General features: G+C 42.5%; 15 protein-coding genes and 1 pseudogene across 31 annotated transcripts; 7 read left to right on the forward strand and 9 right to left on the reverse strand.

Moving 5' to 3' along the window:
• Positions 1 to 1388: 1388 nt before the first annotated feature.
• On the forward strand, positions 1389 to 41854 carry LOC139473718 (thymidine phosphorylase-like). 2 transcript variants are annotated; one of them, XM_071256437.1, is made up of 9 exons: positions 1389 to 1541; positions 18172 to 18349; positions 26102 to 26304; positions 28204 to 28432; positions 28876 to 28994; positions 34163 to 34325; positions 34973 to 35200; positions 36074 to 36214; positions 37112 to 41854. In XM_071256437.1, exons 2-9 carry the CDS (start codon positions 18235 to 18237, stop codon positions 37246 to 37248), a joined length of 1335 nt encoding a protein of 444 aa, XP_071112538.1. In that variant the 5' UTR covers positions 1389 to 1541; positions 18172 to 18234; the 3' UTR covers positions 37249 to 41854. The 2 variants fall into 2 exon arrangements, with proteins under 2 accessions (XP_071112538.1, XP_071112539.1); XM_071256438.1 differs by lacking the exon at positions 1389 to 1541 and having other exon boundaries at positions 18019 to 18349.
• A 2073-nt stretch (positions 41855 to 43927) lies between these two features.
• LOC139474205 (adenosine 5'-monophosphoramidase HINT1-like) lies at positions 43928 to 52624 on the reverse strand. Of its 7 annotated transcripts, none has more exons than XM_071257109.1 (6): positions 52578 to 52624; positions 50864 to 50966; positions 49341 to 49481; positions 48164 to 48268; positions 47232 to 47304; positions 43928 to 45880 (listed from the first exon to the last, which is right to left on the reverse strand). In XM_071257109.1, the coding sequence occupies exons 2-6, from the start codon at positions 50948 to 50950 to the stop codon at positions 45789 to 45791; spliced, it is 498 nt and encodes a 165-aa protein (XP_071113210.1). In that variant the 5' UTR covers positions 50951 to 50966; positions 52578 to 52624; the 3' UTR covers positions 43928 to 45788. The 7 variants fall into 7 exon arrangements, with proteins under 7 accessions (XP_071113210.1, XP_071113211.1, XP_071113214.1 ...); XM_071257110.1 differs by having other exon boundaries at positions 52544 to 52606; XM_071257113.1 differs by having other exon boundaries at positions 52521 to 52590.
• A 5263-nt stretch (positions 52625 to 57887) lies between these two features.
• On the forward strand, positions 57888 to 97932 carry LOC139476004 (DENN domain-containing protein 5B-like). Of its 7 annotated transcripts, none has more exons than XM_071259227.1 (24): positions 57888 to 58082; positions 70850 to 70959; positions 72184 to 72721; positions 73427 to 73552; positions 74185 to 74369; positions 75558 to 76347; positions 76879 to 77029; positions 77483 to 77573; positions 78987 to 79022; positions 81318 to 81443; positions 82440 to 82592; positions 82955 to 83051; positions 83802 to 83888; positions 89244 to 89373; positions 89541 to 89669; positions 90711 to 90832; positions 91682 to 91827; positions 92017 to 92135; positions 92303 to 92400; positions 92540 to 92608; positions 92855 to 92937; positions 93949 to 94075; positions 94618 to 94792; positions 95609 to 97932. In XM_071259227.1, exons 1-24 carry the CDS (start codon positions 57989 to 57991, stop codon positions 95790 to 95792), a joined length of 3966 nt encoding a protein of 1321 aa, XP_071115328.1. In that variant the 5' UTR covers positions 57888 to 57988; the 3' UTR covers positions 95793 to 97932. The 7 variants fall into 7 exon arrangements, with proteins under 7 accessions (XP_071115328.1, XP_071115333.1, XP_071115330.1 ...); XM_071259232.1 differs by lacking the exon at positions 83802 to 83888 and adding an exon at positions 88282 to 88317; XM_071259229.1 differs by having other exon boundaries at positions 81330 to 81443.
• A 7533-nt stretch (positions 97933 to 105465) lies between these two features.
• Positions 105466 to 295071, reverse strand: LOC139474085 (uncharacterized). Its single transcript, XM_071256950.1, has 57 exons — positions 294990 to 295071; positions 291115 to 291254; positions 263547 to 264049; positions 262165 to 262240; positions 261293 to 261456; positions 259204 to 259335; positions 258942 to 258990; positions 255122 to 255346; positions 253768 to 253910; positions 251620 to 251837; positions 250314 to 251224; positions 249354 to 249539; positions 248365 to 248604; positions 247565 to 247807; positions 243612 to 243770; positions 241792 to 241999; positions 240107 to 240216; positions 238615 to 238780; positions 235459 to 237273; positions 234640 to 234734; positions 232533 to 232625; positions 230848 to 230927; positions 226546 to 226639; positions 225842 to 226089; positions 224160 to 224253; positions 222526 to 222699; positions 220481 to 220666; positions 218628 to 218804; positions 216514 to 216693; positions 214457 to 214537; positions 213781 to 213953; positions 212243 to 212428; positions 211558 to 211737; positions 210454 to 210630; positions 209209 to 209476; positions 206678 to 207957; positions 205447 to 205617; positions 203828 to 204001; positions 128548 to 128718; positions 127939 to 128032; positions 125922 to 126004; positions 123701 to 123862; positions 122783 to 122876; positions 122312 to 122485; positions 121795 to 121877; positions 120170 to 120278; positions 119195 to 119277; positions 117642 to 117744; positions 116578 to 116813; positions 115794 to 115947; positions 115081 to 115201; positions 114241 to 114355; positions 112671 to 112772; positions 110356 to 110520; positions 107802 to 107912; positions 106941 to 107121; positions 105466 to 106224 (listed from the first exon to the last, which is right to left on the reverse strand). The coding sequence occupies exons 2-57, from the start codon at positions 291215 to 291217 to the stop codon at positions 105995 to 105997; spliced, it is 12333 nt and encodes a 4110-aa protein (XP_071113051.1). The 5' UTR covers positions 291218 to 291254; positions 294990 to 295071; the 3' UTR covers positions 105466 to 105994.
• A 3662-nt stretch (positions 295072 to 298733) lies between these two features.
• LOC139475297 (uncharacterized) lies at positions 298734 to 301516 on the reverse strand. Its single transcript, XM_071258527.1, has 3 exons — positions 301001 to 301516; positions 299622 to 300735; positions 298734 to 299110 (listed from the first exon to the last, which is right to left on the reverse strand). The coding sequence occupies exons 1-3, from the start codon at positions 301514 to 301516 to the stop codon at positions 298734 to 298736; spliced, it is 2007 nt and encodes a 668-aa protein (XP_071114628.1).
• Positions 301517 to 308086: 6570 nt separating this feature from the next.
• On the forward strand, positions 308087 to 326024 carry LOC139474882 (tumor susceptibility gene 101 protein-like). The gene is made up of 11 exons (XM_071258072.1): positions 308087 to 308419; positions 311269 to 311353; positions 311935 to 312000; positions 313167 to 313330; positions 314737 to 314905; positions 315561 to 315857; positions 317238 to 317365; positions 318574 to 318666; positions 319654 to 319787; positions 322128 to 322230; positions 324221 to 326024. Exons 1-11 carry the CDS (start codon positions 308375 to 308377, stop codon positions 324308 to 324310), a joined length of 1374 nt encoding a protein of 457 aa, XP_071114173.1. The 5' UTR covers positions 308087 to 308374; the 3' UTR covers positions 324311 to 326024.
• Positions 326025 to 326083: 59 nt separating this feature from the next.
• Positions 326084 to 337605, reverse strand: LOC139475298 (zinc finger protein 853-like). The gene is made up of 2 exons (XM_071258528.1): positions 337467 to 337605; positions 326084 to 326679 (listed from the first exon to the last, which is right to left on the reverse strand). Exons 1-2 carry the CDS (start codon positions 337603 to 337605, stop codon positions 326084 to 326086), a joined length of 735 nt encoding a protein of 244 aa, XP_071114629.1.
• A 1894-nt stretch (positions 337606 to 339499) lies between these two features.
• LOC139473960 (uncharacterized) lies at positions 339500 to 355810 on the forward strand. The gene is made up of 9 exons (XM_071256812.1): positions 339500 to 339659; positions 341414 to 341536; positions 342418 to 344143; positions 345225 to 345363; positions 345900 to 346802; positions 347942 to 348082; positions 348689 to 348760; positions 350343 to 350416; positions 355651 to 355810. Exons 1-9 carry the CDS (start codon positions 339640 to 339642, stop codon positions 355753 to 355755), a joined length of 3303 nt encoding a protein of 1100 aa, XP_071112913.1. The 5' UTR covers positions 339500 to 339639; the 3' UTR covers positions 355756 to 355810.
• A 2597-nt stretch (positions 355811 to 358407) lies between these two features.
• On the reverse strand, positions 358408 to 407409 carry LOC139473932 (centrosomal protein of 162 kDa-like). Its single transcript, XM_071256750.1, has 32 exons — positions 407117 to 407409; positions 405582 to 405711; positions 403703 to 403848; positions 400091 to 400157; positions 398068 to 398110; positions 397093 to 397145; positions 396271 to 396356; positions 394249 to 394419; positions 392780 to 392816; positions 392066 to 392209; positions 390654 to 390836; positions 389484 to 389633; positions 388490 to 388587; positions 388317 to 388349; positions 384616 to 384682; positions 383823 to 383987; positions 383201 to 383328; positions 381934 to 382057; positions 381067 to 381179; positions 379334 to 379587; positions 378538 to 378688; positions 377778 to 377927; positions 374384 to 374545; positions 373792 to 373875; positions 373357 to 373584; positions 372609 to 372828; positions 371858 to 372004; positions 371028 to 371200; positions 370773 to 370880; positions 363338 to 363454; positions 360519 to 360668; positions 358408 to 360083 (listed from the first exon to the last, which is right to left on the reverse strand). The coding sequence occupies exons 1-32, from the start codon at positions 407174 to 407176 to the stop codon at positions 359811 to 359813; spliced, it is 4215 nt and encodes a 1404-aa protein (XP_071112851.1). The 5' UTR covers positions 407177 to 407409; the 3' UTR covers positions 358408 to 359810.
• Positions 407410 to 411037: 3628 nt separating this feature from the next.
• Positions 411038 to 416014, forward strand: LOC139475299 (NXPE family member 3-like; annotated as a pseudogene).
• Positions 416015 to 424168: 8154 nt separating this feature from the next.
• On the forward strand, positions 424169 to 445163 carry LOC139475300 (ciliary microtubule associated protein 1A-like). The gene is made up of 4 exons (XM_071258529.1): positions 424169 to 424199; positions 442194 to 442301; positions 443962 to 444069; positions 444682 to 445163. Exons 1-4 carry the CDS (start codon positions 424169 to 424171, stop codon positions 445161 to 445163), a joined length of 729 nt encoding a protein of 242 aa, XP_071114630.1.
• Positions 445164 to 448921: 3758 nt separating this feature from the next.
• On the reverse strand, positions 448922 to 461362 carry LOC139475012 (uncharacterized). Of its 2 annotated transcripts, none has more exons than XM_071258223.1 (8): positions 461069 to 461362; positions 458372 to 458430; positions 455329 to 455469; positions 454713 to 454889; positions 454178 to 454246; positions 453044 to 453342; positions 452458 to 452565; positions 448922 to 450764 (listed from the first exon to the last, which is right to left on the reverse strand). In XM_071258223.1, exons 2-8 carry the CDS (start codon positions 458415 to 458417, stop codon positions 450258 to 450260), a joined length of 1347 nt encoding a protein of 448 aa, XP_071114324.1. In that variant the 5' UTR covers positions 458418 to 458430; positions 461069 to 461362; the 3' UTR covers positions 448922 to 450257. The 2 variants fall into 2 exon arrangements, with proteins under 2 accessions (XP_071114324.1, XP_071114322.1); XM_071258221.1 differs by having other exon boundaries at positions 460891 to 461362.
• Positions 461363 to 463773: 2411 nt separating this feature from the next.
• On the reverse strand, positions 463774 to 472382 carry LOC139473873 (uncharacterized). Its single transcript, XM_071256657.1, has 3 exons — positions 471340 to 472382; positions 466403 to 466796; positions 463774 to 463863 (listed from the first exon to the last, which is right to left on the reverse strand). The coding sequence occupies exons 1-3, from the start codon at positions 472380 to 472382 to the stop codon at positions 463774 to 463776; spliced, it is 1527 nt and encodes a 508-aa protein (XP_071112758.1).
• An 11164-nt stretch (positions 472383 to 483546) lies between these two features.
• On the forward strand, positions 483547 to 493592 carry LOC139473703 (uncharacterized). The gene is made up of 4 exons (XM_071256419.1): positions 483547 to 484229; positions 485017 to 485034; positions 491631 to 491849; positions 493043 to 493592. Exons 1-4 carry the CDS (start codon positions 483547 to 483549, stop codon positions 493590 to 493592), a joined length of 1470 nt encoding a protein of 489 aa, XP_071112520.1.
• Positions 493593 to 494585: 993 nt separating this feature from the next.
• LOC139473751 (carnitine O-palmitoyltransferase 1, liver isoform-like) lies at positions 494586 to 530899 on the reverse strand. 3 transcript variants are annotated; one of them, XM_071256486.1, is made up of 21 exons: positions 530784 to 530899; positions 514137 to 514308; positions 513109 to 513245; positions 510792 to 510966; positions 510004 to 510105; positions 509335 to 509550; positions 508914 to 509021; positions 507687 to 507771; positions 507326 to 507440; positions 506563 to 506719; positions 506188 to 506235; positions 505581 to 505688; positions 505315 to 505340; positions 501737 to 501799; positions 500384 to 500468; positions 498815 to 498979; positions 497733 to 497867; positions 497458 to 497646; positions 497245 to 497322; positions 496938 to 497030; positions 494586 to 496239 (listed from the first exon to the last, which is right to left on the reverse strand). In XM_071256486.1, the coding sequence occupies exons 2-21, from the start codon at positions 514275 to 514277 to the stop codon at positions 496165 to 496167; spliced, it is 2301 nt and encodes a 766-aa protein (XP_071112587.1). In that variant the 5' UTR covers positions 514278 to 514308; positions 530784 to 530899; the 3' UTR covers positions 494586 to 496164. The 3 variants fall into 3 exon arrangements, with proteins under 3 accessions (XP_071112587.1, XP_071112585.1, XP_071112586.1); XM_071256484.1 differs by lacking the exon at positions 501737 to 501799 and adding an exon at positions 502337 to 502402; XM_071256485.1 differs by lacking the exons at positions 501737 to 501799; positions 530784 to 530899 and adding exons at positions 502337 to 502402; positions 521471 to 521575.
• Positions 530900 to 540131: 9232 nt separating this feature from the next.
• LOC139473837 (dnaJ homolog subfamily C member 8-like) lies at positions 540132 to 557419 on the reverse strand. Its single transcript, XM_071256603.1, has 9 exons — positions 557262 to 557419; positions 555284 to 555385; positions 553534 to 553590; positions 549764 to 549830; positions 545505 to 545599; positions 543627 to 543698; positions 542947 to 543038; positions 542386 to 542461; positions 540132 to 541087 (listed from the first exon to the last, which is right to left on the reverse strand). Exons 1-9 carry the CDS (start codon positions 557370 to 557372, stop codon positions 540980 to 540982), a joined length of 780 nt encoding a protein of 259 aa, XP_071112704.1. The 5' UTR covers positions 557373 to 557419; the 3' UTR covers positions 540132 to 540979.
• Positions 557420 to 569716: the final 12297 nt, after the last annotated feature.

Raw genomic sequence — 569716 nt, forward strand, 5'->3', positions numbered from 1 at the left:
TATTTCGACATTCATGATTATTTTCCCCTTCTATGTCTAACAGCATCTTTTCAAAATGCCAGATGCATATACCGTTTATATTTCCGTGCAGTAGCGTAGCGTACTTCTAGCTTAGTCACAAACCGGTTCCTAGAAGTAACACACCTGTTTCAAGCAAGATTTATTCTATACGTAGGTCGGTTATTCCATATTTTCCGCCGACAGTCCACCGTTCAAAGGTTATATGAGCAGCTTTACCTTCCGTGTGCGCTTACAGAATAGGCTATAACAACGCATTGCATATTTAGGTTTTATCCTCATTAAGTAAGTATTTGAATATATTGTAAAGAGTCCCGTCCCTCATATAGTTGCAACACAGCCTATACCACAATTTCATTACCGTAGTCATTTAAATACTGTTATAGTCATCCTTTATACTTCATAACAACGTACATACAAACGCGCATCGTTTAAGTATACAATTACCATATTCATTCCATTAGCTGTTATCGTCTAGCTCCGTAAATGCGCGTAGTCAAAAGCAACACAGCCGCCGTGATTCATTACCGTAGTCATCAAAGTAATCACTACTAAAACTAATAATTACACTAACTAAAACCGAGCTATATCTTCTACCGCGTACATTCGTATCTTTATTTGGATCAAGTATTTACTTTCAGTATTTGCCGAAATAATTATGTTGTGATAATTATTACTGAAACTACAAATATTAATGTTTACCGTCTTTTCATAAGTAGATGTCATGTTCCTCATCTAAGCAGTTTGCGCAGTCTACCGTACATGCCCTATTGAAATGTTACGACTATTCAATTTAGCTGTTAAGAAATGTTATTTGGCATTACCGTTATTATTCTAGTAAATACGGCATCTGTTGTATAATGTTACCGTACATACTCCAATATTAAATACATTGCCTTTATTATTATGCCTTTATTAGATGGACACTGTGTTAGCATATTATTATCATTATTATCATTGTACGTCACTATTATATATAAATTGATGTAACTTGAATGATATGAGACACTTGCTTGAATAAACCCTAAAGACCTCACAGCTCTCTTCTTTCTTGTTTCAAGGCTAGCTCCCAATAGATAAGTCCCCAAAACCGAGGCCTTATTTCTAAAGGCCGAGATCGCGAGAACGCGAGAATATCCCTTACAGTATTTCATAGTATCTAGGTCAAGTTTTCAGCACGCGGCATGCAGCTCCAAATGCACCCATGTTATATATCACGAAGTCTGGTGCATGGTCAAATCAGGCCCGGAGACTGCATCGCCTCGCTGACAGTGTAGCCCATATCGTGAATACAACCCAATTCTAATATAATGTCATCATAACCCACCCAACACCTCGTGAGGTTTCTATTTCCCTCTTTGCTTGTGGAGAGTGTCTGGGTGGTCGAGCTGCTGAACGCCTCTCTGTGTCGTTGTCTATGTTCTGACAGGAAATATCCTTGGAACCCTGGACAAGGTCTGAGCCGTAAGGGACGGAGACAAAATTGAGAAAGTTGGGAACTTCTGCCGTCGAAGTTTACTAAGGTGACATTTTGACTTGTTAATGTGGCTAACGTGGTGTCTTCTTCCAGTTACATATCGGTGTCAATAACTGAATGTTATAAGGTCAAGCAAAACAAACATAAATGAGAGCATATGTGATTGACTTCTGATTTGGTCAGGGATCGTGTGTGGTGGGTCATCACTATCATTTTAATAACATTATATATTGATAAGTAATACTATGGCTTGTTGGGTGACGTGTATTTCACTGATAACAGGGCAACTATAGAGGAAGAGGCGTTGCTGCTTAGTCTAACATAACTGCATTGAATTCAATCCCAAATCTTTATCAAAATAATGATTTTCTCAATTTCCCTGCCAAGGGCAATCCAAGATAAATCCCCGTATAATTATAATAATACTGACATGGCTTTACAAAATTATCTATGGTCGAACACAACAAATCTCTTGTCAAGACAGAGGGCACGGGTGGCCCAGTCGTCTAAGGCGCCGCGATTCGCTGTGCAGAGTTGCGTCCCTTGGGCACGCTAGAAACCTTTGATTGTGGGTTCGATCCCGGTTCGCCCCAATTATGTTTCTAGGTTTGTCAGCACCATACCCGTCCTCGTGGGTTTCACCGAAGTGGTAAACGTCTGAGACCTGCATCACTCCGGGCTTTCCTCCCACATTAAGCAGACGCGTAGCGATATAACTGGAATACTGTTGAAAGCGGAATTAAACCCAACTCACTCACTCTAGTAAAGACAAACATTCAGTCGGTGGATGCATATATATAATGTCACATAAAAAAACAATATGGCATATTGCTGTTGTCACAGAAAAAACCATCTACATTCGGTCATTTATGTATTGTCAAATAAAACCATCCAGGCATATTGATATTGTCAAATAAAACCATACAGGCACATTGTTATTGTCACATTATACAAGCCTGGCAAATTGCTTTTGTCATATTAAACCATCCAGGCATATTGCTATTTACACATTAAACCATCCAGGCATATTGTTATTGTTACAGTATACAATCATGGCACATTCTTATTGGCATATTAAACCATCCAGGCATATTGATATTGTCGCATCAAACCATCCAGTCATAAATATACTGTCACATTAAACCATCCAGGTATATATATACTGTCACATTAAACCATCCTGGTATATATGTACTGTCACATTAAACCATTCAGGGATGTATTTACTGTCACATTAAACCATCCAGGCATATATGTACTGTCACGTTAAACTATCCAGGCATAAATGTACTGTCACATTAAACCATCCAGGCATATATGTACTGTCACGTTAAACTATCCAGGCATAAATGTACTGTCACATTAAACCATCCAGGCATATATGTACTGTCACGTTAAACCATCCAGGCATATATGTACTGTCACGTTAAACCATCCAGGCATATATGTACTGTCACATTAAACCATCCAGGCATATATGTACTGTCACGTTAAACCATCCAGGCATATATGTACTGTCACGTTAAACCACCCAGGCATATATGTACTGTCACGTTAAACCATCCAGGCATATATGTACTGTCACATTAAACCATCCAGGCATATATGTACCGACACATTAAACCATCCAGGCATATATGTACTGTCACGTTAAACCACCCAGGCATATATGTACTGTCACTTTAAACCATCCGGGCATATATGTACTGTCACGACATAGAATTAAATCTATCATGGACCGCTGATTACTAAACCCAGTGGCTCCCCATTGCAAAAGGAGTGCATTCAAACTGATCAGTCAATTTGTTTGAAACCTTTTAATCGTGTGATTGTCACATAATACAAGTTTAGCGATCAACCAGCAGATCAACTATATACTGTACGACGGCTGTGAAGTGTTACAAGTGTCAAGTGCACATGACACAGTAATCAGGTGCAATGCCTCAATATAGAAACTTGTCGCCTGCAGGATAACACACACACACTTCCTCTCGCTGTTGACCTAGATTACACCGCATAACTCCGAATTTGCTGCGCGGTGCATGTAGGAATATGCTAACTGCAGTGATCTTTAATCCCATGTGTGGGTTGGTTGGTTGGTTTGTTGTTTAACGCCGCACTCAGTAATATTCCAGTTATATGACGGCGGTCTGTAAATAATCGAGTCTGGACCAGACAATCCAGTGAGTAATATGTGTACACAACCAAATGCAAATAATAAGAAGCAGATAACATTCACCTCGCTGTTGACCTAGATTACACCGCATAAATCTGAAGTTGCTGCGCGGTGCATGTAGGAATATGCTAACTGCAGTGGTCTTTAATCCCATATGTGTACACAACCATATGCAAACAAGAAGCAGATAACATTCACCTCGCTGTTGACCTAGATTACACCGCATAAATCTGAAGTTGCTGCGCGGTACATGTAGGAATATGCTAACCGCAGTGGTCTTTAATCCCATATGTGTACACAACCATATGCAAATAAGAAGTAGATAACATTCACCTCGCTGTTGACCTAGATTACACCGCATAAATCTGAAGTTGCTGCGCGGTACATGTAGGAATATGCTAACTGCAGTGGTCTTTAATCCCATATGTGTACACAACCATATGCAAACAAGAAGCAGATAACATTCACCTCGCTGTTGACCTAGATTACACCGCATAAATCTGAAGTTGCTGCGCGGTACATGTAGGAATATGCTAACTGCAGTGGTCTTTAATCCCATATGTGTACACAACCATATGCAAATAAGAAGCAGATAACATTCACAGTCGCGCCTTAACTTGCTTCCACTCCTGTGTATAAGCTATAATAGTGTCTATCTTGTTTGATTGGTTCTGATTAAATCAAAATAAGTTCAAGTATTAAGTCATGAGACATTTAAACCTGAACTTTGCGCTTCCTCTGGTAATTAGTGTCCGACTATGCTATTATTAGACTTTAGTGTGATCCTTGGTCTGATCACAACTATGTTAATGTTTCCGACCACAGGATGTCACAACGGAAAGCAGACGCGCCTTGATCTCAATCTTTATACAAGTACTCAATGGCGACAGTGAGTGAGTTGGGTTTAACGCCGTTTTTAATAGTATTACAGTTATATCACGGCTTGTCAGCTTAATGTGGGAGGAAAGCCAGAGGTGATGCAGGCCTAGACGTTTAACACTTCGGTGAGACCCACGAGCACGGGTATGGTGCTGACAAACCTAGAAACATAATTGGGGCGAACCGGGATTTGAACCCACAATCATAGATAACTGGCGTGCCCAAGGGACGCAACTCTGCACAGCGAATCGCGGCGCCTTAGATGACTGGGCCACCCGTGCCCCCAATGGCAACAGGCATATTTTACATAGAACAGAGTTTTTCCATACATTTACCTGTTATTTGCATATTTCTTTCTTCTTTTGTATAATTAACTTTACTCTACTATTGAACAGATATTTGACTAATTAAAGTAATGCTCAGATATATACACTAACGGGCAAAAACACTTTACCAAACATTAAACTATTTGTCGTAATTAAAATCAAAATGTTGTTAAAACATTGCTGTAAATTAATCACCTAAAGCATCGCCTGTGTTTCTGACATCCCCAGTTCTAGTCAAGGGATCTCGTGTAAAATGACTTTAAATAAGCGTGAGAGTTTGATGCACCTGAAACACAATGTGTAGTTGTCAACTGTGGCACCTGAACCAGCGTAAAAACACAACGACCACGCCAGGGCTATTGACAGAAGAGGGAAAGGGCAATTGAAAGAAGAAGGAAAGGGCAATTGAAAGAAGATGGAAAGGGCAATTGAAAGAAGATGGAAAGGGCAATTGAAAGAAGAGGGAAAGGGCAAGTGAAAGAAGATGGAAAGGGCAATTGAAAGAAGATGGAAAGGACAATTGAAAGAAGAGGGAAAGGACAATTGAAAGAAGAGGGAAAGGGCAATTGAAAGAAGAGGGAAAGGGCAATTGAAAGAAGATGGAAAGGGCAATTGAAAGAAGATGGAAAGGGCAATTGAAAGAAGAGGGAAAGGGCGATAGGCAGATGCTGATGGGAGGTACACGTTACCACGTGTCAAGATTGGTCAGTTATCGGCATTACGATCAGTGGGTTGATTACATGTTCCAGGCACACTGACTATACACAGTTGACAGTGTGGTAAACCATTCCGCCAACTAATCCGGTATCTAACGCACAACAGACAAACGGTCAATGATTTCAGCAGCTTTGTTGTTGTTGCATTAAGTGTTTAACAGGTCGCCTTTTGCCAAAGCAATTTCGGCTGACCTGTCCCTCTTTGGGACTCCTGTATGTGAGTAGGGTACACATATCTATTGTGAGTTTGGTATTCACAGAATTTCTGTTTTTGTATTGATATGATTTCTATTTTCGTATATTGATATAATTTCATTTTTATCTTTGGCTGCTCTGTTTATATACGTTCGAGTAGCTGTCCATCTCTCAAAAATAGAGTTAGTTTGGCCTTCGCTATTGCATCTCTTGGCTTTAGGAGATCTATGACAAAGGGCGGATCTAACTGCAATTCTTGTTTAACCGAGTCCGGGCTGGGGCTTGGTCTTGACATTCCAGTAACAAGAGTGAGCAATGGATTCAGCCCAACTGCAAGATGAACAAAACTTGTCATTGTTCTTTGTGTGACCGAGTCTGAGGCGTGAGATGGCAATTTCAACTTTCCGTTCATTTGAGTGTGAGTTTGGCTTTTGTTGGATCTTGGGTTGAATTTTGTATAGCCATCTGCCGATCTAACTTGCGTCCCACAGGTCTTGCCATCTTTCTGCTATAGAGGCTTTGATTTTGATTTTTATCTCTAGTTTACTAAAGGGAATAGGCTGTATCTCCGCTTCGTCTAGAGCTATTGTGTCTGTTTTTCATTTCTATGAATATCTATGTGAGAGGAGTTCCAACACAGCTCCACCTGTTGCCCTTGGTCCGATAGTTTTGTATATTCGTACAGAATATTATTGACTGTGTTTTGGCTAGAGTTTGAGTTTCTGCTGCTGATGCCTTGAAGTGCACCTAGCGAGTCTAATAGGACGACTGCCTTTGCTTCCGGAAGTTCCGGTATGAGTTTGAGTGCATGATGAATTGCCTCCAGGCGAACCGAATGTGCATGGGGTTTGGAGCTGTGGATATGGATCCCGTAACCAGCACTGTTGTTGATAGGATTCTTGGATCCATCAGTGTATATATGGGCCCAGCTGTCCAAAGTAGTTTGAATTTTAGTGATAGCTACTGATCGTGGTAGGGTTGGATTTTCCTTTTTAGTGACTTCTGATGTTAAAGCTGTATCTACTTTGGGAGTTTTTAAAGTCCAGGGAGGGTGTAACCCTTTGTAGTGACTTTCTGGAGGCTGAATGTCATCACAATTGTGACTTCGGATGAGTTCTTGTACTAGTATCCCAGATGGCTTTAGAGAGGGATTTTTTCCGAGCTAGGGCTTAATCTCGAGTGTTTTTGTCTTGACATATCTTTTTAACCAAAGGGTTTGATGTTCGTCCCCAGAACGATATTATAGCCTGCTCTCTTCTTAGTTTCGACTTGTAGTGCTTCTAGTGAAGTGCCTGTGGCCAGCATTAGGGCTTGGTATTGTATTCCGTCGAGGCGGCTCAAGACAGTATTTGATGCTAAGTGAAAGATATCACAACATTTGCCATGTTCCCTTCTGCTCCATTTTGTGCTAGTTTTGTGAGGAGTCTGACATGCCAAATCATGTTGAAGACTTTGCTGAAGTCCAGAAATACTGCGGCTACGTATTGTCTGTTTAATTGAGCTTTTTTCAATTTCATTTTCCAGTCTTAGATGATAATCTAAATATGAGTGTCCCCTCCTGAAGCCGCTTTGGTCAGGTTTGATGTGGTTGTTAGTTTAAGGTGATGCATGAGCCTTTTCGTAAACATGGCTTCCATGGCTTTGCACATGTTTGAGGTGAGTAAGATCGGTCGATAAGTATTTGGTAGGGCTTTGTCTTTACCTTGCTTTAGAAGCAGGATAACTGAAGCATGTTTCCATGCTTTTGGGATTCTCCTTTGGACCATATCGTGCTATACAACTCAGTGAGTAAGCTTTTGGTTTGATCAGGTAGGTTTTTCAATATCTCGTAGCTGGTTGTGTCAAAACCAGGTGCTGTGCCTTTTCTATGTTGTATCGCATCGTCAAACTCTTTCACAGTAAATGGGATATTGTATACCAGATGATTGCTTTGCGGCTGTTTTGATATTTAATTCCAGTTTGAATTCTTTGCTTCAATGTTTGTTGCTGCTGGGTTTCAGCAGCTTCAGTAAGTACTCTTTATACGCTGGTACTGCAAACTGTTATCAAGAGCGTGGCAGAGACTGTGAGTGGGGCTATGGGCTGTTTCAGGCTTGCCATAGTGTGACTAGATCTCACCCCAGTGTGCTTGCCTTCTGAGCGATGAGTCGACTGTTAGTTGTTGGCTGTTGGCTCGTGTGGCTGTTGCTGTTCCTATGTTTCTTCTGGAATGCTCTGTCGGTTTGGTCCTCTTCTGTGCCCCTCCCTGCCTCTGTCGACTTCACTGACGGTGCTGTTTATATAGGGGTTTCTTTGCTAATTAGCTGCGACCCTGCTCCAGCAGGTTCTCAAGCAGTTGGTGACAACAAGCGTCCAGCTAAATCACCCGGCATTACTGCCAGTCGATAAATGGGCCATTAGTGATACTCAAGTTCTCAGAGCGTCACAACAAGCATCCAGTTAAATCAACCGGCATTACTGCCAGTCGCCAAATAGAACATAAGGGACCCACAAATCATTAGGGTGTCAAAACACAAGATCGCATGGAGGGTGTCTCCTTTCCTATTACCATGGGTCAGTAACTGATGATCACAATAAGCCCACCTGCCTACACAGCGTCTGGCCACACTGGATAGTGTTACATATCTAAGTCGTCATACACGCGAGGAACAAATACGTCACAGTATCGAAAAAGAGAATAGTTGCACTTTGGGTGACGAAATACCTATCTATCACTACATACCAGCCCACCAATTACAGCACCAGAAGTAAAACCCTGACGACTCGGCCACAGACACCCTCTGACACAGCAACGGAATTGGGCGACAACGATAGTAACTTAGAGGGGACTAACACTAACAACAATCCTCCAGTTGCAATCAACAGGGTCCCACCTCATCCACAGGCTCCACATGTGTTATATGTGGGAAGCTTTGTACCTAAACTTACTGGCACAGGCAATGGCTAAAGAAGATTGTCTGTGACAGCACCAGTCACTGACAGACGCTAACTACATGAACCTTTTGTCCCTACATTCAGAAGGCCCTGTCGCTACCTCCTTTGGACTCCATCCGAACCACAACAATCCCAGCACAGTTGGAAGTCCTCTTCACACAGAGGTTTGCTGATATATCATTACTGATAGCTTTCCTGTCCGACCACGAGGATTGCAATGCATCCAGTTCTTCCTTAATTGATCGCATTAAGGTGAAGACAGCTGGCATCCGGGTAAGCCTTCAAACCTAACCCTTGATCTCAGCAAAGCCATACTGAATAATGCTCAGGATTCTCTATTTTCTAGACTTCTTAAAGGAAACAGGAATGGAACACACATTGGCTGCTGATACGACTGACCTTGGTATTTCTAACCTATATTCACATAGAATAGACACAGTGACTGTCTGCTCATCAAACGGATTGACAGACCAAGGAACTACTTGACGTTGGGTTCATAGAACCCTCCATGGCAAAACCCTTTTAACTTAGTAAGAAGAAATCAAGTGAGTTCCGTTTTGCCATAGATTACAGATCTGTGAATAATAATACTCTTCAGCGCACGCACACACACACACCATGGTGATTCATGGAAGCATGCTCATGATATGGTCGGGATTTACAATCGATTCTGCTTTGGGCAGAGTTTTCTTATGAAAATGGAAGGGGTTTGTCGCTTTTATTAATATCGTAAAGAAGTTCTTGTCAAATCCGAATAGATACATTATTCCAAATAAAGTCTTCTTGTCTTGACCTGAAGCTTCTCTTGCTGTATAGGTCATTGAGCTGATAATTGAAATGAATGGGTATTGTATAAATATGTCCGAAGTTCCACCTTTAAAGAACATTTTTTGGCTAGTTTATTGAACACGATGAGTTCCCATTAGTCACAATAACATTCTAGTATATCAATTTTGTTTTGCAAATAACCAACTATGCTTCAAAACATTATACTTTCATCTGCAGATAGAAGAAGGAAAATACATACAACATCTGAATGTAGTTGAATACGGTTGGCACCAATATTATGAATCTCTAATGATAATAAAAACAATATAATAATAAAGGACTCAATATGCATCCTTGTCGCACACCAAATTTCCATTCATACGTTACACCCTTGTCTCTCACACACGTTTTCTTATATACTATACATTAATTTCAACGTGAATTAAACAGCCTCCATAATTTACATCAATATACCGAATCAAACCCTTTAGAAAAGTCAACAAATAGCGCATAAGGTTTTCCACGTGTCTTGCTGATGTAGGGCTGCATTGTAGATTGTCGTACACAATTATTATCTACTGTTGAATAGCCTACACTAAAACTACCTTGATATTCAGATATTTTATTCGTAGCATGGACCGAAAATACAAATATCTTGTTAATATCAAAAGTAAATATTTTATTGAAGATTCATAACAGAGTTATCAATCTGTAATTATTGACATCATTGGAAACACCGATATTATGAAGCGTAACTAAAATCCCTGTGAAATTGTGCTTGTGAAACCATTATTTGTAATAATCGTCCGATGCTGTTGCTGTTTGCAAAGAAACTAATGAAATACACAAAAACTGTCAGCAATATTACAAATACTTTCAAAATAATTTGTACAAATTTTCTCACAGCCCAGAAGGTCTTTGACTGATATTAGTTTATAAAGACACTGCCTAGTAAGTCGTATACAAGAAAAGTAGTACAGTAAAGTTATTTCAAAACCAACTGACTACATTTCATCTATTAATTATAGACCCATCAAGGGTGGGTGCAGACAGACAGGTTATAGACAGCTCTTTCATTGTGGTGTAAGCTTTTCATGAATAAATACACTTTCGGATTGTGGGCTCACTAAGAAGTCAGCGTGACATTAGCTGCATGTTTTGTAATGGTAATTACGTGTTGTTGATATGCATGTCAAACAAGCTATCCACTTGGTGTCTAAACATCACGCAACTCTCTGAGATTTTAAAGGTGAGTCGTAACGGATTGCCTTGTTACACAGACGTGGTCGTAGGTGGGGCTAGGCGGTGGGGCTAGGCGGTGGGGCTAGGGGGTGGGGCTAGGGGGTGGGGCTAGGGGGGTGTGGCTAGGGGGAGTGGGGATACACGTGATCGGGCAATATGAAACACAGGCAGTCAGGCAACGCAGTGTCCTGCCAAATTTTCCTAGATTCCTGGATATGTTTGATACCCTGGAATCCCCACGGAGCGATAGTGCTGAATACACTGGTACAAACGAGGTTGTTAACATGTAACTAGGTTGGGCAATACAAACATACACTGGAAACACTGATTCGGGACATAGTTTTGTTTATGTAAAGTTTGGGCATGGCAGGCATTCCCTGCAGCCATTACGCCCTTTGAACAACACACGTGTTCGGGTTAAGCGGAAGCGTTACCACTGTAAATTGGGTTTCAAACGATTATGGATTGTCGTGTACACAGCATAGTGTACATGTAAATATACACAGTATAGGGTGCACGTAAAGATAGACAGTATATAGGCCAGGAGAAATAGAGTTTGACCCTAAACAAATTGCCACAGAAATAAATCAAGCTGTTTTGTACTCAGTCAACATCAGTGAACACTATACTATACTATACTATACTAGTCTTGAATGCACTGAGGGGAAACATTTTAATTCGACTCTAATTAAATAATTAATATTTTGAAAAATATGAATTTTTTTTTTGAAATGTGACATATCATTTTAAAGCTTTTGACAAAACAGTATACTTTATTACTTAAGTAAATTCATAAAATTAATTGATTCTTAATTATTTAACTTTTTCATTGATTTTGATTAATTGGTATAATTACAAGAGAAATGTACCGAGAACATGTTTGTAACTACTCTCTGGAAAGCTCATATCAGTCACTCTGTAGTGATATACACATAACATAATGAGGGGCGGTCGGGTAGCCTAAGGGTTAAAGCGTTCGCTTGTCACGCCGAAGACCCGGGTTCGATTCCCGACATGGGTACCATGTGTGAAGCCCATTTCTGGTGTCCCCCGCCGTGATATTGCTGGAATATTGCTAAAAGCGGCGTAAAACCATACTCACTCACTCACTCACTATTACATAAAGAGCATGCCTTTTACAATATTTAAGAGACAAGAAACTCACCTAAGTATTTCCAGATGTAATTGGTTGGATTAAATAATTGCAAATCTGCCATTGTTGTGCATGTCTTATAATTTCTCTCGCCATCCTTGTTTACCTGTGAAAACCAGACCATATGTGCAAATTACCTCAAGCACTACATACACTATTAAAGGTTCATTCCACTGTTCAGTGAGATACTTGATTGTGTCTGAAAATTCACAATGAATAATTCGCAATTGTTACAATGGTACTGTAACACGATTCACTGAAGCCACCCACCAACTTGATCATGCACTTTTGAACCAATGAGCAGATGTTTAAATCTTCACCAGCTGCACTTATATTGGCACAGCTGACACCCATACACTCGCCACATGCAGTAGAACAATCAAGGCCATGCCTCCTACAAGAATATTTCATGGACATAACACTCAGTTTTACAGTTACATCTGATCACTTTGAGGATTGACTGTGGAGCCGCTGGCATATCTGTCTGGATAGGTATTAACTTGCCTTGGCAGATTTTCCAACCCCACTCTGCAGGGTGTATATTAGTCTGTCTTACAGACCCTGATACAAATATATCAAATACAGCCCATGCAAGTCTATAATGTTTGGCAAGTCTAGATCACTGCAGTATCAGGAATGAAGAGAGTCACTGGGCTCCTTTTACTATATTTTTATTAAGATAACTGAACAACTGTTTTTTTCTGTACGCTATGTTCATTTCAGAGACTAGATGTTAGTCTAGTTGTATATCACCTGATCTGTCTGCCCAGTCAGAATCTGGTAGAACACTCTGTAGCTGTGAAAGCGAGCAGCATTTTGTGTTTGACTGGGGCTTGACACACGAAAAGCTGATTGACACCTTTCCGCAAAATTTCCTGTACCTGAGTTGGTCTCGTGTCACGCCAGGTTTTCCTCCACATAGGCACACTAGGACTGCTTATCCTGCCTTGGCAACATCGTCATGTGAAGACTCGGGATTAAGAAATATCATTGCCTGAGAACAAAAACGTGAACACTTACTGATGTTCTTTAAAGCAAGTCCCTTGTCCAGTCCATACAGCCTCGATGTTGTGTCACATCCAAGTATAGCATGAACAAAGAGTATACTCTCACACATCCAGGGGCCAAGGATAGCTTTTGTTCTCTTGATATCCCCAATCCTCTGTTGCTTCTGCTTCCCTTGTTTCACTTCTGACTTGAAGAAAAGCTCTGACTCTGTATCAGCGTGATAGCAAAGAAGAACTAGGAGGTCTGTGTCATCACTGATGAGAACTGTTGGTCCCTGTTTCGCTTCTTCTATAGGTTTCTGTACAATAAGAAGATCCGCATCAGACCCAGCATGGTGAGTTGTGCATCCATTTGCTGTCTACTATTGTCTCATAGCGCAGAATTCCAAGACTGTAGATGCTGATATATAGTGAAGAAGTTTAAGCCGCCCAAGCTGCAACAGATCCTCAGCTTTCACATTTGTCTTCATGACATGGATGCTTGTCTTCGTTCCTGGGCCTCGTTCCTCAAAGCGATCTTAGCGCTACAATGATCTTAAGCCTATGTTAAAGTATGGGACTTACGATCAAATTAGCGCTAAAATTGCCTTGAGGAACGGGGCCCTGGTGTAACTGTCGCAGTCATGCCCACACGGTGCAATGTGTTTGATCCATCAAGAGTTCAGGTCCACATTGTCTGCAACATACTCAATGATGTTTCCAAAGCTTCCTAGACCTATTTCCGGGATGTCAGTTCCCTTGATGATAGCAGCACTTCTCTCAAAACCTTTCACTTCATTATAGGAACTGCAGAAGCCATGAGGTATCCACAAGCAATCTGGAAGCAAACTGATGGTGCATTTGCACGGCAAGTCCTATCTGAAGTGGAGCTGTGAGAAATCGTGGCCTGCATTATTGATTGCGCTAGAACAGCTATCTTGATATCAACATGTTTTCTCGGAATCAGTTCTGTCAGGAAACAATGTAACACCTCCAAGGACGCTTCTAAGGATGCCATTTCATCACATGAAGGATACCTCTCATTGTTGACCTCCACTGACTTAATGTCCTGCTTTATAAGCTTGGCTGCTGTTTGGACAATCTGCAGTTTTTCTTTCTCAATGTCTTTCTTTTTTGGGTTGCTGATAGAAGTCATGAAGAATGGACGAGGCCGTACTTGTAAATGTAACAACATTATGTTTTCCAATGATATCAGTTATGATGATTCTGTCTCCAAAATGTTCATGCAAACGCTTCTTCACATAGGGATGGCTGTATGCTTCAACATCTGTTTCCTTTAAGTCAGTAACAGAAATCTGTTCATCATCATTTTCCTCAAGGAAGTGTGCTACAGATTCAAAAGCTGCTGTCCTTTCAAAATCTTCTGGTCGTCTCTGTTTAGACTTCTTGGGAGGGTCTTCAGTTTTGTCAAATTGAGTCAGTGCAGGTAAAGATACACAGTATAGAGCGCAGGTAAAAATACACAGTATAGATTTTCAGGTTTAGGATACACAGCATAGAGTGCAGGTAAAGATACACAGTATAGAGTGCAGATAAAGATACACAGTATAGAGTGAAGGAAGGATACACAGTAAAGAGTGCAGGTAAAGATACACAGTATAGAGTGAAGGTAAATATACACAGTACAGAGTGCAGGTAAAGATACACAGTAAAGAGTGCAGGTAAAGATACACAGTATAGAGTGAAGGAAGGATACACAGTATAGAGTGCAGGTAAAGATACACAGTATAGAGTGCAGGTAAAGATACACAGTATAGATTTTGAGGTTTAAAATACACAGAATAGAGTGCGGGTAAAGATACACAGTATAGATTTTGAGGTTTAAAATACACAGAATAGAGTGCAGATAAAGATACACAGCATAGAGTGCAGGTAAAGATACACAGTATAGAGTGAAGGTAAAGATACACAGTATAGAGTGCACGTTAAGATACAGAGTATAGAGTGCAGGTAAAGATCCACGGCATAGAGAGCAGGTAGAGATACACAGTATAGAGTGCAGGTAAAGATACACTGTATAGATTTTCAGGTTTAGGATACACAGTATAGAGTGCAGGTAAAGATACACAGTATAGATTTTCAGGTTTAGGATACACAGTATAGAGTGCAGGTAAAGATACACAGTATAGAGTGCAGGAAAAGATACACAGTATAGAGTGCAGGTAAAGATACACAGTATAGAGTGCAGGTAAAGATACACAGTATAGAGTGCAGGAAAAGATACACAGTATAGAGTGCAGGAAAAGATACACAGTATAGAGTGCAGGTACAGATACACAGTATAGAGTGCAGGTAAAGATACACAGTATAGAGTGCAGGTAAAGATACACAGTATAGAGTGAAGGAAGACTACACAGTATAGAGTGCAGGTAAAGATACACAGTATAGAGTGCAGGTAAAGATACACAGTATAGAGTGAAGGAAGGATACACAGTATAGAGCGCAGGTAAAGATACACAGTATAGAGTGCAGGTAAAGATACACAGTATAGAGTGCAGGTAAAGATACACAGTATAGAGTGCAGGTAAAGATACACAGTATAGAGTGCAGGTAAAGATAAACAGTATAGAGTGAAGGAAGAATACACAGTATAGAGTGAAGGAAGAATACACAGTATAGAGTGCAGGTAAAGATACACAGTATAGAGTGCAGGTAAAGATACACAGCATAAAGTGCGGGTAAAGATACACAGTATAGAGTGAAGGAAAAGATAAACAGTATAGAGTGCAGGTAAAGATAAACAGTATAGAGTGAAGGAAGAATACACAGTATAGAGTGAAGGAAGAATACACAGTATAGAGTGCAGGTAAAGATACACAGCATAGAGTGCAGGAAAAGATACACAGTATAGAATGCAGGTAAAGATACACAGTATAGAGTGAAGGAAGAATACACAGTATAGAGTGCAGATAAAGATACACAGTTTAGAGTGCAGGTACAGATACACAGTATAGAGTGCAGGAAAAGATACACAGTATAGAGTGCAGGAAAAGATACACAGTATAGAGTGCAGGAAAAGATACACAGTATAGAGTGCAGGGAAAGCTTTACAGTATAGAAAGCAGGTACAGATACACAGTATAGAGTGCAGGGAAAGCTTTACAGTATAGAAGGCACGGAAAGCTACACTGGTTAGTTGAATATCTTCTCCGTACGCATGCGTTCCCAAATCTGGTTTGGCTTTGTTTCAGGACATACTCTAGTTACCCCCCTCCTCTCCCGCCCCCCATTTCCCCCGTTCTATATTGAAGTGCTTAAAATAGCACCAATGTAGGCCGATGCTGCCTGGTACCGTGAAACTGGAGACTTAGCCAGTCGTGCAATAATAGCAAAGATTCCCTGTACACAATATGTAGACTGGTATTCCATCTTGAATACGATACATCGATGCACTTATGACACACTCAAGTAATATATAACACGCATTTTTTGGATTTCCCTATATATCTGTGAAACATCCATTAAGTAGCTTTTTGTCAGTTTCAGCAGAGACCACATAATAGATCTATTATATGGTCTCTGGTTTCAGCAGACGATGGTTATAAATGTGGATATTTGTTTTGTTTTTGAACAACCACAGCGTCACGTGGTACCGTCTATCCCATAATTCAGGGCGAATTGACTTTCATCAAACGGTACATGATAAAATAAACGAAGAATTGTTCGTTAAATGCTCGTATTGCATTGCATATTGATATAATAGTCAGTGAGTGAGTGAGTTTGGTTTAACACCGCTTTTAACATTATTCGTGTCAGCTTAATGTTGGAGGAAAGCCAAAAGTTATGCAGGTCTCAGACGTTTACCACATCAGTGAAACCCACGAGCACGAGTATGGTGCTGACAAACCTAGAAACATAATTGGGGCGAATCGCGATTCGGACCCATAATCATAGGTTCCTGGCGTCGTAATAATAATAATAATAAAACTAATAATGATGATAATGATGATGATGATCATTATTATTTTTATTATTATTATTATAAAAATCTGGAGTTCAGAGCTGAACGCTCGCAACAAAGTCAAAGCCACAAATACTTATGCTGTGTCCGTCCTTTCGTATTCTTTTGGTGTTGTTGATCGGACGAAACAAGAAATTCAGGGTATTGACACCCTCACACGCAGAATCATGTCAGACAATAGATCCCACCACACTTGCTCTTCCCTCAATCGCTTATATTTTCCAGTCATTGTGGGAGGGCGTGGTTTGATTAACGTTGGGGCTCTTCATGATAGAATTGTTTTGTACACTTTTGCACAGATTTATTTGTCTGATGATCCTCTTGTGAAGCATATCAAGACTCATGATGAAAACAAGGCATTCCACAGATTTCTAAAACGAGCCAAGGATGTGGGACATAATCTCAATGTCGCTGTTGATTTTGTTGATGGTTCTGTACAGCTGGACGGTACAGAAATGAGTGTCAACCAATGATTGTCGTCTGGGCTGAAAAGTGAAACAGAAGGCTTTATGTTTGCTGCTCAGGACCAGTCACTTCCCACTCGATACCATCAATGTGTGATTTTGCATCAAAATGTAAATATGAAATGTAGATTATGTAATGAATTTAATGAGACTGTCCAACACATCGTCAGTGGATGCCCAGCTTTGACACAAACACAGAATCTTAAACGACATCATGGTGTAGCTCGATCATGTTATTATCGTCTTCGACATGCTTGTGGTTTTGACACAGAGGTCCACCCAGGGAACGACCAAGAATATGTAGAGGGCGTCATGGAAAATGATAAATACAAAATTCTTTGGAATAGGCCCATTTACAACCTCAGACTTATCCAGGCCAACAAACCTGATCTTGTCCTTTTTGATAAATCCAATGAAATCATTTATATCACTGAAATTTCTGTCCCCTTTGACCCTTATGTTGTGTGCAGTTTGATATCTAAATTGAAATTAATAAGATAAAGTATGTTTTACGAGTAAGTTAGCAAGCACTTACAGTCAACCAATGACCGTTTGCCAGGCTGTACAACAGTGTAACAAAGTACTAAATGTACCGAATAGTCCTTTAACAACCTCTCCAAGGCTAGACGTGTGTTTGTTATCGGTCCACAAAGAAGTCAATATTTTGCGTGGAAGAACTCGGTTATCACACATGTGGGCAGAACGCGGTGCTCGCTGTCGTGTCCAACACTCTCTTTCACACAACAAACAGTCCACAGCGCCGTCAGCCGGCCGACACAGTCTACTCGCAAACAACGAGTTGTAAAATTTGAATTTGCAACATAATACCATTGTCTTATTTCTCTTCGTTAACAGTGCAGTGGGCCGTGTCAGTTGTTGAAAACTTCATAACGTCTTGATATACACCTACGGAGAAGGATGTCATTCCCCAGCCTCATCACCAAGAAGAGGAATAAGGAGGAACTGACTAGGGAAGACATCGAAGCCTTCGTCAACGGCATCGCTGACCAAAGCGTGCAGGACTCCCAGATCGGTAGGTAGGGGCTTTAGGGAGATTGTACGTTTTGGCGGAGGCGGCTGCACAGCCATTGTTACATTCATGCAATACTTGTGTACATAGAGTGCATGTGGGTTTCGGGCATGTTAGTTATAAGGTTTGATCAAACATCCACGTGTATGTTGTGTCATTCATACCAGGTACTATTATTGGCCATATATTGGCCATATTGGCCATATTGGCCATATATATATTGCATACTGTGGTACTGCTGTAGATGGTTGTATATTCAGTTATGCAATATATGCCTTGACATATACATATATATCTGGTACTGCTGTAGATGGTTGTGTTTTCAATTATGCAATATGTGCCTTGACATATATATCAGGTACTGCTGTAGTTGGTCATATATTCAGTTATGCAATATGTGCCTTGACATATATATCAGGTACTGCTGTAGTTGGTCATATATTCAGTTATGCAATATCTGCCTTGACATATAAGGTACTGCTGTAGTTGGTCATATATTCAGTTATGCAATATGTGCCTTGACATATATATCAGGTACTGCTGTAGTTGGTCATATATTCAGTTATGCAATATGTGCCTTGACATATATATCAGGTACTGCTGTAGTTGGTCATATATTCAGTTATGCAATATGTGTCTTGACATATAAGGTACTGCTGTAGTTGGTCATATATTCAGTTATGCAATATGTGCTTGATATACAAGGTACTGCTGTAGATGGTTGTATATTCAGTTATGCAATACATGCAATGACAAACATTAATTTGTGCTGTCAATAATTATAGATATACAGAGGCTAACCAAGTCCTTTAATGACATACAACGTCTGATTTACTGAGAGTATGAATACCTATTTTAGAGAATCAATCATTAAAGAATTCACCTATCCATTTTCACGAACAGACAAATAAACTGTAAAAGAAAGGATACACCTATGTTTGATGGTGGCTAAAAATTAAAAAAAACAAGAAATGGTTATTCGTCATTAACGTCTTTAATACGAGTATCACATCACATGCAGCCTGTCAATGCCTATCTCACAACAGGTGACGTGCATATGACGTTCCTCAAGGAACAAGGGGGTCGCAATTTCACAGTACACGTTAATGTTTTCTTTTACCCCGTAGTTTACCGCACACATCTAGTTAGATCTAGCTCTATTTGACTGGGGGCACGGGTGGCCCAGTCGTCTAAGGCGCCGCGATTCGCTGTGCAGAGTTGCGTCCCTTGGGCACACCAGAAACCTATGATTGTGGGTTCGAATCCCGGTTCGCCCCAATTATGTTTCTAGGTTTGTCAGCACCATACCAGTGCTCGTGGGTTTCACCGAAGTGGTAAACGTCTAAAAACCTGCATCACTTCAGGCTTTCCTCCCACATTAAGCTGACACGCCGTGATATGACTGGAATACTGTTAAAAGCGGCGTTAAGCCAAACTCACTCACTCACTCTATTTGACTGAGTTTTGGATAGAAAGTAGTGACAATTCATTAACGTATTTCCCTGGTCCATCACGTATCCATCCCGTATCTACCCGTATCTACCCGTATTTGTATCTTCTATCGTTTGTGCATTGCATGCGTTTCGTGTGTCCATTAAATAAACATGGCGTTGGTCTCGGTAGCAGGTCCCAGGTGCATATGAAACACCAACATTTTTCACAAACCGTTTTGGCACCTGGAAATATAATCTCGAAGGAAACACACCGTATCACGAGTAAGGATTAAAAATATGGATGAGCAACTTCTTTATCACATTACGGTACGACGTTTCATTCTAATTGTATTAAAGAAGTTGGTCATCTGTATATCTTATCCTTACAAAGAACTCCAACTGTCAAATGCTTCTCAATGACACGTATACATTTCTCATCGCTTTTTTCAATTTACCTCTACTTCATCAACGGTTAATTATCAGCGAGGAGCCTTCTTGTAAGGATATGTGTCTGAAGTGTTATTGCAATGGCTCTCAGTGGAATACCACTTCACCTTCTAGTCAAGCAGAGGTTCTTATGATATCATAATAACAAAATATTGTATATATTTCAAAATGATCTTTTCAACAACGACTTTTAATTTTCCAGCCGATATATGAAATGACAAGGCCACGAAATCATTTTACTATGAATGTGTGAGAGAGTAAGATATCGGTTTGATTTGATGAAATAATCGTCATGTGAAGTATAACTATAATTTCCTCTTAATATTACAAGCCAAACTATGTCCAGGTCGTTAAATTGTTTGAACATCCATCTGCAACAATCGTCACACAACTGGCGACAACTGAGCCAGTGTTTTGTCATCTGCTTCATGACGATATAATACGGTCACCTAAAGTCACACAAGGTCACACGGGGAAATTAACCTATATCTACACACATGTGTTAACAAAAGGAATAGATTTCAGTTGGTAACGGTCAATATTACACAGACACAAGATCGGAATCTTTAACGCATGTCTTACTTCGCAGAACAAGAGGGATATATATGAGTTGTTAATTGTTGATAATACTGATATCAACTGATTAATGTCTATTGTATAACCCTATATATATTAGGCGTAATCCTGTTTAAACAACACTCCTTTGCAACCCCCTACATATGTGCTATGTTAAATAAGGTCACACGCCAGCCGGTATTGACCAGATGGCCGACATCACAAACAATGTTCCCAGTAGCAGGAAATCTATTAGTAATAAATATACACACCTGGGCCCACTTGCACAAAGCGATCTTAACGCTAAGACTATCGTAAGCCTATAAAGTATGGGATCATCTAAGGGCTAAGATTGCTTTGTGCAAGTGGGCCCTGGAGAATAGTAAAGCACGGCTTTCTCTATATGTCCAAGTAAAATAATCATTTTGTAAAAGAAATCCTATCCTGTTTGCAAGTATCGTCCTCCCTGGTAATAGTGATGACTTTCGTCGAGCGGAAAATATGGCATTATAAACAGTGTGACATTATAACCAGGAAGTGAAACTTTATCTTTAATACTGACATGATATGTGGAAGATTAACTAAGAACAAAACCACATCCATTCAACCCAATCTATTTATTTAAACAGGACTTCATCAAATACTTTACCAACCGCGCGCGCGCGTGTGTGTGCGTGCGTGCGTGCGTGCGTGCGTGCGTGCGTGCGTGCGTGCGTGCGTGCGTGCGTGCGTGCGTGTGCAATGTTTGTTGCCATGTGCCCCTATGGTATTAGGGCAATGTATGTTGGCAAATAAAAAACGTCAATGGCTGGGAGGAATCAGTCTCGATTATTTGCCGAAAGAGATTATATTGGGCGTAAAAGGCAAAATGGTGAAAATCATATTACACCCTATTTGCCGTATGTTACTGATTTGTTTGTGTCCAGACATATGATCCTCTGGTACACCTATCTTCTCCCTGTTTGCTTGGCTGTGCGTACAATATGTAGATTGTCATACCGGTACACTGTCTATGTCGCTCGGTTATTCCGCCTATCGGGGGCACGGGTGGCCCAGTCGTCTAAGGCGCCGCGATTCGCTGTGCAGAGTTGCTTCCCTTGGGCACGCCAGAAACCTATGATTGTGGGTTCGAATCCCGGTTCACCCCGATTATGTTTCTAGGTTTGTCAGCACCATACCCGTGCTCGTGGGTTTCACCGAAGTGGTAAACGTCGGAGACCTGCATCACTTCAGGCTTTCCTCCCACATTAAGCCGACACGCCGTGATATAACTGGAATATTGTTGAAAGCGGCGTTAAACCCAACTCACTCGCTCACTATTCCGCCTATCGTCATTTGAATTACATACAAATGGAGCGGCCATAAAATTTCCGAGTCCCGTGATGGGATTCGAACCACGGACCTTCTGATCCGAATTCGGACGCCTTGTCCACGTGACCAAAGAGGTTAACCCCGTCAGCAATCTGACAAGGTAAGGATGTCATCTTTGGGATGACTCCATGCCCTGCTACAATTAGGTTGGCGAATACCAGACATCGCGCGCCGGCAGCCAGTTCTCGGAAAGCGTTTTGTCCCGGTTTGATATCTGCTTCTCAGAAAACATTTTCCAAATAAGGAAATGTCATGACGAAATAACATAGTTATTACATCACATGATTCAATCGCCCTGGTTCCCTATTATTATGTTCAGTTCAAGGTTATTTGCATCGGAAAACATTTTCCAAATAAGGAAATGTCATGACGAAATTACATAGTTATTACATCACATGATTCAATCGCCCTGGTTCCCTACTATTATATTCAGTCCCAGGTTATTTGCACTGAAAATGATCGGTCTGTGTCCCATGGACACTTGTTGGTACGAGGGTTGATTGATAAGTTCTGAGCTTCAACATAGAAGGATTAACGTAATTTTAACTTTTTTGTTGTGGCGATTACAGGAGGTCATACAGGTATGAGAACACAGAACCTTGCCATGGATACATTCCACACGTGGAGCTCTGAACACCTTCAACAGAGCCTTTTCATGGCTACATTCCACACGTGGAGCTCTGAAGTCCTTCAACAGAGCCTTGTCATGGCTACATTCCACACGTGGAGCTCTGAAGTCCTTCAACAGAGCCTTTTCATGGCTACATTCCACACATGGAGCTCTGAACACCTTCAACAGAGCCTTGTCATGGCTACATTCCACAAGTGCAGCTCTGAACTCCTTCAACAGAGCCTTGTCATGGCTACATTCCACAAGAGCAGCTCTGAACTCCTTCAACAGAGCCTTGTGATAGCTACATTTCACACGTGGAGCTCTGAACTCCTTCAACAGAGCCTTGTCATGGCTACATTCCACAAGTGTAGCTCTGAACGCCTTCAACAGAGCCTTATCATGGCTACATTTCACACGTGGAGCTCTGAACTCCTTCAACAGAGCCTTGTCATAGCTACATTCCACAAGTACAGCTCTGAACTCCTTCAACAGAGCCTTGTCATAGCTACATTTCACACGTGGAGCTCTGAACTCCTTCAACAGAGCCTTGTCATATCTACATTCCACTAGTGGAGCTCTGAACTCCTTCAACAGAGCCTTGTCATGGCTACATTCCACACATGAGGCTCTGAACTCCTTCAACAGAGTCTTGTCATGGCTACATTCCACACGTGGAGCTCTGAACTCCTTCAACAGAGCCTTGTCATGGCTACATTCCACACATGAGGCTCTGAACTCCTTCAACAGAGCCTTGTCATGGCTACATTCCACACATGAGGCTCTGAACTCCTTCAACAGAGCCTTGCCATGGCTACATTCCACAAGTGTAGCTCTGAACGCCTTCAACAGAGCCTTATCATGGCTACATTTCACACGTGGAGCTCTGAACTCCTTCAACGGAGCCTTGTCATGGCTACATTCCACAAGTACAGCTCTGAACGCCTTCAACAGAGCCTTGTCATGGCTACATTCCACACATGAGGATCTGAACTCCTTCAACAGAGCCTTGTCATAGCTACATTTCACACGTGGAGCTCTGAACTCCTTCAACAGAGCCTTGTCATGGCTACATTTCACAAGTGGAGCTCTGAACTCCTTCAACAGAGCCTTGTCATGGCTACATTCCACACATGAGGCTCTGAACTCCTTCAACAGAGTCTTGTCATGGCTACATTCCACACGTGGAGCTCTGAACTCCTTCAACAGAGCCTTGTCATGGCTACATTCCACACATGAGGCTCTGAACGCCTTCAACAGAGTCTTGTCATGGCTACATTCCACACGTGGAGCTCTGAACTCCTTCAACAGAGCCTTGTCATGGCTACATTCCACACATGAGGCTCTGAACTCCTTCAACAGAGCCTTGTCATGGCTACATTCCACACATGAGGCTCTGAACTCCTTCAACAGAGCCTTGTCATAGCTACATTCCACTAGTGGAGCTCTGAACTCCTTCAACAGAGCCTTGTCATAGCTACATTCCACAAGAGCAGCTCTGAACTCCTTCAACAGAGCCTTGTGATAGCTACATTTCACACGTGGATCTCTGAACTCCTTCAACAGAGCCTTGTCATGGCTACATTTCACAAGTGGAGCTCTGAACTCCTTCAACAGAGCCTTGTCATGGCTACATTCCACACATGAGGCTCTGAACTCCTTCAACAGAGTCTTGTCATGGCTACATTCCACACGTGGAGCTCTGAACTCCTTCAACAGAGCCTTGTCATAGCTACATTCCACACATGAGGCTCTGAACTCCTTCAACAGAGTCTTGTCATGGCTACATTCCACACGTGGAGCTCTGAACTCCTTCAACAGAGCCTTGTCATGGCTACATTCCATACATGAGGCTCTGAACTCCTTCAACAGAGCCTTGTCATGGCTACATTCCACACATGAGGCTCTGAACTCCTTCAACAGAGCCTTGTCATGGCTACATTCCACTAGTGGAGCTCTGAACTCCTTCAACAGAGCCTTGTCATAGCTACATTCCACTAGTGGAGCTCTGAACTCCTTCAACAGAGCCTTGTCATAGCTACATTCCACAAGAGCAGCTCTGAACTCCTTCAACAGAGCCTTGTGATAGCTACATTTCACACGTGGATCTCTGAACACCTTCAACAGAGCCTTGTCATGGCTACATTCCACAAGTGGAGCTCTGAACTCCTTCAACAGAGCGTGAGAGTGTATCAATTTGGAATGGGAATAAGAGGGCAAATATATATTTTTTAATGTCTTTAGACCAAGTCTTCCTGTTTGAATCCCTATCAATCAACCCCCGTGGTAAATGCAATCACAGAGATTAGAAGTTCACACTTAGATTTGGCGTCTGTAAAACAATCTTGCGTTTGAAATCCTCACAATCCAGTCCAGTGGATATTTAGAAGCAGAGAACAATATTGATGTTGTCTGTCCAGTGTGAATTATATCAGGTGTGCACATTTCCTCAAACCAGATTGTCATTTTAAGTTTTAATTCCTCTATGAAATACATGGTACTGGTTAGGAAGACTTGTTGTCAGTTTGGCACGTATGTTCAAGGACTATCCGATGTTTAAGAATGTCATCAATTAATTAACACATACATTATTTATGTTAATCTGCTTTACCTCTCCAGTGGAAATAGAAACATTTACGCCATAGCAACACAACTTCTCATGACACTTAAAGGACAGAATATGAAATGTCTTTTCACTTACACACACAGCATTACAATTGTCTCCGGTAATTAGTCATAATCGTTTATAGAAAAAAATGTCTGTTTTGTTTATCACGTAGGAAAATACCATTAGTGAGTTATCAGAACATCCAGTTCAACATCGGGTTTTTTCCCCACCGAATCATTCAGTCAAGATTGTTGTAATTATTTCGAGTAGATGTCAGATATACACATACATGTATATTGGTGTATATGATGGTGCCAGACAGAGCAATAACAAGCACCATCTTAAGTGTCTTTTGGCATGACGCGGCCGGGAATCGAACCCCGAACCTTCCGCTCTCCTTGCGGACGCTCTACCACTGAATAACGAATGCGGTCTGTGTCAAAGGACATGGTCAGTAACCGCCAGATTCAAACGTTTGTTCCCCGAGAACGGGAAGTGCAAGTTAGTCATGAAACAGGAAGACATGACATTTGTGGAACCCGGATGAGCGAGTCTGCCCGTTTTATGTTTCATTCCTTCCCGACCTCTGCTTCGAAGGGTGATTTGGTGGATGAATATTCATGATCTTCGCTAAAGAGTCTGGGTAGTTGTTAATAGATAGTATTATATGTTTTCAGGCGTCTTACTGAGCTACTTTACAGGAACCTTGTTAATGGTATTCTATGTTACAGGTGCCATGCTTATGGCCATGTATTTAAACGATCTGACCATGAGGGAGACGACAGACCTGACCCGCGCCATGATGAACTCGGGGGAGACGTTGAGTTGGCCTGAGGAATGGAGGGGTCAGCTGGTGGACAAACACAGCACCGGGGGAGTCGGGGACAAAGTCAGCCTAATCCTCGCCCCGGCACTGGCAGCCTGTGGGTTGAAGGTAAGAGCACTGGTCCGTCTGTTTCATGCTGTCAAGCTCGAGTCCATACATTCAAAGACATGCTTTCAGTTGAATAAAACTTGAAGTTGGAGAGGTAAGACGTCCTGCTTAGCAAAATGCAAGGTTTTAATGACGAAGAAACTACCCCTACTATAAAGAAATCGAACAAGCAGCGTATAGCCCCTGCCTGAACAGACTTATATTCTCTTCTTGAACAACCGTATAGCCCCTGCTTGAACAACCGTATAGCCCCTGCTTGAACAACCGTATAGCCCTTGCTTGAACAACCGTATAGCCCCTGCTTGAACAACCGTATAGCCCTTGCTTGAACAACCGTATAGCCCCTGCCTGAACAACCGTATAGCCCTTGCTTGAACATTCCGTATAGCCCTTGCTTGAACATTCCGTATAGCCCTTGCTTGAACAACCGTGTAGCCCTTGCTTGAACAACCGTGTAGCCCTTGCTTGAACATACCGTATAGCCCCTGCTTGAACATTCCGTATAGCCCTTGCTTGAACATTCTGTATAGCCCTTGCTTGAACATACCGTATAGCCCTTGCTTGGACATCTCGTATAGCCCCTGCTTGAACATACCGTATAGCCCCTGCTTGAACATTCCGTATAGCCCTTGCTTGGACATCTCGTATAGCCCCTGCTTGAACATACCATATAGCCCCTGTCTGAACATACTGTATAGCCTCTGCTTGAACATACCGTATAGCCTCTGCCTGAACATACCGTAAATTTTCTGCTTGAGCATACCATATAGCACTTGCTTGGACATACCGTATAGCCCCTGCTTTAACATACCGTATAGCCCTTGCTTGGACATACCGTATAACCCCTGCTTGAACATTCTGTAAGGCCCCTGCTTGAACATTCTGTATAGCCCCTACTTGACCATACCGTATAGCCCCAACTTAAACACACCGTATAGCCCCTACTTGACCATACCGTATAACCCCTGCTTGAACATACCGTATAGCCCCTGCTTGAACATACCGTATAACCCCTACTTGAACATACCGTATAGCCCCTGCTTGAACATTCTGTATAGCCCCTGCTTGAACATACCGTATAGCCCTTGCTTGAACATTCCGTATAGCCCTTGCTTGAACATTCCGTATAGCCCTTGCTTGAACATTCCGTATGGCCCCTGCTTGAACATTCCGTATAGCCCTTGCTTGAACATTCCGTATAGCCCTTGCTTGAACATTCCGTATAGCCCTTGCTTGAACATTCCGTATAGCCCCTGCTTGAACATTCCGTATAGCCCCTGCTTGAACATTCCGTATAGCCCCTGCTTGAACATTCCGTATAGCCCCTGCTTGAACATTCCGTATAGCCCTTGCCTGAACATACCGTAAATTCTCTGCTTGAGCATACCATATAGCACTTGCTTGGACATACCGTATAGCCCCTGCTTTAACATACCGTATAGCCCTGCTTGGACATACCGTATAACCCCTGCTTGAACATTCTGTAAGGCCCCTGCTTGAACATTCTGTATAGCCCCTACTTGACCATACCGTATAGCCCCAACTTGAACACACCGTATAACCCCTACTTGAACATACCGTATAACCCCTGCTTGAACATACCGTATAACCCCTGCTTGAACATACCGTATAGTCCCTGCTTGAACATTCTGTATAGCCCCTACTTGACCATACCGTATAGCCCCAACTTGAACACACCGTATAGCCCCTACTTGAACATACCGTATAACCCCTGCTTGAACATACGGTATAGCCCCTACTTGAACATTCTGTATAGCCTCTACTTGAACATACCATATAGCCTCTGCTTGAGAACATATCTTAAAGCCTTGAAAACGATTTCTCGCATTTACAGCAAATCCATGACTCCATCACTGAAGTACATTCCTGTGTTTCTAGGTACCCATGATCTCCGGGCGGGGTCTGGAGCACACAGGAGGGACGCTGGACAAACTGGAATCTATCCCAGGATTCCAAGTCTCTGTGACGACAGAGAGGATGCTGGATATCATCAAGACTGCAGGCTGTTGCATTGTGGGGCAGACGCAAAACCTGTGCCCTGCTGACAGAAAGATGTACGCAATACGTGACGTCACAGGCACTGTCGACAATCTTGGGCTTATAACAGGTGCTTCACGCTGGTGATACGTCATATCTAAGTCATATATGACAGTGATATAATTTTGAAATACTTTTTAACTAAGAGTAACTAAAAACCTAAAAGCAATAAATCCCTTTCCATGAACATGAGAAATTTCGGCTTAAAGCATTGATTTTAACTAAACTGCCGGGCCAAAGAATATATACGCTCGAAAATTGGATTTGACCAAAAAAATACAGACGTTATGAAAACGTTATACGGCTGAATACAATCGCAGAAACATTGAACATCAGGTTCAAAACACAACTATGATACCCTTTTCAAATATACTTCTCCATCAAAGAACCTTTTCTTGTTTGTTTCATTTTTAGCCACCATCAAACATGGGTTTATACTTTCTTTAGCCGGGCAGTTTATATCAAAAGTAGCGTTTTAAGCCAAGCTCCCCTAATCATTCACTGTTGATACAGGGTCGATCATCTCCAAAAAGGCTGCAGAGAAGATAGATGCTTTAGTGCTGGACGTTAAGTTTGGCATCGGGGCTTTTCTCAAAGACATTGACACGGCACGGAAGCTGGCAGAGATGATGGTAGGACTTAATGGAAAGGGTTTCTTTCAAAGGCATTTTTACCACTGCAACAACATCTCGATATTTACAATACTATTAGGTTACAATTGCATTATACGTACAACTATTGCAGCAATAATAATGATGATGATGATGATGATGATGATGATGATGGGAGAGGGCCCTGAGCTGATGATGAGCCTAACCAGCCTGACTGTGCCAGGATCACCAAAATAAGGAAAATAATAGATCCCACCACCCTTGCTCTTCCCTCAATCGTTTATATTTACCAATTATGATGGGAGGGCGTGGTTGATTAATGTGGAGGCTCTTCATGACAAAATTGTTTTGTGCGCTTTTGCACACATATATTTGTCTGATGATCCCCTTGGGAAGCATATCAAGACTCATGGTGACAACAAGGTATTCCACAGTTTTCTAAAACGAGCCAAGGATGTGAGACATAACCTCAATGTCGGTGTTGATTATGTTGATGGTTCTGTACTGCTGGACGGTACAGAAATGAGTGTCAACCAAGCAAAGTGCCATATCAAGTCGGCCCAGACTCAGTTTTTCAAGGAGAGACTATCTGAACGAGCACTGCATCGAGTTTATGTGTAGTGTGTTGAGAAAATCAGCAACCCTGCCGAGTCCTTCGTTTGGATGAAGTCGTGTGGCCTGAAAAGGGAAACAGAACGTTTTCTGTTTCCTGCTGAGGACCAGTCACAATGATGTGTGATTTTGCAGCAAAATGTAAAAATTTAAAACTGTAATACTGTTTTTCATTAGATTTGAACAGTTTATTTTGTTTTATGAAATTATTTTCCTTGTCCCACTTTAATTTCTTTCTGTTCAAACCTTTATCTTTGCCTACAGAGAATCAAGAATTTGATTATTAATTTTCCCTTCGTGTATTTATTTTCCATTTTTTTCCGAATTATTTTTTGGCGTTTTGACATTGATTGCCCTGAGGAACGTAATTTTAAGCAAAGTTCTATTCAGGACATGTCTTTCCTTGTTTCATTTAGTTTTATGTGGAGACAGTTTTCAGTTTGGGTGATTTTCCTTATCACCTTTTTGTAGTTCATTGTCTTTTGAAACTGTATTTTTCATAATCAGGTATGATTTACCATTGATTTGAGGTCGGTTGTCACTATCTACTTTGCGTGACTACCGTGGAGGGGCCCTATTAGAAGCAACATATCATTTTAGTTCATAATATTTTAACCGTTTACTGGAAAGCGTAACTTAATAACCTTTATTTGGATTGACCTATTATAATAAAATAGTTATTTATGAAATGCTCAGGTCATGATTTATAATCTCGTAAAAGAATATTTTCAATATGTTCGTCGCCAAATTTTGGTTGGTAAGAGCAAAGGTCATATTTTCTATCAACTTTATTCACTGAGATTAAAAGAGTTGTTAAACTTTTCAAATTAAGGTTGATTTTGACACAAATTATGATTTTCTAGGTTCATCTAAATTTTATGTCATTTGAAACTCCTATAAACTGGTTGGTTGACATTGTGTGCATGATAAACCATTACGAGTAAACAAAAGTTGGTGTTTTGTATTTAGATCAACAAAATATTATAAAATTTGGGCATTGATTCCGTTCATAAATAACAGCTCGAAGTTTGATAAAAAAAAATATCAAATATACCAAATCTTAGAAACAGTAGAACCATAAAGGATCACTTTAAAAACATTATTTCTAAAGATGTTGAGCAAAAGGCAGAAAAGACTTTAGCTAATGCAACTGCTATTATCGTTATATTATGTTTCATATTTTAAACCTATCATCTATAGAATGTACAAATCTTAAATTGTTACACTGTTAAGGGACATTTTGACTTTATCGGACAGTTTTGACACGATCAACAATTTAGATGATAACCGGTTGGGAAACAGTTGTCAGTACGAGATATGTGTTGATAAGTGTAACAATTGTTTATACTTGTGTTTAAAGTTATTGACTTAAACTTTCCAGTAAACGGTTAAAATATTACCTGAACTAAAATGACATGTTGCACCTTAAAAGGTGTCCAGCATTGTTGTCACGGGAGGTAGATATTGGAGCATGGTGGTAGTTTATAGTGTTAGCGAATAGTAGGACTTGTTACTGTTGGATGGCAAATCTGGATAATGTTGGCAAATTGTAGGACTTAATAGTGCCTGGGGTGATAGTTCTCTGTAGTATTAGCGAATGGTAGGACTTGATCGTGTTAGCGAATGGTAGGACTTGATAGTGTTGGCAGATGGTAGGACTTGATAGTGTTGGCAGATGGTAAGACTTGATAGTGTTGGCAGATGGTAGGACTTGATAGTGTTGGCAGATGGTAAGACTTGATAGTGTTGGCAGATGGTAAGACTTGATCGTGTTAGCGAATGGTGGAAATTGATAGTGTTAGCGAAAAGAAGAACTTAGTCGTGTTAGATGCTGGTAGAACATGATAATGTTTGACTTGGTAGTGTTGGCAGATGGCAGGACTTGATATTGTTGGCAGATGGCAGGACTTGAAAGTGTTGTCAGATGGTAGGACTGGATAGTGTTGGAATATGGCAGGACTTGATAGTGTTGTCAGATGGTAGGACTGGATAGTGTTGGCATATGGCAGGACTGGATAGTGTTGTCAGATGGTAGGACTGGATAGTGTTGGCATAAGGCAGAACTTGATAGTGTTAGCAAATGGTAGGACTTGATCTTGTTGGCAGATGGTAAGACTTGATAGTGTTAGCAAATGGTAGGACTTGATAGTGTTGGCAGATGATAGGACTTGATATTGTTGGCAGATGGTAGGACTTGATAGTGTTGGCAGATGGTAGGACTTGATAGTGTTAGCAGATGGTAGGACTTGATCGTGTTAGCGAATGGTGGAAATTGATAGTGTTAGCGAAAAGAAGAACTTAGTCGTGTTAGATACTTGTAGAACATGATAATGTTTGACTTGATATTGTTGGCAGATGGCAGGACTTGATAGTGTTGGCAGATGGCAGGACTTGGTAGTGTTGGCAGATAGCAGGACTTGATAGTGTTGGCAGATGTGAAGACTTGATAGTGTTGGCAGATGGTAGGACTTGATAGTGTTGGCAGATGACAGGACTTGGTAGTATTGGCAGATGGCAGGACTTGATGGTGTTGGCAGATGGTAGGACTGGATAGTGTTGGCAGATGGTAGGACTTGATAGTGTTGTCGGATGGCAGGACTTGTTGTGTTGGCAGATGGCAGGACTTGATGGTGTTGGCAGATGGTAGGACTGGATAGTGTTGGTAGATGTCAGGACTTGATAGTGTTGTCAGATGGTAGGACTGGATAGTGTTGGCAGATGGTAGGACTGGATAGTGTTGGCAGATGGCAGGACTTAATAGTGTTGGCAGATGATAGGACAGGATAGTGTCTGATACAGAGATCTTAGCGACACGACGATCGTTAATCTAGTGAAAGTGTGGAATTATTGGAGGTCGAGGCAATGACCTTGTAAGGCAGCGGGTCATGACTGACGGTTTGGTGGGAGTAAATACGACGTGCTGTGTGGCAGTGGGTCACTGCGTTCGTGCGCAGATACCAGCAGGTCAAACAACGCTTGGGCAGATTTTCAGGACCGTATTCCGCACACATTAGATATCAGACGTTTGCAGCATGTGCAAACATACACTATCTTGATAAGCTCATCAGACTATAGCTTACGAGATAGTTTCGTGACTATGCACCGCTCGTAAACGCTATCGCTTGGAATGAGGTTTATATAATAATAGGTTATGAGAGATATGGATGACCTTGAAGGAGAACACTGAGATAACACTCCTGTGACAGGAGTTTGACCTGACATGTTCTACCGTACTCTCTGGCTTGGACGTTTCATATCTACCTATATCTATCTATCCTTCCAACGAGCAGAGGGTCACGGGTGGCCCAGTCGTCTTAGGCGCCGCGATTCGCTTTGCAGAGTTGCGCCCCTTGGGCACGCCAGAAACCTATGATTGTGGGTTCGAATCCCGGTTCGCCTCGATTATGTTTCTAGCTTTGTCAGCACCATACTCGTGCTCGTGGGTTTCACCGAAGTGGTTAACGTCTGAGACCTGCATCACTTCGGGCTTTCGCCGTGATATAACTGGAATAATGTTAAAAGCGGCGTTAAACCCAATTCACTCACTCCAAGGGGGCACGGGTGGCCCAGTCGTCTAAGGCGCCGCGATTCGCTGTGCAGAGTGATATAACTGGAATACCGTTAAAAGTGGCGTCAAACCCATCAACTCACTCACTCACTCCAACGAGCAGTTGTACTTGTATCATTACTGATACACTTGGTGTTTAGCCAAAACGTACTTCTATAGATACGAAGGTACGATGATTTTGACACATGACTGGTGGTACCAGTAGGGCTGGAGACATCACAGATAGGCTGGCGGACGATTGGTCGAACAATCGATGCTTCGGAATTGGTCATTGACAATACATTGATCACAGGTTAAATATGAATATTGGTAACATCGATGCAACGTTGTGCTTTATATGCTATCGACACTCCAATGTCTTTGTTAAAAATGTTACTTACCTTTCTATTCAATTAAAATTCAAAGACCCACACGCCAACGCACCCCCCCCCCCACCCCCCCCCCCCCCCCCCACACACACACCCCACCTATCCCATCCCATCCCATCCCACCCCACCCCACCCCACCCCACCCCACCCCACCCCACCCCACCCCACCCCACCCCACCCCACCCCATATACAAAATCCATACCCTTGAGAACATTGAGGTTCAACGGTAGATTGACATAAACATTCGCTCAGGCGTGTCAGAAACCTTTGATCGTGGGTTCGAATCACGGTACGCCTTGATTATGTCCCCAGGTCCAGTACCATACACTTGCTCGTTGGTTTCACCAAAGTGGTAAACGTCACTTCGGGCTTTCCTCCCACATCAAGCTTACACGTTGTGATATAACTGGAATACTGTTAGAAAGGGCGTTCCCTGAAACTCACTAACTCATATCCGATATGTATATAAGTTCAGCTGTGAATCTTTCAAAATTAGTTCAATACATTTCATACAAAATGTCATCTGAAGTAAAAAAGGGTGTGTGTGGCTACCCCCTTATACACCCCCCCCCCCCCCCCCCCAACCCCCCCCCCCCCCCCCCCTGTGGATAATACTAATGCTGGTTTTGTGTGTTTGTAGGTTAGGGCCGCCAATGGTCTCGGAATAAAGACGGTGTCACTTCTCACAACTATGAACTCGCCACTTGGCAAAATGGTTGGCAACGCGTTAGAGGTGGCCGAATCGATCTGGACACTCCAAGGCAACGGCCCCGATGATCTCGTCGATCTGGTCACAGCGTTAGGTAGATATATCACGAGCGCTCTTTACGAGATTCCTTCAAAATATCTCAGTTCTATTTAAAGTTTGCTTACGCATCACGTTTGTATAAACAATAGCCTCTAAAGGTGACCTCTAACACTCTAGGGACCAGGAAGGGGTACGTGACCCCAGGCGACCTGCAAATGCTCAGTCATTTTATAAGTTCAATTCATTGAAATGTAACATTTTTTTAAAGATTACATGGTAAATATTGGAACGACAGTTCTGCCACATGTTTTATCTGTATTGATACTTTTTGGTTATTTTAAAATACAGTAGAGGCAAAGGTTTTGGTTTGAGTTCGAAAAATGTGTGGGTCTATTTTTTACTAGAAGTATTTGCGTCTGATTAGATGTATCTTTGTGTTTTGGGGGCGAAACATCATCTTTTTGTTGTTCAAAGCAATCTTTGGTTTACAATCCATAAATGTTCATTATAAATATGTGAAATCTTCTTACCGTAATAAGACAAAAGAAAATTAGCACATCCTCACTCAAGTGTCAATTCAAAAATAAAGGTGAGCTTCCGTATATCTGGTAATCAAGTTTTAATAAGTCAATGTCCACACCCTTCATCACCTACTGACTCACTTGACAGTTCATTTACATTGTAACAATTTATTTCTGGCAGGCGGAGAATTGTTAAGAGTTGCAGGCAAAGCGACCTCTTCAGAGGAAGGTCGCCGTAGAATCATGAACACGCTCACTGACGGCTCGGCTTTGGCGAAGTTCTGCGCTATGGTGAAAGCTCAAGGAGTGGAAGCCGCCACGGCAGACGCTCTGTGCAAGCGCGGTGCCGATGTCTTCAGTATTCTGCCGAAGGCTCCTGCCACCGTGGACCTCCTCTCTCCAAAAACAGGTACAGTTCTGGTGTCTTTTACGTGGGTTAGTCGTCATGGAAACCTGTGGGTGATAGTGTGAGCACCGATAAAGAAAAACTGCGATTAAAAGTCGGACAAGATATAGATCTAGAGAAAGAAGTTCTCCATAAACCGCGTATTAATACAGTGAACCGTCCATCTTTCAGATTGTGCCAAATAATTTGCAGCATGGGTTGTCTTCAAGAACGCTTATATATTAGGAAACCTCTAAATCTATTGGGAACGTTAGTCAATAATTTATCGATCAAGCAGACAGTGCCCCGATGTATTGGGCTTAAACGTTGTTCTTGCTAGGAGATCTCATTTGCATATTTAGCGGATCGTGATTGGTTTATCGGACAATACTGGTCCTTATATGATACAATCTAGGTACAGCGAAGCTTTGTTGTGGACTAACGATAATAACACAACATGACACCGAAGTAATGTTTATATTAATGGTGAGGAAATGATTGGTGTTGGTAGTGATAGTGGTGATTCGGATGCTGCTGATGTAAAGTCTTATGATGATAACGTTGAGGATGTCAATGAAGCTAACCATGATGATGATGCTGATGTAAAGTCTCTTGATGAGGACGATGATGGTGATAATTTAGCTGACGATGATGATAATAATGATGTTGATGATATCATGGTAATGTAAAGGTTGATGATGACGACGATGACGATGACGATGCTGCTGCTGCTGTTGTTGCTGCTGATGATAATGGTGATGTAAAGGTTTAAGATGATGACGTGATTATAATGAAAGCTGCTGCTGCTGATAATGATAATATTAAAGGTTTATGATGATGACGACTACGATGATTATTATGGTTATGATAACGTGAAGTTTTGCTGTTTTCCCACAGGATATGTGACCGGTATTGACGCTATGGCTTGTGCAGTTGTGGCACAAAAACTTGGAGCGGGAAGATCCAGGGCTGGGGAAGCCATTGACTATACCGTGGGACTTGAGTTCATTGTGAAGGTTGGAGACAAGGTGGAAAAAGGTGCGTTTGTATATTGTTGACAGGGAACCCTTTCTCTGGGGCCAGAGTTGCTTGTCGTGGTGGGCATAATCCCGAGCCAAGAGAGTTAACTGACTTTAAAAGTCCAGTTGCCACCCTTGTCGGACTAGGCTGGTATTGTGACTGGACTTACGAGTATATATCATAGTCCAATCAAAATCGCGCAACGAAATCGAAATCCGGTTCGTAAACTGTCGTGCGGAGTTCGGTCGATTGCAGGATTTGCAAAGAATGTGCACCGTCAACTCGTTGTCAACAGATATTTTGCAAATCTTTTCATGTTTTTTTATCAATGTCCTGACGTGATTTGATGCACTTCGTGGTGCAAGACCCGTTTTATCACAATATAGATATTGATTACCGATCAGATCGTCTTGCCTGCGCGCTGCCATTTTGTTGAAACAAATGCAAGTGAATCGAGAGGCTGAATCTGATTGGTCCTTAGGAGAGGCTTAGAAGGGACATAACTCGTAATAGCCACTGGTGGCGCTACGATCGAGCCCAGTTATTCCAGCCTAGTTCGGCAAGAGTGGAAACTGGACTTTTAAAGTCAGTTAACTCCCCTGCCCCGGGAAAATGTGACGTTACTTGTGACGATCCCGTGTAGAATAGGTCTTCATCAACCATACTTGCCTTAAAAGGCGACTATGCTTATCGTACGGGGCGACTAATGGGACGGGTGGTCAGGCTCGCTGACTTGGTTGATGCATGTCATCGTATCCCAATTGCGTGGATCGATGCTCATGATATAAATCACTGGATTGTCTGGTCCAGATTATTTACAAACCACCGTCATATAGCTGGAATATTGCTGAGTATGGCGTTAACCAATAAACAAATAAACAAACAAACTAAAATTGTTGATCTTCTTTTCTACAGGCAAGCCGTGGGTCAAGGTCCATATAAAGAATGACATTCCTGATAACCTCAGAGCCCAGCTGGAACAAGCCCTGGTTATCGGTAGTGAAGCTCCTGCTTCTGGCTCAAGCCGTGTCCAAGAAGTCGTTTCCGGTTGATACTGCTGCCGCCGTCATACATGTTCAGGGCCACACAACAGGCCATGTCTTCAATGTATACCGCCTAGTCATGCATATTTACTGGTCTGCTTTAACAAACGAATCTGTCTCTTTGTTAGAGAATGTATAGCATATGACTAGTTTAGTTGATAGTTTATATGCCTTGTCAACAAGTCTTCCATAGGACAACAGTATTACATATATCGTAGTATATATTTTAACACTTGCAAAGCTAGGATTCTTTGTGGGTGGGTCGTAACTTGTTTCAACTGAAACCAGAGATTTTGTGTCAGTTTATGGCCATCTGGTATCACATGACACCCCAGAGTGATGACGTTACAAACATCACTTGTTTCACGCTGTTTCATACTGGGTTTCACAATCCACTAGATTGAATAAGCTTATTTTTTCTAAATGATAGTTCATCTCTTCATCCTTTATATGTGACTTGTCTCAGGAGCAAACGCATCCATGCCGTCGTAGGCCCCGTTGCACAAAGCGATTTCAGATGTAAGACATAACTTCCATATATTACCATAGCGCTAATGTCGCTTTGTGGAACGGGTCCTTGGTTTTATACAACGAGTATTTCTGTTTTGTTTAACCAATCCGGTGATTGGTGTATGCACTCTTTATATATACCTGTATATAAATGTGCGTCTGTCTACCTGTCTACCGTCCATTTCTCTACCGCCCCAGTTGCCTATTTGTCGTCTAATGTAAACCCTCTGTATCCCCGTCTCTCCGTCTGTCGGGCGAGGTGTACACAATATTTACCCAGTTGCTCAAAGGATCGACGTCCCATCCAGAACAAGTTAGCATCCATATATATGATGGTGTTAAAATAACGTTTTTCACAAGCGATATAATACATAAACCGGTTAACTGTAAAATACTATTTCCCTTAGTTATATTGTACTTAAAGGTTATTTTACACTGTTTTGAAAGTTATATATATACCTGTTATTGATTCAAATGTATTTTAAACCGGTTATCTTCAACTGTACAATATTGTTTTACTTGGTGGTATCGTATTATGGAGTTATTGTACATTGTTGTTAAATTTTTAAGGTATAGAAAATTAGAAATATAGCTGTTGTTGACTTAAATCTAGTCTAAACCAGTTATCTTCGTCAACTGCACAATACTGTTTTACTTGGTTGTATTGTATTTATGAGTTATTTTACACTGTTGTTAATTTTTTAAGGTATAGAAAATTAGAAATATAGCTGTTATTGACTTAAATCTATTCTAAAGCGGTTATCTTCGTCAACTGTACAATACAGACATGCATGTACTGTTTTTTGTTTATTGTTTGATGTCAGATTTCTTATAACCATTGATTACAGTTATTTCCAACTATTTCTATAGTTAGTATAGTTAGATTCGCATCAAATAACAATGTATTATATATTAATCAGAGGATGCTGTAAACCTGATATCCGTGTTACATAGGTCCGACTGTGATGTCTGATCCCTGTATCTGACGGTCCTTGTACTTGCAGACATCTGGTTGTTGTGGGTAACCGCAGATCATTCTCCTACTTTACCACACTGCCATGTGACTAGAGGATAGCTCTTGTTTATACTTGGGTACAACTTGTCGGGTGCCCGTGTTACATAGGTCCGACTCTGATGTCTGATCCCTGTATCTGACGGTCCTTGTACTTGCAGACATCTGGTTGTTGTGGGTAACCGCAGATCATTCTCCTACTTTACCACACTGCCATGTGACTAGAGGATAGCTCTTGTTTATACTTGGGTACAACTTGTTGGGTGCCCGTGTTAGTTTGGTTGGTTTGTACTGGTCATTAATGTTACGAGTGGGGATCGTATCTGCGCGTCATTCAGTAAAGTCATTATTTGGGACAGATGGTCTCTACATACGTTTTCAGCGAGTATCTGCTGTTTTGCATGTGTTTATATAAATACACTGACAGATGACAACGACACAATATAGATGTTTCACAATCATCGGGAACATGACACTATGCACAAACTTTATACATGTATTTGTTTATCAATATGCATTATAGTTCTGTGCTAATTGGTATATATGACGGTTAGGGGTTTTAAACTGATATATGGCAGTAGTGTCCGTTACTGTATTACCTCTCATCAGTTAATGGTTATGGAAATGCTTGTACGATGCGACTAAGGGGATCGGATGGTCTGGCTCGCCGGCTTGGTTGATACATGTCATCGTATCAGAAATACGTAGATCGATGCTAGTGATATCTGTCACTGGATTGTCTGGTCCAGATTAAATTATTTACAGACCGCCGCCATAAAGATGAAATAGTGCTGAGTGCAACGTTAACCAACAAACAAACATGTTTATTGTCAGATGTCCTCGGTGTCGCTGCTTGTCATGGATGTGACGTGGAACTGATAATTAACAATAAACGGATGATGGTAGTCTGTCTTACAGACCCTGATACAAATATATATCAAATACAGCCCATGCAAGTCTATAATATTTGGCAAGTCTAGATCACTGCAGACCCTGATACAAATATATATCAAATACAGCCCATGCAAGTCTATAATATTTGGCAAGTCTAGATCACTGCAGTATCTGAAAATGAAGAGAGTCACTGGGCTCCTTTTTATTATATTTTTATTAAGATAACTGAACAACTGTTTTTATGTACGATATGTTCATTTCAGAGACTAGATTTTAGTCTAGGATGATGGGGTCGGCATCTTCCAGAAGAAAGAGAAACTGTGCTTTTACAGTCAGTTAACTCCCTTCCGTTAAGATGGCATTCGGCAAAAGGGAAGCAAAGGCTAAGTGACGAAGTTTTCAGGGATATTTTCATAAGGCTATTATTTCACAATATAACAAATGGCGTTGCAGTGTATACTTGTGTATCGAGTACCTGTTCTCTCTAGGCAGCATCGCTAAATCAATCCCAGTCGATACAGCCATTATTGATCACACCGGCTGCTCCAATACATCTCAGTAAATGCTCCTCTGTTGCCATCTCATCTACATACCATTACCCAACAGCTTTAAAACCATGGCTCCTTTGTCTCGATCGTGCATTAATTAACTGAATTAATTAGTTAAACACCACTTGGTAATGACGGAACTTCTTTTTCCCTTTAATTTACCTTGATGATTGACCAATGTCACGAAAACCCATTCGTCACCACTCGCATGTTTCCGTAACCTACATCGGCTTTGGGACGAGTTGGTCACGAATGACGAAACCGTGTCTCGAGCGGGATTCGGACCAGCGATGTATGTACCGAAAACTACCGAAAGCTACCGAAAGTCTTCTACCAGGGCCACAAGGAAGGACTCATGTGGTTTAGACAATGTCATATTTACTAACGTCAACACTAATAGATAATCCGTTTGTGAACGGGTATACTGTAAACTACGTTTATAACGAACACGCTTATAACGAACTGACGGATATAGCGAACTTACTTTTTTGTCCCGACTAATTGCTGTAGTTATGTTATATATATGCTTATAACGAACTACGTTTATAACGAACTAAAATTAGTGGTCCCTTTGAGTTCGTTATATCCGTAGTTTACTGTATTTGTGAGTAGTTCAGTATCCGATTGACCAACACCTTGTTTTAAAGGTTACACATCTAGTCGCATCACCTTCATTGATGACAAAAGTAGAACTGTTTTATGTAACTTTGCCTGCTAAGTTGAAACAATCTGCCTGTAACACCAAAACAGATTGATTTAGCATATAGGAAAGACAATTATGCCGCACCCTGCCAAAAGCTTGTGCGTTGTCTAAGAAGGCAGTGAAAACAAAGAGGTGAGTATTCACATAGTGTTGTTTACTTTCTAATAGAGTGTACAAAGACATTATGGCTCCGTGTTCCTTTCTGAATTCAAACTGAAGCTGATCTGGGACAACAGATTTGTTTTTACTGATCCATTTAGTTCTTCTATAAAATAAATGTTTTTCAAACAATTTAGAAATTTAGGGTTATTCCTCTATAGTTACGTGGATCAGATTTTGACGTTTAGCCTTTATAAATAGATATCACCATGCCTAGTTTATGGTTATATGGTATGCTATTCTCTAATTCTGTACGTGATTTGGTGGCTTTTCGTTAAAATCGCCCTTTCTTCATCAAGGGTATGATTGCTCATAATAGGCATATCAACATAGCGAAGTCATAATGAGTGCAAGCTTGTCCATGTACACTTTTTTATACTTTCAATGAGACGTTTTAGTAGAGATGCTGGTACCGACGCGTCGCATTTAAACGACAAAAGAACAGAAGTTAAGCATAGTTCTTGAATATGATTATAATAGCGTTCTTCAAAAAATCTTGTTTTAAGCATCTTAGTGCAAGGTTCTTTGAATGTTGGCCATAGTTAAAAATAGGTTACAACACTCAGGTTCCATGTTCAATCGTTCAAATGGTCACTGAAACCTGACCATTGCAACGATTCGACATCTGATCCTCGTGTTCCGAGCCTTGGGGCTCAACTGACCATTTCAGCGATCGATTAAACCTCGGAGCCTCGTTCTCTAACCTATACGATGTCTGAATATCGGTCATGTGTTCTGTTTGTTCCAAATGCCTGCATTCCATACAAAATAAACACTTTTTTCTCTTTATCCTGAGTTCACTTGTCAGTGTGTTACACCGGGGTATCCACGGTTAGCAATATCACAGGATACCGTTGTCGCAGAATGAGTGAGTGATTGGGTGAGCTGGGTTTGACGCAGCTTTGAACAGTATTTCAGTTATATCATGGCGTGCCATCTTGTTTGTTTGTTGTTTACGCCGCACTCAGCAATATTCCAGCTATATGACGGCGGTCTGTAAATAATGGAGTCTGGACCAGACAATCCAGTGATTGACATCATGAGTATCGACATGCATCAACCAAGTCAGCGCACCAGACCACCCGATCCTGTTAGTCGCCTCTTACGACAAGCATAGTCGCCTTTTACGGCAAGTATGGGTTGCTGAAGACCTATTCTACCCCGGATCTTCACGGGTCGAGTCAGCTTGATGTGGGAAGAGGTAAGATGAAATGGGGTTTAACGTCGCGTCCAAGATTATTGCACTTATATAGCGACGTGCATGCACGTGTGTGTGAGTGTGTGTGGCTGCTTGTACTAGTCCGGACTGATGCCGATGTATAGTGCTAGCTCACTGAGATACCATGCCACAGTTTAACATGAATACCCCACTCAGACACAGTATACTGACTCCGAGCCGACTAGTCCTTGTTTTAGCCCCTTAATGCCGAGCGCCAGACAGGGTAACAACAAGTACCACCTTTTAACGTCTTTTGGTATGACGCGGTTGGGGATCGAGCCCCGGACCTTCCGCTCTCCGGGCGGACGCTCTACCATTAGACCACGGAGGCGGTCTGATGTGGGAGGATAGCCCGAAGTGATGCAGGTCTCAGGCAGGGTAAGAATGTAGCGCTTTGAGCACGCTTTGGGGCATGGATTTGGCCGGTACGTGTCGACTCTCATCTCGGTAACCATGGCGATGTTAATGTAGATATTCGTACAGGGACCTTTTGTCGGCTTAGCGACGGCACGAACTGCTGGGCTATGGCTTGTTAGTAGCTTCAGGTCTGGCTTAAGTGGCTTATAACTCCCGTCACGGCGTGTCTGCCTTGCCATAACTTGTCGTGAATAGTCATGACATGTCTAGCTTAACGTTGCTTTTAACTGCCCGTCAGGGCGTGTCTGCCTTTTCGTAATGTGTCATGCTTTGTCATGACATGTCTGGCTTAACGTTGCTTATAACTGCCCGTCAGGGCGCGTCTGCCTTTTCGTATCGTGTCATGAATTGTCATGACATGTCTGGATTAACGTGGCTTTTAACTGCCCGTCACGGCGTGTCTGCTTTCGTAACTTGCCGTGCCGTGCCTTGTCATGCCTTGTGGTGGATTGATGTGGTTTGTCATATATATCACGGCTTGTTCCCTTCCCAGACCTGTTCACTCGAAGCGTAAGTGACACGTTGCTTCTTTTGGTTCTCTCAGAGATAATATTTAGAAACTTCCGAAACAGAAAGAAATAAAAGAAATAAAAGATCGATAAAACACATCTCTTTAATGGTAATGTACACGTTAACACAAACTTGTCCGGACAACAATTTACTGATGTCAAATATTAATGTCAGAAAAATACTTTGACATCTCTTCAATGATCATATTCTTATCCCACGATAACCTTACAATAGGTACAGTGTTGATAGCCTTGCAGTAAAGCGCCTGCTGGCTGGACCTGCCGAAGAGTGGGCTTCACATGGCTTTGAACAGTATTTTAGTTATAGCATGGCATGTCAGCTTAATGAAGGACAAAAGCCTGAAATGGCGTTTATCACTTTTGGGAAGTGAGTGAGTTGCATTTTACGCCGCTTTTAGTAATATTACAGCACTATCACGGCGGGGAACAACTGAAATGGGCTTCAAACATTGTACCCAGGGGAATCGAACCCAGGTCTTCGGCGTGACGAGCAAACGCTTTAACCAATAGGCTAACCCACTGTCCTTCCTTTTGGGAAGCTCTTGGTCACTGGGGGCGGTCAGGTAGCCTAGTGGTTAAAGCGTTCGCTCGTCACGCCGAAGACCCGGGTTCGATTCCCGACATGGGTACAATGTGTGAAGCCCATTTCAGTTGTCCCCCGCCGTGATAGTGCTGGAATATTGCTAAAAGCGGCGTAAAACTGTACTCACTCACTCACTCACTTGGTCACTGGTGGGCAAGCAGTGCGTGCGCTGTCAGAGACAAATAACAGTTATATTCTAGATATGGGAATGTTTCATCACCAGGCATCGTGCCAGCCATGTACATCATAATTACTTGAGTCGTGCCAATGTCAGCTAGGTCGCCAGTTCACCTGTTAAAAAAATCCTTAAACTTATCAATATACATGGATATTTTTGTTTCGCAAACTCATAACATTGTTCTCACAAAACAACTATTACAAAGTATCAGAATTTCATGAAATTGATATAAAACACAACTATCATCAATAATCAATCGTTCACGAAATATATCGGACTGCATAACTCTTCTAAATAACTTGTAAAATGTAAACAAATAAGGAAACATCAAAAACGCAATTTCAAGTTTACGTATCCTTATACTGGTTCGTTAAATCCCCATGCACCTCACAGTAACAGTCTTAATGCACACAGATTATTACGGAGACAATGCTTGAGTCTATGTTTTCAGATACATTACTACAAACAATTGCTTATTTTGTAATGCTTCACAGTACGTATCAAGGAAAGAAAATAGAAAAATGGCTGAATCCCTACCAGGTATTTGTACTTCTCAGTCACCCATAGATTAGATGTCCCTTGGGCACGCCAGAAACCTATGATTGTGGGTTCGAATCCCGGTTCTCCCTGATTATGTTTCTAGGTTTGTCAGCACCATACCCGTGCTCGTGGGTTTCACCAAGTGGTAAACGTCTGAGACCTGCATCACTTTTGGCTTTCCTCCAACATGAAGCTGACACCGTGATTTAACTGGAATACTGTTAAAAGCAGCATTAAACCCGACTCACTCTCTCACTCATAGATCAGATACTCAAGTGAGCGACACAAGTGACTACCTGTAGTCCCACCCTGTACAGGGAGTTTTTTAGAAACAACCCTTCCAAGACACACAAACTGTACATCAGACACATTATGAAGGGTTATTTTCTGTGTATAAAGGGTTAATTTTCTGTACAAATGCCATTCTTACATCACTTGGAGGATATATGGGATATACAGTTATTACAATCACAGAGACATGCTGCCACTAGTGTAGCCCACTTCAGCCACAAGCATACACCCTCCGATTACACAGCTACACATTTATATGAAGCCACAAAACTTCAAACACTGCATGCACCATGATCAACCTTGTTTGGAGCTTTGGAATCCAGGGAACTTCAGCCACTGCTCAATACACATGAAACTATTCAAAACTATATCAGCAGGGTCTGATAAATAAAGGCACATATAGTAAGGTCACTTTTTTCAAGTCTCTTGATTTACATGTCTTGTTTAAAAAACAAACATGAACAAAAAACATAAAACTTTTATGTGATCTCACACAAAATTGTTGGTGTGTGAAATAAAAGAAGGGAAAAGTGTATCAGGGAAAATAAAAGGGTTTCTTCTGCTGTATTTATATATTTTGAAATGTTTTCTTCATAACTGATATTATGTAACAGAATCAAAATAGCTTTCTTAACTTTAATTTAATTTCCCTTTTATGAATTTTTTGGCCAGCGGATCCTTAAGCAATTGCTTGTAAAGTGTCCTTGGGTCGTCATTGCTGACAGTGATGCCAACTGGTTTTTGGAGATTTTAGGAGTGCTTCAAATCTGAGATTGGTTCCATCGGAAATATTCGTTAAATCCCTAAGCACCCCAAAGCAACATTATAGTGCACAAAGATTATGAGGGGTACAATCGACAATTAAATGGGAATATATTTATTAGATTCTTCTGTTTGTGTTGAGCCTGAAATAAAAAAAATCTTTTTGACCAACCCCACCCCAATATCCTATCTGACACCGTCCTCTACCCCGGCGGCCATGACATCTGTCGTCCCCCAATGATGTGAATGTGAAGATGATAGACGGACTGAGCTCCATGCTTGCCATTGTTGATCACTGCAACATAACACTGAAACTTATAACCAATTCATAGCAATATGACATTGTAATACAAAATACAGCAGCATGTATCGTCACGAAGACATCCAAATGGACTCCAGTAACACCTGCTCTGATGTCGCTTCACTGGTTACCATTCAAAGCCAGAATTGAATTCAAAATTCTAACCCTGGCCTACAAATGCTACATGGAAACAGCCCCATTATATCTCACCGAACTACTGCCTAAATACAAGCCTTCAAGATCTCTCCGTTCTCAAAATAACCACCTGTTACAAGTCCCGGAAACCCATCTCAAAACCTTTGGTCAAAGATCTTTCCAGTTTTGCGCTTCCTCGCTATGGAACAAACTACCATCTGATCTTAAGCTGTCGCCATCGCTTTCATCCTTCAAGGCTCATCTGAAAACATACTTTTTCACACAACACTATCACCTCTACTCCCCTTTCATTAGCATTACTTGCTAAAACTATGTAGCGCCATGAGCATTAACTTGGAGAATGGAATCTGGCGCAGTATAAATGGACTTATTATTATTATTATTATTAATATACTGCTCCACATTTGCGAGGGATACATCGCTATGTCATACTTTTCCATAACCAGAGGACAGTAGCTGGTGTACTTGAATTCTGTGCTTACTGTTATTAACTTTACATGAAGCTGAACATGCATGGCTATATGGGATACTAGTTGTATGACAACATCTCCAAGCAACCAATCACACACACTCAGATCCCCCGCTCAGAAAATCCCTGTCAATGGTTGAGCAGTATCAGAAATTATTACCTATGAGGGCAAACATATCGGGGTTCATAAAAATCATATGTGATCTAGGGTCATGTCACGTCATGAGACTACAGTGTATTGTTTCCGTCATCCAAATGGCATTGTTGACGTCATTCGAATCTTATTGTGACGTGAGGTCAGAATGACGTCACACTAGAAACGACGTCATAGCTGAAGATTGTTGACGTCATTCAACAAAGTGTGGTTCCACTGCTGTTGCAACATGCTGTCCTTATAGGTAAACACTACAATTTGTTTCTGTATGTAGACATCTTCGGTAAAATATAGAACACTATTTTCATGTTCATGTCATACTATGTTTACGATTGTTTGTTTGTTGTTTAACGCCGCACTCAGCAATATGGTTGTTTACGACACTCGTGCCAAAATATCGGAATTTAGACACTCCTGTCGTAAACATAGTATGACATATGATATCATGTAAACACTCATATAATATCCTCTAAGTTCTGACAGGATCATAGGAGTCATCATGACTGTCTTGTGGAGACATGTGTTGCTATGACAACAGTACTGTATCAGCTAGCTGTACAACTCACCCAGTCTGTAGCCTTCATCGAGCTTCTGTTTCTTTGCTACTTTCTTAGCCACAACCATCAGATGGCCCAACAGCTGAAAAGGGGAAGTAACTCTGGCATCACGTATCCTGTCTGTTATATCACTCCACTGTTTATCTACCTACATGTTACATGAACACCACTGGACTAGTGATATGCTACTTTCTTAGCCACAATCATCAGATGGCCCAACAGCTGAAAAGGGGAAGTAACTCTGGCATCACCTATCCTGTCTGTTATATCACTCCACTGTTTATCTACCTACATGATACATGGGCATCACTGGACAAGTGATATGCTACTTCACTGTAAGACTTGTTATTAGAAGAAATAGAGAAACTCATCCAAGTGTCTTTTGATATCAAATATATCAACACGAGTTGATAAAAGTGGAAAAATTCCCAGGCTTGCCGAGGATTTTTGCCACTTTTATCAACGAGTCTTGATATATTTGATATCAAAAGACACGAGGGTGAGATTTATTTATCATCCAACATCATTCTTTCAACTTTTTCAATTTGTAGACAGTAATTAGCAGTGACTTCAGTGTAAAAACTACTGCAAACAGCTTCAGTAGCAGAGCCATTAGTGATGTCATTTGATTGTGACGTCATGGTAACCCTAATGCGACGTCAAATTTTAACTCACTCACTCACTCCTGATTACCACAGGTGCACGAAATGTGAGTGAGTGAGTATGGTTTTACGCCACTTTTAGCAATATTCCAGCAATATCACAGCTGGGGACACCAGAAATGAGCTTCACACATTGTACCCGATACGGGAATCGTACCCGGGTCTTCGGCGTGACGAGCGAAGGCTTTAACCACTAGGCTACCCAACCGCCCCTGCACGAAAAATGTGATGATACACATAATATATGAATGATAAATAACGACCTCTGTCTGATATTACCTTCTCATCCTCGTCAACTGCCTCACTCAGCATGGTTATAGGTTTCCGGGGAATCACCAGGAAATGGACAGGAGCTTGTGGGTTGACATCAGCAAACGCCATACACTGAGACAATAGAGGGAGAGAGAGAGTATAGTCATCTTCCCGAGGCAAGGGCGTTAACTGACTACAAAAGTCCAGACGCATAGACCCGTTCGTCCAACCCAAATGAGACTCCATAATTCCAGCCGAGTTCGGCAAGGGTGGAAACTGGTCTTTATAGTCAGTTAAGTCTCCTCCCTCGAAAAATGCTCATTCAAAAACAAAGAAGACAAAACTCAGGACCAAGGAACCCAATCAGTGTCCATATTGAAGTCTTGTCAACCAGGCCACTTGGAACATTGAGTGAGAGTGAGAATGGTTTTACGCCGCTTTTAGCAATATTCCAGCAATATCACGGCGGGGGACACCAGAAATGGGCTTCACACATTGTACCCATGTCGGGAATCGGACCCGGCTCTTTGACGTGACGAGTGAACACTTTAACCACTAGGCTACCTGACCGCCCCTTGGAACATTGAGTTACAAACATAATGAAGCAAATGAAGTACTGATAGAAAAGTAACAAATGTTATATTTGGGATACTTTACTCAGAAAGTGTTATCCCAAACATAACATTTGTTACATTTGACCACTTTCTAAATGGCATTGTGTGTTCATAGCTTTCGGCTATGGGAGCCATGCAAATTCAAACTTGTCAGAGGGGTGCACAAAGTATGTGATCTAGACTACCAGTTGTCAGACTTTCATTTTTGTGGAAGCCTCCGTGGCTGAGCGGGTTTAATTGCTGACTTTGTGTGCTGGCAATTAGGTGCCTTACTCTATCAGTGTGGGATCGAATCCAGACAGGACACAACCCAAAAAAGTAACATTTGTTACATTTGACCACTTTCTACATGGCATTGTGCGTTCATATCGATAGACATAGAGAATCTCACCCAAGTGTCTTTTGATTTTAAATATATCAACACAAGTTGATAAAAGTAGAAAAACTCCGAGGCTTGCCGATCTCGATCTCACCCTAGCGATATCTTCTGTGGGAGCAGTTTGGGATGATAAATATCGTATTGAGACTCTAGTATCAAGATATGTACTGATACATGAGGCAGCCGTACTGTGACACCCTGGTCAACATACCTGGTCATCTTCATACAATATGTTGGCCGGTATAGTCTTGTCCAGGATCTTGGAGAAGATGGTTGGCTGTCCGGTATACTTGGCCGCAGCCTGAGCCTTGCTCACCTCATCACTGCCGCAGTCCGTGGAGAGCGTGATGCTCTGGCAAGGAAATCACCACAGTATACTCTAGGGCTGGGACGAGTCCAAATTGACTACCCAGGTACCCACCTCCCTATTATCCGACCCTACCCGGGTACCCACTGTAGGTCTCAGGAGATGTCTCAAAATGTCCAATTGGGAACATTTTTAGCACAGCCCTGGCAAAACATATTCAGATGCATGTATTAAACAATCTGGTCATTCATACACTGAAGTTGAAATAAGTTATATCTTTATTCAACCATATGAAAAGTCAGAAGGAATGGAAGCACAGTCAGAAAGAAATGCGAACATTATTGACTTGTAGTGTTACCATAGAGTTCTAGAAATTTTTGTCATTTAACAATATATCACGTGACTCACCACTGGTCCGGGTAGTCCTGTGGGTACCCGGGTCCTACTCAGTACCCACCCGACCCGGGTACCAGAGTTACCCGTCCCAGCCCTAGTATACTCATCTCCACAGGAAGAGCTACACTTAATGCTTACAAAAGGACTTGGATGAATGTGAGTCAGCTAAATCATATATAAATCACCGACACAGTATGCCAAAAACAGCCAACAGTGGTGTTAGGATTCTTCAAGCAGGTAAACCAGTGGGTGATAGCGTGAGCATCGAAATCATCAGGGTTTCAGATCAATATATTTTCATTGACTGACTGTCAAAATGTTTAAATTTATCTTTAATTGTTTTAGATAAAACAATGTTCTATCAAAAATTGATATATCATGAAAATGTCCTAATACATTTGTCGCCAGAAAAATCAGTCCTGATTGATATGATGACACATTTAGGAAGATGGTCATCACTGAATACCCTACGACACACAGCCATTGTGGCCACTTAATCCCCATTTAACTCCCCTTTACGCAGCCATGTCATCATATATTGCAACGTTCATTTATAATTGTCACTACTGTATCGATATAAATTTATGAATATTGATTCTAAATCAATAATTCACTGCCACAGAAAAGTTTTACATTTAAGACTACCACGGTATAGATATAATAATAAGAAGGCTAACATTATTTGTAAAAATTAACTGATCAGCCCAGTTCATTATTAGCCTTTGTTGATTAATTGCATGTCTAGACAGAATTCTTACATTTATACACATACAGAATAACTAATTTTGTTATTAATCTATATATCATGGTACGTTTGAATCGATAGATCGATACTAACCTTTCCAATTAATGACAACCCTAATTTTATGACAGGACTGTTTGCACAGATTCCCCATAGAGGGACACTTCTTGGTCAGTTAGAAAAGTATGTGATGAATTACAAGAATGTTCCAATGCTGTATCATTAAATAATCATTAATGTCAGTTTAATATCAGTTGGCTGGCTGTGGATGGCTTTAATTAACACCTACCTGGGTCTGTGGAGTTATCCGTGAGATGAGGTTTGCTGCGGTCAAATAGCGGAGGGGATTCAGCTGCTGGGCATAGTGACGTAGCATCGTGGGCAGGTAACTCCTGTAGCAAGAAACTGACTTTAGTACATGTGAGTTACAATTAACACCAACATCTGTCCGTTGTGTAACTATTGATCAACACATCCGTACAGTGGAAACTCATTGATGACATCTCTTATTGACCAGTAACCATGGTAAAAAAATTTAAAAAAGTAACAAAATGACAAAGTTGATTTTAAGAAATGCCTATCAAACAATTCAACCGTAACAAAATATCCAACAAATGATATTCCACACATATAGCTATACAGTACACTGTAAGCAGGGTATATTGTTGTCTAGTGTTAATTTTTATCCAAAATGCACCTTGTTTGTGACAGTATAGTCATGTTTTATAGCATTCTAATCAGAGCTATGTTGTTTAAGTCCCTCTGACTCTCCTAGAAATCAGCAAAATCTAGGAAATGGACATGCTAGGCTCTCCCTTCATCGTAAATAATGCAAGAAAATCTGCAGTGTCTTTGGGTATGGGTCCTCATCACACCATCACAATACTCCTGCTAAATTGGTAAGTTGAAATGTCCCCAGCTGTGAAGCTAAAGTCCTCATAACATGAGATCAGACAGTCTCTGACAAGGAAACATGTTGGATTTGTCATTAGCGCTGGCAAATAAACAACATTGATATAACAAACATAGAATAAAACAGGAGCATAACATGTTAAACACTAACATTAAAATTTATTAAAATAATTGAATTTTAATCAAAATAATTTTAATTAAAATTAAATCAAAATAACTTCATTGAAATTTAATTAAACTAAATGAAATTTAATTAAACTAAATGAAATTTAATTTTAAAACATTTTCAGAAAGGTTATTTTTGGACACTTTGAACACAAGTGTAAACTTGTACAAAACTTCTCTGAAAAGATCATGTAACAGGCAATGAAGAGGTTAATAAGACATGTTCGCAGATATGAAGCCTCACTTTTTTAATATACACAACCTAGTGGTAGGTCCTACGCTGTGACACTAGCAATGTGCGATTGTGTGAAGTCTTTATAGCCAGACGTGATGTCTGCTTCCCTCCATGACAGAGCAGTTAATCCTGTCAAATCACCAATTAGCATGGCAATGATTACATGAATCATGTTTCGATTCATTAACAAAGTATGAAAACATGATCAAATTAGAAAAAACATCACGTTTCTCTTGCCACTGTCATGATTCGTTATTCAAGGAAACATGAAAAACGTATTACAAAAACAGCTGATTCCATCAGTGATTGCATGAATCAGTTAGATCTATATTGTAACGCCAGTTTAGGAGTGTTTAGGTGTCACATCCTGTCATGTCAAACAAGTGAATACGTGTCAAAAGAAACGTACTTACGTAGCATAACGTTGTTAACATACCAACTATTAAATACAAACGAGTCATTTTCGGCTGTCAGTTTGTGTATGTTGTTAAAGACATTTTATTAGCGGTACGTTTCAGTAGTGTTATGGCTGGAGTTGTCTACCTTTAGGGACGGGGTTGACACGCTTATTATTTCTTATTTCAAAACAGCAGATGCATATGAGCGGAGAAGGTATTCATGCATAAAGATTAACTTAGGTCAATGGGATGTCCTCACGTTGTCACTCATACTAGATCATTAAACTGCATACCTCACACCAAAACACTATCCTACTCGAGCTTCTTGCCGGAAGATGGCGCTGCCATATAATAATACTATTGTCTGGACGTCATATAAAAAGTCCTGGGACAGCTATGTGATCTGGTGGCATTTCGAATCTTCCGGCAAAGATGGGTTGTTTTTTTCATATGAGACAAGCCACCAATTGCATAAGGTGACATTCGTGTTCAGTTTTAACTATTCTATTTTGTCAAATAAAAAACCCTAAAAATTTGTACATAATTTAGGGATTGCTCAATTATTATGGGGGTGGGGGAGGTGTCATGGAAAAAAATGTTACTCAAAGGCGGGTGTGGGGCGGCAAAATATGATACAGTTCCAATGCCCATCTCACCGCCATCCCCCACCCCACCCCCATCCCCACGACCCCAATCTCCTTTCCGCTGTAATAAATGACCAGACCATAATTAAATTGTGCCAATTTGTGTCTTTAGTGTAAAAGTGTTGCATGTAACACAATATAACTCTCTCTTTTTTTCAAGGCACTTTTTTGTGTTTTTACCGTGGTCGTGTCTTTTCACCAGACGAACAGATAATATATTCCATAGCTCTGTTTACTCTTATTATTTCAGTATACAAGTTGAAGGCTACACAGGCAAAATAAATTTTTATCCCATAAACATTAACATAGAATAAAACAGTTTTCCGGCTAAGTCGCGAGTTTGCCTGCTTAACACCGGAGACAGTAGACAGGATCAGGACAAGGGGGTCAGATGCTGGAGCTAGCCACATGATTCATCGTCCGTAGCTTACTGTTGTTTGTTGTCTATCGCCGCACGAAGCTCGACCAGACAATCCAGTGATTGATATCATGAGCATCGATTCATGCACTTGGGATAACATGACATGCATCAACCAAGTAAGCGAACCTGACGACCCGATCCCCCTGTGTGTTTGTGTGGTGAACGTATACAGAAAACTGTGCTGTGTGGTTGTTCACGATATACAGTGTACAGAAATAAAACAAAGTGACACAAATATCGATATGAGTGTGAGTGAGATGGGTTTAACGCCGCTTTTAACATTATTCCGGTTATATCGCGGCGTGTCAGCTTAATGTGGGAGGAAATCCCGAAGTGATGCAGGTCTCAGACGTTTACCACTTCGGTAAAACCCACGAGCACGGGTATGGTGCTGACAAACCTAGAAACATACTCGGGGCGAACCGGGATTCGAACCCACAATCATAGGTTTCTGGCGTGCCCAGGGGACGCAACTCTGCACAGCGAATCGCGGCGCCACAGACGACTGGGCCCCCCGTGCCCCCCAATATCGATATGAATACGCAGATCTAAAGGCGGGCTCAGGGGAGCCGCGCATCCCCACCCACTCCCTTTTTGAAGCACATAAATCATGTTGACGTATAAAAAAAAATATGATTGAATCATTTGGTGCTACGTTTTCAACAAATATAACAATTAACTGGCTCATTTTGGCTTTCAAACGCAACTTGTTTACAATTTATTTATTTGCATTCATATAGCATTGTTTTTATTTTAGGTGCAACCCCTTTCTAAACAGATGTATCCGCGATTAAGAAGTGACTACTTACAAATCCGCTAGTCTAGGGGTCAGTGGGAATATGGAAGGACAACTTGTTTTATCCTAAATCACCTTATCGTATGGTCTCTGTCTAAATTTAGTGGGTGTCTAGTTATATATGTCACATTTACCATTACTCCGAAATGAGACCTGGCCGCCCAGTGAGTGTATTGTCAACAATATGACAGCTCGTGTATTTCATTTCAGCTCGTATGGTCGAATCTGGAACGGTCAAACCATTGGTGGATAGCATGAACAACAGTTCTCGTCAGTGGGGTACGATGTTATACTAAATCAGCAAGGTTCCAGCTCGGCCTGGTTCCCTGGGTATGCTGCGCTGGCGCTACACTGAGCACTGAGCCAGCGCAGCTTACCCAGGGAACCAGGCTTGGTCCAGCTGTGTGGGTATTTGTCTAGCTGTGATCCATTGTGGCCACCCGATCCTCATTAACACCGCCGTCCATGTTTTACACAATTAAAACATAATACAGACACACCTTTACATCTGTCTGTCTATTTGTTTACACAAGACACGCACCTATCTGTGTGATAGTAGCATCAGGTCGTGATCCGAAGGTCGTAGTGTCACGCTTCACTCTCATAGAAATCACGCTTTTGAGAAAATAAGAATTACTTGCCGATAAGCCAGTGCGTGTCACCTCTATCCATTGTACTGCCACCAAGCAGATGTTTTAATATATATAGATGTGCGTCTGTGTGTGAGTAGGGGTTATACGTGTTTGCGTTGATATTGGCACATGTGTAAACGTGCTTCTTTTTAAAAGCAGCACGTACGGAGAGAATAAATGACGCAATGAGGACGTCGCCTGTAACAACAGACAATCCGTCATCAAGACCACCATGTCCTATAATGGAGATGTTAATGTTTGACGCCGCACTCAGCAATATTCAAGCTATATGATGGCGGTCTGTAAATAATCGATTCTGTCGTCTCTAACGACAAGCATAGTCGCCCCTAACGACAAGCATAGTCACATCTAACGACAAGCAAAGTCACTTCTAACGACAAGCATAGTATCCTCTAACGACAAGCATAGTCACCTCTAACGACGAGCATGGTCACCTCTAACAACAAGCATAGTCGCCTCTAACGACAAGCATGGTTACCTCTAACGACAAGCATAGTCTCCTCTAATGACAAGCATAGTCACCTCTAATGACAAGCATAGTCAGCTCAAACGACAAGCATAGTCATCTCAAACGACAAGCATAGCCGCCTCTATCTACAAGCATATTCACCTCAAACGACAAGCATAGTCGCCTCTATCGACAAGCATAATCACCTCTGTGGTTTTTTGTACCAATCCGTACTAATACAGTTTAACATGAATACCCCAGACACTCAGACATAGTATACTGACTCCGAGCCGACCAGTCCTTGTTTCAGCGCCTAAAAGCCGAGCGCCAAGCAGGGTAACAAAAAGTACCATTGTTTAACGTCTTTTGGTATGACGCGGCCGGGGATCGAACCCCCGACCTTTCGCTCTCCGGGCAGACGCTAGACCACTAGACCACGAAGGCGGCCGACGTCAGTGAGACATTTTATATTATACATGACAACGAAAATAATTATATTTTGGCCATTAGAACATCCGCCTCATGCATTCCCTGAACGTAATAAATGCTATATCCTTGTGTAAAGTTTTATATACATAGTGCATATCGTAAACAGTGTCTACTATTTTCTAACCGTTGAAAGGCATCTGTGTATTACAACACGCAAAATAAATATAAATCATGGCGCGATATGCTAGGAGCATCACCACGTGTTAACTATATAGCCTATAGTGTTAAGATATGACGAGAGGTAACACACACTTCTGTACAAGATTATGCGACTTGTCAGGAAATCGTGAACACAGGCATGTGATCAAGAAAAATACTGTCAGAGTATATGAACATATACCGGTCTCTCAGTATTCCTATAATATCTGTGTGTGGCGTACGTAAGTCTCGAGATGCACTGAGTAGTCACTCGTAACCTACGTTCACTATCTAACATCCCTACAGCTACATGAAAAACAGCAACAATGGCACACTAATCATCCTCACCACGACGACAACTACAACATGACCGAGGAGCCAGGCCAACCCCAACATAACCATCGGCTACACGGAGGACAGTATCTGTGGCAGTAACAACATTATCACCGGCTGTGTGTGCAACGTAACCGTCGACACAGACTCACCTGGCTCTGGCGTCGTTCGCTCAAAACTGACTCACGGTCGCATGGTGCAGATGTTATAACTGACATCTGGGCGGGACGGGATTTTTTTTAGACAAGCCTTGAAATGACATAGGTCATGGTCTTTACAGTGCGACTTGATACGAGAGAGAGAGAGAGAGAGAGAGAGAGAGAGAGAGAGAGAGAGAGAGAGAGAGAGAGAGAGAGAGAGAGAGAGAGAGAGATGGGGAGAGAGGGAGAGAGAGAGAAAAAGGGAAAGAGAGAGAGCGGAGAGAGAGAAAGGGAGGGAGAGAGAGAAAGGGAGGAGAGAGAGAGAGAGAGAGAGAGAGAGAGAGAGAGAGAGAGAGAGAGAGAGAGAGAGAGAGAGAGAGGTGTCCTACATAGTTGCATTTTAATGGTGTTATATCATCAGGGATATATTATTCTTTTATACACTCCCTGGCCTGGTTATATGAACTTAAGATCAGCTGAACACGTCCCTTTTCTTTAGTAGATGGACATTTAAATGAACGACATCCCATTTTATGGTCAGTCAACCTGAGTAGTGTTATGACTATATCCACTAGAGCTGGGACGAGACCAAATTTACTACCCGGGTACCCACCCCCATATTATCCGACCCTACCCGGGTACCCACTGTAGGTCTCAAGAGATGCAAAATGTCCGATTGGGATTTTTTTTAACCACAGCACTTGCAAAACGTATTTAGATACATGTATTAAACGATCTGGATATGCATACACTGAAGTTGACTTAAGTTATATCTTTACTCAACCATATGAAAAGTCAGAAGGAATGGGTGCATAGTTAGAATGAAATGGGAAACATTAATGACTTGTTGTGTAACCGTAGAGTTCTTGATAATTTTTGTCATAAACTATATAACCCATGACTATCCACGGGGCCGGGTAGTCCTGTGGGTACCCGGGTCCTACTCAGTACGCACCCGACCCGGGTACCCGTGTTACACGTCCCAGACCTAATATACACACTTCTTTAAATTAGATCATAATTTCACACGTGGTGTTAATTACGATGTCTAGACAGGAAATGGACACACTTCAAATGCAACTGGCACACGTTGTTTCAATTGTTTATAAACACTTTTATTGCGTACTCCAAGCTCACTGGTGTTGTATTCTGTAGGAGTAGTAATATTTATCCAGAGTATATTGTTAGTTAAAACCTTCATTGAGTGCATCTGAATTATAATGCGATTACGATTTAACCTTTTTGTTTGTCCGCCGACATGTTAATTTGAATAAGTTTGATTATTGTCTTTAGATACAAAACAAAACATTCATACATATTTTATACATGAAGAAAACGATAAGTTGTTAACCAAAGGAATTAACTTTCCCCTGTTGTACATTTTTCACTTGTGTGCATGCGCAGAATTGTTATTCTTCCTGTCTAAACCAAACAAGCGCCCCAATGCGCTGTCCAACAGAGAACTGGCGACCCCGTTGAGATGTTGTAGAGGAAATAGTATGCACAAGCGCCATCTGGCGTCTGCAAAGATTCATGATAAATGACATGAGTAATGAGATGGCGTCGATATGTTGACGATGATGTACACTTTTGTATTTTAAAACACTATTCGATCATGGAATATACAAGATAACAAGTGAAGATGTCGTCTCAACCTCCACCCTGCAGGTTTTCGGACTATTTCGTCATCTGTGGCCTCGATGTTTCCTCCGGACTAGAGCCTGATCGACTGTCAGGTGCGTTGTCCAGTGTTTTGTTTACGCCTGATCGGGAACTAAAATGTCATATGGCCATACTTTGTGGATCAGACGATATTTCCTTATTTACTGATGCTGTTGTGAATTGATTCACCAGTAACTAAAAACAAGAACACTTCAGCTCCATATTACGATCGATTGCATTGTTATTATTTAAGTTGGTCTTTGTTTATCTATCAAGCTAACGATTGACAGCTGTGGTATGACCATGTAATTTGTCAGCTGATTCAACTCTGATCTTAGTTTTTGAATTTGTTTATAGTATTTAAATCTTTGAATGCCTATAATATTACACGATCCCGGCCAACCGAAACTATTTAGAAACAAAGTTTTTTTGTTCTAGTTTTGAAACACTAAAAGAGCATGGGTCCCAGGCTGTTTGAAATGATAATGCAACTTTTATTTTGATTGACCCATATTCAGAATTTTATTGATCCATGTCTTTTGTTTGTTTGTTTTATCATTTATATATGATTATTTGTATCATTCAAAATGTGCATCAGGTATAACAACTCTCCCAATGCACAGAGGCTAGTGAAACATATGCATGAGTATCAGATGACAGGTGCAGGTTATGTTAGTCAAATGGGATAGATCACAGGCCCATGTAACTATATAATAATAAACAAATTCGCTAAAAACTCGTAGATGAGGCCGAGGCCTTTGGCTTTGTCTTCGAGTCTGTTTGTTATTATTATTAGTTACATGGTCCTGTGGATAGATATATATGTAAGGAGATTGTGGGCTTGTTTGATTTCTGCTTCAATTTCAAAACAACAAATTGTTGATATTTGAATCTACCCCATATCTATAAGCAAAGATGTGAAAAATGTGAATTAAAGCATTTGCAATACATTTGTTATTAATATATTAAATGTCTCTCTAGTCATGCTCATGATGCTAGTAATCATGGTAATATTACAAATTAATGTCAAAGTATTATCACGGTAACAGTATATTTAACTCACAATATGACTGTAATTGTACCATTCGTACACTTTGTCAAACTATGCTGTATGCACAAGCAATCATGGTGATATCCTTGAATCACTACACATGTTCACAACAGATAAAGTCCTAGTTTCAGCTTTTCAGGAAACAAATGGATTATTTATACAAGTCATGCGTTTTATGATCGTTATGTTTAATATAAAGTATGTCAAGTATGGTAATATGCAGATAAATCAATTTAACACGCTTAAGAGTTAGTGATTTAACTCTTTTGGAATTGCTTACAGACATATATACTATAGTTTGTTGAATCACTGCTTTTGTTATGCTGCATCATACATTGATAGGTTTATCTTGTCCAGAGAATGTGTTGTGAACTTGTGATAGATGTAAGCATTGTTTCAGGTTAACCTTGTTACATTGGAAAAAGGAGTGAGCCGAGTAAATGTATGCAGACTTGTATATCATGTGTATGTGATCAGTTCGTTTCCATACATATACATGATATACACATGCATTGTTCTCCATCGAACACACATATAAACATGGGCGGTTAAATTAGACAACACAGGTTGTTAATATATTACTGATAATTCATTATTATATCATGTACTTACAATCAATACCAATGGAAAAAAACTTGAGAACACTTGTCATGATGATACAAGTAGTAAAGCAATGCACTGAAAGTTTAGTGAATTGTTACTAGTGATAGACTAATATTTAACTTCTGGGTTAGAAATTATTGGGGTTTTGGTGTCCTTGCTTCTATAGTATTTTATCCAAGATCACTCTGAAATGTTTAACATTTAACACTAAAACTATGACAAGGGCCTCTCATCTTTCATGCTTGATATCTAACACTGCAGATTCTAAGAACTTATCCTGTCTATGTTTTTTGAATATTAGCAAAATAACTCTCTAACCAAAGTCATCTACGTTTATCATGTTTACACTGAAGAGAAAAAACATCAATTGAGGATGAATCAAACCATAGAGAATCTTTATGTAGGTCATGATATGCAGTGCACATTGTACATTCAAATGAATGATTTGATCACAACTGCTTGGCTCATATAACCATAACTATCCCCCAACTTGTCCATTTCATCCTTGAGATAGGGGCGGTTGGTTAGCCTAGTGGTTAAAGCGTTAGCTTGTCGCGTCGAAAAAGTGGGTTTGATTCACGACATGGGTAGCGTAAAACCATACTGACTCATTCACTCACTCATCCTAGAGATACACTTATCATGGTTTAAGTCTGTTTACTACTAAAAAAACAATTTAATATTGAATGATGCATGTAAGGTGATATGTTTTTAAACAACTTTGAATTTATCTTGTCTTGTATATTATGTATTTCATCAACCATGTGAAATATACTTGACTACTATCCAGATGTTAGTATCATAATAAGACTGTTTCCCTGTTGTCTTGTATATTATGTATTTCATCAACCATGTGAAATAAACTTGACTACTATCCAGATGTTAGTATCATAATAAGTCTATTTCCCTTCCCCTCAGAATCCTTTGTTGAGGATTGCCCTATGATGTCACCATGTTTGCAGAATTCAAAATGCTTTGTTCGGCTTTTGGATTTAATTCTACATCAGCAGTTGCTAATTCCCTAGAAACAAATTTGCTGTGATAATTTGTCCATACTGTGATCATGACAGGATTGTGAGGAATACAGAGGCAAGGGCTTCTGTGCTGCTGAGACTGGTTGGAGACATCTTTGTTTTCAACTTGAATGATGAGTCTGATGATAGCACGTGGCTCCATTGATCATGCTCATTATCATCCTGCTAAGTTGGGACACGTTCAGGACAAATGCATCTAGATGTATTACTGACAACTATTATGTTCATTAACTGTGACAGTTTGGTGTGATTTCACATGACGTACCTTGGTCAGTGTTTTCTCTGTTTTTACATGGATGAATGTGTTATTTTTTAGAAGGTTGATCACTAGCTATGTTAGGGATGATGGTCATAATAGATTGATTGTTTAGATATTTTAGTCATAAACTTGATAAATAAGTATTATCATCATGATCATGATTATATGACCATTTGTGTCATTCCATAGGAAATTTATATTTGTTTTTTAATGTGTGGTAAACATGGTAAACAGTCCAGAGTTTGGTATTTATTTGGCGGAATGTGTTGTTCATGTTACATGATGCAGGGTTTGAAACTAACATAATGAGCCTGTCAGTTGTTTGGACTGCCACTTTTACCATAAGGTAGGTGGCAATGCTGTGGCATATCATGTTTGTGGCCTATTGAAGATGAAAATGAATTCTAACTCTGTGTATCAGGTGAGGTGAAATGGGGGTCTAATGTTGCATCCAAGATTATTGAACTTATATAGTGGTGTGTGTGTGTGTGTGTGTGTGTGTGTCTGTGTGTGTGTGTGTGTCTGCTTGTTCTAGTCCGGACTGATACTGATTTATAGTGCTAGCACACTGAGATCAACAGTTTAACATGAAAACCCCACTCAGACACAGTATACTGACTCCGAGCCGACCAGTCCTTATTTTAGCCTCTTAATGCCGAGAACCAGACAGGGTAACAACAAGTACCATCTTTTATAATGTCTTTTGGTATGACACGAACAATCGAACCTCTGACCTTCCGCTGTACCACTAGACCACGGAGGCAGTCCCATGTATCAGGGGATAAGGATGTTGATAGTTCACTTAGGTGATACAGACAGCATGAAAATATTGATTGTCAATGTCAGTATTGTTGCTGAGTAAGTGTACGTGAATTCACAATTCATTTTGTGTCAGATGTTTTCACAGTTTTTGACATGTTTGAGGTCAAACTTTTGTGTTATGTGAGACACGTTAGATGCATGTTTTCCCACAAATTAGTGTCCAGCTAAAAGAAGCACTGTGGACGAAAAAAGCAATGATGAAGGATGTTATTGGTATTTCGGTTGTGCAAATCTCTATCTGTTGTGTTTATGTGTGTATATGTGTGATGCACTGTCAACATGTTTATCTTCTGTGTTGAGACAAGTGTTAAAATGCTTGGTGTTTGTCCTCTTCGCACCTGTTAACGCGTCCACAGACAGCTTAACGTGTTGTGCTAACATTGTCTTCATAGCTAATGACAAGAACACATATATCCCTGTGATGTCCAGGAGCCATTGTGCTGGTCAGACAACTGACCGGGATGTATTTCATGCTGCGCACGTAAGAAAGGATGGATAGTTCTTGGTTAGTTGTTTCCAGTGTGAAGGTCACATCATTTACAATATGTCCTGTGTCATCATAGAAAAGAAAAATCAACACTCAAAACAAAGTGAGTTATTATATATTGCAGTGATGTATGAGAACTTTGTTCTCAAGCATGGCCACGGAGTGTTCCATCAATTTACAATGGCCTTGTTGAATATATTCTTAGAGATAAGTCATCTAGGCCGGGATATGGTGTATGGATAGTCGGTTTGTTTAGTGTTCAGCTGTGTAATCTTATGTGTACAGAGACGGTGTTTGTGAGTGACCCTCAACATTCTCCATCTGTTGTTTGTTTTTACACAATGAGCAGATCAAGATTTATGATTGTACTTATACCATATATACTTAGATATATAGTCCATGTGTACGAGATATAGATCTACAGTACCACTACCAGTATACATGGTATAGACAGAGGGGCTTTGTGTTGATGTGTACACTCTTGGTCAGTTGCTGTGTTGGTCATATTCAAGTCTACAACATGTACAGTTTTCTATTATCATAAGAATATATTACTAGTGAGTGAGTTTGATTTTACGCCGCATTAAGCAATATTCCAGCAATATCATGGCTGGGGACACCAGAAATGGGCTTCACAAAATGCACCCAAGCGGGAATCAAACCCAGGTCTTTGGCGTGACAATCAAACGCTTGAACCAGGCTACCTGACCGCCCCTATTTCTACTAATGTTGGATTTATTTCATTTATCCCAGATCTTCAGATTGCCAAGGGTGTCCGGTCATTGTCTCACTGAAAAATACAAGTGACCAATTCTGAGCAATATGCATGATATGGTTCTCTGTCTCTATCCTTTTCACTGGTATTGGAAAACTTGACATATGAGCAAAAATAAGTATCGCATTAATCTGGAGTTCTGTTTTACAAAATGTACTTACAGATACAGGGTTATACCTGGTCACTAGTCCAAGACTGCTAGTGAAAACATGGAAGGACCCGTTATAAAACCACTTAGTCCGGATTGAGCTGTAGGCATGTTGCATTATGCTCATGGTGTCTATCCCTGCAAATATTGTGCTTGCTTCAGCATTCTCATGTGGTTGATCTACAGTGATATACTCTTCATTGTATGTTACACCTTGCAAGTTCAATTACACAAGATATTATCATTGATTATAATGATGATGATGATGATGATACTTGGAATGAGAAAAGTTAAGTATTTCCGTCAATGACTGCACTTATGAGAATCCTCTTTCTATTCAGCATGACAGCATTATAAAATCCACTATTTATATGATTATCAGGTAGGACTGGGCGGAACACACAGAAACACAGATAATGATTAGATGGCCAGGATATTAGGCTTAGTGCAGTCAGCATGGGGCTGGGTTCATATTTGATTACGATCAGGCGGTTAACCATGTTAACTGTCTTATCGTCATAATCATAGATAAAAAGAAGGAATCGTTACCATGGTTACCAACCATAGATGAAGATTTATTTCTCTTACCGTGCTTACTGCTGTGATTGTATTTCTGTTCATTTCAGTCAGCGAGGTAATGAGTGCCACTAAGTAGGAGGCTTGCCAAGTCTGTGGGCTTGTGTTCTGTACACATCTGTTTAGACTTGCACAAGTCTCTAAGGCAATAATTATTTTAATCAATATTATTCAGTTTCAATCATAATTTCAAGATTATATTAATAATAAGAATATGTTATCCCTATAACATGTATAAAAGACTGGCTGTATGTAGACTTGCCTATTTTAAAGATAAAATTACGATATATTCTTGGATTTTTTATTCAGTATATCCTTGGAGCAAGGCTAACATCTGTTGTACTTTAGAATAGATCACATCTATGATGTCTATTGGCAGTAGAGGCATGAGGGACGTTTACCATGTTTACCACATAATTACCACTCTATGCCAGTGCCGAGTCCAATATCTTATCAGATCATGGCATCAGCATGATCAGTTTTAGCTAATAAGGCCATGATGACCATGACAGCTAGGCTAATGCCATTCTCTGTCTCTGAATGCTTTGGTGTAAGGTATTTGTTTGTTTGTCGTTTAACTCTAAACTCAGCATGCTCAGCAATATTCCAGCTATATGACGGCGGTCTGTAAATAATCAAGTCTGGATCAGACAATCCAGTGATTGTTATCATGAGTATCGATCCATGCAATTGGGATACGATGACATGCGAGTCTGACCACCCGATCCTGTTAGGCGCCTCTTAAGACAAGCATAGTTGCCTTTTACGGCAAGCATGGGTTGCTGAAGACATTTTCTACCCCGGATCTTCACGGGTCTGGTGTATGGTATGTCAGTATTGAATAACATTGAGAGGAATAGACTTTAAATGTCAAATATGCCATGTATAATGAAAAAATGTTACATATATATTGTTACATACAATGGGGGAGATGGCAAAGTATGATACAGTGCCAGGGATAATTCTAGGGTGGGGCCTGGTGCTTTTAGTCCCTAAATTTAAAAAAAGGCCCACATTTTCAAACACTAAGAGTTATTTTAACATTGTGCTGTATGGGGCGTACCACCGGAATTTTTGAAATTTTCACGTAAAGGGCCCATGTAAAAACATTCTTTGAGTGAACCCTGCAGTGCTAAGACCAACCAATCCTCCCTCCGTCATAAAACATTACCACCATTTAGCTGTAATTCTCAACCTTGGAATCATCAGAAGTGAATTATGACTTGGTGCTGACAGGTGCTATTGACAATACTGTCGAGTGACAGCTAATATTCCTGACAGCTAATGTGAAAGACAATACAAACAGCCAGTCTGTACCAGACACAAGGATGGACTACATATGTACATGACTCTGTAGTTACCATGATCACAAGACATGCTGGAGGGGATCATGTGCTGATTCTTCCGTAGGAAAAGAATCCAATCTGAGCACTGATTCAAATCTAAATCATTAATGGTCTGGTAAATTGGGGATAAGTAATCATCAGGGGGCCGGTGTTAATTGGAAAGGGGAGCTTAGTGTTAATACAATGATCAAAGTAGATAAGCAGGCTGTTTGAAACTGTAAGCCATGATGATCTAATTGTGAGGAGAAACGCCAAGACAGCCAAGCATCTGTGAGGATGATTAACATGAAAAAGGAGTAAACATAGTGGAGCCTGCTGTTGCCTCTCAGCATGAGATAGACAGTTACTGTAGCTAGAGCAGTGTCTGTCAGTGGTTGCTGAGACACCCGTCGAGTCACTGGTTACTCCACACTAATAGTAGCATTACATGATTCTCTGTTTACAGAGCTCCAGCTGCGTACCTGCGTAAAATACACATCAGAAATGCAGAAATAGGCAGTAAAATAAAATCCATTAAAACGAACATTACAGATACCATGGATACGCTACAATAATAAAACTTGTGTGTATCATCAAAATATTGTGAAGTAACCCTGAGTATTCAATTAGCAAATCAGCAACTTATTTTGAAATTATAAACGGGCATTCCGTCACTCTTGCCAAACTCCATGATGTCAGTTACATCATGATCATTTGCCATCACACTTTCTTGTGGAAGTATCATGGTATTTTTGAGTCCTATAAAGCTCTCGAACCCACACGACACCAGTTTGCAGGGACTGGATGAATAGTGTTTTTAAATACTTAACTTAAATACCCACATGTGTAAAAACTAGTGGGTAACAGAAATTTGAATACCCAGATAGGATTACTGATACCCAATGATTTTAAAATGCATGGGTAAAATACCCATAACACCAAAAGCTTATCTGGAGCTCTGGTTTAGTTGTCCTTTTCTTGTCACTAGAGGTGAGATACGGAAGCAAACTACTTGTCAGTATTGATTATGAAACTGTATTTGTTTAGCTATATAATGTATGATATCCCTGGTAGATAAGAATAGGTTCCCAGTTTCCTACCTTGTTATAAGACTACATAGCATCCTATAGAATCGGGTGGTTGGACTCTGTGACTTGGTTGATTGAGTGTTGTCATGCCTCAACATTGTACATAACATCAATCATTGGTTTATGTGGTCTTTAATGATTATTTACAGGCTGCCTAGATGTGGATGGAATAATACTGACTGCTGCTTAATGCAACAAACAAACAAAGAGCGCATGAATTTAAGCCTGAAAGTAATGGATTCCTTGTCATAAAGCGGGTCATGCTTATGCTTGTTGTGTTTAAAGTAAACATCTAGGTCTCTAGATCATGTAGATAGTCTAGATTCAAATACTATAGCATGAAACGATAGTCAAGTATCCCCTTATTAATTTCTAACATGGACTTGAATAATATTGTTTGATATATTTAATCTTAATTGATGGTTTTAGAAGAATAAGCATTCATAAGTTCAACTTTCTAATGTCTAAGACCATGATTACTGTTGTAGAAAATCTCTGGGCTAGTCTTCATACTATGCTGTGTCATTGTGCCATTCACTATGTTCACAGTCTTAGTTTTCGGGAAGAGCATGTTCTTAATTTTATTATTTAATTTTCGAGAGGAGCATATTCATTAAGATTACTTTTGGACCTTGTCATGAATCAAAATCATGAACCTAGCACTATTTGCAGTGCTGTGCCCATATAAAAGGTAATTTAGTCATAATGTAAATTTGATGATTATGATCATGATGATGAGAAACAGAAGAAACATGTTTGAAAATAAAATAAGAGTCTATGCTCAGTGATGCAAAATCAGCTAGGGATGTAAAATCAATTCATTATTCAGAGAAGGCTGCTGAAAACTTTATCTGCAGATAGATTCAAGTCAAACATGAGACATGTCGCATGTGTATTTACAATCCCAAATGGAAACAAATATGTCATTGATGACACATCAGATTCTTGGAATGGGCCACATGTTTGCAGCCATGTCTACAATGAACACTGGAATCCATGTCCAAGTAGCTTGAAAAAGTGAGACATTTACTACAGAAAGCGAGTGATTGTCTGTCCTCCAGCTTGGTCCTTTGTCATGGTCATGTGACTTCCTACAGTGGCCCGACAGGACACCAGGCTTCCTGGGCTGTGATAACCCCACCACCTCTGGTGCCCTCACCCCCACCCCTGGTGCCCCCTGCCTCTCTCAGCTGCAACTCACAGCGTTATCTGCAGCCAGCAGGAAGGTGCCTGCTGTACTGTGATCAGTAGATATGGAGGAACATGGAATAGTTCCATGTTCAGGATGACATATGAGAAGTTTACTGACGCTAGCAGCTTTGTAATGCATATCACTATTACATTGACAAATTAGTGTTAAAAATTAACCTATTTTACACTATTCCGTAAAAATTATATCCTACAATTGTCCTACAGAGTTGCCATCTACATAAACATGTTAATGGTAGAACTCGTTTTGTTTGTTTGTTTGTTTAATGCCGCACTCAGCAATGTTCCAGCTATAAGACGGCAGTCTGTATATAATCGAGTCTGGACCAGACAATCCAGTGACTGACATCATGAGCATTGATCAATGCAATTTAGATACGATGACAGGCATCAACCAAGTCAGCGAGCCAGACAACCTGATCCTGTAAGTCACCTCTTAAAACAAGCATTGTCGCCTTTCATGCCAAGCATGGGTTGCTGAAGACCTATTCTACACAAGGAAATGTCTCTAGTCCTTCATGAATTTTACTACTCAATTTTATCTTCAAACCCTGCTAGTATGACTACATGATCATGAACCAGCAATTGACATTGACCTGAGCTACCCAAATTCCTGACTAGAATTCATTGATATTGGTAGAATTATTGCAATAAGATAAGTTGACTTGAGGCTGGAAATTAGCAATGATTGCATAACTTTTTCATGCCAAGGATATAAGGTGATAAATGTAGTCAATCCTTAGTAACTGTCTGACAGTAATAAACATGATATATGACAACTTGTTTATGATGGTAACTGTAAATGATTACTGTACAGACTTCATTAACATAGCAAGTTCATGGAGGGGTTAACATGGTTAACATGTGGTTAAGCACATTGCTGTATTAATCATGTTAATGAGAATTGTGCATGTTAAGTGAGTCAATAAACATGATAAAGTGTACTTGGATTCTGGAGTTACCATATTCACCATATTATCTGCCCTGGTGCATAAACAATATTGTTATCAATGGGTTAGACAGTATTTTCAACCGGTCAGATATGTGGCACCGATTGAAAATGTCAATATTATTGGTTACTTTTTATCATGTTTATATTAGATGGAAATTTATAAATGATATTCATGATATACTTGAAATATGCAGTGTTTCAGATTGGTCAAGTACAGTGACTGATCTGCTAATTGTCAAACAAAATTACCTAAAGATATTTTTTATGATTTTAGTGTAAAATGGTTAGAAGAATGTCTATCAGATTTGTAAAAATATTAAAATTGTCCTAAATCACTGTATCTGGCATTCCTGTCTTTGAAACAATGGCCGAGAAAAAGATTTTGCATACTGTCAAACATCAGCCTGATCAGGTGGTGGTATTTTGACACTTCCCACCAAACACTTTGCTTCCATCTCTTGTAGCTGGATGTGTAGGAGATAAGGCCTCATGTGTTACTATCAACAGTGTACATTCTAGTTAACGTCACACACATGCTGCACAAATAAAGTACACAGACAACTCCAGCTGACAGAGAGGAAGGGTACATGTGTGTATCATGTCAGTACATACATGGAACAGCTGTGTAAACATTCTGTACATGCTCTGTATACCTGGGCAGTCATACCGGAACCGTTAGTGGGCTACTATCATGTTCTGCTTAGCCAGGTAGAACACAACTAGTACAATATACACAGATGTTTTTGCATGAACATCATATAATATACAACAATGGTGAACAACAATGGTGAACAACAATAGACTTCACAGGGACCGAGCTTGTTCCTAGGAAGGCGAGGACAACTCTGTCATGTCTGTAGACATTTCTTCTGGACCATGTGGACTGATGTTTATACCATGTATTCTGACTAACGATTATACCGGGTATACCGTGGGTTTGAATAAGCTGACCAATCACCAGAGAGGCGAAGTGTGTGGACCAACCACATTAGGGATTAACATTAATTTGAATATTACTGTACTGCTGTATGCTCATCATTGTTGTATATATTTCTTAGCTAAATGAGGGGCGGTCGGGTAGCCTAGTGGTTAAAGCGTTTGCTTGTCACACCGCAGACCCGGTTCGATTCCCGACATGGGTACAATGTGTGAAGCCTATTTCTGTTGTCTCCCGCCATGATATTGCTGGAAAATTGCTAAAAGCGGTGTAAAACCACTCACTCATTCTGTTAGCTAAATGATGTTCATGTAAAAACAGCTGTGTAGGTTGTAATCGTGGTTTCTTGTTCTACCAGACTAAACAACCCCCTTCAGTCAGAACATGACTACTGTATACCGTCATATGAGAACTTAAAATGAACATACCATCAGGGTGGCTTTGCCCATTTGAATCCATAGTCATTCTTTTCCCATCCTGTCAAGGGTACTGATAGCATGGCACATGTCATAAGCAGTTAATGGTGCACTACAATATGCTGTTGTGTGCATATAGGCATGATCATGATGATAGGGCATGTAGGAGTACACGACAATTTGTGCAAAAGTGTGGGTTAGTATGTTGTCTGTCTTGCAGATTTTCCTCATGAGTTACCGTATTCGACCTAATAAGCGCCCAGGTCGAGATTTACTGATATATTGGCTAGTGAACAATCCCAGTTAACACCCCTTCCGACCCCTTTTCACATATAATACCCACTCGTGAGTTATAGGCACTCTTTATTATTGGCAATTAAATCCTGGCTAAATATATGTCGTACATGAACATTTCAGGCTATCAGCACAAACCACGAAATTTATCTTTCAACTTTATTTCATTCACCAAAATGATATTCTATAAGAGTCCCCTATTTCTAATTTTGAGAGCGCCCTGGGCGTTTATTACGTCGAATACGGTAATTGTCAACAAATTCTAAACAAATTTTGACAATTAGGTTACACTAATCAGTTCTCATTGTCATGATAATGAGAATGGAATAATTATAATTAATTATAGCTATAGTCTTCCTTGATAATCCTTATAGTGCTTATTGATCAACCATTGTCATCACTTTGTGGAAAATTTTAAGGATGGCCATCATAGATAAAAAAAACCTGACTGAAGCTAGGTCATTTGTCCCTCTTCATATTGTTCAGTGTACATACACCCAGTTCGTATCAACCATGGAAACAGCAGAGTAGTGTTCAGACAAGCAACAGTTGAGTTAATTATAATGATGGGGAACACACTGATACATCAAAATTAGAAATGCACAACCTTGAGCATGTTGATTATTCAGAGCATACATGAACATGACGAAAACAATGACGGTCTTGTTTATTGTTAACCGTAACAAGGCACGGTCTATCCCAAATGGATTTTTTTAAATGGTCGATGGGCCCAAACAGGAGATTTAGCTTCTTTAGTCAGAGCACTGCATGAGTTATAGAGAGGAACGAATGCTTAGCTCAATGTCTAATTATCATGATGATATATATTTTTATGATTTAGTGCAAATGGTATGTTCCTTTCCAGGAGATAACTTGCACTGTCCACCACTAGAACGTCCATACAAGTCCAAGGTCCTTGCTCACTACCCTGAAAACGTACAATGGAACCTGTTCGACAAAGATGCTGTTGGCATGGTAAGTGTTGCTCTCTGACCTAAAGGAGCCTCCTGAGGCCCATTCCACAGAGTGATCTTAGCTCTAAAGGGTCGTAACTTCCATAGTTTAACTATGTTAACATAGACGGATGACAATTATAACACTAAGATGACCTTGTGGAACAGGACCCAGGTGTTGTCTGTTTCAGGAGAGGTTGAGAGTAGTTGTGTTTGTGGTCCAAATTATGTGTACACATCAGAAGAAACTAGGGCTGGGACGAGTTCAAATTGACTACCCGGGTACCCACATCGCTATTATCCGACCCTACCCGGGTACCCGCTACAGGGCTCAAGAGTTTGGTACAAAATGTCCGATTGGAAATAGTTTGAGTGTAGCCCTGGTAAGATGTATTTAAATATATGTATAAAACAATCTGGTCATGCATATACTGAAGTTGACTGAAGTGTTATTTTTATTCAAACCTATAAAGGTCAGAAGCAGTGGTGCTTAGGCTGAAAGGAATGTGAACATTAGTGACTTGCAGTCTAACGATAGAGTTCTAGATATTTTTTTATGATTAAACAATATATCACGTAACTAACCAAGGGTCCGGTAGTCCTGTGGGTACCCGGGTCCTACTCAGTACCCACCCGACCCAAGTACCCAAGTTACTCGTCCCAGCCCTAGTAGAAACTGACAGTAGTCTGGTCCCCATCCAAGATGATTATTGTATCCATGCAACGGTAGGAATTATTAAAGGTTTTACCCTTGTAGATGTTATACAATCATCCCATAAGGACAAGATGGACTACTAAATAAATGACTTAATCTTTCTACCTATGCAAAGTTGTTGATTTTTGTGTTTTTTTGCAAAAATCTTGTTCCCATAGTGAATGTCAGTGTATTTATTTATACTGTATATTCTGATAACAACACTTATTATTGGTTGAGTGTAGATATCTTTTTTACCCAAGTGGAAAATCTATCTGTATGACTTTCTACGTACAATATAGGCATGATAGATGAACAGTGTTTTGAGAAAGGGGAGTTTATTGAGAATTCCTGAAGGGTGCGTGACAATGTTGTAAATAGTTCCTTTGAGGAAAAGACAGAGTGCTTAACCTTCCTGGATATGTGCAGAATACTTTCAGTTATTTTCCAAAAGAAACAAAAGCCTTATCTTACTTCTGAAAGCATGCAAACTTGATTTTGTGTATTTGAATATGTCTGGTAGGTGGACTTACTGTCTTCTCTTTCATTCAGCTCAGCCTGCCAAAAGGGTTGACGTTCCGTACTCAGAAGGATTCCCGCCACCCTCGCTTCCACACCTTCATCATCACACGGGAAGACGGGTCACGGACATTTGGGGCTACATATGTGTTCTACGAGGAGGTGGGGAACAAACAGATCTGTGCCGCCATGCAGACGTTACAGTCCATGTTCCAGGCCGAAACTGGCCCGAGTCAGCACCGCTCCTCCAACTACCCCCCTGTACCCCACGACAGCCCAGTCTTTATGAAGAAGATCATCCCAGCCAGCCGGGAGAAGGTGAAGACATTTGACATGAGTCGGGACAAACTGTATGTGACAAAGTGTATCTGCCTAGTGACACAGATGCCGTATGTTCGTGTGTGTAAGATGTACCTCAAGCAGCTACACGAGGCTGTGACCCGCCCGACCCAGCCGCCCCTGCCCCTGGAGTGTTACGTGTATAACATGCTGTACGACATCCCCCTTCCCCCACCGGGACGCTGCATGAAGCTGTTCGGTGTCTCCGGACCCATATTTTGTCAACGTCCAGGTGAGATCATACTGACACTTCATATGATTAGAGTTTGGGCCAAGAAATCTTTTACATGTAAAAAGTTTATACAAAAATAATGTTATCAGCCATAGAAACTAACAGTTTTAGCCCACTAGTCTTATAATGGTAACATATAGGAAAACCGTTAAGAAGGGCAAGTTTCTACTAGACCTTAGCATTTTGGCAAGGACTATAGGACTAGTGCCAATTTCTAACGCTGGTTATGATAATCAGAGGCAACTGTTCATCTTGTTTGACAAATCATCTTGAGAAACAGTTGACCATTGGTCAATTAACCATGCTTATGATCTGCCACAGCTCCTAGTTGTTGTCATTTTATCATCTAGAATAATCTGATAATATAACGTTGACAAATCTTGTACCAAACCTTTCTCTCATAAACCTTGTACGTATTGTCAAAACAAGATCAATCTCTAGAAATCTGGATGGATTAATTGATTTTGGGGACCTCTCTTTCAGGTAGACATCAATATTATTGATCAGTTCTCACCACCGCCAGTTTAGACATGTTAATGTGATGTTATCATGATTATGGAAGTATGATGATAAACATTACATGTTTCTCTGACATCACAATGTTCACCGAAGAAAAAGTTTGATATTTGAGCTTGATTATAATCAGTGATACTTGTATTTTGTACTAGGTGATGTTTAGATTATGTTGTCTGTGTGTCCTGCCAGGTCTGTCTGAGCTGCCCCTGTTTGACTACTCTCTGTGGAATCTGTTCCACAAGCTGGGGATGGAGAACGTTTTGCAGGTGTTCACCAGTATCCTGCTGGAACACCAAATCTTGCTGTACTCATCAGGTGAGTCTTAGCCATCCGTTACAGCAACCTAACCTGCCAACACTGGGAACATTCATCCCATCTCAGACTATTTGTCACCAGTATTTATGACTGTACCAGATATTCAACTTTGTCATGTTCCTAGATGACCCTACCCCTATCATTTCTCTGCTATTTTGTCATCATTAATTTCTTCTGATAGTGCCGAGATGTCTCACATTTTCCACTACACTCATTAGGAGAAAATGATGGAGAAAAAATCACTTTTCATGCTCATTAACCATGTTCACCATGTCAATTCAAAATCTTATAAATCAAATTCTAATTTAGATTGTTTGTTATGCTCTTTCACAGAGATGCATCCAACAAACAATAAAAAAGGCCATTATTGGCTGGAGGTGCCTTTATTGATTAAAGAAACTGAATTGTAACAATTGTTAGTCATTTAATCATTGCCCATGTATATTTATCGTTATCATGTGCCATTATATTAAATATGATTATCTGAAGATAAAGAATTTTAAACTGAAAATCCTTTTCAGAACAGTGGTAGAAATCAAATTATCTCAAGCAGAAGCAGCCTTGATTTTTGCTTCTGTAAATACCAAATCTGCAGAAGAAGACTTAAGCTTATTCCGTTACCTTTTCTCCAGATTACCACAAGTTGATGCTTGTTGCGGAGAGCATCAACGCTCTCATCTGCCCCTTCTCCTGGCAACATGTGTACGTTCCTATTCTCCCCGCATCCCTCCAGCACTTCCTGGACGCCCCTGTACCATTCATCATGGGCCTGCACCGAGGCCAGGAGGACCGCTCCGATCTCAAGCTGCCCAGTGAGGTGAGTCTACAGAGTCTGGTGCTGTTTTGAATTTGGGGGCACGGGTGGCCCAGTCGTCTAAAGCGCCGCGATTCGCTGTGCAGATTTGCGTCCCTTGGGGAAAAAAGCCAGAAACCTATGATTATGGGTTCGAATCCCCGTTCGCCCCGATTATGTCTCTAGGTTTGTCAGCACCATACCCGTGCTCGTGGGTTTCACTGAACTGGTAAACATTTAAGACCTGCATCACTTCGGGCTTTCCTCCCACATTAAGCTGACACGCCACGATATAACTGGAATACTGTTAAAAGCGGCGTTAAACCCAATTCACTCACTCACTCACTCACTGTTTTGAATTCATGTTCAGGTAATTAGTGAAATCACAGATAGACAGTTTGACTCTGTTTTTCATTAAGTATTCAGTATTTATTGTTTACAGAATCGTTTCATGTTACTTGATTTTTCTCATTTGAAGAATGTGACATGAGGTTCTGTTTCAAGATGTTGTGTATTTCATTTGAAAGTGACATCATGTATTTTGCCAGCTGTTTCAAATGAACTCCCAGGTATCAAATACTCAGTTACACCAACCAATTTTTGTGACTGTCTATGTTGATCATATGTGATTACCGTATACAACGTTATAATAACGCCCACGGCGACATTTGCTAAAATATTAGCTAGTAAAAAATCACAATTAGCACCTCTTCCGATTGATCAATGTACACAAGACTTATTTATTTGTGTATGGTATGCAGTCGTGTGTTATATGCACCCTTACTAATGGCAATTAAATTCAGGAAAAATAATTTCGTACATAAACATTTTAGGCTGTCAGCGTTAACCACAAAATTGATCTTTCAAGTCTGTTTTTTTCACCAAATTAATATTCTAATCAGAGCTCCCTATTTCTAATTTTGAGAGCACCTTGGGCACTTATTACGCCAAATACGGTATCTAAATTAGGCCGTTCAATTCATGAGATTAATGTTTCTATGAAAAATAATGGTTCTTGCCGATTGTGTAAGATATAACAGCATCAAGTCCCAGGGAACTGAACTCAAAAGCTTTCCTAGCCCTGGTAAAGATAAAATGTCCTTGTAATATTAATCAGTGGGAAATTTGTACAAGCCCTGATGGAATTTTAACTAGTCTTTCTAGCGGGCTAGTGTTCTGACCCTATGTTCAATGGCTGACGTTGTGTTTCAGGCCAACATGTGTTTTGTCGACATTGACCTCTGTGTGGTGGAGGTGGCTGAAGACCTGCCTGTGTTCCCCCATCGGACAGAGCTGATAGAGGAACTGACCCCAGTGATCCAGGAATACCAGGACAAACTGGGAAGGGAGACTACTACCACCAGCACCAAGAGCTACCCTGGCACCCCACGCAGAGACAACAACAAGGTCCTCTCCCAGACAGCAGAGTCAGGAACTGGGAGCTGGCCCAACTCACCCAAGAAGATGGAGATTCTACAGCAGAGTGAAGCATGGTTGAAGATTTCCGACCTGGCAAAGAAGACTGGAGTATGGGAGTCCATTGGGGATTTTGCTGAAGAGGGCAAGATGGCTACAAAGGAGAAAGCAAGGGAAGATCCTGATCCTAGTATAATGCCTACAAATGAGGTTGATGAACTAAAGTTCAACAACTGCATCAGGGAGATCTTCTGTAACAGATTTGTTCACATGTTCATGTCGTATGAGGCATTTGTGATCCAGCCATCACAGGACATGGACTCTTGGCTGAACAGCAGAGAAACCATGCACAACTTTGACAAGGCAGCCTTCCTCAGTGATCAGCCAGAAGCCCATCTCCCGTTCCTCTCTCCCTTCATAGAAACTCAGATGTTCACCACCTTCATTGACAACAAGATTGTGTCTCAGTGGGAGAGCTGTGATGCTTCTCTCACACTGTTTGATGACAGGATTAAGGCGCTGAGGGAGTCTGGGGTGGAGACGAGGACAGACTTCTACAGTGAATGTTCCACAGCTAAGGATACAGGTGAGGGCCAGGCTGTGTGTTCAGTCATCATACAGTGTTGGTGAATTGGGACAGGAACTGTTTGGGTTCTAAGGGACAGACCATTTTGTCTTTGGGGCCTTATATTTGTTTAAGATTATTTTTCAGTCGTGCTTTAAATACAAATTATTTTCCTCAATTTTCCACTCAGGAGGAACAGATTATATTTTTCCAAATAATACAATTTCATGTGTAGACATTCCCTGGACAGTTTAACTGAATGTGATAAAGTGGAATTCTCTTCCTCAAGTCATCATGTTCTTTGATAGGATTTTCTTTTTAAAATAATCCATTCCCATGAACAAAGACATTGATAAGTTGATGGGCAACATGTACATATAAGACTTGACTTTCCATATCATGTCAAGTGGAAATTGAACCCAGGTCGTACGTGACACAAAAGAATTATCGATATTCCATAAGTCTTTAAGAATGATGATTGGAATGATCTAGCTAATTCATGAGCTAGACTGTCCTTGTACACCCGCTAAATAACCATCTTTGATATTGCAGAGGCAAGCATTGAGAAGCGAGCTACGTACATTGATCATGTCGCATCAAAGCCTGCAATGCCATGTAGCCCGTTTGAACCCGTGAAGATCACCACTGGCTTCTTCCCTACACTCAACAAGGACATTCTCAACACAGAGCCGGTCAGCAATAAGTAAGCAGCTGTTTCACTCATGTCATTAAAGCAGTAAAGCTGTCAGGTGTGCACTGGGATCATATCGGGGATTTATCTAGACCGGCTCAGAAGCCCTTTATCTACACTAAATGATAAAAATTCCCAATTTGACTTTTACGTTTCCCAATTCCTCAGAATTTATGAAAATAAGAACATAAGAAAAAACAATTTTGAACAAAATTGGGCTTAGTTTGGAGTCCTAGATAAATATGCATTTGGTGGACACAGGTTCTCATCGACCTAGATTATAGTGGATTAGTCGATGTGGTAGTCATGTTATATAATTAGATACGAAATGTTATGTTATTGCTGTCTTGCCCGGGGGTTTACAATATGTTTCACTCCAGCTTTCTAAGCTTCAGTCGACATGGCTGATATACTGCCCAACATTCTCAAAGCAGCATAAGTCTAACTATTTACTTTCTGCTATAGATCCAAGGTGCGAGATAATGCCAAGTGGCGGAGGAAGGATCGGATTCTGCAACATGCAGAACACCTGCAACTCAATTCCGACCAGAGAGAGGTGAGAGGAGATGTCCCTCTTTAGTCTTCTTCAGAAGAGACTCTGATGTAGCATACTCAGGCTCTTTCATAGGATAGTTACGTTGAGCTCGATCAAAATGTGAATATGAACCATTGAAATGACTTGCTATTCTGTAAAAAAAATGTGTTAAATTTTATGAATATAGTTTTTTTGAGAATTTGTGAATTGTCTTGCGTGTGAGTCAAAAACAGTCAACCTTGGTTATGGTGAAGTCAGATCATGAGGATAGATCAAATTATTGTGGTCTATTTTCCAGTGGTGTTGAATGTGTTCTTACAATGTATAGTTTGGATATAGTGAACTAATTCTAAAGCTCATGTTGACATTGTTATACTCCAAGTTGACTGTTGTGGCTTGTATTTGCTGCAGGATATTGTGAGCATCTTGATGTGCATGCCGTGCTACCACTTGATTGCCCACCCAGTGGGATCTCACTCCAACATGCATGCTTAGACATGACAATGTAGAGGACATCAGTTATTCTAATGACGTCGTGTAGACAAACTAATGACAAACAGTAATATCAGATGTTATTTGACATGGAATTAAGAATGATTGATGTTCGTTACACCTGCAGATTTGCAATGTCTTAATTTTGTTTTTCTTTTTTTCTTTCCTCTAGAACGACCAAGTAATTAGTTGATGCCTTGTTTGTTGAGTTTCTTTTGTTCGATGTGTTTATGTTGTATTATATACATACATGAAGTTTGTAACATCTGAGTAGACTCAAGTTTGTCGAACTTATCCAGGATCTGTTAGTTGCTTTGGTGGGGAACATTTAGTGTCAATGTTTGGTTTGAGGAATAACTATCTTAAAACATTTGTATTTTGTGATTACATATAAAGTAACTTGTAAATCCATTATCAATTAACCAGTGTATTACATCTTCATTTTACTATGACAAATACTCTGGATCCATTTGGTACTATAGCTTTGATTCGGGAAGTGAGTTTTTTAAGTGTTGTGCCTTTTGAATCAGGGGTTAAAACAATCTATGGTAGCAGATGGGTCTAAGGGTTTTATTATGATATGATGGATGTGTATTACACTGGATAATCGAGAATGCTGATATCGTATATCCTCTATTAAACACCAGAACTCGAACAAACGCCAGGCCTTAAATATATGCCAGGTCTTGAATAAATGCCAGGTCTCGATTAAGCTGGGCTTTGATTTAACATTCTTTTCCACAAAATTCTCCCCATTCTTATCGTAGCCAGTAAACACTTGGGGTAAAGAGTATCCGACAGAAATATACACTCTGCGTTTAAATATCAAGGAAATATGGAAAATCACATGTTACAACCTTAAACTCAGATAGTACAAACTTGTGCTTGTAATAGCATCTTACATTTGACTGAAACTAGCAACTTTGACTTTTGTTTCTAAAGTTTGCCTTGGCTGAAAAACATGCCAAACAGTGGCTAGTGAGTACATCCAGGCTGTCTGTCTGTCCACTTGTCTGACTGTCTGTCTGTCTGTCTGTCTCTCTGTCCGTGTGGTCAGACAGTAGACTCGCTTCAGCTTATGCCAAGATAGTCATTTCATTCAGGGGACTGAAATTTGTAGAGCAAAAAACTATTGGACAACAGTTATACACCATGAGTGAATAAATATACAATTAAATTAATTAGTCAATAAAGTCAGTTTGGGGTAATCATAGTATGGTGTCAACACATCATTTTCAGAAACAATTTGGAAATATTTTCAATCCTCTCAGTGGAAAATGCATGAATTTTCAAAGTCCACAGTCTTGGTCAGGCTGTAAGATTGCTGGTGATTTATTGATGTCGAAGGGATTCTGTGTAAGGTGTAACTGGGTTCCCCTGAATGATATTGCTACAGATGACATATGCCAAGTTGCCACTTTGAGTGCACCTTTCTGTTCTGTCTCACCACTGACACTGCTAACAATACTAACTCACGTGTACATCTGTTCCAGTGCAGCAGAGTTAGGCTGTCTCACTAACTCACACATATACACAGCAGTGTAACCTTGAGTCTAGCTATCTGTCTACTGTTATAGGTTGTGTTTAACATGTTTAACAAATACTGGTCAGAGGTATGCCTGGCCCCAGCATGGCTTTGTGTGACTTGCTCATGCAAGCCTTAGATCATATGGTTCAAGAGACTATGAGAAGTTCATGTTATATCATTTATAATGAGTAAGTTATGGGATAGTTGTTGAGGTGACTGTATCTCACTGATCACAGGACAATAAAGAAAAAGAGGCTTTGATGAATAATTTTATAATTTCATTTAATTACTGCAATTTATTTGACTTTAGAAAATAAAAATTGGAAAATAAATCCCAATTTTGAAAAAAATATTTTTTTTCTCCCAATATGCCTGCGAAGGGCATTTTTGATAAAACCCTGGATAAATCCCAGTGTGTAACATGAGAGAGAAATCAAATGAGGTTGCTCCAAGTACAGCAGGAATATTGATGAGTGTGTAAACAACAAACAAAGAGGTTCCAAGGTGTAGTTGTGAGATTTATCAGATGTGATGTGTGACAGTGTGAGTTTTCAGATGCAGTTGTGGGTTAAGGTTCGGGTGTTAATTTTTGTGTTCATGAGATCAGATTGAGAAAGTTATCAAATAAGTTGTGAATGTTTTGCTGTCTTGCTAGATGGCATTGTAACAGTGAGCAGATGAGAAAGTTTTAGATTGTTGATTGTACCAGGGATCAATTATGGATCAAACATAGATTTAGTTTTGCGCTCTGTTTTCTCAGTAAAGTAGGGTGTGTGGTACCTCTCTTTTATCATTTGTTTGGTGACTGCTATCTCTCAATATTTCATCTCTTCACAAATAGCCATCCTACGTTTCTACTCTATCACCATCATATCTGTATAAACTCTGAGATAAGGGAGATAATCAACATGCCTTTTTGATGAAGGGAGATAATCAACATTTGTCTTGTATACAGACCACTAAATGGTGGCCCCAAGGCAACGATGGGTATAAAATGCCAATCTGTAGTTTTTGAGTGTATGGTGACAGCTACTTCTTCAGTCATTGTGTATACATTTAAACATGACATGGTGGAAGGTACTACATTCTGCAATATTAATGCTTCTAACCAACTAATTTCATATTGAGAGAGTGTTCTGTTTGATTCATTTTACAAAGTAGTTTAAGAGAATCATTTGATATGGAATCATAAAATCCAAGAGAGTCAATACTAATAGAACTATATTACCGGTACCAGTGTGAAAATAGTAATTTTTAATTTCATAGTCATCATGTTCCTACATCCTTTACTAGAACAGTTTTGATAATTATCATCTATCTCTACCAGCTTGAAACCTTTCTAGAGCAGTATCTGTCTCAGTTGCATTCACGCGTGCCTTTCTTCATCAATATCTGTCTAGTATCTTGAAGTATTAACTGATATATCTATGCCTGTTTTTCCTTGTTACATTCAAGTCATGATTTAGTTTGCACAATTTATGTCTATTCTTCTGTATTGGCAGATAACGTACTTCAGTTTTAACTTTCATTTCATCTCTCATTAAGTTGTTATTTTCTTCTTTTTTATCATTTCTTAATGACTCTTTTGATTTGTTTAAACTCTACATCTGAAACCACATGCTATTGTGTGTATAGAATAGATTCAAATAAGTTCAAATCATTGGTAGGTTAATAACTTGACACTTATGTGGTAATATGTGTGTGCCGTTATTGTCCCCCCTAACCATGAATTACCTCACATGTAGCGCTACATCCAGGAAGCTCGTCTGAAGGCTCTGCGTCAGCCCAAGCTGTCTGACATGTCGGCCCAGGGAATGGTGCAGACCAACTGGAAGTTCGTGGAGACGCTGCTCAAGGAATGTAAGACGAAGGTGAGACAATGGATACATCTGTCTGACACTGGTGGCTCCTGCCTACCTCATGCAGATCATTCACATGTTTTGTTGGAAAAATATGATTGGATTCTGATACCTAGGCTTCAAATACTGATGAATTTGTTTACAGTAAAACATGGATATAAAAAACGATATTCCCTCGGAAATGTCTTTGATAAAACAGGACACAATAATTGCAGTATTGACTTTTATGTTTTATGTTTAATGTTATTTTACAGACAAGATTAGGTCATTTAGAGGTAAGATTAACATAAAGGAAGTTTAATAAGATTGAATCATTACTGTTGATTGTGTTGATTTGCCTTTCATTGAGTATAGCCAATGTCAGTGACATTGATTGACACTGAGTGAGATTTCTTAGTTCGCTCTACACGTCACTAAGTAGTGGTATTTAGGGTTTTCGGTGATCAAATATCAGTTCTCTGTATACAATAATTCGCTGTAGATAGTTTGTTATATACGTACATTATATGTGATGATACATGGGAGATAAATCGGTAATTTTGTAACAGTTTCTTGTATATCCGTTGGTTCACTCAATCCATGTTCGTTATACCTGCGTTCTATTGTATTTTACTTTATTTAATTCAAGGTTTGTTTTTTGACAGTCCACTATAATCATTATCTTCCATGGTCAAATTTTATGTGAAGGCCAAGGAATTGTTTATGACTCAACACCAGACAACTGGGAAAATCAAGTTATCAGTTATCTGGTTATTGGAACTAACATTTTGTAAAACATCTTACCTTCCAGGATACATTTTGCAATCAATAAATCTTGTAAATTTCCAATCAGTATGCCCATCTATTATAGCTGTTACAGTAAATGTAGAGTTAAGTTATAACTTTCCTACTTTCCAAGAACTGATTATAAAAAAATGAAAATAAAGCAAGTAATCACAGCTCTCCTAGCATACTTTAGAATCATATTGATTGACTTGTCTGTACATCACTGTATCTCTGTATTGCCAGACAAAGAAGATGCTGGTTGAAAAGATGGGTCAGGAGGCAGTGGAGTTGGGGCATGGAGAGTTGAGCATCACAGGGGTGGAGGAGAACACTTTGATAGCCAGTCTGTGTGATCTCCTGGAGAGGATCTGGAGTCATGGTCTGCAGACAAAGAAGGTGAGTGACTTACTTCAATAATGTAAGCATCTGTATGAAGATCTGCTGTCTTCGTCTGTGAAGGCGAGTGATTTACTCCTATCATTTGAGAATGTTTGACACTCAGTCTGTATGATCTCCTTGGGAGGATGTGGAGAAATTGTCTGCAGACGAAGAAGGTGAGTGACTTAGTCACTTTGTATGATCTCGTAGAGAAGATCTGCTGTGTATTCGTCTGTGAAGGCGAGTGATTTACTCCTATCATTTGAGGATCTTTGACACCCAGTCTGTATGATCTCCTGGGATACTATAGTATCTTTGGTAGCCAGTCTGTGATTGACTTACACTGAGAGTTGAGCAAAATGAACTGTGTTGTGTTGCAGGGGAAATCTGCGCTGTGGTCCCACCTTCTGAGTTTCCAGGAGATTGAGGAGAGCAACGACACAAACCGAGCCATCGACCCCAAGCTATTGACACCAGGTCAGTACACACAATGTGCCCATAACCACAGAGGTTCAGGGACATTCTGCACTTTCACCTGTCACAAAACTGACTCAGACTCCCTACCTGGCCCAGCATTGCCACCATGTAGTACACAGGTAGTGCTGAAGGCCACATGCTTTGGGCATAAATACAAAAGTTTGTTGGAATGTTAAAACATGGTAGGTGCCAAAATATGCACAGATCAACACCTTGTTTGAGTACATCGAAGATTAGGTTGCAATCTAACTAAAACATATGGACAGTGGTCCTTTGAGAACTGATACATGGAAATCTTGCTAAGTGACTTAACTTGTGTCTGATATGCCAGTAACAGTATAGTGGACTTAATCATTGTGTCAGCATTTGCGTAATGTTGCAATATATACAATATCAGTGTAGTGGTCTTGGTAAATGCATTGAAGAAAATAGGCTTTCTGAATGAAATGGATGGTAATATTGTCCAGTTGCCTACAAGTCATATTGTGTATACACGGTATATACCTGAGGATAGTCAGTGTTTGTGAATGGTAAATAATTTAGTATTAGCAACCCTGTGATATAATGCCTGTTTATGCCATGTGTTATGACTTGTATCAGATGTTGCACCGGTTGCTCCATATCACCTGTGTATAATCTGTTGTGGTCAGTAAGTACTACTGTATATGAATCCTGATTGTCACAGTGACTTCTCAACTACAGATTGGCAACTCCTTGCTTAAACCTCACTAATATCTCTCTCCCAAAAAGGTCCCTTGAAAAGACATAGCCTGATAGACATTAGCTCTTTCTTGGATGGGTCCATCAAAATTTTGGGCCGGTCCATATCCTGGAGCAGTGAGTATCTACTGGTGTAATTACCCTCCACCCCTTGGCTAGTGCATGGGGTGACTCCTATATACCACTGCAGTGCAGCACTGTGGGCTGGACCACACACACACAGAGGGGTGGAGGCAGGGGCTAGGTTGGTAGCATGGACAGGTTTCTAAGAAAAGGCTGGTATGAATACTAAATATGGAAGATGCAAGTCTTCGGGATTTGGTTAAAGGTGCAATAACTAAACATCTCGGTACCACTTTCCAGTACTTTCTAATGTGCCTGTTGATCATCGATGCTATATGAGGCTGTATTTTCAGCTGTAGGATTCTCTATACCTGTCCTTCCATCCTGGCCCCTGTCTGTCTGTCTGTCTATGTCTGTGTGATGTTCCAGATATAACAGTCTTCTGAGTGCTGGTCAGTTTATTGGTCAGTCTTGTCCTTGCCTTCACTGTACTAACATCATTATGATTTCATCATCACCATCATGACTGTGACACGCAGAATAACTAGTGAACCAGTTGGGAATCCATTGTGGGTGGGAAGCATAAAGAAATGGTCCCCTTATGATCATATACCGTATTTGACATAATAAGCGCCCAGGGCTCTTAGGGGGCTCTTATTAGAAAATTATTTTGGTGAAAAAAACAGAGTTGAAAGATAAATTTCATGGTTTATGCTGACAGCCTGAAATGTTTATATACGACAGATATATTTTTCCTGAATTTAATTGCCCATAATTGAGGGTGCATATTACACACGAGTGCGTATCATACGCGAATAAATAGGTCTTGTGTACATTGATCAATTGGTAGGGGTGCTAATTGGGATTGTTCACTAGCCAATATATTAGCAAATATCGCCGTGGGCGCTTATTAGAGCGGGGCGCTTATTACGTCGAATACGGTAGTTTTCTCTACTGGGAGGATTGCAAACAGATATAGTGTAAGTTCAGTATAGTTAAACCATGGACACCAGGGTGGTACTAAGCAGTCTAAGTACCAAGCTAATCGTAACTCTCATAAGGCTGTTTTGTCACCTAGGTCAGTCAAAGCAGAGAAATATCTTATGTTGAATTGAGATATTGTCGTATTATTATCTTGACATTGCTCCAGATAATCTGTGTATCTGCATAAAAATATTCACACAAAAATCATCGTAACACTGTTAATTTCAAGTTGCTTGAGTACAGATATGTATGAATTTAAAAAGACACATTATTTAATAATAAACAACATGTAAACAACACTGTAATTACTTTTACTGCTTGTGCACATGCATTTCCTGAACTGAGAGAAGACAAGAGTCACATGTATGTATTCTAAATGACTGCTATGTCTCCATTATTGCAAAGGGGCACGGGTGGCCCAGTCGTCTAAGGCGCCCCGATTCTCTGTGCAGAGTTGCGTCCCTTGGGCATGCCAGAAACCTATGATTGAGGGTTCGAATCCCTGTTTGCCCCGATTATGTTTCTAGGTTTGTCAGCACCATACCCGTGCTCGTGGGTAAACGTCTGAGACCTGCATCACTTTGGGCTTTCCTCCCACATTAAGCTGACACGCTGTGATATAACAGGAATACTGTTAAAAGAGGCGTTAAACACAACTCACTCAGCCACGCACCATTATTGCAACTTACAGATGTATCACTGTTGTAAGCTTATGCAGCACGTAATGGCTGCCATTAACTGATGCAATGCAGAAGTCACCTGAAACAGTTACTATTTATGCAGAATTATTTTTAAAAACCTTTTCTCATTTGTTAAAAATACCCAATAGACTGGACTCCGAGGGGTTTAAAATAAATTGAATACTACAGGAAAATACAAGTACCCAATGATAATCATTACGTGGGAGTTAATTACATGTGACTCAAAAATTATCTGGAGCACTGTCAGGAGCTGAGTGTTTTGTGGATTGTATTAGGGATCTAAAATGGGAACATCTAATTTGGTGTAAATTGTTGAGGATTTAAAATAGACCACATCCCATGTTACATTCATCCTTAAATAGTTATTTGGTATATTAAGACCCATATCTCTCAGCAGATGAACTGTACGCAAAAGTAACACCTCTCCTTTCTCAATATATATACTGTACAAAAGAAAGTTAAGAATATTTTGGGGATGTGTTTTTGTCTTGAAGACTCAGCACACAATTTCATAAAAATATCCCCAACAATATTTGTGATCCCTTACTATTTTTTGTTCAGTATATATCTGTCTGCTGTTATGTATCCAGCATCAAGTGTTCCGTGATGTAGCTGACTCTAATCTATATCATTGTGTGTGTGTGCCTCATTCCGCCGGATCGGTGAGAAAGCTTGCTAGTCAGTATCTGTCATCTCTCCTGTACAGAAGTGTTTGAACTGTTCACCAGTTCCAGAAGGGTACATTGTCACCAGGATTTGAGTTTATGATTATTCAACTCTAGCTTAGTTCGGACAGTGTTATATCACTGAATAGTGTTTAAAGAAATAGTTGTAGAAAGAGTTCTAGGGCATCTCTAGATTTAGGGCTCACACTAGGCAGGCAGGCGGGGATAGTTTGTACTGTTAGTTTGATAATTCTTAGCCTGGAAGAGAATTGAAATTTTGATGATAGATACTAACTTTTATATGTATTCCATTACTAAGTTTGATGAACATTGTCTCTAAACATGTATGTCAGTTTGCCCTTAACAAAATGTTTGTTTTGTACAATAACACCCGTCTAACAAATAACATCTATGTCATTGACCACTGTCAGATGTATGTTGGAGGACAGATTTATCTGCGTGTGGAATAGTTTTGTGTATCAGCCCAAGGAACTATCAATATTCATCACTTTTTGACATGTTTGATAGGCATGTATAGGACCCCGAGTGCCCATTAGTGCCCTAGATATGAGATTCACCCTGATAATATTTCTAGGTATGTCAGCACCATACTCAAGCGTGTGGGTTTGACTGATGTAATCATTATGCCTACATCACTTCGGACTTTCCTCCCAAATCACACTGACACACTGTGGTATAACTGAAATACTGTTCAAAGCGGACCCCCTGCAAGGTCTAATGGTAGAACGTCCGCCCGGAGAGCGGAAGGTCCGGGGTTCAATCCCCAGCCGTGTCATACCAAAAGACATTAAAAGATGGTACTTGTTGTTACCCTATCTGGCGCTCGGCATTAAGGGGCTAAAACAAGGACTGGTTGGCTTGGAGTCAGTATACTGTGTCTGGGTGGGGTATTCATGTTAAACATTGGCATGGTATCTCAGTGTGCTAGCACTATAAATCTAGTACTAGTACAAGCAGCCACACAAACACACACACGTACATCTTGGATGCGACGTTAAACCACATTTCACCTCACCTGATCAAAGCGGCGTTGAACCCAACTCTCTCTCTCACTAATAGTTATGTGCAACTTCAGTGGATTATGACTTCTTACTGTGAGGTTACAGCTTCATCACTGTGGACTGTACAATCATGAAGTTACAGTCCATGGACATCCATACTCTGTGTATCAGACTTTGAGAGGAGTAATGATATGGTCATGAAGTCCCCTGTAACATGAATATCTAACAAGGTTGACAGTGATACTCTAATGATTTGGTGACAGCAGATAGGCATGGTTCCCCTCCACTAACATGACGCCCCTGGTGGAAGTGTGTAACATACCTGGCCTGTCTTACCAAGGTTGTCCTCCATGCTGGTGGAAGTCTGTGTCTGTGTGTCCCATGGAGTCTCAGGATTGTGCTCAACTCATGTCCAACATGCTGAAGCATGCTGTAACCTGTCTAATTGCTTTAATGTTATTTTATAAGATTATGATCATAGTTGATTTTTCATATTCACATTTTTCAGAAAATATATAATGAAATCCAAGTCTAAACTTTACAGCTGACAGGGTCATATAACACTCACTTAATCATTTATTGAGTAGTAGTCAGACCAACTGTAAGTTATGGCCCTAAGAGGTACAGTTGAAAGGGGTTAAACATCTGTTCATGTTGTTCGGTGCAATGATAAGACAGTTAACAGTTGTTGAACCAGATTACTGGATATGTAATATTTTGAAGGTGGGTATGTTCTTGTCAAATGGATGAAAGTTTTTGTATTCTGGCTAAGACTTTTAAGAAATCCCCAATTTCATTAAAAAGGAAATTATTTTGGATTGAACTTGTTGAATATAGTTGTAGAATGAATTTCCATGCATCTGGATGTGGTTGAATCGAGAGGGGCATATGCCCTGGTGACCTTGTAGGAAGGGTCAGTTTCTTGTTACCACCATTATAATACCTGACTACGGTACTGCTAACCAACCCCCTCCGTGCTGGCCAGGAGAGCCAGGATACAGGGTATTGTAGGGAGCTGGACATCCTGTGTTGACACTCTCATATGAATGATGGTTTGTTATTTCACGCTGCTCAGCCATCGCATGGTGCATTCTACAAAAGAGATATCAACGTAAGCCTGTGTGTGTTTGTCCATCACAGTGTAGCCTTCACCTACCACCAGCAGCAGTCTGTACAGATCTGCAGAGTCAGCTGTTCTGTTCCACTGTGACACCTTTAGCTAGCTAGCAACCATGGCCCTGTTCCACAAAGCGGTCTTAGGGCTAAACATATACTGGGCCAAAGTCTCAGGGTCTCGGTCCTCAAAGCAATATTTGCACTGTAACTTGTTTAATTAATGTGTGGGAGTTATAAACTAAGATTGCTTTGTGGAAAAGGGCCTAGGAGTGGTGGTCTCGACGCTAAGACCACTTTGTGGAACGAGACCCGTACCTGAGATGTATCACGTTTTACTGTGCCAGTCACAGTTTGTCGCAGCTTAGCCAAGTAGCTCAGATCACCTGATGTATTTAGTTCAACATTGACTTTAGTTCAGTTTGTTTGCATGTTGAGATTATTGCAGACAGCATTTGATGACAAACGCAAACCACCATTCTGTTAGCTTGTCACTCTAGACCTTGATTCATTGTTAGCTTCAGTTTGTTTTCTTCAGCATGATGTATGTCAGTCATGAATCGTGTATTTTGAAGACTCACCATCAGAAGCTGTTATTCCTAAGAGTGTATAGATCTTAATATCTTCACATGAAGCTGACATATTATTAGCAAATCTTTTAACAAAGTAATTAGCATATGACTGATCCAAAAAGATGACACATACAAGAAATTGTGACAACACTTTTTAAAAGTGAATATTACCATATGATGTAATTCAGTAAGTGGTTTGATATGAATAATGATAATCGATTTTTTTAACCAAAATTCAAATTTAGACTTTGTTTAAAGCATATGTGCTGACCGAATGTTGTGTGAACCTACAACACCCTACCCTGCACAACCCTCTAGTTGTACCCTTCCTAACATGACCCTGTGTCTGTAGACCTGTCCGCAATGGCCTTGGATGGAGAGAAGACACACCCTGTCAAGACACATCGACGTCGCAGCAGCCAGGGGAGGATTGAGCTGCCTGTCCTCCGACCTCTGGCCAAGTCACTGGCACATGATATGAGGTCAGTACAATACATATACCTAGGCCAGTGTGAAAGGTATGTATCTAGTCTTGTAAATGTCAGTTTGACAAGTAAACATGTCATGATAGTCTATGTATTTGTGTACCTGTCTCTACGATGGCCCAGTCAGTACATGTGAAGCTAAGTTTCTGGGTTGTGTGTGGCAGGAGAGTGCAGCAGATGACGGAGATCAAGACACACGTGGGATGTGCTCGAGCCTTTGTCAGACTTGCCCTAGAGAAGAAGATGTTGTCGACGCACCTCAAGGAGCTCCTGCAGGATACAGACCTACTGAGGTTGGTCAAACACTGATCTGATAGCTGCCATGGGGGTCCATGAGGTGTCCAAGTCGGGATAGGTTCCTGTAACTGTTCAAGTAAATCGAGACCCGTGAAGATTCCGGGGTAGAATAGGTCTCCATACTTGCTCTGAAAGCTGACTATGCTTGTCGTAAAAGGCGACTAACGGGATCGGGTGGTCAGGCTCGCTGACTTGGTTGATACATGTCATCGATCCCAATTGCGTGGATCGATGCTCATGATGTCAAACACTGGATTGTCTGGTCCAGACTCGATTATTTTACAGATTGCCGTCATATAGCTGGAATATTGCTGAGTGCGGCGTTGAACAACAAACAAAAAAAAATAAACCGAGATATTGTTCCAGTATTGTAAGACATTCTTCCGGTATGGAGACACATTGTACCAGTAGTGAGATACATTGTTCCATTAATATGAAACTGTTCCAGTATTGTGAGACAGTGCCAGTCTTGTGAAACTTTTCCAGTGTGGTAAAGCATTGTGCAGCTATTGAGAGACTTTGTTTGACATTGTGGCAGTGTTGTGAGTCATTATTTCAGTATTGTGAGACCATTTACCACTATTGTGAGACAGTGCCAGTATTATGGAACTATTCCAGCTTGGTAAAACATTGTACCAGTATTGTGAACTGGTACAGTATTGTGAGACATTGTGTCAGTGCTGTGAAACATTGTGTCAGTACTGAGAGATATTGTTCCAGTATTGTGAAACTGGTACAGTATTGTGATACATTGCGTCAGTGCTGTGAAACATTGTGTCAGTACTGTGAGATATTGTTCTAGTATTGTTATATATTGCTCCAGTGTTGTGAGATATTGTTCCAGTATTGTGAAACTGGTACAGTATTGTGAGACATTGTGTCAGAGCTGTGAAACATTGTGTCAGTACTGTGAGATATTGTTCAAGTATTGTTATATATTGCTCCAGTGTTATGAGATATTGTTCCAGTACTGTGAGATATTGCTCCAGGATTGTGAAATAGTGCTCTGATATTAAAACCCATTGTTTGTGTTACAGGAGCCTTTACAAGCGTTACGCCTTCCTGCGGTGTGAGGATGAGAGAGAGCAGTTCCTGTACCACCTCCTGTCTCTCAATGCTGTCGACTTCTTCTGCTTCACCAATACATTCTCACAGACAGGTCAGTAGACAGTTTGTGTTCTCAGAAATAGGTCCCCATGTTTGGTCAGAATAGGGGGCGGTTGGGTAGCCTAGTGGTTAAAGCGTGCGCTCGACATGCCAAAGACCTGGGTTCGATTCCTGACATGGGTACAATGTGTGAAGCCCATTTCTGGTTTCCCCCGCCGTGATATTGCTGGAATATTGCTAGAAGCGGCGTAAAACCATACTCTCTCACTCACTCATTGATCAGAATAGATCCCCAGTACTGTGTACTTGTTAGATCTGAGAATTTAAGAGCTGCCAATGACCTGAAGAAACAAGAACATGTGGAGAGTCTACTGTCATCTCTGCGATTATGTGAGAATGTGTCTACTAACCGGTTCATGGGAGCCTTGTGTGAATGGTGTCTTGATAGGTTCATAGTACAATTGTACAATACAGATCTTCACATTCTCACAGACAGTCAGTACGTTTAATCTCATTCTCAAATCAGATCCATTGACAGGGTTAGAAATTGGCACTAGTCCTTTCGTCCTTGCCAAACTGCCCAATAGTAAAGGTATCCTAAGGACTAGTAGAAATTAGCCATTTTTAAAGGTTTTGCTACATGTTATCATCATAAGGACTAGTGGACTAAAACTGTTAGTTTCTACCCCTGATATTTAATAACATTCTCACTGATATGTCAGTAGACACCGTCATTTGTAACAGACACACCAGTAGACACATCACTCATCTCAGCTTGCACGTCGCTATGTAAGTGCAATAATCTTGGATGCGACGTTAAACCCTATTTCACCTCACCTCATCTCAGATTGATCGTAGACAGGTGTAGGAGATGCCTGATGTATGATGATTTTCCTCCTAGTTGTGCCATACCGAGTCCTGATCTACCCCAGCACCAAGTTTGCATGTGGAACAACGAGTGCTGTACCCTGGATCAGCATCGCGGGGCAGCTCGGGGAGACTGGAGTCATGGACATACCGAAAGGATGTCTGGAGTTCTCAGTGGAAGTATGTGTCCCCCTTATGTCAGTTTTTGTGGAAGATATATGTTCTGTTTGTATCTTTGGTATCCAGTACCTTCGTATTTAAGTGTGACTGCTTTGTGTGATATTATATAAAAGCTGTGCAAACGGGATGAAATTATTGACGAGATCAGTTTAGATAACTGCAGTCTTCATGTCATTCCACCTGTTCCAGCACAAGAACCTGGGTGTTCTGACGACTCTACGTATTGGCCATGACAACAGTGGCATGACTCCACGCTGGTTGGTGGAGTACGTGCTTGTCAGGAATGAGATCTCAGGACACACTTACAGGTGGGTGGAAGACACTACACAGATATGATAATATGCATGAACTTTGAGCCAATACCTGGCTATATGCAGTACTTTTCTAACCCTTTTTCCGTAATATTAAAATTTATTCATTTTGCAGACTGCTATATATATCCTGCTAAATCTTACACCTGGATGTTGTGTTGCAGATTCCAGTGTGGGCGATGGCTGGGGAAAGGTGTGGATGACGGCAGCATAGAGCGCCTCCTGGTGGCAGAGCTTGTACATCAGACATCAGAGGTTGATGGTGAGCTCTAGATTCAGTGGCAGGATGGTCAGCTAGTGTATACAGTGGGATTAGTCATGAACGAGTGTATGATAGCATCTCTTGGCTTCTGTGGTTGTCTGTAGTGTGTTTTTGCATATTTCAACTATACCTGTTGCAGACACAGTGACGTGCTACACACCTCCACGGAACAGGTCACCCAGCTCTCCCAGGAAGAACTGTGATCAGGGTAGGTTTAGACTGAGTAAAGGACTTGCAAAAATATGATAACATGTTCAAATTAAGCATTGTTTAAATCGAACAGCAGTTATGCTTATTGTTTCGTAGTTTTCTAACGTAGAAACAAGAAATTAGTGAGGCTTGCCTAATCACTAACTGATACGATGATTGATTGAAAGTGTCCAGAGTTGATATATCCAATTAGTCATTTTCATTTACAATTTGATATCCCCTCTGTGCTTCCCCCTTGTCACAGGTCTGTCCATCCCGGAGCTGCAGGAGAATCTAGGGCATGCAGTCAACAACCTGGTCAAGTACTTCTACAAGCCAGAGAAGGAGGTCAGTGTACATGTCGGACTGGTACCTCGGTCCTTTTCTACTCTACTCTAGCTAACATTGCCTTTACTTTTGTCTCCTTTGGCAATACTGGGACAGAATAGATACTCCATGCTCCTTACATGTTTCAAGAGTTTGCTTGTGTGTTGTTTAATTCCAGTCTCGGCCAATAGTATAGCTATATGATGGTAGCCTGTAGATAATCAAATCTGATTGACATCACAAGCAACAATCTACCCCTGACCACCCAGTCAATCCAGTTGCCTCTTACAGCAAGCTTAGCTTGCCAGGGATCAATTCTAGCCCGGCACCCCCACAGTTACTTTCTGGGGATGGGTCGGTCATAGGGGTGTCATGATAAATCGAAATATCGATAATTGCTATTGGTATGCACTTTAAGTCAATAAATTGATTGTTAAATCAGTTTCCGATCAATAGTATCGATTTCAGTTAGGAATATCGATAGTTTCGATTGTATTTACCATATCAATGAAATACATGCAATGCTGTTCAAATTTGTTTTTTCTTTTGATCATGAGTGGTAGTAATTTACACATTTTTCTTGAATTATTAGGGTAAAGGAAAAACAAATCACTCATATCCCAAACTTTATTTTTATTTGTTGTTATGGTTATAACATTCAAAGGAAACTTCAGTTCCAAGGTTTAATTCAACTCTAAAATCCATCTAAAATGATACACTGAAAACTATCAATATTTATCGCAATAGTTGCTTGCAATATCAATAGTTATCACAATAGTTTCTTTCAATATCAATAGTTATTGCAATAGTGATTTCCAGACCAATAGTCACCCCTAGTGGATCATATACAGTTTAACAACCATTCAGTCACTTATCCTCTGTAATCTACTGCCTCCCTGTTCCACGTAGGAGACTTTGTACCTGTTATACTCTTTGTTCATGTACTTGACTGTCAAGGTTATAGGATTTACTGATGCCTTCCCACCATTATAGATTCTATTGACCCAATATTCAATGCATCATTGTTTACAGAGAGGCAACCTGACCTTCCTTCTGTGTGGAGACCGGGGCCTAGTCCAGTGCATGGAGCAGATTTTCCAGTGTGGCTTCCGCTCATCTAGATTGTTCCGTAACAAGATGTTTATATGGGATCTCTTTGGTAAGCTACTTGAGGTCTTATATCTGGTAACATGAACTGACTTATGTTTCCTCTTTGTACCTTTATACTAGCATAAGAAATTCCTTCCAAACAGGGGGGCACGGGTGGCCCAGTCGTCTAAGGCGCCGAGATTCACTGTGCAGAGTTGCGTCCCTTGAACACGCCAGAAACCTATGATTGTGGGTTCGAATCCCAGTTCGCCCCGATTATGTTTCTAGGTTTGTCAGCACCATACCCCTGCTCGTGGGTTTCACCGAAGTGGTAAACGTCTGAGACCTGCATCACTTCGGGCTTTCCTCCCACATTAAGCTGACACGCCGTGATATAACTGGAATACTGTTAAAAGCGGCGTTAACCCAACTCACTCACTCACTCCTTCCAAACAGGTCAGAGTAAATATATGGTTTGTTTGTCATGTTTATTGTAGACCTCAGCCATCATGGCTATACGAGCAAGTTGTAACAATCTTTGAGTTGTGAGTTATTGGATATGATGTCTACTAATGAGGATTTAGTTGACAATTGAAAGCCCTGTTCTTACAGAGAAGATAAAGGTACAGTTTGAGCATGCGCTGGCTGGTGGAGTACGCCGGCCGATAGCTGAGGTGGCAAAGGCAGGGTACTGGCTCTTCTGTAATCTTCTCAACAAGATCAATGCAGCCACCGAGACCATCGGCAAAGACGGGAAGTTCCAGATCTTCATCTGTGTGGGCATTAGGTATGGTTAAGTGAAGGATGGGACGGTTGATCTCATGTAGTCATAGTTAGAAGGTAGAATTTTATACCAACTTGAGTTCCTTTGGAACATGAGGTCAATTTATTTTTAGGTAAAGTTGAATCTGGGAAAACAATTCATAAAATATTGCATTTCTTTTTCTGCCCTGTGTGAGGGTACATAGCAGTAAGCAAACAGGAAGATGCTAATGTGGCTGTCTAATATAAATTGATTCCTCAGAACAGATCTTACAAGCATCTGTACATTTGAATTTTGACACATGCAAGAACTCCCAAGGACGACTTTGCAAGAAGGGCATTGCAATAGGGCTGGGAAGGGTAACTCGGGTACTCGGTTACTCGGGTCAGGTGGGTAACCACGGAACTACCCAGACCCATGGTTGGTCATGTCATATATTGTTTAATGACAAAAATGATCTTGAACTATATCGTTACAGCACATTTCACTAATGTTGGCATTTTATTCTGACTATGCACCCAGACGTTTATATGTTTGAATAAAGATAAAACTTCAGTCAACTTCAGTGTATGCATGACCGTTTTATACGTGTATCTACATACATTTCGTCCAGGGCTATTGTCAAACTATGCCCAATCGGACATTTTGCACCTATCTCTTGAGACCTACAGCGGGTTAGTTAACACTTTTAGACATGAATCTCTATCACAGAGCCCCCTGGTCCTCCGATATTTGTGTCATGAAAGCAAGCACTAAGATTGATTTTAATGATACTGCCAGTACAAAGATAGTGGCAATGATGTCCAATTATCCCTAACCTTGGTTGTGTATCTGTTGCAGAGATCACTGTCTTCACCGCTGGCTCCCTCTCATGGCTCAGACCAACATGGTAGCACAGATGTATGAGGAGAACTGCTTCATGCGTGACCCCAGTCTCATCAACTTCCTCGTCCACATCTTGGACACTCTCAGTGAGTTTCCCATTGTGTTGGAAGCCTCCTTACTGCGGGGACTGGACATCTGAAGAGGCTCCTTGTACCGTGTTGCCGTCACTACAGATGATGCAGACAAGCAGGGCCATGTTATCGGGAGTCTGTTGGTGTGGGCTGTGATATATCAATGTCTGTGAACATTTGTTGACGTTGACGTGATGATGTGAGAGATCATGAATGTGATTTGGAGTGACTGATGTTTTGACCCCGTGACTGTAATTCCTTGTGATGTCTCTTGATGAGTGTCAGGACTGTATAATCCAAAAGCACCTGATCTAGTCTTGTACCTGCCACACAGACATGTGTGTGCAAGGGGCTTCAAGCATCTACTCCAAGTCATCAATATTACTATGTTGTTTTTGTGCCAAAGAATAGCGATCTTCAATTTATTATTTATTTGTGACTTGTGCAATTTTAGAATTAGATCACCCTCCAAAGTACAAGGGTTGAGGTAGGAAAACAACATCCAAGAGATGTCACCAACTAGCATGAGGTCAGTCACTAGCAACAGTTCCTGGAGTAGGCTAGACTATCAAGACCCTGCCGGCTTCAGCATGAGGTCACTAGCAAAAGTTTCTGGAGAAGGATAGACTATCAAGACCCTGCCGGCTTCCGTATGATGAGATAGCAAGTATGATATTCTTACATGACATCACCAGTTTCATGAGCACAAGACATTGTCACCAACTTTGGAAAGAAAAGACAGCATGATGTCATGGTGGTGCATATGGTATGATATAGAGACTCAGATGGAAGGTCATGCTGTATATTTAACCTGGAGAGTTGACTTGAATGTTTTAAAGTCATTTATTGAGCTCATGTGAATAACAAACTGAGGTATATTGAAATTGAAAATGTTATTTATGATCTTGTGGTCAAGGGTTGTCTAAACGCTCAAGATTGAAATTTGCACATTAGAAATTAATCATATAAAATATTTATTTTCTGTAAATTTTACCCTGATTAGTGAAAGTTGATTTGGCTTAATTTCAAACAGATGAAGTGCCTTGATTGTTTGCTAATGGTTTGATGGTGGTTTGTTTTGTCATGTGAAGGTGACCTTACACTAGTGATAGCCATGCTAGCAGCAGGAGCACTGGGTGCCAGTGACTGTTGGTAACCATGGTCACTAGAACAGGACATCCACGTGTCTTGGGTCTTAACCTTGATCTCACTGATGCAGACATGTTTTATTCCACAAATCGTTGTTGATACATACCATGTGTATATGTTGTACAGATGAAAGTTTTAGAGAGAGCCATGTGATATGAGGTCAACACTTCTTATGTGTATACAATTTCTTAATATTGAAAGATTTTATTTGCTATATTGAATTGTTATGAAGGCAGACTCAATGAAAGTTAGCTGTCTTTTGTGTAAACTAGTAAGCTGTCCTAAACTCTTCCACATTCTGGTTACCCTTCCATCTAAAGTCCCTCCCCAGCCTGTAAAGATGCCCTGCCTCCTACACTCCCTGCGGCTCCCCACCCTGGGGACTACTGACCCTCCCCAATATGGGTAGATGTCCTTCCCACTACAACCCCTTTCCACCCTGGGTAGATTACCTTCCCTGGATATATGCCCCCACCCCCTACACTCCCTGCCCTCCCCACCCTCGGTAGATGTCCTTCCCACTACTGTCCCTCCCAACCCTGGGTATATGCCCTGCCACCTACACTCCCCACCCTAATAAGATGTCCTTCCCAATTCTGTCCCTATCCATCCCTGGGTAGATGTCCTCCCGAGTACACTCCCTGCCCATCCCGAGTAGATATCCTTCCCACTACTGTCCCTCCCCACCCTGGTTATATGTCCTTCCCACTACTGTCCCTCCCCACCTTGGTTATATGTCCTTCCCACTACTGTCCCTCCCCACCTTGGGTATATGCCCCGCCACCTACACTCCCCACCCTAATAAGATGTCCTTCCCAATTCTGACCCTACCCATCCCTCGGTAGATATCCTCCCGAGTACACTCCCTGCCCATCCCGGGTAGATATCCTTCCCACTACTGTCCCTCCCTACCATGGTTATATGTCCTTTCCACTACTGTCACTCCCCACCCTGGGTATATGCCCCGCCACCTACACTCCCTGACCCCCTAACCCCTCCCTAACCTGGTTAGATGTCCTTCCCACTTCTGTCCCTACCCATCCATAGGTAGATGTCCTTCCCACTTCTGTCCCTACCCATCCATAGGTAGATGTCCTTCCCACTTCTGTCCCTACCCATCCATAGGTAGATGTCCTTCCCACTACAACCCCTTCCCACCCTGTGTAGATGTCCTTCCCCTTACACTCCCTGGCTCCCCCACCTTGGGTAGATATCCTTCCAACTACTGCCTCTCCCCACCCTGGGTAGATGTCCTTCCCCCTACACTCCCTGGCTCCCCTACCCTGGGTAGATATCCTTCCAACTACTGCCTCTCCCCACCCTGGGTAGATGTCCTTCCCCCTACACTCCCTGGCTCCCCCACCCTGGGTAGATATCCTTCCAACTACTGCCTCTCCCAACCCTGGGTAGATGTCCTTCCCCCTACACTCCCTGGCTCCACCACCCTGGGTAGATATCCTTCCGACTACTGCCTTTCCCCACCCTGGGTAGATGTCCTTCCGACTTCTGCCTCTCCCCACCCTGGGTAGATGTCCTTCCGACTACTGCCTCTCCCCACCCTGGGTAGATGTCCTTCCCCCTACACTCCCTGGCTCCCCCACCCTGGGTAGATATCCTTTCGACTTCTGCCCTCCCACCCTCCCACCCTGGGTTGATAACAGTCAGTGTCCTCCCTTCCTGTACAAATCCTTGGTAGGTAATTTACTCCAACCTTGAGTGCACAATCCCATATTGACTATGTATCAAGTCCCCTCCCCCTCTCTCAAGACATTGTTAAATTTTGTTGACATTTGTTTGTGTATATTATACTATTAGTGCTGTGCAATCTTGTCACTACTTAAAATAGCTGTTTCTCCATCTTCCATGTGTCTTCAGAAACAACCTCGTTATGAAGTCATGGAGGTGAAACAATTATCACTATCAACAGTAGATGTAGATAATGTCTGTATTAGGGTCTGTGCTCTAGGGTTAATAGCCCGGGTTCTACCGGCACCAAGCTGCAGCTGTACCTTGATGTACAGTGCTAACTTTACCTAGCTGTATCTAGCTTTCTGCCATTTTGTTCCAGGCTTACCATACCCTGTATAGATCTGTGTCTCAATGTAACCAAGAGCCAGCTATCAGAAACATACAAGTAGTTTTCCTGAACACTACCAAACAGTGAACCAAACCTTACAAGTGTAGAGTTTCCCTATAGGCAGCGCTAGTATTATCAGAAACAAAGCTGAGACCTATTGGCTTAGTTCAGTAATCCTCAACAGACATATCAGTTATATCGGGGTAGTTGTATGGACGTTATTCCCTTAGCCTTACTAGCAACTTGTTCTCCTCTGTTGATCTGATTGTTGCAATGTTACCATGGTTACCGAGTATTGCCTGGTATCAATGAGATTACCAATGTTTGTGTTATGAAAATCAAACATGTAACTACACCATGACTTTGTTATACGTTTTCTACAGATTTGATTACATCTTTGATTAGTTTATGCATGTTTATATCAGCAGCTTTGTATGTAGCTGGATATATGTGAATCTGACATTAATGAACAGTAATATATCAGCCTAGTTTATGATGAAAATGTCGGGGATTCATGATAAAGATGTAGCAGAGTAGCCTAACTTTTGAAAAAGATATTGTGGATCATCCTAGTACATGATAAAGATGGTGCAGAGTAGCCTAACTCTTGATAAGGATATTGTGGATCATCCTAGTACATGATAAAGATGGTGCAGAGTAGCCTAACTCTTGATAAAGATATTGTGGATCATCCTAGTACATGATAAAGATGTTGCGGATTTGCTCATCACGGCTAATAAGTCTATGACTGCATTATTTCATCATGCCATTTCATCAGACCATATGCTAGTGTGATGATTTTGTTCAGGGTACCAGGTTTTCAGATTAGACAAAACATGGGCAGACACAGACTCGACTAAGTTCATGAAGCATGTCAGAGACAAAAATGGCAACCAGCACATATTAAGATTCCACACAAGCCCCGTCCAAAGAGGTATCTCAAACATTAAGTAATTCTACAGACATTCATTCATAAGTATAGGTTACTCACTGTATGGTTTTAGTTTATGCTAGCTGCAGTAACAATATCTCGGTGCTGCTCCGATAAACGATTTTGATGCTGACCTGTAGCATGGGCTGCTCCGAAAATGAATTTGATACTGGCCTGTAGTGTGGGCTGCTCTGATAAACGATTTTGATACTCGCCTGTAGCATGGGCTGCTTTGATAAAAGATTTTGATACTGACCTGTAGCGACACAGAGCGATAAGTCAAAATCTAAATCGTTAATAGGGAGCAGCAAAGAGATCTGGTTACCGCAGCTATGCATGATATTAATAGAGCGTTACTGTTGTTTTAGTTGGATGTTTTACCTCATGTTCTGCATCATGCTGCAATCGTCATGTCACTGTCTGCCAGCTGCACTTTTATTTATTTGTGAGCCGAGATGTTATGTGAGTTATCCCCCTTGTACATACCCCGCCCAAGTGCTGACAGTGTGTATACATACATCAGCTCACGTGACACTATTGCTTGTCTCAGCCCATGCATCCTTTTCTAGGTTCACATTGGTGAGAGCTCATTTCATTTGTGTTTCGATAATATCATTTGTGATGTCATTATTCCCTTGATTCTGTGTAAGTTGGTTGCCTGAATGTCACAGATGCAGCCCCTGTGATGTGTGACATGGAGGCTGTCAGCGGATGTTACTGTGCGATGTTGCAGCTCTCTCACATACATACAGGCTCATCACTGTGTGAGCTGACTGTATTATGTAGAGATGGTTGGAGCGTGAGTGTGCGAGATCGGGAGTGGGTGTGTGAGATGACAGTATTACAGTGATAGTGCTGTCACTACTTGTTGAATAAACAATGTTGACATGGTAAACCTGAAGCTTGTTGTTTGTTAGAGTGGAGAAGTAAATAACTGTCACCATTATCGCTTAAACAGTATGTCATGACCGCCATTCTTCACTTAAATATGATCTATATTTTCATCTACTGGCAGTGTTGTCATCCCCCTCTAATACATGGGAGGTGGATTAGGTTCTGGCTGTGCATCTGAGGAATTGTTTGTCCAGAAAGCGCGATGGATAAAAGAATGAAAGTGTGTATTACTATACAATATTTTCTTGAGTATAGTGCACACTTTTTTTCAAAAAAAACCCACAGCTGTGTAGAAGGCTTGTGCATTATACACACCATAGTGAGTTTTGATTGTTTTTTTCCCAAAAGCAAAGACATTACCGTGCGCACGTAATTCCAGAAATACCATGTCAATAAATCCGTACTGGAGTACGCAAATTAATCATGTAATTACACTGTCTGGTTATAAAGTGTTCATTGTATATCTGCACTTATGTTTGTAACTTATTTCATTAATTTTATTTAAGATACCTTTTGATATTGCTTTAATTAATTTCCACGAAATCGTGTGTTCCGATCACACAACTCGCCATTTATTACATCATTACGGGGGTACATTATTTAGGGATAAATATGGCGAGGGAGTTCAAGAACAAGCATCAAAAAATTATTTTTGACAGAGTTATAGCCCTTGTTTGATCTTTTGGACATGGTGCAAAGGATCCTCAATGGGGACAAGTTATTTTCTGAAACCTAATTTACAGAGTTCGGACATGGCACACTGTACCCCCAAATGGGAGACATTTTCTTGGAAACCATTGTAGAGATGAGGAGGACATTTTGTATACATCTTTACAAACATAATTGGGGGGAACCAGGATTCGAACCCATAATCATAGGTTTCTGGTGTGTCCAAGGGACATAACTCTGAGAATCGCAGCGCCTTAGACGACTGGGCCACCCGTGCCACCTACAAGATGGATGAATGTTTCAAAACAGCAACAGAAAGTAATGACACATGAAGTCAGGTGTTGTATAACTGTTTATATCACACAAAACAAACAAGTGAGCAGAAAATGAGCACAAACCAGGGGTTTCCATGACAATTGACACACTACTATGATACAGCATAAGCAATGATACAAGTTATGGTAGAAAAGTATAAAATGAGTATATAATGTATGGAGTATTGTCACCATGATATATATTGACCATATCACACATCAGTCTATCAGATCAGCACCAGAGCTGATTAGGAGACAGTTAAGTTGATGATTACTGTGCAGTATTCTGCACTCATAAACCTTTCTGTCTTAATCTTATCCCAAGTGCTATAGATCCAACTTTGAAGAGTAATATTCAAGTACAAGGGTCATGGTGGGCATTCTGTTTAGAGTTAAACTAAAACCAAAAATTACTATCATAAAATTTGTAAAACATTAAAATGAGGAAGTGAATTTATGGATGTCAACTTCTTTATTATGAGGAACACAATGTTTCGGAGTACATGCTTACTCCTTCATCAGGTGAAAAACTGTTGGCTTCCCTTGTTAGTTTCCACCCCTTATCTTATTATTTTGTTGTCCTTACCTGTACATATATATGCTCTCTGCCTCATGGCATTCATTCATCTGATGAAGAAGTAAGCATGTACTCCGAAACATTGTGTTCCTCATAATAAAGATGTTGACATCCATCAATTTTCTTCCTTATGTGTATCCCTTCGAAATGCCTTTCAAAGACTTGATATCAAGATGACTAAAATTTTTATCGTAAAAAATTAACGTAAAAAGTCCATAAAACTTGCTTAGCCTTAATTAACACATTACTGTTTATCATAATCATGCTAAAATTTTGTAAAAGAATAAAACTAGATCTAATGATGCAACAGGAATCGTCAGTGTTTGGTATTTGCAAAACGTGAATTACAGTAAGGAAATGAATGACAGACTGACAATTCGCATTCACATAGAGTAGATTTTTCATTTTAGACACTTTTCCAACTAAATATGATGCCGAAAACCGGTTCACAAAGTTCTTAGTGACTGAGCCGTAAATATAATGACTGCAGACTAAAGGCCCTATAAGTTACTGACTACCCATCAGGACCCTCAATAACATGCTATCAAACAGGATTAAACCTAAACGTTGTACAGATGACATCCTTTTGTGAAGCTTTCATGAAAGCCTTTCTTGTAATATTTAAGCCAGATCACTGATATTTCTTTTTCAAATTTTCTTTGCCAGCTTGCCAAGAGGCCAAAGTAAAAAAAAAATTTAAAAATATCGTGAGTGTATTTTCATACAAATACCTCTTCGATTCAAATGACTGTTTAAAAAGAGTTTGAAAAAAGCTTTTTTTAATCAAGCTAAATATTGAATCATTGTCATTTCTACTTGAGTGTTGAACTTTAAATTGTGGGCAGGCTTGTCCGTTAAACAAGAAAACAAGTTGGTCTGGTGTTAATAATCATCAGTGTTCAATATGTCAGTACAGACCAGAGGGTACACTCAACCGAGAACTACCAGCACAAACATTGCATGTGGCTGTGTGGAGAGATCCGGTGTTCAGTATGTCTGTACAGACTAGAGAGTACGCTCAACCGAGAGCTGGCACAAACATTGCATGTGGCTGTGTGGAGAGATCCGGTGTTCTGTATGTCTGTACAGACTAGAGAGTACGCTCAACCGAGAGCTGGCACAAACATTGCATGTGGCTGTGTGGAGAGATCCGGTGTTCAGTATGTCAGTACAGACTAGAGAGTACGCTCAACCGAGAGCTGGCACAAACATTGCATGTGGCTGTGTGGAGAGATCCGGTGTTCAGTATGTCTGAACAGACTAGAGAGTACGCTCAACCGAGAGCTGGCACAAACATTGCATGTGGCTGTGTGGAGAGAGCTGGTGTTCAGTATGTCTGTACAGACTAGAGAGTACGCTCAACCGAGAACTACCAGCACAAACATTGCATGTGGCTGTGTGGAGAGATCTGGTGTCATGTTGAAGACTTTGACCATACATTGGCAGGGGCAAGATAAGATATGCATTGTGTCAGGCCAGCAACAATGTATCTAACCACACGTTATCTCCAGACATACACTTGTGGACGGAACATGCGGTGAAGCTTTCATTGACCTGCTGCCTCAGTCAAGATGAACGTACAAGATGACAACATGTTTAATGCTCAATATAAGAGAGCAATGAAGAATGAAGTGTGATTTAATCCACGATAAAACATTGCTCTATCATGACGTCATTTTGGAAGATTCAAATTTTCACTCGCGAATTGATGACGTCATTTATTGGATGACGTTATTTTTGAGAGGGAAGTATCAATGACTTGTTTCCCACAGATGTAGCTGGGGTATGCAGATATATGCAGTGGCCGAACGATCACCAAAAGTGGGAAAGACGTAACAAATGGTTTTAGGAGAAAAGGAACAGATAAAGAATATGTGAGAATATGCAGGAAATACCAAACTTACCACCTGTTCATAAAACGGACTTGTCCGACATTGCCAAGGTCAGATTTTGTTCAGGGAGTCATCATTATTAACATAAAGGTAACTATTATTAAAGCTTGTACACTCGTGGTCGTCATTTATTGTAAATAAAACACTGTAGGGAGAATAGTGAACGATAAACAACTCCCACTCGTCGTTTACTTCTTAAATAAAAGGTGAATACTCAGCAATACATCAGCTATATAATGACCTCCCACATTCCAGCCTGCCACCCCAATGTAGAGGACTGCCCGATACGTGTTCTCTGCCCTGGGACTTCCTTTGTTATGGAGTGAGTGAGTGAGTATGGTTTTACATTGCTTTTAGCAATATTCCAGCAATATCGTGGTTGAGGAACAACAGAAATGGGCTTCACACTTTGTACACATGTTGCCAATCGAACCTGGATCTTCGGCTTGACGAAAGAACGCTCTAACCTATACGCTACGCGACTGCCCCGCCTACATATGTCCAATATGGCTAATGCCAGCAGATTTTGGTGTCTTGAAGCTTGTGAAAGTAAAATGACTTCATAATGAAGATTCCAATATTCATAAGATACATACAACAAACTGTAAATCGTATAAAAAGTCTAATAAATCCTAACAGATTATTAAAAGTTATAAAATACAATAAAATATCTGTTATAATATTTTCCTGGCAGTGATGGTGACTACTGTTGTCAAACCACAGGCAATCTCATTAAAATCAGATCTTAGTTCTCGTTATCGCTGAACAAAGATCTGAGGACATCCCATTACGGGTCACGTCAGAACGACCTTTCGCGAATTTTGACCGACCAATGAAATGACTGACAAGAAATCAACATTAGCCAATCAGAAGGCAGCTTTATCAAGCTTAACGACACTAGCTTCAAAATGGCGACTACGCTTCAAATCATATTTTGACATATTCTTGATTAAAAAAATTAAATCTGTTAAGAAGAACATTCTGGAATGGCTTATAGATGGCCTAGATTGTATGGATAGAATCATAAAACCCGTAACTGTCGTACGGAATAACCCGTGTTAAATATTTTGTGGGTGCATGATTAGAAAACACATTCCGACTGTCACTTTCATGATCTGGTAAGCGACGCTCTGATTGGTTGGATGAAAGGTCGTTCTGACATGACCCTTTATGGCATGTCCTCAGATATTTGTTTAGCGATAGCGAGAACTAAGATCTGATTTTAATGAGATTGAAACCACAGGTAAACTGGCTCTTTACCATCTATGTATTCTATGGCGCTGTAAGGCGGAAAACATCTGTACGCACACAACATGACACAGTGACTAACTAAACAAGACTTGTACATCATGGCATGTACGTTATTGCACAGCTCAAACATCAGTAGAGTATTGTCTCATTCTCGTGTGACAGCTAAAAAATGTTCACCGAGGATCTCATCAAGCTGAAGGCGGTGACACGGTGACCTTGTAGAGGTCACGGACACAGTGACCTTGATCCTTGATGTCACATGACTGTCCTTTTTCTGTCTTACTCTTTAGTGATGACATCTGTGAAGATATATTTTATTTTTAATCCCGTAGGATCCATTCCACAAAGTCATCTCAGCGCTGCCCAAACTTTATGTCTGAGTATGCAGGTTTATGGTCATCTGAGTGCTACGATTGTATACCGGTATTCATCAATGTCCTGTGTATCTTGATGTCATATATACTTTTCACTGAGGCTTCTTAGCTGAGAGTGTGTTTCCTTTGACATCTCGGCTCTCTAGGACAGCTCCTCCTCTGTGACCTTCTCCAGCTCGGGGCAGTTCTCGGGGGTGATGCAGCGACCGCCGTGCAGGACCTTGTTGGCCGGGCACTGGCAGCTGGCCACACACGGCTTGTAGCAGTTCTCCTCCAGGTTGCCGAGGGGTGTGTCTCGGTTCTCGCATGTCCGGGGGCACACTGGACCACAGTCATCAAACATCAGCCCAGAGTCAGGCGGGCATGTAAAGGCTGGAACATGACACACAGGGTAAGGGTGAGTGAGTGAGTGAGTGAGTATGGTTTAATTCTGCTTTCAGCAATATTCTGCCAATATCACGGGACCGCGGAAAATGGGCTTCACACATTGACAATGTTGTACGAATGTGGGAAATCAAACCCGTTTTTTTTGCGTGACGAGCGAACGCTTTCACCACTAGGCTACTTCACCGCCCCCCCTAAAGGTTAAGAAGTGAGTTTGGTTTTATACTGCTTTTAGCAATAATTGGCTATACCATAAATGGATTTCACATATTGTACCCATGGGTAGGAAAATGAAACCGGGTTTTTGATGTGATGTGATGTGATGTGATGTGATGTGATGTGATGTGATGTGATGTGATGTGATGTGATGTGATGTGATGTGATGTGATGTGATGTGATGTGATGTGATGTGATGTGATGTGATGTGATGTGATGTGATGTGATGTGATGTGAGTGAGTGACACCAGAAATGGGCTTCACACATTGTTCTCATGTCAGGAATCGAACCCGGGTCTTCAGCGAGACGAGCACTAGGCTAACTCACTACCCCAAAACACCAAAAAAGTAGATCAAACGAAGGAACTAGGAAACCTCAGTAAATGAGTGATGTAGAGATCATCTATTGCCATATCACATGTGTGTCAGATGGAGTAGTTGCGGAATGACTATTTCTGGTACAATGGCTGGCGTTCAAGATCACGTACCACACAGATTATTTGTTCTCCACTGAACTTTGACCTTGGCCTTCGCACATTCGTGTGCGTAGGATGCCAGGATGTCACAGAGACAGTTGGGGCTGTCGGCACATGCACACATGTCATACACACATGAAGAGAAGAATGACTCAGGGGAGACAACCTTGTGACATCGGGAGAATACCTTGCTCTGAAACACATTGAGAGAAAGGTTAGTAGGTCAAGGTCAGTCAGTGAAAATGGAGGAATGTCATTTATACATTGGGTGATCCATCAGCTGCTCAGTAACTGAGGCTGCCAACCCCTTTTTGGTTTTTGGGGTCTAGGGGTATTAAAGATACGTGGGACGCAAATAAAATCGATTCAACATTTAAAATTTTTTAAGGTGTATGTAAAAGTTTTCTGTATGAATATTTTATTTTTTCATATTTTTTTTTTCTGATATAACTTCAAATTGCAGTCTTTTCTCAATGTTTTTGAGATTTGTGGTAATTGGGATTCAGAGGTGGGCAATGAGAGTCAGAGTGGTGGTATGTATTAAGGGGAGGAGGGGGCTGGCACCCTCTATCCTATAAAGTCTGTAGAACGGTTTTAGCAAATACAATCCACTCAACATTAATTAATTCCAACATTGTTAGGGAAAAAGGTACAGATAAAGAAATTTGTGAGAATATGCGGGAAATACCAACCTAACCCACCCCTTTTGAAAATGGACTTGTCTGACATTGCCAAGGTTGAATTCTATTCAGGGAGTCATCATTATTAAAATTAACTATTTTTAAAGCTTGCACAATTTAACGACATCCTATAGAGGCTGTACATAATGTTGATATCTCATGTAAGAAATAAACTGAAAGTATGTCAACCTACCGTGATGATGGAACACTTGGTGGTGGCAATCTTCCTGATGCGGTACCCGGCGCCTGTACATGGATCTACATCATCAGCATCGGCACACTCCGCCCCCAGCTGCGTCTTGGCCTACAACAACATCATACCCGGCATATCAGTTCCTGGAATATCCCTAGCATGCTACACTTGTTTTACAGGGAGACCCTGTGGATTGGGTGGGCAGGTTCAGTGACTTGGTGGATTGAATGTCATCGTACTCGAATTGCCTTTGCTCCTGATACCAACCACTGTTTTGTCTGATCCTGAGATCCTGGTCAACAAGACTTAAATATTTCAAGCATGTTGTCCTATTCCTCGAATATTGTTGAGTGCAACATTAAGAAAGAAACAAATACAAGAAAATCTATGAAACCTGAATACAACACACACTGTTTTCTGTCTGAACACTGGATATTATTTGAGAATATTTTGTAATATCAATGGTAATGGAGAAACACATATTCTTAACACTGATGTACAGTCAGTGATTTACATAGATATAATTAAGTGTAGGACTCCGGTCTGGTGGGACTAATCTGTACACATGACAGCAATACCACTGCAATGCCATGTCTAAGATGACATTTACGTGTGATTATCAATACAAGTGTGACGTCATGTCTCAGATGACATTTTTGTGTGACATTAATACTCTGGTATTAGCAAAGCCTAAATGGGCCCCATCTTTAATTGGGCCTCAGCCAAAGACAATATAGGGGAGATAACTCTCACAAGCATGATGCTGAGAGCCCGCACATGGCAGCCACACTCTTGTGTACTACAATTAAACATTGTTAATGAACAAGGAAATCTTTGTCATGCCACCACAAATACCACTGTGATGTCATGTCTCAGGTGATCTGATCTGTACACATGACATCACCACTGCAACGCCATGTCTCAGATGACCTCCTTTACATGTGATGTCAACAAGTGATGTCAACAAGTGATGTCAACAAGTGATGTCAACAAGTGATGTCAACAAGGGAAGCCACCTGTTCATGATTCTGTTCATTATCTTTGCTCAAAGGCACTTGTTACAATCATATGGTCAGTCAATTTCTTTAAAATCAGATCTTTTACTCCGATACGATAACTTTCTGCATGAAGATCTGAGGAAGCCTGCATCAGGTGTCTTTCTAATCATCCAATCAGCACCTGATTCCAGATTCTCTTTACGAGTAGGCAAGGCATTCAATGGAACATATTGGATTTCTGTATGTCGAAAACAAATATCACTGATGACATCTACACCCAAGCTCCTTCCCAGTGAGTGACATGCGAGGTGTGGAAGCGGCTATTACCAGAATCTTGAAATTTGACCCTCTGACCCCAAATGTAGTAACGTTTATACTTTGTTTATGTCTTTGGGAATGCCACCATAGCAGTCTCATTAAAATCAGATCTTAGCTCTCTCTATCACTAAACAAAGATCTGAGGACATCCCAATACGGGTCATGTCAGAACGACCTTTCATCCAACCAATCAAAGCATCGCTTACCAGATCATGAAAGTGACAGTCGGAATGTGTTTTTTCATCATGCAACCTCGAAAACGTTAACACGGTGTATTCCGAACGTTAGTTCCGACCCGTACGACTGATTCCGCAAAATTATCGTCTATATCTCGCTTCCGAGGGATAAACATTTGAACGGAGGAGGCGTTGCACAGTACATTGGAAGTACTGTCATACAATCATAACCAAATATTAGACATTCAAGAATGTTCGTTTTTTTTAAGCGTAGTCTGAAATGGAAGTCGCCAGGTTGAAACGAGTGCCGTAAAGCTCGAGAAAGCTGCTTTCTTCCTGGCTGATGTTTGTCATGATCAGATTGGTTTGAGATTGCAGTCTACACCAATTACATGATTGTTGAAATGTAATAGAAATTCAAACTGACAATTGAAGAAAATAATTTAGCTGCAGTAAGAGTATTCAGTGTCACGGCAGTCATCGCTTGTTTGGAAACATAATGGTAAGTCGGTTGTGAGTTCAAATTAAAGTATGGTTGTCGCCACCTGTCACAGTGGGGAGCGTTGACTTGTGGCAAAAGGGAGTACGCTCAAGGTAATACTTTCATTTGTAATATTCAACATTTCAGATTAAGGTGAAGAAATGAAGATGAATCGTTTTAGAAAGCTGACATCTGATTGGCTCAAGAACTCTTGCATCCATCATATAGATTGGGCGGTCAAAGTCTGTTCAGAATTCACCCGATGCAACCTTCTATGGAGGTGTTCTAAGATCCTAATGCAGAGAGGTCATATTGAAAAAAAAAATTATCATAAGAAACTTGATGCTCAGTCTTATTCATATGGTTAGAAGAGTTATATAAAAAAACTACCTACTGAAGTCAGAATGTTTGTGGTCATTCAATAATAACATCTACTACATATAGAAAATGGCACAGATCTGACCACCCATTTCAAATCTGATTTCAATCTTACAAAGATGTTGAAATGTTATACAGTACAACCTATTGTAATACTGTGTTCAACAAACTACACTTTCACATCATACTGGAGCTCCTCTCACCTTCCAACTGTTGCCAAACACTGCTGGGGAGTTTGTGATTTGACCAAACTTGGTCCGCAGATCATCGTGGGGAAAGCCATTGAAGTTCCCACACAGTCCACACAGTTTTCTCTTGTAACCCCCGGTGATGCTCAGCTCGGCATAGCTGTCCCCATTCCACAGCAACTGTAGGAAATTTTGCATGGGTTTATAACAATATAAAATGTCAATGCCAGAGAATAACCAGTCTAGGTTATCTGCTGAAAAAGATTTCATTGTGTAAAAGGAGAAAGAGCAGTGAAAATTATATAAATGGAGCCCTGAAAAAAGTGATGACACCAGGTGTTCATTACATGAATGGATCACCAAACACCAGTGATGACACCAGGTGTTCATTACATGAACGGATCACCAAACACCAGTGATGGCACCAGGTGTTCATTACATGAATGGATCACGGATCACCAAACACCAGTGATGACACCAGGTGTTCATTACATGAATGGATCACCAAACATCAGTGATGACACAAGGTGTTCATTACATGAACGGATCACCAAACACCAGTGATGACACCAGGTATTCATTACATGAACAGATCACCAAACACCAGTGATGACACCAGGTGTTCATTACATGAACGGATCACCAAACACCAGTGATGACACCAGGTGTTCATTACATGAACGGATCACCACACACCAGTGATGACACCAGGTGTTCATTACATGAATGGATCACCAAACATCAGTGATGACACAAGGTGTTCATTACATGAACGGATCACCAAACACCAGTGATGACACCAGGTGTTCATTTCATGAACGGATCACCAAACACCAGTGATGACACCAGGTGTTCATTACATGAACGGATCACCAAACACCAGTGATGACACCAGGTGTTCATTACATGAATGGATCACGGATCACCAAACACCAGTGATGACACCAGGTGTTCATTACATGAATGGATCACCAAACACCAGTGATGACACAAGGTGTTCATTACATGAACGGATCACCAAACACCAGTGATGACACCAGGTGTTCATTACATGAATGGATCACGGATCACCAAACACCAGTGATGACACCAGGTGTTCATTACATGAATGGATCACGGATCACCAAACACCAGTGATGACACCAGGTGTTCATTACATAAATGGGTCACCAAACACCAGTGATGACACCAAGTGTTCTAAATATAACATTTACACTTCTGGTCAGAAAATATACAGGTAGAAGCTTCATAAAGAAAGATTGAAGGTTTGAAAAATAAAGTATAAAAATTTTCTTCAACCATAGTAATGACAATAAATATTTAATCTAAGGCTAAACATTGAAAGTTTGTTGTACACTGATTTTTTCAGTGAAAAATTCTGGTCAGTAGGAAAAGAAAAAAAGAAAGATATTTCAGATTATTTCCTGTTGTTAAAACAGTTATCTGAATTTGTAGTCCTGTAAGCAGTGTTAGTTGAACTTATCAAGTTCTTTAACTGATTGTCACCTAACTTGTGGAGCATGTTAGGTTTGCATTTGTTACAATGAAAAAAATAGTGCCTTTCAGATCTTATTCTTCACAACGTTTTATTGTTTTATGATTAAATCTAAAAAAGCCCAATCAGCACTTCACCACTGTGATGAAAGACTGTGAAGGTACATTGATAATAACATGAAACATGAATCTTTATCCGGAAATAAAGGATGGGTAACTTTTTACAGGGTGGCCCAGTGGTCTAACGTGCCACAATTCGCTGTGCAGAGTTGCGTCCCTGGGGCACGCCAGAATCCTATGATTGTGGGTTTGAATCCCGGTTCGCCCCGATTATGTTTCTAGGTTTGTCAGCCCCATACCCGTGCTCGTGGGTTTCACTGAAGTAGTAAACATCTGAGACCTGCATCACTTCAGGCTTTCCTCCCACATTAAGCTGACACGCCGTGATATAACTGGAATACTGTTAAAAGCGGAGTTAAACCCAACTCACTCACTCACTAGGGGTGTGTGGGTCAGAGGTTTTTGATGTGGCAATGTACTGAAAATAATGACCCTCCCCTAATAATTGTCATATTTTTGGATGACCCTCCCTATGTCCCAGCAGTTTATATTCTATAAAAAAATGTCTATAATTGTATATTATTTTATAACCCTACCCTGAGAGACTGTCATAATTTTGGTGACCCTTCACGATTCCCTCTGACCCATCCCCCCATAATAAATTATCAGTCCGTAAATGATTCCAGACAGACCAAGAGATGATCACAATTCCCTAGAAAATATGTAGAAAGACCTGTAGGAAGCAGTGTAAAACACACGACTCTAGTGCACCTCACCTTCAGTCCTATGTCCGTGTTGAGGAGGACGGTGCTGCCTGACATCTCGATGTGGACACGTGGCTCATACAGGAACGGCAACTTCACCACACGGCCGTTTACCTGACACAGAGATCAGATACACATCACAGGACTGTCAAACACCAATAGCTGTTGCTGGTGTCAGTGAGTCTCCACCAACTGTCCTCTTCTCAGAGGTGGGTTTAAATGGGGTTAACGTTGCGGTCAAGATTATTGTGTGTATATGTATGTGTATGTCTGTGTGTCTATGGGTGTGTGTCTGTTTTTCTATGCATGTGTGTCTGTTTTTCTATGTGTGTGTCTGTGTTTCTATGTGTGTGTGTCTGTGTTTCTATGTGTGTGTGTCTGTGTTTCAATGTGTGTGTGTCTGTGTTTCTATGCGTGTGTCTGTGTTTCTATGGTTGTGTGTCTGTGTTTCTAAGGTTGTGTGACTGTGTTTCTATGTGTGTGTGTCTGTGTTTTTATGTGTGTGTGACTGTGTTTCTCTCTGTGTGTGTCTGTGTTTCTGTGTGTGTGTGTCTGTGTTTCTATGTGTGTGTGTCTGTGTTTCTCTGTGTGTGTGTCTGTGTTTCTAAGTGTGTGTGTCTGTGTTTCTCTGTGTGTGTGTCTGTGTTTCTCTCTGTGTGTGTCTGTGTTTCTATGTGTGTGTGTCTGTGTTTCTATGTGTGTGTGTCTGTGTTTCTATGGTTGTGTGTCTGTGTTTCTATGGTTGTGTGTCTGTGTTTTTATGCGTGTATGTCTGTGTTTCTATGTGTGTGTGTCTGTGTCTCTATGTGTGTGTGTCTGTGTTTCTATGTGTGTGTGTCTGTGTTTCTATGGTTGTGTGTCTGTGTTTCTATGTTTGTGTGTCTGTGTTTCTCTCTGTGTGTGTCTGTGTTTTTATGTGTGTGTGTCTGTGTTTCTATGTGTGTGTGTCTGTGTTTCTATGTCTGTGTGCCTGTAGTTCTATGGTTGTGTGTCTGTGTTTCTATGTGTGTGTGTCTGTGTTTCTATGGTTGTGTGTCTGTGTTTTCTCTGTGTTTCTATGTGTGTGTGTCTGTGTTTCTATGTGTGTGTGTCTGTGTTTTCTCTGTGTGTGTCTGTGTTTCTTTGTGTGTGTGTCTGTGTTTCTATGTGTGTGTGTCTGTGTTTCTATGTGTGTGTGTCTGTGTTTCTATGTGTGTGTGTCTGTGTCTCTCTCTGTGTGTGTCTGTGTTTCTATGTGTGTGTGTCTGTGTTTCTATGTTTGTGTGTCTGTGTTTCTCTCTGTGTGTGTCTGTGTTTCTATGTGTGTGTGTCTGTGATATCCTGAGACTACCAAGTCAGTAAAGAGAGTAGAGGTTACATACTGATGAACCCCCAGCACTATGCGTACTCACCTCTGGACTCTCCCCAGGGAGTTGAGACAGAATTAAGGAACGTGTGGTTTGTTGGCTTTTGTGTTTATAGATCCTTTCAACACCAAGTCTTCATAACAGATGAATGAGATACTCTGATCTCTATAGATATACACATGTATCTTTATTAACATATATGTACATGTAATGGCTGACTGGCAAGAGTTATCTACCTTGACAACATGGTTCTGCAGCATCTCAATGACGATGTCACTCATGGTGATGGTGAAGTTCTGAGCCCAAGAAACTTCCCCAGGTGCATTCCGATCGTCATGTTGGACTTCCACTCTGTAACACAACAGCTGGTACAGTGATTCCGCTCACATTGTTCGACTTTAGATGCTTATCATATTGTCAGTTGGAAGGCAACCAGAAATAACATTGAGTAACTATGAAATGAAAACAGTGTGTAACTATGAAATGAAAACATTGTGTCACTATGAAATGAAAACTGTGTAACTATGAAATGAAAACATTGTGTCACTATGAAATGAAAACATTGTGTAACTATGAAATGAAAACATTGTGTCACTATAAAATGAAAACGTTGTGTCACTATGAAATGTAAATGGATGAAATAAACAAACGTTTAATTGGGAGGCTGTCATTTGGTCTGTAGTTAACACGCTCTGGTAATGTATATTAACATCTGTTTTGTGGCTTTTCAATAGTAATTATTTTAACATGTTATTACATTACTAATCTCATGTGATCCGTAAAGATCCAGGTTAGAATAATCTTCAGCAACCCATGCTTGCTGTAAAAGGCGACTATGGTTGTCGTAAGAGGCGACTAACGTCAGGTGGTCAGGTTTGGTGACTTGGTTAATGCATACCATCGTATCACAATTGTGTGGAAGCTCTTGATGTCAATCACTGGATTGTCTGATCCAGGCTTGATTACTTACAGACTGCTGTCATATAGATGGAATATTGCTGAGTGAGGGGTTAAACAACAAACAAACAAACAAACAAACAAACAAACAAACAAACAAACTAATCTCATGTACTCACGTAAAGTTGTTGTTCTCGCAGTCAGCAGCCATGATGTACCGACACATACCCTGGAAGTGGATGGTGGTGCCGTCGAAGCTGCGGTAGTGAGGGTCTCCGTACACGATGCAGGTCCCTGGCTCTGGAGGGGGAGGTACAAGTTACATACACACAGATGGAGAGTAATCCACACAAACTAAACCATGCTCATCCCATTTCACAGTATGTTTGATAATGCACTCTCCTTTGCTTTGAAGAAGCCAGGTTTGCAAGACATATATTTCTGGGCAATGTGACATTTCGGTCCAAGAGACAAGTACCGGTACCTTTATCAGAAAGTGACCTGATGCACTAGCATCTGTACTGAAAGAGTGGTTATTATGTGAGTATTGTTTAACGCCGCTTTTAGCAATATTCCAACAATATCACGGCGGGGGGCACCAGAAAAAGGCTTGACACATTGTACCCATGTCGGGAATCGAACCCGGGCCTTATTGTGATTAGCGAACTCTTTAACCACTAGGATACAACTTTGTCTTTGTAAACTCCTTTAGTGCTAGAAATAAACTGATTGAGTAGAGTGTATGCTCTATGATCCAATGAGAACTTAACGTACACCACATTAATGGCATATATAAATATATGTACTGTCATAATTTGATGATATATGTCATTTTGCCTCAAAAAGCAAATTGTTTGCTTCTATGAAAAGAAAGATGACAGCTTGAACTCACGTTTGAGACACACTGGGCAGCAGTTGCCAGGGGTAACAGTGGGCACTTCATCAGGAGTACAGTCAAGAGCAGGGCACCTCTTAATTGCACACTTCACTTTACCAGCGATACACTTGCACCGGGTACACTCATCTAGGGGCCACTCATCTCCTGGCTGAAGATATGATGTAACAAGATAGATAACTCTTGGTAACAAGACAGATAACTCTTGTTATCAAGACAGATAACTACTGGTAACAAGATAGATAACTCTTGATAACAAGACAGATAACTCTTGGTAACATGATGGATAACTCTTGGTAACAAGATAGATAACTCTTGATAACAAGATAGATAACTCTTAGTAACATGATGGATAACTCTTGGTAACAAGATAGATAACTCTTGGTAACAAGACAGATAACTCTTAGTAACATGATGGATAACTCTTGGTAACAAGATAGATAACTCTTGATAACAAGATAGATAACTCTTGGTAACAAGATAGATAACTCTTCATAACAAGATAGATAACTCTTGGTAACAAGATGGAAAACTCTGCATAACAAGATAGATAACTCTTTGTTAAAAGATATATTTATAACATTCCACAAGAGAAGAAGCTACTTGCAATAATTGTACAAAACTCTGAAGTAAAAATTTAGATTACTCTTGAGTGAGCATTGCTTAACACCACTATGATCACTATTACAGTTATGGCCCATCCCAGCACATCAGCATAGTAATGGAGGACTGCCCTAAGTGATGCAAGTCTGAGATGTTGCAGCTCTGTCTGGCCTTGTACCTGATAAATAGTGTCATAGTAGACACATGTAGCATCCTCCACGGGCTGGCACACCTCACAACAACCAGTAGAGTCAGGGACAAGTTGTTCCGCTGCCGTACACTGTAGTGGGGGACACTCCTGAAGGCTACACCTGACCTCTGACTTTTCACACCGACATGTGACGCACTGGTTGTCGGCCGCTGACCAGACGTCCCCCTCCTTGTAGTACTTCCCCTCCGTCTGGTCATAGCAAGCTGACAAGGAGAAATTATTGTCTCTTACATGCAATCTCATTCAAATCAGATACCGTCAGAATGTCCTTTCATCCGACCAATCAGAGCATCACCTACCAGATCAGGAAAGTCAGAATTTGTTTTCTAATCATGCAACCTCAGAAAGGTTTACATGGGGTATTCCAAACATTTACAGACTTTTTCTGTCAAAATCATTGTCTATTTCTTACTTTAATGGGATAAATATTTGAACAGAAGAGACTTTGCATAGTTCATGGGGAGTACTTCTACCGGAGATTCGAACATGTCCTCACAACTTGATGACATTTTAATCAGTTTTGGGAGAAAGTGTACAGACAATTGATGTGAGAATTGTGAGAATATCCTGAAAATACCTTTAACCCCCTGTTCATAATGGACTTGTCTGACATTGCCAAGGTCGGATTGTATTCAGGGAGTCATCATTAGTTAAATACGGGTAAACATTTTTAAAGCTTGTACATTTTAATAACATCCTTAAAGAGGCTGTACATAAAGTTGAAATCTCATGTAAGAAATAAACGACTTGTGGTCATGCACCCCTCATGGTTTTTTCTCCCCTAGTGTGTTATTGAACAATAAACAACTCCCACTAATCCTCTTTTTCTTGATTAATCAAGTTTGTTCATGTGCTTGTTTTGCAACATAGCGGTAGCTCTTAAAAAAATCGGAGTACAATGTCACAAAATCAACCAAGTCGCTGAGTCTGACCACCGATCCAGTAGGTAATCAGTTGTAATAAATAAAATCAGAAGATTTGATACATACAAGTGACAAGACTTAGAGATCGGAATAAGGCAAGCTACATACGTGGACACTTGGGGCAGCACTGTCCGCGTGTGAAGATCTGGACAGTCGGTGGGCAACTGAGGGGCTTGCACTGCTCCTTCATACACTCCCATTGGAAGTCCTCCTGTGTGATACACAGAGATATAGGTTAGTTCCCCCACAAAACACCATCAACAGAAGGATGTCCTCCTGTGTGATACACAGAGATATAGGTTAGTCCCCCACAAAACACCATCAACAGAAGGATGTCCTCCTGTGTGATACACAGAGAAATAGGTTAGTCCCCCACAAAACACCATCAACAGAAGGATGTCCTCCTGTGTGATACACAGAGATATAGGTTAGTCCCCCACAAAACACCATCAACAGAAGGATGTCCTCCTGTGTGATACACAGAGAAATAGGTTAGTCCCCCACAAAACACCATCAACAGAAGGAGGTCCTCCTGTGTGATACACAGAGAAATAGGTTAGTCCCCCACAAAACACCATCAACAGAAGGATGTCCTCCTGTGTGATACACAGAGATATAGGTAAGTTCCCCCACAAAACACCATCAACAGAAGGAGGTCCTCCTGTGTGATACACAGAGAAATAGGTTAGTTCCCCCACAAAACACCATCAACAGAAGGAGGTCCTCCTGTGTGATACACAGAGAAATAGGTTAGTTCCCCCACAAAACACCATCAACAGAAGGATGTCCTCCTGTGTGATACACAGAGATATAGGTTAGTCCCCCACAAAACACCATCAACAGAAGGAGGTCCTCCTGTGTGATACACAGAGATATAGGTTAGTTCCCCCACAAAACACCATCAACAGAAGGAGGTCCTCCTGTGTGATACACAGAGATATAGGTTAGTTCCCCCACAAAACACCATCAACAGAAGGAGGTCCTCCTGTGTGATACACAGAGATATAGGTTAGTTCCCCACAAAACACCATCAACAGAAGGAGGTCCTCCTGTATGATACGCAGAGATATAGGTTAGTTCCCCATAAAACACCATCAACAGAAGGAGGTCCTCCTGTGTGATACACAGAGATATAGGTTAGTTCCCCACAAAACACCATCAACAGAAGGAGGTCCTCCTGTGTCAGATACAGAGATACAGATTCAGTCCCCCACAAAACACCATCAACAGAAGGAAGTCCTCCTGTGTCGGATACAGAGATAATAATTCAGTCCGTCACAGAACACCATCAACAGAAGGAAGTCCTCCTGTGTCGGATACAGAGATAATAATTCAGTCCCTCACAGAACACCATTAACAGAAGGAAGTCCTCCTGTGTTGGATACAGAGATAATGATTCAGTCCCTCACAGAACACCATTAACAGAAGGAAGTCCTCCTGTGTAGGATACAGAGATAATGATTCAGTCCCTCACAGAACACTATTCAACAGAAGGAAGTCCTCCTGTGTCGGATACAGAGATAATGATTCAGTCCCTCACAGAACACCAATCATTACATGCATTAGTCTTACAAAACATTGTTGGGCATCATTCCACATATTTGCTGCTTGCGTTACAACCTGCAACATGTGATCTCTGTGTACAAATGGAAGCAACTCACCTTGCACTCGCAGTAGAAACAAGGCTCCTCCGGACGCGGGTGTGTACGCCGACCGATCTCAGTCCGGGTGCAGGTAGTTCCGACTGCAACACAACACAAGGTCACAACACTACTATAGTGTTTAAGCTGTGATATCACATACACATGCATTGAGTAATCATCTGCTCCAGCACGGATCTTCATAATATTGTTCATGATACCATTAAAATAATAACTGCCATCCCTTAACTGCCATCCCCAAACTACGATCCCCTAACTGCCATCCCCTAACTGCCATCCCCTAACTGCCATCCCTTAACTGCCATACCCTAACTGCCATCCCCTAACTGCCATCCCTTAACTGCCATACCCTAACTGCCATCCCCTAACTGCCAAACCCTAACTGCCATCCCCTAACTGCCATCCCCAAACTACGATCCCCTAACTGCCATCCCCTAACTGCCATCCCCTAACTGCCATACCCTAACTGCCATCCCCTAACTGCCATCCCTTAACTGCCATCCCCTAACTGCCATCCCCTAACTGCCATACCCTAACTGCCATCCCCTAACTGCCATCCCTTAACTGCCATTTCCTAACTGCCATCCCCTAACTGCCATCCCCTAACTGCCATACCCTAACTGCCATCCCCTAACTGCCATCCCCTAACTGCCATCCCCTAACTGCCATACCCTAACTGCCATCCCCTAACTGCCATCCCCTAACTGCCATACCCTAACTGCCATCCCCTAACTGCCATCCCCTAACTGCCATCCCCTAACTACCATCCCCTAACTGCCATCCCCTAACTGCCATCCCCTAACTGCCATTCCGTAACTGCCATCCAAGAACTACCATCCAAGAACTACCATCCAAAAACTACCATCCCCGTGCACAACTTTGACCTCCGGATTGTTTAAATACTGAGGGGATGAATTTGAAGAACTGTGTAATTAAAGGGCAAAGTATGCACATAGAAAAAGGGAGACAACTCACATCCAGCACAGGAAGGACAGCATTCTCCCGGAGCTGCAGCAATCAGCTGCTCAGGGGGACAGTTGGCCGTGCTGGGACAGGCCTCATGGACACACCGCAGGTGGCCGTCCTGGGGACATAAACATGGAGGGGGATGAACAAAGACACCATCACGGTGATCAACTAAGACATGGGGGACGGGGACAGTTGGCCGTGCTGGGACAGGCCTCATGGACACACCGCAGGTGGCCATCCTGGGGACAGAAACATGGAGGAGGATGAACACAGACACCATCACGGTGATCAACTAAGACATGGGGAGGGGACAGGGGGTAGCCTTGTGGTTAAAGCATTTGCTCATCACAAAGAAACCTGGGTTCGATTCCCCATATCGGTACAATGTGTGAACCCATTTCTGGTATCGCTGCCGTGATATTGCTGGAATACTAAACACTCACAAGACATTGGGGTGACACTGGTGGTTTCCACACAGAAGAATATCCTGTCTGAAACTTACCCAATACATGGATTTAATGATTTGGCTGTTTTTAATAATACTGGTATATTGCAACATATATGATTTTGGAATTAGGATATCGTCACAATGAGTGAGTATGGTTTTACAACGCATTTAGCAATATTCCAGCAATATCACGGCGGGGGACACCAGAAATGCGCTTCACACATTGTACCCATGTGGAGAATCAAACCCGGGCCTTTGGTGTGACTTAAAGCCCTGTAACACTATCAAAAACTTGGTCCAAGTTTTTTGGTCAAAGTTGGACTGTATACACTCATCAAAGTTTTTGACAGGCCGTCATGGTTTTGGTGGGAATTATCTTGCCGAGGTGGATCCTACTGAAGAAGAATATTTTTGTTGTTGTCATATGTATTTTGTGTATTGCCATGTTGAGAAGGCAGCGTCGGGGTAGGCAAAGGCACATTTGGTCCCAAGAATGGCTGCTTGTTGTTGAAACGAATCAATTAATTCTTCCGACATCTCGTCAGTCCAAAATAGTTGACTCATTTTGACTTGACTCTATGCACTTCCAGTTGAAAAGGGGTAAATGTTCCTTGCAGTCTGATTGGCTAAATAAAATCAACGTCATCAAACTTTGATCAAAGTTTGACGAGAAATAGGATCGGTTTCTATTCCATCAAAGTTCCGTCAAAAACCTTGTCAAAGTTTTAGACGGCATGTTTCACTCTCAAAAACTTGGTCAAAATGGACTTTGACCAAGTTTTTTATCAAACTTTTTGATAGTGTAACGGGGGCTTTAGCTGCACCACTGCCCCTCGTCACATTGAAGTATGACATCACAATTAATATGAGTGAGTGAGTTGGATTTAACGCCGCTTTTAACACTATTCCAATTACATCACGGCGTGTCAGCTTAATGTGGGAGGAAAGCCCGAAGTGATACAGGTCTCAGACATTTACCACTTCGGTGAAACCCACGTGCACGGGTATGGTGCTGACAAACCTAGAAACATAATCGGGGTGAACTGGGATTCGAACCCACAATCATAGGTTTCTGGAGTGCCCAAGGGACGCAATTCTGTACACCGAATTGCCGCGCCTTAGACAACTGGGCCACCCGTGCCCCTCACAATTAATATGAAATCACAGTGGGGGCACATCTCACCTCACAAGTACAGTAGTCACATGGGTCTCCGTTGGGAGTGAACACCTCCCCGTTCTTGTAGCGCCGGCCCTCAAAGTTACATGCTGAAACACACAGGCAGTAGCTGATGATGGAGAAAAGGGAATGGTTAATGGTAGATGTACATGGTAAATGTTGAATGTTTAACAGTGAATGATGAATGCTGAACAGGGAATGGTAAATGTTGAACAGTGCATGGAAAATGTTGAACTGTGAATGGTGAATGTTGAAATGTGAAAGGAGCATGTTAAATTGGAATGTTGAATGTTGAACAGTGCATGGACATTGTTGAACAGTGATTGTTGAATGTTGAACAGTGCATGGAAAATGTTGAACTCTGAATGGTGAATGTTGAAATGTGTAAGGAACATGTTAAAATGGAATGTTGAATGTTGAACAGTGGATAGGAATTGTTGAACAGTGAATGGTAAATGTTGAAATATGAATGCTAAATGTTAAGCAGTGAAAGTAGCATGCTGAGCAGTGAATCCTAACTCACTGGGACAGACGGGGCAACACTGGCCTGGGACCTGGACCGGCTCATCACACGGGACGTAGCAGTCCACCTCCATACAGGTCACCAGGCCCCCGCTGCACGTACACGAGATGCAGGGGTTCTCCGGCAGGATCCACATCGCACCAGTCTCATACTGGATGTCACGGAACTCACAACCTACGTGAGAGAAGATAGATTACAGATCACATTGCACAACACAGCATCAAAGATTTTTCTACCATAGCTACTCTCAGTGTGAGATATAATTGGAGGCTTGTAATACCATTACTGTGAGAGGCATGTTAATGAAGGCTACTTCCTTTAGGGGAAGACATCAAATAAGACTGCAGTACTAGTGAACAGAGAAAAGACGACAAGCCCTCAGTGCTGTCATCTGTAACAGTATTGTGACATGGCCGCCGACTGGGTACGACAGACAAGCCTTGATTGGACAGTTCAGCTGAGGGATCTTACCTTTACATTTCTCACAGCACTGGCCGGGCGGTGTCTCCTTCATGAGGCATGTCAGTGTGGGGCACTTCTCCTCTTCACACACCACATTCCCATCCTACACAACATAGGACATACATGCAGTACACCACATTACATTACATTACATTAGGTCTGAGTCTGATGCTACATTATGTCTGAGTCTGATGTTACATTAGGTCTGAGTCTGATCTTACATTAGGTCTGAGTCTGATGTTACATTAGGTCTGAGTCTGATGTTACATTAGGTTTAAGACTGATGTTACATTAGGTCTGAGTCTGATGTTACATTAGGTCTAAGATTGATGTTACATTGGGTCTAAGTCCAATCTTACATTATGTCTAAGACTGATCTTACATCGGGTCTTAGACTGATCTTACATTAGGTCTAAGACTGATCTTACAATAGGTCTAAGATTGATATTTCATTAGCTCTAAGACTCATCTTCCATTGATCTAAGACTGATCTTACATTAGCTCTAAGACTGATCTTACATTGGGTCTAAGCTGATCTTACATTAGGTCTAAGACTGATCTTACATTAGGTCTGAGACTGATCTTACATTAGGTCTAAGCTGATCTTACAATAGGTCTAAGACTGATGTTACATTAGGTCTAAGTCAGATCTTACATTAGGTCTAAGACTGATCTTACATTAAGTCTAAGACTGATCTTACAATAGGTCTAAGATTGACATTACATTAGGTCTAAGCTGATCTTACATTAGGTCTAAGACTGATCTTACATTAGGTCTAAGACTGATCTTCCACTGATCTAAGACTGATCTTACATTAGCTCTAAGACTGATTTTACATTGGGTCTAAGCTGATCTTACATTAGGTCTAAGACTGATCTTACATTGGGTCTAAGCCGATCTTACATTAGATCTAAGACTGATCTTACCCTACACGAGCACCTCTTGCAGGGGTCTGGCTGGAAGGACTGTCCATTCCTGTACAGCGTGTCCTCGAAGAAGCAGTCGGTACACAGAGGGCAGCACAGGTCTTGGCGGGGATGTGTACACTTGACGACACACTGCTCACGCTCACACTTGACCCGACCCATCTGAGGAGGACACAGTCATGTTGTTGTAATGTGTTGAATCACATGGGCATGCTGGCCAGACCTAATCTATGTAAATGCCTCTCACTAAAGAATTCAAGAATGTTATGTCCATTGTATTAAAACAATACAAAAAAGAAAAGAAGAGTTTGCCACTAACGTGGCTATATCCCCCGCCCCTGTTGCAGAATTTATGAAAAAATTGAATCTAAACAAACCCTAACCTTTTTTAACCGAGGTGGAACTTGTCATGGAAATTGTAAAAAAAAGAAGAGTTTGGAACCTAAGTCCATCTTGTTGCCATAGAAATGTAAAAAATAAAAATTTCTAAAATTTTGAAATAGCAAAAGGCACCAGTTCAGCATGTACTTGACAGACCTGCAAAGTTTCATGAAAAAATATTGAGTGGTTTCTGAGTTATGCTTCGGAAACGAAACCTGACGGAGTGAGTGAGTGAGGGAGCGAGGTTTTATGCCAATTTTAGCAATACTCCAGCAATGTCATTAAGGGTGTGATTTTCATGAATGGATCATACAAGTGAAGTACTCTCTCCTCACAATCCTTCATTAACGTATACTATCATAATCATTTGTGTAGATCAGATGTAGAAGACTTTGGTCAATCTGTTTCATGTACCCTTTTGTTATTACCATTCAAATCTGGTTTCCACAGATATCACTAGGATGAGATCAAGCTCATAGGAGATACTGCTTCATTGAATTGCATTACTCCGAAACTAAAGGGGGCACGGGTGGCCCAGTCGTCTTAGGCGCCGCGATTCGCTGTGTAGAGTTGCATCCCTTGGGCATGCCAGAAACCTATGACTGTGGGTTCGAATCCCAGTTCGCCCCGATTATGTTTCTAGGTTTGTCAGCACCATACCCATGCTCGTGGGTTTCACTCAAGTGGTAAACGTCTGAGACCTGCATCACTTTGGGCTTTCCTCCCACATTTCGCTGACACGCCGTGATGTAATTGGAATAGTGTTAAAAGCGGCGTTAGATCCAACACGCTCACTCACTGAAACTAAAATATGCAGGCGATTGTGCCATTGGGTACAATGACATCACAATCAAAAATGATATCACTACTCCCTCAGCCACTGAAGCTCAATACTTTTATTTTTTACACTCAAGACACTGGTTACAAAGGTTTACAGACTGAAAAAAATTGAAAGAATGGTTTTGGATTTTCAATAGAATCTCACCTTGTGTCTTTTGATTTCAAATATATGTTCACTTTTAAATAAAAATGTAAGGCATGAGTAGTATTTTTTATTAACTCTTGTTGACATACAGTAAAGTACGGTTATAACAAACTCAAAGGGACTACTAATCTAATTTGTTATAACCGTAGTTCGTTATATGCATATATACAGCATAACTACAGCAAATAGTCGGGACCAAAGAGTAAGTTTGTTATATCTGTCAGTTCGTTAGAAGCGTGTTCGTTATAACCGTAGTTTACTGTATTTGATATCAAAAGACACTCAGGTAAGATTATTTATTTAATCTGTGATCAAATAACAATGATCGCTCACTCTTTGTGACACAATAATCACCAATGAGAAGTGAGTTCTGAACAAGCTGAGTATATTACAACACATTATACAAGAGGCGGGGTATATGAAATTAACACAGTCATCTAATTAAGGCAAGAATAACAAGCGTTCCACACATCCTGTGTTGAAGGTCGTGTATTCAGGTCGTAAACATAATTTGTGCCTAGTGAGGCATAGCCACCATTCCCAGTCTGGATTGACCAATCTATAAATGACCAGCGAGCTGAGGCATAAGAAACTCCATAATTATAATGATTCAATTCAAACCTAAACCATAAATATATCAAAAATTATTTTTCAAAAATCCATTTTTTCGTAATATTATTTTTTTATACCCTTTTATTCTCATTCCCTTAAATTGCCAGAATCTTGAGAAGAAATATTAATTATTAATTATTCTAAACGTTATACATATGCAGAAAGAGATATTTCTTATACAGTTATTTATTTGTTTTATGAATCCTACTAAAGTGACACTTCACTGGCCATGGGATGACCTACCTTGCATGTGCAGGTCTGGCAGTTGTCTTCGGGATGCTGGAAGCGACTGTCATCCGGGTATGTCTGGCCCAGGAACTGGCACACTGCAGCGAGAGAGGGACAATGTTATATTCTCATCTGTGAGTGAGTGAGTTGGGTTTAACACTGCTTTTAACAGTATTCCAGTTATATCGTGGCGTGTCAGCTTAATGTGGGAGGAAAGCCCGAATTGATGCAGGTCTCAGACGTTTACCACTTCAGTGATACCCACAACCACGGGTATGGTGCTGACAAACCTAGAAACATAATCGGGGCGAATCGGGATTCGAACCCACAATCATAGGTTTCTGGCATGCCCAAGACAACTGGGCCACCCATGCCCCCTCTCATCTATGAACACAAAATGCCATTTAGAAAGTGGTCAAATGTAACAAATGTTATATTTGGGATAACACCTTCTTAGTAAAGTACAGATTCTAGTACTCTTTGGATTCAAACCCGCACTGCCAGAATGAGGCACGTAATTGCCATTTACTTGCATATACAAATCTAAATGACACAGAACGGAATGAGTGTGATTCATTTGATGGGCCAAATGTTTGTAAACAAAACAACAAAGGCCTTATATATGGAGTGAGTTAGTGAGGGAGTTGGGTTTAACGCCGCTTTTAACAATATTCCAGTTATATCGCGGCGTGTCAGCTTAATGTGGGAGGAAAGCCTGAAGTGATGCAGGTCTCAGACATTAACCACTTCGGTGAAACCACGGGCACTGGTATGGTGCTGACAAACCTAGAAACATAATCGGGGCAAACCGGGATTCGAACCCACAATCATAGGTTTCTGGGGTGCCCAAGGGATGCAACTCTGCACAGCGAATCGCGGCGCCTTAGACGGCTGGGCCACCCGTGTCCCCCCCCCCCACCCCCCCACCCCCCTTTATATATGGACTATTATTACCCATGCTTACAAGACTGATAGAAAATATACTAAACTCTGGATATGGAGTAGCGCTGAAGTCACTGACTCGTCTAGTTACTATCTGCATGTGAAAGTGTGTGTCAAATATCCAAGCTTATCTTATCACATGTCCTGACATGCTAACACCAAGGCACCATGCATGCATTGTTTGATTGGCAGTTTCAGAAGTTGGTAAGTAACAGTAAAGACAAGGTACTTTATGGATGACAACTTCTCTACTCTACCATGATGCAACATTTCGGTATAGATCCTGGAACTGTTGTCAACATTTTTTTGTCAATCATTTTAAGGGTTTGTAAGTCTGTACTGTGCTGTACTGTTTCATTCTTGCTTGGGGACTGTGGGGTAGTCTCGTGGTTAAAGCGTTCACTCGTCACGCCGAAGACCCATGTTCGATTCCCGACATTGGTACAATGTGTGAAGCCCATTTCTGGTGTCCCCCGCCGTGATGTTGCTGGAATATTGCTAAAAGCGGTGTAAAACCTTACTCACTCACTCACTTTTGCTTGACAACAGTATAAGCATCTATACCACAAGAGAACTACAGAATAAAGATGTTGTCATCCATAACATGTCTTGTTTTAACCATGTATACAGACTACCATCACACTGCAGGATGGAGGAATCATACACCGCCACCGCCACCAGTATTTTCATGACAGCTGTTGTATCAGCATGATACAGTATGTCATTATGAAGGAACAATGACCATGTATTCGAGTGTGTGAGTGTGGTTTTACACCGCTTTTAGCAATATTCCAGCAATATCACAGCGGGGGACACCAGAAATGGGCTTCACACATTGTACCCATGTTGAAATGGATCCAGGCCTTAGGGACACCATTTTGGCAAAACCCAGATACACAAGTATGGTGCCAAGGAACCTGACCATGGTCATCAAATTCTAAGAACATGGAGGGCACAATAATAAATTGTGTTGTCTTAGATGACTGGGCCACCTGTCATCCCCTTCAATACAGAAATGAGAAAAAAATTACAGTTTTTTTTATTGTTTTACACGAACCTCAGACTTTGGCATTTGAAGATGATGACGTACCTGGACATGACGGGCAGCACTCTGTGGGGAGCTGGACAGGCGTCATACAGCTGACTGCTGGGCACGTGATTGTCTGACAGATGATACTACCTCCCTGACAACACATAAACATTAACATATGATTGTCTGACGGATGATACTACCTCCCTGACAACACATTAACATTGACATATCATTGTCTGACAGATGATACTACCTCCCTGACAACACATAAACACTGACATATGATTGTCTGACAGATGATACTACCTCCCTGACAACACATTGACATATGATTGTCTGACAGATCATACTACCTCCCTGACAACACATTAACATTGACATTTCATTGTCTGACAGATCATACTACCTCCCTGACAACACATTTACATTGACATGTCATTGTCTGACAGATGATACTATCTCCTTGACAACACATAAACACTGACATATGATTGTCTGTCAGATCATACTACCTACGCACAAACAAATGATTGTCAGACTATGGATGTCTAAATGATTGAAAACAAAAACAGAAAAACCATGCTATTCCCCTGACAACAAGTAAATATATGACTTCTCATTAAGAACTCTCCTAAATGTCTATTACAGGGTTACACAGTTACTTACCATGCATGTACACTGCTGGCAGGGATCCACGTCAGACACGAAGGACGCCATGTCCTTGTGAATCACACCCTCGTACAGACAGTCCAGACATTCAGGGCAGCAGCCATTGTCTCGGGCAGGGTGGCTGCACTTAGACTGACACTCTTGACGGAAACACTGCACACTCCCACCCTGAAACATTACACATCAATGAATGGTCCCTTGTTCAATAAAGAAAGAGCAAACCAACTATGCTTACTTCACATAAAATACATAGATTATCAAACAAGCAAGAGTACCATACAGATTTTACAACTTGAGTGTTAGAATTCTTGTATTTCCTGATCGAGAGGGAGTTTCATAAAATCAGTACTACACACATGTGAGAGTAATATCAATATTACCATTATTTCTTAAACTTTGAGTTCCCGTTTAGCAAAATGCCCCGATCACGACCATCATCTTCGAAAACCACTTTTGTCAAATGACATCAACAATCTTCCACTATGACGTTGGTTCAAGTATGCGTCAATCCAACCGTATGTCACAATAAGATTCACATGACGTCACTGTACACTGGTGTGCATGAAGTGATATTTGCACTTGCATAAACAATTATTATGAACTCGGTTATTTCTAACCCTATGGGTAATAAAGACAATTATCACATGCATATTCCCACCAAATATTGCACCTTTAATGAATCATTATTTTAACCAAACCTTTAACAAAAGATTGATGTCAGGTAAACAATGGAGAGTGTGTAATTTCGGGAATATTTACAAGCCATATGGCAATACTTTTGCATCAGACAATTTGTTTTATGTTTGTTTATTGTTTAATGCTGCACTCAGCAATATTACAGCTATGTGACGACAGTCTGTAAATAATCAAGTTTGCACCAGACAATCCAGTGATTGACATAATGAACATCGACCCACGTAATTGGGATATGATGACTTGCATCAACCAAGTCAGCGAGCCTGACCACCAGATCCCTTTTATCACCACTTACGACAAGAATAGTTGCCTTTTACGGCAAGCATTGGTTGCTGAAGACCTATTCTACCCCAGGTCTTCACAGGTCAGTAATCCAGTGATACCACTGCTTGTCATCTTACTTTGTTAGAAAAGTCTGAAGTGAAGATGGCATAATAGAGTAATATGTCTGGCTTAATGAAGAATTTACTCTGATGTCCAAGTCTGGCAATTATCAATCTAGCTTACTGAAGGAGGAACACAAGGCCTATGCTAATTGCTGCTGTTATTACAGCTAATTACCCCAGCTCCTGTTGTACAGCCGCCCCTGGTTCGACATAGAACCAACTGTTGCCTGATACACGTGGACTGAGAGATCAACAGGAAGCAATAAACTCATCAATGACCATTTAGGGGTCTGATAATTAAAATAATTTCTCTGCCTGGCAATAGACGAGGCTGTTTTAGAGGAAGTGTTTGAGCCTTGTGTACCCAATATGAAATTCACAGGTTATCACAGGCGTAACATCAAGCTGTGATATCATATAACTTGTGTTTAACAATTCATGTTGTTAATTTATTTATGATATTTATCAAAGATGCTGCAGTAAACATGAGATCAATTGGGTAGTTAAACAATGAAAAATGAAATATTAGTATTTTTGTAAATTAGGACCAGTTTCCTCCGTTGCATTTAAATCTTTTCAAATGACAGAGGATGTAGTCATCGAGGGGCTACACATCATTTATACATGGTAAACTATATAGAAATTTAGTATGACTACATCCACACTATACCCTACTCACAAATTTCTTCTTTGAAATAAAATTCAAAATAAAAAAAAAAACTTGGTCAATATTGTAAAGAATTGTCAGGTAACTTTTCATGTAAATGAATGTCTATCAAGAAGCCTTTTGATATAAAATCATGTGTATTTTCAATCAATCACAGCAGAACACAATATATTAATTATTAAATTTGATTTTCTTGCCATTTAAAAAATGCGAGGCTGGATTAATTATCTAAGTTTATCATTTTTAAATAAAGATTTTAAGGCATCTGTGAACATTAATAACTGTTGACAGAAGTGAAGTCTGGCATGACTGTTTAAGTGGTTATGTTATCAAGTAGAGAGTGAGTGGGTATGGTTTAGACCATATTTAGCAATATTCCAGCAATATGATGATTGGGGCACCAGCAATGGGCTTCACACATTTTACCCAGGGGGATCAAGTAAAGAAAGATGCGGGATACACACAACATAATGTGATGCTGGCAGCTGAAGAACTAAAACTTCATTTATAACAGCCTTAATTATATATTTTCAACTTTTCAAAAATTAAGGACTGGTTCATCACCAAAAATAGAAATTTTGGCTTTCTGTGTCCCCTAAAAATTTTAGGATGTCTTTTAAATTCTAAGACAAAGCTTTGCTGGCATACATAATTTATATATGATAACCTATTTCTTCTATCTTTCTTTCTGTTTATACTATACTTGTTTTACTGATTGGGATAGATCATCACTACTGTCTTCTATCACAGTCAGGCTGATGTTCATATTTTTCAGTTAAGCACATTTATTGACAGACCCTGCAGGTGGGGACATACAAATACTATAGGAACCAGACTAACAGTTTACCAATCAATTGCATTTTCTTTTCTTTATGAAAATATTTGTTTTAACTATACCAGAGTTATATATATTTTTCATTTTATGTCATAACAGCTGCAAAAGTTGAAAATGAATCCCAGTCAAAAGATTATGGTTTATCTACTTTTTCTAAAACTGAAACTGAAACTGAAACTGAAACTGAAACTGAAACTGAAACTGAAACTGAAACTGAAACTGAAACTAAAATTAAGAAAGTAAATTAAAAAAAACATAGGAAGAAATGTTTGGTTAAGGTAAGCATCAAAGGAAGTCATTATCTAACACCAATTAGCAAATCTAGTTTATGACTTCGGGTATTCAGGTTTACAGGCAACTGTAAAACATGGCTAGTCAATAAAACATGGCTAGTGAATAAAAGTCCTGACACTATACGTCTCAGCTCCTGTATCAGGCCATGATAAGAAACTAGCAGACAGTGATGCGGACTGTGCTGTGCATATTGTCGTCACTGATACAAATCACGCTTCTGGAGGTAACGGTCTGGTGGCAGTACCACACCCGTAAATATATTCAACATCTGTCAGAAGAAAAGTTATCAAGCTATCATACCCAATATAAAAGAATCCTCCCCTACACTTGAGATGTGGTACCCACTGTCTGAAGACCAAGTCATGACCAGTATCGGTAAGTTGCGATCCTTGAAACGGCTGATTCGTAAAATAACATGAAATATATTTACCTCAACAGCTCTCAGGACAAAGTTGACACAATTTATGGATAACAACTTCTTTAATTACTGTAAAGGCGACGTTTCGGTACAGATCCTTATACCGTTGTCAAGCAAGGAGTTGTTGTCCATAAGTTGTGTCTACTTCTAAGTACTGCTTTTCAAACAATTAGTACTTAGGACAATAACATCTAGCTGCTTGTCAACCTGCATTTGACCAAATCCCATTTATCTGACAATCTCCTATCATTAACAGCTTAACATTACAGTTAAAACGTCTAACATGAAAAAAACATTTGTGTGCAATTCCCTAAATGTTCAAACTTCAAACACACAGTTATAGTATTTATTTTAAACAAAACATTACGAAAGGGTCTAGTAGTCTTCACCACAAAGAATTGTCGTACATACCTGGAAAGCCATCTAAACTTAACAAGGCACTGTGTGTATAATTACAGACTGAAGCTGACTGGCTGCTTACACCACAGCTACTGTACAAGCAGAATAGTAGGATTAACCAACTAGTTAAATAAACAACACAGACTAAACCCATCCCCCTGTAGAAGACCTATAGCCTATCATCACCCAAGCTAATCTGCTTGCTAAACCCATCCATCACTAAAATCACTGGCTTATGGGGATCTGTCTTCATCCCATCCAAGAAGTAAACAACATTTACAGTATCTTTTCTTTTGTAAATAAATATTTTATATTTCAATGACTGAATCAGCAGTCTGCATTGTCACTGTCCCCGTTCCTCTATCCCATGGTCAGGGCTTGTCTGACTTTCACATGCATGAGGCAGACATTTTATCACAATATGTCCAAACATTCAAATATACAATCTGAGAGAAAAAAACTTAAAAAACTGTAGATAGCAGAACCAGTAAGTTCTTCGTGCAAATGATGAATTTGATAACATTTTCATGATGATGAAATGAATCCCCAAAACATTTTTTGATAATTTGACGACTTATACACTTTTCTTAAAGATGTCAGGTTATGCTTTAGGTAAATGCCTTTAAAATAAAATAAAAATACAAAATAATGTAAAAAACAGCAGATGATTTATATTTAGGACAGGCTCATTTGTCAAAACTAGATGTTTTTGGACTTCAAAACATTCTTTATGTTCCAAGATTTCCATATCATACATACTATACATTGTTTACACATTAATTGTAAAATATAAATATATTCTATTTACTAATTATTTTCACGGATTTGTCATCGATGAATAAAATGAAAAATTTGTTTGGCAAGAGTTGAAAGTGAATTCCACAGTTACAAGACTATGTTGGTTTTTTTATTTTTCCTAAAATTGGAATTTAAACTAAAACCAACACTCAAATATTTTTTTTAAAAATGTGAGATGCTGATTCTACCAGGGAACAAATGGTGTAGAGAAGCACCATAGTAAGGCATTATCTAACATCAAGTAACCAATCTATTTTATGACCAGGGTATTCAGGCTCACAAACAACTGTGAAACATAGCTAGTCAATAAAAGTCCTTCATAAAGCCCTGACATTATACACCGTAGTTCCACTATCAGACCATCATAGGAAGCTAGCAGGACATGATGACTGTGCCACTGTATATTGGTGTTCCTGATGTCATTTAGTGGACCAGCTTCTGTCTCAGGTAATATATTTAACATAGAATCTGGCAGACACCACAGAGAAATATATTCAACATGTTAGAGAAGGTATCAAGTAAGATAATACCAAATATAAAGGTACATACTCTTACATTTGTGTTGTGGTAGTTACAGACAGATCAAGTCATGACCAATATCGGTAAGTTGCAGTTCTTAGAGAAGGTGATTCATTAAATAATATTTTATGAAACATATTGATCTTAAGAGCTCTTAGGACAGTAAAATCTACTTAACATTTTTGTGCAATTTCTTTAAGGTTCAAACACAAAGAAATCATATGGTATGTTTTTAAAAATAACTGTTGTAAATACCTAGAGACATTTCAGTTTTTTCTTTGCACAATGAAGCTTTTCAAGACACTGTGTGTATAATTACAGACTGAGGCTGACTGGCTGCTTACACCACAGCTACTGTACAAGCAGAATAGTAGGATTAACCAACTAGTTAAATAAACAACACAGACTAAACCCATCCCCCTGTAGAAGACCTATAGCCTATCATCACCCAAGCTAATCTGCTTGCTAAACCCGTCCATCACTACAATCACTGGCTTATGGGGATCTGTTTTCATCCCATCCAAGAAGTAAACAACATTAACAGTATCTTTTCTTTTGTAAATAAATATTTAATATTTCAATGACTGAATTAGCAGTCTGTGTTGTCATTGTCCCCGTTCCTTTACTGCATGGTTGGAGCTTGGCTGACTTTCACATATGCAGACAGTTTTCACAACATGTTCAGTGATTCAGAAAAACACTTTGTGAAAAAATTTACTTACAGAGTAAAAAATAACACAAAGAGCATGACTTTTGGTTAGAACCAGTGCACTTATTATGTAAAAAAGCAACCATTTTCAATCAGATTATACATAGAGAATAAATAAAAAATCAACAAATAGTTTACCCTGGTTGTAGGGGTTTTCCAATAATTAATCTTCGGTGTTAATTTCTACATGCAACATATCAATATTAATGTTGATCATTTAAAAAATACAATCACCATAAAAAAATTTAAGAAATTTAACCAACCAGACTTATAGTTTCTTCTTTTTTTTTTGTTATTGATTTCAACTACTTGCATTCTACATGTCGTGTGTAACACTTTTAATTTAAAAAAACTGGAAGAGAATAACCAATGTTGGTTATCTACCAAAACAGATTCAATTTGGTGTAAAGAGTAAAATAGTTGTGAAAGTTATAGAAATGGGTTCTTTATAACATATGCAAAATGTTAATTAAATATACATATATATTGTTTGAAGGATCCATTTACATTAAGAAAATTATATTTCTGAAATTAATGTTTCATCTGTTTTCCAAAGACATCAATAACCATTTTCAATCTGAATTCAACACTTGCTGTAGAACAAACACTGCAACAGTACTTGAGTACACAAACACCATTTTGCCACCTCCTCCAACAGACAAACAAGTCTTAATCTAAATTTTAAAATATTTCCCATTGTAGCTTAAACCAAAGTAACCCAGTGCCACCTAAACAGAGACCTGTTGTTTGGTAGTTGTCTGAAACAACAGCCCCTGCCCACAAGCCTGGAGATGAGCCAGTGTTGTCTGAGAATTGTACCACTCCCTGCCCACAAGCCTGGAGATGTGATTCTGTGAGCCTGCTCCCAGTGACAATACCTTCTTGGAGGACCCAGTTTACCCTGATTAATCCAGACAATACCTTGTAAGGGCAGGCCACATACACTAATTAGTCAAAACAATGGCCCAGCCACCCTGTTGAGGACATACTGTCAGCTCGTTAACAAGCTGGGGCAGCTTGCTCCTATGTGTACTGTGGTGTGCTGTCACAACACATTCTGCCCCTTACAAGGACCCTATTTGGCCCCTATTCTGCCCTAATCCACTGTCACAACTCCAGCACACTGAGCAATACCCATCAGGGCCCAGGTTGGGTGACAACTCAATGTCAGCCCCTGGGTATATAGGCTCTGGGAGTGGGTTGGCAACTCAGTTCACTCTCTGCCACCATCTGACAACAGTTCAGCCTACACTGGCACCAAGTCGTGTACAAGCTAACACAGAGCAACAGGAGCAAGCATGGAAGGTGGTGGGCACAGTTTAGAGAAATTTCAACTACCTCAGTAATTATGTAAGGTAGGGATTTTAATCAATATAATTTTTATGTGCATATCATGAAGCACTGCTAGTAAATTCAATATTGGAAGAGTAAGAAATTCAGAATTTTTGTCATTTTTGAATTTTTTTCAACATACTTCATAGTCATAGTTATCATCAAAGTCTATTCGAGTATTTGATAGTGCTTCTGAACTCGGTCTTGTTGTGCAATCTAACATTGCCACGTATCCGAGTATCTGATTGTGCTTGTGAATCATAACAACTAGCACTTCCAGATGCTGGGGTTCAAAGCAGTCCTTCACAACTGGCATCCAGTAGTTCTTATTCCAAGAAGCTCCATTTCTCACAAGTTCCAAATTTCTTTCCAGTCCTGGTATCGTCTTGTGCAACTACTAGCACTTTATGATGCTAGGATTTGAAGAGAAAGCACTTCTACAGCTGCTACTTGTAACACTATTCTTCTGTTCTCTCGTATCTTTCTTGTGATGACTAGTTCAATGTTATCACAGTTTGATACTGGGGTACTGGGGAGTACTTTTCTTCATCTGACTCTTGCTTACTTTGGATCCTGGTATCATCTAGTGCAAGTTGAAGACAACTACTAGCACTTTTTGATGCTAGGATTCTTGGTTAGCATTGCCCACATCCCTAGACCAAGCCTTACAGTCTACAAGCAACAGATCACAAGCAGATTTCTCTTCTCTGGTATCATTCCCGTGATGGCCATTGGCATGTGCTATCACAGTATGATACTGGGGTAAGGAAGTGTCCCTCTCGTCCACTCCTCCATCCTCACAATCTATCATTGCCACGTATCCGAGTATCTGATTGTGCTTGTGAATCATAACAACTAGCACTTCCAGATGCTGGGGTTCAAAGCAGTCCTTCACAACTGGCATCCAGTAGTTCTTATTCCAAGAAGCTCCATTCCAAATTTCTTTCCAGTCCTGGTATCGTCTTGTGCAAGTGTAGAAAGCCACTAGCACTTTATGATGCTAGGATTTGAAGAGAAAGCACTTCTACATTTCCTACATCTACTTGTAACACTATTCTTCTGTTCTCTCGTATCTTTCTTGTGATGACTAGTTCAATGTTATCACAGTTTGATACTGGGGTACTGGGGAGTACTTTTCTTCATCAGACTGTTGCTTACTTTGGATCCTGGTATCATCTAGTGCAAGTTGAAGACAACTACTAGCACTTTTTGATGCTAGGATTCTTGGTTAGCATTGCCCACATCCCTAGACCAAGCCTTACAGTCTACAAGCAACAGATCACAAGCAAATTTCTCTTCTCTGGTATCATTCCCGTGATGGCCATTGGCATGTGCTATCACAGTATGATACTGGGGTAAGGAAGTGTCCCTCTCGTCCACTCCTCCATCCTCACAATCTTACATTGCCACGTATCCGAGTATCTGATTGTGCTTGTGAATCATAACAACTAGCACTTCCAGATGCTGGGGTTCAAAGCAGTCCTTCACAACTGGCATTCAGTAGTTCTTATTCCAAGAAGCTCCATTTCTCACAAGTTCCAAATTTCTTTCCAGTCCTGGTATCGTCTTGTGCAAGTGTAGAAAGCCACTAGCACTTTATGATGCTAGGATTTGAAGAGAAAGCACTTCTACATTTCCTACAACAGCATCTACTTGTAACACTATTCTTCTGTTCTCTCGTATCTTTCTTGTGATGACTAGTTCAATGTTATCACAGTTTGATACTGGGGTACTGGGGAGTACTTTTCTTCATCTGACTCTTGCTTACTTTGGATCCTGGTATCATCTAGTGCAAGTTGAAGACAACTACTAGCACTTTTTGATGCTAGGATTCTTGGTTAGCATTGCCCACATCCCTAGACCAAGCCTTACAGTCTACAAGCAACAGATCACAAGCAAATTTCTCTTCTCTGGTATCATTCCCGTGATGGCCATTGGCAGGTGCTATCACAGTATGATACTGGGGTAAGGAAGTGTCCCTCTTGTCCACGCCTCCATCCTCACAATCTAACATTGCCACGTATCCGAGTATCTGATTGTGCTTGTGAATCATAACAACTAGCACTTCCAGATGCTGGGGTTTAAAGCAGTCCTTCACAACTGGCATCCAGTAGTTCTTATTCCAAGAAGCTCCATTTCTCACAAGTTCCAAATTTCTTTCCAGTCCTGGTATCGTCTTGTGCAAGTGTAGAAAGCCACTAGCACTTTATGATGCTAGGATTTGAAGAGAAAGCACTTCTACATTTCCTACAACAGCATCTACTTGTAACACTATTCTTCTGTTCTCTCGTATCTTTCTTGTGATGACTAGTTCAATGTTATCACAGTTTGATACTGGGGTACTGGGGAGTACTTTTTTCTTCATCTGACTCTTGCTTACTTTGGATCCTGGTATCATCTAGTGCAAGTTGAAGACAACTACTAGCACTTTTTGATGCTAGGATTCTTGGTTAGCATTGCCCACATCCCTAGACCAAGCCTTACAGTCTACAAGCAACAGATCACAAGCAAATTTCTCTTCTCTGGTATCATTCCCGTGATGGCCATTGGCATGTGCTATCACAGTATGATACTGGGGTAAGGAAGTGTCCCTCTCGTCCACTCCTCCATCCTCACAATCTTACATTGCCACGTATCCGAGTATCTGATTGTGCTTGTGAATCATAACAACTAGCACTTCCAGATGCTGGGGTTCAAAGCAGTCCTTCACAACTGGCATTCAGTAGTTCTTATTCCAAGAAGCTCCATTTCCAAATTTCTTTCCAGTCCTGGTATCGTCTTGTGCAAGTGTAGAAAGCCACTAGCACTTTATGATGCTAGGATTTGAAGAGAAAGCACTTCTACATTTCCTACAACAGCATCTACTTGTAACACTATTCTTCTGTTCTCTCGTATCTTTCTTGTGATGACTAGTTCAATGTTATCACAGTTTGATACTGGGGTACTGGGGAGTACTTTTCTTCATCTGACTCTTGCTTACTTTGGATCCTGGTATCATCTAGTGCAAGTTGAAGACAACTACTAGCACTTTTTGATGCTAGGATTCTTGGTTAGCATTGCCCACATCCCTAGACCAAGCCTTACAGTCTACAAGCAACAGACCACAAGCAAATTTCTCTTCTCTGGTATCATTCCCGTGATGGCCATTGGCATGTGCTATCACAGTATGATACTGGGGTAAGGAAGTGTCCCTCTCGTCCACTCCTCCATCCTCACAATCTAACATTGCCACGTATCCGAGTATCTGATTGTGCTTGTGAATCATAACAACTAGCACTTCCAGATGCTGGGGTTCAAAGCAGTCCTTCACAACTGGCATCCAGTAGTTCTTATTCCAAGAAGCTCCATTTCTCACAAGTTCCAAATTTCTTTCCAGTCCTGGTATCGTCTTGTGCAAGTGTAGAAAGCCACTAGCACTTTATGATGCTAGGATTTGAAGAGAAAGCACTTCTACATTTCCTACAACAGCATCTACTTGTAACACTATTCTTCTGTTCTCTCGTATCTTTCTTGTGATGACTAGTTCAATGTTATCACAGTTTGATACTGGGGTACTGGGGAGTACTTTTCTTCATCTGACTCTTGCCTACTTTGGATCCTGGTATCATCTAGTGCAAGTTGAAGACAACTACTAGCACTTTTTGATGCTAGGATTCTTGGTTAGCATTGCCCACATCCCTAGCCTTACAGTCTACAAGCAACAGATCACAAGCAAATTTCTCTTCTCTGGTATCATTCCCGTGATGGCCATTGGCATGTGCTATCACAGTATGATACTGGGGTAAGGAAGTGTCCCTCTCGTCCACTCCTCCATCCTCACAATCTTACATTGCCACGTATCCGAGTATCTGATTGTGCTTGTGAATCATAACAACTAGCACTTCCAGATGCTGGGGTTCAAAGCAGTCCTTCACAACTGGCATCCAGTAGTTCTTTTTCCAAGAAGCTCCATTTCTCACAAGTTCCAAATTTCTTTCCAGTCCTGGTATCGTCTTGTGCAAGTGTAGAAAGCCACTAGCACTTTATGATGCTAGGATTTGAAGAGAAAGCACTTCTACATTTCCTACAACAGCATCTACTTGTAACACTATTCTTCTGTTCTCTCGTATCTTTCTTGTGATGACTATTTCAATGTTATCACAGTTTGATACTGGGGTACTGGGGAGTACTTTTCTTCATCTGACTCTTGCTTACTTTGGATCCTGGTATCATCTAGTGCAAGTTGAAGACAACTACTAGCACTTTTTGATGCTAGGATTCTTGGTTAGCATTGCCCACATCCCTAGACTAAGCCTTACAGTCTACAAGCAACAGATCACAAGCAAATTTCTCTTCTCTGGTATCATTCCCGTGATGGCCATTGGCATGTGCTATCACAGTATGATACTGGGGTAAGGAAGTGTCCCTCTCGTCCACTCCTCCATCCTCACAATCTAACATTGCCACGTATCCGAGTATCTGATTGTGCTTGTGAATCATAACAACTAGCACTTCCAGATGCTGGGGTTCAAAGCAGTCCTTCACAACTGGCATCCAGTAGTTCTTTTTCCAAGAAGCTCCATTTCTCACAAGTTCCAAATTTCTTTCCAGTCCTGGTATCGTCTTGTGCAAGTGTAGAAAGCCACTAGCACTTTATGATGCTAGGATTTGAAGAGAAAGCACTTCTACATTTCCTACAACAGCATCTACTTGTAACACTATTCTTCTGTTCTCTCGTATCTTTCTTGTGATGACTAGTTCAATGTTATCACAGTTTGATACTGGGGTACTGGGGAGTACTTTTCTTCATCTGACTCTTGCTTACTTTGGATCCTGGTATCATCTAGTGCAAGTTGAAGACAACTACTAGCACTTTTTGATGCTAGGATTCTTGGTTAGCATTGCCCACATCCCTAGACCAAGCCTTACAGTCTACAAGCAACAGACCACAAGCAAATTTCTCTTCTCTGGTATCATTCCCGTGATGGCCATTGGCATGTGCTATCACAGTATGATACTGGGGTAAGGAAGTGTCCCTCTCGTCCACTCCTCCATCCTCACAATCTAACATTGCCACGTATCCGAGTATCTGATTGTGCTTGTGAATCATAACAACTAGCACTTCCAGATGCTGGGGTTCAAAGCAGTCCTTCACAACTGGCATCCAGTAGTTCTTATTCCAAGAAGCTCCATTTCTCACAAGTTCCAAATTTCTTTCCAGTCCTGGTATCGTCTTGTGCAAGTGTAGAAAGCCACTAGCACTTTATGATGCTAGGATTTGAAGAGAAAGCACTTCTACATTTCCTACAACAGCATCTACTTGTAACACTATTCTTCTGTTCTCTCGTATCTTTCTTGTGATGACTAGTTCAATGTTATCACAGTTTGATACTGGGGTACTGGGGAGTACTTTTCTTCATCTGACTCTTGCTTACTTTGGATCCTGGTATCATCTAGTGCAAGTTGAAGACAACTACTAGCACTTTTTGATGCTAGGATTCTTGGTTAGCATTGCCCACATCCCTAGCCTTACAGTCTACAAGCAACAGATCACAAGCAAATTTCTCTTCTCTGGTATCATTCCCGTGATGGCCATTGGCATGTGCTATCACAGTATGATACTGGGGTAAGGAAGTGTCCCTCTCGTCCACTCCTCCATCCTCACAATCTAACATTGCCACGTATCCGAGTATCTGATTGTGCTTGTGAATCATAACAACTAGCACTTCCAGATGCTGGGGTTCAAAGCAGTCCTTCACAACTGGCATCCAGTAGTTCTTATTCCAAGAAGCTCCATTTCTCACAAGTTCCAAATTTCTTTCCAGTCCTGGTATCGTCTTGTGCAAGTGTAGAAAGCCACTAGCACTTTATGATGCTAGGATTTGAAGAGAAAGCACTTCTACATTTCCTACAACAGCATCTACTTGTAACACTATTCTTCTGTTCTCTCGTATCTTTCTTGTGATGACTATTTCAATGTTATCACAGTTTGATACTGGGGTACTGGGGAGTACTTTTCTTCATCTGACTCTTGCTTACTTTGGATCCTGGTATCATCTAGTGCAAGTTGAAGACAACTACTAGCACTTTTTGATGCTAGGATTCTTGGTTAGCATTGCCCACATCCCTAGACTAAGCCTTACAGTCTACAAGCAACAGATCACAAGCAAATTTCTCTTCTCTGGTATCATTCCCGTGATGGCCATTGGCATGTGCTATCACAGTATGATACTGGGGTAAGGAAGTGTCCCTCTCGTCCACTCCTCCATCCTCACAATCTAACATTGCCATGTATCCGAGTATCTGATTGTGCTTGTGAATCATAACAACTAGCACTTCCAGATGCTGGGGTTCAAAGCAGTCCTTCACAACTGGCATCCAGTAGTTCTTTTTCCAAGAAGCTCCATTTCTCACAAGTTCCAAATTTCTTTCCAGTCCTGGTATCGTCTTGTGCAAGTGTAGAAAGCCACTAGCACTTTATGATGCTAGGATTTGAAGAGAAAGCACTTCTACATTTCCTACAACAGCATCTACTTGTAACACTATTCTTCTGTTCTCTCGTATCTTTCTTGTGATGACTAGTTCAATGTTATCACAGTTTGATACTGGGGTACTGGGGAGTACTTTTCTTCATCTGACTCTTGCTTACTTTAGATCCTGGTATCATCTAGTGCAAGTTGAAGACAACTACTAGCACTTTTTGATGCTAGGATTCTTGGTTAGCATTGCCCACATCCCTAGACCAAGCCTTACAGTCTACAAGCAAGAGATCACAAGCAAATTTCTCTTCTCTGGTATCATTCCCGTGATGGCCATTGGCATGTGCTATCACAGTATGATACTGGGGTAAGGAAGTGTCCCTCTCATCCACTCCTCCATCCTCACAATCTAACATTGCCACGTATCCGAGTATCTGATTGTGCTTGTGAATCATAACAACTAGCACTTCCAGATGCTGGGGTTCAAAGCAGTCCTTCACAACTGGCATCCAGTAGTTCTTATTCCAAGAAGCTCCATTTCTCACAAGTTCCAAATTTCTTTCCAGTCCTGGTATCGTCTTGTGCAAGTGTAGAAAGCCACTAGCACTTTATGATGCTAGGATTTGAAGAGAAAGCACTTCTACATTTCCTACAACAGCATCTACTTGTAACACTATTCTTCTGTTCTCTCGTATCTTTCTTGTGATGACTAGTTCAATGTTATCACAGTTTGATACTGGGGTACTGGGGAGTGCTTTTCTTCATCTGACTCTTGCTTACTTTGGATCCTGGTAATCTAGTGCAAGTTGAAGACAACTACTAGCACTTTTTGATACTAGGATTCTTGGTTAGCATTGCCCACATCCCTAGACCAAGCCTTACAGTCTACAAGCAACAGATCACAAGCACATTTCTCTTCTCTGGTATCATTCCCGTGATGGCCATTGGCATGTGCTATCACAGTATGATACTGGGGTAAGGAAGTGTCCCTCTCGTCCACTCCTCCATCCTCACAATCTAACATTGCCACGTATCCGAGTATCTGATTGTGCTTGTGAATCATAACAACTAGCACTTCCAGATGCTGGGGTTCAAAGCAGTCCTTCACAACTGGCATCCAGTAGTTCTTTTTCCAAGAAGCTCCATTTCTCACAAGTTCCAAATTTCTTTCCAAGTGCAAGTTGAAGACAACTACTAGCACTTTTTGATGCTAGGATTCTTGGTTAGCATTGCCCACATCCCTAGACCAAGCCTTACAGTCTACAAGCAACAGATCACAAGCAAATTTCTCTTCTCTGGTATCATTCCCGTGATGGCCATTGGCATGTGCTATCACAGTATGATACTGGGGTAAGGAAGTGTCCCTCTCATCCACTCCTCCATCCTCACAATCTTACATTGCCACGTATCCGAGTATCTGATTGTGCTTGTGAATCATAACAACTAGCACTTCCAGATGCTGGGGTTCAAAGCAGTCCTTCACAACTGGCATCCAGTAGTTCTTTTTCCAAGAAGCTCCATTTCTCACAAGTTCCAAATTTCTTTCCAGTCCTGGTATCGTCTTGTGCAAGTGTAGAAAGCCACTAGCACTTTATGATGCTAGGATTTGAAGAGAAAGCACTTCTACATTTCCTACAACAGCATCTACTTGTAACACTATTCTTGTGTTCTCTCGTATCTTTCATGTGATGACTAGTTCAATGTTATCACAGTTTGATACTGGGGTACTGGGGAGTACTTTTCTTCATCTGACTCTTGCTTACTTTGGATCCTGGTATCATCTAGTGCAAGTTGAAGACAACTACTAGCACTTTTTGATGCTAGGATTCTTGGTTAGCATTGCCCACATCCCTAGACTAAGCCTTACAGTCTACAAGCAACAGATCACAAGCAAATTTCTCTTCTCTGGTATCATTCCCGTGATGGCCATTGGCATGTGCTATCACAGTATGATACTGGGGTAAGGAAGTGTCCCTCTCGTCCACTCCTCCATCCTCACAATCTAACATTGCCACGTATCCGAGTATCTGATTGTGCTTGTGAATCATAACAACTAGCACTTCCAGATGCTGGGGTTCAAAGCAGTCCTTCACAACTGGCATCCAGTAGTTCTTATTCCAAGAAGCTCCATTTCTCACAAGTTCCAAATTTCTTTCCAGTCCTGGTATCGCTTGTGCAAGTGTAGAAAGCCACTAGCACTTTATGATGCTAGGATTTGAAGAGAAAGCACTTCTACATTTCCTACAACAGCATCTACTTGTAACACTATTCTTCTGTTCTCTCGTATCTTTCTTGTGATGACTAGTTCAATGTTATCACAGTTTGATACTGGGGTACTGGGGAGTACTTTTCTTCATCTGACTCTTGCTTACTTTGGATCCTGGTATCATCTAGTGCAAGTTGAAGACAACTACTAGCACTTTTTGATGCTAGGATTCTTGGTTAGCATTGCCCACATCCCTAGACTAAGCCTTACAGTCTACAAGCAACAGATCACAAGCAAATTTCTCTTCTCTGGTATCATTCCCGTGATGGCCATTGGCATGTGCTATCACAGTATGATACTGGGGTAAGGAAGTGTCCCTCTCATCCACTCCTCCATCCTCACAATCTTACATTGCCACGTATCCGAGTATCTGATTGTGCTTGTGAATCATAACAACTAGCACTTCCAGATGCTGGGGTTCAAAGCAGTCCTTCACAACTGGCATCCAGTAGTTCTTATTCCAAGAAGCTCCATTTCTCACAAGTTCCAAATTTCTTTCCAGTCCTGGTATCGTCTTGTGCAAGTGTAGAAAGCCACTAGCACTTTATGATGCTAGGATTTGAAGAGAAAGCACTTCTACATTTCCTACAACAGCATCTACTTGTAACACTATTCTTCTGTTCTCTCGTATCTTTCTTGTGATGACTAGTTCAATGTTATCACAGTTTGATACTGGGGTACTGGGGAGTACTTTTCTTCATCTGACTCTTGCTTACTTTGGATCCTGGTATCATCTTGTGCAAGTTGAAGACAACTACTAGCACTTTTTGATGCTAGGATTCTTGGTTAGCATTGCCCGCATCCCTAGACCAAGCCTTACAGTCTACAAGCAACAGATCACAAGCAAATTTCTCTTCTCTGGTATCATTCCCGTGATGGCCATTGGCATGTGCTATCACAGTATGATACTGGGGTAAGGAAGTGTCCCTCTCGTCCACTCCTCCATCCTCACAATCTAACATTGCCACGTATCCGAGTATCTGATTGTGCTTGTGAATCATAACAACTAGCACTTCCAGATGCTGGGGTTCAAAGCAGTCCTTCACAACTGGCATCCAGTAGTTCTTTTTCCAAGAAGCTCCATTTCTCACAAGTTCCAAATTTCTTTCCAGTCCTGGTATCGTCTTGTGCAAGTGTAGAAAGCCACTAGCACTTTATGATGCTAGGATTTGAAGAGAAAGCACTTCTACATTTCCTACAACAGCATCTACTTGTAACACTATTCTTGTGTTCTCTCGTATCTTTCATGTGATGACTAGTTCAATGTTATCACAGTTTGATACTGGGGTACTGGGGAGTACTTTTCTTCATCTGACTCTTGCTTACTTTGGATCCTGGTATCATCTAGTGCAAGTTGAAGATAACTACTAGCACTTTTTGATGCTAGGATTCTTGGTTAGCATTGCCCACATCCCTAGACTAAGCCTTACAGTCTACAAGCAACAGATCACAAGCAAATTTCTCTTCTCTGGTATCATTCCCGTGATGGCCATGGGCAGGTGCTATCACAGTATGATACTGGGGTAAGGAAGTGTCCCTCTCATCCACTCCTCCATCCTCACAATCTAACATTGCCACGTATCCGAGTATCTGATTGTGCTTGTGAATCATAACAACTAGCACTTCCAGATGCTGGGGTTCAAAGCAGTCCTTCACAACTGGCATCCAGTAGTTCTTATTCCAAGAAGCTCCATTTCTCACAAGTTCCAAATTTCTTTCCAGTCCTGGTATCGTCTTGTGCAAGTGTAGAAAGCCACTAGCACTTTATGATGCTAGGATTTGAAGAGAAAGCACTTCTATATTTCCTACAACAGCATCTACTTGTAACACTATTCTTGTGTTCTCTCGTATCTTTCATGTGATGACTAGTTCAATGTTATCACAGTTTGATACTGGGGTACTGGGGAGTACTTTTCTTCATCTGACTCTTGCTTACTTTGGATCCTGGTATCATCTAGTGCAAGTTGAAGACAACTACTAGCACTTTTTGATGCTAGGATTCTTGGTTAGCATTGCCCACATCCCTAGACTAAGCCTTACAGTCTACAAGCAACAGATCACAAGCAAATTTCTCTTCTCTGGTATCATTCCCGTGATGGCCATTGGCATGTGCTATCACAGTATGATACTGGGGTAAGGAAGTGTCCCTCTCGTCCACTCCTCCATCCTCACAATCTAACATTGCCACGTATCCGAGTATCTGATTGTGCTTGTGAATCATAACAACTAGCACTTCCAGATGCTGGGGTTCAAAGCAGTCCTTCACAACTGGCATCCAGTAGTTCTTTTTCCAAGAAGCTCCATTTCTCACAAGTTCCAAATTTCTTTCCAGTCCTGGTATCGTCTTGTGCAAGTGTAGAAAGCCACTAGCACTTTATGATGCTAGGATTTGAAGAGAAAGCACTTCTACATTTCCTACAACAGCATCTACTTGTAACACTATTCTTCTGTTCTCTCGTATCTTTCTTGTGATGACTAGTTCAATGTTATCACAGTTTGATACTGGGGTACTGGGGAGTACTTTTCTTCATCTGACTCTTGCTTACTTTGGATCCTGGTATCATCTAGTGCAAGTTGAAGACAACTACTAGCACTTTTTGATGCTAGGATTCTTGGTTGGCATTGCCCACATCCCTAGACCAAGCCTTACAGTCTACAAGCAACAGATCACAAGCAAATTTCTCTTCTCTGGTATCATTCCCGTGATGGCCATTGGCATGTGCTATCACAGTATGATACTGGGGTAAGGAAGTGTCCCTCTCGTCCACTCCTCCATCCTCACAATCTAACATTGCCACGTATCCGAGTATCTGATTGTGCTTGTGAATCATAACAACTAGCACTTCCAGATGCTGGGGTTCAAAGCAGTCCTTCACAACTGGCATCCAGTAGTTCTTTTTCCAAGAAGCTCCATTTCTCACAAGTTCCAAATTTCTTTCCAGTCCTGGTATCGTCTTGTGCAAGTGTAGAAAGCCACTAGCACTTTATGATGCTAGGATTTGAAGAGAAAGCACTTCTACATTTCCTACAACAGCATCTACTTGTAACACTATTCTTCTGTTCTCTCGTATCTTTCTTGTGATGACTAGTTCAATGTTATCACAGTTTGATACTGGGGTACTGGGGAGTACTTTTCTTCATCTGACTCTTGCTTACTTTGGATCCTGGTATCATCTAGTGCAAGTTGAAGATAACTACTAGCACTTTTTGATGCTAGGATTCTTGGTTAGCATTGCCCACATCCCTAGACTAAGCCTTACAGTCTACAAGCAACAGATCACAAGCAAATTTCTCTTCTCTGGTATCATTCCCGTGATGGCCATTGGCAGGTGCTATCACAGTATGATACTGGGGTAAGGAAGTGTCCCTCTCATCCACTTCTCCATCCTCACAATCTAACATTGCCACGTATCCAAGTATCTGATTGTGCTTGTGAATCATAACAACTAGCACTTCCAGATGCTGGGGTTCAAAGCAGTCCTTCACAACTGGCATCCAGTAGTTCTTTTTCCAAGAAGCTCCATTTCTCACAAGTTCCAAATTTCTTTCCAGTCCTGGTATCGTCTTGTGCAAGTGTAGAAAGCCACTAGCACTTTATGATGCTAGGATTTGAAGAGAAAGCACTTCTACATTTCCTACAACAGCATCTACTTGTAACACTATTCTTCTGTTCTCTCGTATCTTTCATGTGATGACTAGTTCAATGTTATCACAGTTTGATACTGGGGTACTGGGTAGTACTTTTCTTCATCTGACTCTTGCTTACTTTGGATCCTGGTATCATCTAGTGCAAGTTGAAGACAACTACTAGCACTTTTTGATGCTAGGATTCTTGGTTAGCATTGCCAACATCCATAGACTAAGCCTTACAGTCTACAAGCAACAGATCACAAGCAAATTTCTCTTCTCTGGTATCATTCCCGTGATGGCCATTGGCATGTACTATCACAGTATGATACTGGGGTAAGGAAGTGTCCCTCTCGTCCACTCCTCCATCCTCACAATCTAACATTGCCACGTATCCGAGTATCTGATTGTGCTTGTGAATCATAACAACTAGCACTTCCAGATGCTGGGGTTCAAAGCAGTCCTTCACAACTGGCATCCAGTAGTTCTTTTTCCAAGAAGCTCCATTTCTCACAAGTTCCAAATTTCTTTCCAGTCCTGGTATCGTCTTGTGCAAGTGTAGAAAGCCACTAGCACTTTATGATGCTAGGATTTGAAGAGAAAGCACTTCTACATTTCCTACAACAGCATCTACTTGTAACACTATTCTTCTGTTCTCTCGTATCTTTCTTGTGATGACTAGTTCAATGTTATCACAGTTTGATACTGGGGTACTGGGGAGTACTTTTCTTCATCTGACTCTTGCTTACTTTGGATCCTGGTATCATCTAGTGCAAGTTGAAGACAACTACTAGCACTTTTTGATGCTAGGATTCTTGGTTAGCATTGCCCACATCCCTAGACTAAGCCTTACAGTATACAAGCAACAGATCACAAGCACATTTCTCTTCTCTGGTATCATTCCCGTGATGGCCATTGGCATGTGCTATCACAGTATGATACTGGGGTAAGGAAGTGTCCCTCTCGTCCACTCCTCCATCCTCACAATCTTACATTGCCACGTATCCGAGTATCTGATTGTGCTTGTGAATCATAACAACTAGCACTTCCAGATGCTGGGGTTCAAAGCAGTCCTTCACAACTGGCATCCAGTAGTTCTTATTCCAAGAAGCTTCATTTCTCACAAGTTCCAAATTTCTTTCCAGTCCTGGTATCGTCTTGTGCAAGTGTAGAAAGCCACTAGCACTTTATGATGCTAGGATTTGAAGAGAAAGCACTTCTACATTTCCTACAACAGCATCTACTTGTAACACTATTCTTCTGTTCTCTCGTATCTTTCTTGTGATGACTAGTTCAATGTTATCACAGTTTGATACTGGGGTACTGGGGAGTACTTTTCTTCTGACTCTTGCTTACTTTGGATCCTGGTATCATCTAGTGCAAGTTGAAGACAACTACTAGCACTTTTTGATGCTAGGATTCTTGGTTAGCATTGCCCACATCCCTAGACCAAGCCTTACAGTCTACAAGCAACAGATCACAAGCACATTTCTCTTCTCTGGTATCATTCCCGTGATGGCCATTGGCATGTGCTATCACAGTATGATACTGGGGTAAGGAAGTGTCCCTCTCGTCCACTCCTCCATCCTCACAATCTTACATTGCCACGTATCCGAGTATCTGATTGTGCTTGTGAATCATAACAACTAGCAGTTCCAGATGCTGGGGTTCAAAGCAGTCCTTCACAACTGGCATCCAGTAGTTCTTATTCCAAGAAGCTCCATTTCTCACAAGTTCCAAATTTCTTTCCAGTCCTGGTATCGTCTTGTGCAAGTGTAGAAAGCCACTAGCACTTTATGATGCTAGGATTTGAAGAGAAAGCACTTCTACATTTCCTACAACAGCATCTACTTGTAACACTATTCTTCTGTTCTCTCGTATCTTTCTTGTGATGACTAGTTCAATGTTATCACAGTTTGATACTGGGGTACTGGGGAGTACTTTTCTTCATCTGACTCTTGCTTACTTTGGATCCTGGTATCATCTAGTGCAAGTTGAAGACTACTAGCACTTTTTGATGCTAGGATTCTTGGTTAGCATTGCCCACATCCCTAGACTAAGCCTTACAGTCTACAAGCAACAGATCACAAGCAAATTTCTCTTCTCTGGTATCATTCCCGTGATGGCCATTGGCATGTGCTATCACAGTATGATACTGGGGTAAGGAAGTGTCCCTCTCGTCCACTCCTCCATCCTCACAATCTAACATTGCCACGTATCCGAGTATCTGATTGTGCTTGTGAATCATAACAACTAGCACTTCCAGATGCTGGGGTTCAAAGCAGTCCTTCACAACTGGCATCCAGTAGTTCTTTTTCCAAGAAGCTCCATTTCTCACAAGTTCCAAATTTCTTTCCAGTCCTGGTATCGTCTTGTGCAAGTGTAGAAAGCCACTAGCACTTTATGATGCTAGGATTTGAAGAGAAAGCACTTCTACATTTCCTACAACAGCATCTACTTGTAACACTATTCTTCTGTTCTCTCGTATCTTTCTTGTGATGACTAGTTCAATGTTATCACAGTTTGATACTGGGGTACTGGGGAGTACTTTTCTTCATCTGACTCTTGCTTACTTTGGATCCTGGTATCATCTAGTGCAAGTTGAAGACAACTACTAGCACTTTTTGATGCTAGGATTCTTGGTTAGCATTGCCCACATCCCTAGACCAAGCCTTACAGTCTACAAGCAACAGATCACAAGCAAATTTCTCTTCTCTGGTATCATTCCCGTGATGGCCATTGGCATGTGCTATCACAGTATGATACTGGGGTAAGGAAGTGTCCCTCTCGTCCACTCCTCCATCCTCACAATCTAACATTGCCACGTATCCGAGTATCTGATTGTGCTTGTGAATCATAACAACTAGCACTTCCAGATGCTGGGGTTCAAAGCAGTCCTTCACAACTGGCATCCAGTAGTTCTTTTTCCAAGAAGCTCCATTTCTCACAAGTTCCAAATTTCTTTCCAGTCCTGGTATCGTCTTGTGCAAGTGTAGAAAGCCACTAGCACTTTATGATGCTAGGATTTGAAGAGAAAGCACTTCTACATTTCCTACAACAGCATCTACTTGTAACACTATTCTTCTGTTCTCTCGTATCTTTCTTGTGATGACTAGTTCAATGTTATCACAGTTTGATACTGGGGTACTGGGGAGTACTTTTCTTCATCTGACTCTTGCTTACTTTGGATCCTGGTATCATCTAGTGCAAGTTGAAGACAACTACTAGCACTTTTTGATGCTAGGATTCTTGGTTAGCATTGCCCACATCCCTAGACCAAGCCTTACAGTCTACAAGCAACAGATCACAAGCAAATTTCTCTTCTCTGGTATCATTCCCGTGATGGCCATTGGCATGTGCTATCACAGTATGATACTGGGGTAAGGAAGTGTCCCTCTCGTCCACTCCTCCATCCTCACAATCTAACATTGCCACGTATCCGAGTATCTGATTGTGCTTGTGAATCATAACAACTAGCACTTCCAGATGCTGGGGTTCAACGCAGTCCTTCACAACTGGCATCCAGTAGTTCTTTTTCCAAGAAGCTCCATTTCTCACAAGTTCCAAATTTCTTTCTAGTCCTGGTATCGTCTTGTGCAAGTGTAGAAAGCCACTAGCACTTTATGATGCTAGGATTTGAAGAGAAAGCACTTCTACATTTCCTACAACAGCATCTACTTGTAACACTATTCTTCTGTTCTCTCGTATCTTTCTTGTGATGACTAGTTCAATGTTATCACAGTTTGATACTGGGATACTGGGGAGTACTTTTCTTCATCTGACTCTTGCTTACTTTGGATCCTGGTATCATCTAGTGCAAGTTGAAGACAACTACTAGCACTTTTTGATGCTAGGATTCTTGGTTAGCATTGCCCACATCCCTAGACTAAGCCTTACAGTCTACAAGCAACAGATCACAAGCAAATTTCTCTTCTCTGGTATCATTCCCGTGATGGCCATTGGCATGTGCTATCACAGTATGATACTGGGGTAAGGAAGTGTCCCTCTCGTCCACTCCTCCATCCTCACAATCTAACATTGCCACGTATCCGAGTATCTGATTGTGCTTGTGAATCATAACAACTAGCACTTCCAGATGCTGGGGTTCAAAGCAGTCCTTCACAACTGGCATCCAGTAGTTCTTTTTCCAAGAAGCTCCATTTCTCACAAGTTCCAAATTTCTTTCCAGTCCTGGTATCGTCTTGTGCAAGTGTAGAAAGCCACTAGCACTTTATGATGCTAGGATTTGAAGAGAAAGCACTTCTACATTTCCTACAACAGCATCTACTTGTAACACTATTCTTCTGTTCTCTCGTATCTTTCTTGTGATGACTAGTTCAATGTTATCACAGTTTGATACTGGGGTACTGGGGAGTACTTTTCTTCATCTGACTCTTGCTTACTTTGGATCCTGGTATCATCTAGTGCAAGTTGAAGACAACTACTAGCACTTTTTGATGCTAGGATTCTTGGTTAGCATTGCCCACATCCCTAGACCAAGCCTTACAGTCTACAAGCAACAGATCACAAGCAAATTTCTCTTCTCTGGTATCATTCCCGTGATGGCCATTGGCATGTGCTATCACAGTATGATACTGGGGTAAGGAAGTGTCCCTCTCGTCCACTCCTCCATCCTCACAATCTTACATTGCCACGTATCCGAGTATCTGATTGTGCTTGTGAATCATAACAACTAGCACTTCCAGATGCTGGGGTTCAAAGCAGTCCTTCACAACTGGCATCCAGTAGTTCTTATTCCAAGAAGCTCCATTTCTCACAAGTTCCAAATTTCTTTCCAGTCCTGGTATCGTCTTGTGCAAGTGTAGAAAGCCACTAGCACTTTATGATGCTAGGATTTGAAGAGAAAGCACTTCTACATTTCCTACAACAGCATCTACTTGTAACACTATTCTTCTGTTCTCTCGTATCTTTCTTGTAATGACTAGTTCAATGTTATCACAGTTTGATACTGGGGTACTGGGGAGTACTTTTCTTCATCTGACTCTTGCTTACTTTGGATCCTGGTATCATCTAGTGCAAGTTGAAGACTACTAGCACTTTTTGATGCTAGGATTCTTGGTTAGCATTGCCCACATCCCTAGACTAAGCCTTACAGTCTACAAGCAACAGATCACAAGCAAATTTCTCTTCTCTGGTATCATTCCCGTGATGGCCATTGGCATGTGCTATCACAGTATGATACTGGGGTAAGGAAGTGTCCCTCTCGTCCACTCCTCCATCCTCACAATCTAACATTGCCACGTATCCGAGTATCTGATTGTGCTTGTGAATCATAACAACTAGCACTTCCAGATGCTGGGGTTCAAAGCAGTCCTTCACAACTGGCATCCAGTAGTTCTTATTCCAAGAAGCTCCATTTCTCACAAGTTCCAAATTTCTTTCCAGTCCTGGTATCGTCTTGTGCAAGTGTAGAAAGCCACTAGCACTTTATGATGCTAGGATTTGAAGAGAAAGCACTTCTACATTTCCTACAACAGCATCTACTTGTAACACTATTCTTCTGTTCTCTCGTATCTTTCTTGTGATGACTAGTTCAATGTTATCACAGTTTGATACTGGGGTACTGGGGAGTACTTTTCTTCATCTGACTCTTGCTTACTTTGGATCCTGGCATCATCTAGTGCAAGTTGAAGACAACTACTAGCACTTTTTGATGCTAGGATTCTTGGTTGGCATTGCCCACATCCCTAGACTAAGCCTTACAGTCTACAAGCAACAGATCACAAGCAAATTTCTCTTCTCTGGTATCATTCCCGTGATGGCCATTGGCATGTGCTATCACAGTATGATACTGGGGTAAGGAAGTGTCCCTCTCGTCCACTCCTCCATCCTCACAATCTAACATTGCCACGTATCCGAGTATCTGATTGTGCTTGTGAATCATAACAACTAGCACTTCCAGATGCTGGGGTTCAAAGCAGTCCTTCACAACTGGCATCCAGTAGTTCTTTTTCCAAGAAGCTCCATTTCTCACAAGTTCCAAATTTCTTTCTGGTCCTGGTATCGTCTTGTGCAAGTGTAGAAAGCCACTAGCACTTTATGATGCTAGGATTTGAAGAGAAAGCACTTCTACATTTCCTACAACAGCATCTACTTGTAACACTATTCTTCTGTTCTCTCGTATCTTTCTTGTGATGACTAGTTCAATGTTATCACAGTTTGATACTGGGGTACTGGGGAGTACTTTTCTTCATCTGACTCTTGCTTACTTTGGATCCTGGCATCATCTAGTGCAAGTTGAAGACAACTACTAGCACTTTTTGATGCTAGGATTCTTGGTTGGCATTGCCCACATCCCTAGACCAAGCCTTACAGTCTACAAGCAACAGATCACAAGCAAATTTCTCTTCTCTGGTATCATTCCCGTGATGGCCATTGGCATGTGCTATCACAGTATGATACTGGGGTAAGGAAGTGTCCCTCTCGTCCACTCCTCCATCCTCACAATCTTACATTGCCACGTATCCGAGTATCTGATTGTGCTTGTGAATCATAACAACTAGCACTTCCAGATGCTGGGGTTCAAAGCAGTCCTTCACAACTGGCATCCAGTGGTTCTTATTCCAAGAAGCTCCATTTCTCACAAGTTCCAAATTTCTTTCCAGTCCTGGTATCGTCTTGTGCAAGTGTAGAAAGCCACTAGCACTTTATGATGCTAGGATTTGAAGAGAAAGCACTTCTACATTTCCTACAACAGCATCTACTTGTAACACTATTCTTCTGTTCTCTCGTATCTTTCATGTGATGACTAGTTCAATGTTATCACAGTTTGATACTGGGGTACTGGGGAATACTTTTCTTCATCTGACTCTTGCTTACTTTGGATCCTGGTATCATCTTGTGCAAGTTGAAGACAACTACTAGCACTTTTTGATGCTAGGATTCTTGGTTAGCATTGCCCACATCCCTAGACTAAGCCTTACAGTCTACAAGCAACAGATCACAAGCAAATTTCTCTTCTCTGGTATCATTCCCGTGATGGCCATTGGCATGTGCTATCACAGTATGATACTGGGGTAAGGAAGTGTCCCTCTCGTCCACTCCTCCATCCTCACAATCTAACATTGCCACGTATCCGAGTATCTGATTGTGCTTGTGAATCATAACAACTAGCACTTCCAGATGCTGGGGTTCAAAGCAGTCCTTCACAACTGGCATCCAGTAGTTCTTTTTCCAAGAAGCTCCATTTCTCACAAGTTCCAAATTTCTTTCCGGTCCTGGTATCGTCTTGTGCAAGTGTAGAAAGCCACTAGCACTTTATGATGCTAGGATTTGAAGAGAAAGCACTTCTACATTTCCTACAACAGCATCTACTTGTAACACTATTCTTCTGTTCTCTCGTATCTTTCTTGTGATGACTAGTTCAATGTTATCACAGTTTGATACTGGGGTACTGGGGAGTACTTTTCTTCATCTGACTCTTGCTTACTTTGGATCCTGGCATCATCTAGTGCAAGTTGAAGACAACTACTAGCACTTTTTGATGCTAGGATTCTTGGTTGGCATTGCCCACATCCCTAGACTAAGCCTTACAGTCTACAAGCAACAGATCACAAGCAAATTTCTCTTCTCTGGTATCATTCCCGTGATGGCCATTGGCATGTGCTATCACAGTATGATACTGGGGTAAGGAAGTGTCCCTCTCGTCCACTCCTCCATCCTCACAATCTAACATTGCCACGTATCCGAGTATCTGATTGTGCTTGTGAATCATAACAACTAGCACTTCCAGATGCTGGGGTTCAAAGCAGTCCTTCACAACTGGCATCCAGTAGTTCTTTTTCCAAGAAGCTCCATTTCTCACAAGTTCCAAATTTCTTTCCAGTCCTGGTATCGTCTTGTGCAAGTGTAGAAAGCCACTAGCACTTTATGATGCTAGGATTTGAAGAGAAAGCACTTCTACATTTCCTACAACAGCATCTACTTGTAACACTATTCTTCTGTTCTCTCGTATCTTTCTTGTGATGACTAGTTCAATGTTATCACAGTTTGATACTGGGGTACTGGGGAGTACTTTTCTTCATCTGACTCTTGCTTACTTTGGATCCTGGCATCATCTAGTGCAAGTTGAAGACAACTACTAGCACTTTTTGATGCTAGGATTCTTGGTTGGCATTGCCCACATCCCTAGACCAAGCCTTACAGTATACAAGCAACAGATCACAAGCAAATTTCTCTTCTCTGGTATCATTCCCGTGATGGCCATTGGCAGGTGCTATCACAGTATGATACTGGGGTAAGGAAGTGTCCCTCTCGTCCACTCCTCCATCCTCACAATCTAACATTGCCACGTATCCGAGTATCTGATTGTGCTTGTGAATCATAACAACTAGCACTTCCAGATGCTGGGGTTCAAAGCAGTCCTTCACAACTGGCATCCAGTAGTTCATATTCCAAGAAGCTCCATTTCTCACAAGTTCCAAATTTCTTTCCAGTCCTGGTATCGTCTTGTGCAAGTGTAGAAAGCCACTAGCACTTTATGATGCTAGGATTTGAAGAGAAAGCACTTCTACATTTCCTACAACAGCATCTACTTGTAACACTATTCTTCTGTTCTCTCGTATCTTTCTTGTGATGACTAGTTCAATGTTATCACAGTTTGATACTGGGGTACTGGGGAGTACTTTTCTTCATCTGACTCTTGCTTACTTTGGATCCTGGCATCATCTAGTGCAAGTTGAAGACAACTACTAGCACTTTTTGATGCTAGGATTCTTGGTTGGCATTGCCCACATCCCTAGACTAAGCCTTACAGTCTACAAGCAACAGATCACAAGCAAATTTCTCTTCTCTGGTATCATTCCCGTGATGGCCATTGGCATGTGCTATCACAGTATGATACTGGGGTAAGGAAGTGTCCCTCTCGTCCACTCCTCCATCCTCACAATCTAACATTGCCACGTATCCGAGTATCTGATTGTGCTTGTGAATCATAACAACTAGCACTTCCAGATGCTGGGGTTCAAAGCAGTCCTTCACAACTGGCATCCAGTAGTTCTTTTTCCAAGAAGCTCCATTTCTCACAAGTTCCAAATTTCTTTCCAGTCCTGGTATCGTCTTGTGCAAGTGTAGAAAGCCACTAGCACTTTATGATGCTAGGATTTGAAGAGAAAGCACTTCTACATTTCCTACAACAGCATCTACTTGTAACACTATTCTTCTGTTCTCTCGTATCTTTCTTGTGATGACTAGTTCAATGTTATCACAGTTTGATACTGGGGTACTGGGGAGTACTTTTCTTCATCTGACTCTTGCTTACTTTGGATCCTGGCATCATCTAGTGCAAGTTGAAGACAACTACTAGCACTTTTTGATGCTAGGATTCTTGGTTGGCATTGCCCACATCCCTAGACCAAGCCTTACAGTATACAAGCAACAGATCACAAGCAAATTTCTCTTCTCTGGTATCATTCCCGTGATGGCCATTGGCAGGTGCTATCACAGTATGATACTGGGGTAAGGAAGTGTCCCTCTCGTCCACTCCTCCATCCTCACAATCTAACATTGCCACGTATCCGAGTATCTGATTGTGCTTGTGAATCATAACAACTAGCACTTCCAGATGCTGGGGTTCAAAGCAGTCCTTCACAACTGGCATCCAGTAGTTCATATTCCAAGAAGCTCCATTTCTCACAAGTTCCAAATTTCTTTCCAGTCCTGGTATCGTCTTGTGCAAGTGTAGAAAGCCACTAGCACTTTATGATGCTAGGATTTGAAGAGAAAGCACTTCTACATTTCCTACAACAGCATCTACTTGTAACACTATTCTTCTGTTCTCTCGTATCTTTCTTGTGATGACTAGTTCCATGTTATCACAGTTTGATACTGGGGTACTGGGGAGTACTTTTCTTCATCTGACTCTTGCTTACTTTGGATCCTGGTATCATCTAGTGCAAGTTGAAGACAACTACTAGCACTTTTTGATGCTAGGATTCTTGGTTAGCATTGCACACATCCCTAGACCAAGCCTTACAGTATACAAGCAACAGATCAAAAGCAGATTTCTCTTCTCTGGTATCATTCCCGTGATGGCCATTGGCATGTGCTATCACAGTATGATACTGGGGTAAGGAAGTGTCCCTCTCGTCCACTCCTCCATCCTCACAATCTAACATTGCCACGTATCCGAGTATCTGATTGTGCTTGTGAATCATAACAACTAGCACTTCCAGATGCTGGGGTTCAAAGCAGTCCTTCACAACTGGCATCCAGTAGTTCTTATTCCAAGAAGCTCCATTTCTCACAAGTTCCAAATTTCTTTCCAGTCCTGGTATCGTCTTGTGCAAGTGTAGAAAGCCACTAGCACTTTATGATGCTAGGATTTGAAGAGAAAGCACTTCTACATTTCCTACAACAGCATCTACTTGTAACACTATTCTTCTGTTCTCTCGTATCTTTCTTGTGATGACTAGTTCAATGTTATCACAGTTTGATACTGGGGTACTGGGGAGTACTTTTCTTCATCTGACTCTTGCTTACTTTGGATCCTGGTATCATCTAGTGCAAGTTGAAGACAACTACTAGCACTTTTTGATGCTAGGATTCTTGGTTAGCATCGCCCACATCCCTAGACCAAGCCTTACAGTATACAAGCAACAGATCACAAGCAGATTTCTCTTCTCTGGTATCATTCCCGTGATGGCCATTGGCATGTGCTATCACAGTATGATACTGGGGTAAGGAAGTGTCCCTCTCGTCCACTCCTCCATCCTCACAATCTAACATTGCCACGTATCCGAGTATCTGATTGTGCTTGTGAATCATAACAACTAGCACTTCCAGATGCTGGGGTTCAAAGCAGTCTTTCACAACTGGCATCCAGTAGTTCTTTTTCCAAGAAGCTCCATTTCTCACAAGTTCCAAATTTCTTTCCAGTCCTGGTATCGTCTTGTGCAAGTGTAGAAAGCCACTAGCACTTTATGATGCTAGGATTTGAAGAGAAAGCACTTCTACAATTCCTACAACAGCATCTACTTGTAACACTATTCTTCTGTTCTCTCGTATCTTTCTTGTGATGACTAGTTCAATGTTATCACAGTTTGATACTGGGGTACTGGGGAGTACTTTTCTTCATCTGACTCTTGCTTACTTTGGATCCTGGTATCATCTAGTGCAAGTTGAAGACAACTACTAGCACTTTTTGATGCTAGGATTCTTGGTCAGCATTGCCCACATCCCTAGACCAAGCCTTACAGTATACAAGCAACAGATCACAAGCAGATTTCTCTTCTCTGGTATCATTCCTGTGATGGCCATTGGCATGTGCTATCACAGTATGATACTGGGGTAAGGAAGTGTCTCTCTCGTCCACTCCTCCATCCTCACAATCTAACATTGCCACGTATCCGAGTATCTGATTGTGCTTGTGAATCATAACAACTAGCACTTCCAGATGCTGGGGTTCAAAGCAGTCCTTCACAACTGGCATCCAGTAGTTCTTATTCCAAGAAGCTCCATTTCTCACAAGTTCCAAATTTCTTTCCAGTCCTGGTATCGTCTTGTGCAAGTGTAGAAAGCCACTAGCACTTTATGATGCTAGGATTTGAAGAGAAAGCACTTCTACATTTCCTACAACAGCATCTACTTGTAACACTATCCTTCTGTTCTCTCGTATCTTTCTTGTGATGACTAGTTCAATGTTATCACAGTTTGATACTGGGGTACTGGGGAGTACTTTTCTTCATCTGACTCTTGCTTACTTTGGATCCTGGTATCATCTAGTGCAAGTTGAAGACAACTACTAGCACTTTTTGATGCTAGGATTCTTGGTTAGCATTGCCCACATCCCTAGACCAAGCCTTACAGTATACAAGCAACAGATCACAAGCAAATTTCTCTTCTCTGGTATCATTCCCGTGATGGCCATTGGCATGTGCTATCACAGTATGATACTGGGGTAAGGAAGTGTCCCTCTCGTCCACTCCTCCATCCTCACAATCTAACATTGCCACGTATCCGAGTATCTGATTGTGCTTGTGAATCATAACAACTAGCACTTCCAGATGCTGGGGTTCAAAGCAGTCTTTCACAACTGGCATCCAGTAGTTCTTATTCCAAGAAGCTCCATTTCTCACAAGTTCCAAATTTCTTTCCAGTCCTGGTATCGTCTTGTGCAAGTGTAGAAAGCCACTAGCACTTTATGATGCTAGGATTTGAAGAGAAAGCACTTCTACATTTCCTACAACAGCATCTACTTGTAACACTATTCCTCTGTTCTCTCGTATCTTTCTTGTGATGACTAGTTCAATGTTATCACAGTTTGATACTGGGGTACTGGGGAGTACTTTTCTTCATCTGACTCTTGCTTACTTTAGATCCTGGTATCATCTAGTGCAAGTTGAAGACAACTACTAGCACTTTTTGATGCTAGGATTCTTGGTTAGCATTGCCCACATCCCTAGACCAAGCCTTACAGTATACAAGCAACAGATCACAAGCAGATTTCTCTTCTCTGGTATCATTCCCGTGATGGCCATTGGCATGTGCTATCACAGTATGATACTGGGGTAAGGAAGTGTCCCTCTCGTCCACTCCTCCATCCTCACAATCTAACATTGCCACGTATCCGAGTATCTGATTGTGCTTGTGAATCATAACAACTAGCACTTCCAGATGCTGGGGTTCAAAGCAGTCCTTCACAACTGGCATCCAGTAGTTCTTATTCCAAGAAGCTCCATTTCTCACAAGTTCCAAATTTCTTTCCAGTCCTGGTATCGTCTTGTGCAAGTGTAGAAAGCCACTAGCACTTTATGATGCTAGGATTTGAAGAGAAAGCACTTCTACATTTCCTACAACAGCATCTACTTGTAACACTATTCTTCTGTTCTCTCGTATCTTTCTTGTGATGACTAGTTCAATGTTATCACAGTTTGATACTGGGGTACTGGGGAGTACTTTTCTTCATCTGACTCTTGCTTACTTTGGATCCCGGTATCATCTAGAGTAAGTTGAAGACAACTACTAGCACTTTTTGATGCTAGGATTCTTGGTTAGCATTGCCCACATCCCTAGACCAAGCCATACAGTATACAAGCAACAGATCACAAGCAAATTTCTCTTCTCTGGTATCATTCCCGTGATGGCCATTGGCATGTGCTATCACAGTATGATACTGGGGTAAGGAAGTGTCCCTCTCGTCCACTCCTCCATCCTCACAATCTAACATTGCCACGTATCCGAGTATCTGATTGTGCTTGTGAATCATAACAACTAGCACTTCCAGATGCTGGGGTTCAAAGCAGTCTTTCACAACTGGCATCCAGTAGTTCTTTTTCCAAGAAGCTCCATTTCTCACAAGTTCCAAATTTCTTTCCAGTCCTGGTATCGTCTTGTGCAAGTGTAGAAAGCCACTAGCACTTTATGATGCTAGGATTTGAAGAGAAAGCACTTCTACATTTCCTACAACAGCATCTACTTGTAACACTATTCTTCTGTTCTCTCGTATCTTTCTTGTGATGACTAGTTCAATGTTATCACAGTTTGATACTGGGGTACTGGGGAGTACTTTTCTTCATCTGACTCTTGCTTACTTTGGATCCTGGTATCATGTAGTGCAAGTTGAAGACAACTACTAGCACTTTTTGATGCTAGGATTCTTGTTTTAGCATTGCCCACATCCCTAGACCAAGCCTTACAGTCTACAAGCAACAGATCACAAGCAAATTTCTCTTCTCTGGTATCATTCCCGTGATGGCCATTGGCATGTGCTATCACAGTATGATACTGGGGTAAGGAAGTGTCCCTCTCGTCCACTCCTCCATCCTCACAATCTAACATTGCCACGTATCCGAGTATCTGATTGTGCTTGTGAATCATAACAACTAGCACTTCCAGATGCTGGGGTTCAAAGCAGTCTTTCACAACTGGCATCCAGTAGTTCTTTTTCCAAGAAGCTCCATTTCTCACAAGTTCCAAATTTCTTTCCAGTCCTGGTATCGTCTTGTGCAAGTGTAGAAAGCCACTAGCACTTTATGATGCTAGGATTTGAAGAGAAAGCACTTCTACATTTCCTACAACAGCATCTACTTGTAACACTATTCTTCTGTTCTCTCGTATCTTTCTTGTGATGACTAGTTCAATGTTATCACAGTTTGATACTGGGGTACTGGGGAGTACTTTTCTTCATCTGACTCTTGCTTACTTTGGATCCTGGTATCATGTAGTGCAAGTTGAAGACAACTACTAGCACTTTTTGATGCTAGGATTCTTGGTTAGCATTGCCCACATCCCTAGACCAAGCCTTACAGTCTACAAGCAACAGATCACAAGCAGATTTCTCTTCTCTGGTATCATTCCCGTGATGGCCATTGGCATGTGCTATCACAGTATGATACTGGGGTAAGGAAATGTCCCTCTCGTCCACTCCTCCATCCTCACAATCTAACATTGCCACGTATCCGAGTATCTGATTGTGCTTGTGAATCATAACAACTAGCACTTCCAGATGCTGGGGTTCAAAGCAGTCCTTCACAACTGGCATCCAGTAGTTCTTATTCCAAGAAGCTCCATTTCTCACAAGTTCCAAATTTCTTTCCAGTCCTGGTATCGTCTTGTGCAAGTGTAGAAAGCCACTAGCACTTTATGATGCTAGGATTTGAAGAGAAAGCACTTCTACATTTCCTACAACAGCATCTACTTGTAACACTATTCTTCTGTTCTCTCGTATCTTTCTTGTGATGACTAGTTCAATGTTATCACAGTTTGATACTGGGGTACTGGGGAGTACTTTTCTTCATCTGACTCTTGCTTACTTTGGATCCTGGTATCATCTAGTGCAAGTTGAAGACAACTACTAGCACTTTTTGATGCTAGGATTCTTGGTTAGCATTGCCCACATCCCTAGACCAAGCCTTACAGTATACAAGCAAAAGATCACAAGCAAATTTCTCTTCTCTGGTATCATTCCCGTGATGGCCATTGGCATGTGCTATCACAGTATGATACTGGGGTAAGGAAGTGTCCCTCTCGTCCACTCCTCCATCCTCACAATCTAACATTGCCACGTATCCGAGTATCTGATTGTGCTTGTGAATCATAACAACTAGCACTTCCAGATGCTGGGGTTCAAAGCAGTCCTTCACAACTGGCATCCAGTAGTTCTTATTCCAAGAAGCTCCATTTCTCACAAGTTCCAAATTTCTTTCCAGTCCTGGTATCGTCTTGTGCAAGTGTAGAAAGCCACTAGCACTTTATGATGCTAGGATTTGAAGAGAAAGCACTTCTACATTTCCTACAACAGCTTCTACTTGTAACACTATTCTTCTGTTCTCTCGTATCTTTCTTGTGATGACTAGTTCAATGTTATCACAGTTTGATACTGGGGTACTGGGGAATACTTTTCTTCATCTGACTCTTGCTTACTTTGGATCCTGGTATCATCTAGTGCAAGTTGAAGACAACTACTAGCACTTTTTGATGCTAGGATTCTTGGTTAGCATTGCCCACATCCCTAGACCAAGCCTTACAGTATACAAGCAACAGATCACAAGCAAATTTCTCTTCTCTGCTATCATTCCCGTGATGGCCATTGGCATGTGCTATCACAGTATGATACTGGGGTAAGGAAGTGTCCCTCTCGTCCACTCCTCCATCCTTACAATCTAACATTGCCACGTATCCGAGTATCTGATTGTGCTTGTGAATCATAACAACTAGCACTTCCAGATGCTGGGGTTCAAAGCAGTCCTTCACAACTGGCATCCAGTAGTTCTTATTCCAAGAAGCTCCATTTCTCACAAGTTCCAAATTTCTTTCCAGTCCTGGTATCGTCTTGTGCAAGTGTAGAAAGCCACTAGCACTTTATGATGCTAGGATTTGAAGAGAAAGCACTTCTACATTTCCTACAACAGCATCTACTTGTAACACTATTCTTCTGTTCTCTCGTATCTTTCTTGTGATGACTAGTTCAATGTTATCACAGTTTGATACTGGGGTACTGGGGAGTACTTTTCTTCATCTGACTCTTGCTTACTTTGGATCCTGGTATCATCTAGTGCAAGTTGAAGACAACTACTAGCACTTTTTGATGCTAGGATTCTTGGTTAGCATTGCCCACATCCCTAGACCAAGCCTTACAGTCTACAAGCAACAGATCACAAGCAAATTTCTCTTCTCTGGTATCATTCCCGTGATGGCCATTGGCATGTGCTATCACAGTATGATACTGGGGTAAGGAAATGTCCCTCTCGTCCACTCCTCCATCCTCACAATCTAACATTGCCACGTATCCGAGTATCTGATTGTGCTTGTGAATCATAACAACTAGCACTTCCAGATGCTGGGGTTCAAAGCAGTCTTTCACAACTGGCATCCAGTAGTTCTTTTTCCAAGAAACTCCATTTCTCACAAGTTCCAAATTTCTTTCCAGTCCTGGTATCGTCTTGTGCAAGTGTAGAAAGCCACTAGCACTTTATGATGCTAGGATTTGAAGAGAAAGCACTTCTACATTTCCTACAACAGCATCTACTTGTAACACTATTCTTCTGTTCTCTCGTATCTTTCTTGTGATGACTAGTTCAATGTTATCACAGTTTGATACTGGGGTACTGGGGAATACTTTTCTTCATCTGACTCTTGCTTACTTTGGATCCTGGTATCATCTAGTGCAAGTTGAAGACAACTACTAGCACTTTTTGATGCTAGGATTCTTGGTTAGCATTGCCCACATCCCTAGACCAAGCCTTACAGTATACAAGCAAAAGATCACAAGCAAATTTCTCTTCTCTGGTATCATTCCCATGATGGCCATTGGCATGTGCTATCACAGTATGATACTGGGGTAAGGAAGTGTCCCTCTCGTCCACTCCTCCATCCTCACAATCTAACATTGCCACGTATCCGAGTATCTGATTGTGCTTGTGAATCATAACAACTAGCACTTCCAGATGCTGGGGTTCAAAGCAGTCCTTCACAACTGGCATCCAGTAGTTCTTATTCCAAGAAGCTCCATTTCTCACAAGTTCCAAATTTCTTTCCAGTCCTGGTATCGTCTTGTGCAAGTGTAGAAAGCCACTAGCACTTTATGATGCTAGGATTTGAAGAGAAAGCACTTCTACATTTCCTACAACAGCTTCTACTTGTAACACTATTCTTCTGTTCTCTCGTATCTTTCTTGTGATGACTAGCTCAATGTTATCACAGTTTGATACTGGGGTACTGGGGAATACTTTTCTTCATCTGACTCTTGCTTACTTTGGATCCTGGTATCATGTAGTGCAAGTTGAAGACAACTACTAGCACTTTTTGATGCTAGGATTCTTGGTTAGCATTGCCCACATCCCTAGACCAAGCCTTACAGTATACAAGCAACAGATCACAAGCAAATTTCTCTTCTCTGCTATCATTCCCGTGATGGCCATTGGCATGTGCTATCACAGTATGATACTGGGGTAAGGAAGTGTCCCTCTCGTCCACTCCTCCATCCTCACAATCTAACATTGCCACGTATCCGAGTATCTGATTGTGCTTGTGAATCATAACAACTAGCACTTCCAGATGCTGGGGTTCAAAGCAGTCCTTCACAACTGGCATCCAGTAGTTCTTTTTCCAAGAAGCTCCATTTCTCACAAGTTCCAAATTTCTTTCCAGTCCTGGTATCGTCTTGTGCAAGTGTAGAAAGCCACTAGCACTTTATGATGCTAGGATTTGAAGAGAAAGCACTTCTACATTTCCTACAACAGCATCTACTTGTAACACTATTCTTCTGTTCTCTCGTATCTTTCTTGTGATGACTAGTTCAATGTTATCACAGTTTGATACTGGGGTACTGGGGATTACTTTTCTTCATCTGATTCTTGCTTACTTTGGATCCTGGTATCATCTAGTGCAAGTTGAAGACAACTACTAGCACTTTTTGATGCTAGGATTCTTGGTTAGCATTGCCCACATCCCTAGACCAAGCCTTACAGTATACAAGCAACAGATCACAAGCAAATTTCTCTTCTCTGGTATCATTCCCGTGATGGCCATTGGCATGTGCTATCACAGTATGATACTGGGGTAAGGAAGTGTCCCTCTCGTCCACTCCTCCATCCTCACAATCTAACATTGCCACGTATCCGAGTATCTGATTGTGCTTGTGAATCATAACAACTAGCACTTCCAGATGCTGGGGTTCAAAGCAGTCCTTCACAACTGGCATCCAGTAGTTCTTTTTCCAAGAAGCTCCATTTCTCACAAGTTCCAAATTTCTTTCCAGTCCTGGTATCGTCTTGTGCAAGTGTAGAAAGCCACTAGCACTTTATGATGCTAGGATTTGAAGAGAAAGCACTTCTACATTTCCTACAACAGCATCTACTTGTAACACTATTCTTCTGTTCTCTCGTATCTTTCTTGTGATGACTAGTTCAATGTTATCACAGTTTGATACTGGGGTACTGGGGAGTACTTTTCTTCATCTGACTCTTGCTTACTTTAGATCCTGGTATCATCTAGTGCAAGTTGAAGACAACTACTAGCACTTTTTGATGCTAGGATTCTTGGTTAGCATTGCCCACATCCCTAGACCAAGCCTTACAGTATACAAGCAACAGATCACAAGCAGATTTCTCTTCTCTGGTATCATTCCCGTGATGGCCATTGGCATGTGCTATCACAGTATGATACTGGGGTAAGGAAGTGTCCCTCTCGTCCACTCCTCCATCCTCACAATCTAACATTGCCACGTATCCGAGTATCTGATTGTGCTTGTGAATCATAACAACTAGCACTTCCAGATGCTGGGGTTCAAAGCAGTCCTTCACAACTGGCATCCAGTAGTTCTTATTCCAAGAAGCTCCATTTCTCACAAGTTCCAAATTTCTTTCCAGTCCTGGTATCGTCTTGTGCAAGTGTAGAAAGCCACTAGCACTTTATGATGCTAGGATTTGAAGAGAAAGCACTTCTACATTTCCTACAACAGCATCTACTTGTAACACTATTCTTCTGTTCTCTCGTATCTTTCTTGTGATGACTAGTTCAATGTTATCACAGTTTGATACTGGGGTACTGGGGAGTACTTTTCTTCATCTGACTCTTGCTTACTTTGGATCCTGGTATCATCTAGTGCAAGTTGAAGACAACTACTAGCACTTTTTGATGCTAGGATTCTTGGTTAGCATTGCCCACATCCCTAGACCAAGCCTTACAGTCTACAAGCAACAGATCACAAGCAAATTTCTCTTCTCTGGTATCATTCCCGTGATGGCCATTGGCATGTGCTATCACAGTATGATACTGGGGTAAGGAAGTGTCCCTCTCGTCCACTCCTCCATCCTCACAATCTAACATTGCCACGTATCCGAGTATCTGATTGTGCTTGTGAATCATAACAACTAGCACTTCCAGATGCTGGGGTTCAAAGCAGTCCTTCACAACTGGCATCCAGTAGTTCTTATTCCAAGAAGCTCCATTTCTCACAAGTTCCAAATTTCTTTCCAGTCCTGGTATCGTCTTGTGCAAGTGTAGAAAGCCACTAGCACTTTATGATGCTAGGATTTGAAGAGAAAGCACTTCTACATTTCCTACAACAGCATCTACTTGTAACACTATTCCTCTGTTCTCTCGTATCTTTCATGTGATGTCTAGTTCAATGTTATCACAGTTTGATACTGGGGTACTGGGGAGTACTTTTCTTCATCTGACTCTTGCTTACTTTGGATCCTGGTATCATCTAGTGCAAGTTGAAGACAACTACTAGCACTTTTTGATGCTAGGATTCTTGGTTAGCATTGCCCACATCCCTAGACCAAGCCTTACAGTATACAAGCAAAAGATCACAAGCAAATTTCTCTTCTCTGGTATCATTCCCGTGATTGCCATTGGCATGTGCTATCACAGTATGATACTGGGGTAAGGAAGTGTCCCTCTCGTCCACTCCTCCATCCTCACAATCTAACATTGCCACGTATCCGAGTATCTGATTGTGCTTGTGAATCATAACAACTAGCACTTCCAGATGCTGGGGTTCAAAGCAGTCCTTCACAACTGGCATCCAGTAGTTCTTATTCCAAGAAGCTCCATTTCTCACAAGTTCCAAATTTCTTTCCAGTCCTGGTATCGTCTTGTGCAAGTGTAGAAAGCCACTAGCACTTAATGATGCTAGGATTTGAAGAGAAAGCACTTCTACATTTCCTACAACAGCATCTACTTGTAACACTATTCTTCTGTTCTCTCGTATCTTTCTTGTGATGACTAGTTCAATGTTATCACAGTTTGATACTGGGGTACTGGGGAGTACTTTTCTTCATCTGACTCTTGCTTACTTTGGATCCTGGTATCATCTAGTGCAAGTTGAAGACAACTACTAGCACTTTTTGATGCTAGGATTCTTGGTTAGCATTGCCCACATCCCTAGACCAAGCCTTACAGTATACAAGCAAAAGATCACAAGCAAATTTCTCTTCTCTGGTATCATTCCCGTGATGGCCATTGGCATGTGCTATCACAGTATGATACTGGGGTAAGGAAGTGTCCCTCTCGTCCACTCCTCCATCCTCACAATCTAACATTGCCACGTATCCGAGTATCTGATTGTGCTTGTGAATCATAACAACTAGCACTTCCAGATGCTGGGGTTCAAAGCAGTCCTTCACAACTGGCATCCAGTAGTTCTTATTCCAAGAAGCTCCATTTCTCACAAGTTCCAAATTTCTTTCCAGTCCTGGTATCGTCTTGTGCAAGTGTAGAAAGCCACTAGCACTTTATGATGCTAGGATTTGAAGAGAAAGCACTTCTACATTTCCTACAACAGCATCTACTTGTAACACTATTCTTCTGTTCTCTCGTATCTTTCTTGTGATGACTAGTTCAATGTTATCACAGTTTGATACTGGGGTACTGGGGAGTACTTTTCTTCATCTGACTCTTGCTTACTTTGGATCCTGGTATCATCTAGTGCAAGTTGAAGACAACTACTAGCACTTTTTGATGTTAGGATTCTTGGTTAGCATTGCCCACATCCCTAGACCAAGCCTTACAGTCTACAAGCAACAGATCACAAGCAAATTTCTCTTCACTGGTATCATTCCCATGATGGCCATTGGCATGTGCTATCACAGTATGATACTGGGGTAAGGAAGTGTCCCTCTCGTCCACTCCTCCATCCTCACAATCTAACATTGCCACGTATCCGAGTATCTGATTGTGCTTGTGAATCATAACAACTAGCACTTCCAGATGCTTGGGTTCAAAGCAGTCCTTCACAACTGGCATCCAGTAGTTCTTATTCCAAGAAGCTCCATTTCTCACAAGTTCCAAATTTCTTTCCAGTCCTGGTATCGTCTTGTGCAAGTGTAGAAAGCCACTAGCACTTTATGATGCTAGGATTTGATGAGAAAGCACTTCTACATTTCCTACAACAGCATCTACTTGTAACACTATTCCTCTGTTCTCTCGTATCTTTCTTGTGATGTCTAGTTCAATGTTATCACAGTTTGATACTGGGGTACTGGGGATTACTTTTCTTCATCTGACTCTTGCTTACTTTGGATCCTGGTATCATCTAGTGCAAGTTGAAGACAACTACTAGCACTTTTTGATGCTAGGATTCTTGGTTAGCATTGCCCACATCCCTAGACCAAGCCTTACAGTATACAAGCAAAAGATCACAAGCAAATTTCTCTTCTCTGGTATCATTCCCGTGATGGCCATTGGCATGTGCTATCACAGTATGATACTGGGGTAAGGAAGTGTCCCTCTCGTCCACTCCTCCATCCTCACAATCTAACATTGCCACGTATCCGAGTATCTGATTGTGCTTGTGAATCATAACAACTAGCACTTCCAGATGCTGGGGTTCAAAGCAGTCCTTCACAACTGGCATCCAGTAGTTCTTATTCCAAGAAGCTCCATTTCTCACAAGTTCCAAATTTCTTTCCAGTCCTGGTATCGTCTTGTGCAAGTGTAGAAAGCCACTAGCACTTTATGATGCTAGGATTTGAAGAGAAAGCACTTCTACATTTCCTACAACAGCTTCTACTTGTAACACTATTCTTCTGTTCTCTCGTATCTTTCTTGTGATGACTAGTTCAATGTTATCACAGTTTGATACTGGGGTACTGGGGAATACTTTTCTTCATCTGACTCTTGCTTACTTTGGATCCTGGTATCATCTAGTGCAAGTTGAAGACAACTACTAGCACTTTTTGATGCTAGGATTCTTGGTTAGCATTGCCCACATCCCTAGACCAAGCCTTACAGTATACAAGCAACAGATCACAAGCAAATTTCTCTTCTCTGGTATCATTCCCGTGATGGCCATTGGCATGGGCTATCACAGTATGATACTGGGGTAAGGAAGTGTCCCTCTCGTCCACTCCTCCATCCTTACAATCTAACATTGCCACGTATCCGAGTATCTGATTGTGCTTGTGAATCATAACAACTAGCACTTCCAGATGCTGGGGTTCAAAGCAGTCCTTCACAACTGGCATCCAGTAGTTCTTTTTCCAAGAAGCTCCATTTCTCACAAGTTCCAAATTTCTTTCCAGTCCTGGTATCGTCTTGTGCAAGTGTAGAAAGCCACTAGCACTTTATGATGCTAGGATTTGAAGAGAAAGCACTTCTACATTTCCTACAACAGCATCTACTTGTAACACTATTCTTCTGTTCTCTCGTATCTTTCTTGTGATGACTAGTTCAATGTTATCACAGTTTGATACTGGGGTACTGGGGAGTACTTTTCTTCATCTGACTCTTGCTTACTTTAGATCCTGGTATCATCTAGTGCAAGTTGAAGACAACTACTAGCACTTTTTGATGCTAGGATTCTTGGTTAGCATTGCCCACATCCCTAGACCAAGCCTTACAGTATACAAGCAACAGATCACAAGCAGATTTCTCTTCTCTGGTATCATTCCCGTGATGGCCATTGGCATGTGCTATCACAGTATGATACTGGGGTAAGGAAGTGTCCCTCTCGTCCACTCCTCCATCCTCACAATCTAACATTGCCACGTATCCGAGTATCTGATTGTGCTTGTGAATCATAACAACTAGCACTTCCAGATGCTGGGGTTCAAAGCAGTCCTTCACAACTGGCATCCAGTAGTTCTTATTCCAAGAAGCTCCATTTCTCACAAGTTCCAAATTTCTTTCCAGTCCTGGTATCGTCTTGTGCAAGTGTAGAAAGCCACTAGCACTTTATGATGCTAGGATTTGAAGAGAAAGCACTTCTACATTTCCTACAACAGCATCTACTTGTAACACTATTCTTCTGTTCTCTCGTATCTTTCTTGTGATGACTAGTTCAATGTTATCACAGTTTGATACTGGGGTACTGGGGAGTACTTTTCTTCATCTGACTCTTGCTTACTTTGGATCCTGGTATCATCTAGTGCAAGTTGAAGACAACTACTAGCACTTTTTGATGCTAGGATTCTTGGTTAGCATTGCCCACATCCCTAGACCAAGCCTTACAGTCTACAAGCAACAGATCACAAGCAAATTTCTCTTCTCTGGTATCATTCCCATGATGGCCATTGGCATGTGCTATCACAGTATGATACTGGGGTAAGGAAGTGTCCCTCTCGTCCACTCCTCCATCCTCACAATCTAACATTGCCACGTATCCGAGTATCTGATTGTGCTTGTGAATCATAACAACTAGCACTTCCAGATGCTGGGGTTCAAAGCAGTCCTTCACAACTGGCATCCAGTAGTTCTTATTCCAAGAAGCTCCATTTCTCACAAGTTCCAAATTTCTTTCCAGTCCTGGTATCGTCTTGTGCAAGTGTAGAAAGCCACTAGCACTTTATGATGCTAGGATTTGAAGAGAAAGCACTTCTACATTTCCTACAACAGCATCTACTTGTAACACTATTCCTCTGTTCTCTCGTATCTTTCTTGTGATGTCTAGTTCAATGTTATCACAGTTTGATACTGGGGTACTGGGGAGTACTTTTCTTCATCTGACTCTTGCTTACTTTAGATCCTGGTATCATCTAGTGCAAGTTGAAGACAACTACTAGCACTTTTTGATGCTAGGATTCTTGGTTAGCATTGCCCACATCCCTAGACCAAGCCTTACAGTATACAAGCAAAAGATCACAAGCAAATTTCTCTTCTCTGGTATCATTCCCGTGATGGCCATTGGCATGTGCTATCACAGTATGATACTGGGGTAAGGAAGTGTCCCTCTCGTCCACTCCTCCATCCTCACAATCTAACATTGCCACGTATCCGAGTATCTGATTGTGCTTGTGAATCATAACAACTAGCACTTCCAGATGCTGGGGTTCAAAGCAGTCCTTCACAACTGGCATCCAGTAGTTCTTATTCCAAGAAGCTCCATTTCTCACAAGTTCCAAATTTCTTTCCAGTCCTGGTATCGTCTTGTGCAAGTGTAGAAAGCCACTAGCACTTTATGATGCTAGGATTTGAAGAGAAAGCACTTCTACATTTCCTACAACAGCATCTACTTGTAACACTATTCTTCTGTTCTCTCGTATCTTTCTTGTGATGACTAGTTCAATGTTATCACAGTTTGATACTGGGGTACTGGGGAGTACTTTTCTTCATCTGACTCTTGCTTACTTTGGATCCTGGTATCATCTAGTGCAAGTTGAAGACAACTACTAGCACTTTTTGATGCTAGGATTCTTGGTTAGCATTGCCCACATCCCTAGACCAAGCCTTACAGTCTACAAGCAACAGATCACAAGCAAATTTCTCTTCTCTGGTATCATTCCCATGATGGCCATTGGCATGTGCTATCACAGTATGATACTGGGGTAAGGAAGTGTCCCTCTCGTCCACTCCTCCATCCTCACAATCTAACATTGCCACGTATCCGAGTATCTGATTGTGCTTGTGAATCATAACAACTAGCACTTCCAGATGCTGGGGTTCAAAGCAGTCCTTCACAACTGGCATCCAGTAGTTCTTATTCCAAGAAGCTCCATTTCTCACAAGTTCCAAATTTCTTTCCAGTCCTGGTATCGTCTTGTGCAAGTGTAGAAAGCCACTAGCACTTTATGATGCTAGGATTTGAAGAGAAAGCACTTCTACATTTCCTACAACAGCATCTACTTGTAACACTATTCCTCTGTTCTCTCGTATCTTTCTTGTGATGTCTAGTTCAATGTTATCACAGTTTGATACTGGGGTACTGGGGATTACTTTTCTTCATCTGATTCTTGCTTACTTTGGATCTTGGTATCATCTAGTGCAAGTTGAAGACAACTACTAGCACTTTTTGATGCTAGGATTCTTGGTTAGCATTGCCCACATCCCTAGACCAAGCCTTACAGTATACAAGCAAAAGATCACAAGCAAATTTCTCTTCTCTGGTATCATTCCCGTGATGGCCATTGGCATGTGCTATCACAGTATGATACTGGGGTAAGGAAGTGTCCCTCTCGTCCACTCCTCCATCCTCACAATCTAACATTGCCACGTATCCGAGTATCTGATTGTGCTTGTGAATCATAACAACTAGCACTTCCAGATGCTGGGGTTCAAAGCAGTCCTTCACAACTGGCATCCAGTAGTTCTTATTCCAAGAAGCTCCATTTCTCACAAGTTCCAAATTTCTTTCCAGTCCTGGTATCGTCTTGTGCAAGTGTAGAAAGCCACTAGCACTTAATGATGCTAGGATTTGAAGAGAAAGCACTTCTACATTTCCTACAACAGCATCTACTTGTAACACTATTCTTCTGTTCTCTCGTATCTTTCTTGTGATGACTAGTTCAATGTTATCACAGTTTGATACTGGGGTACTGGGGAGTACTTTTCTTCATCTGACTCTTGCTTACTTTGGATCCTGGTATCATCTAGTGCAAGTTGAAGACAACTACTAGCACTTTTTGATGCTAGGATTCTTGGTTAGCATTGCCCACATCCCTAGACCAAGCCTTACAGTATACAAGCAAAAGATCACAAGCAAATTTCTCTTCTCTGGTATCATTCCCGTGATGGCCATTGGCATGTGCTATCACAGTATGATACTGGGGTAAGGAAGTGTCCCTCTCGTCCACTCCTCCATCCTCACAATCTAACATTGCCACGTATCCGAGTATCTGATTGTGCTTGTGAATCATAACAACTAGCACTTCCAGATGCTGGGGTTCAAAGCAGTCCTTCACAACTGGCATCCAGTAGTTCTTATTCCAAGAAGCTCCATTTCTCACAAGTTCCAAATTTCTTTCCAGTCCTGGTATCGTCTTGTGCAAGTGTAGAAAGCCACTAGCACTTTATGATGCTAGGATTTGAAGAGAAAGCACTTCTACATTTCCTACAACAGCATCTACTTGTAACACTATTCTTCTGTTCTCTCGTATCTTTCTTGTGATGACTAGTTCAATGTTATCACAGTTTGATACTGGGGTACTGGGGAGTACTTTTCTTCATCTGACTCTTGCTTACTTTGGATCCTGGTATCATCTAGTGCAAGTTGAAGACAACTACTAGCACTTTTTGATGCTAGGATTCTTGGTTAGCATTGCCCACATCCCTAGACCAAGCCTTACAGTCTACAAGCAACAGATCACAAGCAAATTTCTCTTCTCTGGTATCATTCCCGTGATGGCCATTGGCATGTGCTATCACAGTATGATACTGGGGTAAGGAAGTGTCCCTCTCGTCCACTCCTCCATCCTCACAATCTAACATTGCCACGTATCCGAGTATCTGATTGTGCTTGTGAATCATAACAACTAGCACTTCCAGATGCTTGGGTTCAAAGCAGTCCTTCACAACTGGCATCCAGTAGTTCTTATTCCAAGAAGCTCCATTTCTCACAAGTTCCAAATTTCTTTCCAGTCCTGGTATCGTCTTGTGCAAGTGTAGAAAGCCACTAGCACTTTATGATGCTAGGATTTGATGAGAAAGCACTTCTACATTTCCTACAACAGCATCTACTTGTAACACTATTCCTCTGTTCTCTCGTATCTTTCTTGTGATGTCTAGTTCAATGTTATCACAGTTTGATACTGGGGTACTGGGGATTACTTTTCTTCATCTGATTCTTGCTTACTTTGGATCCTGGTATCATCTAGTGCAAGTTGAAGACAACTACTAGCACTTTTTGATGCTAGGATTCTTGGTTAGCATTGCCCACATCCCTAGACCAAGCCTTACAGTATACAAGCAAAAGATCACAAGCAAATTTCTCTTCTCTGGTATCATTCCCGTGATGGCCATTGGCATGTGCTATCACAGTATGATACTGGGGTAAGGAAGTGTCCCTCTCGTCCACTCCTCCATCCTCACAATCTAACATTGCCACGTATCCGAGTATCTGATTGTGCTTGTGAATCATAACAACTAGCACTTCCAGATGCTGGGGTTCAAAGCAGTCCTTCACAACTGGCATCCAGTAGTTCTTATTCCAAGAAGCTCCATTTCTCACAAGTTCCAAATTTCTTTCCAGTCCTGGTATCGTCTTGTGCAAGTGTAGAAAGCCACTAGCACTTTATGATGCTAGGATTTGAAGAGAAAGCACTTCTACATTTCCTACAACAGCATCTACTTGTAACACTATTCCTCTGTTCTCTCGTATCTTTCTTGTGATGACTAGTTCAATGTTATCACAGTTTGATACTGGGGTACTGGGGAGTACTTTTCTTCATCTGACTCTTGCTTACTTTGGATCCTGGTATCATCTAGTGCAAGTTGAAGACAACTACTAGCACTTTTTGATGCTAGGATTCTTGGTTAGCATTGCCCACATCCCTAGACCAAGCCTTACAGTCTACAAGCAACAGATCACAAGCAAATTTCTCTTCTCTGGTATCATTCCCGTGATGGCCATTGGCATGTGCTATCACAGTATGATACTGGGGTAAGGAAGTGTCCCTCTCGTCCACTCCTCCATCCTCACAATCTAACATTGCCACGTATCCGAGTATCTGATTGTGCTTGTGAATCATAACAACTAGCACTTCCAGATGCTGGGGTTCAAAGTAGTCCTTCACAACTGGCATCCAGTAGTTCTTATTCCAAGAAGCTCCATTTCTCACAAGTTCCAAATTTCTTTCCAGTCCTGGTATCGTCTTGTGCAAGTGTAGAAAGCCACTAGCACTTTATGATGCTAGGATTTGATGAGAAAGCACTTCTACATTTCCTACAACAGCATCTACTTGTAACACTATTCCTCTGTTCTCTCGTATCTTTCTTGTGATGTCTAGTTCAATGTTATCACAGTTTGATACTGGGGTACTGGGGAGTACTTTTCTTCATCTGATTCTTGCTTACTTTGGATCCTGGTATCATCTAGTGCAAGTTGAAGACAACTACTAGCACTTTTTGATGCTAGGATTCTTGGTTAGCATTGCCCACATCCCTAGACCAAGCCTTACAGTCTACAAGCAAAAGATCACAAGCAAATTTCTCTTCTCTGGTATCATTCCCGTGATGGCCATTGGCATGTGCTATCACAGTATGATACTGGGGTAAGGAAGTGTCCCTCTCATCCACTCCTCCATCCTCACAATCTAACATTGCCACGTATCCGAGTATCTGATTGTGCTTGTGAATCATAACAACTAGCACTTCCAGATGCTGGGGTTCAAAGTAGTCCTTCACAACTGGCATCCAGTAGTTCTTATTCCAAGAAGCTCCATTTCTCACAAGTTCCAAATTTCTTTCCAGTCCTGGTATCGTCTTGTGCAAGTGTAGAAAGCCACTAGCACTTTATGATGCTAGGATTTGAAGAGAAAGCACTTCTACATTTCCTACAACAGCATCTACTTGTAACACTATTCTTCTGTTCTCTCGTATCTTTCTTGTGATGACTAGTTCAATGTTATCACAGTTTGATACTGGGGTACTGGGGAGTACTTTTCTTCATCTGACTCTTGCTTACTTTGGATCCTGGTATCATCTAGTGCAAGTTGAAGACAACTACTAGCACTTTTTGATGCTAGGATTCTTGATCAGCATTGCCCACATCCCTAGACCAAGCCTTACAGTATACAAGCAACAGATCACAAGCAAATTTCTCTTCTCTGGTATCATTCCCGTGATGGCCATTGGCATGTGCTATCACAGTATGATACTGGGGTAAGGAAGTGTCCCTCTCGTCCACTCCTCCATCCTCACAATCTAACATTGCCACGTATCCGAGTATCTGATTGTGCTTGTGAATCATAACAACTAGCACTTCCAGATGCTGGGGTTCAAAGCAGTCCTTCACAACTGGCATCCAGTAGTTCTTATTCCAAGAAGCTCCATTTCTCACAAGTTCCAAATTTCTTTCCAGTCCTGGTATCGTCTTGTGCAAGTGTAGAAAGCCACTAGCACTTTATGATGATAGGATTTGAAGAGAAAGCACTTCTACATTTCCTACAACAGCATCTACTTGTAACACTATTCTTCTGTTCTCTCGTATCTTTCTTGTGATGACTAGTTCAATGTTATCACAGTTTGATACTGGGGTACTGGGGAGTACTTTTCTTCATCTGACTCTTGCTTACTTTGGATCCTGGTATCATCTAGTGCAAGTTGAAGACAACTACTAGCACTTTATGATGCTAGGATTTGAAGAGAAAGCACTTCTACATTTCCTACAACAGCATCTACTTGTAACACTATTCTTCTGTTCTCTCGTATCTTTCTTGTGATGACTAGTTCAATGTTATCACAGTTTGATACTGGGGTACTGGGGAGTACTTTTCTTCATCTGACTCTTGCTTACTTTAGATCCTGGTATCATCTAGTGCAAGTTGAAGACAACTACTAGCACTTTTTGATGCTAGGATTCTTGGTTAGCATTGCCCACATCCCTAGACCAAGCCTTACAGTCTACAAGCAACAGATCACAAGCAAATTTCTCTTCTCTGGTATCATTCCCGTGATGGCCATTGGCATGTGCTATCACAGTATGATACTGGGGTAAGGAAGTGTCCCTCTCGTCCACTCCTCCATCCTCACAATCTAACATTGCCACGTATCCGAGTATCTGATTGTGCTTGTGAATCATAACAACTAGCACTTCCAGATGCTGGGGTTCAAAGCAGTCCTTCACAACTGGCATCCAGTAGTTCTTATTCCAAGAAGCTCCATTTCTCACAAGTTCCAAATTTCTTTCCAGTCCTGGTATCGTCTTGTGCAAGTGTAGAAAGCCACTAGCACTTTATGATGCTAGGATTTGAAGAGAAAGCACTTCTACATTTCCTACAACAGCATCTACTTGTAACACTATTCCTCTGTTCTCTCGTATCTTTCTTGTGATGACTAGTTCAATGTTATCACAGTTTGATACTGGGGTACTGGGGAGTACTTTTCTTCATCTGACTCTTGCTTACTTTGGATCCTGGTATCATCTAGTGCAAGTTGAAGACAACTACTAGCACTTTTTGATGCTAGGATTCTTGGTTAGCATTGCCCACATCCCTAGACCAAGCCTTACAGTCTACAAGCAACAGATCACAAGCAGATTTCTCTTCTCTGGTATCATTCCCGTGATAGCCTTTGGCATGTGCTATCACAGTATGATACTGGGGTAAGGAAGTGTCCCTCTCGTCCACTCCTCCATCCTCACAATCTAACATTGCCACGTATCCGAGTATCTGATTGTGCTTGTGAATCATAACAACTAGCACTTCCAGATGCTGGGGTTCAAAGCAGTCCTTCACAACTGGCATCCAGTAGTTCTTATTCCAAGAAGCTCCATTTCTCACAAGTTCCAAATTTCTTTCCAGTCCTGGTATCGTCTTGTGCAAGTGTAGAAAGCCACTAGCACTTTATGATGCTAGGATTTGAAGAGAAAGCACTTCTACATTTCCTACAACAGCATCTACTTGTAACACTATTCTTCTGTTCTCTCGTATCTTTCTTGTGATGACTAGTTCAATGTTATCACAGTTTGATACTGGGGTACTGGGGAGTACTTTTCTTCATCTGACTCTTGCTTACTTTGGATCCTGGTATCATCTAGTGCAAGTTGAAGACAACTACTAGCACTTTTTGATGCTAGGATTCTTGGTTAGCATTGCCCACATCCCTAGACCAAGCCTTACAGTATACAAGCAACAGATCACAAGCAAATTTCTCTTCTCTGGTATCATTCCCGTGATGGCCATTGGCATGTGCTATCACAGTATGATACTGGGGTAAGGAAGTGTCCCTCTCGTCCACTCCTCCATCCTCACAATCTAACATTGCCACGTATCCGAGTATCTGATTGTGCTTGTGAATCATAACAACTAGCACTTCCAGATGCTGGGGTTCAAAGTAGTCCTTCACAACTGGCATCCAGTAGTTCTTATTCCAAGAAGCTCCATTTCTCACAAGTTCCAAATTTCTTTCCAGTCCTGGTATCGTCTTGTGCAAGTGTAGAAAGCCACTAGCACTTTATGATGCTAGGATTTGATGAGAAAGCACTTCTACATTTCCTACAACAGCATCTACTTGTAACACTATTCCTCTGTTCTCTCGTATCTTTCTTGTGATGTCTAGTTCAATGTTATCACAGTTTGATACTGGGGTACTGGGGAGTACTTTTCTTCATCTGACTCTTGCTTACTTTGGATCCTGGTATCATCTAGTGCAAGTTGAAGACAACTACTAGCACTTTTTGATGCTAGGATTCTTGGTTAGCATTGCCCACATCCCTAGACCAAGCCTTACAGTCTACAAGCAACAGATCACAAGCAAATTTCTCTTCTCTGGTATCATTCCCGTGATGGCCATTGGCATGTGCTATCACAGTATGATACTGGGGTAAGGAAGTGTCCCTCTCATCCACTCCTCCATCCTCACAATCTAACATTGCCACGTATCCGAGTATCTGATTGTGCTTGTGAATCATAACAACTAGCACTTCCAGATGCTGGGGTTCAAAGTAGTCCTTCACAACTGGCATCCAGTAGTTCTTATTCCAAGAAGCTCCATTTCTCACAAGTTCCAAATTTCTTTCCAGTCCTGGTATCGTCTTGTGCAAGTGTAGAAAGCCACTAGCACTTTATGATGCTAGGATTTGAAGAGAAAGCACTTCTACATTTCCTACAACAGCATCTACTTGTAACACTATTCTTCTGTTCTCTCGTATCTTTCTTGTGATGACTAGTTCAATGTTATCACAGTTTGATACTGGGGTACTGGGGAGTACTTTTCTTCATCTGACTCTTGCTTACTTTGGATCCTGGTATCATCTAGTGCAAGTTGAAGACAACTACTAGCACTTTTTGATGCTAGGATTCTTGATCAGCATTGCCCACATCCCTAGACCAAGCCTTACAGTATACAAGCAACAGATCACAAGCAAATTTCTCTTCTCTGGTATCATTCCCGTGATGGCCATTGGCATGTGCTATCACAGTATGATACTGGGGTAAGGAAGTGTCCCTCTCGTCCACTCCTCCATCCTCACAATCTAACATTGCCACGTATCCGAGTATCTGATTGTGCTTGTGAATCATAACAACTAGCACTTCCAGATGCTGGGGTTCAAAGCAGTCCTTCACAACTGGCATCCAGTAGTTCTTATTCCAAGAAGCTCCATTTCTCACAAGTTCCAAATTTCTTTCCAGTCCTGGTATCGTCTTGTGCAAGTGTAGAAAGCCACTAGCACTTTATGATGATAGGATTTGAAGAGAAAGCACTTCTACATTTCCTACAACAGCATCTACTTGTAACACTATTCTTCTGTTCTCTCGTATCTTTCTTGTGATGACTAGTTCAATGTTATCACAGTTTGATACTGGGGTACTGGGGAGTACTTTTCTTCATCTGACTCTTGCTTACTTTGGATCCTGGTATCATCTAGTGCAAGTTGAAGACAACTACTAGCACTTTATGATGCTAGGATTTGAAGAGAAAGCACTTCTACATTTCCTACAACAGCATCTACTTGTAACACTATTCTTCTGTTCTCTCGTATCTTTCTTGTGATGACTAGTTCAATGTTATCACAGTTTGATACTGGGGTACTGGGGAGTACTTTTCTTCATCTGACTCTTGCTTACTTTAGATCCTGGTATCATCTAGTGCAAGTTGAAGACAACTACTAGCACTTTTTGATGCTAGGATTCTTGGTTAGCATTGCCCACATCCCTAGACCAAGCCTTACAGTCTACAAGCAACAGATCACAAGCAAATTTCTCTTCTCTGGTATCATTCCCGTGATGGCCATTGGCATGTGCTATCACAGTATGATACTGGGGTAAGGAAGTGTCCCTCTCGTCCACTCCTCCATCCTCACAATCTAACATTGCCACGTATCCGAGTATCTGATTGTGCTTGTGAATCATAACAACTAGCACTTCCAGATGCTGGGGTTCAAAGCAGTCCTTCACAACTGGCATCCAGTAGTTCTTATTCCAAGAAGCTCCATTTCTCACAAGTTCCAAATTTCTTTCCAGTCCTGGTATCGTCTTGTGCAAGTGTAGAAAGCCACTAGCACTTTATGATGCTAGGATTTGAAGAGAAAGCACTTCTACATTTCCTACAACAGCATCTACTTGTAACACTATTCTTCTGTTCTCCCGTATCTTTCTTGTGATGACTAGTTCAATGTTATCACAGTTTGATACTGGGGTACTGGGGAGTACTTTTCTTCATCTGACTCTTGCTTACTTTGGATCCTGGTATCATCTAGTGCAAGTTGAAGACAACTACTAGCACTTTTTGATGCTAGGATTCTTGGTTAGCATTGCCAACATCCCTAGACCAAGCCTTACAGTATACAAGCAACAGATCACAAGCAAATTTCTCTTCTCTGGTATCATTCCCGTGATGGCCATTGGCATGTGCTATCACAGTATGATACTGGGGTAAGGAAGTGTCCCTCTCGTCCACTCCTCCATCCTCACAATCTAACATTGCCACGTATCCGAGTATCTGATTGTGCTTGTGAATCATAACAACTAGCACTTCCAGATGCTTGGGTTCAAAGCAGTCCTTCACAACTGGCATCCAGTAGTTCTTATTCCAAGAAGCTCCATTTCTCACAAGTTCCAAATTTCTTTCCAGTCCTGGTATCGTCTTGTGCAAGTGTAGAAAGCCACTAGCACTTTATGATGATAGGATTTGAAGAGAAAGCACTTCTACATTTCCTACAACAGCATCTACTTGTAACACTATTCTTCTGTTCTCTCGTATCTTTCTTGTGATGACTAGTTCAATGTTATCACAGTTTGATACTGGGGTACTGGGGAGTACTTTTCTTCATCTGACTCTTGCTTACTTTGGATCCTGGTATCATCTAGTGCAAGTTGAAGACAACTACTAGCACTTTTTGATGCTAGGATTCTTGGTTAGCATTGCCCACATTCCTAGACCAAGCCTTACAGTCTACAAGCAACAGATCACAAGCAAATTTCTCTTCTCTGGTATCATTCCAGTGATGGCCATTGGCATGTGCTATCACAGTATGATACTGGGGTAAGGAAGTGTCCCTCTCGTCCACTCCTCCATCCTCACAATCTAACATTGCCACGTATCCGAGTATCTGATTGTGCTTGTGAATCATAACAACTAGCACTTCCAGATGCTGGGGTTCAAAGCAGTCCTTCACAACTGGCATCCAGTAGTTCTTATTCCAAGAAGCTCCATTTCTCACAAGTTCCAAATTTCTTTCCAGTCCTGGTATCGTCTTGTGCAAGTGTAGAAAGCCACTAGCACTTTATGATGCTAGGATTTGAAGAGAAAGCACTTCTACATTTCCTACAACAGCATCTACTTGTAACACTATTCTTCTGTTCTCTCGTATCTTTCTTGTGATGACTAGTTCAATGTTATCACAGTTTGATACTGGGGTACTGGGGAGTACTTTTCTTCATCTGACTCTTGCTTACTTTGGATCCTGGTATCATCTAGTGCAAGTTGAAGACAACTACTAGCACTTTTTGATGCTAGGATTCTTGGTTAGCATTGCCCACATCCCTAGACCAAGCCTTACAGTATACAAGCAACAGATCACAAGCAAATTTCTCTTCTCTGGTATCATTCCCGTGATGGCCATTGGCATGTGCTATCACAGTATGATACTGGGGTAAGGAAGTGTCCCTCTCGTCCACTCCTCCATCCTCACAATCTAACATTGCCACGTATCCGAGTATCTGATTGTGCTTGTTAATCATAACAACTAGCACTTCCAGATGCTGGGGTTCAAAGCAGTCCTTCACAACTGGCATCCAGTAGTTCTTATTCCAAGAAGCTCCATTTCTCACAAGTTCCAAATTTATTTCCAGTCCTGGTATCGTCTTGTGCAAGTGTAGAAAGCCACTAGCACTTTATGATGCTAGGATTTGAAGAGAAAGCACTTCTACATTTCCTACAACAGCATCTACTTGTAACACTATTCTTCTGTTCTCTCGTATCTTTCTTGTGATGACTAGTTCAATGTTATCACAGTTTGATACTGGGGTACTGGGGAGTACTTTTCTTCATCTGACTCTTGCTTACTTTGGATCCCGGCATCATCTAGTGCAAGTTGAAGACAACTACTAGCACTTTTTGATGCTAGGATTCTTGGTTGGCATTGCCCACATCCCTAGACCAAGCCTTACAGTCTACAAGCAACAGATCACAAGCATATTTCTCTTCTCTGGTATCATTCCAGTGATGGCCATTGGCATGTGCTATCACAGTATGATACTGGGGTAAGGAAGTGTCCCTCTCGTCCACTCCTCCATCCTCACAATCTTACATTGCCACGTATCCGAGTATCTGATTGTGCTTGTGAATCATAACAACTAGCACTTCCTGATGCTGGGGTTCAAAGCAGTCCTTCACAACTGGCATCCAGTAGTTCTTATTCCAAGAAGCTCCATTTCTCACAAGTTCCAAATTTCTTTCCAGTCCTGGTATCGTCTTGTGCAAGTGTAGAAAGCCACTAGCACTTTATGATGCTAGGATTTGAAGAGAAAGCACTTCTACATTTCCTACAACAGCATCTACTTGTAACACTATTCCTCTGTTCTCTCGTATCTTTCTTGTGATGACTAGTTCAATGTTATCACAGTTTGATACTGGGGTACTGGGGAGTACTTTTCTTCATCTGACTCTTGCTTACTTTGGATCCTGGTATCATCTAGTGCAAGTTGAAGACAACTACTAGCACTTTTTGATGCTAGGATTCTTGGTTAGCATTGCCAACATCCCTAGACCAAGCCTTACAGTCTACAAGCAACAGATCACAAGCAAATTTCTCTTCTCTGGTATCATTCCCGTGATGGCCATTGGCATGTGCTATCACAGTATGATACTGGGGTAAGGAAGTGTCTCTCTCGTCCACTCCTCCATCCTCACAATCTAACATTGCCACGTATCCGAGTATCTGATTGTGCTTGTGAATCATAACAACTAGCACTTCCAGATGCTTGGGTTCAAAGCAGTCCTTCACAACTGGCATCCAGTAGTTCTTATTCCAAGAAGCTCCATTTCTCACAAGTTCCAAATTTCTTTCCAGTCCTGGTATCGTCTTGTGCAAGTGTAGAAAGCCACTAGCACTTTATGATGCTAGGATTTGAAGAGAAAGCACTTCTACATTTCCTACAACAGCATCTACTTGTAACACTATTCTTCTGTTCTCTCGTATCTTTCTTGTGATGACTAGTTCAATGTTATCACAGTTTGATACTGGGGTACTGGGGAGTACTTTTCTTCATCTGACTCTTGCTTACTTTGGATCCTGGTATCATCTAGTGCAAGTTGAAGACAACTACTAGCACTTTTTGATGCTAGGATTCTTGGTTAGCATTGCCCACATCCCTAGACCAAGCCTTACAGTCTACAAGCAACAGATCACAAGCAAATTTCTCTTCTCTGGTATCATTCCCGTGATGGCCATTGGCATGTGCTATCACAGTATGATACTGGGGTAAGGAAGTGTCCCTCTCGTCCACTCCTCCATCCTCACAATCTAACATTGCCACGTATCCGAGTATCTGATTGTGCTTGTGAATCATAACAACTAGCACTTCCAGATGCTGGGGTTCAAAGCAGTCCTTCACAACTGGCATCCAGTAGTTCTTATTCCAAGAAGCTCCATTTCTCACAAGTTCCAAATTTCTTTCCAGTCCTGGTATCGTCTTGTGCAAGTGTAGAAAGCCACTAGCACTTTATGATGCTAGGATTTGAAGAGAAAGCACTTCTACATTTCCTACAACAGCATCTACTTGTAACACTATTCTTCTGTTCTCTCGTATCTTTCTTGTGATGACTAGTTCAATGTTATCACAGTTTGATACTGGGGTACTGGGGAGTACTTTTCTTCATCTGACTCTTGCTTACTTTGGATCCTGGTATCATCTAGTGCAAGTTGAAGACAACTACTAGCACTTTTTGATGCTAGGATTCTTGGTTAGCATTGCCCACATCCCTAGACCAAGCCTTACAGTATACAAGCAACAGATCACAAGCAAATTTCTCTTCTCTGGTATCATTCCCGTGATGGCCATTGGCATGTGCTATCACAGTATGATACTGGGGTAAGGAAGTGTCCCTCTCGTCCACTCCTCCATCCTCACAATCTAACATTGCCACGTATCCGAGTATCTGATTGTGCTTGTTAATCATAACAACTAGCACTTCCAGATGCTGGGGTTCAAAGCAGTCCTTCACAACTGGCATCCAGTAGTTCTTATTCCAAGAAGCTCCATTTCTCACAAGTTCCAAATTTCTTTCCAGTCCTGGTATCGTCTTGTGCAAGTGTAGAAAGCCACTAGCACTTTATGATGCTAGGATTTGAAGAGAAAGCACTTCTACATTTCCTACAACAGCATCTACTTGTAACACTATTCTTCTGTTCTCTCGTATCTTTCTTGTGATGACTAGTTCAATGTTATCACAGTTTGATACTGGGGTACTGGGGAGTACTTTTCTTCATCTGACTCTTGCTTACTTTGGATCCTGGCATCATCTAGTGCAAGTTGAAGACAACTACTAGCACTTTTTGATGCTAGGATTCTTGGTTGGCATTGCCCACATCCCTAGACCAAGCCTTACAGTCTACAAGCAACAGATCACAAGCAAATTTCTCTTCTCTGGTATCATTCCCGTGATGGCCATTGGCATGTGCTATCACAGTATGATACTGGGGTAAGGAAGTGTCCCTCTCGTCCACTCCTCCATCCTCACAATCTAACATTGCCACGTATCCGAGTATCTGATTGTGCTTGTGAATCATAACAACTAGCACTTCCAGATGCTGGGGTTCAAAGCAGTCCTTCACAACTGGCATCCAGTAGTTCTTATTCCAAGAAGCTCCATTTCTCACAAGTTCCAAATTTCTTTCCAGTCCTGGTATCGTCTTGTGCAAGTGTAGAAAGCCACTAGCACTTTATGATGATAGGATTTGAAGAGAAAGCACTTCTACATTTCCTACAACAGCATCTACTTGTAACACTATTCTTCTGTTCTCTCGTATCTTTCTTGTGATGACTAGTTCAATGTTATCACAGTTTGATACTGGGGTACTGGGGAGTACTTTTCTTCATCTGACTCTTGCTTACTTTGGATCCTGGTATCATCTAGTGCAAGTTGAAGACAACTACTAGCACTTTTTGATGCTAGGATTCTTGGTTAGCATTGCCCACATCCCTAGACCAAGCCTTACAGTCTACAAGCAACAGATCACAAGCAAATTTCTCTTCTCTGGTATCATTCCCGTGATGGCCATTGGCATGTGCTATCACAGTATGATACTGGGGTAAGGAAGTGTCCCTCTCGTCCACTCCTCCATCCTCACAATCTAACATTGCCACGTATCCGAGTATCTGATTGTGCTTGTTAATCATAACAACTAGCACTTCCAGATGCTGGGGTTCAAAGCAGTCCTTCACAACTGGCATCCAGTAGTTCTTATTCCAAGAAGCTCCATTTCTCACAAGTTCCAAATTTCTTTCCAGTCCTGGTATCGTCTTGTGCAAGTGTAGAAAGCCACTAGCACTTTATGATGCTAGGATTTGAAGAGAAAGCACTTCTACATTTCCTACAACAGCATCTACTTGTAACACTATTCTTCTGTTCTCCCGTATCTTTCTTGTGATGACTAGTTCAATGTTATCACAGTTTGATACTGGGGTACTGGGGAGTACTTTTCTTCATCTGACTCTTGCTTACTTTGGATCCTGGTATCATCTAGTGCAAGTTGAAGACAACTACTAGCACTTTTTGATGCTAGGATTCTTGGTTAGCATTGCCCACATCCCTAGACCAAGACTTACAGTCTACAAGCAACAGATCACAAGCAAATTTCTCTTCTCTGGTATCATTCCCGTGATGGCCATTGGCATGTGCTATCACAGTATGATACTGGGGTAAGGAAGTGTCCCTCTCGTCCACTCCTCCATCCTCACAATCTAACATTGCCACGTATCCGAGTATCTGATTGTGCTTGTGAATCATAACAACTAGCACTTCCAGATGCTGGGGTTCAAAGCAGTCCTTCACAACTGGCATCCAGTAGTTCTTATTCCAAGAAGCTCCATTTCTCACAAGTTCCAAATTTCTTTCCAGTCCTGGTATCGTCTTGTGCAAGTGTAGAAAGCCACTAGCACTTTATGATGCTAGGATTTGAAGAGAAAGCACTTCTACATTTCCTACAACAGCATCTACTTGTAACACTATTCCTCTGTTCTCTCGTATCTTTCTTGTGATGACTAGTTCAATGTTATCACAGTTTGATACTGGGGTACTGGGGAGTACTTTTCTTCATCTGATTCTTGCTTACTTTGGATCCTGGTATCATCTAGTGCAAGTTGAAGACAACTACTAGCACTTTTTGATGCTAGGATTCTTGGTTAGCATTGCCAACATCCCTAGACCAAGCCTAACAGTCTACAAGCAAGAGATCACAAGCAAATTTCTCTTCTCTGGTATCATTCCCGTGATGGCCATTGGCATGTGCTATCACAGTATGATACTGGGGTAAGGAAGTGTCCCTCTCGTCCACTCCTCCATCCTCACAATCTAACATTGCCACATATCCGAGTATCTGATTGTGCTTGTGAATCATAACAACTAGCACTTCCAGATGCTGGGGTTCAAAGCAGTCCTTCACAACTGGCATCCAGTAGTTCTTATTCCAAGAAGCTCCATTTCTCACAAGTTCCAAATTTCTTTCCAGTCCTGGTATCGTCTTGTGCAAGTGTAGAAAGCCACTAGCACTTTATGATGCTAGGATTTGAAGAGAAAGCACTTCTACATTTCCTACAACAGCATCTACTTGTAACACTATTCTTCTGTTCTCTCGTATCTTTCTTGTGATGACTAGTTCAATGTTATCACAGTTTGATACTGGGGTACTGGGGAGTACTTTTCTTCATCTGACTCTTGCTTACTTTGGATCCTGGTATCATCTAGTGCAAGTTGAAGACAACTACTAGCACTTTTTGATGCTAGGATTCTTGGTTGGCATTGCCCACATCCCTAGACCAAGCCTTACAGTCTACAAGCAACAGATCACAAGCAAATTTTTTCTGGTATCATTCCAGTGATGGCCATTGGCATGTGCTATCACAGTATGATACTGGGGTAAGGAAGTGTCCCTCTCGTCCACTCCTCCATCCTCACAATCTAACATTGCCACGTATCCGAGTATCTGATTGTGCTTGTGAATCATAACAACTAGCACTTCCAGATGCTGGGGTTCAAAGCAGTCCTTCACAACTGGCATCCAGTAGTTCTTATTCCAAGAAGCTCCATTTCTCACAAGTTCCAAATTTCTTTCCAGTCCTGGTATCGTCTTGTGCAAGTGTAGAAAGCCACTAGCACTTTATGATGCTAGGATTTGAAGAGAAAGCACTTCTACATTTCCTACAACAGCATCTACTTGTAACACTATTCTTCTGTTCTCTCGTATCTTTCTTGTGATGACAATTCAATGTTATCACAGTTTGATACTGGGGTACTGGGGAGTACTTTTCTTCATCTGACTCTTGCTTACTTTGGATCCTGGTATCATCTAGTGCAAGTTGAAGACAACTACTAGCACTTTTTGATGCTAGGATTCTTGGTTGGCATTGCCCACATCCCTAGACCAAGCCTTACAGTCTACAAGCAACAGATCACAAGCAAATTTCTCTTCTCTGGTATCATTCCCGTGATGGCCATTGGCATGTGCTATCACAGTATGATACTGGGGTAAGGAAGTGTCCCTCTCGTCCACTCCTCCATCCTCACAATCTAACATTGCCACGTATCCGAGTATCTGATTGTGCTTGTTAATCATAACAACTAGCACTTCCAGATGCTGGGGTTCAAAGCAGTCCTTCACAACTGGCATCCAGTAGTTCTTATTCCAAGAAGCTCCATTTCTCACAAGTTCCAAATTTCTTTCCAGTCCTGGTATCGTCTTGTGCAAGTGTAGAAAGCCACTAGCACTTTATGATGCTAGGATTTGAAGAGAAAGCACTTCTACATTTCCTACAACAGCATCTACTTGTAACACTATTCTTCTGTTCTCTCGTATCTTTCTTGTGATGACTAGTTCAATGTTATCACAGTTTGATACTGGGGTACTGGGGAGTACTTTTCTTCATCTGACTCTTGCTTACTTTGGATCCTGGTATCATCTAGTGCAAGTTGAAGACAACTACTAGCACTTTTTGATGCTAGGATTCTTGGTTAGCATTGCCCACATCCCTAGACCAAGCCTTACAGTCTACAAGCAACAGATCACAAGCAAATTTCTCTTCTCTGGTATCATTCCCGTGATGGTCATTGGCATGTGCTATCACAGTATGATACTGGGGTAAGGAAGTGTCCCTCTCGTCCACTCCTCCATCCTCACAATCTAACATTGCCACGTATCCGAGTATCTGATTGTGCTTGTGAATCATAACAACTAGCACTTCCAGATGCTGGGGTTCAAAGTAGTCCTTCACAACTGGCATCCAGTAGTTCTTATTCCAAGAAGCTCCATTTCTCACAAGTTCCAAATTTCTTTCCAGTCCTGGTATCGTCTTGTGCAAGTGTAGAAAGCCACTAGCACTTTATGATGCTAGGATTTGATGAGAAAGCACTTCTACATTTCCTACAACAGCATCTACTTGTAACACTATTCCTCTGTTCTCTCGTATCTTTCTTGTGATGTCTAGTTCAATGTTATCACAGTTTGATACTGGGGTACTGGGGAGTACTTTTCTTCATCTGACTCTTGCTTACTTTGGATCCTGGTATCATCTAGTGCAAGTTGAAGACAACTACTAGCACTTTTTGATGCTAGGATTCTTGGTTAGCATTGCCCACATCCCTAGACCAAGCCTTACAGTCTACAAGCAACAGATCACAAGCAAATTTCTCTTCTCTGGTATCATTCCCGTGATGGCCATTGGCATGTGCTATCACAGTATGATACTGGGGTAAGGAAGTGTCCCTCTCATCCACTCCTCCATCCTCACAATCTAACATTGCCACGTATCCGAGTATCTGATTGTGCTTGTGAATCATAACAACTAGCACTTCCAGATGCTGGGGTTCAAAGTAGTCCTTCACAACTGGCATCCAGTAGTTCTTATTCCAAGAAGCTCCATTTCTCACAAGTTCCAAATTTCTTTCCAGTCCTGGTATCGTCTTGTGCAAGTGTAGAAAGCCACTAGCACTTTATGATGATAGGATTTGAAGAGAAAGCACTTCTACATTTCCTACAACAGCATCTACTTGTAACACTATTCTTCTGTTCTCTCGTATCTTTCTTGTGATGACTAGTTCAATGTTATCACAGTTTGATACTGGGGTACTGGGGAGTACTTTTCTTCATCTGACTCTTGCTTACTTTGGATCCTGGTATCATCTAGTGCAAGTTGAAGACAACTACTAGCACTTTTTGATGCTAGGATTCTTGATCAGCATTGCCCACATCCCTAGACCAAGCCTTACAGTATACAAGCAACAGATCACAAGCAAATTTCTCTTCTCTGGTATCATTCCCGTGATGGCCATTGGCATGTGCTATCACAGTATGATACTGGGGTAAGGAAGTGTCCCTCTCGTCCACTCCTCCATCCTCACAATCTAACATTGCCACGTATCCGAGTATCTGATTGTGCTTGTGAATCATAACAACTAGCACTTCCAGATGCTGGGGTTCAAAGCAGTCCTTCACAACTGGCATCCAGTAGTTCTTATTCCAAGAAGCTCCATTTCTCACAAGTTCCAAATTTCTTTCCAGTCCTGGTATCGTCTTGTGCAAGTGTAGAAAGCCACTAGCACTTTATGATGATAGGATTTGAAGAGAAAGCACTTCTACATTTCCTACAACAGCATCTACTTGTAACACTATTCTTCTGTTCTCTCGTATCTTTCTTGTGATGACTAGTTCAATGTTATCACAGTTTGATACTGGGGTACTGGGGAGTACTTTTCTTCATCTGACTCTTGCTTACTTTGGATCCTGGTATCATCTAGTGCAAGTTGAAGACAACTACTAGCACTTTATGATGCTAGGATTTGAAGAGAAAGCACTTCTACATTTCCTACAACAGCATCTACTTGTAACACTATTCTTCTGTTCTCTCGTATCTTTCTTGTGATGACTAGTTCAATGTTATCACAGTTTGATACTGGGGTACTGGGGAGTACTTTTCTTCATCTGACTCTTGCTTACTTTAGATCCTGGTATCATCTAGTGCAAGTTGAAGACAACTACTAGCACTTTTTGATGCTAGGATTCTTGGTTAGCATTGCCCACATCCCTAGACCAAGCCTTACAGTCTACAAGCAACAGATCACAAGCAAATTTCTCTTCTCTGGTATCATTCCCGTGATGGCCATTGGCATGTGCTATCACAGTATGATACTGGGGTAAGGAAGTGTCCCTCTCGTCCACTCCTCCATCCTCACAATCTAACATTGCCACGTATCCGAGTATCTGATTGTGCTTGTGAATCATAACAACTAGCACTTCCAGATGCTGGGGTTCAAAGCAGTCCTTCACAACTGGCATCCAGTAGTTCTTATTCCAAGAAGCTCCATTTCTCACAAGTTCCAAATTTCTTTCCAGTCCTGGTATCGTCTTGTGCAAGTGTAGAAAGCCACTAGCACTTTATGATGCTAGGATTTGAAGAGAAAGCACTTCTACATTTCCTACAACAGCATCTACTTGTAACACTATTCTTCTGTTCTCTCGTATCTTTCTTGTGATGACTAGTTCAATGTTATCACAGTTTGATACTGGGGTACTGGGGAGTACTTTTCTTCATCTGACTCTTGCTTACTTTGGATCCTGGTATCATCTAGTGCAAGTTGAAGACAACTACTAGCACTTTTTGATGCTAGGATTCTTGGTTAGCATTGCCAACATCCCTAGACCAAGCCTTACAGTATACAAGCAACAGATCACAAGCAAATTTCTCTTCTCTGGTATCATTCCCGTGATGGCCATTGGCATGTGCTATCACAGTATGATACTGGGGTAAGGAAGTGTCCCTCTCGTCCACTCCTCCATCCTCACAATCTAACATTGCCACGTATCCGAGTATCTGATTGTGCTTGTGAATCATAACAACTAGCACTTCCAGATGCTTGGGTTCAAAGCAGTCCTTCACAACTGGCATCCAGTAGTTCTTATTCCAAGAAGCTCCATTTCTCACAAGTTCCAAATTTCTTTCCAGTCCTGGTATCGTCTTGTGCAAGTGTAGAAAGCCACTAGCACTTTATGATGATAGGATTTGAAGAGAAAGCACTTCTACATTTCCTACAACAGCATCTACTTGTAACACTATTCTTCTGTTCTCTCGTATCTTTCTTGTGATGACTAGTTCAATGTTATCACAGTTTGATACTGGGGTACTGGGGAGTACTTTTCTTCATCTGACTCTTGCTTACTTTGGATCCTGGTATCATCTAGTGCAAGTTGAAGACAACTACTAGCACTTTTTGATGCTAGGATTCTTGGTTAGCATTGCCCACATTCCTAGACCAAGCCTTACAGTCTACAAGCAACAGATCACAAGCAAATTTCTCTTCTCTGGTATCATTCCAGTGATGGCCATTGGCATGTGCTATCACAGTATGATACTGGGGTAAGGAAGTGTCCCTCTCGTCCACTCCTCCATCCTCACAATCTAACATTGCCACGTATCCGAGTATCTGATTGTGCTTGTGAATCATAACAACTAGCACTTCCAGATGCTGGGGTTCAAAGCAGTCCTTCACAACTGGCATCCAGTAGTTCTTATTCCAAGAAGCTCCATTTCTCACAAGTTCCAAATTTCTTTCCAGTCCTGGTATCGTCTTGTGCAAGTGTAGAAAGCCACTAGCACTTTATGATGCTAGGATTTGAAGAGAAAGCACTTCTACATTTCCTACAACAGCATCTACTTGTAACACTATTCTTCTGTTCTCTCGTATCTTTCTTGTGATGACTAGTTCAATGTTATCACAGTTTGATACTGGGGTACTGGGGAGTACTTTTCTTCATCTGACTCTTGCTTACTTTGGATCCTGGTATCATCTAGTGCAAGTTGAAGACAACTACTAGCACTTTTTGATGCTAGGATTCTTGGTTAGCATTGCCCACATCCCTAGACCAAGCCTTACAGTATACAAGCAACAGATCACAAGCAAATTTCTCTTCTCTGGTATCATTCCCGTGATGGCCATTGGCATGTGCTATCACAGTATGATACTGGGGTAAGGAAGTGTCCCTCTCGTCCACTCCTCCATCCTCACAATCTAACATTGCCACGTATCCGAGTATCTGATTGTGCTTGTTAATCATAACAACTAGCACTTCCAGATGCTGGGGTTCAAAGCAGTCCTTCACAACTGGCATCCAGTAGTTCTTATTCCAAGAAGCTCCATTTCTCACAAGTTCCAAATTTCTTTCCAGTCCTGGTATCGTCTTGTGCAAGTGTAGAAAGCCACTAGCACTTTATGATGCTAGGATTTGAAGAGAAAGCACTTCTACATTTCCTACAACAGCATCTACTTGTAACACTATTCTTCTGTTCTCTCGTATCTTTCTTGTGATGACTAGTTCAATGTTATCACAGTTTGATACTGGGGTACTGGGGAGTACTTTTCTTCATCTGACTCTTGCTTACTTTGGATCCTGGCATCATCTAGTGCAAGTTGAAGACAACTACTAGCACTTTTTGATGCTAGGATTCTTGGTTGGCATTGCCCACATCCCTAGACCAAGCCTTACAGTCTACAAGCAACAGATCACAAGCATATTTCTCTTCTCTGGTATCATTCCAGTGATGGCCATTGGCATGTGCTATCACAGTATGATACTGGGGTAAGGAAGTGTCCCTCTCGTCCACTCCTCCATCCTCACAATCTTACATTGCCACGTATCCGAGTATCTGATTGTGCTTGTGAATCATAACAACTAGCACTTCCTGATGCTGGGGTTCAAAGCAGTCCTTCACAACTGGCATCCAGTAGTTCTTATTCCAAGAAGCTCCATTTCTCACAAGTTCCAAATTTCTTTCCAGTCCTGGTATCGTCTTGTGCAAGTGTAGAAAGCCACTAGCACTTTATGATGCTAGGATTTGAAGAGAAAGCACTTCTACATTTCCTACAACAGCATCTACTTGTAACACTATTCCTCTGTTCTCTCGTATCTTTCTTGTGATGACTAGTTCAATGTTATCACAGTTTGATACTGGGGTACTGGGGAGTACTTTTCTTCATCTGACTCTTGCTTACTTTGGATCCTGGTATCATCTAGTGCAAGTTGAAGACAACTACTAGCACTTTTTGATGCTAGGATTCTTGGTTAGCATTGCCAACATCCCTAGACCAAGCCTTACAGTCTACAAGCAACAGATCACAAGCAAATTTCTCTTCTCTGGTATCATTCCCGTGATGGCCATTGGCATGTGCTATCACAGTATGATACTGGGGTAAGGAAGTGTCCCTCTCGTCCACTCCTCCATCCTCACAATCTAACATTGCCACGTATCCGAGTATCTGATTGTGCTTGTGAATCATAACAACTAGCACTTCCAGATGCTTGGGTTCAAAGCAGTCCTTCACAACTGGCATCCAGTAGTTCTTATTCCAAGAAGCTCCATTTCTCACAAGTTCCAAATTTCTTTCCAGTCCTGGTATCGTCTTGTGCAAGTGTAGAAAGCCACTAGCACTTTATGATGCTAGGATTTGAAGAGAAAGCACTTCTACATTTCCTACAACAGCATCTACTTGTAACACTATTCTTCTGTTCTCTCGTATCTTTCTTGTGATGACTAGTTCAATGTTATCACAGTTTGATACTGGGGTACTGGGGAGTACTTTTCTTCATCTGACTCTTGCTTACTTTGGATCCTGGTATCATCTAGTGCAAGTTGAAGACAACTACTAGCACTTTTTGATGCTAGGATTCTTGGTTAGCATTGCCCACATCCCTAGACCAAGCCTTACAGTCTACAAGCAACAGATCACAAGCAAATTTCTCTTCTCTGGTATCATTCCCGTGATGGCCATTGGCATGTGCTATCACAGTATGATACTGGGGTAAGGAAGTGTCCCTCTCGTCCACTCCTCCATCCTCACAATCTAACATTGCCACGTATCCGAGTATCTGATTGTGCTTGTGAATCATAACAACTAGCACTTCCAGATGCTGGGGTTCAAAGCAGTCCTTCACAACTGGCATCCAGTAGTTCTTATTCCAAGAAGCTCCATTTCTCACAAGTTCCAAATTTCTTTCCAGTCCTGGTATCGTCTTGTGCAAGTGTAGAAAGCCACTAGCACTTTATGATGCTAGGATTTGAAGAGAAAGCACTTCTACATTTCCTACAACAGCATCTACTTGTAACACTATTCTTCTGTTCTCTCGTATCTTTCTTGTGATGACTAGTTCAATGTTATCACAGTTTGATACTGGGGTACTGGGGAGTACTTTTCTTCATCTGACTCTTGCTTACTTTGGATCCTGGTATCATCTAGTGCAAGTTGAAGACAACTACTAGCACTTTTTGATGCTAGGATTCTTGGTTAGCATTGCCCACATCCCTAGACCAAGCCTTACAGTATACAAGCAACAGATCACAAGCAAATTTCTCTTCTCTGGTATCATTCCCGTGATGGCCATTGGCATGTGCTATCACAGTATGATACTGGGGTAAGGAAGTGTCCCTCTCGTCCACTCCTCCATCCTCACAATCTAACATTGCCACGTATCCGAGTATCTGATTGTGCTTGTTAATCATAACAACTAGCACTTCCAGATGCTGGGGTTCAAAGCAGTCCTTCACAACTGGCATCCAGTAGTTCTTATTCCAAGAAGCTCCATTTCTCACAAGTTCCAAATTTCTTTCCAGTCCTGGTATCGTCTTGTGCAAGTGTAGAAAGCCACTAGCACTTTATGATGCTAGGATTTGAAGAGAAAGCACTTCTACATTTCCTACAACAGCATCTACTTGTAACACTATTCTTCTGTTCTCTCGTATCTTTCTTGTGATGACTAGTTCAATGTTATCACAGTTTGATACTGGGGTACTGGGGAGTACTTTTCTTCATCTGACTCTTGCTTACTTTGGATCCTGGCATCATCTAGTGCAAGTTGAAGACAACTACTAGCACTTTTTGATGCTAGGATTCTTGGTTGGCATTGCCCACATCCCTAGACCAAGCCTTACAGTCTACAAGCAACAGATCACAAGCATATTTCTCTTCTCTGGTATCATTCCAGTGATGGCCATTGGCATGTGCTATCACAGTATGATACTGGGGTAAGGAAGTGTCCCTCTCGTCCACTCCTCCATCCTCACAATCTTACATTGCCACGTATCCGAGTATCTGATTGTGCTTGTGAATCATAACAACTAGCACTTCCTGATGCTGGGGTTCAAAGCAGTCCTTCACAACTGGCATCCAGTAGTTCTTATTCCAAGAAGCTCCATTTCTCACAAGTTCCAAATTTCTTTCCAGTCCTGGTATCGTCTTGTGCAAGTGTAGAAAGCCACTAGCACTTTATGATGCTAGGATTTGAAGAGAAAGCACTTCTACATTTCCTACAACAGCATCTACTTGTAACACTATTCCTCTGTTCTCTCGTATCTTTCTTGTGATGACTAGTTCAATGTTATCACAGTTTGATACTGGGGTACTGGGGAGTACTTTTCTTCATCTGACTCTTGCTTACTTTGGATCCTGGTATCATCTAGTGCAAGTTGAAGACAACTACTAGCACTTTTTGATGCTAGGATTCTTGGTTAGCATTGCCAACATCCCTAGACCAAGCCTTACAGTCTACAAGCAACAGATCACAAGCAAATTTCTCTTCTCTGGTATCATTCCCGTGATGGCCATTGGCATGTGCTATCACAGTATGATACTGGGGTAAGGAAGTGTCTCTCTCGTCCACTCCTCCATCCTCACAATCTAACATTGCCACGTATCCGAGTATCTGATTGTGCTTGTGAATCATAACAACTAGCACTTCCAGATGCTTGGGTTCAAAGCAGTCCTTCACAACTGGCATCCAGTAGTTCTTATTCCAAGAAGCTCCATTTCTCACAAGTTCCAAATTTCTTTCCAGTCCTGGTATCGTCTTGTGCAAGTGTAGAAAGCCACTAGCACTTTATGATGCTAGGATTTGAAGAGAAAGCACTTCTACATTTCCTACAACAGCATCTACTTGTAACACTATTCTTCTGTTCTCTCGTATCTTTCTTGTGATGACTAGTTCAATGTTATCACAGTTTGATACTGGGGTACTGGGGAGTACTTTTCTTCATCTGACTCTTGCTTACTTTGGATCCTGGTATCATCTAGTGCAAGTTGAAGACAACTACTAGCACTTTTTGATGCTAGGATTCTTGGTTAGCATTGCCCACATCCCTAGACCAAGCCTTACAGTCTACAAGCAACAGATCACAAGCAAATTTCTCTTCTCTGGTATCATTCCCGTGATGGCCATTGGCATGTGCTATCACAGTATGATACTGGGGTAAGGAAGTGTCCCTCTCGTCCACTCCTCCATCCTCACAATCTAACATTGCCACGTATCCGAGTATCTGATTGTGCTTGTGAATCATAACAACTAGCACTTCCAGATGCTGGGGTTCAAAGCAGTCCTTCACAACTGGCATCCAGTAGTTCTTATTCCAAGAAGCTCCATTTCTCACAAGTTCCAAATTTCTTTCCAGTCCTGGTATCGTCTTGTGCAAGTGTAGAAAGCCACTAGCACTTTATGATGCTAGGATTTGAAGAGAAAGCACTTCTACATTTCCTACAACAGCATCTACTTGTAACACTATTCTTCTGTTCTCTCGTATCTTTCTTGTGATGACTAGTTCAATGTTATCACAGTTTGATACTGGGGTACTGGGGAGTACTTTTCTTCATCTGACTCTTGCTTACTTTGGATCCTGGTATCATCTAGTGCAAGTTGAAGACAACTACTAGCACTTTTTGATGCTAGGATTCTTGGTTAGCATTGCCCACATCCCTAGACCAAGCCTTACAGTATACAAGCAACAGATCACAAGCAAATTTCTCTTCTCTGGTATCATTCCCGTGATGGCCATTGGCATGTGCTATCACAGTATGATACTGGGGTAAGGAAGTGTCCCTCTCGTCCACTCCTCCATCCTCACAATCTAACATTGCCACGTATCCGAGTATCTGATTGTGCTTGTTAATCATAACAACTAGCACTTCCAGATGCTGGGGTTCAAAGCAGTCCTTCACAACTGGCATCCAGTAGTTCTTATTCCAAGAAGCTCCATTTCTCACAAGTTCCAAATTTCTTTCCAGTCCTGGTATCGTCTTGTGCAAGTGTAGAAAGCCTCTAGCACTTTATGATGCTAGGATTTGAAGAGAAAGCACTTCTACATTTCCTACAACAGCATCTACTTGTAACACTATTCTTCTGTTCTCTCGTATCTTTCTTGTGATGACTAGTTCAATGTTATCACAGTTTGATACTGGGGTACTGGGGAGTACTTTTCTTCATCTGACTCTTGCTTACTTTGGATCCTGGCATCATCTAGTGCAAGTTGAAGACAACTACTAGCACTTTTTGATGCTAGGATTCTTGGTTGGCATTGCCCACATCCCTAGACCAAGCCTTACAGTCTACAAGCAACAGATCACAAGCAAATTTCTCTTCTCTGGTATCATTCCCGTGATGGCCATTGGCATGTGCTATCACAGTATGATACTGGGGTAAGGAAGTGTCCCTCTCGTCCACTCCTCCATCCTCACAATCTAACATTGCCACGTATCCGAGTATCTGATTGTGCTTGTGAATCATAACAACTAGCACTTCCAGATGCTGGGGTTCAAAGCAGTCCTTCACAACTGGCATCCAGTAGTTCTTATTCCAAGAAGCTCCATTTCTCACAAGTTCCAAATTTCTTTCCAGTCCTGGTATCGTCTTGTGCAAGTGTAGAAAGCCACTAGCACTTTATGATGCTAGGATTTGAAGAGAAAGCACTTCTACATTTCCTACAACAGCATCTACTTGTAACACTATTCTTCTGTTCTCTCGTATCTTTCTTGTGATGACTAGTTCAATGTTATCACAGTTTGATACTGGGGTACTGGGGAGTACTTTTCTTCATCTGACTCTTGCTTACTTTGGATCCTGGTATCATCTAGTGCAAGTTGAAGACAACTACTAGCACTTTTTGATGCTAGGATTCTTGGTTAGCATTGCCCACATCCCTAGACCAAGCCTTACAGTCTACAAGCAACAGATCACAAGCAAATTTCTCTTCTCTGGTATCATTCCCGTGATGGCCATTGGCATGTGCTATCACAGTATGATACTGGGGTAAGGAAGTGTCCCTCTCGTCCACTCCTCCATCCTCACAATCTAACATTGCCACGTATCCGAGTATCTGATTGTGCTTGTTAATCATAACAACTAGCACTTCCAGATGCTGGGGTTCAAAGCAGTCCTTCACAACTGGCATCCAGTAGTTCTTATTCCAAGAAGCTCCATTTCTCACAAGTTCCAAATTTCTTTCCAGTCCTGGTATCGTCTTGTGCAAGTGTAGAAAGCCACTAGCACTTTATGATGCTAGGATTTGAAGAGAAAGCACTTCTACATTTCCTACAACAGCATCTACTTGTAACACTATTCTTCTGTTCTCCCGTATCTTTCTTGTGATGACTAGTTCAATGTTATCACAGTTTGATACTGGGGTACTGGGGAGTACTTTTCTTCATCTGACTCTTGCTTACTTTGGATCCTGGTATCATCTAGTGCAAGTTGAAGACAACTACTAGCACTTTTTGATGCTAGGATTCTTGGTTAGCATTGCCCACATCCCTAGACCAAGACTTACAGTCTACAAGCAACAGATCACAAGCAAATTTCTCTTCTCTGGTATCATTCCCGTGATGGCCATTGGCATGTGCTATCACAGTATGATACTGGGGTAAGGAAGTGTCCCTCTCGTCCACTCCTCCATCCTCACAATCTAACATTGCCACGTATCCGAGTATCTGATTGTGCTTGTGAATCATAACAACTAGCACTTCCAGATGCTGGGGTTCAAAGCAGTCCTTCACAACTGGCATCCAGTAGTTCTTATTCCAAGAAGCTCCATTTCTCACAAGTTCCAAATTTCTTTCCAGTCCTGGTATCGTCTTGTGCAAGTGTAGAAAGCCACTAGCACTTTATGATGCTAGGATTTGAAGAGAAAGCACTTCTACATTTCCTACAACAGCATCTACTTGTAACACTATTCCTCTGTTCTCTCGTATCTTTCTTGTGATGACTAGTTCAATGTTATCACAGTTTGATACTGGGGTACTGGGGAGTACTTTTCTTCATCTGATTCTTGCTTACTTTGGATCCTGGTATCATCTAGTGCAAGTTGAAGACAACTACTAGCACTTTTTGATGCTAGGATTCTTGGTTAGCATTGCCAACATCCCTAGACCAAGCCTAACAGTCTACAAGCAAGAGATCACAAGCAAATTTCTCTTCTCTGGTATCATTCCCGTGATGGCCATTGGCATGTGCTATCACAGTATGATACTGGGGTAAGGAAGTGTCCCTCTCGTCCACTCCTCCATCCTCACAATCTAACATTGCCACATATCCGAGTATCTGATTGTGCTTGTGAATCATAACAACTAGCACTTCCAGATGCTGGGGTTCAAAGCAGTCCTTCACAACTGGCATCCAGTAGTTCTTATTCCAAGAAGCTCCATTTCTCACAAGTTCCAAATTTCTTTCCAGTCCTGGTATCGTCTTGTGCAAGTGTAGAAAGCCACTAGCACTTTATGATGCTAGGATTTGAAGAGAAAGCACTTCTACATTTCCTACAACAGCATCTACTTGTAACACTATTCTTCTGTTCTCTCGTATCTTTCTTGTGATGACTAGTTCAATGTTATCACAGTTTGATACTGGGGTACTGGGGAGTACTTTTCTTCATCTGACTCTTGCTTACTTTGGATCCTGGCATCATCTAGTGCAAGTTGAAGACAACTACTAGCACTTTTTGATGCTAGGATTCTTGGTTGGCATTGCCCACATCCCTAGACCAAGCCTTACAGTCTACAAGCAACAGATCACAAGCAAATTTTTTCTGGTATCATTCCAGTGATGGCCATTGGCATGTGCTATCACAGTATGATACTGGGGTAAGGAAGTGTCCCTCTCGTCCACTCCTCCATCCTCACAATCTAACATTGCCACGTATCCGAGTATCTGATTGTGCTTGTGAATCATAACAACTAGCACTTCCAGATGCTGGGGTTCAAAGCAGTCCTTCACAACTGGCATCCAGTAGTTCTTATTCCAAGAAGCTCCATTTCTCACAAGTTCCAAATTTCTTTCCAGTCCTGGTATCGTCTTGTGCAAGTGTAGAAAGCCACTAGCACTTTATGATGCTAGGATTTGAAGAGAAAGCACTTCTACATTTCCTACAACAGCATCTACTTGTAACACTATTCTTCTGTTCTCTCGTATCTTTCTTGTGATGACAATTCAATGTTATCACAGTTTGATACTGGGGTACTGGGGAGTACTTTTCTTCATCTGACTCTTGCTTACTTTGGATCCTGGTATCATCTAGTGCAAGTTGAAGACAACTACTAGCACTTTTTGATGCTAGGATTCTTGGTTGGCATTGCCCACATCCCTAGACCAAGCCTTACAGTCTACAAGCAACAGATCACAAGCAAATTTCTCTTCTCTGGTATCATTCCCGTGATGGCCATTGGCATGTGCTATCACAGTATGATACTGGGGTAAGGAAGTGTCCCTCTCGTCCACTCCTCCATCCTCACAATCTAACATTGCCACGTATCCGAGTATCTGATTGTGCTTGTTAATCATAACAACTAGCACTTCCAGATGCTGGGGTTCAAAGCAGTCCTTCACAACTGGCATCCAGTAGTTCTTATTCCAAGAAGCTCCATTTCTCACAAGTTCCAAATTTCTTTCCAGTCCTGGTATCGTCTTGTGCAAGTGTAGAAAGCCACTAGCACTTTATGATGCTAGGATTTGAAGAGAAAGCACTTCTACATTTCCTACAACAGCATCTACTTGTAACACTATTCTTCTGTTCTCTCGTATCTTTCTTGTGATGACTAGTTCAATGTTATCACAGTTTGATACTGGGGTACTGGGGAGTACTTTTCTTCATCTGACTCTTGCTTACTTTGGATCCTGGTATCATCTAGTGCAAGTTGAAGACAACTACTAGCACTTTTTGATGCTAGGATTCTTGGTTAGCATTGCCCACATCCCTAGACCAAGCCTTACAGTCTACAAGCAACAGATCACAAGCAAATTTCTCTTCTCTGGTATCATTCCCGTGATGGCCATTGGCATGTGCTATCACAGTATGATACTGGGGTAAGGAAGTGTCCCTCTCGTCCACTCCTCCATCCTCACAATCTAACATTGCCACGTATCCGAGTATCTGATTGTGCTTGTTAATCATAACAACTAGCACTTCCAGATGCTGGGGTTCAAAGCAGTCCTTCACAACTGGCATCCAGTAGTTCTTATTCCAAGAAGCTCCATTTCTCACAAGTTCCAAATTTCTTTCCAGTCCTGGTATCGTCTTGTGCAAGTGTAGAAAGCCACTAGCACTTTATGATGCTAGGATTTGAAGAGAAAGCACTTCTACATTTCCTACAACAGCATCTACTTGTAACACTATTCTTCTGTTCTCTCGTATCTTTCTTGTGATGACTAGTTCAATGTTATCACAGTTTGATACTGGGGTACTGGGGAGTACTTTTCTTCATCTGACTCTTGCTTACTTTGGATCCTGGTATCATCTAGTGCAAGTTGAAGACAACTACTAGCACTTTTTGATGCTAGGATTCTTGGTTAGCATTGCCCACATCCCTAGACCAAGCCTAACAGTCTACAAGCAAGAGATCACAAGCAAATTTCTCTTCTCTGGTATCATTCCCGTGATGGCCATTGGCATGTGCTATCACAGTATGATACTGGGGTAAGGAAGTGTCCCTCTCGTCCACTCCTCCATCCTCACAATCTAACATTGCCACATATCCGAGTATCTGATTGTGCTTGTGAATCATAACAACTAGCACTTCCAGATGCTGGGGTTCAAAGCAGTCCTTCACAACTGGCATCCAGTAGTTCTTATTCCAAGAAGTTCCAAATTTCTTTCCAGTCCTGGTATCGTCGTGTGCAAGTGTAGATAGCCACTAGCACTTTATGATGCTAGGATTTGAAGAGAAAACACTTCTACATCACAAGCAAATTTCTCTTCTCTGGTATCATTCCCGTGATGGCCATTCTCATGTGCTATCACAGATACTGGGGTGAGGAAGTGACCCTTTGTCCTCTGAATCCAAATTCCTTTCCAGTCCTGGTATCGTCTTGTGCCAATGTAAAAAGCCACTGGCAATTTACAATGGTAGTTCATGTTTCAGATAAAATCACAAACATTTCTCATATTTAACTGTTAACACTTCACCTGTGCTCCGGTATTCTAGGGTTGATTTGGAATACATGAGGGCCTTTTTCACCACATTCTATACCATTACTGGACAAGATTGATCATGACTGCAACAAATGAAAATAACTTACCCTACACTGGCAGGATGAACATTTATCATCTGGGTTTCGGAATTCTTGATTGTGTCGGTACGTCGCGTTCCGGTAGCTGCACTGACGACAAGATGAGCATCCACAGGAATCAATCACAGGGTGGTCACATGACACTTTGTCACATGTGCGACGGTCACAGTTGATCGTCCCAAGCTGCCAAACAAATAAGATTCGAATCTTGGAAATTATTTTTAATTTAAAATTTTTAGTGACCCCTAGCCAAAAAAGTGACTGATTATGAATGTGACCTCACCTAAAATGAATGTAGAGAAAATGGTTTCAGTGAGGTTCACCTTAATTATTAGTGCTGAGTGGAGTTCTCTGTAAAAAACTCACCGTATGTCCATTAGTATTTGAATGACTTATTATTTTGTACTTGTTACCACTGCTGCTCAATAAATCGTGATGTGGAATAGCTGGTTGTTGGATTTTTTTAAGTTGGTATATCCGCTATCCCAAGTGTGTTCCATATTTCATTTAAATAACTTACATTAATTCTGGCAAAAACAAACCACAATCAGATTACCACTAATTATTATAATATTAAATATATATTCTTCACAAAAAGTAGGGGATACATGGAAATAACTTAAAATTTCTAACATCGTAAGGGATATTTGTTTCTTGTTTGTTGCTGAGTGCAGCGTTAATCAACAACTAAACAAACAAAAGAAATAATCTGTCATGAAATCTCGGGATGACATTGGCTTGAGGTTCATTTTGACATTGCAACACACGACCATGCCTATCAAGCAAGGGCAAAGTGAATCAGGACTCGTCTGAAAACATTCACATGACCAGCAACAACTACTCGGTGTGTACACCCTGGACGTCTGATGACAATAAGATGATCTGTATATACAGGGACGGTACATCACATGGCCATCGAGCATGGAGATGAGCTGCCTGTAGACATAACTCATCATCTGAGCCAAAAGCGTAATGAAGGTTTGCAGCAAATTTCATTCACCCGACTTCATTGAGTCATGTTTGGGATGAATCGATACTGTACTCTGGTTGTTTACCTGGGACACCCTGAACAGGGACGATCGTCAACATTTTGTGTTTGTTGGTACCTGTTCCATACTCTGTTAATCTCAGTTTGTGAAACATTCAACATATTGGCCACTGCATGCTGTCGTCTGCCACTTACCAGCTCAAAGAAGCTCTGCTCATTGCAGATGCCGCATAGCCAATTATACATGTCAGAGGGGTACACAAAGTACGTGATCTAGACTACCAGTTGTCAGACTTTCATTTTTGTGGAAGCCTTTCGGTGGCTGAGTGGGTTAGATCGCTGACTTTGTGTGCTGGCGATTAGGTGCCTCACTCTGGCAGTGTGGGTTCGAATCCCGGACTCAACCCCAAAAAGAACAAGAATCTGTACTTTACCCAGAAAGTGTTATTCCAAATATAACATTTGTTGGTGCATAGCTAGTTCATACACAAACAATTTCTTCCGATCATTGCATTAAAATACTGATATTATTGAAGTTTTTTAACTGAATCACCATAAGATCTGAGAGAAATTGTTTGTAGAGATGATTGCTATTTCCAACTTAGTTTAGGAATACACACATACTCTCACGTATTCTCACCTGACACACACACGTACTGCATGGATCCGTCTCAGACGGGAATCGATGACCATGTGACACCATCTTCCCGTTGAGATCACAGTTCCGACACTCGGGACAGCACTGACCTTGTGCAGGGTTTGGACATTTTGGGGCTGGACAGGACTTCCTGCTGCACTTGAATGTTCCATCCTGGAGGACATCACATCAATTGCTTGATTGGCATTACTTAGGAGTAGATGGGTGACAAAGTCGACACGATTTATGGATAACAATTTCTTTAGTTTAGACATATCATAGTGGATGTTATGACCTCCAACAAACTTGGGGGTAAGATGACGTTTTTGGATCTGTAGTGCTTAATTGTCATGACATCGTATCGCAATTGTGTGGATCGATGCTCATGATGTCAATCACTGGATTTTCTGGTCCAGACTCGCTTATTTACAGATCACCTTCATATAGCTGGAATATTGCTAGTGCAACAAATAAACAAACAAATAAAATAATCTGTCATGACTTTCTGTATATACGTTTGGTGGAGATCCTTATACCGTTGTCAAGCAGGGACAATGGAATATAGATCTATACCAAAACTTCGCCTTTACAGTAAATGAAGAGGTTGTTATCCATAAATTGTGTCTACTTTGACAATAACATTGTAAGGTATCTGACATGGAAGCAGCTTACCAGGGCCCTGTTCCACAAAGCGATCTTAGTGCTGAAGTGATTGCAACTCCCATTCTTTAACACTGACTTACGACATAATTCGTAATTTGTGATTTGGTAGCTGAAGACAGAATCTGTAACTTAGTAGCTGAAGTCAGAATCTGTGATTTCATAGCTGAAGACAGAATCTGTGACCTCATAGCTGAATTCATAATTTGTGATTTGGTAGTTGAAGACAGAATCTGTGACTTATAGCTGAAGACAGAATATGTGACTTAAAAGCTGAATTCATAATCTGTGACTCAGTAGCTGAATTCATAATCTGTGACTTAGTAGCTGCTGAATTAATAATCTCTGACTTAGAAGCTGAATTCATAATCTGTGATTTGTTAGCTGAAGACAGAATCTGTGACTTAGTAGCGGAAGACATGATATGTGATTTAGCAGCTAAACACATGATGTATCACACTACATACATTTGAACAAATAAGCTGTGACTCTGTTGCTGCAAACATAATCTGTGACAAGCCAAGTATAACATATTGACTACAGTATAATAATGGACCTTCCAACATGCCCTCACCCTGCACACACACTCACTGCACGGATCCTTCACGTTGGGGAACGTCTGGCCGTTGCGGAACTTCCTGTCTTCAAACATGCAGTCTCCACAGACCGGGCAGCAGTCCACAGTGACCGGGTTGGAGCATTTGACCGGTGGACAGTACTTGGGGAAACACCTCATGTTCCCAGCTGTACATGTGCACACCTGGCAGTCACGCTCCATCTTCTCCTTGTCACGATAATCCCGGCCCTCAAAATGGCAGCCTCGATCGCACATCGGACAACAACCGTCTCTGATTGGATGAGAGCACACAATATCTGCACACGGTTTCCTAATGCACTCCACGGTGCCAGACTTGCAATAGCAGGAGCTGCAGGTATCGGCCGAGTCCGGGAACTCTTGGCCATTGTCGTACACGGCACCCTGGAAAAGACAGTTGGAGCACTCCTGGCAACACTCCCCTTGCATGGGGTTCAAACACGTGACCCGCGGGCACTGCTTGGGGGAGCAGATGATGTCGCCGTCCACGCAGTTGCAGGCCTTGCAGCGGTCTGTCGGGTCCAGGAACGTCTGTCTGTTGCTGTACTCCTTGCCATCGTATAAACAGTCACCACACTCCTGGCAACAACCTCGTGTAACGGGGTTGCGGCAGACGGCATCAGGACACCTTCTCTCAAAGCAGTCCATGTTACCACGTCGGCACTCACACTCCATACATGGGTCTGACGTATGTGGCACTCGAAGACCATTCCGCACTTGTTGACCTTCATGTTCACAGTCGGAGCAGCGGGGGCAGCAGTGACCTGGCATCTTCACCGGGTTCTTGCATGGAGCTCGGGGGCATGCACGCCGCTCACAAGTGACGCTCCCGGATATACACCGACAGTCCTTGCACCGATCCTGGGTGTCCGGGAAGGACTGGCCACTGCTGAAGGCCCGGCCATGGTAGAAACAGTCTGTACACTCCTTACAGCAGTCGCGTTCAATGGGGTGTTGGCATGTGACCTCCTGGCACATCTTCCGCTGACACTCCACGTTTCCCTCCACGCAGACACACGTCTCACAGCTCCCACCGACACGGGTAAATGTCTGACCGCTGCCGATTCTCCGGCCTTGGTACTCACACTCCCTGCACACAGGACAGCAGTTCTCCATGACAGGGTTTCGACATGATACGGGGGGACACTGCTGACGTTGGCATGACACTTCTCCATTTTGACATCGGCATTTTGAACACTCGTCCTGGGGGTCTGGGAACTTCTGGCCGTTGCGCCATAACTGAGTTTTGTAGAAACAATCTGGAATTGAGGAAACATTCCAATTGACAGAAAATAGTTTGCAACTGTTTAAAATGCTATTGAAAATTAAAACATCATGAAAAACATCATTGTTTTTCATATTTTACAACATGGCTACAAATACAAATTTGACTGCCAATCAGTGAGTGAGTGAGTTGGGTTTTACGCCGCTTTTTAACATTATTCCAGTTATATCACGGCATGTCAGCCTAATGTGGGAGGAAAGCCCGAAGTGATGCAGGTCTAAGACGTTTACCACTTCGGTGAAACCCACGAGCACGGGTATGGTGCTGACAAACCTAGAAACATAATCGGGGCGAACCGGGATTCGAACACACAATCATAGGTTTCTGGCGTGCCCAAGGGACGCAACTCGATCTGCACAGCGAATCGCGGCGCCTTAGACGACTGGGCCACCCGTGCCCCCTGACTTCCAATCAAAATGCCATGAAACATTTTGGTACCACATAACGTGGCCATTTCACACAACAAGCGTCATGATCCTGGTTTTCATGGAGAGTATTTTAATTAAAATCAAAGATGGCTACATGCCGACCATATTGGAATTTCAATTGTGATGCCTTGAACAAACTTGAGTGCCCTAGTATCAAATCAGATGAGCTAAAACTCCAGGGCATTTGGTTCCAACAAAATACAATCAACTAGATCACGAATTGAAACCCAAATTAGTTGGCTTACAACAAGCATGGAGAACAGGGGACATATTCTGCCTCGGAATCTCCACGGGTAACCCAGAAAGGACAGGGTACATAGGGTGCAGACTGGGTAGAAAGAAAAGGGGAATTTTACTTGTCTTTGATCACTTAGGGTCGTGTCACTCAAACCAGCATCAAAACTAAGCTAAGACGGTAAATCTGTCCATATATCGAAGTGAGTGAGTATTGTTTTACCCCGCTTTCAGCAATATGCCAGTATCATGGTAGGGGACTTCACGCATTGTAACCATTTGGGGAATCGAACCTGGGTCTTCGGCGTGATGAGCAAATGTTTTAACCACTAGGCTACCCCACCACCCCACCCATATGTCATAGCAGAGTTGGTACTGAAACACGGGATAATCGAGGATGCCATTTCAGTGGCAAGGGGGAGCAGTTCCCAACAACAATCCCCACAAGGAACACTTATCTACAACCCAACAGACCACGTCTATTGTCAGTGACAAATTATTCCTTCACTGTATCCAACTGACAGATTGTAAACTGCCCTAGTTTCCCCCAATGTAACACATACTGTTGCAAACACGACAGCAGCCCTCCTCCGCTGGGTGACGACACGACACCGGCGCACACGAGTCCCGCTGACACTGGACACGACCTTGACGACACAGACACTCTTCACACTTGTTCCGTGGACTGCGGAACGTCTGCCCATCCTCGTAGGACAGACCCTGGTACGTGCAGCTCTTGGGGCACACGAAGCAGCACTGGCCTGCCATGGGCATAGGGTTGTCACACGGCAGCTTGGGGCAGTCTATCATGGTACACATCACAGACCCACTCTGTGAGAAAGCAAAATCACAATATCATAATAATCTTAACAATACAGATCATGTTCGGGGTGATACAGATATGTTTACTAACAGCACCGTTCGCTCGTTACGACGAAGACCCGGGTTCGATTCCCGACATGGGTACAATGTGTGAAGCCCATTTCTGGTGTCCCCCACCGTGATATTGCTGGAATATTGCTGAAAGCGGTGTTAAACCATACTCACTCACTCACTCACTCACTAACAGCACTGTCATCAGTTGGAATACTGCTGAGTGCAGCGTTAACCACAACAAACAAACAAACACTTATTGTTTGATAGGCATTACTTAGAAGTTGACGGATGACAAAGTAGACACAATTTAAGGATTACAATTTCTTTAATACTGTAAAGGTGATGTTTCGGTATAGATCCTTATACCGTTGTCTTGCTTGATAACGGTATAAGGATCTATACTGAAACGTCGACTTTACAGTATTAAAGAAATTGTTATCCATAAATTGGGTCTACTTTGAATTAACTCTAGATGAATTACTATCTTGGTTAGGAGGCAAAAAAACACAGAAATGATTCAAGGATTATTTTAGATTATTTTTAAATTATTTAACACAAAATTTCATTAAATATGCTCAATGGAAACATAGCATTGTGTACACATAAATAAAAAAATAAAAAATAATATACAAACACAACGTTGTGCAATAAACCTATCCAATTTACACCGCTCTTATGACCAGCAATAGAGAGTTGGGGACGTATTCTAACCTAGGGCCCTACAAGGGGCCTGTAAATAAGTGAGTGAGTAAGTTAGTTTTTACGCTGCTGTTAGCAATATTCCAGCAATATCATGGCACGGGACACAGGAAATGGACTTCACACATTGTACCTAAGTGGGGAATCGAAGACGGGTCTTCGGCATTACGAACAAACGCTTTAACCACTAGGCTACCCCACCGCCCCTGTACATAAATAAGCATCCGACTCACATTGCACACGCACTCCTCACACAGGTTGCTGGGGTGGATGAAGTGCTGATGGTTGCGGAAGATGCGACGGTCGTACAGGCAGAACTCACAGCTGGGGCAGCACTCCCCTGGCAGAGTGGCAGGGTTCAGACACACAGAGGACGGACACTTGCGCTTCTCACAGTCTACACGACTGTCCTGGAAAGGAAGAGATCAGTTTTTGCTATGTGATGCCATTTACAATGTTTTTAGAATTATACTGTTGAGTATGAATAGGCTAGCTGACACCTACACAATCCACGGCATAGTCCAATTGAGTTTAACAGAATAATACTTCAAACACATCAAAAGTTGAAAGGTATGAATTTAATACCATACAACGGTCCACCTTTAGAATTCACAAAATTATCGTAGGGCTAAGACTATCGCAACTCACATACTTTAACTTAGACTAACGACTGTCGTTGCGCTACAATACGATCGCCTTGTGGAACGGGCCTTGTACCTCAAACTTTACAATAACGTCACAATACCCGATGACGTAATTTGTGGAATTTTGTTGCAAGACCCATCGGCGAAACAATGCCATGTGACGTCACCCTAGCAACAAGGTTGCTGGGGTCATCGAGTGTGCATAAGCTCCTCTCAGTGATCTATCAACTCCACACGCAATGTCTTTGAATAAGCCAAGAGATGTTGAGAGCTTTCAATATTTGTTCGTGAAACGTGTTCCGAGAGTACACAAGCACGCGTTTTGGTATTACACAATGTGTAATACAGCTGTATGTTTATTAAACGGGTGATCTCTTCACGGGCAAGTAATAAAATATTTTGACAATGTCCAGCCTCTGTTGTTTAACATGAATACCCCACTCAGACACAGTATACTGACTTCGAGCCGACCAGTCCTTGTTTTAGACTCTTAATGCCAAGCGCCAGACAGGGTAACAACAAGTACCATTTTTTAACGTCTTTTGGTATGACGCGGCCCGGGGACGAACCCCGGGCCTTCCGCTCTCCGGGCGGATGCTCTACCACTAGACCATGGAGGCGGTCTTTTTCTAATGAAAAGTATGTTTGGTGTCAAACAAGTAAATACCTACACCATTTGCGTTGTCTACTTACCCTGCATGTGCACACAGAACACTCGTCCTGGGGGTTGGGGAATGCCTGGCCCTCACGATACTCTCGGCCTCCATACTGACAGGACACGCGACAAATCGGGCAACAATGGCCTGTTGGAGTGTACGAGTTGAGACAGTTGAGCTCTGGACATGCCAGCTTGTCACACGTCACACTACCGTCCTGCAACATCAAACAATCAATGTGGTGAGTTCGGAATATTGCATGAATACCACATTCAAAGGCTTTTCCATGGCATGCAATCATAAAGTAATACACGAAAGAGTCATCATCATCATCATCATCATCATCATCAACGCCTTCGTTGTCATCATCATCATCATCATCATCATCATCATCATCATCATCATCATCATCCTTATTCTGGGAAATTTTACTTACCATTCCCAAGAAAAGCATCACCTGACATACAGACACATTTTTGGAGAAATGGCCTGACTGCATACAACAAGTTAACATATCACATTAAATGGTAAGATACGTTCTACAACATTCAACTGGAACCACAGATAAGAGCTAAATAGAGAGACAAAATGTGATTTATGCCTATAGCAGTATTCACCAAGATTATAAACTTCCTATTAGAAATTCAAACCTATATCTTTAGTTGTAATCAGCTAACGCTTTACCCACTGGGCTAGGAGAAACAGACACATGTGGGACTTACCCTGCACACACAGGTTTGACACTGGTCTCCACCAGGGGGCGTGAACTTCTGACCATTACGGAACCTGCGCCGGAGATACATGCAGCTGTCGCACTGTCGGCAGCACTGGTTGCGCACAGACCCAGGGTGTGTGCACTGCATGGCGGGACAGTCCGACTTGATGCTGCGACAGGTCACCTGGCCCCCCTGCACAACATGGACACAACAACATATGAAAACCCAGCCTAGGTCACATAATAATAATAATAATAAGAAGAAGAAGAAGAAGAAGAAGAAGAAGAAGAAGAAGAAGAAGAAGAAGAAGAAGAAGAAGAAGAAGAAAAAGAAAAAGAAAAAGAAGAAGAAGTTCATTTTTTGTGCACCAGATTCCATTTGACAAGTGGATGCTCTTAGCGCTACACTATTATTACCCCGGTCAATGGATCAGTGAGCACTCGATTTTCATTCTCAGCTCCCTGGGGAGTATACATTATCCTACATATTAGAAGATAAAATTTAAATTTACTTTTTGAGTGTATACAGCCCTGCTAGATCACAGGGAACAAGGAACATTGAATATGGGCTAGACAAACAAATGGTCGATACAACGAGAACATCTCACACCATCATGTCATGATGACATCCAATCAACCAAGACCCCAAGCCTGACCACCCAATCCATTTAGGTACCTCTTAAGAAAGCAAAGGTTGCATGGAATACATGTTATCCAGGAATTCCATTTTTACCAAATTTGCATCTTTCCACCAGTAATCAATCCATATATGGCAGTTTCAATATGGAAAGAAAGACATTATTTAAATTTGCATTTATCTAAATATGTATCTGGAAAGCAGTGGCACTATCCTGAGATACAGAACTCAGCTTCCGAGGTTATGTCAGGTGATGTCAAAAGTAATAAAGACAACACTTCACAGACAGTGATGGCAAATAATGCTTCTGCAGGAGGGGCAATGAAGTGACTATGATCTTGGTGGCAATCTCACTTATTTTGCACCGAGTACTTACAAGAATGTGACCTACCCCTTATATTAAACCATTAAGATAATCTTATGCTATTGTCCTAGCAGCTGATTCTGAGCCATGAATGAATTAGTCCTTCTAAACGTGCATTTTAAACAAGTAAAACTTATTATACAAAATTATTGAGAAATTATGTTTCAACCATAATTGGTTTAATTCGGAGAAATCACTCAAATTGTTGATTTCAGAATTAAAATTCTACTCCGTAATCAACAGATTCTCATGGTTTCTCAATTACAGAATCCCTGCCCATGAAGATCTGGGCTAGTGTAGGTCCTCAGCAACCCATGCTTGTCGTAAGAGGCTACTAATGGGATCGGGTGGTCAGGCTCTCTGATTTGGTTGATGCGTGTCATTATATCCCTATTGCGTGGATCGATGCTCATGACATCAACCACTGAATTGTCTGGTCCAGACTCAATTATTTACAGACCCCCGTCATATACCCGGAAAATGGCTGAGTGCGGCGTTAAACATCAAACAAACAAACAAACAAACATCGCGGAATCTCACTAACTTTGCACACACAGGACTCGCAAGGATCACGAGGTGAGACAAATGTCTGACCATCTTCATAGAACTGTGAGAAGTATTCACATCGGGTGCAGACCGGACAGCACTGTCCTGGAACTGTCAGTGGATCAGAGCACCGCAACTGTGGGCACGGCACTCGATCACAGGTCACCTGACCTGTAGCACGGAATGAGACAATTGCAGGGAGCATATGTACTTCATATGACTATAGTTAATCTGTCAAAGACAGTGTTCTTCAACTTCTTTAAAGTGGTATATTTACATTACACTGTTTTAGTTATAAGATTTTTACAAAATGAAATAGTAACAAATGCAATGCTATTATCTAATTTGTAAAAAACAAAAAACATAAATATTAACTTCATCATCATCATCATCATCATCATCATCATCATCATCATCATTTATTCACGAAGTATAAGCCATCGGCCCATTACATGCTGCAATGGTACTACAGCCAATTTTTTACATTTCTTTTCTCAAATTATTCTCATCATCATCATCATCATTTATTCACGAAGTATAAGCCATCGGCCCATTACATGCTGCAATGGTGCTACAGCCAATTTTTTACATTTCTTTTCTCAAATTATTAGCTTAGAAAATAAAGATTCCCATGTAAAGTATTCAAATTGGATTACTCGATTCAAACTACTCACCCTCCCGACACACACAGTGAGAGCACTTGTCCTTGGTGATCATCTCCCCATAGCGATAGGACCGCCCTTCATACGTGCACTCTGAAACCAGAAGTACCGTAAACTATATTTAAAACGAACACGCTCATAACAAACTGACAGATATAACAAACTTTTGGGGGGGTCCCAGGTATTTGCTGTATATATGCTTAAAACGAACTATGGTTATAACGAACAATAATTAGTGGTCCCTTTGAGTTCGTTAAAACTGTAGTTAAGTGCATGTCACAGCCATTGCTCTGTGAGTGAGTGAGTGAGTTTGGTTTTACGCCGCTTTTAGCAATATTCCAGCAATATCACGGCGGGGGACACCAGAAATGGGCTTCACACATTGTATCCATGTTGGGATTCGAACCCGGGTCTTCGGCATGACGAGTGAACGCTTTAACCACTAGGTTACCGGACCACCCCGCCATTGCTCAGTCATGAGCACAGGTAGATCATTGACTTCATCATAGAGGAGAACTTCTGAAATTACCATGGCTCACTGATGCTGTTGGGGTCATTGTGCTACAGAACTGTATGACCCTACTGTATGTACAAAATGCTGGGCAATGTGTACGAGTCAGGATCAGGCACAGTAAAAGAAACCCCTGTAACCGGATATATTTAAACCTAAATATTTCACAACTGATCTCCTATAGTTTCCCTTTACACACACTTTTCCTCCCACTATTACTCCTGGTTGTCTTACCAGTAGTATCTCGTGCACATTAGGGCTGGGACGAGTCCAAATTTTCTACCCGGGTACCCCGTCCCCTATTACCCGACCTTACCCGGGTGCCCGCTGTAGGTCTCAAGAGATAGGTACAAAATGTCCGATTGGGAAACGTTTGACCGTACTCCTTCAAAATGTATTTAGATACAGGTATAAAATGATTTGGTCATGCATACACTAAAGTTGTTTTTTTTATGCAAACATATCAAGTCAGATGGAATGTGTGCATAGTCGGAAAGAAATGTGATCATTTATCACTTACAGTGTAATGAGTGAGTGAGTGAGTGAGTTGGGTTTAACACCGCTTTTAACATTATTCCAGTTATATCACGGCGTGTCAGCTTAATCTGGGAGGAAAGCCTGAAGTGAAGCAGGTCTCAGACGTTTACCACTTCGGTGAAACCCACGACCACGGGTATGGTGCTGACAAACCTAGAAACATAATTGGGGCGAACCAGGATTCGAACCCACAATGATAGGTTTCTGGCGTGTCCAGGGGACGCAACTCTGCACAGCGAATCGCGGCGCCTTAGACGACCCAGTGTAACGACAGAGTTCTAGATCATTTAAACAATATAATCACATGACTAACCATGGGTCCGGGTAGTCCTGTGGGTAACCGGGTCCTTCTCAGTACCCACCTGACCCCAGTACCTGAGTTACCTGTCCCAGCCCTAGTGCACATACCTGGGGGGTGAGGTGGTACTTTCGATTGTCACCTGTTTTCTAACCACCAAGGAGAGACCATCTCGCTCCCTGGACTGCACATTGATTTATACTGATGCTTACTTATAATATTACCAGCATGCATCCTTCTGCACACTTTATGACAAGCCAATCAATGGCATAGGTAACAAAAGTTTGGCCGTCACATACATTCAGTTGTTTGTGCAAATTGCCGTGAGTCAACTGTTTATCTTAATTCCAAGCCAGCAGTATGCAAGTACAGTCAAGTCTCGTTAATCCGACACTCATTTATCCAACAATCGGCTTTATCTGACACAAATGATGGGAACCGATTTAATCAGTGCTATTTAGACCCGTTAATCCGACAGTCTCGCACTCCAACTGTGACACACTTAATTTGCAACGAATTGCTGGAATCACTCATTAATCAGTCTTGTTAATCCGACACAGTGATCAGCGTACTCCGTGGTCAACTGCCCGCGAGTACACAGATCCGTGTTTTGATGCAAGACGAGTCGGCGAGTAGCTGCATATTTCAATGGCTGCAGAGATAAAATTGCTCAACAATAAACAATTACTGGTATAAATAAACAAAACAGGATTAATCACATGCCTGTACAACGAGGGCAGCACTGGTCCTGGGGTGTCTCTGTCAGCTTGCAGGGCAGTGGGGGACAAGGCCCTCCTAGTTGACACTCTATATTCCCTTCTGTACACTGACACTGTTGGCATGGCGACCCACTTCTCACAAAACTCTCCCCATCCTGGATTATTCTGCTGTCATACATGCAGTCTGAAAATAGATGTCATCACAAATACCAAAACTAGAGGTCATACATGCAGTCTGAAAATAGACGTCATCACAAATACCAGAACTAGATGTCATACATGCAGTCTGAAAATAGATGTCATCACAAATACCAGAACTAGGTGTCATACATGCAGTCTTGTTTTGATGTCACACACAAAGCCTTAGTTTCTTGTATTAACCATGTGAAATACATAATTAATTTAGTTTTATTGCTGAAAATGTCTATAATAAATAATGTACCCAAACGCTGTCTTCTCTGTCACGCATACAGTTACCTTGTCAGCTTATTTTAATCAATGGCTTTTTCTACCTAACCTTAACATGTTGAGCAACAGCACCTTTCTTCTTCAAGCCCTTTTGATGTCCAGCTTGGCTACTCAATTGAGCTGAATACTGGATGCCTCAAATGATCCCTACCTGAACAGACCTACAGCCAAGCCCTGACCCCCTCCTGATGTCAGTGACCCCACACTGATGTGTCACATGAGCCTTCCTGAACAGACCTACAACCAAGTCCTGACCCCCTCGTGATGTCCTCTGACCCCACACTGATGTATCACATGACCCTACCTGAACAGACCTACAACCAAGCCCTGACCCCCTCATGTCCTCTGACCCCACACTGATGTGTCACATGACCCTTCCTGAACAGACCAACCAAGCCCTGACCCCATCGTGATGTTAGTGACCCCACACTGATGTGTCACATGACCCTACCTGAACAGACCTACAACCAAGCCCTGACCCCCTCATGTCCTCTGACCCCACACTGATGTGTCACATGACCCTTCCTGAACAGACCTACAAACAAGCCCTGACCCCCTCATGATGTCAGTGACCCCACACTGATGTGTCACATGACCCTACCTGAACAGACCTACAACCAAGCCCTGACCCCCTCCTGATGTCCTCTGACCCCACACTGATGTATCACATGACCCTACCTGAACAGACCTACAACCAAGCCCTGACCCCCTCATGTCCTCTGACCCCACACTGATGTGTCACATGACCCTTCCTGAACAGACCAACCAAGCCCTGACCCCATCGTGATGTTAGTGACCCCACACTGATGTGTCACATGACCCTTCCTGAACAGACCAACCAAGCCCTGACCCCATCGTGATGTTAGTGACCCCACACTGATGTGTCACATGACCCTTCCTGAACAGACCAACCAAGCCCTGACCCCATCGTGATGTTAGTGACCCCACACTGATGTGTCACATGACCCTACCTGAACAGACCTACAACCAAGCCCTGACCCCCTCATGTCCTCTGACCCCACTATGATGTGTCACATGACCCTTCCTGAACAGACCAACCAAGCCCTGACCCCATCGTGATGTTAGTGACCCCACACTGATGTGTCACATGACCCTACCTGAACAGACCTACAACCAAGCCCTGACCCCCTCCTGATGTCCTCTGACCCCACACTGATGTGTCACATGACCCTTCCTGAACAGACCTACAAACAAGCCCTGACCCCCTCATGATGTCAGTGACCCCACACTGATGTGTCACATGACCCTACCTGAACAGACCTACAACCAAGTCCTGACCCCCTCCTGATGTTAGTGACCCCACACTGATGTGTCACATGACCCTACCTGAACAGACCTACAACCAAGCCCTGACCCCCTCGTGATGTCAGTGACCCCACACTGATGTGTCACATGACCCTACCTGAACAGACCTACAACCAAGCCCTGACCCCCTCCTGATGTCCTCTGACCCCACACTGATGTGTCACATGACCCTACCTGAACAGACCTACAACCAAGCCCTGACCCCCTTGTGATGTCAGTGACCCCACACTGATGTGTCACATGACCCTACCTGAACAGACCTACAACCAAGCCCTGACCCCCTCATGTCCTCTGACCTCACACTGATGTATCACATGACCCTACCTGAACAAGCAGAGCAGCATGCTCCATCCCTCACCAGGCCGTGGGTACATTCCAAGGCGCAGGTCTCACGGGTGCGACACGTGACGTGGCCGTCGCGACATCGACATACCTGGCAAGGGATGCCAGCAGGAGACCAGGTCTGTCCATCCTCGTACTCGGAACCCTCGTGGACGCACTCTAGAAACAGATCATCAAGTTGTTACCAAGATACCTGACCAATCTTAGTAACCAGCTGTTTTCCATCAGATTTTATTATCTGTTTTGCAGATGGACATTGCTCATAATATCAATCTCTGGTTTGTCTGGAATATTAATAAGCATGGCAATCGATCTCATTTAAATCACTTTTTAGTTCCTGCTATGGGGGGGACACGGGTGGCCCAGTCGTCTAAGGTGCCGCAATTCGCTGTGCACTTATGTTTCACAATTAGGCCACACCTCCTAATAAACTACTGTTTCCTGATTGGCTGAGAATAGAATGGGTGGGGCTTGTGTTATATTGCGCTGAACAACGTCACTGATTTCGTACAGTTGTCTACAGTCTGTTGTGTGTTAATGATGAAATAAGCAGTCTGTGAAGTTCTTATTGTTGATGTATTCATTTATAAGAATTGACTTCAATATGTATCTGTGTTTATGGTGCACAGGGGGCATGGCAGGCCCAGTCGTCTAAGGCGCCGCGATTCACTGTGCAGAGTTGCGTCCCTTGGGCATGCCGGGAGCCTATGGTCGTGGGTTTGAATCCCGGTTCGCCCCGATTATGTTTCTGGGTTTGTCAGCACCATACCCGTGCTCGTGGGTTTCACCGAAGTGGTAAACGTCTGAGACCTGCATCACTTCGGGCTTTCCTCCCACATTAAGCTGACACGCCGTGATATAACTGGAATACTGTTAACAGCGGCGTTAAACCCAACTCACTCACCCACTCTTGCTACAGCTGAACAAATATCTGAGGACATCCCATTTCCGGTCATGTCAGAATGACCTTTCAGCCAACCAATCAGAGCAACGCTTACCAGATCAGGGAAGTGACAGTGGGAGTGTGGTTTCTCAGCAGGCAACTTTGAATAGGTTAACACAGGGTATTCCAAACGACAGATATGGCTTGTACAACTGATTCCATTAAAATCATAGACTATCTCTTGCTTCAATGGGATAAACCTTTAAAACGGAGGAGACTTTCCATAGCATGTGGGAAGTACTGCCATACAATCTCAACCATTTATAAGATATTCCAGAATTATTTTATTGTTAAGTTTTCAAATTTTGAATTCATATTTTCCAATGAGTAGTCTAAGAAAGGAAGTGGCCTGTTTGAAACGTTTACCGTAAAGCTTAAGGAAGCTTTCTGATTGACTAATGTTGACTTCTTGTTAGACATAGAAGTTTGGAAATGAGATTGCTTGACCTAACCAACAAAATGTCTTGCAAATGGTCCTTTTTTATTTGTGTGAATGTGTGTTTTTTTGTTTAACACCGCACAAAGCAATGATCCAGCTATATAACAGTGGCCTGACCACCCAATACCTTCTTTCATTCAAGACATTCTTACAACCAGCAAACATTGATGGGAACCCAGAATCGCCATGTAGCAGTGAGTGAGTGAGTATGGTTTAACACCGCTTTTAGCAATATTCCAGCAATATCACGGCGGGGGACACCAGAAATGGGCTTCACACATTGTACCCATGTCGGGAATTGAACCCCGGTCTTCGGCGTGACGATCGAACGATCTAACCACTAGGCTTCCCGACCGCCCCTCGCCATGTAGCAAATCCTGTCACATCAAATTATTTACCATAATGCTATGAAATCCTTGTTTTTACAATGGAACAAGAGAAAACGAGACATACGAGGACATCTCGATGGGCAGCACTCCCCGGGGGCGATGATCGGACGTTGACAGGCAAGGTTGTGTGGTGCACAGGAGATGGAGTTGCACCTGACAATGGAGTTATCACAGGAACACTGGAGACAGGGGTTGTATGACGGGGTGAAGGTCGTCCGGTGCTTATAAGTAGAACCCTCGTACTCGCAATCTGAAAGTGGGATATTGATATGTAGTTATATGAATCATTGAAGTGACAGACCCTTTTAGTAACAGTCCCTTCTAATAACAGACCCTTTTAGTAACAGACCCTTCTAGTGACAGATCCTTCTAGTAACAGTCCCATCTAGTAACAGACCCCTCTTGTAAAAGATCCTTCTAGTGACAGTCCCTTTTAGTAACAGACCTTTCTAGTGACAGACCCTTTTAGTAACAGACCCTTCTAGTAACAGACCCATGTAGTAACAGACCCTTCTTGTAACAGACCCATCAAGTAACAGACCCTTCTTGTAACAGACCCATCTAGTAACAGACCCTCTAGTGACAGACCCTTTTAGTAACAGACCTTTCTAGTGACAGACCCTTTTAGTAACAGACCCTTCTAGTGACAGACCCTTTTAGTAAGACCCTTCTTGTAACAGACCCATCTAGTAACAGACCCTTCTTGTAACAGACCCATCTAGAAACAGACCCTTCTTGAAACAGACCCTTTTAGTAACAGACCCTTCTAGTGACAGACCCTTTTAGTAACAGACCTTTCTAGTGACAGACCCTTTTAGTAACAGAACTTTCTAGTAACAGACCCATGTAGTAACAGACCCTTCTTGTAACAGACCCATCTAGTAACAGACCCTTCTTATAGCAGACCCTTTTAGTAACAGACTTTCTATTGACAGACCCTTTTAGTAACAGACCCTTCTTTTAACAGACCCTTTTAGTAACAGACCCTTCTAGAGACAGACCTTTCTAGTTACACTTCCTTCTGGTAACAGAGCCCTTGGAACAACAGACCCACTTACAGCTTGTAACAAGGGTAGTAACAAGAGATCGGACGAGTCCAAATTTTCTACCTGGGTACCCACCCCCTATTACCCGACCCACCTGGGTACCCGCTGTAGATCTCAAGATATAGGTACAAACTGTCCGATAGGGAAATGTTTGCCCTCGCAAAAGGATTTAGAAACGCCTATCTGGTCATGCATACACTGAAGTTTTATCTTTATTCAAACATATCAAAGAAATGGGAACATTAGCGACTTGTAGTGTCACCATAGAGTTTTCGAATATTTGTCATTAAACAATATATCATGTGACTAGCCACGGGTCCAGATAGTCCTGTGGGTACCCACCCGACCAGAGTACCCAACTACCTAAGTTACCCGTCCTAGTAGTTATTGTAACAGACCAATGTAATGACAATTTTTTTCTAGTGATAGAACCTTGAAGTAACAGATGCTTGTAAAAGATTTTGAAGTACCATATTCGACTTAATAAGCGTCCACTGCGCTATCTGCTAATATATTGGCACGTGAACAATCCCAATTAGCACCCCTTCCGATTGATCAGATGTGAACAAGACTAATTCATTCGCGTATAATACTCACTCCTGTGTTATATGCACCATTAATTACAGGCAAATAAATTAGGGAAAATATATCTGCCGTACAAAAACATTTCAGGCTGTTAGCATAAACCACGGAATTTATCTTTCAACTCATTTTTTTCTTCATCAAAATAATATTTTAATAAGAGCCCCCTATTTCTAATTTTGAGAGCGCCCTAGGCGCTTATTACGTCAAATACGGTATTAGATTCTTGTTGCCTCAAGCCCTTGTGTTAACAGGCACTTGTAGATACAGATCCTTACTGCGACACAGGCCAGTATGGCACTAACCACTATCACAGACGGCACTAACCACTATCACGGACAGCACTAACCACTATCATAGACGGCACTAACCACTATCACAGACGGCACTAACCACTATCAAAGACAGCACTAACCACTATCACAGACGGCACTAACCACTATCACAGACGGCACTAACCACTATCACAGACGGCACTAACCACTATCACAGACAGCACAGCACTGGTTGACTGGGGTGACTGGTGCAGGGCAGTTGGTTGCTGGGCAGTCCTTGACGTCACAGACGATGTTTCCACGGTGACAGCCACATGTTTGACAGGCATCGGGCTTGAACTCCTCTCCATCTTGGTAGATGGCTCCCTCATAGAAGCAGGCTACAAAATATCGTGTATAAAACATCAGGAATCCTTAGTGACACAATCTGGAAAATATACACAACAGCTTGACCAACACCATAAAGTGAAGGTATTATTTTACCCCAGAAAAAAAAATGGGACATTCATAAGGAAAGGAAATCTGGCTTCAATAGATACAACACAGTGATGGTACCTAGGAGTTGCAGTATGTTATTCACTATACACCCCACAAATGACCAAGATGGTAGACCCACTATCCAATCATAGTCTTGGTTTACTCTGGCTCTGAGTGAATGAACAGTATTACAGTTATATCACGACATGTCAGTTTTATGTGGGAGAAAATCCCTACTACAGACCCTTCTTGAAACAGACCCTTCTAGTGACAGACCCTTTGAGTAACATACCCTACTAGTAACATATCCTTCTAGTAAAAGATCCTTTTAGTAACAGACCCTACTAGTAACAGACTCTTCTAGTAACCGACTCTACCAGTAACAGATCCTACTAGTAACAGATCTTTCTTGTAACAGACCCTTCTAGTAACAGATCCTACTAGTAACCGACTCTACTAGAAAAAGATCTTTCTTGTAACAGGCCCTTCTAGTAACATATCCTTCTAGTAACAGATCCTTTTAGTAACTGACCCTACTAGTAACAGACTCTTCTAGTAATAGACACTTTTAGTAACAGATCATTTTTGAAACATATCCTTCTAGTAACAGACCCTTCTAGTGGCAGATCCTTTTAGTAATAGACCCTACTAGTAACAGACCCTACTAGTAACAGATCCCTCTTGTAACAGATCCTTCTAGTGACAGACCCTTCTAGTGACAGACCCTTCTAGTAACAGTTCCTACTAGTAACAGATCCATCTAGTAACAGATCCTACTAGTAACAGATCCTTCTTGTAACAGATCCTACTAGTAACAGATCCTTCTTGTAACAGATCCTTCTAGTAACAGACCCTACAAGTAACAGATCCCTCTTGTAACAGATCCTTCTAGTAACAGATCTTTCTAGTGATAGATCCTCCTAGTGACAGACCCTTCTAGTAACAGATCCTTCTTGGGACAGATCCTTCTAGTAACAGATCCTACTAGTAACAGATCCTTTTAGTAACAGATCATTCTTGTAACAGACCCTACTTGTAACATATCCTTCTTGTAACAGATCCTACTAGTAACAGATCATTCTAATAACCGACCCTTCTAGTAACAGATCCTTCTAGTGACAGACCCTTCTAGTAACATATCCTTCTAGTAACAGACCCTTCTGGTAAAAGCTTCTTGTAGTCTTCTTGTAGTATGGAATGAACAAAAGAAATGTGGGTGAATCTGGAATTCAAATATATGATTAACAGATTCTGGCAGGACTAAGGGATGCAACTCTTCACAGCATAGAAGCCTGGACTGGGCTGGCATGATTGGCAGCCATCTGCCTACTGCATGTAGGTGACAGATAACATGATGTCCTACCCACACACACTGGACAGCAGGACCCATCAGGGGTGTAGGGGAAGCGGCAGTCCACATCGTTACACTTCACACGCTGACACGACACCTCGCCATTCTGAAAGGGAGACAATTGTGTTGTTACAGGTCATCAAGGCCATAGTTAACTTCTTTTTTTGACAGGGGGCGCAAATAAGATTATTCATTTTTGTTCAAGTTACTTTCACAAGGAAAAATGTTTTCTGTAAAAAATCCAGGGGGGTAACTGCCCCCCCTGCCCCCCCTGCCCCCCCTGCCCCCCGGCTGGCTACGGCACTGGTCATGGAATCAGGGTTGACAGTGAGTGCACAAAATATCAGTCTGTGCCAAACACGCTTCTTTGTCTCCTCACCCAACCTTGTCAATGGCATCATCAGCAGTAGCTTTTAGTGTTAACATATGAAGAGTTATTAGCTGAGCTTATGCAGAGAAAAATCCTTTGGACTTGTGGCTAAGTCAGAGACACTTTTCATGTGACAAAGACATGCATAAGCAACCCTACTAGTAACAGATTCTTCTTGTAACAAGAGTCCTTCTTATTGCGTCATATTTCAAATATGTTTGTACATATATTGTTAATTATCTTAGGGCCCTTGGCAATACAAAAAGTAGGGTCATTCTTAGTAGGAGCCATAAACCAACTGATTGTGCAACTTCATGCATCCATCCTTATTTCACGACCTGGTAGTTATCATCTAACATGCCAACACAGAGCATTACCCATATTAGCGCAATCGTACCAAAGTTCTATAAGTGATACGAGCCAAACAAGCAACCTGTCAAATAACAGCAGCAGCACATATATTGCAAAACTACATTAACAAATTCCTCACAGTGATACCTATCCCTTGAACTCTATACTGGGAGTGTTATGAATGTTGCACGCACTGGGATGGAGCTTGCTGATGATGCACTTTAAAATAGTATGTTAAGAAAGGCAATACACTCTTATTTCATGATTTTCATATTTTTGGCTAACCTGTTACCTTGGGTGGGTCAAGGTAAAAATGTATAACTGTGCAGGTGATTTGTTTGCATTTTTTCATAATGCTGTTTGTGTTGTTGGGTTTGTTTGTAAAAATATCTAAATTAATAAATTGCTAATCAGGAAATAAAAAAAACATTAAAAAAACAAATAAAAAATAAATGTTGATGCTAACTATTTTTAGAGTATTCAGAGTATCTACTTCTATCAGAAGGCTTTCATCTCGTATACAGTGCTTGCAGTGACCTGAGACTATATTCAGTGCATTTGCTCAAAGATTTGAGTGGCCAGTTGAACTAATATACATCCAAACAATATGTATTTTATTTCATGACTCCAGTCAGTCAAATCAATAAAGAGAAACACTGCCTCTGTGGTCTAGTGGTAGACCCTACACCTGGAGAGAGGAAGGTCCGGGGTTCGATCCCTGTCCGCGTCATACCAAAAGACGTTAAAAGATGGTACTTGTTGTTGCCCTGCCTGGTGGTCGGCGTTAAGGAACTAAAACATGGACAGGTCGGCTCGAAGTCAGTATACGGCATCTGAGTGGTGTATTCATGTTTAACTGCGGCCTGGTATAATAAAATATTGCAAATCGCGACGTTAAAGCCCATTTCACTTTACCTCACCCATAAAGAGAAAAATAAACAGATTACTGCCCTAGTAATAAGCCAGCACTCACCACACAGGAACATTCCTGGCAGGGGCTGGGGAACCACTTGGTGGCATTAGCATGAGCCCCACAGTCAAGACACACTGGACAACACTCCCCCTCCAGCTGGATGGGGCTCTGACAGTCCCCCAGGTCGGGGCAGCTGGCCACGCTGCAGCTCACGTTGCCGCGGTTACACACACAGCTGACACAGGCATCCTCCGGGTCCGGGAACCGCGTCCCTGTCAGGTACTTGTTGCCCTTGAAGCTGCAACCAGCTGCAACCAGATGGATCAGCAAGAATCAACCATTGCTCAAAAACTGTTATGAACAGCAATGTGCTGATACTGGGTGTTCAAATTCACTATTAATTTTGGGTTAGCTTTAAAATGTTGTTAGTGTCATATATTTTGGTTTCAGAAATAGTTGAATATGTGTATATGTATGTTCTACAACACATCTTGACAATATATTCAGTGAGAAAACAAAATATTAACAAGAGCACAATATTTTCACAGAGCACTGAACACAATACTGAACCAGTGCACACAATACCTTCACAGAGAGCAAAAAACCTACCTTCACTGGGTACAGAGAGCACAATACTTACCTTCACAGGGTACAGAGAGAACAATACCTACCTTCACAAGGTACAGAGAGCACAATACCTACCTTCACAGGGTACAGAGAGCACAATACCTACCTTCACAGGGTACAGAGAGAACAATACCTACCTTCACATGTAAGGCAGCAGGCATCTGTCATGGTGATGGGATGTTGGCAAGTCGTGGGTGGACACACCTTGGGTGTGCATTCAATCAGTCCTTCCTGAAACACCACATTACAGTATAGAAAGATACTATCGGCAATCATCAGATTTACACACACACACGTGACCCCATTGTCTACAACTGACACACACACTACACACCTGACACCTTTGTTCTCACTAGATACACGTTACATCATTGTCTACAACTGACACACACACTACACACCTGACACCTTTGTTCTAACTAGATACACGTGACCCCATTGTCTACAACTGACACACACACTACACACCTGACACCTTTGTTCTCACTAGATACACGTTACATCATTGTCTACAACTGACACACACACTAAACACCTGACACCTTTGTTCTCACTAGATACACGTGACCCCATTGTCTACAACTGACACACACACTACACACCTGACACCTTTGTTCTCACTACACACACGTTACATCATTGTCTACAACTGACACACACACTACACACCTGACACCTTTGTTCTCACTAGATACACGTTACATCATTGTCTACAACTGACACACACACTACACACCTGACACCTTTGTTCTCACTACACACACGTTACATCATTGTCTACAACTGACACACACACTACACACCTGACACCTTTGTTCTCACTAGATACACGTTACATCATTGTCTACAACTGACACACACACTACACACCTGACACCTTTGTTCTCACTACACACACGTAACATCATTGTCTACAACTGACACACACACTACACACCTGACACCTTTGTTCTCACTACACACACGTTACATCATTGTCTACAACTGACACACACACTACACACCTGACACCTTTGTTCTCACTACACACGTTACATCATTGTCTACAACTGACACACACACTACACACCTGACACCTTTGTTCTCACTACACACACGTGACCCATTGTCTACAACTGACACACACACTACACACCTGACACCTTTGTTCTCACTACACACGTGACCCATTGTCTACAACTGACACACACACTACACACCTGACACCTTTGTTCTCACTACACACACGTAACATCATTGTCTACAACTGACACACACACTACACACCTGACACCTTTGTTCTCACTACACACGTTACATCATTGTCTACAACTGACACACACACTACACACCTGACACCTTTGTTCTCACTACACACACGTTACATCATTGTCTACAACTGACACACACACTACACACCTGACACCTTTGTTCTCACTACACACGTTACATCATTGTCTACAACTGACACACACACTACACACCTGACACCTTTGTTCTCACTAGATACACGTTACATCATTGTCTACAACTGACACACACACTACACACCTGACACCTTTGTTCTCACTACACACGTTACATCATTGTCTACAACTGACACACATACTACACACCTGACACCTTTGTTCTCACTAGATACACGTGACCCCATTGTCTACAACTGACACACACACTACACACCTGACACCTTTGTTCTCACTAGATACACGTTACATCATTGTCTACAACTGACACACACACTAAACACCTGACACCTTTGTTCTCACTAGATACACGTGACCCCATTGTCTACAACTGACACACACACTACACACCTGACACCTTTGTTCTCACTAGATACACGTGACCCCATTGTCTACAACTGACACACACACTACACACCTGACACCTTTGTTCTCACTAGATACACGTTACATCATTGTCTACAACTGACACACACACTACACACCTGACACCTTTGTTCTCACTACACACACGTTACATCATTGTCTACAACTGACACACACACTACACACCTGACACCTTTGTTCTCACTAGATACACGTTACATCATTGTCTACAACTGACACACACACTACACACCTGACACCTTTGTTCTCACTACACACACGTTACATCATTGTCTACAACTGACACACACACTACACACCTGACACCTTTGTTCTCACTAGATACACGTTACATCATTGTCTACAACTGACACACACACTACACACCTGACACCTTTGTTCTCACTACACACACGTTACATCATTGTCTACAACTGACACACACACTACACACCTGACACCTTTGTTCTCACTAGATACACGTTACATCATTGTCTACAACTGACACGCACACTACACACCTGACACCTTTGTTCTCACTACACACACGTAACATCATTGTCTACAACTGACACACACACTACACACCTGACACCTTTGTTCTCACTACACACGTTACATCATTGTCTACAACTGACACACACACTACACACCTGACACCTTTGTTCTCACTACACACACGTTACATCATTGTCTACAACTGACACACACACTACACACCTGACACCTTTGTTCTCACTACACACACGTGACCCATTGTCTACAACTGACACACACACTACACACATGACACCTTTGTTCTCACTACATACACGTTACATCATTGTCCTGATTTGCTGCACACACTTAAAGCCCCTGTGTTCTCATTAAACTCATCTGACATACACATCTGACACAACTTATCTCACTACACATACCTGACCCTTTGTTCTCACATGACATACACATCTGCCCCCATTGTTCTCACATGACATACACCTCTGCCCCCATTGTTCCCACATGACATACACATCTGCCTCCATTGTTCCCACATGACATACACATCTGCCCCCATTGTTCCCACATGACATACACATCTGCCTCCATTGTTCCCACATGACATACACATCTGCCCCCATTGTTCCCACATGACATACACATCTGCCCCCATTGTTCCCACATGACATACACATCTGCCCCCATTGTTCCCACATGACATACACATCTGCCCCCATTGTTCCCACATGACATACACATCTGCCCCCATTGTTCCCACATGACATACACATCTGCCTCCATTGTTCCCACATGACATACACCTCTGCCCCCACTGTTCTCACCTGAAACACACCTCTGCCCCCATTGTTCCCACATGACATACACATCTGCCTCCATTGTTCCCACATGACATACACATCTGCCCCCATTGTTCCCACATGACATACACATCTGCCCCCATTGTTCCCACATGACATACACATCTGCCCCCATTGTTCCCACATGACATACACTTCTGCCCCCATTGTTCCCACATGACATACACATCTGCCCCCATTGTTCCCACATGACATACACATCTGCCCCCATTGTTCCCACATGACATACACATCTGCCTCCATTGTTCCCACATGACATACACATCTGCCTCCATTGTTCCCACATGACATACACTTCTGCCCCCATTGTTCCCACATGATATACACCTCGGTCCCCATTGTTCCCACATGACATACACCTCGGTCCCCATTGTTCTCACATGACATACACTTCTGCCCCTATTGTTCCCACATGACATACACTTCTGCCCCCATTGTTCCCACATGACATACACATCTGCCCCCATTGTTCCCACATGACATACACATCTGCCCCAATTGTTCTCACCTGACATACACATCTGCCCCCATTGTTCCCACATGACATACACATCTGCCTCCATTGTTCCCACATGACATACACCTCTGCCCCCATTGTTCCCACATGACATACACATCTGCCCCCATTGTTCCCACATGACATACACCTCTGCCTCTATTGTTCCCACATGACATACACCTCTGCCCCCATTGTTCCCACATGACATACACATCTGCCCCCATTGTTCCCACATGACATACACATCTGCCCCCATTGTTCCCACATGACATACACCTCGGTCCCCATTGTTCCCACATGACATACACATCTGCCCCCATTGTTCCCACATGACATACACCTCGGTCCCCATTGTTCCCACATGACATACACCTCTGCCCCCATTGTTCCCACATGACATACACATCTGCCCCCATTGTTCCCACATGACATACACATCTGCCCCCATTGTTCCCACATGACATACACCTCGGTCCCCATTGTTCCCACATGACATACACATCTGCCCCCATTGTTCCCACATGACATACACCTCGGTCCCCATTGTTCCCACATGACATACACCTCTGCCCCCATTGTTCCCACATGACATACACATCTGCCCCCATTGTTCCCACATGACATACACATCTGCCCCAGTTGTTCCCACATGACATACACCTCTGCCCCCATTGTTCTCACCTGAAACACACCTCTGCCCCCGTTGTTGACATAAACAATCTGACACCATTTTTCAAACATGACCCAAAACTGATCTGAAACCATTGTTCTCACCTGACACAGACAATTCTGACACCTGCCATTGTTCCAAGTCTCACCCTCACGTCGCTCGCGGACATCCTCGTCATAGCAGCCTGCAGAAATGAAACATGTTCAATGCATTATTTGTCCAGCAACACGCCACAGAGTGAGTGAGTAAATGTCGTTTGATGCCATAGTCAGCCCTATTCCAGCCATATCATGACATCCTGTAAATAGATAAATTGCAAGCGATTCCATGGAATTTGATCGCCTAACAAAAAATTTTGGTGCACTTATGTTTCATAATTAGGACACACCTCCTAATAAACTTCTGTTTCCTGAGTGGCTGATAATAGAATGGGTGGGGCTTGTGTTACATTGCGCTGAACGTCACTGATTTCGTACTGTTGTCTACAGTCTGTTGTGTGTTAATGATGAAATAAGCAGTCTGTGAAGTTCTTATTGTTGATGTATTTATTTATAAGAATTGACTTCAATATGTATCTGTGTTTATGGTGCACAGAGGGCACGGGTGGCCCAGTCGTCTAAGGTGCCGTGATTCGCTGTGCAAAGTTGCGTCCCTTGGGCACGCCAGAAACCTATGATTGTGGGTTCGAATCCAGGTTCGCCCTGATTATGTTTCTAGGTTTGTCAGCATCATACCCGTCCTCGTGGGTTTCACCGAAGTGGTTAACGTCTGAGACCTGCATCACTTCGGGCTTCCCTCCCACATTAAGCTGACACGCCGCGATATAATTGGACTACTATTAAAAGTGGCGTTAAACTCAACTCACTCACTCACTCATTATGGTGCACACTTTGTGTATATGCGCTTCTTGCACAGTGCTTCTTATACCTCCATAAACACAAAAAGTATTGAAGTCAATTCTAAAATAATATGGTATGGGTTAGAAAAGTGGTCGATAGCATGAGCAACTGCCCTGTCATCAGGATTGAATGACAAACAATCAGCTAGGTCCAACATTGAGACCACCCAATCCTCATTTTAGTCTAGGGTCAGTAGGGTAGCCTAGTGGTTAAAGCGTTCGCTCATCACACCGGAGACCTTGGTTCATTTCCCAACATAGATACAATGCGTGAAGCCCATTTCTGGTGTCCCCCACCGTGATATTGGTCTAATATTCCTAAAAGCAGCATAAAACCATAATCACTCACTCAATTAGTAGATAAGCATGTGACACTGGGCCCAACACTGACCAGGAATCTCCCCCACATCGTCACACAGATACTTGTTTGTTTGTTTGTTTGTTTGTTGTTTAACGCCACACTCAGCAATATTCCAGCTATATGACGGCAGTCTGTAAATAATAGAGTCTGGACCAGACAATCCAGTGATTGACGTCATGCACATTGGACCATGAATTTGGACCGATGACATGCATCAACCAAGTAAGCGAGTCTGACCTACCGTTCATGTTAGTCTTCCGACAAGCATAGTCAGTTGCCTCTTACAGCAAGCATGGGTTGCTAAGACCTATTCTACCCTGGATATCTTCAAGGGTACTCAAAACAAATTAAAGAACACCCACAATTGGAAGACTGTGTACTGCAATACCCATCAACCATGAATGACTTACTATAGTCATATAAAAAGTTAAGTGTTCTTTAACTTCTTTTGAGTGTATAAAGATACACATGTTCAACATGTGAATGTTCGACTCGTCACATGGAGCACCATAAAGAAGAGTGTTACCCACCAGAACAGTTGAGCATGTTGCCGGTCACACCGTCATACCACTCGTGGTGACAGTAACCACAACTGCTAGTCCGACAAACAGCTGTTGGGTGGGCTGAAAAAGGAAAAACAGTTATTAGTCGCCATAATATTTTATTTTGTTTGTTGTTTAATGCCGCATTCAGCAATATTCCAGCTATATGACGGTGGTCTGTAAATAATCCAGTGATTCATATTATGAGCATCAGTCCACACAATCGGTATCGATGACATGCATCAACCAAGTCAGCAAGCCTGACCACCCGATCCCTGACCGCCTCTAAGGACAAGCATACCGGTAGTCGCCTTTTACAGCAAGCATGAGTTGCTGAAGACCTATTCTACCCCAAATCTTCACAAGTCAGTCATCATAATAAACGTGAGAAACCTTTCCTTCCTGTACACATGCTGTGCCTTGGTCTTACTACTTCAGGCATTAGGGTTCAATAAATATTGGTTTCAGGGAACCATTCCGCAAAGCAGTCTCAACGCTAAGACTATCAGAACTCCCTTACTTTAACAGAAGCTCACAACACACATACAGATAAGATTGCTTTAAGGAACGGAACCCAGTTATACCCAAAACTAACAGAGAGCGTGCAATTATATTATGAAAGAAATAATCCTTTTATTCCCTTAAATGCAAACTCACACATACACCACGACAACAAATGTGCATATAATATGTTGAACAGTATTACAAGCTTAACTCGGCACACATCAATATATTCAGATAACATTTTGAAGAACAATATAAACTCTACAGTTCTTATCCTTTTTATTCTGTCCAAATCTTCTAACAAATATGTGTCACAAGGAAACCTATAACCCCAAACCCCTAACTCTTTTTGTTAAGACTACCGGTACTCAAAAGATGTCAAAGAGCTCCCTTTTTTCATATGATTATAGTTAATCATGTCTCCCAGGTGTTCTTTAACTTCTTTTGAGTAACTTCTTTGAGAGGTGAGGTGAGGTGAGGTGAAATTGGGTTTAACGTCGCGTCCAAGATTATTGCACTTATATAGTGACGTGCATGCACGTGTGTGTGTTTGTGTGGCTGCCTGAACTAGTCCGGACTGATGCCGATTTATAGTGCCAGCCCACTGAGATACCATGTCGCAGTTTAACATGAATACCCCACTCAGACACAGTATACTGACTCCAAGCCGACCAGTCCTACCCCCTTAATGCCGAACGCCAGACAGGGTAACAAGTTCCATCTTTTAACGTCTTTTGGTATGGCGCGGCCGGGGATCAAACCCCCGACCTTCCGCTCTCCGGGCGGACGCTCTACCACTAGACCACGGAGGCAGTCCCTTCGAGATGCATTTAGAAGTTGGAGTACCGATAAGATAAATGGATGAACAACTTCTTTATTATCAAGCTAGTGAAACGGTTTGATAACAGAGTTAGAACCTACACCGAAACATGGCTCCTAATTGTAATAAAGAAGTTATATATCTTATATCTTATCCTTAATTCTTTTGAGTAGTATACTAATGATAGCCTCAGTGTTATATTCCTTTCTGGTGCAGGAGGTTGCAATAGGTTGCAGGAGGTTGCAATAGGTAGCAGGAGGTTGCAATAGGTTGCAGGAGGTTGCAATAGGTAGCAGGAGGTTGCAATAGGTTGCAATAGGTTGCAGGAGGTTGCAATAGGTAGCAGGAGGTTGCAATAGGTTGCAGGAGGTTGCAATAGGTAGCAGGAGGTTGCAATAGGTTGCAGGAGGTTGCAATAGGTAGCAGGAGGTTGCAATAGGTTGCAGGAGGTTGCAATAGGTAGCAGGAGGTTGCAATAGGTAGCAGGAGGTTGCAAAATGTTGCAGGAGATTGCAATAGGTAGCAGGAGGTTGCAATAGGTTGCAGGAGGTTGCAATAGGTTGCAGGAGGTTGCAATAGGTTGCAATAGGTTGCAGGAGGTTGCAATAGGTAGCAGGAGGTTGCAATAGGTTGCAGGAGGTTGCAATAGGTAGCAGGAGGTTGCAATAGGTTGCAGGAGGTTGCAGGAGGTTGCAATAGGTTGCAGGAGGTTGCAATAGGTTGCAGGAGGTTGCAATAGGTGTCATGGTGTTTGCTTGATCTATGACCTACCTGGGCAGTTGCGGGCCTCACACAGGTCGTCCGGACACAGGACAGCAGGGTTGTCCAGGGGGCAGTCAGTGTACATGTGGGTCACCAGGCACAGTCTGCAACAGCGAGGGGGGGTCACTGGGTGGGTGGTGGTTGTGAGAGAGTGAGGGTGAGAGTGAATTGTTAGGGCTTGGTCTAATTTTTGTTTTTTCTTGCCTTCTTCAGTCGCAAAGTAATGTGGAAATTGTAGAAAACCATAATCAGGATAAGGTGATCTGGAAATCACTTTTTTATGTTTTTCACTAAACAACACCAAGATGTTTCTCACAAGCTCTAGTATATATGCTGCACAATTAAATATACTGACTGACAAGTATCAAAGCTTTTTAAGTGAAAAGGAAAAGAAAAAATTATTTGCAAAGTAAAATATATCTCTGGCTTTTTTATATGAAATCATTGGTGAAGTAATGTAGTCGATATGGCCAGTAAAAGAAACACTTTCTGACAAAAAATAAGGTATTTTTTTAAATGACTTCTCAATCCGACAATTTCATAAATCAAAAGATAGACATATTTTTTTCTCTACTGTCGTTCAATTTACTAATTTCAACAATAAAAATACATTTCAAATAGTTCAACTAGGGAAGGAAATTAATTGTTTTGACTTGGTTTTTAAAAAAAAATACAATTTTTTTTATATTTTTTAAGTTCTCCTAACCCGTAACAGGGATCATTTAAACAAAAAAATTGTTTTCATTTTCAGTTGTTTTTTTAGGAAAAAATATTTATGCCAAGTGTGTTAAAAAACACCTGAAGATATACAAAGAGCACAGTACTCACTGTTCATCAGGCGGCAATGGCAGCCAGATCAAGTCCTTATCCACGCTGTAGTTCCGAGCCATAAACCCAGTCTCCTGGGCGCGGGCATCCGTCCTCTCTATTGTCTCTATCAGCTGTACCTGGTCTCCGCGATCCAGCCAACTGTTTGTCACCTGCCAGTCCGGTAGTGATGTCACTGGTGGACAAATACGCTTTACATTCCGGAGGGTCTCATTGTCCAATTTGTTCAGCTTATTCCTGATGTAATGGCTAACCACCACGTTCAGAGGACCCAGATTGTAGAAGTTGCATATACGGCGGTTGTAGCCCTTCGAATCGAACCCAAAACGATCAAACCCTTCACGATCAAAGCCAAACTTGTCATACCCGTATTTGTTGAAGCCATAGGTGTCAAATGCATCCAATTTGACCTCATGCATACCCAGGTAGGAGGCATTTTTGTGGAAGCCAAACGGTGTCACTCCACTTCGGTTAAAGCCATATCTATCGTACCCTGATCTGTCGTAACCATTTGCATCAAATCCATCCATGTTGTACGTGTCGACATAGAAACCAAATTCATCCATGCCAGACATATCATACCCAGAGCGGCCATATCCACGTCTGTTATAACCACGAATATCATAAATACCGCGATCGTCAAGATCCCCGTCTTTACTAACACCGAGTGTGTCGTAACCGTCAACGTCATATCCTGCTCTGTTGTAACCATGGCGATCATATCCGTTTACATCGTAACCATAGTTACGCACTTCCGTCTCATTACATGGAGCCCCTTGTGTGAGGGGCACGTATTCAACGCACATCTGAATACGGAGGTCCATCACATTGTCTGGGGTGACCTTGAAGGGAATCATGGGAAGGTACCGACGACCTTGAGGGTATCGCAGTAAACCATCGCTGTGTGTCATCTGCCATGTGTCCCACAAACTATCGATGAAGGCAACAACAGACAGGAACACTGGATCATAGGCACTCATAGCCGTGCTCATGTGACCTCCAACAAATGTCTGGAACAGTTTGGTGTACACCTCCATCCTGAGACGGAACTTCTGGAAGGATGGTTCCCGTAGTGCCAGCTGGACGTTGACAAGGTCTGGCATGTTGACGGATGTGTCGAATCTACGTCTGAGACATGGGGACCAGTACGGGGGGAAATAGTTCTTGAAAGGATGGTACGAGACACAGTCGGAAGCATTCATGCCATTTCCGCCAAACATGTTAGCACCCCAGATGAGTGATTTCTCTGGCTTTCCCGCGTCAGTTGTCCAGTCGTAGTAGGGTATGGCGATTCTGCAGTCAATATCCTGCAAGGCTTGTTCCACGTGCCACAGGAAGTAGCGGTGCCAGGGCAGGAAGGCGTCATTGCCCACAGCTTGTGGCAGATGTGAGGCGTACATCTGGGCCAGACGGAGCCACTTGGACGGACGACCTGTCTGAACCATCAGCTTCCTGATAGCCAGCTGGTATCTCTCGCGCTCCTCCCTCGTCAGCTCTCTCACCTCCTTCCTCCTCACGGGGGCGTCACACACACAGACGACCACGCCCTTCTCTGTGCAGGAGCATGTCTGACAACCCGACCGGAACGTGTCCCCCGGCTTGTATGTCTGGTTGTTGTACATGCATCCGCAGGTCTCCCCACACGTCACCTCCTCGCAGCGTTTCCCTGGCGTGAACTGCACCACCTGCACATCGCGGGCCTCCGTTGCCTGACACTTCTGGAGCGTCATGGACCGACAACTGTACATGAACCCGGCTGACACGCCGTAGATGTCCAGACCCTCTCGGTTAAAGCCGTGGCAGTTGTACCCAGCCCTGGGGCAAAAAGAAACAGTAAATATAACATTGTATTAAGAACTGCCAAATTTTTTCAAAAAAGAATTTTCTCACTAACCCTAATTCAAAAACATTTAGATAACACTATACAGCCTGATTAAAAGCTGCCTTTGTAAGAGGGTGAGGTGAAATTGGGTTTAACGTTGTGTCCAAGATTATTGCACTTATATAGCGACGTGCATGTACATGTGTGTGTTTTTGTGGCTGCCGATTTATAGTGCTAGCTCACTGAGATACCATGCCGCACTTTAACATGAACACTCCACTCAGACACAGTATACTGACTCCGAGCCGACCAGTCCTTGTTTTAGCCCCTTAATGCCGAGCGCCAGATAATGTAACAACAAGTTCCATCTTTTAACGTCTTTTGGTATGATGCGGTTGGGGATCGAACCCCGGACCTTCCGCCCTCTGGGCAGACGCTCTACTACTAGACCACGCAGGTGGTCTGCCTTTGTAAGTAAATCTTGAAATAAATGCATCTCCAAATTAATACGACTGCTGACCCCTATGGGACTAAATATTAATGCCCCCCCACCCCAGAAAATAACCAATGAGTTACTCGGAATACGGATTGCCTGCCCTGAGTGAATTAGTGTTTCAAAGCACTCTTATCATCATTACATGAAGGTCAGAACCCGTGAAGATCCGGGATAAAATAGGTCTTCAGCAACCAATGCTTGCCGTAAATGGCGACTATGCTTGTCGTAAGAGGTGACTAAAGGGATCGGTTGGTCAGGCTTGCTGACTTGGTTGATGCATGTCATCATATCCCAATTGCATGGATCGATGTTCATGATGTCAATTACTGGATTGTCTGGTCCAGACTTGATTATTTACAGACTGCCGTCATATAGCTGAATATTGCTGAGTGCGGCGTTAAACAACAAACAAACAAATCATGAATGACAGATAATCTGTCATCCCCTATTGCAAGGAGGTTATTTTATATATTACCAATAGTCATCTTTCTGTGTAAAATGCAGAAACTTGTATGTTTCCCAGTTACAAGTGGCATTAGCTCTGTCTACTGTTGAAACAATAACACATAAAACCCTCTGTGACGTCATGGACAATGGATGACAGCATCTATAATTGTTTGTGGCAATGTATTGTTTTGACAGCATATTCCAATTGGCTGCTTCGAAAACAATAAAAACACTTAAAAGAGCCAATCAACATTAAGCAAAAATTATATTGTGCAGTGAGAATTACTGAAAATAAGTGCACTGACTTCCTTGTTCCCGTGAGTAATATCTGATAGTTATGTGTGCACACATAAACACAATCACAGACTACAATGACAACTCCTTCTGTTACCTGTTGAATCCTTCTGGGTCGTAGCCTTCCATGTTGTAGTCAATGATGCCGTCGTACTCGCCGATGCGGCTGTACCCTGTTCTGTTGAAGCCCTCCCTGTCAAATCCATCCTCGTCATAGCCTTGGCGGTCAAAGCCCTCATCGTCATATCCGTAGATGTCATAGCCTGCACAACACATTCAACATGTCATAGCCTGGACAACACATTCTACATGTCATAGTCTGGACAACACATTCAACATGTCACAGCCTGCACAACACATTCAACATGTCACAGCCTGGACAACACATTCAGCATGTCATAGCCTGGACAACACATTCAACATGGCATAGCCTGGACAATACATTCAACATGTCATAGCCTGGACAACACATTCAACATGGCATAGCCTGGACAATACATTCAGCATGTCATAGCCTGGACAACACATTCAACATGTCATAGCCTGGACAACACATTCAACATGTCATAGCCTGGACAACACATTCAACATGTCATAGCCTGGACAACACATTCAGCATGTCAAAGCCTTGACAACACATTCAACATGGCATAATCTGGACAACACATTCAACATGTCATAATCTGGACAACACATTCAACATGTCATAATCTGGACAACACATTCAACATGTCATAGCCTGGACAACACATTCAACATGTCATAGTCTGGACAATACATTCAACATGTCATAGCCTGGACAACACATTCAACATGTCATAGCCTGCACAACACATTCAACATGTCATAGCCTGGACAACACATTCAACATGTCATAGCCTGGACAACACATTCAACATGTCATAGCCTGGACAACACATTCTACATGTCATAGTCTGGACAATACATTCAACATGTCATAGCCTGGACAACACATTCAACATGTCATAGTCTGGACAACACATTCAACATGTCATAGCCTGGAACACGCATCCTGGACTAAACATTCAACATGTCATAGCCTTTACAGCACATTCAACATGTCATAGCCTGCACAACACATTCAACATGTCATAGCCTGGAACACGCATCCTGGACTAAACATTCATCATGTCATAGCCTTTACAGCACATTCAACATGGCATAGCCTGCACAACACATTCAACATGTCATAGCCTGGAACACGCATCCTGGACTAAACATTCAACATGTCATAGCCTGGACAGCACATTTGATATATGGGAACCGTGTTTTCATATTCATGGATATGAATACACATGTAAAATATAATCAACTAAATAAATGATATTTCTATGATAAAGGGGAAATATTGATCTTATTTTTTCAGATGTGTATTTTATCACAAACTTCACAAAAACTTATACTTTAAGATATTTCAAACCATGTCCATGCTTCTACCTATCAGAACATGCTGTACATGATTCTTTTAACATATCATATGATCTGTATTTAATGAAAATGCCTCCAAGAACTTGCCCCTAATTAAAGGAATCACAGATAGTGCCATCAATGACGACGGTTTCCCCTACCTTGGAAGTCAAAGCCCTCTGTGTCATATCTCTCCCGGGCTGTGAAGATGCCATTGTTGACTGTCCGACGACGCCCACTCCGGTCTAGTCCCTCAATGTTGAAGCCATATCTGAAACAGTCAGTTCAATGTGAAGCCTATCAACACAGATGAACAATGTATGGTGTAACATCACATGAACAACATTGAAAGCCCCATCTACACAGTAATTAATGTCAAATAAACATCATCCAGCACACACACAAATCAAATGTCCATTTAACTGTGTCTCATGAGATCTCAAGAGATAGTCCTGCAACATGAGTGTGGAATATATTTTTTTATGAAAACAAAACCAATCTAGAAACACTAACAAAAACAATTCTAGCTGGCTCTAGACAGCTCTATTCCACATATGGAATCAGCATCAAGAAAATTATGTTTTAATATTAGCGGAAAGAAATGTATTGTGTAATAAAAGATTTCATAGATTATGTCTTGTCTAGATATCCCCCATCATACTAGCATATAAAAAGTCCATTTTACCGTTTCTCATCAAGAGATATCCCCATCATACTAGCATATCAAAAGACCTTTAACCATGTCTGATGAAGAGATATCCCCATCATACTAGCATATCAAAAGGTCCATTTAACTGTGTCTCATGGAGAGATATCCCTATCATACTAGCATATGCAAAAGTCCATTTAACCATTTCTCATGAAGAGATATCCCCCCAGCATACTACCATATCAAAAGTCCATTTAACTGTGTCTCATCAAGCAGTTATCCCCAGCTTAGAGACATATCAAAAGTCCATTTAACCATGTCTCATGAAGAGATATCACCCATCATACTAGCATATCCAAAAGTCCATTTAACCATTTCTCATGAAGAGATATCACCCATCATACTAGCATATCCAAAGGTCCATTTAACCATGTCTCATGAAGAGATATCACCCATCATACTAGCATATCCAAAAGTCCATTTAACCATGTCTCATGAAGAGATATCACCCATCATACTAGCATATCCAAAAGTCCATTTAACCATGTCTCATGAAGAGATATCACCCATCATACTAGCATATCCAAAAGTCCATTTAACCATGTCTCATGAAGAGATATCACCCATCAAACTAGCATATCCAAAAGTCCATTTAACCATGTCTCATGAAGAGATATCACCCATCATACTAGCATATCCAAAAGTCCATTTAACCATGTCTCATGAAGAGATATCACCCATCATACTAGCATATCCAAAAGTCCATTTAACCATGTCTCATGAAGAGATATCACCCATCATACTAGCATATCCAAAAGTCCATTTAACCATGTCTCATGAAGAGATATCACCCATCAAACTAGCATATCCAAAAGTCCATTTAACCATGTCTCATGAAGAGATATCACCCATCATACTAGCATATCCAAAAGTCCATTTAACCATGTCTCATGAAGAGATATCACCCATCATACTAGCATATCCAAAAGTCCATTTAACCATGTCTCATGAAGAGATATCACCCATCAAACTAGCATATCCAAAAGTCCATTTAACCATGTCTCATGAAGAGATATCACCCATCAAACTAGCATATCCAAAAGTCCATTTAACCATGTCTCATGAAGAGATATCACCCATCATACTAGCATATCGAAAGTCCATTTAACCGTGTCTCATGAAGAGATATCCCCAGACCTGTCATATCCCTGTCTGTCATATCCGATGATTCTCTCTGGGAAGAGAGGTTCTCGGTAGCAGCATGCCCCAATGAGACAACGCGCCTGGCAGGAGTTGATGCTGGCGAAGTTGTTACCGTTGCCGCCACAACCCGTGTAGATGAACTCCAGACACTTCTGTTGACGGTAGTCGAAGTACCAGCGAGTCTCCCGGGCACTGCAGCCACCTGCAGGGATATACACAAAACAACTCAGAATACCAGTGCAGGGAGTATGACAGGATACACTGAACTACATACAGGGCAGGAGACCTACCAGTACTGAGGGGCAGTGTACAGGAGACCTACCAGTACTGAGGGGCAGTATACAGGAGACCTACCAGTACTGAGGGGAAGTGTACAGGAGACCTACCAGTACTGAGGGGAAGTGTACAGGAGACCTACCGGTACTGAGGGGCAGTGTACAGGAGACCTACCAGTACTGAGGGGAAGTGTACAGGAGACCTACCGGTACTGAGGGGAAGTGTACAGGAGACCTACCAGTACTGAGGGGAAGTGTACAGGAGACCTACCAGTACTGAGGGGCAGTATACAGGAGACCTACCAGTACTGAGTGGCAGTATACAGAAGACCTACCAGTACTGAGGGGACGTATACAGAAGACCTACCAGTACTGAGGGGCAGTATACAGAAGACCTACCAGTACTGAGGGGCAGTATACAGGAGACCTACCAGTACTGAGGGGCAGTATACAGAAGACCTACCAGTACTGAGGGGCAGTATACAGGAGACCTACCAGTACTGAGGGGACAGTGTACAGGAGACCTACCAGTACTGAGGGGCAGTGTACAGGAGACCTACCAGTACTGAGGGGCAGTGTTCAGGAGACCTACCAGTACTGTGGGGCAGTGTACAGGAGACCTACCAGTACTGAGGGGCAGTGTACAGGAGACCTACCAGTACTGAGGGGCAGTATACAGGAGACCTACCAGTACTAAGGGGCAGTGTACAGGAGACCTACCAGTACTGAGGGGCAGTATACAGGAGACCTACCAGTACTGAGGGGCAGGAGACCTACCAGTACTGAGGGGCAGTGTACAGGAGACCTACCAGTACTGAGGGGCAGTATACAGAAGACCTACCAGTACTGAGGGGAAGTGTACAGGAGACCTACCAGTACTGAGGGGCAGTGTACAGGAGACCTACCAGTACTGAGGGGCAGTGTTCAGGAGACCTACCAGTACTGTGGGGCAGTGTACAGGAGACCTACCAGTACTGAGGGGCAGTGTACAGGAGACCTACCAGTACTGAGGGGCAGTATATAGGAGACCTACCAGTACTAAGGGGCAGTGTACAGGAGACCTACCAGTACTGAGGGGCAGTATACAGGAGACCTACCAGTACTGAGGGGCAGGAGACCTACCAGTACTGAGGGGCAGTGTACAGGAGACCTACCAGTACTGAGGGGCAGTATACAGAAGACCTACCAGTACTGAGGGGAAGTGTACAGGAGACCTACCAGTACTGAGGGGCAGTGTACAGGAGACCTACCAGTACTGAGGGGACAGTGTACAGGAGACCTACCAGTACTGAGGGGCAGTATACAGGAGACCTACCAGTACTGAGGGGCAGTATACAGGAGACCTACCAGTACTGAGGGGCAGTATACAGGAGACCTACCAGTACTGAGGCGCAGTATACAGGAGACCTACCAGTACTGAGGGGCAGTATACAGGAGACCTACCAGTACTGAGGGGCAGTATACAGGAGACCTACCAGTACTGAGGGGCAGTATACAGGAGACCTACCAGTACTGAGGGGCAGTATACAGGAGACCTACCAGTACTGAGGGGCAGTGTACAGGCGTCCTCCACTTCATACTGACAAAGATGGCCGTCGTATCCCGGGGGACAAATGCATGTGACAAGGTGCGGCTCGTTGATCCAGATGGACTCCATACAGGTCCCGCCATGCTCACACGGGTTTGGGTTGCAGAAGTCTGGAAATGAAAACATTTGGTGCCTCACTGATGAGTGAGTGAGTGAGTATGGTTTTATGCCAATTTTAGCAATTTATGCCAATTTTAGCAATATTCCAGCAATATTCCAGAAATGGGCTTCACACATTGTACCCAAGCTGGGAATCAAAACTGAGTCTTGCGTGACAAGTGAACACTTTAACCACTAGGCTACCCGACCACCCCACATCACTGATGAAATAGGATTAGTGACACATAGCTGGATATATTGTCAACCATATTCAACAAGTGACATTCAACAACAATCATCCAGACGACATAATCTGATATTTACTTTAAGCAATAAACATCTAAGTTACTATTTCCATCTTTTTGTGTGATCGTGTTATGTAAGTCAAATGACATCTCAGGATTTGTTGCCTTGATTTTTAGGCTTGGACACGATGTTTAATGCCAATATATATGCATGAAAAGTCTTTGTCACAGGTCTTAGCCTAGCATGATATGTCCATATTTTAAACATGGGTCGCAAATTACTGCTTAAAATCTTAAAAATTAAACATGATTTAACCAAAGACTTTCGTCTTAATCTGAAATATATTATACAGGATGGTATCCATTTGCTGTAAATTGATTGGCTGCCTTAGGTCATGTGCTTGATCACAATCCTTATATTGAATTATGGCAAAAGCGTCACTTGAAACCGATTTCTATCCAATAAAAAGGCATGTTACAACTATGACAATACTTCTGGAGAGGTTACTGTAATATTATTGATGTTCAGAACTTTCTAACGATACCAAACATCAAATGAATCTTTGCACATGATATTTATACAAAGCTTCAAAATTTTGTCAGTGAGTGGAAAGCCACTATCATCAGGAAATATGTGGTGCTAGATCATAAATTAAATTTTTTATGTCATCATTTTCTGATTCCTTTAACAATCAAAATACCGGTAGCTTCTATTATGAAATCTTAAAATCGCAATAATTAGCTTAATCTGGACGTTATGAATGTGTCAGCTTAATGTTTTTATTAAAAATAAACTGATTAAATTATTAATGCATTATCTATATAATGTGACAAACATAACTTTCATATTAATATGTAGGCCTCTTCTGTCACCACAGAGTCTGTGGGAACTCGGTGTGGTAGCAGTAAAGCTTCTAGTTGACTTGTTGTGTGTTGTAATTTATATTGCAACAGTATGTCTCCCTGCCTCAAATGTTTTGGCTGACAATTTTTGAAATGTGTTGGTTCCTAAGAAGTTCCAGACACAGCTTGGAATAATGTTATAAAACCATCAAACAAGTCCCTATCATTTGGAAAGATTTGGAGAGGTTCACTACAAGGCTCATAGAGAGGCTCATGTCAGCAAAATCTCCACTCAGTACACTAAAAACATTCCCTCTTATAGCAGAACAATGCTTAGGTCAACTCTGATGGCCTTAGCAGAACATCCCCTTGGTCAAAGATGACCTCACCATAATATCCACTTGGTCACTGATGACCTCACCATGATATCCCCTTGGTCAAGATGACCTCACCCTGACATCAACTTGGTCAAGACGACCTCACATAGCATATCCTTTGTCACTGATGACCTCACCACAATATCCCCTACATCACTGATGCCCTGCAAGTGTTCCCCTAGGTCAGGATGCCCTGCAAGTGTCACCCTACATCACTGATGCCCTGCAAGTGTCCCCCTACATCACTGATGCCCTGCAAGTGTCCCCCTACATCACTGATGCCCTGCAAGTGTCCCCCTACATCACTGATGCCCTGCATGTGTCCCCCTACATCACTGATGACCTGCATGTGTCCCCCTACATCACTGATGACCTGCAAGTGTCCCCCTACATCACTGATACCCTGCAAGTGTCCCCCTACATCACTGATGCCCTGCAAGTGTCCCCCTACATCACTGATACCCTGCAAGTGTCCCCCTACATCACTGATGCCCTGCATGTGTCCCCCTACATCACTGATGACCTGCATGTGTCCCCCTACATCACTGATGCCCTGCATGTGTCCCCCTACATCACTGATGCCCTGCATGTGTCCCCCTACATCACTGATGCCCTGCATGTGTCCCCCTACATCACTGATGCCCTGCATGTGTCCCCCTACATCACTGATGCCCTGCATGTGTCCCCCTACATCACTGATGACCTGCATGTGTCCCCCTACATCACTGATGACCTGCATGTGTCCCCCTACATCACTGATGCCCTGCATGTGTCCCCCTACATCACTGATGACCTGCATGTGTCCCCCTACATCACTGATGCCCTGCATGTGTCCCCCTACATCACTGATACCCTGCATGTGTCCCCCTACATCACTGATACCCTGCAAGTGTCCCCCTACATCACTGATGACCTGCATGTGTCCCCCTACATCACTGATACCCTGCAAGTGTCCCCCTACATCACTGATACCCTGCAAGTGTCCCCCTACATCACTGATGACCTGCAAGTGTCCCCCTACATCACTGATACCCTGCAAGTGTCCCCCTACATCACTGATACCCTGCAAGTGTCCCCCTACATCACTGATGACCTGCAAGTGTCCCCCTACATCACTGATACCCTGCAAGTGTCCCCCTACATCACTGATGACCTGCATGTGTCCCCCTACATCACTGATGACCTGCATGTGTCCCCTACATCACTGATGCCCTGCATGTGTTCCTCTACATCACTGATGACCTGCAAGTGTCCCCCTACATCACTGATACCCTGCAAGTGTCCCCCTACATCACTGATACCCTGCAAGTGTCCCCCTACATCACTGATGCCCTGCAAGTGTCCCCCTACATCACTGATGCCCTGCAAGTGTCCCCTTACATCACTGATGCCCTGCAAGTGTCCCCCTACATCACTGATGACCTGCAAGTGTCCCCCTACATCACTGATGCCCTGCAAGTGTCCCCCTACATCAACGATGACCTGCAAGTGTCCCCCTACATCACTGATACCCTGCAAGTGTCCCCCTACATCACTGATGCCCTGCAAGTGTCCCCCTACATCACTGATGCCCTGCATGTGTCCCCCTACATCACTGATGACCTGCATGTGTCCCCCTACATCACTGATGCCCTGCAAGTGTCCCCCTACATCACTGATGACCTGCAAGTGTTCCCCTACATCACTGATGCCCTGCAAGTGTTCCCCTACATCACTGATGCCCTGCAAGTGTTCCTCTAGGTCACTGATGACATGCAAGTGTTCCTCTAGGTCACTGATGCCCTGCAAGTGTTCCCCTACATCACTGATGCCCTGCAAGTGTTCCTCTAGGTCACTGATGCCCTGCAAGTGTCCCCCTACATCACTGATGCCCTGCTAGTGTTCCCCTACAGCACTGATGCCCTGCAAGTGTTCCTCTAGGTCACTGATGCCATGCAAGTGTTCCTCTAGGTCACTGATGCCCTGCAAGTGTTCCTCTAGGTCACTGATGCCCTGCATGTGTCCCCCTACATCACTGATACCCTGCAAGTGTTCCCCTCGGTCACTGATGCCCTGCAAGTGTTCTCCTACATCACCGATGACCTGCAAGTGTTCCCCTAGGTCACCAATGTCCTGCAAGTGTTCCCCTACATCACTGATGCCCTGCAAGTGTTCCCCTAGGTCACTGATGCCCTGCAAGTGTTCCCCTAGGTCACTGATGCCCTGGAAGTGTTCCCCTACATCACTGATGCCCTGCTAGTGTTCCCCTAGGTCACTGATGCCCTGCTAGTGTTCCCCTGCATCACTGATGCCCTGCTAGTGTTCCCCTACATCACTGATGCCCTGCAAGTGTTCCCCTACCTCTCTCCTCCTGGCAGTCCACCAGCATGTTGTTGTAGAACCACTGGGCAGAGCACTCCCCACAGAAGCTGACCTGGCACTGGGCCCCCGGGAAGGCCCGACATGTGGCGCCTGCACAGGGGTTGGTGGAGCACGTTGCTATGGGCTTGTCACATGGACATGGACTAATGAACTGGTCCACGTCAAAACAGAACCGTGAGGATGGCAGTGATGCCTGGACGGACATGTTCACAGGAACCATTCCTGGAGAATAGAAACATCTTATCTAAAACAGTCATTTCTTACTGAGGAAACAGCTAGCCTGCCTTCCTGCATGGTGTACAGCACAATGATTATTTCAGGACAGAACATTCTCTGGTGGATCACTTGTGATTTTGTCTGCATTTCCAAATGTTGTATTTTTCAAGAAAGTATATATAGCAAGGATTTATCTGGGATTTCAAACTGTGCCTTTGGCTGGAAAATTGGGAAAAAACCCTGTGATATTGTTCACAATTAGATAATAATTTTTTTCTTAATTTAGTAAATTCCGAGAAATTGCAAAATTTTATTTCAAATTGGTAATATTTACTGTCATTTGCTGCAGACTTGGAGCCGAACATCAACCTCTGTACAGGTCTAGATAAATCCTTGTATAGTAATAGAGTTTGGAATTGTTTGGAATTTCAGCATTGATCATTTGTAATAAGAAGTCCATTTCAACTGATCAATTAATGATAATTTGCCAGAAATTTCCAATTTTTAGCATAATAAAATACTCCAACAAGCCTGTTCCATGAAAATATGTAAGTTTGACCTACCTGTGACATCCTTGATGTTGGTGGCCCAGTACTGCTCCACCCACTGGGAAGGCAGGGGTTCCAGCCCGGGGCACACTCGGGGCAGAGACATCAAGAAGCCCTTTCCTTGCCGCTTGAGGATGTCGAAGATCTTCATGGAGTAGATAGTGGCGTACGGGCCATTGTTGAGGTAGTTGCAGTACTCAGCATCGTACCCATGTACAGTGAAGCCATATTGATCATAGCCATCCCGGTTCAAACCTGCCAGGAAACAAATGCACAGATTTTTAACTCTGCAAGCCTAAAGGAGCTATTGATATATTGCTGTATTCATTGTGATTGTCTCCTTACCATCCTCAGCTATACTCCATTGAAAGGTATCAACACTTCACTTAATAATCTTTCGTCCATGACACCTCCTGTCCTCAAGATTCTACCCATCCAACCCAAATGCCCGACATATATAGGCCTGCACCACTCCTGGTGAGTACAATCCACTCCCCACCCTGTGAAAAGCCAAGCAAAGATCTGCCCCTTCCCAAGCCCTGTGAAAAGTCAAGCATAGATCTACCCCCTTCTCAAACCCTCTGAAAAACCATGCATAGATCTGCTCCTTCCCAACCCCTGTGAAAAGTCAAGCATAGATCTGCTCCTTCTCAACCCCTGTGAAAAGCCAAGCATAGATCTGCCTCCTTCTCAACCCCTGTGAAAAGCCAAGCATAAATCTGCTCCTTCTCAACCCCTGTGAAAAGCCAAGCATAGATCTGCCTCTTTCTCAACCCCTGTGAAAAGCCAAGCATAGATCTGCTCCTTCCCAACCCCTGTGAAAAGCCAAGCATAGATCTGCTCCTTCTCAACCCCTGCAAGAAGCCAAGCATAGATCTGCCTCCTCTCAACCACTGCAAGAAGCCAAGCATAGATCTGCTCCTTCTCAACCCCTGCAAGAAGCCAAGCATAGATCTGCCTCCTCTCAACTCCTGTGAGAAGCATAGATCTGGAAAAGCTCTCACCTCCACGTGTGAGACACCACTGGTTCAGTCCATCCCTCCCAAACCTTCCTGACGTGTCTGGGTTACCACTCCTGTCTCTGCCTTCAGTGTTGAAACCATGGAGATCATATCCATCCCGGTCAAGGCCAAACCTTCCAATCTCATTAACATCATATCCATATCTGTTGACACCATCTCTGTTAAACCCTGGAGAAAATATTACAACTATCAGGAAACAAAATCCTCAAACCCTTGACCATATTCCTCACATGTTCTTAATATTTTAAGCGACAACAATGTTAGGTTTTTAGTTTTAAAGTGGATTACAAATGTCAAGGAGGGGTAATAAATGCATTTTTTTGTAATTTCGCCTGACCAGAAATTCCTCCTACCAAAAATATTCTTACTGTTCAAGCTTTAAGACAATCTCATTAAAAACAGACCTTAGTTCTCGCTACCGCTAAACAAAGATCTGAAGACATCCCATTAGGGGTCACATCAGAACGACCTTTCATCCGCTTACCAGATTATGAAAGTAACAGTAAGAATGTGATTTCTAATCATGCAACCTCAAAAACATTAACATGGGGTATTCCGAAAGATAGTTATTGGTTTAACGACTGAATCCTTACAATCTTGACCATCTACTAGCCATTCCAGAATGTTTTTTTGTTCAGGTTTCATTTTTGTAATCGAAATATGTTTTGAAGCGTAGTCGCCAATTTGAAATTAGTGTCGTAAAGCACGAGAAAGCTGCCTTCTGATTGGTCATTCCATTGGTCGGTTAAAGTTCGCGTAAGGTCGGTCTGACGTGACCCGTAATGGGATGTCCTCAGATCTTTGTTTAGCGGTAGCAAGAACTAAGAACTGATTTTAATGAGATTGAGCTTTAAGAATAATTCTTTTATGAGAAGAAAATTAACATGATTAAGTCAACGAAATCTATACAACCCATGCAAAATTTATCTTAAGTAAACGTACCATCTAGATTATAACCAAATATGTCATATCCAAGCCTGTCATATCCATCCTCATCATAGCCGAACTGGTCATAGCTGTCCACGCCATACGCCAGCTCAGGGTTGATGTCCCCTCGTTGCACACCTGGCCTTGATGGCCTCAGGACAAGGTCAGTCTTGTTACATGGGTGACCTTTAGAAGGGAGAACATAGGTCACACACAGATTGTCAAGGTCGAACACATCCCGAGGAGCTACATTGAAAGGAATCATGGGAATGCTCCCAAAGGCTGCTGGGAACTTGAACATGTTCTGATCCTTCAGCTGCCAGGTCCAGTAGAGGTGGTCGATGTATGCATGAAAAGCGAGAAACACTGGGTCATATACACTGGATGTGGTCGCCATGTCCCCGCCAATGAAGGTGTGGAGATAGGCGACGTATGTTTCCAGACAAAGGCTCATCTCCATGTAGTCTTCGCTGGCCAGTGCTAATGCCAGTTCCAGCTGTGATGGCAGGTTGACACTCGTGTTAAAACTTCTCATTACACATGGTGCCCACGTACCAGGGCCTCCGAACGGTAAGTCGGACACGCAGTTGTCGGACCCTTCACCGTCTCCACCGAAGTAGCTTGGCTGCCACACAATCGCGTCAGCCATGTTGCCGATATCTGTGGTGAAGTCAAAGTATGGGATGCTGATGTCGCAGTCAACCTCCTGGAGCTTCCTTTCAATGTCGCGCAGGAAGTAGCGATGCCAGGGCAGGAAGTAGGCCCCCCCGCTGGCGTGCATGCTGTGTGTCATGTAGAGGTCCCGCAACGACTCCCACACGCTGGTGGTGTTGTCTTCACGCAGGATGCGGACTGCATTCTGGAAACGGACCATCTCGATCCTCGTCATGTCCCGGATCTCTTTCCTCACACTGCGACGCTTACAGCTGCAGGAGAACAAACAAGCGTCTTGTCATGGCTGTTTTGGTATGCAGCAAAATGGTAACAATTCTGTGGTATTTCAGGGAGAAACAGATTCATTTTGTCCAATTAATTATCATCTAATGAAAACATCTCGCAACCACATCAGGTGCCACATCTCAGGTGCCACATCTCAGGCGCTTACTATGCTTAACTCACAACATGGCCAGAAACACAATCAGATGCATTCTACCTATGTTTTGACATCCAATCACCTGCACTTTACCTGTCCTCACACTCATTTGCCTGTAATCCATCCACCTGTCCTCAAACTCATTTACCATTACTCCACCTGTCCTCATATCCACTCCACCTGTCCCCAAACTCACTCTTCTGTGCTCTACCTGTCCCACCCACTCACCTGCACTCCACCTGTCCTCCGGGCAGACAGGAACAGTCCTCACATCCGAGACGAAACTGTGAGTCCACTGGCTCAATAAGCCCTCCCACCACACAAGCACCTGCTGTGACACACCCAGCCTCCTCACAGGTCATCCCCGGGTAGAAGCTGATCACCTCTGTCTCAAAGTCTCCATCTGGTTGACGGTGCAGAGACTTGCAGGCTCCAATATGAAGTTTCTGAATAACACACATGCCCTGTTAGTAATGCAAAGCCTTTTTTCATCCTACTAAATGGTTTACATATTCTGATAGTTAAATCCAGTAACACCCACATCTGATCTCAAGTATCTATCACAGTAACTTAAATCTCACAGTAGATCTCCACTCTCTATCCCAGTCACTCATACCTCACATCTGATATCTAGTCTCTATACTACTGGTACATACCTCACATCTGATCTCTGGTATCTATACCACTGACACATACCTAACATCTGATCTCAAGTCTCTATCCCAGTGAGGTATGCACTCATACCTCACATCTGATCTCTAGTCTCTATACCACTGACACATACCTCACATCTGATGTCTAGTCTCTATACGACCAGTACATACCTCACACCTAATCTCTAGTCTCTATACCACTGACACATACCTCACATCTGATCTCTAGTCTCTATACCACTGACACATACCTCACATCTGATCTCTAGTCTCTATACCACTGACACATACCTCACATCTGATCTCTAGTCTCTATACCACTGACACATACCTCACATCTGATCTCTAGTCTCTATACCACTGACACATACCTCACACCTGATCTCTAGTCTCTATACCACTGACACATACCTCACATCTGATCTCTAGTCTCTATACCACTGACACATACCTCACACTTGATCTCTAGTCTCTATACCACTGACACATACCTCACACCTGATATCTAGTCTCTATACCACCAGTACATACCTCACACCTGATCTTTCACCACCAGTACATACCTCACACCTGATCTCTAGTCTCTATACCACCAGTACATACCTCACACCTGATCTCTAGTCTCTATACCACTGACACATACCTCACACCTGATCTCTAGTCTCTATACCACCAGTACATACCTCACACCTGATCTCTAGTCTCTATATCACTGACACATACCTCACACTTGATCTCTAGTCTCTATACCACTGACACATACCTCACACCTGATATCTAGTCTCTATACCACCAGTACATACCTCACATCTGATCTCTAGTCTCTATACCACTGACACATACCTCACATCTGATCTCTAGTCTCTATACCACCAGTACATACCTCACACCTGATCTCTAGTCTCTATACCACTGACACATACCTCACACTTGATCTCTAGTCTCTATACCACTGACACATACCTCACACCTGATCTCTAGTCTCTATACCACCAGTACATACCTCACATCTGATCTCTAGTCTCTATACCACTGACACATACCTCACACCTGATCTCTAGTCTCTATACCACTGACACATACCTCACACCTGATCTCTAGTCTCTATACCACTGACACATACCTCACATCTGATCTCTAGTCTCTATACCACTGACACATACCTCACACCTGATCTCTCACCACCAGTACATACCTCACATCTGATCTCTAGTCTCTATACCACTGACACATACCTCACACCTGATCTCTAGTCTCTATACCACTGACACATACCTCACATCTGATCTCTCACCACCAGTACATACCTCACATCTGATCTCTAGTCTCTATACCACTGACACATACCTCACATCTGATCTCTAGTCTCTATACCACTGACACATACCTCACATCTGATCTCTAGTCTCTATACCACTGACACATACCTCACACCTGATCTCTAGTCTTTATACCACCTGTACATACCTCACACCTGATCTCTAGTCTCTATACCACTGACACATACCTCACACCTGATCTCTAGTCTTTATACCACCTGTACATACCTCACACCTGATCTCTAGTCTCTATACCACCAGTACATACCTCACACCTGATTTCTCACCACCAGTACATACCTCACACCTGATCTCTCACCACCAGTACATACCTCACATCTGATCTCTAGTCTCTATACCACCAGTACATACCTCACACCTGATCTCTCACCACCAGTACATACCTCACATCTGATCTCCAGCTGCTGGTCACTCTGCACAATGTCCACCAGTGTGGTAGAGTATCGTCGGTAGCAACAGGCACCATGCATTGAGGTGTCATTGCACTGATCCATGGTGGGATAGTTGTTGATGTTGCCTCCACAACCTTAAACAAGAATCAAGATTCAATACAGCTAACCCTAAAAAGCACACTCCTGACACCATGCATCATATACACACATGTCATCTACATATCATCTACCTACAAATAGGAAAATATAGAAGTGGCAGGTGAAGGTATCAAATCCCTACCTGTGTAGTTAAAGGTGTCAAATCCCTACCTGTGTAGTTAAAGGTATCAAATACCTACCTGTGTAGTTAAAGGTTTCAAATCCCTAGTTGCATGTGTAGTTACATGTGTTAAATACCTACATGTGTAGTTACATGTGTGAAATCCCTACCAGTGTAGTTACATGTGGGAAATCCCTACCTGTGTTAAATCCCTACCTGTGTAGTTACATGTCGGAAATCCCTACCAGTTTAGTTACATGTGGGAAATCCCTACCTGTGTAGTTACATGTGTTAAATCCCTACCTGTGTAGTTACATGTGTTAAATCCCTACCTGTGTAGTTACATGTGTTAAATCCCTACCAGTGTAGTTACATTTGGGAAATCCCTACCTGTGTAGTTACATGTGCGAAATCCCTACCAGTGTAGTTACATGTGTTAAATCCCTACCTGTGTAGTTACATGTGCGAAATCCCTACCTGTGTAGTTACATGTGTGAAATCCCTACCTGTGTAGTTACATGTGTTAAATCCCTACCTGTGTAGTTAAAGGTGTCAAATCCCTACCTGTGTAGTTACATGTGCGAAATTCCTACCTGTGTAGTTACATGTGGGAAATCCCTACCTGTGTAGTTAAAGGTGTCAAATCCCTACCTGTGTAGTTACATGTGGGAAATCCCTACCTGTGTAGTTACATATGTTTAATCCCTACACGTGTAGTTACATGTGTTAAATCCCTACATGTGTAGTTACATGTGTAAAATCCCTACCTGTGTAGCTAAAGATGTCACATACCTACCTTTCTAGATAAATGTGTAAAACTCCTACCTGTATAGTTAAAGGTGTTAAATCCCTATCTGTGTAGTTAAAGGTGTCAAATTCCTACCTGTGTAGTTAAAGGTGTCAAATTCCTACCTGTGTAGTTAAAGGTGTTAAATCCCTATCTGTGTAGTTAAAGGTGTCACATACCTACCTTTCAAGTTAAATGTGTAAAACACCTACCTGTTTAGTTAAAGGTGTTAAATCCCTATCTGTGTAGTTAAAGGTGTCAAATTCCTACCTGTGTAGTTAAAGGTGTCAAATTCCTACCTGTGTAGTTAAAGGTGTCACATCCTTGGGAAAATCGGTTATAGAAGTAGCGTGGGATGGACTGGTTGCAGGATCCTGGCTCTGGGCCCCAGACACATGGGTTCCGTCGTGTCTGACATGTCGGGCCATCATATGGAGGCTGACACTGACACTGGAAGCTGCCGGCAGTGGGGTCAAGGTCATGGCAGGAGCCATGTGCAGAGCAGGGGGAACTTAGGCAGGGAGCTGTGGAAACAGTGTGTCAGAGGTCAACAAGGCAGACACAATAACCACTCAAAGGGTGAAACAAACCATCACATATTTCTCTCAATCCTTTACAACGTCGCCTTCCTTGTCGCCATGACTGTCAGTGTCACATTCTCATATTGTTAGGTCAGTGTCGTCTTGGTCTCACAGTCATTGTGATGTCATAGAATCATGGTGTTGTCATAGTGATCATTGTGATCACAGCAGCCAGCAATACCATAGCCATATTACGTCAGTCTGCTACACTGGAGCCATACCACAGCAGTCTGCTTCACTGGAGCCATACCACAGCAGTCTGAAATACTGTAGTCATACCACGGCAGTCTGCTACACTGGAGCCATACCACAGCAGTCTTAAAGACTAGCCAAACCACAGCAGTATAAAAAAACTGTAGCCATACCACAGCAGTCTGCTACACTGGAGCCATACCGCAGCAGTCTGCTACACTTGAGCCATACCCGACAGTCTGCTACACTGGAGCCATACCACAGCAGTCTGCTAGACTGGAGCCATACCACAGCAGTCTTAAAGACTGTAGCCATACCACAGCAGTCTTAAAGACTAGCCATACCAAGCGACCTGCTATACTGGATTTTCCACTACATATCCAAATTACCAGCTGATTATAGACAAAGAATGGGACCTCAGTGGTGTGTAGACGGGTTACGATGTCCCACACCAGAGAGTGTCCTGGGTCACATGATTAGCTACAGTTAGGTCTCGCAGACCAGAATATGGACTACAGCCAACACATATATAGCTATATCACAGCAGTATATAACACTGTAGCCAAATCACAGCACTTTACAACACTGTAGCCATATCACAGCAGTATACAACACTGTAGCCATATCACAGCAGTATACAACACTGTAGCTATAGCAGTATGTAGTACAATGGCCATATCACAGCAGTATGCAATACTATAGCCATAACACAGCAGTATGCAGAGCTATAGCCATATCACAACAGTATGCAGTACTATAGCCATATTACAGCAATATTCAGTACTATAGCCATATCACAGCAGTATGTAGTACAATAGCCATATCACAGCAGTATGCAGTTCTATAGCCATATCACAGCAGTATGCAGTACTATAGCCATATTACAGCAGTATGTAGTACAATAGCCATATCACAGCAGTATGCAGTACTATAGCCATATCACAGCAGTTTGCAGTACAATAGCCATATCACAGCAGTATGTAGTACAAAAGCCATATCACAGCAGTATTCAGTACTATAGCCATATCACAGCAGTATGTAGTTCTATAGCCATATCACAGCAGTTTGCGGGACGATAGCCATATCACAGCAGTATGCTATACTATAGCCATATCACAGCAGTATTCAGTACTATAGCCATATCACAGCAGTATTCAGTACTATAGCCATATCACAACAGTATGTAGTACTATAGGCATATCACAGCAATATTCAGTACTATAGCCATATCACAGCTGAGCAGTATGGCATTCTATAGCCATATCACAGCAATATTCAGTACTATAGCCATATCACAGCAATATTCAGTATCATAGCCATATCACAGCAGTATGCAGTACTATAGCCATATCACAGCGGTATGCAGTACTATAGCCATATCACAGCAGTATGTAGTACTATAGCCATACCAACAGGTATTACTATAGCTATATCACCGCCGTAATATTGCTGGAATATTGTTGAGAGCAACTTTAAACAACAAACAAACAAAACTATAGCCATATCACAGCAGCCTGCAACATTAAAACTTTCCAGAATAAATTGCTTTTTTATACCATCATGAGTTATATACTTTCATAAAAGTCACATAAAGCTTATTCAAGGGTGGCCTTGTCGATGAGGTTAGGTGTTCCTCAATTATCTTATCATAAAATCTCCAATCTCCAAGGTCATAAACCGTAAGCATGCTAATTTCAAAAGTAGTGACCTTGGCCTTCTGAGTCAACCAATCATATGACAGATTAAACCCTTTAACTAGAGTATTTCTTTTAGTATAATGTGCAACCCCCTCTCTAGCCAATTCAGTATTTTGAATAAAAAAAATTGAATATTAAGCACAGAAAAAAATGACACCGTACCCCTTCAGCGAAATTCCGGTAAACGAACGAGTGATAAGAAACCAGGTCATGTACAAATTTGAAATTTGATATAAAAAATCACCAGACATGATGATTTACCGTTATAAAAGTATTTTCTGTTTTGCTAGGCATTGTTTTACATGCAGGGGTTAAGATTACCTTGCGTATAATCTCGTAAACTAAGCCGGAAACAGCAATCAGCTGTACACTCGTTTACTTGAAATCTACTGGTGATTTGGTTAAAACTTACCCAATGATATAACTTTAAAGGATTTTGATGCAAGGATCGGGAAAAATTGTATCTGAAACTATTTTTTTATCAGGAATAATATACTCCAATGTCATGTTATTTTAGTCGCAGCTTTTACTAAATATATTTAAAATAATAATAACCCTAAGCGTAGCATTTCGGTGCCGCTGATCGCTATTGCCGGTTATTTTTCTTCACATGGAACAATTTGACCAGTCACCGTCGAGGCTCCCGCGCACATGATCGCGAGAGATCTACATGTGGACATAGAATCGTCAAACTAAAACAAATATGACTTTTAACAAGACAAAATATGGCATTTATGATATATGTATCCATTCTCTGACAACTGAAGTTCATTTCAAGGCATCAATAGCAGTAATCTGACCATGTTCACATACGATTTCGCCTAAATTAATCAAAAAAATATTTAACGGAATTTTGAATAAAATTAATGAAATAAGTTACAAACATAAGTCCAGATATGCAATGAACACTTTTTACATTGTGTACTTCAGTACGAATTTGTTGACATGGTATTTCCAGTGTTGCGTGCTCACGGTAATGTCTTGGCGTTGTGGGGAAAAAACATCAAAACTCATTATGGCATGTATAATGCGCACCCCCTTCTACACAGCTTTGTTTTTTGGGGAAAAAAGTGTGCAGTATAGGCAAGAAAATATGGTATACAGGGTTATATGACATTGTGTAAATTCTGACTTGTACAGTAAGCATTTAGAAGAAATAATTGGATATTCCTAACAAGCAACATGACAACATTTTGGAATTGTTCAAAATCAAAACCTTCCTTCATTGTAAAGAACTTTTAAAAAATCCTGAATATTTGAAAATAAATATGTCTAGTGGTTTTTGAGAAGAGATTGGCGAGAAGGCTGTTTGTTTACTAAATTGAGCCACTGCGGCAACCATTTTGAAATTTCCTTTGCGAAAAGGATATTGATATGTCCAGTAGATTTGTAGAAGAAACAAATTTAAGTTTCATTGCTAATGAATCATCATGATCATATTGACAGATGAAGACATATAACACCTAATTCAAGGTGTGATGAAAATTATTGAAATTAAAAACAAATACAAATTCAAATTGCAAGAAAATTTAATTCATAAACTGATGCATCTGTGGACTTCACATAAATCTACTGTTTACTGAGAATAACTGTCACATTAAGTATTGAGGTTAAATGAGTGGTAGCGAAGATGAACTATCGTCACTCACTCTGACAGGACGGTATGTCCGGGCGCACGCTACATTCTGGTCGGCCGCCCTGAAACACAGATGTATGCTAAGATTACATGGCAAGCAGGACAAAGGGAGACAACTGGACTAAGAGAAAAAAACATACCACTGCACACAGAGGTGTATATTGAATATGAATTTTGCAATCTTAAATTCAATTATTTGTTTTACTTATATTGATGATCCGAGTGACACTTTCTTAAAGACAAGTATTCAGAGAGTTTGAGAATGAAGTACACACCACACACTGACAGACCGTACACAGGTCACGTGACCAGGTCTGTCCCTCCTCGTAGACCACACCGCCGTGGGAACATAGGGGGCGACACTCGCATGTCTCTAGGAATGCCACTCGGTTACTCAGGTCTGTATTCTGAAGAAGAACATCAACATGACAGTTATCACACATCACACAACATACCTTCACATCCTGAGCGACCCGTGAAGATTCGGGGTAGAATAGGTCTTCAGCAACCCATGCTTGCCGTAAAAGGCGACTATGCTTGTCGTAAATGGCGACTAACGGGATCGAGTGGTCAGGCTCGCTGACTTGGTTGATGCATGTCATTGATCCCAATTGCGTGGATCGATGCTCATGATATCAATCACTGGATTGTCTGGTCCAGACTCGATTATTTACAGACCGCCGTCATATAGCTGGAATATTGCTGAATGCGGTGTTAAACAACAAACCAACCAACCAAATCAGATCCTAAGCCTTCCTATATTTCCTCAAATAAGGGCCAGAAAACAAGTATATTTACAATTCCAGCAGTTGAAACTAAACACAGTGTTCCCTCGTTATTGCGCTCTTCAATATAGCGCTAACTTGGTTATATTCGCCGAAGGGATACGATATGGGGTTTTTTAAAGCGCATATTAATACTTGATTAATCTCTTTTTGCACTATGAATCATAAATAACTTCTATTCTAATCATTTTTGAAACTCTGAAATGTGCAACGTAGATCATGTTAGGCAGGCAGAGCATGTATACTGTTTTGTTGGTCATCTACCACCTACGACTCGACCTTCGTTAATCCGCTGATCATCTATAACGATCATCAATTATTTGGACCCCAAAGGTAGCATTGTAGCGAGGGATCACTGTATGCAGAAAATGTTCAAAGAAAATAAAATTCAATATTTCATAGGTTCCAGAGTAGGGCTTCAAAGAGTACTCGAGTACTCGGGCACAGGCCGAGTGTAGTGGGCCTCGAGTCCGGTTTGAAGGACTCGAGTTCTCGAACGAGGGAGATAACTCTAATTTGGTTGACTTTCAATAAGTTAATAGAAACGTGTCTTTATGTAACTTTCTTTTTCATGAGTAATCAATTAAATTTATTAAAAGAGTCAATAGCTTTTCTTTTAGTAATTTTTCGCATCACTACTCTTATTTACAACCATTTCATAAGGATATTTCCTGGTTTAAAAAAGTACTTTATTTCTTGTTTAAAAGGGATGTTTTACGAAACTATTAAACTATTGCAAGAAGTAGACCTATTCATTCCAAATAAGCGTTGTAACGTTAATCATTATTAATTCAATATTTTTATAAGAAATTTATAACTGGATATCACTTTATTGAATATTAACATTGTGTTACTGTATCTCATTCTAGTTATCTCTTCAAATGTCGAGAAAACATCTTATAGAAGTCAACTATAATTTTACAAGCCAAGTAATCTTTCAATGTTTTGTTTTGAATTAAGAAAATGGTAAATACTGACTTGTGAATTAGTGATAACATTGAAAATGTTATTTTTAACTTATTATCTACATTTTGTCATTTATTGACAATTTCCTTCGGCGCTGGCATTAAATGATCTTATTTATCATATAAGGTATACCTAAGGAGCCAGCCCACCAAAATCCAGCCAATCATCAATCGCAATATACATCACGAGACGATCACGTGTGCAATATTTTTTTCACCCTGAACATGGTGTGTGTTACATTGAGATGTAAACTTTTTCTTTTTCCAAGTTGACCATTTTTATTGCAATGAAGCTTCAGCAAATCAGCATACAAATTTCAAAGGTATCTTATTTGATACGCGATCACATTGCTTTCCTTAGTGATCTACGAGGTCATTGTGACTCTTTCATTTTGTATACGCTAGGATAATTGCCAATTTTATTGAACAGATGTATAATTGTGGGTACACAAGCCGAGCCAAGTCTTACCCCACGGGGACTTGAGTCCATATTTTTGGACCCGTTGAAGCCCTATTCCAGAGTCTAAAATGTTCCTAACACACCTGCCATAATACACATATCAACATATCTCTACGCTCAAACATAACACTGGATACCATTAACAACATTGTACCTGAGATTTGAGCGTATCAACGGTGATGACAAGCTGTGCTAGCTGTCTCTCCAGCAGCAACACCCGATCCTCTAGGTTGTCATCCCGCCTGACACTGCGTCCTGTGCCGCGCCCCGTGCCACGCCTTGCACCCTGACCGTCATCTGACTGTACCTGTGTCGCACCTACAGTCAACAAAGTGACAAGATAGACTCACTACAAGGTGCATATGTCTTTTCCAAACTAAGTGCCCTTTGAAAGTTCAAAATTGGATTTTTTTACTGTTCATGTTTTCATAAAATCTGAGGAAATAAAAGAAAATTAAATCAAATTTGGAACCTTTACTATCATTTGCTGCAGACTTGGGGCTGAATATCAGCCTCTGAGCAAGTTAAGATAAATCCCTGATGCCATTCCTAATGTGCCATGTAAATACTTCATAAATATATTTCACACTGTTGAGATGTTTTGTTAGTATGTCATTTCAAATTCTTAGTTTCCTACGTTAAAGAAGGAAAATAACTATTTGAACATGTTGAAATCTGGTGAGGTGAAATTGGGTTTCACCAAAGTTCGGACTGATGACGATTTATAGTGCTAGCTCACGGACGTACCATGCCACCGTTTAGCATGAATACCCCACTCAGACACAGTATTCTGACTCTGAGTCGACCAGTCCTTGTTTTAGCACCTTAATGCCGAGCACCAGACAGGGTAACAACAAGAGCCATCTTTTAACGTCTTTTGGTATGACGCGGCTAGGGATCGAACCCCGGACCTTCTGCTCTTGAGGTGGAAGCTCTACCACTAGACCATGGAGGCAGTTCATTTGAAATGTACTTGTATCATATGACCTAAGACCTGGTCATCACAAACCAGCCATGCTGCCTCACCTGAGTGGAGGATGTCTTTACACCTGTCTGTGTGATCACCTGTTGACGGGTACAGCCTCACATCAAACACAATGCCCTGTAGGGGATACAATAGGGGTCAGTAGAAGGGAGGGGCATGGAACCACACATGAAAAACATGGTGAATACAGTTGATACATGAAACACGACTGACATATCAAACACACCTGGCATATCAAACACAACTGACATATCAAACACACCTGGCATATCAAACACACCTGACACATCAAACACACCTGGCATATCAAACACACTTGACACATCAAACACACCTGACATATCAAACACACCTGACATATCAAACACACCTGACACATCAAACACACCTGACATATCAAACACACCTGACACATCAAAAACACCTGGCAACAAACACACCTGACACATCAAACACACCTGGCATATCAAACACACCTGACACATCAAACACACCTGGCATATCAAACACACCTGACACATCAAACACACCTGACATATCAAACACACCTGACATATCAAACACACCTGACACATCAAAAACACCTGGCAACAAACACACCTGACACATCAAACACACCTGACACATCAAACACACCTGACACATTGAACATAACAGACACATCAAATACACCTGACACATCAAACACACCTGATGCATCAAAAACACCTGGCAACAAACACACCTGACACATCAAACACACCTGACACATTGAACATAAAAGACACATCAAATACACCTGACACATCAAACACACCTGATGCATCAAAAATACCTGACACATCAAACACATCTGAAACATCAAACACACCTGACACATTGAACATAAAAGACACATCAAATACACCTGACACATCAAACACACCTGATGCATCAAAAATACCTGACACATCAAACACATCTGAAACATCAAACACACCTGACACATTGAACATAAAAGACACATCAAATACACCTGACACATCAAACACACCTGACATATCAAACACACCTGACACATCAAACACACCTGACATATCAAACACACCTGACACATCAAATACACCTGACATATCAGACACACCTGACATATCAATCACACCTGACACATGAAACGCACTGACACATCAAATACACCTGACACATCAAATACACCTGACACATCAAATACACCTGACACATCAAATAAACCTGACATATCAAACACACCAGAGACATTGAACATAACAGACATATCAAATACACCTGACATATCAAACACACCTGACACATCAAACTAACCTGACACATCAAACACACCTTACACATCAAACACACTTGACACATCAAACACACCTGATGCATCAAACACACCTGGCACATCAAACACACCTGGCACATCAAACAACTAATAAAGAGACTGTACCTTCATCTGTTTATCAGACTCTGTTTTTCTCCCAACCCACACTTCAGCTCTCTCTGGTGGTGGCGCAAGTGGTTGCCTTAGCGATGTCACATGTGTGCTGTCACAGTCCACAGACACCTGTAAACTGCTTCTATTTAACTTCACCTCCAGAGAGCTCCATTTCCATGCAGGGAGAACCTTCTTGACCACAACACGCTGGAAAGATTTGGTTCCCTGATAGCGGACCACCACGTTCCCGCTCTTCGTGTTGAGATATGACTCCAAATATGGCAGCTTCTTCCCAGGTTGGTAAATCTCCAGGAGGCGGATCTTGTGCGCCTCCTCAGTATGGGCTGTGAAGGAAATGCTGATCTCACCATAAATCCTCTTAAGAAACTCGGCTGCTACCTGCTCACTGACATTGAAGCCTGGGAAGTTCTCCGTCACCTGCAGTCCCTGTGGTGACAGTCTCCGCAGCCCCCTCACTGCTGCAACATCATCGACGTCAGACAGGACATCAATACCTGGAGCAGATAAAGAGGATGTTGTAAAGACTGATATAACTATCGTGTTCCTCCTGTGATTAAGAGCATGATCTAACAACACAAAACATAGTCCTCACAGAGAGCATAATCTAACAACATTAATCTTTAGTCCTCACAGAGAGCATGATCTAACAACATCATTCTTTAGTCCTCACAGAGAGCATGATCTAACAACATCAATCGTTAGTCCTCACAGAGAGCATGATCTAACAACATCAATCTTTAGTCCTCACAGAGAGCATAATCTAACAACATCAATCTTTAGTCCTCACAGAGAGCATGATCTAACAACATCAATCGTTAGTCCTCACAGAGAGCATGATCTAACAACATCATTCTTTAGTCCTCACAGAGAGCATAATCTAACAACATCAATCATTAGTCCTCACAGAGAGCATAATCTAACAACATCAATCGTTAATCCTCACAGAGAGCATAATCTAACAACATCAATCTTTAGTCCTCACAGAGAGCATGATCTAACAACATCAATCTTTAGTCCTCACAGAGAGCATGATCTAACAACATCAATCGTTAGTCCTCACAGAGAGCATGATCTAACAACATCAATCTTTAGTCCTCACAGAGAGCATAATCTAACAACATCAATCTTTAGTCCTCACAGAGAGCATAATCTAACAACATCATTCTTTAGTCCTCACAGAGAGCATAATCTAACAACATCAATCTTTAGTCCTCACAGAGAGCATGATCTAACAACATCAATCGTTAGTCCTCACAGAGAGCATAATCTAACAACATCAATCTTTAGTCCTCACAGAGAGCATAATCTAACAACATCATTCTTTAGTCCTCACAGAGAGCGTGATCTAACAACATCAATCTTTAGTCCTCACAGAGAGCATAATCTAACAACATCAATCTTTAGTCCGCACAGAGGGCATGATCTAACAACATCAATCGTTAGTCCTCACAGAGAGCATGATCTAACAACATCAATCATTAGTCCTCACAGACAGCATTATCTAACAACATCAATCGTTAGTCCTCACAGAGAGCATAATCTAACAACATCAATCTTTAGTCCTCACAGAGAGCATGATCTAACAACATCAATCGTTAATCCTCACAGAGAGCATAATCTAACATCAATCTTTAGTCCACCCAGAGAGCATGATCTAACAACATCAATCTTTAGTCCACCCAGAGAGCATAATATAACAACATCAATCATTAGTCCTCAAAGAGAGCATGATCTAACAACATCAATCGTTACTCCTCACAGAGAGCATGATCTAACAACATCAATCGTTAGTCCTCACAGAGAGCGTGATCTAACAACATCAATCTTTAGTCCATACAGAGAGCGTGATCTAACAACATCAATCTTTAGTCCACCCAGGGAGCATAATCTAACAACATCAATCGTTAGTCATCACATAGAGCATAATCTAACAACATCAATCGTTAGTCCTCACAGAGAGCATGATCTAACAACATCAATCGTTAGTCCTCACAGAGAGCATGATCTAACAACATCAATCTTTAGTCCTCACAGAGAGCATGATCTAACAACATCAATCGTTAGTCCTCACAGAGAGCATGATCTAACATCAATCTTTAGTCCTCACAGAGAACATGATCTAACAACATCAATCTTTAGTCCTCACAGAGAGCATGATCTAACATCATCCATCGTTAGTCCTCACAGAGAGCATAATCTAACAACATCAATCGTTAGTCCTCACAGAGAGCATGATCTAACATCAATCTTTAGTCCTCACAAAGAGCATGATCTAACAACATCAATCTTTAGTCCTCACAGAGAGCATAATCTAACAACATCAATCGTTAGTCCTCACAGAGAGCATGATCTAACAACATCAATCTTAAGTCCGCACAGAGAGCATGATCTAACATCATCAATATTTAGTCCTCACAGAGAGCATGATCTGACAACATCAATCGTTAGTCCTCACAGAGAGCATGATCTAACATCAATATTAAGTCATCACAGGGAGCATGATCTAACAACATCAATCCTTAGTCCTCACAGAGAGCATGATCTAACATCAATCTTTAGTCCACCCAGAGAGCATAATCTAACAACATCAATCTTTAGTCCTCACAGAGAACATGATCTAACAACATCAATCTTTAGTCCGCACAGAGAGCATGATCTAACATCATCAATCTTTAGTCCTCACAGAGAGCATGATCTAACAACATCAATCGTTAGTCCTCACAGAGAGCATGATCTAACATCAATCTTTAGTCCACCCAGAGAGCATAATCTAACAACATCAATATAAAGATCAACATGAGCAGTTCACACAATGAGTGCATGATCTTAAGACAGATCTTCATCTGGGCCTGATCCTATATCTATTTCATCATAAATGCATGAAGGCTGAAAATGAGTTGCAGCACATATATCACTGTCCACTATCTTATGAAAAAGTTGACATATTTCTGTTGGCACAGAACATTTAGAACAATCCCATAACCATCTTCCCCAGGCAAGGGAGTTAACTGACTGTAAAAGTCCAGTTACCACACTTGCCGAACTAGGCAGGAATTAGGGAGTAATATTTTGGCTCAATTAACGAGTCAGTGCACAGTCCAATCAAAATTGGGTTCATAAACTGCCATGCAACCGCCAACTCGGCATCAACAGATACTTTCCAAATCTGTTCATGATTTTAATCAAGGTGCTCACGTGATTTGATGCACTTCAGGAAGTAAGACACGTTTTATTACAGATTAGATTTTGATTATTGATCAGATTGCCTTGACTGGGTGCTGCCATTTTGTTTGAAGCAAATGCAAGTTATATGAGAGGTGGAATCTGATTGGTCAGTAGGAGGGACATAGAAGGGACATAACGTGTAATAGCCACTGGTGGCGCTATGATAGAGCCCAGAAAATCTAGCCTCGTTCAGCAAGGGTGGAAACTGGACTCTCACAGTAAGTTAACTCCCTTGACTCAGGAAGATGTCCCATAACAGATAAGTATTGACTGGGGAAGTGTCCAGGAGCAAAGTGTTCTAAAATCATGTAAACAAAAGTTGTGGCAACATATGCTTCAATGCTTTCAACTAATAACGTGTCTAATCACCTGAAAAACTTGATTCCCCCTAACAGAATTGGCATATTATGGTCAACCATATGATACTAACAAAATGCCTGGAGGATCTACCAAATGTCCCCCACCTAGTTCAGAATATGACAGACCTACAGTTCAACCTTTGATCAACAGAGATCAAGGGTATTACTTCTCGTTGCCAATGAAGATCTGATCAATAAACTTTTTTATTTAGTATCCAATCAACTTGTCACAACTGTACAACTTGTACTTTATTACCCGTGTGCTTCATTACCCATGTGCTTCATTACCCATGTGCTTCATTACCTGTGTGCTTCATTACCCATGTGCTTCATTACCTGTGTGCTTCATTACCTGTGTGCTTCATTACCCGTGTGCTTCATTACCCATGTACTTCATTACCCATGTACTTCATTACATGTGTGCTTCATTACCTGTGTGCTTCATTACCCATGTACTTCATTACATGTGTGCTTCATTACCCATGTACTTCATTACCCATGTACTTCATTACCCATGTACTTCATTACCTGTGTGCTTCATTACCTGTGTGCTTCATTACCCATGTACTTCATTACCCATGTACTTCATTACCCATGTGCTTCATTACCTGTGTGCTTCATTACCTGTGTGCTTCATTACCCATGTACTTCATTACCCATGTGCTTCATTACCCATGTACTTCATTACCCATGTACTTCATTACCCATGTGCTTCATTACATGTGTGCTTCTTTACCCATGTGCTTCATTACCTGTGTGCTTCATTACCCATGTACTTCATTACCCATGTGCTTCATTACCCATGTACTTCATTACCCATGTACTTCATTACATGTGTGTTCATTACCCATGTGCTTCATTACCCATGTACTTCATTACCCATGTACTTCATTACCCATGTACTTCATTACCCGTGTGCTTCTTTACCCATGTACTTCATTACCCGTGTGCTTCATTACCCGTGTGCTTCACTACCCGTGTGCTTCATTACCCGTTTGCTTCATTACATGTGTGCTTCATTACCCATGTACTTCATTACCCATGTACTTCATTACCCATGTACTTCATTACCCATGTGCTTCATTACCCATGTACTTCATTACCCATGTACTTCATTACCCATGTGCTTCTTTACCCGTGTGCTTCATTACCCATGTGCTTCTTTACCCATGTGCTTCATTACCTGTGTGCTTCATTACCCATGTACTTTATTACATGTGTGCTTCTTTACCCATGTACTTCATCACCCGTGTGCTTCATTACCCATGTGCTTCTTTACCCATGTACTTCTTTACCCGTGTGCTTCATTACCCGTGTGCTTCATTACCCATGTGCTTCTTTACCCATGTACTTCTTTACCCGTGTGCTTCTTTACCCATGTACTTCTTTACCCATGTGCTTCTTTACCCATGTACTTCTTTACCCATGTACTTCATTACCCGTGTGCTTCATTACCCATGTGCTTCTTTACCCATGTACTTCTTTACCCATGTGCTTCATTACCCATGTACTTCATTACCCGTGTGCTTCATTACCCGTGTGCTTCATTACCCGTGTACTTCATTACCCATGTGCTTCATTACCCATGTACTTCATTACCCATGTGCTTCATTACCCATGTGCTTCATTACCCGTGTGCTTCATTACCCATGTGCTTCATTACCCGTGTGCTTCATTACCCATGTACTTCATTACCCATGTACTTCATTACCCATGTACTTCATTACCCGTGTACTTCTTTACCCGTGTGCTTCATAACCCATGTGCTTCATTACCCGTGTGCTTCATTACCCGTGTGCTTCATTACCCATGTACTTCATTACCCATGTACTTCTTTACCCGTGTGCTTCATTACCCATGTACTTCATTACCCATGTACTTCATTACCTATGTGCTTCATTACCCGTGTACTTCATTACCCATGTACTTCATTACCCATGTGCTTCTTTACCCATATACTTCTTTACCCGTGTGCTTCATTACCCATGTCCTTCATTACCCATGTGCTTCATTACCCATGTGCTTCATTACCCATGTACTTCATTACCCATGTGCTTCATTACCCTTGTACTTCTTTACCCGTGTGCTTCATTACCCATGTACTTCATTACCTATGTGCTTCATTACCCGTGTACTTCATTACCCATGTACTTCATTACCCATGTGCTTCTTTACCCATGTACTTCTTTACCCGTGTGCTTCATTACCCATGTACTTCATTACCCATGTGCTTCTTTACCCATGTACTTCTTTACCCGTGTGCTTCATTACCCATGTGCTTCTTTACCCATGTGCTTCATTACCTGTGTGCTTCATTACCCATGTACTTTATTACATGTGTGCTTCTTTACCCATGTACTTCTTTACCCGTGTGCTTCATTACCCGTGTGCTTCATTACCCATGTGCTTCTTTACCCATGTACTTCTTTACCCGTGTGCTTCATTACCCATGTACTTCTTTACCCATGTGCTTCTTTACCCATGTACTTCTTTACCCATGTACTTCATTACCCGTGTGCTTCATTACCCATGTGCTTCTTTACCCATGTACTTCTTTACCCGTGTGCTTCATTACCCATGTGCTTCTTTACCCATGTGCTTCATTACCTGTGTGCTTCATTACCCATGTACTTTATTACATGTGTGCTTCTTTACCCATGTACTTCATTACATGTGTGCTTCATTACCCATGTGCTTTTTTACCCATGTACTTCTTTACCCGTGTGCTTCATTACCCATGTACTTCATTACCTATGTACTTCATTACCCATGTACTTCATTACCCATGTACTTCATTACCCATGTGCTTCATTACCCGTGTGCTTTTTTACCCATGTACTTCTTTACCCGTGTGCTTCATTACCCATGCACTTCTTTACCCGTGTGCTTCATTACCCATGTACTTCATTACCTATGTGCTTCATTACCCGTGTACTTCTTTACCCATGTACTTCTTTACCCATGTGCTTCATTACCCGTGTGCTTCATTACCCATGTACTTCATTACCCATGTTCTTCATTACCTGTGTGCTTCATTACCCATGTGCTTCATTACCCATGTACTTCATTACCCATGTGCTTCATTACCTGTGTGCTTCATTACCCATGTACTTCATTACCCATGTTCTTCATTACCCATGTTCTTCATTACCTGTGTGCTTCATTACCCATGTGCTTCATTACCCATGTACTTCATTACCCATGTTCTTCATTACCTGTGTGCTTCATTACCCATGTGCTTCATTACCTATGTACTTCATTACCCGTGTACTTCATTACCCATGTACTTCATTACCCATGTACTTCATTACCCATGTTCTTCATTACCTGTGTGCTTCATTACCCATGTGCTTCATTACCTATGTACTTCATTACCTGTGTGCTTCATTACCCATGTGCTTCATTACCCATGTACTTCATTACCCATGTTCTTCATTACCTGTGTGCTTCATTACCCATGTGCTTCATTACCTATGTGCTTCATTACCCGTGTACTTCATTACCCATGTACTTCATTACCCATGTTCTTCATTACCTGTGTGCTTCATTACCCATGTGCTTCATTACCCATGTACTTCATTACCCATGTGCTTCATTACCTGTGTGCTTCATTACCCATGTACTTCATTACCCATGTTCTTCATTACCCATGTTCTTCATTACATGTGTGCTTCATTACCCATGTGCTTCATTACCCATGTACTTCATTACCCATGTTCTTCATTACCTGTGTGCTTCATTACCCATGTGCTTCATTACCTGTGTGCTTCATTACCCATGTACTTCATTACCCATGTGCTTCTTTACCCATGTTCTTCATTACCTGTGTGCTTCATTACCCATGTGCTTCATTACCCATGTACTTCATTACCCATGTTCTTCATTACCTGTGTGCTTCATTACCCATGTGCTTCATTACCCGTGTGCTTCTTTACCCATGTGCTTCATTACCCATGTACTTCATTACCCATGTGCTTCATTACCTGTGTGCTTCATTACCCATGTACTTCATTACATGTGTGCTTCTTTACCCATGTGCTTCATTACCCATGTGCTTCATTACCTGTGTGCTTCATTACCTGTGTGCTTCATTACCCATGTACTTCATTATCCTTGTGCTTCATTACCCGTGTGCTTCATTACCCATGTGCTTCATTACCCATGTGCTTCATTACCTGTGTGCTTCATTACCCATGTACTTCATTACCCTTGTGCTTCATTACCCGTGTGCTTCATTACCCATGTGCTTCATTACCCGTGTGCTTCATTACCCGTGTGCTTCACTACCCGTGTGCTTCATTACCCGTGTGCTTCATTACCCATGTACTTCATTACCCATGTACTTCATTACCCATGTGCTTCATTACCCGTGTGCTTCATTACCCATGTGCTTCTTTACCCATGTACTTCATTACCCATGTACTTCATTACCCATGTACTTCATTACCCATGTACTTTATTACCCGTGTGCTTCATTACCTGTGTGCTTCATTACCCATGTACTTCATTACCCATGTACTTCATTACCCATGTGCTTCATTACCTGTGTGCTTCATTACCCATGTACTTCATTACATGTGTGCTTCTTTACCCATGTGCTTCATTACCCATGTGCTTCATTACCTGTGTGCTTCATTACCCGTGTGCTTCATTACCCGTGTGCTTCTTTACCCGTGTGCTTCATTACCCATGTACTTCATTACCCATGTGCTTCATTACCTGTGTGCTTCTTTACCCGTGTGCTTCATTACCCATGTGCTTCTTTACCCGTGTGCTTCTTTACCCATGTGCTTCATTACCTGTGTGCTTCATTACCCGTGTGCTTCATTACCCATGTACTTCATTACCCATGTGCTTCATTACCTGTGTGCTTCTTTACCCATGTGCTTCATTACCCGTTTGCTTCATTACCTGTGTGCTTCATTACCCGTGTGCTTCATTACCTGTTTGCTTCATTACCCGTGTGCTTCATTACCCATGTGCTTCATTACCCTTGTGCTTCATTACCCGTGTACCTGTGGGCTATTTGTTATTCTTACTAAACATTTGGCTTCATCCATTTATCTGTATGCCATTTGTTTTCTATTACATGTTGTTGTCGATGTTAATCTGCCGTTCATTACAACATATCATGCTTATATACCTCTCATCACTTGCTTGTTGTCACTCCAGTTTAATAACAGCGTGAGAAACTACATCAAAACATCACTTTATGCAATTAAACTAGAATTTGTTATCGAAAATGTTGTATGTTTTCAAACCTACAGATATCACAGCCACATCGAAACTGACCACAGCAGGAGTCCTACACACTAATCTGAAGCCAGCCTGGTTACTGTGACTGATAATATTCTGGAGGATTAACAACAGATATACAACCTCTGGTACTAACAGAGACTCAGCCAATGAGAGGCCCTACTGTAATTACTCTTGATGCTGTGAGTCTGAGATGTTGACATCCGGGATGAAGCCACAGCTCCATGCAGGGATTACCCCCGCTCAGCATCACCAGCGTAATGAGAGTCTGTAAGCTGGACATACATTGGGGTAATCAGTGATGGCACCTTCTGTGAGCCTGACAATCCAGGTGTGATGCTTCAGCTTAATGAACTTGTAACATGTTCCACTGCAGGTTGTCAATGAAATACTTGTAGCTAACAGGGTGTAGGGGTGAACAGGGTGTAGGGGTGAACAGGGTGTACATGGTTGGGAAGGGTGTATATGGTAGTAGGGTGTGGTCTACAAGGTAGTGTGGATGGGTGTATACGGTAGTAGGGTGTGGTCTACAAGGTAGTGAGGATGGGTGTATATGGTAGTAGGGTGTGGTCTACAAGGTAGTGAGGATGGGTGTATATGGTAGTAGGGTGTGGTCTACAAGGTAGTGTGGATGGGTGTATACGGTAGTAGGGTGTGGTCTACAAGGTAGTGAGGATGGGTGTATATGGTAGTAGGGTGTGGTCTACAAGGTAGTGAGGATGGGTGTATATGGTAGTAGGGTGTGGTCTACAAGGTAGTGAGGATGGGTGTATATGGTAGTAGGGTGTGGTCTACAAGGTAGTGTGGATGGGTGTATACGGTAGTAGGGTGTGGTCTACAAGGTAGTGAGGATGGGTGTATATGGTAGTAGGGTGTGGTCTACAAGGTAGTGAGGATGGGTGTATATGGTAGTAGGGTGTGGTCTACAAGGTAGTGTGGATGGGTGTATACGGTAGTAGGGTGTGGTCTACAAGGTAGTGAGGATGGGTGTATATGGTAGTAGGGTGTGGTCTACAAGGTAGTGAGGATTGGTGTATACGGTAGTAGGGTGTGGTCTACAAGGTAGTGAGGATGGGTGTATATGGTAGTAGGGTGTGGTCTACAAGGTAGTGAGGATGGGTGTATATGGTAGTAGGGTGTGGTCTACAAGGTAGTGTGGATGGGTGTATACGGTAGTAGGGTGTGGTCTACAAGGTAGTGAGGATGGGTGTATATGGTAGTAGGGTGTGGTCTACAAGGTAGTGAGGATGGGTGTATATGGTAGTAGGGTGTGGTCTACAAGGTAGTGTGGATGGGTGTATACGGTAGTAGGGTGTGGTCTACAAGGTAGTGAGGATGGGTGTATATGGTAGTAGGGTGTGGTCTACAAGGTAGTGAGGATGGGTGTATATGGTAGTAGGGTGTGGTCTACAAGGTGGTGGAGATGGGTGTATACGGTAGTAGGGTGTGGTCTACAGGGTAGTGTGGATGGGTGTATATGGTATAGGGTGTGGTCTACAAGGTGGTGGAGATGGGTGTATATGGTAGTAGGATGTGGTCTACAGGGTAGTGTGGATGGGTGTATATGGTAGTAGGGTGTGGTCTACAGGGTAGTGTGGATGGGTGTATACAGTAGTAGGGTGTGGTCTACAGGGTAGTGTGGATGGGTGTATACGGTAGTAGGGTGTGGTCTACAGGGTAGTGGGGATGGGTTATATGGTAGTAGGGTGTGGTCTACAGGGTAGTAGGGATGGGTGTATATGGTAGTAGGGTGTGGTCTACAGGGTAGTGTGGATGGGTGTATATGGTAGTAGGGTGTGGTCTACAGGGTAGTAGGGATGGGTGTATATGGTAGTAGGGTGTGGTCTACAGGGTAGTAGGGAAGGGTGTATATGGTAGTAGGGTGTGGTCTACAGGGTAGTGGGGATGGGTGTATATGGTAGTAGACCGTAGTCTCCGTGGTAGTGTGGATGGGTGTATATGGTAGTAGGGTGTGGTCTACAGGGTAGTAGGGATGGGTGTATACGGTAGTAGGGTGTGGTCTACAGGGTAGTGGGGATGGGTTATATGGTAGTAGGGTGTGGTCTACAGGGTAGTAGGGATGAGTGTATATGGTAGTAGGGTGTGGTCTACAGGGTAGTGTGGATGGGTGTATACGGTAGTATGGTGTGGTCTACAGGGTAGTGTGGATTGGTGTATACGGTAGTAGGGTGTGGTCTACAGGGTAATGGGGATGGATGTATACGGTAGTAGGGTGTGGTCTACAGGGTAGTGTGGATGGGTGTATATGGTAGTAGGGTGTGGTCTACAGGGTAGTGGGGATGGATGTATACGGTAGTAGGGTGTGGTCTACAGGGTAGTGTGGATGGGTGTATATGGTAGTAGGGTGTGGTCTACAGGGTAGTGGGGATGGGTGTATACGGTAGTAGGGTGTGGTCTACAGGGTAGTGTGGATGGGTGTATATGGTAGTAGGGTGTGGTCTACAGGGTAGTGTGGATGGGTGTATACGGCAGTAGGGTGTGGTCTACAGGGTAGTGGGGATGGGTGTATACAGTAGTAGGGTGTGGTCTACAGGGTAGTGTTGATGGGTGTATATGGTAGCAGTGAGTGAGTGAGTGAGTTGGGTTTGACACCGCCTTTAACAGTATTCCAGTATTCAGTAATATTCCAGCAATATCACGGCAGGGGTCACCAGAAATGGGCTTCACGGATTGTACACACTTGGGAAAGAGAAACCCAGGCCTACGTCACGACGACAAACTCTTAAACCACCAGGCTGCCTCACAGATCCTGTAGTGAGTGAGTGGTTTGGGTTTAACGCTGTTTTTAACAGTATTCCAGTTATACTGCGGTGTGTCAGATTAACGTGGGAGGAAGTGATGCAGGTCTCAGATTTTGAAACCCACAAGCACAGGTATGGTGCTGACAAACCTAGAAACATAATCGGGGCGAACCGGGATTCGAACCCACATTCATAGTTTCTGGCATGCCCAAGGGACGCAACTCTGTACAGAGAATCGTGGCGCCTTTGATGACTGGGCAACCAGTGCCCCCTGTATACGGTAGTAGGTTGTGGTCTACAGGGTGAAGGGGTGTGGTCTACATAGTAGTGGGGTGTGGTCTACAGGGTGGTGGGGTGGGGTGTGGTGTTCAGCGTGGTGGGGTCATCAAGGTAGTGGCATGTGGTCTACAGGGTGGTGGTGTGTAGTCTACATGGTAGTGGGGTGTGGGTGTGGTGTACAGCATGATGGGGTGGGGGTCTTCAGGGTGGTGGCGTGTGGTCTACAGGTTGGTGGGGTGTGGTCTACATGGTAGTGGGGTGTAGTCTACAGGTTGGTGGAGTGTTGTCTACAGGGTGGTGGGGTGGGGTCTAAAGGTTGGTGGGGTTGGGTGTGGTGTACAGCGTGATGGGGTGGGGTCTTCAGGGTGGTGGGGTGTGGTCTAAAGGGTGGTGGGGTTTGGACTACATGGTAGTGGGGTGTAGTCTACATAGTAGTAGGGTGTGGTCTACAGGATGGTGGGGTGTGGTCTACATGGTAGTGGGGTGTGGTCTACAGGGTGGTGTGGTGGGGTGTGGTGTAAAGCATGATGGGGTGGGGTCTTCAGGGTGGTGGGGTGTGGTCTAAAGGGTGGTGGGGTGTGGACTACATGGTAGTGGGGTGTAGTCTACATAGTAGTAGGGTGTGGTCTACAGGGTGGTGGGGTGCCATTTGGTTACAGCGTGATGGGGGGTGGGGGTCTTCAGTGTGGTGGGATCTATAGGCTGGTGGGGTTTAAAGAGTCCAGTTTTCATTTTTTGTCCCACATATACCATGTATACAATGATGAATGAACACCCCTTTAACATGCTGCCTATTGAAGCTCAGAAACCCAAGAAAATCCCAACCCAGTTTATAAAGCATGCCCTTTCAGATACCACCCCAACCCATTTCACCATCATAAATAAAGGCTCATGACCTACGAAGCAGCCCCAGTCAGGTAGGTGAGAGGAGGACCCCTTTAACACTCCATTTGAAGGACAGACACAGTGGAGACCTTACGAAGCACTCTCAGTCAGGTAGTGATAGTGCCCCTTTAACACCACAAATGCTCGTCTTCACAGATCAATGTGTGTGTGGACACAATGAGTCAGAGGTCTGGCCAGAATCCCTTTCAGACCAGATCCATGCTGGAACCATCAATGTTATGCAATGACTCAAATGTTTTATCTGCTAAAACCCTCCCTTGTTGGAACCCATACTTCTCCAAGCAGTAATTACAGTTGAGTTAACCCCTTCCCAGCTGACCACTGCCCTTCCCCAATGGTCAAAGATGGAGCAGGTGCTTGCTTGCGGGTATACTCAAGATGCTTGTAATCAACGTCAGGAACAGGTGCTGGCTTTCTAATTACGATCATGAGTGATAGAAGGTTTGACCTTCTTAATTACTTGTTTTGAAGATATATGTAGCTAATGTGGGGTTGATAGGCAAAGAAAGATTAAAACAAATTGCAAAAATATGTTTTCCCAAAATGATCTCCTAAAAGTAAGGTCAATAGGGTGACATGACACAAAATGCTTCTTGAGCATTCTTTTAACAGGAACTAAAACTATTTTTTGCCTTCTCATGCTGATCTAGATAAAGACGTTTAAGCCATGGATGGAGTCAAATAATAATATGCCTTTTTTAAGTAATACAACTTGTTTAATTCCAGGGTTGTAGCTGAGGGAAGTTTGAATGTAAGAAAACCTTACATTTTCTTCTCAAACACGTATAACACTTGTCAAAAACAGATTAATAGAAGTTGTTCTTTATAATATATCTGAGACAAAGATATCACCGAAAGAATTCCCACAGCATTCCAGAAATTCCCCATATTACTGGTAAGTATGGAAGAGTTTGAATCTTAATGATCAAACCAAGATATCCCAAAAGTGAGTGAGTGAGTATGGTTTTATGACGCTTTTAGCAATATTCCATCAATATCACGGCGGGGGACACTAGAAATGGGCTTCACACATTGTACCTATGTCGGGAATCGAACCCGGGTCTTCGGCGTGAATAGCGAACGCTTTAACCACTAGTCTACCCGACTGCCCCAGATATCCTAAAAAAATTATGCAACAGCCAAACACAACAATACCAAACCAGCTCATCAACGCCAACTTTTTACACTGGTTTCCACCATATGAATTAACCAAAGATCATGTGATGACAACAAAACAACTGACAGAATAAAACACTGAAGTTCTTTCTCAAAAATATATTTGATTTTTTTAACAATTTTAAAGAGTAAGATTGTTTGTGCTCAAAGTAGCTATGCCCCTTTGTGCTTCTTTTAGGATTTGTTTTGAGCAATTATATGTTCCAAAATAACAGTGGCGGTCAGTAGCCTAGTGGTTAAAGCGTTCGTCATGCCCAAGTCCCGGGTTTGATTACCGACATGGGTACAATGTGTGAAGCCCATTTCTGGTGTCCCCCGCTGTGATATTGCTGGAATATTGCTAAAAGCGGCATCAAACCATACTCACTCACTCACTCCAAAGTAGCATGTGATTCTACAAAAATCTCTCTACATGATTATAATGTTTGATACAATGTCCAGTTCCTTATTAAGAAGAGTCAATTCACACAAATAAATCAGTTGGAACAGCTGGGATGGAAACACGTTTCTTGAACAGTAAAGGGTGAATAGACATGGGTTAATTGAAAACCCCACAAGTTTGATTCAAGTCTTTCAAACCTAATTTGTTTGTCTGTTTAAACTAATGAGGTATTCCAGTCTCGCAAATATCCTAATAACACAGAGATAGTGGAGTGCAATTGGGCTCCACACCAAGGGTGTACATAGTCCCTCTTTAATGCAAGTCAATGACTTTTCGCCATAAAATTAATTATAATCAAATAATTTTTCTGGTAGCAGGCAACATGGACAAATTAACAGATAAACAGATAAACTGTGTATTAAGCGCTATGATAGCAGTGGATTTGACGATGCAAAATTGATTTTGAAACTGAACACATAGTCAAATCAGCTGTTTCAATCAGAGGTGGTAATTGTTATTTGAAACTTCTGATTTACCTATCAGAAATAATATTTGAAAGAAATTAGAAATAATAATGGGTGTCTGTAAATAATCTGGATCAGACAATCCAGTGACTGACACCAAATCATTCTTCATAATCAGGGGTGGTAATTGTTATTTGAAACTTCCGTTTTACCAATCAGAAATACTATTTTCCAAAGTAAAATCAGTCAAATTCACATTATCATGATATGAAGTAATGCTAGTGAAAGTTTATTTTATCAAAAGGAAAATATGTATTTTGAATTATACATACCTTGAACAAAATAAATTAGTCAAATATGAATCCTGTGTATAATTGGAATATGTCTAATATTTGATTTGATTCTAAAATACAGCAAGTCACATAAAATAAGGGTACCTTATATTTGATTGTAAACAAAGCCTCAAATTTTATGATTTTGTTTTATCTAACCACGCCTGGACACTACCTCTGTCCAGTAATCTAATTTGTTTGTTTTATCCTTGTATATTACAAGCTTGTATTTCACATGATATATGTCATATTTGTTTGTGGTTAAACACCATTCTCCACAATATTCCAGTTATATGATGGTGGTCTGTAAATAATCTGGATCAGACAATCCAGTGATTGACACCAAGTCATTCTACACAATTTGATCAATGACATGCATCAACCAAGTCAGCAAGCCTGACCACCCGATTTCCTTAGTCACCTCTTATGACAGATATTCCCTAATGCTGTTAGTGTAACTAACTTCATCTGTCAACCCTTGAATGAATGAGTTGCCTTCAACTCTACTTCGCCCTGTACTTCAGAGATATCAAGGTGTGTTTGTCACTAGAATCTCAATTTAGAAAGAAAGCTTGATGTGACAAATGTCAGACATTGATCATATTCATGTAACCTATCTACATAGTTTGTTTGATTCTGAGTGAGTGAGTGAGTGAGTGAGTTTGGTCTTATGCCGCTTTTGGCAATATTCCAGCAATATCACGGCGGGGTACACCAGAAATGGGCTTCATACATTGTACCCATGTCAGGAATCAAACCCGGGTCTTCGGCATGACGAGCGAACGCTTTAACCACTAGGCTACCCGACCGCCCCTTGTTTGATTCTGGCATTTGAACACAAGGTCAGTGGAAACTCTAAACACAATCTCTGTCTGTTTTGGACTGTATCTGCCTGTCCATCTTTTTGCACAATCTCTGTCAGACAGCCTTGCACCATCCCTGTCTGTCCATCTGTTTTGCACAATCTGTCTGTCTTGCACTATGACTGTCCTGCACAATTTCTATCTGTCTGTCCTGCACAATTTCTGTCTGTCTGTCCTTCACAATTTCTGGCTATCTGTCCATCCGTCTTGCACAATCTGTCTGTCCATCTGTCTTGCACAATTTCTGTCTGTCCATCTGTTTTGCACTCTGTCTGTCTGTCTGTCTGTCTTGCACAATCTCTGCCTGTTATTCACAATCTATATCTGTCTGTCTTGCACAATCTCTGCCTGTTATCCACAATCTATATCTGTCTGTCTTGCACAATCTATATCTGTCTGTCTTGCACAATCTCTGCCTGTTATTCACAATCTATATCTGTCTGTCTTGCACAATCTCTGTCTTTCATGCACAATCTCTGTCTGGTTTGGCAGACTGCCCCTTCTCCTGCCCAATCTCTGTCTGTCTTGCACTCTCTCTGCCTATCTCTCCTGCCCAATCTCTGTCTGTCTTGCACTCTCTCTGCCTATCTCTCCTGCCCAATCTCTGTCTGTCTTGCACTCTCTCTGCCTATCTCTCCTGCCCAATCTCTGTCTGTCTTGCACTCTCTCTGCCTATCTCTCCTGCCCAATCTCTGTCTGTCTTGCACTCTCTCTGCCTATCTCTCCTGCCCAATCTCTGTCTGTCTTGCACTCTCTCTGCCTATCTCTCCTGCCCAATCTCTGTCTGTCTTGCACTCTCTCTGCCTATCTCTCCTGCCCAATCTCTGTCTGTCTTGCACTCTCTCTGTCTATCTCTCCTGCCCAATCTCTGTCTGTCTTGCACTCTCTCTGCCTATCTCTCCTGCCCAATCTCTGTCTGTCTTGCACTCTCTCTGCCTATCTCTCCCTCGGTATGTCTCTCTTTCTGTCTTCCAGTCCAGGGAACTACTGATAAAGAGTTAACAGTTTTTCTCTTCACCTCCAGCATGTACACCAGCACACTGTATTGATCAGGTGCAGCATGCAGCTCGCTCGTGTAACACCGAGCCAAACACTCCCACATAATCCAGCCATTCTTACCATGTCCCTTCGGACAATTGAATAACACTATCACCTCGGTTGGCACATTGAATAACACTCTGCTATAATGAAATGGAAAGGCACTTGGCAGTTCAAGTCATGCTTCTGCAAATTCAACAAATAAATGGTCAAACAGGTCCTTTTTTGTACTCTGAATTTTTTTTTTACCACTACCAACTGATGCTAAGATTAAATCTGATCAACTGGCCCTTTTTCGTATCTGAATGTAACATTTTTTTACAGAAAACAGGCAAACAGGTAAAAAGCCTGCCAATATGTTAACTAGTCAACGGCTAATTTGATACTTCGAATTCATTTTTTTAACTACAAATTGGTTCCAACGAGATAGCTGGATAGTTTTTGTACCTTATATATATTTTTGGAATTAATCTTTTTCAAAATATTTCAACACAATAATTAATTTTACCAGTTGATTTATAACATGCCTGTTATCTGCCATCTTGCCTTTCACTGATTATTAATGGGATATATAGCTTTAGGGTTGTCATTGATTTTAGTATCAATATATCAACTGAAAAATACTAGGAGATATTGGCACATCAATGAATTATACAACAGAGAGTAATACCAGATTACAAAAAGCTTTTTACAGAACACAATAAACATTTAGTATCTGTCCCAATTGAATGGATGAAGCAAGTTCAGAGCCTTTGGTGAGGAACCCACACCATCCATTCTAGTGACTGAGTGAGTATGGTTTTACGCCGCTTTTAGCAATATGCCAGAAATATCACGGCGGGGGACACCAGAAATGGGCTTCACACATCTCGCGTGACGAGCGAATGCTTTAACCACTAGGCTACCCGACCACCCCCAACCATTCTAGAGAGACATGTAATCCATAGCTGCTAGATTTGATTAGGTTATTCAGTATAAACCATTTTCAATTTTAAAAAGAAAGTGAAAAAACAATTGAAATGAGAAATGTAGAAAAATAATGTATACAAAGTCAATCCATTGTTCTTACATGACAATTACATGTCATATCAAAATATTTTTTAATGTACAGTTTACATGTATACGCCTATGCCATTGAATGAGAAGCTGTTCACCATGGTTACAAGAGATCATGTTCTCTAAATCATATAAAACTACTTCCACATTCCTGGGAACACTCCGGAGATTTGCTTGTGTGAATAAATACAGAATCTTTGTTAATGGCCACACTGACAATTTAACCTTGAAATGAGGTCATTGCATATGTTGTAAAAAGTCAGTGTTTGAGGCTGCATGTCCATGATCGACCTTGCCCTTGTGAACTATCTGAATACCCACGGGAACTCCATGCCAAGTCAGCGGCAGTCAACCGTATTGTGCAGTGATTTATGAAGTGACTTCAGCGACTGTGATCACATCTTTATTACCGCCTTTAAGTGAACAGCCAATTCAGCGATGATGACTAACTCCTAGGTCTCACATGCTCATGGACAAAACCTTGGAAATCCCTCCCATTACTGTTGATCTTTCACTCACTTTAAGTCCATGTGTTATAATACACTGTCTACAAACTGAAAAAGTTGGATGATGTTGGATGATAAATATAACCTCACCCTTGTGTCTTTTGATATCAAATATATCAACACGAGTTGATAAAAGTGGAAAATCTCCTCAGCAAGCCTCAGAGTTTCCACTTTAGTCAACTCTTGTTGATATATTTGATATCCAAAGACACTCGGGTGGGATTCTCTATATCCCTGACATACTGCAGTATTACCGTATTCGACGTAATAAGCGCCCAGGGCACTCTCCAAATTAGAAATAGGGGGCTCTTATTAGAATATTATTTCAGTGTAAAAAAAACCAGAGTTGAAAGATAAATTTCGTGGTTTATGCTGACAGCCTGAAATGTTTATGTACGACAGATATATTTTTCCTGAATTTAATTGCCCATGATTAAGGGGCAGATAACACACGAGTGCGTATTATATGCGGAGAAAATATGTCTTGAGTACATTGATCAATTGGAAGGGGTGCCAATTGGGATTGTTCACTAGCCACTATATTAGCAAATATTGCCGTGGGCGCTTAATAGAGCGGGGCGCTTTTTATGTTGAATACGGTAAGTCTATTCTTGTAGCCAAACTGGTTAAGATGTTACTGTTTGACATTTTGAGCATAGGCAGATCCAGAGGGGGGTCCAGATCCCCCCCTTTTGAAAACCAAATGTCAAACTATACCCCATGGGACATTTGTAACTATCTCCTGAGACCTACAGCGGGTACCTGGGTAGGGTCGGGTAATAGGTGGGTGGAAAATTCGGACTCGTCTCAGGCTTAGTACTGTTGTCATTTGATTGTGATGTCATAGTAACTGATGATGTCACAATGTTCTGCAATGCAACTTGATTAAACTTAATTGCATGATATCCATGATATCTTGGGAAGTATAGCTTGATCTCACACAAGCGGGATATAATTATGTATATATATATGTCCTGTGAAAGTCTACCTTATTATTCTCATCAAGGTAGAAATTTAATATCATATTACTTCAACTGACCAATAAGTGTTGAGAACAACAATGTGATTAGATTTCAAAATTTTTTCACTTATATAGCAAATTTCGTGCATGTGTGTGTGTGGCTGCTTTAGTTAAGTCCACCATTTTTATAGTACTGTCCCATCGAGACACCATGCTGCAGTTTACCCCGCTCATACACAATATACTTTCTCTTACCCCCTTAAATCACATCTTCCCGAGACAAGGGCGTTAGCTAATTATTAAAGTCAGTTTCCACCTTTGCCGACTTAGGGTGGAATTCAGAGTTACATTTTGGCTGGACTAACAGTCTATGCATAGTTCAATCAAAATGGCATACCAAACTAGACATCCGGTTTGTAAACAACATGGACTTCAAAGTGCATATTTCGGTCAACTGAAGGATTTGCAAAGCATGTGTAGCGCCAACTGCGTGTCAACAGAAATTTTACAAATCTTTTCATGTTTTTAATCAATGTACTCAAGTCATTTGATGCCGCCATTATGTTTGAAGCAATTGCAAGTGATACGAGAGGTGGAATCTGGTTGGTTAATAGCAAGGATATAGGAGGGACATAACTCAAAATATCCACTGGTGGCGCTACGATCGACCCTGGAAATTCAAGCCTAGTTCTGCAAGGGTGGAAACTGGACTTTTATAGTCAGTTAACGCCCTTGCCCCGGGAAGATGCTTAAATCAAGGCCTAAGGCCAAGCATTAGGCAGGGAAAAAACAAGTGCAGTTTTTTAACATATTTTGTTATGATGAGACCAGGATCTCCAACCACTGACCTTCCAGATGCAGATGCTTTATCAACTACACCAAGGAAGTGGTTCATCCACAATATGCACATCCAAATAATGCCAAGCTATTACCTTCAATCTACTTGGGTTATATTACCTAAAGCTTACCTTACACATTGTTGAATTCTGATTGGCCAAGACCCATTCTATTATTTTCAGTGAGTGAGTGAGTGAGTATGGCTTTACGTCGCTTTTAGCAATATTCCAGCAATATCACGGTGGTGGACACCAGAAATGGGCTTCACACATTGTACCCATGTCAGGAATTGAACCTGGGTCTTCGGCGTGACGAGCGAACGCTTTAATCACTAGGCTACCCGACTGCCCCCTATTATTTTCAATGTACCCCCGTGAAATGTAAGTTACATTTTTTATGTTCCCCACTCAAATTGCCGAACTGTTGGCTTTCCATTTGCAACATACCAACCGCAATTTTGTATCTCAAAATAATGATATGATTAGTTATTCTCCAGATATTTACCATAATTTCTGAATAAAATAGATCAAAGGGGAATAACTCTAAGTTTGTTTTTTGTCGTCTGGGAGAAATGCCTAACTGTGGTATTCTTACCAATTTGGATCAAAGTATGCATGCATAAGGCATATTTGCAATATAATCAGGAGTGCGGTAAAAAAGTTTGTTGTCTACTGGTACCGAAGGTGGACAACTTATAATGTAGCATTATTCATAATTTACAATATTCCTTGCCTCAAATCATTACAAAGACTCTTTTTTAGTAATATTCTTGACAAAATACTTCGTTAAGGTTGGTTTTAGTGAAACAAATACTTGCTAGGTTGAAATAATTTTTGTACAAATACTTTATAATAAGAACATATATTGCACTGAACATGAATTAAATTCAAAATCCACGACAACCAATCCCAAGTAGAAACCTCAGCCTGTATCACTGTCAATGCCAGTGAACCCCAACTTAACATTTCCACATTCCAAACTGTAAACATTATAACTGGAACATAAACCAATATTTCCTCTGCCTATTTCTCCAGCTTGTCTCAATGAATCTCCAGAGTACCATCCCCTCCTCTCCTCCTACCCCCCCCCCCCCACCCTGCCCGAGTATCCCAGTGAACAACCCCTTCTTCCACCTCTTAATAGAGTCCCTAGTGGACTGCTCCTTCCTCACCCCCCAAACCTCATCCCCCTCCACCCGACCACCCCCCGCCCTTCCCAGTAAGCCATCCCGTGGCCTGCTCCCCCTGAAGATCCTGTGGCCTGCTCCCACTTCCTGGTTGGAAGAAGTGTACATGTGCCAGGTGTCAAGTAGCTCAACTGACCACACATCACCTTTGTACTGGGTTACCTCTGCTGTCTCCTGATTGCCCCCTTACCCTCTCCTAGAACTGTAACACATCCCTTACACTCATCCAGTGACTCTCATCCCTTCATTTTATAACCATGTGTGCTTCCCTAAACCAGACCCTTCCTCACCACTCCAAGTTTCTACGACCTCCCTTACCACTGAAAGCCTCTACCACCTCCTTCCTCAGTGCAAGCCTCCACCACCTCCCTTACCACTGCAAGCCTCTACTGCCTCCAGCACCACTGCAAGCCTCCACCATCTCCCTCACCACTGCAATCCTCTACCACCTCCCTCACCAGTACAAGCCTCTACCACCTCCCTCACCACTGCAAGCCTCTACAACCTCCCTCACCACTGCAAGCCTCTACAACCTCCCTCACTACTGCAAGCCTCTACTACCTCCCTCACCAGTACAAGCCTCTACCACCTCCCTCACCACTGTAAGCCTCTACCACCTCCCTCACCACTGCAAGCCTCTACCACCTCCCTCACCAGTACAAGCCTCTACCACCTCCCCCACTAGTACAAGCCTCTACAACCTCCCTCACCACTGCAAGCCTCTACCACCTCCCTCACCACTGCAAGCCTCTACCACCTCCCTCACCACTACAAGCCTCTACCACCTCCCTCACCACTACAAGCCTCTACCACCTCCCTCACCACTGCAAGCCTCTACCATCTCCCTCACCACTACAAGCCTCTACCACCTCCCTCACCACTGCAAGCCTCTACCATCTCCCTCACCACTACAAGCCTCCACTACCTCCCTCACCACTACAAGCCTCCACTACCTCCCTCACCACTGCAAGTCTCTACCACCTCCATCACCACTACAAGCCTCCAACATCTCCCTCACCACTGCAAGCCTCCCCCACCTCCCTCACCACTGCAAGCCTCTACCACCTCCCTCACCACTGCAAGCCTCTACTACCTCCCTCACCACTGAAAGCCTCTACTACCTCCCTCACCACTGCAAGCCTCTACCACCTCCCTCACCACTACAAGCCTCTACTACCTCCCTCACCACTGCAAGCCTCTACCACCTCCCTCACCACTGCAAGCCTCTACCACCTCCCTCACCACTGCAAGCCTCTACCACCTCCCTCACCACTACAAGCCTCTACTACCTCCCTCACCACTGCAAGCCTCTACTACCTGCCTCACCACTGCAAGCCTCTACCACCTCCCTCACCACTGAAAGCCTCTACTACCTCCCTCACCACTACAAGCCTCTACCATCTCCCTCACAACTGCAAGCCTCCATCACCTCCCTCACCACTACAAGCCTCTACCACCTCCCTCACCACTACAAGCCTCTACCACCTCCCTCACCACTGCAAGCCTCTACCATCTCCCTCACCACTGCAAGCCTCTACCATATCCCTCACCACTGCAAGCCTCTACTACCTCCCTCACCACTGCAAGCCTCCACCACCTCCCTCACCACTACAAGCCTCTACCACCTTCCTCACCACTACAAGCCTCTACCACCTCCCTCACCACTGCAAGCCTCTACCATCTCCCTCACCACTGCAAGCCTCTACCATATCCCTCACCACTGCAAGCCTCTACTACCTCCCTCACCACTGCAAGCCTCTACCATCTCCCTCACCACTACAAGCCTCTACCACCTCCCTCACCACTGCAAGCCTCTACCATCTCCCTCAACACTGCAAGCCTCTATTACCTCCCTCAACACTGCAAGCCTCTACCACCTCCCTCAACACTGCAAGCCTCTACTACCTCCCTCAACACTGCAAGCCTCTACCACCTCCCTCAACACTGCAAGCCTCTACTATCTCCCTCACCACTACAAGCCTCTACCATCTCCCTCACCACCGCAAGCCTCCACCACCTCCCTCACCACTGCAAGCCTCTACTACCTCCCTCACCACTGCAAGCCTCCCCCACCTCCCTCACCACTGCAAGCCTCCACCACCTCCCTCACCAATACAAGCCTCTACCATCTCCCTCATCACCGCAAGCCTCCACCACCTCCCTCACCACTGCAAGCCTCTACTACCTCCCTCACCACTGCAAGCCTCCACCACCTCCCTCACCAATACAAGCCTCTACCACCTCCCTCACCACTGCAAGCCTGTACTACCTCCCTCACCACTGTAAGCCTCTACCTGCTCCCTCACCAGTACAAGCCACTACTACCTCCCTCACCACTACAAGCCTCTACCACCTCCCTCACCACTACAAGCCTCTACCAACTCCCTCACCTCTACAAGCCTCTACCACCTCCCTCACCACTGCAAGCCTCTACCACCTCCCTTACCCCTGCAAGCTACTAACTACTAAAACACCCTGACACTACCATCTCTAATATCCCCTTCCTCCAGGCACATACATAATCAGTCCATCTCTCCTACAGCTCCGCAAGTGTGTGTAAACATATTTCCAACAATTAGCTGCGCTCACTATGATCAGAACCACCTGGTCTCCCCGGCCTAACTCAAACCCCATGGTCATAAAGAATATCTCTAAACAGACTGCCACTGTTTGGCAACACAGCTCCACTGAGATGACAGACTGGATCAGCCTTGCTCAAACACCTGGTTATTGCCAGTGTCACAGACATTCTAATGTTGAGATAGGAAAAAAGGATGATCATTCCAGGAGGTTTTTATAAGCTACAGTGACAGTGACTCTAGAACCTTGTCTGCCAGTGACTCTTGATTCTTGTCTGGCAGTGACTCTTGAATCTAGTCTGCCAGTGACTTTAGACTCCAGGCTGGCAGTGACTCTCGAATGGACACTGCCAGTGACTTTAGAATGGATGCTGTCAGTGATTCTAGAACCTTGTCTGTCAGTGACTCTAGAACCTGGTCTGCCAGTGACTCTCGAGCCCAGTCTGACAGTGACTCTAGAACCTTGTCTGACAGTGACTCTAGAACCTTGTCTGACAGTGACTCTAGAACCTTGTCTGACAGTGACTCTAGACTCTAGGCTGGCAGTGACTCTAGAACCTTGTCTGACTGTGACTCTAGAACCTTGTCTGACAGTGACTCTAGAACCTTGTCTGACAGTGACTCTAGACTCTAGGCTGGCAGTGACTCTAGAACCTAGTCTGACAGTGACTCTAGAACCTAGTCTGACAGTGACTCTTGAACCTAGTCTGACAGTGACTCTAGAACCTTGTCTGACAGTGACTCTAGACTCTAGTCTGACAGTGACTCTAGAACCTAGTCTGACAGTGACTCTAGAACCTAGTCTGACAGTGACTCTAGACTCTAGGCTGGCAGTGACTCTAGAACCTAGTCTGACAGTGACTCTAGACTCTAGGCTGGCAGTGACTCTAGAACCTAGTCTGACAGTGACTCTAGAACCTTGTCTGACAGTGACTCTAGACTCCAGGCTGGCAGTGACTCTAGAATGGACACTGCCAGTGACTTTAGAACCTTGTCTGTCAGTGATCCTAGAACCTTGTCTGTCAGTGACTCTAGAATCTAGGCTGGGAGTGACTCTTGATTCTAGGCAGGGAGTGACTCTAGAATGGACGCTGTCAGTGACTTTAGAATGGATGATGTCAGTTACTTTAGAACCTTGTCTGTCAGTGACTCTAAGCTGACAGCATCGTCAGTGAAGAGAAGAATCTGCAGATATCATCACATTCCTTCTTAGAACATGAACCGAAAGTTCTTTTTAAGTACAAACTCCAAACAGATTCATTGTAGGATAGGTAGTTCCAAACCAACTAATCTTTCAGTGTAATGATCAAACGAGAAGCTGTTTGAGGGAGTATGTCAAGAAGGTACATACTGATCCATAAACCGTCATTAGATCACACATTCCTCTTCAGTCGCTGAGGCCAACTAGACAGCATTATGACCCTATGTTTGCCATATAGGAACCTCAGAGGCCATTAACCCATTAGCACCAGTCACAATATCTGGAGTTTATGAGCACCAAACAAGAAGTCACATAAACCATGAAGCGTTAACAGGATCTCAGCCTGTCCTCCTCAACACCGATTTAGAGTCTGTATGAGGAGGTAACATCACTGGGTCATATTACCAGGCTCTCTGGGTTATATCACCAGGTTTACCCGGTCTCCTTTAGTCCATCACTCAGTCAGCATCTACCTCCTTCTCACCCCCCAGAGGCTTAGGAGAACTCTATGACCTATACTTCTCTCTCTCATCTTCAAATCTTACCTTGACCTCCCTAGCCTATACTTCTCACTCCTACAACCATACTGGCTCACCCCTCTTCTCCATCTCTTAACCACTCTTCCCCATTTCTACTTTCTCTAAACCCCCTTTCCACTCCCTCTCAACTCCTTGTGCACTCTCTCTAATCCTTTTTCCACTCTCTCAAAGCCAGTGTTGAGTCTCTCTAAACCCCATTTCTCTATATCCCCTTTCTACTTTCTCTAAACCCCTTTTCTCTATATCTCCTTTCCACTCTCTCTCAACCCCTTTTCTCTATATCTCCTCTCCTTTTTTTCTCAACCCCTTTTCTCCATATCTCCTTTCCACTCTCTCTCAACCCCTTTTCTCTGTATCTCCTCTCCGTTTTCTCTCAACCCCTTTTCTCCTTATCTCCTTTCCATTCTCTCTCAACCCCTTTTCTCTGTATCTCCTTTCCACTCTCTCTCAACCCCTTTTCTCTATATCTCCTTTCCACTCTCTCTCAACCCCTTTCTCTATATATCCTTTCTACTTTCTCTCAGCCCCTTTCAACTTTCTCTCAGCCCCTTTCTACTTTCTCTCAGCCCCTTTCTACTTTCTCTCAGCCCCTTTCTACTTTCTTTCAGCCCCTTTCTACTTTCTCTCAGCCCCTTTCTACTTTCTCTCAGCCCCTTTCTACTTTCTCAACCCCCTTTCCAGTCTCTCTCAACCCCCTTTCTACTTTCTCTTAAACCACTCTATGAATGACAATTATTATAAATGACACAGAAATGCATTTAATTTTCTATTTCTTAATTTTAAACATTTTGTGAATCAGCCTAGTTCAAATTTAGCATTAATTTGATTACATGCAGGTCTACATAAGAAAATTACATGTAAATAATTTCATTATTAATGAACACATTGATACATCGTGAAACGTTTGAGGGAATGTATTGATAGTATACTTTCCTATCAATGACACCCCTAGTTGGCAGAGCTAGGTAAGATGGCGAGGTCCCTCATTGCTTGTCATAGTACCCTAATGGTGTGGCTTGCTGCATGTGTGTCACTGGCTTGTCTGGTCCAGACCTGATTATACACAGGCCACGATAGAGCTGACTGCTAGATAAAACAACATTCACCCACCACATCCCTAACTGCGTGAGACCGCCTCCGTGGTCTAGTGGTAGAGCTTCCGCCCAGAGAGCGGAAGGTCCAGGGTTCGATCCCCGGCCGCGTCATACCAAAAGACATTAAAAGATGGTAGTTGTTGTAACCCTGTCTGGCGCTCGGCATTAAGGGGATGAAACAAGGACTGGTCGGCTCGGAGTCAGTATACTGTGTGGGGTATTCATGTTAAACTGCGGCATGGTATCTCAGTGGGCTAGCACTATAAACCGGCATCAGTCCGGACTAGTACAAGCAGCCACACACACACACACACACACACACACACACACGTGCATGCACGTCGCTATATAAGTGCAATAATCTTGGACGCGACGTTAAACCCAATTTCACCTCACCTCACCTCACCTCACCTCACCTCACCTCACCTCACCACCTAACTGTGTGATGACCTGGACTCCTCCTGCTGGTCCCCTACTGCAGTACAGCCAGCACCAGGGTCAGGCCACGCCACACCCACATCCCACCCCCATCCACCACCCTCCTCCCTGACAACTGACCTGCACTCCTGTAGTCCTCCTGTTGGCCCCCACACAGCAGCACAGCCAGCACCAGGGTCAGGCCACACCCCCAATAGTATCCAGGGGACACCCGGCAACCCATTGTATCACACTGGGGCCAAATCTCACACAACTTGCACCTGAAAGTATAAAAAGTTTGTTGTAGGTTTATACAACTGGTCGACCGTCGACTGTGGTACCCTGTATAGCACTCAGCATTAAAGATCTAAAACAAGGACTGGTCGGCTCGGAGTCAGCATACTGTGTCTGAGTGGGGTATTCATGTTAAACTGTGGCATGGTATCTCAGTGTGCTAGCACTATTAATTGGCATCAGTCCGGACTAGTACAAGCAGCCACACACACACACATACACGTGCATGCACGTTGCTATATAAGTGCAATAATCTTGGATGTAAATATCTGGGTCAAGCATTTTGTCATCTTCTACCACCAAACTGTGTTATTTGTTTGTTTCATGTTGAGATTAATTGTAACAAATTGGCTCAAATACTCATTTCAAACAGGATAGGGTGGTCAGACTCGCTGACTTGGTTGATGCATGTCATTGTATCCCAATTGCGTAGATCGATGCTCATGATGTCAATCACTGGATTGTCTGGTTCAGACTTGATTATTTACAGATCGCCGTCTTATAGCTGGAATATTGCTTAGTGCAGCGTTAAACAACAAACAAACAAACAAAACTGAAAATAAACATACATGACAGTTTACAGTCTACTTTTTCTGTGTAGAGCTGAATAATAGTTCAAATATTATTTATACCATACAATAGTTCACACACAGATACAATGTACAACATTACAACAATGCAGATGTGAATACAACATGTACTATGTACAACATAATAGCAATGACTGTAATACAAATGAATAATTTCCACAGTGGGCCACAGGGCATTCGTGAAGATGTTTAGTGTGCAAGCACACTGAGCTCCATTGAGTCTATTTGGAATGTCTTTTTTTCCTGCAATCAATGTTGTGATTCACTCAAATCACCAACACGTCAGGCAACCATAACAGTTTCCATTGATGGTGTTTATGCAATTACTGCTTGTGACTGAGAGCCATAGACTGGGGCTATCTTCAAACCTGAAGTGTGCCATTTCATGTAGAGACGAGACAGTTGTAATTTAAAATTTCATACAGTGCATTATGTACATTCATATGGTATATTGTGAAAAGTTGCATATCATTTCTAGGGTCTGTGTGGGGTTTGCCTAGCATCAACACTCAGGGATGAGCATGGGGATACCTAGGATCACTGTCAGCACTCAGGGGTCAGTATGGGGATACCTAGGATCACTGTCAGCACTCAGAGGTCAGTATTGGGATACCTAGGATCACTGTCAGCACTCAGGGGTCAGTATGGAGATACCTAAGATCACTGTCAGCACTCAGGGGTCAGCATGGAGATACCTAGGATCACTGTCAGCACTCAGGGGTCAGCATGGAGATACCTAGGATCACTGTCAGCACTCAGGGGTCAGTATTGGGATACCTAGGATCACTGTCAGCACTCAGGGGTCAGCATGGAGATACCTAGGATCACTGTCAGCACTCAGGGGTCAGTATTGGGATACCTAGGATCACTGTCAGCACTCAGGGGTCAGCATGGAGATACCTAGGATCACTGTCAGCACTCAGGGGTCAGTATGGGGATACCTAGGATCACTTTCAGCACTCAGGGGTCAGCATGGGGATACCTAGGATCACTGTCAGCACTCAGGGGTCAGTATGGAGATACCTAAGATCACTGTCAGCACTCAGGGGTCAGCATGGAGATACCTAGGATCACTGTCAGCACTCAGGGGTCAGCATGGAGATACCTAGGATCACTGTCAGCACTCAGGGGTCAGTATTGGGATACCTAGGATCACTGTCAGCACTCAGGGGTCAGCATGGAGATACCTAGGATCACTGTCAGCACTCAGGGGTCAGTATGGGGGATACCTAGGATCACTGTCACCCCACACCCCAATGGGTCTTTAAGGGTTTAAAGGGACTTAAATGTCAAGTCAATCTATCTTGGATATGAAGCTGTGCAGTTTGTTATCATAGACTTAACATCAAATTGTCAAAGACACCATGCTATACATCAATCAGGAATAGAACATCACGGTCAATAAGTTCTAATTTTTTAACAAGTGGCTTACTGCAGTAAGTGTCACAGTGTTCCTTAAACCATGACATCAATGCATTGTAAGCTTGTATGACATCATAGCACTGTGTGATACGAGTGTAACTTTGCTCCACATTAGAAATATAAAAGTAAATGAAAAAGAACATGTGTAAATATCCACAAATTAATGAATTTCCTGAAGTTGTTGTCCAAGTTTATTACTATTTAATCATAAACTGCTGAGTAAAAGAAAGTTGCACTTAAAAAATTGATTTGATAAAAATATTACAAACATTATCAGAATGTTATAAGACTGTACATGTTGAAAAACGTGGCTGCAAACTTAAAGTCTAAAACACAGTTACAATACCCATTATCAAATATATCACCACTGAACAACCATTTCTTGTTTGTTCCATTTTAAGTCACCATCAAGCGTGGGTATATAATTTCTTTAGCCCAGTCGTATACTTTTATGAACAAGCATTAAGAAGTTGTCTGACATCCCTACATGCATGGTAATGTGTGTGTGAAGCTGGCATGGGTGTTAATAAGAGCGCAGCAGTGCTGTAGCCAGCCGGGGGGGGGGGGGGGTAGTTGCCCCCCTGGATTTTTGATAGAAAACAGTTTTATTTGAATCATGAAAATACAAGTTGGGGACAAGTCATATTTGTACAAATATTTGCCCCCCGCCCCTGTCAAAAAAAGTTAACTACAGCCTTGGAGCGTCCAGCACAACAGAATGTAAACTAACTCCTTTATTTTTTACATTGGAAATTTAGATGACATAAACAAGATTTCTAAATATCCTCTTTGGAAAAGTTAAATACTTTGAATACAGACTGTTTAATTACCGTTCTAGAAGTTGGTGAGTCGGTAAGAAAAGCATACAATTTTATGGATAACTTCTGAAACCGAGCGCTAAACACAGGAAATCAGAAAAACAACTTGTAGTTCCTCTAGAGATCCGAGATATGACACAGGCAGGAAGAGAAGTGTGTCACAACTCTGTGGATATTTCACACTTCAAGGAAATCTAACATGTGGTATTGTTTCAACAAATATGCCCTTATGTCACGACGTTACACAATCACTGGACGACAACCCCCCCTCCTCCACTCCCCCCCACCCCACCACCCTCCTCTCATGTTCCCCAGCTGCATCTGAACAAAGGCTACAATCAGCCAGCCTGATAAGCTCGATGTGCAGATGTGGTTGGATCTCACACCGCAATTGCTACCACAACAAAAACACTGTACTTGTAGTTCCAAATATAACCCCAAGTAGCATCTCCTGTTTACTGCTTTCATAAACACTGATAAGCTTGGCGGTGATGCGTTATTAACTTTGGAGATTTTCTTCAATTGGCCAAGTGAAATCAAGTTTCTTACATATCTCTACAATAATGTTAATAACGTAAGCATGAAAGAAGTTTTCGTGCACTTATGAACCATTTTTTATAATTAAAAAGCATCATTACTGCAGAAATATGTAAAGTAATTAATAATAATTAAACTAATGAACTGTGATGTATGTTTGTAACAACTAACGGTCAAGAATCCTGCTGACCGACTGTGACTCGTCTACCAGTCGGTCACGGACAAAACATTGCCGTTGATTCCAAGAAATTGGCTAATCCATGGTAAACGGCCGATCGCTGTCAACTGTGCTGTCAACGCACAGAAGAACGCTACAATCAACACTTGCATACAGATTCCATAACATAACTCTCACCTTTCTAAAGAGCGTTGTTTCCAAGTAGCATCCCTCTGTTACAGCGGCTGAAGCATCGAACGTTATCTACTCTGAGAGAAGCGGCCTGTGTGTCTGAGTCTCACCGTATCGGGTGTCCGCGCCCGTAACAGTGGGGGCTCACGCCGGATGCGGAATACGGAATGAGATTTGACAGCATATCACTAAAAGTAGAAATGACCTGAAATTATCTTGGCTTCGCCCGTGTAAAGCTTTGATGCCAGAAAAGATCAGTGAGATTAAAGCGCGCCTCCGGAGATAGGTTTGGACATTAAATATATATGGTTTATCTTCTGTCATTCATCGTGATAAATGCACTATGGACCTGTTCTCTTTCAGTGTGGCACTGATGGACTATCGTGAGGCGACCAAAGTCAACTCCAGCTTGCTACACCTTACTGCCGATAATCACGTTATCCTGTAGAGTAATCATTCGTGGTGTATAGAATGTGTTGTGAAACTAATCAACGGCCTGACAAACCCGTGTAGCTGCAGGTTTAACATGTCGTAAGTAATAAGTCATGGCGGAAAGAGGCACATCGTCTTCAAGGGAAGTCGCACATATGGTCTTGTCGAGAGGAGTTAATGGTTTTCTTTGGAAAGGGTTTTATTGTCTTCTGTGAAGTGGTACATGGTCTTCAAGGGCGTAGTACAAGGTCTTGTTACACGTCTTCTTAGGAAAATGTGCATGGTCTAGGTGGGAAACTGTTACATGTCTTCTAGGAAAAAGGTGCATGGCCTAGGTGGGAAACTGTTACATGTCTTCTAGGGAAAGGGTGCATGGTCTAGATGGGACACTGTTACGTGTCTTCTAGGGAAAAGGTGCATGGTCTAGGTGGGAAACTGTTACATGTCTTCTAGGGAAAAGGTCTGTGGTCTAAGTGGGAAACTGTTACATGTCTTCTAGGAAAAAGGTGCATGGCCTAGGTGGGAAACTGTTACATGTCTTCTAGGGAAAGGGTGCATGGTCTAGGTGGGACACTGTTACGTGTCTTCTAGGGAAAAGGTGCATGGTCTAGGTGGGAAACTGTTACATGTCTTCTAGGGAAAAGGTGCATGGTCTAGGTGGGAAACTGTTACATGTCTTCTAGGGGAAAGGTGCATGGTCCAAGTGGGAAACTGTTACATGTCTTCTAGGGAAAAGGTGCATGGTCCAAGTGGGAAACTGTTACATGTCTTCGAGGGAAACGGTGCATGGTCTAGGTGGGAAACTGTTACATGTCTTCTAGGGAAAAGGTGCATGGCGTAGGTGGGAAACTGTTACATGTCTTCTAGGGAAAAGGTGCATGGTCTAGGTGGGAAACTGTTACATGTCTTCTAGGGAAAAGGTCTGTGGTCTAGGTGGGAAACTGTTACATGACGTCTAGGGAAAAGGTGCGTGGTCTAGGTGGGAAACTGTTACATGTCTTCTTGGGAAAAGGTGCGTGGTCTAGGCGGGAACCTGTTACATGACGTCTTGGGAAAAGGTGCATGGTCCATGTGGGAAACTGTTACATGTCTTGAAGGGGAAAGGTGCATGGTCTAGATGGGAAACTGTTAAATGACCTCTAGGGAAAAGGTGCATGGTCCAAGTGGGAAACTGTTACATGTCTTCTAGGGAAAAGGTGCATGGTCCATGTGGGAAACTGTTACATGTCTTCTAGGGAAAAGGTGCGTGGTCTAGGTGGGAAACTGTTACATGTCTTCTTGGGAAAAGGTGCGTGGTCTAGGCGGGAACCTGTTACATGACGTCTTGGGAATAGGTGCATGGTCCATGTGGGAAACTGTTACACGTCTTGAAGGGGAAAGGTGCATGGTCTAGATGGGAAACTGTTAAATGACCTCTAGGGAAAAGGTGCATGGTCCATGTGGGAAACTGTTACATGTCTTCTAGGGAAAAGGTCTGTGGTCTAGGTGGGAAACTGTTACATGACGTCTAGGGAAAAGGTGCGTGGTCTAGGTGGGAAACTGTTACATGTCTTCTTGGGAAAAGGTGCGTGGTCTAGGCGGGAACCTGTTACATGACGTCTTGGGAAAAGGTGCATGGTCCATGTGGGAAACTGTTACATGTCTTGAAGGGGAAAGGTGCATGGTCTAGATGGGAAACTGTTAAATGACCTCTAGGGAAAAGGTGCATGGTCCAAGTGGGAAACTGTTACATGTCTTCTAGGGAAAAGGTGCATGGTCCATGTGGGAAACTGTTACATGTCTTCTAGGGAAAAGGTGCGTGGTCTAGGTGGGAAACTGTTACATGTCTTCTTGGGAAAAGGTGCGTGGTCTAGGCGGGAACCTGTTACATGACGTCTTGGGAATAGGTGCATGGTCCATGTGGGAAACTGTTACACGTCTTGAAGGGGAAAGGTGCATGGTCTAGATGGGAAACTGTTAAATGACCTCTAGGGAAAAGGTGCATGGTCCATGTGGGAAACTGTTACATGTCTTCTAGGGAAAAGGTCTGTGGTCTAGGTGGGAAACTGTTACATGACGTCTAGGGAAAAGGTGCGTGGTCTAGGTGGGAAACTGTTACATGTCTTCTAGGGAAAAGGTGCGTGGTCTAGGCGGGAACCTGTTACATGACGTCTTGGGAATAGGTGCATGGTCCAAGTGGGAAACTGTTACATGTCTTCTAGGGAAAAGGTGCGTGGTCTAGGCGGGAACCTGTTACATGACGTCTTGGGAATAGGTGCATGGTCCAAGTGGGAAACTGTTACATGTCTTCTAGGGAAAAGGTGCATGGTCTAGATGGGAAACTGTTACATGTCTTCTAGGGAAAAGGTGCATGGTCTAGGTGGGAAACTGTTACATGTCTTCTAGGGAAAAGGTGCATGGTCTAGGTGGGAAACTGTTACATGTCTTCTAGGGACAAGGTGCATGATCTAGGTGGGAAACTGTTACATGTCTTCTTGGGAAAAGGTGCATGGTCTAGGTGGGAAACTGTTACATGTCTTCTAGGGAAAAGGTGCATGATCTAGGTGGGAAACTGTTACATGTCTTCTAGGGAAAAAGGTGCATGGTCTAGGTGGGAAACTGTTACATGTCTTCTAGGGAAAAGGTGCGTGGTCTAGGTGGGAAACTGTTACATGTCTTCTAGGGAAAAGGTGCATGGTCTAGGTGGGAAACTGTTACATGTCTTCTAGGGAAAAGGTACGTGGTCTAGGTGGGAAACTGTTACATGTCTTCTAGGGAAAAGGTACGTGGTCTAGGTGGGAAACTGTTACATGTCTTCAAGGGAAGTGATGCAAGGTCAAGTTGGGAAAATGGGACATGGTCTTGTTAGGACATGGTTCGTGGTCTAGGTGGTAAAATGGTACTATGTCTTCTTGGATGCGGTACATGATCTGGATGGGAACATGGTACATGATCTGTTATGAAAGTGGTTGTCTGGGTCTGATAATGGTACGTGGTATTTGGGGGACATGGATTATGGTCCAGATCGGAAAATGATACGTGGTTTTCTAGGGAAATGGTGCATGTTGGGCTTGGTAAGTTGTTGGCAGTCTTCTATGGATGTTGTGGATGGTCTGAAAGTTATGGAAGTGATACATTAAGCTGGCACATGGTCCCCATCGGAAATGGTAGATGGCATCCTTGGGTAATGGTACATCATATTGTCGGGAAGTGGTGAATGCTCAAATGAAGTAATCACTCTTTTAGGACTTTTACTGTTTTAGGGAAGTGGCACCTTGCAACATAGACAGGTGGTATTGGATTTTTATAAAAAGGTACATGCATTTCAAGGGAATAGGGTTACGACGTTGGTGGAAAAATGTGCATGGACTGAATAAAGTGGTAGGGAGGTGGTACATGGTTCGTGGGAGGTGGTACATGGTCTGTGGGAGGTGGTACATTGTCTGTGGGAGATGGTACATGGTCTGTGGGAGGTGGTACATTGTCTGTGGGAGGTGGTACATGGTCTGTGGGAGGTGGTACGTTGTCTGTGGGAGATGGTACATGGTCTCTTGGGTGGTGGTAAATGGTCAGTGGGAGGTGGCACATGGTCTGTGGGAGATGGTACTTGGTCTCTTGGGTGGTGGTAAATGGTCTGTGGGAGGTGGCACATGGTCTGTTGGAGATGGTACATGTCTGTGGGAGATGGAACCTGGTCTGTTGGAGGTTGTACCTGTCTGTGGAAGTTGGAACATATGTGTGAGAGGGGCTTCATGGTCTTTAGGGAGGTGGTACATGGTCTGTGGGAGGTGGTACATGTCTATGGGTGGTGGTACCTGTCTGTGGAAGGTGGTACATGGTCTGTGGGAGGTGGTACATGTCTGTGGGAGGGGCCTCATGGTCTTTAGGGAGGTGTCACATAGACCTTGGGAGGTGGTAGATGTCTTATGGAGGTGGTACATGGTGCGTAGGGAGGTGGTACGTGTCCCTGTGGGGAAGTGGTACATGACTTGATGGAGGTGGAACATGGTATGTTGGTGGTACATGATCTGTGGGAGGTGGTACATGGTCTGTGGGAGGTGGTACATGGTCTGTGGGAGGTGGTACATTGTAGGAGATGGTACATGTCTGTGGGAGGTGGCACATGTCTGTGGGAGGTGGTACATTGTCTGTGGGAGGGGCCTCTTGGTCTTTAGGGAGGTGATACGTGGTCTGTGGAGGTGGTACATTGTCTGTGGGAGGTGGTACATGTCTGTGGGAGGTGGAACATGGTCTGTGGGAGGTGGTACATGTCTGTGGGAGGTGCCTCTTGGTCTTTAGGGGGATGGCACATGGACCGTGGGAGGTGGTACATGTCTGTTGGAGGTGGTACATGACCTGATTGAGGTAGTACATTGTCTGTGGGAGGTGGCACATGGTGCGTACGGAGGTGGTACGTGTCCCTGTGGGAAAGTGGTACATGGTCTGTGGGGGTGGTACATGACGTGATGGAGGTGTTACATGGTCTGTTGGTGGTACGTGATCTGTGGGAGGTGGTACATGGTCTGTGTGAGGTGGTCCATGGTCTGTGGGAGGTGGTCCATGGCCTGTTGGGAGGTGGTCCATGGCCTGTTGGGAGGTGGTACATGGTCTGTGTGAGGTGGTACATGGTCTGTGGGAGGTGGTACATGGTCTGTGGGATGTGGTAATGGTCTGTGGGAGGTGGTCCATGGCCTGTTGGGAGGTGGTACATGGTTTGTGTGAGGTGGTACGTGGTCTGTGTGAGGTGGCACACGGTCTGGTTGGCAGTGGCATCACGGTCTTTATGGAGGTGGTACATGGTCTGTGGGACACGGTACATGGTCTGTGGGAGGTGGTACATGGTCTGTGGGAGATGGTACATTGTCTGTGGGAGATGGTACATGGTCTGTGGGAGGTAGTACATGGTCTGTGGGAGGTGGTTCATTGTCTGTGGGAGGTGGTACATGGTCTGTGGGAGGTGGTACATAGTCTGTGGGAGGTTGTACATGGTCTGTGGGAGGTGGTACATGGTCTTTGGGAGATGGTACATTGTCTGTGGGAGATGGTACATGGTCTGTGGGAGGTGGTTCATTGTCTGTGGGAGGTGGTACATGGTCTGTTGGAGGTGGTACATGTCTGTTGGAGGTGGTACATGTCTGTGGGAGGTGGTACATTGTCTGTGGGAGGTGGTACATGTCTGTGGGAGGTGGTACATGGTCCGTGGAAGGTGGTTCATGATCTGTGGAGGTGGTACATGGTCTGTGGGAGGTGGTACATGGTCTGCTGGAGGTGGTACATGGTCCGAGGGAGGTGGTACATTGTCTGTGGAGGTGGTACATGTCTGTGGGAGGTGGTACATGGTCTGTGGGAAATGGTACATGTCTGTGGGATGTGGTACCTGTTTGTGAGAGGTGGTACATGGTCTGTGGGAGGTGGTACATGGTCTTTGGGAGATGGTACATTGTCTGTGGGAGGTGGTACATTGTCTGTGGAAGGTGGTACATGGTCTGTGGGAGGTGGTACATTGTCTGTGGAAGGTGGTACATTGTCTGTGGGAGGTGATACATTGTCTGTGGAAGGTGGCACATGGTCTGTGGAGGTGGTACATTGTCTGTGGAAGGTGGTACTTGGTCTGTGGGAGGTGGTACATGGTCTGTGGGAGGTGTTACATGGTCTGTGGGAGTTGGTACATTGTCTGTGGAAGGTGGCACATTGTCTGTGGGTGGTACATGGTCTGTGTGTGGTACATTGTCTGTGGGAGGTGGTACATAGTCTGTGGGAGGTGGTACATGGTCTGTGGGAGGTGGTACATTGTCTGTGGGAGATGGTACATTGTCTGTGGGAGATGGTACATGGTCTGTGGGAGGTAGTACATGGTCTGTGGGAGGTGGTTCATTGTCTGTGGGAGGTGATTCATTGTCTGTTGGAGGTGGTACATGTCTGTGGGAGGTGGTACATGTCTGTGGTAGGTGGTACATTGTCTGTGGGAGGTGGTACATGTCTGTGGGAGGTGGTACATGGCCCGTGGGAGGTGGTTCATGGTCTGTGGAGGTGGTACATGGTCTGTGGAGGTGGTACATGGTCTGTGGGAGGTGGTACATGGTCTGTGGGAGGTGGTACATGGTCTGCTGGAGGTGGTACATGGTCCGAGGGAGGTGGTACATGGTCTGTGGAGGTGGTACATGTCTGTGGGAGGTGGTACATGGTCTGTGGGAGATGGTACATGTCTGTGGGATGTGGTACCTGTTTGTGGGAGGTGGTACATGGTCTGTGGGAGGTGGTACATGGTCTTTGGGAGATGGTACATTGTCTGTGGGAGGTGGTACATTGTCTGTGGAAGGTGGTACATTGTCTGTGGGAGGTGGTACATGGTCTGTGGAAGGTGGTACATTGTCTGTGGGAGGTGATACATTGTCTGTGGAAGGTGGCACATGGTTTGTGGAGGTGTTACATTGTCTGTGGAAGGTGGTACTTGGTCTGTGGGAGGTGGTACATGGTCTGTGGGAGGTGTTACATGGTCTGTGGGAGGTGGTACATTGTCTGTGGAAGGTGGCACATTGTCTGTGGGTGGTACATGGTCTGTGTGTGGTACATTGTCTGTGGGAGATGGTACATTGTCTGTGGTGTGTACATGTCTGTGGGATGTGGTACATGGTCTGTGGGAGCTGGTACATTGTCTGTGGGAGCTGGTACATGGTCTGTGGGAGCTGGTACGTGTCTGTGGGAGGTGGTACATGGTCCGTTGGAGGTGGTACATGGTCCGTTGGAGGTGGTACATGGTCCGTTGGAGGTGGTACATGGTCCGTTGGAGGTGGTACATAGTCTGTGGGAGGTGGTACTTGGTATTGGATTGAAAAATCGTGGTACAGTCACGCTTGTTTGTTGCCCACATCACCTCCTGTGTGACATCAATTGAACCTTTTACGAACACTTCAAACAGCAAACGTAATCGTGTTTTGCTAAAGGCATAACTATGCTGACATATAAAGCGTGTGTCGACATACCACCTGTCGTTTGACTAACATACATACATACATGACTAACATACAGTCTATGAAATCTTTTATTACACAATACATTTCTCTCCCCTAATCAAATATTTTCTCATGATGCTGTGAAATAGAGCTGCGTTTATATAAATCTAGTATGTTTTAAAATTAAAATACATATATTCCACAATCACGGCATAGGACTAGTTGCCATGCACATCTAGTAATCATCATCTTCCAAAGGCAAGAGAGTTAACTGACTTTAAAAGTCCAGTTTCCTGGACTTTTATATTCAGTTAACTCTCTTGCCTCGGGAAGATGAGTAATCATGTGCAAAATCAGTATTAACTTACATGAAGACATAAATCAAATGTCAAGCACGTATACGAATTATACTTGCAAATAGGCGTCCATTCGCATTCCCACGTATTTACTTATATACGAAGACATTCGTGTAAGGCTACACATTCACGGAAGTATGTGAATACGTACACTGGAACATGCAGTACGTGTGTGTGATATACAGATTCACTACGATGAGGAAAGCTTCACACCCATGGGGGATGTTGTAATAGTCCCGGAACCTTTCAATAGAAGATTGACGCTACCCAACATGCCATGGGCTGGGTACAATAAACGCTCGTAATTAATTTGCCAAATGTATGATGGTTTAAACTGTGTACAGTTGAAAATTGGATCTGACCAAACATTACAGACCTTATCATAATGTTACTTTGCTGAAAAAGTCTAGCATGGGGATTCCCGGTTAGAATTTGGTGGATACATATCACAGTGTACGAATTGCGTAGATCATGCCCATTGTGTCAATCACTGGATTGTCTGTTCCAGACTCGAATAATTTCGGACCTCCGTTATATGGTTGGAATATTGCTGAGTGCGGCGTTAAACAACAACATACAAACAAACAAACCTGAAACAGTCGCCGAAACACTGCAAATGTTAGGTCCAGTATCGATTATGATTATATATAGTTTCGTTTTTCTGGTGGTTTACGTTTTGCTCTCATACAAGAGACACAGATGAATGTCCCCTTTTAGCAAGTCAACGGAAATGTACAATGTATGGTTTTTTTTAGATGCAAGATTCGTTTCCTTTGTGCTAAAACCTGTGTTACCGAGACAAAGATGTATTTATAGAGAGTAATGTATATGTGTATATATAAACTCATATACTGTCTACATATGATGAATATAAGAAAACGTAGAAGTTTATCGATAACAACATCTGGTTAAGAGCATATTTCACTCCAGCTTGATAAGGGTGCAAGAATCTACCTCGAGATGTCGCTATTTGCAATAAACCAGTTGTTATCCCTAAAGTTCTATGTTTTCTTACTTACCAACTTCAAGAATGCAAATCAAACAGTTAGAATTAATGTGTTTCAATATTCAGTTTTCATAACACAAAACAGAACAATTTATAATTTCTGTGTGTTAAAACACAATGTATACACATGTTGACAGTAGAATGGGTTTTCAGCAACCCATGCATGCAGTAAACGGCGACTTTGCTTGTCGTAAAAGGCGACTAACGGGATCGGGTGGTCAGCCTCGCTGACTTGGTTGATGCATGTCATCGTATCCCAATTGCGTGGATCGATGCCCATGATATCAATCACTGGATTGTCTGTTCCAGACTCGATTATTTACAGACCACCGTCATGTAGCTGGAGTGTTGCTGAGTGCGGCGTTAAACAACAAACAAACAAACATGTTGAGAATATAATTATTATGTCTGTCCCAAGCACACAATGTTAAAATGTCCTACCTCTATTCAGAACGAGTATGGTTCACGCCACGTCTCCACGATGTTGGAGGAGACAGACGCCGAGGTCACCGGCGAGGTCATCAGCCACCAGGTGACATTTGTATGTGGCTGATTTACCTGTACAGGTAAACCTACAACTACATTCTCCTAAAATACGCCGTGACGCCTGTCTCATATCTCAGTCAGCGTATCCTGTACTGAACGTGACACTATGAAAACGTCATAAGGGATCACGGCATCGAATAATTTAGTGCATGACCACGATCCTCGGACAGACACACCTGTTGATTTAATGACACCCTCAGCTCTCCACTGTATTATATATCCGTTCTATTTTATATATCCTCTTAGAATTAAGACACACTGGATAGTCGAGGGTGATTTATTAGGGACGCGGGCTCGTGATGCCTAAGGTCCTGGTTCGATTCCCCAAGTTGGTAAAATGTTTGAAGTCCATTTCCTGTGTCCCTCGTCGTGATATTGATACAGGATTGATAAAAGCGGCGTAAAACCACACTCACTAGCTCAATCACGTGTACATTGGTATCACGTGCCCATTTCTCGACTGAGTGTGTGAGTTGAGTTTAACGCCGCTTTTAATAGTATTCCAGTTATATCGCGGTGTGTCAGCTTAATGTGGGAGGAAAGCCCGAATTGATGCAGGTCTCAGACGTTTACCACTTCGGTGAAACCCACGAGCACGGGTATGGCGCTAACAAACCTAGAAACATAATCGGGGCGAGTCGGGATTCGAACCCACAATCATAGGTTTGTGGCGTGCCCAAGGGGCGCAACTCTGCACAGCGATTCGCGGCGCCTAAGACGACTGGGCCACCCGTTCCCCCTTTTGTCGACTGAATGTATATCTGTGGGGTGTTTTTGTCTTCACGTTCCGTTAAACCACTGTGATGTCAGTATGTCTTGAACGCCAGAGGTGTGTGTTTGGTGTTTGTTTTGTTAGCGTGAGAAGGACAGCTAGAGTGAGTGAGTATGGTTTTACGCCGCCTTTAGCAATATTCCAGCGGCGGGGGACACCAGAAATGGGCTTCACCCATTGTACCCATGTCGGGAATCGAAACCGGGTCTTCGGCGTGACGAGCGAACGCTTTAACCACTAGGCTACCCGACCGCCCCAAGGCCAGCTTGAAACCCGATATGAGGATGTGATGTATTAAATCTACGGCAAGAAAACGTACAACCTTACGGATAGCAACTGGTTTATTGCATATAGCGACGTTTCGGAGTAGTTTCCTACACCCTTATCAGGCTTGATAACGGTGTAAGAATCTACATCAAAACGTCACTACATGCAATAAACCAGTTGTTATCCATAAAGTTATACGTCTTCTTACTCACTAACTTCTAGAATGCCAATCAAACATTTATATCTACAGCAGCTTGAAATTTTGATTTGACGATCCCAAAAGATGCACGTAGGAAGAAATCTCAAAATGTTGGGGGTCGCTATGTGTTGCAAGGAACACGTCCAAAGGGTTTTGTGAGATTTAAGACCCGAATCCGAGAGATAAAACGAATGAGCATCATCTCACAAATCCCGAGTGGAAGTTCTTGATCTAACTTATAAACCGAAAAATAAAAAAACCCAAACATTTATTAACAATTTTATGTTTCTAACATACGTTTCATGAACCTTAGGAAACGGTCGTAAAATATCTCTTGCTGATGTAATTTTGAGTGAGTGAGTATGGTTTTACGCCACTTTTAGCAATATAACGGTGTGGGACACCAGAAATGGGCTTCACACATTGTACCCATGTCGGGAATCGAACCCGGGTCTTTGGCGTAACGAGCGAACGCTTTAACCACTAGGCTACCCGACCGCCCCTCATAATTTTGAAAATGGCATTCTTAAGGCATTGTGATTTATCAGCAGACACTGAAATATAAAGAACACATTTGTCGTTTGATTGTATATCATTCCGCACATTTCCTTATGTACATTGTGTTCAAATGCAAATAAACCACTTGTGAGATTGTATTTATAAAATCCCTGGACCCGATGGGAGAACAATGTAGGGTGACGTCACCCGCTCGATATAATTCCACGAAACTAGTTTATTCAGTTAACAATGTGTTCTCTGCTTGGGACAGGTTTCGAACATACCAGGGTTGGTTTAAAACCGGTTGTTGAGGGGCATTGAAAATTTGGGGTAGTTTTAATTGAGTAGATTCACGAAATAACATTCTCCGCCGGTTCACTTGCACAACGCCGGGCGGTCGGGTAGCCTAGTGGTTAAAGCGTTCGCTCGTCACGCCGAAGACCTGCGTTCGAATCCCGACATGGGTACAATGTGTGAAGCCCATTTCTGGTGTCCCCCGCCGTGATATTGCTGGAATATTGCTAAAAGCGGCGTTAAACCATACTCACTCACTCACTCACTTGCACGCCGCCATCAGCCATAGATCCGCTAAACGAGTAGGTTGTATGTTCGTCGCGCCATAAAAGAAACTCTATACCTGAAGATAACAGCGGACACGTCATGGTCTTATCGCGTTTAGATATGGTCAAATATTACCGTTGCTAACACCAACACATCAACAGCCATTTTATTTATAAACTTATCGTTATAACGGCGACCTTAATCACTAGCACGTCGCTGAGAAGTTGCGAAATCGTAAACTGGTAATGTTTTACTTAATATCCGACATCTAATGATCGCTTATGATTATCGACGACTCCCTGTGTAGCGTTCTGATAGAGCTCGATGACGATTTTACAGCTTCCCCATGTGTTGAACGCTGAATAGCTGCGGTAGTTGTATCCCTGTGTTGCTTCCTTTATGAACGATTTAAATTTTGACGTGTCGCTACACAGACAGCAACAAGTCATCAGCATCGTTTATCGGGAACAACACATGGATACGGCAGCTGTACATAGAAGGATTCGTGGACGTTTTTATGATACCAGTGAGTGGGTATGGTTTTACGCCGCTTTTAGCAATATTCCAGCAATATCACGGCGGGGGACACCAGAAATGGGCTTCACACATTGTACCCATGTCGGGAATCAAACCCGGGTCTTCGGCGTGACGAGCTAACGCTTTAACCACTCGGCTACCCGACCGCCCCTTTTATGATACCAATCTTCAAAGAGTTTACATGTACATACATCGTGATATTTCGATTGAAATGTATTTTTTTAAAGATTATGTACCAGATATACGAACGCGTCAAGACTGTTGATTCCTTTGCATTACTGAGTTTTAAAAATAGCAACTGTGGTCTAAGTAGAGGAAGACCCATCTAACGTGTCTCTACTTCATAACCTTAATTCAAACAAAGTTGGCCTGTCAAAGTTACATAGCTGTATAGCAGGGCGTGAAGTCACCACTCAGATGACATCATAGCCTAGTCAGCTTGCTTACGGGATGGGGTTGGCGGTTGGGGTTTGGTTTGGGAGTTGGGAGTAACCTATTTGATGATGTGGACAAGGCTTCCGGCCTCGAACTATCTGAGTTGCGTGGTTCGAATCCCATGACGGGACTCCCGACATTTTATGGCCGCTACAAAGCTGCAACTGCATTATGTTATAAATGCTTTAGAAATACAAATTCTTATATTGTCTGTTTCGCCTTATGATAAATGTATGAACCTATGGCAACCTATGGCAACAGTGCATGCTTGTTGTTTGACTTGAGACAGGGTGTGCATATGAAAGTAATTTATCCATATAATTGTGTCAATAGCATGCACGTTATCTCCTCATATATATGCATAGATGCTGTAAACATATACATGTTGCTATGAAAAATCTTGGAATCCAAAGTAATTCAGCTTCTGAAAGACATCTTGTCACTTGACACGATGTTGAAACTGTGAGGGGAATCCCCGAATACCACTGACGTCATTTGGATGATTCTATTTATAGAAACATGAGCAACGAATTCATGCAAATGACACACTGAAACATTTCGTTCAGATTTGATGTTATCTGATTAAAAGCTTCGTAACATAAGTTATCTGTTCATTATTATATACGGTTTGAAATATATCAACATTGTGTCTATTGTAAACATTCAACAAGTGCAAGTACTCGTTACTCTTCAGGACGGAAGGAGGAAATGTTGCATTCCAATATGGCGGCGACAAAAGTTTTCGTCACAGACAAATATTGAGCAACAAATGATCACCTGCTGGCGATAGGATAACGCCTGGGACAATTTCTTACAGCCATTTATATGTTTCATAGACTGTTCCAGCAAAATGACAACAAATTACGAAAGTTCGTTGAAGACCTATCTAGCTAAGGTAAGTTTTGATGGCTTATTTTCTGTCTCGATAATCAATGGGTTTTTTAACTGAACTGAGAATTAGGGCTTATCAGTAGAGTCCCTGGACGAATGAACATATCTGATAGAGGTCATACACATTAGTTTACATTCAACTATTCAATATGTGTTCATTCTTTAAAATTAATTGCTTTCTTTTATTCTCCAGTATTTCAATATGACCAGGTTTTACCAACGAGTCTGTGTGAATGTGTACGTAAACAGTGGTCCTAGTAAAGGCAAGGAGTAATAAGGGTTTATCCGATCTACGTCGTTACATGCATAATACTTATGGACATTTTTCTCCCGTGAATCAATTACCATGTTAATGATTACCTTTTCCATGATGGCAATGGTAAACATTTCATTTCCTCTTTATCATAGGGTATAAACATGGCCCGTAATCATTATTTGTTGTGATTTTGTATATTTGCATGGAATTAGTCAAGTCTTGGGGTTTCAGACATACTGATTGTCATCCATGTTTGCATAATTATTTTTTTTTAAATTTGGTGTGGTGTGGTGAGAATAGAATGAATACACCAGAGCTCCAGATAAGCTGCATATCTGCGTGAAATACGCATCAGAAATGATGCAGTAAAATATAATCAAAGCGTATCAAATATGCAACGAACATTACAGATACGCTACAAAAATAAAATATGTGCATATCATCAAAATATTGTGAAGTAACCCTGCATATTCGATTAGCAAATCAGCAACTTATTTTGAAATTATAAATGGGCATTCCATCAACCTTGCCAAACTCCATGATGACAGTTACATCATGATCATTTGCCATCACACTTTCGTGTGGAAGTATTGCGGTATTTTTGAGTCCTATTAAGCTCTCAAACCCACATGACACCAGTTTGCAGGGACTAGATGAATAGTGTTTTTAAATATTTAACTTAAATACCCACATGTGTAAAAACTAGTGGGTAACAGAAATTTGAATACCCAGATAGAATTACTGATACCCAATGATTTTAAAATGCATGGGTAAAATACCCACAACACCAAAAGCTTATCTGGAGCTCTGATACACTCATTCACATACGTACACAGATCATGTAAACATATATATACACATGTCAATGTGTCAACCCAAACTGTCAAGTGTTGATAACTGTAGAAAGTTTTAATATTGATCGTCTTGATTTTCCAAAAAGTAAATGATATTGATTGATAATAAAAAATAAAGGGGTGACACCAGTTCTTAATAATAGTGTATGTAACCATGGTCATGGTAACATAACTAGATTTTGTGAGAAAACAGTCCTTCCAGATTTTAACTAATTTTGGGACTTGTGGTTATGTCCAAACCTAGTCAAGCCATGAACTACATATTCAACATTTTCAAAGACAAATGTAAATGTAGCCATGTTCATTTGTAGATTATACATTATATAATATAATTATACAGACGGATAAGTCTTCTGTGTACACAACAAGTGACTCATCAAGATAGACCGGGGTGGCTTGATCTAGTTCAGAGCTCCAGATAAGCTGTTGGTGTTGTGGGTATTTTACCCATGCATTTTAAAATCATTGGGCATGTTGGGTATCAGTAATTCTATCTGGGTATTCAAATTTCTGTTACCCACTAGTTTTTACACATGTGGGTATTTGAATTAAGTATTTCAAAACACTATTCATCTAGTCCCTGCAAACTGGTGTCATGTGAGTTCAAGTGCTTTAAAGGACTCAAAAATACCATGATACTTCCACACGAAAGTGTGATGGCAAATGATCATCGTGGAGTTTGGCAAGGTTGACGGCATGCCCGTTTATAATTTCAAAATAAGTTGTTGATTTGCTAATTGAATACGCAGGGTTACTTCAAAATATTTTGATGATTCGCACAAGTTTTATTTTTGTAGCATATCTGTTATCATGGTTATGTTCATTGCCTATTTGATACGCTTGGATTTTATTTTACTGCGTATTTCTGCATTTCTGATGTGTATTACGCAGATATGCAGCTTATCTGGAGCTCTGTAGTTTTAATGTGTATTGGAGACCCGGGTTCGATTCCCGACATGAGTACATTGTGTGAAGCCCATTTCTTGTGTCCCCCGCCGTGATATTGCTGGAATAATGTTAAAAGTGGCGTAAAACCATACTCACTCACTCACTCACTCACTCACTCCGACTGCAACACCTCTAATTTGCAAGAAATTACCGAAATCACTCATTAATCCAACACAGTCATCTGCCCGCGAGTTTACAGCCCGTGTTTTTTGCGTTACAAGTTTCAAACTTGCGACTTCCATTCCAGACTATGTTTTCAATGAATGTTGATACTAGTTAATTTCATTTATCCCACATAATCATATGCAACCAACCATGTCAGATTAACGTGACTTTACTCTATGTTAAGTACGAACATGATCACATTTACTTTCACATTGAGTACATGTATACCAATGTTGAGATAGGGTACCGTATTCGACGTAATAAGCGCCCAGAGTGCTCTCAAAATTAGAAATAGGGGCTCTTATTAGAATATTATGTTGGTGAAAAAAACAGAGTTGAAAGATAAATTTCGTGGTTTATAGTGACAGCCTGAAATGTTTATGTACGACAGATATATTTTTCAAAAATTTAATTGCCCATAATTAAGGATGCATATAACACCTGAGTTTGTATTATACGCGAATAAATAAGTCTTGTGTACCTTGATCAATCGGAAGGGATGCTAATTGGGATTGTTCACTAGCCAATATATCAGCAAATATCGCTGTGGGCGCTTATTAGAGCGGGGCGTTTATTACGTCGAATACGGTATTTCTCTCTGTTCCTCACTGGGTTGTACATGTGTTTCAGTACAAGCACCCTGAAGCAGCCAAGAGAGAGGTGACCAACATCCTGGGACAGTACCGTGACCTCCGACCCAGCCAAGACCACTTTGGTAAGTCTACAGACCCTCAAACACAAATACCGCACAGTGATATGTCCAGAGCTACAGATAAGCCGCGTATTTGCATAAAATACCCCCACCCCCACCCCCACCCCAAATATTCAAAACCCAATTACTTTCAATTAACTTGCATACAGCATGTACAGAAACGCATGCATTAAATGAAAAACTCAAATGTATAAAAACAGCTTGTGTAAATACCTTTGAAGCTTTTTCAGCATGCGTTCAAAGGATCTAATTTCTGAAACACAGTTATGAGCTAATTTTCTTTCCGAGTCAAGTCTATATATTTAGAACATTTATGAACATCTCAAACATTATTCATTTTTTTAAAATCTTAAAATGTTCACTAATTTTGGGAAAAAAACAATAGAGTGATGAATAGTTGAGTGAAAAAAAATTGGTTAGCCGATTAAAAATGTAATAACCCAATTAAAATAGAAACCCTAGAGTAATAACTCAATTGGTTATCAGGAGCTCTGTATGCCATAAGCAATATACGTCACACACCCTTCCCGCCCATCCACAAAGGAACAATATCATGAACTGATTCTGACTTTTTTTTGTTTCAGTGTTCAATGACGGCACTCAGAAACAGCTGCTCAACTTGGAGGGAACCATTCCAGTGCCATATAAAGGTGGGTGTGGCCTAGAGAGGGTGTGGCCTGGAGAGGTTGTGGCCCAGAGAGGGTGTGGCCCAGAGAGGGTGTGGCCTGGAGAGGGTGTGGCCCGGAGAGGGTGTGGCCCAGAGAGGGTGTGGTAGAGTATCTGCCTGGAGAGGAGAAGGTCCGGGGCTCAATCGGTGGCCCCGTCCTACCAAAAGATGGTACTTGTTGTTACCCTGTCTTGTGCTCGGCATTAAAGGGCTAAAAAACATGGACTGGTCGGCTCGGAGTCAGTATACTGTGTCTGAGTGGGGTATTCATGTTAAACTGTGGCATGGTGTCTCAGGGGGCTAGCACTATAAAATCGGCATCAGTCCGGACTAGAACAAGCAGCCCCATACACACACACATGCATGCATGTCGGTATGTAAGTGCAATAATCTTGAATGCGACGTCAAACCCCATCTCACCTCAACATATCCTGACGGTGTGGATCGTTGGCGACATATACATCACTAGATTGTCTGGTCAAGACTCAATTACTTACAGAAAGCCATCATAAAGGTGGAATATTGCTGAGTGCAGTGTTAATCAACAAACACCGGTTAGCTCCTTCCTCAATGGTGATATAGACTTTCAATGCTTGAGATGTTATCCAATAGCATTGACGTCCACATCACCCTCAGTGAGGAAGTGCTAACCAACTAATGTCACATGGGCCAAGCACACGGACCTGCCTTACTCAATGACGCAAAACCACGAACCAAGGCTTTCTCCACTCTCATCTGAATTGAATCGTCAAAACCTAGGCGAGCTCATGTGCAGAGGTTGTTACAAAGAACATCGACTAGCTAAAGAAATGGACATAACACATTTGAGTGGTATAGAGTTGGTTGGTTGGTTTGTTGTTTAACGCTGCACTCAGCAATATTCCAGCTGTATGACGGCGGTCTGTAAATAATCGAGTCTGGACTGGACAATCCAGTGATTGACATCATGAGCATCGATCCACGCATTTGGGATCGATGACATGCATCAACCAAGTCAGCGAGCCTGACCACCCGATCCCGTTAGTTGCCTTTTACGACAAGCATAGTCGCCTCTTACGGCAAACATTGGTTGCTGAAGACCTATTTTACCCCGGAATCTTCACAGGTCTGAGTGGTATAGAGAATTATATACACCTTGTTTGGCTGCAGGAAATGTGTACAACATCCCGGTGTGTATCTGGATCATGGACACCCACCCCTACAACCCACCCATGGCGTACGTCCGCCCCACCAGCTCCATGCAAATCAAACCTAACAGATACGTGGACGCCAACGGCAAGGTGGATCTGCCCTACCTCAGAGAGTGGAAATATGTGAGTGAACGTTTGGGGGGATTTCAGGCCAAGAATTATTCCTTTGTAATTTCATATTCATTTGCTGATATGTCATATATTTACAGGGGCGGTCGGGTAGCCTAGTGGTTAAAGCGTTCGCTCGTCACGCCGAAGACCCGGGTTCAATTCCCGACATGGGTACAATGTGTGAAGCCCATTTCTGGTGTCCCTCGCCGTGATATTGCTGGAATATTGCTAAAAGCGGCGTAAAACCATACTCACTCACTCATATATTTACATAAATATTTTTAAGTATTGAAAGTTAAACAAGGTTAACATGCTTAAGAGAGTTAAAAAAAAGTGTGGAACTCAAAAACAAATAATAATCATAATTGTAATTCATTAGGCTCTGCATATATTTGCTTTGATCATTAAACAGTCTGCTCCAAAAAATTGTAAGACTTTTTCCCCAAACTTGTATTTGGCATTTTTTTCAGTACATTTTAGTCTTAGTATATTGACTAGCATCAGTTTAGTTTATTAGACCAAGGCCTACTTGCACAAATCGATTTTAGCGCTAAGATGATTGTAACTCCCATACTTTTACATAGGCTTATGATAATCTTGTGCTAAGATCGCTTTGTGCAAGTGGGCTCTGAAGAAATATTACTAGAATCAGGCTTCGGGCTAGTGGCTAAGATTGCAGACTGTTAAGTGTGGACTTTTGAAAATGTAGTCCATCCTCAAAAGAGCCCTGCAACAATCTCATTAAAATCAGATCTTTGTTCTCACTATCGCTAAACAAAGATCTGAGGACATCCCATTAAGGGTCACGTCAGAATGACCTTTCTTCCAACCAATCAGAGCGTCGCTTACCAGATCATGATAGTGACAGTCGGAATGTGTTTTCTAACCATGCAACCACGAAATATTTAACAGAGGGTATTCCGAACGACAGTTGCGGGTTTTATGATTATACCCATACAATCCAGGCCATCTGTAAGCCATTCCAGAATGTTCTTCTTATCAGTTTTAATTTTTTTAATCGAGAATACATCAAAATATGTTTCGAAGCCTAGTCGCCAGTTTGAAACTAGTGTTGTAAAGCTCGAGAAAGCTGCCGTCTGATTGACTAATGTCGATTTCTTGTCAGTCATTTCATTGGTCGGTCAAAATTTGCGAAAGGTCGTTCTGACGTGACCCGTAATGGGATGTCCTCAGATCTTTGTTTAGCGGTAGCGAAAACTAAGATCTGATTTTAATGAGATTGAGCCCTGCAATGACAACTGAATGTGTGGATTTTCTGATTAGGTTCTCTCAGCTTTGGGCTGTCTGTAAAGCTACTTCTGTTCCACATGGAGCCCGGGGATCAGTAGTGTGCTGATGGCTGGTTGTTTTATGCATGCTTTGGTTACTCACTAGAGTCTGGTACCTTTCCTCTCCAGACTGGATCCGATCTGCTGAGTCTCATCCAGATTCTCATCTTCTCGTTCGGGGAGGAGTGTCCTGTGTTTTCCCGACACGCCCCATCACAGCCCCCACCTTACCCCATGGGTCAGGGCGGGGGAGGAGGACCCCCCATGGGGGGACAGCCCCCGTACCCCACAGGTCAAGGTAGGTATTGCACCACCACCCATATGCATACTGTGACCGGACAATAGGTTATATGTTAGTGGCATATACCCAGTTTTTATTACCAAACAGGCAGTGGGGTAGCCTAGTGGTTAAAGCGTTCACTTGTTATGGCGAAGACCCGAGCTTGATTCCCTGCATGTAGGGCACGGATGGCCCTGTCGTCTAAGGCGCCGCGATTCGCTGTGCAGAGTTGCATCCCTTGGGAACGCCAGAAACCTATGATTGTGGGTTCGAATCCAGGTTCGCCCCGATTATGTTTCTAAGTTTGTCAGCACCATACCCATGCTCGTGGGTTTCACAGAAGTGGTAAATGTCTCAGACCTGCATCACTTTGGGCTTTCCTCCCACATTAAGCTGACTCGCCGTGATATAACTGGAATACTGTTAAAAGCGGCGTTAAACCCAACTCACGCACTGATTCCCTACATGGATACAATATGTGAAGCCCATAATCTAGTGTCCCCTGCCGTGATATTGCTGGAATATTGCTATAAGCAGCGTAAAACCATACTCACTGACTCACTTAAGTACCAGAAAACAACATTGTAGAAATTAGGGTAAACACATGGTGAAAGTGTAGTAGCAACTGCTTAATAAACCCAAACATAAGTGATGATGAAATGTGATGTTGCAGTGAACATGCCGATGCCTGGAGCAGCACATGGAGGAAGCAATCCCCCCTACCCCCCTTACTCCGGTGGGCAGCCTGGCTACCCCAGTACCGGCTACCCTCCTTACCCTGCACAAGGGGGTGGAGGATACCCCCCTCAGGGGGGGCAGAATTACGGGGGCTTCCAGGGCTACCCCAGCCAAGGCCAGGGTTACACTGGCGGCAGTCAGGGCCAGTATCCACCCTACTCCTACGGCAGCGGTTCCAACCCCCCCTACCCTCCCTCTACAGCAGCGTATCCAGCAACATCGGCGGCAACAAGTAAGTCTGATTGTTTGTATATGTGACCGTCTCCTCAGTTCACGATTGGATGTGCTATGTGACACGATCGTTATTTTGGATAAAACTTTTAAAAATTGATTTAACAAAATGTATTTATTTATTTGAAAATCCAAAAATGTTCCTGTTATAAACAGATTAGTTATGCTGTCATTAATAATTTGTTTATTCTGATGATTTCATTGTGTACATTTTATCCAGATTAACAAGGATCCACTGTACACATGATCAAAGCGCTCAGAACATATTTATTTTGTCAAATGTAGCTCTCAATAAATGCATGTATTATAAATATCCCCCGCCTCGAAGTAAGGGGGAGAAAACGTCAATCTATCCATCCATCTGTCCATCCATACACTTCACAAAGGGGACAATTTTGTCAAAAACTTTTAAAGTCAGAGAAATGAAATTTTACATACTGATGTTACTGGTCATGATCTAAAATGAGTTCTAAATTCATTTTATACCAAGTTATGTCCCTTGATCCGTGCTTTTCAGCTTAGAGGATACTGCGTGAAATGGGGACAAGTTTTCTCAGTAACCACTGAAGTAAAATGAATGAAAGTTTGCATGCTTATCTAAGAGATACTTGTCAAGACTGAGTTCGATAATTGGCTCCGTAAATATATTTTTTACAGAGTTACAGCCCTTGATCCATGTTTTTTACTTGCTGCATAGTGTCTGCAATTAGCTTATCTAAGAGATACTTCTCAAGACTGAGTTATTTTTTCCAGGGGTCTTTTGTGTGTATTAATTTTACCTTTAATCTTTTTTTCTGATGGCGTAAAGCAGCACCCTTAAGGCTCTATAGGACTCATTTTTATAGTTTATATTCACTACTATATGAACAAACAAAACTGTAATGTGCCTCATGGCAGAGGATAGTGATGGCTTTCCCCTTATTATATCTCTTCCTGAATAGCAGCCACGGGTGGCCCAGTTGCCTAGGGCGCCATGATTCGCTGTACAGAATTGTGTCCCTTTGGCACGCAAGAAACCTATGGTTGTGGGTTGGAATCCCAGTTCGGCCTGATTATGTTTCTAGGTTTATCAGCACCATACCCGTGCTCATGGGTTTCACCGAAGTAGTAATGTCTGAGACCTGCATCACTTCGGACTTTCCTCCCACGTTAAGCTGATACACCGCGATATAACTGGAATACATGTACTGTTAAAAGCGGCGTTAAACCCAACTCACTCACTATTAGATGTTTACTAAAGTGAATACAACAGGGGCTGTCCCAATATCCGTCTGTTGTTCCATCAAGCCAGCAATATCCATCTGTCATTCCATCGAGCCAGCAATATCCGTCTGTCATTCCATCAAGCCAGCCTCATGCTCCTGTCCTTGTTTGTGTCCAGCAACTAGCACAGCGGCAGGTCGACCTGGAACCGGCACCGTGACGGAGGCTCACATCCGGGCCTCACTCCTCTCGGCAGTAGAAGACAAGATGCGCAGGAGGCTGAGAGAAACATTTGCTCAGGCACAGGTTAGTTGCTAAGCATCCGGTTTAGAATTTATCTTCAGCATGCTTGTAGTAAAAGGAATTGGATGGAACTGGGTGGTCAGGTTCACTGACTTGGTTGATACATTTATCATATCCCAATTCCGTAGATTGATTCTGATGTCAACCACTGGATTGTCTGGTCCAGATTTGATTAGTTACATACTGCCATTGTATTCCTGGAATATTGCTGAGTGTGGCGTTAAACAACAAACAAACAAACAAAAAAGATGTGGCAATATATTCAGTGATCTGTTTGTTTGTTTGTTTGTTTGATGGCGGTCTGTAAATAATCGTGTCTGAACCAGACAATCCAGTGACTGACATCATGAGCATTGATCCAACCAAGTCAGAGAGCCTGACCAAGCTGATCCCTTTAGTCACCTCTTATGACAAGCATGGGTTGCTGAAGACCTATTCTACCCCGGATCTTAAACAGGTTTTCAGTGATCTGAGAAAGCTTTACCCAAAAACAAGTTCTAACATGAGGATTAAATGTCATTGTACCATTTTACTCGGATGACATGGATCCTTGCTCATGCTATCAACCACTGGTTTGCATTGCTCAGATGTGATTATTTACAGGTTGCTGGAATATTGCTGTATATCAAAACTACTTAATGAACTCACATTTGCTCAGATAAACTTTTGTAGTGAGCTAGTTATTACATGTACTGTCACCATAGCAACACAAGTCAGGGCAAAAAGAAACAGCTTAGGCAGGACTATGTTCTAATGTGTACCAGAACACAACTATAGTCTGGAAGGTAATTTAAGGTACCAACGTTGACTACAGTATCTGAACAACTATCTGACCTGCTCCAGTCAAAGTTGGTATGAGATTATTAAACAGTCATACATATTGGATATTACATTTAAAGACAATCGGTGCATGAATAAAAAATCTGTCTATTTAGCTATCACTCTATTTCGTCAACAACCAGACCTGTTCGTCACGGGTGGAACGAGCATTCATTGAAACCGCCATCCGCATAATGCTACCCCTGCATCACAGGGCCATATGACACAGTTGAACCAATCAACTCAACTCGAAAGGGTGCACGGGAATCACACACGTCGAGACGCCCAAGGCTAACACCGTATTCGTGCGTGCGTGATTCCTGTGCACCCTACTGTAGTAAAGGTGGGTACCTTAAATTACCTTCCAGACTTTACTGTTGTTGATGTTGCAGGCCGAGATGGAGGTGCTGAAGAAGACGCAGTCGGACCTAATGAGTGGCAAGGAGAGGCTGGAGAGGATGGTGCGCGACCTTGAGACAGAGAAGGTGAATACCTTGTCATTTAGACCCGGAATACCTTCACAGATTACAGTCCCTCTCAAAGTTTATCTACCCTCTATAAAAGACATCTGGGTCACCTGACAAGATACTTCATGTAAATGACCAATAGGTGTGACATACAAGTTGTGACTCCATCAGGAACGCCACTTTCTCCAAGGGCCATGAGCAGACAGTGCTAAGACCATTGTAGCTCCCATGTTTTAACATAGGCCTTCAATAGCACTAAAATCTCTTGGTGTAAGTGAGTCCAGTTATTCCTCATATTCTACAAGTTTCTTTCTATGATGATGAGGGCAGCGGTAGAAATTGGCAGTGGTCCAAGATTCCTTGCCAAACTGCCCAATAGTTAAGGTATCATAAGGACTAGTAGAAATTTTCCCTTTGTTTGGGCTTTGCTACATGTTATTATAAGGACTAGTGGACTAAAACTGTTTATTTCTATCACTGTGAGAGGTAGGTGGGGTGGTCAAGTGGTTAATGTGAAGGCCAATGCCTAGAATGGAATTCCAAGATGGGTACAATGTAACGAACTCATTTCTGGTGTTCCCTGCTGTGATATTGCTGGAATATTGCTACAAGTGGCATAAAAAGATACACTCACTCTGTGATGATGACACATCAGCCATGTTTTTTTTTACATCTTTGTTTCCTGTTGTTTTTTAATGTACACCATGGGGGGTGCACAGGTGGCCCAGTCGTCTAAGGCGCCGCAATTCTTTGTGCAGAGTTGTGTCCCTTGGGCACGCCACAAACCTATGGTTGTGGCTTTGAATCCCGGTTCGCCCCGATTATGTTTCTAGGTTTGTCAGCACCATACCCGTGCCCGAGGGTTTCACCGAAGTGGTACATGTCTGAGACCTGCATCACTTCGGGCTTTCCTCCCACATTAAGCTGACACGCCGCGATATAACTGGAATACTGTTAAAAGTGGTGATAAACCCAACTCACTCACTGCTGTGTCCATGTTTGTAGGAGGAGATTGATCGGAACATCCAGCTGCTGAACCAGAAGGATGTTGAGGTGAAGGATGCCCTGCGCAAACTGGAGTCCAATGATCAACTAGAAATTGACGATGCTGTTGTCACGACAACACCACTATACAGACAGTGAGTACTGATGACAACACTTTCCTATGAAGTTGACCCATGAAGATCAGGGGTAGAAAAGGTCTTCAGTAACCCATGCTTGCTGTAACAGGCACATATGCTTGTCGTAAGAGGTGACTAACAGGATCGGATGGTCAGGCTTGTAGACTTGGTTGATGCAAGTCATCGTATTCTAGTTGTATGTATCAATGCTCATGAAATCAATCACTGGATTGTCTGGTCCAGACTGGATTATTTACTGACGGCATTACAGAACAAACAAACAAATACTATGAAGGATGTTGCCATGACATCACCACTATACAGACAGTGAGTACTGATGACGTCAGTTTACGATGACCCCGCCATGATATTGCTGAAACAATTGCTAAAAGCGGCGTACTCACCGTACTCACTCACCCACTTTATGATGAGGGATGTTATTTCTATCCATGGCCAGGCAGATCCTGCTTCCACAAAGGAACACAACTCCCTGGTTTTCCTGTGCCCCTTGTGGTCAAAGGCACCGCAAATCCCTGGCCAGAGATACTCCACCATGTTAATGACAAGGCCTGACTGCTCCCTATGCATGCTATGAGTAAAGTCTGCATCAAAACTCTATCAAAGTCTCTTAGATCACACTCTATTTGGGAGCACAGGTGGCCCAGTCGTCTTAAGCGCCATGAATTGCTGTGCTCTGAAATCGAAATCCGATTTGAAACTGTCATGCAGATTTAGGTCGATTGGATGATTTGCAAAGCATGTGGACCGCTAACTCGTTGTCAATAGATACTTTCTAAATCTTTTCATGTTTTTAATCAAGGTGCTCACGTGATTTGATGCACTTCGCGATGTAAGACTCGTTTTATCACAATATATAGACCTTGATTATCGATCAGATCGTCTTGACTGGGTGCCACCGTTTTGTTTGAAACAAATGCAAGTGATACGAGAGTTGGAATCTGATTGGTCCATAGGAGAGGCATAGAAGGGACATAACTCTTAATAGCCACTGATGGCGCTACGATCAAGCCCAGTAATTCCAGGCTAGTTCGGCAAGGGTGGAAACTGGACTTTTAAAGTCAATTAACTCTCTTGCCTCGGGAAGATGGTTAAACTGCATCATGGTATCTCAGTGGGCTAGTACTATAAACCTGCGTAAGTCCGGACTAGTACAAGCAGCCACACACACAAACATGCACGTCGTTATACAAGTGCAATAATCTTGACGCAACATTAAACCCCTTTTCACCTCACCTCACATTGGTAAGATTTAACTTTACATCAGCAATGTTTCCACTATGTAGCAACAGGGACAACACCCATCACCAATACATCAAAGTTAAGTATCACAGAGCTCCAGATAAGCTTTTGGTGTTGTGGGTATTTTACCCATGCATTTTAAAATCATTGGGTATCAGTAATTCTATCTGGGTATTCAAATTTCTGTTACCCACTAGTTTTTACACATGTGGGTATTTAAGTTAAATATTTAAAAATACTATTCACTATAGGTCTCCCGTAGAGATTCTGGTTTAGAATAGGTCTCAAACAACCCATGCTGGTTGTGAAAGGTCCCCAACTGGATCAGTTGGTCAGGCTTGTGACTTGGTTGATAGCCTTTCCTCATACCCCGATGGCGTGGATTGTTGCTCACAATATCGATAAGTGGATTGTCTGGTCCAGACTCAGTATTTCCAGACCTCCATATTGCTGAGTGTGGCGTTAAACAGCAAACAAACATACCATAATAGCTATTGGCAATTTCATCTGTGGAATATATATTATATCTGTGGATTATATAGTTATATTAAAGATCAGGGGGTTTATGAAGAACGATAAACCTTGAACATTTAATTGAAAACTTATGATCGGAAATAGTAACATGCATAAATATTTTAAATAATGACAACATTGGTGTATAATGATAAATTTATTAATCTGAAAAATACTATCATACAAGTGTATCCCGTGGACAAGCCAGCTCCTTTCTACCATGAAGGTTTGGTTTTGGTTTGGTTTGTTGTTTAACGCCGCACTCAACAATATTCCAGCTATATGACGGCTACTACCATGAAGGGGCGGTCGGGTAGCCTAGTGGTTAAAGCATTTGCTCGTCACACCGAAGACCCGGGTTCGATTCCTGACATGGGTACAGTGTGTCAAGCCCATTTCTGGTGTCCCCCGCCGTGATATTGCTGGAATATTGCTAAAAGCGGCGTAAAACCATATTCACTCACTCCTTTCTACCATGTACAGAATCTTTTTTCTGGGCCTCAAAATTTGGCTTATCTGGGGACATAGACGGTACTATAGAACCGTCTGTTGATCACTGTGTATGGATCTCTCCCTGTGTTGCAGGTTACTGAATGCCTTCGCTGAGGAACAGGCTATAGAGGACACAGTGTACTACCTGGGGGAAGCACTGCGCAAAAATGTCGTGGATTTAGAAGTCTTTCTTAAGGTTTGTCTGAAATCAACATCTGAAATCCCCTTGAACTGTGGTGCTAGCTCACTACATATAGTTATACACACACTAATGCAGGGGTCCGGAAACCGTCATATGCGCCGGACATGTCCGATTGGGAATCTCAAATGTCCGGTTTAAAATATTGCTTACCGGACATTTTAAAAAGTATTGTCCGGACATTCTTAAATTTCGACCGGACATGATTAACAGTTAGGACTGAGCAGTTTCTGTCTGCAGTTGCAACACAATGAAGATTAACTACACTGACAAGCTTTGTTTGTTTTGATTGCTGTAAATACATCGTACCTACATGATAGTCCAATCGGTCAATCACTGTAATAGGCAATAAATTGAGTTGACACTGATTAATCGAGGATTAATTACTGAGAACATCTTGTAAATTTAAGTGAAAGGTGTTTACAACTGTACATAAATACCTTGCATCATTGATGTACCTCATTATCCTCACAATGCTACGATACTAGCCTCAGACAAGTAGCGAAAGCATGACGATAGCCAGTCGACCGATGCAGATCAGTCGAGCGGATCTGCCATACCCTCCAAGTCTGGACGATCATTTTGTAAGTCGTGGCTAACGACTTTCACTTGGTTGACATACAATGAGGATTTGCAGATTTTATTGTTTTCAGTAGCTAGTCGTATATTGAATCTTGATTGACCGCCATTTTGCTTTCTCGGATGATCGATATCAATTTTTTTTATGGTCAATAATTAAGTACAGATGAAAAAAGTATTCAAATAACTATTGCTATCAACGATATTTTAGTATTTGTGATTAAATTATCTGTCTTGTTTTTAAAAAAATCTTTAGTTTAAAAAAAACCTTTTCCCGTGAGGTCACATGATAACCAAATATGGGATAATAGTCTCGATCCAAATGTTACAACGCGTACACTTGAGCAGACTCATGAATATAACTCATGAATATTAATTAGACCGTTCGCTACGTTAACAGATCGTTATTATAACAGAAACAAACGTATGTTTTCCATGTATATCTAAAATATTATTTGTTATTAATTGTCCGGTGAATTAAACAATTTAAATTGAAACAATTCATAATTCATCATATTATGACTACGTAAACTTGTACTGTGTGAAAAGTCGTACTAAAATACGCTATTTGAAGGGGGCGTGGCCTAAATGCAAATGTCCGATTGGGATTTTAAATTTTCCGGACCCCTGCACTAATGTGAACACTTTGTTTTGGTAAATTTGTTATGTTACTTCCATGATATTTAAGAAAAGGAACAAGATAAAAGTTGTTTGATGTGTTTTGCTGAAACAGCTGTATGTAAAGCAGACTTACCTTGTTTTTAGACTTTTGTAAAATATTTTCCAAATGGTGATATATTTTAGGTTAAAAAAAAATAGTCTTGGTTCTCAGGCGCCGCCTGCATCATCATAAAGTCTGCCACATGTTTCATTTTTTATTTCCATTTTCAAAAAAAAATAAAAAAATCCTAATACATGTACTAAAAAAAAATGTGATCTAATATAGCATGCAGTTACTTCCCTTTACATGCCCGCTGCTTTCCTACTGTCGAATGTTATGGTCATTGTGGCAATTGGAGTTTGTATCCTAGTTTATGAAGGGAGACCCTTTCCCAGGTTGATGGTACACAACTGTATATTTGGTTACATATAAGCCAAAAGAAAATGGAAAAAAAACACCCGCACACATGATTTTTTAAAAATTCATTGCCTTAGAACCAAGGTGTGGCTGCAGTTGTTGCAGTGGCTGCAGTAGTTGCTGTGGCTGCAGTTGTTGCTGTGGCTGAGTATTTCAGGCCTCAGTATTATGGAGAAATTGTTTCATTAAAATGCTGACGTTTGTTCAGTGTCTGTCTTTGTTAACATATAAAACGGTGGAGTGTACATTCAGGTGAGCTACAGCGGCCTGGCACTCTATTCATAGTTAATATGTACATATACTTATGATTGCTTATGTCTTCTCTTACAGCAAGTCCGAGAGTTGTCAAGAAAACAGTTCCTTCTACGAGCATTGATTCAGAAATGTCGAGAAAAGGCTGGGTTGCCTCCCTTGGCTTAGCCTACCCCACTTGAAACTAAGCTTCTCAATGACTGTGGTCAACTATGCTATCGACCCAATGAAAAGAAATGGTTATTGGCTGATATACTGTCACGAAGACCAAGTCAGTATCAAGCTATTTGATCTGCAAGTCACATGATCACAACCTAACCAAACTCATCACAATCGGTCTCAAGATTAACAAACTTCAATATTTTACATCTATGTTTTCTTAATTATATGAAAAATATTTTCTCATGGCCCTGTGGACAGAAATATGTGAAGGTAGTTTGTTTTTGATAATCTAAGTTAAAACTCTATTTTGACGTAAATGTTGTATAATATCGAGAGTTCGGAAAGGTCAGTGCATTTAAACATCTCCGTGGTCAGTGTCCGCACTGGTCAGGTGAAACAGGATCTCCGATAAGATGGTCCTCCGGATACAAGGCTTGTTAAGCTTGTAACTGACTAATGTACAGATGGTTGTAAATAATGTTCCATTGGGAGTTCTGTACTGAATTCCTATGCCTAGCTACAGTAAAAAGTGATTAACAGGATCAGGTGGTCAGGTTCAGTCACTTGGTTGATGCATGTCATCGTATCCCAATTGTGTTGATTGATGCTCATAATGTCAATCAATGGATTGTTTGGCCCAGACTCGATCAGTTGCAGACCGTTGTCATATAGCTGGAATATTGCTGAGTGCTGGGTTAAACAAACAAATGCTATCTACAGTGGAACCCCCTTAATCAGGACAGTATCATTCCAGTAAAATCATCCGGATTAACAAATTTCCAGATTAACAGATCGTTGATATGAAGCAATGCCGTTTTCAAAGTAAGTCGACATCTATAACATTAATGGTCTAGGATGCAAAAATTCTGGATTAACAGGGTCCTGGTTGACAGGGTTTGACTGTATACAATTTGGAGGGAGACATGTTCTTTGCGTGTCCCTTCTTTTGGTATGTATTCCTTATCAAACATGTGATGGACGTACAACAGCTTATGCTCTTATTCCTGCATAATGATAGACTGGCAAGAAGGCTCTACCCAAAGATGGACAAGTGAGTTAAAATTTATCATGTTAATCAATTTTATTTCAGTGTTGATAATGAGGTGGTTTGATAAATCTGATTATTACTTTGTAATCACTGTACAGCGTGTAAATATATCAATATATTTAGATCTTTGTCAGGTCATTTTTTATCATATGTCAACAGGGTTGAGAAACTATGCTTTAAGCACCCTGATGTGTAAACATGTACCTATAAACAACATTTTTGTTTATTTATTTTGTTTTAGATCTAGGGTGAGATATGATTTCAAGGCTGATTTCTTCATGTATATTTACATATATAATTTTGTATTTTATCACCTGCTGTAAAATTCTGTGAAATAAATTGAGAAATAGTTCACATACATAAACCCAGAATGTTGTTATATGCATTCATCATCTTGCTGTCGACACAAAAGACCAGTATCCTAGCTCAGTGGGCTACGTGCTTGTCACTGTGCAGTGAGCCTGTGTTCGCTTCTCGTTGTGGTGGCTGGGGTCACTCGTTTGTCTCTGGCTGCCATGAGCTGTTAGCAGCAGGTTTTGTTTGCTGTGACTCTTAGTTGCTGGGATTGCTCGGTTTGATGTGACTGATGTAGTCAACATTGCTGCAATAGTTGCTGTAAATGTTGTTGCTGCTGTGAATGCTGTAACCGACATGACTAGTAGTTGCTGTGGAATCAGTAGTTGCTGTGGCTGCAGTAGTGGCTGTGGATGCAGTTGTTGCTGTGGCTGCAGTTATTGCTGTGGCTGCAGTAGTTGCTGTTGCTGCAGTTGTTGCTGTGGCTGCAGTAGTTGCTGTGGCTGCACTAGTTCCTGTGGCTGCAGTTGTTGCTGTGGCTGCAGTAGTTGCAGTGGCTGCAGTAGTTGCTGTGGCTGCACTAGTTCCTGTGGCTGCAGTTGTTGCTGTGGCTGCAGTAGTTCCTGTGGCTGCAGTTGTTGCTGTGGCTGCAGTAGTTCCTGTGGCTGCAGTTGTTGCTGTGGCTGCAGTAGTTCCTGTGGCTGCAGTTGTTGCTGTGGCTGCACTAGTTCCTGTGGCTGCAGTTGTTGCTGTGGCTGCAGTAGTTCCTGTGGCTGCAGTTGTTGCTGTGGCTGCAGTTGTTGCTGTGGCTGCAGTAGTTCCTGTGGCTGCAGTTGTTGCTGTGGCTGCAGTAGTTGCTGTGGCTGCAGTAGTTCCTGTGGCTGCAGTTGTTGCTGTGGCTGCAGTTGTTGCTGTGGCTGCACTAGTTCCTGTGGCTGCACTAGTTCCTGTGGCTGCAGTTGTTGCTGTGGCTGCACTAGTTCCTGTGGCTGCAGTTGTTGCTGTGGCTGCAGTAGTTGCTGAACGGTTGTAGCTGAAAACAGCCTAAGTCTTTTCAGGTCTAGTCCAGAAATGTGAACCTGATATCACTGTTCCTCAAGAGTTTGTAGCTAGTCCTGCTTGAACAAGACAAAATTGTTTACTATGCTTACATTGTCTCAATCTCATTAAAATCAGATCTTAGTTCTCACTACTGCTAAACAAAGATCTGAGAACACCCCATTACGGGTCACATAGATGGTCTCGATTGTATGGATTCAGTGGCTATGCCCATAACTATCGTTCAGGATACCCTGTTAAAGTTTTCAAGGTTGCATGATTAGAAATCAGATTCCGACTGTCACTTTCATGATCTGGTAAGCGACATTCTGATTGGTCAGATGAAAGGTTGTTCTGATGTGACCCCTAATGGGATGTCCTCAGATCTTTGTTTAGTGGTAGCGAGAACTAAGATCTGATTTGAATGAGATTGACATTTTCTGTCAATTTTATTCAGTTCAATTTTTTATTTGTAGCCAGATTTAAGCATTTTGAAGTGGTTTAGAGTTATGACCCTCAAATACCATATTTGGGTTTTTACTTGTCCTCAGCACAAATTAGTAGTTGCAGATTAGAATGAATTTCAAAATCATGTAGTGAGTGAGTATGGTTTTACACCACTTTCAGCAATATTCCAGCAACATCATGGTGGGGAACACCAGAAATGGGCTTCACACATTGTACCCATGTCGGGAATCGAACCCGGGTCTTTGGCATGACAAGCAAACGCTTTAACCACTAGGCTACCCGACCGCCCGTAAAGTCTGTACGAGTGGCCCAGTTGTCTAAAGCGCCGCGATTCGCCGTGCAGAGTTGCCTCCCTTGGGCACGACAGAAACCTATGATTGTGGGTTCGAATCCCGGTTCGCCCCGATTATGTTTCTAGGTTTGTGAGCACCATACCTGTGCTCGTGGGTTTCACCGAAGTGGTAAACGTCTGAGACCTGCATCACTTTGGGCTTTCCTCCCACTTTAAGCTGACACGCCGTGATATAACTGGAATCCTGTTAAAAGCAGCGTTAAACCCAACTCACTCACTCACTCCCAAAGTCTGTGTGAGGGGCAGTAGGTGTAACCTAGTGGTAGTGGCGAAGACCAGTGTTTGATTCCTTGCATGGGTCACATTTGTCAGTCATAATACTCTGTCGATGGTGTTGTAGACCATGCTGCAGTTGCAGTCACTGTGACGACTTGGTGCTCATAATCAGAACAGGATGTTGTTTTTTGGCTCATATTATTTTAGCAATTATGTGCTTCAGTATCTTATTTTAAATGGGGTAAAGATGATTGAATCTGGATTTGATTGTTAACAGAACACAATGTTTGAAGCGGAAGGCCCAGAACGGAGGAGCAGTGTTGTAGTTCTGTGCTCAGTGTCCAGTAGGCTTGCTTCCAATATTGATACTGTTTGCTCACACTATCTAGCACCATCAACACCCATTCAGACCATCACCCATGGCTACCAAGCCCCAATACAGCCTGGGGGGCACGTTTTGCCCAGTTGTCTAAGGCGCCGCGATTTGCTGTGCAGAGTTGCGTCTCTTTGGCATGCCAGAAACCTATGATTGTGGGTTCGAATCCCGGTTGGCACCAATTATGTTTCTAGGTTTGTCAGAACCATACCCGTGCTCGTGGGTTACACCGAAGTGGTAAACGTCTGAGACCTGCATCACTTCGGGTTTTCCTCCCACATTTAAGCTGACATGTCATGATATAACTGGAATACTGTTAAAAGTGGTGTTAAACCCAACCCACTCACTAACCCAATACAGCCTGTGACAACTTCATTGCCCTCCAAGTATAGAGCTTGGGAACAATATATCGCTGTGAGGAGCTTGACACTGCTACTTCTGACAACTCTATTTCTCCGTCTTAGTCTCATTCCTATATTGCCACTCACTCACTCAACAAGACTGAAGTGGGTGCCTGTGCTGGTGTGTCATGTGTCATGTGTCTGAAGCCACATGTGTGTCTTGTGTCCCATGATGTGTCCAGACATGTTTTGTATGTTTTAGGAGTTTTTAACTCCATGTTTTTAATAAAATGTATGTTGATACTTTGATCTCTGTTAAAAACCATGTGTGATGTGACAACTATATCTTGTATTGTTGTAGGTATATTTTAGCCTCATTTCCTATAAGGTGTTTGTTACTGAGAGGTTAAGCCCTGCCTTACTCCTGTATATAGAAATGGTATTGCTTTCCGGCTCTGCTTGATGGGTCATCTCCAACACAAGACAATTATTGCATGAGACCTGATGATGGATAAAAGTGTATATTGTAAATTCCTGTCCCTCTGCTACAGAAGACTCGACAAACCTATCTTAGCACTAAGATTATCCTTACTCCTTTACTTTTACATTTTTCTTACAACAGCCATAGTGCTTAGATCACTGTGTGGGCAATGGGGAAGCCAAGTATAATTAAAGCCTTGGCTTGTGATGCCTAAGGGGGGGCACGGGTGGCCCAGTCATCTAAGGCACCGTGATTCGCTGTGCAGAGTTGCGTCCCTTGGGCACGCAAGAAACCTATGATCGTGGGTTCGAATCCCGGTTCGCCCCGATTATGTTTCTAGGTTTGTCAGCACCATACCCGTGCTCGTGGGTTTCACCGAAGTGGTAAACGTCTGAGACCTGCATCACTTTGGTCTTTCCTCCCACATTAAGCTGACACGAAGCGATATAACTGGAATACTGTTAAGAGTGACGTTAAACCCAACTCACTCACTCACTCATGCCTAAGGCCGAGGTTTGGTTGCCCTTTTGGTACAATGTGTGCATCCCTTTTGTCCCCCATGATATTGCTGGAATGCTAAGAGTGACGTAAAACCATCCTCACTAACTGTGTGGAATAGTGCCCAAGGTCCTGATCATGGCGCTATGCCTGTCATAAGTCTATGTTAAAGTAGGGGAATTACATCATCTTTGTGCTGAGATTGCTTTGTGGAACTGGGGCCCAGGGGCCTAGGGGCTTGTTCCAAAAGGTTATGTTAGCGTTAGGAGCAGATTATTTCCATGCTATGATAAGGTATGGGAGTTATGACAGTCATACAGCTGGGATGACTTTGTGAAACAAGGCCCTACAGAAGGGAATACTGCATCCTGGAACTGTGGATAGTCCAGGATAGCAAACAATAGATGGATGGATCTATAGACTGGGCAGATGGATAGTGCCTATTCTTTGGCCGTGGAGCTGTGTCCATTATATGTGCGCCTTCTGATGACCACTACACAGTTTAAGACAGTTCGAATCCCGGTTCGCCCCGATTATGTTTCTAGGTTTGTCAGCACCATACCCGTGCTCGTGGGTTTCACCGAAGTGGTAAACGTCTGAGACCTGCATCACTTTGGTCTTTCCTCCCACATTAAGCTGACACGAAGCGATATAACTGGAATACTGTTAAGAGTGACGTTAAACCCAACTCACTCACTCACTCATGCCTAAGGCCGAGGTTTGGTTGCCCTTTTGGTACAATGTGTGCATCCCTTTTGTCCCCCATGATATTGCTGGAATGCTAAGAGTGACGTAAAACCATCCTCACTAACTGTGTGGAATAGTGCCCAAGGTCCTGATCATGGCGCTATGCCTGTCATAAGTCTATGTTAAAGTAGGGGAATTACATCATCTTTGTGCTGAGATTGCTTTGTGGAACTGGGGCCCAGGGGCCTAGGGACTTGTTCCAAAAGGTTATGTTAGCGTTAGGAGCAGATTATTTCCATGCTATGATAAGGTATGGGAGTTATGACAGTCATACAGCTGGGATGACTTTGTGAAACAAGGCCCTACAGAAGGGAATACTGCATCCTGGAACTGTGGATAGTCCAGGATAGCAAACAATAGATGGATGGATCTATAGACTGGGCAGATGGATAGTGCCTATTCTTTGGCCGTGGAGCTGTGTCCATTATATGTGCGCCTTCTGATGACCACTACACAGTTTAAGACTTTGGTTCTATTACACTTTATTATTCCTGTACATGTTTTTTTTTCTTTATGACTTTACACTCCAGCACTATGAGAGCCCTCTCCTGCTCCCATTGCTTCTGTGCATGTGTTGTACAAAGGGATGGCGCTATGAGTGAATTGGCCAAATAAACAATTGAACTCATTTGACTTGTTAACTATTTGTAATGGAAAACAAAGAAACTACTATAGGTTTTGTTATATCTGTGAGTGACCCATGAAGATCCGTGTAGAATAGGTCTTCAGCAACCCATGTTTCTTGTAAATGGCAACTGTTCTTGTCATAAGAGGCGACTAACGGGATCGGGTGGTCAGACTCGCTGACTTGGTTGATGCATGTCATCGTATCCCAATTGCGTGGATCAATGTTCATGATGTCAATCACTGGATTTTCTGGTCCAGACTTGATTATTTACGGGGCACAGGTGGCTCAGTCGTTTTGGGCGCCGCGATTTGCTGTGCAGAGTTGAGTCCCTTGGGTTTCACCGAAGTCGTAAATGTCTGAGACCCGCATCACTTCTGTCTTTCCTCCCACATTAAGCTGACATGCCGCAATATAACTGTAATTTGTTAAAAGCGTTGTTAAACCCAACTCACTCACTCGATTATTTACAGACCGCCGTGATATAGGTGGAATATTGTGCAGCATTAAACAACAGACAACAACAACAACAACAAAACCCAACTCACAAGCTCCCACATCAAGCTGACGCATGTGAAGTAGATGATAAACAAACTCAATCGCTAGACTATGGAGCTATCAATACCATACAACAAGAGTGTTTTCACCAGAAACATCTAACAGTTGAACCCAACTTCTGATTCATCTTACGCCCACACCTAATCTTCTACATTTGGAGAAAGTAACAAAAATAATACTAGGAGTGGTTGAAGCCTTCTGAGCTAGAATTCGATAGACGGTGTTGCTGGAATTGCATGCCAATTAGTAACATATACTGAACCACAAAGAAACTCCACCGTGGATAGATATATGAGAAACCTTATTTGTCCAAAAACTGGGAACATACTTTGAGACATATTAAAAACAGGAAACTTGGCAAAAATGATCATCAAGGTTGAAATTTAAGTGTCAAATGTTCTTAAAGTGAAACACACCACTAGTCTCAGAAAATAGGATCACAAGTCAGTATCTCGTGTGTCCCCCATGTGCATTGATGACTGTCGTGCAACATCGATACATGGAATGGATGAGGCGGTTAATGAAGGCCATGGGCACTTAAGCCCACACTCTGAGGGACGCCTGACGCAGTCCTGACAATCATGTGTGACTATCGCTTAGGTATTGAGATTTTACACAAGCGTTATATTAGATATGTCACAAAAGACAGCATATATTCAATATATGTCTCTTCCAATTGACATAGCAACGTACACTCGTCGGCGTTGTCGGCCTTGGTCTGACGTCATTCAGCCGTCTTCCCACAGGTGCTCAATGGGATTAAATCGGGACTGTGGGCAGGCCACAGCATGGTTCTGATGCCATTCTGCTGGAGGAAGTCTCTTGTTGCTCTCGCAGTGTGGACACGGGCATTATCATGCTGAAACTCGTGGTTGCGGCCACGTGCCAAATAAGGTATGGCATGTGGTCTCAAGACTTGTACCGAGCTGCTGTGACACCATTGCCTCTCCCTGGACCAATGTTCTGACAGACCACAGGGCCGACCCTCTGTGCAAGAGACCAATTCTACCCCACACCATGATGCTCGGACAACCCCACGAGTCTCTCTCAACAACACAAGCATCCGAACAACGTTCCTCACGGTGTCGCCAGACACTCTCTGCCATCTGCTGTTGAGATACAGTAATGGCTCTCGTCTGAGAAAAGGACTCTTCTCCACTGCTGGTGGCGCCAATGTTGGTGCTGTATTGCCCACTGAAGACGTAGTGTCAGAATGGGTCCTCGGTGTAGCCTGTGACAGTGGAGGTGTCTGTTCGTCAATCGCCGATGCACAGTGTCCACACTAATGTGTCGCTGGCGAGTCCCCATGGTTTGTCGAGCAGTTTCCGCAGCAGTAACAAAACGATCTTGAAGATGCTGTCGCACCATCTGACGATCCCGACGTCGACTGGTGACTACGTGGTCGGTCATCTGTAGTGTTGGTGGTCTGGTTCCGTTGCTGGAACCTGTATATGGTCCATGCGTGGACTTGAAATGCATTGGCTACTTGCCGGGCGGTTTGTCCAGCTTGCAATCGTCCAAGGGCTTGGTGTCATTGATTGCTTGTCAATCTTGGCATGTGGTAGCAATTCAATAACGAATGAATGTTATCCGATCTGGGTGGATTTTTATAGGGCAAGAATTGAGGGAACGCATGTGCATTTCAATTTGCACGGAACTCACGTGCATCAGGATACCATGGCCGTTGCCGTGATGCGTTTGGTAGATCGTTTTTATTGTCACCTGCTTTGTTTTTTTATCATCAAATTTCATTTTTCCGGACAAGGTAATGTTCAATTTTAGAAGCTTTGCCAAAAATTACCCAGATATTTAAATGACAACTTTTCATGCAATGTTACTTGGGGTGACGTTTCTTTTGCGGTTCAGTACATATCCCTCCGAAGTCAACACAATGAGGCTGGAGTGCATGGATCTCACTGGTGCAGAAAGCTTCATCATGTGAACAGTCCTCCACAGCAGAAATTACACCATTGTCACTTGCATAATTCTTGCCGGACAGTGGCCCCGGGCCTCTAGAAGAAAACTCTCGGCTGTTTCAGTCAATCCAACTTCACCTCCATCTCCTTTCATACGGCTATTGAATTGTTCATGTGTCTGACCTTGTGTCACAAAAGAGAATGTCTGTTTAGTCTTGTGTGTCACTAATTCACCGGAACAATATTCGTGGTACAGCGGTGCTTGTGCTCTACTGTAAGAGGGACATATCTGTGAAATGCAAGTAATTAATATGACAAGTGATGCTGCAAACTTTGGGAAATCTGTTTTTTTAATTGCACCCACCAGGCACAATATGCAAAGTTCTTGTTCAAGAACAAGGGGCCAGTAGTGAAACGGGCTGAGCGGCTTAATTAGTAAATCTGCCTGAGGCAATTCCAGCAGCACAGATTGCAGTTTTCCATCTACTTTCCTTCGGGACAGTTTCTGAGAATCCTGAAAGCAACTATTTCAATATGCAAATCTACCAAACATGATATGGAACTTCATCACATAATTCAGGACAGTTCCACTGGATTGTTTTAGCAATTGTGTTTTGTGGTTCATCCAAGGCAAGCACGTGCATCTGACCAGGATTCAAATGCTCAATACCTTTTTTTACCACATTGATTGAATGTTATATCATAGCAACAGAGTGTGCACATTCTAGAACATTGGCATATGGGCAATTGGTTTTGGAGGATATGTTTGTCTTGTTTTGCCAGTACTTCCTTCATGTGATATGACCAGTTTTACTCATGGTCAGGCATTGTGTTAACACTATCTACATCCTGGGTGAAAGGTCCTTTTAAATGAGGCACATAATTACCCATCTTGCTAAAACAGGATGGGGGTACATTAGTATATACTGTGGGTTGTTTGGAAATGGTTTTCCTTGTTTGTGTGCTTTCTTCGGCCAAAAGAACAAAATGTGATGTTCCTTCCTCTTCAGCTGTTGGACGCTGCTGCAATAGTGAAATGCGGGTACCATAAAGTGGATATGTTGCTGTTGTAGAGCAGGGATTATGATAGATGTTATCTTTTGAGAATGTTGGTGGGTATACCACACTTTCGTCTTTATAAACACCACAAACTTTGCTATATTTGTTCAAATACACCAGACAGTCATGCTGAATGCACAAACCCATATTGTGAAATGTGTCAACACGATCACGTTTTCTTGTTTAATACCAAGTAAACTGGGACTTGCAATTCTCTGTATCAGTGGTGTCTTTGTGTTGATGAGCTGGCGCACCGACATTTCACGCTTTGAAGACAAAATGTTCTGAGATAGTTTGGAATGCTTGAGGATTGGTTGTTTTTTTTACCTGGTCCTTCAAATTTCATACTGACTGGAGCTTGCAAAGAGGCAGGTACATACTGTTTATGGCAGTCAGAAGGAAATGTTCCCCTGTAAGTTTGTTTCAACCTTAAATCACGTCGTTTAGTTAGCCTTAATGATTCAGAATCAAAATGGCATGTTTCAGTGCTGGTCCAATATATTTATCAAATTCAAGTTCAGTAACAGAAGTTCTTGCAGTCTAATATATTCCCCAGATCTGCCTTACGGAATACAGATCTTGCTTTGAAAAATGAATGAATTTTAGTAGCAAAAGATTATACATTCAGTAAAGCATTACTTGGAATTGTTTTAAAACCAGATTTGATTGAAATGATTGCAATGAACAAATGATACTGATTTTGTGGATAAACATTTGACATTTTTTGAAGATTAAGTCATTTTGGCCGCCATCTTGGTTTCTATTCGCCACCAGTGGGCGCTGCATATTAGATTTGAATTATATACCACATTGTTGCAATTAATTTTACATAAATGACTAAAATTGACGAAATAATTATGATATATTGAATATGAATTGACATCTAAACAGAATTTAACAATTTTTCTCGGTCATCTTGGATTTTCTACCACCAGGTGGCGCTGCTGAGATGGATCAATATCCAGAAATGTTTAGAATGGTTCCATGTGTGCCAAGTTTGGTGCTTTTAACCCAAAGTGCATAATGTTGACTAAAATCCAGCCTTAACCGCCCCACTAGTTCTTTCTTCAAGTTTTGGAAGAGTTGAGGTTTAAATCTGATGGTTCCCAATCTGGCTTGTATGTTTGTGGTTTAACGCCGTACTCAGTAATATTCCAGCTATATGACGGCGGTCTGTAAATAATCGAGTCTGGACCAGACAATCCAGTGATTGACATCATGAACATCGATCCACGCAATTGCAACACGATGGCATGCATCAACCAAGTCAGTGAGCCTGAACACCCGATTCCGTTAGTCGCCTTTTACTGCAACCAGGTGTTGCTGAAGACCTATTCTACCCCGGATCTTCACGGGTCAGAACTTTTCAGGCACCCCTCGTTCCTTTGTGCATAGACCGCACGAAGTATGCATATCTTAGTCCTGTCAGAGTTCACTGATGAAAGGTTCAACTCCCATGATTTGGTGTATGTCGGCACCGTACCCCACTTTGTGTTTTTACCCATCTAATAAACGTAATAACGCCTTGACCTGCCCGACATCACTATCCTCCCATGCACAACAAGCAGGCACCCGTGAGGATTCCTGATTAGAATGGCCCCCAGTCATACAGACCCTGAAACAAATATATACAATACAACCCATGCAAGTCTATAATATTTGGCAAGTCTAGATTAATGCAGTATCTGAAACTGAAGATTTCATAACTATAATTTACCAACTGTTTCAATCTCTAAAATATGTTCATTTCAGAGACTAGATGTCAGTCTTCCCCAGTACCTACACCTAACGTATGGGTGGTCGGGCTTGGCGACGTGGTTGATTGCCTGCCATCTTACCCTCACGGATATATATATACTCATAACATCAAAACATGGAATATTGCCGAGTGCAGTTAAACAACAAACACATTCCAGGGATATATACACAAACAGGCTTCTGTTAGCGTACAAAGTACACGAGTCCACGAGTCCAACAGCGCATGACAGAGTACACGAGTCCAACAGCGTACGGCAGGGGAACAAAGGAGGGTGGAGCTTCTTGCAGAGTGTGTTGTAAAGACTGAATATACCAGTGCAGGTTCGGCCAGGACTACACAATGCATTTGTCACATATAGTTACGACCATGTTCTAAATTGTTTGAATAGGGCCACAACATTCAAGGTCGTAACGTTAATAGTATGCATCTGAAGGACATTCCAATTTTGACAAATCAACGACAAAAATGATGTTCCCGTTTTGGAATGCACCATATATTCCTGGTTTTTTTTAGGTAAAAAGTTGCCATGCCTTTGCTTGTGTTTATGACGGTTGCCAACGGTGGAACAAGATACACTCACCCTTTCGCACCTGGTATCATTACTATTTCATAGTGATTCATAAACACATGCTTATGATATTGTCGGAATCGTACAATGACCTCTGCTTTTGTCAGAGATTTCTTATGGTTGTGGATAGGGCTTTGTCACTTTAACTTGAATTTGTCTGACGCTTTGTGGCGCATGCATTTGATATAAAAGGACCGGCATTATCGAGACAAATATCTCAAAGTATTCAAGAGGCTAGTTCTGTAGAGGGGCTATAGAATGTATCGTCGGCACTTTGGCGGGACATGAGTTTTAACAGGGAGTTTACATACGTTTCGTCCTCCCTGAGTTAAGCAAGTTAAATATGTCTATCAAATTAGGCTACAGCAGATGGGTTAAGCGGCACAGGGTTATGTGTCGGTTAGCTGCTTGTCATTTAAGTTGTTTTGTTTTGTTTTGTTTGGGTTTTTTTTTTTTGTTGTTGGTTTGTTTTGTCTTGTTTTTGTTTTGTTGTTTTTTGGTTGTTGTTGTTTTGTTTTGTTTGTTTTTTTTGTTTTTTTTGGGGGGGGGAGGTAGCCAAGGGTGTCCTCCCCATTGGCCTACTTCCCATTTGGCCTACGCTTTTAGAAGATTTAATTACGGTAAGTAATCGGTTGGTTGATCACTCACTAATTACCCGTCTCCCCCAGAGTGATGGCAATGGACCAGTCCAACAACAGAGAAATACAAACTAACAGAATCTTTTTAATGAAATTTAATTAGGATTCCTACTGCATCTGCTAATGCCAAGGAAGATATTTCTCCTTGCTGGTGTCTGTCTCGGAGTCTGGGCAGCTGACCATCGAGGTACACATATTTTCTCTTCCGCGGTGGAGGCTTGGCACCATGGTCGAGCTGGGCTAGATGTCTGGTGTGGCTAGCTTCCAGTGACTTCAAGACATCCTGGAAGCTGAACATTGTTGGATGGGCAGAGTTCATCTCGACATTGAGGTGGCTGTGCCAACCTTCCAGATGATTATTAGTTCTTGGACCAACATTGTCCAGATTTCAACACCAAATCTAGCATCATCCCCAACCCAGTTTGACACGACATAATCATTGAACAGTTGAAATGCAGGACTCTCAACCTCAGCCTGTTCTAAAGCCTCAATAGCTTCGAACCATTCGTCCTGAACATTCAAAGTCTATTTGTATTGTCTCCGGGTCGACCACCTCTCTGTGACTGAACATACAGAAGAAGCCTGTGTGAAATAACAAGAGCTAATTAAGCTCAAACCAAACCATTTTTGTCAATAGGGGTGTAGGTTGTTTAAAATAATCTGTGGTAGGCCAAATGGGAAAGGTCATTTCTGTTTCTTTAGGCCGTATGGGACGTAGGCCAAATGGGACGTAGGCCAATAGGGGATGCACCTAGCCAAGTGGTTAAAGCGTTCGCTCATCAAGCCGAAGGCCCGGGTTCCATTCCCCACGTGGGTACAATATCAATACAATACCCATTCTGCTCCGGAATTTGGACGAAAGTTGTGATAGTTCAGTTTATGTACATCGGGGTATTGTTTTGTATGTTTGTTGTTTAACGCCGCGCACAGCAATATTCCAGCTGTATGACGGCGGTAAGTAAATAATCAAGTCTGGACCAGACAATCCAGTGATTAATATCATGAGCATCGATCCATGCAAATGGGATACGATGACATGCATCAACCAAATCAGCGAGCCTGACCACCCATTGGTCGTCCTTTGCGATAAGCATAGTCGCCATTTACGCGGCAAGCATGGGTTGCTGAAGACCTATCCTCTTCCTGGATCTTCAGCGTGTCCATTACCTATATGTTATCTTCCTTATAGTGAAGGGGACACGGGTGGCCCAGTCGTCTAAGGCGCCGCGATTCGCTGTGCAGAGTTGCGTCCCATGGGCACGCCAGAAACCTATGATTGTGGGTTCGAATCTCGTTTCGCCCCGATTATATTTCTAGGTTTGTCAGCACCATACCCGTGCTCGTGGGTTTCACCGAAGTGGTAAACGTCTGAGACCTGCATCACTTCAGGCTTTCCTCCCACATTAGCTGACACGCCGCGATATAACTGGAATACTGTTAAAAGCTGCGTTAAACCCAACTCACTCACTCACTCCTTATAGTGAACGTAGTAAAGTCTGTACTGTTATGTAGATCCATGGGTACGTTGTTTCAGTAGAGTGATGGGAAGATGAGGCGGACAAGTGAACATTAATAATGCAAACAGTAAAACAATGGATGGAATAAACTATCAGTGGCAATCAACAAGGGTGCTAATTAGCAGTGTTAACAATGTAATTAGTGCCCTTCCAGCGGATAACAGTGGATTTAGGCTGCTTATTGTTCTCCGCAAGCAGTTGGAATTAGCATATATGCGCAACCAAAACTTGAATTTGAACAAATTAATCGCATTTTTATAACTTTCTAAATTGGAAGATTGGCGCTGCCCTGAGTTAGACACATTGTGGCAATAAATCTCATTTAATTTGTTTATCTTATATAAAGTCAGGGAGAATATAAAGTTAGATAAAGAACTGGAAAATACACCTTACAGAACAATATACTATTTCTGTTGTAGGACTCAGATATAACATCTTGCTAATAACAGGAATAACTATAAACATAAGGCTCGAAATACTCCATCATTCTTTAGTCAGTTAATATTTTCCATCATCATTTTCAAAGTTTAACAGAGGTGAGATATCATCCTGACATAAATCTATTTCCTAAATAACCACCAGAAGGAATCCGATCGCATGTGAATCAATTAGTTCAGGGGAGGTAACTGATATTCTCTGCGCACTAAATAATTCTTGCGCATGCCTGCGCATGTTGTTACCCCAAACAATAATGGCGGACCTTAGTTTCCAGTCAGAGTAACAGTCATGGAGTTAACGTGTGAAATAGGGTTTTTTAAACCAGTGTATGTGGAAACCCACTGACAATTTCGAATTCTGTGTTTCTTTTGGATTTTACATTGAAGTAACAAGAAGAAATGCTCGCTGGCGGCTATTCGTATCCTTCAATGGCGTTGATAGTTTGAATGACTGGAATAAATCAGTCATATGTCATGATTTCGGTTAGTTTATCCATTGTGACATTTCATTTGCCGTTTAATATTTCGCACATTTCAAAGTTATAATATAACCTCTACTGTTTTCACACTAAACCCATAGCAGTGGTTACTTGATACGTCATCTATTTTCAGAAAAAGTAACCTTTTGGGGAACAATATGTCATAGACTGCAGTATTCTTTTCAGATACAAAGTCGGACCCTTTTACATTTACACTTGAAGAAAATTTTTTGTGGTTTGTCGTTTTGAATCTTTAACTTCACTGGTGTGACTGTGTGTGTTGATAGGAAGTCGGGGATGGCTTTGTTAGATCAGACAGTCAGGCTTGTTTTGTTTGTGGTTATCCATGCTGCCCTTAGCAGTATTCCAGCTAGACTATATATGACAGTCTTTAAGTAATCGAGTATTTACCAGACATCCAGTGATTAACATGATGAGCATTGATCACACAATTGATGAGACTTGTAAGTGCAGCAGGTTCACATCTTCGGTCACGTGGACAAGGCGTCCGATCTTGGATCAGGAGGTCCTTGGTTCGAATGCCATCACGGGACTCAGTTTCATGTGCAATATGTCGTTTGATTTTGGTTAGGGTACATTTGTGTATAGTGGGAGGTTCCTTGGGTACATTTCTGTTGTACATGTGCAGACAGTGACCCCAACAGTTTTGAGACGAGGTGAGGTATAACATCGCTTTCAAGAATATTTCAATTATATTATAATGATGTACATGCACGCGCGTGTGAGTCTGATTATGTTAGCACTGACCCTTTGCCACAGGTTGTTTGTTGTTTAATGACGCAATATTCCAGCTACATGACGGTGGTCTGTAAATAATTTAGTCTGGGTCAGTTAGTAACTTGCACAAAGCTATCGTAGCACTAAGGTTATTGTAACTCCAATACTTTAACATAGACCTATGCCTATCGTTGTGCTACGATCGCCTTGTAGACCAGACAATCCAGTGATTGATGTCATGAGCATCAGCCCACGCAAATGGGATAAAATTTGGATAAAATGACATGCATCAATCAATCCTGTTAGTCACCTCTTATGACAAACATGGGTTGCTGAAGACCTTTTCTAACCCAGATCTTCACAGGTCCCCAACAGCTAGCCAACAAACGCAGAAAAGATGACTTTGTATGGATAATATATGGTGGGGTAGCCTAGACTAGTGGTTAAAGCGTTCGCTCGTCACACCGAAAGACCCAGGTTTGATTCCCCACATGGGTACAATGTGTGAAGCTCATTTCTGGTGTCCCCTGCTGTGATATTACTGGAATATTGCTAAAGGCATTGTAAAACCACACTCACTTAGGTAGCTTGAAATAGCATTTGCTCCCGAAACCCTCAGATGTTTTTAAAAAGAAAGCTAAAAATAGCACTGCGAACTTGCACACCATTACAAAGGTAATGCCAAAATGGCAGAAGGTATCATGTCATTGGGATCAGCATAGGATTTAAGATACAGGACTTGATGGGTATGAAGCATCATGCCCTCCCCATTGGTTTCCTTGGTCCAGATTTGATATTTTTCTATCATTATTGTCAAAATATTTTAAGAAATCTTATGAAATTACATTAACATGATTACTGTCAAATTAACATGTGGGTCAAGTATTTCGGACCACTAAGTTTCTAATCATGTAAGAACAACCTTACCACTGTCATCACCTTAACCACTGTGCCAGAAAGCGCTACCAGACCCTGGAGAGAGAGCAGGTGAATCATTTGAAGACCATGAAGCAGGTAGAAAAGGGAGACATCATCGCCCGCTCCAGGCGACTGACCCAGGAGACCAACAAGAGGAGGAAGTAAGTCAGCTGTGCCAGTAGCAAGTGTGTTTTGTTTGTTTGTTTGTTGTTTAACGCCGCATTCAGCAATATTACAGCTTCATGACGGCGGTCAGTATATAATCAAATGTGGGCAGACAATCCAGTGATTGACATCATGAGCATCGATCCATGCAATTGGGATATGATGACATGCATCAACCAAGTCGGCGAGCCTGACCACCCAATCTCTTTGGTTGCCTCTTCCACAAGCATTATGAGGTTAATCGTCTTTTTACGGCAAGCATGGGTTGCTGAAGACCAGTCCTTCCCCCCATAGCAAGTGTGGGGCTGAACTGTCATCAAGGGCAGTGGGGTAGCCTAATGGTCAAAGCGTTCACTCTTCACCCTGAGGCCTGGGCTCGATTACCCTCATGGGTACAATGTGTGAAGCCCATTTCTGTTCCCCTGCCGTAATATTGCTAAAAGCGGCGTGTAATCCAACTCACTCACTCACTCACTCACTGCTCCATTCTGCAAAGCAATCTGAGCACTGTGAGACTTCACTCACTCACTCACTCACTCACTCACTCACTCACTCACTCACTCATTCACTCTACAAAGCAATCTTAACACTGTGAGCCTCTGACTTGCAGTTGGATGAGAAATGCGTTGTAGCAATGGTCTAATCCCTAGTGGTGCAATACTGTGCCGTGTTGGATGGGATCCTGATTCAATCTTGGGCCAGACAGTGTAATCATGTCCCAGTGCAACACCAGACGTAGCAGGACTGACTGGTATTGCAAAGAAAGCCATCAATGATATTGGTTCGAAAGCTCAATTTACCAGAAACATTTGAAATAAGTGTCGCAGCCATGCATTGAAGAAACCATGGTGTTGCAACCATTTTTTTTGTATTGCAGAGCGCAGGCCCAGAAAAGGAAGTATGAGGTGAAAAGAGAGGAAAGAAGGAGACAGGAAATCTTGAACCAACGTCGCGAGGAACAGCAAAGGGCCACAGAGAAGTACCAGCGCTCCACCATCCCGTCCAGCCGGTCAAGCAGCCGTAGGTCCTCCCCAACACACACAACCACCGGGATAGAAGAAGCCTTGAAGCTCATCAGAGGAACTCCCCCACTCTCACGACAGAGCAGCCTCACATCAACTGGCAGTCACAAAGGGAAGACCTCTCCTCGAGCATTTGGGACATACAACCACGATCCACTAAATCGACCTTACTTTAACAAGTACTCCAGTCTACATTTGAGACCACAGTCTCCATCCGAGCGTGCCCAGGAACATGCAGACCTGCGTGACAAGTCGCTGCGGAACTATACCGACAGCCGGAGTCTGTTTGAGCAGCAGCTGGAGCAGCATCAGCAGCTTCTTCTGGAAGATCAGAAAAAGTCCCTCCACATCTTCAACCAGGCCATTCAGCGGGAGATGGATGCAGATGCCAAACTGGAAGGCACTGAGGAGGATGAGGAAGAAATGTCATGGATGAATCGAAGTGACAGTTTGTCTAGTGTTGACAGTCTAGATGTTTCCAGAGAGTCAGTCGGGAAAGACAGACCTCAAACAGCAAGCGCAGCCACAAGGTCCAGTTCTTATCCTAGACCTGTCCCACCTAAGGCCACACCAATTGTTGGAAGAGTGGCTCCAAATAGTGCTAGTGTTAACATGACAGATGACTCCTTAGAGTCAAAACCATTCCAAGTGGAATATCATGCCAAACCTCCTGCAACGAATTATGACAGAGGTGCAATTATTGGGCCGATTTTAAACAATAGGAATCTGGAACTGTCTTTTGTTCTTCATCCTCAACACCAGGAAACATCTCATTCCTCAGCTGTGGTGATGGGCCAGCAACATCAGATGCACCAGATGGGGCATGGAGCAAGTACAGGGGGGTACCCTGGTCAGCTGGCGCAGTACCCCAGCCATGTAACCTCCAACCTTCCCATCTACTCGCCACCCACCTTGGCAGACAACACAGGGGTGCTGAATCAGCCCAGTACAAGTGCTGGGTATGTTCTACCATCGAGTCTGAACCAGAAACACGATTACTCCCAGGCTACCACTGTGTCTACACTCTCCCTCACTAATCCCAGCAGTCAGAGCACTCCATCGTACACACCAGCGCCTGTCTGCCAACAAAACCTACCCCCTGCAGCCAGCACTGTGGACCCGCCACCATCAAACCCAACGCCGGTTTCCTCTACCCTGGCGGCAACTGTCTCCACTACAAGTTCCCGTCCACGCCCTATACCAGCTGTTGCGCAAACAGGAAGCAAACACAGCGTCAGCAGCACAACTCCATCAAAGGGTACAGAAGCGGGGAATATTGTTAATGGAACTCTTGGACTGGTTCATGGTAAGCTGTCAATTCTTGCCAATATTGAGGCAGTAGCCAATGGTAACCAGCTAAACAAGGAACCAGGCATCCAGACGACCAAAACAATGCTAAAGAAATCTGCTTCAGATTTTGAAGCTAGAGAGGTAAAAGGTATTCTGAAGAGGCCAGAATCCAGCAAACTGAAGAAGGTGGCATCCACAGGAAACTTGCAGAACACTGGACTACGAGTGAAAGACAGCATCGAGGTTGCCAGGGGTAACCACAGATCTGATCAAAGCAGAAAAGGAAAAGGGGTGAGGGATCTTTTCGTAGCTGAGCTTTGGGATTAACATGACATTTGACCCTTGAACTTACACTTTAGGTGCATGACTCCTTGTCCTCCATGGCAATAATCCTATGGTGTCTGTACAATGGGTGCTACTTCCTCCCATTCCTGTTTCATAGTACTTATTCAGCATGTTCAGCGTTAGAAATTGTCACTAGTCTAGGGGCCACTTGCACAAAGCGATCTTAGTGCTAAGATGATCGTAACTCATACTTCAACATAGGCTTACAATAGTCGTAGCGATAAGATCGCTTTGTGCAAGTGGGCCCTGTAGTCCTTGCCAAACTGCCCAATAGTTAGGTATCATAAGGACTAGTAGAAAATTTGCCATTTTTCAGGGTTTTGCTATATGTTTTCATTATTAGGACTAGTGGACTAAAAATGTTAAATTCTACTAGGGCTGCAACGCATACACTGTGAGGCGAATACGATTCACATCACGAATATAGGGTAACGAATACAATTATTAATTCACAATTACAATAACAAGTCAGCAGTTTATGTATTATTTATTATATTCAGTGAAAACAATTACATCGTAATTTATTTGACATGGTTTGTTTATTATTAATATATTATACATTTATATACTGCACTTAACCAGGTACTAGTATCTGCTCAAATGCGACAATGACCAGTGAAAAAAATACTATCAAATTAAATATTATTAGAGTGTTGTCATTGAAAGAAATCTATGCATATAATATGTTGTTATGGATATTTTTAGGTACAGGGTATGTTAATATACATGATAGCATATTCATAAATATTCGATTCTATTGGCCATGAATAACGAATTCAATTCATGAATGGTTACGGTTCGATTCACCGAATAGGTGAGTGAATCTTAACAGCCCTAGTTTCTACCTCTGTTGTTCATGGTATAATCTTTACATCACCTGCCTTCTATGGTGTGTCTTTGTACTTTCAACGTGTTCAATTTGAAAGTCCTTGGGCGGGCTAGTGCAAATTATTCCCTTAATCCACCACTAGTGACATTAGCCCAGCAGAAGGAAATAGTATTGTGACGACTGATATGACTGTTGCAGTCAGGAAAGAAGAGTGTCAGGTTTGCTGACTTGCAGTATGATGAAGATATCCCCGAGGACAATGACAGTGTTGACAGCAATACCGACAGTGCTACACCTGTCAAGAAGGTCAGCCTGACTGGTAGAAATATCGGACAAGGTAAGTTCAGACAGTAACAGATGGGCATGTTATCTCCACTGTCACTGGCAATATATTGCCATAATGAGTCATTATTACGTTGTATTAAAACCGAACAAATCTAAGCATTTATGTTGAAAATCCATTATCTTAGGAGTCTCCAAGGCTGCACAGCGACAGCGCCCTGTCTCAGCCAAATCTATACATTAATGTTGAAAATGATCCATTATCGTAGGAGCCTCTAAGGCTGCACCACGTCAGCGCCCTGTCTCAGCCAAATCTATACATCAATGTTGAAAATGATCCATTATCTTAGGAGCCTCTAAGGCTGCACAGCGCCAGCGCCCAGTCTCAGCCAAATCTATGCATTAATGCTGAAAATGATCCATTATCTTAGGAGCCTCTAAGGCTGCACGGCGTCAGCGCCCTGTCTCAGCCAAATCTAGCATTAATGTTGAAAAAGATCCATTATCTTAGGAGCCTCCAAGGCTTCACAGCGACAGCACCCTGTCCCAGCCAAATCAAGCATTAATGTTGAAAATGATCCTTTATCTTAGGAGCCTCCAAGGCTTCACAGCGACAGCGCCCTGTCTCAGCCAAGGTGTCGGGATCCAACAGGGTAAACCGGCTGACACGGGCAGCCAGTGCCGGCACTCTCCGACCTGGCCAGCCACAACATGCCCAGGACCGGCCCCGAGCCGCTGCACACATCATTGCTCACTCAATAGAAGGAAATGACTATCTCAGTGGCCACCAAGACAAGAAGGTTACAGTAACTACCAACAACTTCATGGGTAAAATCCCCGTGGCGATACCGAAACAAGCCGCATCAGCTTCCTCCCAGGGTGTCATCTACACAGCCAACGAAGCCTACACCGACCTGACAGGAGACGTGTCAAGCGTGCTGCAGAAGGCTGATAGCGTAGCTGCTGCCTACCAGACTAAGTACGTGGCCGCTCCCATCAACAGCCACCTCCCTCCCGACTCCGCAACTGACGCCTTCAACAAAAATCAGCCAGTGTACAATGAGAACGGTCTCCGCATTGATCGAACTCCCACTGACGATGAAATCAACTGGCTGTGGGAGAAGGTGAGGACATGCCTCAACCGCGAACCAACACCGTCGGAGAAGAAGACTACAGCCAGTCTTGTCGCAGCTGATCCTGCCCAGAGTCGCCAGGCAGCAACAGTCTCCAACAAGTACATAGATGGCCAATCCCTCGGTCTGACTGGCAACACGCGGGTGAACACTGTCCTGTTTAGTAACACCGTGCAGCACAGGGCCATCAACAACATGGCCAGCAGGCAGAAGCCAGCTAGTGCCGGCAATGGAGGCTACATGCGCAAATTTGGCCTGCTACAGCAGCGGAAACATCAGTCCAGCTCGGCCAAGAGGGTCACACAACCTCCAACATTCAGCCAGTTGGAGCCCCAGGAGAGTGACAGTGTGCAGCCTAATGGTAAGTAAAGTATAGGTCAAGAAACATTGCTGACGTTTGTTATTTGGTTCTTTCCATCCCTGTGTTGAGAACCACCCGATTTCTTGAAGTTACTATAGGTGAGCTGTCTGATAATAATATGAAAGAGTACAGTACAGTAAACTACAGTCATAACAAACTCAAAGGGACCACTAATTTTAGTTTGTTATGACCGTTCATTATAAGCATTTATCATATAATGGGTAGGTTTCTTGGCAGGATATAGCCAACGGATAAAAACGATATCCGTTGGGGTCATATGCGGATAGAGATGCAAATATCAAAGGTCAAGTAGGGACTACTTTCACTGTTTATAAACAAACATGGCGTTGCCCTCGTCATCGATACAATGTTTATTCCTAATGCAGGATATTTACCATCCCCAAACATACTTGCTTGATAACCTCTATTTATTATGCCTCAAAGTGAGATTGACCAATCAGAGAGCAGAACTACTGACCCCATATGAGCCTGTATACCGTCGGTAAAAATCGAAGATGGTTGATACTGACCTTAAATGAGACCGTATACCATCAGTAACAGCCATCTTGGATTTTTCAACACCCACCTCACATATTTCAAATGAAAATTCTAGTACCGAAATTCGTTATTTGACACTGTTTTGTGTTTTAATATCATAAATTGTGATGTGCAAGGACATTAATCTGTTTTTTAGATCACGTTCGTGACTTTACTGATAAAGATTATAGTTAAAATTGTCAACAAGGTTTGGCCTCTACGGTTTGAAGAGTAGTCTCCCTTTGACCCTTAACGTCAACGTACGGTTGTAAGCGTGAAATTTTCATTTTGACATGACACGTGCGATATGGATACCAGAGAGAGTAAACTATTCGGCATAATAAATTCGTTGTGTCTTTAGTTGCCGTATACGGTGTCATACAAGGTCAGCAGAAAAAGATTTTTCTCCACAAAGCGATTGTAGCGCTAAGATGATCATAACTCCCATTCTTGAGCATAGGCTAAACAGTCTTAGTGCTACGATCGCATTGTGGAAAGGGGCCCTGTTGTACATGTTGATGTATGGGTCACACATAAGGACACAGTCCACATTCACTGATATCCTGGCAGACTGGCGTCATTGTTGTATGATCTTGCTCCAGTGACGGAGAGTATGGCAACATTCCTGGCAGCGGAGCACTTCGCAGGAAAGAGTATGTCGGACAGCCAGGTGCAGCTGGCACTCGAGGAGGCAAAGAGACGGCAGCAGGAGATCCGCGCAGCTGCGTCACGAGGGGTGGCAGGTAACGCAAATATCGGATCGTGTTTATTGTGTTCATGTTAGGTTATATACCAATAATGGTGATTCATTTTAACTATCATGACTATACAATGCCAGTTTATGAGATATGCTTTCATTGCGAAGGTTGTATCTATATGGCTTTAAAAAAATGTAAGAAGTGGTTCTCAGGCAATGATTTTTTAAAATAAAGTACGGGCGGGCGGTGGTTTGTTTTTGCTTGTTCAAACTGGTATGTAAGCAAGAAAAAGTTTGTGAACCATCAACCTGGGAAAGGGTCTCCCTACATAAACAAGCATACAAACTCCTATTGCCACAATGACTATAACATGAAATGTGCAGTAAAGCAGTGCGCTTGTAAAGGGAAGTAACTGTGTGCTATATTTGATTGTATTGTTTTTAAGTATTCAGATTTTAAAAAAATATATAAAATGGAAAAAAAAAAAAAACGTGCGGCAAACCTAATGATGATGCAGGCAGTGCTTGAGAACTAAGACTCTTAATTAGTTCAGGCCGGTAGTAATTCAATCGCAATATTGTTTTCGGCGATCACTGTAGTAAAAATGCCCTAAGTAGTGCAGGACTGTAGGTATGGTCTTATCTCGGACAGGTCCATCGGCACTGTCCATGGAGGAACAGAAGCTGCTGGAGTCTCTGGAACATCTCAACGACAAACTCAAGAGTAGGTATCATCCAGGAGCAGGGCGGTCGGTCAGCCTAGTGGTTAAAGCGTTCGCTCGTCACGCCGAAGACCCGGGTTTGATTCCCAACATGGGTACAATGTGTGAAGCCCATTTCTGGTGTCCCCCGCCGTGATCTCACTCACCCAGGAGCTTCAGCATTCAACAACAGACTTAAAGGGGGACTCTCTCTAGACATTGAAGTTGTTTTAGGATTTAAATTTGGACATTATCTCTTTGTAATGAGGATAAACTTTAACTGTTAGATTGATATACATCACAAAGTTGTCAGACCAACAAAGTGTTGTTTGAAGGACTTGTATCACACTTGCTGGGGCTGCCAGTTTTTCTGAGCCAAGAACCCCTTTAAACAGTTACCATCCGTTAGATCTTTGTCAAATAGTTGCAACATTTATGTCTCCGAATTACTCCTCATAAGCCTGTCCCAGGATGTCAGATATTAGCTTTACGGTTATGGGGATACTTCTTACATGTTGGGGGGCGGTCAGGTAGCCTAGTGGTTAAAGCGTTAGCTTGTGATGCCAAAGACCCGGGTTCGATTCCCGACATGGGTACAATGTGTGAAGCCCATTTCTGGTGTCCCCCTGCCGTGATATTGCTGGAATATTGCTAAAAGCGGCGTAAAACCATACTCACTCACTCTTACATGTTGGGATTCAGCGGAACAGCATAACTCTTGTTTAGTTGGAGTGAGTGAGTGAGTGAGTGAGTATGGTTTTACGCCGCTTTTAGCAATATTCCAGCAATATCACGGCGGGGGACACCAGAAATGGGCTTCACACATTTTACCGATGTCGGGAATCGAACCCGGGTCTTCAGCGTGACGAGCGAACGCTTTAACCACTAGGCTACCCGACCGCCCGTTTAGTTGGAAGTCAGTATGCCATTGGAGGTAACATTTTGTTTGAGGACAGTCTTTTCTTTTCCTAGATGTAAATACTGTAAATCTTGAAATTAATGCGAGCCTGAATTAAATTGGAAAAATGCAAGTGGTCTTTGCTCGCATTATTAAACATCGCATTTATATCAATAAGACATTTTGGATAGCAGAAATACCAACTTAGACATACGCTGAAAACAAACAACTATGTATTCCACATCACTGTTTATTGAGCAGCACTTGTAACAAGTATATAAACAATGTCATTCAAACACTAATTACATCCTGTGAATTGTCACTCATATTTGTCATCACTGATCACACCTGCAAGTCCAGACAGACGCCACCCTACCAACACAGTGTCTTTGTTCTTTGCGACTACGTCAAAGGCCGACACGAGCCAGCACGCACGTATTGTTTTAGCTGAAGTACTCTACTCAGCGCTAATAAGCGGTGCTATTTGGTGTGTGATTGGATTAATGTAAGGTTGGATTAAGGTGAGGATTCTCCAGTAAACCTGACAGAGGACATTTTGTTTAGATATAAATCCACTGAAGCTTGAGAGGAGGGGGTGTCGCATTCATATTGAGTCGCATTCATATTTTTGGCTAAGGGCCAGCGGTCGCATTCTTTTGGAGACGCATTAATTTCATGTTTTACAGTATGTGATGTTCTGTTTGTAGTTTCGGAGAGCAAGCACCAGTCTGGCAGCTCGGCCAACACTGCCAAAACACCTGGTGTTCATCACTTCGTCCATGTAAGTAGTAAAGTCAGCACAGCTACATCTCGGGCAGTTTCAGATAGTTTCAGCGTCACAGCCGGGTTACTTGTAGTTCTTGTCAATTGTTTTTGTACTGAAGACGTATATTTTATCAATAAATACTCAAGTTTTGTATGTTGTACCAGTTACAGTGACGTGACGATCTTACATGTGATCATTATTGTAGTTATTCCTGTTTCTGTCTCAGGTCCATGGTCGCCCCCCTGTCTGATGTCAAGTATGTCTCTTACATGTCCTCTCTCTGCCTCACTACATGTCTGTCTCATCAAGTGTCTCACTCTGTCTCTCTGTCTGTCTCACTCTGTCTCTCTGCCTGTGTCTGCACTAATCACATCAGTTGCTGTGATGACAGGCACTCCGCTTCCTGCTATTTTTTGTGTTTTTGTGAAGCTCGATGTGTGGGCACAGAAGAGAATTGCAGTAACATGCTAGTGTGTGTGTATTGTGCAGTATGTAGTGGAGTACATGTAGTGCTTGTGTGTTTAGTGTGTTCTGATGCATGTAATTCATCTAATCGGGTAGAAACACTGCATATGACAGTGCACACGCCCCTACCACTCACAGCTTAACAAGGGGTTGGATAGATGATGGGAGGGGGTAGGGAGAGGTTGGAAGGGGTGCGGAAGTAGATGGAAGGGGTAGGGAATGGAAGGGGCAGGACAAGATAGGACAAGATATAGATATATAAAGTGGTAGGAGACTGAGATGGAAGGGGTAGGGAAACGTAGGGGTAGGACAAGATATGGATATATGAAGGTGTAGGAGACTGAGATGGAAGGGGTAGGGATGGTAGGGGTAGGACAAGATATGGATATATGAAGGGGGTAGGAGTCTGAGATGGAAGGATAGGGGTAGGACAAGATATGGATATATGAGGGGGTAGGAGTCTGATGGTAGGGGTAGGACAAGATATGGATTTTTGAAGGGGTAGGAGTCTGAGATGGAAGGGGTAGGACAAGATATGGATATATGAGGTTGTAGGAGACTGAGATGGAAGGGGTAGGAATGGGAGGGGTAGGACAAGATATGGATATATAAGGGGGTAGGAGTCTGAGATGAAAGGGGTAGGATGGGGTAGGACAAGATATGGATATATGAAGGGGGTAGGAGTCTGAGATGGAAGGGGTAGGGATGGGAGGGGTAGGACAAGATATGGATATATGAGGGGGTAGGAGTCTGAGATGAAAGGGGTAGGATGGGGTAGGACAAGATATGGATATATGAAGGGGGTAGGAGTCTGAGATGGAAGGGGTAGGACAAGATATGGATATATAAGGGGGTAGGAATCTGTGATGAAAGGGGTAGGATGGGGTAGGACAAGATATGGATATATGAAGGGGGTAGGAGTCTGAGATGGAAGGGGTAGGGGATGGTAGGGGTAGGCAGGGTAGGACAAGATATGGATAAGATATGGATATGTAAAGGTAGGAGTCAGATGGAAGGGGTAGGGGTAGGCAGGGTAGGACAAGATATGGATATGTAAAGGTAGGAGTCAGATGGAAGGAGTAGGGGATGGTAGGGGTAGGCAGGGTAGTGCAAGATATGGATATGTAAAGGTAGGAGTCAGATGGAAGGGGTAGGGGTAGGCAGGGTAGGACAAGATATGGATATGTAAAGGTAGGAGTCAGATGGAAGGAGTAGGGGATGGTAGGGGTAGGCAGGGTAGTGCAAGATATGGATATGTAAAGGTAGGAGTCAGATGGAAGGGGTAGGGGTAGGCAGGGTAGGACAAGATATGGATATGTAAAGGTAGGAGTCAGATGGAAGGGGTAGGGGATGGTAGGGGTAGGCAGGGTAGGACAAGATATGGATATGTAAAGGTAGGAGTCAGATGGAAGGAGTAGGGGATGGTAGGGGTAGGCAGGGTAGTGCAAGATATGGATATGTAAAGGTAGGAGTCAGATGGAAGGGGTAGGGGTAGGCAGGGTAGGACAAGATATGGATATGTAAAGGTAGGAGTCAGATGGAAGGGGTAGGGGATGGTAGGGGTAGGCAGGGTAGGACAAGATATGGATATGTAAAGGTAGGAGTCAGATAGAAGGAGTAGGGGATGGAAGGGGTAGGCAGGGTAGTGCAAGATATGGATATGTAAAGGTAGGAGTCAGATGGAAGGAGTAGGGGATGGTAGGGGTAGGCAGGATAGGGCAAGATATGGATATGTAAAGGTAGGAGTCAGATGGAAGGGGTAGGGGTAGGCAGGATAGGGCAAGATATGGATATGTAAAGGTAGGAGTCAGATGGAAGGGGTAGGGGTAGGCAGGATAGGGCAAGATATGGATATGTAAAGGTAGGAGTCAGATGGAAGGAGTAGGGGATGGTAGGGGTAGGCAGGATAGGGCAAGATATGGATATGTAAAGGTAGGAGTCAGATGGAAGGGGTAGGGGTAGGCAGGATAGGGCAAGATATGGATATGTAAAGGTAGGAGTCAGATGGAAGGAGTAGGGGATGGTAGGGGTAGGCAGGATAGGGCAAGATATGGATATGTAAAGGTAGGAGTCAGATGGAAGGAGTAGGGGTAGGCAGGGTAGGACAAGATATGGATATGTAAAGGTAGGAGTCAGATGGAAGGAGTAAGGGAAGAGAAGAGACAATAGGCAGGGAAAGAGTGAAGAGAAAGCATCAGGTGGAAGATGCTATCATCATTGCCAGGCCTTGGTCGGTCTCCTCTGAAAGGGTTTGATAAGAGTGTGTTTGAACTGTGAAGAGAAAAAGAAAATATTGGCATGGGTTGATATAGATCATGTTCTTGGTCCATCTGCAGAAACATTTCTCTCAACAATACACCATTAATGTTGCATGACACTTCAGCGTTTGAATATTTAATGAAGCATGATGCACTTCAAAACATTATGAAGCACGATTCAATTCATTTACTTTATGAAGCATGATATACTTCATTAATGATAATGAATCATGATTCAAGTAACTACACCTTATGTTTCACTGCCTTTCTGCAAAAGACATCTGATGGGGAAGTCGTTCTTGTGGTTCATCGGTGTCTGATGACCGCTTTGATCCATGTTTTCAATGTGGCATATCTATTAGGGCTGGGATGGGTAACTCGGGTACTTGGGTCGGGTGGGTCATGAGTAGGACCCGGGTACCCACAGGACACATGGTTAGTCAAGTCATGTATTGTTTAATGACCAAAGCTCACTATAGCTCAGTGGTTACACTACAAGTCGCTAATTTCTCATTTCTTTCTGAAGATGCACACATTCCTTTTGATTAGGGCTGGGACGGGTAACTCGGGTACTTTGGTCGGATGGGTCCTGAGTAGGACCCAGGTACCCACAATACTATCCGGACCCATGGTTATTCACATGATAAATTATGTATGACAAAACCTCACTATAGTTCAGCAGTTACACTACAAGTCGCTAGTGTTCACATTTCTTTCTGATGATGCACACATTCCTTTTGACTTCTTCAGTAAGTTTGAGTGAAGATGAAGTTTCAGTCAAGTTTGTACGCATGATCTGATCGTTTGATACATATATCTAAATAGTTTCTGTCAGGGCTGCAGTAAGACAATTCCCAATCAGACATTTTATTCCCAACTCTTGAGACCTACAGTGGGTACCCGAGTAGGGTTGGGTAACAGGGGGTTTGGTACCCGGGTAGGGTCATGTTATTATCGGAGCCCGGGTAGTAAGTGTAGACTCGTCCCAGCCCTAATATCGATGATGCCGAGCCAGGAGCATTGATGAGGGAGTTGTCTATAATGAAATAGGAACTATCTCTCAACTGAATTCCCGTGAAGATTCCGGGGTAAAATAGGTCTTCAGCAACCCATGCTTGCCGTAAAATGTGACTATGCTTGTCGTAAAAGGTGACTAACGGGATAGGGTGGTCAGGCTCGCTGACTTGGTTGATGCATGTCATCGACTCCAATTGCGTGGATCGATGCTCATGATGTCAATCACTGGATTGTCTGGTCCAGACTCGATTATTTACAGACTGCCGTCATACAGCTGGAATATTGCTGAGTGTGGAGTTAAACAACCAACCAACTCAACTGGTGGTACAGAACCGCTTCACTTCACTTCACAGGGGAATAAGGTCTTCATGACCATGATCGAATTCATAAACCTTCAATGTGAAGATGCTGTACCCACTGAGCATCGCTATTCAAGCGATACCTTCTAGGGCTGGGACGAGTAGCTCGGATCGGGTAGCTCGGGTCGGGTGAGTACTGAGTAAGACCCCGGTACCCACAGGACTACCCGGACCCATGGGACCTGTGAAGATCTGGGGTAGAATAGGTCTTCAGCAATCCGTACCTGTGTTTAGTCACGTGATATAGTGTTTAATGACCCAAAATTGTCTAAAACTCTATGGTCACACTACAAGTCACAAGTTTGCATTTCTTTATGACTGTGCACCAATTCCTTCTGACTTATATATGTTTGAATAAAGATAAAACTTTCAGGCAACTTCAGTGAATGCATGACCAGATCGTTTTATTGTTGTTTCTCAACACAGTTTGCCAGGTGTACTGTCAAACTTTTCCCTATCGGACTGTTTGTGCCTATCTCATGAGACCCACAGCGGGTACATGGGTAGGGTCAGGTAATATGGGGGTGGCTACCCGGGTAGTAAATTTGGACTCGTCCCAGCCCTAATACCTTCCATCTCCAGTTATGATTGCCCCACAACGGAGCTCTAGATAACTTTTTGAGCAATTCAGTTTTTACTTGACGGTATCTATTTTAATTGGGTTATTACATTTTTCATTGGATAACCAATATTATTTCATTCATCTGTTCATCACTATTGGGTTTTCCAAAAAATGAGTAAACATTTTGAGATATTTGAAATAATGTTTGAGATGTACCATAACGGTTCTAAATATAGGCTTGCTCATAAATGTGTTTCGGAAATTAGCTCTGTTGTTCGCATGCCGAAAAAGCTTCATTGGGTATTTACGCATGCTGTTTTCAAACAAGTTTTCCATTTAATGGTAATTGGGTTTTGAATAATTTTGGGGGGTATTTTATGCAAACACGCAGCTTATCTGTAACTCTGCCCACAAGTTATGATGTCAGAGATTTATGTGGAGCTAGTGAGTTGACCGATGCCCAGATTGCTCATGAGTTACACATGGGAGGAATGTTGGCAATATTACATATAATTACACGTTGTGTGTTGATGTTTGATGTGTAATGCATATTTTTATGGTCCTAATTGCCTACCATTTGTGTTACAGTCTGGAGGGTTTCGAGGTCATCCACCAATTTCGCAGCTACAGCGTGGCCAAACCACTGGCAACAGTGTACGGCAGAGGGCCCAGTCAGCCAGACACTACCACTAGAGGGCGCCTTTGCATGAACACGTTGTAGCCGAGTAGTTCTTCAGATGAGACAAAAGGGGATTATGATGAACGTTCCTATGGAACTCAGCTAGAGGCGGAACTTGCTGTGGTAATACACGACTGGTTTCTTCTCATGGTCATGTGACTGTCATGTGACTGTCATTTGACCTGGTGTAATGTGTTGTACCTTGTTGTTTTCGACAAAACAAGGTGTGTAGACACAACAGTAGGTCGTGGAATGACGAAGATGCTACACTATAGTGATTAGCTGGACTCGGCTGTTACTGTAAGCCACGGCACAAGACTGGGAGACGTGTTCAAGACAGCTGATGTAACTGTGCTACATCAGGCAAAGATCTGTGATAATTTATTATTGTTGTAGTATAGCCATTTTACTAGTTACCAAATTAATTTATCAACGCTTCTGGCAAGTGAAGCATTGTTGGATTGAGCTGATTCAGACACTTGACGTTACTTGATGGTTCTGTGATGTCCCATGATGCAATGCCATGCAGGACCGATCTAGGATGCCCTTGAATGACATAACAGGGTGAAGCGCTCTCCTTTTAATTAATTCTAAATGTACAAAGCCTGTTTACAGAATCTAAAGCTTTATGCTGTATCAGCCTCCGATCATATGACCTTAGATTTACTCCGTCCATTGTTATTTTACTTGTTGTTACGTTACAAAGTTTGTGCATGTTTATGTTGAGTGATTCTGTTTCTACGAATCAATGCTAGTTGTCTTATTGTAAGCCAGATTATCATTCCGTCCACTTTATTAGCAATCTCATTAAAATCAGACCTTAGTTCTCGCTACCGCTAAACAAAGATCTGAAGACATCCCATTAGGGGTCAGGTCAGAACGACCTTTCATCCGACCAATGAGAGCGTCGCTTACCAGATCATGAAAGTGAGTCCGAATGTGATTTCTAATCATACAACCTCGAAAACTTTAACACGGGGTATACCGAACGATAGTTACAGGTTTAACGACTGAATCCATACAATCTAGACCATCCATTAGCCATTCCAGAATGTTCTTTTGTTTAGGTTTCAAATTTTTAATCGAGAATTTGTCAAAATATGTTTCGAAGCGTTGTCGCCAATTTGAAATTATTGCCGTTAAGCACAAGAAAGCTGCCTTCTGATTGGTCATTCTATTGGTCGGTCAAAGTTTGCACAAGGTTGGTCTGACGTGACCCGTAATGGGATGTCCTCAGATCTTTATTTAGCGGTAGCGAGAACTAAGGTCTGATTTTAATGAGATTGCTTTATTAGAGAAGTATATATATTTTGTTGCTGCAGTTTATGTAGAATGTATTTTATTGTTCCAACTTTATATTTTCTACAAGTTAGCTAGATACAAATGTTATCAAGGCTGTCCTGGGTATGGTGTAACAGCTTCATGATATTTTCAATGTTACCTCAATTCTTCAATTTGATTAAGTGCCTTGAAAGTGTTCTTAATGAATCTGTGTTATTAATGATATCACAATTGATAGTACATGTAGTCTGTATTATTGATGTTAACCAGGATAGAAAAAAACATTCCAGTATTGCAGTACATGTTTGTTGAAGATATTTCCAAATTGTCTTGTTCCCGTTTTTTTGTTGACAATTATTGAGAACTTGTAAATCATGTCTTTTCAAATTAGGTGCTTTCTAACATTCCTGAGAGCTGCAATAAACTGAGATTTTTGCTAACTTGTAGACTTGCTAGTTTTCCCCCCCCCCCACTTTACATGGACAGGATAATGTGTTCCAGGAGGGACAGGATAAAGTTGCACCCTGATCCCATAAATTTAGCAAACATAGGCCTCTCAGCTGCCAATGTCATTTCTGTAAAAACGTAATAGGAACAAGTTTGTAGTTTAGCACCACTGTGGCCACACTCAGCAATATTCCAGCTACATGACTGTGAGTCTGACCACCTGATCCTGTTAGTCGCCTCTTACGACAATCATGGGTTGTTGAGTGAGTATGGTTTTATGCTGCTTTTAGCAATATTCCAGCAGTATCACAGCGGGGGACACCAGAAACGGGCTTCATACATTGTAGCCATGTCGGGAATCGAACACGTGTCTTCGGTGTGAAGGGAGAACGGTTTAACCACTATGCTACCCTACCGCCCCTCATGGGTTGCTGAAGAACTATTCTACCCTGATCTTAACGGGTTAATGGGAATATGTGCACATAATCTTCCAGTACCCACAGATTGATGATGTCAAGCCTTAGAAAGCATGACAAATTACATGCAACACAGGGATTAGTGATGTAGTATGGTAAATAAACTTTAGAGGTATTGAGTGTGTTCAAAGATCAATTTTGTGCTGACAAGTAAGGGCAAGTCACACAAATATGAATTTTATTTGACATGCACAAATAAATATAAGGTTACATTTTCAATAATAGGTTGCACTTTTGCATGTTTTTTTGAGCCCTGTGATCAGTTTTACAAAAAACAAAAACACGGAATTTGTTTTCATTTTTTCTTTACAAATACATGGTATTACAAAATAAATATATATCTAATTATAGTACACAATATATATTGGTAATATACAAGTGTATACATACTGACCTCTAATACACCAGGCGTTTGGCTGATCAGGATCAACTGCCTGACAGTGGTCAAGACAGTGGTCAAGACAGTGGTCAAGACGTGTCATTATTGAAATATTAACGTTGGACTGGTAGATTACAAATTGTACGATCTGCCGCCAGCTTCTGACATCCACCCCTCGGTGTGTGTGTCCAGCCACTGAGAGACCTGTTGTCATATAATTCCATGTCATGGGGATCATGCAATCTCATTAAAATCAGATCTTAGTTCTTGCTACCGCTAAACAAAGATCTGAGGACATCCCAATAGGGGTCACGTCAGCACGACCTTTCATCCAACCAAGCAGAGTGTCGCTTACCAGATCCTGAAAGTGACAGTCGAAATGTGTCTTCTAATCCTGCATCCTCGAAATATTTAACAGAGGGTATTCCGAACGACAGTTACGGGTTTTATGATTATTTCCATACTATCTAGGCCATCTATAAGTCATTCCAGAATGTTGTTTTGGTCAGTTTTAATTTTTTTTAATCGAGAATATGTCAAAATATGTTTCGAAGCGTAGTCGCCAGTTTGAAACTAGTCCGTAAAGCTCGAGATAGCTGCCTTCTGATTGGCAAATGTCGATTTCTTGTCAGTCATTTCATTGGTCAGTCAATGTTTGCGAAAGATCGTGCCGACATGACCCATAATGGGATGTCCTCAGATATTTGGTTAGCGGTAGCAAAAACTATGATCTGATTTTAATGAGATTGGGGGATCATGTACACTGGCTTGTCTCAAGAACTTACATGCCACATGAGTGAGTGAGTGAGTGAGTGAGTGCCGCTTTTAGTAATATTCCAGCAATATCACGACAGGGGACACAGAGAAATTGGCTTCACACATTTTACCCATGTGGGGAATCCAGGTCTTCAGCGTGATGAGTGAACGCATTAACCACTCGCCTACCCCACCATCCCTACATACCACATGTAATAGCTACAATTCTTGACTACAGTGTAAAACACCTTTCACTCACTACATCAATTTTCTGACTGAATCATAACTGTTGACATCTAACACTGGTCTGATGCAAGCAGTGTGTAATCCCTAATAGCAGTGAGGGAGTGTGTGAGTATGGTTTTACACCGCTTTTAGCAATATTCCAGCAATATCACGACAGGGGACACCAGAAATGGGCTTCACACATTGTACCCATGTCGGGAATCGAACCCGGGTCTTCGGCGTGACGAGCGAACGCTTTAACCACTAGGCTACCCAACCGCACCCCCTAATAGCAACTGCAGCACTTTGAGAGTCAGATTTCATTGAGGTGATGACAGTGAGAGTTAGGATTATCTCATGCATGGTACTGCCCTGGCTGTGTACCATGGCTCCCTGAGAGCACATTCAGCACCTGCTGAACAGGTTATCACAGTTTAAAGTTTGATGTTCCTCAGAACATCTTGTCATGAGACCCTGAGCTAATGTCACGACATGTTTCTGGATGTCATGAATGAATGGAGCTGACAGGTAACATGACACCTTGTTTCTGGAGGAGGCGCAGAACGTCCAGGATTGAGTCCAGCTCTGCCCGAAACTTCTCGATCTCTTTGTTCTTCACTTCGACAATCTTCCTCCATTTCTCTCCTTCCTGGTCGAGCTCAAGGGAAGCAACTCTCTGAGTGTTGGCTATGATCTGCTTCAGTTCAGATTCCCGCTGCTCGTGGCGGTTCTCCATCTGAATAATCTTCTCCTGCAGAGTCTCGAAGTGACGCATTTCCTGTAATAGATAAAACGTTAGATCTCAGGTGTTGCCCATCCAAGAAACTTCAACAGTGAGAGGACCCATGAAGATTCCGGGGTAGAATAGGTCTTCAGCAACCCATACTTGCCGTAAAAGGTGATGTTCATGATAATAATCACTGGATTGTCTGGTCCAGACTCGATTATTTACAGACCGCCGTCATATAGCTGGAATATTGCTGAGTGCGGCGTTAAACAACAAACCAACCAACCAATCAACAGTGAGAATCAAACTGATCAAAATGAGATCACAGAAAAGTGAGTAGGTTTGGTTACGATTGCTTTGAACACAAAGTATCAGCTTGATGAGGGAAGAAAGCCCTGATCACAGTGGGCCAACAACCAGCATGATGTGTCATCCCTGATCTGCCACACTGAAGCCCATGTGTACAGTGAGAAGGCCAAAACTTACAGGAGAGTGACTCTTCTTGGCCTCTTGCAGCAGGTCCTGGAGCTTCTCAATCTGATTCTGCTTGGCAGCTTCCCGTATCTTGAGGATGGATATCTGCTCTGCATCAACCTCTGACTTGGCCAGCTGCTGTTGCAGGTGCTGGATCATCACCTGGAACAGAACAGAGATTGAGGTGGTGTTCTGGGAGAGACCAGTCGATTGGTGAGGGATTGAGGTGGTGTTCTGGGAGAGATCAGTCAATCAATTGGTGAGGGATTGAGGTGGCCTGGGAGATATCAATCAATCAATTGGTGAGGGATCGATGTGTTCTGGGAGAGATCAGTCAATTGGTGAGGGATTGAGGTGGTGTTCTGGGAGAGACCAGTCGATTGGTGAGGGATTGAGGTGGTGTTCTGGGAGAGATCAGTCAATCAATTGGTGAGGGATTGAGGTGGCCTGGGAGATATCAATCAATCAATTGGTGAGGGATCGATGTGTTCTGGGAGAGATCAGTCAATTGGTGAGGGATTGAGGTGGTGTTCTGGGAGAGACCAGTCGATTGGTGAGGGATTGAGGTGGTGTTCTGGGAGAGATCAGTCAATCAATTGGTGAGGGATTGAGGTGGCCTGGGAGATATCAATCAATCAATTGGTGAGGGATCGATGTGTTCTGGGAGAGATCAGTCAATTGGTGAGGGATTGAGGTGGTGTTCTGGGAGAGATCAGTCAATTGGTGAGGGATTGAGGTGGTGTTCTGGGAGAGATCAGTCAGTTGGTGAGGGATTGAGGTGGTGTTCTGGGAGAGATCAGTCAGTTGGTGAGGGATTGAGGTGGTGTTCTGGGAGAGATCAGTCAATTGGTGAGAGATTGAGGTGGTGTTCTGGGAGAGATCAGTCAATTGGTGAGGGACTGAGGTGGTGTTCTGGGAGAGATCAGTCAATTGGTGAGAGATTGAGGTGGTGTTCTGGGAGAGATCAGTCAATTGGTGAGGGACTGAGGTGGTGTTCTGGGAGAGATCAGTCGGTTGGTGAGGGATTGAGGTGGTGTTCTCGGAGAGATTGGTCAACTGGTGAGGGATCGATGTGTTCTGGGAGAGATCAGTCAACTGGTGAGAGATTGAGGTGGTGTTCTGGGAGAGATCAGTCAATTGGTGAGGGATCGATGTGTTCTGGGAGAGATCAGTCAACTGGTGAGAGATTGAGGTGGTGTTCTGGGAGAGATCAGTCAATTGGTGAGGGATCGATGTGTTCTGGGAGAGATCAGTCAACTGGTGAGAAATTGAGGTGGTGTTCTGGGAGAGATCAGTCAGTTGGTGAGGGATTGAGGTGGTGTTCTCGGAGAGATCGGTCAACTGGTGAGGGATTGAGGCAGTGTTCTGGGAGAGATCAGTCAATTGGTGAGGGATTGAGGTGGTGTTCTGGGAGAGATCAGTCGGTTGGTGAGGGATTGAGGTGGTGTTCTGGGAGAGATCAGTCGGTTGGTGAGGGATTGAGGTGGTGTTCCGGGAGAGATCAGTAACTGGTGAGGGATTGAGGTGGTGTTCTGGGAGAGATCAGTCGGTTGGTGAGAGATTGAGGTGGTGTTCTGGGAGAGATCAGTCGGTTGGTGAGGGATTGAGGTGGTGTTCTGGGAGAGATCAGTCAGTTGGTGAGGGATTGAGGTGGTGTTCTGGGAGAGATCAGTCAGTTGGTGAGAGATTGAGGTGGTGTTCTGGGAGAGATCAGTCGGTTGGTGAGGGATTGAGGTGGTGTTCCGGGAGAGATCAGTCAACTGGTGAGGGATTGAGGTGGTGTTCTGGGAGAGATCAGTCGGTTGGTGAGAGATTGAGGTGGTGTTCTGGGAGAGATCAGTCGGTTGGTGAGGGATTGAGGTGGTGTTCTGGGAGAGATCAGTCAGTTGGTGAGGGATTGAGGTGGTGTTCTGGGAGAGATCAGTCGGTTGGTGAGAGATTGAGGTGGTGTTCTGGGAGAGATCAGTCAGTTGGTGAGGGATTGAGGTGGTGTTCTGGGAGAGATCAGTCAATTGGTGAGAGATTGAGGTGGTGTTCTGGGAGAGATCAGTCGGTTGGTGAGGGATTGAGGTGGTGTTCTCGGAGAGATCGGTCAACTGGTGAGGGATTGAGGTGGTGTTCTGGGAGAGATCAGTCGGTTGGTGAGGGATTGAGGTGGTGTTCTGGGAGAGATCAGTCAATTGGTGAGGGATTGAGGTGGTGTTCTGGGAGAGATCAGTCAGCTGGTGAGGGATTGAGGTGGTGTTCTGGGAGAGATCAGTCAACTGGTGAGGGATTGAGGTGGTGTTCTGGGAGAGATCAGTCAATTGGTGAGGGATTGAGGTGGTGTTCTGGGAGAGATCAGTCGGTTGGTGAGGGATTGAGGTGGTGTTCTGGGAGAGATCAGTCAATTGGTGAGGGATTGAGGTGGTGTTCTGGGAGAGATCAGTCGGTTGGTGAGGGATTGAGGTGGTGTTCTGGGAGAGATCAGTCAACTGGTGGGGGATTGAGGTGGTGTTCTGGTAGAAATGAAATGAGTCCATAGGTAACAGAGTGCAGATAGTAACACCAAGCCCTGGGAGATGTTGCCCAAGAGATGTGAGGTTTCCAGCAGTGGGATTTAAGACACTTTTGTTCAGTCATATCACTCAAATCAGTACTTTTCAGTTTGAGTTTGACGGATGGTTTGGTTCAGCAGGCTTGAACTCAGACAGAGTATTAGTTGGCATGGTGGTGCTGAGTGGGCTGCGTGAGGCTGGGGAAGGATTAGGGTACTAGTTTTCGGAGGTGGAGTGGGGTTGTTTTCACTGGTGTGGAATGATGTGTGATGTATGGAAGAAAGGAAGGCCTACCTCCTGACTGTCACACTTGCCGTGCAGCTCAGCCAGTTTGGAGGAGGAGTGTTGGAAGGCCTGGTCACTGAGCACTCTCTGCAGTTCTTGCTGGTGGGACAGTCGCAGGCTGTCAATCTGAAACAGGGGAGACAACTCTTCGTTGAATGGATCTTACAAACTTTGGCTCAAAGTCAATATCATTAAAATCAGACCTTAGTTCTCGCTATCGCTAAACAATGATCTGAGGACATCCCATTAAGGGTCACGTCAGAGTGACTTTTCATCCAACCAATCAGAGCGTCGCTTACCAGATCATGAAAGTGACTGTCGGAATGTGTTTTCTAATCATGCAACCACGAAATATTTAACACGGGGTATTACGAACGACAGTTATGGCCATATATAAGCCATTCTAGAATGTTCTTATCAGTTTTAATTTTTTTTAATCGAGAATACATCAAAATATGTTTCGAAGCGTAGTCGCCAGTTTAAAACTAGTCTCAAAAAGCTCGAGAAAGCTGCCTTCTGATTGGCTAACGTCGATTTCTTGTCAATCATTTCACTGGTCGGTCAAAATTCGCGAAAGTTCGTTCTGACATGACCCGTACTGGGATGTCCTCAGATCTTTATTTGGCGGTAGGGAGAACTAAGATCTGATTTTAATGAGATTGACTCAAAATTGGCCCAAGTTAAGCCTTCAACTTACTACAACAAGTACTACAACATCTAAAAAACGTACCATTGGTAATATCAAACCTTATAAGAAAAGATCTTTAACAATTTATATAAAATGTCAACGCCTGAGAATAATCAGTCTTGATTATCTGTTGAAATATTCCATTCGGCGTAAAAGGCAAAATATGGTTGAAAATTTTTACAAACCTGTAGAGGTTATGAATTCTCTGATGAAATCCTCCTTGGGGCACTTATTGCATTTTCCTTGCTCAAGAAAATCTACATGACATAGTTGTAACCATTTTCCTTAATAAAAAATGTTACCACACAAAAAACTTCGTTTTTGTATGATATACGACCACCCTTACGGGGCCTCACCACCAACGGCGCCTCACGCCAGGGGGAGCAACTCTCACCCAAATCACTTTCCATATGTCAAATGCTGACGGAATGTGGGGCGGTGGGTGGCCGTGCCCCAAGGAGGATTTCATCAGAGAATTCATAACCTCTACAGGTTTGTAAAATTCTCTTTCTGATTAAATCCTCCTTGGGGCACTTATTGCATCAGGACAGACTCCCAAAGATAATCTAGGAAGTGGCATCCGTCAGCAACAGGCGTAAATAAATACATCGTATTTAAATATTCAACAGAATAAAATATTGAGTTCAATAAATGGAACCAACCTTATCGTGAGGCACCACCGTCGAAAGGCGGGGGCTAGAGACAGGGCGTGGTCGACCATATATTATGATAAAGCCTGTTTTTGCGGCTTGTCATAAGTTGAGAACTCGAAACACCTCCCACCCCCACACTTTTTTTGAACAAGTGATGTAGGGGCGTAGATCACGAGAGACCATAACCAGCGCTGAGCTAGGCCAGAGGGTCCCCGAGGATCGAAGGAGCGCGTGCGCAAAATACGAGTATTATCGAGTAGTAAGGAATGATATTTATCGACCGCAGAAGATAAAATCCGGACCATTACCGAACAGTATAACCGGAGGACTGTCTAAAATCTCGAATGCTCAATCGGCTAGAGATTAGAACTTTGCCCCGTTCGGAGAACTGACTGACCAAACCGAGTACGCTCGCTTGAGCGTCTGTCGAGTTGGTAAGGTTTGATGAATCGTGCTCGGCTGGCTCCAAATAGCCGCGGAGCAGATCTGCTCAATGTGCAGAGCCGCGGCGTACGCTTTTGACGCAGCCACTGCTCTAACCTAATGAGCCTTCAACCTGGTAGGGGGGTCCCTGCCTGTAAGCGTATACGCTGTACAAATGGTTGAAACTATCCACCTCGAGATAGATTGTTTACTCGCAGGTGAGCCAACCTTCCTACCGCCGTAACAGCAAAATAGTTGGTTATCCTTACGGACACCAATATTTCTGCTGATATAGGCCTTGAGAGTCGTGCGGACATCCAAGACATGAGCATGTCTTGCAGTGGTCCCCGACGAGGAAGGCTGTGAAAGAGCAGGTAGCTCAATAGGAGCCGTTCACGTGGAAGCGTGTGCGACCCTTTGACGGTAAGAGTCCGGTAGTCGAAAACTGACTCTGTCCCGGTGATATTTATCGACTGCATGGAAGACAGTTATTTCGGGATCGGCTGACATAACACGAATGTCGCCTACCCGTCTGCCGGACGTTACCACTACAAGGAATGCCGTCTCCCAGCTCAACAGCTGAAGAGAGAGAGACGACAGATCCCGAAAGGAAGGACCGGACAGCCAATCGAGAATGATTGACAAGTCCCAAGACTGATCCGCCGAACTGGCGGTCGGATCCTGTCCACACCTGCTAAAAAGCGCTGCACTAATGGGTGTGCACCCAGAAGTGCCCCGTCGACAGTGACGTGAAAAGCTGCGATAGCTGTAGAGTATCCCCGGACTGTTGATGCGGCCAGGCCGTCATCTAGTCGCGACTGGAGAAACTCAAGCACGGATACGAGATCTGCAGAAAAAAAGATCTGCAATCCCTCTATCGACACACCAGGGCGCATAGCAGGCCTATCTATCGTACTGAACGTTTGTCGAATCTCTCCGCGAAGCCAGTATTGTGTCTGCAACTCGTGCAGGAATACCGCTCTTCAGGAGGCGATTCCTGACAGTGGCCAAGCCACCCATTGAATCCTGGGATTCGGGTGGAGGGCCCCGTTCTGGGATAGGAGGTCCGGTCATAAAGGTAATATAACAGGAGGCTGAGCCAGAAACCTGAGTATTACTTGAAACCCACTCTGCGCCGACTAAAGAGGTGCCAGGAGCACAATTAGTCGCGCAGGCTGAGTGCTTAGCTGAGACAGGACCTTGGAAATCAGAGGTACTGGGGGGAATGCCCACAGAATTCTGTCCGTCCAATCTAGCTGGAAGGCGTCCGGTGCCACCGACCTCGGGTCGTGGACTCGGGAGCAGAACGTTGGTGTCTGGTGATTCATCACAGACGCAAACAGATCCACCTGTAACGGCCTGTATAACAGGGAGAAAATCCCGAATATCCCCGGGTCGAGCCTCCACTCGTGAGGAGCGAGGATCCGGCGAGACAGAGCGTCCGTACGGACGTTGTCCACCCCCGGGAGATAAACAGGTAGCACCCTGATATCGTGAGAGTCGCACTATAGTAGGAACTGCCACGTCTTTCGTCGAAGCGACGGAGACGCCGTTCCCCCCTGCTTCCGGATGTAAGTCATCGCCGTTTGGTTGTCCATCTCTAGACGAACCACTTGGCCACGAAGCAGACCCGGGAAGCGTTGGAACACCAACCTGACCGCTCTCAGTTCTAGCACATTGATATGCAGTTTGATCTCCTGCTGGGACCATAGTCCCGAGGCAGTGTGATCATTCAGAACGCCTCCCCAGCCGGAGAGTGACGCGTCTGTTTGAACTGTGAGAGACGGAACGGGAGTGTCGATGGGGGAGCCCCCGGGACAGATTCCCGACCTCGGTCCACCACTGGAGGTGTGTAATGAGCCACTACGGAGTCTCGAGCACAGTCTCGAGATCTTCCGAGTTCGCCCAAAGTCGACAGAGTGCTTGTTGAATGGGACTCATTCTCAAGCGCCCCGCCAGACCAAATCCACTGTCGCCGCCATGTTGTCCAGTAACTGGAGCTATGTACGAGCAGTGTGACTTGCGCTTAAGGGACTTGATATCTTGTGACAGAGATACACGTCCTCTCACCGTGTTGAAATTAGCCACTAGGAAGACTAGATTCTGAGTGGGGCTCAGATCTGACTTCTTGAGACTGACCATCCACCCTAGAGTGATCAGAATATCTATCACTTGTTGTGTAGCTATCTGATTCAGGGATTGCGATAGAGCTCTTAGTAACCAGTCGTCGAGGTACGGATGGCAGAACCGACCTTTTGACCTGGCCACTTGGGCGGGAATCAACATCAGCTTGGTGAACACCCTCGGGGCCGTGAAGATCCCGAATGGTAGAACCCTGAACTGATAACACCTCCCGTCGAAAGAAAACCTCAGGTATTTCTTGAACTCGGGGTGTATTGGTGTGTGGAGATAGGCGTATTTAAGTCTATTGACGTTAGCCATTCTCCTGTCTCGACAGGTGAGATCACTGTTTGGTGACTAGGAAACAAGTCGAGTAGAAGCCCTCGCTTTCCTGTCCCTCGGCACAGAGGAATTCCGCCTTCTCTCGGGTAGCAGGCACCGGAGTGTGCTTTATCCCGGAGAAGGGGAGGGGCGGATGATGTTTCCACCGAGGCAAATGGCCATCCCTTAAAATGGACGGGGTCCGGGGATTGTGATGTAACTGTCTCCGATTCCTTCAGGAATAGAGCCAGTCGGCCGCCTACGGGGACATCCGGCTGGAGGCAGTGGACCCCGGCTGTCGGCAGTTCGATAACTTGCGACTGTGGGTTCACCCGGGGCTCTTCGGGCGCTAATGGGAACCCATCGTTCCCAGCCCCGCGAAAAAGCTGTTGGTCTCGACCAGCTGCCTTGCCCCGGCCCGTGCCTCTCTTGCTCCTCCCGGCGCCCTTATACATGAAGGAAGCGGCGGCTTCCAAGCAGGTGTGGACGTCTGACCCGTGCGTTAGCGTAGGAGGGGACAATGGAGAGGCCCGCTTACGCGGTTTTAACGCTTGGTACCTCCAACATGGCCTCATGAGTCTTTGATGGAAGTATACAATTGAGCGGCCTCTCGGACCACCTGCTGAGCCCCAGGGAAGAGGGTGGTACCCTCTTATACGGCAAAGCAAGTAAGTCTTGGCGTGTGTAAGTCGAGTATTTAGATACCGACATCCACCGCCTGCGCATGCCCATAACAGCGCACATCATCTGCGAGGCACCGCTACGAATAGCGTCCCGCGTAAGATAACTGAACTTCCGTTAGTTGAGCGGCCAACTCCGAAGAGTCGACCGGACCCTCTCCCGCTAACTCCCTCTGTACAGCCGACAGATACGCGGAGTGTACGGACACACGGAGCTGTTGGCATGCATTATGATATTGCTCCTCGAAGCATATGTAAGCAGCCGTCAACTCCGCACCGCACGCGGGAAAGGGGGGGCAACAGCCGGCCCTGCTTGACCTTAGTCAAGTTGGGTGTCTCCGACTCTGGCATGGGCGCAGCCACCTGAGGCAGTACCTGGACAATCCTGTCCCGCACGTGCCTCTGCACCCGGCCCGATGCCGAGTCCCGGTGCCGAGGTGCCGGAGGTTCAAGGGAACCCACCTGGCACCGGGCTAGGTATCCACTAGTGGAAGCCTCGGCCTCGGAAGAGGCGTCTGGCTCCGCTAGGGAAAATTGTGCGTCGGTAGTGCACGGGCCGAGCCGAGCCGGCGCCCGCCACCACTACGCTGGGGATCGACCACGAGCCAGAGCCGAAGCTCGGTCTCGGATCGTCCCCGAGACAAAGGGAACCAACCTTGCTCCGGGGCAGGTATCCACTAGTGGAAGCCTCGGCCTCGGAAGAGGCGTCTGGCTCCGCTAGGGAAAATTGTGCGTCGGTGGTGCACGGGCCGGCGCCCGCCACCACTACGCTTGGGAGCGACCTCGAGCCGGAGCCGAAGCTCGGTCTCGGATCGTCCCCGAGACAAAGGGAACCCCCCTGGCTCCGGGCTACGAATCCACTAGTGAAAGCCTCGGCCTCGGAAGAGGCGTCTGGCTCCGCTAGGGAAAATTGTGCGTCGGTAGTGCACGGGCCGGCGCCCGCCACCCCTCCGCTGGGGAGCGACCTCGAGCCGGAGCCGAAGCCCTGTCTCGGATCGTCCCCGAGATCAAGTGGCCTGCCTCGGCCGACGCCGGGCATAACACAGATCTCGAAGCCGCGTCCGGCGCCGACAACGGGGAAGGCTCAGCCCGTAGCTCCTGTCGGAGCCGAGACTTCACCTCCATCATCGACGCCATCGGCGACTTAAGTAACGCAGAACAGTCTGCCAAAGACAGTGCAGGAGAGGGTGCAGTGCTTACTCCGGGGACCCTCGAGCCTTCTTCCCCGGCCCCCGGAGAGGGAGGGAGCGGGGGGGACAATCTCGGCAGCTTTTTTACCCTTTTCAGATGGGGGGGGGGGGGGGGGGGGGGGGGGAATGTCTTAGTAGATCTGATATCTACCCCCGCCTTTATAGACCTCTTTAAAGTGGAACAAGTCAACTTGTCTCTTTTGGGGGGTAAAGGCAATGTCCTCCGCCAGACATATCAGGCAGCGTTCGTGCCTGTCTTAGAACAACCCGTACACAGTTTGAAGGTCTTTGTAAACAAGACCGTAATTTCTGAGGTGGGCGGGAAGGGTATTAACGTGTATCAGTGCGATATAAAGATTGGAAAGATACGTGCTTAAATTGTGAAACTAGAAGCAAAGGCGTAATGTAGAATGCGATTTGTAACGCGATACTAATAGCCAATGTCGTAGTTTAATTTTAACACCAAAGGGGCGTGTTACGCGCTAAGGTGTAAAACCCGTAAAAAAGGTAAGTGTAGTTTATAAATTAACACACCACCTTGGGTTTTGTAAAGGAAAAAATTGTAGACCAATGCTGTATGATATAACAAAACCCCAAGCCGTTTCTTAATGGCCTTGGTGTTACATGTATCAGCCCGTGGAACTACAATATGGACGCCATTACGGCCATTTGAATTCAAAGGTACCGTGCACGTGGCGTCAATTACAACTCTATAACTTCACAATGCGAGGTATTACGCCTTTGCAATGAAAGAAATGTACCATACATACAGTTTGGTCAGCCATGGTTCTTGTCGAACGCTAGATTTCTCTTATTTTGTCTTGTGTGAAAAATCAACACGTCTGTCTCTTACAGATGACATAAGGAAAGTGATTTGGGTGAGAGTTGCTCCCCCTGGCGTGAGGCGCCGTTGGTGGTGAGGCCCCGTAAGGGTGGTCGTATATCATACAAAAACGAAGTTTTTTGTGTGGTAACATTTTTTATTAAGGAAAATGGTTACAACTATGTCATGTAGATTTTCTTGAGCAAGGAAAATGCAATAAGTGCCCCAAGGAGGATTTAATCAGAAAGAGAATATATGAATGGATCACTGAAAAGAAGTGATGACACCAGGTGTTCTCAAAAAGGTAATTATGTCCTCTGCATGTGGCATCCTGAATATCATCCTACTGCTGAGAGTGAGTGAGTGAGTATGGTTTTACGCCGCTTTTAGCAATATTCCAGCAATATCACGGCGGGGGACACCAGAAATGGGCTTCACACATTGTACCCATGTCGGGAATCGAACCTGGGTCTTCGGCTTGACGAGCGAACGCTTTAACCACTAGGCTACCCGACCGCCCCCTACTGCTGAGAAGATAAGCTCACCTGGTCTTGGTAATCCTCCCTGTGTTTCCGTGCTACAGCTTCCGTCTCTGCTAGAGACTTACGGAGGTCAACTCTCTGTTGGTCCAGTTCCAGCTGTAGGCTCTCCACCTGACACATGCAAGTTTAATGGCTTGGAGTGAATGAATAGCATTTATGCATTGTCAGCTATATTAAAAAATTCCTCGACTTAAATAAACACGTAAGAGGAAACAGAGATTGATTGTCAGCAACATCTGTTTGTAACACTCTTCTTACCGTAGTTCTCAGATCTTGGTTTTCATGCAGGACTTGAGTGATTTCCGAGTCTGCAAATGTCTGGGGCTCGTAGCTCCGGTCCGCTGTTGGAGGGAAACTGTCAAACTGAGACTCGGAGGTGGAGAGCTTCTTCCTGGTACCCTTGCCCTTAGTTTTTGATTTCTTTGTGGTATCTGTGAACAAACAGGACGCAAGTCTTGTGATTAACATCTTTCATATTCAGCTTAAGACTATTTCTAAGGCTCTTTAACCTCATCAAACATCTATTTAACCTCACCATACAACTATTTTACCTCAAAATACAACTAATGCTGATGTCTCTTTAACCTCATCATACAACTCTTTAACCTCATCATACAACTCTTTAACCTCATCATACAACTCTTTAACTTCAAAATACAACTAATGCTGATGTCTCTTTAACCTCATCATACAACTCTTTAACCTCATCAAACATCTATTTAACCTCACCATACAACTATTTTACCTCAAAATACAACTAATGCTGATGTCTCTTTAACCTCATCATACAACTCTTTAACCTCATCATACAATTCTTTAACCTCATCATACAACTCTTTAACCTCATCATACAACTCTTAAACCTCATCATACTAAGGGTTATGCTTCTTAACCTCTTAAGATTATTATTGAAATGTTTCTCAGCCTCATAAGATTATCACGGAATGCTTCTTGACCAAATACGATTAAGACCGAAGTCTTCTCAGCCACATAAGATTAATGTTGAAGGCTTCAAACCCTCATGAGACCAAAAAGGAAACTATCTAAACCTCATTATAACACTTGTACAACAAGTCAGTCCTGCTCACCGCCAGTCTTCTCCTTGCGGAGTCTCTCCAGGGACGTGTGAAGGACGTGGAGGTCGTGCTTCTTCTCATCCAGTTCCTGCTGCAGCAGCGCCACCTGCTGGTTGAGGTCTGACTCAGGGGGTCGAGAGGTGTCATTCTTCATCAGGTCTAAAGACAGGATAATGCAATAATGACAGCATTCACGACTTCTGTTGTATAACATGCCCAATCTTAATAGCAAAATGTGTTGTGATCTACATATCTAATAATGGCCATTATTTCTGTTTGGCTGTATGTGAAAGGCTTTGAGTGGGATCAAATGAGTAATTGTGCTATACAGCTACTGGTAATGCTGACACTGACTGTGTGTAAGACTGTGTAAGAGTGCTGGTACTGACTGTGTGTAAGTCTGTGTGAGAGTGCTGACACTGACTGTATGTAAGACTGTGTGAGAGTGCTGGTACTGACTGTGTGTAAGACTGTGTGAGAGTGCTGGTACTGACTGTGTGTAAGTCTGTGTGAGAGTGCTGACACTGACTGTGTGTAAGACTGTGTGAGAGTGCTGGTACTGACTGTGTGTAAGACTGTGTGAGAGTGTTGGTACTGACTGTGTGTAAGACTGTGTGAGAGTGCTGACACTGAATGTGTGTAAGACTGTGTGAGAGTGCTGGTACTGACTGTGTGTAAGTCTGTGTGAGAGTGCTGACACCGACTGTGTGTGAAGCTTTGTGTGAGACTGTGTGTAAGACTGTGTGAGAGTGTTGGTACTGACTGTGTTGGTTCTTGTTGATCTTGGTCAGCTCCCCAGTGAGTCGGTCCACCTGGGCCTGCAGCTCAGCCACCTGCCGCGTGTAGCGTTGCCGCAACTCCTTCAACTCCAGCTCCATCGCAGCAGCATGGGTGATGGGGAGATCCCCCCAGCCCGTCTCGTCCACCCTCTGATAGATGGACAGCTGCTTCTCCAGGTCAGACACTCGCGACTCAAACTTGTACTGCAACACAGAGTTTACCACATGATCTCCACAGCAATTGACACATGATGTCAATGGAGACTGGCACATGATCTCCACAGAGACTGGCACATGATCTCCACAGAGATTGACACATGATGTCAATGGAGACTGGCACTTGATGTCAATGGAGACTGGCACATGATCTCCACAGAGACTGACACATGATGTCAATGGAGACTGACACATGATGTCAAAGGAGACTGGCACATGATCTCCACAGAGATTGACACATGATGTCAATGGAGACTGGCACATGATCTCTACAGAGACTGGCACATGATCTCCACAGTGACTGACACTTGATGTCAATGGAGACTGGCACATGATCTCCACAGAGATTGACACATGATGTCAATGGAGACTGGCACATGATCTCCACAGAGATTGCCACAAAATCCTGGATCTTCGCTTAAAATGTAAAGGGTCCACCTCCGCATCTGAAAAGACTAGTGCAGTCTACCTATCTACCAGAGCATTAAACAACAACAAAGTCCCCAAGAAAACCACCTTGATGTTGTTGTACTTCTGCTCCATGGCCCGCAGCAGGGTGTTGGAGGCTTCGTCCTTGCTGGCCAGTTCCTCCTCCAGCTTCTTGATGCGGTTCTCCAGCACCGTGACACTCGCGGACTTGACGGGGGGAGCCTGGTCCTCGCCCACACTTGCAGCTGCAGCCATCATCAAGGCCGGGAGGGAGTTGGGGTGGCGGCGACGGATGATCTGCTCCATCTCCTTCACCTGCATCAGCACCAACGGAGACATTTAATTCGGGCTCAACACTCTTGGAATAGTCCAGATAGGAGAACAACAGCAAGAAACAATCTGGACTCACAAAGCACACTTGATTAGGTATGGTCCAGTTGGAATAAAAAACCCAATAATAATGATAATAATAATAATGATGATGATGATGATGATGATGATGATGATGATGATGGAACCTACCTGTCTTTGGAGGTCCTGAATCTTCTTGGCATCCGAGGCTCGCTCTCTCGCCCTCAGCTTGTTCTCCTCTAACTTGCGCCCAGTCTACAAACAAGACAGACTGTCACACATAGCCACCTTGAAGATATTCCAAACTCAAATCAGTTTTCCATGTCCTCACACCATTCCCCATAGTCTATGTTCTCACTCAGCCATCATCTATTCCACTCAGCCCCGCCCAACTGTCCTCACCATCCTATCTGTCCTCTACAGCCTGTCAGCAATGTTGTCACCCACAATCTGTATGTCCAGCATCTATTCCATTCAGCCCCGCCCAACTGTCCTCACCATCCTATCTGTCCTCTACAGCCTGTCAGCAATGTTGTCACCCACAATCTGTATGTCCTGCATCTATTCCATTCAGCCCCGCCCAACTGTCCTCACCATCCTATCTGTCCTCTACAGCCTGTCCGCCACGTCATCACCCACAATCTGTATGTCCAGCATCTGTACCATTCAGCCACCATCCTACCCACAGTATGTATGACCTCACCCCTCATCTAATTCCCTACAGTCTGTCCTCGACGTTGTCCTCCCACCTATCATCCCTCACCTCAGTTGTGAGTCCTTCCAGTCTCAGTTTCAGCTGTCTGATTTCTTCCTCTTTCTTCTTCATACTCGCCACCCCCTTGTCCAGCAGCTGCTGGTTCTCTGCATACCACTTCAGCTTCCTCTTCAACTGGGACACTTCCTCCTCATGCTGGGCCTTCAGCTCCTACACAACAGATTAACCTTCAGCTCACATCAATAACTCACAAGAGATGATCTGTGATCCTACTGGCCAGGTCAATCTCTGGGATGCTCCGAACCCCCTACTTCAACCTGGCTGTTCTAGTAAGATCTTCCTCAGAACGAAATTGACAGAATCCACTCAGGCCTAATTGCTGTGATAAGTGCTTCCTCACTAGCCCCTCACTGATGTCCTCCAAAACACAATTGACTCTGGCTTGTCTGAACTACCCTGAGGCCCTCCAACCTCATCTGGCCTGCAATCCTGGTGTGACCCAAGACCCTCACTGATCTACCAACCCCATCTCTCCCTGGCCAGTTCTAGGAACATCTTTGTCACAAGACCCTCACTGGTCTCCTACCAACCCCATCTCTCCCTGGCCAGTTCTAGGAACATCTTTGTCACAAGCCCCTCACTGATCTCCTACCAACCCCATCTCCCTGGCCAGTTCTAACATCTTTGTCACAAGACCCTCACTGATCTCCTACCAACTCCATCTCTCCCTGGCCAGTTCTAGGAACATCTTTGTCACAAGACCCTCACTGATCTACCAACCCCATCTCTCCCTGGACAGTTCTAGGAACATCTTTGTCACAAGCCCCTCACTGATCTCCTACCAACCCCATCTCCCTGGCCAGTTCTAGGAACATCTTTGTCACAAGCCCCTCACTGATCTCCTACCAACCCCATCTCTCCCTGGACAGTTCTAACAACATCTTTGTCACAAGACCCTCACTGATCTCCTACCAACCCCATCTCTCCCTGGACAGTTCTAACAACATCTTTGTCAAAAGACCCTCACTGATCTCCTACCAACCCCATCTCCCTGGCCAGTTCTAACAACATCTTTGTCACAAGACCCTCACTGATCTCCTACCAACCCATCTCTCCCTAGCCAGTTCTAGCAACATCTTTGTCACAAGACCCTCACTGGTCTCCTACCAACTCCATCTCTCCCTAGCCAGTTCTAGGAACATCTTTGTCACAAGACCCTCACTGATCTCCTACCAATCCATCTCTCCTTGGCCAGTTCTAGCAACATCTTTGTCACAAGACCCTCACTGGTCTCCTACCAACTCCATCTCTCCCTAGCCAGTCCTAGGAACATCTTTGTCACAAGACCCTCACTGGTCTCCTACCAACTCCATCTCTCCCTAGCCAGTTCTAGGAACATCTTTGTCACAAGACCCTCACTGATCTCCTACCAATCCATCTCTCCTTGGCCAGTTCTAGCAACATCTTTGTCACAAGACCCTCACTGGTCTCCTACCAACTCCATCTCTCCCTAGCCAGTCCTAGGAACATCTTTGTCACAAGACCCTCACTGATCTCCTACCATCTCTCCCTGGCCAGTTCTAGAAACATCTTTGTCACAAGACCCTCACTGATCTCCTACCAACCCCATCTCTCCCTGGCCAGTTCTAGGAACATCTTTGTCACAAGACCCTCACTGATCTCCTACCAATCCATCTCTCCCTGGCCAGTTCTAGCAACATTTTTGTCACAAGACCCTCACTGGTCTCCTACCAACTCCATCTCTCCCTAGCCAGTTCTAGGAACATCTTTGTCACAAGACCCTCACTGATCTCCTACCAATCCATCTCTCCTTGGCCAGTTCTAGCAACATCTTTGTCACAAGACCCTCACTGGTCTCCTACCAACCCCATCTCTCCCTGGCCAGTTCTAGGAACATCTTTGTCACAAGCCCCTCACTGATCTCCTACCAACCCCATCTCCCTGGCCAGTTCTAACATCTTTGTCACAAGACCCTCACTGATCTCCTACCAACTCCATCTCTCCCTGGCCAGTTCTAGGAACATCTTTGTCACAAGACCCTCACTGATCTACCAACCCCATCTCTCCCTGGACAGTTCTAGGAACATCTTTGTCACAAGCCCCTCACTGATCTCCTACCAACCCCATCTCCCTGGCCAGTTCTAGGAACATCTTTGTCACAAGCCCCTCACTGATCTCCTACCAACCCCATCTCTCCCTGGACAGTTCTAACAACATCTTTGTCACAAGACCCTCACTGATCTCCTACCAACCCCATCTCTCCCTGGACAGTTCTAACAACATCTTTGTCAAAAGACCCTCACTGATCTCCTACCAACCCCATCTCCCTGGCCAGTTCTAACAACATCTTTGTCACAAGACCCTCACTGATCTCCTACCAACCCATCTCTCCCTAGCCAGTTCTAGCAACATCTTTGTCACAAGACCCTCACTGGTCTCCTACCAACTCCATCTCTCCCTAGCCAGTTCTAGGAACATCTTTGTCACAAGACCCTCACTGATCTCCTACCAATCCATCTCTCCTTGGCCAGTTCTAGCAACATCTTTGTCACAAGACCCTCACTGGTCTCCTACCAACTCCATCTCTCCCTAGCCAGTCCTAGGAACATCTTTGTCACAAGACCCTCACTGATCTCCTACCATCTCTCCCTGGCCAGTTCTAGAAACATCTTTGTCACAAGACCCTCACTGATCTCCTACCAACCCCATCTCTCCCTGGACAGTTCTAACAACATCTTTGTCACAAGACCCTCACTGATCTCCTACCAATCCATCTCTCCCTGGCCAGTTCTAGCAACATTTTTGTCACAAGACCCTCACTGGTCTCCTACCAACTCCATCTCTCCCTAGCCAGTCCTAGGAACATCTTTGTCACAAGACCCTCACTGATCTCCTTCCATCTCTCCCTGGCCAGTTCTAGAAACATCTTTGTCACAAGACCCTCACTGATCTACCAACCCCATCTCTCCCTGGCCAGTTCTAGCAACATCTTCGTCACAAGACCCTCACTGGTCTCCTACCAACTCCATCTCTCCCTAGCCAGTCCTAGGAACATCTTTGTCACAAGACCCTCACTGATCTCCTACCATCTCTCCCTGGCCAGTTCTAGAAACATCTTTGTCACAAGACCCTCACTGATCTACCAACCCCATCTCTCCCTGGCCAGTCCTAGGAACATCTTTGTCACAAGACCCTCACTGATCTCCTACCCACCCCATCTCTCCCTGGCCAGTTCTAGCAACATCTTTGTCACAAAAGCCTCACTGGTCTCCTACCAACCCCATCTCCCTGGCCAGTTCTAACAACATCTTTGTCACAAGACCCTCACTGATCTCCTACCAACCCCATCTCTCCCTAGCCAGTTCTAGGAACATCTTTGTCACAAGACCCTCACTGATGTCCTTCAACAACCTGAACTTACCTTGGCCTGTTCTGGTGTGATCTTCTTTGCAGCGTCAAGGTCCCGACTGAGATCTTCCCGCTCCCGCACCAGCTGGTGAATGTGGAGGTCGAGCTCCTGCTTGGTCTGCTGTAAGACCTTCATCTCCCGCTGCTGGATCTCACTCTGCCTCTGATCACAGACAGTACGGTATCACCCACAGGCTTAGAAATAACCGACTTCATACATATCGTATGTGCACTAATGCAAATATCATATGGACGGCATTGTGACGTCATTCAAATCTATATATCAGTAAGGATTGCTGATGTCATTCGACAATGGTGTTTTTCTAAGATGGCAGTCATGATCAGAAACTCATGTAAGAATTTAATGTATTTACCTCACTTTCGCTCAAGAAATACAGAAATTCTGACAATTATTTGTTAAATCAGTATAACACACATGCTGGTATAATAATCTTTATGTATTGACGTAAGGGAGATAACTCCTTCCCAGGAGTGCTTCATATTTACACATGAATCAGATCGACATTATTGTCAGTAGTAAGTATAGTATTGTTACATGAGGTAGCTATGAGTAAAGTAATGTCACTGTGTGAAAATGATTAGTCAGTTGTATTAATTGATGCTCACGAAGAGCAATGTTTACTTGAAGTAGCAAACTCTGCATCTACATTCAGAGCTGGAACACACTCTGGGTCATACTACAGCTGACACAGCAGCTATTTCATCTCTTTATCATCTAAAACAGGTGTTCTCTTGTTTCAAAGTATTTTCACCTTAGCCTCCGTCAGTTCAGCCTGTAGCTGGACAAGCTTGTTGGCGCCGAGCTGGGCATCTGCGTTGCCAGCAGCTATCTGCTGCTGTGCTGCGAGACTTGTGATAATGCCCTTGTTCCTCAACGCAAGGTCCTTCTGCTCAAGCTGGGACCTACAACACACAGATTTCTCTTTAAATGGAACAAGAGTTTGCCACTAACGTGCCTATATCCCCGCCCCTGTTGCAGAATTTATGACATAATTAAATCTAAACAAACCCTAACCTTTTTTAACCGAGGTGGAACTTGTCATGGAAATTGTGAAAAAAAAGAAGAGTTTGGAACCTAAGTCCATCTTGTTGCCATGGAAACGTAAAAAATAAAAAATTCTAAAATTTCTTAATAGCAAAAGGCACCAGTTCAGCATGAACTTGACAGACCTGCAAAGTTTCATGAAAAAATATTGAGCGGTTTCTGAGTTATGCTCTGGAAACGAAATGTGACGGCAGGACATACGGCCGGACCGACGTATGGATGGACGGACGGTTGGACGGACGGTTGGACGGACGGAGCCCGTTTCTATATCCCCCCCCAACTTTGTTGGGTGGGGGATAATAATGACACACAGAGCAAGTTCTACAGTGACCTATGACACACAAATCATGCTAAACTTGGATCTACAGAAATTGTCTGATGTCTCTTAAGAATTGAAACATATTTGGGGGCTCTATGACACAGATCATGCTAAACTTGGATCTACAGACATTGTCTGATGTCTCTTCAGAATTAAAAGCTACGCATACAAACAATCGACCTACTTTAGGTTGGTGACCTCGGTGATCAGTCTCTGGTTCTCAGAGAACATTTTCTCCTCAGCTGAGCGTGTGTTGGCACGGAGAGCCTTCATTTCGCCATACAGTCGCTGGTTCTCTGTCTGGAACCCGGCAATGAGAGATTCCTGGTCCTTGATCTCCCGTTCCAACATTGTCAGCTGCTCCCTCGTAACAGCATCCCCGCTCAAAACCTCTCCCAGCTTCCTCCTTGCAGTGCTCTCCCCCTCCCCCTCGTTCAGCTGGGGAAATAGGAATGTATACACAAACATCCTCATTACAAGCAGATAGCCTCAAGGCTATACTAGGGGGTGTTGATGCTGAACTGAGATTATGACTGTGCTGAACTAGGGGATGTCGATGCTGAACTAAGGGGTGTCGATGCTGAACTAGGGCATGTCTATGGTGAAGTAGGGGATGTCGATGCTGAACTAAGGGGTGTCGATGGTGAACTAGGGTATGCTGAACTAGGGGATGTCGATGCTGAACTAGGGGACGTTGATGCTGAACTAGGGGATGTCGATGCTGAACTAAGGGATGTCGATGCTGAACTAAGGGATGTCGATGCTGAACTAGGGGACGTCGATGCTGAACTAGGGGATGTTGATGCTGAACTAGAGGATGTCGATGCTGAACTAAGGGATGTCGATGCTGAACTAGAGGATGTCGATGCTGAACTGGGGATGTCGATGCTGAACTGGGGATGTCGATGCTGAACTAGGGGACGTCGATGCTGAACTAGAGGATGTCGATGCTGAACTAAGGGATGTCGATGCTGAACTAGGGAATGTCAATGCTGAACTAGGGGATGTCGATGCTGAACTAGGGCATGTCGATGCTGAACTTGGGAACGTCGATGCTGAACCAGGGATTGTTGATGCTGAACTAGGGGATGTCGATGCTGAACTAGGGGATGTCGATGCTGAACTAGGGGATGTCGATGCTGAACTAGGGGACGTCGATGCTGAACTAGGGAATGTCGATGCTGAACTAGGGGACGTCGATGCTGAACTAAGGGGTGTCGATGCTGAACTAGGGCATGTCTATGATGAACTAGGGGATGTCGATGCTGAACTAAGGGGTGTCGATGGTGAACTAGGGTATGCTGAACTAGGGGATGTCGATGCGGAATTAGGGGATGTCGATGCTGAACTAGGGGACGTTGATGCTGAACTAGGGGATGTCAATGCTGAACTAAGGGATGTTGATGCTGAACTAAGTGATGTCAATGCTGAACTAGGGGATGTCGATGCTGAACAGGGGATGTCGATGATGAACTAGGGGACGTCGATGCTGAACTAGAGGATGTCGATGCTGAACTAAGGGATGTCGATGCTGAACTAGGGAATGTCAATGCTGAACTAGGGGATGTCGATGCTGAACTAGGGCAGGTCGATGCTGAACTAGGGCATGTCGATGCTGAACTTGGGAACGTCGATGCTGAACTAGGGATTGTTGATGCTGAACTAGGGGATGTCGATGCTGAACTAGGGGATGTCGATGCTGAACTAGGGGACGTTGATGCTGAACTAGGGGACGTCGATGCTGAACTAGGGGATGTCGATGCTGAACTAGGGGATGTCGATGCTGAACTAGGGGGCGTAGATGCTGAACTAGGGGGTGTAGATGCTGAACTAGGGGACGTCAATGCTGAACTAGGGGATGTCGATGCTGAGCTGGGTTAAATGAAGGTTGAATCATGTTCTGAAAGGTTATCGTACCTTGGCAGCCAGGACAAAGTTTTCCTGCTTCAGTTTGAACATCTCCTGCTCATGTTCCACCTTGACCTGGTCCATCTCCTCCTTATGCTGCTGCTGGAGGGTCCGCATCTCACCTGGATAACACACATGGAATTATCACCTGGATAACAAGGAGGGAATTATCACCTGGATAACACACAGGGAATTATCACCTGGATAACACACAGGGAATTATCACCTGGATAACATGGAGGGAAATATCACCTGGATAACAAGGAGGGAAATATCACCTGGATAACATGGAGGGAAATATCACCTGGATAACATGGAGGGAAATATCACCTGGATAACATGGAGGGGTATATCACCTGGATAACATGGAGGGAAATATCACCTGGATAACATGGAGGGAAATATCACCTGGATAACATGGAGGGAAATATCACCTGGATAACATGGAGGGAAATATCACCTGGATAACATAGAGGGGTATATTACCTGGATAACATGGAGGGAAATATCACCTGGATAACATGGAGGGAATTATCACAGATAACATAGAGGGAAATATCACCTGGATAACATGGAGGGAAATATCACCTGGATAACATGGAGGGAAATATCACCTGGATAACATGGAGGGAAATATCACCTGACCTGGATAACATGGAGGGAATATCACCTGGATAACACAAAGGGAATTATCGCCTGAATAACACCGGGAAATGCGCCTAAATATAAAGGAGGGATATTTCACATGGATAACATGGCTACATAGAGATCAACAGGGGATACATACTTCACCAAGGTACTTTGGACAAATATCTAACCTGGATAACACAGGTAGTTATATGTGTTCACATGGCCACACAGGGAAGTTGGACTTACCCTGCAGACTAGCCAGTCTCTTCCTCTCTTCACCCAGCTCCTGCTGCAGCTCTCGCTCCACACTCGATGTCTTCTCCATCCGCTGACTGGCCGAAACTGAAGGCTCCTCTGACGAGTACTTCACCTGACAAGGGAGAATGGGGTTGTGTGTATGTTGATGTGTGCACATGTGCTTAAAGACTGTAGCAAGGGAGTGGCTGACACGACTGTCCAGTGCCAATCAGGTCACATTTGATAATCATAACCAATGCACTTTCAGCAACTACTGTGCCAGCAATACACAATATACAAAATTCCAATACAACATACACATAGCTTCCTTATACAACATAGATGGAGGCGTAGCTTCCTGTTACGAAATGCATGGACCCCTAGCTACCCAATACAACACGAGTGGACCCCTAACTTCCCATTACAACACGAGTGGACCCCTAGCTTCCCATTACAACACGAGTGGACCCCTAACTTCCCATTACAACACGAGTGGAGCCTTAGCTTCCCATTACAACACGAGTGGAGCCCTAGCTTCCCATTACAACTCCAGTGGAGCCCTAGCTTCCCATTACACGAGTGGAGCCCTAGCTTCCCATTACAACACGAGTGGAGCCCTAGCTTCCCATTACAACTCCAGTGGAGCCCTAGCTTCCCATTACACGAGTGGAGCCCTAGCTTCCCATTACAACTCCAGTGGAGCCCTAGCTTCCCATTACAACACGAGTGGAGCCCTAGCTTCCCATTAAAACATGAGTGGAGCCCTAGCTTCCAATTACAACATGAGTAGACCCCTAGCTTCCCATTACAACATGAGTGGAGCCCTAGCTTCCCATTACAACACGAATGAAGCCCTAGCTTCCAATTACAACACGAGTGGAGCCCTAGCTTCCCATTACAACACGAGTGGAGCCCTAGCTTCCCATTACAACACGAGTGGAGCCCTAGCTTCCCATTACAACACGAGTGGAGCCCTAGCTACCCATTACAACACGAGTGGAGCCCTAGCTTCCCATTACAACACGAGTGGAGCCCTAGCTTCCCATTACAACAAGAGTGGAGCCCTAGCTTCCTTTTACAACACGAGTGGAGCCTTAGCTTCCCATTACACGAGTGGAGCCCTAGCTTTCCATTACAACACGAGTGGAGCCTTAGCTTCCCATTACAACTCGAGTGGAGCCCTAGCTTCCCATTACAACACGAGTGGACCCCTAGCTTCCCATTACAACACGAATGGAGCCCTCGCTTCCGAATTTCAATCTTGACTCAAACCTACTTCTGGGACTCCCTTCCCTGTAAAATGGTCTCGGATGTAACTTGCAAACGACTCCACAGACTGCAACAGACGTGTCTCAGGCACTTTCCCTTGAAGATTGTGGTGGGCGGTCCTTGGAGACTGGGTACCTGGAAGTGCAGAAAAACACAGTCCAAACTCAGCACAGCTTGTTTCCTTTGCAATGAGCTAAGTCACAGAGCCTGCCTACGTATCGGAGTAGAATATCTGATGGTAATGTTTCTGTCCATGTAGTAGGAACAAACACCATATCCAGGGAAGAGAATGGATATTATCCTTTTCAGCTGAAACTTCTTTGGAGTGGAGTGTGGTCCATAATTTGGGGATATTTTTGGGGAAGCCATCAGATTTTGTCAAATTTGTGGTTACTAAATTCGCGGAAATTTCACGGATCCGCTGAAGGCTTTCACCCATGCAGGATTGGACCCTCCCTTACTTGGTGTAAACTTGGTCTTGTGGTTGAATAACCTTGCATGTAAGGAAGTTAGTACGAAGACTCAGAAGACTTCTCAATTTTCTTTAAGAAAGTCAAACCTATTGGGTTTGAAGACCTTGCATGGTAGGATGCGCCACCGTTATGCTCGCACTGACACACTACTAGTACCTGTAACTTTGTGTCTGCTCACGTCTGCCGGGGACCAGGTCCGGTTGCCAGGTCGTGTTGATTTGCCAGGTGACCTTGATGGTGAACGTGAAGGTGAACGACTAACGGAGCGCTTCCCATACCCCGAACTCTGGATGTGGGAAAATCTGGATCGGGACTTCTTACCTGAAACAAACACGAAAGTTGTAAGTCATGAGTTTGTTTGTTTTGTTTGTTTGTTTGTTGTTTAACGCCACACTCAGCAATATTCCAGCTATATGAAGGTGGTCTGTAAAATAATCGAGTCTGGACCAGACAATCCAGTGATCGACATCATGAGCATCGATCCACGCAATTGGGATTGATGACATGTATCAACCAAGTCAGCGAGCCTGACCACCTGATCCCGTTAGTCACCTTTTACAACAAGCATAGTCGCCTTTTATGGCAAGCATGGGTTGCTGAAGACCTATTCTACCCCGGATCTTCACGGGTCTGTAAATCATGAGACTGTGGGTACACGTTGAATATATTCTCATATTTAGGGCAGCACCAACATATATATTTATTAATACACGTCTTTCAGTCCCTCACCAACTTTTTTGTTCATCTGCTTTGTTTTCAGTTACACTAAATTTTGTGTGAAAACAAAATCAAGAACGCAGGTCATGTCATTAAGATCCTAACAGAGATCAGTGAGAACCTGATTGATCTCACTGACCTAACATATTGACAAAAGACCACCTTCCTGATTCCACGATTCATCAGATGACGAAAGGTTATAAAATACAGTAACCATGGTAACCTGACTCACCTTTAACCTCATCTGTCCTGGCATTGGTGAAGGTACCACTGGCGCCATCTGTCTTTTCCTTCACAGACTGCCAACAGACATGGTGTGTATGTTATACTGACATGTAGACAAGGTAGTGTAGCTGATGTATGTGTGAACGTGAGAGTAGTCATCATATGTTATCCAGCCTTAGAAGTTAGTCTTTTTTATGACTAGTCTAGGGGAGGTGAGGTGAAATGGAGTTTAACGTCGCGTCCAAGATTATTGCACTTATATAGCGACGTGCATGTACGTGTGTGTGTGTGTGTGGCTGCTTGTACTAGTCCGATTTATAGTGCTAGCTCACTGAGATACCATGCCGCAGTTTAACATGAATACCCCACTCAGACACAGTATACTGACTCCGAGCCGACCAGTCCTTGTTTTAGCCCCTTAATGCCGAGCGCCAGACAGGGTAACAACAAGTACCATCCCATAACGTCTTTTGGTATGACGCGGCCATGGAACAAACCCCAGACCTTCCGCTCTCCGGGTGGACTCTCTACCACTAGACCACGGTGGCTGTCCTAACTGACAAGTGGCCGTGTTTAACCCCGTGGTATATCATATTCTCATTCCTAATTTACCACACTCAACAACAGCCTTGAGGTTTGTAGTCAGGGGCAACAGCTACTTGCCTCAAGGTGTGAGGTGACTTGGATCATAATGACGTGTCAGTTATTGCATAACACATGACAGAGCTCCAGATAAGCTTTTGGTGTTGTGGGTATTTTACCCATGCATTTAAAAATCATTGGGTATCAGTAATTCTATCTGGGTATTCAAATTTCTGTTACCCACTAGTTTTTACACATGTGGGTATTTAAGTTAAATATTTAAAAACACTATTCATCTAGTCCCTGCAAACTGGTGTCGTGTGGGTTCGAGAGCTTTATAGGACTCCAAAATACCACGATACTTTCACAAGAAAGTGTGATGACCAATGATCATGATGTTACTGTCATCGTGGAGTTTGGCAAGGTTGACGGAATGCCTGTTTATAATTTCAAAATGATTTGCGGATTTGCTAAACAAATACGCAGGGTTACTTCACAAAATTTTGATGATTCGCACAAGTTTTATTTTTGTAGCGTATCTGTAATGTCATTTTGCTGCGTATTTCTGCAGATACGCAGCTTATCTGGAGCTCTGCATGATTAGGTATACAACAATCACCAGTGACACCCATTAGTTGGGTTAGACAGCAACTGTTGACATTAGCAAACAATACACAGCAAACCATATGTGTTATCATACATGGGAGAGTTCAAGGTCAGGCCGATGTGGCATAAACGGTGGATCTTCTCCCAGTTCCACAAACTTTAGTGATCTTAGGACTAAGACGATCTTATAGACTTACAAGAGTCAATGTGCCAAGGTCGTTCAGTGGAACAGAACCCTGGTCGATAACATATTGGATGGCATACACAGGGTTCACTCCAGGAATTTTCAGACATGGTCCCATTATGTGAAAATTTCAAATATTCCAGAGGTACACCCACACTTGCCCATACAGCACAATGTCAAAATGCCCCATTGTATTTGGCCTTTTTAAGAATTTACGGGTTAAAAGCACGAGGTCCCCCCTAGAATTATCCCTGCATAACAATGCTGTTTGTTTCTTGTTCAATGCTGCACTCAGCCATATTATGGCTATATTGTTGCAGTCTGCAAATAATCGAGTCTGGACTAGTGAAAAGGTAACACAGAGGATCGCATATACTACATGTATTTGTTCTACAGGTTATATATTGGAATACACCATCTATTCTATCTGGCAAACATGCTATATACTGGATATTATAGTCTACAGCTTACATATCGGGTATAATATATAGCCTACATGTAACATACTGCATGACATATAAAGACTACTTGAAACATATTGAAAGAATGAGTATCGTAACACATTTGTACACATTCTGATTCTTCAGCTGAAGCAAAATGAGGTCGCGTTTGCAAATTGATAACATTATATAAAACAAAGATAGACTTCAGTGAAATAAAGTTGACATTTGATATGTTTTTAATCATTTTCACTCATAATGACAATGAGCAACATACAGAATAACCTGTCAGAAACTCTGAATCATGAAATTCCTGTCCTCTCAGCTTGTTTGACATTTTCTAATACTGGATTACTGGATAGTATACACGATATGACCTACATTGTACTCTAGATGGCATGCACCGTCTCATGTACATGTTCAGTGTTCCCAGTCTGTCTGTAGTTGTTGATTATCTAGCAGGTTTGATTAAACCTGTTTGACTGTTTGATTAAAATTACATCCTTGAATCCCAAGTTTTGGATAACATTTGAATGACAGTTCTAGTGTCTATAATATGATGTCTACTGGTCTACTGGTATTCTAGAAGACAGGGACACTTATGGTATGGTATATATTCAGTGGCTTACACAGTTGGTGTTCGTGTTATCACGGGAATGCAAACATGCAAAATTTGGATTAAAATAAAATAATTAAATGCTATGTTTTACTATCAAACACCCTTCAAATATTATGAAATGGATCTGCAGTGAAGACATTCAGGAGGTAGGAATGTGTTTATTGAAGCAGCTTGCAAAGCCAAATTCATACTGAAGCTAAATAATTCCTCATTGCATTGATTTCACCTGATAATTTCGGTGAGTAATGCGCTTTTATGACGCTTTTAGCAATATTCAAGCAATATTGCAGCAGGGGACACCAGAAATGGGCTTCACACATTGTACCCATGTCGGGAATCAAACCCAGGTTTTCGGTGTGACAAGTGAACGCTTTAACAACTAGGCTACCCGTCCGCCCTCTGATAGATTCAAATGCAATGCATACATTTTTGTAATCACATTTCACTCTTTGTGTTTTCATGTATAGAATGGGGTGTTCAAAAGTAAAACAGATTTCATTATTTTATTAAGTACTTGCGTTTCTGTGATGGTATATACTGCACAGTTCTCCACAACAACCTCTCCACACATCACAATATTAACATAAAACCAACACCTGCTTAACCCTGCACATTCCATGAAGACATTAATATGAAACTAACCACACTTGCCAATCTTGCACAATCTAAGAATTTAAATAATGTTATACAAGACATGCATGCTAATCTTGCACATTCCACAAACGAAAATAATGTTAAACAAGACACGCTCACTACTCTTGCACATTCCACAAATGAGTGAGTGAGTGAGTGAGTATGGTTTTACGCTGCTTTTAGAAATATTCCAGCAATATCACAGCGGGGGACACCAGAAATGGGCTTCAGACACTGTACCCATGTCGGGAATCGAACCCGGGTCTTTGGCGTGACGAGCGAACGCTTTAACCACTAGGCTACCTGACCGCCCTTCCACAAATGAAAATAATGTTAAACAACCCACACCTGCTGATCTTGCACATTCCACAAATGAAAATAATGTTAAAAAACACACTCTCTACTCTTGCACATTCCAAGCATGAAAATAATGTTAAAAAACACGCTCGCTACTCTTGCACATTCCAAGCTTGAAAATAATGTTAAAAACACACTCGCTACTCTTGCACATTCCATGAACTTGAATACTGTTAACCAACCCACACCTGTTGGTGTAGCACACACGTGACATGATGGAGACAGTGTTGTGAAACCCGTGCATTGCACACAGACATGAAGCTCCTGGCGACACATGCAGTACTTGCATACAGGCGCTGGATGCTGCGGCCTCTCGATCCCTTCAATAGTCACAGGGTTTATACAGTAAACAAATACATATATGACAAACAAAATATTGTAAAGACATAATCTTGAACCAACAGAGTTGTATACATGTTTCACCATGATAGATTCTTGTTGTACAGAGAGAGTAACTTACGACGGCGATGACGGGCTGGTACACCTCTGTGTCGTCCGTGTGGGAGTGGTCGAAGCCCCCTCGTTGGTCCTCCTCCATGTGCTGCTGATGTGCTAGACCTGAGAGAACAAGGTTAATGCTGATGTGAGTCAGGTACAAACTACAACAGTAATGTTACTTGTCAGTTTAAACCTAGCTCATATTACTCCACACAGCTGGGGGCGCCACGGTAGTCACTCAAGTTGGACATCCCCTCCCCTCCATCCGTATCTTGTGAATCTGCCCTTACCTCTGAACAGAGCTGTGACTGTCAAGTTCAACATCCCCTCCCCTCCCCTCCCCTCCATCCCATCTATCAAGTCTCACCTTTCCCATGACTGTTCGGGCTCCCAGAGCTGTGACTGTGGGCGCTACGGTAGTCACTCATGAGTCGAACATCATCTTCTCTGTCCTCCGCTCCCCTCCCCTCCCCTCCCCTCCCCTCCCCTCCATCCCATCTACAAAGTCTCACCTTTCCCATGTCTGTTCAGGCTCCCGGACTGTGACTGTGGGCGCTGCGGTAGGCACTCATGAGTCGAACATCCCCTCCCCTCCCCTCCGCTCCCCTCCCCTCCATCCTATCTACCAAGTCTCACCTTTCCCATGACTGTTCGGGCTCCCAGAGCTGTGACTGTGGGCGCTGCGGTAGTCACTCATGAGTCGAACATCCCCTCCCCTCCCCTCCGCTCCCCTCCCCTCCCCTCCATCCCATCTACCAAGTCTCACCTTTCCCATGACTGTTCGGGCTCCCAGAGCTGTGACTGTGGGCGCTGCGGTAGTCACTCATGAGTCGAACATCCCCTCCCCTCCCCTCCCCTCCCCTCCATCCCATCTACCAAGTCTCACCTTTCCCATGACTGTTCGGGCTCCCAGAGCTGTGACTGTGGGCGCTGCGGTAGTCACTCATGAGTCGAACATCCCCTCCCCTCCCCTCCGCTCCCCTCCCCTCCCCTCCATCCTATCTACCAAGTCTCACCTTTCCCATGACTGTTCGGGCTCCCAGAGCTGTGACTGTGGGCGCTACGGTAGTCACTCATGAGTCGAACATCATCTTCTCTGTCCTCCTTCTCCTTCACTCGTTTCTCCAGCTCCCCCATCTCCCGGAATATATCATCCACAGTCCGGTCTGCAACCATTGATCAAAAAACTGATTCTTCCAACCATGCAGGAGTCCTAGGCCTAGCACACATTCAGTAGTGCTGTAGCCATCTAACAACAGGTTAGGGCTGGGATGGGCAACTCGGGTACTCGGGCCAGGTAGGTACTTAATAGGACCCATGTACTCACAGGACTACCCGGACCCGTGGTTAGTCACGTGATATATTGTCTAATGACAAAAATTATCTAGAACTCCATGGTTACACTACAAGTCACTAATGTTCACATTTCTTTCTGACTATGCACACATTCCTTCTAACTTTTACAAGTTTGAATTAGATGAAGCTTCACTCAACTTCGGTGTATGCATGACCAGATTGTTTAAATGGGAATCTAAATACTTCTTGCCAGAGCTCGAATAAAACAGTTCCCATTTGGACATTTTGTACCCAACTCTTGAGACCTACAGCGGGTACTGTACTAGGGGGTTGGGTAACCGGGTAGTAAATTTGGACGTGTCCCAGCCCTACACCACTCAAAATGTGTTTCATCGATGATGACCACAAAGGGTAAGAACAAGAAGAGATTTACCCTCTGGCCCATCCCAGAACCTAACCTTCCCGAAAGAGTAACTCTCTGGTACAACTGTGTTTTCATGTCCAGTAGAGGTTTAATCTGGGCAACTTTTAAGTCTTACAGTTAACCTTAGGATCATCACAAGGACCCCTTGACTTTCATATTTCAAATGGGGGCACGGGTGGCGGCATGAATTGCTGTGCAGAGTTGCGTCCCTTGGGCACACCAGAAACCTATGATTGTGGGTTCGAATCCCGGTTCGCTCCCGGTTTATCAGCACCATACTCGTGCTCATGGGTTTCACTGAAGTGGTAAACGTCTGAGACCTGCATCACTTCGGGGTTTCCTCCCACAATAAGCTGACACGCCGCGATATAACTGGAATACTGTTAAAAGCGGCATTAAACCCAACTCACTCACTCTTATTTCAAATACTCCCTACATAGCCCTACATTGTAACACGATCCAGTACCTGATCTCTCCTTCTCTCGCTGCTGCTTTGCTGTGGCCGGGTCTGGCAGGTTCCCAGTGTGGGAGTCATGTCCGAGGACGCCGGTGAGAGGGTCGTCCTGTTTGATGGTGGGAGAGAGTCCTACCTCTCTCAGCGCCTCCTGTAGAGCCTCCATCTCTCTGCTGGTGTTGGTGCCCATCATCCCTGGGTACACAACAGATGCATCAGGGGTCGATTTAACTGCTGACCCGTTGGTCTGTGGCCAGTTAAAATTACAAAGGGCATGATTGTCAAAGTTTCACCCCTTCTCCATGTGTTTTTTTTTTAATTGGACAATGCTTGTAAATCATGTAATTTTGATGAGAAAATTTTTAGGGGGGGGATGAGGTCGTGTGAAGGGGTAACTCAAAGAGAGATATATGTTGATCATCTTAATAGAATGACAACTGGACGCCATTTTGCAATGTTGTGTACAACATCTCTATTTGCTCATAAATCACAATACAATGTGTGAAGCCCATTTCTGGTGTCCCCCGCCGTGATATTGCTGGAATATTGCTAAAAGCGGCGTAAAACCATAATCACTCACTCATAAATCACTTTGAAATGAGGCAAATGGAATACAAGATTTAATCTCAGGGTGTGGGAAAAGGCATTTCAGGGGTGAGGAGTTATTACATTTTCAGAGCCCCGCTAGGTGGCTAAAGGACCACGGGTTCAGCCAATTGTCTGCCTCCACCATTTAGTTGTAGGCCAGTTAGATTGGAGAAGCGCCAGTAACTTTTAAAAAGACCACGCCCTGTTGGCTACATACAAATTTGTTGTTTAATGTACCCTGTGACTCCTCTACTTACACTAAATATTACAGCACACATCACACATCACTGTCACCACTGATCACCACTTAACATCATCTTTTACCACAACTTACTGAAAATACTGTATTCGACATAATAAGCGCCCCACTCTAATAAGCGCCCACAGCGATATTTGCTAATATATTGACTAGTGAACAATCCCAATTAGCACCCCTTCGGATTGATCAATCTACACAAGACTTATTTATTCGCGTATAATACGCACTCGTGTTTTATGCACCCTTAATTATAGGCAATTAAATTCTGGATGAATATATCTGTATTTCGTATATAAACATTTCAGGCTGTCAGCATAAACCATGAAATTTATCTTTCAACTATGTTGTTTTTCACCAAAATAATATTCTAATAAGAGCCCCCAATTTCTAATTTTGAGAGCGCCCTGGGCGCTTATTACGTCGAACACGGTAAACATAATAAATAATGACCCTTCTCACTAAAAACTTCACATAACACCATAGATCATGTTGATTGTAAATACATTACATCATGTCCAGACAACATCACCACAGATCGTTGAATAAATAAATGAATTGAACTTGTATCAGAAGTTACCTGTGCCTGTCCGTGTCTTCAGCGTGTCAGGAAATGTTTGCCCCAGGTTGTCATGGTTACCCTCCCTGCTGCCATCGAATGGCGCGCTGGCCTTGGGGGAAGTGGTGGTGTTGAGGGTGGAGTCGAGGGAGTCGAGCAGCGAGACTGTAGGTGAAGCCGGGTACATAGAGTGATGTACATCATGTATAGCTGGTGGGTTGGTGTTTGTTTGTTTGTTGTTTTATGCCGCACACAGCAATATTCTAGCTATATGACGGCGGTCTGTAAATAATCGAGTCTGGACCAGAAAATCCAGTGATTGACAACATGAGCATCGATCTACGCAACTGGGATCGATGACATGCATCAACCAAGTCAGCGAGCCTGACCACTAGATCCCGTTAGTCGCCTCTTACTGCAAGCATAGTTGCCTTTTACGGCAAGCATGGGTTGGTAAAGACCTATTCTAACCCGGATCCTCATGGGTCTATAGAGTGATGTACATCATGTATAGCTGGTGGGTTGGTGACATCTGTTGCCGTATTATGACTTACAGCATCAGTATTAGTATCAGCAATCAACATTGAGTGAGTGAGTGAGTGAGTGAGTGAGTGAGTGAGTGAGTGATGCCAGGACAACTAGCTTTTACAAAAATCACCAATTATTTATAAAGTATTTAACTTTAAAATGTCTTTACATTTACAGATTAAATAATAAAAAACATCAGCAACATACCTTTGGACAGCATACTCGGCTTTTGTTGTGATGAGTCCTACAATGGGGAAAAAACAAACCTTATTTCCAGAGGCAAGGCAGTGTTAGAAACTGGCACTAGTTCTGTAGTCCTTGCCAAACTGCCCAATAGTTAATGCATCATGAGGACTGCCCATGCATGTAAACAATGACATAACAATGATAAAACAAAGAATATAAGTAAAATATTTGTTATTGAAGTATATACAGGATTGGGCAATTTGGGGGACTGGTTGCTAATGACACTGGGGGGGGGGGGGGGGCGGTCTGGTAGCCTGGTGGTTAAAGCGTTCGCTCGTCACGCCAAAGACCCGGGTTCGATTCCCAACATGGGTACAATGTGTGAAGCCCATTTCTGGTGTGCCCCGCCGTGATATTGCTTTAATATTGCTAAAAGTGGCGTACAACCATACCCACTCACTCACTAATGACCCTGGGACTTAGTGGTAATGCGTCGGATGTGTCCTAGGGTTACCCTTAGCACGCAGGGTACTTGCGGACATTTGTTGTTTTGTTTTTTATAAAAATACACATAGTTCATTGAGCTGGTCGCAATGTGGAGTATGCTACATCAATATATCGGAGAAAACATTCCGATTTCCACTGTCTGAGTGTGGTGTGGTTCTTAAATAAACTAAAAATTAAATTATGTACAATAGCTAAGGTATCATTAGGACTAGCAAAATTTGCCATTTTTAAGGGCTTAGCTATATGTTGACATTATAAGGACTAGTGGACTAAAACTGTTAGTTTCTATTGCTGCATGACAATGTATTACAAATTGTCTTAACACATGAAAACTAATGTCAACAATCATGAAAATGTTCCTCAATAATCATAATAGACCCTTAGTTCAAAGCCTGAGTCTTGTAAATACATATTTGGTCTCGTAAGCTCAGCTCCTTATCACGCTCATAGTCCATACACTACATTAAACTCTAGTTAGGCTTGGAGACTCAAACATTCTTGTCACTGCCTGAATGATGCCAGTGTATCTCAACGAGAATGACAAGTTACCTTGACAAGCATGAAACTTATCTCAAAAAGCTATCAATTTATCTTAACAAGCATGACAAAGTCTCTCAAGCATGACAATGTCTCCCAAGCATGACAAAGTCTCTCAAGCATGACAATGTCTCTCAAGCAAGACAAAGTCTCTCAAGCATGACAATGTCTCTCAAGCATGACAAAGTCTCTCAAGCATGACAAAGTCTCTCAAGCATGACAATGTCTCTCAAACATGATAATGTCTCTCAAGCATGACAATGTCTCTCAGGCATGACAATGTCTCTCAAGCATGACAATGTCTCTCAGGCATGACAATGTCTCTCAAGCATGACAATGTCTCCCAAGCATGACAATGTCTCTCAAGCATGACAATGTCTCTCAAGCATGACAATGTCTCTCAAGCATGACAATGTCTCTCAAGCATGACCCTGAAAGAGACTTACCCTCTCTGTTGGACCTCCATGACTACCGGAAACCCTGGAGTGATCCAGCATCGGTGCACTTTGGGAGTGGTCCACCGCCACACCAGCTAACTTGGGGGACAGCGTTGTGGCAGTCTGACTCAGCTCCCGGTTCAGTTGTCCGTAGTCTATTGTGCCCTCAGCTTCCACCTCCTGCAGCAAGCAATGTCTGCTGTAACTTGGGAACTTCTCACATCTCATAGTAAAGAAAGTTAACTTGTGATACTCGCCTAATACTTTAATAGAACATATTTATCAAATGTCTCACAGTTAGCGAAAACTCACACTACGGAGCCTCTGGTTGTCCATAAAACTCAACAATGGAGATAACTCACAGTATAAAACCTCTATTTTATTTACTAACTCACATCATAAAACCACTATTTTATTTACTAACTCACTGTATAAAACCTCTATTTTATTTACTCACATCATAAAACCTCTATTTTATTTACTAACTAACATCATAGAACCACTATTTTTTTTTACTAACTCACAGTATAAAACCTCTATTTTATTTACTCACATCATAAAACCTCTATTTTATTTACTAACTCACATCATAGAACCTCTATTTTTTTACTAACTCACATTATTGAACCTCTATTTCATTTAGTCACTCACATTATAGAACCTCTATTTTATTTACTAACTCACATTATAGAACCCCTAATTTATTTACTAACACACATAATAAAACCTCTATTTTATTTACTCACATAATAAAACCACTATTTTATTTACTAACTCAAATCATAAAACCTCTATTATATTTACTAACTCACATCATAAAACCTCTATTTTATTTACTAACTCAAATCATAAAACCTCTATTTTAATTACCAACTCACATAATAAAACCTCTATTTTATTTACTCACATAATAAAACCACTATTTCATTTACTAACTCACATCATAAAACCTCTATTTTATTTACTAACTCACATAATAAAACCTCTATTTTATTTACTAACTCACATAATAAAACCTCTATTTTATTTACTAACTCACATTATAGAACCTCTGTTTTAATTACTAACTCACATCATAAAACCTCTATTTTATTTACTAACTCACATTATAGAACCTTTATTTCATTTACTAACTCACATCATAGAACCTCTATTTTTTTACTAACTCACATTATTGAACCTCTATTTCATTTAGTCACTCACATTATAGAACCTCTAATTTATTTACTAACACACATCATAAAACCTCTATTTTATTTACTCACATAATAAAACCACTATTTTATTTACTCACTCACAGCATAAAACCTCTATTTTATTTACTAACTCAAATCATAAAACCTCTATTTTATTTACTAACTCAAATCATAAAACCTCTATTTTATTTACTAACACATGATTAAACCTCTATTTTATTTATTAACTCACATTATAGAATCTCTATTTTATTTTCTAACTCACATAATTGAACCTCTATTTCATTTACTAACTCACATTATAGAACTTCTATTTTATTTACTAACTCACATTATATAATCTCTATTTTATTTACTAACTCACATTATTGAACCTCTATTTCATTTACTAACTCACATTATAGAACCTCTATTTTATTTACTAACTCAAATTATAAAGCTCTAGTTTATTTACTAACTCACATTATAAAGCTGTATTTTATTTACTCATTCACATTACTGAACCTCTATTTCATTTACTAACTCACATTATAGAACCTCCATATTATTTACTAACCCTCACATCATAAAGCTCTATTTTATTTACTAACTCACATTATAGAACCTCTGTTTATCTACAATCTCAATCATGGAAATATTTCACTATATAAAACAGACCCTGGAGGATCTCATGACACTGTAGGAGGTGGGGATGCATACTTTTTTCACCTGACTCAATGCCTGTGTCAACTGCACTATCATGTGTATTAGGGGTAATGGGTCACCACTCCCTGTCTGCAAAGCCCGGACCAGAAGCTGTGAATTACCCACCATCTCACCAACAGGGATTACTCACGTTATAGAACCTCTGTTTATCGGCTAATTCATCAAGGGTGTCCATGCCAACTTTTTCAGGGCTGTCTTGTCTGTCAGTTAACATGTCTGAAGGAAGATGCATGTTATTATCACCAGACACATGGAGGACTACACAGTAATGCTTTCCTAACTACAGTCAAGTCTCGTTAATCCGACACTCGTTTATCCGACAATCGGCTTTATCCGACACTAATGATGGGAACCGATTTAATCAGTGCTATTTAGACCCATTAATCCGACAGTCTCGCACTCCGACTCCGTCACACCTAATTTGCAACAAATTGCTGGAATCACTCATTAATCAGTCTCGTTAATCTGACACAGTGATCAGCGTACTCCGTGGTCATCTGCCCGCGAGTACACAGCCAGTGTTTTGATGCGAGACGAGTCGGCGAGTAGCTGCATATTTCAACGGATGCAGAGATAAACATGTTTAACAATAAACAATAATCAAAACAGGATTAATCACATGCCAGATTACCTCAATCTCATTAAAATCGGATACAAGTTCTCGCTACTTTTAACAGTATTCCAGTTATATTGCGGCGTGTCAGCTAAATGTTGGAGGAAAGCCTGAAGTGATGCAGGTCTCAGACGTTTACCACTTCGGTAAAACCCACGAGCACGGGTATGGTGCCGACAAACCTAGAAACATAATCGGGGCGAACTGGGATTCAAACCCACAATCATAGGTTTCTGGCCTGCCCAAGGGACGCAACTCTGCACAGCGAATCGCGGCGCCTTAGACGACTGGGCCACTCGTGTCCCCCTGTCCATGAGAGGTCACCCACACAAGTCTCACCTGCTGTGCAACTGTCTCGTGTCGTGTCCAAGCTGGAGTCAAAGCCAACAATCCTACAAAAGAACACAGTATTAGGGATGACTAGCGCACGATTTAACTGAAGCAATTGCTGCAAATCTATACCCAAAAATGATTCATCTACTCTAAAACACAGGTTTCATGGCTTTATTTCACATAATAACATGGGCATACATGCACTACTTTCAAGATTCGGTATATAGTTAGGCTAAAACATATAATAGTCTTGGTTCTCAGGCACCCCTGCATCATCATAAAGTTCACTGCACGTTTCGTTTTTATTTTCATTTAAAAAAAATATATTAAAAAATCCTGGAATATTCCAACAGCAGTCAAATACTGTATTCCAGTAATTCACTCATCAAGGAATACATTTATGTAGGTTGATTGTATTTGGTTACACAACTGTTTATTTGGTAACATACTAGTTTGAACAATTAAGAAAATAAAAACACACCGCCCGCCCACACTATATTTTCAAAAGCCATTACCTGAGAACCAATTCTTATATTTTTTTAAGCCTAAGGGGTGCTGTTTGAGAGTTAAAAGAGGTACCCGAAACAGTCTGATGGAAAGTTATAACTGTGAATGTTATGTCATTTCAAACAAGGAATATTTTAAAAAAAAGCTAATGAAGGAATATTTAATGGAGCCTGAGAGAACTTAACAGTCTGATACAAAGTTATAACTGTGTCACGTCATTTCAAACAAGGAATATTTTGAAAAAAAGCTGACGTTTTTTAAAATACTTAATAGAGCTTTTGATTATCAATATTTTGATGGTATTAGATAACGGAAACCATCGAACCGTCTAACATGGTATCAATGTCAACTATTGATATTTTAACTGGTGATCAATAAATGTCATTGGACCACATCACTGAATTATAGTTCACTATTTTGTAACGTCTGAGTCCTACAGCATCTACCCAAATGTCGTGTTGAGATCACACCCACCTGGCAGCTTCTCCTGCGTCATTCTCTTCCGACTTCTCCGATACTGGAACAAGATTACAAGTATACTGCATCTCTTCTATCAGTGTTTGAAATAAAAAAAATTGCCAGACTGCCATCAAGGCACACAGACTCTAGAAGCTGCAGGCTAGGGCTGGGACGAGTCCAAATTTACTACCCGGGTACCAGATCCCCTATTACCCGGTCCTACCCGGTCCTACCCGGTACCCACTGCAGGTCTCAAGATTTGGGAACAAAATGTCTGATTGGGAATTGTTTTATCGCTGCCCTGGCCAAAACTATTTAGATTCTTGTATCAAAGGATCAATACACTGAAGTTGACTGAAGTTTTATCTTTACTCAAACATATACCTGCCAAAAAGAATGTGTGCATCGTCAGAAAGAAATGCGAACATTAGCGCATGTGGTGTAACCAATGAGCTATGGTGAGTTTTTGTCATCAAACAATATATCACGTGACTAACCACGGGTCCGGGTAGTCCTGTCGGTACCAGGATCCTACTCAGGTCCTACCCGACCCGAGTACCCGAGTTACCCGTCCCAGCCCTACTGCAGGCCCTGACTAAACTCTTCCAGCCCTAATTTAAAAAACTGCAGCTTATTGTGACAAATAAATCAAGACATAAATTTACCACAGGCCAAAAAGACCAATACAAATTTGAAACTATGGGCCCATCCCAAGATCTACCTGCCATGGGCCTACGGGCAGGTGCTGTTTTTTAACACTGTTTACTATCTGTTAGGTCTTTCTCTCTTCTCTGTTCACACTTTAGAAAGTAAGTGAGTGAGTATGGTTTTACGCCGCTTTTAACAATATTCCAGCAATATCACTGAGGGGGACACCAGAAATGGGTTTCACACATTGTACCCATGTCGGGAATCGAACCCGTGTCTTCGGCGTGACGACTGAATGCTTTAACCATTAGGCTCCCCGGCCGCCCCTTTTACAAAGAGATTGAAATACATTTCTCCATGTTAAATATAACTATCAACATGAGATAATTCAATCTCATTAAAATCAGACCTTAGTTCTAGCTAAACAAAGATCTGAGGACATCCCATTACGGGTCACGTCAGAACGACCTCTCGCAAACTTTGACCGATCAATGAAATGACTGGCAGAAATGGACATTAGCCAATCAGAAAGCAGCTTTCTCGAGCTTTATTACATTAGTTTCAAACTGGCGACTACGCTTCGAAACATATTTTGATGTATTCTCGGTTAAAATTTTTAAAACTGATAAGAAGAACAATCTGGAATGGCTTACAGATGGCCTAGATTGTATGGATAAAATAATAAAACCCATAAATGTCGTTTGGAATACCCTCTGTTAAATATTTCGAGGTTGCATGATCCGAAAACACATTCCGTCTGTCACTTTCAGGATCTGGTAACTTACGCTCTGATTGGTTGGATGAAAGCTTGTTCTGTTGTGAACCGTAATGGGATGTCCTCAGATCTTTGTTCAGCGATAGCAAGAACTAAGATCTGATTTTAATGAGATTGGAGATAATTACGTGTAATGTAAACTAGCTCAGACAAGGGCTCCTTTACCGTGCTTGCTAACTCTGAAGAAGTAACTATGTGCAAGAACACAGAGGAGAAAGTCCATTTGATTTGACATGGTTCTTCGAGTGAGTATGGTTTTACGCCGCTTTTAGCAATATTCCAGCAATATCACGGCGGGGGACACCAGAAATGGGCTTCACACATTGTACCCAAGTCGGGAATCGAACCCGGGTCTTCGGCGTGACGAGCGAACGCTTTAACCACTAGGCTACCTGACCGCCCCGGTTCTTCAACGAACACGATGAGGATATCAGCACATCACAGTGTCATCAGGACCTCATCTTTGGCACGTTCAAACTCAAGTCTGACACATGAGTGAGCGATTTGTTACGCTGCTTTAGCAATATGCACCATACTGTGCCGTGTGTATAACTGAGTCTACCACATCATGATTGTGTGAGCAACGTGTGTTTTCTAAACATACTACACACTTACTGTCTTCCAAGCTGTCTTTGCTCATGGAAGCTTCTGTCCGCCCTCGGCCGGCTCGTTTCGGGGACACCTAAAGCAAAACACTTATATCACCAAACAATGAAACTGTTTTTATATACTCATTCTATCTCACACTGTGCATTTCTCTTTCTTCTTTCAATCTTGGTGTGGAAACGCTCTTAAACAAAGTTTCCAGCTTTAAAAAACATTACACCCGAACACATCCCAGTATCACCATGATCACGACCCAAACAAATGGGTCACGTACTGTAGCCCTGTGCATATCAACCAAGTCAAACTGACCACCTGACAAAATCTGCAATATCATTCTTTCTTAGAGTGGACAGGCTAGTGCATTCTGATGTGGGTATGGTTGGGTGGGCATTTAGCGTGTGAGATAGGGTAAGTATATAAATATACAATTGATTGTAAAATTTTCAAATTTTTAAACTTATCCTACCTCACACAATGCATTTTATCCCACAGTTGGACAATGAGGCGCTGAAACCCTAGCCTGTAATGGACTGCAGCCTTGAGATGTACACTAGGAAGCTGGTGTTTAACAAAGCTCCAACCATTAAGATTGTTACATAGTTAAGTGTGAAAAAAGACATGAACTTGTGAGTGGGTAAAACACTATAAAAAGTGCCAAAACCCATTTACATTACCAGGACACAACATCTTGAAATCGGGTATAACATCTGTGTGTGTGTCTTCATATAGAACATCAATTCAAAAACAACCACATAGTTTTAAAGAAGGGAACGTATACAACCACAACTTCTAACCAATTCGGAAGGGGTCTCCTGTCCATTAGTTCAAGACAAACACCAAAAACTCTCTCAGACATAAGGCTGATCAGCTTGGCATCTCTGTTTACACTTCGTCAAAGCTGTCAATCACGCTGTGAGGTTGATTCATGCTAACGGAGGAGAGGTAACGATAAATAATATCCATGAGGCTCTTTAAACCAATATTCAACAACACATGCTCAAGGCAGAGATGCGCTGAATCGGCCGTGCCTTGCAAAGTCTTCAGTGTTGAAGACCGGAGTGTCTACAGATGAGTTAGCCGTGTGCGAAATACGCATAATGACGGAAAGCACATGTTAAATCTCCAATAGTAAGTAAGTAAGATGAGTTATTTCCCCTTCAAAAGGGTATCCAGTTCAGGAACCCGAGTCTAAATGGAGGTGGAGGTGACAGTTCGAGTCTCGTGTGGATTGGATGGTAGGAGGCAATCCAGTGAAGGTATAGGCCTGCAGAATCGCCCAATGGAGCCAGGAGACCGTGAGGTGAGGTGAGGTGAGGTGAGGTGAGGTGAGGTGAGGTGAGGTGAGGTGAGGTGAGGTGAAATTGGGTTTAACGTCGCGTCCAAGATTATTGCACTTATATAGCGACGTGCATGCACGTGTATGTCTGTGTGAGGCTGCTTGTACTAGTCCGGACTGATGCCGATTTATAGTGCTAGCCCACTGAGATACCATGCCGCAGTTTAACATGCATACCCCACTCAGACACAGTATACTGACTCCGAGCCGACCAGTCCTTGTTTTAGCCCCTTAATGTCGAGCGCCAGACAGTGTAACAACAAGTACCATCTTTTAACGTCTTTTGGTATGACGCGGCCGGGGATCGAACCCCGGACCTTCCGCTCTCCGGGCTGACGCTCTACCACAAGACCACGGAGGCGGCCAGGAGACCTGATACATGATACTTTCATGGTAGCTGCTGTGGAGATGGGATGCAGAGTCTCTTCCTGGAACATTGTAGTGTTGCAGAAGCCATCGGGTAAATGTGGAGGGCTCTGACCGGGTATAAGGAGATGTCTTCAAGATGGATGCCAACAGAGGCATGGTGAACAGCTAATCTTGTGGGCCCAGAAGTTATTTCTTTGCCATGAAGTCCCAACGAAGTTGCAGGTAGACCTTCCCATGGTGCAGCCACTCAAACTGGACTTCCATGACGTCAAGAGAATGTAACTTGAGCAACTGTAGCAAAGGCCAGGAGAAAAATGTCTTCAAAGTGACATGTTCAAATCTCTTTTCTTCCAAGAGTTCATAGTCTTTTGAAGTCAGATGGAATAGAATTACATTGAGGTCCCAAGTAGGAGGACGGAACCGGACAATGGTCAGCCAACTCATAGGATCAAATGAGAGCCAAGAGTACAAGTAGTGGCAATAATGTAACCAGAGTGGAACCTTTTAGCTCCCGTGTCAACCTCAAGTGCTGTAAATATTCAGCAACTTGTTGGAGAGAAGTGGTGGTCGGTGAGCTGATGTCACGTGCATGCATTAACCTTTAAGGTCTTCCAAGTAATGTCAAACAAGGCCTTAGTGGAGGTGCGATACACTCCAGTGATGATCGTGGCTACACTTTTCGAATAACCAACCAGTGACTTCTGGGCCCACTTGCACATAGCGATCTTAGCGCTAAGACTATTGTAAGCCTGTGTTAAGGTATGGAAGTTACAATCATCTTAGCGCTAAGATCGCTTTGTGCAAGTGGGCACAGGGCCCCGTTCCTCAAACCGATCTTAGCACTACGATGATCGTAACCCTATGTTATAGTATGGGACTTACGATCACCTTAGCGCTAAGATCGCTTTGAGGAACGGGGCCCTGGAGTTGAGGCAAACACAGAGATGGAGGATGTACGGCGATGGGTGCAGCAGGTGTGAGTGAGGCTGGAGAAGATCAGCTCGCAGAGGAGAGGATGGAGTCTTCTTTCTGCGCTGTTTACCAATACTGTGAACCAACTTCCAGCTGGCCAATGAGGTGTAACAAAAAGCAGTTGAAGTTGGTTGGGGGTTGCTGCCTTTTGAAGTACCCGAGGAAGAAGGTATATCAGGGGAAAGGCGTAAGTGTTGAGATTCTCCCACGAGATGGCCAGAGTGTCATGGTGGATCACATATTGATGATGTACCAAACTAATGAGATGTTGTCCGACTGGATTATGAGCTGCGATGCACAGAGGATCTCAGCCAGAATTCTAAGTTGTTGATATGGAGCCTCTTGGGTTTCTTAGATGAAGAAGGCCCATGTTCCTTATCTCTAGGCAGAAAATATTGGTTTGCGAAAAGCTTCCTCTGGTGAGTGGGAACACTGTGAGCAGCAATGAGTTACACACACCCCGGCAGTCACAGCAAAGATCGTGTAGATCTGCTGCAGAACTGGTTTGTCTGCAACTTTTTACATGCCGGGCGTTTATCAATGTCGGTTACCATAATTCACCACAGAATGTTGATTAGGTGTACAAGGAAGCTAAGAAAGAGAATGACATGGCATAAGGTGATCAAAGTGCTTAGGTCAGGTTGTACGGGATTACAGTGTGTGACCCATTTGTTTCCGTAGTGACCATGGTAATGCTGGGATGTGTTTGAGTGTGACGTTTTTTGAAGCTGGAAACTTTGTTCAAGGGCGTTTCTACACGAAGATGGAAAGAAGGAGAAATGCATAGTGTGAGATAGGATAAGTTTTAAAATGACATTATTTATCTTAAATCAAAGATTTCATATCTGAATCTGTAAATATCAAACTACCAGGACTATAACAGTTTACTCGTTTGCTTTTCCCGGACAGGAAATCATTGCTTAGCATCTGTACCCCAAACTCACATCTTTCTTTCTGACACGTGTCTTCTCCTGCTTGGATTTCACCTTCCCAACTCCAGTTTTTCCACCTTTCACCGACTTCTCAGATGAACTCTTTTTTTCAGGGCTTTTCTTTGTCTTCATGAAACTCTTCCCACTTGCTGTCAAACCTAAAATTGATAACCCTCCTTAATAACAGAAAGAAGTCAACTCTAGTACTATCTATTGCAGTGTTGCTGATACAGGTCCATTGTCTGGGTGAGGCAAATCAGATGCTATTTTTACATACCGAGGTGGGCTTTACACCATCTTCTAGAGGCAAGGGAGTTTACTGACTTTAAAAGGAATCGTGGAGTTAGGCTGGACTAACAAGTCTATGCATAGCCCAATCAAAATCTTGTAACTATATGGACATCCGGTTCATAATCAACATGGCAACCTCCATGCTGAATTTGTTAGATTGCAGGATTTGCAGATTGTGTACCATCAACTGGGCAGCGACACCTATTTTCAAAATCTTTTCATGTTTTAAATCAAGGTGCTCAGGTGATATGAAGCACTTCGCGAGGTGAGACCCGTTTCATAACAATACAGATCTTGATTATCAAAGAGATTGTCTTGAATTGGGAACCGACATCTTGTATGAAGCAAATGCAAGTGATATGAGAGGTGGAATCTGATCAGTAGGGGGGACATGGAGAGAACATAACTCATAATAGCCACTGGTAGCGCTATGATCAAGCCAAGAAATTCCAGCCTGGAAACTATGGAAACTGGACTTTTAAAGTCAGTTAGCTCCCTTGCCTTGGGAAGATGGCTTTACACCAGCTAGCTCATAGATGGACCTACGACCATGACACTACAGCATACAAATGCTCAACGCTCATAGTTTTAATGTATCATGTAAGGTTTCCTGGCCTTATGAAACAACATTGTATGATTACAAAGTATATATGTCGCGGGTTCAGCCAACGATGTAATTGAGGGAATTGAGGTGGTGAAGATGGGTTATAAAAGGATTTATTACCTGTAAAAAGATATAAATGACATCAACATGAATTGATGAGTTGAGGGAGAAAGAATGTCTTCCCTCGGCAATTGCGTGACATAAAGTGGCATTTGAAAGTGTCCACGTCACACCCCAGGTATCAGCACCAGATACGGCTGGTAAGACAACCAGGAGGAAGATTGAGATTGAAGCGTCCGGAAAATGAAACAAAGATAACTCTTGGCAACTAACCCTAAATATATCTGGCGACATATAATTACCGTTAACACAATAAACAGTTAATAACCATGATTAGTATATATTTCAACTAAAATCTACTAAAAATGAAGACATGATTGGGCTAGCAGACTCGACTGTCACAGTTTTGTTGAAATTGAAAATATTTTAAAATTTATTATGATAATTTTCTTTCACTGGTCATAGTTCACCTGAGAGATGAATCTTATAATTTCTTTTCAATTATCACATATCACTGGAGGTGTAATAATACGGTGGGGATCATGATACAATACGGATCCTGATACTACTTGTGCATACGCTTCATAACCTGAAGTACTTTTATTTCAAAAGTTGATATTCCTTATTGTATTTTACTCCTAACTTTTAGAGATCGAAGAAAGGCGATTGTAGGGCAGAAACATATAGACTAAAGGGCAATGAATTATGTTATTTATACCTGGAAATACTAGAGAATCTGCATAAGCTGGTTGTTGAACATTTCTTTGTTATTATTCACATGTTTTATAAAATCGACACCACTACAGCTTGTACTGTAATTATATATCTCAATACTGGGATTATTTACCAATAGATGTATTGTATCGTATCCCTGTCTCGGGATACAAAACTGTATCATAAATACATTGTACTGAGCAGCAACATCCTGTGTCTGACCTGAGCCAAGTTTCTTGTCTTGGTCATCTTCATCCAGCCACCATGGCTTGGTCTCCCTCTTCTTTCTTGCCTCAGCTATCTTGGAAGACTTCTTCTGCAATGTCTCAAATGACTCATCTGAAGAAACTGACTGAAAAAGAAAGACTTGGGTGTAACTTTAAAACCCAATTTTGAACAGTATTTCAGTCAAGTGAAGCATGTCAGCATATTTTTGCAGGGTTTCATCTAGGCTGCGTTCCTGTGGCATTTATGCATCATTGTAATAATTAATGCATCAAAACCGGATATTGTGGGCCCTTGGGCGCATTACGTACGTGTGATGTCTAAATCGTTTTACACAATCACTTTCCAATTAAAAGTTAGTCTGAGTTTTAGTTAACTTCCGGGTCGCACATACGCTTGGTTTGTAATATGTTTTTCTGATTGATTAATAGTCTTTCTAATGACCAATGAAATGCTTTCATAAAGTTTCGTATCATTCTGAGATGGTGCAGTAACAAACGTCATTGTCCTGTTTTTCATAAGTGTTCTCAGCATCATGCCATTATTATTGTTCATGACAAGATGATATTATATCAGTGTTCCTGTTTACCGGTAATAACCAGTAAAATTAGGCTTGGGCTGGTAATATTTAGAGTTGCCAGTCCATCGGGAATGACAAAATGCTTCAACATGGGTTTGTGGCAGTATTGCCCCAAGACCCGGTGGGTAGCCAGGTGTGCGGATGCTATGCATAATTTTTTAAAAGTACTTATTCAATAAAGGTTCTTGGTGATTCAGATTTCAAACCAAAAACTACCCAAAGTTCCTAGCGTAGCATGACTAATTGACACAACTGTGCACAGTCAATTGTGCATGTATGTAAAACAAATTAATCTTGGTAAGCAATCCAACAAACTTATTTAAGGCAATGGTTAAGATGATTAAGGTGTAATATTGTAAATTATTGCCATGCACAATAAAACAATTTCATTTCTTTCTTACAAAGTTACCATTTCGGGTTGCCCACATTTTATTAAATTTAAGTTTACAAAATAATTTTCAGGACATTAGCTGAAAGTTGGACATGTTGGAGAAGGTTACTGCCAGTCATGTTTTCAGACAATATTGAAAAAGGTTTTTGTCATTTTAAGTCTCACAAAGTTTCAGTTCTCTCAATTAATTTTTCATGTAAAACCTGTATTATAAAAACAACAACAATCTATTGCCATTAACATGTTGCAGTGAAATATCTGTTGAAACGTAATTCATGTCCATCACACATCCATCTAGGTATAAATTGATAAGTTATTTTTGTATCTAGCATTGAATGTCCAGTACAATCTTTATTTTTATTTCAATCTTTATAAAGAATGAATGCCTAGTTAATTGAATTAACCTCCAAGTTTGTCACAAAACATTTCTCTTCTGTCATAATTCATCATTTAGTTTTTACCCCTAATGCTTACAAGTTGCTAATAAATAACGAAGCAATACGACAGAGTCTGGTTTAATGATAAGTATTCTCAGCGTCATGCCATTATTATAATGCGTACCTGTTTCAGGAAAACTTCAAACTGGTCATCTAATTCCTCCTTCGTGAATCTCCGTGACATGGTGAAATCTAGCTTTCAGAGTATATTTCTTTTCAGATTTTATACAAAAGCCTCAAAATCGAGAATCTGCATTGCATAAAGCTTGGTTTATTCCCATGACAGTGAGTTGTAAATAAAATCCAACTGTGTGTATCTAACGTCTCGTTTACTAATTGATACTAATGCTTGAAATTAAATAAATGTTTTTAACCCAAAACAAATCATCGAAAGTCAAAATGTGTCGGTGCTTGTCTTAAAACTTTCCGCCATTTTGAAACAAGCGCCCCAAAGCTCTAAACACTGTATATCATTTTCATCTACAACATTGAATGAGATGCGAAGCCTATGCAATGAAAAGAGCTGACATTGGTTGCTGGCAAGCCATTCTCCACGCAGTGTCACGCTAAAGCGATCGTAGCACGCGGTGTAATAGAGTCTCCCTCCGATCGTGTTCAGAAAGAGCTTTACCCACAGGACCATGTGACTAATTATAACAATAAAAATATAAAAAAGTCGCAAAAATAATGACAGACGAGGCTCGTCTATGATTTTTTGCGACTCTTTTTATTTTTTATTGTTATAAATGGTTAGATGGTCCTGTGCTTTACCCTACTATGGTTTGGATATTTGCCTATACATTGTCTATAGAATGGGAATACTGGAATGACTGGACAGTAAACAATACACAAATGAGGTTTTTTTCAAACAAAACGTGTGAAGAATGTTAAAAAATAAGGGATATATCTCTGAAATAAAATGGAATCAGTATGTGGGTTCTCGATGATACCGAAATGATTTGTTTCACTTCAATTTTGTATTTTATTAATTTCTTTCAAATCTGACCGAATGTTTAAAACAAGCCCTATAGAACCAATATATTGGTCTTCTTAGTTTCTTCAACCAGTTCATCATATCTATTATATACTATGTAACAAATGTTATATTTGGGATAACACAAAGTGGCGATTAGGTGTCTCACTCCGGCAGTGTGGGTTGAAATCCCGGATCGACCCCCCCCAAAGTACTGTACTTTACTAAGAAAGTGTTATCCCAAACATAGCATTTGTTACATTTGGCCACTTTATAAATGGCATAATGCGTTCAGATAAACTATGCATTAAATCTTCAGCTTTACACGTAACGCAAGACCATGTCAGCGTTTAGTGAGATGAGGTCTATTTTGTCTATTTTGGGTATTTTAAGTTTGGGGGTGAATATATTTGATTGTTGGCAGTTTTGTTTAAGATTGTTTATTTGGTGTTCGTTTAGGTAGTTTGTTATCCTTTGGGATGTTGGGGTAAGTAGGGGGTGTTTACGAGCTAGAGCTTGGTTATTGGGGCTGATGTTTTTGTTTATGAAGTTTTCGATGAGAGGGTTGGATTGGGACGCGGCCCAGAAGTTTAAGCTTAGGTGTTCCCTACGTAGACTTTGTGGCATTTCTCCTGTTAAGGCCTGAAGTGAAGTGTAGGAGGTGCCATGTTGGGTCCGTGTCTCGTAGTTTTCGAGTCTGATATCGGATTGAGTCTAGCTTTTTAGATAAAGAGTTGTTTAGGGTGTTGTATATGGCGCAGCCGTAGTCCAGATTTTGATCTTTCATTCTTTGATATGCAGAATGAGAGGAGGGTATCTTTATCTTTGGAGGCCCCCAGTTAGAGCCAGTTAGGCATATTAGCGTGTTTAGGTCTTTACTGCATTTAGTTGGTAGGTTTGGATGTGAGCATCCCAGGAGAGATATTCATCGAAAATAAAATTGAAATTTGATTGTTTGGTTGTTCAGCTGGAGGATTGGAGAGGCGGGTTTCATGTTTTTATGTTTAAATACTATTCCTGTTGTTTTTTTTCTGAGTTAAGGGAGAAGCCCCATTTGTCAGCCCCTTGTTGTATTTTGTTTAGAGATTTTTGGAGTACATTTTGGGCCATTTTGGTGCCTTTAGTGCGGATCCATAGGTTTCCATCATCCGCGAATTTTGATGTGTTTATTTTAGGGGATAGGCCCTCGAATAGTCCATTTATCATTACAATGAAGAGTGTGGGGCTGAGGATACTGCCCTGGGGAGTGCCATTTTCTAGGGGACATTGGTCCGATAGTGTTTGGTCTATACCCACTGTTATTTTACGATTGTTTAGGAAGTCCTGGATGTAGTTTATTATCTGACCTTTGAGTCCTATTTTTTTTTAAGTATTATTAGTTCTGCTGCGGCTCTTTCTGTTTTGGGTTTGGCTCGATCAGTTCTGACTGAGTTATAGTTCGGTAGAGTGAATTTTTGATTTTTTGGAGAATATAGTTTCCTGTATACAAGCAATATGCGGGCCTTTATCTCGTTTAAATTTAGCTCTTAGTTCATGGCCGTGGGAGTTTAGTCCGTTGGCATTCCAATGAAATATATTTAGACCTTCCATTATTTGGGGCTAAGTGGTTGGTGGTTTGGATTTGATTTTTAGATTTAGGTTTAGATTTTCTCGTTTGCTACCTTTAGGCCTAGGTTAAAGGCATTGTTGTTTAGTGTTGATTTAAGCCTATGTGCAACTGCGTGGAAATATTTTGAGCTAGCATTTGGATTTATTTCTTTAAGCATGTAAGCGAGTAGGAGAGTTAAGTTATTTAGTTTGTTGTTTGATAGTGGTTGGTGTTTGCGTTTAGCGTATTTTGCTTTTTGGGGGGCTGAGTGGGTGATCTCATTAATGTCCTCTGTGGTTGAGAATTCGTAATCATCGGTTTGGTTAGTTTTAGTTTCCTCACACTCCATGGGGGTGGCTTGCGTGCTTGGTTGCGTTTGTGTGTTGGGTATGTCTGTGGTTTCCCTGCTGTCTGAGTTTTCGGGTTGTGCTTGCTTGGGTTTTGTTGTAGCTGCCATGGTGGCTGTGGTGTGTTTGGTGTTTTGTTGTGCTGTGGTGGTGGGGTTGCGATTTGGTTTGCGTGCCAGTGTGGATGTAGTGGTTGGTGGTGGTAAGGGGGACAATTGTGGAGTGGCTGTGTGGAGGGTGTGAGGGTTGTGTGTTTTGAGTGCAGGATGTGCTTCTTGCGGGGTGTCTACCCATACAGAGTCTGGTAGTGGGGTTTGGAGTGTGTGTGGGATGTCGTTAGGTTGAGGTGTGGGTAGGAGAGGTTTGTTTGTGTGAGGTGTAAGCGGTGTTTGTCTTTTGGGTTGTAGTTTGGCCGTGTCTATGTTGATGTGTTTGTTGGCCTGTTGTGTTAGGGTGTGTCTGTGTGGGCATTGGTTGGAGAGTGAGGAGTGTTTAATACTTTTACAGTGTATACACCAGGGTGTGCATGTCCCTGGGCACTGTGTTTGCGCGCATTTTTACATTTAGATTTTTTGGAATGTGCATTGATTGGCTGTGTGATTGTATTGGAGACAGAGCATTGTTTAACTTTTTTTTATGTATGGTTTGATTTCTAGTTTAGTGGCCGCTCCGAAGGAGATATGCTTAGGGGCCTCTGGGTATTTAGCGGATTTGTGGAAGTTTACAATAACTATTGGGGTAAAGGTTATTTTACCATTTCTGTTTGAAGTAATTCTGCGGGTGCTAGCGATTTTAGGTTGGGGGTACATGTCCTGATTTTCATTTGCCTCTCTAGTATACATTTCCAGGTCTTCGTTAGTTTCTTTAGGATTAACCCTAATTACTCCTCGGGTGAAGAGCTGCCACTTTGGGGTTTGGTGGGTTACTGTAAATTGAAATATTTGGGTGATTTTTTTAGCGGCGTTAAATGAGTCCTGGTTGGGGAAGATTATTTGGAATCCTTTATGTGCCTGTATGATTTTATCAAAGTGGATTTTTTGCTCCTTGAACCATATCCCTATTTTATTTGCTGTGAGTGATTTGGAGAGTACGTTTACAGGGCCGGCTGCGCAAAAGTAGAGAGCAAAGGTAGTTAGGATGGAAGCAAGAGAGATGGAGGGTGAGGGTGTGGTGTTGGAGGTGTCCAGTTTGCGCTTTTTTTGGTTTGTTGTTGGAGTGGGCGAATCGGCTGTTTTGGTGGGGGAGGCGACTGGTTTTTTTAGCCGTAATCGTCATGCAGGTATGAGTGCGTCGAGTGCCCGCTCGGAAGTGTTGTGTGCTTCCGAGGGTGTTGGTGAGTCCGTTTGGTGGAAGTCTGCCTGAATGATGTTGCGAATGTCGGACATGTTGTTGCTGGTGTTGAGTTTGGGTGAGAGGATGTAGTGAGTGAGTTTGTATGGGGTGAGTAGTGGTACGTGAGTGGTGTTTGTAGGGGTGTTTGAGGTTCCTCCTTTTGCTGGCTATCAGAGGAAACTGTGCTGGCTTGGGAGGCTTTGCTGGGTGTGGGTAGCTTGGTGGCTGGAGCGCTTGGGTGGCTTGGAAGGCTGGAGAGGTGTTGCTAGTTTGGAGTACAATCTGCTACAGGAAATTCAACCCTTTAAAGTAATAATGATATAGCTTTCATCCTATGTGCAATCCACTATGTTGGCTAATCTGCGAAGCGCACGAAAGCATGTTACAAATCACATCGACCAGCCGAAACATATAAAACAAGCGAGCAGCATTGTACAAAAACATTCAGTTACCATAGTTATTTAAAATACAGCAATTTGTGAAAATCCGTTTGTAATCTTCTTCTCAGAAACCACAAGGTCTAGGATTGTGAAACACTGATACGCTGCAACGAAATACCATTGAATTAGTTCGTTGTTAGACCTGGTGGTACATGTATATGTGTTATGCAAGTGCCTGTGAATCTGATTTGCATATCTAATTTCTATATACATGTATATTATAATTTCTATATACATGTATATTGTACATGATATCGATATTTGACTTATAGCCTGATGATATTCCCTTTAATAAACTTGTTTAAATTCTAAACATGTTTTTTTGTTATTGTGATATTGTGTTTAGGGGATGTTTAGGCTAAGTATGTTACAAACAGACACACTTCAAATGCACTTCACCTGATAGACAACCACATTGAAAAAATATTTATTTACAGACATAAACAACCATTTATTTCCAAAGGTAATAACACTGTGTATATAACTGGCCAGTAGAGGACCTTAGCACAAATGTTCAATATTTTGCGATATTGTAAATGTCATCTTCATCTGGCCATGTGTTTCACAGTGCAATTAAATTCTCTGTAAATACATTTCCTCACACCAAAGACGTCATCTTCTCAGAAACTATTGAACCAATGAAGCTAGAACTATACATGCCTGTTCGTACCAATGATTCCAATCCAATTTTGTTCCGATTTTCTTTGTGACGCCATATTAAAATAAACTATTTGTGGTCATTTTTGTTCTATATTGAATGACCTTTTTTGTTAAAGGGACTCGAGTAACCCGGAATGGTTTTTCGAATTACTTTAAATTTTGACCTGCGTCAACACACACAAAAAAAGCAGATGACAATACACACAAATAGATCAGATGTAAACACACAGATATAGAAAAGATGAAACACACACAAATAGATCAGATGAAACACACACAAAAAGAACAGATGAAAACCTCTTTCAAAGTATAGATCTCCTACATCTATGAAACACTATTTTGACTTATATACAGTATATATATTAGTATGGCGATTATCTGGATCTGCAAGATGATTGATGTATTGATGGTATGCTATTGATAATATTTCAGGGGCTACTTTCCAACAAGAAGAACGACCTGTCTCACAGAGGAGGTAATGCGTTATGGACTTGTCACTGTGCCTTCTTTATGTGCAAATGCGAACAAATCCCGTGTGTCACTCAACCACGCCCATAAAGTCTACAGTTTAGGAGAGCAGATTCAAGTGCAAGTAGATCTGTATGATTTGTATGGTAACCGCAAGTTAACGGGAGGTGACTTTCTGAGAGTCTGGATGGAGAACCCAGAGACAGCAGCTTCCGTTTCCTGTCTGGTGTCGGACCACAATAACGGAAGTTACACTGCTCTGCTCAGAGCCGTATGGTCAGGAAGCGCTACAATCAAGGCATTCATTGCCACGAGGAGGGAGGAGGTAGTTCTCAACTATATGATATACCAACAGCATGGCAGTCTCTGGACGATTTTAGCTGAATTCCGGGCAAACAATCTAACAGATGCAACAGCGTGTTCAGTTAGACAAGATAATTCCTTGAAGACAAACGAGTGGTGTAATTTCACGAATGAGAACAATGGCGACAGTTGGTACTGTAAGAAGTCCAAAATCAAGCAGTTAACATGTGATACGTGGTCGCATTCGTTTAGTGCAAATGTAATTAGCTTTCTTCTTAATGACACTGAGAGAAACATTAATGGTTTGTATGTATATTTTATTTTTAACTATATCTCTTTTAATACCATGGTGTGCTCGTTAGGTATAAAGCTGCTTTGAACGGTATGTTATATATTTTACTTACTATGAGAGGAAATCCCAGAAGTCGTTGATATGAAACTTGACGTGCCATTTTGAATTATTACCTTATTTATAATATCTATGTTTTGTGACTGACAGAGTAACCTTAATCCAACAAATAAATATGTTTTATTCCTAATACAGGTCTGTGGCAGCTTTAAAACAAGATGTTTTACAGAGTTCAGTGAGGGTGTCAGTTAGAGGAGGTAAGCATGTGTTGCGTTTGTAATAAGACTCACTGGACAAATCTGTCATCCATAGTGTTGACAGGAGGCATACAATTGTGCCACTCACTGAACAAATCATTTATTCATAGTGTTGACAGGAGGCATACAGTTGTGTCACTCACTGGACAAATCACTCATTCATAGTGTTGACAGGAGGGATACAGTTGTGTCACTCACTGGACAAATCTTTCATGCATAGTGTTGACAGGAGAGATACAGTTGTGTCACTCACTGCACAAATCTTTCATTCATAGTGTTGACAGGAGGCATACAGTTGTGTCACTCACTGGACAAATCTTCCATTCATAGTGTTGACAGGAGGCATACAGTTGTGTCACTCTCTTGACAAATTACTCATTCATAGTGTTGACAGGAGGCATACAGTTGTGTCACTCACTGGAAATATTACTCATCCATAGTGTTGACAGGAGGCATACAGTTGTGTCACTCACTGGACAAATCTTTCATCCATAGTGTTGACAGGAGGCATACAATTGTGCCACTCACTGAACAAATCATTTATTCATAGTGTTGACAGGAGGCATACAGTTGTGTCACTCACTGGACAAATCACTCATTCATAGTGTTGACAGGAGGGATACAGTTGTGTCACTCACTGGACAAATCTTTCATGCATAGTGTTGACAGGAGAGATACAGTTGTGTCACTCACTGCACAAATCTTTCATTCATAGTGTTGACAGGAGGCATACAGTTGTGTTACTCACTGGACAAATCTTTCATTCATAGTGTTGACAGGAAGCATACAGTTGTGTCACTTACTAGAAAACTCACTGATCAGGTAATCAGGTGATTACATGAGATGAGTATTGTTCCACCAGTTCGGGACACAATGACACACAATCAGCACGGTCACAAGTTGTAACTAACCGTCCCTGAGAAGCATTGCTCAATGATGACTTATTCTCACCTATAACCTTCTGGCACCGCACTGCAAAGACAATACATTGTAACATGTTATCCATATAGGACTCCGAGGACATAGAAACATTAGATATGATTAGGATCCGGACATGCACAATTATCCCCAAAGAAAACAAACACGAACTTGAAGTAATAATTTTCGCATCACTTGGAGGTAGATACATCCCTTTCATAAATGTGACCTAGGATTAATTGAGGACGAGTATCACTTTTTACTAGTATTTCCGCATTATGATGAACTAAGAAAAGTATATTTACCAAAATATTTTCATGTAAACCATTGTACATTTTAGTTTAAACTATTACTGACCACTAGCAACATTGAAACCATAAGAAATCTTTCTATGTACATATAACATGCTATTATACAAAGAAAGGTTTGGAAATTATATGATTGTACCAATTGCTCCTGTAATCATGATTGTACTATAGGCCTGTGGCCTCCTCAGTACGTTGAATAAAGAAATTGAAATTGAATCCCTTTCATAACCAACACTAGAAGCACGAATATGTACGTATCCAACATTGATTTCTTCATCGTAAACCCATTTCTTTTCACAGGTCCTCAGGGTGTAAAACTAGCGTCTCCTCCAACTCCCTGCAATGCACTTCCGGCGGAAATGACATGGCGACGAACGTCCCCGAACGGTTTCTTTCACCAGAACAAGTGGCATTCGCTACTGTGTACTGACACACTGCCTCGCACCATTGATGCTTACAGACAGTGCTTGAAAGGAAGAACGCTCTGGCTTCATGGGGATTCGACAAGTAATCAGTTTAAAGGAGCTCTTCACTCAATTTTACGCTTTCCTTCCCATACAGATGCTCATGTACCTGTTACTGATACAGATTTGATACATAATTTTTCAATTTCCTGACATGCTCACGAACTACCGTTCTATCATGGAGCTCGACACTATAAAAGGTAAAAAAACCAGGCACAGCACATCATGATGGACCGCCTCCCGAACACCACCAAGGACATTGTAGTGTTATATATGTATGTTCATTTCCTGCTTGTCCATCCGGATGTGTTTAGGCGACATGTTCAAAGACTTGTTCCATCTGTCAGGAACCTCTTGGAACGCGCTCCTAATGTTACAATCGCAGTTCGTGGTCCACATGCATTTTTCAGATCGATGCATGGTATGTTATCTTACTGGGGTCGTCTGTACATTGATATTTGGCATCAAGAATTTGCTTCAATGCAAGACAAAATTGTCTATGTAGATTTCTGGGACTTGACTATGGCAAAGCCATCTCAGGATTTCCACCCACAAACTGACACAGTGAACGAGATGGTACACAACATGATGTCACTGTTGTGCTTTAGAAAGTGAAGGAATTGTTTTTTCATATGGATATATACTCAAATGCCTGTATTGTAACATGGGGGTTGTATTTCTTCAGATAAACTGGTGTTCTGTCTTTGAATCGCGTTATTTCAATTTACATCTTGAAATTATTTGGAAATTTCACATTTAGATCTTCATCATCCTCATAAAAATATTATTGACGATGTTTATGTCAAAATAATTGCTGCATTTTTTTGTAAATATATTGATTATTAAGTTTATATAACTGTAGATTCCTTTCATTTGACACCAAAGAATCAATTTGGTTTAAGGAAATAGTTAAGAAAAATCCACGAAATACATTTAAAACATTTCGTTAAACGAATGGTTTATGTAATATCACCAAAAACTATTTTATGTCTTATCGTTATTTAATCTGTATTCGGCACTTTGAAGGGGTAACTGTTGTTTCTCAAATAAATGATTAATATCAGAGCAACACCTATCAGAGTAAATAAGCGAGTTTTGTCCAGCTAATACATTGATATACAGCATGAGCAATGATCAACGCCACCAAGGAACCCGTTCCACAGAGCGATCTTAGTGCTAAGTTGGCCGTAACTCCCATACGTTATCATAGGCTTGCGATCAACGTAGCACTAAGATCACGTTATAGAACAGGGCCCAGGGTTCACACATTCCAATCGGTTCGTGGGGATGGTGGGAACTGGTGTATGTAATTCGCTGTATTCGTTTCCGTTCCATGTTAAAATGGAAGGTCATTATGATTTTGTTGTAGTTTATCATCAGGAGTTTCGCTCGAATTAAATCTTTCTTTCTCATTCAGCTCCAGTTGATTGACACTTTCATTGGCTAGTATCCATCTCCTGGATACTATGAGTGAGTGAGTGAGTGAGTACGGTTTTACGCCGCTTTTAGCAATATTCCAGCAATATCACGGCGGGGGACACCAGAAATGGGCTTCACACATTGTGCCCATGTGGGGAATCGAACCCGGGTCTTCAGCGTGACGAACGAACACTTTAACCACTACCCTACCCCCACAGCTCAATCTAAAACAATAATGTTGCTCAGTATGAATGTGTACGAACCAATACACGTAACAACAGAGTAGGGGCACGGGTGGCCCAGTCGTATAACGCGCCGCGATTCGCTGTGCAGAGTTGTGTCCCTTGGGCACGCCAGAAACCTATGATTGTTGGATCAGGGCATATTCAGGCTGGGATGAAGACAAATCGCGATTCTAGTATTTAAATGAACACATGCAAACACTAGCATATCTAGATACGATCAGCCTATTTAAAAAAAACTGCAGAAAAAATATTAAAATTACTATCTGTATGAACGTCTGATGAAACCCCACTCTGCAGTTACATGTAGCCGAAAGCGACTGACGCACCAGCAACTATCATCTTGGAGTGAACTGAACTTTATTTACCCTCAGCCCGCTATCAGCGGCATCAGAGGTACAAAATTATTTCAACACCATGATACATATACATATAAAATATAGAATATGTACAACAACATAAATCGCCGAGCATGCATGCATATTTATACAGATTCAATGGGGTAGCAATATGTGTGCATCTCAACAAGAGGTAACCAATGACATGATGATTTTACAGAATTAGAACAATTTTCTAAATGTTCCTAATCGTGGATTATTAAAAAAGTTAATTCATTGTATGCATATTGGGTTTGATGTAGTTTAATCTGTGTGCAAATTGTTTTCTTTCGTTTTCTAAAGATGGACAAATAAACAAATAATGGAATTCATCACCTATATCAGAAAATTTACAAAGTATATAATAGATATAAAGTAGATAATCTTCCAGTTTCAATATGTAGATTATGGTTACAAGTTCTAAACTTAAGTAAGACACGCCAAACGTACAGTACGTTGGACATACCTTGGTATTAGGTAGATATATTCCTGTAGGCATCGATCACCAGGGTTCACAAATACAGGCAACTCATTTACAAGTGCATTCATATAAGAATTAGACCATAGCCCCAAGGTAAATATATAGTTATCGGATACTTTCCACCAATCTGTTAATGCTTCAATGAATTTAGGGGCATACTTATTATACCTCGGGGAATATCCTTTTATCTAAAGAAGATCGTTTATTTATAAACATATAACAGTCACTGAATATTCCTCCTGAACGTTCCTCCGATACACTGAATTCACGTGCACTGTAAACGTCATTCCGCGAAGTAAAAGACATTGTTGTATTTTTGCTGCACAACCAACTATCCACAAACAGTTCTTCAGTCCAAATTTTGAGGCATAATCATTATGCCTCGTGGAATATCCTATTATCTAAAGAAGATCGTTTATTTGTTATATATGTTGTTTTTTTTATGAACTGATAAGTCACACATGAGCAGCGATGTAAAACTAGTGTGTATATGGGTGAATGCTTTTGGCAGGTATATAATTTTTTCATCCAAAACTTGCTCCCACAGGAGATATCGCTTGGGTTTAATCTTTGCAGACCATTGTGACATCACTGGTGACCATGACGTCAGAAGCGAGCCTGACTACCCCATCCCGTTAGCATCTTCCCGAGGCATGTGAGTTAACTGACTTTAGCCACTAAGATTTCTCTTCATAGATTCTAACTATTACATAAAAGTCCAGTTTCCACCCTTGCCGAACTAGGCTGGTATTATGGAGTTAGATTTTGGCTGGACTAACGAGTCTATGCATAGTCCAATCCAAATCGCGCACCGAAATCGAAATCCGGTTCGTAGAGTGTCATGCAGATTTCTGTCGACTGCGGGATTTGCAAAGCATGTGCACCGCTAACTCGTTGTCAACAGATATTTTCTAAATCTTTTCATGTTTTTAATCAAGGTGCTCACGTGATTTGATGCACTTCGCGATGTAAGACTCGTTTTATCACAATATAGATCTTGATTATCGATTAGATCGTCTCGACTGGGCGCCACCGTTTTGTTTGAAACAAATGCAAGTGATACGAGAGGTTGAATCTGATTGGTCAATAGGAGAGGCATAGAAAGGACATAACTCGTAATAGCCACTGGTGGCGCTACGATCGAGCCCAGGAATTCCAGCCTAATTCGGCAAGGGTGGAAACTGGACTTTTAAAGTCAGTTAACTCTTTTGCCTCGGGAAGATGTCCCGTTAGTCGCCTCTTACGACAAGCACAGTAGCCTTTGTCTCAGCTGCCACGGGGAAGAAGGAAAGTGGCCAACAGGAAATCGGCTTATGTTTAACTAGGATGACCCTCAATGTCAGTTCCTTCATTCAACTGTCGTCTAAGGCACCGCGATTCACTGTGCAGAGTTGCGTCCCTTTGAGCACGCCAGAAACCTATGATTGTGGGTTCGAATCCCGGTTCGCCCCGATTATGTTTCTAGGCTTTACAGCACCATACCCGTAATCGTGGGTCTCATCGAAGTGGTAGAACTGGAATACTCTTTACTACAGACTTCAGCATTTTTATTTAAGAAATAAACCACAAGTGCGAGTTGTTTATCGTACAATGAAACACAGAATAGAGAATAAACCCCCTGCAGTGTTTTACTGTACGATAAACAACCTTGTTTATTTCTTATACGAGTCATCAACATAATGATGACTCCCTGAATGTACAAACTTTAACAATATTTACCCAAATTCGACCTCGGAAATATCGCACAAGTCCATTTTAGGAACAGGTTGGTTAAGTTTGGTATTTCCCGCATATTCTCACAATCCTCACGTCGATTATCTGTAACTTTCCCCCCAATACCGATTGTCATAATTATGACTCCCACTTTTGGTTGCAATCGTTCTTGACGTCATTTCTGAAGATACGACCATACGCTCACAACTTGATGACGTCGTATATTGGACGACGTTAGTTTTGAGAGGAGGTTTCCAGTGAGTTGGTCCCCACAGATGTAGCTAGGCGACGCAAAGAACGCAGTGGCCTAATAATCGCATCCAAAATTGGGCGAGATATGACAATCGGTATTGGGAGAAAAGGTGCTGATAATCGACGTGTAAGTTGTGAGAATACCAAACGTAACCCCCCTGTACATAGAGCGGAGTTGTTGGACATTGCCGAGGTCGGATTGTATTCTGGGAGTCATCATTATTTACATACGGATAAATGCTTTGAGAGCTTGTACAATTTATTGACATCCTTAAAAAGGCTGTACAAAATGTTGATATCTATGGTGGCCGAGAGGGGACATCGCTTTCTCGCTCTATCGCTTTCTCGCTTTATCGCGGTATAGCAATATTCCCTCTTGGCCACTATATGGGTCGTATATGTTCTGTGTTTCTATACGATAAAAAGTATATACGTAAAACAACATTAATGAATTGTTAAACCTGACCTCAGTGGGCGGAGGCTGAGGTGGGTTTTATATCATAAAAGAGAGCTGAGATTTTTCGAGTCACATTTCAAATTATACATTTGGATGGAATGTTGAAATTTTCTCACTATTTGCTTAAACATAGTAAAACAGCACAGACGTAGGTGCTTTTATAACAATCCATGGATTTCTGCGTGAAAAAGAATTTGATTGATTTATGGCCCTATTTAGGAGTTTTATTGATCCCCCGCCCCCAGGCCAAGTTATCAAAACAAACAGCAAATACCACCGCTCATTAGCGCTGAGTAGTACGTTCTTCCTAAAAAACAATAGTATTTTCCTAAAAACAACACTCAGGTTATATCAATGTTTATTCTGTTTGCGAGTAAATGTCATCAAAGTGGAAGTCCTCACCCGAGCAATGGTATTACTACCGGATGTCCATTATGTAATTTCTAGTTTTTGGATGACATATTGTTCTCAGTAACCGTAATGTGGAAAAAGATAGTTGATTGGGTTTATATTCAAGTTGGTATTTCCGCTATTCAAAGTATGCAGTGGGGCCGTCTTATCAACAGTCATTTCTGAGACATAAATGCAAAGTGTAATTAATTAAGTCTACTGTCATTTTTTGCATTTATGATTAACTCTAACCTTAATTTCAAGATTTACAGTGCATACTATTCAAAAGAAGTACTGAACACCCGATTCTTTCATATGACTATAGTTAGTCATTAGAGAAAGCGAGATAGAGCGAGAAAGCGAAAGAGCGAGAAAGCGAGAAAGCGATAGAGCGATAGAGCGAGTAAGCGATAGAGCGAGAAAACGATAGAGCGATAGAGCGAGAAAGCGAGAAAGCGATAGAACGATAGAGCGATAGAGCGAGAAAGCGATATTTCCCATAATGCCGTACACTAAAACGGTTTTTGCTTATATTTAGTGATCCATTCCTGTAATTCACACTGCTATTTTGCCTCTAATAATTAGATTTTCTTAACATCCTGTAGTAGATAAATATGTTACAAATACATACATAATTGTTTCTCGTTTAGTTTGTGAGTTTGTATATACACACGTGTTTATTTTCCTATAGTGTAGTAAATAAGCAAGATTCACAGACTACAAACACACACACACACACACACACACACACACACACACACACACACACACACACACACACACACACACACACACACACACACACACACACACATCCTGACTAGCACTAGACGCCCTGTGTCTCCCCGTACCCCCTGACTAGCACCAGACACCCTGTGTCTCCCCGTACCCCCTGACTAGCACCAGACACCCTGTGTCTCCCTGTACCTCCTAACTAGCACCAGACTAGCACCAGCCATCCTGTATCTCCTCGCTACCCCTGACTAGCACCAGACATCCTGTGTCTCTCCGTACCTCCTGACTAGCACCAGACACCCTGTGTCTCTCCGTACCCCTGACTGGCACCAGACATCCTGTGTCTCCCCGTACCTCCTGACTAGCACTAGACACCCTGTGTCTCTCCGTACCTCCTGACTAGCACCAGACCAGCACCAGATTCCCCTGTGTCTTCCCGTACCCCTAGACTAGCACCAGACACCGCTGTGTCCTCCCGTACCCCCTGACTAGCACCAGACTCCCCTGTGTCTCCCCGTACCTCCTGACTGGCACCAGATACCCTGTGTCTCCCCGCAACCCCTTTCTAGCACCAGATACACTGTGTCTCCCCGCACCCCCTGACGAGCACCAGACACACTGTGTCTCCCCGTACCCCCTGACGAGCACCAGACACACTGTGTCTCCCCGTACCCCCTGGCTAGCACCAGACACACTGTGTCTCCCCGTACCCCCTGACTAGCACCAGACACATCGGTCTCCCGTAACCCCTGACTGGCACCAGACACACTATGTCTCCCCGTACCCTTTGACTAGCACCAGACACACTGTGTCTCCCTGTACCCCCTTTCTAGCACCAGACACCCTTTTCCTCCCCGTATCCCCAGACTAGCACAAGGTACCCTGTGTTTCCCCGTATCCCCTGACTAGCACCAGACACCCTTTGCCTCCCCGTACCCCCTGACTAGCACCAGACACACTATGTCTCCCCGTACCCCCTGACTAGCACCAGACACACTATGTCTCCCCGTACCCCCTGACTAGCACCAGGCACCCTTTGCCTCCCCGTACCCCCTGACTAGCACCAGACACACTATGTCTCCCCGTACCCCCTGACTAGCACCAGACACCCTGTGTCTCCCCGCACCCCCTGACTAGCACCAGACACCCTGTGTCTCCCCGTACCCTTTGACTAGCACCAGGCACCCTTTGCCTCCCCGTATCCCCAGACTACTACCTGACACCCTATGTCTCCCCGTACCCCCTGACGAGCACCAGACACCCTGTGTCTCCCCGTACCCCTTGACCAGCAACAGATACCCTGTGTCTCCCGGCAACCCCTGACTAGCATCAGACTCCCCTGTGTCTCCCTTTACCCACTGACTAGCACCCGACTCCCCTGTGTCTCCCCGTACCCACTGACGAGCACCAGACTCCCCTGTGTCTCCCCGTACCCACTGACGAGCACCAGACTCCCCTGTGTCTCCCCGTACCCACTGACGAGCACCAGACTCCCCTGTGTCTCCCTTTACCCACTGACGAGCACCCGACTCCCCTGTGTCTCCTCTACCCACTGACGAGGACCAGACTCCCCTGTGTCTCCCCGTACCCACTGACGAGCACCATACTCCCCTGTGTCTCCCCGTACCCACTGACGAGCACCAGACTCCCCTGTGTCTCCCTTTACCCACTGACTAGCACCCGACTCCCCTGTGTCTCCCCGTACCCGCTGACGAGCACCAGACTCCCCTGTGTCTCCTCTACCCACTGACGAGCACCAGACTCCCCTGTGTCCCCCGTACCAACTGACGAGCACCAGACTCCCCTGTGTCTCGCCGTACCAACTGACGAGCACCAGACCTCCCATGTGTCTCCTCTACCCACAGACGAACACCAGACTCCCCTGTGTCCCCCCGTACCCACAGACTCACACCAGACCTCCCTGTGTCTCCCCGTACCCACAGACGAGTACCAGACCTCCCTGTGTCTCCCCGTACCAACTGACGAGCACCAGACTTCCCTATACCACTCGTATACACCCTAACCCACCATCCAAACCCCCGCAACAACTCCCCAACTAACACTATGTAGCATATATTCCCCCGTTAAGAGATGTAAATGTCAATGTGTCTTTGCAACGCCCCTTATTCCACCACAAATTAGTGAGTAGGATTATAAACCCCAAGTACTTGCAGTGAGAGTGTTTAAATGAGGTGTATTAATACCGTGTATCACATATCTTGTTAACAGCTTTCTATAGAGGCCAGTATAACCTGACTGGGTGCAATGTTCGGTCACTCAGATGGTTGTTGTGCCTCACATTGTTACTGTTACAGTCAATGGGCGACACGCTGAGATTAAATACAAGCAATCTGACAGCGACAATAAGTTTTATATCCAATATTGGCTGGTATTGAGAGCGCAAATTGCAACCTCTACACGTACCTAGAGAAACGCGTGACGATGTTGGTCAAGGCAGGAATACGCTGGACACCAAGGACAGATGTTTGATGGCAAGGGTCGTGCATGCGCCACTCGACAGACAGGTGTTATCACAGGTGTTATCACAGGTGTTATCACAGGTGTTATCACATCGTTTAACAGCAAAGAGAGCGACTTTTAAACCAGGATACACTTTTCATGCTGCTAGGCAACGTTTGACAGGGAATATATCGGCATAACGGTTAACACGCCAACATCCTGCGAGCAACACCTGCAACAACAATGTCGTCTGTGACGACGGCACCGCGAGATGGTAAGTCATAGCACCAATATAAAGTTTCAACATAATCGGAAAAGACAATCGTTTGCATTTTACTTTCCCCACAAGTTGTACCAATCGTTGACAAGACATATTACACGGGGAGTACTTTCCCTCTCCGGTTTCCGAGTTCTGAAACATGGGTAGATGTAGAGACCGACCACTTGACTTGGGGGAGATGCTTGAAAAAAATAATGAGCATCAGGTTTTGCTCACGCAGTATATTTGTTCAGTGGATGTTTAGAAAAAAAGGGACTCCCACTCACCCCGACCCCCACCCCTAAAAGAAAGACAAAGAAAGAAAACAAACTAAAACGTGTTTGCCTCTTATCAATACATGTGGTGACAGCATCTTTTCTTCAGGCCAATTTTCATTAAAAAATTGTTTTTTAATATATTTATGTTGAGCATTATTACCCATGGATATCTATTTGATTCAATCACTTAGAAAGCGAGAAATTTGAAACAAATCTAGAAACTTGTGTCGACGTGGTCATTTTTGTTGTCGAAAAACCAATATCTCCGGAAATGTCACTTGTCATGTTGTTGAAGTATTTGATGAAGATGTGGATTACTAGTAATTACATGCTTACATGCTTACATGCTGCATTTGAACCAAATACACATTCAGGATCAACCCAGGCAGCACATTTCTGCAGGCATCAAAGTGACTAGGTACAGCCTATTGACAAAACATATAAAATACAGTACGTTTAGAAATATATGATATGCCCCTATATAGTGTAGTGATCTCCCCATCTCGCCATAGCAACATGTAGGCTTTGTCTCATATCGACATAGCAACATGTAGGCTTTGTCTCATATCGACATAGCAACATGTAGGCTTTGTCTCTCATCGCTACAGCAACATGTCGGCCTTGTCTCATATCGACATAGCAACATGAAGGCCTTGTCTCGTATCGACATAGCAACATGTAGATCTGGTCTCATATCGACATTGCAACATGTCGGCCTTGTCTCGTATCGACATAGCAACATGTCGGCCTTGTCTCATATCGACATAGCAACATGTAGATCTGGTCTCATATCCACATAGCAACATGTAGGTCTCGTCTCATATCGACATAGCAACATGTAGATCTTGTCTCATATCGACATAGCAACATGTCGGCCTTGTCTCATATCGACATAGCAACATGTCGGCCTTGTCTCATATCGACATAGCAACATGTCGGCCTTGTCTCATATCGACATAGCAACATGTAGGTCTGGTCTCGTATCGACATAGCAACATGTCGGCCTTGTCTCATATCGACATAGCAACATGTCGGCCTTGTCTCATATCGACAGAGCAGCGTGTAGACCTGGCCTCATCTCACCATAGCCACATGTCGGCCTTGTTTCATATCGACATAGCAACATGTCGGCCTTGTCTCATATCGACAGAGCAGCGTGTAGATCTGGCCTCATCTCACCATAGCAACATGGTGGTATTATCGCATCTCGCCATTTTAACATTTAAGCCTAGTCAAACATCCTTTTATCAACATACGGGGTGGTGTCATTTTCGAAAGAAACAATAACAGTTTAAGGTGTATGTGTCTTGCAGGTGTTGCGTCTCAACCATTTCACTATTTTGCCCAGCCTACAATTGGTTTACTTATCAATCACCATTCCGTCCAGTCTGTAGATAGTCTGCTCAATGTTTTCCTCGACCCGAGCACGTAATCACACTGCTTTCTGTTATCCCCTAATACTACTTTTCCTATGTGTACAAGTAAGTACAAAGTTCAACTAAATTTAATGCTCCGTAAAGTTCTACACACCTACTGCTAACAGTAAGTGTTGACGTACTGCGTAAATTAACGACTCTGCAAAGGTTGACATGTTACTAGAACATTCCACAACATCTACCCTGACACACATCACACATCTACCCTGACACACATTACACATCTACCCTGACACACATTACACCTCATCTACCCTGACACACATTACACCACATCTACCCTGACCCACATAACACATCTACTCTGACACACATAACATATCTACCCTGACACACATAACACCACATCTACCCTGACACACATAACACCACATCTACCCTGACACATATTACACATCTACCCTGACACACATTACACATCTACCCTGACACACATAACACCACATCTACCCTGACACACATAACACCACATCTACCCTGACACACATAACACCTCATCTACCTGACACACATAACATCTCATCTACCCTGACACACATAAAACCACATCTACCCTGACACACATTACACATCTACCCTGACACACATTACACATCTACCATGACACACATAACACCTCATCTACCCTGACACACATAACACCACATCTACCCTGACACACATAACACCACATCTACCCTGACCCACATTACACATCTACCCTGACACACATTACACCACATCGACCCTGACACACATAACACATCTACCCTGACACATATTACACATCTACCCTGACACACATAACACCACATCTACCCTGACGCACATAACACATCTACTCTGACACACATAACACCACATCTACCCTGACACACATAACACCACATCTACCCTGACACACATAACACATCTACCCTGACACACATAACACCTCATCTACCCCGACACACATTACACATCTACCATGACACACATTACACATCTACCCTGACACACATAACATCTCATCTACCCTGACACACATTACACATCTACCCTGACACACATTACACATCTACCCTGACACACATCAAACATCTACCCTGACACACATAACACCACATCTACCCTGACACACATAACACCACATCTACCCCGACACACATAACACCACATCTACCCTGACACACATAACACCACATCTACCCTGACACACATAACACCACATCTACCCTGACACACATAACACAACATCTACCATGACACACATTACACATCTACCCTGACACACATAACACAACATCTACCCTGATACACATAACCCTGAACACACGTCCAACATTACTACATCTACCCTGACACACGTCTCACATTCCTACATCTACCCTTAACACACGTCCAACATTACTACATCTACCCTGACACATGTCCAACATTACTACATCTACCCTGAACACACGTAGAACATTTCTATATCTACCCTTCACAATTCCTCGCCCCACCCCTTGGAGTCAGATCGATCAGCCCCCGGCTTCACACTTCACCGCCCAGCGTTCACTTGACGATCAGTAAGTCAGTGAGTACTGGGTCGCCTCAGATCAGCGACACATCGATTACACCAGAACACACTGTCGGGTGCAGGGGGAGATAGGACACTATGCGTGACAATAGATAGACACTGTCTCCGACTGTGATAGCGTGTCATATTGGAGACTGTGTGGGATACTCTGTACTCGGACTAGCCACTGGGACACGAGCAAAAGTAAGTTGAATCGTATAATGGGTTTTTAGTAAACCTCTTGTTTTAGATGTTTTTTCAAGCACATTATGGGACAGAATGGTCATATGGTCGGATGCTTACGCATACATCAAAACCGAGTTTCACAAATCTCTCTATTTTATCAATAGGTTTAAGAACAACCCTATTTTAAAGAATCGCCTTGTATTATATGGTGGTTTGATCTCGAATTGAAATAAAAACCCATTTCCTATTTAATAGACTGTTATATCTAGTAATCTTTTCAATTTGGAATGGCCTTATGTATATTATATAATTAAAAATAATTATTTTCTGTCAATATATTTTTACATCATGTATTCATGATCCGAGCAAATATCTGGTAATTACTAATAAAACAGAGGTCTTTCCATCGGTCGAAGACTGTGTTTGCCTTTGTGTATAAGTTCGTGTACGATACCGATCTAAAAGCAAATGCAGATCTTCTTAGACAAACATTACGACCTTCCGGGAATCATGGGTTATCTGCGATAATGCAGGAATTGTACTATGCATGCTTTTCTCCTTACTCTGTAAGGCAACATCCTTATAGTGTACACAAGGTCCATGTAACCCTGTTGGACACACACGATCCTTATACTTCTACTTCACAAACCCTTCACACAAGATCCATATACTTCAGCAACCCTTCACACAATTCTTATACTTGTACTTCACCAAATTCCCGCGGCAAAGGTGTTAACTGACTTTATAAGAAGACTTTCTTATGAAGTCAGTTAACACCTTTACCGCAGGAAGATGGTACTTCACCAACTATGTACATAATATATTCATATTTCACCAACTTTGCACACAAGATTCTAAAGTATCCCCAAATATGTACATAAGATCCATAAACTTCACCAACCCTGTACACAAGATCCATATACTTCACCAACCCTGTACACAAGATCCATATACTTCACTAACCCTGTACACAAAATCCATGTACTTCACTAACCCTGTACACAAGATCCATGTACTTCACCAACCCTGTACACAAGATCCGTATACTTCACCAACCCTGTAATCAAGATCCATATACTTCACCAACCCTTCACACAAGATCCATATACTTCACCAACCCTTCACACAAGATCCATGTACTTCACCAACCCTGTACACAAGATCCATGTACTTCACCAACCCTGTATACAAGATCCATATACTTCACCAACCCTGTACACAAGATCCATATACTTCATCAACCCTGTACACAAGATCCATATACTTCACCACCGTGTACACAAGATCCATATACTTCACCAACCCTGTAAACAAGATCCATATACTTCACCAACCCTTCACACAAGATCCATATACTTCACCAACCCTGTACAAAAGATCCATGTACTTCACCAACCCTGTACACAAGATCCATATACTTCACCAACCCTGTACACAAGATACATAAACTTCACCAACCCTGTACACAAGATCCATATACTTCACCAACCAGGCACACAAGATCCATATACTTCACCAACCCTGCACACAAGATCCATATACTTCACCAACTATGTACACAAGATCCATATACTTCACCAACCCTGTACACAAGATCCATTTACTTCACCAACCCTGCACACAACATCCAAATACTTCACCAACCCTGCACACAAGATCCATTTACTTCACCAACCCCGCACACAAGATCTATGTACTTCACCAACCCTGTACACAAGATCCATGTACTTCACCAACCCTGTACACAAGATCCATGCACTTCACCAACCCTGCACACAAGATCCATGTACTTCACCAACCCTGTACACAAGATCCATGTACTTCACCAACCCTGTACACAAGATCCATGCACTTCACCAACCCTTCACACAAGATCCATATACTTCACCAACCCTGTACACAAGATATATATACTTCACCAACCCTGTACACAAGATCCGTATACTTCACCAACCCTGTACACAAGATCCGTATACTTCACCAACCCTGTACTTCACCAACCCTTCACACAAGATCCGTATACTTCACCAACCCTGTACTTCACCAACCCTTCACACAAGATCCATATGCTTCACCAACCCTGTACACAAGATCCATTTACTTCACCAACCGTGTACACAAGATCCATATACTTCACCAACCCTGTACACACGATCCGTATACTTCACCAACCGTGTACACAAGATCCGTATACTTCACCAACCCTTCACACAAGAGCCATATACTTCACCAACCGTGTACACAAGATCCATATACTTCACCAACCGTGTACACACGATCCGTATACTTCACCAACCGTGTACAAAAGATCCGTATACTTCACCAACCCTGCACACAAGATCCATATACTTCACCAACCCTGTACACAAGATCCATACACTTCACCAACCCTGTACACAAGATACATAAACTTCACCAACCCTGCACACAAGATCCATGTACTTCACCAACCCTGTACACAAGATCCATGTACTTCACCAACCCTGCACACAAGATCCATGTACTTCACCAACCCTGTACACAAGATCCATATACTTCACCAACCCTGTACACAAGATCCATATACTTCACCAACCCTGTACTTCACCAACCCTTCACACAAGATCCATATACTTCACCAACCCTGTACACAAGATCCATATACTTCACCAACCCTGCACACAAGATCCATGTACTTCACCAACCCTGTACATCACCAACCCTTCACACAAGATCCATATACTTCACCAACCCTGTACACAAGATCCATATACTTCACCAACCCTGTACACAAGATCCATATACTTCACCAACCCTGTACTTCACCAACCCTTCACACAAGATCCATATACTTCACCAACCCTGTACACAAGATCCATATACTTCACCAACCCTGCACACAAGATCCATATACTTCACCAACCCTGTACACAAGATCCATATACTTCACCAACCCTGCACACAAGATCCATATACTTCACCAACCCTGCACACAAGATCCATGTACTTCACCAACCCTGCACACAAGATCCATATACTTCCCCAACCCTGTACACAAGATCCATATACTTCACCAACCCTGTACACAAGATCCATATACTTCACCAACCCTGTACTTCACCAACCCTGCACACAAGATCCATATACTTCACCAACCCTGCACACAAGATCCATATACTTCACCAACCCTGCACACAAGATCCATATACTTCACCAACCCTGCACACAAGATCCATGTACTTCACCAACCCTGTACACAAGATCCATGTACTTCACCAACCCTGTACACAAGATCCATGTACTTCCCCAACCCTGTACACAAGATCCAAGTACTTCACCAACCCTTCACACAAGATCCATATATGGAGTATATATACTTCCCACAATCCTGTGCTCGTGATCCATATATGGAGTCTATATACCTCCCACAATCCTGTGCAAAAGCTCTATATATGGAGTATATATACTTCCCACAATCCTGTGCACAAGATCCATATATGGAGTCTATATACTTCCCCTAATCCTGTGCAAAAGCCCTATATATGGAGTATACATACTTCCCACAATCCTGTGCACAAGATCCATATGCTACACCTACTGTGGATATAAGATCCATATACTTTCCCTTGTAGTGAGTGAGTGAGTTGGGTTTAACGCCGCTTTTAACAGTATTGCAGTTATATCACGGCGTGCCACCTACGGAGGAAAACTCGCAAGTCTCAGACGTTTACCTCTTCGGTGAAACCCACGAGCACGGTGCTGACAAACCTAGAAACATAATCGGGGCGAACCGGGATTCGAACCCACAATCATAGGTTTCTGGCGTGCCCAAGGGACGCAACTCTGCACAGCGAATCGCGGCGCCTTAGACGACTGGGCCATCCGTGCCCCCCTTTCCTCTATTAGATCCCTGTGTCACTACATATCACACACTCACTCTAAGCCACAGGTGTTACCAAGCTACTCCTATGCGGCTGCCCATATAAGGACTAATTGGTATACGTCATGGAGGGTCATCCACATTCGTCATCGTTATCTCCTGTATACTAGTATATACTCCTCAACAAAGGTTAAGGTACAGCCAATTCTGTAGAGGGGAATGTCAGAGTAACTCTCCATTCCTTAAAAATAATGGAGCAGAGACCCTGCAGGGGCCGAGGCCCATTATTTTTAAGGAATGGAGAGTTACGAGGATATTCCCCTACTTAAAACTCATTCCTACTTTTACACTTTGACAAAATATTCTGTAGTTGAAAATATTTGAAAAATCAAATGCTGCTTCAAGATATTGTACAGTTGACAAGCAACTCTCCATTCCTGAAAAATAATGGAGCGTTCAAACAATAGAATGACGTCACAGATGTGTTTTAATTCATATTACTATAGTTAATCTGTCATGTCATGTAGTAGTATGACAAATCCTATATCCTACTACCTCTCTTCATTTCTCCCTCTTGACGTGTAATACCCAGCAGATAATACACTAACCAGACACTGACTGTAGAAGCCTGTATGCATGTTGCTAGTGTTGCCATGTCCCCAGCGTGTTCGCGTTGAATGAGACAGCTGGGTTCTCCTTGTACAAGCTGCCTGTTATAGATCTATATACAAACACTAAGTCAACACAGTCCTCCGCACCCAGTACCACATACACCAGCCCCGCCGTCATTGTTGCCAACACGCGCTTCACACGACAAGTGTTCAATTAGACACTTCTGATGTTTAAAGAATCGTTACGACTGCTTATCCGAGTGGACATCTCCCGCGCCATTACAGCCCAAATGGCGCTCACACACGACAGACAGAGCGACGAGTTGCAGGTAAACACACGATTTGTTAAAAGTGGTCGCATGTACCCTTGTTACTAGGTTATTACAGAGAACACATCTCACTGACACAGCCAAGAGGACAAGGTAGGCTGCAATTCTTTTGATTCTCAATGGAAAGGTTTTTACAAAATCACTAACAAATACATCAATATGTTACTCTTTCTTAATGTGTATATTTTGGAATATATATATTTATATATATATATATATATATATATGTTCTTTTAGCTCGTGTATTTCGTTCAGGTTCTCTTCCAACAGCGCAAAGACTATGGTAACTCCCGATATTCGTAGCGTTAAGGTCGCTTTTTGGGACAGAACCGGCTCTGAAATGATGCTGGGCCAGAGGGATGGCTGGAACACTGTGTGGCCATGTAGTTTGGTCTGTGATGTACAAAGCGTCTTCATTCAACCACACATTTATCAATATTTTAACAAAAGAAGTCTCAGACTCAAGACATTATTTACCACAAATTGATTTAACTTTCGATGCCTGAACATTGCATAGATAATTATCGTAATTTATGTGATATAATATAAGTCTAATCATAGATAGTCAGGTCTACATACATGTGTCACCTGTGTAATAAGTAAAGGGGGCGGGGGTAGCCGAAGGGTTAACGCATCGCTCGTCACGCCGAAGACCCGGGTTCGATTCCCCACATGAGTACAATGTGTGAAGTCCATTTCTCATATTTCTGGAATATTGCTAAAAAGGAGTAAAACTATACTCACTCACTCACTGATTGATAAGGATTACTACTGATGACTAGTAAATACCACGGTAGATCGTAACATCTATTACTGTCTACCGTAGATGAATAGCGTCGTCTATTGCACACGGGTTTAGTGTCTATGATCAGTAAGATATGCTAAATGGTAAGGTCTGCAGTAGAATAATGTTCAGGTTTACTGCACCTGAATAAAAAGGAATAACGGTGATGAATGGTAAGATCTAAATAGTAATAAATAATAGTAATCAAGGCCTGATGTAGTTCAATAGATGGGAGAATCAGGCCTTGTATAGATCAATAGTTGGGAGAATCAGGCCTTTTGGATATTAATAGTTGGGAGAATCAGGCCTTTTGGATATCAATAGTTGGGAGAATCAGGCCTTGTATAGATCAAAAAAAGGGAGAATCAGGCCTTGTGGATATCAATAGAAGGGAGAACCAGGCCTTGTGGATATCAATAGAAGGAAGAATCAGGCCTTCTGTAGATCAATAGTATGGAGAAGGATGCCTTCTGTATATTGATAGTAGGGAGAATCAGGCCTTCTGTAGATCAAAAGTGTGGAGAAGGATGCCTTCTGTAGATCAATAGTAGGGAGAATCAGGCCTTCTGTAGATCAATAGTGTGGAGAAGGATGCCTTCTGTATATCAATAGTAGGGAGAATCAGGCCTTCTGTAGATCAATAGTGTGGAGAAGGATGCCTTCTGTAGATCAATAGTAGGGAGAATCAGGCCTTCTGTAGATCAATAGTGTGGAGAATCTGGCCTTCTGTAGATCAATAGTAGGGAGAATCATGCCTTCTGTATATCAATAGTTGGGACAATCACGCTCCAGGATAAGCTCCAAGGCATCCACGTCCAGTGTAATCTCGACGTTGCAGCAGTGTGAGGCTGAGCCATTGTGTCAGCAATCATAAGGTTTATAAGCATAATAACGTCTTAATTCTCCGACAAATATATTGCTGCATTACCTATCTGATCAAACTTGGAGCTCAAATGGCTAGCGCCTCATTCCCATTAGAGACAACTGAGATATTGATGTGGTCACACCGATTATTAAGTATTGATAGGTCTTGGCTAGCTGACCACCAAGGAAGATACACTATCGATCACTGCTTGCCTTAGAGTAAACGTACACGTTGTAGGCCGTTCAAAGTGCTGAGTAAGCAGAAACCTCCGCCCACTCGTTTTCCCCCGACGTCGTCCGGTTCCCAATGGTCCTCATCTGGATCATCTGATCACATGAAGGTGTTTGAGCGGAACAACGTTGACACCGTAAAGTAGTTAGAGTTGTAGATGGGAAATGGGGTGTCTACGTTTCCTGATGAAGCAGCGTTAATCCGCCTCGGATCCGTGGCCTGGAGCAACAGTTCAATACTCAGGACAATGCTGGCATCCCCACATACTGTGTACCAACACTTTGACCTGCCCCTCCACTGTGTGGGATGTCACCAGGTCCTCGCTCTACTCGCAGTATCGATCTAGCCCCACCCAACCGTGACCAAGGTTGGCAAGGACAACGGCGTTGTATACCCGTCTATGGCGGATGTTATTTGCCGTACAGGTGGATGGTTTCGGGGTCGGGGACTGGTCTAACGTAGATGTATAGTAAGGTCTTCAGATCATCAACAGAACGGTCGAACGTAGATGTAAAGTAAGATCTTCAGATCATCAACTGAAGGGTCTAACGTTTATGTAAAGTAAGGTCTTCAGATCATGAAGACAACGGTTTAACGTACATGTATAGTGGGGCCTTCAGATCATCAACAGAACGGTCTAACGTAGATGTAAAGTAAGGTCTTCAGATCATGAAGAGAACGGTCTAACGTCGATGTATAGTAAGGTCTTCAGATCATCAACAGAACGGTCTAACGTTTATGTAAAGTAAGGTCTTCAGATCATGAAGAGAACGGTCTAACGTAGATGTATAGTAAGGTCTTCAGATCACGAAGAGAACGGTCTAACGTACATGTATAGTAAGGTCTTCAGATCATCAACAGAACGGTCTAACGTTTATGTAAAGTAAGGTCTTCAGATCGTGAAGAGAACGGTTTAACGTAGATGTAAAGTAAGGTCTTCAGGTCATCAACAGAACAGTCTAGTCTAGATGTATAGTAAGGTCTTCAGATCACGGCGAGAACGGTGTAACGTAGATGTACAGTACGGTCTTCAGAATCATGAAGAGAACGGTCTAACGTTGATGTAAAGTAAGGTCTTCAGAATCATGAAGAGAACAGTCTAACGTAGATGCATAGTAAGGTCTTCAGATCATCCACAGAACGGTCTAACGTAGATGGATAGTAAGGTCTTCAGATCGTGAAGAGAACGGTCTAACGTAGATGGATAGTAAGGTCTTCAGATCGTGAAGAGAACGGTCTAACGTAGATGTTATGAAAGGTCTTCAGAAACATGAAGAGAACGGTCTAACGTAGATGTATAGTAAGGTCTTCAGATCATCAACAGAACGGTCTAACGTAGACGTAAAGTAAGGTCTTCAGGTCATCAACAGAACAGTCTAGCGTAGATGTAAAGTAAGGTCTTCAGATCGTGAAGAGAACGGTCTAACGTAGATGTAGAGTAAGGCCTTTAGATCATCAACAGAGCTATTCAACGTAGATGTATAGAAAGGTCTTCAGATCGTGAAGAGAACGGTCTAACGTTGATGTAAAGTAAGGTCTTCAGAATCATCAACAGAACGGTCTAACGTAGATGCATAGTAAGGTCTTCAGATCATCCACAGAACGGTCTAACGTAGATGGATAGTAAGGTCTTCAGATCGTGAAGAGAACGGTCTAACGTAGATGGATAGTAAGGTCTTCAGATCGTGAAGAGAACGGTCTAACGTAGATGTAATGAAAGGTCTTCAGAAACATGAAGAGAACGGTCTAACGTAGATGTAATGAAAGGTCTTCAGAAACATGAAGAGAACGGTCTAACGTAGATGTATAGTTAGGTCTTCAGATCATGAAGAGAACGGTCTAACGTAGATGTATAGTTAGGTCTTCAGATCATCAATAGAGCGGTCTAACGTACATGTATAGTAAGGTCTTCAGATCGTGAAGAGAACGGTCTAACGTAGATGTATAGTAAGGTCTTCAGATCATGAACGGAGGCGTAGATATAACATGAAGTTTGTAGTCCTTGAAGAGAACGGCCTACCGTATATGTAAGAAAGGTCTTCTGATCATAAACAGAACGATCAGTCGCAGATACTGTAAATCCAAAAATTAACGCGAGCGCGAATTAAATGCGAAAAATGCGAGTGGCCTTTGAACAGAACGGTCCGCCGTAGATGTAAAGAACTGTACATAGAAGCGCCCTCAGAACCCCCAAATAAGTATAACACCCAACTGGAAGTTTTTTTCAGCTGTACACCTTAATCTCGATTCTGTTATCGTGTCGACAGATACACTTTTTGTCAAGTCAACATTATTTCACATTAACCAGCTGTAGGAGCAGCGTTTTATGTCAATGCCGTGCAGTGCATGCTGATCTGAGTGATAACGCGGCTACTTCAAAGTGCAGGGGCGACTTAGGGGATCGCTAACCTAGACTTTGTCAACCCTTGTTTCAATACAGATAAAAACTGAGTTTACCACTCGTTGATACGTCTCAGTATTTGACAATCCTTAGCACTAAATATATGGCCGTGTATTACCCCGCCGTAGTGTTTCCTCAGTATCTCCCGGCAGTGGTGGGGGGGACAGGCCGCCGGCTGGTGCTGCTCGTGGGGGGAAGGTGGGGGGGGAAGGTGGGGGGGGGGGGGGGGGGGGTGTGGGGGGGGGGGGGGGGGGGGGGGGGGGGTGGGGGGTGGGGGGGTGGACTTGTTCTGAGCGAACCCGCTGTTTATCCAAACTTCGGTGGGAAACAACACAAATACAGCTCAGTTAATTCCTGGTAATCCTCTGGGAATGATCCAGTCGTGATTGTTGCCCCCAGGTGGAGGGATTTGTCTTGTAGGTGGCGAGACGGGGGGAAAGTGATTTATGGAGTAAGTGGCGAGATCCTGGGTAAATGCCGCCACTGTGACGAACCAGGCGAGGTGCTGTAGATAAAATCAATATACAGAGATGTTGTTTGTTTGTTTGCTTGTGTGTGTGTGTGTGTGTGTGTGTGTGTGTGTGTGTGTGTGTGTGTGTGTGTGTGTGTGTGTGTGTGTGTGTGTGTGTGTGTGTGTGTGTGTTTGTTTTTTGTTTAACGCCGCACTCATTATTCCAGCGAAATTAAGACTGTCTGTCAATAATCGAGTCTGGATAATCCAGTGATTGATGTCATGAGCATCGATCCGAGCAACTGAGATACAATGACATGCATCTGTCAAGTCAGCAAGCCTGACCGCCCGATCCCGTTAGTCGCCTCTTACGACTCGCATTGGTAGGTGAAGACCTAGTCTACCCCCGAATCTTTACGGGACATACAGAGATGTAATCAGAATGTACCCGGTATTTGTATCAGTATATACTGTTGTACACTATGCTGTTAGTGTACCATGATGTAATATTTAATGAACCAATACGCCACACACACACACCCCCCCCCCCCCCTCCCCCCCCCCCCCCCCCACACACACACACACACACACTCACACCCCACACCCCATATTCTAGTGTCTGTCCTTCAGTGTATACGTGTGAGTGAGAGAGTATGGTTTTACGCCGCTTTTAGCAATATTCCAGCAATATCAGGGCGGGGGACACCAGAAATGGCCTTCACACATTTTTCCCATGTCAGGAATCGAACCCGGGTCCTCGGCGTGACCCGCCCCTGAATAAGTGTGTGCCCGTCACTATACCAGCATGTACCGGTGTTTATGTACCCGTTAATTACAGTATGTACCCTTTAATGTATTTGTTTGTGCCCTTTAGAAAACCAGTATGTACCCGTTAGTCTACCAGTGTTTACCTATAAATGTACAAAATGTACCCGTCAAGGGATATGTATGTACCACATAGCCTGCCAGTGTGTACCCGTTCGTGTACCAGTATATTCCCGTTGTATACCAGTACGACTAACAATTGCTAGGATAATATTGAAACCTGTTCACACACTCACACATTCACCCAGTACTTCACTCACTCGCTCTATTGCTCACTTCACTCACTCGTTGATTTATTTCCTGCCGCCTTTCAACTCAACAGTTTCCCGGCCCCGGCAGTCCATTCCCACACATGGTGGCAGCGGTACTCTATGGAATACTGTAAGGGACATTCTCGCGATCTCGCCAAAATCTTGTGTTCTCGCGATCTCTCCAAAATCTCGTGTTCTCGTGATCTCGCCAAAATCTCGTGTTCTCGCGATCTCGCATTCACGAACTTTTGGCATATTTAGCTCGTTTCCAAAGGTCGAGATAGCGAGAATTGGAGATCTCGAGAATGTCCCATAGTATTCCATAGTACTCCCCTCTGCTATAGTGTTCTATAAACCCTGAGCTCCTTTTGGGAGAGGCAATGAAGGCCTTCATCGATTATCCCGAGTTCTTTAAGAGTGATTTATATAATCTCAAGGCAGGCTGCCAGTCAGAGATCTTATATGTGTGTTTTACGTCGTCTTCACAGATACTTGACACTCACGATTATACCGACAGGAATACATTGGTAAATGTTTTACAGAGGTACCTCGCTACCTGTTATATCACCCTCATGTATGCAATGTATGTGAATATTACTTCAAACGTTCAATTTCTTATGTTATATATATTAATAAATAATTGTTAATGTACCAGTATGTACACGTCATTGTACCAGTATGTACACGTCATTGTACCAGTATGTACACGTCATTGTACCAGTATGAACACGTCATTGTACCAGTATGTACACGTCATTGTACCAGTACGTACACGTCATTGTACAAGTACGTATACATCATTGTACCAGTATGAACACGTCATTGTACCAGTATGTACACGTCATTGTCCCAGTATGTACGTGTCATTGAACCAGTATGTATGCGTCCTTAGTACCAAAATGTACTCGTCATTGTACCAGTATGTACACGTCATTGTACAAGTATGTACACGTCATTGTACCAGTATGTACACGTCATTGTACCAGTATGTACATGTCACTGTACCAATATGTACTCGTCATTGTACCAGTATGTACACGTCATTGTACAAGTATGTACACGTCATTGTACCAGTACGTACACGTCATTGTACCAATACGTACACGTCATTGTACCAGTACGTACACGTCATTGTACCAGTATGTACACGTCATTGTACCAGTATGTACACGTCATTGTACAAGTATGTACACGTCATTGTACCAGTACGTACACGTCATTGTACCAGTATGTACACGTCATTGTACCAGTATGTACACGTCATTGTACCAGTATGTACGCGTCATTGTACCAGTATGTACACGTCATTGTACCAGTATGTACGCGTCATTGTACCAGTATGTACGCGTCATTGTACACGTCATTGTACCAGTACGTACACGTCATTGTACCAGTATGTACACGTCATTGTACCAGTATGTACGTGTCATTGTACCAGTATGTACGTGTCGTTGTACCAGTATGTACGCGTCATGGTACCAGTATGTTCACGTCATTGTACGCGTCATTGTACAAGTATGTACACGTCATTGTACCAGTATGTACGCGTCATTGTCCCAGTATGTACACGTCATTGTACCAGTACGTATACATCATTGTACCAGTATGTACACGTCATTGTACCAGTATGTACACGTCATTGTACCAGTATGTACACGTCATTGTACCAGTATGTACGCGTCATTGTCCCAGTATGTACGCGTCATTGTACCAGTATGTATGCGTCCTTAGTACCAAAATGTACGCGCAATTGTACCAGTATGTACGCGTCATTGTACCAGTATGTACGCGTCATTGTACCAGTATGTACGCGTCATTGTACCAGTATGTACGCGTCATTGTACCAGTATGTACACGTCATTGTACCAGTATGTACGCGTCATTGTACCAGTATGTACACGTCATTGTCCCAGTATGTACACGTCATTGTACCAGTACGTATACATCCTTGTACCAGTATGTACACGTCATTGTACCAGTATGTACGCGTCATTGTACCAGTATGTACGCGTAATTGTACCAGTATGTACACGTCATTGTGCCAGTATGTACACGTCATTGTACCAGTATGTACGCGTCATTGTACCAGTATGTACACGTCATTGTACCAGTATGTACGCGTCATTGTACCAGTATGTACACGTCATTGTACGCGTCATTGTACAAGTATGTACGCGTCATTGTACCAGTATGTACGCGTCATTGTACCAGTATGTACGCGTCATTATACAAGTATGTACACGTCATTGTACCAGTATGTACGTGTCATTGTACCAGTATGTACGTGTCGTTGTACCAGTATGTACGCGTCATGGTACCAGTATGTTCACGTCATTGTACGCGTCATTGTACAAGTATGTACGCGTCATTGTGCCAGTATGTACACGTCATTGTACCAGTATGTACACGTCATTGTACCAGTATGTACACGTCATTGTACACGTCATTGTACCAGTATGTACGCGTCATTGTACCAGTATGTACACGTCATTGTACCAGTATGTACGCGTCATTGTACCAGTATGTACACGTTATTGTACCAGTATGTACACGTTATTGTACCAGTATGTACACGTCATTGTACACGTCATTGTACCAGTATGTACGCGTCATTGTACCAGTATGTACACGTCATTGTACCAGTATGTACACGTCATTGTACCAGTATGTACACGTTATTGTACATGTCATTGTACCAGTATGTACGCGTCATTGTACCAGTATGTACACGTCATTGTACCAGTATGTACACGTCATTGTACCAGTATGTACACGCTATTGTACACGTCATTGTACCAGTATGTACGCGTCATTGTACCAGTACGTACACGTCGTTGTACCAGTATGTACACGTCATTGTACCAGTATGTACACGTCATTATACTAGTATGTCCGCGTCATTATACAAGTATGTACACGTCATTGTACGCGTCATTATACAAGTATGTACACGTCATTGTACCAGTATGTACGTGTCATTGTACCAGTATGTACGTGTCGTTGTACCAGTATGTACGCTTCATGGTACCAGTATGTTCACGTCATTGTACACGTCATTGTACCAGTATGTACGCGTCATTGTACCAGTACGTACACGTCATTGTACGCGCAATTGTACCAGTATGTACACGTCATTGTACCAGTATGTACCTGTCGCTGTACCAGTATGTACACGTCATTGTACCAGTATGTACACGTCATTGTACCAGTATGTACGTGTCATTGTACGCGTCATTGTACCAGTATGTACACGTCATTGTACGCGTCATTGTACCAGTATGTACACGTCATTGTACGCGTCATTGTACAAGTATGTACACGTACTTGTACAAGTATGTACGCGTCATTGTACCAGTTTGACGCGTTAGTAACTGCACCCGTAACGTTAAAGGATGGTACTTATTATTACCCTGTCTGGCGCTCGGCATTAAGGGGCTAAAACAAAGACTGGTCGGCTCGGAATCAGTATACTGTGTCTGAGTGGGGTATTCATGTTAAACTGCGGCATGGTATCTCAGTGGGCGAGAGCTATAAAATCGGCAACAGTCCGGACTAGTACAAGTAGCCACACACACACACACGCGTGCATGCACGTCGCTATATAAGTGCAATAATCTTGAACGCACCTCACCTCACCTCACCCCACCCTATTCCCACCCCACCCCCACAACCTCACCTCACCTCACCTCACCTCAGCTCAACTCACCTCAACTCACCTCACCTCACGCGTCAGTCCACCAGCATGTACCCAACTGTCGTAGCCGACTTTCGACTAACGTGGCATTGGTATGGTGCTGATAAGGCAGTGATCAAATAAGCGCGAATCTTCGATTCGAACCCACCATTATAAGAGCGTGGCGCATCTAAGGGACGCAACTCCGCACAGCGAATGGTGCCACCTAAAAGGACAGGGCCACATGCCGAGGTTTCCGATTGAACATGATGCATACAGGTGTATGGATGTCTCTACCCAATTGTTGCAGGTGTGATGGCAGAGACGGCGTACTCCCTCCCCTCTACCCTGGGGATAGATCGGCATGACCCACGCATGAGACGGGCACCTGCCTACAGCTTTGGATCCAGATATCTCCGTGAGTATTTCAGCTGTACACCTAGAGCCTCCTTCGTACCATCAGGCGGTGAAGCTTGGCTTGGTTCGTGATGGTGGTGAGTAATGTGGATTGTGCTGGTGGTGCTTTGCGGTTTCAATTGTGGTGGTGGTGTTTGGTGGTACGGGATTGTGCTGGTGGTGCTTTGCGGTTTCAATTGTTGTTGTGGTGTTTGGTGGTACGGGATTGTGCTGGTAGTGTTTTGTGGTTTAATTTGTGGTGGTGGTGCTTTGTGGTTTAATTTGTGGTGGTGGTGTTTGGTGGTACGGGATTGTTCTGGTGGTGCTTTGCGGTGTAAATTGTGGTGGTGGTGTTTGGTGGTACGGGATTGTGGTGGTGGTGCTTTGCGGGGTAAATTGTGGTGGTGGTGTTTGGTGGTACGGGATTGTGCTGGTGGTGCTTTGCGGTTTCAATTGTGGTGGTGGTGTTTGGTGGTACGGGATTGTGCTGGTGGTGCTTTGCGAAATAAATTGTGGAGGTGGTGTTTGGTGGTACGGGATTGTGCTGGTGGTGCTTTGCGGTTTCAATTGTGGTGGTGGTGTTTGGTGGTACGGGATTGTGGTGGTGGTGCTTTGCGGTTTCAATTGTGGTGGTGGTGTTTGGTGGTACGGGATTGTGGTGGTGGTGCTTTGCGGTTTAAATTGTGGTGGTGGTGTTTGGTGGTACGGGATTGTGCTGTGGTGCTTTGCGGTTTCAATTGTGGTGGTGGTGTTTGGTGGTACGGGATTGTGCTGGTGGTGCTTTGCGGTTTCAGTTGTGGTGGTGGTGTTTGGTGGTACGGGATTGTGGTGGTGGTGCTTTGCGGTTTCAATTGTGGTGGTGGTGTTTGGTGGTAAGGGATTGTGCTGGTGGTTCTTTGTGGTATAAATTGTGGTGGTGGTGTTTGGTGGTACGGGATTGTGGTGGTGGTGCTTTGCGGTGTAAATTGTGGTGGTGGTGTTTGGATTTTAGTGGTACGGGATTTTGATGGTGGTGGGCGATTTTGATGGTGGTGCCGGAGTGCGATTTTTATTGTGGCGGTGGTGTGCGGTTTTGATTGTGATGGCGGAGTGCGATTTTTATTGTGGCGGTGGTGCGCGGTTTTGATTGTGATGGCGGAGTGCGATTTTTATTGTGGCGGTGGTGCGCGGTTTTGATTGTGGTGGCGGAGTGCGATTTTTATTGTGGCGGTGGTGCGCCGTTTTGATTGTGATGAACATAGCGGCGGCTGTGTGTTTGGATTAAATGTGTTGTTTAACGCCGCACTCAGCACAATTCCGGCTTTATAACGGCGTTCTGTAAATAATCAAGTCAGGACCAGACAATCCAATGACTGACATCATGAGCATCGATCCTTGCGATACGATGACAAGCTTCAATCAAGTCATCCGATCCCGTTAGTCGCCTCGTACGACAAGCATGGGTTGCTGAAGACCTATTCTACCCTGGATCTTCACGGGTCTTGATGTGTTGTGCGGGGGTGCGCCCCCCCCCCCCTTTTATTTCGATTTTTTTTTTAGATCTGTATAAATTACCACCAAAGACAATAAATTGATCTTAATTGTGCACCCCCCCCCCCCCCCCCCCCCCCCTCCCTTTTAAAAAGAGCTGTATCCGCCCATGCCAAGTATCATATCTCTACAACGCTGATGTCTGTCCCCAGAGTTCAAGGACGACAGCCCTGGTCCGGCGTACAATGTCGACAGCAGGGTGACGAAGTATGGCCGGGAGAGGGAGAAGGGCGTCACCATGGCCGGGAGACCCAGTCCTAGTGAGTACGCCTCTACATGTCTCTATAGACGGAACCTGGCCTTCATAACTGTATCAACAGCTTTGTTGTTTCCAAGACAACCACCAAGCCCTTCCAATAATTTATTCGTATAACTTTAACTGAGAACTATAAACATCCTCTCGATATGGGGTTTAACGTCGCGTCCAAGATTATTGCACTTATATACCGACGTGCATGCATGCGCGTGTGTGTGTGGCTGCTTGTTCTAGTCCGGACTGATGCCGATTTATTGTGCTAGATACCATGCCGCAGTTTAACATGAATACCCCACTCAGACACAGTATACTGACTCTGAGCCGACCAGTTCTTGTTTTAGCCCCTATTTGTCGAGCACCAGACAGGGTAACAACAAGTACCATTTTTAAACGTCTTTTGGTATGACGCGGCTGGGGATCGAACCCTGGACGTTCCACTCTCCGGCGGACGCCCTCCCACTAGACCATGGAAGCGGTCATGATAACCTGTAATTTTTAAAGGATAAAATTGAAATTCCAATTCTCTTCCTTGCAATATGATATAATAATATAATATGCGATAAATATTATATGGAAATAGTTTTACGTCTTACAACAACGAAATATTTCCCTCTAGGACCAGTTGCGAACTTATCTCCGGGGCCGATCTACCGAACAGACAGTCTGGGCTCCCCGCGCAACAAGCGCGCCCCCTGCTACAGCTTTGGTCGGCGCTCCTTCCCCAACTTTGACGGTGCCAACCCCGGCCCCACGACATACAACATCCCATCCACCCTCGGCTCGGACGTCCCCAGGTACCGAGGGAGTCGGGCAGTAGCACTCAGGGGTAGGGACCAGTTTGGATTCTCATACGACTGGTCTAAGACCCCCGGGCCAGCTGCGTATGGAGCCCCACCCCCCGTGACAAGACGCGCACCTGTTGTTACCATGAAGGGTCGGAACTACCTTCCCAGCTACAAGCAACAAAACCCGGGCCCCGGGGCCTATGACACTGATAAGTTGTTCTATGGCAAACAGGCCAGTCCACGGTTCACCATAGGCATAAAACATTCCGATAAGGCGTTGCCGTATTACACACTAGCGGATGTAGGTGAGTGATATGTGTGTCACGACGTCTCTCAATATACAGAAGTATTTCGACATGCACTGATCGGCGTTGGCCACCTGTTGAACAGTATTGACATTGGACACTCTTATCTCAGTACTGCAGCTTCCTCTTCACTGTAACGTACTTACATCAGCGCCTACACCACCGCAACAACAGCAAGACCGCCTACATCACCGACAACAATAGCAACAGCACAGCATCAACAGCTACAACATCTACATCACAGCAACAACACCTACAACCCCAATATCAACAGCAACAACACCTACAACCCCGATATCAACAGCAACAACATTTACATCATCAGCATCAACAGCAACATCACCTACATCACCGTCCACAGCAGCAACACCTACATCACCGGCATTAAATGCAAAACACACACACACACACGCACGCACGCACGCACGCACGCACGCACGCACGCACACACACACACACACACACGTATATATATCACCGGCACCTACAACAAGAGTTACACAACCGGCATCAAAAGAAAAGATACCAACATCACCAACATCTACTGTGACATCGCTATATGGCTGAAATAATGCCGATGCGACGTTAAATTTTAACTCACTCATTCCACTGCGACAATAACTACAAATCCTCATCTACATGAAAAGGACTTACATAGCCGACAGTAACAGTTTACATCATCGTCATCTACAGCAACAGCTCTAACATCACCGACATAGAGAGCAACATGACTTACGTTGCCTGTATCAGCAGCAGCTTTGCAGCAACAGGGAAGCTGCTGACTCTCTGCGGTCATCTTCCCGAGTCAAGGGAGTTAACTGACTGTAAAAGTCCGATTTCCACCCTTGCCGAACTAGACTGGAGTTTCGGGGCTTGATCGTAGCGCAACCAGTGGCTATTACGACTTATGTCTCTTCTATGTCTCTCCTATTGACCAATCAGATTCCTCCTCTCATACCACTTGCATTTGCTTCAAATAAAATGTCGTCGCCAAGTGAAGACGATCTGATCGACAATCAAATTCTATATTGTAATAAAACGGGTCTTACTTTGCGAAGTATATCAAATCACGTGAGCCCCTTGATTAAAAACGTGAAATGATTAGGAAAATATATGTTGACTCTGAGTTGACGGTATGCATACTCTGCAAATCCAACAATCGACCTAAATCTGCGCCAACCGGATGTAGATTCCGTTACGCTATTTTGATTGGACTATGCATAGACTCGTTGGTCCAGCCAAAATATGACTTATTCCAGCCTAGGTCGGCAAGGGTAGAAGCTGACTTTTATAGTCAGTTAACTAACTACCTTTCCTCGGGAAGATGGTCGCGGTATCAACGTTCAAAATGTCTACGATTCAATGCTCATCGACAACTTAAAAGATATGTATAAATTGATAAGATGATGCCAAAATATGACTTATTCCAGCCTAGGTCGGCAAGGGCAGAAGCTGGACTTTTATAGTCAGTTAACTACCTTGCCTCGGGAAGATGGTCTGCGGTATCAACGTTCAAAAAGTCTACAATTCAATGCTCATCAACATCTTAAAAGATGTGTATATATTGATAAGTTGATGTCGGCTGAAAGACCCACTACCCGGATGCACGTACACCAAGTGACATGTCCATCAGTATTCTTCAACGTCTTTTCCTTTGCGTATCTGTTTTAATGTGGATGTTGCCATAGTTACATAGATCACTTGTACCGTTAAGTTCAGCTATTCTGAACAATTGCAGTGTAAAAGTCAGTAACATGTTGACGGTTTGAAGTAGGACATATGTCACCACGAGTGCCTATCAATCTACTAATCCATCTATTGGTCCAGAACCACATATGTCTACTAATCCATCTATTGGTCTATTGACCAAGAGACCCATCGATCCAGTGATTCTCATCTACTGACCAAGAGACCCATCGATCTAGTGGTTCTCCTCTACTGACCAATAGCCCCGTCTATATAGTGGTTCTCCTCTACTGACCTAAAGCCCCGTCGTGACCGATAGCCCCGTCTATCTAGTGGTTCTCCTCTACTGACCTAAATCCCCGTCGATCTAGTGGTTCTCCTCTAGTGACCAAAAGCCCCGTCTATCTAGTCGTTCTCCTCTACAGACCTTATGAAGATATCTCATACAGACTGACATATCCTAGAAGACTTGATATCTCATGTGTCGTACAGGACTGATATCTCACATGTCACACAGGACTGATATCTCATATGTCGTACATACCTGATATCTCATGTGTCATACAGGACTGATATCTCATATGCCGTTCAGGACTGATATCTCATATGTCGTACAGGACTGATTTCTCATGTGTCGTACAGGACTGATATCTCATATGTCGTACAGGACTGATTTCTCATGTGTCGTACAGGACTGATATCTCATATGTCATACAGCACTGATATATCATGTGTCGTACAGGACTGATTTCTCACGTGTCGTACAGGACTGATGTATCATAGGTCGTGCATGACTTATATCTCATGTGTCGTACAGGACTGATATCTCATATGTCGTATAGGACTGATATCTCATATGTCATACAGGACTGATATCTCGCATGTTGTATGACTGATATCTCGCGTGCCATACAGGACTGATATCTCGCGTGTCATACAGGACTGATATCTCGCGTGTCATACAGGACTGATATCTCGCGTGTCATACAGGACTGATATCTCATATGTCGTACAGCACTGATATCTCATGTGTCGTACAGGACTGATTTCTCACGTGTCGTACAGGACTGATTTCTCACGTGTCGAACAGGACTGATTTCTCATGTGTCGTACAGGACTGATTTCTCACGTGTCGAACAGGACTAATATCTCGCGTGTCGTACAGGACTGATTTCTCATGTGTCGTACAGGACTGATATCTCATGTGTCGTACAGGACCGATATCTGCTGTATGACTGGTCTCTCACCAGGAGTGATGTTTATTACAGTTCTGATATCTCCAAAGGGCTGATATCCTCTTTGTGTGAGTGCTGTGATGTCTATTTTCAGTATTATCGTCTTTTCATGAGCTCGTCTGTCTCACTGTTCTGTGGAAAGATCTATTATGTTTTGCAATACTATGTTTGTTTCCTCGTAATCTCAATATTGTCTGTACAAAATTATATTTATATATTCTGAGCGTGTCTTTCAAATGTGTACGTGAAATTATTCAGTATTTATCTGTTCAATGTCAAAATCTGTGATAGTATTTATATACACATTTTTATCAAGTTGCATTATGACTTTGTGATGAAATTAATTATTTCTGAAGGAAAGAACTCATGCGTTTGTTGTCATTTCACCGGAATAGAGCGTACTGTGTGCATGTGTGTGTGCATGTGTGCGTGTGTGAATGTGCGAATGTTTGCGTGTGTGCATGTGTGTGTGTTCGTGCATGTGTGCGTGTGTGCATGTGTGTGTGAATGTGTGCGTGTGTGTGAATGCGTGCATGTGTGAATGTGCGTGTGTGCATGTGTGTGTGCGCGCGAGTGTGAATGTGTGCGTGTGCATGTGTGTGTGCGCGCGCGTGTGAATGTGTGCGTGTGTGAATGTGCATGTGTGCGTGTGAGCATATGTGCGTGTGTGAATGCGTGCGGGTGTGCATGTTTGCGTGTGTGCATGTGTGTGTGTGCGCGCGTGTGAATGTGTGCGTGTGTGGATTTTTGTGTGTGTGTGTGTGCATGTGTGCATGTGTGACCATGGAGCACGCAAAGACGCCAACATGTGGGTCTACTTAAACAAAAGACAACAACAATTTGATGTCAAGATTTGCTATATTTTGTCAAAGTATTCTATAAAACGTAACAAACTTGACTTTAGGGGGGTTTCCCACACAATAACGGTTCGCAGTAATTATGTGCTTGCCAGTCGTCTGAGACATGGCGAATTTCTATGGCACCCCAAATTCGTTGTGCTTAGGTGCGTCCTTTCGGCGTGCCAGAAATCTATGATCGGAATTGTGAATCTCGATTCTCCTGATTATGTTTCTTAGCTTAACAGCACCACACCCGTGGCTAGTTTCACCAAAGAAGTAAACATTTCAGACATCTCCCACATCAAGCTGACACATCGTGATATAATTGATATATTGTTGAAAACGGGTTAAACCCGACTCCCTCAAATACTATTAAGTGCTACATCCCATAACGTCACATTTCAGGAATAATGACTGACTAAAATATCAGTTCACAAAGTGGTCTTCAGCAACCCATCGGGATCGGGTGGTCAGGCTCGCTGACTTAGTTCATGCATGTGATTGTATCCCAATTGCGTGGACCGATGCTCATGATGTCACTCACTGGATTTTCTGGTCCAGACTAGATTATATACAGACCGTCGTCATGTAACTGGAAAATTGCTGAGTGCGGCGTTAAACAACAAACAAACAGTTCACAAAGTGCACACCTCATTTCGATCGGGCTGTTGTAACATGTCAGCTCACGTGGTCCAGTCTACGATAGTAGCTGTTGTAACATGTCAGCTCACGTGGTCCCGTCTACGATCGCAGCTGTTGTAACATGTCAGCTCACGTGGTCCATTCTACGATTGCATATGTTGTAACATTTTAGCTCACGTGGTCCAGTCTACGATCGCAGCTGTTGTAACATGTCAGCTCACGTGGTCCAATCTACGATCGCAAGTCTACGTGGTCAAGTCTACGATCGCATGTGTTTTAACACATTAGCTCACGTGGTCCAGTCTACGATCGCATATGTTGTAACATTTTGTAACGGCAAATGACGAATGTAAACCAATACTAGAAAACCTTTACATCTCGTAACCAGGACCCCCTTGCACAAAACGATCTTAGCGCTAAGACTATCGTAATCCTATGTTAGTGAGTGAGTGAGTTTGGTTTTACGCCGCTTTTAGCAATATTCCAGCAATATCGCGGTGGGGGACACCAGAAATGGGCTTCACACATTGTACCCATGTCGGGAATCGAACCCGGGTCTTCAGCGTGACGAGCGAACGCTTTAACCGCTAGGCTACCCGACCGCCCCGTAATCCTATGTTAAAGTAAGGAGTTAAGATCATCTTACGCTAAGATCGCTTTGTGAAAGAGGGCCCAGGGCCCAAATCATATACTCCACATTTCAGTCAGCTAAATATTGAAATTTTTCATGGAGATTGTACTTGTGTATTCGTCCCTTCCTCACAATGAAGAACCCCACATTGTCTCCGTAAAGTTTTGAAAGAATGCTACTCATTGCTGATTGGTCAAATCGATGACACGTGCCGTAAGTCCTGACCTTCATCCTGCAGTCATACACGCTAGATGGCGCGGGTGTCTTATACAGGTACATGCACTTGGGGGAGAAGGCGCAGGCCAGCCAGGGGGACAGGATGGCGTGCTGGGTGTAGAAACTGTTGTGCCATAACAAGAACCCGCCCTCCAACTCCCGGAAGCGGGACATGAGACATGACGTCACTCCAAAATAGTCGTACATCCGGGGATCTGTGTGAATGGCTGTGGAGATGGATGACGTGGAGACCATCATGCCACGCTCTCGTACTTCCTCGAGAACTGACGTGAGATTTGAAGTTGTGAACCTGACAGAAGAGTCGGCCCAGATGACGAAGTCCGACAGTGGGAGATGAGCCTGTGAGAGGAAGGGGGGTATTTGTAGTAGTGCAGTCATGACATGTTGACCACAAACATGTATTTACATTGTTTTGTTTTGTTTGTTTGTTTGTTTGTTTGTTTGTTTGTTGTTGAAAGCCGCACTCCCAGCCATATCTCAGCTATTTGACGTCGGTCTGTAAATAATCGTGTCTGGACCAGACAATCCAGTGATTGACATAATGAGCATCGATCCACGCAATAGGGATCAACGACATGCATCAACCAAGTCAGCGAGCCTGACCGCCCGATCCCGTTAGTCGCCTTTGACGGCAAGCATAGTGACAATCCAGTGATTGACATAATGAGCATCGATCCACGCAATAGGGATCAATGACATGCATCAACCAAGTCAGCGAGCCTGACCGCCCGATCCCGTTAGTCGCCTTTGACGGCAAGCATAGTCGCCTTTTACGGCAAGCATGGGTTGCTGAAGACCTATATATATTCTACCCCGGATCTTCCCGAATGCATTGATTGGTGGTGGAAATACGCAATCTCAACGCCAGATTATCCGACGAAATTGATACCATTGGACGTGAAAGGTAAAAGAGGTGTATGAATCACTAAAAATCAGTGATGACACCAGGTGTTCGCGAGAAGGGAAACCATGTACTGTCCTACCAGTATCACCCGCTATTCACACAATCAGTGTTCCAAATTAAAGATTCATTTGAGAATTTTAACGTTTTGTAGATTTCTGTGCATCTGCAACAAACATATTAAGACATATTTTGCATTTTTGCTTCTCATGGATTTTAGAATGTTATCAGTTATCTAGAATTAGGTGATTATTCTGACCCCATCTTCGCTAGACAATGGGTTCAAACATACCACAACAAACAATTGTCACAATGGCTAATATCAAAGCAGGAGCTTGTGAGTAAATGTTAACATGTCACCTCGCGTTACCTGAAAGATTTACTCGTGGAGGGATTTTTCAACCAAGCATACCCACACGTATTCATTTCATGCTATCTACCCGTAGCAATGTTCACCAAAAGACATTCAATTTACTCCTGTCGACAAACACACGTGTATTAAGACGGAACGAGCTTCTTAGGATGATCACACCCACCTCTATGGTGAATACATCAACCTCTGGGGTGAATACACCAACTTCTGGGGTGAATACACCAACCTCAGGGGTGAATACACCCACCTCTATGGTGAATACACCCACCGCTGTGATGAATAGACCAGCCTCTGTGATGAATACACCAATATCTATGGTGAATACACCAACCTCTATGGTGAATACACCCACATCTATAGTTAACACACCAACCTCTGTGGTAAATACACACGCCTCTATGGTGAATACACCCACCTCTATGGTGAATACAGCAACCTCTATGGTGAATACATCAACCTCAATGGTGAATTTCACACACTTCTGTGGTGAATACATCCACCTCTATAGTGAATCCACCCTCCTCTATAGTGAATACACACACCTCTATGGTGAATACACACACCTCTATGGTGAATACACCCACCGCTGTGATGAATAGACCAGCCTCTGTGATGAATACACCAATATCTATGGTGAATACACCAACCCCTATTGGTGAATACACACACCTCTATGGTGAATACACACAACCTCATCTTTATGATGACCACGCCTTCCATTGTGAGGGTGACACCAAACCTATACCGACCACACCTACCTGTATGATGGCTGACTTCCAGGCATATGACTTGAGGTTGGAGAAGACGGGAGGAAGCTGCGAGAAGGGGAAGCTCCTCAACTGGCACTGGGGGCAGTGGTTCTGGAACTGAGGCAAGAAGGGAGCAGTATGATGAGATGTCTGTATGTTTCCAAAGCAACAAGAAACTGCATATTTACATATTTACATTTACATATTTATATAGCGACGTGCATGCACGTGTGTGTGTGTGTGTGTGTGTGTGTGTGTGTGTGTGTGTGTGTGGCTGCTTGTACTAATACGGACTGATGCCGATTTATAGTGCTAGCTCACTGTGATACCATGCTGCAGTTTAACATGAATACCCCACTCAGACACAGTATACTGACTCCGAGCCGACCAGTTCTTGTTTTAGCCCCTTAATGGCGAACGCCAGACAGGGTAACTACAAGTACCATCTTTTAACGTCTTTTGGTATGACGCGGCCGGGGATGGAACCCCGGACCTTCCGCTCTCCAGGCGGACGCTCTACCACTAGACCACGGAGGCGGTCCGACGTTAAAGAACAAAATAAACATGACTTTAGCAGGATTGAGAATTCACTCACGGAATGTCGCTGTTTGTCGTTGAGGCCAAGGTCATACACGTAGAACCGGAAGTCCAGCTGACTGGGGAACACCTCCTCCACGAGGTTCTTGATGAGCGGCTGACCCTCGAGGTAGTGGTTGGCGGACACACCCGTCAGGAAGGTGACACTGGTCTTGTCTACTGATGGGTCAGTCATGTTACGCAGCACCCGCAGGTATTTGGCCGGAATCACGTGTTGGCGACGGAGCAGATCACGCAAATTTTCTTCCGGTGGGTGAAGGAAGCTGTCGGAGCACGTGTCATCTACACATGGTCGAACTGAAAACATTTATGAACAAACATATTTTATTAATTCGTGAATGTTTGTACAGTATGACCATCTCTGAGATGATACATCAGATACATCAGTGGGTTAGACTAGTTGTTAAGCCGTTTGTTTGTCAAGCAGAAGTTCGGATTTGAATCCCCGCATGAGTGAGTGAGTATGGTTTTACGCCGCTTTTAGCAATATTCCAGCAATATCACGGCGGGACACACCAGAAATGGCCTTCACACATTGTACCCATGTCGGGAATCGAACCTAGGTCTTCGGCGTGACGGGCGAACGCTTAAACCACTAGGCTACCTGACCGCCCCTCCCCCACCTCCCTACATGATAACAATGTGGCTGACAATTTGTAGTGGTGCAAACCATGATATTGATGACTGTTTACTAAATCGTCGTAAAGACCCGATTATTATCTCACCAACGCCCCTGCCACTTTGCTGAGCCTGATACCACTGACACATGGTCCCTAGGGGGCACGGGTGGCCCAGTCGTCTAAGGCGCCGCGATTCGCTGTGCAGAGTTGCGTCCCTTGGGCACACCAGAAACCTGTGATTGTGGGTTCGAATCCCGGTTCGCCCCGATTATGTTTCTAGGTTTGTCAGCACCATACCCGTGCTCGTGGGTTTCACTCTAGTGGTAAATGTCTGAGACCTGCATCAGTTCGGGCTTTCCTCCCATATTAAGATGACACGCCGTGATATAACTGGAATACTGTTAAAAGCGGCGTTAAACCCAACTCACTCACTCACTCACTCACTCACTCACTCACTCACTCATAGTCCACAAAATCCGTGTTACTTTCAGGAGCTGCCTCCCTTGACTTACATATGCTCCTCTCTTGGGTGCAGCTCTTCTGCGGGGAAGGGAAGACGTTACGACGCCGTGACGTCAGAACTGGAACAGATACAAAATAGCCTCAGCATCAACGACATCCACGACACTAACACCATCTTTGCCTGAAACGCAACCCACAACAATGTGCTGCTGATGTCAATCTTTGCCTATAGGACCGCCTCCGTGGTCTAATGGTAGGGCGTCCGCCCGGAGACGGTTCGAGGTTCGGGGATCGATTCCCGGCGCGCCATACCAAAAGACGTTAAAAGGTGGTACTTGTTGTTACCCTGTCTGGCGCTCGGCATTAAGGGGCTAAAACAAGGACTGGTCGGCTCGGAGTCAGTGTCTGAGTGGGGTATTCATGTTAATCTCAGTGAGCTAGTACTATAAATCGGCAACAGTCTGGACTAGTACAAGCAGACACACACACACACACTCTATAAGTGCAATAATTTTGGACGCGACGTTAAACCCCATTTCACCCCACCTCACCTTTGCCTATAGTACACATCCCGGTAGTACTCACCATCAAGCTTCTTCTTGTATAAACCTACAAGTCTGTCAACAACATTGTCGCTGTCGTCATCCACGACCTGGCGCTGTCTGATGACACCCCTGACGTCTCCGCCATGTTTTCTATGTCTCTCACTGTGTGTTTGGGGGCTTTTTCTTGCACGGCGGTCTTGATCTGTATGACGTAGGTCTTTCAACCACAAAGAATATTCATGTTAAACAAGTTTGGTGCGCAGTCCGAAATATCAAATACCAACAATGATAAGTCATAAATAAGTGAGTGAGCTGGGTTTACGCCGCTTAACAGTATTCCAGTTATATCACGGCGTGTGAGCTTGGAAAGCCCGAAAAGACGTTTACCGATTCGGTGAAATAAACGAGCACGGTATGGTGCTGGCAAACCAAGAAACGTAATCGGGTCGAACCGTGATTTGAACCCTTAGGTTTCTGGCCAAGAGATTCAACACTGCACAGCAAAATGTGGCGCCTTAGATGACTGGCCCGTGCCCCTGATAATATAAATAAACGGAATAAGCAAAAAAGAATAATCAGCATTCTTTTACAGCCGACTTTAATTGACGTTAGATACGAACACCATCATACAGTCTGTGTGTTGACATAATGTTTACCGTGAAGGAGGTCCTGTGGGTGCGAGGGCAGGTTCCTGCCGCCTGCAGAAGCCTGGGTGCCTGATGTCTGCAGTATTGTGACGAAGTAGAATAACGTCGCCACCAGCAGCAGAAACACCGGTGCGAGTAACGGACGTCTACCTGCAATAAACATCGCTTGTTGCAAAACCTATGTAGAAGCAGACTACTATAGAAGTCAGTGTTTACAGTGGCAGAAACACCACTGAAGTCACGGACAGTAACAATGCACAATAATGTTGCTACGACTGTTGTCAGAGAACCGTAGCAGACCTGCCATTGATGCCAATGTATCGTAGCAGACCTACCATTAATGTCAATGAACCGTAGCAGACCTACCATTGACGCAAATGGGCAGAAGCAAATCTACCATTGATGTCAGTTAACTGTAGTCAACCTACAATTGCTGTCAATGAACCGGTAGCAGATATTCCAATGATGTCCAAGGACAGTGATATGACTGCAATTTGTGAGTAAAGAGTCTCGATGTCCCAGACACACTGCCAAACAGTGCACCTCGATGTTCCAGACACACTGCCAAACAGTGCACCTCGATGTTCCACAGACACCCTGTTAAACAGTGCACCTCGATGTTCCACAGACACCCTGTTAAACAGTGCACCTCGATGTTCCACAGACACACTGCCAAACAGTGCACCTCGATGTTCCAGACACCCTGCTAAACAGTTCACCTCGATGTTCCAGACACACTGCCAAACAGTGCACCTCGATGTTCCACAGACACCCTGTTAAACAGTGCACCTCGATGTTCCACAGACACCCTGTTAAACAGTGCACCTCGATGTTCCACAGACACACTGCCAAACAGTGCACCTCGATGTTCCACAGACACACTGCCAAACAGTGCACCTCGATGTTCCAGACACCCTGTTAAACAGTGCATCTCGATGTTCCACAGACACCCTGTTAAAAACCAGACACCCTGTTAAACAGTGCACCTCGTTGTTCCACAGACATCCTGTTAAAAAGTGCACCTCGATGTTCCAGACACCCTTTTAAACAGTGCACCTCGATGTTCCAGACACCCTGTTAAACAGTGCACCTCGATGTTCCACAGACACCCTGTTAAACAGTGCACCTCGATGTTCCAGACACCCTGTGAAACAGTGCACCTCGATGTTCCAGACACCCTGTGAAACAGTGCACCTCGTTGTTCCAGACACCCTGTTAAACAGTGCACCTCGATGTTCCAGACACACTGCCAAACAGTGCACCTCGATGTTCCAGACACCCTGTTAAACAGTGCACCTCGATGTTCCACAGACACCCTGTTAAACAGTGCACCTCGATGTTCCAGACACCCTTTTAAACAGTGCACCTCGATGTTCCAGACACACTGCCAAACAGTGCACCTCGATGTTCCACAGACACCCTGTTAAACAGTGCACCTCGATGTTCCACAGACACCCTGTTAAACAGTGCACCTCGATGTTCCACAGACACACTGCCAAACAGTGCACCTCGATGTTCCAGACACCCTGCTAAACAGTTCACCTCGATGTTCCAGACACACTGCCAAACAGTGCACCTCGATGTTCCACAGACACCCTGTTAAACAGTGCACCTCGATGTTCCACAGACACCCTGTTAAACAGTGCACCTCGATGTTCCACAGACACACTGCCAAACAGTGCACCTCGATGTTCCACAGACACACTGCCAAACAGTGCACCTCGATGTTCCAGACACCCTGTTAAACAGTGCATCTCGATGTTCCACAGACACCCTGTTAAAAACCAGACACCCTGTTAAACAGTGCACCTCGTTGTTCCACAGACATCCTGTTAAAAAGTGCACCTCGATGTTCCAGACACCCTTTTAAACAGTGCACCTCGATGTTCCAGACACCCTGTTAAACAGTGCACCTCGATGTTCCACAGACACCCTGTTAAACAGTGCACCTCGATGTTCCAGACACCCTGTGAAACAGTGCACCTCGATGTTCCAGACACCCTGTGAAACAGTGCACCTCGTTGTTCCAGACACCCTGTTAAACAGTGCACCTCGATGTTCCAGACACACTGCCAAACAGTGCACCTCGATGTTCCAGACACCCTGTTAAACAGTGCACCTCGATGTTCCACAGACACCCTGTTAAACAGTGCACCTCGATGTTCCAGACACCCTTTTAAACAGTGCACCTCGATGTTCCAGACACCCTGTGAAACAGTGCACCTCGTTGTTCCAGACACCCTGTTAAACAGTGCACCTCGATGTTCCAGACACACTGCCAAACAGTGCACCTCGATGTTCCACAGACACCCTGTTAAACAGTGCACCTCGATGTTCCAGACACCCTTTTAAACAGTGCACCTCGATGTTCCAGACACCCTGTTAAACAGTGCACCTCGATGTTCCAGACACCCTGTTAAACAGTGCACCTCGATGTTCCAGACATACTGCCAAACAGAGCACCCCGATGTTCCAGACACACTGCCAAACAGTGCACCTCGATGTTCCACAGACACCCTGTTAAACAGTGCACCTCGATGTTCCAGACACCCTGTTAAACAGTGCACCTCGATGTTCCAGACACACTGCCAAACAGTGCACCTCGATGTTCCAGACACCCTGTTAAACAGTGCACCTCGATGTTCCACAGACACCCTGTTAAACAGTGCACCTCGATGTTCCAGACACCCTGTGAAACAGTGCACCTCGATGTTCCACAGACACACTGCCAAACAGTGCACCTCGATGTTCCACAGACACCCTGTTAAACAGTGCACCTCGATGTTCCAGACACCCTGTTAAACAGTGCACCTCGATGTTCCAGACACCCTGTTAAACAGTGCACCTCGATGTTCCAGACACCCTGTTAAACAGTGCACCTCGATGTTCCAGACACACTGCCAAACAGTGCACCTCGATGTTCCAGACACCCTGATATTCAAGACACCCTGCTCCAACTGAACAGCGTATTCCATATCAATCTTGAGATAAGTCATTTCATTGTCCCATTCCAGGGTTTACTTAAAATATGAATATGTACAAAAACACATACCTAAAACACGTGGACCTGACGTCAAGTAGCGGAATAACCCCATCATTGACGTAATTCACCTGAAACACGTGATAGTAATAATGATAATGACAACAATAATAACAATACGCCAAATATACCACTTAAAAGAAAAGGAAGTTCCCGGTTCTTCATATCACTATACACTAGTTACTAACAGTCACTATAAGACAACCGCCTCCGTGGTCTTGTGGTAGAGCGTCCGCCTGGAGAGCGGAAGGACCGGGGTTCGATCCCCGGCTGCGTCATACCAAAAGACGTTAAAAGATGGTACTTGTTGTTACCCTGTCTAGCGCTCGGCATTAAGGGGCTAAAACAAGGGGCTAAAACTCCACTCGGAGTCAGTATACTGTGTCTGAGTGGGGTATTCATGTTAAACTGCGGCATGGTATCTCAGTGAGCTAGCACTTTAAATCGGCATCAGTCCGGACTAGTACAAGCAGCCACACACACACACACACGTACATGCACGTCGCTATATCAGTGCAATAATCTTGGACGCGACGTTAAACCCCATTTCACCTCACCTCACCTCACCTCACCTCACCTCACCTCACCTCACTATAAGACAGGTGAGGCGAGGTTAAATGGGTTTTAACGTCGCCTCCAAGATTATTGCACTTATATAGCGACGTGTGTGTGTGTGTTGCGCCCTTGTACGAGTCTGTACTGAGGCCGATTTTATAGTGCAAGCCCACTTAGATACAATGCTGCAGTAAAACATGGATACATGGATACTGAGACAGTGACGATATAGAGTGACAGTATAAAGCCCACCAGTCCTTCTTTTAGCCAAGCGCCAGACAGTGTAACAACAAGAAACATCTTTTGGAATGACGCGGCCGAAAGACGGGTTGGCGGTGGGTCACTTCTTGAGACTTTGTGTCGGTGGGGAAGAGAGACGGGTGGGCGGTGGTTTACTTCTAGAGACCTTGTATCGGTGGGGAAGAGAGACGGGTTGGCGGTGGGTCACTTCTTGAGACTTTGTGTCGGTGGGGAAGAGAGACGGGTGGGTGGTTGGTCACTTCTTGAGACTTTGTGTCGGTGGGGAAGAGAGACGGGTGGGCGGTGGGTCACTTCTTGAGACTTTGTGTCGGTGGGGAAGAGAGACGGGTTGGCGGTGGTTTACTTCTAGAGACCTTGTATCGGTGGGGAAGAGAGACGGGTGGGCGGTGGTTTACTTCTAGAGACCTTGTACCGGTGGGGAAGAGAGACGGGTGGGCGGTGGTTCACTTCTTGAGACTTTGTATCGGTGGGGAAGAGAGACGGGTTGGCGGTGGTTTACTTCTTGAGACTTTGTATCGGTGGGGAAGAGAGACGGGTGGGCGGTGGTTCACTTCTTGAGACTTTGTATCGGTGGGGAAGAGAGACGGGTTGGCGGTGGTTTACTTCTTGAGACTTTGTATCGGTGGGGAAGAGAGACGGGTGGGCGGTGGTTCACTTCTTGAGACTTTGTATCGGTGGGGAAGAGAGACGGGTTGGCGGTGGGTCACTTCTTGAGACTTTGTGTCGGTGGGGAAGAGAGACGGGTTGGCGGTGGTTCACTTCTTGAGACTTTGTATCGTTGGGGAAGAGAGACGGGTGGGCGGTGGGTCACTTCTTGAGACTTTGTGTCGGTGGGGAAGAGAGACGGGTTGGCGGTGGTTCACTTCTTGAGACTTTGTGTCGGTGGGGAAGAGAGACGGGTTGGCGGTGGGTCACTTCTTGAGACTTTGTGTCGGTGGGGAAGAGAGACGGGTGGGTGGTTGGTCACTTCTTGAGACTTTTTGTCGGTGGGGAAGAGAGACGGATTGGCGGTGGTTTACTTCTAGAGACCTTGTATCGGCGGGGAAGAGAGACGGGTGGGTGGTGGGTCACTTCTTGAGACCTTGTATCACTGGGGAAGAGAGACGGGTGGGTGGTGGTTTACTTCTTGAGACCTTGTATCACTGGGGAAGAGATGGGTGGGCGGTGGGTCACCTCTTGGGACTTTACATCGATGGGGAAGAGAGACGGCTGGGAGATTGTTTACTTTCGGAGATATTGTATCAATGGGGAAGAGATACAAGTAAGTCACTCTTAAAATAAAACCAGTGTGAACTTCCCCGTGCAGAGGGAAGGGAGATAACCCAGTGTTGCAGGGGTGGCCAATATTACGAAATTCGGGCAGACATGTACAGATACAGGGTCAGTGATGGATTTGTATCCTCGCACCGAATACCTGTCTGGGTTACACATGACTGACTGACAATGCTGGTACACGCACCAACGCATTTACCTGTACACAAACACGGGTATACGGGCCAACCAGAATACCTGTATACAAATCCGGGTGTAGGGACCAACACATGTTTCAGTTGCTAAATACGGGTCCACTGAACAAACAATCAGTTCATATATGCAGGTCAAATGAAGGACGCATTTATAGTGCTGAGTAATCCGGGTACACGGACGTTAGATATAGAAAATAAGGGTGTATCATGTCATTATTAATTAGTCTTAGACATGATGTCACTACTCACGTCTCCACCCACGACTGCACACTTTGTTAGTACAGACAGGCATGCAACATCCCGGGGACGGTATATTCCTACATGTGCCGATAACAGCCGGGTAGATCAAAACAGTTGATACAAAATACTGCGCACTGCACAGGTAGATGTCACACACACAAGATAAGGTCTTCCTGGTGTCACTCACGCAGAACGCTAACTTCAACAAGCTCTACGTCAGCTGGGGCTGTATCATGAAAACACAATGGCCGCCTCCTTAAACAGTTTCCTCCCTATATCGGGTGTCCCACTAAACTACAGATACACACATACAGCTACGGGTGTGCCCGTTCTGCCTAGACGTTTCTTTGTTCTGCTCACAAAGCATGTTCAGGGGCCCGAAAGCTTCTTGGAAGCAATCGTCGTACCCCAAACTGTATTCGCAATAGACGACCCTAAGTGTATAACGGGTAGACTGGGCTGGTTAGACAGGTGGGGAGGTTATTCATCTAGGCTGACGTTCACTCTGAAGACGTCTAATGTTATGGAAACCCGTCGTCTAATGTAGCTTAATATAAACATCATATAGAAAGGCGGATAATAATAAGCTGGCGAACTCTAATTCTGGTAGAAAATCTGCCCTGTCACACCGCTTGAGATCACACTGCTATTTATATAGTGATAAAATGCAACGTATATCACACTGGCGACTAGACTTTCAGGTGAATCAATATTAACCGGAGAATCTATATATCGGTTGTGTCTGTGTAGATTTTACTGGATGAGGTTGTGTTCAGTGAAGTGCTCAGGGTAGAATGATCTGCCTGTTTTTAAGGTTGACTGTGGTGGGTGTGTTCAGGGTAGAATGTACAGGTAGTATCTATGGTAGATTGTATTTGTAGTACTGATTTTCTGATTGGGTATATATGTTTTCATTCAGTGTTTATTATACTGACTATATGCAGGTCTCGATCTCCTCACTGCCTATTCAGAAAGTCCACCTGTCCCAATTAGCGATCTACAAAATATCATTCCCCTTAACACCGCTCTGACACCGCTCTCCTGGATAGAATGTGTCCTCGGCAACCTAACCTGTAAGAGGCGATTAAATGAATCGGGTGGTTAGGCTCAGTGATTTGGCTGATTGCTTGGCATCATACCCAACGGCGTGGACTCATTACACCAAATACTAGATCGTCCGGTCCAGATGCGATTATATACATACCGCCGTCATATAGCTGGAATATTGCTCAGTGCGGCGTTAAACAACAAACAATAATCTACAAGAACACATCAGCAAAGACAGGAATTTATTATCTGTAATAAAAACAACATGTAGTCACGTGGTATATGGTGGTGAGCTCATGAGATTACATTTCAGGGGGATCCTGTTAAGGTCGCCATGATGACGGGTCCATGCTGTGTCTGGTTGATAACTGACCTGGCCTGATTCAGTTTGTGATCTGCAGTCCTGGTGTTCCCCTTATGGCTTGATACATCGTCCCCGGCCACTGAATGCTGCCCATGGATCGCCATACAATGTCCTGATACCCCCACCCTTGGTACATACACCTCTCACTAGCAGTGACGTCCTGTGTACAGCATCGAGGCAAGAGCGTCCACTTTCCTTTTTATCAAAATCTTGTTTCCACATCTTCCCGAGGCAAGAGCGTCCACTAGCCTTTTTATCAAAGTCTTGTTTCCATATCTTCCCGAGGCAAGAGCATCCACTAGCCTTTTTATCATAGTCTTGTTACCACATCTTCCCGAGGCAAGAGCGTCCACTAGCCTTTTTATCAAAGTCTTGTTTCCACATCTTCCCGAGGCAAGAGCGTCCACTAGCCTTTTTATCAAAGACTTGTTTCCATATCTACCCGAGGCAATAGCGTCCACTAGCCTTTTTATCAAAGTCTTGTTTCCACATCGTCCCGAGTCAAGAGCGTCCACTAGCCTTTTTTATCAAAGTCTTGTTTCCACATCTTCCCGAGGCAAGAGCGTCCACTAGCCTTTTTATCAAAGTCTTGTTTCCACATCTTCCCGAGGCAAGAGCGTCCACTAGCCTTTTTATCAAAGACTTGTTTCCATATCTACCCGAGGCAAGAGCGTCCACTAGCCTTTTTATCAAAGTCTTGTTTCCACATCGTCCCGAGTCAAGAGCGTCCACTAGCCTTTTTATCAAAGTCTTGTTTCCACCCTTGCCACATCAAGTCCACTTTCCTGTGTTAAATATGATTGGACTGTCGCACATATCGATAGTACAAGCAGAGAACGTTTCACAAAATCAACATCCACGACTGGTACACCATCGTATGAAAATTATTTATCGCTGTCTGTGTTTGTTGACACGTCTTTTTAATCTGGTTAACCCCAAACGACTGCCCATGTTTTCTGTTTCAGGGATGAAATCGCGAATGTATTCGATATCTGATCGACTAGGTCGTCACCTATGGTAGTCGCCATCTTTGTGAAGACATAAGAACAGCGAGCTGATTGGATATCGCGTTTTCATTACAAGGTGCACAACTCGTGATCTACGCGAGGTGGCACCAGGTTCGAGCCAAGAAAAGTGGCCTTGATGTTGGGTAGAAACTAGGCTTTGATATAGGCTAGTTAGTCTGTCTTACAGACCCTGATACAAATATATATCAAATACAGCCCATGCAAGTCTATAATGTTTGGCAAGTCTAGATCAATTGCAGTATCTAAAAATGAAGAGAGTCACTCGGCTCCTTTTTATTATATATTTATTAAGATAACTGAACAACTGTTTTTTCTGTACAATATGTTCATTTCAGAGACTAGATGTTTGTCTAATATGCTAGTGGAGACGCTTCCCTCGGGTAGATGGTTGTACAGGGGTAGCTAACATTCTGGCTGGAATGGCGTCCGTGCTGTGACATCACTTCCGGTGTGTTATTTCTTCATGCTGACCATTTTCATGTAGTCGTTCATCCGGGTAAACTGTCGGTATTCGCAGTTAACGACGTCATCGTACCGTCGGAGCTGCAACAGGAATGATGACGACTAGAGTTGTGGTGCTGGTTGACGTTATCATGATAAACTACTTCATCTCAACGTACATTGAAATACAAGCTGCTGATTATTATGGAGCGGGCAATTATCTTCCATTTAGCCCGCGCATGTACCCCGATGAGACATCAATCGTAATACCCCTTAGGTAAATTGCTTACCTCGCATATCTTAGAGCTGATATGAACCGATGTTTATCTGAATGTTTTTAGTAAAGTTAAGCAACTCGGTTCGTTTGTGGCGTGTGCCAGCTGTCAAAATGACTGAATCCAAGCATTTTACTCTGTGAAACTTCGGACATTATTATTTTCATTCCGGATCTGTATGAATAAATAGTTCCTGCCCAATCACCATCTTCCCAGGGCAAGGTAGTTTTAAAACACCAGTTTCCAAATTTAAAGTCAGTAAACTCCCTTGCCTCGGGAAGATGCTCAATCAGACCTCACCCAATACTAATCTCGTACATTCCTACTCTGTAAGCACAGAAGAATTCACTCTCATGACTCGCGCCACCACCAAGCTCTCTTCACCTACCTGTCCCTATCATCCGCACCATCACCAAGCTCTGTTCACCTACCTGGCCCTATCACTCGCGCCACAACCAAGCTCTGTTCACCTGCCTGCCCCTATCACTCGCGCCATCACCTAGCTCTGTTCATCTACCTGCCCCTGTCACTCGCGCCATCACCCAGCTCTGTTCACCTACCTGCCCCTATCACTCGCGCCATCACTAAGCTCTGTTCACCTGCCCGTCGCTATCACTCGCGCCATCACCTAGCTCTGTTCACCTACCCATCCCTATCACTCGCGCCACCACCAAGCTCTGTTCACCTGCCCATCCCTATCACTTGCGCCACCACCAAGCTCTGTTCACCTACCTGACCCTATCACTCGCGCCACCATCAAGCTCTGTTCACCTACCTGGCCCTATCACTCGCGCCACCACCAAGCTCTGTTCACCTACCTGGCATTATCACTCGCGCCATCACCTAGCTCTGTTCATCTACCTGCCCCTGTCACTCGCGCCATCACCCAGCTCTGTTCACCTACCTGCCCCTATCACTCGCGCCATCACTAAGCTCTGTTCACCTGCCCGTCGCTATCACTCGCGCCATCACCTAGCTCTGTTCACCTACCCATCCCTATCACTCGCGCCACCACCAAGCTCTGTTCACCTGCCCATCCCTATCACTTGCGCCACCACCAAGCTCTGTTCACCTACCTGACCCTATCACTCGCGCCACCATCAAGCTCTGTTCACCTACCTGGCCCTATCACTCGCGCCACCACCAAGCTCTGTTCACCTACCTGGCCCTATCACTCGCGCCATCACTAAGCTCTGTTCACCTACCTGGCCCTATCACTCACGCCATCACTAAGCTCTGTTCACCTACCTGCCCCTTTCACTCGCGCTATCACCAAGCTCTGTTCACCTGCCTGACCCTATCATTCGTGCCATCACCAAGCTCTGTTCACCTACCTGGCCCTATCACTCGCGCCACAACCAAGCTCTGTTCACTTACCTGGCCCTATCACTCGCGCCATCACTAAGCTCTGTTCACCTACCCATCCCTATGACTCGCGCCATCACTAAGCTCTGTTCACCTGCCCATCCCTATCACTCGCGCCATCACTAAGCTCTGTTCACCTACCTGGCCCTATCACTCGCGCCACCATCAAGCTCTGTTCACCTACCTGGCCCTATCACTCGCGCCATCACCCAGCTCTGTTCACCCACCTGGCCCTATCACTCGCGCCATCACCCAGCTCTGTTCACCTACCTGGCCCTATCACTCGCGCCATCACCAAGCTCTGTTCACCTACCTGGCCCTATCACTTGCGCCATCACCCAGCTCTGTTCACATGCCTGACCCTATCACTCGCGCCATCACTAAGCTCTGTTCACCTACCTGCCGCTATCACTCGCGCCATCACCCAGCTCTGTTCACATGCCTGACCCTATCACTCGCGCCATCACCCAGCTCTGTTCACCTACCTGCCGCTATCACTCGCGCCATCACCCAGCTCTGTTCACATGCCTGACCCTATCACTCGCGCCATCACCCAGCTCTGTTCACATGCCTGACCCTATCACTCGCGCCATCACTAAGCTCTGTTCACCTACCTGCCGCTATCACTCGCGCCATCACCCAGCTCTGTTCACCTGCCTGACCCTGTCACTCGCGCCATCACCCAGCTCTGTTCACATGCCTGACCCTATCACTCGCGCCATCACCCAGCTCTGTTCACATGTCTGACCCTATCACTCGCGCCATCACCTAGCTCTGTTCACCTACCTGCCGCTATCACTCGCGCCATCACCCAGCTCTGTTCACATGCCTGACCCTATCACTCGCGCCATCACCTAGCTCTGTTCACCTACCTGCCGCTATCACTCGCGCCATCATCCAGCTCTGTTCACATGCCTGACCCTAACACTCGCGCCATCACCCAGCTCTGTTCACCTACCTGTCCCTATCACTCGCGCCACCACCCAGCTCTGTTCACCTACCTGGACTGCTTCAGTTTTAAACTTGAGGTCCATGCCTGCCACTCTGTTCCTGAACCACTCGGAGGAGAATGTGATGACCCACCGGTCCTCGATGGGGTCACCCCCTTTGGGTCGTTTGATGAAGATGGCCCGGGGGATGAACTGCAAGGACTTGACCCTCACCTCTGGGTGGTGGGACAGGATGTCCTTCTTGAAGGCAGCCCACACCTCATGGTGCGTCAGCGTTGAGCCAAGGATACTGAAACAAACGGCGTTAGGGTTCGGCTCCGGGGGTTTGCTTTGGAGTGGCGGGGCTCGCGACTTCCTCGCCTTCCGGAGCATAGGGTCCTTCTTAAGATCCATCAGCGAAGGGAGACCACTCAGATCTACTGTAGGCGTTGGGGGCGCTTCTTCCCTGAAATAACAATAAGTGTGGCTCGTTTGTTTGTTTATTTGTTTGTTTGTTTGTTTGTTTGTTTGTTTGTTTAACGCCGCACTCAGCAATATTCGAGATGTAAATAATCGAGTCTGGACCAGACAATCCTGTGATTGATATCATAAGCATTGATCTACGCGGGATAGGATGACATGCATCAACCAAGTCAGTCAGCCTGACTACCCGATCCCGTTAGTCGCCTCTTACGACAAGCATAGTCGCCTTTTACGGTAAGCATGGGTTTCTGAAGACCTATTCTCTCCGTTGCATATACAATACATGTCGCTCTATTATTTCATATGCAATATGCTTATTAATTGGTTGATGGTTGAGCAATAGTCCAGATATATGATGGCAATACGTAGATAATCGAGTCTGGACGAGACCATCCAGTGATTGAAATGATGAGCATCAATCTACGCACTTGAGATACAACGACATGCATCAACCAAGTCAGCGAGCTCGACCACCCTGTCCGTTTAGCCACCTCTTACGGCAAGCATGGGTTGCTCAAGACCAATTCTAACCCGGATCTTCACGGGCCTGTCGCTCTAAGTGAGTTAGTCAGTGAACGTTGTCAACGCCACAATCAGCGGATTTATTCAAGTTATATCATATAGGCGTGTGTCCGAACAGAGAAACCAATGACTGAACGCATGAACAACGATCAGCGCCACCTAGGTCACACGCAATCAGACATCGACCCTGACAACCCGACCGTCATTATCCAGCTCCGTCCACAAGCATGGGAACTTAGGGGAGGGGAGGTGAATAGGGTTTAACGTCGCGTCCAAGATTATTGCACTTATATAGCGATGTGCATGAACGTGTGTGTGTGTGTGTGTGTGTGTGTGTGTGTGTGTGTGTGTGTGTGTGTGTGTGTGTGTGTGTGTGTGTGTGTGTGTGTGTGTGTGTGTGTGTGTGTACTAGTCCGGACTGGTCGGGTAGCCTAGTGGTTAAAGCGTTCGCTCGTCACGCCGAAGACCTCGGTTCGATTCCCGACATGGGTACAACGTGTTAAGCCCATTTCTGGGGTCAAGATTATTGCACTTATATAGCGACGTGCATGCACGTGTGTGTGTGTGTGTGGCTGCTTGTACTAGTCCGGACTGATGCCGATTTAAAGTGCTACCGCACTGAGATACCATGCCGCATTTTAACATCAATACCCCACTCAGACACAGTATACTGACTCCGAGCCGACCAGTCCTTGTTCAAGCCCGTTAATGCCGAGCGCCAGACAGGGTAACAATAAGTACCATCATTTAACGTACTTAGTATGACGCGGCCGGGGATCGAACCCCAGACCTTTCTCTCTCAGGGCGGACGCTCTACCACTAGACCACGGAGGCGGTCCTGGGAGCTAGGGACAATTCTTTTCCGGAATCCCTACAGAGGACGTGACACAAACCAATTATGGGGGACATGATTCATTTCTTACCCACAGGGAATATAAGGAATAAATGATATAAATATAGCACATTTGAATGGTAATAGCGAACTACTTTACACAATCCGATGTGTCGTGAAAAGGTCGCTTGCTAACAGTTGCGTAGGGATACATTTCTTCGGGGTTAGCTGCTATCAATTGCGAAGGTGGGAAGGGATGGGATCAATCGACGTTTTGAAGTAAATTTTATGTTTAACCAACTAGAAACTCGGAATCCGTTGTAGCTTGTAGGTGACTCTCATACACGTATCGAAGGCGGCAAAGCTCTGATTACATATAATAATTTGGCTACGTTTTTATGTTAATTTGTTATTTTCATCCTTGTTTGAAGGGCATCTTGCTTGGTGGTTTTTATATAATTATCTTTTCGGAATCGCGATTTCCTGCATCGGGATAAACTAATATAAGTAAGGTAACTTTATCGTGAAAATCCCTGATTAATAATGTCAGTGAGATGAAGTCAGTGTGTGTCGAATGACCTGGTACCGAGGCTGTACTAATGTATGGTGGTCGAGAGAGGAAATCGCTTTCTCGCAGTCAAATTACGGCCGAGAGAAAGCGATGAAGAGATCACACAGACGAGGAAGCCATGGCACGAGACGAGAAAGCGATAACGCGAGACGAGAAGGCCATATGTGTATATGTACCATTATTTGACTCATCTACAAAATACACAGTTGGGACGGCCCGCCCGGATCAAGGTGGAGAATTTACATCCCGTGAGTGAATATATCTTGATGCCGCTTTTAGCAATATTCCAACAATATCACGGTGGGGGACACCAGAAATGGGCTTCACACATTGTACCCATTTAGGGAATCGAACCCGGGTCTTCGGCGTCACGAGCAAACCCTTTAACCACTTGGCTACCCCACCACGCGACCCGTAAAGATCCGGGTTAGAATAGGTCTTCAGCAACCCATACTTGCCGTAACAGGCGACTATGCTTGTCGTAAGAGGCGACTAACGGGATCGGGTGGTCAGGCTCGCTGACTTGGTTGATGCATGTCATCGAATCCCAATTGCGTGGATCGATGCTGATGATGTCAATCACTGGATTGTCTGGTCCAGACTCGATTATTTACAGACCGCCGTCATATAGCTGGAATATTGCTGGGTGCGGCCTTAAACAACAAAACAAACAAACAAACAAAGCCCACCACGGTCACTTTGCATCTAGAAGATGCGGGGACGACGTAAATATGTTAGTGCTGCTCCTCGGATTAAAACATGCTTTCCTAAACACTCATCTTTTGAGCGAGTATTGTTTTATAACAACTTTAGTCCATATATAGAACATTATTCCAGACATGTCACGGCTGGTGATATCAAGATCTGGTTTCACAAATTGTGCCCATGCAGTGGAGAGTGAAACCGGGGTCTCCACCGTGACCAACACGTTATAATAAGGTGTGACAAGAGTTTCCTCCCTTGTTCTGTGAAGCTTTGAAAAATCCAAACTTCACAGTTGGGAATCGCCGACCTTGGACTTAGTTGATGCCACTGACCGAGGCACAGTGTTGACGCACGTAAGACTGTTTCCCGGTGAAACAGCTTAGACACTCGTCAGTATGAGGCAGTCCCACATTATAATATGTATTCATGGTTTATTCTCCCTGTAGTGTTTTATTGTACGATAAAACAACGACCACGAGTCGTTTATTTCTTACATATATAAAACAGTTTTTTGTGAAAAATCCAAAGGTATTGTATGAGACATTAAGACATGTATTTCACACTGTGCAAACAGTGTTATATGCAGTAAAACACATATCAGTAAAATTTCGGACTTAAAGTGTTGTCATGTTTTGGGTTTGGCGGGATTCAGAGGCAGACATTTTTCATCCTACATGATTCCAGCAACTAAACTATATATAGGTTTCCATCTGTTCCCCTAACCCTAAACCCTAATCCAAGTGGTATGATACACACATTAAAACACCATTAAGCAGTACTAACCATATATTTCTATATAAAATAGTCATTTGTGAAAACCGTTTCCTTTATTGTCTGACGAACCACATTTGTTTTGTGACATGCTCATAAAGAAATACAGACACCGATAACGTTTTTTTAACGGTATATTTTTTAAGTATTCCACAACAATAGTTATTTGTCTGCCCTCCTAATTGCTTCATCCTCGCATCATATGACAGACCCAGTACAAGTGACCATCTGTTTGTTTGTTTGTTTGTTGTTTAACGCCGCACTCAGCAATATTCCAGCTACATAACGGGGGTCTGTAAATAATCGAGTTTGGGCCAGACAATCCAGTGATTGACATCATCAGCATCGATCCTCGTTAATGGGATTAAATTAAATAGCCACCTAAATGGGCACCAATTTGATTTCTTTATTTGTGATATCTCAACTTGTAGCTCTGGTTTTTACTACATGACAGTTTTCATTATTTTTTGCAGTGTTCAAATTTTCAGCCATGTAAGATCCAACTGTTTTTTTTCTTCTATAAGAGATATAGTATAACAACTATATTGTTCGGTTACTCAGATTTGCCAGATGCTTTAAAGTTTAAGATAATTTAATCTGTTCCTGATTATTTTGCCCAAACAAATCTTTGTAGACGCTCATGTGTTGCATGTTTATACAAAACGATTACGGTTTCATTCATGGAAAAATAAGATTGTTTAAACTGCATAAAACAATTCTGACCAACACATCCCTGTAATATATGACCGATCCCCAAATAATTTATAACACAAGTGAGTGAGTGAGTTGGGTCTAACGCCGCTTTTAACAGTTTCCCAGTTATATCACGGTGTGTCAGCTTAATGTGGGAGGAAAGCCCGAATTGATGCAGGTCTCAGACGTTTACCACTTCGGTGAAGCCCACGAGCACGGGTATTGTGCTGACAAACCTAGAAACATAATCGGGCGAACAGGAATTCGAGCCCACAATCAAAGGTTTCTGGCGTGCCCAAGGGACGCAACTCTGCACAGCGAATCGCGGCGCCTTAGACGACTGGGCCACCCGTGCCCCCCTATTACACAAAGGTCTTACACACATTAAAAGTATTACAAGGAAAATCATATCAATACGCGCCGACAACTTACTTCTTTCTCTTTGGTTTGATTGGACGTCGCCACCCCAGTTCGTATAAACGCGCGCGCAGGTCATCCGTGCATGCCACCGGAAGAAACAGTTTAGGGCTATTCATGGGGAAGGAGTGGGTCTGTCCCTGTCCCCCAGGATCGGCCGCGCCCTCGCCAGGGCCAGCAGATCCGAGCACTGCGTCGGACGCCAAGCTCACTAGATCATCTGTCGCCGCCGCCGCTGCAGCAACGTCAGTGTCAACAATATGGATCAGCGGTTGTGACAGTGGGAGGCCCGGCTGGAGTCTCACCTGGGGGTCACACACCTTCACGTTACTGTCAAATCTGACCACCTGTCGCTGGAAAGTGGCCACGGCACGTGCGTCGTCTAGGACGTTGGTGTTAGCTCGTCTTAACCCGGAATAACCTGCGTTGTTTCCATGAACGCCGGTGTCTGAGACGACGGCAGTTGTTGTGTCAGTGTTCCAGCCTACCTTCCTGTTTCGCATGTATGATTCCGGAAGTCTGTGTGAACCCCGGTCCTGCGCAGTAGGTATAGCATCGTAAGTACTTCGCGGAGAGAGAGACCCCTCTACTGAGTCCATACACTGTTTCTGGAAGCTTGTCATCTCACGATGCCGGTCAAACCTCTTGTTGCCCCGGGCAACGGCTATCCCGATCCGGGTGGAGATCGGGTACCCACGGTGGCTCCAGGATGCAGACCCAGCCCGGTGTGGCATGTCTGGGTCGGGTCCAGGCAGCCCTGGGTCGCCAGCTGAATGGGAAACAGTCACACGTGCATTGAGGGACGTGGAGATGCTTCTCTGCCTGTCCCCATGGGTAGTGGCTGGGCGCTCGGGGGTACGGGCAAAGGTAGGTGTGAGATGAGTAGAGGCGCGGAGCTGACTAGCCGTGACGACAGCGTTGGCAGGATCCGCGGTTCCGTCGGGTGCGGCATTTTCCTCGCCGTCCCCTTCTGGTGTGTCACTCAGGACGTAGGGGGTGTTGGGGGGCCTCCGTGCAACCAGGCTGCTGAGAATCAAACACTGGCTAGCTGTCGGCATGTTGTACAACAGTTTATGTACATCTAGATCGGGTATTTCTGGAATGAGGATCAGGTACACACAACAGGGGCAACACCGCCATACACCAACCGCGTAACTCAGATTTACACTGATTCTAGACTGACAACTCTCGCCAGCGCTTTGACAAAAACGAAAGACACTTACACATGGAGGCTAAATACCAACACACTTGCCTGACTGCAATTAATTATTGTTGGGGCCAGATTGGTTTAAGCGAAGTTAGAAGTGCCCTATGAATGATTCACCACCCCGCGTGTGGAAAATACATCTTGATTCGGCGGGCGGGGATGGGCTGTGAATATTACTCCATCTATTATACATTAGATAATATAAGTACCTTACCTTAATGGCTTAATACAACAGGAAAACAGATAAAAATTGCTTTGTGGTCGGTCTCCCCCAAACAGGCAATATGGCGACGTCTGATCCCGTGACGACTGTGTTCTGATTGGTTGATTCATCTAAGGTTGGGGAAGGGGCACGGCGATTGGCTGTTGCGTCTTTGCAGGTGACGGTGTTTACCGCAACGTCTGTTGCGTGACGTTGGCTTCCCGACGTAAATTATTCATTCCATGCTGGCACCCTGTATTGATTATAGTCGCGTGAAAGGTGTCTGCCCCACAGCCCTAGCGGGTCGTGTTCAGGGCAGGGGAGAGTCTAATTGTCCGGGGCATTGCGTAATTACATGTGTAAAAAACAACACACGCTGATCATACACTTTAAGACGAGTGCTTCCATGTCTCTGAATCAAATTTTTGCAAATGTATGCCTTTGTTATATATAATATGTAACAATGATCAACCCCAACATTGCTGGTCGCAGAAAAGTCTCACATATGACGCCATTTTTGATTGTAACATCCTATTGATCATTGTTACCTGTGTTACATACAAGACGCCACTGACGGACGCCATCTTTAAACGTGAAACGGCCATTGGTCACTGTAACCTGTGTTACATACAAGACGCCACTGACGGACGCCATCTTTAAACATGAAACGGCCATTGGTCACTGTAACCTGTGTTACATACAAGACGCCACTGACGGACGCCATCTTTAAACATGAAACGGCCATTGGTCACTGTAACCCGTTTTGCATGCCAGACACTATTGGCCATTGTAATATCTTACACTCAAGATGCTTTTGCCCATTATGATCTGACCTTGAACATGAAACGGCACTTTCCTTTGTAGCATGTAAGACAGGTATTGGCCATTGAAACCTGTCTTTATACATGACACGCTACTGGTCATTGTAACTTGTCTGTCTTTAAATAGAAGACATTTTTGGCAATTGTAACTAGTCTTTATACATGAAACGCTGTTAGTCATTGTAATCTGTCTTTACACATGAAACGTTAATGACCGTTGTAATCTGACTTTCAATATGAGACGTTTTTGGCCATTGTAATCTGTCTTTCAACTGTAAAAGATGTGTTTAAACACATGATATGAACACACCTAAACACATCATCCCAATAATTTAAACAAGTTTTCATTTTTAAACATTTAAAATGCATATCTTTGAGTATTATCCTAATAATCTGAACATGTATGTTTAAATAAAGTACTATGATTGGGCAGTAAATCAAATATGGATATGATGTATTATAGCTTTTTTACCGAAGCTGGAACAATATTAACATGTGCTTAGGTAATGGTGACTAGAAATACTAGATGACATCAAAGCGTGAAGGACGACACATCAAGACAGGTTCGTATCCCGCCGAAGTTTTAAAAGCGTTCATAAAAGTGAGTGAGTGAGTGAGTGAGTTGGGTTTAACGCCGCTTTTAACAGTATTCCAGTTATATCACGGCGTGTCAGCTTAATGTGGGAGGAAAGTCCGAAGTAATGCAGGTCTCAGACGTTTACCACTTCGGTGAAACCCACGAGCACGGATATGGTGCTGACAAACCTAGAAACATAATCGGGGTGAACCGGGATTCGAACCCACAATCAAAGGTTTCTGGCGTGCCCAAGGGACGCAACTCTGCACAGCGAATCGCGGCGCCTTAGACGAATGGGCCACCCGTACCCCCGTTCATAAAAGTGTTTTCGCCGTATGATTTATAGTACTTCTGTCCTACAAGGAACGGAAGCTGACAATACACTTTAAGTATATCTGATTACTAGAAAAGACTCTATATTTTCAAAGGCGTTACAACACCGCACTCCTCTTTTCCTATAAAACCCAAAAATAACAAATATGTAGAAAGCGCCACTTCCAAAAAATACCTACAAAAAAAATTCCATTTCTTTCCCATATTAAGACAATAATCACGTTTAGCTGTTCAACACAATCGTGAATGTTAAGTAGACTTATGCAAATCTCTAAGACAATAAATATTTGTTACATCTTATTTCAAAATTTATACAAATAATATAATTTAAGAACAAGTTGGCCCTTTAAACGACTGGCGTCTTTAGATGTCCACTTGTCTAGACTTGCCTATTATAAGGATAGAATAACTATACATCCATGGAGTTATCATTCAGTAGTGACTTGGAGCAAGGCTATGGGACAAAGAACGCGCTAAGGTTTGTGTTTGAGACCTAAACATGTGTTTACAATGTACTGGTCATTGTTATACGTTTTATGTACTAAAAGCTACTGGACATGTTAGCATTACTGGACCCACGGACGATCCAGTTGCCTAAGGCGTCGCAATTCGCTGTGCAGGGCTGTACGCTAGAAACTTGTGATTGATGGTTCGAATCCCGGTTCGCCCCGATTATGATTCTGGTTTGTCAGCACCATACCCGTGCTTGTGGTAAGTGTCTGAGACCTGCATCACTTCAGGCTTTCTTCCCACATTAAGCTGATGCGTCGTGCTATGACTGGTACGTTGTTAAAAGCGGCGTTAACCAAAGTCTATCACTGTAACATGTACATACGAATCGTTATTTGTTTCTACGTATGTTTAATACGAGTCGTCTTTCGATGGTATCTGTCTGACAGACACGGTTCTAGCGGCAGTCACAAGCTCCGCCCTACTGATGATCGCGTGTCAAATAATGGCGTGTGCCGGAATCTCAAATGGAGTTAACGAGATAAATGAATTAGCCTCTCTCACGAAAATAGTATCAACATGGAGTTTCCCTAACTTTCCAAGAGACGGCGTCAGATTGGTAACCTAATCACACAAAATACGAATGGACTATTATTACACAACGTCAGAAAAGGGAGTGTTGTTACACAACGTCAGAATTGGACTGTTTTTACTCAACGTGGGAACTGGACTTATTGTATAACGTCAGAATGGTGACGTTTATCACACAACGTCAGAATGAGACTGTTACTACACAACGTCAGAATATTGACGTGTATCACTCAAGGTACAGCAGGGCATATCAGGTTTCTTTATAGATTAAATACAATTCCATATCATACCAGTTTCACGACAGATCATATCGCGTTTGCCTTAATATTACAATGAATAACTTATCGTGTGTTGTCTAACGCCGCATTCGGTAACATTCCAGCTATATATGACGGCAGTCTGTAAGTAATCGAGTCTGGAGCAGACAATCCAGTGATTGACATCATGAACATCGATCCACGCAATTGGGATTCGATGACAAACATCAACTATGTCAGCGAGCCTGACCACCCGATCCCGTTAGTCGCCTCTTACGACAAGTGTAGTCGCCTCTTACGGCAAGTATGGGTTGCCGAAGGCTTTGAACGGGCACGGATGGCCCTGTCGTAAAAGACGCAACAACTTGTTATACAGAGTTGTGTCTCTTATACGTTCCAGGATCTGGCGATCGTGGGACGGACTGCCAGATATCCTAGTTCTGTCAGCACGTTACCCATGCTCCTTGGTTTAAATTACGAGGGGCGGTCGGGTAGCCTAGTGGTTAAAGCATTCGCCCGTCACGCCGAAGACCCGGGTTCGATTCCCGACACGGGTACAATGTGTGAAGCCCATTTCTGGTGTCCCCCGCCGTGATATTGCTGGAGTATTGCTAAAACCTAGACCAGTGTATAGGCGTATATGTGTTTAAAAGGGGCGTCTGCTCGTATACAAGTCTATATTTGTGTCAAGGACCTCCCTACCTAGACCAGTGTATAGGCGTATATGTGTTTGAAAGAGGCGTCTGCTCCGTATACTAGTCTATATTTGTGTCAAGGATCTCCCTACCTAGACCAGTGTATAGGCGTATATGTGTTTGAAAGGGGCATCTGCTCCGTATACTAGTCTATATTTGTGTCAAGGATCTCCCTACCTAGACCAGTGTATAGGCGTATATGTGTTTAAAAGGGGCGTCCGCTCCGTATACTAGTCTATATTTGTGTCAAGGACCTCCCTACCTAGACCAGTGTATAGGCGTATATGTGTTTGAAAGGGGCGTCTACTCCGTATACTAGTCTATATTTGTGTCAAGGATCTCCCTACCTAGACCAGTGTATAGGCGTATATGTGTTTAAAAGGGGCGTCTACTCCGTATACTAGTCTATATTTGTGTCAAGGATCTCCCTACCTAGACCAGTGTATAGGCGTATATGTGTTTAAAAGGGGCGTCTGCTCGTATACTAGTCTATATTTGTGTCAAGGATCTCCCTACCTAGACCAGTGTATAGGCGTATATGTGTTTAAAAGGGGCGTCTACTCCGTATACAAGTCTATATTTGTGTCAAGGGTCTCCCTACCTAGACCAGTGTATAGGCGTATATGTGTTTGAAAGGGGCGTCTGCTCGTATACTAGTCTATAATTGTGTCAAGGATCTCCCTACCTAGACCAGTGTATAGGCGTATATGTGTTTAAAAGGGGCGTCTACTCCGTATACTAGTCTATATTTGTGTCAAGGACCTCCCTACCTAGACCAGTGTATAGGCGTATATGTGTTTAAAAGGGGCGTCTGCTCGTATACTAGTCTATATTTGTGTCAAGGATCTCCCTACCTAGACCAGTGTATAGGCGTATATGTGTTTAAAAGGGGCGTCTGCTCCGTATACTAGTCTATATTTGTGTCAAGGACCTCCCTACCTAGACCAGTGTATAGGCGTATATGTGTTTAAAAGGGGCGTCTACTCCGTATACTAGTCTATATTTGTGTCAAGGATCTCCCTACCTAGACCAGTGTATAGGCGTATATGTGTTTGAAAGGGGCGTTTACTTCGTATACTAGTCTATATTTGTGTCAAGGATCTCCCTACCTAGACCAGTGTATAGGCGTATATGTGTTTAAAAGGGGCGTCTACTCCGTATACTAGTCTATATTTGTGTCAAGGATCTCCCTACCTAGACCAGTGTATATGCGTATATTTGTTTAGAGGAAACCCACCCCTTGCACTACAAACCCCGTACAATAACAAGAAGTATATGAACACAGACATAGCACTGTATTTGTCTAACAGCAGCGTCGACGACGGCACGTAGGCTACTTGTAGCAGTCTTTATTGAACGACCCAAAGACTGTCATAAAGCGTACACCAAGTCACACGCACTCCACTGTTTGACTGTTGACTCGACTGGTGTCATCGTAGTTAATTGAATCCTCAGCTTGTGCCAGTAACATGTTTATATAAATTTGTCAAAGGCGTTATAAATTAGGGGCATACAAATCCTCAATATTCTGTCTATATGTCCATATGAATACATAAAGCCCGTCCACACCTCTAAAAATACGCCGAGGGGGTTGAAGACACTATCAAAGGTATACCAAACACGACAATTACATAACAATACACGTCAAGAACTTGTCACTGTGTGGAGTACGTTTCACCAACACCTTCTACATATGATCAGATAACGCCTGCTTCAACACCACAGTGAGCTGGTACCTTTCGTAGCCGAGTGTTAGCATGAGATAACATCAGGGACGTCTGAAACTCCATCAAGCTCCAACGACATCGGTAACGTCACGCCAACGTTCAAGTCATACCACGGCGTTATCGGCGTCAGACGTTGAGGAAGCGTCACTGTTCCCTGGGTACATCTGTTCCTGGCTGCCAGACTTTAACACAGGTAAATCAGCAAAAAGATGTCATCTTCCCAAGGCAAGGGAGTTAACTCACTGTGGAAACTGGACTTGCGCAGTCAGTTACCTCCCATGCCTCGGGAAGACGAAAGATACAGGATCGGTCCGTGATGTTGTCATGGATATTTTCATGGATGTTTTGCAATATATTCAGTCCTACATATTTGTACTGCAATACAATAAGGAGCGGTGGGGTAGTCTGGTGGTTAAGCGTTCGCAAGTCACACCGAACACCCGGGTTCGATTCCGCACAATGTGTAAAGCCCATTGCTGATGTCCCCCGCTGTGATATTGCTGGAATATGGCTGAAAGTGGTTTAAAATCATTATTCACTCACTCTAATACAACCAACACTAATGGCTGGACTCAGTATTACACATGGGTAACAGATTTGTACGCACACAGACGTGAACACCCCTTACACTAACTCACACGCATACAAACGCCGTTCGCTACCGAATGCGCATGAATGTGTCAACCTTCCCCACAAGTGAGTGAGTGGGTATGGTTTTAAGCCGCTTTTAGCAGTATTTCCAGCAATATCACGGCGGGAGACACCAGAAATGGGCCTCATACATTGTACTCATGTGGCAAATCGGACCTGAACCTACAACGTGACGAGCGAACGCTTTAACCACTGCACTACCCCGCCGCCCCCACAAGATCATGGAAATGACAACGACCGATCTCATTTTACCGACTACCATATAATTCATAAGTTTCCTTTCTATTCATTACAGTTTCTGTAAATTCAAACTGTTATCCAACATCTATCATCGAAAAAAGATCGTTTCAGAAAAACACAGAATATCTTCGTACACTTACGAGGTTTATCACGAATTGCCTCCCTTGAACTGATGACGTCTGGACCTGCTGAGTAAAATACTGTTTTATCATTGCTGACTGACTGTTTGACCCACTGGTTTTGTCTGGCGGCTGTGTGAAACAAACGCTGTCGTCTGTAACAGCGTAAAGATGTTGCGTCGTGCATCCTCGAGTATCCAGGGTATAATATCTTCATTCTGTTATGATTACTACCCTGGAACCTTTCACCTCCAGACTCGTTTTGAGTCCGAGTCGAATACCTAAGTATTAATACTAATAGAATGGTGGTACAATGGATAATCGACGATGGGTGTCATGGAGTCTCGCCATTTCAGAATCTATTTGCTCGACAGTCTATTTGGTCAGTCTTGCTTCCTTTTCGCTCCTTCAGTAGTCATACCTATACAATAATACAACACAAACTGCTTGGCAAAGGATTTGTTGTTGTTGTCGTTATTGTTGTCGTTGTTGTTTAACGCCGCACTCAGCAATATTCCAGCTATATGACGGCGGTCTGTAAATAATCGAGTCTGGCCCAGACAATCCAGTGATTGACATCATGAACATCGATCCACGCATTTGGGATCGATGACATACATCAGCCAAGTCAGCAAGCCTGACCACCCGATCCCGTTAGTCGGCTCTTGCGACAAGCATAGTCGCCTCTTAGGGCAAGCATGGGTCTACCCCGGATCTCCACGGATCGCCGGGCAATAGAAAGCATATGGTGGCTACAAAAAAGAAGGAATAGTAATTCGAAGGTGATGTATTTCATACGGGTATCATAGTAGTGTTTAGGACATGAAGTTTGCAATTACTGATGTTCTCCGCCGTGATAATACTGGAATATTGCTAAATGCAGCGTAAATCCTGACTCACTCACATAACGTTTGCAGCGTTAAGACGAGAGTTTTCAGCTTAGTAACGTTGTGTTAACGTTTGTATTTTGGGGGTCAAATCCAGTTTTCAAATGTTTTCTTTCATTTTTCCGGCAGTTTAGTGAAGACAGTGAGACTTCTAGTGATGTTTAGGAACTGGCCATTTGCTATTGTGGGAGTTGCCCAAAACTTTCCTTGCAACATGTTGGACTCCCGCTTTTACAGAAACAAAATGTCTTGAAGCAGTAACAGAAACCATATCCCCTCTCAGACTGACGTCCCATAGCCACGTATACCCCCTCAAGAACAGTCGTCTGTTTGAAAGCGATTGTCACTTGTACAGGCTATTGTCCTCAAGGTGAGGGTAACTGATATAATATTTTAGGACGGCTGGACTGTAGGACAAAGACACCACACGTAACTCCCGGTTCGTACCATCAGGTAATCAGGCGTCACGGATCGCCCACAGCAAACAAGTCCTCACTGATGACAGGGTTCAGCAAAAAGTGGGAATCAATAACACAGATGAATACATTATCCCTTCTGTGCTTAATGTGGTGTTAATGTCCGACCGTCATTAAATAGCGATCACACCGTGAGCCGCCTCCTGGCGAGGGACCCAATAAGGAGTTATACGGGACTTCTCTGGAAACTAGGGTGACGGAGAATTATTGCTCTTCCACTCCACCATTGAGGAGCTCCACCATAAACGTTACAGCAGGTTGAGTGCCAGCAATGTACACAAGTTGTCCTAACTTTTAAGACCGGACTCAACTTCAAGTGAGGGCGACAAGGTGAGAGTGTGTTGATGTAAATGTTACCTGTCGCTTAATTGCAGGTGAGCGGATGATGTCTAGGGTGTAGGTGTGCGGTTTGTTTGATATTTGATTTCAACGCAGATTGTAAACATAGTATCTTATGTTCATGTTCCAAAAAGCGAACGACGAGTATAAGAAGAACTGTGATATTAACGTTTCACGCTCAACTACAGGATGCTATTTGGATAAACAGTTGGCCTCTATGTTACCTGCTGCTTAATTACAGGTGAGTGGATCCGGTCGGGTGTCAGGTGTGAGGGGTTTATTTACATGAAATATCCATGGAATAAAATCGGTGTTTCGAAACGAAACTATTGTGAAGTTTAATACACATGCATATGTTGTGGACCCGTGAAGATCCGGGATGGAATAGGTCTTCAGCAACCCATACTTGTCGTAAAAGGCGACTGTGCTTGTCGTAAGAGGTAACTAACGGGATCGGGTGGTCAGGCTCGCTGACTTGGTTGATGCTTGTCATCGTATCCCAATTTCGTGGATCGATGCTCATGATGTCAATCACTGGATTTCTTGTCCAGACTCGATTATTTACAGACCGCCGTCACATAGCTGGAATATTGCTGATTGCGGCGTTAAACAACAAACAAACAAACAAACAAACAAAAGCATATGTTGTGACAGCGACAAGTAAGTCAGTGAAGTGATGAAGTGATGCATCTATGTAGTTGAAGTCCGCTCATGGAGGGCTGTACCATTCGTCAGACCACATCAGCCGCCCCGTCACTCAAGCTGACAGAACGAGACTTGCGATTCTAATTTGCCACTACAGGAATCTGAACTCTTTAAATGTAGACACAGCAACGTCAGCAAATTTCTTGTTATAGTCAGATATTCTATTCAAAATAAGACCTCCGGCCAAACTACATTAAGTGCAAATGTTTTATCTGGCACAGTTTACATTAATGGTTTTCAACAATTTGTTTACTTGATGTAAATGTAAGGTACTTATTTAGAATCTCCAGCTTGATAACGGTGTCACGATATGAAATAAACCAGAAGTTGTTATCCTCAAAGTTATACATTTTCTTATACTTACTCACCAACTTCTAGAATGCCAATCGAACAGTCAATAAGGACTGCTGTTATTGTTCTCTAAAATATTTGTAAGTGTATGATTGATTGATCGATTGATTGATTGATTGAGTATGGTTTTACGCCGCTTTAGCAATATTCCAGAAATATCACGGCGGGGGACACCAGAAATAGGCTTCGCACATTGTACCCATGTGGAATCGAACCCTGGCCTTAGGCGTGACGGGCGAACGCTTAAACCACTGGACTACCCCACCGCCCCTATAAGTGTATGAAAAGTGTGTTATTGCAACCGTCCACATTTTGTGAACGTGTGAAACATGCGTTCAATGATATTTTGGTGTATAATAAATGCATTCACCATGCGTATATGTATAGGTGCCACTACTATGTTTTTTGGGGTAATCAGGTATGGTCATCTGGCACATCGTGATAGCAATAAATGTAACGAAGTAACATACAGGCCCATACTCCACCCGGGGTAGAATGTATCCCCAGAGCTCCATTGCTCGTCGTAAGAGTTCATTAATTAGGGAACCGGTGCAGAGTGTAAGAATTGGTCCCCAGCAATCTTTGCTGGGCGTAAGAGCCGAAGAGCCGACTAAATGGAGCGAATGGTCAGCCTCGGTGAATTAATTGGTTGGTGTATGTCATCACGCATATAGATGTTCATGATGTCAATCACTGGCTTGTCTGGTTGAGACTCCATTATTTATAGTAACTGTTCATTAATTAGGGAACCGGTGCAGAGTGTAAGAATTGATCCCCAGCAATCTTTGCTGGTCCTAATTTAAGAGCCGACTACATGGAACGAATGGTCAGCCTCGGTGAATTAATTGGTTGGTGTATGTCATCGCGCAGATCGATGTTCATGATGTCAATCACTGGCTTGTCTGGTGGAGACTCCATTATTTATAGTTCATTAATTAGGGAACCGGTGCAGAGTGTAAGAATTGGTCCCCAGCAATCTTTGCTGGTCGTAAAAGCCGACTAAATGGAGCGAATGATCAGCCTCGGTGAATTAATTGGTTGGTGTATGTCATCACGCAGATCGCTGTTCATGATGTCAATCACTGGCTCGTCTGGTCGAGACTCCATTATTTATAAACCACCGTCATAAGGCTATAGCATAATGTCGGCGTTGAACAAAAAAGTCATTTGAAATAGCCTTGAGTTAGTGAGTGAGTAAGTATGGTTTTAGGCCGCGTTTAGCAATATTCCAGTAATATCACGGCGGGTACACCAGAAATGGGCTACCTCAGCGCTACGACTGTCGTACGTCTATGTTAAGGTATGGGAGTTACGACCTCAGCGCTACGACTGTTGTAAGTCTATGTTAAGGTAAAGGTTAAGGAGAGTTACGATCACTTTAGAACTAAGATCGCTTTGTACAACGGCACACAGTTAAACAGTTACAGAATGCAAGAAATGTCCCATTGTCGATCATCATTTGTCACTTGAACATGACGTCACTATAGTGCTTTTCTGTCTATGACGTCACGTCATTGTCGCGGTGTCACGTGGAGCTAGATAGTGCATGTTGCTGTTGTTCTTAGGCATGTAGCCTATGTGTGTGTCGTTACAGATGCCGACGTCCAGCCAAGCCCTCATCCTCATCAAGACGGACAGTGGGCGGCTGTCCACCTTCTACAAGACCCGGGTCACGCCAGACATGACCCCTCTACCGCTGTCCAGGGTCAACCTGACAGGAGATCCTGCGGCCAGAGTCCCTTATACCAGGCCCAAGGAGATGACTCACAGTCACAGCGAGCCATTCCAGCCAAGTAAACCCCTTGAGGGTCAGACAATCAGCGGATATCGCGGGGTCCTGTCATTCGACCCCACCCTGAAGTCATTCCGGTGGCAGTTGCTTCCCGACCCAACGGAACATAAACTGAGTCTTCCTGGACAATACCAGCACCCAGCGTCCCCGGACCAGGGAGAGAATCGCGTGCAGGAGGAGGTTGTGCTCATCAACCTGGACGACCCCCCGCCACAACTCCCCGTACCCCCCGGGGTCTCTATAGAAAACACCTACCGTCGACTACTTAATCTCGGCTTTCCGACCTCGTCATTTCGGGGACTGAACTCATCCCAGAGTCCAGAGCCTTTGGACAGTGGGTTGTCGGCGCTTGACCTCAGGAGGACCGCCTCCCACAGGCCCATGTCGGGTCGGGGCCACACCCCAGAGCATCTGGCTGACAGACGCATGTCGGCTCCAGCCATGGACGTTCGATCTCAACTGCGCCGGGGTGATCCTGATTCAAGGTAGGTTCATATGTTGATTTTTAAACGCCGCACAGCAAATATTCCAGTTATGACAACGGCCTGTAAATAATCGAATCAGGGCCAGACAATCCAGTGATTATATATGCAAGGATCCACGTACGATACGTGCAATCAAGAGCCTGATGACCCGGTCAATCTGTCGCTTATTACGATCAGCATGAGTCTTGGGGGACCAGTTCTAATCCGGAATCCCTACATCATGTATAATAAACAGCCGGGCAAAAGAAAGTATACACTTAACAAATGGAATTTATAAAACAATTACAAAAGTTACCAAAATTACAAACCTTCCTTGGCTGAAAACAGTAACCGAAACAATATAAAAAAAGGTCCAAAACACAACTATGAAACCCTTATAAAATACATCACTATCGAATAAATATTTTTGGTTTGTTTCATTTTAGCCACCATAAAAGATGGATGTATACTTTGTTTTGTCCGACAGTGTAATAAAACACCTCTCGATGCCCTCAATGATGTGACGTGAATACAACATTTAAGTTCGTGACTTGGTGGCCAGAATAACATTACACATGTCGTCAATGAAAATAATAAAACAACGATATTCGTAACTCGTCCTGGGGACCAATGGCATTATATCGAGTTAACCGTATTTCGAGAAAGGCGAAGTTCCTATATTACAGTTTAGAATATATAATGATTGAGTCGGGACAATAAGTTCCATTGTCGCATCGCTGTGTGTACAAATGTTGACAACTTTTCCGTTTTCCTTGACACTGTGTGACAATATGGGACAATATTTCAGCGTATTTTCAGCACACACGTGAGTAGCATGAGGATATGCGACACACTGGTAACATGCATCCTGCACCATACGTACTCCCCTCTAACACTGTCTGACTAATATTGTCTGACTAACATTGTCTGACTAACATTGTCTGACCCTGAAAAACTTGTACACGTGTTGCCTTAAGACTAAACAACCCACACCCCGGGAATATCATGGCAAAACCCGTGTAAAGAGAAATATCAGATTTACATGCTGCGTGATGATGATACTTACTGTACTCCTTGCCTGCCTGTATGTCGATACTGCATGGATGTATGCCTGTATGTCGGTAAAGAATGCTGTATGTGTGTCTGTGTGCCTACACCTCGGTGTTGTGTGGATGTATGCCTGTATGTCGGTAAAGAATGCTGTGTGTGTGTCTGCGTGCCTACATCTCGGTGTTGTGTGGATGTATGCCTGTATGTCGGTAAAGAATGCTGTATGTGTGTCTGTGTGCCTACACCTCGTTGTTGTGTGGATGTATGCCTGTATGTCGGTAAAGAATGCTGTATGTGTGTCTGTGTGCCTACACCTCGGTGTTGTGTGGATGTATGCCTGTATGTCGGTAAAGAATGCTGTATGTGTGTCTGTGTGCCTACACCTCGTTGTTGTGTGGATGTATGCCTGTATGTCGGTAAAGTATGCTGTATATGTGTCTGTGTGCCTACACCTCGTTGTTGTGTGGATGTATGCCTGTATGTCTGTAAAGTATGCTGTATATGTGTCTGTGTGCCTACACCTCGGTGTTGTGTGGATGTATGCCTGTATGTCGGTAAAGAATGCTGTATGTGTGTCTGCGTGCCTACATCTCGTTGTTGTGTGGATGTATGCCTGTATGTCGGTAAAGAATGCTGTATGTGTGTCTGCGTGCCTACACCTCGGTGTTGTGTGGATGTATGGCTGTATGTCTGTAAAGTATGCTGTATGTGTTTCTGTGTGCCTACATCTCGGTGTTGTGTGGATGTATGCCTGTATGTCGGTAAAGTATGCTGTATATGTGTCTGCGTGCCTACATCTCGGTGTTGTGTGGATGTATGGCTGTATGTCTGTAAAGTATGCTGTATATGTGTCTGTGTGCCTACATCTCGGTGTTGCGTGGATGTATGGCTGTATGTCTGTAAAGTATGCTGTATGTGTGTCTGCGTGCCTACATCTCGGTGTTGTGTGGATGTATGCCTGCCTGTATGTCGGTACTGTGTGCATGTTTGTCGGTAAAGAATGTCTGTATGTGTGTCTGTGTGCCTACATCTCGGTGTTGTGTGGATGTATGCCTGCCTGTATGTCGGTACTGTGTGCAGGTTTGTCGGTAAAGAATGTCTGTATGTGTGTCTGTGTGCCTACATCTCGGTGTTGTGTGGATGTATGCCTGCCTGTATGTCGGTACTGTGTGCATGTTTGTCGGTAAAGAAGTCCACTGTTAAACGTTGGCTCCCTGACTAAGCTGACATCATGTCACACGTGTATGGGGATAAGTGCCCTAACTAGTCCACTGTTAAACGTTGATTCCCTGACTATGTCATAGATCTACTGCCTCCATGTATAACACCATAACGGCATGTGTACTGCCTCCATGTATAACACTATAACGGCATGTATACTGCCTCCATGTATAACACTATAACGGCATGTGTACTGCCTCCATGTATAACACTATAACGGCGTGTGTACTCCATGTATAACACTATAACGGCATGTATACTGCCTCCATGTATAACACCATAACGGCATGTATACTGCCTCCATGTATAACACTATAACGGCGTGTGTACTCCATGTATAACACTATAACGGCATGTGTACTGCCTCCATGTATAACACCATAACGGCATGTATACTGCCTCCATGTATAACACTATAACGGCATGTATACTGCCTCTATGTATAACACTATAACGGCATGTGTGCTGCCTCCATGTATAACACTATAACGGCATGTATACTGCCTCTATGTATAACACTATAACGGCATGTGTGCTGCCTCCATGTATAACACTATAACGGTATGTATACTGCCTCCATGTATAACATTATAACGGCATGTGTGCTGCCTCCATGTATAACACTATAACGGAATGTGTACTGCCTCCATGTATAACATTATAACGGCATGTGTACTGCCTCCATGTATAACACTATAACGGCATGTGTACTCCATGTATAACACTATAACGGTATGTATACTGCCTCCATGTATAACACTATAACGGCATGTGTGCTGCCTCTATGTATAACACTATAACGGCATGTGTGCTGCCTCCATGTATAACACTATAACGGCATGTATACTGCCTCTATGTATAACACTATAACGGCATGTGTGCTGCCTCCATGTATAACACTATAACGGTATGTATACTGCCTCCATGTATAACATTATAACGGCATGTGTGCTGCCTCCATGTATAACACTATAACGGAATGTGTACTGCCTCCATGTATAACATTATAACGGCATGTGTACTGCCTCCATGTATAACACTATAACGGCATGTGTACTCCATGTATAACACTATAACGGTATGTATACTGCCTCCATGTATAACACTATAACGGCATGTGTGCTGCCTCCATGTATAACACTATAACGGCATGTGTGCTGCCTCCATGTATAACACTATAACGGCATGTGTGCTGCCTCCATGTATAACACTATAACGGAATGTATACTGCCTCCATGTATAACACTATAACGGCATGTATACTGCCTCTATGTATAACACTATAACGGCATGTGTGCTGCCTCCATGTATAACACTATAACGGCATGTATACTGCCTCTATGTATAACACTATAACGGCATGTGTGCTGCCTCCATGTATAACACTATAACGGTATGTATACTGCCTCCATGTATAACATTATAACGGCATGTGTGCTGCCTCCATGTATAACACTATAACGGAATGTGTACTGCCTCCATGTATAACATTATAACGGCATGTGTACTGCCTCCATGTATAACACTATAACGGCATGTGTACTCCATGTATAACACTATAACGGTATGTATACTGCCTCCATGTATAACACTATAACGGCATGTGTGCTGCCTCCATGTATAACACTATAACGGCATGTGTGCTGCCTCCATGTATAACACTATAACGGCATGTGTGCTGCCTCCATGTATAACACTATAACGGAATGTGTACTGCCTCTATGTATAACACTATAACGGTATGTATACTGCCTCCATGTATAACACTATAACGGCATGTATACTGCCTCCATGTATAACATTATAACGGCATGTGTACTGCCTCCATGTATTACACTATAACGGCATGTATACTGCCTCCATGTATAACACTATAACGGTATGTATACTGCCTCCATGTATAACACTATAACGGTATGTATACTGCCTCCATGTATAACACTATAACGGTATGTATACTGCCTCGCTGTATAACACTATAACGGCATGTGTACTGCCTCCATGTATAACACTATAACGGCATGTGTAGTGCCTCCATGTATAACATTATAACAGTAGGTGTACTGCCTCCATGTATAACACTAATCGGCATGTATACTGCCTCCATGTATAACACTATAACGGCATGTGTACTGCCTCCATGTATAACACTATAACGGCATGTATACTGCCTCCATGTATAACACTATAACGGCATGTGTACTGCCTCTATGTATAACACTATAACGACATGTATACTGCCTCCATGTATAACACTATAACGGTATGTATACTGCCTCCATGTATAACACTATAACGGTATGTGTACTGCCTCCATGTATACCACTATAACGGCGTGTGTACTCCATGTATAACACTATAACGGTATGTATACTGCCTCCATGTATAACACTATAACGGCATGTGTACTGCCTCCATGTATAACACTATAACGGCATGTGTACTGCCTCCATGTATAACACTATAACGGCGTGTGTACTCCATGTATAACACTATAACGGCATGTATACTGCCTCTATGTATAACACTATAACGGCATGTGTACTGCCTCCATGTATAACACTATAACGGCATGTGTACTGCCTCCATGTATAACACTATAACGGCATGTGTACTGCCTCTATGTATAACACTATAACGGCATGTGTACTGCCTCTATGTATAACACTATATAACAGTATGTATACTGCCTCCATGTATAACACTATAACGGCATGTGTACTGTCTCCATGGATAAACCTATAACGGCATGTATACTTCCTCCATGTATAACACTATGACGGTATGTATCCTGCCTGCATATATAACACTATAACGGTATGTGTACTGCCTCCATGTATACCACTATAACGGCGTGTGTACTCCATGTATAACACTATAACGGCATGTATACTGCCTGCATATATAACACTATAACGGCATGTATACTGCCTCCATGTATAACACTATAACGGCATGTGTACTGCCTCCATGGATAAACCTATAACGGCATGTATACTTCCTCCATGTATAACACTATAACGGTATGTATACTGCCTGCATATATAACACTATAACGGCATGTGTACTGCCTCCATGTATAACACTATATAACAGTATGTGTACTGCCTCCATGTATAACACTATAACGGCATGTGTACTGCCTCCATGTATAAAACTATAACAGCATGTATACTGCCTGCATTGAAACACTATAAAGGCATGTGTACTGCCTCCATGTATAACACTATAACGGTATGTATACTGCCTCCATGTATAACACTATAACGGTATGTATACTGCCTCCATGTATAACACTATAACGGCATGTATACTGCCTCCATGTATAACACTATAACGGCATGTATACTGCCTCCATGTATAACACTATAACGGTATGTATACTGCCTCCATGTATAACACTATAACGGCATGTATACTGCCTCCATGTATAACACTATAACGGTATGTGTACTGCCTCCATGTATAACACTATAACGGCATGTATACTGCCTGCATGTATAACACTATAACGGCATGTATACTGCCTGCATGTATAACACTATAACGGCATGTATACTGCCTGCATGTATAACACAATAACGGTATGTGTACTGCCTCTATGTATAAAACTATAACGGCATGTGTACTGCCTCCATGTATAACACTATAACGGCATGTGTACTGCCTCCATGTATAACACTATAACGGCATGTATACTGCCTCCGTGTATAACACTATACCGGTATGTATACTGCCTCCATGTATAACACTATAACGGCATGTATACTGCCTCTATATATAACACTATAACGGCATGTATACTGCCTCTATGTATAACACTATAACGGCATTTGTACTGCCTCCATGTATAACACTATAACGGTATGTATACTGCCTCCATGTATAACACTATAACGGCATTTGTACTGCCTCCATGTATAACACTATAACGGCATGTATACTGCCTCCATGTATAACACTATAACGGTATGTGTACTGCCTCCATGTATAACACTATAACGGCATGTATACTGCCTCCATGTATAACACTATAACGGTATGTGTACTGCCTCCATGTATAACACTATAACGGCATGTATACTGCCTGCATGTATAACACTATAACGGCATGTATACTGCCTGCATGTATAACACTATAACGGCATGTATACTGCCTGCATGTATAACACAATAACGGTATGTGTACTGCCTCTATGTATAACACTATAACGGCATGTATACTGCCTCCATGTATAACACTATAACGGCATGTGTACTCCATGTATAACACTATAACGGCATGTGTACTGCCTCCATGTATAACACTATAACGGTATGTGTACTGCCTCCATGTATAACACTATAACGGCATGTATACTGCCTCCATGTATAACACTATAACGGCATGTGTGCTGCCTCCATGTATAACACTATAACGGCATGTGTACTGACTCCATGTATAACACTAATCGGCATGTATACTGCCTCCATGTATAACACTATAACGATATGTGTACTGCCTCCATGTATAACACTATAACGGTATGTGTACTGCCTCCATGTATAACACTATAACGGCATGTATACTGCCTCCATGTATAACACTATAACGGTATGTGTACTGCCTCCATGTATAACACTATAACGGCGTGTGTACTCCATGTATAACACTATAACGGCATGTATACTGCCTCAATGTATAACACTATAACGGTATGTGTACTGCCTCCATGTATACCACTATAACGGCGTGTGTACTCCATGTATAACACTATAACGGTATGTATACTGCCTCCATGTATAACACTATAACGGCATGTCCTGTCTCGAGTCAATATTTATTAACACTAATATCTTACTGAAGCCTTGCTAGCATCGTCATTTTTTTCTATCCTGTTTGATTTCTAAAGCAAAAACTTGAACAATGAACGTTGGTAACATTAACAGATTTCAATATAAGTGGAATATAAGATAACGGATGAATATGTTACTGGTAATAGCTACTATATGAAGCTTGTTTAATATTTCCTTAAAATATATTCTGGACAATGGTGCTAGCGGCTTGTAGCGGCCTATACACGTTCAAAACATTATTGCTGGTGATACTTAATGCTCTCTGATAACATACTAGAAGTCGCCAAGTCAGTAGTTTCCCACTCCCGCCTTTAGCGCTCTCAACAGACTGACGGACGCACGGACCACGAGACGAAAGGTCGCCATACCATCCGTAGCTTCCAGGTACCAGTTGTCATGGAAACCAGACAATAGCACCACGCCTAGTCGCCTCGTTGCGTCGTCTCATCGTCGTTACCACGTGATCTTACCACCGATTGAGGAAAGGAAGCGTGAATTTACGGTGTCAAGGTCACGTCGGGCACGACCAGCAAGGTTGGCAGTGATTAAGATGTATCACACTGACGGTCCATGGAGAGTAGAAATAACGAATGTGGGTGTCGATATGTGTCGCTATGACGACCTGGCGTCAATTATTTTTTCTCCAATATGAAGTGGCCGGGCGGGTAGTTATATTGATTTTGTCGCTTATGAGGTGTAACGTAAGTCCGTTATAACACCTTAAACAGAAACCACGGTCTGCGCCCGTATAATTGACCACCTGTGGCAGAATCCGATGTGTGTATTCCGTATTTTACTGTTAGACAGGACGTACGAATGGCCAGTTTACATTCATGGTCTGAAGCTTATTGTTAAGCATCTCACGTTCACCAAGGCCTTTAATACTCGGGTTTGTGTCGCTTCTGTCAATGCCAGCGGCACAGTACAGGCGACCATTCAGTGTGGTACAGCGTCTTTTGCAATATACAACACTCTTAAATTTTAATTTAAGTAACATCCTGTTCATAACATGTATGTCTTCACACGATGAATTGCTTCGGAGTGAGTTTGGCTTACGCTGCTGTGAACTTCAGAAACATCATGGCGTCGAAGGAAATCAAAAAGTGATGGAGGTCGTAATTTAAGTCAGTGAGTGACTTTGGTTTTACGCCGATTTTAGCAATACTCAAGGAAATATCACGGCGGGGGACACCAGAAATGGGCTTCATACATTGTACCCATGTCGGGAATCGAACCCGGGTCTTCGGCGTGACAGGCGAATGCTTTAACCACTAGGCTACACGACCGCCCCTCGTAATTTAAACCAAGGAGCATGGGTAACGTGCTGACAGAACTAGGATATCTGGCAGTCCGTCCCACGATCGCCAGATCCTGGAACGTATAAGAGACACAACTCTGTATAACAAGTTGTTGCGTCTTTTACGACAGGGCCATCCGTGCCCCTTTAGTTATATCTGAGACTTATATGATACCCTCAAAGCCTTCGGCAACCCATACTTGTCGTAAGAGGCGACTAACGGGATCGGTTGGTCAGACTCGCTGACATGGTTGATGCATGTCATCATATCCCAATTGCGTGGATCGATGCTCATGATGTCAGTCACTGGATTGTTAGGACTCGTTTATTTACAGATCGCCGTCATATAGCTGGAATATTGCTGAGTGCGGCGTTAAACAATAAACAAACAAAACAAACTTGTGATGAAACTATTCATGTTGTGTTACAGATCTGACAAGGACAACACGGCAGAGCTGTCACCAAGCCAAGAAAAGGCGTTCATAGACGTCAAGAAGACGCATAAACGGAAGAAATCAAAGTTGCCGATCATACGCATGCGGCGAGAGTTGCCGCCACCCGCACCACATGCCCTGTGTTTCTGTCTGAAGAACAAACTTAGCTTCTCACACGAGGAAATCAAGAAGATTCTGGAGAACCAGCTAGGTACTTCCGTTAAAACCCTCATGTTCGATCCGCTCTACGTCCACCTGGGAGTGGAAAACACCGACGGTGCCTGTCTATGGGTTTTCACACTGGCCGATGACGCAATCAAAATCCACTTGTTGCATCAAGGTCTCATATTCGAAGAAGAACGTGTGCGCGTGCGTCTCTACGACGACGTGATGTATGATGAACATGAAGCTTACCGCCTGTACCGTAGCGTGGAGGTGGAACATCAACGTCTGCAGCTGATGCCGTCACAATGGCGGGCCTCACAGAAGTCGCTGGGGAGTGTGCCCAGGCTGCAGAAACACGTTGCCTTTACTGGCTCTTTTTGAATGACAATCATGCATTATCATTTAACATGTTATCAATGGCTTCATGTTCTCCAGGTTCTGCTGAAAACGTGTATGAAAATTTAGTTCGTTTAAAGATTTGTAAATGTACCTTGTAAATCAAATTTCTAATATACTGTATCATTATACTCCCTAGTCCACACAATGAAAGTATTTTATTTACACTTCATAAAGAATTTGTTTTCTGTTTATGGAAGATCATGCTACACACCAGCCACATTCTGGTTTGTTTGTTGTTTAACATCACACTCAGCAATATTCCAGCTGACGACGGTCTGTAATAATCGAGTCTGGACCTGACAACCCAGTGATTGACATCATGAGCATCAATCCATCATTTTGATTTTGGTGGTGCTTAATTTTTTCCCCTGTTGTAAAGGTATATCTTATGAATGCGCTATATCCAAATTGAACATTTGCCTGAACTAGGGTGCTCGATGTACTGTTTGTTTAGAAGTGTCCATGAGTCTGGGTTGCTCAAGCCAGGTACTAAATTTTGTTTTAGTACCAGATATGGACCCTGGAGTTGCACGCCTGGTCCTGTGTTAAGAGATACTTTATTGCTTACCCGACCAAAATAGTCAAATAAGTAGATGGAATGTGTTTGAGTTGGGTTGATGTTGCTTTGAACAATATTTCAGTTATTTCTCAGAGTGTCAGACTAATACTAGGAGGAAAGCCTCACTTGTGTCAAACAAACATATTGGTAAGGCTTAAGTTTGGAAACCTTGAAAGCAAACCCACAATCTAGCATGGATAAGGGATGCAACTCTGCACAACAATTTTTGGTGCCATAGACCACTGGACCACCAAGCAGATGACTACCATCAACTGACCCATCACAAATCAAGCATACCAACTACATAATCCTGCACTATTACGTCAACACAGGTTTAAGTTGTGTGTGTGGAAATATTACAGCTGAAGACCAATAACTTGTAAAGCTATACAAACACAACACACATGACATAGTACACCTCTTTATTTTCACAAAACTATAACTGTATGTTTGTTCTTCAATAAATTAACTAAAATCAACCACTGCCTAGAGCAGAAGAATAAAAGTTGTACCTGTGTGGAAACAGTGCATACAAACAGAAACATAAATTTCGAACATACAGATGATGATGATGATGAAATAAAGATAATGATGATGATGATGTCACAGCCAGGTATCAGAGCAACAACTGCTGTTCTCATCCCCGTCAGTAACAGGGTCACAGTTTTGTAGTATTTGGATAACAGTATCTTAAAGATTTTTTTCTTTCCTACAATTGTTTTAAACATGAACATTTTTATAGTATTTTTTAGGTAAATAAAACTAAATATGTGTTTTTGATATAAAATTTTCGAATACCAGGTATCAATATGCATGGCACATCCTTTAAGAAATATATACATTTCAAGTTTCACTTGAGCAGTACTTTCCAAAAGCACCTTGATATGATCTGACAATATATCAGTGTCTGTTATCCATCTACCCTCTCTTGGAACAGAAGATATGATAAACATGAGATCTATTTAGACACTCCACGGACATTTAACATGTGACACCTAGCCATCTGAGATATACCTTGTCCGTAACTGATTATGCTAACAACCCCATAGCCAAAAGGAAGGTAGAGAGAAACCCAGAGAGTCAAGAGATACATTATGCTACAAATTATGAGTGAACACTCTCACTACATCACACACCAATATGTACAATTAAAACATTTCTTTGAAATTTACAAATGATCTGTTAAATTTTATGTGTTTTCATAAAGAATAAAAGGAAAATTTGAAATGTAATTCAGTAAACTAAAAACTCGACATGGACATTCGTGACAGTATCTACATGAAAATGATAATTTAAATGAAACATGATAAAATGGCCATTAAAATATTTGTTTGTTAAACATGTTATATAAAAAAGAAAGGACTTTCATGTCAATGTTGACAATAAAAGTATTAAAGCAGTGAGTGTGTTAAAACTGGGATAAAGGGTTTTATCGATGCCATACATTTTTGAGGCAAGCGGCAGATATCCATGGCAGAATGCATTCTACTTACTGGGATAGATAAATTCCTAATCCTATCGTGATGGAGATAGAAATGTTTGACAGGAAAGTAGCACCAGTTGGAATCTGGTAAGATAGTAAGAGTTACTTCCCCTGACCTGGAGTAGGCCATTGAGAACACTGCAGACTGTTGATCCAGGCATGGCACACAATGCACAAGCAGAATATTATGGTTAAATGTCATCTGACAAATAAAATAAGATTATACAGGATGTATTCAGTAAAAAGTTTGCATTTGATGTGCATGTTTCATAATATCCACCAAACCATGTGGTTCTAATGATAGCCTTGATAAACATGGTAAACAGTCAACACATAAAATATAACACCTGTACATCGTCACTGCATCACAGTCAAACATGGCTCTTCAGATCTATCTCACCTACACACACACCCCATCTGCCTATCAGGGCACTTCATGTTGGACATGTGGTTGGCTGGAGTGTGGTGTGTATAGGTATCTGCTTGAGGTCTAGCTAGTCGGTTTACTTATGTCAATCCTCTTTCACAAACAGCTTCTGCATGTCCAGGAGGGACTTCCTTAATTCAATGCCAAACTTCTGAGAATTCTGCAAATGAGAATAAGACAGTGTCAAACACAGGCCAGACAGATCAGTCTTGTTATGAAATACCGTGATATCAATCTCACTGATGTCTGCTAACTATAGCCACATGTCACAATGACAAGGCAGGGCAGTATTTGCAAGTTCTTGCAAGTGGTGTTTAAATAACTCTCAAGGGTTATCTGTCATCTTCAGTTGCAACAATTTTATTGTTTTAATGGGTTTTTTTTCAGATACTGTTCATTAGGTATAAAGTGTGCAATTTTCTAGTAATGGGTTGCGAAAGAAATTCAACTCACACTGCACACATTTATAGACCATATCAACCAAAGTCTAGGTACTAAACCAACAGAGACTGGTATTTCCTAAAGAGTGTCTGTTGTGTGGACAACATTTAGAAAGTAATAACAGATTACAATGTTAGCAGGATTGTATGTCAGTAAAGAGGCTTGAACAAGGCAGTTGCTGGTATCCCAGTGCGATCTAAGCTGCCGGATGAGGTGCTGACCTATGCTACAGGGAATAATTACATTTAACAAAGTTAACACTGTCTTGAAACTGTGGTCGATCTTTGAAGCACTATCAACACTGCATTTCCCTTTTGATCATCATTAATTTATTTCAGCTGCCTCCCAATGAAAGTACATTTTGAAAAGAATACACAGTAAGCTCTGACTAAAGTCAACATAGCATCTTAAACTTACAGTGAGTGGACAGGACTTCTTGGAGGATATGTGGAAGAAGATAGTATCTTCTCCAGCCACAACATATGACACTCCATATCCATCATCAGCAACCTGTAACATAAAACATGCTTAATAAAATATACCAAATACATATTAATACCAAATAAGCTTGTTTTATTCCACACAACTTATATGTGTGGAAATTGAAAGAAGAATACACAGACAAGATTTCTACATATCACAGATACTCTTTTCTGGCTTTCCTTCAACATAAACTTTGGAACGGGTTTATAAGGTGCTTCATGTAATATGGGATATAACATACCGGCCCGAAGCCACCACCTCCACAGATTCTGTCTGGGAATTTCTTCAGGTCCAGCTTGTCTGTCTGCTGATGAGGTGTCTGCAAACAACACTCACATTTCAATGTCTACATGTACACACTCTCATAGTGTCCTTAGATTTACAATGCTGACAACACAAATTGGGGATTCTCCTCACACACATCCCTGCCACACTTGCATCAACACATGCTTACCTGACTGGTGGACAGCCTCCAGGGCTCACTGAGAACTTCAGCCAGGAACGGAGAGTCGACACCAAGGTATTTAGAGACGACATACAGACAGAAGAGATGCCTGTCAATACCAAGTCCTGTCATGCACTCCCTATACGCCTGCTGGTGGACCTCTGCTGCATTCATCAGCAGCTTGATACGCCCAGCATTCTGGGAAACAGAAAATAAAATTACTGTCCAACAATTTCCTTGTTGGTTCTGGGCACTGATACAGTAATAGATATAGCTATACTTACAGTGTTATTCTTGTCATCCATTGCTCGTACAAATGCACAGGAATCCACAGTGCATGATCGGACAGTCTCGGTCCGCCCCTCTCGGAACAGTCGGGTCATGGAGGACTCGTAAGTTAGACAGAACTTGTTGGTAGACTGTAACATATATTTACCATGTCAAGAATACTATCCACTGAAAGAAATCCACTAAAATGACATCACCAAAGATTTCCAACTGAATGGTAAAGGAAACTGTATGGGCCTACACCAGATGTACTCTGTGTGAGCTGGAGTCACTGATGAGAGTGAGTGAGTTGGAATTAATGCTGCTTTTAACAGTATTCCAGTTATAATGCAGCGTGTCAGCTTAATGTGGGAGGAAAGCCCCAAGTGATGCAGGTCTCAGACGTTTACCACTTCGGTGAAACCCACGAGCACGGGTATGGTGCTGACAAACCTAGAAACATAATCAGGGCAAACAGGCATTGGAACCAACAACCATAGGTTTCTGGTGTGCCCAAGGGACGCAACTCTGCACAGTGAATCTCGTCGCCTTAGACGACTGGGCCACCCACGCCCCTCGAGTCACTGATGAGATTCACCTGGTAGTACATACTGAGCTTTAGAGCTAGTCTTTACCATATCCTGTATTATGTGAGTGAGCAAGCAACAGTTTGTTATATGGCAGCTATATCCCCACAGCCTGTTGATAAGTGAGTCTGGACCAGGCAAACCAGTGACTATAAACATTAGCAACAATCAACGCTATTGAGGTATGATGACATGCAAACCGATAAGTTACAGAGCCTGACTACGCAGTTTTAGTTCACTTTTAAAACAAGCTAAAACACTTGTGAGAATTCCCCATGGGGTTTAGACTAACATTTAGTCTCTGAAATCTTATATTACACAATATCCTTCTTGACTCTAAAAAAAATAAAAAAATTCCCTAAGCTGATTTCAGAGCTGGCTAGACTTGCTTTTGTATGGACTTCTAGATTACTTTTTTAAATAAAATAAATATATTCCACGGTCATGGTGCAGGACTACATGGGGTTATGTGAGCTCTGGAGCTACTCGTAGATCATGTAGATGAGGCTTACCCTGTGGTATGTGAGCTGCAGAGCCATCTGTATGAAGGCATCAGGAGATACCTTGCACTTCTTGATGAAACCTTTACCGTAGTCTTTGAACATGCGCACATGCAGATCAACATCACTGATCAGCTGTCGGGCCATCTGTAGACTGTTCTCTATAACTGCATTAGCCTGCAATTGTATGAAACACATAACAACAGTGTGATAACTGATGACCCACACATTTGGAATTGACTGTTTCGTATCAGTTTCCCAAACTTGGAAGGTCCAGGAACGGATGGTTGCTGATATTGACATAAAGATACTGCTCCCTTTCTTGGATGGCTGGGGTACAATGTGTGAAGCCCATTTCTGGTGTTCCCCGCCGTGATATTGCTGGAATATTGCTAAAAGCGGCGTAAAATCAAACTCATTCACTCGTGGATGGCTGGACACACAATGATGATGAAGTCAGCTAATTTGCTATCCTAGGAAATTCATAGGTTAGAAGGATATTGTCTGAATAATAAACATGTTGGTTTATAGTGTCATTAACCTGATTAAGTATTAACTCTTGCAAGCAATGTTTATGATATTAAAAAAGAATGTAAAATCAAAATAATCTGCTCAAATGATTCACATGTTCGTATATAGTAGTGTTAGTAACCTGGTAACTGATAAAAATGTGAAATTTACACAATTCTGCAGCCTAGATCATAAGACTGATACACGATGTTCCTCTATCACTTTGTGGTCTAGTTGCTATCTTTAACCAAGAAATCAAGCAAGGGCATAGAGCCAGCGAATGGGTAGCCAGCGAGTGCTCTGACCAATGAGTGCTCAGTTTACATCCCAGAAATGGTAATGTTCCTCACAAGACGTGTGCAGCATGTGTAGCCTTGTGTCCATCTGCTAGTTGCACTACCTGCATTCCAGGCAAAGGTAGGGTTCATGTTCATGTTCGTAATTTAATCCATTGTGTTTGCTTGTTTGTTATTTAACATCAGGCTCAGCTATATGACAGCGGTCTGTAAATAATTTAGTCTGAACCAGACTATTCAGTGATTGACATCTATGCAATTGGGATATGATGACATGAATCAACCAAATCAGCAATCCTGACCACTTGATCCCCTTAGTCGCCTTCTACAACAAGCATTGTCACCTCTTGTGACAAGCATGATTTGCTGAAGACCAATTCCCGGATCTTCAAGGAACTCCATGACTTGTGAAAGGCTTTATTACATTAGCTAACTAAATCCAGACACTTGTAACTACAACACCGCAGAGCAGCTCTATGTATTCACTCATGATCATGTGGTGATTGCGGAACATAGGGTATACAAGACTTACTGACAGGTAAAAATGGGCACTGAATCATCATTTTTGGTTTGTTTGTTGTTTAACACCACACTCAGAAATATTCCAGCTATATGACAGCGGTGTGTAAATAATCGAGTCCGGAACAGACAATCCAGTGACTGACAGCACTGAATCACAAGTCCACAAACTTATTTATATTCTGGCATCATATCATGTTGGGCAGTCAAACATGTCAAAAGCATCCTTCAAGACAACAGAGGCAAACTCAAGTACCTGTTCGGAGATGTCCCACTCCAGTCTGATGGGGTTAGGGGTGTTGGGATCAGCATCACCATCACACTTGCCTTCAGCTGTGTATCTACACACACAAGTACATATCCATATCACTGCACAGCGGGTCATGTCCAAACAGTTGGATATATAGAGTATTACTAAAAACTTGACATTTACACTTAAATCTGTTTATCTGTTAACAACTCATTATTAATTCATCTCAAAAACAGCAATTTTAGCCAAAATTTGAGAAATCAGAACAAAATTAAAATGCATCTAGTTCATCATTAAATTATATATATCTCTTGAGCACTTAGGGTAATGTTAGACGGGTTAGTTATGTGTGAACACTGACAGTGAGTATGATGATTGTGAGTACATATAACTGTAAATATAACTGTAAACACAGTAAACATTCACATCTCAATAGCAGCAAGCTTGTCAGCACCAATGAGAAACATGCAATCTACCCTCAGGCCAGTATGTCAAACACCTCAAACATCATGTTTCAAATTAAGTATCCAATGGGAAAAACTAAAAAATCTTATTTGTAGCAATAAAAGATTTACTTTCTTGTTATGAAGACAATATTTAACTTAACAATTCTAGCACACCCTCCTCCATGTGGACCTACACATATAACCTAGTCTATAGCTTGGGTTACTCTACCAGTTTTGTCACCTTGGGAGAGGATTGGTACATTGTTGCAGTACTGTAGTGCTTGGGCATATCCTAGACTGTCCGGGCCTGGCCCAGCTGAGTACTGTCTGAAGCCCTTCCTTATGGTTTACCACGGGAACATATCACAATTTTGCTGTCATGTTACACAATAATACTGATAAATTACACCTAACACTTCACTCAGTTCAACATAGCATAAGAACATTCTTCCTGTTAATTTAGATCATAGTAATAAAAAGCATAGATGACCCTGGCGAGTTTTAGCGTTAAACAAGAAAGTTTCATTAGTGAATATTAATTATTATTTATACATATTTGAAAGGTTACTTTACATGAGCCTCTTCAGATCATAATTATTATGTAGATTTTTAAAAGTTGCAATGTTTCATGTGTTAGAATTCCATATCGCAATGAATCTGTTCCTGCTACTGTTGTACAGCCCTGACTTGTCTTTAGAAATGTCTATTCCACAGTTCAACAAGCTGGAACATGCACAGGGGCACAACTATACATGTAGACACTAGGATCAATAAAATCAGCTTTCTGTTGTTTTCTCCTTTCTGGGTTGACAAAGCAACTTCATACTAACAGTATGTGATCTCCCACTAACAAACGGATCAATGTAAGCATGGTTACTGTTGCAATATACACAGACATAGCAAGCCTTGTTACCCGTGGTTCCAGACTTCTGCCAGCAACATTTCCCACATCTGACCCATGATGGGTGCATCGGCCCTGTTGTCACGTTTACAAAACGGTAACAATACAAACATAAGGGTGACAGGACATATACAGGGTTAGTTCAAAGAGGAGTGAGTGGAGGAGGGAAGGAATAGACGAAACAAATAAGACAACACAACAATAAAAAAAAGAACACAAGATTCATAAGTGATAAGAAACACCAATACGCATCAAAGCAACTTATGTCAACCACATGCAATTTCTGAAATGATAGAAGCCAAGAGCATAGTGACCTTGTCATGTAGATGAGCCATTGGGAAAAGACATAGTTCTAAGAGGCTTTCGAGACATCTCAATACATCTCCCAGCATGAAGAGCGAGGGCAGCATTGAATGCTTCACAGTATAGGCACATCTAAATGAGCAAGGTCACCATGGTGACAACTTTGTCAGCTGAATCAGCCAACATGCACCAAGCAACTAGTGGAGGTCACAAGCAGCCAGCAGACAGATGATGGAGAACAATACAGATACCGTGTAAGCAAGGTGATAACAATGATGATGAAAGTGCTAATGATGTTACAAACATTACCCTGCATAATGTACTTCATCACTGATAGCGTACTCCCACATATGAGCCATGATTGGGGCATCAGCCCTGCAGGAGGAGAAGTCAGTCAGAAGATAGGATACATGAGCTGCTGCTGATGGTGGTGGCACTGACACCAGAAGCAATACTTACCCAGTCAACAACAGGAATATCATACTGTTGTATAACCCCATCTGTTTGGCTAATATCTTACATCTATAAGAGAATGAACTAATAAACTGTGTTCTTACAATCCCTTCTTGTGACTGATATCAGATATGATGTTCGACCACTGCTGAGTTACACATGGGCTTATAACCTAACGAATGGCAATCTAATAAGCATCTGTAGCAATTAAAATCTAGCTTTCATGTAGTCACATGCACACACTTGCTCAACATGTCAGAGAGATGACCCATGTCTACGCTTGCAGTGCTCACTGTCAGAAGACACACATACTTCCGGACATATGGTTTCAGAATGTTTTGAACATATTTCTTCCAAAGCATCCTCCAGTAATCAGGTAATGACTGTAGATCTATGCCAATATCTGTCATTTATGGTATACAGAACTTCACAAGTATTCCTGTTCATGGTCAAGGTACTGACAAAGGATGTGACCAGTTCTACAGGTCAGTAGGAGATAAGCAAGCACTTGAAAAAGCTGTCACACTCCAGTCCACACCCCAGCACAAACTCTCCTTCCTTCCATCTAGTAGGCACTTTTTCACATTCAAGCTACTGCTCTCTTGTCTTTACAACTAGCTGCAGAAACAGAAGCAGCCCCTTCCTTATCACTTCCAGAAGGCCCCAGGAATCATTACCTGTCACCATGCTTTTGAGTCTGATACCCTTGTTACCTTCAGATTGGGGAAACACACGTCCACTTCAACCACACCAGATCAAAAGTACCTCGATGCTAATGAACATTATGAAGAACCTAAATGCATTTCCAGTCGAGCCCAATGACATTACTTGTGGTCTGAGAAAACACTACCTAAATAATCCAAAAATTCCTCTAACTACTTAAATATGAACTACATACAATGATATATGCAACTACGCTTGAAGGATTATATATTGCCTCCTTTATAAGCAAGATATATGCACTTTGGAAAATGATATGTCTAATGCAAGATGACTTTACATCAGATAACTCCCTGCCTCTTGCTACCCTCATCATGCAAATAAGATTATATGCACTTAAGGTGTATTTACTTAGCTGGTCTCTAAATTTCAGCCATACCAATATTTTATCTTTTCCAGTCGGAAACGTGGGTGCTAATTCTTACAAACATGTCACACCAACACAAGAGGTTGGTTCAATACACAAAGAAGCAGAACTACCTCTGGAATGACAACTCCAGTGGCCTTGACCTTCAATGAAGGTAAGTCAAAACCTTCACACTTAATGCCTCTCCGAAAGGATGGTATGAATCAATTTTCATCTGATTCATTTGAGTATATGTCCTTGGGAGTTAAATAGACTGTCATTATCTAACACAAGTTTTCAGGAACATTCACAAATGCTAAACAGCATATTATTAAAAAACAAAATATTTGTGATATCCCTAGGTGGAAATTCAATGGAGGTAACACTGAGAATAAAGCATATAATATGCTAATCACTGAAATCAACCATGACTAACGTCTGTCATCACTTGTCATATGCAAGTATTCAAATTACATCACCACTACAACCACAAGTCTTTAAAATCAGCTGCCAGAAAACATACTTTATGAATCGACACCACTGTGACATTTACATTACTGGTAGATTGAGGACAACCTTATCCCATGAAGATGATGTGTACCAAGTTTCACTGACCTTGAGTGAGGGTGAACGATGTTATTGTCTAGGTGAAAACTTTTACTCTTGACATAACTGATCAATGTCTCAAGAAACTTCCCCACAACTTAAAGAGTGTGAGTGAGTGAGTGAGTGAGTTTGGTTTAACGCCGATTTAAACAGTATTCCAGTTATATCACGGCGTGTCAGCTTAATGTGGGAGGAAAGCCCCAAGTGATGCAGGTCTCAGACGTTTACCAGTTCGGTGAAACCCACAAGCACGGGTATGGTGCTGACAAACCTAGAAACATAATGGGGGGGAACCGGGATTTGAACCCACAACCATAGGTTTCTGGCGTGCCTAAGGGACGCACAGCGAATCGCAGCTCCTTAGACTACTGGGCCACCCAGTGCCCTGCACGACTTAAAGAGATATACATGACATGGCATCCCTGAGATGTCCAAGCACTGACTTGTTTCAAAACCAAAGCGTGGCTATGGTGGCGGCCAAATTCTGACATAATTTTAAGCATCCCCCTTGTTCTTCATATATGAGTTTTTTACTTACAAAATCATATGTCAGGTGATGACAGTTCACTTACCTGTGATGCAAAAACATCAAAGAGAGAATTACACAACTTCAAGACTTACATATCATAACACTATAACACATATAACTACATTCATAACACTATAAAAAAAACAATAAATAGATATATAAACTTTTACATAAGTTGATACAAATTTATATTCTAATTTTGCTCGATGTTTTGTTTTATTTGTTGTTTAAAGCCACACTCAGGAATATTCCAGATTTCTGGCAGTGGTCTGTTAATCCAATCTGGACCAGACAATCCAATGATTGACATCATTAGCATCGATATAAGCAATTTGGATATGATGACATTCATCAACTAAGTCAGCGAACTTGACCAGCTTGGGTTGCTGAACACCAATTCTAACCCTGATCTTCACGTGGAGGTAGCTCAATGTCAGTGATTGGTCATTGTATACAAGTAGATGTTTGTCTGATCATGAACCTTGTGGTGTCCAAAAATCATGCGATTCCTTGACACCAGAACGTTCCTCAGTGAATTACAAGCATAAACCTTGCACATTAGTGTGCAACAATGATCATGCATTTATAAAGTGTTCCAGTATCACAGATACTATAGCACACAGTCCTACTTACCAGGAATGTTCTGCATTGAAGCCAATCTGTGGACACAAATAGGATGACAATACAGAGAAACAGTAGTTGTCTACACTTACACATGAGAATAAAGACAAACAATTACTAGCGTTGGTATACATTACATGTATTATCAAAACTGTGACAGTTTTTGTGTTATGTTCTCTGGAACAATGGCAAAAGAATTAAACCCAAGGAATATGTTTTGAAAAAAGAGAAAGTTGATTGTTATCATATTCATGAAAATTGCCTGAACAACTACTTACATGACCATTAGCACACACAACCAGAGTGAAGGACTTGTCAAACCACCGGTCACAGCCTTTACCATGCAGCATAGCCTGCCCAAACCTGTCCAGACTGGTTGGATCATTCTACAACATAATGATGCTGCTGTAATTAAACAAAAACACCTGCAACTAGCAGGAGCAACAACAAGAATCTACACTTCCCATCCCTTACTTTGTCATGCAAGAATCCATAGAATCAAATCTGGCATGTTGTGATATCATTGAATCACAGACTCTTATTTTAGAGTGAGTGAGTGAGTATGGTTTTACGCCGCTTTTAGCAATATTCCAGCAATATCACGGCCGGGGACACCAGAAATGGGCTTCACACATTTTACCCATGTCGGGAATCGAACCCGGGTCTTCGGCGTGACGAGCGAACGCTTTAACCACGAGGCTACCCGACCGCCCCCTCTTATTTTAGAGACTTCAATGATGACAATGAACAGATTCTACAACACAAACAATATGTTTGGCATTGGTGCCTTGGTGGGTGTGTAGCATTAACACTCTTCATCTCTGAATGAAGGCCTGGAGAGGATTCCTACACCATTGCTCATCTTCAACATTCAAAACATCTCACCTGGTTGAAGCCATGTGATTCCTCATCCAATGTCACACAAAAGGCAGCCTGAAAATAGAGGAAACATTATAACATGGTCAAGCATACATAAGCAGTACAGACAATGAACCCTGTTTGTGCCACGACCTATGTCACAATGTATCCCACATAACCACAGATTACTAACACAAACAGATTAAAATGGACCTCTCCTCAAGTGGTCAAGGTGACTGGAGGAGGTGGTCTGCAGGTCAGCATTTGGGATTGATGGCTCCCAGTACCTGCCAGCTCCTCAAGTGTGACGACACACAAGCTGCACTATTGAATCTAGCACGTCTAGCATCACTTGAGTCTCACATTTACTACATCATCCCCAAGGTATTGTGCCACACCTACCTTCTCAATAGCATCCAGTGAAGCTTTGTTCTTGCCCTTTGTGAAAAATTCCTTCCTTGCCTTGGCCCAGTTAACCCTCTCCCCTGCAGTTAGGGCAGCCAGATGCTCCTCACCGTATGACGGCTCAGTGTTGTCATCAACAATCTTCTGCAGCATTCTGAAGCACAATCCTACCATATAGTAACTCATAGCCCCAAATCTCAAGATTGTGTAAGCTCTGGTGAAAAACGTACCTTTTACAATTGCTTTCTCATGTTTCTGAGATTATCAAAATTGCTACATTAGACCTAACCTAAAATAGCTCATTATAGCAAACTTAATGCAGTGCCAATTGCAGAGAGTTACTGTTGTGAAGGATCAAACCATATTCCTGAATTAGTAGCATATGGTCAGCCTAATGTAAACTGTCAGTGCTGTGACCATGGCGGTGTAACAAGACGCAGGAGCAAAACCAACTTAGTCATGTGTTACTTGATGATTCGTATTGGCAAATACAACATTTCAAATTCTTAAAGCTTTGACTCAAGCTACTGACATCAAACTGCAACAATTTGACAATAAACAAAAGAATTTCTTATGGCTGACAGAATATCAGTTGTTACTTCTTGATCCAAGAAAATGGATCTTCAAGTCTTTAACAAATTCAGTCATCAGCTTCGGTGGGAAGACACAAGTCAATTAAATCAGGAGGAGCTAACCACAACTTAACAATGAAAATAGTTCTTCAATTTTTTTATCAAAAGCACAATATCTGGAGACTTACGATTCAATTTGTATGGGCTTGAGTAACCTGCCCTTATGCCTTATGTAGACTTTGAAGTATCTGCCACGGTGATACACAGCGACGTGGTTGCTGTCCTTGTGATGGACCAGGGTGTCTGAAACACAAATGTCCATCTCAGTCATTACTCCACAGTATCTGTCTCAAAGTGGTCACAATATCAGTCTCAGTGATGATGCAGATCTCACATTCTATCACAAAGTGTCACAGTGTCTGTTTCAAAATCTCACTGTGTGTATCAGTCTCAAAGTCTTGGTATCACAGATTGACAATGGTACGCAGATACCTCCTTTTCCACAAAAGGTGTATGTCTGCTTGACAATCTAAACTATGATGTTCTCACCTGTTTCTAGGCCAGGAATACGTGTGGTGTTGAACTGCCTCTCGTACTGAGCAGAACACAGTGGAATAGCCTTGTTCAACAATATCTATAACACAAACAAAATTTGTCAGATCGTGAAGGTAGTGTGTACTGGGAGGTACAAGTATAGCGATAACTCGGTTATAGTGCCGTAACGCATGGCTCCCAAAATTTACTTACATATTTAATAAACTCAACTGACACTGACACAAATACACACGGTAATCTTAATCTCTGCTTATAAAACAATGCCTTGGAAAGCGGGAAATGCATTTAAAATAGTAAACATCTAGTGATGTTTAATATCAAATTCAAATATCAATATCAAATTTCATACTTGTATTGACCAAGTTTGTTATACCTGTTTATTTACCTGTATTCGCTGACTGGATTCAATGTGGTTTTTTTTAAAGTGCATATTATTACTCGATAAATCTTTTTTTACACTATGAATCATAAACAACTTCTATTCTAATCTTATTTTAAACTCTGAAACATGCAACGTAGATCGTGTTAGGTAGGCAGAGCATGTATACTATTTTGTATAATCCCTACAACTCGACCTCGGTTAAATCACTGATCATCCAAAACGCTCATCAATAATTTGGACCCCGAAGGTAGCGTTGTAGCGAGGGATCACTATATCTTAAATGCCATAATTTTGACTCGTTAAAAGTCATATTTGTTATAGCCTGACTTATGTGTCAAAACAGTTTTGCGATCAAGAGCGTGTGAGCCTCTAACGTGACTTGTGTTCAAATAAAATATTTCATCAAAGCTAGGCCAAGGGAAGCTTCTAAAGTCACCACTAGACCTACCTCGCATAACAATTTCCAAGAAATGTAGTCAACTGTCCATCATTCAATTTCCAAGAAGTATGTGACATATATGGAAGTGTTACTACGATCTATCAATGAAACAAACCTGGTTCTCATTGTTGTTGACCTGCCTGACATCGAAGTGTATTAATCCCATTGGTTGACTGGTGTAACTGTATTCAAATTAGATTGCCATTCTGTGACACTAACAAAATATTAGCCAAAGAAATATCGTAACATGATCACATGATTACATTCTCGTGAAACTTGACCATGTTGACCCAGTTCATTTTGTATGCGTCGGGTAATGGTATTTTTCAACCCCTGCAGGCTACCTGTACATGGATCAAGTATGTTTATACATGAGTTGAGAGCATCATTTGTGAGTTACCGGCTTGAGCTCTTCCCTGTCCACCTCACGTCTGTACTGCAGGATAGCGTAGATGATGTTGGCTGCACGTGACACCTGCACACCTGTTGGCTTCTCTAGCACAGCATCCTGAAACAAAACGTATGTAGCGTGATCGAGTAGTTATCTTACAATTTACACAGACCTTGCATAAAACAAAGACCATACCGACAATTTCACAAAATCTCTATGTTGGAGGGAATAATTCTGATTTAAAAATACATTCCACATATTATTTGCAAATTAGAATTATGGTTTCAGGTATTTAGATTTAAGTCTACTTTTTTTCCTATTTATCTAAAAATATTCAAACAAAAAGTGTGTAATTTTCAAAAGTGTGTGTTTGTCATGCCATGAATCCTCATGCTATATTTCATGTGCTTCAGAGTTACTCTGGACTTACAATGCCATAGAAGTTGCTGTTGATCATGATAGGTGAACGTCCACGGAGGTAGACATACTGTTCCCACCAGTCAGACACATAGTTGGCAGACCACCATGACTTGAGCAGTAGGTAGCGCTGCAGTTTTGTCCCAATCCCATTGCGGAACTCCTGCCCCAACTTTTCCATGCGAGAATACTTCTCATCATCCAGCAGAGCCCGAACAGATCTGAGGTACTGAAAGATAACAGTGTCTACATATCACCAAGTATCTTTACTCTTGAATTTGCATTTGCTTCAGCATCAGAGCCAGCTCTTAAGACAGGTCAGGGATCTTTATAAACTGATGGTAATTCATCCATCATGGTAGCAGAATAATTAATATAATACTTCTTTGTTGCTTAAAGCCGCAGTCAGCAATACTTCAGCTATATGACAATGGCCTGTAAATAACCGTGTCAGGACCAAACAATTCAGTGATCAATACGGTGAACAACCATCCAAGCTGTCAGATTACGATGACATGCAAAAATCAACCAAGTCACCGAGTCTGACCCTCTTATCCATTAGTCTCCTCGGGTGAACAGCATAGTTTGCTTGGGACCAATTCTAACAGTAACACACAATGCCTACTGGATTAATGACAGCTATCAAGATGAATCATGACAGTGACACCCATGTTTAACTCACTCTTGACAATGTGCCATCCAGTGGCGGGACAAACAACTTGGGAAGTGAACCCTGGTAGCTGTTGAGGAGAGGGTTTCGACCTCCAAACACTCGCACTAGACCCTGAAACACACCACATAAAACATGATAAATAATACAACACATACAAAGTGACAAAAACTTATTAAGGGGTATGTTTTCCCTTGCTCTTGGAAAACTACTGTCAAAATACTTCTTCTCCATAATCTTAAAAAAAGTAACATAGTATTTATCATGTTTATTGATCTCAAAATTTGTAAACAATAACGAAGACTCCTATTTATAGTGAATTCCTTGATGAACTTAGGCCTGGGATGAACAAAAAAGCATGACACTTAATGTCATAGGACATAGTGGCAAAATATTGTGTAACCTGTGTTACTGACAGCAGTGACCACATCCCACTTTGAGCATAATTGTTGTACTACTTTTCTGAGTACCAGTAAATTATGCATAGAGTCGAATTAAAGATAATTCCCCCCCCCCAACAAAAAAAAATGTTTTTCGTAAAACTCAATCCTTTGCATGTTTAGGTAAAAAAATTAAAAATTCCAAAGTGTGAAAATATTTTCACATGTTTACAAAGGACTGAGGATTGCCAGACAAAGAAATATCATAACCCCTTGACATAATCTTTTTACTGAATCTGAATCTGAAGGATTGAATCTGCAATTGATAGACCATTCACAGCTCAAACAAAACTCTACACATGCTACAAGCAGTGTTACCTGCAAGAAATGAAGACACATGTTACTGATAGACATACATACCATCCAGATCTTGGTCCTGAGTGAGATGGGTCCACGCACCTCGTATATCCATTTGTGGTAGGTAAGGAGAAAGCGCAGTGTGTACTGTATGGCTAAGATGACGACCACCCACAGCAGCGTGGAGAACAACACACAGCTCACATACAGACACATGGATGTGCTGCCTACTCCAAGGCTGAAGTAGAAATCATTTAGCAATCACAAATTTGCCAAATGAAATCAAGGTCACAGAAAACATGCAAAGGTAACATTGATATCAGTGTTAACAAGAGTGCTCTGAGAGCACAACGTCCCCCGCATGAATTTTTTAAACGAGTTTATATTTTCTTTGTATTTTATGAAATAACAACAGTAGATGGCACTGCATTTGAAACAAATTGTGCAGAACATTTTGTTGTGAGTAATTCAGTCTGAATGCTAATGCCATAAGCATGTAGCTCACCCACAAAAGCCTTATACAAGGAAACTAACTATAATTGTAGTTATAGTTAGATATTGTGATATTCTCTGGGAACTGGAGGAAGAGTAGATTTCATGAAGCTCCGTAAAACAGGGGCAGTAACTCTGTCAAAATTAGTCGAAATAAAACGGGACTGCGATATCTGTATCATCAACATGTCGACATCCTGTGTGTAGAGTGTCAGGGATATTCTCTAAAACCTGGAGTTGATTTCACAAGTCTAGTACCCTCTGTGGGACGGACAGACGGACAGACAGACAGACGGACGGACGGACAAACCGACGGACTGCGCCACGACATAATCCCCCTTTGGCCATTCTTGCCCGGCAGGGTACAAAAATTGGCACTAGTCCTGTTGTCCTTACAAAACTGCCCCATAGACAAGTAGAAATTTGCTCTTTTCAAGGGTTTTACTATATGTTATCATTATAAGGACTAGTGGACTAAAACTGTTTGTTTCTGTCGCTGTATATCATATTTGAGTTCCCATTTGTACTAAGGGTCTTATAGCAGTGATGTCAACAACAAGACCCTCCTGTAGAGTTCAGTGGCAAATGTTCGAATTCATTAACATAAACAAATACCTACTCAAAATCACTTGCATTGAGTGATCCTGTAATACAAAAGCATATGTACATATCAGTGTCAGAGTTTGGGATGGCTCAATTATAATAGACAGGGATGGGTGTGTGTGTCTGTGTCTGTTTGTATTAGTCCGCATTAATGCTGATGTTTTTAGTGCTAGCCCACTGAGATACCATGCAGCAGTTTCACATGAATACCCCACTCAGAAGCAGTATACAGACTCTGAATCGACCAGTCCTTGTTTTAGCCCCTTAATGACGTGGGACAGGGATCGAACCACGGCCCTTTCGCTCTCTGAGCAGATGCTCTACCACTAGACCATAGAGGCAGTCTCAATTGTTTAGGACCTTATAAATATCATGGTCTCCCCCCTCCCTTTCCCACCCCAAATAAGAACAGATTTGTGCAGCTCAATGGTTCTTATTTAATTTGGTCGGTTGGCTTAGAGTAAGTATTGTTTTACGATGCTTTTGGCAATATTCCAGCAATATCATGACTGGGGACACCAGAAATGGGCTTCACACAATGTACTCATGTCGGGAATCGAACGCGGATCTTCGGCGTGACGAGGGAATGCTTTAATCACTAGGCTACCTGACTGCCCCTCAGGTGGTTTAGAGGGAATAATTAGATGTCAATACAATGTAAAGTAAACTACGGTTATAACAAACTCAATGCGACCAGTAATACTAGTTCAGCATTTGTACAGCATATAATATACAGATTACCAAACATAAGTTTGTTATATCCGCCGTTTCGTTATTAGCATTCTCGTGCTTAACATTGTTAACTGTACTGCCAAAAGTGCAGAATGTTACCTAATTTTACACTAACATGTATATTTCACACTGAAAGCATTGTTCTCATTATAAAATGTCTGCATAGGCTAGAGACTACATACTCAATGCTGTGATCAATTATTACACAAAATGATTTTGTTGTAATTGTAAACCACTTTCAACTTATTTTCAAATTGTGAATTTTTGCAACTTTTGTTCAACGCCACTCAGAAATATTGCAGCTATATGTTGGTGGTTTGTAAATAATGGGACCACACAATCCAGCTATTGGCATTATAAGCATAATTCACACACTTGGGATGCGATGACATGTAATCAACCAAGTCACTGAGTCTGACCTCTTGATCTGTTTACTTGCCTCTTACAAGCAAAGGTTGGTGGGGGTGACCTGTATTCTTGCCCCAAATCCCCACATGCCTTCTAAACAAAGGTTCATTTATTAACCAACAGAGTTGACAACACCAAGACTTACAGTGGTATATGTGCCTGGATGTAGGAGATGCAGCCATAGGAAGGGTCATATCCTCCCAGGACAAGAGCCAGTATGAGAGTGAGGGTGAAGACCAGTGAGATCGGGGATGCTGGGTACACGCCATTATGGAAGTTGTTCTGAAGTTACAGCAGTCATAAAGGATAATAACACTCAAAAACAAAGAATGACTTGCTCTGTTTTTTTATCATTCCTCATGTTTCTCAATCTAAATAATTGTCAAATTAAGTACAGTGATTACTTAAACTGGTGGTTACATCATCTCTTTTCAGACTAAAACCATGTGACTTTGCTATGTATATTTGACAAGTATTCAGCCAAACAACAACAAAACATCCCAAATCCAAATATCATTAACACCTGTGGATGTAACTTCATGCAAGAACCTGATCTGTGAACCATGGACCAAATCATGGCTATTGTGGGCCAATAATGTAACAATTGAAAGTTCCTGCTTTCAGTGTATGCCTGCAGGGAACATGTTGGTAATAATTGCTGTAAGTGAACTACAATGCCATGTGTCACCACAGTCCTGGAGGCTGTTGCTCAAGGCCACCTTTCAAAACCTGAACATGAACAATGACACAATCAACAGCCATACACTCACTTGATTGGTTACGTTTACACTGATTCTGAAATACACTAGACACCCATCTTCCCGAGGCAAGAGGGTTGACTGACTATAAAAGTCAAGTTTCCACCCTTGCTGAACTAGGCTGGAATTCCTGGGCTCAAACGGAGCACCACCGGTGGCTATTTCCAATTGCTCATTAGTCCAGCCAAAAAGTAACTCCATAATACCAGCCTTTTATAGTCAGTTAACTCTCTTGCCTCGGGAAGATGCTAGAAAGCAAGCAACAGAAGGATACTTCCTCTTTTCATATCATACGCACTTCATAGCATGCACTGTTGTTAACTTGCTATGCAGACATGCATTGGTGCATGTATAATATTATCAACAATGCCCATGCTATTAAATATCTATTTATAAGCCGATACAGTCAACTTACTTTCATACGTCCTATTCTCTTCTTCCATGACAGTATGCCACTGTCCCACACTGCCTTGATGGCCTCATGGTTGAGGTTGACATTGACTCCATCTGGGGTGACGGTGAAGGAGAAGGCAACAGCAGCATGAGCTTCTGCCATTATCACAGTGCAGAAACCGGGATGTTATTGCCTGAAAGACCAGGGTGTCATAAGTCACTGGTAATACAATCAGTATAATACTGCAAATAAGACAGTGAACCTGTATCATAGCGTATATCTGTAAATAAACCTTTACACTTTATATGCTCTACTAGCAGGACCACAAACTTACATTCTAGAGAAACATATTGCGCTGTTTGTAACTGCCCCAAGGAACATCATGCTTGCTTGCTTACTGAACTAAATCATCTATCCCAGACAAAAACTTACCACAGAGAACATGATGATGCAAATAATATCATTTTGAAGGGGAAACAAAAGTTCTTTCTCACTGCTTATACCAACATATCAAGTTATCAACAACAGTTGATTGCAAGTAACATGATTAACACCACTCATTTCCAAAGGAATATCAAGACATAATTGTCAAAGGTAGTACCTCCGCACACAGTAGCTGACCTGGATAATTACATGAAGCACACATCTGATTTTGTACACATGGTATATATACCTTCTCTACCAGTTATTTCCAATTGAAAAAAACCTTTCCATTTGGATGCCTTTTATTAACCAAAACCCCATAAACACACACAGTCACAAATTAACATAATATTCCAGTCTGCAGTTTCTGAGACGAATATATATTTCAGGGGGAATGTTACATCACATGTAGACATGGAACCAGCCCAATCACCACCTTTCCTCTAATTTTGACCAAAGTCTTTTCATAAAAGAAGTTACCTTATTCCAAAATAAAGACAAGTTTAGTGATAACAAGTAACAAGTTAAGTGATAAAGATATTAATATCATAAGAGAAAAAGGTAACTTTAGTGAGCAGTGTTATCTTGTGACCTAATGACACTATTTATTCTTCTTATCATTATCATTAGAAGGAACATCCATAACAACTCTCAGCTTCATCAGTCAAGTAGTACCAGAGGAGAAGATATCTCAGAGCATGCTAAAAGGGCAAAGATATTAGTGTGGGAGTTACCAGGGGTCACAGGGTCAAGGACCTTTTAAGAAGCCCATCACAAAAAGAAACCCCTCTTTGAAAGGCCTCAGGTCCCTAGACTAACATCTAGTCTCTGAAATGAACATATCGTACATAAAAATACAGTTGTTCAGATATCTTAATAAAAATATAATAAAAAGGAGCCCAGTGACTCTCTTCATTTTCTTACCCTTGGTTTTACCTCCAAAGGAAAGGGAATTCTGTCTCTGACCGGCCAAGGGGTAATAGTCACACTTGTACACTGTCTGTGTACTGTTTGGGCTAGCTTGATACCACAAAGCATAGATTTGTGAAACTTTGTACATCTCTTAAATAGTACTCTAACCGTTTCTTGAGCAACCATATGTGAAAACCTCCTTTTCTCTCGTTTTATTTACTCTTTTCATTGTTTCTCAATGTATGTAGATAATTCGATGAAAGGTGATGGTAGGTTTGTACAGTATGTGGTTGGGTCAACAAGGTCTAATATATACTTTTCTAAGTTTGCACTCTTTATCATATGGCTTTGTTCATATTTTGTTACAAAATGTAAATGATATACTTTGATGATTTCAACCTTATTATGGTGACAAACATTTATGCTGTGTTTCAGAACTTCTAGTACAACACATTTTGAGAAAAACAAAGTTGACTGCCGAATATGATGCCTTGAACAAACTTGAATCTGCTTGTACACAATATCATTCTCACAAAATTTTATGCCTTGTAGCTTTTGAGAGAATGATTATACATCTTTTGCTCAAAATGTTTTCAAATATTTATTTTTAAAAAATCACCATGATTTAAACAAGAAATGTCATCATTAGAAGGATATGACATAATTCAGAGCAGTTTGGATATTACAATGTCAAAAGAATGGTTACAGCAGGTGAGCTGAATAAAAACATTTTTTAACATGGTTAAGGGCAGGTTAAGATAGATACAAAACATGTCACATCATAATATCCAAGCACATGTTACTACTGGTACCCGATGCTGTCATCATCTCGTTCACTCATATATCTAGTGTGGTAACTGTAGAGGTGAGCACACACATGACAGCGCCTGCTCACGGATATGATTAATGCTTGTACACACCCAACATGTTCAACATGTTGTACATAAGTAAAGACGAGGAAGCAAGTTGTATCCCCAGCAACACTGATACAGACAACAACAAGGAAGTGGTCAGCCATCCAGAAAGGCCTGCAGACAAACTTAAATACTCGGTTATTAAATCATCACACAACTCATGGGAGTCAACGTGACCTTGTCATAATTCATGTGACTGCTTTCCACATCAGCTGTGGGTGACATTTCAAAAGTCGCGATACAAAGTTCTCAAAGGTGGTTGCATTACATATTGCCCTATCACTGGTGTACTTGACCAAAAATGCCCTATCTGAGACTATTTGACTTTGTTCCATGGTTATCAGCTGCATAGTTTCATGTATTGGATAAGATGACTCAAACTATATCGTTAAAACACTACTACCAGTTTATACCAGCAGACAAGATTACCCTAATTACACAGAAACAATGTATCAGATTCAAACAAGGCACTTCTTACAATATGCCTGGACGGACTGGAAATCGGCACCAGTACCATTGAAATATATGAAACATAAGCCCTCTTTAACAAGATTGTGTATAAAAACAGTTTGAGCTTCTGCAAGATGAAAAAGCAAACCAATTCTTTCTCCATGACTTTTTTGCAACCAAGGGATCATCCACTATCCCACTGACTATTTCCTGTAGACTGCACTAGACACACCAGCACATAGGACATAAATTTGTGCCCTGAATTTCAGGTGATTAAGTATCACAAAGATGTAGGTGACAGTTCCTTGACCAATATCAGACAGACAAAACTATCAAGCGATACATTTAGCCTCACGTCACAGAAAACACCATTGAAACTAGCATATGAGATACCTTATGTAATTACACAGAGATATATGGAGAGATACCGGGTACGCAACAGACTGATAGTCCTTATGTCGGTTATCAACATCACCTAGCTGTCTGGGTCAGGTAAACAACTGGCACTTAATGATAACAATCACTTGTTACATCACACATGAGAGTCCACTACAAGCTTGATACGGCAGACAGCAGTACAATGACTTTGGAAGTGACATACCAGTCTGGTTACATGCAATAGAAAGACTCATAATGCTCATTGCGCATTTGTTTTTTTCACATGTGGTAATACTGAATTGTTACAATCACTGGTAACCAAAGTAACATTCTATGAAATACACAATATACAACCTTGTTTGTGACTTATGTCTATCAAGGACTATTTTTTTTTAATTGTCAGATAAAACTGGCTGGTGTAATTTTCTGATGTGATTCCAAGTTGAAAGATGAAGGTGAACCTTCGATAGGTACAGAACTAAATAATGAAATAAATAACCATACAACATGTACAAGATCAACAGATAACTAAGCAGGTAATAAGTTGACGATTTCCTATAGGCATCCCTTCACCACTGGGCAAGTAGACAAGATGCAAGTCGTAGAAAACCTCGAATCGCACTTGTCTTGTTTTTATATAGGCACAGCCATCCTTCAAGAAATTGTGAAGCATCTCAAATGAAATGGTCAATCACAGAACTGCATCGACAACTGTAAACAAGCTACTCACAGTGGAGCACTCTATACCGGGAGGGTATTGAAGGTGTCAAATGCTGGGACAGGGCTTGGACAGGGCTTGGACTGTAAAACAACTAAGGGAGGTCACTCTAATTAACAAGCGCCTCAATCTGCTGCCACTAGCAATCATTAGAAATATACTTACATTATATCTGCTGCCACATAACTCTGGGAACAGTCCTCGTAATACCCAGTGAACATGTTAACAGGGATCAAGTAAGGGTTATCTGTATTGATTGAATAAATTCTGTAAGTTCTGTGCCAAGGCAAGACACTTGCAATATTAATTCACAAAGGAGATTTGCGAGTAGGTTATTCCTTATATTAGCATTCTCCTTTTTAGGAGCAGTTACTGTATCTGGGTTAGTACAGATTTGTCCTCAACCAATTCAAGGAATTTGCAAGGTTGTTTCAAAGCAGTTTTACTCAAATTTAAGGCAAATAATAACACAAATTGATAAGATGCAAACATTCAGTGTCATGATGTGATAAAATATGTGTTTAATATATACCAAAATGACAAACAAAGCAGTCTGCATGGTAAGGGGTACTTAATCTTTCAAAAAAAAGAAATAAAAAAGAAACAAAATTCAGTTTCATTGGGCATGACCAGAAAGTCCAGTAAAAGCTTAATACAGACTCCGAGGTGACCCTGACACACGCAGTGACCTGGCCAGTGATAACCACACCTTATCAGCACATCAATGCTGTACTATGGACTCTGTCCCCACGTGTACAGGCGGTGAGTGTGAACAGGAGTACCTAGTCAGTGATGTCATGAGGGGCTTGGATATGTCAGTGAGGTAAGGAGTTGACTGTCAGTGACACATGAGGTGATGGACTTGTCAATCATGAACTGGTCATTGGTGTCATTCAGTGATGGACTGGTCATTGGTGTCATTAGGTGGCACACTGATCACAGATATTATCATGATAATGAGCTAATGGACTGCTCCAAGACATTATGTGCTGACAAACTAACTGGGCCAGGATGGCCAAGGCTGTAATCTTGAAGCATTTGTAAGCACAAAGTCCATCTGATAATCAGAAATCACTATGGTTACCAGCATTGCTACCATGTAGCACAAAAAGCAAGTGTTTACACTTTGAAATCATTACAAAAATAAAATAATATAAATAATTTTAAAAACAGTACTTTTGTGTGTTCTTCTTTCAGTCGGTTGTTATAGTTACGTGAACTTTTTTTTTATTTACAGGGTGACGCGCCTACCAGTATCAAAATTGTCATTGATGAGTTGGTTCGATGTTGTTTGCTTGTTACATTTCCTTTACTCTTTTCGCAAACACCTGGTGTCATAACTGCTTTTCAACGGTCCATTCATTAAATTTTCACAGCTAATTTTGCCCTTTATGCCAAATGGAATCAGTTTTGGTGGGGATAATCTATAATGGTTATTCTCTGGTACTGACAATTTATATTCTATGAGGATATATGGGTTTGATCACAATAACCAAACTGTTTTATACTTAAAATGAGTTATGTGCAGAAGGTGGTTTACAAGCATGTTTTGTGATATCTCTGTTTTAGATATTTTACACAGGCCTGCTTGTGTGTTTTTTTATCAGCGCTATGAGTTTGGGTGAAAGGATACAACAAGGTCACGATACTATACGGTCACGATGATATATACCTTGATATGCATATTTACATCAAATAACATGAAAACTTCTTGCCTAGAATTATTTCAGAGCATGTTCAAAACGTTATCTTTTTTAGTAGTGATCTTGAAACCCTAATTAATACACATTTCGTGATAGTTGACAGACAAAAATGCCAAGTGTGATTTTACAAGTAGTAGGTAATGTCTTTTAGCAAGTGTATCATCTTGTAACGATACAGAAAAAAATGTATTGTGTATTGTATCGTCACATGAAAACTCATGATGAACTGGTGTACCTATGCATCGTTTCACCCCTAGTTATGAGTGTTTAATAAATATGATTGCTTACTTTTTAATTTACCCGAGCTATGTCCCTGGTTATTACATAACAGACTTCAAAATTGCACTAGTCACCATATTTGCTGAGCACAAGTAAATATCCAATGATGGTACTGACCTATTGACTAGTAGCATTTGGAGGGCTATAATTCCAGGCTGTGCCAAAAACTTTTGAGTCAAAATAGCCCAAACATGGCTCTTGGCATCATTTTCAGCAGATCATATTGTGACAATATTGAGTACTATTAGTTGAGCACACCAGTCAGCAGAATTTTACTAGAGTGGGGCTTTGGAAAAATGGCTAAAGTTGCAGACTGTAATTCTGAATCAGTTCAAAAGACTTCAATTTTGCTACAAATTGGAATGGAGAAAAACTGATAGAAAATATATACATAGAAAATGTCTTGTTTTAACTAGCTACAAACTAGTGAAATAAGGTTTCCACTAGTCCTCTGGACTAGTTCTTTGAAAAATGAATTTCAAGGGCTGCTTAATCACTATCCACACAATCTCAATGTATGAGGAAATGAATCAAAAAAGAACCAGCACCGGAACTTTCCACTTTCAATAGAAGGAATCAACACTGACTAATATTGATAACTTACGAAGACCAAGAAATATCTTCCAAACCCAAGCATACCACTGAACTAGTGGGGTGGGCAGGCTAGTGTCAAATATGTATACTGGTTTATACAATATAAACAACTTTACTGTTTAAAATGTAAATGCAGTCTCATGTAGTCACGTCTTATTAAGCTCTCTAATGGGTCACACACAATTTGCTAAGTTCAAGGACATTTCCGAAAGGTTTCCAAATTTATCGACTTTCAGTCTCATGAAAACACTGTAAATCCTTCATACACCTACAAGATTTAAATTGAACAAGTGTCATTTTTTTCAAGATCATGATAATAACCATTAGTCTGAAAACATAGCACAAAGAAATGGCTATATGAAGAAGAGATGTGTAAAATTATAATCAAAATGCATCAAGATAACTGATATTTATAGATGAATGGTAAATATTGGTACATGTTTACTGATTTCACAAAATTGTAGACAGAAATACACAAATTATATTTTGTAATAATCTCACTACCCATTCATCCACAAACAGGGGATTTTCTCCCATACAGATTATTTGCCAGGATAAGCTCTGAGTATTATTCTTTTTCTGGTTACAATAATCATGAGAATAGGTCTCATACTATACCACTATAAAGAAGAATCAAAGTGAGGCAAGGGTCATCTGAGCCTGAGACTGAGAGCCAGATTCTATGGTTTGAATCAACCTGCCATCCCTCAAATAATCAAACCATTATACCTTGTATAACCAGTAATATAGAATCCCAAACCATAATTACAATAAAAGGCAATTGTGGTGATCACAAGCACAATTATCTCATAAACACATACATGCATATTCATCTCTAATATTCAAGACAAATCCTGAGGAAAACGAATCAAGATTATTCAATATGTTGTGTAATCATTATCCAGTATTCCTTCTGTAGCAATAGTTTCATTTTTGACTTTCAATTAACTAAAACTGGAGAAAAGTAAGTAACCCTGTACCTACCTGTGCTAATGTGACCAACTTGTAGGTGTGCTGGTCTGAATATAATTAACTGAGTGAAGAGTGTGAGGTAACAATCAGGTATATAGCCTTTCAAGGGGCAAAGTCCACTGAGCAGGCAAGATCAGTGCCTTTACTGGCTTACTGACTGGGACGGAAGTAGGTCATGTCTCGCTATATATATCTCAGAGGTAAACGCTGAGCAGTGGGGCGAAAAAGTCGAGACTCCTAGCAACAACACACGTGTGCTCTCCACGCACCACAAGATGTCATGCTTCAACAAATATCACACACAAATATTCTGGGCAGGCTGGACAGGACATTGGACTGGTATTGTACTTGGTCAACAGACATCTGACTGGAACTATGTATAGTAAATGCGTCCGATACATATATCTCTTAAACAAGCTAATGACATCTCCGTAGCCCTGTATATTGGAGAAAGCACACAATGATTTATACAACCAATAATCCTGAATTTGACATGTTACCTGCCAGCCAGTTGGGATCTACAATCACCGACTCCTATCTCACACATGGAACTGAACAATTATGTGCTGAAATTCTATACCCAACAATAAATGTCAATTGTGAAACTATAGAAATATCAGAACTGAATTGAACACCTAACATGGCACATTGATGAGAAGTCCAATGTGACATTCATCTTAATTGGAATTTTGTGTGTATCATTTATTCAACCTGGTAGAGGCCATTAGGAGGAACACTGATGGAGCAGTGTTGACAATACAGTTAATGATCATTCCATTTTGTATAATAACGTGTGTTGTTTATGTTCTGTTAACAGCTGGTTATTCAGGTGAACATTTCTCAAATGACATAGTGACACACCATCCTGCCATGCCATGACACAAGATCGTAAATACCAAAAATAAGTCTGTGCTGAAAACTTTTCAGTCAACTAGCACAAACTATAACATTATCTTCAGTAGATATTGGTGTTAACATATTACATTATTATACTTATTAATATTACTTATAAGCTCCGTATACAAGGCCAAACAGACTTTTACCATGTTTACAAGACTCAGGCTTCAGACCAGTGACTATTTGCAGACTCTGATTCATTGGATATGTACAGGGATTATCAGTTTATCACAAAGTATCACAAAGACAACAATAGATTTGAATAAAATATTTACTTTGCTTGACTGCCAAGTCACAAAATGGACTCCATGTCAGGTTGAAATAGGTCAGATGTAAATACAATACTTTCACCACATGGCCTTAAGTGCAAGTGATGATGCCTAAAACAACAATGAAATATAATTAATAATAGTCACTATCATCTACACCACGCTAGACTAATGACAAAGTTCATATCAGGTTTCTGATGCTATAATTCATGATTTGCACTAATATTTTTGAAGTTATGAAAATGTTTAGTGACTAAGTCAAGAACAAACATACCATACCCTTACTTGCCCCTGAAGTCTTTGAGCATGTTTAGTATGTGGACAAATATGATTTTAAGAGAACATGCCAAACTTACACACTAACTTATCAGAATATTGTGTAGTAAGGCAGAAATGTGCTCATTAGCATGGTTAGTGCTATTTATCTCGTACAACATGTACAAAAAGGAAGTTCATTATGTCGATGTGACATTATCATGATTGTCAAAGCTTCAGGTTCATTGAATGTTTTTGGTAGAGTGTGGAAATAATGAGTCAATTATCAATTTATATTGGGCCAGGCGACTCATAATTAAAAAAGTCATATTGCTCAGAATATTTGCAGAAATGAAGGTTAATTATAATTTTTCGGAGTCCATGACCCAAGCCATTAGGCAGATTGATAGTATTGATATATTGAATAACAGAATAACAAAGATATTCAATGACATCAAGCAGTTACAGCCTGAAGCAATCCCTCTTTCCCCAATCTTAATGGCAATATCTGTATTATCTAATACTCCCTTTCTTGTGTAAAACCGTCGAAACACAATTATTGCAACAAAAATCATCATTGTTCTTGAGCATAATAGGATATTTGAGTCTGGTCTCCCTGGTCTGACAGTTTAAAACTGCCTATTTTTCTGCATGAGAAGACCTTTTGAGAATGAAAACATTTCTATACAACTGGCATTAGGAACAATAAGAATATTAGCAAACAATGATCTCTTCAACCCTTGGTGAAGAAGCTACACCTTCAGAACACACAGTCATACTAATGATAATTGTGACATGTATAATTTCATGCTGTGATCAAAGTGACACAGATGAGGAAGTAATCCTACATGTTCTTTGTTTCAGATGACACCTGGATGAGCCCAACATAATCATCTGGGCACCACTCAAGGCACTGAAAATAAACAACACCACAAACTCTACACACACAACCTCCACACACAGAGATGTTCAGATGACAAAGTTAAACCCAATACTTGTATGTAAGAAAACATAGAAACATGCTCATCAACTTCTAGAATGCCAATAAGCTGACAATACTTGTATACTTTCCAACATTATCATAAATATTGATTGTGGTGACAAATCAAGTTTAGAATAATTTGAAATTACAGCATGGTAAGACATTAATGCTACATCGCTTATAAATTGGTCAAGGCAAGTTTGTTTGTTTGTTTGTTGACATAAGCCACACTCAGCAATATTCAGCTATATGACAGTGGTCTGTAAATAATCAACTCTGGGCCAGACAATCCAGTGATTGACATCATGAGCATTGATCCGCGCAATTGGGATCGATGACATGCATCAACCAAGGCAGCAAGCCTGACCACCCCATCCCGTTAGTCACCTCTTACGACAAGCATAGTCACCATTTACTGCAAGCAGGGGTTGCTGAAAACCTATTCTACCCCGGATCTTCACGGGTCCGTCAAGGCAAGTGGAAGGAACAACAAGGCTACAAAGCGCTGATAGCTACTTCAAGCTCATAGAAGGCTAGTTCTATCAAATCTCTAACACTGCAATACAATTTCTGAATTGATATTATTTAGTTAAGTTTAAATACATATTTAAAACTTTTACTCAAAATGGAAAGAAGACAACAGTCTTCAAGTACATCTACCATCTGTTTCTAGTTTGTTTATCAGGATAATAAATATTACTACATTACCAGGCTGCAACCATGTTAATTTTGAAGTTGATGAGTAACAAAACATGTAACAAAAATCAATCAATCATCCGCAAATCATTGCAATAGCAGCATTTGTGAATACAAGAAGCTTAACAAGCAAAAATAGACATGCTAAGGATATACATTGTATCTGTCAAAATTGTTCACACAGATGACCTGTCTGGCATATTGTCACGTCAAGAAGGGATTCCCTACCATACACAATAGATGCTACTTTAGTGTAGGACTTTGACTAGTACCTATTACCTGATCTTACCCAGGTACCTGCTGTAGGTCTCAAGAGATCGGTACAAAATGCCTGATTGAGAATAGTTTGACCATGGCCCTGGAAAAATATATTTAGCTGTACATGCATAAATTAAACCATCTAGTTATGCATACACTGAAGTTGACAGTCATTTTATCTTTATTCAAACATATAAAAGTCAGAAGGAATGTGTGCTTAGTCAGAAATGCGAACATTACTGACTTGTAGTGTAACCATGGAGTTCCAGATAATTTTTGTCATTAAACAAAATATCACATGACTAACCACGGGTCCGGGTAGTCCTGTGGGTACCCGGGTCCTACTCAGTATCCACCATACCCGAGTTACTTGTCCAAACCCTACTTTAGTGAGTGGGTAATTAATAAATAAATATATAAAACAAATAACTATTGATTCAAAAACATAAGAAGAAATATTTACTTGTGACTAATTTGAGATAACTCAACAGAAAGGCATTCTGTGACATCTTGAAACAGAGTGCATTCCACACATGTAGACTTTGACCCTAACAGCACGAAATGTGGCTGCTCTGAATAGGACACCAAGCGATAAGTCCATTTCAGTTATCAATCTTAAATATTATGAAATAACTCATTCATTGTCTACAACCTGTGGGGATCTGGGTGAGAACATAGATCTCAAGCAACCTATTCTTGTTGTTAGAGGTGTGGTGACTAATGTGATTTGGTTGTCAAACTGGTGACTTGGTTGATTGCATGCCATCGCATCCTAGTTGCATAGAACGATATTCATGGTGTCAATCACCAGACTGCGGTCGAAACTCAATTATTTGCAGACTGCAACCATATAGCCATGATATGGCTGAGTGCAGCGTCGAAAAAGAAACAAACAGCATTGTTATGCAGGGATAATTCTAGGGTGTGACCTTGTGCTTTTAACATGTTTAACCCTTAAATGTTTAAAAAGGCCCACATTTTCAAATACCATTTGGCATTTTGACATTGTGATGTATGGGCAAGTCTAGGTGTACCTCTGGAATACTTGTAATTTTTACATAAAGGGCCCATGTCTGAAAATTCCTGGAGTGAACCCTTGTTATGTATACCGTAAATAGGTTTTAATCAAATTATTCATATCTTGCTATTAGGCATGTCATAGTATATTGTTTGTTTGTATATTTGTTGCTTAACGCCACACTCAGCAATATTCCAGCTATACGACGGCGATCTGTAAATAATAAAGTCTGGACCTGACAATCCAGTGACTGACATCATGACCATCGATCCGCACAAAAGGGATACGATGACATGCATCAACCAAGTCAGTGAGTCTGACCACCCGAACATGTTAGTCGCCTCTTTCGACAAGCATAGTCGGCCTTTACGGCAAGCATGGGTTTTTGAAGACCTATTCTACCCCGGATCTTCACGGGTCCATCGTATATTGATTTGTTTATGTTGATAATGATACTGTATTACACAAGGTTAGAACTAAATTCAAAAGCTTTACTAGCCCGGGAAAAGATAAAACAATGTGGAAATTGGTAAATATGTAGTAGCGCACAGGAATTTGTACAGGCCCTGTCCTGGAAGGCTAGTGTAAAGTTCTAACCCTAATGTATGAATACAAACAGATGAATATAGAAACAAAATCAATAATACACTTCAACAAAATCATTTTCAACTGTTAAGATGGACAATAAGATGGAAGAACATTCAGAGCTCCAGATAGTTTTTAAAGTAATTGAGTTTTTACTCGATGGTTTCTATTTTAATTGGTTTAATACATTCTTCATTGGGTAACCAATATTTTTTCACTCATCTATTCATCACTCTTCTGTGTTTTTCCCGAAATGAGTAAACATTTGTACACATGCTGAAAAAGCTTCATTGGGTATTTACACATGTTTTTTTTATACATTTAATACCTGCGTTTCTGTATGCAAGTTAATTGAAAGGAATTGGGTTTTAAATATTTTCGGGGTATCTTACCCAAATATGCAGCTTATCTGTAGCTCTGACATTCAATCTAAAACATTTAACACATGTTCTAACAGATCAGCCAAGTTCATATATAGCATTGTTTAGCAATAAGTTGACTAATCTTAGTTCTAGATACGAATTTATGCATCTATATAGATACAGAATAACTAATTTTGTCAATCATTATCTATCGTCATACTTTTGAGTTGACACTTAACTTTCCAATCAACGACATCATTTCTTGCAATTGATGCATACAGCCATAACATCAGTATAATTGTGATCATGGTTTGGTTTGTTGTTTACCGCCGCACTCAGCAATATTCCAGCTGTATGACGGCAGTCTCTAAATAATCGCGTCTGGACCAGACAATCCAGTGATTGATACCACAAGCATCGATCCACGCAATTGGGATCGATGACATGCTGCAACCAAATCAGCAGGCTTGACAACCCGATCTTGTTAGTCGCCTCTCACGATAAGCATAGTCGCCTTTTATGGCAAGCATGGTTTTCTGAAGACCTATTCTAACCCCGATCTTCACGGGTCTGTGATCATGGTAATCATGGTAGTAGAATTATATTTCCCAACAAAATGAACATCCTAAAGTGAATGACAGGAAACAAACTGTTTTCAGTATTTGCAACTTCCGTTGTTTTACTGAGCATGCTGAAAGTTTAAAATATATATTGTGATGGGCCTGTGGTTGCCTTATGTATTATCAATTTATCAGTATTGCTTGGACATTGGACAATCATTAATTGGAAATCTGAAATAGAAAAGTAGACTGAATAATATCAGTATCAATACATTGATAAAGCCACTAAATAAGGGTGAAACGATACACCGATATTCCGATGCATCGCGATACTTGATACGATATACGATAAACGTGGGCCCATTTATCGATACGCCACGATACGTAACGCAAATCTCAAGTACAGCGTTTCCTCGCTATTGTGCCCTAAATAAACCGCTAATTTGGTTATAGCACGCGCTAATGCATGGCTACCCAAACATACATTTTTAATAAGCTCAGGTTTTACATCGACAGATGTTTTTCCCCATCTCATAAAACATTATCAGCTGATCACCGCATAACACGGAAAATACCAGTCAGCAAATCCGAACTGAAATACGCAATTCAATACCATTATTATACTATCTTGTTATTAAAATGTGTTCATTGGTATATCTGCACTTGTGTTTGTAATATATTTTATCAATTTTATTCAAAATTTCATTTTAGATTGTTTACCGTAAGTTATGTGAAATCGTGTGTGAAGAGATGAAGCAACCATGGTCAAATTACCGCTTTTGACGCATTGAAACGAACTTTAGTTGCTAGAAAATGGATACATATATCAAAAATGCAATTTGGCTAATATATGTCACATAACGTTTTCGCAGTCGAAATACATGTGGCACGGGAAGTCCCTAGGGTGACTAGTCAAATTGTTCCATATGTAAAAATATCCAGATATATATATATATATAATTGAAGGCTGTTCAGTCCAAATTACCAAGGACACTAAATTTACTGTAAAACAAAATATGACTTGTGATACTAGAAATGTTATCTACTTGATTGTTTGTAGTGGATGCAATGAAAAGTATATCGGAAAGACAGAACTTAAATTGAAAAGAATAATGAATCTTCACCGTTCACAAATAATGCAGCCACACAACCGCACGATTCCACTCAGTGAACATTTAGAAGCATGTGGAAACTGCAACTTTTTAGTTTTCCCGCTATATATGCTTAATTTTGATCATGAACCTACATTGTTTCAAAAAGAGCAACATTTCATTCATAAATACGCGCCTAAGTTAAATGTAAAGGCGTAAGTTATTTGTCCATTGTCACCTTGGTATTGTGACGTCATAGTTTCCTAAATGTTATGACGTCACGTAACTATATGTTACTACTTCATGTCCGTTATTCAGTTATGGCCTGATGAGACTCGTACGTGGTTCGAGTTGAAAGCGCTAGCCTATTAAAACTGTGTTCAATCTCAGTCCACTTATTTAATTATTACTATATATATATATATATATATATTAAAAGCTGCAACTTAGGTAACACGATATTGGAGTATATTATTCCTGATAAAACAATAATTTCAGATACAATTTCTTCGACCATTGCATCCAAATTCTTTAAAGTTGTATCACTGGTGGAGTACATCAATTATTTTCTGGTGTTTGAACTTTGAATTGTTTTGAAGGAAAGTTAGAGAAAGTTCCTCTTTGAAGCTGAACAACTTCAGAAGTCTTGTTATTATAAAATAATTTTGACTGTTCCAAAATCATGAAAGGTTCAATCTTGTCATGCTTTAAGTCTTGTTTATTTTTTATCATTGCGTATCGAGATACGTATCATATCGTGACCAGAATACCGAGATGCGTATCATATTGTGACCTTCCCGTATTGTTGCAGCCCTACTACTAAAGGCAGTATTTAAAAGTACACAATGTAAGGTTTCATTGAAGAGTTATTGCAATACCTATCACTGTAACATGTTCAACAATGGTTTTCAAATTTGGGCAGCATTATTTCTAGTAGGTCCTTAGTAAAATAGTACCATTGTTGTCAACATATATAAACTATTTGAAAGTTGATCATGTTGACTGAGACTAACAAATATTTTCAACATAAGTTCACATGGATTGAGATGCAATTATCATAATTTCATTGGTGTCAATATTCTTCATTTACATATCAATTCCATATCAGAGCAGATATGACACATGTTGTACAGTTATATCTATCAATAGTTTGTTTCATAAACAATATTTACAGAAAGACGATCTAATTCAATGAAACAGATTATCACTAAGTCCATTCACGGACCTTTGCAGAAAAGTATATATTATCCCCGGATATATCACATACAATATATCATCCAGATTCCATTAGATATCAAACATGTACAATACATTACATATTTGGCTGGAAGCAATTGCATTAGGACATGTTCCTAATTGTATCATCTTTTGACCTTCTATACTATTACTAAACTATCCAATTGGAAGATAATTCTTCAGTAAATGTCCAAGATACTTAACAAATCTGAACCCAGTACGGCCCAATCTTGTCCCATGGTCAGTCTGGTCTATACTGACCAAAGCCTTCCTTTATCATATATCTCATGTACTTTTATTGACAATACATGAACAGTAAACATAAGACATCCTAGTTGACCTCAAAATGACCCTGGACATTGATCAACTGACCATGAAGGGTAAGCCATGGACAATGTACGTTTACAATGTTACATGACAAATAAATAGGCTTGATAGCTGATTGGAATCCTACAGTACATCATCCTTGTTCTTAGAACTGCTAATTTCCGGATAGGTTGCAAAGAGTATCAATACAGTCTACATTATACTGCCTAGTAAGAAATGGGCTAAATATATATGAGCATAGACATGACTTTATCTCATCAGTTGCTAGACCTAATTGGCTAATCGATACTGTACAGTAGAATCGATAGTGTTCTGCATGTTCGTTGACTTGTTTCGTAGGTTAATGAAATGTGAGCGAGATTTTCTTCACGCAGCAAGAATCTGAAATCGAGTGTTTGTAGAATGACATGTATGTTGCATGTAACAGAGATGCGTGTCTCTATTTCGATCTGCAAATGCATTTCCGGATGAAAAATAGATTTTTAGTTGACCTGAATCATTCACGTAGTCATCGGTCTGTGGTTAGGCCGACATGGCTTTTTTGCTAACCGCTGTTGACAAAACACTTTAAATCGTACACAACAGTGTATATAAGGTGTGGGGGATGACATGTGAATTAAATTAAATCATCACTAAGTATGAAAACTGACGTGTAGTCTAGTCTCACATCCTACAAGGCCTAGTAGTTGCCCATGCGACCCCAACACTGGCAACTGGCAGACGGTAAACCTAAAATGTTCTGATATCCCGACGACGAAACAAGTTGATCTACAACTGTATGATGCTTACCAAATACTTGATGTACGTTTCGTTTTCAAACGTGTGCGGTTCAAAATCAAAGCAATAAGCTTTTAATTCCGACAACAACACGACGTGAACGAAAACGTACCAGCGTCCGACTGATCTCGTTCTGGCCTCTTGCCAAACTAGGAAGTCATGTGATCAAGATGATCACGTGACTGGGGGTGTGTCTTCAGTGCTGTGAATGAAATTGTAGACAGGAAAAGATTGTTTCTAAATAGTTTTAGTTTAATTTAATTTTTGCCCAAGAATAAGAATAATATCTCGACAAATGTTTTTCGAGAATTTTAAGGTTATGTTTATTGAGAAATATATTTCTAATTAGAGGATTTGTTCTCCTAAATTGTCTGAAAAAGATTCTTGTTACAATGTAAACAATCCTAAAAATGGGGGATCACCCTGAAAACTAATAAGTTCACCTGGTAATAGGAATTCTCTGCGATAGGTGAGTATCCAGGAATAATAATTCAACTCAACTGTTCATTAACCGTGCATTCAGCAACAATTAACTACATCACAGCAAACCGTAACTAATCAAGTTTGGACCAGATTAACCAGTGATTTCAACAAGCAGCATAGTATGATGATGTGCAATCAGCCGAATCACTGAGCTGGATCCTCCAAACCACTTAGCGACTGGTCATTTATTATAGGAGGGAGGTGGGAATTGGTCAAAGGACTGTATCATATAATGCAACTTTTTTTCATGCCCTCCCCCCCCCCCCCCCCCTCCCAATATAATAGATGAGCAGTCCCTTAATAATATTCAAATATGCACCCTCCCCCACTCCTCCACCCCAACCCCTACAACCCTTATAGTTGTGATTAATTTTGGCAACGCCCCACTTCCACAGTGTCATGTTTTCATGACCTCCCTCTGAATGTCACTTGCCCCCTCCCCTCTACAAAAATGACCAGTCCCTTAGCTGCCTTGAACGTGTATGGAAGAGGGAGGTTGAGTTGACATGGAAGAGGGAGGTTCAGCTGACTTGGAAGAGGGAGGTTCAGCTGACTTGGAAGAGGGAGGTTGAGTTGACTTGTTAGAGGGAGGTTGAGTTGACTTGTTAGAGGGAGGATGAGTTGACTTGGAAGAGGGAGGTTCAGCTGACTTGGAAGAGAGAGTCTCAGTTGACTTGGAAGAGGGAGGTTGAGTTGACTTGGAAGACGGAGGTTGAGTTGACTTGGAAGACGGAGGTTGAGTTGACTTGGAAGAGAGAGAGTCTCAGTTGACTTGGAAGAGGGAGGTTCAGTTGACTTGGAAGAGAGAGTCTCAGTTGACTAGGAAGAGGGAGGTTGAGTTGACTAGGAAGAGGGAGGTTGAGTTGACTTGGAAGAGGGAGGTTGAGTTGACTTGGAAGAGGGAGGTTGAGTTGACGTGGAAGAGGGAGGTTCAGCTGACTTGGAAGAGAGAGTCTCAGTTGACTAGGAAGAGGGAGGTTGAGTTGACTTGGAAGAGGGAGGTTGAGTTGACTTGGAAGAGAGAGGTTGAGTTGACTTGGAGGAGGGAGGTTCAGCTAACTTGGAAGAGAGAGTCTCAGTTGACTAGGAAGAGGGAGGTTGAGTTGACTTGGAAGAGGGAGGTTGAGTTGACTTGGAAGAGGGAGGTTCAGCTGACTTGGAAGAGGGAGGTTGAGTTGACTTGGAAGAGGGAGGTTGAGTTGACTAGGAAGAGAGAGAGTCTCAGTTGACTTTGAAGAGGGAGCTTCAGTTGACTTGGAAGAGAGAGGTTGAGTTGACTAGGAAGAGAGAGAGTCTCAGTTGACTTGGAAGAGGGAGGTTGAGTTGACTTGGAAAAGGGAGGTTGAGTTGACTTGGAAGAGGGAGGTTGAGTTGACTAGGAAGAGAGAAAGTCTCAGTTGACTTGGAAGAGGGAGTTTGAGTTGACTTGGAAAAGGGAGGTTGAGTTGACTTGGAAGAGAGAGGTTGAGTTGACTTGGAAGAGAGAGAGTCTCAGTTGACTTGGAAGAGGGAGGTTGAGTTGACTTGGAAAAGGGAGGTTCAGCTGACTTGGAAGAGGGAGGATCAGTTGACTTGGAAGAGGGAGGTTCAGCTGACTTGGAAGACGGAGGTTCAGTTGATGTTCAACATAGAGTCTCAGATGCCCTTTTTGCAAGTAAGGATGGGGAAAACTTCATTTTTTTGCAGTTTGAATTTAATTCCCCATCCCTAACTCCGCACAGACTCCATATGACAAATCCTGAAACGAGTGCTCTTGTTCTTAAAATGTGGGTCATCCTGTGAGTATTATTCATGAAAATGCTGCTGAGGGCAGGTGGTGACAGGAATACAGACTGTGAATCACAGTGGTACAGACGGTACAATACATCTGCATTTAGAAAACAATTTCTAAAATGTGTAATCCCTGCTGTCAGTCGGACAGCCAGAGGGTGCTAGTTTCCATAGCAACTTGTCTGTGGATGGAAGGGAGTATCTCATTCATGGTTTCACTTTACTTTCTCCCGCTAGCTGGGAGTGAAACTGACGCACACATGCATATGTGGTTTCTCATGTATTGTATGTATTCTTATTTATAAAGAGTGAGCGAGTGAGTGAGTTGGGTTTAACGCCGCTTTAACAGTATTCCAGTTATATCACGGCGTGTCAGCTTAATGTGGGAGGAAAGCCCCAAGTGATGCAGGTCTCAGACGTTTACCACTTCGGTAAAACCCACAAACACAGGTATGGTGCTGACAAACCTGGAAACATAATCGAGGCGAACCGGGATTCGAACCCACAATCATAGGTTTCTGGCGTGCCCAAGGGATGCACCTCTTCGCAGCAAATCGTGGCGCCTTAGACGACTGGGCCACCCGTGGCCCCTGTTTTTAAAGAGATGATTTGTTGCAGAAATATTTCCAATGGCCCACTTTTCACATTTTCAATAAAAACTAGTAATGTTACATGTTTTATAGCATAGGGATTTAAGTTCCACATTTCCAAATTTACTATTACCATAATTTACATAATAAGCACCCAAGGCGTTTTCAAAATTAGAAATAGGGGGCTCTTATTCGAATATTATTTTGGTGAAAAAAAAACAGAGTTGAAAGATTGTTAATTTTATGGTTTTAATGCCAGCCTGAAATGTTTATATACGACAGATATATTTTTCCAGAATATAATTGCCCATAATTAAGGGTGCATATAACACTCGAGTGCGTATTATACACGAATAAATAAGTCTTGTGTACATTGATCAATCGGAAGGGGTGCTAATTGGGATTTATCAGAAAATATCGCCGTGGGCGCTTATTACGTCGAATACGGTAAGTGAGTTGGTTTAACACGGCTTTGAACAGAATTGCTGTTATTTCAGGGCATGTCAGCTTAATGTGAAAGAAAGTCACAAGTGATGCAGGTCTCAGACATTCACTGCTTTCTTGAATCCGACAAGCATGGGTGTGGTGCTGACAAATATTGAAACATAATTGGGGCAAACCAGGGTTCAAATATCACAGTGGGGGACACCGGAAATGAGTGAGTGAGTGAGTATAGTTTTACACCGCTTTTAGCAATATTCCAGCAATATCACGGCGGGGAGACACCAGAAATGGGCTTCACACATTGTACCCATGTCAGGAATTGAACCTGAGTCTTCGGCGTGACGAACGAACGCTTTAACCACTAGGCTACCCGACCGCCCCCACCGGAAAATGGGCTTCACACATTGTACCCATGTGGGGAATCGAACCCTTGCTTTCGACATGACGAGCCAACGCTTTGACCACTAGGCTACATAGACCTTGTTACAGAAATGCCTTAAAGAAAGATAACAACAGACGTACAATGGACATGCGACAATATATGCTCACTTGACTTTAAGGCGGGCTACAAAAAAGTGTCCAGTTACATCTTTTCCTGAATTTCTAACCTGCAGCAACATTCCATTGATGATGTTATACAGTGATGAGAGCGAGGTTACGAGTGAGTTGGGTTTAACGCCGCTTTTAACAGTATTCCAGTTATATCGCGGCGTGTCCGCTTAATGTGGGAGAAAAGCCTGAAGTGATGCAGGTCTCAGACGTTTACCACTTTGGTGAAACCCACGAGCATGGGTATGGTGCTGACAAACCTAGAAACATAATTGGTGTGAACCGGGTTTCGAACCCACAATCATAGGTTTCTGGCGTGCCCAAGGGACGCAACTCTGCACAGCGAATCATGGCGCCTTAAACGACTGGGCCACCCGTGCCCTCAGCGAGGTTACGATGTAATGACACTGTAGTGAAAAGAATGTTCTTGCTTGATAATTTGACTTGTTCACATTGATTCATTCTTCTACTCTGAGGGTTGGTTGGTTGGTTGGTTGGTTTGTTGTTTAACGCTGCACTCAGCAATATTCCAGCTGTAGAATGGTAATGCTAATTTTACAAAAACTAGATATCTTAAAATCAGTACATTCATATATACAGGTACTTCATTCCAAAAGGTTTATATAAATCCTGCATATATATACATCTTTACACTCATAACACCAAACTGCTGTCCATGACCACCTGCTTTTGATAATGTATTAAGTTTAACATCATGTATCATTTTTTCTGCCTTAATCAATATAACTTGTACTGGAGAGGTATTAACATAAGCCTTTTTGCTTGTTTACCGATCCTGATTCATTGAATAAAAATATGTTTTAATCATAATTTGACTTTATGGTTGTCATATGGAAGAAGATTCACATAAAATGTTGTTAAAGGACCCTAAATAAACTACATTTCGATTTGTGTGAGTTTTGAGTATTGTACTGTATCCTATGGCAGTCTTACTATCAGGATGAATATCATATAAAGTGAGTGAGTGAGTGAGTGAGTTGGGTTTAACGCCGCTTTAACAGTATTTCAGTAATAATGTGGCGTGTCAGCTTAATGTGTGAGGAAAGCCCGAAGTGATGCAGGTCTCAAACTTTTACCACTTTGGTGAAACCCACTAGCACAGGTATGGTGCTGACAAACCTAGAAACATAATCGGGGAGAACTGGGATTCGAACCCACAATCATAGGTTTCTGGCGTGCCCAAGGGATGCAACTCTGCACAGTGAATCACAGTGCCTTAGACGACTGGGCCACCCGTGCCCCCATATCATACAACGACTTTGTGAATCATCACTGTCTTTTCCCACTGAGATCTGTGAAACAAAACAAAGAGACCAATGAAGCTAACTAAGACTGACTTTATTGACAATCATCAGTATTGTCATGTTGTACAAAAATACAGAGGCTTGCTAGTTGCTCACTCACACACACACTCACTCACTCATTCATTCAGTTGGTCAGGCCCACAAAGTCAGACCCACTCTGCTACAGTTCACTAGCTCAACACACTCCTGTATTTCATGACACATCTTATTGTACAAATATGGCATTTCTCATTGACAGAAACAGATATTTTATCTCTGAGCCAGATACTAGAACCCAATGACTTCTACAATCTTGCTCCAATGATAACAGTCACTTAAAGAGGGACACATATGGGGCAAATTTGGGAGTCCGAGCATGTCTGATAAAAATCAAAACCCACTTTGTCAAATTTTAAGATGTACATAAATCTGGAACATAACTAGTCCACAGAGACAGACAACAGACCTAAAGAAGAAAAGCAGCAGAAGGCTCCCAAACTAGGGAATAAAAAACACTGTAAATAGAAATTGCAAATGAAAACCTCATAAAGTTCACATCGTAACAATGAGAACTTGGCACATCTTCAATGGAACCGGACACAGGAAATCACGCAGACCCCCACAATTTGTTATATGCTCTATGATTCAGTACCAATTGAAAATGTGCCAGGTTCTTGTCATTACGATCCAAACTTTATGAGGATTGTGTCTTTGTTTGTAATTTTCGTTGCCATTTCTACTTAGAGTGTGTACATTTTCTATAGTATTGGAGCCTTCTGCAGGTTTTCTTTGGTAGGCCTGGACAAGGAGGCTAATACATAGCACTAAATACAACTTGCAGACTGGCTGGATGTGGCAGCCAGACCATGGAGCGTAGTCCCCCTTTAAATGACATTCTCACTTATGCACTGGCCCAAACTATTGCCTTTACATTTCCTGTATATCACACAATACAAAACTAAATGACTGAAAATGACTATGAATATGTTTGGGGCAAAGGAAGGCAAAAGTGGAGGATAAACATCTTAAGTTCAAAAATACATGTTTCAATTCAGTGAAACACGGCCTGAGTGAATACATGCATATCTGGGGACAGGGACAACTTGTTCAACTGAGTGAATACATGCATGTCTGGGGCAGTGACAGCCTACTCAGCTGAGTGAATATATGCATGTCTCGGGCAGTGACAGCCTACTCAGCTGAGTGAATACATGCATGTCTCGGGCAGTGATAGCCTTCTCAGTGAATACATGCATGCCGGGGCAGTGACAGCCTACTCAGCTGAGTGAATACAGGCATGTCTCGGGCAGTGACAGCCTACTCAGCTGAGTTAATACAGGCATGTCTGGGGCAGTGACAGCCTACTCAGTGAATACAGGCATGTCTGGGGCAGTGACAGCCAACTCAGCTGAGTGAAAACATGCATGTCTCGGGCAGTGACAGCCTACTCAACTGAGTGAATACAGGCATGTCTGGGGCAGTGACAGCCTACTCAGCTGAGTGAATACAGGCATGTCTGGGGCAGTGAGAGCCTACTCAGCTGAGTGAATACAGGCATGTCTGGGGCAGTGACAGCCTACTCAACTGAGTGAATACATGAATGTTTGGGGGCTGTGACAGCTCATTCAAGTGCAAAGAATATGCATTTACACCAGTTATCATATATGAAAGCTTCACCAGATGTTCATTTCAACAAACCCTTGCTAAAACCTGAGCACACAAGACATATCAATGGTCCTGTCTGGACTATCGAAAAGATTCTTCTTTACTGTGGTTCAGTTCCTCATATACAGAAACATAGGTTAGTTTGCAGCTGTAAAATAATTCAGTTCTGACATAAACTGAACATGTTACATAGAGAATCTCCCCTAATTGTCTTTTGATAAAAATATATTAGCATGAGTCAAAAAAGGTTTAACTCTGGGGTGTGCTGAGAAGTTTTAATCTTGTATTGACAAGTGTTGACATATTTCATATCAAAAGACACTTGGGGAGAACCTATTTATCACTCCTCCAACATTTCCAGTTGGTAAACAGTAATAAGGGTGTCTTGAGTGCAAACAGTGCAGCTCACCAGCTTCAGTCGCAAAGAAGTTCGTGAAGCCACTCGGGTCTGGCGTCATGGTAACCAATGACATATCAATGATCTTCTAAGCAAAAGCATTGTTATGCAATGTCATTGTAGTGATATCTCCTGGGACAAATTGCTTCATTTCACACAAGCGATATCACCCGTGGAAGCCAGTTTTGGATGATGAACTATCCACACCACCTTCAGGTAACTATACATGTACCATGGCCATTCACAGGCAGTACCACACAGCAAAGGAACTGCCCCGGAGTAAATGGGCAATTCAGAATGCAACAAGGGCCCCAATACACAAAGCGTTCGTTTCGCTACAACATTCATAAACCTATGATAAACTATAGGGTTACGATAAGTCGTAGGACTGCGAACGCTTTGTGGTTCAATAAACCTGGTTTTAGCAATAATAATGGCAACGCTATCAGGGCATTATCATTTGTAGAAGACCTCGGTCTTTTCAGTTGACCTCCTTTGTCGGGCAGTTAATGGAAGACCTCGCGCTTCTGCAAATGATAATGCCCTGAAAAATAGCGTTACCCTTCTTGTAAGCCAAACACAGAAAACTGACCATTTTGTCAGTAATGCGCTATGTTGCAAAGGGGACAATGAAGATGGAAGATTGTTGAGCATGAGTGAAATGGGCAATATGGAACTTGTGTAAGACAGTCTGCTTGGTCCAAGTCGTCAGTCCACGATGACACTGACAAGGGAGCCTGCAATCAACCCTGTCATACTGGACCCTCGCACGTCTTATTGCTTACCCTATCACTTTGCAGCTCAAATGAAACACGAGGTAGCACTACTGGGGAGTACAGTCAGCAAACCGACTTTGATTATACCCTGTGTGGTGGAAGTTGACTAAGTGTCCATTATGCCTGTCCTCACTTTGGACCATCGGGGCTGGACTGGCTCACGACAACATGGACGTCGTAACAAGGGAAACACAGAGAACACTGTGGTCCTGTATGGATGTGAACCTTTACAGTTGTCATAGGATCATATGGTGATAAGACCATTTTGTCAGGGTGTTCAGGGCTTGATTTAATTATATAAAACGTCCACCAGTGCAACCTATATTTGAAAAGTGCAACCTCATATTTACGTCTGTATGCACCAAGTGCATCTAAAAACATTTCAAACTTGTGTTTGATTGACCCTTACTTTTCCACATAACATTGATCTTTGAGTGAGTGAGTTGGGTTTAACACCGCTTTTAACAGTATTCCAGTTATATCGCGGCGTGTCAGCTTAATGTGGGAGAAAGCCCCAAGTGATGCAGGTCCCAGACGTTTACCACTTCGGTGAAACCCACGGGCATGGGTATGGTGTTGACAAACTTTGAAACATAATCGGGGCGAACCGAGATTCGAACCCACAATCATAGGTTTCTGGCGTGCCCAAGGGACACAACTCTGCACAGTGAATCGCAGCGCCTTAGACAACTGGGCCACCTGTGCCCCCATTGATCTTTGAACACACTCAATACCTCTTACCTTTATATATCATATTACATCACTAATCCCTGTGTTGTGTAATTTGTCATGCTTTCTTGTCGTCATCAAACCAGGTACTGCAAGATTATATACATATGTTCCTCTTAAGTTATACAGTAATACGTGATTAATTTATGTAAAATCATGACACAGTCTTCAGAGAATTGAGATTTTATCTATCTATTTGGACTAGTTTATGCATCTATGTTTCCACTTCGATAAATTGATGTGACCTTGGTGCAACCTGGTTTTGTCTGGTTCAAGTAGGTCTCCATGTCAACATGCACCTGGTGCAAGTAGGTCTCCATGTCAACATGCACCTGGTGCAAGTAGGTCTCCATGTCAACATGCACCTGGTGCAAGTAGGTCTCCATGTCAACATGCACCTGGTGCAAGTAGGCCTCCATGTCAACATGCATGTTAAATCAAGTTCCTGAAGTCAAGCCCTGGTGTTGACAAGTTTGGTTGGGAAGCAGTCAGTGTAGGCGTCAGCACAACCTATTTGTAATATCCTAATCTTGTGACACCACAGGGATAACAAATCCAGCAACTATTTTGATAAACCCTTGTGTATTAATTTTTATGCACTTACATAGAGTGAAGAGTGAGTGAGTGAGTTGGGTTTAACGCCGCTTTTAACAGTATTCCAGTTATATCACGGCGTGTCAGCTTAATGTGGGAGGAAAGCCCGAAGTGATGCAGGTCTGAGACGTTTACCACTTTGGTGAAACCCACGAGCACGGGTATGGTGCTGACAAACCTAGAAACATAATCGGAGCGGACTGAGATTTGAACCCACAATCATAGGTTTCTGGCGTGTCCAAGGGACGCAACTCTGCACAGCGAATCGCGGCGCCTTAGACGACTGGGCCACCCGTGCCCCCTAGAGTGAAGAAAACAACCCAATGATGTGAAGGCATCCTGGAGGTACCTACACCTCGTGCACAAGCTATATAGCAGAACAATGTGAAGGCAATCAGAGGTACCTATGCCTATGGAGTAAGCTATTCCACAGCAGGATTATGAGGTTCAGGTTCACCAGTGAGAGCTACTCCATAGCAGGAGGAAGATGTGAAGGCATCCTGGAGGTACGAGGTAGGAATATACAAGCACTCTCAAATACATACTTTCTAAAGCCTCAAATAACATTGAGAACAACTTTCAATCTTTCAAAATACAAACACTGTCTGACCTTAATCTAATTACACATGTGATAACAAAGCAAAAACAAGGACACCAGTCAGACATACTTATTGTTAACTTCAGCCTCACAAGCATTCTCTCACCAACACATATTTATCAGATCAGTTATTTACAGATGGGGAAACACCCTTCAGCACCCTGACTACATAATCAGATTCATTCTGTCCAAAAATAGATGAGTTCTATGTCTGATGGGTTGGTCGTGACATCAGGGAGCTGGTGCTGCAAGTCAGGCTCCGTGCAGTGTGTCTGTGTGTATCCCTGTGATGAGCCATGAGGTCAGGGGTCAGCGGGTTTCCGCCTTGTGTTTGGGGGGACGGAAAGCGCCTTTGGCCTTCTTGCTCTTGCTGCCCTTCCAGCTCCTCCAGCTGTCCACCCTGTCTGTGCGGCTTTCCTGAAGACAGTGGACACGATGGATCAGTATGCAGATCATTTTTTATTATATACTTCAGGGTGAAAGACTGAGTTTTCTGAAGTTGAGAAAAGTGATATTTTCATTGCAGTGAGTGAGTGAGTGAGTGAGTGAGTGAGTGAGTGAGTGAGTGAGTGAGAGTGAATGAGTGAGTATGGTTTTACGCCGTTTTTAGCAATATTCCAGCAACATCATGGCGGGGAACACCAGAAATGGGCTTCACACATTGTACCCATGTCGGGAATCGAACCCGGGTCTTCGGCGTGGCGAGCGAACGCTTTAACCACTAGGCTACCCGACCGCCCCTCATTGCAGTGAACATAACATTTGATATTTCACTGCAGTGAACATAAAACTTGGACAGAACTATAGTTACCTCCCCTTAAATTGTCTCCCTTTATTGTCAGTGTCTAGCCCGTACGTTTGTTATTCTCTTGAAAATGTTTTGTCATAAACTGTTTATTTAACTCGTCAATCGAGACTGTACGATTTGCAAAAAGCCATTTTTGTTACTTGACCAGCGTGTATTCTTTTGTTTCCAAGCCGTCTTTTACTTTTCAAGAATTTATTTGTTTAAGTTGATTTTGTACATAATCATATCTAGATGTATGATACATAATTTTTGTGACCCGAAATATCTTTTGTTAATTTTGTTTATATATTTATAAACACAAAACTACCCTTTAAGTCACAAATACAAGGGATGGTGAACAATCCATGTGTGTTAGGTAGTGAGAATTAGTTGGATAGTACGATGGTAGAATACATATAGACAGTGGTTGTGATATACAACAGGGCAATATGGGGATAGTATACAATAGTAGGGCAGTGTGGTGGTAGTGTACAATACAGGGCAGAGAGGTTGTGATATACAACAGGGCACTATGGTGGTAGTATACAATAGTAGGGCAGTACGGTGGTAGTGTACAATAGAGGGCAGAGGGGTTGTGATATACAACAGGGCAATATGGTGGTAGTATACAATAGTAGGGCAGTACGGTGGTAGTGTACAATAGAGGGCAGAGAGGTTGTGATATACAACAGGGCAATATGGTGGTAGTATACAATAGTAGGGCAGTGTGGTTGTGATATACAATAAAGGGCAGTGTGGTTGCAGTATACAACAGTCAGGTACTACAGAAGTAGTACACAATAGTAGGGAAGTGAGGTGGTAGTATACAAATTACAATATTAGCGCAGTATGGTGGTAGTGTATTTTTGAAGTGGTATGCACTTGTGATCTGGCTGACATATATATATACCCCTCTGAGGACAGTTACCTCATAGTTCTTCTTCCATTCAGCTTCCACTTTCTTCTTCTCTTCATCATCTGCATCTTGCTCTGCCTTTCTTTTCCTGGAGACAAAGAATACAAGTTACCGAGAGATACTAGAGGTGATGTGATGTGACGTGACGTGACGTGACGTGACGTGACATGATGTGTGTATGTCTAGTCTAATGCTAATTTAATAGTGCAAGCCCACTGAGATACCATGCTGCAGTTTACTGAGTCTGAACTGACCAGTCCTTGCTTAAGTCCCTTAATGACAAACGCCTGGCAGGGTAACAACAAGTACCATCTTGTAATGTCTTTTGATATGATGCAAAGAAGCTTGAACAGACACAAGGATAGCAAGAGATATGGCTTCATTATTCCTAGTACTAGTGAGAGATGTTACCTCATTATCCCCAGTACTAGTGAGATATGACCTCATTATCCCTAGTACTAGCAAGTGATGTGACCTCATTATCACAGTACTAGCAAGAGATGTGACCTCATTATCACAGTACTAGCAAGAGATGTGACCACATTATCCCCAGTACCAGACAACATAACTCACCTCTCATGCATGTCCTTAGTCTCTCGTTCCTGCCGCATGCGCTCCAGGTCGGCAAACAGTTTACACGTCTGCACATACACAGAATGCTTGTACTGAAACAGAAGGCCATACAATCAGTGAGGTAATGACTTGGAGTTCGGTAACACTTTCAGTAGTATTTCAGTCACAGTACGACATTTCAACTTAATGTTTGTGCAAATTAAGCCAAACGTGATGGAAGACCGAAGAATCCTAATCGAGGTGAATCAGGCATCAGACAAGAGAATCCTGGCAGAAAGGGGCACAACTCTATGAAGACACAAGGCTATAAGACACAGGTTTAAACTCGACACACACACAATATGTAAAGGCATTGAAGACCGAAGAATCCTAATCGAGGTGAATCAGGCATCAGACAAGAGAATCCTGGCAGCAAAGGGACACAACTCTATGAAGACACAAGGCTATAAGACACAGGTTTAAACTCGACACACACACAATATGTGAAGGCATTTCATTCGATCAACTCCATGCATGTTGGGCAACGGCCCATGATCATCACTCAAACTCAACTGGTTAACAAATTACACAAATAAAGTTGCCAATGATGTGCACCACCATGCTTTCTGTATGCAGAACGTCACCTTGCTGATGTGCAATTAACAATAGGTTACCAAAAGATCAATCATAACGTCATATACCTTGGTCATATCATCCTCAGGGACTGCTGTTGATTTGCCTTCTTTTTTCAGTTGTTTTCTCTTCTGCTTGAGCTGAAACATTTATAAACGACATGTAAACTCTACAACTTGACAACTTATCATTTCACTGCATCTAATCGTGATTGAGTAAATATTGAGTGAGTGAGTGAGTTGGGTTTAACGTCGCTTTTAAAAGTATTCCAGTTATATCACAGCCTGTCAGCTTAATGTGGGAGGAAAGCCCAAAGTGATGCAGGTCTCAGACTGTTACCACTTTGGTGAAACCCACGAGCACGAGTATGGTGCTGACAAACCTAGAAACATAATCGGGGCGAACCGGGATTCGAACCTACAATCATAGGTTTCTGGCGTGCCTAAGGGATGCAACTCTGCACAGCGAACGCGGCGCCTTAGACGACTGGGCCACCCGTGCCCCCGAGTAAATATTGAGCAAACCATAGTCATCAATAGTCCAGCTGTATAACAGCAGCTTGTAATTCTGAGCAACATGGACACCAACAGGCCACAATTACACACAGTTAGCAAAGTCACAGAGCCTGACCTCCTGAGCTCCATTTCAGGCAGTCCTTACAACAAGCATACGGTGCAGAGAACCTATCTAACCATGCTAACTAGGGGTCGAGTTAGGGCTTAAAAAAATAAAAGAATTGGTTCTCAGGCAATGATTTCAGCTGTAGAAACTAACTTTTTGGGTCCACTAGTCCTTATAATGATAACATATAGTAAAACCCTTCAAAATGGCAAATTTCTACTAGTCCTTATGATACCTTAACTATTGGGCAGTTTGGCAAGGACTACAGGACTAGTGCCAGTTCCTAATGCTGGACTTTGAAAATACAGTGCAGGCAGGGGTGTTGGTTTTTTTGCGTGTTCAAACTAGTATGTAACCAAATAAACAGTTGTGTTCTATTAACCTGGGGGGCGGTTGGGTAGCCTAGTGGTTAAAGCATTTGCTTGTCACGCCGAAGACCCGGGTTCGATTCCTGACATGGGTACAATGAGTGAAGCCCATTTCTGGTGTCCCCGCCGTGATATTGCTGAAATATTGCTAAAAGCGGCGTAAAACCGTACACACTCACTCACTCTATTAACCTGGAAAAGAGCCTCCCTACATTATTTTTTTAGTCTGAGGAACGTGATTCAACATACACCTGGTTCATGTTGACATGAAAAGCTAGTTGCACCAGACAAAACCAGGTTGCACCCTGGTCCCATCCATAAACTAGTCTAATAAATAAAATCCCAAATCTCAGATGACTGTTTCATGATTTGATATAAACTAATGACGTATTTCTATAATGCATAAGATTAAGAGGAACACATGTACATAATCTTCCAGTATCCAGATTGATGACATCACGAAAGCATGACAAATTACACATAACACAGGGACTAGTGAGGTAGTATGTTACATAAACCTCAGAGGAACTCAGTGTGTTCGAGGTTTGATGTTGGACAAGTAAGAGTGAGGCAGACACAAATTTAAGATGTTATTACGTTCACAATATGCATGTAGACATAAATATTAGGCTACATTTTTCAATAATAGGTTGCAACATATAGTTAACTTGAGCCTTGCTATCCCATGTCCCTTTGGGACTTCGCCTAAAAAATACCTAACACAACATGCATCTGAGTGAGTGAGTGAGTTTGATTTTACGCCGCTTTTAGCAATATTCCAGCAATATCACGGCGGGGGACACCAGAAATGAGCTTCACACATTGTACCCATGTCGGGAATCGAACCCGGGTGTTCGGCGTGGCGAGCGAACACTTTAACCACTAGGCTACCCAACCGCCCCCAACATGCATCTAAGAAACTAACACTCAATACCCTATCTTGACATCATCACCCACCATTTCGTCTGTCCTCACTTGGGCCTCCTCTACAATCTCCTGACATCGCTTCAGGCCTTCCTCGTTCTCCAGTGTCTTGTAGGCTTTGTTCAAAGCTGCCAAACAAAGTCAGTTATGGTTCTTAAAGAGTTTTTTTTCAGGTACATGAGGAGACATTTCCCCAATGTATAAGATCAAGTAGTACCAAAAAGTCACATCTCTGCAAGCCTTTGTCTTCACACCCTGACAACTGTGAGAATGGAGAAATAATGTGTTGGGTTTACAGACAGTGAGCAATATCACAGTTACGCCCCAGCAATTTGTAGACAGCCAAACCAGAGGTTGATAGTGTGAGCATCTATCCACGCCTTTGTGGTATTACACTCTACCAGCCAGATCACAGGATGCTCCTTCCAGGAGATATTCCATAAGTCAGGATATTCTAGTTTGACACTTGATATGGAATTTCTGAGTTTGCAGGCTCAACCAAAAAAAGTCATCTCAATATCCACCAGCTCTGTCTACTTGAAACTGTACATATGGCTAGTCTTACAGGGTATGTGGGTGAACATAAAACAACCAATGTAAAACAGTCATGAACAAACGACCCAATTTGCTGGATTAACATAACTATGCACCCTTCTCTGATACCGTAAGTGCCCCTTGACCAAATACTAGACCTCGTTTCAATACAGAAAGGGCTGTCAACAACATGAGGGCAGACGTGATGGGCATCACCTGTCATAGCAGGCTTAGCACATACCGTATTTGACATAATAAGCGCCCAGGGCGTTCTCAAAATTAGAAATAGGGGGCTCTTATTGGAATATTATTTTGGTGGAAAAAAACAGAGTTGAAAGATACATTTCGTGGTTTATGCTGACGGCCTGAACTGTTTATATATGACAGATATATTGTTCCAGAATTTAATTGCCCACAATTAAGGGTGCATATAGCACACGAGTGCGTATTATACATGAATAAATAAGTCTTGTGTACATTGATCAATCGGAAGGAGTGCTAATTGGGATTGTTCACTTGCCGTGGGCGCTTATTAGAGCAGGACGCTTATTACGTCAAATACAGTAATACAGTAATACAGAATATTCAGAACCGTGCAACATATTATTATCTTGCTATGACAGTGTGATATTATCTGACAACCTGGTGAAGGGGGCTGGCGACAGTTCAACTATTCCAGGTGGCTTGATCTGACGCCTGACTAGACTTCATAACTTGCAGTTGTGGATGGGTTCATTAGTCTGTATCAACAACTCCCCAGTTGGATGAAGATACAAGGCCACAGGAGGACCGAAAAATAGTAAACAAGCTTTGCTAAAGCTAAATAATCATATACTTTTTACAAGATTTAATGGTTGTTTGGTGAAATAAGTGCAAAGCCTGCAAATAATCATATTATTATGTTAGGTAAGAGACACATTTTTATTTCTAGTTTAAAGTAAAGGAAACCCTCAATGGACGTTTTTAAACAAGTATTAAAAGATGCTATTTATTTGGAATATCTGTCAGCAAAAACTAATAATAAGCTTTGCACTTATAACAGAAAGTGGATATTGTATTGTGGTTTACATGATGCCTTGAATCTTACATAGATTGCTGACTGTGTGTTATTATTGATTGTTTCTAATCACTTTGACTCTATTGCCAAAGAAAAACTGCAATGTTTCTCCAAGATGATGATTACAATACTATAATTCGGTACTGTTTATTCTTTTATTATTAGCTTATCTTTCTACGATTGCTCATAAATATGGTGTTAACTACTTTCATGCCAGAACATCTTGCTCGATCTTACATGATCAAGGCCTATCCTCCAAATATGCGGTGTCAAAATGTTAATAATGCTATATATGTATATATCACTGTGTATGTAACCACTGAAACTGGAATAAAAATGATTGGAAAAAGAAAAGAAAAAGCTTTGCTAAAGCTTCTGAGCCCATCACCAGAAAGATAAGAAAAAACCCAACACATCAGATCCAGTATTTGTTGCTGATCCCTAAGCAGAAGCAGGGTGTCCTGCCAATCAGACGTCAAGGGAAGTACTGTCAGTGCTGCGGTCAGGGTCTGTGAGCTGCTGCACCAGGTGACAGAACCAAACTGATGTAGTCCAGGGACATCCTCCACTGACAGGGAGTCCAGCTATGCAGAAACAGGGTGTCCTGCCAATCAGACGTCAACGGAAGTACCGTCAGTGCCGCAGTCAAGGGTCTGTGAGCTGCTGCACCAGGTGACAGAACCAAACTTATGAAATCCATTCTCCACTGACAGGGACTCACCCAGATAGTAATTTACCAACATGGAATCCAATCTCAAAAAACAGCGCTTAATAATGTCCACCACTGACACGTTTGTGGGAACACTCATATTTCCAGGGGATTGTTAGCCTGAGGTGATGGCAGTCTGCTGGAGGAGAAACTGCCAAGATCATTGATCGTAGCCATAACGAGAGGGTATTCTAGGAAGCTACTGCTGAACTTGTGTGGGAAATAGGCAAAAACAACTGCTTTCGCTGCTGACAAAACCATTGAGTACCATCCAAGCAGGCTCACGGTGCCAGCACGGTACACAAAATGAGAACAGCCATAACTTGCTGACCCAAGACCGTACATAAAGATTCAGTAAAACTAGAAAGTCCCCTAGTTGAAAGAGCAACTGTAATTGCACCGGGTGGCCCAGTTGTCTAAGGTGCCGCAATTCCCTGTGCAGAGTTGCATCCCTTAGGCACGCCAGAAACCTATGATTGTGGGTTCGAATTTCAGTTCCCCCGATTATGTATCTAGCTTTGTCAGCACCATAACGTCTGAGACCTGCATCACTTCAGACTTTCCTCCCACATTAAGCTGACTCACCGTAATATAACTGCAATACTGTTAAAAGCGGCGTTAAACCCAACTCACTCGCTCACTCACTCACTAATTGCACCAGTGTGAGCATCTGAAACTTCAGAGTGGTTTGTAGGAAACTCTGATAGAAGATTTTAATCTTTCAGATTATGGTGGAATTCTTTTTGGGTACGAGGACAAATCCAAGAATAAAACCCCATCGTAATCTGATCTACTACAATCTCTTCGATCGCTTGGTATCCAACGAAATCTGGATGTTGGTCCAAAGGAAAGGGTCGTACCCTGGTAGGTAAGGTAACTTTGGAGGGTGGCATATAAGAGGAGTCACCAACAGCTGTAGACAACATCCCGAAAAGAGGGCATCTAGAGCTCAAGGGTCTTGAAACAGCTGATCCCAATTCCTCCAGAATCTGCCATCTCCTGGTCTGGGGACCACCGGGGCGGCAGGCCCCAGCAACATCCCATCCACGTAGAAGCAGCCAGCGTCCCAGCCATCACTGATAGCCCAGATGGGGATGGACGAGCCAAAGTTTTCAAAACAGTTTACAAAAACGTTATACACCCTAAGGGTACCAAAAAAATCCAAAATTCCACAAGCGCCCCAAGGCCCCAAATGAACAAAAAAATATGTAGGATATTAATTTTATATTAATGGGCAAAAAACATGTCTACACGCATTGCCAATTTGAAGTAAGATGCTGCGTTCAGGCGAGCTGTTTTCACTCTGTGGTATGGATATTGAAAATATAAAGAAATTGCACATTGTCAAAGCAGGATAGTAATAATTTAATGACATGGTCAATGTTTCAATGACATAAGATACATCACACTGCCATGTAGCATTACAGAAAATGGAAGTCTTTGATCAGGATGCTTAATAATTACATCAAGACAGAGCTCCAGATAAGCTTTTGGTGTTGTGGGTATTTTACCCATGCATTTTAAAATCATTGGGTATCAGTAATTCTATCTGGGTTTTCAAATTTCTGTTACCCACTACTTTTTACACATGTGGGTATTTAAGTAAAATTTTAAAAACATAAATAGTCCCTGTGAACTGGTGTTGTGTGGGTTCGAGAGCTTTATAGGACTCAAAAATACCACGATACTTCCACAAGAAAGTGTGATGGCAAATGATCGTGACATAACTGTCATCGTGGAGTTTGGCAAGGTTGAGGAAATGCCCATTTATTATTTCAAAATAACTTGCTGATTTGCTAATCGAATACGCAGGGTTACTTCACAATATTTTGATGATACGCACAAGTTTTATTTTTGTAGCTTATCTGTAATGTTTGTTGCGTATTTGATACGCTTGGATTTTATTTTACTGCGTATTTCTGCATTTCGGATACATATTTTACACAAATACGCAGCTTATCTAGAGCTTTGTCAAGAGATAAACTGACAAACCTTCAAAGGCCTTCTGGGATCGGTCCTTGTCATCAAGGTTCTTGTCAGGATGGACCAAGATGGACATCTGAAACACAAACACAGAGTTGATGATGAGGAGAAATGGGGTTTAACATCAAGCACAAGACTATAGCACTTATGAAGCAGCATGCATGCATGTGTTTGGCGTGTGTGTACAAGTTTATGCCAGTTGTTTCGTACTAGGCCACCGAGATACCATGCCACAGCATAACATGGATACCCAACTCCAAGCTCACCAGTCCTTCTTTTGTCCCCTTATTGCTAATCACCAGACAGGGTAACAACAAGTACCGTCTAGTTATCATATTTTGATATGACAAAGCAAGTGGATCGAACTGACCTATCCATTAGACCACAGAGGTTTTCACGAACAGGGATTATCATACCTCTTTCAAGAATCTTGCAATTCCATTGATTAATCTGTACCACGTGACAAAACAACACATTTCGATGAAGACCCCCAAGTCATGTGATTGACACTGACCTTGAATATAAGTCACCACATGATCAGTATTGACCAGTCACGTGATGAATATTGACGCGTCTGCTTGAAAACAAGATGGCATCTGGTATACTAACATTTTACAGTTCGCAGCTAACTTACTGCAATGAAACAGATGATGGCTTGAAGGCTTCATAAGCTTTAAAGTTAACTTTGGTTTAACAAAACAAATGATTACTCTTGACGAGGTCAGAATGCGAAAAAAAGGATACTTGGACCTAACCCCTTTGGCAGTCTGACCCCACAGTATTGTCACAGTCCGACCCCACAGTATTGTCACAGTCCGACCCCACAGTGTATTGTCACAGTCTAACCCTACAGAGTATTGTCACAGTCTGACCCCACAGTGTATTGTCACAGTCCGACCCCACAGTGTATTGTCACAGTCTGACCCCACAGTGTATTGTCACAGTCTGACCCCACAGTGTATTGCCACAGTCTGACCCCACAGTGTATTGTCACAGTCTGACCCCACAGTGTATTGTCACAGTCTGACCCCACAGTGTATTGCCACAGTCTGACCCCACAGTGTATTGTCACAGTCTGACCCCACAGTGTATTGTCACAGTCTGACCCCACAGTGTATTGCCACAGTCTGACCCCACAGTGTATTGTCACAGTCTGACCCCACAGAGTATTGTCACAGTCTGACCCCACAGTGTATTGCCACAGACTGACCTCACAGTGTATTGCCACAGTCTAACCCTACAGAGTATTGTCACAGTCTGACCCCACAGTGTATTGTCACAGTCTGACCCCACAGTGTATTGTCACAGTCTGACCCCACAGTGTATTGTCACAGTCTGACCCCACAGTGTATTGTCACAGTCTGACCCCACAGTGTATTGCCACAGTCTGACCCCACAGTGTATTGCCACAGTCTGACCCCACAGAGTATTGTCACAGTCTGACCCCACAGTGTATTGTCACAGTCTGACCCCACAGTGTATTGTCATAGATTGACATCTTGGTGTATTTCCTCAGACTGACCTCACAGTGTATTGTCACAGTCTGACCCCACAGAGCATTGTCATAGTCTGACCCCACAGTGTATTGCCACAGACTGACCTCACAGTGTATTGTCACAGTCTGACCCCACAGAGCATTGTCATAGTCTGACCCCACAGTGTATTGTCACAGGCTGATCCCACAGTATATTGTCACAGACTGACCCCACAGTATATTGCCATAGTCTGACCCCACAGTGTATTGTCACAGACTGATCCCACAGTGTATTGTCACAGACTGATCCCACAGTATATTGTCACAGTCTGACCCCACAGTGTATTGCCAAAGACTGACATCATGGTGTATTGCCATCGACTGACATCGTGGTGTATTGCCACAGACTGACATCATGGTGTATTGTCACAGTCTGACCCCACAGTGAATTGCCACAGATTTACATCATTGTGTATTGCCACAGACTGACATCATGGTGTATTGTCCGAGACTGACATCATTGTGTATTGCCACAGACTGACATCATGGTGTATTGCCACAGACTGACATCATGGTGTAATGTCACATATTGACATCATGGTGTATTGCCACTGACTGACATCATGGTGTATTGCCACAGATTGACATCATGGTGTATTGTCACAGATTGACATCATGGTGTATTGTCACAGACTGACATCATGGTGTATTGCCACAGATTGACATCATGGTGTTTTGCCACAGACTGACATCATGGTGTATTGTCACAGACTGACATCATGGTGTATTGTCACAGACTGACATCATGGTGTATTGCCACAGATTGACATCATGGTGTATTGTCACAGATTGACATCGTGGTGTATTGCCACAGACTGACATCGTGGTGTTTTGCCATAGACTGACATCATGGTGTTTTGCCATAGACTGACATCATGGTGTATTGTCACAGATTGACATCATGGTGTATTGCCACAGACTGACATCATGGTGTATTGTCACAGACTGACATCATGGTGTATTGCCACAGACTGACATCATGGTGTATTGCCACAGACTGACATCATGGTGTATTGTCACAGACTGACATCATGGTGTATTGTCACAGACTGACATCATGGTGTATTGCCACAGATTGACATCATGGTGTATTGTCACAGATTGACATCATGGTGTATTGCCACAGACTGACATCGTGGTGTTTTGCCATAGACTGACATCATGGTGTTTTGCCATAGACTGACATCATGGTGTATATTGTCACAGATTGGCATCATGGTGTATTGCCACAGACTGACATCATGGTGTATTGTCACAGACTGACATCATGGCGTATTGTCACAGACTGACATCATGGTGTATTGTCACAGACTGACATCATGGTGTATTGACACAGACTGACATCATGGTGTATTGTCACAGACTGACATCATGGTGTATTGTCACAGACTGACATCACGGTGTATTGTCACAGACTGACATCATGGTGTATTGTCACAGACTGACATCATGGTGTATTGACATAGACTGTCATCATGGTGTATTGTCACAGACTGACATCATGGTGTATTGCCACAGACTGACATCATGGTGTATTGTCACAGGATGACATCATGGTGTATTGCCATAGACTGACATCATGGTGTATTGTCACACACTGACATCATGGTGTATTGTCACAGACTGACATCATGGTGTATTGCCACAGACTGACATCATGGTGTATCGTCACAGACTGACATCATGGCGTATTGTCACAGACTGACATCATGGTGTATTGCCACAGTCCGACCCCACAGTGTATTGTCACAGACTGACATCATGGTGTATTGCCACAGACTGACATCATAATGTATTGCCACAGACTGACATCATGGTGTATTGCCATAGACTGACATCATGGTGAATTGCCATAGACTGACATCATGGTGTATTGACATAGACTAACATCATGGTGTATTGTCACAGACTGACACCATGGCGTATTGTCACAGACTGACATCATGGTGTATTGTCACAGACTGACACCATGGCGTATTGTCACAGACTGACATCATGGTGTATTGTCACAGACTGACATCATGGTGTATTGTCACAGACTGACATCATGGTGTATTGTCACAGACTGACACCATGGCGTATTGTCACAGACTGACATCATGGTGTATTGCCACAGATTGACATCATGGTGTATTGTCACAGACTGACATCATGGTGTATTGTCACAGACTGACATCATGGCGTATTGTCACAGACTGACACCATGGCGTATTGTCACAGGATGGCTTCTGCCTGTGTTGCTCACCTGTCTGTATTTCTTCTTGACATCTGCCAGGGGAAGGTCAGGGTCAACTTGTAGGACCTGTGATCAACATAAACGACGTTAAAAAGGGTGAATCCAATTATTGAACCTTACTATTGGATTATCACTTCCAGAACTCACTCAGTGAGGGAAACACTATTTTACACTTTACACTATTTCATTCTTACTTATTTGTGAGCCGTAGCTAATTTCAGATTTTCACAATTATCCCATGATAATACAGATGGTAATACTATCAGGTGTTGTCGATGTTGTATGGATAAATAAATCTTGTAATGTCAACATAATATAAGTGTTGCATGAAAACAAAATGACTGGAATAGCAAGGGACCACTTTATTCACAAGTGTAATATATTGCAATACAGGTTCAAGGGGCAATACCCATCACTAATAATTATGAGCTTATCCTATAGACATAGTTGGAATTGTACTATGGCCTCAGCTTTCTATGATTATGGAAAGGGTTTTGATGCTCATTAACAAATAGCATGAATTGGGAAACGTTTAATTCCAATCTGGGAATTCTCACTGACATTTTCTGCAGACTTTGGGCTGAATATTGGTCAACACTCAGGTCTACCTACATCTTCCCGAGGCAAGGGAGTTAACTGACTATAAAAGTCCAGTTTCCACCCTTGCCGAACTAGGTTGGAATTCCTGGGCTCGACCGTAGCGCCACCAGTGGTTATTACGAGTTATGTTCCTTCTAAGCCTCTCCTATGGACCAATCAGATTCCACCTGTCGTATCACTTGCATTTGTTTCAAACAAAATGGTGGCGCCCAGTCAAAACGATCTGATTGATAATCAAGATCTATATTGTGATAAAACGAGTCTTACATCGCGAAGTACATCAAATCGCGTGAGCACCTTGATTAAAAACATGAAAAGACTTGGAAAATATCTGTTGACAACGAGTTAGTGGTGCACATGCTTTGCAAATCCTGCAATCGACAGAAATCTGCACGACATTTTACAAACCGGATTTCGATTTCAGTGCACGATTTTGATTGGACTATGCATAGACTCGTTAGCCCAGCCAAAATGTAACTCCACAATACCAGCCTAGTTCAGCAGAGTGGAAACTGGACTTTTATAGTCAGTTAACTCCCTTGCCTCGGGAAGATGGTCTACCTATAGCCCTGCATATACCTGCTTGGTGGATACCCCTAGAACAGCTATGGTTCTTTCAGACCAAGGTTCTTAATCAGAATGATAAGAACCCATGATCAAACATTCCTGACACCTAGCATGTGACTAGGTTTAACCATACTCATAGAGTGAGTATGGTTTTATGCCGCTTTTAACAATATTCCAGCAATATCACGGTGGGGGACACCAGTAATGGGCTTCACACATTGTACCCATGTCGGGAATCGAACCCAGGTCTTTGGCGTGATGAGCAAATGCTTTAACCACGAGGCTACCCGACCGCCCCCATACTCATAGAACCTGACATTGAGTGAGTTTTACGCCGCTTTATGCAATATTCCAGCAATATCACGGCGGGTAACACCAGAAATGGGCTTCACACATTGTACCCATGTGGGCAATCAAACCCGGGTCTTTTCTACGTGACAAGCCAACGTTTTAACCACTAGGCTACCCACAGCCCTCAGAACATAGGGAAACCTGACATTGTTTACGTTTTTCTACAATGCACCAACCTTTACAAAACCATAGCTTTATAAGTGTGTAAAACATGTTGTCATGGCCACTGATGGATACTCACATCGAAAGGGTTGAGGTTGAAGTACGTCGAGCCAGGTCTGTTGAGGCGGTCTATCTGCTGCTTGGGCGTGAGCACAGAGTCTCTGTGCTCTATGGCTTTAACCTGTGCAACAAATACATTAACAAGATTAAAACACTTGTGAACAAAAATCAAACTGAAAATATTGATAGCACTATATTTCAGTCTGATGTAAAATGACTATTTGTCCAATACATTGTAAACTTGTGTTGATAACTGGTAACAATAGCAATGCATGATCATGGTGACTTAAGACTAGATTCTGTCATTGAGGTCACTAATCATCCCAACTTTGTTTGTTGTTTAATGCCGCATTCGGCAATATTCCAGCTATATAATTTTTTGCTTCCTAGGTACTGTCAATGTAAGCTCCAAACACGGATATAACAAAGAGCTTGTTCACTATTTACTATGGTTGTGTGTTTCAATGGTGCGAAGAGTTGTTATCTCTCATGCGGATTGGTCGTCATCCGGAAAGTGACAACACATAACAAAAAAGCGGGAATTTAATAAATTTAAAAAATCCTAACAATTGCAATCCGGCAAAGACCACTTTGTCTGAAGATGACATGTGAATGCAACTGGTAACTTTGCAGAAATGCTTGACCATGACAATTAATTGTTGTCTTTGATACAACTGGAGTCTGATTTTCAATAACAGAAAAAAAGGAATTCTGTCTTAGCTTTATCTTGTTGTTTTATTATTTGGTGACGTCAAATAACACATTCCAAATGCAACTGCAACTTTTGGCTCCCTACATAAAAATATTAATAAAGTACATTATGCCTTGGCTCCTTGAAATTCTATTAGCTCCTTCAAAAACCTGTTAAGGAGCCAGATACCTCCTTGGATAAAGAGTTCATTTTGAGGCCTGGTTTTACATGACCTTCTCTTTCCCATTTGTGAATGAATGCTGCCAAATAAAGCTGTACAATCTGCAACATGAAAGCTGTTATTAGGGCTGGGACGGGTAACACGGGTACTGGGGTCGGGTAGGTACTGAGTAGGACCCGGGTACCCACAGGACTACCTGGACCCGTGGTTATTCACATGATATATTGTCTAATGACTAAAATTATCTGGAACTCTATAGTTACACTATAAGTAATTAATGTTCGCTGTTCTTTCTGACTATGCACCCATTCCTTCTGACTTTTCATATGGTTGAAGAAACATAAAACTTAAGTCAACTTTAGTGTATACATGTATCTTAATACCTTCTGCCAGGGCTATGCTAAAAAAAGTTTCCATTCGGACATTTTGAGACATCTCCTGAGACCTAGAGTGGGTACCTGGGTAGGGTAGGGTAATAGTGGGGTGGGTACCTGGGTAGTAAATTTGGACTCGTCCCAGCCCTAAGTGTTATGACAATTACATGCTTCAATGAGGCTCCACATATAGTGCATATTGTGACTACTATCTTCTGAAAATGAGGTAAGAATGACAGGGCAGCTTTCATCATTTTGGTAATGGGTTCCTGAGCTCCCTCCTAAGCGACAGTTTGAAGTTTTTCGAGTGTAATTTTTACCCACCTCACAAACAAAACAGCAGAAGTAGGGAGCTTGGCCCCCACACAACTTTAATTAAATAAGTAAATTTAATTTTAAGTTTCCAAAGTTCATGAAATGATGCCAAGAGCAACAGCCAGGTGAAGAAGGGATCAATGGTCATGATGATTGCCTAAATTTACATCTGAAAATGCTGCCCCAGGTTTAGAAGATTACAGAGCCAGGGGAGCCATATTGTCCTGACATTGGGGGTCAATTAATATTTTAGGAGTCAATCAACCAGCCCCCCCGCTCCCAATGATACTGTGAGGTACTGGAAGATGGCATTTGAGGCCGCTTGTGACAATTTGTGTAGTGTAAATGACAGTGACCATCCACCTGAAGACGTAAGTTGCTAGAATTATGTTGACAGGTCTGAATGATGATATGCAAACTGCAAGTGTGCGTATACCTGCTGGTAAAATTCATCAAATATTTCCCCTGTGGCCCCCACGACCTCGGTAGGGTTGGGGGGCTCTGCGGGAGGCGCTTCAGGAGGTGGCTGAGAGGTGGGTGCCGCCATTTTCACTGTTTGTAAATAAATTTTAGGAAACGAATTGCACGCGATGTTACAAAGGGAGGTAAGTCAGTGTGAACAAGTGTCGAAAAACATACCGCTAATAAATCAGTCTTTCTTGCTTTAATATTGAAGAGTTAGTTGGTTGGTTGGTTGGGTGGGTGGTTTGTTGTTTAACGCCGCACTCAGAAATATTCCAGCTATATGAGGGCGGTCCGTGAATAATAGAGTCTGGACAAGACAATCCAGTGATTGATATCATGAGATCGACCCACGCAAGTGGGATCGATGACATGCTTCAACCAATTTAGCGAGCCTGACCGCCCGATCCCGTTAGTCGCCTCCTATAATTACGACAAGCATAGTCGCCTTTTACGGCCAGGATGGGTCGTTGAAGACCTATTCTACCCCGGCTCTTAATGCGTTATGGCAGAGACCATAGGCATGCGCGGGTACCAGTGAGCTAGGTTTCGTGTAAAGTGTTCGAATTCTGTGTACGCGTTGGTTGGAATATGGATGTCCGTGTGTACAGAGGGTAGGTACGCACTAGGGCTGGGACGAGTCCAAATTTACTACCAGGGTACCCACCCCACTATTACCCGACCCTACCCGGGTACCCACTGTAGGTCTCAGGAGATGTCTCAAAATGTCCGATTGGGAACATTTTTAGGATAGACCAGGCAAAACGTATTTAGATACATGTATTAAACAATCTGGTCATTCATACACTGAAGTTGAATTAAGTTATATCTTTATTCAACCATATGAAAAATCAGAAGGGATGGGTGCATAGTCAGAAAGAAATGCGAACATTATTGACTTGTAGTGTAACCATAGAGTTCTTGATAATGTTTGTCATTGAACAATATATCACGTGTCTAACCACGGGTCCAGGTAGTCCTGTGGGTACCCGGGTCCTACTCAGTACCCACCCGACCCGGGTACCCGAGTTACCCGTCCGTGCTCTAGTACGCACTGGTCTGTTCGCATGCACGAATTTTACTCATGTAAAGATGACGGTACACTTACTGGTGTGTCTAAAACGCCTCACGTTATGACACGATATGACAACAGACGCGCTGAAACGTCACATCACGTGCCTTTGTGCCACAAGCGTAGACTGGCAAGCAGCGTTTGCACATACTGCATTGCCATGGAGGCGATGGCAACGGTGCTGTCTTCGTAGAATGGGTGTCTCTGTTCTCCATAGCCTTTCCTTCTCCGGGTAATCTAGCCGGGGTGGATTGACGATCGGTTGTCTGCCTGGTACGAGGCATCTCTGGTGGTTTTTTCACAAGTGACACAGAACCCACTCGACTGACTGACTGATATATAGGAGATTTAACGTGCGCTTTCCGACTGTAGCGTATTTCGCACACGGGCCTGGCAGGGCCATTTAGTGTATTCCGAAAAGGGTGAAAGTGGTGTGTGCTACCCAAGAGGGGCTTTTATGGGTTGCTTATGTTGAATTTTTGGAATTTTTAAATTTGGAATAAATGCCGAAGTGGGTGGAGGAGGGAACTAAGGGAGCCGGGTGAGGTGGGTGTTTGTATGTTTATTGGATTTTGGATTGGTAGATTAATGAGTTTTTAGATAATTTAATTAGATATGTTTTTATTAGGAATACGCCTAGGGCCTTGAAGTTTTCTAGTTTGTTTTGAGGGTCTAGTATTTCATCTAGAGTAGGAACCTTATTTAGATTGAGGGTGGTTTGTAGTGTGGTTCTGTGTGTTAGGTAGTGGGTGCAGTGGATGAGTGCGTGTTCTGTGGTTTGCAGTGGGGGCAGTTGCCTGTGGTGTGTCTTTTAAGTTTTTTTAGGTGGTTATTTAGGTTCGTGTGTCCTGTTTGGAGTTTTGTAATTAATCTGTCATTTTTTTAGAGGGGTGTAGGATTTTAGGTTTGGCTAGTGGTTTTCTGAGTACTTTTTTTATTTGGCTATTTGAGTTTTGATATTGATTACGCCATTTTTGGTAATTTTTTGTTTGTTTACGCTTTTAATTTCTGATTTTGAGATGGGTAGGTTTAGGCTTATTTCTGATATTTTGAGAAATAATTTAGCTTCTTTATCGGCGCTTTCGTTGCCGTAAATTACTACGTGGGCGGGGATCCACAAGAAGGTTATTTGTTTGCCTGCTTTTGTTAGGTCGTTGGAGCTTTTAAGTATTTGGTTTATTAATTTATGTCGGTTTTTTGGTATTTTTGTTTTGGAGGGCTTGTAGTCCACTAAGGGAGTCGGTGAGAATTAGGATTTTATTGTTGTTTTTAGATTGTTGGTTATGCAGGGCTGAGGCCATGTCCGTAAGTTCGGCCGTGAATATAGATTGGTTGTTAGGAAGTCGGTAAGATTGTGTGGATTTAACTGGTTGTGTAGTATGGACTCCGAAGCCTGTGTGGTTGGAGATCGGGTCTGAAGATCCGTCCGTGTATATGTGACACCAATTTGGCCAATTTTCGTGTTTGTATGCAAGTGTCGTGGTTTTAGCTATGTTTTGGTCGGTTTGTTTATTTATTTGGTTACCTAGCGTTGTGTCTATATTGGGTATTTTGAGTTTAGGGGTGAAGATATTTGATTTTTTGCAGATTTGATTAAGATTGTGAGTTTGGTGTTCATTGAGGTAGTTAGTTATTCTCTCGGATATTGGGGTGAGTAAGGGGTGTTTGCGAGCTAGAGCTTGGTTTCTTGGGCTAATGTTTTGGTTAATTAAGTTTTGGATGAGAGGGTTAGTTTGGGACGCGGCCAAGAAATTAAGGCTTAGATGTTCCGTGCGTAGATTTAGTGGCATTTCCCCTGTAAGGGCCTGAAGTGAGGTGTAGGAGGTGCCATGTTGGGTGCGTGTAATTAGTTTAAGGGCTTGGTATTTTATTGAGTTAAGTTTTTTAGATAGAGAGTTGTTTAGGGTATTGTATATGGCGCAGCCGTTGTCTTGTTTTGATCTAATTAGTGCTGTATAGAGTGAGAGGAGGGTATCTTTGGCGGCTCCCCAGTTAGAGCCGGTGAGACATCTCAGTGTGTTAAGGCCTTTGCTGCATCTAGTTTTCAGGTTTTGGACGTGAGCCTCCCAGGTGAGGTGTTGATCGAAAATGAGTCCTAAGGATTTGGTTTGTTTTTGGAATTTGATTGTTTGGTTGTTTAGCTGGAGGATTGGGTAGGCAGGTTTCATGTTTTTATGTTTGAATACTACTCCTGTTGTTTTATCTGAGTTAAGGGAGAAGCCACATTTGTCTGCCCATTGTTGTATTTTATTTAGAGATTTTTGGATTAAGTTTTCTGCCATTTTAATGCTTTTAGTGCGGATCCATAGGCCTCCGTCATCCGCGAATTTTGAAGTGTTTAGTTTAGAGGATAAGCCCTCGAATAGATCGTTTATCATTATATTGAAGAGGGTCGGGCTGAGGATGCTGCCTTGGGGAGTGACATTTTCTGGGGGACACTGGTCCGATAGCGTATGGTCTATACCAACGGTTATTTTGCGATTGTTTAGGAAATCTTGGATGAAGTTAATTATTTGGCCTTTTAGTCCTATTTTTTGATAGTTTTTGTATTAGCCCGTGGTGCCATACCATTTCGAAAGCTTTAGAGAAGTCGAGGAATATGCCTATGGTGTATTGCTTGTACTTACTTACTTTCTTACTTTGTAGATTTAACGTGCGCTTTCCGACTGATGCGTATTTCGCACACGGGCCCGGCCAGGCCATTTAATGTGTTTCCGAAAGGGGCGAAAGTGGTGTGTGCAACCCAAGAGGATGCTTTAGGGGTTGCTTATATAGAATTTGGGAATTTTGAGATTTGGAATAGATGCCGATGGGGTAAGGGAGGAGAACTAAGGGAGCTGGGTATGGTGGATTTTTGTGTGTTTATGTAATTTTGATTTGGTGGATTATAGTGTTTTTAGATGCGTTTTATTAGTTCCGTTTTGATTAAGAATACGCCTAAGGCCTTGAAGTTTTCTAGTTTATTTTGTGGGTTTAGTATTGCTTCTAGAGTGAGAGCCTGGTTTAGATTGAGGGTGGTTTGTAATGCGGTTCGATGTGTTAGGTAGTGTGTGCAGTAGAGGAGTGCGTGTTCTGGGGTTTCTAGTTGTTTGCAGTGTGGGCAGTTACCTGTAGTATGTTTTTTTATTTTTTTTAGGTGGTTATTTAGATTGGTGTGTCCTGTTTGGAGTTTAGTGATTACTCTGTCGATTTTTTTTGATGGATGGTGAATTTTTGGTTTGGTTAGTGGTTTGCTGAGTACTTTTTTGATTTGGCTATTTGAGTTTAGATATAGGTTATGCCATTTTTTGGTGATTTTTTGCTTATTTACACTTTTAATTTCTGATTTTGAGATGGGTAAGTTTAAGCTTATTTCTGGGATTTTGAGGGATAGTTTAGCTGCCTTATCGGCGTTTTCATTACCGTATATTCCTACGTGGGCGGGTATCCACAAGAAAGTTATTTGTTTGCCTGCGTTAGTTAGGTCGTTGGAGCTTTTAAGTATTAGATTTATTAATTTAGGTCGGTTTTTGGTATTTTTGTTTTTGAGGGCTTGCAGTCCACTTAAGGAGTCGGTAAGTATTAGGATTTTATTGTGGTTTTTGGATTCTTGACTATGGAGGGCTGAGGCCATGCCCATTAGTTCTGCCGTGAATATTGATTGGTTGTTTGGGAGTCGGAAGGATTGTGTAGTTTTAGTTGGTTGTGTGGTATGGACTCCGAAACCTGTGTGTTTGGAGGTCGGATCTGAAGATCCGTCCGTGTAAATGTGACACCAATTTGGCCAATTTTCGTGTATGTATGCTAGTGTGGTGGTTTTAGCTATGTTTGGGTCGGTTTGTTTATTTATTTGGCTAGCTAGTGTTGTGTCTATTTTGGGTATTTTAAGTTTAGGGGTGAAGATATTTGATTGTTTGCAGTTTTGTTTAAGATTTTTAATTTGGTGTTCATTTAGGTAGTTTGTTATTCTTTGAGATATTGGGGTAAGTAAGGGGTGTTTACGAGCTAGAGCTTGGTTTTTGGGGCTGATATTTTGGTTTATTAGGTTTTGGATGAGAGGGTTTGATTGGGATGCGGCCCAGAAATTTAAGCTTAGCTGTTCCCTGCGTAGACTTAGTGGCATTTCTCCTGTTAAGGCCTGGAGTGAAGTGTAGGAGGTGCCATGTTGGGTGCGTGTAATTAGTTTGAGAGCCTGATATTGTATTGAGTCAAGTTTTTTAGATAGAGAGTTGTTTAGGGTGTTGTATATGGCGCAGCCGTAGTCTAGTTTTGATCTAATTAGTGATATGTAGAGTGAGAGGAGGGTATCTTTGGAGGCTCCCCAGTTTGAGCCAGTGAGGCATCTTAGGGTGTTTAGGTCTTTACTGCATTTAGTTGTTAGGTTTTGGATGTGAGCATCCCAGGTGAGATGTTGATCGAAGATAAGTCCTAAGAATTTGGTTTGTTTTTGAAATTTGATTGTTTGGTTGTTTAGCTGGAGAATTGGGGAGGCGGGTTTCATGTTTTTATGTTTGAATACTATTCCTGTTGTTTTTTCTGAGTTAAGGGAGAAGCCCCATTTGTCAGCCCATTGTTGTATTTTATTAAGAGATTTTTGGAGTAAATTTTGGGCCATATTAATACTTTTTGTGCGGATCCAGAGGGCTCCATCATCCGCGAATTTGGATGTGTTTACTTTAGGGGATAGGCCCTCGAAGAGATCGTTTATCATTATATTAAAGAGTGTGGGGCTGAGGATACTGCCCTGGGGAGTGCCATTTTCTAGGGGACACTGGTCCGATAGAGTATGGTCTATCCCCACTGTTATTTTACGTTCGTTTAGAAAGTCCTGAATGTAGTTTATTATTTGTCCTTTTAGTCCTATTTTTTTAAGTTTTTGTATTAGCCTGTTGTGCCAAACCATGTCGAATGCTTTGGAGAAATCCAGAAAGATGCCTGTTGTGTATTGTTTGTTGAGTTGTCCCGTCTTTATGTCCTGTTCTAGTCGGGCGAGATTATCTAAGGTTGAGCGGCCAGGAGTGAAACCGCTTTGATCTGTGTTTATGATGTTATTTTGAGTTAAGTAGTGTTGTAGTCTATTTTTGGCCATAGATTCCATTACTTTACATAGGTTTGAGGTTAGGGATATTGGTCTATAAGAATTTGCCTGGTTAGTTGGTTTATCGGGTTTAGGGATAGGGATGACTAGTGCCTGTTTCCAGGGAGTTGGTACCTGTCCGTTTTGATAGATTAGGTTATATAGTTTAAGTAGTGCCTGGAGTAGGTTGGGGGGGAGTTTTTTGATTATTTGGTAGGATGTTAGGTCTAGTCCTGGGGCAGTTCCCTTTTTCCTATTTTGGAGTACGTACTGGAGTTCTTCCATTGAGTAAGGTTGGTTTATTTCGAGGTTATCATTATTTGGTACTTTAGTAGGTTTGGCTTCTGCTTTAAGTTTTTGTTGGAATTTTTCGCTGAAGTTATTGTTGCTGCTTATGGCCGAGAAGTGGTTTGCTAGGTTATTTGCCTTTTCGGTAGGGTTGGTTGAATTGTTTATGTTGGGTGTTTTTTTGTGACGTTTTAAGCCTCTAATGGCGTGGATTTTACGCCAGACTGTTCTGGCATCTGTGCGATTATTTACTCCTTCACAAAATAATTTCCAATCTTTGGTTTTAGCTATTTTGACTAGTTTTTGGACCTTGTGGTTTAGTTCGTGAGCTACCGTTATATGGTTATGGTCGCGTTTGGCTCTATTGAAGGCTGTTTTACGTTTGCGTCTAGTTTGTTCTATTTCCTCGTTCCACCATGGTACCGAGGGTTTGCCTACGTTATTTGTTTTATAAGGTATTGATGCTTTGGCTGCGTTAATTATGTAGTCTGTTAGGTTTTTGCAGTAGATTTCTGGGTCCTTATTTTCTAGTTTGGTTAGGTTGGCTTGGTTGCAGATATCCTGAAATTTGTCCCAGTTAGCTTGGTTATAGTTGAATTTTGGTTCTAGGTTTTCTGTTTGGGTAGGAACGTTTGTATTGCCTATGGTAATGTTTATAGGGAAGTGGTCACTACCTAGTGGGGCGTCGTGAACTTCCCATTGAGTACTTTGGGCCAGATCTGGGGTGCATATGGTTAGGTCGATAGCCGCTTGTTTAGCTGTCCTGTTTTTATATCCTGTTCTAGTCGGGCGAGGTCATCGAGAGTTGATCAAACAATAATCGCTTATCCTGTTTATTGGCTTCATGACCCTACTGGCTTCCACCTATGTGTTTTCTGTCCATCGTGTTGTGACAGCACCATCCCTTTGTTGTCACACCTACCAATGTTATCCCACTCATGTTTGCTATTGTTGTTACTGTTAATCCTCTTCTGTTAATCCTCCACCTACTATATATATTCTGCACCATGTCCCTTCTCAATTCGCTGATGATGGAGCAATATGGGTAAAGCACAGAGATATTTCACAAATCAGAAAAAAACTCCAGTCAGCCCTGGACGGAGTAGATCAATGGTGCAATAAATGGGGATTCACCCTTTCAAGTGAAAAAACTGTTGGAGTTCTATTCAAACGCCGGGGGAAAGATGCTATGATACCCCGTGTCTCCATAAAAGGCAAACCTATCAAATTCGAAAAATCTGCAATATTTCTTGGGGTGGTACTTGATCAACACCTCACTTGGCGCAAGCATATAGAATATGTGGAAAACAGATGTCAAAAAGACCTGAACGTATTACGGGCAATTTCAGGCACATCTTGGGGCACATCGAGGGACACTCAGCTGGACCTCTACAAATCTCTTATCAGATCAAAAATTGACTATGGTTGTGAGGCTTTTCACTCAGCATCAAAAACTGTCTTGAGGCGCCTAGACAGAATACAATACAAAGCCCTAATGCTGGCCACAGGCGCAGCAACAGGCACCTCACTAGAAGCACTACAAGTAGAAACGGGAGAACTCCCATTGAAACTAAGAAGAGAGCAGGCAATATTACCGTTCTGGGGACGAACATCAAACCCTTTGGTTAAAAATATATGGCAAGACAAAAACACTCGAGATGAAGCCCTAGCTCGAAAAAATCCCTCACTAAAGCCATCTTGGATATTAGTACGTGAACTCATTCGAAGTCACAATTGTGATGACATTCAGCCTCCAGAAAGTCACTACAAAGGGTTACACCCTCCCTGGACTTTAAAAACTCCCAAACTTGACACTGCTTTTACATCAGAAGTCACTAAAAGAGAAAACCCAACCCTACTACGATCAGTAGCTATCACTAAAATTCGAACTACCTGGGACAGCTGGGCCCATATATACTGATGGATCCAAGAATCCTATCAACAACAGTGCTGGTTACGGGATCCATATCCACAGCTCCAAACCCCAAGCACATTCAGTTCGCTTGCCTGATGGTCAGTCTGTATTCACGGCTGAATTGGAGGCAATTCATCATGCACTCAAACTCATACCGGAACTTCCGGAAGCAAAGGCAGTCGTCCGTTATTTATAATGTAAAACTAATAGTAAGTTTAATTTTTCAAAAACTTTTTTATACATTTACTGTAAACAGCTTTATTTCTGCGCCGTTAAAATATTGCGAATACCACGCTAAAGACAATACTGCGACGAGATATTTTTGCGAGTTGCCGTGTTGCGATGACCCCTCGCGTACCAAACAATAGACAGCTTCTCTCCGAAGCTAGTTTTTCTGAGTTGGCCGGAAAGTTGACCGGAAGAGATTGCGACCAATTATCAAATACGATAATTGTCTCAACTCAGTGTCATGTCATGTGTGGACAAAATTGCAAAGGACACTGACGCAATCAAGCGAGGTTGGAAGAAGGCAGGATTACTGTGAGGTAACAGTGACACTGACTGGTCTGTTTACACTGTCATTTGTGATGTATTGTGTGACCATTCTGCATTCATTTGTGTTTTTAACTTATTGATTAACTTGTAGTTCTGGTTGATGATTTCAACATTTGATGACGTGTTGCAATGAATAAAGTATGTATGTATTATTTATACTTATTTTTGCGTTTTTAATTTTTGCGATTGAGTCTCGTTCGCAAAACTCGCAATAATAAAACGGTCGCAAAAAATTCCCTGTTTACAGTATGTATTTAACATGAGAGAGGTAGCGACACACATATATAAACATGCTGTATTTTATATTAATATTTAATATTAATAATGATTGTACAATTCTGAATGCTTTAAACCTGTTGCATTAAACAAATTTTGGATAAGATGTTGTCACATTGTGAATCAGTTTATTTGATATTCACTTAATGGCTTTGTTGTGTACTAGACTTGTAAGTCAATTTTTTATTTCTTCCAAATGTTGTATTGCGAATACATACAGAGTCAGCGCTCATGATTGCCATATCTATTGCAAGAATAAATGAATCAATCATCATTAATAAACTTGCCTAGCTCACTGTGTGTTCTGAAGTAAAATCGATGTAAGGCACCCTGCACGGCTTCGTTCACGTTCACCCTCAAATGTACGATAGAAAAATCTGCGATTCTGTGTGTTCTATGTTCAACTACATTTTTGTGGCGTTTGTTTATTTATTAAATTTCAACATATTCATAAATCACATTGAGTTGCTCGCCTCTTCTCCAGCTGCTCACACTCTCCACTGATGCTGGCTGCCTTAGCTTACTGGAGTCCGCATATAACTACAGTAAAGTACGGTTATAACGAACTCAAAGGGACTACTATTTTTAGTTCGTTATAACCGTAGTTCGTTATAAGCATATATACAGCATAACTACAGCAAATAGTCGGGACCAAAATAGTAAGTTCGTTATATCCGTCAGTTCGTTATAAGCGTGTTCGTTATAACCGTAGTTTACTGTAATTACAAACTCTGTTCTAATTATGCTAATCGAGGAAGTGCATTATACCAGATGACAAACTTAGTTGTCCTGTCACACTAATCCTTGTTTAAAATGAACACATGTCAATTGACTAAACGGACATCCTTTTTATATACTTACGTAGGAGTATCACATTGGACAGTGCATACAACTGTTTGTCAAAACAATATCAAGCAACATTTTAGATTTAGAATCACCATACCATGACATAACAGAAACATATAATATATATACTATCATCTTGCCATATGTATGATAACACCACAGCGTGCACAGGTCCCAGTATAACAAGTCAGCCCAAACTAGTAGCATTGTTATGACAAACGAAGGCACCAGGACATAGGAATGTTATAGCATTAGTTGCCATTGCTATTCGATGACAACTACTAAAATAAATTAGGGTAGGGTTAATAAGTGATTTTACAGACGCTTCTTGACAGTTATTGTGTTTACAATACGTACAAATACGCTACCGATGTTTCTGTTATGCTGTGATGTTTGCACAAGTAGCTAGCACGAGACGAGATTTGAACGATAAACTATAAGATAGCTACACGGTAAATCGCAAAGAACAATGAAGAACGAAGCGTGGTCTATTCTTATATGAGATATCAACATTTTGTAAAGCCTTTTTAAGGATGACAATAAACTGTACAAGCTGTAAAAACATTAAGCCGTATTTAAATAATGATGACTCCCAGAATAACATCCGACCTCGGCAATGTCCAACAACTCCATTTTATGTACAGGGGGGTTACGTTTGGTGTTCTCGCAATTTACACGTCGATTACCTGCACCTTTTCTCCCAATACCGATTGCCATATCTCACCCACTTTTGGGTGCGATTATTAGGCCACTGCGTTCATTTGCGTTACCCAGCTACATCTGTGGGGACCAACTCACTAGAAACCTCCTCTCAAAAATAACGTCGTCCAATAAACGACGTCATCAATGAGTGAGTAAGTTGGGTTTAACGCCGCTTTATACAGTATTCAAGTTATATCACGGCGTGTCAGCTTAATGTGGGAGGAAAGCTCGAAGTGATGCAGGTCTCAGACGTTTACCACTTCGGTGAGACCCACGAGTATGGTGCTGACATACCTAGAAACATAATCGGGGCGAACCGGGATTCGAACCCACAACCATAGGTTTCTGGCGTGCCCAAGGGAAGCAACTCTGCATAGCGAATCGCGGCGCCTTAGACGACTGGGCCACCCGTGCCCCCAACTCTGCATTTAATCTTGGGCTATGGTCTAATTCTTATGATGAATGCACTCAATGTAAATGAGTTGCCTGTATTTGTGAACCCTGGCGATCGATGCCTACAGGAATGTATCTACCTAATTCCATGGTATGTCCAATGTACTGTACGTTACGCGAGTCTTACTTAAGTTTAGAACTTGTAACCATAATCTACATATTGAAACTGGAAGAAGGAGAAAAATACCTTTAACCGAAAGGAAATGCCCACTTTGTAAATCATCTGACATAGGTGATGAATGCCATTATTTGTTTATTTGTCCATCTTTAGAAAACGAAAGAAAACATTTTGTACACAGATTATACTACAATACTACAAACCCAATATGCATAAAATGAATAACCTTTTAATAATTCACGATTTAGGAACATTGAGAAAACTGTCCTAATTCTGTAAAGTCATCATGTCATTGTTGGGGGGCACTGGGTGGTCCAGTCGTCTAAGGCGCCGCCATTCGCTGTGCAGAGTTGCGTCCCTTGGGCGCGCCAGAAACCCATGATTGTGGGTTCGAATCCCGGTTCGCCCCGATTATGTTTCTAGGTTTGGAAGCACCATACCCGTGCTCGTGGGTATCACCGAAGTGGTAAACGTCTGAGACCTGCATCACTTCGGGGTTTCCTCCCACATTAAGCTGACACGCCGCGATATAACTGGAATACTGTTAAAAGCGGCGTTAAACCCAACTCACTCACTCACTCGGACGGAACAGTCATGTAGTCTTAACGCTCGGCTCATAACGCTTATCCATTGAAACTTATAATAGAAAGGAATTCGAAGACAGGAACATCAATGCCGACAGAGAAAGACTTTCAGTACACAGATTATTAAGTCATATCCACTAAATATATTGTTCAGTCCTGTCGTATAAACTCCAAGTTATTAATAAATGGAAGAATATAGACGTATTTTAGAACTATTACATAATTTTCGTCGATAATTAGTCGCAATCATCCGCCGTTGCTAGGTGTTGTTACTCGTAGTTTTGAGGGGACATCGTTTTAGACAGTCTGTTCACGTAACTCGCTTATGTTGTTTTTTAGTTTGTTAGTTGTTGTTTAGTTTTTAGTTTTTTAAGTACCAGTTTGGATGTGCCGCTGTATAATAACACCAAATCAATCAAAGCATATTGGATTTATTTTGACTCTCAATAAATAACAAGCGACTATAGTAATGAATTGTAATTTATTATAAGCCACATGGCCAGAAGGACTGAAATAAAGAACCAGAAGCGATTGGACGCCCATGCCAAGGTATGACAGCGTTAA

The sequence above is a fragment of the Haliotis cracherodii genome, unplaced genomic scaffold, assembly GCF_022045235.1.
Source record: "Haliotis cracherodii isolate W230 unplaced genomic scaffold, xgHalCrac1.p SCAF_3, whole genome shotgun sequence".
In the NCBI taxonomy this organism is placed as follows: domain Eukaryota; kingdom Metazoa; phylum Mollusca; class Gastropoda; order Lepetellida; family Haliotidae; genus Haliotis; species Haliotis cracherodii.

Bases quoted from the DNA above. Each gene is read 5' to 3' on its own strand.
- LOC139473718 (XM_071256437.1), top strand. From the start codon at position 18,235: ATGTCATTCCCCAGCCTCATCACCAAGAAGAGGAATAAGGAGGAACTG. The intron at 28,433-28,875 runs GTGCTTCACGCT...CTGTTGATACAG, and splicing joins CAATCTTGGGCTTATAACAG to GGTCGATCATCTCCAAAAAG. The intron at 36,215-37,111 runs GTGCGTTTGTAT...TCTTTTCTACAG, and splicing joins TGGAGACAAGGTGGAAAAAG to GCAAGCCGTGGGTCAAGGTC.
- LOC139474205 (XM_071257108.1), bottom strand. The intron at 49,482-50,863 runs GTAGGTGTTAAT...TTTCCTTGCCAG, and splicing joins GGATAACTCCACAGACCCAG to AGCATCACGCTCTCCACGGA. The intron at 45,881-47,231 runs GTGAGTTGTACA...GTTATGTTGCAG, and splicing joins CGATGAAGGCTACAGACTGG to TGATCAACAATGGCAAGCAT.
- LOC139476004 (XM_071259227.1), top strand. From the start codon at position 57,989: ATGTCGTCTCAACCTCCACCCTGCAGGTTTTCGGACTATTTCGTCATC. The intron at 76,348-76,878 runs GTGAGGGCCAGG...TTGATATTGCAG, and splicing joins TTCCACAGCTAAGGATACAG to AGGCAAGCATTGAGAAGCGA. The intron at 94,793-95,608 runs GTATGGTTAAGT...TATCTGTTGCAG, and splicing joins TTCATCTGTGTGGGCATTAG to AGATCACTGTCTTCACCGCT.
- LOC139474085 (XM_071256950.1), bottom strand. From the start codon at position 291,217: ATGGGTTGCCGGGTGTCCCCTGGATACTATTGGGGGTGTGGCCTGACC. The intron at 264,050-291,114 runs GTCAGTTGTCAG...TATCTGCTCCAG, and splicing joins GGAGGACTACAGGAGTGCAG to GTATTGATGTCCTGTCTGAC. The intron at 122,486-122,782 runs GTAAGATCCCTC...TCTCTCACGTAG, and splicing joins GTGCTGTGAGAAATGTAAAG to GTTGTGAGTTCCGTGACATC.
- LOC139475297 (XM_071258527.1), bottom strand. From the start codon at position 301,516: ATGTACCACCTCCAGCAGACCATGTACCACCTCCCACAGACCATGTAC. The intron at 300,736-301,000 runs GTACCACCTTCC...CATTTCCCACAG, and splicing joins TACCACCTCCCACAGACCAA to ACCATGTACCACCTCCCACA. The intron at 299,111-299,621 runs GTACCACCTCCC...CAACTTCCACAG, and splicing joins GTTCCACCTCCCACAGACAT to ACAGGTACAACCTCCAACAG.
- LOC139474882 (XM_071258072.1), top strand. From the start codon at position 308,375: ATGACAACAAATTACGAAAGTTCGTTGAAGACCTATCTAGCTAAG. The intron at 313,331-314,736 runs GTGAGTGAACGT...TTTCCTCTCCAG, and splicing joins ACCTCAGAGAGTGGAAATAT to ACTGGATCCGATCTGCTGAG. The intron at 319,788-322,127 runs GTGAGTACTGAT...CCTGTGTTGCAG, and splicing joins ACAACACCACTATACAGACA to GTTACTGAATGCCTTCGCTG.
- LOC139475298 (XM_071258528.1), bottom strand. From the start codon at position 337,605: ATGAACTCTGCCCATCCAACAATGTTCAGCTTCCAGGATGTCTTGAAG. The intron at 326,680-337,466 runs GTCAGCTGCCCA...GGCTGTTTTCAG, and splicing joins AAAATATGTGTACCTCGATG to CTACAACCGTTCAGCAACTA.
- LOC139473960 (XM_071256812.1), top strand. From the start codon at position 339,640: ATGCTCGCTGGCGGCTATTC. The intron at 339,660-341,413 runs GTATCCTTCAAT...CCACTGTGCCAG, and splicing joins ATGCTCGCTGGCGGCTATTC to AAAGCGCTACCAGACCCTGG. The intron at 344,144-345,224 runs GTGAGGGATCTT...TGACTGTTGCAG, and splicing joins AAAGCAGAAAAGGAAAAGGG to TCAGGAAAGAAGAGTGTCAG.
- LOC139473932 (XM_071256750.1), bottom strand. From the start codon at position 407,176: ATGTCACGGAGATTCACGAAGGAGGAATTAGATGACCAGTTTGAAGTT. The intron at 383,329-383,822 runs GTACTAGTAGTG...CTGCACTTCCAG, and splicing joins GAGCAGACACAAAGTTACAG to GTACCCAGTCTCCAAGGACC. The intron at 381,180-381,933 runs GTAAGTCCAACT...TGTGTTATCCAG, and splicing joins GAGACTGGCTAGTCTGCAGG to GTGAGATGCGGACCCTCCAG.
- LOC139475300 (XM_071258529.1), top strand. From the start codon at position 424,169: ATGTCGTCTGTGACGACGGCACCGCGAGATG. The intron at 424,200-442,193 runs GTAAGTCATAGC...CAATTGTTGCAG, and splicing joins GACGACGGCACCGCGAGATG to GTGTGATGGCAGAGACGGCG. The intron at 444,070-444,681 runs GTGAGTACGCCT...ATTTCCCTCTAG, and splicing joins GGCCGGGAGACCCAGTCCTA to GACCAGTTGCGAACTTATCT.
- LOC139475012 (XM_071258223.1), bottom strand. From the start codon at position 458,417: ATGATGGGGTTATTCCGCTACTTGACGTCAGGTCCACGTGTTTTAG. The intron at 454,890-455,328 runs GTAAACATTATG...TGTGGTTGAAAG, and splicing joins CCCACAGGACCTCCTTCACG to ACCTACGTCATACAGATCAA. The intron at 452,566-453,043 runs GTGAGTGAATTC...TTCTTGCCTCAG, and splicing joins ACGACAAACAGCGACATTCC to TTCCAGAACCACTGCCCCCA.
- LOC139473873 (XM_071256657.1), bottom strand. From the start codon at position 472,382: ATGCCGACAGCTAGCCAGTGTTTGATTCTCAGCAGCCTGGTTGCACGG. The intron at 466,797-471,339 runs GTAAGTTGTCGG...TTGTTATTTCAG, and splicing joins ATCAAACCAAAGAGAAAGAA to GGAAGAAGCGCCCCCAACGC. The intron at 463,864-466,402 runs GTAGGTGAACAG...TTCCTGTTGCAG, and splicing joins TTAAAACTGAAGCAGTCCAG to CTCCGACGGTACGATGACGT.
- LOC139473703 (XM_071256419.1), top strand. From the start codon at position 483,547: ATGCCGACGTCCAGCCAAGCCCTCATCCTCATCAAGACGGACAGTGGG. The intron at 491,850-493,042 runs GTTGGCAGTGAT...GTTGTGTTACAG, and splicing joins CGTCGGGCACGACCAGCAAG to ATCTGACAAGGACAACACGG.
- LOC139473751 (XM_071256484.1), bottom strand. From the start codon at position 514,277: ATGGCAGAAGCTCATGCTGCTGTTGCCTTCTCCTTCACCGTCACCCCA. The intron at 505,341-505,580 runs GTAAGTAGTTGT...TTGTGTCCACAG, and splicing joins TTGTGTGTGCTAATGGTCAT to ATTGGCTTCAATGCAGAACA. The intron at 496,240-496,937 runs GTAAGTTTAAGA...TCTCATTTGCAG, and splicing joins AGAAGTCCTGTCCACTCACT to AATTCTCAGAAGTTTGGCAT.
- LOC139473837 (XM_071256603.1), bottom strand. From the start codon at position 557,372: ATGGCGGCACCCACCTCTCAGCCACCTCCTGAAGCGCCTCCCGCAGAG. The intron at 549,831-553,533 runs GTGAGCAACACA...TTTGTGTTTCAG, and splicing joins TCAAGAAGAAATACAGACAG to ATGTCCATCTTGGTCCATCC. The intron at 543,039-543,626 runs GTATATGACGTT...CTTCTGTTTCAG, and splicing joins CTGAGGATGATATGACCAAG to TACAAGCATTCTGTGTATGT.